The sequence below is a fragment of the Rissa tridactyla genome, chromosome 8, assembly GCF_028500815.1.
Source record: "Rissa tridactyla isolate bRisTri1 chromosome 8, bRisTri1.patW.cur.20221130, whole genome shotgun sequence".
Taxonomy (NCBI): Eukaryota; Metazoa; Chordata; class Aves; order Charadriiformes; family Laridae; genus Rissa; species Rissa tridactyla.
The window spans coordinates 46,721,149-47,297,864 of NC_071473.1; the positions used below are offsets into that span (position 1 = coordinate 46,721,149).

The following is a 576,716-nucleotide window of genomic DNA, read 5'->3' on the forward strand; positions in this document are numbered from 1 at the left end:
CCGCATCTCTGTCTTAAAATTACAACCCTCCTCCTCTGTGGTTTCGGGGATGGGCTTTTTTTTGCCAACTCGATAACAAGCTCTTTGGGACCATGATTTTTTTTGATGTGTTTTGTGCTCACAAAGAGGGTGGGATCTGCAAAAGGTCCCAAGCCCTTGTGAATGTTAAACAGTGATGATAATAATATGAATGTCAATGAAATTCCCACGGTTGCTTCTCTAACCAGCTGGCTGCAACCAGAAGGCTCATCAGAGATGATTTCTGAGAGTGGATCCCTGGAAGGAGGAACAGTTTAGATGCCAACTTGAGGACCCAACCTGCTTTTTGTCATTGTGACTTCCAGTTACATCCAGAAATGAAAGCAGCTGATTTTTCAGTCAACTTGCAGCTCAGACCACCTCAGGGCAGGAGGTTTTGATGCAGCAGGTACAGTGCACAAGGCTGCCATCTGAAAAGGGGTATTCCCAGGCAGTATTGCTATTGATGCAATGAAAGGGAACACAACATCCATGAGGCAGGACAGGATTCTTCAGGAAAAAAAAATAAAAATTAAAGGACCCGGTTGGTTTGTTTGTTTGGCTTTTCCCCAAGGCCTGAGATGCTCTTTTTCAACAGGATTTATTTTTAGTATAAACATGGAAGACTTCTGTTTGGGAGAGTCATACCCAGCAAAGCAAAATGCTCAGCTGAAGGAGTGCTTGCCCTGCGACTGCCTGGTTTGTGCTTGAGTGCCCAATGCCTGCATGAACACAGCTGTGAAGGGCAGCAACTGCCCATAAGCTCACCGGAGCCTGCCCTGGGAACACCAGCCCTCTGGCCTTTTTTGAACTACAGAAAGCAGTGGAAAAGGTGAACTAGTCAATATTTTAGGTGTATTCAAAAAGAAACAAATGGCAGAATCTCTTTTGCTGTCAGCATGTCCTGCAGAGGGGCAAGAAAATGCAGAGGTTGTGACAGTGACCCTGCTGTGCAAGATCTCCTGCACTACAAAGACAGAGACTTAAATTAAGTTTCTCCTGGCTGAACCCCAGTCACTTGTGTTTGACTGAACCAGATCTAAACTAGGACTAAAATGGGATATTTTGCCCATAACTCCACGTGTACCCTTTAAATACACAGTGGCTCAATTTTGCTTTCTATTGCATGTCCTATTTCTGACCAGGGCCAGCAACAGAGAGTGCTGGAGGAATCATCTGAAATGCTGTTCTTCTAATTCCAGTGCAAGGAAAAGTAGAAAAAAATCAGGTATAGAAGCTTTTTGTTGGGATATTTCTAGGTCAACTTTGCAAACTGAAGACCTTTAGGGGAGAGCCAGATAAGTCTCTGCAGCATATATAGCTTATCTGAAATAAAAGTGCACTCTGAACCTATCTGAGATATGCCTGTGACTAGCTTTCAGAGAGGAATTTACAAGCCTGGAACAGTTTATAGCCAAGACAGCTTTCCAAGAAATAAATGTAGGAATAAATATTTACCTCCTTTCTCCAATATCCATAGTAAGACTTGTGCTGAAATAATTACCTTCCCTTTTAAGTTGTATTTATCCAGAGATCTATGTGGCATGAAAAAGCAGCCCAGATTTATATAATAGACACCTTGTGGTGTTGTATACAGAGGAACACGATAAAAGTTAGGCACCCCTGGCGTGTTAGATCTGTCACTTCATGGTGATTCGGGGGAGCATATTCACAGGAATATAATAGATGTGGTAAAGTTTGTTACTTATGACTTTGATACTAGATCAGAGTAGTTTAGAGTTTTGTATTGCTGAAATTGTTGCTAATGACCCAGATGGAAATAGCATCCATACCACAAGTTAAAGACCTAACCTAGTTGTTGGTTTTCATATAGTTAGGCACAGTTGCCAGGCTTCCTTTTTTCCCAACAATTTCAGATTTTCAAGCAGTTGATTTTAATAAAATAAAAATCACTATTTTGACCTGACAAGAAAACTATGTCCCCCAATATTTTTCAAGGGCAACCAACTTCCTGAGAAGTTTCCTACATCCCAGTGATGTTTTGCTTATAGACCTTACTCTAGCATTTTTTCATTACAATTCTTCTTTGAAAATAGAAGAAAAACAAACAAACAAATAACCCCCCCCCAAACCAAAACAGAGCAAAGAAAAGAAAAAAAAAAAAAGCCTTTCATGCCAACGATAAGCTTGGGCAGACTATTGTGGCTTAGTCTCTTCATATTACAATGTAGAGCCCTGATGTCTATGGCTGAGTTGATGTTGTGTCAGTAACTTCTGGTGATCTGGTTCATGGCATGCTGTTGTTATTTATTAGGAGTATAACAGCACTGCCACACCGCCTCAAGTTTGAATTGTGCCAGACAGTATATGTGCACCTGGAGAAAAATCATTCTATCTACAAAGATAAAATCAAGAAGGTGGCAGAACGAAGGCAGTGTGATGGTGGCTACATAAAAGAGAATCCAGGGGAAAATGACAAAGATGATGAGAAGGACTGAAAATAGAAATTCTGCAGAAAAGATTGACAGAACTGGGATTGTTTAGTCTAGAAAAAAGACAACTGTGAGACAGTCGTGATAACAGTCTTCAAATATGTTAAAGACTGCCGCAAAGAGGGAGGTAATGAACTCTTCTCGATATCCACTAGGGATAAGGCAAGAAGTAATGGGCTTAAATTGCAGTAGTGGTGGTTTGGGTTAGACAGGAGGAAAAACTTTTTAAGGGGAGGGAAAAAAACCACAGGGATAGATTGCCTGGGAAGGGTTTGGAGTCTTTGCCACTGTAGGTCTTTAAAAGCAGGATGGAGGAGGATACGGTTGGAAATGTCTCTCAAGGTCTTTAGCTCTATAGCAGGCTTTATGATTTTCCTGGTAGAGAACTTAAGTACAAGAAATTGAAGCGACTTGCTGACAGCAGAATGGGTAACATAGAGCAGGAGTAGAAATCAAATATCCTGAGTTTATCAGCTTACTGAGCAAAAAAAAGAACAGTGTCAGGGAATAATATTAAAAATAAATAATGGCCCAACTGTATGGTATCAAGTAAAAAAAAGAATCGAAATTGACCCAAATGTTTACATTTGGAGATTTAGGCAGTTTACTCGTATGTGCTCTTAATGAAAACTGGCCAAAAACCCAAAATTTCCAGTCTGCAAAGAATTCAAATATTTTGAAATGTCTTTATTGAGAACAACTTCAAGATAATATGTTCCATTCAATGCTGAAACATGATGTTAACTGTGAAAGGATGTACACATTAATGTACTGTAATAATGGATGTGTACTGTGTGTTCAAACAGCAAATGAGAACATTATCACTGATACATAACATTTTAGCTTTTAAAGAACAAAAGGAAAGGAACCAAAATGATTAGTTGTTATTCGTCTCATGCCAAAAATGTAGTTGTTAGCATCAGAATGCTTTGCCGAGCCAAGCTGGATTCAAATTTGCCTATTTCTAACATGAGACTATGCACTGACGTTTTTTGAGCAGCTCTGTTCATGTATTTTCCATTATTCCCGTTTTCTTTCTCTGCTAGAACAAAGTCAGAAGGGCCAGAAAAAAACACGGGGAAAAGCTGCTCTAACTGGAAGCCGGGTTACCTGATATAACCCCAAAGGACCTGATCCCTTCACATTTCCAATCAGTGAAATTACTGAGTTGTCATCTGTTTATTTTTATATCAACATGTTCAACGCGATGAAGTCAACTTACCCCTCTGAAAAGGCAAAAAACTGTGCTGGTATCCACTCACATTCACTTTTTAAAACACATGCAGGAAACGTGGTAATATGAGCAGAAATATCTGCATATGGATGGCTCATTCGTATTTATCTGGGGGGGTTTCATGTTGTCCGTGTCTGTGGTGTCTTGTCCTTCACAGACAATCACAGAAAAGCTAATGCACCGTAGGAGTAGCATTTTATCTTAATGTCTTTTATCTGTCCACCTCTTCAGCCAGATGAGAGAGTAAGCCATTAAAAGCCTGATTTAAGAGAGGTGCTTTGAGTCATATACCGAAGAGTGATAAATGTTGGGGTTAGTAAAAAAGATCCAGAGGTTCCCAATGTGTGCAGGGCCAAGCACTCTAGTGCAGGGTAAGAGCAGGAGAGCCTGAGGACCAAAATTAGAGATGTCCTGCATGGATAGTGCTTGGAGAAATCCTTCACTGACTTTGCGTATGCAGTAGCTATTTCGCAAAATGATTGCATTGCTCAACCGGCACCTTCCCCAGCCATTAAATCCACTTCAGAATGGTTCCATTGTAAGACACGTAGCCCACATGGGGCACAAAATGCACAACATGCACAAGCCCTGTGTTGCCATTATTGCTTCAAGGGTCTGACTGGCATATCGTCAAACATTTTAGAATCTAACAAGTTGCCAAATACTTTCTAATTAAATAAACCGTTCCTTGCATAATGCCAAACAATTAAACGGGTTCATAGTTTTTAATCTAATACTGCGTCTGGTTTAAAGGTCTCCTGTAAATATCAAAGTCTTCTGATCATCCAATGGCAGCTGACAGCTGATGATGGGGCATTTCACCCATCCATACGCAGTGTCTGGAGAATTCATGTTTCTTCTATTTTTTTCCCCCTCAGTGTATTCATGACAAGTTGTGCACAAAACCTTTTACCACCACGGCTAGGTTTGGGGAATCACCTATGATACCCAAGAGAGATTAAGATTCCTCATTAATTCTGGAGAGCTTCCCTCCGGGGATTCAGTCTGGAAGAAGGATTTGCTGTCATTCATTTGAACAAGAGCAGGCACCCATAGCCATTTTAAGGACCAGATGAGGAAGTTGCAATATAAACCTAGCAACTAGGCTAGGCTTGAAAAGGCTTGCAGTGTCCAAGACTCGTAGTGTCAATGTCCGAGGTGATCCCTCTGAATTCCCAGGCTCTACCACATCACTATTTGCAATATCCGGGCCAGACCCCATCAGAGGGAAAGAGAAGAGTCACTGGAGCTCTCTGGAGAGCTGATGTGAGGAGGGAGAGTGCCTCAAAAGGGATTCTGGATGAAAGCTGAAATTATGGCTTGCACCTGAACTGTGAACAGAGGTGTTCAGCCAGGGCTCAGACGCATAGTGGTCAGTAAAATCTGAAGGCTGTTGACGCTGGGACCACTTATAGAAAATTTCACAATGGAAGCCAGTGGAAGAACTGAAACAAGTTGTTTTTTGCATCTGTGGCAACCAAAGGTTCAGGTTCAGCAGCATATTTATTCAGTGAAGCGTCTCTTTGCTGTACTAAAGTGCTCCAGCAATGTCTTTGCAGTATATTGTTACTTTCTGTAGTTACTTGCCTGGCTTTTCACAAAGATAATCACTCAGGTAGAGGTTTAAGTCAATGTGGGAGGCAAGCCAGCACACCAAACCATAAAGAAAACAATGGTTGGTATAACAGCTGGGCATGTAACTGGAAGAGACAATGCCTCTACAACCAGCCAGGCCCAGCTCTATTTATGCAGGTGTAAAAGGGCTCTTGCCATTGGAAATAGTGTGCACTCATTGTATTACACATTCTTTCCTCTGTCGGCATCCTGTTTAAACAGGCTGAGTGCAAAGGGGTGTCTGCTATTCATTTGCGGATGCCTTGTGATGATATGAAACATAATTGTATAATTTATGCCGAATAAACCAAGAAATGGCTGCTGTTCAAGGGAAGTAGCAAGGCTCCAAAGTACTTGAAATATTGGAGCAGGCAGAAAAGATAACAAAGCCTGATCTTTCTGCTGGTCCTTTCGTTAGGGCTGCTCTTCTACAGGGGGAGAGGAAACGGTTAGCACAAGAATGTGATTCAGATGTGCTTGGATATTGCTGGAAGTGAGAGAAGCACAATGGCTCTGCAAACCTATTGAGTAACTCCACCAAAGCCAACATACTTGCCCTGGGAATGAATATTGGCCCCTGGACTCGTCTTTCTGTGCAGTGCAGCTCTTCAGATGTTTGTCAAAATGAATGTGCAATTGTTTGTTTGTTTAGAGCCAACAATGTCAGGCTGCACATTATGGCCCTGCTGTGTTTGGCTTGTTCCTGACTTCTCTGCCTGAACTAATTTTGTTTTTATTTAGCTGGAAGAGGGAGGAGGACGTTGGGGACTTTGTTTTATCTTGTAACGCATGATTCAAGCCTTGAATGTTAAATTTAGGGCTTGGCTCTGAGGCAGGTCAAAAGAGAATAACTTGGACTAAACTGCTGATGTGGAGCCTTGCTTTCTACGTAATGGCAGGATGTTTTCATGCTATGAAGCTATGAACAAGTCCTCTAAAATTACTACAATCTTACCTTCCAAAGAGATTTTCTGGCTTAAAACTAAGACCTCCTGATTTTGACTTCCTGAGCAGGAATGCTATCACTACATCGAGGCAATAAACTCCCAGGCTTTTCATGTCAGTATTCTGATTCAGTTTACAAGAAATTTTAAGCTGGGAGAAAATAGTCAAAAATGAACATGTGAAAAGCAAAGTGTTTCAAACTGCACTTGATATGCTGCAGTTCTCTCACTCTGGCTCAGTTCTTATGAGAGAAAACTTACTTTATCTTATTGTTCATCAGCCTCCTTTAGAAAACCTGGGTCATTCAGTGTTTTCCCATTAATTGGTTTCAACGTAATCAGTGTTCAATTTTTGTACCACCCCAATGTTTGTTTAAGAGGCAAATCCAAACCGAGCAGAACATTAGGTGTTTAAGAAAGGTCTCCCCAGCATCCCCATCAGTGAAGGGCAAAGACAGATGTGTGAAAGTGCACCCAAACCCACCGTCTGCTCCACTGGTTCAATAAGGTTCCAGTCTGGTCCCATCTTCTGCTTGAAGTTGGGTTTGTTCAGTATCTTCCATGTGTGAAGGAGATTCTGAGGATAATCACTGGGTCAAAGTGAAACTTTAGTTTGCTATCTTGAAATTTGTGGGTTTTTTTCAGGTGAAGATAAATGGCTGCTATCTAGAGAGCTCCCGTGGTACTTTCTAGGAAATACAAACCTCAGGCCCTTGTCCCAGTCAGTCCCTCTTTTTCTGAATATGTAGCTCTGTAGCTGTGCGCTATAGGATTTGTTCTGCTTTTTCAACAAAAAAAATATATATTTTTTAAAGTATTTACATCCTGTACGAGTTTAGGGGCTTTGTTTTGTTGGTTGGTTTTTGTTGATGGCTGGTTTTTTTTTCCACTTTTTGACCCTAGTAGAGGCTGAAATTCAAATGTCAAAGTAATGGCATTTACCACAGGGACAGACATCGCCTTTTCCAATCAGCTGTATTAATGAACCTCATCAGAATGTGGTGTTTCTTGCCAAAATAAAAAAATGTCCTTGCTCTGAGAAATATATACATGTTGAGGCATATATAAAGCTGACATTTTCAGAACACCGTAAAAAGGACATTGGGACTGTTTTGCAATCGTGAGAAATACTGACACTAAAAATGCCCCAAGCTTCTATTATGGAAATATGGTCACCCTAAATAATAACAACGTTCATTTGGCCGTTGTCTCAGAAGGACCTCAAAACAGTCATTGCTAAACCTCTTAACATCCCAGGGAGGTGGAAAAACGTCTTGCGAGGGTGAAATCTGTTGCATTAGCGGCATTCCCAGACATGCTTACAGTCACACAGTGTATTGAGGACAGAGTCAGCAACCAGAATGAACACTATGGATCTGTCTGTCCTTACTGGTGGTACCCTGATCAAAACATTATTTTGCTTTTTAAATTGGACAGTTCAGCTAAACCTAGGCTGAGTGACTGATATTTGCAAGTTTGATCAGGACAGAGAATAAGACAGATCAGAACCACATATTCCTTGGATTGCCATAGTGTAATTTAGATTGGAAGGGAACTCTGGAGCTTCTGGTCCAAAACACCTTTCGAAGTTTGCTCAGGGTCCTGTTGAGGTGGGTGTTGAATAGCTCCAAGAATGGAGATTTCAAAGCCTCTTTAGCGCTTTTTCATTCTTTGACTACCCTCATCATTACTTTTTCCAAATTCTTATCATACCAGCACTTCTCTTCTTGCAGCTTGCGCCAGTTGCTTCTTGCCCTGTCATTGTGCACATATGAAAAGAATCTGTCTCTTTCTTCCTTGTGGATCCAGCAGTAGGTAGTTGAAGGCAGGAATAAGATCCCCCAATAGCTTACTCTTCCTGACAACACCAATCAATCTCCAATTTTTCCTGGGGAAATATCACTAAATCTTTGCCGTGCTTTTATTTCCTTTCCCTGAAATCTAATGTCAGGTCTGTTGGGGAATGAATGCCAGCCTATGCAGACTGTTGGCATTACCCACTATTGCATTCATGTATCCTTAGGAAGGACATCCATACCTTCACTCAAATCCTCAAATCCTTTCTGTGATTGCAACTAAGCAAGAACATTTAACTTCTAGTGATTGTTTTAGATGTTTAAAATTTCCTAATGTTTGAAAGCCAGTGCAGTGCAGATGCTTTTAGGATCAGGTTCCCTGCAGATTGAATTGCCCTGACATCGGCGAAGTGATTTGCCTCTCAGTGTCTGTTTCAAATTCAAAAAATTCACAGTAGCCATATCTGACTGCAAAGTGCTCCTATCAACTGCTGTGCGTCCTGAAGCAAAACCCACATTTCCATATTTTTATTTTCACACAAAAGGATTCAGCACATGACACAAGGTTAGGGAATGGTGTTATAAGATGCCGGAAAACAAATGCAACAGAAGGAGATAAAACTCATGGCATGCTTTTTCTGTTACCAACTTCTTCCGCTCTGCTGGTGAGATAAGTGCTGTAAAGATATATTCATTATAGCAGTTCTGTAGATATTCTGGAGGGGGCTTGACTTGGTGCAACTCTACATTTTGCTTAAAAATCTGAAACACGAGTCCTGCAAGGTATCTGCCTGTTCAATGCATTAAACAGTAGCAAGGCACTTCTCGACTTCAACTGTGTTGGCTCGCCTGGCCTGGCCTGGCCTGGACTTGTTTCTAGATGGAATAGGAAATTCTGGCGAGGCTACACTGATTAAAATAAACAAACAAAAGTACCTGTACAATGGATTTATTTGTGTAGTAATTTCCAGAGCATTTCAGACTGATTTTTGTAGAGTTAAGCTGTTTTCAGGCATGTTAATCTCCCCAAACCTCTTGTCATGAAACACTATGAAATCTCTCCAGATTTGGGGTTTGATTTTTAGCATTCAATGATGATATAAGATCACTGAGATGGCAGGAAGAAGGAGAGCAAGAGGGAGATGGTTACAAGGTTATGAGTTGCTTGGTCATGATGCCTGTTGGACAGCAAAAGTTGGAGCTGCTTCTGGAAAACATTTTGGCAAATACGTGAACCAGTTTGCAGCACTGGTATGAAATATCATGTGCAATTTTTACCTTGTTATCCATGTATAGATGTATGCATGCTCATGAAACATTTATTGTCAGGTAACATTTCCTCCGAGCTGTCACTGAACCAGGTCTCAAGAGATCTGTCTGGATGCCACTGGTTTACTGGGTGGTGCTTGGCAAGCCCCTGCACTTCCCTGTCCTTTGTTTTCCCCCTCTGTAAAAGAAGACCCTGATTTTCTTTGCAATGTACAGTTAGGAATTACTGCTTATCAGTCTGATGGTTATTATTAGCAACTAGAAATCAGAAATGATAGCAGCAAGTGAAACAGGGGAAGGGCGAACGTCCCAAATAATCTCCACTGATGACTGCTCCCACTAAGCCTGAGGAGAGGCTGTTGCTCTGTGGTATTTCTCTGTAACACCAGTACCAATAAGCAGGTGCTTTCTGTGGCATCAGCCCTGAAATTGGAGGAGGAAAGTTATTGTTGTTACCGCCATAACGAGGCATATCATGCTCGGGGTGAAAACTCCTGCCAATAGCAGGAAAGGTTTGATCAAAGGTGTCAAACTTTGTGGCTTCACCTCCAAACCTCTCAGTAATCGGGTAGGAAACCGGAGAACGTGTTATTGCAGTTGAATGTGTGCCTGATCACCAAACAGCCCAGCAATTTTGTGAAAATTGCCCAGCCCTCCCACATGAAAAAAAAAATCCTTTCTCAGCATTAACAATTGTAAAGGGTCAGCAATTTTTAATATCCGGTAATTCCTTTTTTCTCTCTTTCTGCACTTTTCTCTCTCCACTGTGCATCTCTTTGCACATTGCAGTGCTGGACTGGAGCAGGGATGGCTGCTGAGGACACTTGACACCGTATAATTCATCCAGAGCAAAAGGGAGGGACAGCAAGGGAAGGCCAGGAGTTGGAGAAAAGTCCTTTTTAAGGAAATGCTCAGACGCTTAAAAGTGTCTTCTCTTGGGGGAGGGGAAGTGGGGAAGGGAAAAGGAAAATCCTTCTCAACTCTGGGCTCTCACACATGAATTTTGTGACAGAGATGAACAGAAAGCAGGTGAAGGAATAGATGTAGTGAGAACAGAAAGCATATGGGTAAAGAGAGCTCAGCACCTTTCTCACAAATCTTTTTCCCAGGGGAATGAGCTGCTGCTGATTTTGGCTGTCAGCAGTGTTGGGATTTACAAGGTGCTGCTGGGCTTTCTCATCCTAAGTCAAATTGCGGGAGGCAACAGCATACCGTCATCGTTGTCATGGCTTAATGAAAGGACTGGCTAATTGCCTGATGCGGGTATTTGTGAAAAAGTGTTTGTCTGCTTTATGGTTTGCATTCCTTAAAGAAGCAAAATGCTCACCTGACTTTCTTGGTGGTGTACAATGGAGAAACTTGCATTAAATCTTTTTTTTCTCTAGAAAAAAGTGCTAGACAGAGTTGGGCCAGACTTGGCTCATTGGGGTTTCCTTCTACTTCTTTCTGATCTTAATTCAGCTGTGATATTTCTGTTCCTTTCAGACCTGACTAGTTACCAAAATGTTCGCAGGGTTATTTTCACTGGTGAAGATGTGGTGCTATGTATGTTTATTTGTGAAGAATGTCCGTATTGCTGTATTTTCCCAATCACAGCTGAAAACAAGCAGCGGGAGACGGTTTCTTTGCACATGGCGCTGAGTCTCTTTGTGTCTGCAAAGCTTCTGCTTTTTCTTCCCCAGAATGATGCTACTAACTCTCTCCTGGTGGTCTCTGGTACTTCTCTCATGTCTTCTGTGAGAGCTCCTGGGGCTGTTCTGCCACTTCTCTCTCAGAGCAGCCTCCTGCCCTTGCGCTAACCATCACCTTCCTTGGAAATGCCTCCTGTCCCTCAGTGTCCCAGCCTCTACACAGGTACAGGCTTGTCTCAGTTATCACTAAGTACAGATAATTTGAGATTGATTATTTTAGCCAGGATAGAAGGTGGCTTTCCCGCAGCCTCACTCAGGCGATAGGTAGCAGGAAGCAGACTGATGAGGTTCATCTCTGTTGAGAGATTTTTGGACCGTAAAATGGGAAGTGGCCTGCTGCTCCGTGTGGCAAAGTACACAGAATTTCACCCACCTCCTGCATTATTGTGGCCAGTGTAGTTCCCTGGCTAATACTGACCTGAATTGAATGGCATGCAAGTGTCCTGCTCACTCACAAACCCAACTCCACAGCAAGAACTTCTTCCCTTCCACTCACAAGAAGTCATGTGGACAGTGATACAGACATAAGCTGAGCAGGTTGGCACTGTACGCAGGGATCAGGAGCTGGAGATCAGCTGCACAGCCTTAGTCTACAGTCCTGGACATCTCGATGTAGCAATAATCAAGGTTCCTCCTGAGATGCGACTGCTTTTCCAGTACCTTGCTTCAGTCCATAGAACCAGGTTTCTCAGGGGTGAAGGGCCCAGTCATGCATTTTATACCAACTCTCCGTTGTACCTTATTTTATGTGTCAGTATTTTCTGTTATGACATCCGGGCAGCTTTCTTGTCCCTTAGCTGCTCCACGAGTCCAATCCTGTGTGCTTAAGTCTACTGGAGAGGAACAAAGACAAATGAAAACGGGCTGAGGAGACATCAGTGATAGAAGACATCAGAGAGGGAAGTCTAAAGGAAAGACACAATAGTTCAAAGTGCTCTGAGATGCTGAGGTGCGATGGAGAGGAGAGAGTAGGAGGTGACACACGAGACTCAGGCAACAGAAAGGCTGTCAAGTGTTTTGAATGCATCGAAGCAGAAATGATGAGCCAGTTGTTTTCAGTTTCCCAGATGTGGGAGGCTTCATGAATTAATTCAGAGAACACGCAAGCAAAAGTGGTGGATGTACTCTCATGCTCTTGACCAAGTCGTGCCCCTTCTTTCTTCCTGCCTTTGTTTAGCTAAATCCTGAGCTTGTTGGTCTGGGACTAGTTTTCGGTATGTGTGTACCCTCCACACACCAAGATCCTCCACAGAGTGCTGGTGAGAGAAACAACAGCTTGTGTTAAAGGGAAAATGGTCTGGGGAACGGCTGGGGCACAGCTGCAGGGGTAGCTGTGATATCCAGTGAGGGATGCAACAATATGTACCAACTCTTTCACTGCCTCCATTTCCTTGAGAAGGGGAGGAAAAAAGCCCCCCAGAACCCATGAGGCACAAACGTGTTATTTTTCCTTTTTTGAAAACAAATGGTCTTTTCAATTAGACTGATTTGTCCCCGAGACAATCAATCTGAGGTTTATAAAAGCAAACACTTGAGTAATTAGTTCTATCCAGGAAGAATATTAACTCTGTTTATCTTTGTGTAATTAATCACTGACCCTGCCAGCTCTACAAAGCCTCCTTTGCACAGATGGGGCAGTGAAGGAGCGAGCAGAGGGCAGGAGCAAGGCGAGGAACACGTGATATACAAGGAGAGCGTGTCACGATGCTGTAACATACATCTTTCCCCCGCACACCTAAACAAGTGCCCACGTAAATTCTGTGAAACCATACTCCAGCCACAGAGCCGTGAGGCTGTGAAGGGCTGCTACTTGAAGAAACAATAAATAACATTTTTTTGTATAATTATTTATATTAACCTTCTATCTGTGGGGACATTCAGCTCTTTACTGTGGCTCATTTCCTTAATTAATAAAGCAGTTGCAGTGTTTTCCGTGCAGGACTGCTGTAGCCAGCAACCAGCAGGTGAACTAGAACTCAAATGCCTCCAGTCAGAGGAATCGCAGCCTTTGGTCTTGCTGGACTGAACATTGCCAAGTGCCACCCCAGAGCTGGCTGTGTGTCAGTGGCTGGTGTTACAAACTAGCTGCGGTTTACTCTGATCTCAAGTCTACAGGGAATGAAGTAATTTTGAGTCTCTTCCTCTATCCCTGACCTCCAGTTTAACTTTGAGGAAATGTTTGGATTTATTCAAGTGTTTTTCAACAGCATGAAACAAGATCAAGTTCTGTTTCCCTCTTCTCTTACACCTGATATGATTGTACAGACCATCTCTCCTACGCTGTTTCAGTAAGATTTTTTTTTATTCATTTCACAGTAACAGCTGAAAACACTAGAATGAAATAAAAGGTGACAAATACAAACCACTGTAAATATGTAACTAAGAGAAGTCAGGCAAAATGCAGCAGGTGTGTGCAGCAGGCAGATGGGAAGATTAGCAATAAGATGAACAAAACTGATGGGCATATGTCTTGACTCAAGTTAGAGAAGATCGGAGTCCTTCCTGTAAGACAGTCTCGAATTCTTCCCGCAGTCCCTTAGCACTTCTGTGTGTCCTGAATATAAAATTAGAAGATCAGATGCAGCTCTCCAAACCCTTGATAGAGCCCAGGGTGGTAGGGAGCTTGCTTTGTCTGCCAAGACCTTGGTGATCCTGCTCATGGCCACTGCTGTGGCTGATGACACGCATGCGAAATGGACATGCAAGGCTGACTGGTGGGAGTGGGTGGGTCTTGCTCCTCCACACCTTCAAAATGGTTTTACACAGGTTGACTTGGATTTACCAGAGGGCAGAAAGAGCTCATCCAAGAGGTCTGATTTCAAAAGAAATTAAGTCTACTGGGCAAAACATGGTGTTAGCCCCTGTTTCCATGAATATGAAACATGTTTCAGCCCCTGTTTTCTTCTCTGTGAGGTCCTAGAGTTTGTCTTATTGGCCCTAGCAGAGGGGTCTGTGTGTGTGCTCATGTGTTTCTCTCTGTATGTCCGTGTGTGTGGAAGCAGGGGACATTTTTGCACTGATCCCAGTGCTTCTCCTGGTAGGATTTTGCTGTGACATGCAAAACACACCATTTTGCATGCGGATCATTGCCGCTGCTGGCAGCTTGTGAACAGCCCCAAGGCTAGGCTTTTCTATTAAGGAAGAAAAAAGAGTCCCCCCTTTTCTCACCCCCTTTATGCTGAGCTACCTTGCTATCTCAGCCACTCCTGGTTGCATCCAAAGAAGTTGAACTCCAGGTCAGAGGAAATCTGATCATCCTCTCCCACCTCCTAGCCCGAGTTGCTGTTCATTAAGGTGAGGTATAGCTTTACCTTCACGGGACGCTCCTTTTGCTCTTTATCAGCCCCGCTGAACACTAAGCAGGTCACATATGGCCTCTGTCAGCTACACTGCAAATCTTTTGTACCTTTTAATGAAAACATCGCCAGTGTTTTCCTTCTGTCGCTGTTGGAACCCAGCCGCATCTCGGTGATAAATGGTGCCTATAGATGAAGGAATGTTTCAGCCAGACCCAAGACTCTGCAAGGACACCGTGCCGATCCAAAACTGCAGCCAGGGGTTGACTCCACCAGCGCTGGGGTGCAACAGGAATTTCAGCCTCTCCCTGCAGGTGGGACAATAAAAAACCCCTTTGCCACTTCTTTTTCCACTGTGTCCCTTTGCCACTTCTTTTTCCACTGGGTATCGGGAAGGCTGAATTTCTGTATTAACTCCTGTTATTGTGATAGCAACTAAATTATGAGATTGTCTATTATCAACTTCAAAACACAAGCTGAACTTTTTTTTTAAAAAAAATCTCTCAGTTTTCCAATGCCAGAGAGCTTGTTTCAGTTTGGTAATGAGCTGCACTTCAAGGACTGAGTGGAAGAGTGAGGGTTTATGGAAACGCAGTGAATGGCACTGCATCCATGTTCCATACAACCAGAGGCCAAGAGGTCAAAGCAAGAGAGGAAAAAGAGACTTAAGAACCCAGGTGTCTTCTTTCACATGAAGCAACTGTTGTTCTGAGGAGACAAACCTGAGCTCCTTCTGCCGCTCCTTCTGAGCTCCTACCAGGGTCAGATAGGTGGGGTATGAGTGCCATTCCTTGGTCTGGTAGGTTTTGTACAGTGTAGATACTGACCTGATTTGAACCCCACAGCTCTCCAGTGTTTTCCCATGGTTCATCCCTGGGGCCCATGAGGAGACACTGGTTCAGCCACAGTTCACCATGACCTTGCTATTTCCAGAGCGGGCACTTACTCCTGTGTCCTTCTTGTGGTGACATCCATGGCTGTGGAAAACTTACAACCACCCTAACAAGAAGACATTTGCAATTTTTTTTAATTTTTTTTCTTTTTTTTATCCAGATGACCAAACAGATTCAACTCCACATGCAGCTATGTGATTGCTGATGGCAAAACAAAGGGGATGCAGGTCCGTATGGCCAGGAGCTGGAGAAAGGCAAGTGTTTGTGTCTTACTTCAATGATCTTAGGTCACTTTAAAGCAGCCATTAATCCTCTCTCTTTAAAGAGTCATGATTTCAGTGTTGGATAATCTCAGGTCAAGCCCAAGTGGCTGTCAAGATGGGTGGTCATCACAATAAAATATAGGATATCAGGATGCGACTCAATTTAGCAAGTAATCTGCCAAAGTCAGTGACCCTGTAATTAATGTCTTAAGGGAAGGAAAAGAAAATCTTTTCTTACAGGAAGGGAAAGACATTTTAATGTCTTCAGGGGGTTACACAACTGAGCAGTGTTGTCTAAGAATGGTAGCTGGGGAAAGGAATCGCTCTCAATTTCCGATTTCAATACTTCACTCACAGATGCATGAGATTTGAGAAGTCAATGAGTGTTTCCTCCAAGTCAGCCTAACAATCATGGGTTCAAGCATGTTTTTTTCTATTCAGGCTGAGTCGGCTTCTCTGACCCTTACTGAGAATTTATCACAAGAGATCATATGGAGATACATCATCAGACCTTGTTATTTTTCTTTTCTGTTTCCTTCTTTTGTTTCAAGAATACGATGACTTTTCCAAAGCCACTGTTGCTGTAAATTGAAATTCCACTTGGACACTGCCTTGGACACCCAGCACTTGAGTGCTTGTGTCTGCAACCTTCAGTGTAAAGGGTTTCTGGGATACTCAGGAAAAATGGTGAAATAACGCACCTGTGTTTCTCTCCAAAGCAAGGCAGCTGGATAGGGGTCTGATTAACCTGATGGTCACATTTCTGTCTTCAGTTTGAAACAGCTCTTGCACTGCTTGAGGTACACCCAGTAAATTTTCTGCCTGGGACACCCTCCGTGCTGTTTGAAAGCACTCACTGGTAGAGAAAAGCAATCTCCTTAGCAGGACCGTGTCCTGCACAACTGGTCCCAGGCTCTCCGTGAAATAGGGACAGCTGCATTGTAGTGGTCTGTGGATGAGTACCAGGCTCAAGGAGAGGAGAGGAGGTGGCAGGAGCAGGATGAGAGGGTGAGTAGGACAGAGAAGCAGAGGGAGGTCCCTGGGGCTGTGGGTTGCTGCTCCTGCTGCCGAAAGTGGATTCACAGGATGGAAAGAGGAAACAAGAATGAGCAAGTGCTTGTCTTCTCCATAAACCTCCACTCACAGGCAGCAGGCCATTTATGTAGAACCATCAGGTTATTCCCTGCTCAGCTGCAATTAGAGTTTCCTCGTACCTGATGCCACTGATGGGGCAGAGTGCACACAAAGAGTTTGTACAACCTACTCATTTCGGCCTTATGTCCATTAGATGCAAAACATCAGTTTTGGAGACTTCTGCTTTTTTTTTTAGAGGTTCTTCACAAAACTGGGGAGAAACTTCTGTAGTTCTTTGACCTCTCCTGCACACAACTGACACAGGGCTACGTATGAGTTATTCACCAGTCCTTGAAACTTAGGTGCAGAAGTACAGTAGAGGTCTCCTTCGGGTGTCCCAGTTAGCTGCTACCATCCCTATTAACTGTCCAGCATGTAATCTCTGCAAATTATGGGAAGATTTACCACCACTTTGTCAGTCCTGGCAAAACACAACTGCAATAGTAGAAAATATCCAGGAGCAGAGCTGGATATTTATTCAGTCCTAGCCTTTGAGGCCACAATGACACCATGCAAAGAGATGAGGTATTTCTCTTGGCTAGTGCATTTTGGAAGGTGAATAAAAAGGGGATTTATCAAGTGGTTTAAGGAGATCGGGAGTCCACACTGGGGGGAGGGAGTGCACGCTTATGTGAGGAGCCATGGCTGTTCCCACAGAACAGAGAAAGAGATCAGAAAAACACTTCTTCCCTCAACCTGCTGTCCCATTACCCATCAGCCTGTGCATGAACAGCTGTGTGACTGAAATGAATCTGACCTTCAGAAAGAAGCAAAATGTTGCTTTTTATTCTACACACAGCCTTTGGGTAAATGCCTTGGTGGTCTGATACACACTGGCACAAAGGAGCCATTAATGGCACGGGGAATCTCAAGGAAGCGGCGATGCCACCTAGGAAGGCACTGCGGTCGTAATTCTCCCAGAGGCTTTTTGCTTTCTTTCCCACCTGCCCCAGATCAAAGGCCTCAAGGAAAATGGGTTTTAGGTGGTGGAGGGGTTAGCCGTTGTGAGTGTATGCTTGTGTGTTTTACTGCCATATCCCAGCGGCTGTGCAACTCCAGTGAAAACTGGAGCTCTATTATTAATTCTCTTGTATCAGTAGAAAGGAGCAGGGCAGGGGGGTCAAGGGAACTGAAAGAGGCCTTGCAAGGCAAGCAAAAGAAAGCATTGAGGGGAAAGTAGCACTATCAACTCTTGTGATGTGATAGCAACTTTCACCATCCTTGACCTCTTTCAGAAAAACTGTGCCTATCAGAGATAAATGACTGTGCTGGGAAAGCCTAGAAATTGGATTGGAGAGCAATTCAAAAGGTTCTGTAAAAGCAGTAGGGGAAAAATAGTAACTACATGTTTTCTATAAAAAGTGTAGGTAGGTTATAATGCCAGTTATATTTTTGAAACAAGAAATTAGACCTGTGGTCATTAATGATACTAAAATTAAATTCTACAAAGTGATCACAGGCTGAAATGGAACAGTCTAAGGATTCACAGAAATTATCAGAGGTTTGTGTACATATGCTATCATGAGAAATTATATGTTATTTAGATATAACTATTGTCTGTAGAATTATTTAGGTTTTGTCTTAGATGTAACACAATGTGTAATCTGAGCTGAACTATACTCTTTTGTAAAACACATTGGTTAAGGCCATGTCCCTAAGCATAAGAGAGACAGATGAGTTCTGATGGGGACTGAAGCACTGGTGGTGGCCAGCATGAAGCTCTGCTGCTTGTGATGTGGAGCACATGGACCAACAGAGCTTCTGGGACAAACCACCTTGTTTTTACTTTTAAATGCTAAAGAAAGGAGATGATGACTCGAAGTCATGATTGCAGTAGAGAAGAAGAAAGAAGCGCATCACGGCTTCAAACATGCCCAGAGCAGCCCTGCCTGGGGCCACCACCCCTTGCAGTGTAAGGAGCGTGCCTTTGGAAAGCAGCAAGGTGTTGGGGTTTTTTCTTTTCCGTTTTCCTACAAAAATGACAAATTCAGAGCTAGCACAGTTTGGATGCTGGTTTATATCCAATGAAATTCTCATCCCCTGGTCTTACTTGTGCACTTGAGCAAACGCTGAAATCTCCATTACAGAAGGTCACCTGTGCAAGTATTTTCCAAATGTGAAATGCTTCATTCCCTACACCGGCTTGTAGGATTACTGCTAGACTCGGTGCTTTCTTTGGGGGAGGAAGGGAGAGAGGAAGCTATCTGTTTATCCAGGTTTCTGTGAAATTGCTATTAACCTGTGGCACGATGCAAGGCTTGCTGGCTCTACCTGCTGGCTAGAGGGGAAACCACACTCCCCTTGCTAGGTTGTCCTTAAGGCATTAACAAACCATTTCATGAGACAGTGGATTAGAGATAATAGAAGAAATCAAAAAGCAGCTGCTACCTGATCATTTTTGAGCTGTCAGGTGTGCCAGCAGAACAAGACTGATGGGCCGGAGCAGTGGGAATTGATAACATTTCTCTGCTTCCTGTCAGGCTCTCAATAACTGAGCGATGAGAAACATCAGCCCGGAAACCAGTCCCACTGCAACAGTTTCATCTGTGTGAAGATTAAAGCTCAGACCATCACATGTCCCGCTGCAGTTCAGAGAATTGGGGATCGACTCCATTTCACCTCAATCTCATTCTGGTCGGGGGCACTGCAAAACCATGGGCTGCAAGGAAGGTTTTCATTACTGAATTTTAGTTCTGTGGTCTGAGCTCTGATGGAAAAAATGAACAGCTACAAAAGCAAAAAGGGGCTGGTCTGTGGTTTAGCTGATCCCTTTTTATTTGGCGTATCGGCAGGAATGAAGTGAATGGCCTCTTCTCTCAGCTTTTTCTCCAAATAACGATTGCCTCCAAACAGTGACTCTTACGCAACCAGTATTACAATCTTGACATTGTAATCCTTTCCTGAACACATTTTCAAAGTTGACAGTAAAGAATAAAGTGTTTTTTCCTTCCTAACTGCCATCCCAGCCTGGCTCTTCCTGTCCGCTTGAGCTCTCATATCTTGTCACAGGCAATCCAAGGTATGCCTCTCCAGGAGCCTTAGGGAGCTGGGATGCCAAATGCAGAGATGAAAATCAGTGGGTTTCCTGTGGAAAAAATGCTCAGAAATCTTATCAGCCCAATAATGTTCATTTCCAGACATGTCTAATCCTGAGGGACTTGCCACTGGATTTACATCTGGATTGTATAAGTTTCACTGAAACACCTGCATTAGGCTCCCTCTCCAGTCAGCGGAAAAGATCAGCAGGGTTGACAGAGTCCTCTTGCAGGTACTCTGCTCTGCTGGAGGCTACGGCAGCAGCGTAGGGTGATGAGTCTCCTAGCTTGGACACCGCAACAAAGGGTAGAAAATGACAAGGATACACTGGAGCTGTAGCTAATAACTTTGAGTTATCAGACTGGAACCCTGATCCAGTCTTTCTGGAGCAAGCCCCACACAGTCTGGTTTTATCCCTCAGAGGAGTAGCTGAGCATTAGCACACGAAAGGCCCATGTCTCTGGAGAAAGAAGGGCTCATTTTTAAAGCAGAAGCACTCAGCAAGGGAAGAATTTTCCCCAACTCCTGCCCCACATTTGCCAAAATTTTCTCCCGCTGGGGTCAGGTCTCAGCAATTAGATCACCCTGGGCAGCCCTTGAAAACTTCTGCTATTCAGGAGATGCACCTATGGGGTTTGCCTAGCACAGGTCACAAAGTTTTTCTTTTTCTCTCTTACTTAATCCCTCAAACTTTTGTCCTATGCACACTGGCAGCGACTTGGAGAGATAATGTCCTCCCTGAGAGACATGCTCTTCTCTCATAAGCAAGAAACTAGAAGTGGGAGTGCTCAGCTGGGTTTTTATGGTTCCCTCTGGGTACAAACTGGATAGAGATATTGCAGCTGTGCTGTCCAACTACAAAGAGTTTGGATCCCAAATTGCTTGCCCAAAATTTACTACCACCACCGAGCACAAAAAGTACATCAAAACCTCACAGATGGGGAACGATCTGCCCACTGTTCTGGTGGAGCTAAACCATGACATGGTCCTTTTGTTGTTATGTAGGGTGAATTCTGAGCGGTTTTCTACTGGGAGATGAAACTGTTCTGTGGGGTTTCCAAAAGACGTTCTGAAGCTTGGCTTTTTGGATTTGCAAAAGAGCAACAGAGATGACTAGGAATTGTTGTTGCCTCTTTAATACGTCTGCCATACTGATTGCATGCTATGTGGCCAGAAAAGTGGCAAAACACCCCTAGAATCTCTGCATAAGAAAAAAAATACCATCCAAAAGCTTCTTTGGACAAAGTAATGTCAAAATGCCCTAAATAAATACATTCACAATAGTTCTATTAAGACAAGGATCCCATTGTGCCTAGTGCTGTCACAAGACAACACAAGCTAAGATTACCCCCTTGCCCCAAAGGATTTATGATCTTAAGCTGAGAAAATAGGAAAATTCATTTTCTTCACTTTACAGGTGGAAAAGAGTAAGTGATTCACCCAAGGTCACACAGGAAGTCTATAAAAGAAGCAGAAACACGACCTGGTTTTTCTGAGCCGTATTCTGGAACTGTAACCACAAGGCCATTCTTCCTCTCCCAAAGCAGAAATTGGTTCTGGCTGCAACAATCTCTCAATGAGGGGATTTAACCATCATTTGGGTCTCCGTCATGGGTGGGCGGAGCTGAGACAAACCTCACCATTAAGCCCATGATGGTATTCCTAGAATTGACTGTGTGGATGTCCCTGATGCCCAGAAGAAATTCATTATGCAAATGACCCTCAAAATCAGCCCATCATTTCAAGTCGCTAATGGAAAACAAGTCTCCCTAAACTGCATATCCAAAACATTTCCTCCAAGCAGCAGGCTTTAAAATATATATATATGCACATATATATTTTTTATTTAATCGGTGTTGTATTTCTCTGACAGATTGGTCCAGAATGCAGAGGGAAGGGAGAAGCCACTGGAATGTGGTCTAAATTAATAGTGAATTGTGACACAATCCAGAGCACTCATAATAATCAAGTTAGTATGTTTTACATTTTCTCTCAATGTGTTTTGCATTTTTGCTGCATTGGGAAGGAGGCTTTAGATATTGAAACAACATAATGTTAAACTTAAAAAATGACAATTCAAACACTGGCTGCTTTAAATAGTTTATACCTTGATAGTCTAACGCTCTGTGCAATGTACACATGGCTTTGTTAAGGACCCCTCAAATAAATATAGATTATTTATGGTTAATGGATGAGTGCTATTATAGATTGAAAAAACTTGTGACTGCTGCCTAGCTAACCACTCAGCAATGGTTTTTTCACACACGGGCAGTAACAAAACTGTGGTAAGGGAACGAACGAGCATTTGCTTCTATTGTTCCTGACCTTTACCTGGGACTTCTCCCAAGGCATAGAGGATGTGTCTCCAGGGTCCCTGCAGTCCTGTTTAGTGGTACCAGAAGGATATTGTTTCTGCTTTTCCCAGCATCACATCCTGCTTCCTTCCGTTTTCTCTTCCCATCTAAGTTAAACATTACCCTGCATTCATCTTATGACCTTGAGGAAGGGCTGTCACAGGGGTTTAGGCAGCAGGGTTATTCAGTGGTTCTGTTTTAGGAGTCAGGTAATTTGGCTTTTAATTCTGCAGTGAAAGGGTAAAATTTGTTTCCTGTTACTTCAGTCTTTTAAACAACAGGTATCTCATTTAAGGTCATTGCACAACATCTCTCCATTCATCTCAGCTATCTTGGACATGATAGATGAATCACAACTGAAGATGACAATCTCTCTCTGTTCCTGCAATGGGACTCTCCATGAATGGCATAGTCGAGAAATCAAACTTTAAAATGACAATTTGGTTAGAGGAATACTGCCATGAACTGTCCCATAATGAGAGAGAGGTTCACATCTTAGGCATCATAGCCAGCATAGCTCTGACACTCAGCTCAACAACAGGCAATGCAGGCTGACTGAGGTGGGAGACAGCCCAACCCAGGGTCCTCATGCAGGAAATGGAGAGAAGCAGTCATGGCCCTAAAGACAGCCACACACAGTGTAGGGTTAGCACATGACTCTAGGTCACTTCTCCACTTTGGTTTGCAAATTCCTGGTATTTGTCTTCTTGCACATATTCAGGTTGGAAATTCTGGACTGCAGCGCTACACACTTGGGGGCTGGAGAGCTGCCCGGCAGAAAAGGACCTAGGGTTGTTGGTCAATAGTCAGTTGAATATGAGCCAACAGTGTGCCCAGGTGGCCAAGAAGGCCAATAGCATCCTGGCTTGTAGCAAAAGTACTGTGGCCAGCAGGTCTAGGGCAGTGATTGTCCCTCTGTACTTGGCACTGGTGAGGTCCCACCTCGAGTGCTGTGTTCAGTTTTGGGCCCCTCCCTACAAGAAAGACATTGAGGTGCTGGAGCGGGTCCAGAGAACGGCAACGGAGCTGGTGAGGGGTCTGGAGCACAAGTCTTATGAGCAGCAGCTGAGGGAACTGGGGCTGTTTAGCCTGGAGAAAAGGAGGCTGAGGGGAGACCTTATCGCTCTCTACAATTACCTGGAAGGAGGGTGTGAGGTGGGGGTCAGTCTCTTCTCCCAAGCAACAACCACCAGGACAAGAGGAAATGGCCTCAAGTTGTGCCAGGGGAGGTTTAGTTTGGATATTAGGAAAAATTTCTTCACCGAAAGGGTTGTCAAGTATTGGAACAGGTTGCCCAGGAAAGTGGCTGAATCCCCGTCCCTAAAGATATTTAAAAGACATGTAGATGTGGTGCTTAGAGATGTGGTTTAGTGGTGGACTTGGCAGTGTTAGGTTAATGGTTGGACTTGATGATCTTAAAGGTCTTTTCCAACCTAAATGATTCTGTGATTCTATGATTCTCCATGGCATCAGGAACCCCCTGCTCAAAGTTTGAGTGGTCACTTGGACCACAGGGTCATTTGGACTTTAATGGGAGCCATTTCTCCTGATAAAGTTCATCTCTTCATCAGTCCACATTCATGTAGCCGCAAGCAGGCAAGTGTGGCACAGGAGACAGAACAGCTTGCTTTTATAGTCAGATTATGCATCAAGAGTTACATAAAGTCTTATCAAGTCAGTTTGACTATTAATTGACCTAAACAAGTCTTGGGAAGCTAATACTTAGTTTCACTATCTTTTGTACCGATAAAATAGTATTGTACCTTGCAGCAATAGTGTCTTGAGAACAGCATGGCAAGTATATAAATTTGTATTTTATTTAGGCAAAACACCATTTAAAAGACTTCTAAGGGTGTTTGATCTTCTGTGCCATTCTGTAATACGTATTTCCCATTCTAGGACCGAGAAATAACAAGGGATTCCTGTTGGGCCGATGATTAGTTGTACATTTTAATGGTAATACTAAAAGGTACTTTTTAGTATTCTTCTTCGTATGTGTGTTGCTGGCTGAGTAATCAGGTTAGACCTGTCTAATCATTGGCAATAGGTATATTAATTATGTCTCCTATTATATTGATTTCTAAATCAGAATTCAAGATCACATTGATTATCTTAATGACAGATGACTTAAGTCAATAAATGATTCTTGGAGAAAGGAAGAAAATTGAAATAAGTTGACACAGAAAAATGCCTCAATATGTACATGACTTGGATTAAAAGAATTAAAAATCAGCTCATGTGTGTCATCTTTACTTAAGTTTTGAAAGACTATTTATATCCTGTGGTGATGGCTTTGGTGCCTAAATGAGATTCTCAGAATGAGACTGACACAGTTCAGCTGGTCCATTATGTGCAATAAACAGTCTTATTGAAAATTTGTTTTTGCAGAATTGTGTAGTTTGAGGCCCCCCATCCCCATGCTGAGTGCTAGCCATGTCTACAGACAGACACAAACCTCAGTGCCAAAGAACTTCAAGCTAAACAGACCAAGCTGGAAGGACAAGAAGACTTGTGCAACGTCACACAGCAAGTCTCCGGAGGAGCAGAGAATAGAGCAGTTGACAGTAGGTATCCATCTGATGGTGATCAACTAATCAAACCAACACCCAGCCAAATTCACACCCTAATTAACATGCAACTCAGAGACTTGAGAATAATATTTAAGACAACCCTATTTGTCAATGTGCCTTGTTAGATTAGCTCAAGTAATTCAATACATTAAGAGGAAGGAAAAAAAAACATGAAAAACACAAGGTGATACAAGTTCTGACCATGATTCCCATCATTCTCTCTAGAGTGCCAACAAAATACAAAAAAAAAAAAGAAAAAAGCAAGAAGGGCTGATGCCACTACTTTCTTGTAGAAGTAGGAAGTCACTGACTAAAGATTTTACAGTCAAATTCTGGAACACTTGAGAGCTTCTTTTCCTAGGAACATCCTGAAATTAGTTTTCCCGATAAAGAAAGAAACACATCTCATTTACGCATCAAACCTCTGACCAGAGTTTTCCTGGACTCAGTGTTCCATCGCTCTTCACAAATCAGCTTTCTTAGCAATTGACTAGCACCTACACTTGCTGTAAAGGATACTGTGGGTCTACCACACATTAGCCAAAGAGGACATAATGCAGGGATCGTTACAAACATGCAGTGCTTGTAACTCAAACTCCTGTGCCTTCCAGATGCAGCTTTGTTTATCTGTATGCACATCAAACAAACTCAACCTTCTTGTGTCCCAGTGAACTGTTTTACAGTCTGGATTTACTTAATCCTTTTTAGCTTGAGTTTGTAAGAAGTTCAGCATATACAAAAAGCTCAGCTATCCATAGCCTAGTAGCAGGTTATTACCAAGAATAAAAGGTGGATTATTGTAATGAGAGAATTTTGAAAAGATACAAATCCATAGAGTGCATCTTAGCTTTGCCACTTACAGAAATACGTGTTTATTATTGAAGACTTCCACAAATTCATTTCTTACTCACACATGGTCACCAGATATTAATTTTTAACAATATTTGTTACCTTCCATCTGTTTATACCAACTATTCACTGATCTTTGCACGACTGGTTTTTTTTATGTTGCACAGTATCCCTTTCTTTTCTTCTTCAGTTCCTAATGCTTTCTGACTTCATAATGGCATAATATGACTCATAAGAAGCAAATAATGAAGAGCAATTAACTATCGAAGTCCTAGCAACACATTTATTACCTACAGTCTGGGCTTCATAGTCCATCAATAAGTCTCCAGACACTTTCAGCAACAAGTAATATGATGCCACCCCTCAGAACAAATACATTTGCCACTTGTATTCACAAAATATTGTCCCCAAATCAAAATGTTATGGTACAATATTTTTGAACCTTTTTTTCAGCACTAACAGTGCAAGTGAAGTTGCTGGCTGATGAATGTGTTAGCAAAAGAGATAGCTGCAGCTTTATAAGTAGAAGGCGTGTGCTACTGATACTTCTCCAGGACATGTACCATTGTAAGACTGATCCAAATTGTTTGACGTGACAAATGGTTTCTCTTGTTTTATATGAACCTCTGTAGTCTGAGAGAAGGTACTATTGACTGACATGAACCAAAATGATAAAATTTTTGTCTGAAGGAAGTCAAAACCTAAGCTAGAAACGTAACCAGTGGTAAATACATGTAGGAGAAAAAAGCTATTTAAACCGTAGGACAATGTTAGCTTAGGAAACAGGGCATGAAGAATAGGATAAAATCTGGCTGTAAATAGAAACTGGCCATGAATAAGTTCAGGCTGAAAACTGGGAAGAAGGGAAATGCAGTCTTGTAACACTCTACAAGAGGAGGGAGGACAAAGATCCAAGCATCAGAAAAAAAGATCTGTGGCAAGTTTCAAGACAGAACTTGATGGAGTTGTGTTTTGGATGTAGATCCAGGAGGTCCTTTCAGACCTATGTCATCTCTCAAAGGACTACTCCACCAGCATGAAGAAGAGGTTGATAATGTGACACCGACCTTTAACTAGAGAAATTTGGGGAACATAGAAAGCCAATCTCTGTTTACAGTGCTGTGCTTCTGGTATCTGTCACTGTTACATTAAAATCACGGTCTACTTTCTGTTAGAGCATATGTGTGGAAGCTATCTTGATGCAAAAACAATCCCAGCAGCAAATCTGGACAGTGGCAAGTTACTCCTGTGTATGTAAAATATGGCTGGAAAACTGTATGTACACTTTGTTACTTGTCATGGCAGTTTATTTCTTTTCTTTCTTTTTTAAATCAATCATTTGACTCCCCCCAAATATCAGCCTTTAGACGCAAAAGGCAGTTATGCAGGCAGGCTATTACTGTATCCACCCAGACCTCCACGCTGATTGTGGAGATTATATAAACCTTTTGGTTACATTAGCACCTGAATATGATTTATGAGGGCAGACGGGAGATGGTGATTGACCCGCTTTCATGAAAGCAGCCTGTTTGCTGTGAAACAGCTTCCGGCATAAATCATTTTAGACATGCTTTTACACCAGGACTAAATAAACACTCACTTACCCCTGGTACCTGCTAATATGTTAACAAGTAATGTCCTCAAACAGCCTCATTATTTGATTACATCCGAGATTGGGGACTTTGTGCAGTTGCTTTCTCCGCCTGCCAGGATCTCATGAGCCCAGACACATTAGCTCACTTGAATACTGAGAGAAAGTGGGAGTTTTATCAGCCTCCATTATCAACCCAGCATAACAAAATAGAGCATAAGGGCATTTATGATCTCATGGCTGAGGCATTATAACGCAAATGTCTTAATCCCTGCAGTTCTCAACAGTGCTGTTGCCATGTCTTTGGGTCAGTAACATGGTGCAGAGTTAATTAAGAAAGACAAATACAGTGGAAACAAGGGAAGCCGGAGGGGTGCCTACATCCCATTCCTGCCTGCATTTGTGACCAGCGTGCTCTTGGGCTGTGGAAGATGCGCTCTGTTGATGCAATCTGTGTGACATACCCCTCTTCAGCAACAGTTACTGAAGTGGACCATGGCTGTGGGTGATCCTGCGTCCCTCAAGACAGAGGAAGGTCACCACCCAACATGGAGGAGAGGCACAGACACACACACACAGAGGGCAGTTTTTGTCTCAGGTGCAGACCACAGTTACTAGCTTTGCTGCTGAAGTAATGCTGGCCACGAGCTCAAGACGAACTTACCCAAACCAGGCATATCTGCAAGTAACCACCTCTGTGACTAATGCAAATACAAAGTCAGGTGATGTAGCCGGGACTGCACAAACCACAGCTATCCTAAGTTGTATCACTTTTCTCCTTTCATGGCTCAAGGGTGTCAACATCGACAGCTGGACTCACTTATTCTAGATAGTATCATTATTTTGATATGACTCTGACGTGTTAACAGACCTCACGAACCACTTTGGGACCAGACCTTTTGTTAGCACAAAGCTCTTTCCAGCATCAGCGTTTCTAGTTGTTTTTCTAGGCACTGAAGGATGTTGTAGAAAGTGCGGGAACTCAGCTTATATAGAGCAGGAGAGAAAAAAAATCCATGAAATAGGAGAAGGAAAAAACACTCCAGGAGGTACATGAGCTTTATGCCCAAAATATGGTGGCAACCACTTGTTAGCATCAGCCACCAGCAGCTTCACTGATTTCGCCAATAAATTACTCCCCCCTTGAGATACTTTGTTAGCTTGCTGCCACAGCAGCTGTGACCTTACATGGAGTTATTCACTGCCCTTTTGGAGAAATTAATACATTTTTTGTAGTCCATTAAATTGCACTTCTATTATCTTGGGCAAGCGAGAATGCAGGCATCCATATGGTACATTTGGGAGCCCTCAGTGGAGGGAGAGGGTGATCGAGTAGGTGCCTCCATATGATTCCGGAGTACAAGTGAGAAGCCAGGCTTCACCTGGAAGCTGTATCTCCTACTGATGGACCTGAAGCTGTTCTCGTGTAGAAACATCCCACCTCCAGGCTTTGGGAACATCCTGATGCCACAGCTCTGACCTGCCTTCTTAAAACTCATGGCAGAATCCATCTTGACATTAATATCTGGGCAGATATTAATGAAGATAAAGAGAAGTTGGTAGACACACAATGACGCAGGGTTGCTACAAGAATAAAATCAGGCCTGCAATGCCAAGAAATTGTCCCCATTTTCAGCATAGTTGTCTGAGCTCAGAAGTTTAAGAAATCCATTTGTTATCAGTAACCAAAAGGTTTAGACTGTTGTTTCCTCAACTCTGATGTAGCTGTGCCATGCTTTACGGTAACATGTGGTTATCCCTCGTGAAACCTACAGTAGATTTAACAGAGTTCAGACCCCAACTCAGGAAAGATTCCCACGATAGGAAAATGTCAGAAGTACGTGTGAGTCCCACTGTAGTGAAAGGGATGTAAACACACCCAAGAAGTCAACCACAGGTTTGGATATTTACTGAATCAGGCCCTAACTGCAAGCGTCACGAATGAATTGAACTCCGGATACTCCTTTACCTGGGACTACATTTTTCCCCCATCTTTGCTAAGAAAGGTTAGCAAAACTGATAAAGGCAAACACTGAACAGAGACTATTTTTATTTTATTAGATTTACTTTGCACCTCACATTTATCATGGCTGTCCTAGCAGTGATGCTGTCCTAGCCATGATGTAATCTGCAATTAACTAGTCTCCTTTTGTCAGCCTGCATCATCAAAGCCTGTTTTTATGGAGTGTTAAGTCTAATATTTACAGTGTTAAATACTTGGACAATATTTAAATTGGTTTCATCACATACTATATTTAGTTGGAGTGATATTGTCTGGTTAACAGCAATGAAAACAATTCTGTTCTTTTGGGTTTTATATTTTGAGTGGGTATTAGGTAACTGGAAAATATGGTCATTATATTTGTCTAACATTTCTACAAGTTGTAACATGGCATTTCAATTTGGGCTTTAACTCATGAATTATCCGTACGCAAAACTTTTGAGAAGTTTCCAGGTTCAACATCCAAACAAGCGCAGAGTTCAGTGGTGTGTCTGAAAGGAAGGCAGTTTAATATTTATACACATATATAGAAAAGTATGAAGACATTTTTCAGGACCTTTTCTTTCCAGCAATATTGCTGTTACACAAAGCCTGCTCCAAAGGTAATTTTACTGTCAAACAAAAATCACAATTAATGCGTGATCTAATCCCAGACTCGCAGAGACAGACATTGCTACATTTCTGGGTATTGCTTCTTGGAGTTTTTATTTGTCTCTGTGATTTGTGTTTGTCTCCACTTGTAGCTTCTGTGGGCAATCTTGTCCATACTCTCCTGAGTAATTTTGTCCTTCAAACCAAAGGCCTGTAAGACATTGCAGCTGTGCTGACTCCTCATCTCCAGCAGCAAGGAACTCCTTCAAATGATGAAGATATCTCCCTTCTTCAAAGTAGAGATCTTTTCTAGAGCTTTTTACTAATGTTTATGCATTAGAGAAAATGCTATAAGAACTTTTTTTGTTTTCAACTGCAGGGAAAACCTTTTACCTTCTTTTATGTCTTTAGCTTTTCTTTTCCTCGTGTTGGTGTTAAGACATCTTCCCATCTCGGCTATGTGATTTCGAGCTATCCCACTGAGTTAGTTATTTCTCTCCTTGATGATCACAGCCATGGTCTCTGGGCCAGAACAATACCTCCTCCATATGTTGGCTCTTGTCCACCAGAAATTTCTGCTCCAGAAACTTTTGTCTATAGTTCTACGCAGCAGTCAGAACCACGAAGGAGCACGGCATGGAGAAGGATTTTCTCCTGACTCTGCTCTCAAAAAAGGACTCTGCTCACAAAACCATGACTCTGACTCAGTTTTGTTGAGCTAGGTCTCTATGCAGAGGATCCCACTAACAGGAAAGAGCTGTAATCCCTTCAGGCAGCCCTTTGAACTGCCCAGGAGCTCTTTGACAAAGCCTGAAAATAACGTCTGAAACACTGGAAACTTTTAATCATCCATTTTATTTATTTTTGGCAGATAGAAATAAGAGATGCTGTAGAAATCTACAGTGAGGATACAGAAAACTAAGCACAAACCAAGAGATACACAGTAATTTTGCTAGTTATTGTGTGAAATGAAAACTAGTGCATTTCTTTTTTTGGTAAGTCATAGGATTTTGAGATTTGAAATCTGCCTGGCTTTAGAGACTTTTAGAAGAAATGCAGTGAAGTCCATTTCTCTCTGTGGATTGCAGTTTCTCCTTAGCGCTGCAATGTGAGTTTATTCGTTGGACTTAAAATAAATGTGGGGTCTGGAAGCAGTTTGACTTCCCACTCTGCTAAACTTTTACCAAAGCCTTCACAGGTGTCAGAAAATTGTTGCTTGCCCATAGCTGGCTAGAAGAGGGGTGGGGAGGAGGAAGGAAGATTCTACCTCGGTGTGGCATTGCCATGACTCAGTGACCGAAGTCTCCTGTCTGTGCTTTTAAACATAGCTTGGGCGTCACCTGCTGAAGCTCCAGCTTTCAGTGTCTAATTGAAAGTAAAACTTACTCATCCAATAAACAAATAAAGGAGTAAACCCGTCAATAATCAAATAAAATATGGTTGAATTCACTATTCCTAATAGATCACTTGGATAAGGCTGAAGTCTTACCTTTTGCTCCCTCCCATTCTCTCTATAGCTAAATATTACCGAAGGGAGCACGTCGAAGGTAACACATCAAACAAGCGATCTTTGCTTCAGCTTGAATGCCAATGCCAAATTGTCCCCAGAGCAGCCTGGGGGGCATCAAAGCCCCCGAACAGTCACTTCCAGAATATGGGAAGCCTCAACAGTATTTATCTGTTTTCTTTACTATATGCTTACAAACCATCCACTCTTACAGAGGTGAACGCCTCTGTAAGACATTTCCTTTCCTACACAGGAAATAAGGTACTGAACACTTCTTCCACAAACACTGTTCTTGTTCTTTAAAACATGTCTGAGACTTTTAGAAAGGGTTTGAGTAGCTAAAGTTGCAATTTTTTATTGGTTTTCTTTCTGTCCTTGCTTTTGCAGGTTGGGCCTCAGCGCCCAGCAAATACACTCTTCAACTGCATTTTGGAAGCCCCTGGTGAAAAAGTCACAGGATGCTATAGGTGTGGGAAGGATTAAGACCTGGGAACCAATGTCTTTGCATATTATTTCCTATTTTCCACATGGTCCCATGTCATTTTGGTGTAAATTGTTTTATATAAATTGCATAAAATATAGCATTTTGCAGATTTCACTTAGTAAGACAGCCTTTTGCATATTTTTTGGGGGAAAACCCCTTTCCCCAACAATCTTCAGGACAATTTGTGAAACTTTGAAAATATTGTTGTTTGTACAAAACGGGAGTTTATTTCAGGCTTTTTTAAAGCATTGGGCTGGTTTGGGAGGCGAAAGGGAAAGGTTTAGTCATATTCCTTAATGAAACTGTGTTTTAATTTAAAGATGTCACAAATTTTATGGCAGTCTTTATTTACTTTCACCTAGCCCCCCAAAACAAGTATGACTTCCAGATTCACTACAAAACAAGTTAAAAAGCAGGAAATGTAAAACAAACTTTGATTAAGAGCCTGATTTGGCTGATTAAAATCAGTGGCCAAACACTCTCTGACTCCAGAGATCAGATTTGAACCTTTATTGCGCTGGACCAGCTCCAAAACCCACTGAAGTCAATAGGAGTTTTTCTTTTGAGCCCAGTGGCTGGGTGTCTGTCTGCCTTTTTCTCTCTTAAATTATAAATCACCAGGAGGAGTTTAATCTTGCAGTTTTCAGTGCCAGTGTGACATTTATTTTAACTCTGGCTGTTGACAAAGCACCCCGCATCCTGCATCTCCCTGCTGGCAATCACGTGTCTATTCTAACTCACATGTTACTTTCTGTCAGGGATTTTGTTTTATTTGTCCTCTGCTTATTGCCGTCCACTTCTCCAGCCCTCCCTTTTCATCTGTCCATCACATTTGGCAGCAAGAAAAATGGATCTATTTTGCAATACCAATTTCAATGCCACTTGCCAGTCCAAATAAGAGTTGTGTATCTAACACACCATACAGGGTCTCAGTTTCTGGATTTTGTCACAAGAGCTGTATTTTCTCAGCAGCTTATTAACAGCGTGTGTTTGGGGTGAAAATTAAGCAAATGGAAAAAGGATGTCACAGCAAGGAGCTGTGTTGCAACACTTAGGTTATTATATTGCATTAAGTTAAACAAAGACTGTTTGGCCATGTTATGACTATGATTCTCATTCATTCCAGTCCCTTAAGAAAATGTATTTGAAAAGAGGTAACTTTGCTTTGGTCAAAATGCTCCCAGGTGCCACTCTTGTGAATTTGACAGGAAAACAGAAATGTTAAGGGGGAGTAGAGCTTGGGGGGGTGAACAGGGGGAAGATTGCCATAACTCTGCTGGTGCCAAGAATAAGAAGAATAATGGGAACCGCTACAGATCGGAAACTTTCTTTTGGTCATTTATCAAGCCCATATTATTTTCTCATCTTTCAATGTCTTTGGAGCGCATGTGTCAGGTGAACAAAAAAAGTTACAAGAAATCTTGAATTGCACTCTCCCTTCCCCGAAAAATGTGCTGACCATCTATCGTGCGCCTGAGGTCAACCACGCAGCTTTTAAACTGGCTCTGGATCCAGAAATAGCCCTTGGACAAGGCTGCCAGACAGCTGAGAAGGCTTTGAATTTCTCATTCAAGGAAGGGGTGACATACAATTGCTCAGCACCAACCCTTCGACTGGCTCTTTCCCACATCTGGCCAATGACTTTGTTGCCTAAATGGGAGCTGAATAATTCTGGAAATTAGACTTTAAGTAGAAAACATTCCCACTTCTGCTCCGTCAGTTGTGTTGGTGGGGAAATAAAGCACTGTGACGCTTTTACCATATGTGGATTTCAGAATAATTTCTAAACCCCCCATGCGTGAGCCATAGCTTGCTGAACAATTCCCATCAACTACTGCTCCTGATAAGGGTGGAAATAATGCAGGTGACTTTGATAAGATGAACTCCTTGGGTGACCTAATATAAACACAGCTATTCTACCTTGCAAATGCGTAGCCACTTGGTGGGCTTTGGCCAGAAAGCTGTCCATTGCCAAATGAAAGGGACAACTGTGTCTGCCAGGTTAGTCTCACTGACCTCCGCAGAGAAATCAGCTCTCTCCTATGCTGCAACAGTGGGTGCTGTATCCTTTCTCCCAGTAGGATTTCCCATTTTAAGGTCTTCCTTCCAAGTCTTCGCTTACAAACCACTGCCTGCAACTCTTTTACTTACTGGGCATAAAGATGTTCGAACACGATTTCCACTTTCCTGACGAGGGATGCTGCCTTCAGTCACACCGTTCTCTATTGATCTGACAGATACATTTTCTCCCACGCTGTCCTTCGTTCACTACCCAGACTGTGTCCATCTTCTCCTGTTCCGGTTCGCTCTCAAAAACTCACTTTTTCCATGATGCAGACAGCAACATGTGACCTGTTAACATCCAGGCAGGTGAGGAGCTGTGTCTTGGCTCCTAACACACCCAGCTTGTGGCCTACTAGATAATTGCTCATCTGATCATAACAGCCACATCATTCCCAGCTCCATCCATCCATCCATCCATCCATCCATCCATCCATCCATCCATCCGTCTGTCCATCCATTTCTCATGTGTGAGCTGGATGCAGGGCTAATCCTGAATGGCATCCAACACAGGAAACTCACACAGCCTCAGGGTATGAAAAAATGGGCAACACTAAACAATATGTGTTGTTAAGCTGTGAAACTGCTTGCCACAGGAAACCGTGGATACAAAGAGATTTCAAAGTAACTGGAAAGCAACTGGAAGCAAAATCCACCAGGGGCTATTAAATACAACGACACTATGTCTGGCTTCGGAAATCCCAGCACCACAAATCACTGGCCCTGCGCCACGATCTGCGTGCCCTGTTCTGATATCCTGCCTGAAGTACCTACGACTGCTGGCTGCCATAGACAGGGTACTGGGGTGGATGGACCTTTGGTCCTAACCAGTTTGGCCATTCCTGTGTTTTTGTATTAATAGATGAGCTGGGACTGAATATCACATTCGGCACTAACGTCTCTGCATTCACCCAGCAGCATTTCTATCACCAGCACTCTCCAAGCTGCTTCTGTCACGACATCTGGACATCACATAGCACCTGAAGCACATTAAGCTTTTTCAGCAGGTAATAAACCCCTGGATAGTGTATGGCAGTCGAGCCCCAGTCTCTAAATACCCACCACGGACGTTGCTTTCCCCAGCAATTGCCGAAGCCTGGTTTAGATTAAACTACTTCAGACCAGCCACTGCAGAAGGGCAAGGCTGGAAACGGAAGTCTCTCTTGTTTTGTTTGGGATCTTTTTTTTTTTCCTGCTGATTGGTTGTTTTGGGCTTGTTTGTTTTTTGGCGAGTTATTTAAAGGACAAATATAAGGCTAGACAGCTGAATGCATCAAGAAGGTCAGCCAATTTCTCAGGCTACTGTCTTTTTCCAGCTGTTCCAGATGAGAAAAAAGATCAGGCAGGGCTGTATCTCCCTGGTTGCTTTCCACAGTGTAAGGTAGACTTCTTTGATGTAAAGCAAAGGGTTAGAGAGGTTAGAGGATGCTGGGGTGGCAATGCCATACAGGACACCAGCAAGACTTGTCTCCCTGTTGGGCAACTGCTCTTCTCAGAGCCAATCCCAGTACCACATACCCAGGACCACTGTCCGTCAGAGCCCTGAAACAGAGATGTGCTGTTCAGCTCTGGGTCTGGGAATGATACGGATCTTCCTTCAGCATCTGTCTTCCCAAACTCCTCATATTATAGGGAAGTCTGGGCCACAGCAGTGGAAAACTTCTTGAGAGACATGGGTTGCATCAGACTGTCCCTTGCAGCCATGCACAGATTGCCCAGCCCCACCAGCGTGCAACCCAGTGTATGAGCACAAATGGGCCAGATCACCATGAACAGGGGAAAGTGAAGCGTCTTTTTCACACACCAGATATGGGGAACAGAGTTGTCCTCAGAGGAAGATGACACCTCCACTTCAGCTGAGTCCCCCAGTGCTTCCCTGGGAATTATTCCCCCTTTGTCCTGTTTCTTTTCTGCAAGTGGGGCACCGTAGCCTGGAAAGGGTTGCATCAATCAAGTTGATAGATGAAGGAAAGAAAGGAAGAAGGGATGGGAGACAGGAAGGAAGGAATGAAGGAAGAAAGAAAGAAGGAAGGAAGGACACAGAAGAAAGAAAAAGAAGAAGAAAAATAAGAGTATTTAAAAAAATACAGAAAAAGAAAAAGAAAAAGAAAAAGAAAAAGAAAAAGAAAAAAGAAAAAGAGAAAAAGAAAAAAGAAAAAGAGAAAAAGGAAAAGAGAAAAAGAAAAAAGAAAAAAGAAAAAGAAAAAGGAAAAAAGAAAAAGAGAAGGAAAAAAAGCAAGTATGCATTTCTGATGACAGCTGCACAAACGTGCCTTATTCTGGCAGATCTCTCAATTAAAATCAAGCCACCCTAATTTAAGGAGAAAATAAACACAGGCCTGATGTTATGTGCTCTGCTTTCAAAAGGAATCAGCCTGAGGAGAGGCAGCAGGGCCCTTAGCTCTGGAAGATTGCTTGTAAGGGGGGGCAGATCTTGCTGCATCAGCTGCTGTCCCTCGATGCTGAGATGAAGGAGAAGAAGCCAAGGAGCAGTTTGCACGCCTGCAGCAGCGCGGGGGCCTGGGCAGAAGAGCCCCCACCCTACAGTGGCTGTGGGAACAAGGGGAAAAGGCTGGTCTCGGGCAGGTCTGTACCACTGAAAACTGGGGGAGAAAGTTCAGTGCAGTGACTCACTGCTCCTTTTTGACTGAGTCCATATCAGCCAGGGGCCACAAAGGAGAGCTGGGACAGTCTCTGCCCTGACACTGTCCCTTATGGTGAAGACTTAGGAAGTTCATGGCACAATCGTGTTTTCACATGTTTTCCTTCTCCCACATTTTTAATTAAAAATGAGGGCACTTTCTTTGCACATAGCTATTCTAAAACTACTGGTGAACAACACGGGGGGCTGCTTTCTAACCAAGCAAGCTAAAAGTGCCATTCACACGGAATCCATGCAGTTACTGTGGTGCTCCGGCTCTACTGCAGTGCTCCTGCACTCTCCAGGATGGGAAAGATGGGTGCTCCCATAACTGCTCAATGGCTACATCCCTACCTGGGAATAGCAAAACTTTCTTAAAAGCCCTGTTCATCCTTCTGCTGTTGTTTTCGTTCCCCCTTCTCACTGTATTCATGGTGAAATAAAGAATCACCATCCACCTTTGGATAAGAAAATAGCCGAAATCAAATGAGTTAACTGAGAATGAGTTCCCACTGTGTCTCCCATGCTTGTTCAATGAAACTATTCACGGAACATTAGACACTCCCTGTGCCACTTAGGGATGAGATAACATGTCATAGGCTCTTGCAGACCTCCACAAGCCAGGTACAGCCCTTAACCTGCACAGTGGGGACTGCTACTATGTCGTGATGGAAGAAACCAAAAACCAGCAGCACAGGGATGCAAAGGTCCAAGGGTCTGGGGAACCATAGAAGGGTCACTTGCCCAGGATGAACATCTCAAATGCCCGTTTGCTGCACAGAAGGATTCTGCCTGAAGTTTCAGGGGAGAAAAAAGAAAGAATTTAAAGAGTGTAACAACAGGAAAAACGTGTGCACTCTTCAGCATAAGCTATCATGGATTCGGCTCTGGATTACAGAGGTTCAAGAGATCAAAGCAGTAGCAACCAGAAGGGGCAAACCAGAGACAGCACACAGATAAAAGAAGAGATGAAAGCCAAAGAAAGCTTGGATAGGAGGCTGACCTTGGTAAATGAGGAACTGGGGTTGGATTAAACTGGTAATGCTTGATGTGTTGTCTAGTCCCTTGTTTGGCTCCATTGGTTTCTGCAGAACTGAAGCTGGGGGCGGGACAAAAACCGGTATTTCCATTTTTTGTCCTTGCCGAGAAAAGCTTCTCGGTGTGAGTCATCTCTGTAGTGCCTGTGGAAGTCTGCAAGGAGTCAGGACAAAAAGTATCCTCCTGGGGGTAAAACACTGCTGGGGGGACAGTGGACCCAGATTCAGCTGTGCTGCAGGCTCCCCAGAAGTCACCCTGGTGGGACACACTTTGTCTTACATGTTTGTGCAGGAGCCCAGCTGATGCATGGTGTTTCCTTACACCTTGGGACTGGGTGTGGATCTGGCCCTTGGGCAACAGGGGACTTCTTTAGACTGGTGGGGTATCTCTGGGAATTTTATATGTTTTAATATAAAGCGTTCCTCTTGCCTGGCCTGAGAGGGTAACCCAAGTGGTTGCATTAGCAGAGCCCATCATGGCCCCTTGTCAAAGGATCAATTATTCAGTCAATGCATCAGGGAATGGGCGGATCCTCTCACTTCTGCAGGTCCTCAAAGAAGGCTCCTCTGGGTGAACAGGTGGGGTTGGTCACTTTTCACAGCTGTCCTGTGTGAGCTGGGATTTGCATCTCTCCCTTCTGTGAGACAGCACACCTGGGCCATCAGCTGGGAGGAGGAGAAGGAGGAAGAGGACGAAGAGGAGAAGGAGGAAGAGGACGAAGGAGAAAAGGGAGGAGAAGAAGGAGGACAAGAACAAAAATATCTCAGAAGAGGGTGTGGAGCTGGAGCAGGAGTTGTGGGATGGCACAGTGAGGTGCTCGTGTTGTGGGACTCACTGGGATGGAGGGGGGGACCTTTCTGAGCAATGGGGCCTGAAAATGAAAAGAACAAGTGATAAAAAAAGGCTAATGCTCACTTCTGGGCCTGGTGCTGTGGGGAACTGCTGCAGCCCAGCAGTGTGATGTGTTGTGGGTGAGGTTTGGTGTGGAAGGGGAGTAGGGATTGCTCCTGTACTTTGAGTTACTCTCCCCAAAATGCATTTGGGGACTGACAGGGACCTGCATGTGCAAGTCTGAGGTGGGATCAGGTTAGAAAATAAGATCTAAATGTCTCTGTGATTTGAGAGGTCGAGCTTGGGATGGAGGGAGGAGAGATATGGCCTGTGAATTGGTTGCCTTTTTTTTTTTCCTTTTTTTTTCTTCTTTTTTTAATTTTTCTTATGTATGGAAGGGTAAGCCCCTTGTCCTTCCGAGCCTCTTCTCTCTGTCCTTGCTGGGGCTCCTAGTGCATTCACCCCCTACATGCGGTGAAAAGCAGGAAGGTCACCTCCCTGCTCAGTGGCGAGGCCATGCCTGTGCCAAGGTCACCCAGTATGTGCAAGCTGCACTTGTGAGGCCAGAGAAAACCCAAATTTTCCTCCGTGTTGCTGTGAAGCTGCACCTCAGTGATCTCCAGCTGCCATCTGCTGGTAACTGCGCCGTGCCGGAGCCGGACAGCCAACGCTTGGCTGCTGGACCCTTCCCTGGCTGGTGCCAAGGCTGGGCATCCCTGGGGGACCAGGGACCTGCAACAGGAGCCTCCGGCTTCCCACACTGCTCGGGGCAAAGCAGTGCATGAGAGGGGGCAAAGAGCTGCCTCTGAGCTAAAGGGACCTTTTTTCAAGGTGTGTGTGGGTGAATCAGTCCCATTATAGCAGAGCAGTGAAGGACAAGTGGAGTTTAAGTGCTGCAGTAAACCTGATGATTTATTGGAGACTAATTTTTTTCCTGGAGAGATATTAAACCTGCCTTGGGGAGGCGGGGAAGAGGTGGGAAACAATCTGTTAAAATATGTTTCTGCTGTTTTCTGGTCACTTAGGCACAGAGAAGCAAGTTAGCAAAAAAAAAAAAAAAGTGGAATTGTTGTTGAGAGCCTGGGTCTTTGCATAGTGGGGGTTTGGTTTGGGTTTTTTTTGTGTGTGTCTTTGTTTTTTGTTTGTTTGTGTTTTCTTTAAAATAATTAAATTCTGCAATTTTAGAGCTGTTTTGCTGCATGTTTGCCAAAGAAGATACGAGTCAGATGGGTCTCAGGGCTATTGTGTGAATACTATCTGTCCCTCACAGCACCAACAGTAGGTTTACAATGCTATTTGCACCTCTGGCTGGGCTGGAAACACCCTCTCCCTGCCTGCAGCCCCGCACTGCAGCTGCCCTTCTTATCTTGGACCTTGTCAGGTGCGTCACGTAACACGGTGGCCAGGCATGGCCTGTTGCGTGACCTGCCAGCAGGCATCCGTCCCCTCTGCATACAGCCCAACACATCACCCCTTCTGCTTTGAGTTATGGTACAAAGCTAATAAGTGTGAAAATGTCCCAGACAGCGCCAGGCCCTTTGACGCCGTTCCTGCCTTCCCTGCATGCAGGACTCTTGTAGGTGGGAGACGAAATGCCACAGATACTGCCAGAAGTGATCTGAGGAATTTATTTCCCTGGATTTGGAAGGGAGATTTCCTGGGGTGATCCCAGGGAGGAGGTGGCAAGGGTGCGCTGGTCCTTGTGAGCAGCAGCCCTGGCCTCAGTTACTAGTGGATGCATTGGTTAACACCGAGTAAATGTGGTGGAGAACTAATAGTTTTGAATACATGAAGTCCTTACAAGGTTCACGAAAATGAACGATGGAGCAGAGGAGAAAGACCCTATCAGTCCCACCAGCAAAGGAAAAATTGAAGTGTGAGATTTAACCCTCATTAGCCAGGAGAGAATCCACAGCAGCAGTGTACTCTGACCACCAGAACGGATGTGTGAGACCTCACACCTTCCTCCAACATAAGAGCATCCTACCCTAGGATATACTTCCAAAGGAAAGCAGGTTTCATCAGCTTAATTGCTCACAGAACAGCTTATTTCTTGGGGTCCTCTTGGAAACGCGCCCTTGGAGCTGCAGCTTGGAAGGCTGCATGTCAAAGAGCAGAGACCGTGCTGGGGCAGTGTAAGAGCGGGGCCTCAGCTGAGCACCAGCGTTGGTGCTCAGCTGTTTTCCCTAAAGTCCAGGTTTCCAGAGTCATGGGATTACAGTAAGCATCTCAAATTTCATGCAAATATGAGACTCACCTGTGGTGGAGAAGTGTAAAGATGCACCCTCCAGGAACAGGAATCAGAAGGAACAAAAAAGCTTCACTGCTAAAAAAGAAAAAAAAAAAAAAATCCTCATGATATCTAAGCCAATATCATTCAATTTTGGCCCCCAACTCAAGAATTTTTAAGGCTTTGAGTTGGCAGTAACAGAACTCCACTGATGCTTTGACCAAGAGTAAGGGCATTATTTCTTGTGTCCTGGCTGGTGTCCCAAACTGGATGATTCCCTTTCCGTGTACTCAAAACCCTCCCCTGGAAATCCAGCTCTGCATGGGGCACTTTATCACGTTTTGTCCTCAGCTTCTCCAGGGCATCACGGAACAGCAGCATCCTCCCACGCTAAGTCTCATCACGCTGTGCAAGTTGATGGCAGTAGTTTATCAAGTCTGATGTATTCCTCGGGATACAAGCTGCTCGACTAAGGTATAGGAGTCATGGAAGTTATTATTATTATTATCGTGAGAAAGATTAGCATTGGGGGTGTTGCTGGAGAATGTCTTAGTCTTTCTGTCTCATTCTATTTATTTTATTTTTTTTTGAGTGCAGATAGGTTTGAAACTGGACCGGAGAGACTTTTTATTTTTATTTTAGTTTTGTTTTAAGAAATCTCAGCCCTGGAGGGAGCTGTCATTTTGGGATGCTGATTAACTTTTGCAAGTTGACAGGGAGCAAGGCGGCTTTCTCTGTAGCAATCCCAAGTTCTTTCACCTAATCAAGCCAACACTGCAGGCTCTGTGTGGAGGAAGTGTAACCCTATCTCACTGCCTGACAACTCCTTCAGTTCCAGACTTTGTTTCCTCAGTCCCCACAAACTGTAACAAACCATTAAGTTTGATTTTTATTTTTTTTACCCCTTTTTTTTTCCCCTTGCTTCGTTCTTTCAGCAACCATTTTGGCTCAGCCTTCCTTTCTGGTTCTTTTCCTTAGGGATAATAACTCCGAAGACTGTACTGACTTCATATATATCCATCATCCTTAGAGCTTTTCAACATCCATTTTATCGACTAGTCAAAGGAAATGCAGCATCCTTCAAAAATTCTCCTTTCTACAAAAAAACCCCAAGTTGTATCTTATCTGTCCAGTTTGTTTTGAAAAGTGTTCCAACTAGAAATGGATCGACAGGCTTCTTGATGAAGCTAAAAGGAGGGTCTTGCAGCAATAGGGTTTGACCCCATTTGAAGTGGATTTCATTTCCAGTTCCGTGAGAGTCTAACACCGTGACTGCATGGAAGTGACACTGAAATATAGTTGTCTTTCATTGAGCCTGGATGTGAAAAGAAATTAGGTGTGTTCATAAACCTCTCGTTGGAGCAAGAGGAGCTGCTGCCCCAGGCTCTCAAGGCTGCCTTCGAGGGAGGGTCAGCAGCCAAATCATCCTGGCAGAGACGTTTTCCCTGGGGCCCTGATGCAGAAATGGGGAACAGACGCTGAGGGAGGGAGGGGAAGGCCTTGTAACTTTTATAAAAGCCCTGCAGAGCTCTGGGACAAGGTGCCAGATGGGAAGAAAACTTTCCTTCATTTCTTCTGTTGGACTTTGATATTTCTAAACAAGCAGGTTTGTACCAGACTTCACCTCCTGGTGAGAACAACTGCCAAACCCCCAGACATTGACTAATTTGTCAAAAAGGAAAATGTCCTTATCCAGCCTCCTAACTCTAAAATGAAGGATCTAATTCTTCCTTGCCGTTTTTGCCCTGACGTGAAGAAGAAGGATTTTCTAAATAGTCACCAAGCGGAGACGGATCAAAGCTGCCGATACCTGTCTGAATCCGCAGTTCCAAAACACCCAGGCTGTCGACATCTGTGGTTTTGTCATGGGGCATTTTCTCTTGAATTGGGCCACACAGTGAAAAATTTAAATGCATCGGATTACTTCTTAGTTGTGTGTAGGGAGTGCTTCTCCCCCCACCCCGAGCACATACCGGAATCAATCAGCAAAGAACGTTTTCTTCCCCACTGTGTAATGCGTAAAAAGATTGTGCAAGGTCATACTGGTAAACAGAGATAGCTATCCTGTGGAAGGTCCCACAGGAGCTTTCCAGGTGATTGTGCACCACCTCCAGTTTTACCAGTCTTGGTCTAAGTTCCCCGTGATTCTTGAACAATGGATTGCAGGAGAACATCAAAGGAAACTAGTTGCTCCTGTAGTACCTACCAAACACGCCCTTTGGCAGGGCTGTGAAGGGTTACCTTACCTGCTTTGCTGTGGAGCATTACTGTCCCAGGCAGCCTGACTTGCCTCCTCCTGCCCTCCCCCTTGTCTGGCTGTTGTCTTCAGAAGCAGCCAGAGAGGATGGAACAAGGTGGGCGTGTTCTTAGGGCAATTCCTGCATCCCTTTTGCTTGTTGATTCATTAAGTCTTCATCTTGCTGGTGGTAGCTAATGGTCACAGCTCGCGACAACCTCATTGTGGAGCATCACCATGAACATGCTAAGTCACAGCTCAGATCGTAGGGCTTATGTGGCTTTCAGTTCCTTGGTGTTTGTCAGACTGTCATTTCATTGTACTCCAAACCTGAACCATCTTTCCAGAAAAGCAATACTCAGAGTCCTAATACAAACGACAAGTAGATCTCTTCATGTCTTAACTTCATTAAAAATGCTCTTATGAAAAGATTTATTCCCAGGGCTTTTACCCAGACTTCTGCATGGAGTTGGCAAAGACATTATGTAATAACTAAATCTTCATTAGTTATATCTGTTTGCTTTGTGCCTTCGTGACAGTGATGAAAGCTGTAAATAAGTATATTGTCCCATCTTAACAAGGATAGCGTATCCATCAATAAGGACACTTGCTCTGCTGAGATCTTTGCAAGGCTGTACAGGGGAGTAAATTAAAGGGAGAACAACATCCTTCATCTAAAGTGTCCTTGTTCTGTCACTTAATGTTTTACCCTTGCTAATATCTTTCAAAGTCTGGCTGTTAGTCAGAAAAGTCACTCACTAAATGTGACATATTTTATCCAGCCTAAGTCTACTTGGTCCTAGAATGATTTTTCTAGGCAGCCACGGCTGGAAGTGTGACTTGAAACTCCTCCTATGGTTTCTCACTTTGGTTTCCCAGCAGGCACTGAAGTTTCCCAGTAGGGAGCATGAGGATGGAAGGGGCGATCAGCGGCGTCATGGCAGCTCAACTGAACAGGGAGGTGCCAACCCTTTGGTTCAGAGTGGCAGATGAGTCGTCTGGATAAAAGCAGATGGGATGAGACTCCACTCTGGGTAATGTTCACTTAGCCTAGACTGACTGGTTGGTAACACCATGCTTAGCTCGGGGTATCTCCTCTCTAGAAAAAAATATATGCTAACTTGAAACTGCCCTGTATGTCAAGGCTATCCTTAATCTACACACAGATGACAGGGTCATGGGTCTACAGTGCTCAGATGGGAGCTACAGGAGCTTTGGGACAGAGCGAGGAGGGGGCAAGCGATGGTCGCTGCCTCTTGCTGGGAGAGGTCCATGCTCGCAGCTCCCTGCCAAGGGGAAAGCCCAAACAAAGCACATCCCATGTGAGCCCACCTGCGTCTGCTCCGGCATGGCATGGCTGAGGCTGAGAAAACGCACCCTCCGCAGGGCTCTCCCCTGCCCCGGGAGCAGACAGGAGTAGCCTCCAGCACCCAGAGCTGTGTGCTTTCCCCCTGCTGTGGTGGGTACCCAAAGGAGCCTGCCAAGGCACTGATGTTCCCACCCAAACCGGCACCTTCCTTAGCTTCTCCGTGCGGTGTTTATACCATTGCCTTCAGCGCAGGTACCTCTGACTCACCCTAGAGTTAAAAAAAAAAAAAAAGGGGGGGGGGGGGGAGGTGGGAAGGCAAGGCAACTTGAAGTGATGGACCTGCTCCAGGTTTATGGGACATTCCAGGAGTGAAAATCAGAGTGCGGCCTGCAGAGGGAAGAAAAGAGCTGTGGTAGCACCGCCGCGGCTTCCCGGGGGTGTGCTGCGCTGCCCGTGCCTGCTCCCCCCCGCGCTCGTCCTCCGGAGCAGGCTCCGAGCCGAACAGCTTGCCTTTAAACATTAAATACGTTTAAAGCCCATTCGTATCAAACCAAAATTAAACTGCTGGATTTTATTCAAGAGTCATTCCCCCTGAGAAAGGGCCGAGAAGAAAATAATGGTTCGCTCACCGCCTCGCCCACCCAGCGGGCAGGAAAAAAATCCCCCCAGGGGGTAAGGTGAGAAGCGAGGCTTGGCCATCGCCCTGCCTCATCGCATTGTTATCTGTATATGAGCCAATTTCTCAATCCATTTAGAAATTCACTAATTGTCATTGGGGCTATTTGCTGACGACTGTGAAGTAGCTTCGTAATGAAGAGGAAGTCCATTTATTCGTTAACATTTGCGAAAATAATTGCCTGTCACTTAACTGAACATCCTTTGCCCCAGAAACACTTGCTCTTCAGCATTTCCACCCCCCCACCCCCCCCACCCCGGCCCCGAGCTGCACACTTTGAAAAGCCACTTATAATTTCCAGTCCCTGAAGGACTCATTCTCAGCTGCTGTGGCATGAGTGAGGGAGCACACTCCACAAGAGGACACTAAATGTCCTGTCACTTTTGCTGCGAGGAGCGCGTGTTAACGGTGCCGCAGGAGGCCCCTGGCAGGCAGGTTGCAGCTCCAAGGTACTCCTTAAACTGTGGCGTTTTACAGGGCTGCGGCTCCTCTGCAGCCCACCCTGCACCTCTGCTGGGCATCCTGATGGTGCTGGGGGAGGCTGTGGCTGCGGGGCTCAGTGCCCATGGGCCCCTCGCTGGCCAAGGATGTGAGACAAATGAGCTAGCCCCAGCCCCACCGCCTGAGCTTCAGAGGCTGTCTTCTGCCACCCGCTTGCTAGCCCTGCTCTCAGCCCTCATGAAGGCAAAAGAAAGCCTTCATGAAGCCAGGCATGCGCCAGGGAGTAAGTCCTGGAGGGAGGAGGAAAGGTTTTTTGGGGAAGCAGAGAAGTGCTGTCTCATGTGGAGGATGGGAAGAGGATGGAGATCTGCATTCCTCAGCTCAGCCCTCTGTGCCTGCCACCCCCGTGAGTACAACCAGCACCTCCACAAGTGCCTGTTTATGCCATGGGTGACACCCCACAACATGCCCAGCACTTTCTCTGCCACCACTGCTGCTCTCACCAATATAGATAACATAAGCCCTTAGCTTTGAGGAAGCAAAATTCGGCTTTGCCTATGTGACCAAGAGTCTTTAAGGTGCTCTGCCTGCTGGGGAAGATGGGTTTGCCGTAGCAGTTAACCAGAGCATCTGAGGTACCGTGCCAGGTCCCCTGGAGATAAGCGGGAGCAAAGGAGATTCCCCGGAATCAATAGAGATCTGCCCGCTTGTACCTGCTGGGCTTACGCTGCTGTAATATCTTTCACTCCAATGGCTGCTCGTCTGTTTGTCAGCAGTGTTGAACTTTTATTGTTTCCTGGGCACGTGAATTTCCCCATCCGTTCCCAGGGCAAGGAGCGCCACGTCTCCTGGAGGTGGACGGCCGCCAATGTTGACTGAAGAGCGCGTGGAGGAGGAGATAAGCGCTGCCCTGCTGCTGGGGCCCAGCGGAGCCGTGCACCTTGCACCGTGCACCGCGCTTCTCACCTGGGGCTCCTGGGAGCCAGGGCGGGTGTCACGCAACACCAGCATGCGTCATCCCCTCGGCAGTGACAGCTGGGACGGCGGCGACCTCCAGGGGGGGACCACGGGAGGAGCACACCTCCGCAGTCAGCCCTGAGGACTGGTGAGCAGAGCAACTCCTGGGTGAGCAGGACCAAAGGCAGGAGAGCCGCAAGATCACCAAGCAGTGAAGAAGGGCACTGCCACAGACGCGCTCAAGGTATTGTCTGCGTTTGAGGTGCAGCTGCTGCAATCCTACCCAACTGCACCAGCAGTGGGGTTGGCCACTATGGCTTGGGATGATCCGATCGGTGTAATGACACTTGACAGGGTCCTCCCACCGTTAGCCGGTGTCATTCTGGTGGGTCCAATGGACTCGTGATAGCTCCCAGCTGGTGGGAATGGCTTATTAGATGTATTTGCTTTTCAGGGGTGCCAGCTTTCAAGTGTTTGCAAGTGTTAATTGCCGCTGGTACAGCGCCTTGGGAAGGTGGGGTGAAGGGATGGGTTGAGCAAGTATTCTGGGTTGGGCTCCCCGTGGAGAGCAGGATTCCCGGTTTGGGAAGACCAGAGATACTGGCTCTGTTTGCTTCTTGGGCAGGAATTTGATGTGTTTCAAGATTAGGCGACTGTCTTTTTGCTTTCAGATGCTGCGTTGTTAAGAGGGAAAAGTGTGTGGGTGAGTGCAAATCAGCTTTGTGCAGGGAGAGCTGCCTGTTTACACCAGGGGATTTTGGCTTCCAGATATTTAATTTCTGGTAACTGTACTTCAGCTTGTTGAAACATTTCAGTCTTTAAAAGCCTCTTGTGGATAATGAGACTGCGGGGAGGCGCCGCTCCCAGAGCGCCTCAGACTGGGGAGCAGGGGTGGACGGGGGCCTTGCTTTAGCGGTGCAATTAATGAGCAAGTAGGTACCAGCATTTGCAAGAAAACACTGGGAGAGAGGAGGATCAAATAAAACGAGAGAGAGGTTTTTGCTGCCTCCCTTGAAACCACAAGCAAACGAAGATTCCCTAAGTTTAAACCGTCCTGCCTGATATGTTGTGGGGTGGGGGGAAGGCAGAGGGTGAGGGATGTAGGAGATGGTTTTGCTTTGAGGACCACAGGACTGCCCGGAGAAGGCTTGTGCCCCGCAGCCAGCTCTGTAATGGCTCTGCAAACCCGGTAGGTGCCTTGGGCACCCCTCCCAAAGCTGTCCCAACACAGGAGCAGGGGGGTGGTGTGACCTGATTCAGAGGGATGGTGGTGTCAAGGAGAGATGGGCTGGTGCTAGAGCCACCCAAGCTTGTCTCGAGACCAGGCCAGTGCCCTCAGCTGAGGCGTCCTGTCCCCCATTGGCAGGTATGAGATAGGTGCAGACAGTGGTAATGGAGGGACCTTTGCAGACATGTTGGAGCTTGAGTCTTGGGGGCTGGTACCACAGTCAGGACCATCCTATGTGTGTCCCAGGTGTTCTTCTCTTTCTTTTAGCACCCAGCTAGAGCTCTTCATAATTTCTTTTCTGACAGGGCCCAGGGTAAGCCTCTCTGAGCCCGCCAGGGTTGCAGCCCTAAACCAAACCTGTCCCAAGGACATCAGTTGTAGCCCCTGCCTTTGCCTGCTAGCCCAACCCACTGCCCTGTCTTCTCCTACAGCAGCATCTCCTCCATATTGAGTGCTCAGGAAACTTCTCCAGCATACTTGTGATTTTCCTGGTGCTACTATGGGTGGGGAAAGTGAGGCAGGGGACTGATGCTGTCTTGGAGGAGCATTCACAGCACTGTGGGCACTCAGCAGAAAGCAGAAAAGGAGCTCTTCCTCAACCAGTGGAGAGAGTGGGGGGATATCTCCAGAGGATGACTGGGCCAGCCATGGTCTGAAGATGCTTGCATTTATAAACTAAGGAGGAAAGGGTTGCCACAAGCCCCTGTGGCGTTGAGGGTGGTGTCAGGGGCCAAAATCTATGGGAGGCAGATGTCTTCTAGCATCATTAGGAACCACACTGAGAAGCCAGGTCTGTACCCATCTGCCTGTCTTGGGTTCTTGGGTTATGACCGTCAACTGAAGCACCTGCAGGGACCATCCTGGACTCCTCCTGGTGCCTCTGAGCAGGGCCCTGGTGCAGAGGGAGATGGATGCAAAGGTCCTGCCTGGCCCCAGCATTAAGATGTGGAGAAGGGCGAGACATTCCATGCAGCTGAGAAATGACTCTGCTGCACCAGGCAGCTGGCGGGATGGGGAGGAGGACCTGCGGTTTGCAGTTTGTTGCTGTGGTAGGGGACAGCCCCCTCCTACCTGCCCATGGGCCAAGACAGCTGCTGGTCCTGCTGCCGCTGCAGCTTTCCTGACTCAGGTAGGTGACCTGGCATTGGCTCGGCTTGTCACGGAAGCTGCTTAACTTCTCTGCTGCTGGTCACGTGCACGCTGCAGAGGCTGCCAAGAAAATTCAGCTGTCTCCTCCCTGCACTTTCCCCTGTTGCTGTCTGCAAAGTGAGTGTACAGCGTAACACATGGTCCCTGTCTGCTGACCATCCACCAGGGTGTGGGTCTCTGCAGCACGGAGTATCCCTCAGCTGCAGCACAGGACGGGGAAGGAGGCAGCACACGGTTGGACCGAGTGAGGAAAGGGTCACGGTGCCCTCGCCTGTGACTGGTCCTGCCCCTGGGGGGTGGGTGCAGGTGCTGCATCCATCCTGCACAGATCAGTACCTCACCACCCGCACCAGCAAGAGAGATAACTCCCCTCTGTGGCAGCTCCTTTTAGGAGGAACTTTCCCCTACAGGATGCTGCGGAGAAAGTGATGTGAAAGAGGGGTAGAGGACAAAGTGACACTTCTCCATTTGCCATCCCAGTGGCTGTCACCAATGGGTAAATGGGCAGGAGAGGAGACCAATTGTAAAAGGATGCAGGAGCATCTGAGAGGGATGCTCACATCGCAAAGCTATGGGGAGGTCCTCACGGATGAACTATGGAGCCAAAGCTCCTGCTGGGGTCTGCTGGGAAAATGTTAGCCACAGTCCTGCCTGGCTCCCTCTCCCCACTCACACCTTCTCCACCCTGTTAATTATTACAAGGGAAGCGATGAAGGCCATTGTGCACCAAAGTCCAGTGTGAAAGAGAAAATCAGCAGTTCGCCCGCAGCCATGAGCCAGCCGACCTCAGCCACCACAGAGCTGCCTGCGCTGCCTGGGGACACAACAGCAGCCTTTGGGGTGGCAGACATCATCGTTGTGGTTATCTACTTCGCCTTTGTCCTCGCCGTTGGGATATGGGTAAGTCCCCAAGGTGACTGGGTTTAGGTCTGCCTGAGGTGAAGAGCCTTTGATCCTCCCCAGGCCCCTCTTGGGTACAAAGGTGTTTGCCAGCAAAGGTCAGCCTCTGTGCACACCGTTAACCCAGAGCCTATTGAGCATGTTTGGGGATGACAGGTGATCTTCCTGCGAGCCCTCACCCCCCACCTCCACATGGGGACAACCCAGATGTCATTCCCTGGAGGTTGTTCTGGGGATGATGTCTACTGCCCATGCTGCAGAGTAGTCTCACATGGGGGTGTGGGCAGGCAGGGAGCAAAATAAACATGAGGGTTGGGGTGGCGAAGACTGAAATGGGACTTGAAAAAGCTTTGAAAAGGTTATTGCTAATTATTTGTTCATGTTGCTTTGCAAAGGCCTTTTCAGAGAGACCTATACTGTTCTGGTTGGCTGAAGCGTTTTTTTTCTTTCCCAATTGGTACCTTCAAGGAGAAGCCATTAAATAGGTACAAGCAGTTTCTTTCCAAAGCTGGACTAGCAGAAACCTGCACAAAGAGAGGCAGAAGCAATGGATGAAGTCTGGCTTACCTAACAGATACACAAAACAATTTTTGGAGCTGATGCTGAGACATTCAGCAGGCTTCTTTTGGCTTGGTGGCAGAGCTGCTCACCAGCCTGGGTGCTGCCATGTACGTAGGCATTTTGCAGCAAACCATTTTATTATGGTGCCTGACTGCAAGTTGCTGGTTGCTGCAAACAGCAAGCACAGTCAGCCTCAGTCACATTGGAGGGGTTTGCTGGCCTATGGATGTTCTATTGCTCTTGAAACCCTTGCGGTTCTCGTGCAGTTCCTTGATGAGGCCATGTGATGTGACCACAGAAGTGTAGGGCAGCTGTAAACTCTGAATCCACAGCAGTGGCAAGGCAGCAGGAATTGCAGCAGGGCATTGCTGGCCATCCTGGAGTGCACCTGCATGTCATGGCCAAATGCAGTCCTTGATGGCATCCCAAGGTCTTGCTCTGATTCTCACCCCTGTGCCTATTTGACTCTGAAGGCCTTTGCTGGGGGTGCGGAACAGCGAGGAGGAAAATGCTTCCTCTTAGTGCGTACCATTGTCGGAAGGTGGGCAACCTTTCTTGGAGCTGCAAACACATATCTTCACATGTCTGAGAGCAGACAAACCCCTATATTTCTCAAAATTAGGTACTTTTTACAAATGCCCTGCTTCAGCCTGCGTCAGAGCCATGCACTACCTGCCTCTGCTGCTCTGAGTAGGGGGAGCCAGTTGGCTGCAGTGACACCCAAGGGAGCAGGGCTAGGGTGGTGCACGAGGTTGCTGACAGGATGTTTCGAGGCTACCAGGATGGGCACTGGGTCTGACTTGAGGGTGGGTAAAAGGAGGAAAACACTTTTCTTTTTCCTGTTCTTCTAGTCATCGATACGAGCAAGCCGGGGGACCATTGGAGGCTATTTCCTAGCTGGACGATCCATGACTTGGTGGCCTGTGAGTGAAATGCATCCCTCTGTTTCTAGTGGTTCGAAAGCACGTCCATGCATGTTTTGACTGGAGTCTTGAAATGAAGAGGATCCACCATGAATCATCCTGTGTAGCTTTGCTAAGGGGCTACAGTGTGGAGCTGCGGGGCCAAAAGGATAGTTCAGCATCTTCGTGTTTTTTCAACTCTTAATTTCTCTGCTGAAGTCAGCAATAAAAATGTTGACATTGATGGAAGTGATGGAGCGCTGACTGCCTAGCTGGGTTTGAAACTCTTTGGCCCCCACCCACCAAAGATACCATTGTCCCCAAGCCAAGAGAGCATTAGGTAATCTAGGAATGTGCTATCCCATAAAAAAGCATTTAGAGACTGAAGAAAAAATAATCCCAAAGCCCAGGACTTTCTGAGCCCTTGCTATTTAGAGTAAAGTTGAGATTATTGACTAACGATGTAAAGGATATAAACTTCAAACCACCAAAGTATAAATCTTCACTATGAAGGAAAAAAAAAATCTATTGAAGGCACCTTTTCTTGAGAGTGAAAGGTACATATAAAGATAATTTAAAGTTTGAAAGGAATATAAACGCCACAGGAATAAAGATCCTTCTCAGCCAGTGCCAGACTCTAGCACCATATATCTCTCCAGTGAGTCGTGGGTAACGGAATGCGCTTCTCAACCAAAACACTGTATTTTTTTCTTTTTTGCCTTTGGATGTACATTGCCCATAAATTCACTAGGCTAGATTTTCAACCTCTTCCATCAGAGACACATACGCCTCTCTAAAATCTGTTATTTCTTAAATGTTCTTTATACTTCTGTCTCGGCCAAGTGACATTTAATGGAAAAGCTTAGCTTGATGGTTTTCTCTAATTAGGAGGGGAAAAATTAAAAGGTACTAAAATGGAACATTTTTTCCCCAACACCATTTTTTATTTAAAAAACAAAACAAAACAACCAACCCACAAACAAACCCAACAACATTCTCATTGTTTTTGGCTCCAGCCACAGGTGACCACAGAGTCTGTTGTGTCCAGGTTGGCTCCTGGCTCTCCTGACGTCCCATTCTAGGCTCAAAGCAACCTCTAATGCTGTTCACTTTTCAATTTTGTTTGTCAGAGAGCTGATTCCACCTCTGCAGCACTTCTGCAGGCTCAGCTTCTCATGGCCTTCACCTTGAGTACACGACTGGCTTACATGTTTGTTTGGTTTTGGGTTTTGTTTTTTTTTTTTTTTTTTACAGGGGTGACAGATTTCTGCTGTGTGTTAGACAGCCTCAACTAAACCCTGATATTACATTGCTGTTCCCATGCAATGTGTCTTCTGTACTTCTGTGTCTGATATAGATATCAGGAAAACTGTTTACATTTCTTGAGAGCACCAGTCCCCACCTCAGTTGCAAATTCATGTTGCAGCAGCCAGATCTCTAATCAAGAGTTTTCTTAGACAGACAAGAAGGCAGAGCTGTTGGCAGGAATCAGTGTGGGTGTTGATGCCGTATTAATGTTTTACCTTGCTCAAAGGTGAGAAGCAGATCAAATTCCATCATTCCTTGCTTCGTATGTAGCAGTACTAAGGAGAGGAAAGCTCCTTGTAGGTGATGTGGCTAAAAGCAAACTTTCTCTGGAGACAAAAGGGCTAGACTTGTCCTTTGTGTAACTTCTCATTTGACCCTGAGAGAGATTTGGCGTTGGCATACAGAAAGAAGGTGAGGCTTTATGCCAAATAAAAGCAGTAATTAAGTCTGACAGTCTTTGCCCTGTTTAAAGTGCATTGGAGCTTGCATTCTTCCAATTAGGGTGTCAATGAGCCGCGGTAGGGACAGCCTACCATGCCTGCAGTTAAAGTTAACCTGAGGTGTTTGTGTTTTCCAGCCTACTGCAGAGCTGAATATCTTTGAACCTATGTGTAGACATTAAACACAAAAGGCCTGCAGGTTTCTAACCTTGTCCCTGCTGTGATTCGGGAATCTCCTCCCTTAGGAGGAGCTCCAAGAGAGCACTCCTGTCACTCTGGCTGCGTAAACCAGCACACGCATGTTCAGTGCAAGACTTAAAAGAGGCTGGGCTGTCAGGAAGACACGGAGAGGTAGAGAAAGGGTCAGCAAGGTTGGAGAACACTGTTTCATGGACACCGAGGTATCTGTGGCTGCCACCAGACTTCCCTCACCCCACTGCAGTCCACATAACAGCTGTATATCTCAGGAGAACCGCTGACAAAGTGAACCCCGATTCCGAGATTAAGCCTTGCATTTGAGTAGGGGGCGGTGGAAGGGGGCAGGGACACCCACTTTAAGACATAAAAACGTAGTTTTCTTTAGAAGGCAAACCCAACTCTCCATTAGCATCCAGCTACTACCTCCAAGGAGGTGAGGCTCTGGGGAAAGAGAGTGCTGGGGGGAAGGAAGTGCTTGGGCTGATACAGAAGTTCCTCAAGGTGACTTTCTGGGTGTTGTGCCTGTGCCGTGTGTTTCAGATTGGAGCATCCCTGATGTCAAGCAACGTCGGCAGTGGCTTATTCATCGGCCTGGCGGGCACTGGAGCAGCTGGGGGCCTTGCCGTTGGGGGCTTTGAGTGGAACGTAAGAGTCAGTTATGTTGTCAACTAAGATGTCACTGTTTACAAAGGGACTCAGGGTTTGTCTCCAAAATCAGATGCTAACAGTATTGGCAACTCCAAGTTTGCAAGCCTCAGGAGAGAAACCTTTAGACATTGAGGCAGCCTTAAAACCATGAAACTTCTATCTTAGTTGAAGTGGAATCCACTAAAATTATTAGCTCTTTGACCTTCCCAGAAGCACGTGGCCATACTTTTAAGCTTTAACCTGCACTCATCAAGATTAAAATAAAAGATAATGAATGTTGAAAAGGTACTTGGATAATAACAGGATTCTGGGTACAGGGATTTGGAAAAAAAAAAAAAAGCAGCATGTGCTCCAAAATTCGGTGTAAAGCTATGAGAATCAGCAACACTGCATTCACCTGTCAGCTGCCAAAATGTGACGTCTCTGGGGTGAACATCTGGGTGCGAATGCAGGTCTCATTCTGCCCTATTGAAGTGGCCTGGAAAATTGCCACTGACACCACACGGAGCATGAAAACCAGGCCCTTTGTGTGTGATGCTAATGAAATTTCTCAGCTGCAGTGATGAGGAGTGAGATTAGTGCCAGCCTCACAATAAACATCACTCACCTAACTCTAAATCTCTTGTCTATATCAGCAGAGACTGCTAATAGTGCCGGCTACTTGCCAAGCACGGGCAGGGCCCACCAAAAGCTCTTTCCTGGGATATCTATTCACTGCACTGTTTTTTTTCTAAACCATTAAGATCACCTCTGAGTCTTTTGTGAAGAAACCAGAGCCTGTGTTCAGCCTGGTGCACGTAGGACATACCGATATTGCGGTACTTTAGATAAATTTATTCAAGGCATTTTAGAAGCCCATGAAGACAAGATTTTATGTCGGGGTAAATCTAATTTCATTAGTTTATATTCGTTTCTTTCAGATTGGAAAGGGACCTTAGATATGCCATTATTCTCACCCTTTGTCATGGGACATCACTCAGCTGCAGGAATCATATGAGAATCTTTTACCTAAGCCAGTCTCTGCCGTGGCTGTCCTCCTCGATCACTCACAATCTCCACTCGTAGGGCTCAGTTTCATTTCTGATAACTTAAATAACTGATCAAAGTAAAATCTGGACTAATGTAAGGTACTTAGATGAAAGGTAATGGCCTGAGACAGCCAGGAGGTGAGGTTTGATAATCCAGTGGGTTTTATTACTGTTCAAGATCTCCTGTTTGGGCTTCTGCTGGGTTTCAGAGAAGAAATATGTGATGGGAGATGTCTTTACACCTTCCAAAAGACCCTTCACCTGTGGCAAAGCAAATGAACTGTCCCTTTATCTACCAGCGACAGAAGCACATCTGCATCAGCCTGCAAGGAGAACATCCCGGCAGAGTCTTGCTGTTGCTTATTTTTATGCTCCGCAGGGACAGTCTGCTGCCTCAGCCTCATCACTTGCTAATCAAGCAACAAACAGATGCTCCCGTCCTTCTCTGAATCGCTTAACTCTTCACTGCCACAGCATCAGTCATTTCAAAGGCCACCAAAAACAACACCATCTTTCAGAGATCCAGAGCAACACAGTACACCATCTTGCCCAAAAGACCAGGAGATGGAACAGGATGTGCCACTCATGACAGAGAGACAGAGGGCTTAGGAGGATAATTTCAAAAGCTTCTAATTATATTGTAAAAGTTCCTCCATTTGTCATCTTCTGAGCAGGGAGAAAAAGTCAAAACTGCTTCCCAAATATATTGCCTGGCACTGTACCCTTCTGCTTTCTTAGGGTGTCCACTGAAAGGGCAGAGGATGTTCCCAGGTATTGAATCATGTGCCTTTATTTTCTCTGTCTCCTTAACAGGCTACCTGGGCGCTTCTGGCTCTCGGCTGGATCTTTGTGCCTGTTTACATTGCAGCGGGAGTGGTCACCATGCCTGAGTACCTGCAGAAAAGATTTGGAGGGCAGAGGATACAAATCTACATGTCCGTACTGTCCCTCATTCTCTATATATTCACCAAGATATCCGTATGTATCCAACTGAACACGACCCTCGTGTCTAGGGCTGGGGTGGGCCATGCTGGTACGATGCAGGGCTGCTCAGAGATAACACAGATGTCCTTGAAAGGACCAGCTCGGCTACCAGAAACAGTAGCAGTGTGTGAGTGCGCTGCTTTGCTCAAGTGAATACCTGCCTCTGTATTGATCATGGAGACCTCCCCTAAGAGGGCAAGCCCTCGTTAAACAGCAATGCACAGTGAGAACTTTACAGGGATATGGCAGCTAATTACTAAACAGTATAAGTACCACAGGCTGTCTGCCTGCTTTTCCTCTTCTATCAGATCAAACCTTAGCCAATATAGACAGGGGAACTACAGCATTACCCCACCTGAGGATCTGGCTGGCTGCATCCTGTAGATGTGACGTTCTCTTAAATTATCATAAATCTGCTGTTTTTCTTGTAGCTGAGTTTTCAGCATTAGGTTTGTTATGGTTATTCCTCTCTCTTTCTGCCATCTGTATAAAAAGGGTATGGTGAAAGGGAGGTAGGTTCTGGCTTAAGACAAAACTCAGCATCCTTCCTGGAGTGCTTGTAGCATTGTACCCTGCTGGTGGCCAAAAAGCAATGTAAGCTATTGGGTATTTTACTTCATTTAAACTCCATTCATAAAGAGGCAGAACTTACACTCAGAGATTTGCCAAGAACGACCTGTGCCCTTGGAGGGAGAGGACCGCATTTGCGAGTCCATTACAGGGACTGAAAATGTCAGTCCTTTGTCTCCAGCTGATTGTCCCATGGCCAGTACGAGTCAGTTTGACTAGACCCTATTGAAATATTTAGACATCGAATTGCCCTGGATGACACTGACCGTAGATGAGGCACCCATGTGCCCTTTGCAGCTGGCTTCAGGGCCCTTCTCCCAGCCTTATTATGTCTCGGGTCCTGGAAGGAATTCCAGGCTGGGAGTATGGGATAGATTTCCTCCCTCAATTGCCAGCTCTTGGTCATGTCACCAATTGCTGCCACTGCTGTCTTCAGGACTGAATCACTGCCCAGAGTAAGGTCTTGCAAAGAGGCGCTTGGAGTAGAACTGGGCACCTGAGGGGTAAATGGAAGATCTCTCCTGCCACAGCACCACAATGCGCACAGCTGCACAGCCAATGTAGGTGCAGCAAACACACCAGTCTGTCAAAATGACCTTCAGCAGAGCAGTATTTGCCAATACCTTTCAGAGCAGGACCCTGGCCTCAGTCATTGCTGTTTCATCTCAGTGGTTTCTCTTCTCTGCAGCTAATTCACGCGTGGCTGACGGATGTGGCTGGTGGAGTTTATGGGCATGACAGGTGCTTTCTATTAAGCAGTGCTGTTGTTTGTGGAGAGCTCATTTAGCGGCTGGCTGGACAGCAGGCAGTTGGTTACAAGAAGGATTTTTCTCCCAGTGCTTTTTTGACCAAACATAGGTTAGCAACTAGGGCATTGCAGAGTCTTCCCTGCTCGCAAAGAAAAACAGAGATCGCAGTAAACAGAGTTGTCAAAGGACATGGCTGCAGAGGTGTTTGTATGTCCTGCTGGGAAGTGAAAAAACCCAGAAGAAACAGTGTCTCCTGTGTTGTCCTGTCTCGGGGCTGCAGAGGTCAGAAGTTGCACTGGGTGCTTGCTTTTTAGGTGCTTATTTCAGGCACAGCAAACAGAAATCTTGCCCCATCCCTTCTGTCGCCCTTGGCAAATGTCTTTACCTGTATCTGAACCAATACCAGATTTGCAGGTGTCCTTCAGATTGATTTCCCAACATACGTATCTCCCACATCACCTACTCTATCTGAAAGATGTTATCTGTATAATTCCAGGTTTCACCTAGTTTCTGGTTTCACTCTCTCTGACAGTAGGTCCAAAAAACCAAAGCCAATGGGGGTTTCTGTATTTCTAGTGAGCTCATCAGCAGGTATAACCTGTTTTTCTGGAATAATTCTAGCATGCTGAACTGCATGGCTAGAAAAGCAAGCTGTTGACCTTTCCAGATAAATAAATCATTGCACAAGACGTCAGAGATTCTTTAGGGGTCTTTCAAGCTGGAGTGTCTTCTGGCCATAAGGCCACCAGGATGTAATCTGGGGTAGAACCTGGTCTCTGCTGTTTGCCCCCTCTTCCCCTCCTGCCTCTGCCTGTGGATACCTGGTCTCTTGCTTCCCATGGATGTCTTCACAGGCAGCAAAAGGAGAGGCAGTTTCCCCCAAAACCTGTCTGTGCCAGTGAGGGCTACATGCCATGAAGGCTTCCTGTAAGATAGTCTTTTGGTTGCTTTGTAGTCCCTTGATGGTGGTACCTTGATTTCCATCCTCCTGCTGCCCCAGGTCCCAGATGCTGAGAGCTCTGACCTGGAGGAAAGATTTTTCCTTGCACCAAGAACAGGAAGGTTCACAGCCAACAGCCCCGTGCTCTCTCCTCCTCTTCCACTTCACCTTCGTGGTGTCCTCCCTCGTCAATGCTTTCAGCCGCAGAGGGCTGCAGGCTGCTTTATTAGATTTCACTTGCACAAAGCACTACTAACGACAGACTGCCCTTGTTTTTTCTTATTCCAGACAGACATTTTTTCTGGAGCATTGTTCATCCAAATCTCTTTGGGCTGGAACCTCTACTTGTCCACTGTGGTCTTGCTAGCGGTGACTGCTGTCTACACCATAGCTGGTAAAGAGCTGATTTTAAAAGAAACGTTATAAACTGGAGCCTAGGATGTAAGTTTCCCCTTTTCTACATCGGGGGAAGTATTCAGGTCCTGGTCTGAGGGAGAGATTCCCCCGGTTGCTGGTAGTACCTGCCCTGTCACTCCTAGCTGTTGGAGACCTCTGGCTATTCCCCTCTCCCCTCCTGGACCCAGGGAAACTGGTGTGGGGGGAACATCACTGTTTTCTAGAGAATTTTCTAATACTGCAAAAGGCTCCCATCTCCCTTTGTGCAGATAGCTACCGCTGCCCACATTTGCATTAGCATCTTTAGATATTAAGATGCTGAGCTGCCTCCAAGTCCTCTCATGAACGTGGACAAGCCCTTCAGGCCGTTCCTCAGGGGAGGGCTTGTGACAGCTATAGGGTCCTGGGAAGCAGCTCAATGCCAGCTTCTCCCAGTGGGTGTGTCCTGAAATCACAGGGCTGGGGCCAGGGAAAACCTTTACCTGGGTGAGGTACCTGTTTCACTGTACATGGTGATGCCCTCTGCCTGTTGTCTCTGGTTCTCCTGACAGGCGGTTTGACAGCTGTGATATACACAGACGCGCTGCAGACCCTGATCATGGTGTTGGGAGCTTTGGTCCTCATGTTCATAGGTAAGGGGAACCTGCAGTGGTGTCATACGCTATTTTAATGATCCCAAGGTCATTAGACCTTAGCAGGATACCTCACCCTTTCATATATGGTGCAGAAATGAGTTTTAACCACTCACAGAAGCGGTGCCAGCACAACTCTCATTCACCAACAAGTCATACTTGCTTCGTCCTTTGCAGTAACTGTATGGAGGTGAGGTTCTGGATAACTTCACCTTGCTGGTTTGGGTCTACCTGGAGCTGCCAAAAAGCTTGCAACACTGCATCCCTAGAGCCAAATTCAGCTCTCACTGTGCTCATGTAAATCTGGAGTAATTCTGCTGACTTTCCCAGCTGACTTTCCCTGTTGACTTTGGGAGTTACTGTGGATTCATCTGGGCGTAACTGAGCACTATAAAAAAGTAAAAAAGCAACAAGGAACTGACCATCATTGGTCTTTGCTTTAAGCCGCCTTGGCAAACAGAGAGAGACATATATCTTGTTTCATGTCATACCTTCCTGCTGTAGCTCTTGGAGGGCGTGTGAGCAAAGACTAGGTGCTGAGGACATTGTGGGGATTAGGATCATGGAGATTTTCCTGCATTGATCCCCTTCCAGGATGCACTGCTAAAACCACAAGGACTCTGGCCAAAATCCAACTGACTCCTGTAGGAACCTTGACTGCCAAAAGCGAGGGTGGAATGAAAAGAAAGATGAGAGGGAGATAGGAGAAAAGAAAAGTAATCATGAAACTCAGATAAGGAAATAACTTTGCAGGGAGCACAAGGCCTTAAATCACTGGCATTTTCTTTTCAGGATTTGAAAAAGTTGGCTGGTATGAAGGACTTCAGGAGAAATACAGCACAGCAATACCGAAGATCATAGTCCCAAATACGACCTGTCACCTGCCACGCGCAGATGCCTTTCATTTGTTCAGGGATCCAGTCACAGGAGACATTCCTTGGCCTGGCCTTATATTTGGCCTCTCCGTGCTGGCTCTTTGGTGCTGGTGCACTGACCAGGTAAATAAAGTCTTTCCCTCTCCAGGCAAACCACCATGCTGTTACTTCCAGCCCACTCCTCAGTTTGTGGATCTGTGAGCTGAAACATGACTGTGTCTCACTGTGCAGGAGTTACTACCTTTTTCCCAATCTAGACCAGAATATCTCACTCCTTCCACCTTCTCAGCAAGCTGCTAATTTTGTGCACTTCTTAGTGCAGAGAGAGCAAGTTATTTTCTTCCATCTTTATCCCACTGTGACCTGGTGAGTACCGTGTGTCTTCATGCAGTTAGCATGACAAGGATATGAAAATGTGGATATGGAGCTGGCTCTGCAGTGACCTTGTGTAGACCTCCAGACAAGCCATTTATATTCCTGGAGGTCTCGCGTTTCTTATTCCTTTCCAAGCTAGAAACAAGGAAAATTGTATTTGTTTTTCAAGACATGGTGCTTTTGTGCTTTAAGATGGGGTAGTTATGAAAACCCACGGATGAACTTTTACCAAAACATCTACAGTCTGCTTCATTCCTTGTCTCTTGCTGCTGTACAGCTGCTGTCTCCAGTCCTCAGGGTGGCTTCATTTCAGTCAAGGGCGAAATGATTCCTGTAAAGGAAATTTCCACACTGCCCTCTCCTATAGCCTGTGCACTGAGCTCTGAGCAGTGGCAGCAGGCTGCAGTCAACCGAGATGGGAAAGTTGCCACTGGCATGCAAAACACCCTGGGATCCTGCTGGATGAAAGTCACCCATGAGAGAGAGAGAGGATGGATCCCTCTCTCCCTGTAGTGCTTCTGTTTTACACTCTGCTCCCTTTCTGCACTGATTGCAGGTGATAGTCCAGAGGTCTCTGTCTGCTAAGAACCTCTCCCATGCCAAAGGTGGATCGGTGCTGGGAGGGTATCTGAAAATCTTCCCTATGTTTTTCATTGTCATGCCAGGAATGATCAGCAGAGCTCTTTACCCAGGTAAGTCTTCCCATGTTCCTTGCCACAGGGCTTTATACCTGCTATGACCACTAATCCTACACAGGTCCACCAGCACTTTTACACCTCAGAAACTGCTGTCCTGCAGGCATACTCCTATAGATTCCTGTTGTACAATAGTGTTCCCATGACCTTCCTCCACCTCCAGTGCTCCTGCAGTGGCAGAAGTCACTGTGAGTATCCATATGGAGCATATGTTGTCATTGGGGTTATATAGCTCCATGCTATGGACATTGCATACATCTGTCTATTCGGAGGAAATCAGTGAAATGAAATACATGAAGCACTGAGGTTGTCCTTCAGGTCCTGTGGATTACTTTCATTATTTGGTGAGTTTTAGCTATCTACCACACAGATTCATGCAATTCCTGGTGGATTACGCAAATTGGCCCTCCTTTGTGAAAAAGCAAGCGTTCCCCTCCTGTTGTCTCCCAAGGAACGCTGTTTGCTGGTTTCCCCAGAGCATGCCACTTCCCAGGAAGAATACCCTGGTTAGGAGAACCACTCCTGGAGGAAAGTGTAAGTGTCTGAAGTACCTCTCTCCCAGATTTCCTCAAATAGGAGTAACTCAGCCAGCCAGCCTTGGTGACCCAGCTGACGGGTTCATGAAAACAGCTCAGTTCCCACAAACAGAAAATCATCAAGGATTACAATTATGCAACATGCAGGAGAGTTATATCCGTAGCCTGAACAGGATTGCAAAATGTCATCTTGAAGTTTCACCTTTATTTTGCAATGTGAAATGCTTTTCAGCTTCACTCATTCTAGCTGTATTCCAGCTGCACCTCTGAATTTATACGAATTTATGCAAAGCATTAGGATTTGTTCCCTTGAATTAAGAACCTGTGTCTCAACAGGGTTTACGCTGACTTCTTGTCATTTTCCTGGCTCTTACAGATGAAGTGGGCTGTGTGGACCCGGACATCTGTAAAAGGGTCTGTGGTGCTGCGGTGGGTTGTTCCAACATTGCCTACCCCAAACTCGTGATAGAACTCATGCCTGATGGTGAGAAACCTTTACACTTGGAGGTGGGCTTGAGCCATGCTCTGCACGGGGGGGTCATACTGCTCTTATCCATCCTAAGGATGAGTAAATCTTACTGCAGTTACCAGACATTGGGATGAAAAAACAGTGCTGAGTGGCCAAAAGCCTAGTCCTGATTTTTCTTCCCTTTTTTGCTCCCCCAGGGCTCCGGGGTTTGATGATTGCTGTGATGATGGCAGCCTTGATGAGTTCCCTCACCTCCATTTTCAACAGCAGCAGCACTCTCTTCGTTATAGACATCTGGCAGCGGATCCGCAGAAAGGCTTCAGAGCAGGAGCTGATGATTGTGGGCAGGTCCTTACATTTCTTTATGTCTCATTTCTCTCATCATCTGTTTTGAGTGCAGCATTTACATTCTTCAGTCTGGACTCACTGAGAAAAATCTGGTGCCTAAAATATAGAGCAGGGACGCAGCCTGGGAAAGAGCATTAAATTTTCCAGCTTCATCTCAGATAGACCTGGTCAAAGAGAAACACTGAGTGTACCACTGAGCTAGGTAGATCATCGCCTCTCTTCTCTAAACTTTAACATAAATACCACCTTAAATGTAACTTTTAGAAAAGCCAAAGGTGCTCTGGAGTCACTGTCACCGGAGATCTTTAAGAACATGTTATTGTTATTTTTGCATCAGACAGGAGTGAAACATTGCAATTACGTCTCTTTTTCAGGAAAAAGTACAGAGAGCTGGGTCTCCCAGCTCTCTATCTCTGTGATAAGTTATGGTGCCCTTTGCAAGCAAGCTTTGGTACTGCATTATAGCAGGGGCATATAAAGTTCTCTTCCTGGTATTGGAATTTAATCTGCATTCTGCATGTTTGTGGTGCTTTTCCTCTCAAGTCGTGAGCATTAAGTTCTAAACTTTGCTGTGGGGTGCTTGAAGGCTGCAGGCAATCTCACACTCCACCACCGTAGAGTAGTGAGAGGGGAAGTGCCTCTTGTTCAGCAATATGGAGAAACCTCTATAACATACAGTGCAAAGATGAAGGAGTTACGGTATGCACCTGAGACCCCAGCAACAATTTTAGTAAGCAGCAAATGAGTTGGAATTTGGCAAAGGCACTAGAATGAGCGTGTTGCCTGCTTGGAAAGGTGGCAGAAAGATTGCTTCCACATGCTACCAGCTCCCTCTCTGTTGCATTCAAGAGCTAGTCCTCCAAAGAACATGTCACTCTCTAGGACGCACCAGGTTGAAGGTCTTGCACTGCTCACGGTGGGAGCCACCATGCCCTTGTGGCTCTCTCATGCACGTTGACTGGCAAGTACTACCTCAGCTCACTCTGAAATCTGTGAAGCCAGATTTGGGAATTGGTTGAATTGGCTTTCTAGAAGAGAATAATTTTCTCTTTCCCTGTGTACACAGGGAAACGTTCTTGAGCGTGATCTGTGGATTTTTTCTTAGGAAGTTCTGAGAGAAATTGGAATTGTGTTTTGTCCATTTTCAGGTGGACTCCACTACATGCAGAGCTAATACAATTTTACCCTCATCTTCCAGAGTCTTTATCCTCATCCTTGTAGTCATCAGTATTCTGTGGATCCCGATCATTCAATCAGCCAACAGCGGCAAGCTCTTTGACTACATTCAGTCCATAACCAGCTATCTAGCCCCACCGATCACAGCTCTCTTCATCTTGGCAATCTTCTGCAAGAGGATTAATGAGTCTGTAAGTGGAGTGTCAACAACCAATTGATATACATATTTAATTTGATAAAATAAATGCATAACTCTCCCCTCAGTACCTAGCCTTTGAGACACTTTAAACTCAAAAACCAGTCCGGCCAAAGTGTGCCAATTAGACAGCCTTTCCCTGGCACGCATTGGTGGATCTTAGCCCAGTCTCTAGCGTAGGTGTGTTTGCTTCCAAGAAGCCACTGCAAATGGTATTTCTTGGCAGTCTCATTTAAAAGCACGAAAAAGGCAAAGTTGGTCCGGGCTTTAGGATGATGTGTCAAAGTCTAGTTGGAGGCATGTTGCTAGGAAGAGACTTGCATTGTCTGTGCTCTATCTGTTCCGTGTTCAAGGGCAGAAAGAGAAACTAAGGATTTTTAACTGAAAACATCCTCCTTTGATGCATATCGGTGTGGGTTTCCATCAGGCATAAAATGCCTTGGTCTAAAAAAGAGCAGAAAAGAAAAGAGCAGAAATGAACAGAAAAAAGCAGAAAAGAAAAGAAAAGAGAAAACTTTAACCAAAGGTAACATGCAGTGACCTTTTCTTTACGCTTGCCTTTTCTCAGGGTGCTTTCTGGGGCCTCATGGTTGGGCTAGCTGTTGGTCTCGTTCGGATGATTATTGAGTTTATTTATAGCACACCGTCTTGTGGTGAGGAGGACAGAAGACCAGCTGTGCTAAAGGACTTGCACTACCTCTACTTTGCCCTCATCCTCTGTGTCCTCACTGCGATTGTCATTGTCCTTATTAGTCTCTGCACCCCACCGATCCCTGAGGAAAAGGTAAGTGACTTGCAGTGGCACCCTTTTCTCAGAGCCCCCGTTTGGTTTCCAAAACTCTCTGAAATCCGTCCTTTTCTTTTCCTCCCATGGTTAAGAAATGGCATGTAAGGCATATGCTGCAAAGAAGCCCTTGCTCCTCAGCTTTCTATTCCCCAGGTCGCATAGTGTTAATGCTTCCTGAGGTACTGAGTGCTTCAAATTGAGTGCGAGTTCCCATGCTGTGCCTAGAGCTGGGCAGACACCACAGCCCTTCATCACTGGAACAGAAAGAAAAGAAGGAGGGGAAGGAGATGAAATCATATTACAGAGCACTGCTGAGGAGGAATTAAATATATCTAATTGTAGCATCTACCCTGTTTCAGCAAAGCCAGCATCAATCTTGCAGGCAAACAAGATTAATATCTTTTGCAACATGGGCATTTAGGAAAATAACATTTTGTCCCAATGTGATCTCAATTACGTTTAATAACTTTGAGTCAGGCACAACTTTCTTTTACTTAACACATTAAAATGGTGCAGAGTTGGGAGGCTTTATATAATAAAACCTTAAAGCAACTCTTCCCAGTCCCAAGTTTTAAAGCAGCTGTCAATATAAAAAAACTGCCACCTACTTCCAAACAAAGGTTACTGGATAGATTTAAGAGACCTATTTTTTTCCTGTCTAACTGCATGAGGAAATGAGGGTGATGCCATCATAGCATTTCCTATCTGTTGCTTCCTCGTAACTTGTAAAGCATTAACCAGTTCCATCAATGTTTGATTGAATGTTAGTGGTGTTAAAGATACCCAGCTTCTAAAGATTAAATGAAAGCAGGTGCTCTGATAGAGGAAAGGGGGAGGGAGAAAGACTGTCTTTGTGTCTGCTTTGAGATAAAGTCTCAGCTTTTATTAGCTATCAGAGGATCCACATGGGAGAAAGAAATACTGGCAAGGAGGCACCATTAGTTCTGCTGCTTACGTTGTTCACTACTGCTCAGGGGTGGCCAGATGGTTGCCAGCAATTAATTACTGTGGTTTAATGAGTTCCCACTCATCATCTGACCTGTGATAACTAAACATGTGCAGTGCTCCCTGCCCACAGCAATAGCAAGACAAGATGCATTAACGTAGCACTGGCAAATAGCGATCATACCAACAGTTCAGGAAATGAAGAAACCGGCCACAGCACACTTACGGGCTTTTTAGTCTGACCTCAGAGGTATGAAAACATTTAAAGCATGTTTTAAGGGGGGGAGTTCAGGATGAAGATCTGCTATAGTAGCATTAGGGAAAGAGAGGTTATAATGACAAGAGACTCCTTAGAGGAGATTTTGAGTAGAAATAGGTGAGTTTATAGGTGCATGACTTAAGGGACCTTATTTGACATATTCTTCAAAGAGCCAAAGCTCAGAAAAGGTGAATTCAGGATGGAAGCAGTCCAGGGAGGAAAGCCAATGGGATGGTCAGGGAGGATAGGACTTTGTCTGAAACAGCTGTCTGCAGTTATGCCAGAGGACCAAAGGAGGAGGGGTGGTGGCTGGTCCCCCCAGGTGCGTCTGGAGAGCCAGGGAGGGAGGAGAGCTTGCTAAAAGGCAGTGCTGGCCATGAACAAACATAGGCTGGGCTTTTGGGGGGAAGTTTTCTAAAGAGGGATGGTTCAGGATAACCTTTTGGTAGCCTATGGACCCCACATAGAGCTGAGCTCAGGGGCTGACATCTGTATAAAAGAATCTATTGAAGAAAATTAATAAGAATTAATGATATTTCCTGTGGCAGCGAGAGGCTGGACACAGAGACCCTGATCAATCATCTGATAATGGTGATGACCATCCATGTCCCATGTTTCCCACCCTCAGTTTCTTCCCACCACAAGGGAAATGAGATGGGCTGCCAGGCAATTTATGCCAGTAAGAGGTAGCTAATTCCCGCTACCTGTAGCTTGGTAGAAATGTGAGAGTCTGCCTCGATTTGGCTTTAGTCTGATTTCCATTCAGCTTCTACTATTTATTCCCAATTTCAAAGGAAAGGTCTGACTTCGTTCCTCAGAGGACAGCCAAAGTGAAGGTGTGGGTTTTAAGCTGAGGTAGGTGGCAACATTGCAGAGCTGCTGCCTGTCAACATGGATCTGAGTGGGCAGCATTAAACCCAACATTTTTCATTTTCCCTCAGTCAGAGTCACCCCAGCTTTTGCCCTGGACATGAGCGCAGGTGTAGGTTTGTACCATCACTCCTGGTGGCATGGTTTCTCACGGTGTCCTGCAAGCAGGGCTCGTCTCCTCATCTCAGGTCAGTCTGTGGTTGTGCTGAGATGGCTCAAGGACAGAAGGGTTTTGGGAAGGAAGGGCAGGAGGTAGAAAACAGGATGCACGTGTCAGGCTCTAACCCTCTGGGTAGAAACTAGCACCTGAACTTTGTGTTTGGCCATTAGTGTCCTCGGGTTGCTGGGTTTTGGCATGCAAGCGGGCAAAGCTGCGGTGAAGAGCCTGTATGTTCCCCACAATAGTGGCAGGGAGGGGGAGGCTGGAAGCGGGTGTCCTGGCCGACGATATCTGAAGCTCTGGTGCTTCTCAGTCCCATGTGTTGGTCAATTCACTTTATGGGCCTCAGATATTTCCCCTATAAAAATCGTAGCTAGTTCTGCTAGCCCTTATCTGTGCAGCGCTTTGAGATGTAATGATGAAAGGCACCATATAAGAGCTGGGAATTACGCCATTTGTTTTGTCAAGCAAAAGGAAAAGAAAAACAAGCCACCAAAGAAAAAGCCAAAGAATTATAGTGATCCATCATACTTCAGCAGATGTAAATCAGCATAGCTCCATTGCCTTCAAAGATCAGGCACAGCTGTTGTGCACAGTTATGCTGCTTTACACCAGCTGAGGATCTACACTGGACAACTTTAAATATTGAATCTCAATGCTTTTCAGATAGTAAATGGGCAAAAGTAGAAAAGAGATTTGTATCTGAAGTTAGAGTGGTACAGCTAATGTGCCTGGATTTAAATGAATTACAACCCAAGAACTGCAAGCTGTAGCATTTTCTCCTGCTGTTTTGGACACTCTCCCATCCCCGTGGTGATTGATGCTGTGCTGGAAAACAAGTATGGAAGGAATTTGTTTGGTATGCTCCAGAGTTCATATGTCTTCATTGTAGGTAGTCCATATTGTGTCACGCCGTCCTTGAAAACCCTGCAAAAGAGCTTACAATTAAATTTGAGACTGTGAAGCTGAAACACAACTGTCAGGTGCCAGATGGCATTTTGGAACAGAAGGATTTATTCTAGTTTACAAACAACAAAAGAAAAACTTCGCTGAGTTCTTGCAAACTCCCTTGGCCAAGGAGAATGTGAGGGTGAAAAAGGAGAGGAACAGCCCATAAAGCACAAGTGCTACAAGAGTAGGTCACCTCCCCAGGGGTCAGGGCTCACCTGGACAGGCTGATGGACTGGCAATTCCACCTGATGTACTCTGGGGTCAGGGATGTTTTCCTTGTGTCCTGAGATCTGGATGCGGTGGCCCTTTTAGGTGCATAGCCTAGGAGGAGCACCAAGCCCGCTTTGGCTGACCTGAACCAACACTGTGCACTCTGAGGTGCTGCAACTGAAGCTCCCACAGCATCATCTAGTGCCACTTAGAGCAAAACATGCTCAGCTCCTGTGGGAACCAGGCACTTATAGAGGAGGAAACGGGTGAGGACACAAGGCTCCCTGAGCATGGCTCTGCAGTGGGTAGTGGAGCTGCAGGGCTCCCCAGGACCCGCCAACCGGCTACAGCCCCCTGCTAGCCTCTGCCCTTGGGCATGGTGGCCTCGAGCAGCATTTCCAAGGGCCAAGTCAATTATGCTAATACAGCTCCCCCATCTTTCTTGTTCTCCATATTTATGTATTTGCTCACTTTCCCCAGGCGTGCAGAATACATGCCATCATCTGCGTCCCCTGTCCCCATCACTTTCTAAGTCTGTGCCAGGGAAGTGTAGTCAGTTCCGTGGTGGCCTCCATGGACACACAGTACTGTTGGTCTGCCCCGGCCACGTGTCTTTCTGATGATGGCAAAGAGGAGACACGGGGACCTCAAGGAATTCAGACAGCCAAAACCCATCACACCGGAGCTTGAAGGTGGAGCGTGGGTGTGAGGCTTCACCAAGCAGCCCTCTAGGGAGGTGGTTTGCTCTATTGACCAGGCCGGCCATGGTAAAAGCACCAGCTCCTGGGGGGGGTTGGTGGGATGACATGCGGTGAGGTTACCTGTGTGTCTGTGCTGCTTTCAACTGGGAATTGCTCCTGTCTGGCAGAGTCTGAACCCCAGGTAAACTCCATCCCTTGCAGATTTTGCTGCAATGGGAAGACAGGAAAGACAAGGGAAAAGGAAAAAAGTTTTGGAAATCCTTTAGTACCCTGAAACTTTGCTATGTTCCAGTGACATTTCCTAAGTGATTAAAAAAAAAAAAAAAAAGAATCCTTGAGAAAGATGAGGATCATCAAATCAAAGCAATTTAGCACATCGTGACAAGAAAGATTAGCCCTGCCCAGTGCTCATCTTGGTTGAAAATGATTTAAATAAAGCTATAAATCTTCTGGAAATTATGCAACATTTTGTGTCAGCTGGAAACTCCTGCCTACATTTGTGCGTGTAAGATTCAAAAATTAAACTCACGTTACTTTGTAAGTGACCCACTTGAGATGTTCATTTCCATGCAGACAGAGCAGGGAGGCAGCTGCTCATCAGGCAAATGTGGGACTTTGCCTGACCTGTTGTCACCACCACAGCTTCGCTGCCCCGGTCCCATCCTGTGGCTCTTCTGCAGGGCAGATGATGGGCTGGAGCGGGAGGACAACCCATGGACCTGGGCAGCTGTATTTGAGTGGGATTGATGAGCGGGGATCCTTGCTGCCTGGCTTGGCCAGAGCACGTAGAGGTTAGGAGGTGCCGATGCCACCAAGCTGCTTGGTGTGCCATTTTCAGCCAAAGAGACAGCAGGCCTGGCTTAAATTCAAAGACCTGAGCCCCTGGGATGGTTAACCCCACCCCACAGCTGCAGAAGGACCACTGGGAGGTTTGCAGGATTAATGTCCTCTGTGCATTCCCGGTGTCCCAGGGAGGAGAAGACTTTCGTACTTGCCTGCCATGGTTTCATCTGGGATGAAGTTAACTTTCTTGCTAGCAGCTGGTGTGGGGCTATGTTTTGGATTCGGGATGACAGCAGTGCTGATAGTGCGCTGATGGTTTTGGTTGTTGCTGAGCAGTCAAGGCCTTTTCTGCTCCTCACCCCACCCCACCAGTGAGTAGGCTGGGAGTGAGCAAGAAGTTGGGAGGGGATACAGTTGGGAAAGCTGACCCTGACTGACCAAAGAAATATTCCATGGCATGTGACATCATGATCCGCATATAAAGCTGGGGGAAGAAGAGGGAAGGGAAGGGACATTTGGCATTATGGCATTTGTCTTCCCAAGTACCATTACCATGATGGAGCACTCCTTACCTGTTGATCGCTGAACACCTGCCGGCCAATGGGAAGCAGTTAATGAATTCCTTGCTTTGCTTTGCTTTGCTTTGCTTGCGTGCTCAGCTTTTGCTCTACCTATTAAACTGTCTTTATCTCAATCCATGAGTTTTCTCACTTTTACTCTTCTGATTCTCTTCCCCCATCCCAACCGGAGCGATTGAGGGAGTAGCTGTGTGGTCCTAGTTGCGGGCTGGGGTTAAACCGTGACACTTGCCCTAGGATGAGAGTTTCAGACCTCCTGCTTTTGTAAAGCAGAGCAGTTTGCAGCCACAGCAGCCTGTCCAGAACTGATCGTCTTTCATGGCTTTCTGTGATTTTTTTCACTGAAAGACTAAAGAGAGAGGTACAATGAGTACAATCCCTTGTACAGAGAAAACTGAAACTGAAAAAAAAAAAGAAAAAAAAGCCAAACCAACAAACAAAAAAGAGAAAAGTCATTTGGATGGACAAGTCTTAGAATGTGTGCCCAGAGCTCATTTTTTTCTATTTGTAACTACACCTGTTGGTCTAATGTATGGTGTAATCCGCCCTGTGAATTGTGACTTGATATTTGCCGTTATGGCTCCGTCTGCTCACATAGTTGTACTTGAACTCATACTTGGAGAGGCACAATACTTGCAGAGCAGAGACACAATACTGCTACTTTTCCCACTAAGAGCCCTGAGATAAGCTCATTTGGAAGCGCAGGTTGCCGCATTGATGTGAGATTGCCCCAACTGTGGGGTTTAATGTTCACGTGGGGTTTTCTTTTCCTATAAAATGACCACTGGGATGAGACAGAAGATCCTCCAGTCCCTCCTTATGTCCCACAGAAGGAGCTGCTCAAATACCAGTGTTCCCATAGCCATGTACGTGTCGTGACCCTGTGGCCACATAACTGCATTTTGCCCCTGTGGCCCTACAGCTGCATGCCAACACCTGACTGATCTTTCTCTACGGAGGGTACAATTGCTGTTTGTGATTGCCTGTATCCAGAGAGGGTTATCTTGGCTTCTTCTTTTTTTTAATTGACTTTATTACCGTTCCCTGTTGGAGGGCGCCATTCTGGATGCAGATCATTATCTCGTGTCAATCAATCAAATGAGCCTAGCAAATAGGAAGCTGCTTCTTCAATGTCTACTAAAAGGTTACTCCTGGTAGAGACAGGGATGGAACAGGTTAATTAAAAAAGCAGAATTAAAGAAACTAGATTAAGTCATGCTTTTCATCTCCAACTGGATGGTACCAGCCTATTTTTTCCAGGGTGTGGGCACCTGCGCAGATGGAAGGTGAGAGAAAGTGGGGGAAGAACCATCACCCCAGAATGGGTCTCTCAGCACCATCTTGGATCTCTGCCCCCCCAGAGAGGAAGGCGACTGGCGTGCCAGTTTGCAACTGGCAGGCAATAACCTGTTTGTTTTCTGTCCCACTTTGCAGCTTGCTTGCCTGACATGGTGGACAAGACACAGAAAAGCACCTGCCATTGACCTGAAAAATTACAAGAGCGAAGAAGCACAGATCAATCCAGCCAACGGAGAGAGTGACTTGGTCGAAAGCGCAGATTTAGGTGATAAGGAAGAGACAGGTAGGATAACGGGCTGTGAACAATCACACTCATGTGCTTGGGAGTGCACAGCCAAGACCCCGTGCAAGTCCCTCTAAAGCTCATGAGAGGCCATCTGTTGCATTCGCGGGAGCTGAGGCTCGTATTTACAGGTATACCGGTTATGAGGATGTGACAAGATGTTGTGGTTCTTGGTCCTCCCAACATATCTTCTAGCATTTATCTCCATGTCACAATCCTCTGAATGACTCAAAAGAGCTGCCATTCCTGAAAAACAAAGAAAACCCACCATTCAGTAAAATGTTTTTCCTTCTCCTCCCTAGAACAAGTTGTTTACCCAGGCAAACTGCACCAGTCCAGCTCTGCCCAAGCCACAGTGTTATTTTAGCACTTCAGGTCTGGACACTTGATGGTGCGCTGGACTCATTAGCTGGCAGTCAACGGCAACTTACAGACATCCCTTGGGAGGGTGGAGGTCTGTGCCACTGCAACACTGCTCCTCGCCCCATTGATGCTGGGGCTTTGTGCCGTGACACTGCATCTATTCGTCTGTCTCATCAAGATGCTCTTGAGGAGCTCCATAGCACTACTGCAGGCATAACCAAAGCGGCAGCTACCGCTAGTGTCATGAACATCACAGCAGGCTCTGTAATTTCAACTTTCAGCGTATAAAAGTAGCATGCCTTCCTGTCCTCGTCATTGCTAGGAGATAAAACCCTTGTGTAAGTGCTGGAGACGCTTCCTCCTTACCCCTGTGCGGGCTCCACTGGCCAAACTCAGTCAGTGATGCTGTAACACACCGCATCAAAATAGCACCACAGTCCGAAGGGGCCATGAGGCCCTGGGAGCAGATGTGTGCATTTTGTGGATGTCGTAGGATAAATCTACAAGTGTCAGTTTTCTCATTTACATTATGCCAATAGTATCTTTCGTCTTCCCTTAGGATATAAGCTATGGCTAAAACTCAGACCCAGGCTGCTTAAATAGCTGTGTGTCCTACCAAGGGTATTTAATAGAAGGAAGGCAAAGAGTCAGATGAACTGAAAAAGCTGTCAAGAGACAGAACAGTATCAGGAGTTGCTACGTAGGCAAGTTCTTTTCAGAGTGGACAGAGGTTTATTCTGCAAATCCATTAAAAAAATGCAGCTTTCTGGTTTTGAGCTTAACCTTCCAAGGTTACAGAGGAGAAATCACAGAAGAAAGGCACGTACACAAGATTTCTTCACTTTTTCCTTTTGCTGGTCATTCCAAAGGACACTGTTTAGCCAAGCTAAACAGAAGTGAGCAACTAAAGAAATCTCTTAGTATTTTTTTCCCAATAGAGTAAGTTTGGGTTTAAGTTGAATCCAGCCATTCAGCATTATTTATTATTTCTTATCAATTCATAGTTAACTAGCTCAGATTTTTCTAAACAAATGTCTTGGTATTTTGGTAATTAGTAATGATGGGAGAGGAAATGTGAAACACAGCAGTTGACAGTTTAATGAGGGTTTTTTTTTTGGGGGGCTGGGTAACAACTTTTTCAAGGCTTTATGGCATTCTGCATATCAAAAAAAGGTTATATTTGGAAAGAACAAACAGTGAAATACACAAGGCACAGGGCTGACAATTAAAACACATACTTCCCCTGGCATGTCATGTGTAATAAATGAGCCAGGATATCTCTAAATGGACCATCACGCTGTCAGAAATTTGTGAAAGTGGATGGAAGCTGGGTTGGGGAGGAGGGGGATGAGGTCTGTTAATTAACTAATGAACGATTGGTGTTGCAATCATCCAACTGTAATCAGCCTGTGCTGTACATTGTTGAGGCAGAGCTTTCTCTTTTCCCTTCCCTTCCCATCTCCTGTCGTCATCTTGCATCTCCCATCCAAGGTGCATCTCAAGCCCCACTCCAGATTGGTCAATGCACCTCCAGACTAGTGGAAGGAGGGAGGGGAGAGTCCCAGCTAGATGATAACACCCATTTTTTGGTCCATCTCTCGCAGCAGCCAAGCCTCCCTGCTGGAAAACGCTGTACTTGTGGTTCTGCGGTCTGTCCACTGGCCCCACACCCACCCTGTCCCAGGAGGAAAGAACTGCCCTGGAGAGGAGACTCACCAGCATCGAGGAAAAGCCCCTGTGGAAGACTGTTTGCAACGTTAATGCTATTCTCCTGTTGACCATTAATGTCTTTCTGTGGGCATATTTCGGCTGAGATGGGGTCAGGCAGCACGTGGCTTTGGCTTCTCTCAGGACTCCTCATCCTCATGTCTAAGCAAGAGGTGTTGGGTGATGGAGACCCTGGTGGCGGTCCCCAGAGGTGCCGGCACGCCTTGTCACAGCCCTTCCCTGGAGGCACCACTTGCTGGAAATGACTGCAGGACTCGGTTTCTCCAGAAGATAAGGTGTGGTCAAGAAACTGGCCAAAACTGGTCACATCCAGAATGCAGGGGACTTGTGGGCAGCATGGGGGTCAGGAGACCTGGGGTCCATTTTAAAGGTGCAGAACTGTGCCCAGCAAGGAGCAAAGACTTTGGACAGCCCAGCTGTGGCTTGGCTGGCTCCTTGCTCCGCTCATGCGTCATCTTGGGGCTGACTTCGCACCAGTGCTCTTAGGGAAAGGACTTCTGGTTTACACTGGTGTGGGGAAGGAGACTTAAGCGCTACCTGCAGTTTTTTCATATGGCCAAAATTCATATGGGGTCAATGTGGGACACCTGGATTAGCTCAACAGTGACAACCTTGGGTCCCACAGCCACCCCAGGACCTGTGTTGGACCCCCCCTCCATCCCCTACTTGACATCAGCAGTAGGGACAGGGGCTTCCCTGCCCTCCCTGAGCCCCCCACCCTGCCCACTCTGCTGCGCGATGGTGGGTCTCACAACAGCCTGAGCCTGTTTCCTTATTGGGCCAGTCCTGCCCCTTAACAGCATTACCAGCAATAAAGGTGCCTTAGTAACAAAGCCAATTTGGGTTATTGTGGTTATATATCCTGCACTGACGCACAAAGGTCTCCCTGGGACCACGGTGACCTGTCTGTGGGAGGGAAAAGATATAATCTTCCTCCGGCCAGGTCCAGGGCTGGACCTTGGTTTCTTGAGCAAGTCTGGGCTCCTCTGACCCATCTTGGTACCATCATGTAATGGTGGCATGGCCACATCCTTTTAAACCACCTGCAGAGGAAGAGACGGCAATACCCCCTGTTAATATCTTTGGCGGTTAGGATGCTCACCTGGAGAAGGATAAAAGTGCCCATGGGGATGTAACCGTCCACGCCAGCATCTGAGGGGCATGAGCTGTGTGGGAAGGTGAGGGCATGCTGTGAAGCACAACACCATGAAGATGAAGAAAAGGCGCCATGATCCAGCAAGCAGAGAAGAAACCAGGCTCTGTGCCCACCTGGCACAGGGAGTCCAGGTCATGGTTCCCCCACTCATCCCCAGCTTCCATGGAGAAGACTGAACCAGCTGTGCAGGATGGGTCCCGTGCTGTGCTCATGCAGGTCAATACAAGCATCTGTTTTTTCTAAGAGGAAAAAGTAGATTTCCTTTGAATAAGGGAGATCTCAGCCCCATCAGTCGCCCATCCATCCCCATGGGAAGAGGCACACGAACCAGAGCTTGCCTTGCCTTTCCACTATTCAATTTTGAGCAGGTGGTGCCCAGATCAGAGGGTGCCTCAAAACATTTAGAGGAAATCAAGTTACCAGCTGTGATTAATAGCTGGTAAATGTCTAATAATAACAGACACATTTCTAATGCATTTGGAAATACCAGGGCTCTCGCCTCCTCGCCTGGAGCAGCGAGGTGCTGAGTGCTCCTGAGCCACAGAGCCCCTCAGCAGCACTTAGCTCAACGGCTTTATTGGCTTTTTTGGACCACACATCCACTAAAACCACCGGGAAAGCAACGTGGAGCAGGATGAGGAATAGTGGGGCAGTTTTTTTAAACGTTTGAGGTTATTCTTTTCCCCTAAGAAAAACTGCAGAGAATAGAAGTGATTTTTTTTTTTTTTTTTAAATGACACAAGTTATGATCTCTGTATTTATGATGCTGATGTCTTTCCCTCCCCATCTCACCCCATGGACCCTGGAAGGTGATGTTTCCTTTAAAACGCTGATGTCTATGCCAGTTAAACAAAGTAACGCGCTTTGAGAGATGGGACTGCATCTCTGAGCTTGGCCCACAGAAGGGCCGGAGACATCCGCACTGCCAGATGCAGCCAGCTGTGCGCCCCACAGGAGAAACACATTTCAATAGTGAATTTATTTGACTTACTACTCTACTTTGAACCGCTAAAGCGAAATAAAAGAAAAAGAGAATCACTGGGGAGGGGGAGCCTGAAACTGTTTTATTGAAATAAACAAAAGTCAGCTCAAAACATCTTGACCTTTCCTTGTATTTTCTAGGGAAATACCATATTTAGCTGAAAAAAATTAAAACCAAACCAAAAAGAGATTATATTTTTCCTCCTGGTCGAAGAATGGAGATGGGGGGGCAGTTCCCTTTTCATGTTATTCTTCATTTCAGCCCCCCCCTTCTCCTTCCTTCTCATCTCCCACACCCATTCCCTCTTCCTACACCCACGTGCAGCTCTCCCCCTCTGCATCTCCCAGCCCGTCCTTCCCAGCCTCGATAATTCCCAGTTTATGCGGCATCTCCCCACTTGAATACACAGAGCCCCTCCAGACCCAGCTCCCGCTCGCCGCGGGGACAGCGATAGGCACAAGGGCAGGACAGGATGGGGTGGGATGGGGTGGGATGGGACGGGGAGGTTCTCTGCTCCCCGCTGCTGTGGGTGAGATGCTGTGGCAGAGCCCTGCTGTGAGGTGCAGCCCTTCGCACTCTCAGGTGCCCTCTGGAGTTTTTAAGAGGGAAACCCCAACAGAAGCCCTGCAGGTGGAGTGATTCTAATTAGCCCAAAATAAAATGCTCTTTCCCTAACAGGAATGATCATGGCCCAGAAAGCAAGGCCCCTGACGGTCTCATGCAGCACCTGTGAGGAGCTTTATCTCCTCACGCACTGTGCACCCAGTGAAGCGGGGCCGCTTCCCAAAGCTGTGTCAGCTGAAGACATACAAGTGCTTAAATGCCTGTGGCAGGCTCTGGAGGAAGCTTTTTAGAGCCACACGAGCTGGGACAAGCGCAGACCCTGAGTGAAAGCGTTATGTCAAACCCCAGGTGCGGCAGCTGCTGCAGCCCGAGCTGCTCTGTGCCGGGAGCAGGTTCTCCACCAGCACGGCTCAGCCCGCACCGCGCCGGCGGGGCTCCCGAGGGAACACGGATCGGCTGCGGAATCCAGCCAGAGCCCCAAAAGCAAGGAATGAGTAAATCCATGGGGTCCGGAAGAGTTTTTAGCAGTGAGAGGGGGAGATGCACGTGGGAAGCGGGAGCCCGGCGGAAGCGGGGCTGGGGCGATGACAGGCTCAGGCGACGGGGGACGTGGCGTTGGGCTCCTCACGAGCCCTTCCCGGGGAGCAGCTTGTCATCGCCCCAGGAGCACGGCACGGCCCCGCTCTTCACGGCGCGTGATGAATTGCCGTATCCTAACAAGAACACATCGCTTTCGGAGCTGTAACCAATATACAAGTCCATTGGCAGCAGATGTTATTAATGATGCCAATACATATTTTCTTATTAATCTTCCATACTAGGCTTGTGTCTATCTGCAAATGATTATCATTCATTTTCCTGACAAATCTATCAAGATCATTTATTACTGTTCGGCAAAGGATCTTCTTTTAAACAAAGATTAATAACACTGCATTTTATCTGGCTGGCTGAGCCAAAGGAAATGAAATTAACAATGAACCCTACAAACATGTCATCACTTTAATTTACCGGAAAATATTTTAAAATGTTATTTAAAAGAATATACGCTATGGTGGGCACAGTTTATTACAAAGAAATGAAACCGCACGCCTGTTAGCCGGGTGGAGAGTAAGCTAGCAACCAGGGCGCCGTGTTTTCTCTGGTTCCCTGCGCTTGTTTTCTGGGATGGGGAGGGAGCAGCGCCCACAGCCTGCTTGGCGTGCGCAGACGGGCACCTGCCCGGGTGAATCGTAGCTGGAAGTCACTGTTTCTGGGTTAAAGCGGATCCTACCTGGGATGCGAAGCTCTCATCCCTGCGGGGAGCATTGCCCTCCCTGCATTCCCACAGAGGGAAACTTCACCGGGGTAAAGCTCGTGGACATCTGAGGGAGAGGAGGGCACGTGTCCCAGCACACGGAGTCCAGGCACCCTTCTGCACTTCTGGGCCCCACGAGGAAAAGAAACAAACTCAGTAAATTTTCGTGGGTTAGTTTCCTTTCTTCTGCGCTCCTTTCTTACTTTCCCTTCCCTTCATTTGAGTAAAATATTAATAAACAATAAATATACGCCAAAGAACGTATCAGAACACCCCACCGCCCTATTTCTACTGCAAATAGAATGCAAAAAAAAAAAATATCAACTTTGCTTTTGCATTGCTTTGTTTACACCCACGAACTTATATTCTGAGTCCCGTTTTCGTGCAGGTACCCACCGCTGTGTCTCCGCAGGACCTTCCCCACCTGCCCGGCTCCAGGCTGTGACATCTCCGCAATGGGAATCCCACCACTCCCCGATACAGCCCTGTCCTGGAAGGTGTTTCTCCTCCCGCCCCAGCACCGCAGCTCACTTAGCTGTTCCTCAGTGCCCAGTGCTTCCAACACCAGCAAATGACTCCTCTTCCTCGCCGGGGGGGAAGAGGCGAAGGTTGCTTAGAACAGTTTTGAATTACGTAGTCAAGAAGCGTTTCTCCTACCGCTAATAAAGTCAACGTCTTACCTTCAGTGGATTCATCTTATTGTACCCAGATGCCAGGTTGGGAGCGATGTTTTAAGCCCCAGACAAAAGGAAATAACCCTGCTAACCTCGAACTGTAGCGGTTTCAAAATGCTGACATATCGGCAAGAGGATTTCTGAGTGCATTTGTGTATCTCTGCGGAGCAGCAAAAGCACACGCGCTAAATTGGCTGGTGTTTAACCATACGTTTTATTGCTACATAGCAAAGTCTTCTGGATTTTTTTTTTTTAATTAAAAAGAAAAGTCAACAATGTAGCATAGGTCTTCAAAAATTTATAAAAATAAGAGAAGCCTGAATATTCCCCAAAGCAGGGTTTGGCTTGGCTGCAGATTAAAAGGTAGTGAGTTAATAAGAGAAGCAAGTTGCCCCTCTGTTTAAGCTGGAGCTTTATCGCCAGTTACTTCGGGGACACTCTGTAGTTCGGTAAGTGGCAAGAGCTCAGGCTGCACGTCCAGGCCACACACACGGAAGCAGGACCAGACCCCGACCTTCTAAAAGGTCTGATCTGTACTTTGACCTAGCATTTACTGGCAGAATTTTTGATCTTTGACTGAGCAACAACCACAACGCATGTGGCAGAACATCCCTCCCCGTTTCTTTATCAAACTGCCAGCTTAGCCATGTTTCTTTCAGCATAATCGTCAATCCTGGCATAAAGACTGCAAGCTAAGAAGAAACCACTTTCTGGCTAAGGTGCTCTAAAAGCTAAATACTTGTCACATTAAAAAAAAAAAACCAAAACAAGGAGCTGCACCTTATTTTCAGTGTAACTGCATCTCGCTCCAGCTTTCAACCGCTGGATTTCATCAAGCCGCCTCTGTTACATTAAGCAGTTGTCTGTTACGAACTTACACCACATAAATAAAAATTATGGGCAGTGCATGCTGAAAAATAGGTCTTTTTAATAACGGAAAGGCAAAAAAAAAAGGGAATAAAGTCAAAAGGAAGTGGCAAAGGACAAAATGTAGTAGATATAAAAAACAAATTAATGTCTTTCGTCTCACAGTTCTGTATATACATTTAATGGGATACATTTATTTTCCCCATTTCAGACTAATGCCAGCATCCAACCTTGGTGATTCCCAAAAGCTGGGTATGAACAGTTTTTAGTTTGTTTGCCTTGAGCAGTAAGAGCGATACCCAGCGTGTTGTGAAGGCAACACAAGGAGCAATAAATGAAAATGTTGGTGTCACAATAATTTGAGGGTTTTTTTGTACAACCTGCTCTGAAGCAGGTGGACGTGAGCGAAGAAGCCAATTGCCAAGCTGCCGCCCCTCCAGAGTGTTGCTGCAATGGCAATGAAGGCATCCTTCCAGGCTGCGAAGGATTGCAAGGAAACATCACTGCCTGTTCTTCAGAGAAGTGAAAGACGACGACTTCCTCATCGCCCAAACATAACCTTCTCCCCAGTGGAGATGGCAAATCCACTGGGAACACCAAAATACAGATGTCATTGTTGGAGAAATGCTCAAGGAGGAGTCTTTGTTAGCGTTGCTTACCATTGCCCCAAATTCCACTGCCCACAACTCTGCCTTTTCCCAAGTATACCGTGACCATCAGAGTCATGCATTTCCTCCACCTTTCTGTGACACAATGAGTCTTGAAACGTCTACAGGAGAGATGCAGAATGCTTCTGTCCCAGAACACAAGAACTGGGCACTCCTCATAGTCTGTTACAGGTTTAAAGTCCTCAAGGGGAGCAGGGAAGTCTGTGGACATTCAATGGCTCTTTAATTCCTGACCTGAGATCCCATATAATACCTGAAGCTGTCTTCATGCCTTCCCTCCTCGGTCTCAAATGCCATTTCCAGTACCTCCGTGTATCCATCTCCAGCACAGCACATGGGGGATGTTATTTAAGAATGTGCCATCTGGTCAGAGACTGGCATCAAGGTATCCGTGTGCCATTCGAGCACAGCCCAAGATTTCAGCAGCGCAAACTGAAATATCACGCAGTGCAATATTATGGATAAGCTGTCCAAGCAAGACCAGATGGCACCACCATGCCAAGGACAACAAACAGAGATATTAAGTTGTCAGAGTACAAACCAAAGTCAGCCTCGGCTGCTGAGTTCACGCCATTTCTGTGCACGATTCCCAGGAATGAGAACCAAGCTGTCCCAAAAGACACTGCAGAAATGCTCCTGGAGAGCACTTGAACAATGTTCTGTGAGCCACCGGGTGTCCCCCGAGGAGTCCCAGTGCCACACAAGGGGAAACGCACAGAAGACGCGGGTGCAGGCAAAACATCAGAGCAACTGCACTTGGAACACTCGGTCACTGCTCTATGGCGTGGTCGCTCCACTAGAGGTCTACCAGGTTGGGTCAACAGCACCCCGGACTCAGTCCTGGGATGGAGATCTTCGGGGACAATTCCTCTGCCCACTTTCTGGTTTAGACTAACACAGCAAGCTTTTTTTCTGAGCGTGGGGGGGGTGAGGGAGGGGGTGGGCAGGACCAGGGTAACCATTTTAAGAAAGCCATAATTTCTGCTGCGTTTGTTCAAAAGAGCAATGATGTTGTTCAAAACATTCAGCTGTGACTCGCTCCTGTAGCTTCCACAAAAGCAGCATTCAATTTAATATGTGAGACTCATAACCAACTCACACAGTGCAATAGTTCACATCAGTTTGAAGAAAAAAAATTCTGCTGGAAGCGGAGGCAAGTAGCAGTGTCAATTTTTCATTAACCTACAGCCACTGTCTCTGTAGACTTACAGCTATAAGTAAGATTACTGTTATAATTTCTTCTGGTCCCTAAGGGGAGGGAAAAAAACCCCAAACTTTTCAAAACTTTTAAGGTCATTTAAAAAACTTCACCTTTAAATTGGAGGTAGTTTCAGTTTACTTTCATATTTCAAAATCAAATCTTAGCTTCAGCCTCACATCAAAGCAGAAATGTCAGTGGCTTTGTTTCTACATCTTCTATGAAAGAAGCTCCAGCTTATACATGAGCCGACTGCCAAGTAAACAGATTTTCCTGGGGCACAAAGGCAGCTTTTTTTTTTTTTTTTGGTTTGTTTGTTTTAAACATATGTAAATAGAGTCCCAGGAGTTGAGCTGCCTGTCACTTCAACCAGGTTTACACTCGTGTCACTCCAGCTGGTTATTTCTGACCAACCTTAGGTCAGACCCGCAGAAGTTCCCCTCCCCACCCCTCCGCGCACTCCTGCCGAGCAGCCACTCGCACCCCTTCCCTCCGGCCTCGTACCTCAGCAAAGGGGAAACGGTTTAACGCGTATTCCTTTTCCGCTAGTTTCTTACTCCGTCTTTTCTTTTTTTTTTTTTTTTTTCATTTTGTTTTTAAGCTCTAGTTACAGAATCACAGAAATACTCTGGTCCTCCGTCGCAGTCACCGAGGCGGTTCTGAAAAGCTTTCGGCAGAGCAGATCAGTATCTGACAATAAATGGCGACTATCGATAAACAGTCAGGGCTGTGTTCCCACATACCTGCACTATATTAAAGACTGATGGTACCTACTGGTTCATGGCCAAGATTATGGGGGCCACGGAAGAAACAGGAATGGACTGGCAAGAAAAATGGCTTTCTTTTTTTTTTTTTTTTTTTCTCTCTCCAAGAGGAAGGCACCATCAGTCTTGAGATTTCTTTTTCTAGTGCCAGGCATTTAAACAGCGGACAGTTATTTTCCACAAAGCCAGAAGACAACAGAGAGGAGTACAATTCCTACACTTGCCCATCTTCCACTACTCACTTTTTTTTTGTTTTTTAATTTAAAATCGCAGATTACTATAAAATTAAGAGCACTTAATGCTTGTAATTTCCAAATGGCTTCAGTTATATCTCAACCTTCAGCACTCGTTTTGGGCGTAATACCGGGCAGCACCGAGGGATGCATCAATTTATAAGCTATACATAAGCTGCAATTAAGGAAAATCCTCAAGTACACGAGAAACCTCAGTTTTGATTGGCCAAGTTACCATAACTTATTGATAATTCCCATCACTCGAGTATCATTCAGTGTTTTCTTCTCCCTGCTTTTTTCATCTCTTGACAAGTTTACAAAGAAAAGAATGGAGCGGGGCTTAGCTGCGTTACATCCAATATGCTGCCTACACAAACGCCAGCGAAGCTAAATGAACCCCGGAACATATGGCACTCTGCTGACAGAGCTCAGAAAGCGGTTCTGCATGAGCAACAAGGAACATCTTGAAACGCAGAAGACATATGTGTTTTAGGAAGAAGATTGAAGTGTTTCATAATAAAACAGGACAAAGTGAAATACAAGTGCTGTATAAAATTTTAATTAAAAACTGGTTTTACCCCTCAATGTGAATATACAATATGTTTCCCAGATGGATTTCATATTTAAGTATTATCCAAACCAAAAACGTAAATGAGACAAATAAAGCCTTCAAAAATGGCACAGAGGCTAAAATGTATGTAAACACTAGCTGACTGTGTGAAAACAAGGCAGGCAGGGAAAGCAACCTCATAGCAAATGTTTACTACTGAAGCACCGAATGAAACGGTTCATACAACTATCGTCTTCGTAAAAACACAATTAGCTAAACATTCAAAAATTCAATACAAATATAAGCATTAGAATTCACCAGCGTTCAGCGACGTAAATGGTGCTTTTGTTACTTCAAAAGTTTCACAGATTATTTTATACACAGATAATTCATGGTATACAAATGCATAATTCATGGCGTGCCACGCATCGAACCGCTCCCAAAGCCTCCCCCTGCTTTCAGCCTCCCACCCCCACTTTGTGAGAAGCTCGGTGGCATCAGCTCTACGGGGTTACGCGAATGCCTGACCACAGAACGCGATTTTTGTGCTGTATCCTCAGGATCAGTAACTTCTTATGAACCAAAAGGGATGCTGTTTTGCAACAGCAAACTCCTTCCCCTGAGGAGGTGAGAAGAAGGCTCAGATCGCCGCTCCTCAGGCTGCAGAGAGTTCTCTGCTAGGTCAGAAGAAATCACCCAGAGTTGAATAGAAATACACGTGAAGAAAAAGCACAGTCTCCACATTGATCAAGCAAAGAGAAAGATTACAGTTCCTTTGTGTTGCCATCCAGACAAATTATTAGTGCACTTCAGAGAATTTCTCACCGAAGACAAACAGGGAACAAACTGCGTGGCTTTGGCAAGCCAACGCTGTTCACAAAAGGAGCTACAGCCCCATCTTTTAAGGGCTTTGGTTGATGATGCTTTGAATTCCATAGGGAAAGCAGTAGAAACCAATGCAATCAACAGGGCTTGTGCTTAATAGTTCGCTGTGTACTAGAAACAGGGATATTAGGTGTTCTTGATCACTTCCCACAACACTGGTTTACTTGTTGAAACTGAAAAGAACTGGGCAAAGACCGGTTCTCCGCTGCTACCAGAGACCATCAGCTAAACCAGACGTCATTTCTGTCGGTGAGGTAGCTCATTAAGATCATCCACAAAAGCGCTGTTCTCTCTTAGCTTCAATTGTTTGCACGGGAACCAAGCAGCTAAGTTGCATTGATTTGAAAGTCTCCCCAAATTCCTTCACTACTAAACAAATCTCTTGAGATACTCTCAGCATCCTGATACCGATCAGTCCGTAAACACTGAAGTAATTAACATCCTGGTAGGCTTTCCTATGACCCAGAGTTTCCACATTTACAAGATTTATACAGTTAAATGACCACTGCTAAAAGGCCAAGAATTTGGTTGCATAGTCCAGTGTTTCAGAAAACACTTTCAAGCTTCAAAATTAGGAAGAGCAGAAGTATCTAATAAGCTATTCCTTGCGCACAGACGGAAAAAGGCAGAGATTCCTTCCAACTTACGCTCTCTGACAAACCTGCGGCACACCACAGGAGCTTCTCCACTGTCAGGTTGCACACACCATTGCACCCCTTGCTCCTGGGGAGAGGATGAGAACAAGCGATGTGATAGATGTTAGCGGTGTGATTAGTGCACAGAGCAGACAGCGCTGAGACATCAGGATGACAAAAAAAATAATTTGTATTAAAAGGAAAGAGAAAAAGATATCATGAGGGCAATCAGCGTAAGTATGATGAACCCGGATCATGCAGGAGGCAGAGGCCGTGTAGGATACCAACTGTAAAGATTAGCTCCTAAAAGTACATGTAGTAAAGCAGTTCATTCTCTTTTTCAGCCTTTCCTTAGATTTAATAGATTTCTGTCTTGATAAGATTAAGACTTGCTTAATAATTGTCTGATTAAAACATAATAAACCTGGGAAAATTAAAATAAAGGCTTTTTAGTAACGTGGGGATGAGATGGGACTTTTCAGCCAGGCTTCCACAAAATCATTTCTGTAACATTCACCTCGGGATCCCAAAGCACTTCACAGTCATTTAATTAAGCTTCACCAGAGCACAAACTCCCCATTTTACAGCTGAGGTAACAATGAGAGGGAGTTTGGAACAGACTATTTAATACTGAGCAGAGCTAAATGTTCTGTTATTTTACCCCCAAAATAGATTCCCAACACCTATGGGCAGATTTGTGTTTCCCCTCACCGTTTTGGCAGCCTCTGAAGTAATAGTAAAATTCAAACATGTGATTCACTATCTAAAGAACAGCTCTCGCCATCTTCCAAGCTGCTCGGATTTGGAGTCCAAACACTGCTGCCCATCTATCTTACAAAGCTGCTCCTACCTGTTCCCATTACTCTAGCCATCCCTGTGCCTCTTGTCCCCAGTGGACCAATTTAAGCTTCCCTTCTTCTGGTTGAAAACTTAGATAAGGCAAATCATTAGAGAGTTTGACATTTTTGCCTCTAATCCACGACAGGTCAATGACTGAGTGATTTCCAAAGCAAGTACTACTCAGCAAAGGATTTGCATTTCTACGGAACACAGGCAGGTAGTTTGTCTAAAGCCACCCCAAGATCCTAAACTGTACTAAGTTATTTGTAGGAAAGAGGGAAGGGAGCAAGTAGGAAGCAGACTCTGACTTATTGAAATGGAAGTGATTAAAATATTGCACTGATTGCATACTGCAAGCAACACTGGATGCTGAATAGCATTTGGGGAGAATACTCATAGGCTATAATAACTTGGGGAGGGCAAGAGAAAGAGATAGACTCTACAAAAAAACAATAATTCACTCTTAATCTAGCCCATTATTTCTAGATTTGAGTAGGCAGCTTTCCTTTAGGAGGTAAAATGACGGGGGTGGAATTATGCCATCCCACTGTCACTGAAAGACCACTTTGTGGATGGCAAAAGATAAGGAACGAGCACAGAAAATGCTATTTAAAGCTCCATTCAGGAACCTAGAAATTTGCATTTCATAGAAGGGATTTAAATTGTATTAGAAGGTAAGGTGCACTAAACAATTACAGTTTATTACTATGTTGGTTCACTGCCTGAACTTATCACATAGTGCAGTAGCAAAGGAGCAGCAGCGCTCAGTGCACTTGAGCTGTATGCATATTAATAGGAGGGTTAGCTGAGCAAACAGGGAAAGGGCCAAACGCTTCTGAAAACCAAGTGGCTTGCAGATTTTACAGACAGATTGGAGCAATTTGGGTCTTAAGCCACGTTTCAGGGAAAAGTTTTCCATTAACCAAACCAGATTTCCAGCACAGTGCTTGGAAGAGAACACTCTTTGCTCTATCACAGCATATAAGCTGTGGAATGACTCTGACCCAAGAGAGAAACACACATCCTGCAGCAGCTGATTCAGAAAGACATTATATACACCGTCTCCCCCTCGCAGCTGGAGCAGGGCCAAGGACACTCAGAGTCTATCATCTGCTTCATTTGTTGTTATGTTGCATACGAAGACTACAGCGAGAATATTCATATCAGTCAAAATTCAATATATGATTTTTTTTTTCTCCCATCCCGTTTTCACCTTTGATGATTTTCTTTTTTTAATTTTTGATGAAAAACTGAAGGTTGCCTTATTACCATATCCTTCCATTCTTTAGCTGGGGGAATGAAACAGATAGACCCCAGCCATTCCTCTAGACCCCTCGAAAACATCACTCTGTTTTTTCACAGTGGCCTTCAACCTTCCTCATCCCCTCCTCGTGTGTCTTGAATTCATGGCAACTTGAGTCCTTACTCATCTCTGCAAAAAAACAAAGCCTCAGCATTCAGGCCTTCTTACACATTGAACAAGCAAGGACTAAAATCTGCTGGATTGCTGGGGAGGGAAAAATCGAAGAGCGCTTCTATGTCATAGAAGCAGATTAGGCCAAAGGGGAGCAGCCAGTCTTCAGAAGACCAACTTTTACTAAGCTATGACACTGGGGAGGGAAAACACCAAGAATACTGAATGAAAACTGTGGGATACCATGAGAAGAATACTAAATCTTATGGCTCAAACACATGCAGGAAACCGCAGCAACCTCCAGATTTCAGTAGATTCCTTTTAAATCAAAAGCTTGGAAAGTATCTCTGAGAATGTGCCCTGCGCATTTAGGATGCATTTGAATATAACTACTTTCCTGAGCAGCAAGGATAAAAAAACAATTCCTTTACGGACTAATATGGGGTCACAGGACTAGGCTAATGAAAGAATACCAGGTACTGGTAGCACAATACTCCATGGCCACCATGCCTTCAGTGGCACAGTTTGGGTAAGTTTTACTTTTCACTTCTGCAAAAAAAGTGTGCTACTACTTCACAGAGTGACTCAACACTTATCCATAGCATAGGACTGTGCAACTAATGCCCTTTGAAAGCACTAATGTGCTAAATGGCATCAGGGACAGGAAGTTATCAGTGTTAATCCACTTCAACTGGTTTAACAGTTACAAGGAATAGAAATGTCTATATGCAAGACACTTCCTCTGAGAGTCCCCTTTCCTAAAACAGAAGCACACAGCCTTTCAACGTGCTTTCCCACTAGCATAATTGCTCACCAACTGCTTTCTCAAATCAATTATGTTGTCTCAGCATTAAAGGATGGAAGGCAGAGTAGACCAACTTTTTGTTTATCTAGGCATGCTGGCAGGTTACAGTCATATGTTCTGCCATCTGTACTGCTAGCTTTATCCTTTATCCAATCATAACAGGTAAAATGGCACTGGTGTAACTGAATCTGTTCGCAGTGTCAGGGAAGGAGCCAGAACAGGCATTTGTTTTCCCCCCCCATTCTGAAAGGAAGCAGGAGATGGACACTCTTGCCCTTTTAAAACATTCCGCTTTTCAATAGATGGGCAATTTGCCCCGGTCTGGTAATGTGGGATCTGTTCAATGCAAGGCTGAAAAGGTTCCATCCCCAGGGAAAGCATCGAACTGCTGATGAACATTTGGTGGCCTTTAGCAAAAACGATGTGATTTCTGCCAACGGGATCCCAGCAGACTGGGAAGGACAGGCTCCAAATTAGGCGGGATTGTGATACAGGAACTTCAGAAGGCCTGTACGGGGTATATGAGGAGCTTGCTGACGAGCTCCAGTCTTTCTCCCTCTGCGCTCCTTTCTTATTCATATTTTTTAAAATTACAAGTATATTGGCAAATGTCATGGCTGCATTCAAGAGAACCTGGAAACTTTCAAATGCACAGAGTGTGTGAAGATGACCTTTCTCCTGATACAAAGGCTGTTGGGCTGGGTGGGTTTCTTTTAAAATTTGACAGTATCAGAAAATCGGTGACTAAAGCGTTTGAAACCACTTCGAAAGCATGTCTATAGGTCAGTATCAGAGTTTCTGCCTGTCTCAAAAATAAGCAATCCAAAGGCAATTTTCTAGAAACAATTCCATCCCCTTTGTCCCAGATGGGACACTTTTAAATCAACACTCACATTCACCCTTGTCTTTAGACCCCCTCTCTGAACACTAGGCCATACTGTTTCTTCTGTTTATGTTACTAAATAGCTTTAATTATTTAATAAGAATTGGCTGCAGCTGAAACCTGAGTTGATGTCAGACAGGAATGTCCAGCAGACCTCTTAGTCTTCAAATGACTATCTTTTCATAGCCTCAGAGGAGCAACACCATCATGATTAATTATGGAGGGGCTTAGTTACTGGGTTTCTTTTGGATTTGGGGTTTTTTTTTTTATGGTTTTAGGGTGGTTTTTTTTTGGGGGGGGGGGGGGAGAGGGGGAGGTCCTTGCGGGGAGAGGCACAGGGCAGATGTTAATAGTTTCCTTTTAGCAACCCAGGCCAAAACTTCATTTCTCCCAAACCCTGCCCAACCATAATTAAAGCTTAAAAATAGAATACAAATATTTGTTACATAAAAATAGGTTTCATTACAAATATGAACACTGTGTACTGTGCATTTCCAGGTGAATTGCTATCAGGAGTGCATTTTTTGGTCTGAAGCAGTGCCAGAAGCTTTTTGGTACATGTTTCTGTATATTTTCTCCAGACTCTCTTCAAAGATCGCTCTGCGAGGCTTCCCTTTGTATACAGCCGCACGTCTAGACCAATATTCACCATTATCCAAGTGAACAGTAGCGTTCTGCTGCACTGGTGAACTGTCAACAGAAAGCAGATAAATAATGATGAAATCAAGATAAGGAAGAGGAATTAGAAGCACAAAACCAGCAGAAATCCAAACGTAGAGCTGCTAAACACAGATTACCCTTCACAGATTGAAACAGACACTGCACTGCAGCTACTTCTAAGAAGTAGGAGCCCCACGTTATTCAAGCACACAAAATCTCCCCCACTAACCTGAGTGCACTTGATAATACCTCCCAAATAGAAAAAGAATTAATTTTCAAAGAGCATGCAGTAATTTTGCTGTATTTTGATAGGCAGCGTGACTAGGCACTAAGCCTATGCAAGAGCAACACAGTAGGATTTTTGTGTCCTTTGAAGGTCAAAATGTAACCACAAGCAGCTATTTCAGTATGACGACAATCTATCAGAGGTATATTAAATTACTGTGGTTGCAGCTGTAAAGTGCTCTATCGGAAGCATCTTGGATTAAGTATTCTACCAAATACATTATGATATAGTGGCAATCGAGTGTTCCTTCCCCACCCCATCTTCTGTGTCACTGTTTCAATACTAAACACAAATACCGTCTCACATTTCAGTTGCTTTGAGAAATTATTTTCTAGATCTATGAAGTGAAATTTATTCTCTGAATATCATTACGGAACACTGACGAATCTGAAGTATGTATATCTAAGCTTCATGACTATTTGCCTTCTCTTGAAACTTTCAAAACAAAGGTTTGTGCCATATAATGAAATGAGCCATTTTCCTGTAATAAAGCATGAAAACAGTAGCTCAAAAATCATAAGCAAAAAATTACTACTGAGGTGACATTTTTCACACCTGCTTAGAGATTTAGGCACTTAAGACACTTAAAATTAGGACTGAGCTACCTTCAGCCTTTTGTGAATGATCTTAGTCTGGGAAATTAAACTGGAAATGTGAAGCTTACAGTGACCATCTTCATTTAGGAAATGGATTACATTTCACTGGGAAGCTTTACATTTTCTTATAGGCATTTCTTTTATTAATCCTCTATGATCAAACCAGTACTTTGTCCTCAAGTTAATATCATTAAACACCTGTGGCAAAATTGAAAGCAACCTTATGTCAAAGGACTCACAAATATACTTCTAGCTAGCTGCGTCAAAACACAGGGTTTTCATTTAAGAAAGGAAAATGGTGAGGGAAGAAGAGGATGATGTGGGATCCATTTTCTAAATTCACATTTCTAAGTTTCCACTGTCGCATGGAAAACAAAAGAAGGAATAGCTTTTGCTTTTAGATGTCTTACATTCAAATATTACAGTGGTGCCAATCTACACCACATAAAACAACAAGAAGATGATCTTTATGTGGCTACAATATTAAAAAGGGAAGAAGGCCACTTTCACACTTTTTCAAAGAAGTGCAACCATTTAAAGTCAGTCAACAGCATGAAGCAAATTTAAACCTGTTTATCATCCTGGAAAGGGTGAACTGTGCTTCACAGTTTGGACACAAAGAAACCAACCTATCAAACAGCAAAATCAATAGAAAAGTTATACAGGCCTGTGTTAAACGTAGACAAGTCAATACCCTGCGGACCCATCAACAACTGAAGTTTGTGTTACCTCACTTCTGATGGAGAATTCTCAGGCCAACAAATCAGCACAGCACTAGAGCGGCACTTGTAACTATACAACAAACAGATCTGACACTCTTTTCCTTGGAATCCACATCCTGCATCAGCCTTGTGCTTGACTTTTCTTCTACTAAAAGCTTAATCTACATAGAGACACTCAAAACCCAACCACTCTAACTGCAGTAAAGGAAAAACTTAAAGAACAATAGTAACTTTCACAAATTCCTTATTCTGGTACTGACAATGATTTAAAGAAAAAAAAAAAAAAAGACGTAAGCTTCATTTTTCTTTCTTTTTTTGGGAGTGTGTGAGTGTGTATTTCCATTAGCCAGTCCTTGCTCATGAGATACTAAGCGCTGGTGTGGACAAAGACACAGCCAAGCTAGGGATGAGTCCCTCTCCTGTCTCAACTGGAAACCAGCTGACAACCTGAGCTAAGCAATCTGGGAATTACACTCACAAATCATATTAACAGCAGGATTTCTGCACGCAACTCCCTGCTCTGAAATACCCGTCATATGCTTTTGTTCCCTCATACATCTCCTTTAAGAGTCCCAGAAGTTCTTTTCTGAGTGAATCATATACTAAATATTTCACAAAACACGGACCTTTTCCTTACTCCCAGTGGTTTTCAATCATCTACTTTACTGCCAACATTTGGTCGACAGTACCATGTCCTTCTATGAACTCTGTCTCTGTCCTTGTATCCTGTTTATGAGCACTGTGGCAAACACTCAGCAATCAGACCGTCCCCAAACCCTTTTATGTCTCGCCCTTCAGTGAATGGGACTAGTGCTGCTGGCCTCTAGACCCAAGGAGCAGTCCTCTCCCAACTTGAGTGCCACATTTCATATCCCATCACTTCTTGATTCTGTAGTAGCAGGATTTGTTTTTTCTGTTTTCATGGTCTGCAGTTTCAGCATCAATCTCAAAGTCCCAAAGCTGCCTCAAAACAAAAACTTGCACTTTCTCTCTCACAAACACATCCTACACAATTTAATTGCAGCAGCTGTCAGGACAAAGGATAAGGGAGCAAAAAGGCTACACGCAGAACACCGGAGTGAGCACAGGTATAGAAATACTAACAACCTCAGTAGCAACTTCTCATACACGTGAAAATCTAAGACTAACTAGATCCCTTGTGCAGAGGTGACTACAATTACAGGAGTTTAAAAAAAAAAAAAGCCAACAAATCATAAATGAACTTTTTAGAGCTGACTAATTGCACGTAGAAGCTCACTATGACACCTGTATTGAATTACCCTCCTTCCAGTGGTATAGAGCCGTGATTTGGGAAACATTTGTTACAAAACATTGCATCACATTTAATTATCAAAATAATCCCTTTTTTTCCTAATGTCAAGACCTCTCAAATTTAGCACCACTGTTCTAGGATTTCTCTCTTAATATAGAGGAAAACGGAAAAGCCATACAGTCCAAAAAATGTTTTACATTATTTAGTGTCTTTCCTCCAACAAGTATCCAAAATGTGCATACCTACAGAACATCAGTTCTACTACAGAAGTTGTCAAAATTAATTCAGTTGAATTGTCTTTTAAGTAAAATATTTGAATGAAACCCATGTCATATATGTGAGGAGTACGCAGAGTAATTAACCTACATAAACCAGGTTTTCGGGATCTCAGGTTTTCAAGATGTCTTCTGAAATATGGCATGCTGAGTCACTAAACCAGAGTATATACATCTGCTGTGTTTTTAAAGATGCTTCTCTTTTCCAAATATGTATTTTGGAAAAAAACCCCAAACAGCCCAAAACCGTACTACTAAACAATCTTCAATTTATTTTTGCATTCCTATCGTTTTAAGAAAAAAACAACCGACTGGTTATTTTTAAAGTGACATTTGCTCTCTGATTGATAAAATCCAAAAATTACTGCCCAAGGATCATTTTTATGATTAAGCCCAGTTCCAAAATCAGTGCCTTATGAAGACTATACTGACACAGTGTCAAACAGCATGAAAGGCATAAAGATAGTTAACTGTATTTTGCTTTTAGTTGAAAACACTTGGTAGGACTAACTCCTACAGAAGCCTTTTCCCAGTGCAATATATTATGTAGTTCAAAAGAGGGAGAGAAATTTTTAGCTAAATTTAAAGGGCAATATCGTGAGTATGACTGTTGTGTCTTCGCCAGAGAAAAACTCCATACCTGCTCTGCAGTTCAGTCATGGATAAGGGCGCTTTATGCGAAGATTCCCTTGTCTTAGTCAAGTCCCCTTTTGATGAGTTACTCTCATCCTAAAAAAACAGAAATCAAATTCTCATTACCTTGGTTTCTGATTACAATGATCTCATTTCAAAAATACTTTCCTTCCATTTAGTAGAAGACTATTAAAGTGCTTACATTTCTTGGGGGAGAAAGGGACAAAGTGTAATGAGCCAAAAGCCATTTATGAACACTTTTAATTAAATTCAGTACAACTCAGCTAATAATTTTCAGGTAATAAACTGGAAAGAATTTCCTGACAGTGTAGATCTAAAGAACTAGGCAGACAGCACAAGCTTCACTAATCCCCAACAAACATGCTGGTTAAATGCTATGAAACCTACTGCTCACTGCCTTACTTTTGTTTCTTGCAGAAGAAGGGAAAAAGAACCTAAAACTTATTATTCATTAGCTTTTATAATGAGCTGTTGTTACCTGTTTAAGGCATCTTAACCAGACAGAAGCATTCTACACATCTGAACACTTTGATTCCATATACAGTGCTGAGAACATGCTTACCCAACTTTAAAACATATCTATGACACACTTAATGACCTTTCAGTGGTACTCTTAGCAGTCGCTAGAAAGCAGTCGTACCTTCCAAATGCTATCTAAACGTTAATTAATCCATATTAGTCCTCTTAGGTAAGTAAGAAACAAAACACCTCATGTGAAGGGAGCCAGATGCTCACCTGAGACAGGATGGTAGAAATTCCACCACACACTACCACGTTCGCTCTACTCTGAAGAGCAAAGACACTACTTAAGTGGTGATCTTAAGTGAGGCTTTTAGCAGAAGTCAATTGCTGTAAGGATTAGTAAACAAAATCATCTTTCATGCTATAGAAGGAACAACTGGAAAAAAAGTCTGTGCAGTAAAAATAATCACGCTTGCCAGTAACACAAATCTGGGAGAAAAGGCAGTAAATATAGTGGTAGATGGCAATAAGATGCAGAGCAAGCTGAACGGTAGGCGTATGGATGAGGAAAAACGTAACACAATTTATTGTGGTGAAATACAAGGTAATAAGTGTGTTTGTAAACAGGAAAACGCTCTTCCTGCAGCAGTCACAGACTACAAAGCACTGAAAAGGAAATGGGGTACAGTGGTAAATAAAATTCTGCAGCATTTGCCAGAGGCAAATTATGTTCTGGAAAGCAAAAAAAGATGGAAACGTTATGACGCTGTCAGAATGTCACAGCAGAAAGCTACAGTGGACACCCCAAGGAATCTGCAGCAGAGCTCCAGTCACGCTATTTTTACAGAGCACTATGGAAACGAAATTTTGGAAACACAGCTGGATGCTTCTGGGAACAGTTATTTAGCATTAGTCTCTTTGGAAGGAAACAGAATAAGAGATACTTTTTAACCTTTCAAAGTTTGGAAGGGGAGCCAGACTGGAGCCAAAATCTGCTCACCACATTGCCAGTGCACTTGCTTTACTATTCCCTCACTGTCAAGATGACTCGTTTACCTTGTCCATCCACAGCACAACAATGCAGCCTAGATTTTGGGCCATCTGGGGAAGCACAACCAATCCTGGTGTATTTTACAGGACTCACTGCAAGCAGACTTGATTTATTTATTTTTTTTTTAAGCAGGTCAGCTGCTGTTAGCACAGCTTTCACAAGTTACCTGTACACAATTACCAAACACCGTGAGACTACTCTGTAACATCCTCCCATTTCTTTTGCTCGGTGGAAGAAAATCAAGTGAGAAAAATGGTCCTTTTCCAGCATTGTTCTGGCCAGGCTGGTAGTTCAGGACTCAAAATATCTTACCCAATATCCTGATACCTGAATTTTTTAGGGCAGAAACACGAGGTTTTCCAGCAGAAGAGGAAACAGAAAAGCATCATCTCTGATTATTCATCCCTGTGAGTATTCAGCAAGCGTTTGATACTGGAAGTGACAAGGTGTGCTAACAGAAAGGACCACGCTTCAAGAATCTAACACTGTGCTTGCAAATTTTTGCTCATTTGCGCAATATTGCAGTAACAAGTGAATATCAGCATATGTGTAAGTCATTCTAGAGGAGAATGTTTTAAACTATATAAGTAAAATAAGTAAATAGGAAGAAAATGATTGAATTCTTGTTTACCCATTACTACATTTAATAGTCTTTATGACTGTATGGAGAAACCATGTAACCAGCCATCCAGCTGTCCTAACAAACTAGTAAAACTTTTATCGTAAAGTCATGGTCTGCTGTTCGAGGAAAGTAGTCAAGGACCACTGGAGATAGTTCAGGCTGTGCAAACTTTCATTACATGTAGGTGCTGGACCGCCATGAAATTCAATTTGTTATCTGAAGTTCATTGAAACATCAGAGAAGCATTTGACATGATTTGTGCCTATTTTGGAGGGGCTGAAAGACAGAAAAATGTGATGGGCATCTTCTATTTGAGAGGCAGCAGCTCACAAGATCATAAAGTTCATATACAAACTCAGGGAGATACAGCATGAACTAGATCAAACAGTCTTAGCATGCATGAGAAAAGGTTTTTCAGACTTTAAAACAAAAAGCACAACTAAGCTAAAATGAAGATTGAACAGAAATGAGAAAATCAGATTAAGAGAGCATGCCCAGAACTGCTAAATTTGGGGAAATAAATAAATAAATAAATAAATCGAGACTTCAGAGCTAAGACAGACGTTCTTCAGTACATCTTGCAGCAGTGGACTGAGACAACAACCTTCACTTCTGCCCCAGCCCTCTGCCATGGGTTAACTGTAGTTGGTGGAGTCACCGCATCCCGGCCAGCACAGCTCCCGTGCCGGCGTACTAGTGTTACGCCTGCTGTCTCTGCGCTGCAGTGTGAGGCGGGGAGCCCAGGGCTCTCACACGCTTTATCACGCTTCCCACTGATACAGTAAACTGTGTCAGAGGGGAAAGGTGGACAGTTGGGGGACAACAGTAGATTAAATTTGCAGCAACATTCAAAAGCAGATTTCTGTCAACACTCCTTTTTCTAAGAGGAGAAACTGAAGCAAAAAAGATGTTTTTTTTTCCACTTTGAGAGACCCACGTCTCTTCTAACTGATCAATGAGATTTGTGTGCTAGATTGTCAGACAAAAATAATTCCATCAGAGCTCCTAATCTTAATCTTACCTACCTCTCACCCTTACATCCTTTTACCTTACCTTTCTTTTACCTTACCTCACACTTAAGACCCTGAGTTCTTTACAGATGAACAAGCTTGTTATTCAGTTTGTAAGATGCTCTGGCCAGGGAGATCCTGTGCCACAACTGGGTTTCTCAAAATCGCTATAGCAAAAATTTTTATCTGCTGTCTAAAACCACACTTCAATATTCCATCAGACTCAAGGACAAAATCCTCTTATCCTGGGCATAGTTTCATTAGATAAAGAGCTCTGTTCATTGAAAGCCAGGTAATTAAGGGAAAAAAAGCATAGATCTGAAGAATAATATTAGCTCTACAAACAGCTGGACACAAGCAGCTGCTGATGTGCAGGTGCACAACATGTTAAGTCTTGATGTTCTACAGATCTGTAACATATTCTTTGCTTAAATTGGAAGTGAAGAACCATATATAAAAAAAATCCCGTAATTGTCCTCAATATCCCATGAGAGGGTTACCTACACCCACTGTCCATAAAGGCTACACATAAGGAGGCTACGAAAATCAGTGTTAAACATTTCAGCTTATATGCTGAATTCATATTTCTACAATCAAGGCCGCCTCAACAGACAACATTATAATAAACCCAAGACTGTAGGCAAAGTTCTCTTCCTCAGCCATCTTGGAGAAAACAAAGGGTTTAGTCTGCAGTCAAACTTACAAATACCAGGCGCTGTCTAGCACTGTGTGTCCTTAAAATATTTTTCACTCTTTTATGGATCTCATCTCCATTTGCTGGTGAAGGCCAACCAGAGCTAAATCTGCAGGAGGAAAAGGAAAAACAAACAGAAGAAATATTTTCTTGTTGAAAAGCTAAAACATTCTTTTGACTCAGATTATTATTTTTTTTTTAAATTATGAAGCATGCATTACTTCTTCTATTTGAAACATACACAATGTTTAGATTTGATTCTTTTTCTCCTCTGGGGTACAAGTAAAGAAACATTTCAAAGCAATGCATAACCGACATGCATCCACAATACCAACATTAGATGTGAAACATAGAAAATGTTGATGATTTTGCAACTTGAGTAATATTTCCGTAATGTTTGTATTGTCCCTACAGAATAGAAAAGCTATACAGTTATTTTATTCCCAGTGATCAGGTTTCACTTTTCTCTTTTTAAAGGAAGTATTACACACATGAAATTCTTTTCACTGGAATAAATCAACAGGAAGATAACCCCAATGCGTTCAATTTGGAAAGCCCATGGACTTAAAAACCTGCAAATTCACTATCTTTATTTAACAAGATAGAAAAGCATTTTAAGTTGCTTTTTTACATTAAAAAACATGTAGCTTGCGTGATATGAGTAACTTAAAACCAACAGCTACTTTTGGATTTTACCCTTTTACATTTTGCAGCACATTTGTTTCCACTTTACTAAAAAAAACCAAAGAAAAACAAAAAACCAAACCTCATCCTTCTCAGTACATTCAGAAGCTGGCAGAAATTTCATATCAGTAGTTATTCTCAGACCGTTAAAGGCGCCAACTAAGATTTTAGGAATAGGATCATTTACACACCAACCTCCACGTTCACATTAGTACACTCAAAAATTTATTACTTATTAAAAAAAAAAAGAAAAAAGAAAAAAGAGAGATCAATATAAAGAAAGAATTATTGGGGAAAAATTATGAAATGTTGACTTACACAATCTCATCACAGTGCATTGAAATGGCGCACCATATCAAGATTGTGCATCTTCATTTCAATGTCTCCTAACCTCTGAGAACCTGACTTTGCACTGAGAAAATAAAAACTCATGATTTGGTATCACGCTAGTATGAATACGGCGTCACCAGGCAAGCAGGAAGCTATAGCGCTGCAATTTGAGCTGATGGAACACCAGCCCGCAGCAGAACTGGGCTGTTACACTCTGGGTGCATCAGGAGCACAAGAAACAGTGACGTGCTTTGATAGTCACTGATAGATAGATGCGGCACACCAATAGAATTCGATGCAGTGGAGAAACATCGTGACTTTGAACTCTGAGATTCTCCACTGGGGTCTGGATGGGTTTGTGGGACTGAGGCTGCAAGCCCTTCTGCCCTCTTCTCTCCAATTTATCACATTCCCTGCATTGTCCAGTCTCTGAAATCCCCAATCTGATCACGCCTGGCTTAGTTTATCTTCAGCAAACTTTGAAAAACTTCAATATCGCTAAAGAACTGTACAGCTCCTTCCAAAAAGAACAAACCACGTACACGTAGAAAGCTTCAGTCCAAAACAAGTAACTTGGCAATGCTAAAATTAATGGAAGCAGGATCCTGAAAATAGGAAGTGCCAGGCTGCCTTGAAGGTTACAGACAGGGCTGGGAGCACTTTGCAGTCTTTCGGATCATTCCTTCTATTAGTAGAGAGAAAGAAATATAAGTAGAAAGTGACCAGTTCTCTGCTGTTGAGTAACTTTCTTCCATTTTCTTGTATCTAATCAACTTATTTGGACTCACTTCTTATTGCTTACCTTTCCAAAATCTCTCTCTCTGTTCTAAAGAGCCCCAATATTGTCAAGCTATTTATGAGTTTCCTTAAATCAAACTCTCTATTTCTGAATGCTTCTATTTTTCTTCAAGAAAGGGTGCCAAGAAATGACACAATAGTGGAAGGATGTATCATATAATCTGTAGGTGGATGTATTTGCCGTATTTCTAATGACATTTAACATTGTTTATCTTTGGATCATTACAGGCAAGAATTTTCACAAAGCTGGCTACAACATTGGTATTAGCATCCTGAACATTTAGAATTAATATCAAACCCAGCAGCATGTATGGCAAATCGATACTGTTCAATTCTTTTGCATACTAGAATCTACTGATCTGTTGCACTAAAAGATCTCACATAACTTTTCCTAAAAGAAAGCAACATGGTGTGTGAATTTTAGTAGGGGAGGAAAGCATTGCCTTTAAAGAAATAGAAGTCTGAGTCCCTTAAGCAGGCAGGAACATTAATTTCCCTAACACAGTCAAACCCAATTTGACGTACGGCATTGCAATGCATGCGCTCTGTCACTAGTGGTGTTTTGAAAAACCTTTTTCTTTTCTTTTTAAAGAGAGAGATAAAGGAAAGGGGCTGGAGTGGTACTATCATCTTATGACCTCCTATTAGCATTTAAAAACATTTTCCAATATTAAAAAAACCTCCAAAAATGCACGTTTAAAAATCTGCATCCTAGATGCAGTGAGTCATTTCCCATTTGACAAATAAAAGATAGCCCCGTGAAGTCACGGCATTTTCTCTTATTTATACAGCAGCTGCTCTTCTTTCAACATCCAGGTTGCTGGCACTGAGAAGAGAAGTTGGAATAGATTGCCTTTGGGAAATAAATTTTATGAAATTTGTATGTAAGACTTCAGATCATTGTTATTAATCTTAAATTTACAAATATCCTTGGAGATAAATGTATTTACTTTTGGAAAAAAGAAAACCCAGCTTGCTATTGTATTCGTTTAGAAAATACGTGGCTATGTCTGCAAGAAGAGGAAGATTTAAGTACTTAATTCAAGAACTATTAGATTTATTTCTTCAGGTGATTTTACTGATCAATCCACTAGTGTGCGCTGTGGTATAAGAAATGTTACTCATTCACAGATACCCCAAACTTAATTTACAACCAAAAAAAAAAAAAAGGAAAATAAAGAAGAAAAAACCATGAAAGCCTTAGGTGTGATTAAAACCAGTATCAGCTTCTTTTTAATTAGTTTTTCAAGTATTTTTATTGTCTAATTTTAGTAATAACTATAAAGTCTAATGCACATTTAAAGTCATAATGTTAATATTTACACCATCCAAAACTCAAACTAAAAACTAAAATAAAATCAGGCCTGAAATGTAACAACCATAATCTGAAGTGAAACCTTTTTATGATACTCTAACTCTCCTATTGGAAATATTTTATAAAACAGGCTTTAGAGCACAACTTCTTAAAGTATAAATAAAGGGATTCCATTTGCCCAAAATCACCAATAACAAGTTTTTTAAATGACTAGCTACTTATTTATGTGATTAAGGTGTCACTATCATATTGCAATGTTGAAAGGAAAGTCATTTCATTTCAATGACTGTTTGTCCTGATAAACGAAATAAACTTCTACAGCTGTATTCTTTGTCATACTTTCAATTTTCCCTGGGACTTGCAAACATTCTGCAGCTACATCAGTTTAAATTGTTTATTGATTCCAATAGATTGTATAAACACTTTGGAAATATAGCTCAGTGACCTAGAAAAAGCCAGATCAATCAGAGAACTTCTCAAGATTAATTTCAAAGATGTTGTGTCGAGTACGATCAAGGAAACAGAACCATTTTCCCTTGTAATGTGACTAAAGGCATTTATTTTCTTTTATGAGATAAGGATTTTTTTTTAAGGTCATACAGACAACATCTACCTTGATAAGAAAAAAAAAGCCTGAAGATTGTGCTAAATTTTAAAGTTATTTTTATGTATAATTTTATCCATTAGGATGAAATATGCCATTAGAAATACAAACAGGATACATCCACCCAAGTACTCTAGTCAAACAGCAGCTTGCGAACTTGAGAGTTGTAATAAATAGGAATTTTCAAATGTCAGACAATTCAATCATCCACTCGCACACCGCAAAAATGTTAATATCACATTTCAGCAGGAGATACTAATACATTTCGTATCAGTAGAATTAATGCAAAAGCCTACTGCAGAATATTTGCCATGCCTACGGTGACCCCTTCCCCCACCATCGCACCTCCTCGCCTTGTGAACAACTCGGTGCACGTGGCCTCCATGAAGAATTCATCAGCTTCCAAGACACAGACTTCATGCTGAGCAAAACCACATACAAGGACAAACTATCAGAGGACAGAAATCAATGAAGTACTGTAGTACCAGATTCACAATTGGAGAGAACGCTACTGTAATTGGGGAGAAGAGGGAGAAAGGACTCTTAAAGCTAAGTATAACCTGAAAAACCACAATCTGCAAGAACTTATACACGGAACAAGAGAGATTCTCAAGAAAACCAAACATATTTAATTCTGAAATAGAAAAAAAACCTCACAGATTTTATATCCAAGTAGGCATTTATGCAGCATTCACAGTAAGTGGAGAAGTTGCTTTATTCTCATTTAAGAGGACATGAAGTGGTAATTGAGTACAACGAACTTGGTTCTCAGTGTATACTGGTCTGTATGGAGGCACAATAGAAAGGCTGGGCTACGCTTAAGAGTTTTACTGATCTACTTAGTAAAGGATGCAATTTTGTTTTGCGTTTTCTTAAAATAACTGATGGCAATGAACCTTAGTGTAGATGCAGCTATTCCAGTGCAAAAGTGTCTTAGAAACTATATTGGTACATACCAGTTCCTGAACTGTAACGAACACATACCAACATACAAATACTGTAAGAAGGTAAGGATTTTAAGTGGAGGAAGTATGCCGCTTTCAAAATGCCAGGATACTACTATGAAGCAGAAACAATTACACACAGACAAAGCCTCAAATCAAAGCACAGCAGCCTATATATTTGGAAGCAGAAGCTGACAGCTTAGCTGTGTACCCATTTGGTCTCCCTCTTCTGTAAGAAGTTTTAAAAAAGAAAAAATTTCTCACCCTTTCTAAATAGTTTCTCTTAACTTTTAAAAGCCCTGTTTACAGTTAGGCCTTGAAGCACTAGAGATACGTTCAGTGCTGAGTTTTTAAATTAGTAAATACTTTCTTTTCCCTCCTAAGCTTCATATCTAGTCCTTAAAACTGGGGCAAGATAAATCATCCTCATGTAAAAAGTGAATCCCAAGTGACAGACACTTAGGAGATCTCAAGGGAGGCCAATATTCTAGGCTGAGCAGTTGCCCCAAAAAGGTTCAAGCCATTCTGGTATTAAAACATTAGTATGTCATAAATGGGCTGCACCTCCTTATCCTATTTGGAAGCTTTTCCATTACCTTTTATCTTCTCTGAATTTATTCATTTATATAAACCAGCTTTGACAGCAATCAATTTCAAATTTGCCTACCGCTGCAGCAAAATCAACCAATGAAGATGACAAATAGTAGAGATGTTGGTCAAAAATATGAAACAACGCTTAGGTACTGCTCAGTTTTGCAGAATATAGTATGAAATAACTGATCGTCAAGTGCTGATTTACAGAGGTTAACTTAAAGAATGAAATATAAGGAAACTTCCCCAAAAGATTGAAGAGCAACCTTACTACCAAACTAAATTCCGAAAAATCAGAAGTAAAGACTTTTAAATAACTCCAAAGAGACAGGAGACCTAGTTGCCGCCTCTCCCTAGAGCAAGCTTTTTTTCTAAAATGTCTGCTAAATTTTTCAGTGTTCCACTTTGTAGCCAAAAGTTCTCAGAACTTAAACACTCTCACAGAAGTAAATCCTGTCTTAGGATGCGCGACACTCTCTAAAATATTATGTGAACTACCTGTGGTCTGGATTTTGCTATGCAACAAAATTAGTACCCAAGATCCTGGGCTGACGATTCAACATTACTGAAGCCAAAGTTTCTGGTAACTGGAATTTTCAAGGACTTCACGGAGGATTTAGTCTTTCATTAGCATCTAACTATTAGTATCTGTCATTATACCTATCATCAGTAATAGCTAACTTCACACTGGTATTTCCCTAGTACTTGGAAAAAGATAAGATAAAAAGACAGTAGTAAAACAATAGAGGAATATTACAGAAGGGCATCTGATCCATACAGTTAACGCTCTGTCTTACTTCAAACAGAACTTGGATTTTTGTTAAATTTTATAGTAGGTAAGATCACATATCAGCAGTATAACCAGGAGAACATAAAAAAAAGACATCGAGCTGGACTTCACTCTGGAAATGATTATTTTTCAGATCAATGATTAAAAAAAAAAAAAAAAAAAAGGCAAAAGCAAAAGCCTGCCATGTCCAGAGTAGGAAAAAGAATCCTTTGATCCCAAATGCATGAGAAGTAGCTTTGCCTTTCAACATAACAGAAATGGTCAAACACTCCTATGATTGCTGCGGTCTCTTGAGAAAACAATTTTTCTTGTGCCAGCAGATAGCTCCATTCAGAGGACTTCTGTCATAACCTCACAGAATCCACGTCACCGTTCCCCCTGTTCTTTACAAAAGGTACTTTGCTGCAAGGAAGTACCTTGGCTACTTTACCTTTCAAGTCCACGAGAAAAACGCCATCTTCTACGTGTGCATGAGGCTGTACGCGCACTATGAAAGCAAGGACTGGACCTGAATTTTGCTTTCCTGCAGCAGCATTAAGAGAATATAGTGCTAATGCTCTTTCAGAAAGCATACAGGATACTTATCTATGTACAAAAGGATGCTTATCTATGCACAGCCAACCAGTCTGTGGGGGCAACTCAACTGCGTTGACTGAAGCTGGACACACATCGTGGGCAGGAACTGAAGAGTATGCATGTACCATTGCTCCGCACAGGAGCTACAATCAAAATGAGAAGCAATGCTGTACAGCCACATTGCTCTGCTTAGTGTCACTTTGCAACACTAGCAAATGCTTTCCTTGGGTGACCTAAATAATGAAAAATGTAAAAATAAAAGTGCGAAAAATAAATATTCAAAACTTGGCTGACTTCTTCAGCAGTAAATCTATTTACAGTTCTGCTTCTGGCTCAAACCCAGTGGAAAAGGGGAGAGGATTGATTTGTGGTCTCTCTAGCAGACTTACAGAAACGGACTGGAAACTGATAGAAAAAAGGGCTCAGAGGACCTTATGCAAGACCCGAATTTCTTTATCACTGAAAAGTACTGCAGTGGCTTAACAACTACTCAGCGGTGCTTCGGGAAGTACTCCCAAGAAGGCAGACATTCACTTCACACTACTTTTTTTAAAAAAAGGGGAAAAAGGGAACTAAAGGTTAAGGTGGGGAGTCAAGTTTCATATTGACTGTGGGTTGACGAGCATTAAAAAAAATAGCCTGGATATGCTAAGGTCTTTGCCTTTGTAATTCAAAAAAAAAAAAAAAGAGAGAAAATAAAAAAATACTGGGAGATAAGACACTGTATTCTTGCAAGTACACTAACACTGGAATACTTTCAGTAGTACTGATTTTCTCTGTATTTCTGTGATCTGAACAGCAGCGTCTGCATGCATTTCCAACCACTGACCTCTGATCCATGTTTGTCATTCCAACTGTAGCTCTCAGTACACAGTCAGCTAAAGCCATTGTTATCTCAGCAGCATAAAAGAGAGATCAATTTTTTGTAGACTACGCCCTTTACCTTCTCATTTTGAATTTTTTCTGATTACAAAAGTAAATACTTATATCTTTAACATAAAGAAATGTTACATCTCTAAAGAGCTGAGAAAATTTGTTATAATAATAAGAAAAAACATAATTTCACAAGATCACAAATCTCTTCTGGAGAGGGGCTCATAAAAAGAAAAAGCAAGAATATTCAGATCATTTCAAGATTAACTGACAGATGACTAAATTACTATGCATGTAACAACATACAAGACTTTCCCGCCATCAATATAAGGGACCCTGCCAGCTTTAACTACAATCCATTTTAAAATTTAACACTACCCCCAAGGGAGTCCAATTGAAAAAAGACGGATAAAAAAGTCACCGTTACAATATCTCTTCCCCAGACATGGGTAACTAATGCACAAACAATGTCAGAAGAGAGTGGGGAGGTAGACAAGATGACAAAGAAACCTCCTCCAAACCCCAGACACATCCTAATCCCTGTGTAACAGTTCGTAAGAAACACTATTACACAGAACAACAAACAAGCAAGTTTTCAAGCGGAGGAAAATGTTAAAACACCAACTTGATCTTTATAAGTATTAAAAATTCAATCCCCACCTGCCATCTGTCATTTTTCTTTTTAAAGAAAAAAACTGAGACAATTTTTCTATTTAAAACAAAGAAGAAGCATTAAGCTGTGCGTAGGTTATGAAATGCACCCTGCGAGCATTGACTAACTGAGGTACCAATGGTGCCAAGGATGGAACAGCCTGGAAGGAGCGTGAACTAGCCACCAAAGGATATCTCCAAGTAGGGCTTCAGTAAACACTTCAGCACGTAGGACAGGACATCAATTTGATCTTCAGCTGCTCCCAATTATTTTATGTATTTGCTTATTCAGGCCCAGCTTTGTATATAATTTTTCTACTCGCAGAAAGCTGTCTAGTAACTGAATGTACAGTAGAAGCATTGTGCATCAAGTACAAAATATTAACCCTGGGATTGAAATCCACTGAACTATGGGACGTTAGAAACTCTCTCCACCCCAACGCCACTGGGGTCAGTGGAGACTACTAAAAAACCTAATTTAAACACAGCAATTAACATCCACACAATTGCTGCAGAGGCCCACACTTCAACCCAAACAACACAACATCTTAGGATGTCAATATAGCAAAAGATTGGAAAAATCATACACCGACTAGATTAAAGCTAGCCCAAGGATGTTATGCATGCTAATCACACATCTGACTACAGAATACAAGTATGTGCTTACAAACACTACGCTGAACAGCAGTCAGAAGGAAAAAAGGTTTCCAAGTACCTCCCGTAAAGCCTACTTGACATGTATCTATCTTTACATTCCTGAGATTCGAATTGCTTCTGAAACAGTGATTATTTATTTATCTAAGTATTCTTTGTTTTAAACGGACACTGGCAGACTGAAATCCGGGGCTTCGTTGTTTCAGAGAAGGTTAGTAACAGAGTTGTCAAAGATCATTTTCATTGCCATGTTATTAGGATTGTATTCATTAAGCAGAGCGGTGATAGCAAACACAGCACCTGAGGAAAAGCCAAATGACAACATAGTTGTTGGGGAAAGATTTTTCAGTCTCTTCAGCCTGCACACCTCCAAACATGCAAACTATAGTCATGCAAGTACTGTTAATTATTCCAGAATTATTAATTATTCCAGAATTTCACAAACAAAGCCAAGTCATTCTTTACCTTTCCCTTAGAGAAGATCGATTTAGCACAGAACTTAGAGAACGCTTCTGAAATGTCGGAGGTGCTGAATGTTCTAAAAAACCAGCAGAATGAGACTGTTTGTTGGGTGAATATGAGATCCCATCCTCACTGCAAATGCCTTTCCCATGAGTAGATTTTGCCTGTAAAAAAAAACACCAAACCTTGCTAAAATTTATTATGACTATCAAGACGTACAGTCTTCATATTTTTATTTTTCAAACCAAAAGGTTAAATATTGCACATACATGCAGGAATATCTGCCTGCTGGGGAAAGAACAAGGACGCTCATTTCCTTAGAAAGAGCCCTGGTCTAAATTAAATCAACACGTGTCAGAGGACTCTGTTGATATCTAACACACCATCTTACGGCAAAGTCTAGTGTAACAGCTCTTTTATCACCTTTTCTGACTGCACAATTTAAAGACTTACCCCTCCCAGGAATCTCACAGATTCAGAATGATGCCTGAGACACAACACAACAACACAAACCTCAGACCTCCCCTCAGCTTGGAACCCCTTGTTCTTAAGATATTTTTTTTCCTCATGATTTGCTATTTCTGAAGGGAAAACTCAGGCCCATCTACTCATCTTCTATTCACTCTTCGCCATACTAGTTACTCCTTTCATAGTTCCTCTTAATCTGAAACATATCACTAAAATGTCTCTATGGGTTACCCCATTTTACCTGGAATGCGGACTTTTACAAGAGTTTTTTCGCAAAGCTGAGTCAAAACCCCCCACCACCACCACAACAAAAACAGACCACCAATAATCAGGTTATTCATTAGCTCTTTCCAGGCTGCAGGGCCTTTTTTCCTCAGCTTTGGGAAACAGCTCCTCTTAAACAAAGCTATATTACGTTTCTGGCAAGAAAAAAATACATTCTCTTCAGCCCTGATTTGGTGAGAATCACAAGTAATTAGAGGCCTTAAGAACATGATGAATTAACCTGTAGCTCAGCTATCTCCATTCTCCAAACAATGTCTGCTCCTAAAATCTACTTTCCCATTGGGGGACAGAAGAATGGGGGGACAACACAACCTTAAAATAGCCATCATTTAAAAAAAAAAAAAAAAACCAAAACCAAAACAAACCCCAATGACATATTTAGCATTTTTAGTAGAAATTCTCTGTTTTCCTTACCGTTTCTCATCTACTGCCATGGAACAATCCTGAAGTGGCACAATATACTAGACTCATGTGGTACGCAAAACTGCCATCCTTGGTAATAAAGTTTAGAATCTAACAAACAAAAGTGTGCTTAACATATATCAAGGTTTACCCTTTTAATTCCCCTTCTATCCTCTTCCCTATTATCATCAGTTTTCTCTGCCATTAGGAAATCTAAGTGGGCATACATAATTAAATACCTAAACCCACAATTTCCGCACTACTTCAGGAAGACAGGCAAAAACAATTAAATGAGGATGAAAAGAATAAAAAACATCAAAAAAAGGGAACCCTGACATTAATCTTCAGATCCACAAAGCACCTAAAATCTGAAAAAGCAAGGATGTGAAAACACTGAACGGTGGCTTGCCAGTTGTACCAGTGCTACCTTTACATACCATTGCAGAATGAACTGTGCTCTCAGAATGAGTTGGACGGCAAATGCAAACTGCCTTTAAAGGCTCTTTTACAGCCTTGTCACAAGCCTTAACGCCAAGGAGAAGCAATTTCTGTACCTACAGGCATGAATACCTTATAGAGTGTTACGTTTCACATTTCTATTTGTAAATAATCTGTCAGCAGGCCTAAAGCAGGTTAGATCAGATTTAAAATATCTCTTTCCTTGCTTTTGATACTACAGTAGATAGTTTCAAAAATACCTATGCAGGACAATCCTTCTCACTCAGAGCTTCCCAAAAAACAATTTGTAAACAACAGCACTTTAAAGTACTCACTTTGTCTTTCTTGGGTCTGTAGCTGCCGAGAAGAGAAGGATCTGGAGAAAGAAAAAAGGTGCATCCCAGAAGAAATTCAAAAGAAAAATCCAAATGTTCTAAATTTTATGTAATCTTTTACATAATAGATTTCTGCTCCTCCCAAACAGTACTAAAGCAATTTGTTATTATTATACATGGTGAAATTCTAAACAGTCTGCTCAGAATATTTCAGGAAATCACTTTCTTTAGCTGAAAACAATGACTTCACATTTAATACAATGTTTACAACAATGAACCGGTGTACGCACTGTCTTCTGCATAGATGGAAGTGGCACATTTTTTTAAGCTATTAATTGCCTAAATCAATACAAAATCTAGCTCTACCATTCACAAAAATTTTCACATACATTACACTACCTTACTAACCTTTTCTGAACAAGCTTCCCTATGATCACCTCTCCCTCCTTTTATCACCTCTTCATTCCTTCCTTCACCACTAACCCACAAACATAAGTACGAAGCCCATGGAAACATACATGGGAAGACTCCTAGGTCCATACCAGGTTAGGATGTTTCATCAATGTCAATATGCACATCATCCCTGAGGGACTGACATTAAATTATGTCTGGCTTCTTGATCTGTTACATCAGTTTGTATTGAACAACCCCCACACTGTGACCCAAGGCCAAAGAGGTACTTCTATGCTGTACAGCAATGTAAAAGACACTCCTCTATAAGCTACCTGCATGAATAACTCAACTGTACTGTCAGTATTAAGATTTCTAGGCATCTGTTTTTTTCAGAAGCTACAGTTAGACTTCAAGACACGGGCAGGTGACCAGTGAATCCTCTGGATATTAATAGTGAGATGGATTTTGGTCTCCTTACCACTGGCCAGAAACCACCAACTCATTTCCTAAGTATGTAATGGTATCAGATGATAATAGGTCTGTCACATTATCCAGTTACTACAGATTGGTAAGTATGACCCCAAAGGGAATGTGAAACCTTTAAAATCCTGCACCCAGTGCTACTACAAAGAACAAATGTAAAATAACAATTTCATAATGATTTGCTATATAACAATTTATAATCGGTGAGGAGGCACAATAAAAACGAGGCAGAGCACACATAACAAACAAATACTGGTGAGACTCATTAAAATCCTCAAATTGCCAGACACATGCAATAAAATCAAGTTTTAGGGTACTTCCTTAAATTTCTGGTCCCACACCTTTTATTAAGCCCTCGATTACTTATACCAATGAATGCCAAAGCAGATATTCAAGCACATCCTTGACACTGATTAATAATGGTAAGTCACTGATCCACTACTCACAAATACTGTTGAAATAAACATTATTCATTTTTGAAGCAACAGGGACCTTGAACTTCAAAATCATCAATACTCCAAACCTGATCAACACACCCACAGACTGTGGTGCAGATCTGCTCCACTATCCAACTCATCAAAGCAAGTGGAGTGAAACAGAGCACTCGCCTGGGCTTTGGTATTTTCTACTCCTACTTTCATATCATGTAGAACTATGTTCCAAGTTTCATGAGGTGAAGAACTATCCAAAAGCCACCTTCTTGCAGCAGTAACTTATACAGTATCCTTCTTATTCCTAGGAAGAAAGAACTTTTTCTCCATTATAGACTGACTTTTTAAAAATAAATTAGAAACCAAACCAAAACCCGCAAAACAAAATAGCCTCACTAAACTACTGCAGGAAACAAAACCATCAATGAGATATATTGTAGAAAATACTGACCGTGGCCTGCCTTGGTCGAGGCTTCTGCTGTGTTTTCTCGCGTGGGACACCAGGCGTGAAGTTTAATACCAGGACTCGGTTGTTCAACCTGACGCAAAAATACTGTTAAAATGCTCAGTATCAGAGGTATCAATTCCTATTTTTTTCTGTTTTCATTCACAAGAATACATCTAGTCCTTTCTGAAATATTTTATTCGTATTTAAATACTATTTAAAGCTATTTTCACAACACTTTGCTCATATTATGTTTATTATTAGCATTACTGCACATTAAAAAAAACAGTGCTAGAATGGTCTAGAAAGTCTGAATATCATATTCTTCAAAGGGAAAAAATGCAGATAGTTTCTCCTTCATCTAGAATGTCTGCAGTCTTTTTAAACAATTCTTGGTATCTCATATTTATTCCAAACTGTTCAGCTCTCACCAAGAGAGATCTCAATCTCCTCCTAATTAAAAAAGTTACATTTAACATAATCTAATTTTAATTTTCACGTAACACAAAATCTCCAGGCCAAAAGAGTCCTCAGCAGTAAAGATGCCTTAAAAGGAGTTTTCTCAATCTAGAAAGGCCATGACAGTCAGGATATGGTACATTAAGAGACAAGCTTTTTCCTTTTTTGTACAAACATAACCAAGCAATCAAAATCAATAATCAGTGTTGAAAGATGCTATAATTAAACCTTGAACTTCACCTATAGATCAAAAAACAGAAGAATTGATTAAAAGGAGTTAAAAGAAAAATATTGGAGAGAGAGAGAAAGATAAACAGTAGATTGATGAATGATTAATGACTTATTAAGGCTAATGTGAATTTCTAAAAGGTACCTATATGTAGAATAAAACTTGGAAAAGAATTCTAAAATTTGACAGGCTATGATTAATTCATTTGTACATAAACTAGAAAAAAATAAATAAAGTGAGATGCAAACTAATTAAATGCTAAATTATCTCAATGGCTGTGACGAGTGTCCACAATTGTACACAAATCATAACGTCATAGCACAGAATCAGAACAATCCCATCTCTGCCCCTGCACATTCAAAGTGATATTCTAAAAATAAAGGATTGTTGCAATCATAAGAAAAATTAAGAGAAAAAAATAATAATATGAGAATGTGATCCTCCAAGAGTCTGGGAAATCTGGCCCCTTTGTATTAAAGCACTCAAACACAGTTTCTTTAAATAAGTACCTAATTTCAGAACAATTTTTCATGTACGGATAGCAAAAAGCCCTTATGCAGGTGCTAAAGTCAGATTGGTTATGAACTCTAAGTCAAAGTGTTAGAGATGTAGCTCTGAGCAAAGGAAGTGTTTCAAAGATCATAGGATGCCAACATAAAAAAAGTTGAAAGAGAGGAAGTGCAAGTGTTCATAATGTGACTAGACACTCTTTCTTTCAAGTCTTATTCAGGAATTTTTAATACTAATATCAATTACTTCCAAGCTGAATTTATACACCTATTATCCTGTCTAGTGCGCTGGAAGAAAAGAAATGGGGCCTCAGAGAATTTAACCAAGATATTCATGAAAGAATTTGATCTTTGTCTGTTACTAACGCAGATAAAAGAAATTTTATTTTAGTTAATTTTACATTTAAATCACTATGTGACAGACTGTTAAGGAGAGAAAAATTATTCATCTAAACTAAGAGCTGAATGAATTTTTGGAGCAGTATTTAGTGAAAGAACAATATTTGATCTGAGCTTAAGCTGGAAGCACTTTGGAGAGAATACAAACCCGTCTAACTACAAATGGAGGTTTATCAGTTTCTCTTCTGAATTCATAAGGACCAAGGCTTAAATGGGACAGTCGTTGCCTGGCTTCTTCTGATAGCTCACACATCCGTCTTTTTGTGTATGGAGATGGAGAACGTGATTTAGAAGCTATTGTAGGCTGCTCGTAGTTCTTTGTTGCTAAGCTCTGCCTGCTTTTCTCAGGTGAAAGGGTAATTTTCTTTGGTAACTTCGTTTGCAGTTTTCCATTTGGGGTTGAGTGATGTACCCGATTCAAATCGCCCTAAAATGAAAAAGAGAAATTATCTGGTTTGACAGCATGAAGAACAAAGATCACTGAAAATAACGCAAACAGGGAACTAATAATTTTAGCAGAAATAGACACCACGTCAGCGGAAGTTCCCCTCACAAAACTACAATCAAATGGCAATTTAAAACCTAACAACATATTTACCATTTTCTCTGAAACCAGGAGGAGGTTAAATCACATATTCCTACATGTTATATTTTAAGGTTAAGTGTCTCATACTTACCCAATTAGCTTTCTCACATAGCTAGTGTAGAGAGACTGTAAAAAGCTAAATTGAAATTTATCCCAAGTTCATTTAACACAAACTTTACCTGGATTGGACATACACAGATTTGAAGCGTTTTTTCACCTGCTTAAACTTTTTTTAACCTTTTAAAATTATTATCCTTTAAAATAAAATACATAAATTAAAATAGAAGCTTGTTTAATAGTTCAAATTATATTCATTCAGAGTTGCCTAAAGCCTCACAAGCAGTGTAATTACATTCTCTAATATTTATGTTTGCTGGGATCATAGTGAATTTATTAGTTCTTTAAACAGTTAAAATCAAGAAGCTATGTTTAGTAAAAAAACCCCAACATTTCCCCAAAAAAAGAAAAACCCAAAAAACTTTAAGGACCATCTTCCAAAGATCCTCTGAAATCATGTGAATATTTTTGCAAAAAGAAGAGGCAAAGCAGCTGTTTATTTGTAAAACTGGCACTTGACATCCAAAATATGGATTTTGTAGCTAAAATTTATAAATATCAGACCATTATCAAATATTGCCTTAGAGGTCTATCTCTGAGTTGATACTGCTTTTAAAATACCTATGTACAGCAGAGTAAAGACTATTTATTCTGCTGTACATAGATACGGAACCAAGGCTATTACAGTTGGACTCGATGATCTTAAAGGTCTTTCCCAACCTAAATGACCCTATGATTCTAGGACAGGAAAGTGGAGGAACAACCAACCTCACCACCTCCCTTCCCACAACATAGGACAGGGGTGTGTGTGTTGGAATTTCCTTGCTGGTACCAGCAAAGCCCACCTAGCAATCAGGACTGACACCTCCTCCAAATAACTATTAACTTCTTCAGTGACTGATTTCAAATTCTGGGAAACTCTTACAACACCGAAGTTTTGTTTGAAATGCACTGTCACTCCTTTGTAATTCCCGGCACTAAATGAGTATTCAATTACTCTACAAGCTTCATAGGTGACAGCACTCTAGATTATACAACTCTTACCAGGCTACTTAGCAGCATGTTTTAACTTTGAATACCGCAGTATGGATACTTAGGCTTTTTGGTCAAATTTGGTCCAAATTCACAGGTTATAAAAGATAAAAAATAACGGCGACTTTTCCTCCTGTTAGAATTCTTTTTCAAGCTTAAGGAAGTTGACATTAGTCTTAAATCTGAATGTTGCATACACTACTTCAGTTCAGAGGAACCCAGAAATGAGATGTCCGGCTTTCCTTCAAGCCTTTGCCTCTATACCCAACAACAAATGAGGCTGAGGTTGTGTGTTTGTTTTGCATCAACACAGTTTGAATCTGGCATCACACAGACTATCCACGCCACTGCCTTTCTCACGCCTGTACTAACACTTGTGCAAGCTGGTAGTGAGCCAGAGCATGGAACTGGCCCAAGCAAAACCAGACCTAATTTTCTAAGGTTAATTTCAATTTCACCAGAAGTAGGCTGTGCTTCTTTTGGCTTATACCAGTCATGAAACGAGACCTTCACTGCAACATATGCAAATTTGATATACCATTCATAACATATTAAATACTTCTAAGGGCATTTTAAATCAAAATGCCCTTATGGAAGTCACCTTCAAGTGAAGTTAGTTTTCTGTCAATGACAATTTTCACTAATTTTTTTTTACTCTTCAACTAAGTATCTCGATACATTTCATTTGCTAAATTTGAAAGAAACTTTCCAGTGAACTAATTAGCAATACCACAAACAGGTCAAAGTCACCTAAGCCTCTTTGCATGCCAGCCTTCCTGACTACCATTCTGTTTTAATGATGCTGCACCATTTTTCAATAATACAGCAAAAAAAGGAGGACGTAAGAGTAACTTTATGTGACAGCTTGTGCCAGGAGATGCAAGTAAAATTCCAGTCCCTGAGACCAGAGAAGAATGCTACCAAATGAACAACACATCAGAGAGGGGTTTTTTTCCTTCACTCAGTCTCTTCAGCTACTTCACCTTTAACTTTGCTTGTTGCAGAAGCAGCATTTCCAGATTAATACTGGTGACAGCCTTTTCCATAAAAAAGTCTTCATTTCCATTACTGTTACCGATATTGTTATGGAAAACAATTAAATTAATTGGTCTGGTTTTGATAATGTATCTTCTCTGACTTGACCTAGCGTTCATTGTCCCACCTTAATTTTAAGTGTCACTAAGAAATGGTGAGAAGGCATCTTCCCACCTACAAATACACCAGGGACTGACACTTCAGCTGATCATAGAACATAGCTGCTGATAATTGTTTCAGATTCAAGGAACTCTCAGCATTTACTGTCATGCACCAAACCCACTCTTTGCTCATACTCGATTAAAAATTTAATCAAGTTGTCAAGCACCCATGACAACTGCTTTAACCACAACAAAAGAATGAGAAAAGTTTGAAGTGAGCAGCACATGCAAAAATTGGAACCAAGGCTATCAATATTAAATCTAGAAATTAAATTGCAAACAATTAAATTATGCTAACCTGTATGTGACTCCTTCCTGAGCTTAACAGACTTTCTGTAATAAGGGAGCTCGTAGAAAATCTCAATTTTGGTGCAATTCCCTAGAAGAGAGACAATAATTGAACATCAAGCTCCAACTCAAGATAAAGGGTATCAAAGAAGTAAATGTCACCTAATGTAACAAACCATTCCTAATTTTCAGCCATTTCCTTTGTTAATTTCAGCCTTTAATAAAGATAATTAGAAAAGACAGAACAGCAATGGTAAATGTCAAGATGCTAACATTTGCATTTCTGACAATTCAATTACAGATGATTATATTGCTTTCGTACAACAATTAAGGACTGACTTTTATTTCAATACATTTCTTTGTCAAAAGCACTTTTAAAGATTTTTCATGCCATGCTATATAACATCAATAAAAAAAAATCCAGTCATGCTCTAGAAGTTTCATTAATGCTAACTTTGGAAACTTATTTATAAATAGTCTCAATTGTGCAATACTTTTTGTAAAAATATTTTGAAAATTAGTCAATTACACTGTAAATAACTATTCATTTGTAACAGTAAGATTAAGAATCCCCTTTATTCTGTAACCATTACAGCAAAGTCTGATTTCTGTTGATTGTCTCCCATGTTCTATAACCATCTTCCACCTCCTCTCAGTCCCCTCTTACACATGTGCCTGTCAAGAGACGGCCCTAGTTTCACCAGTTTGGAGTCAGTGGGGTCCAGCTGGGCCTCCTGGTCAGCCAGCACACATGTACTAATGGACAGCAGGTACTTCCATCTTTACATGGCTAACAGTTCCTTTTCAACTCATCTTCTTTTACTTCAGCCCTGTCTAGAAACATAAAACCTTTGAGAGCTCTACTTCCTGTTCAATTTAGCTAGAATTGGCCAACATACACAAAATTTAGTGGGCGTAACTGGCAGGGATTATGACACACAAGTGTTATTTCCCCAAACGGCAACGTTAAAAAAAGCATAAAAGAACTGAAGGACACATATTCTATAAACAAATGGGAATAATCTGTGTGCATCTTATACAGCTGTGGAGAAGCAAAGAGAGAATCAAGTGTCCTTAGAACTTTCGACCCTCTTTTCTTTCAAAATGGACAGAGTTTGCTGCCCTGAGGCATCTGTGTGCATCGGCATTTGTGCACATGAATACACAAAATCACTGAGGAACGAAAAGGAACTGGTCTGTTTGTGAATCTGCCCCACATTCTTAAGAATGAGCAGGAACTTCATGAGTGAAGTCTACTGCTGAACCAAACTATCCTCTACCACCTGCCTAAACACAAACTGTTCTCCCATATGGGAATATGATCTGGTCCCAGGTTAGATTATGGAAATGAAAATGACAAAAATGCCAAGAAAGCTCAGTCATTGCAATTAACAGAGTCCAGGATTCAATCAAGTCAAGTTATGGCATATAAAAAAAAAAAAAGAGATTTTAAAGCTGACCATCTTTAATCAACTCATTTTTGTTACTAATGAATTGTCAAGTGCTATCAACAATTTAAAAGGACACATCAGAATTACTAAGTCTTCTATAAAAAGCAACAACAGAGCACCTACTGCTCTTACAGAGACTGAGAATGATTACAGAACTGTTAAATGCTTATAGCTAAAAAACCACACAAACTCATGGTTTCTTCAGAAAAATCGTTCATGGAGAAGGAATATGGGATGGCACTCACATGCCTAGGCATGGATATGTTAAAATTAACTTATAGGCCAAAAGCAATCAGAGTTCTTCTCTTTTCTGCAGTTCCCAAACTAGGGATTGCTGAAGGATATTCAGTGTAGCAGTATGTAAAGACTGCCATATAGCCCCAAACATATCTGGAAATGAAAATCCTGCCAGAAAGTTTTCGGGATCTATTCTTCTGCCTCCAGCTTAGTGGTGTCTGCAGCCCTGAGCAGGCTTGTCAATCCTCCTGTACCAGTCATTAAACTGGAGTGATCCGGACAGAATATTAATTTGATCATCGAAAAAATGTAATGTTCATATTTTGAAGAACTCAAGTTAGAAAACAGGTCTATTATGTGCTTTTGACTGTAAGGAGCATGAGTATAAGTCTGTAGTTTAAAAAAGTATACACGAATGTAACAGAAGGTCTTGCATTGGTATGCTAATGAAAGATAGCATAACTAAAAAGAAACTGTTTTAAGTAACATGGCAAATACTGCAGGAGTTTGGAGAATGGAGATAAGAATGTCTGTAAGAAGTCACCACCAGTCAAGGCTTAAACATATTCTGAAAGGCAAGGGTTGCAGAGAAATACAGAAGAGCCAGCAAAAGCCTCAGCTGGGCAATGCTGGACCAGGAGAGATAACTCGAGGCACGTCTTGTATGCGTATTGTGTTTGTAAGCCTCACAAGACATTTAGCCAGAGACATTATCAGCCAAGTGCCAGATTTCTGGAGGAGTTCTGATCCTCTCAACTTGGGATTCCTTCCAACTGGCAGATTAGCAGTGTTAATCAGACACTGCTTGTCACTGCCTATCTGAACTCCACAACCGTAACCTTGCTGTTGCTACCTTTATTTTTTTAATAAAAGACAAATTTATTGGGAATCAAAGTGACACTGAAGCACAGCTGTCAGTCAAAAATACTCAACAACTCAGCTAGCTATAAATAACTTTTCAAGTGGGAAGAATACAGCTTGACGAGCATAGGAATAATGTGAGGGTTCTCATGACCTTGTTTAACGCTTTCCCTTTTGCTTAGCATTCACATTCGGTGCTCGGTGCTGACAGGGTCAGCAGGAGATACTTTCCAGTAAAGCTCAGGGAACACTAGAAGATGGAGGCATTTGAGACTGCACTTCTACCGGAGGTAAAAATCCTCTCACAGCTATCTCATTTGGCAAGCAAGGAGAGGAACGACAAGTTCTTTTCGGAAGCCTCCCTCCAATTCCATCAAACGCAGCTTCTTTATTACTCCAGAAAATGGGGTCAGTATGCCAAAATCCTTTCTTAAACTGTTCTTTCTGCACTGGAGATGGAATGGAGCAACAGATGCCGCTGCAGTCCCCATTCCAGGGCAAAGATGGATTTCATTTACACTGTTCCCAAAGACACGGAAATATATTTGTCTTACATCAGTCAACTTTTCAAAGCTAATACAGTGTCATCTTCAGTTACATATCCAAATGACTCTGATCACATCTTCTCACAGCTCACAAATTATGACACCTTCTCTTTATTAGAAAATACATAATTTTTGTAATAAAGAAGTCAGGCCAACAAAAAACCTCAGACTTCTCTAGTGGCTCTGCTTCTACAAAGCTTCATTATATTGCATTTATGAGAAGCGTGAAACCATTTTGCTAATACCACCTCATTTATTATTACCTTCCTATCTAGTCTTTCTCAACACCAGAAAAGTACCTATTCTATAAATAATATGAAAGCAATACAGTCTCACCCCCTCTCTTGAGCCACCACTAACATGCATAGGATAAGCCATATCAAAAAGATGCTATGGCCAAAAAATAATGGCTATTTTTGCAGGGACAGTTTAAGCTGGTGCAGGACCATACATATTGTATCACAAAATCACAGCTTTAATTCATTCAAATGTAACACAGCATTAGACACCAAATTAGCACTTCTAATTGCAAGTGACTGGGCAATTTCCAGGTTGCCCTTGCATGGGAAAGATTATACCAGCTAAAAGATACCAATGACCTTTAATCAGCATTTCCCTCCTGCCATGTGTTTTTAATCCAATCACAACGGACAGGGCAACTGGGTCCCTGTCTTCCCAATCCAAATGTCCTGCCACTCCACCAGTAAAAGACAAACAAAACAAACCCCAAAACACATCTCCCACATCATCACCATCATCCTCAAAGTGCCTTCCTGTGTTTATTCCACTGACACCTGAGGCTCAACAGTGAAACTATGAAAGGGAAGGGTGAGATAAATTCATTTTCCTTTACTATGTACTTGAGCCCTTATCTCCAGAAAATTAACATTAATTCATTGCACTCATTCTGCCAATTAGTTGTCATTTATCATAGCTTTTTGGAAACTGTAGAAAAGACAAGTTACTAAATGAGCGTGAATGGCCGGAACAGACCTTAAGAAACAGGCTTTGGAACTGAAAAACAATCATGCAGTACTAAGCTAAATTTCAGTTTTAGTGGTGATCTTGCACCTCGGGGAGGCCCGCAGGTCAGATGGCACAGCACTATAAATTTGTACTGACTGTAATTGTCCTAAACAGTACCAAAAAGAGTCTGAAACAAAATGCTACAAAGAGAGACTGAGGAGGGAGTGTTACGGGTTTATCTGTTGAGAACTGTGAAGTTGATATGACATCTCCTTCTCTTGCATCCCTTTAACTACCAACTGCACCACAGATTAAATTGAACGGAAGACGTGTCATGGTGCCACATTGCAAACCAAGTGGAAACCAACTTTTTCACATTAAATAATTTCTTGAAGCATCTTGAAAAAAGATTGTACCTTCACCAAAGTTCAACTGTGGATTCATACATTCAACACCTGAAATGGCAAAATCTGTCAGAAGTAATCGCTTTCCATTTGAAGTAGTTCAAGGGGTTTCTTCAGTGAAACACGCTGTATCATAAATATAATTCACAGATATTCACTCACTGTAAAAGAAGAGGACCTCTTCATTAAAATCTCACGATCTAAACCATGGTGCCCACAGGTACGCTTAGGGTCAGGAAACAGGAAATCTCTTGTATTTTCTTCATACGTAGCTAGAATTTTTCCTACTAAAAAGAAAATATATACTTTAATTGGAAAATAGACAAAGCCATATACTATAGACACCACAAAAGACCATATTGAAACTAAGACAAATTTTGTTCTTTAAAAATTAACAGCATGGCTCTAAAACTCATATCACACTAGGAAATAACCTCATCAAGTTAAATCAGCAGCAGAAATGTGCAGAATCTACTCTGAAAGTATGTTTCACTGTTATTGTAAAAAAAACTATAAAACAGTCAACACAATCTTCTTTAAGAGACAAATGAGAAGTTTTCTCTAGGCAATTCTTCAGTAGTTTTCCTCTTTCTTCCCTTCCATACTACAGAAGAAACCAGTATTTTTCTTAATGGCAGTCAATCACTTATGAAAAACCGTATCATTCTATATTACACAATATTAATAGTAGTAATAGTAGGCATAGTACTAAGAAACACAGCAACCTCAAAATCATTATCTCAATATTTTCTCACAATCCTGGTTTGCTACTTTTAATAAAAAAAAAATACTTTCTTTGGGGGAAAACCTTAAATATATATTATAAAAAAATTTAAATCGTGCTATTGCAGGCATCTTGTCAGCTTATGTTGGGCTATATCGCACCTATCTCTGACCCCTGAAATTAAATTTCTTATCCAAGATCTTTTATCCTCCCAAAAGAAAAATCCACGTTCAGTGCATTTCTTTAAGTAAACAGTCTGGTGAGTCACTCGAGAGAAGCAATCGTTTCCTTGAAAGTACTAAGGACAAGGGACAGAGAGTGCTTTTAATACCATAGTTTCCAAACGAGTCCTCTTTAAAACTTGACTTTATTTCCAATAAAATGGAGATTTACATTATTCATGGGAACACTTGAATTTCATTAAAATAGATTTTTATAATCACACAAACCAATAACAGAAGTATGACAAATCGCTATTTATTATCTTCACATATCCCAAGAGACCTGTAATACTTATAGTAAGGATAACAGTTTTCCCAATGGTCACCATTAAAATGGAAGGAAAAAAAAAGTGTCATTCTGAGAACAAGATTATGCACTCTGAAATTTCACAGACAGCCACTTTGCAAGTGAATTGTGATGCAGTTAATAAGCGTGCGCTGGATGATTTCAGTTTATTTTCCATTTTTAAAATATTATCACTTTCCTAAACCTGGGTATGGTACATTTCAATATTCAGTTATTATTCTCTTTCAAGAATGAGATCCTCTTGATCTATTAACATTTTATATTCAGAGGAGTATTTGTTGAAGAGCTTTCTATGTTGTTTGTGTGTTGGAAAAAGTGATTGTGCTGTAATGGGCAATGTCCTCATGGAAATTCACCTATTAAACCACATAATTTATGAAGAGACTGATACAATACCTGGAGGAACGAGCTGTATTAGTTCAAGTACTGCTGTGTCAACTAGAAAGGAAAAAAGTTTTTTCATGAGTTAAAAAAACTAAAATGGAAAGTAATTCTCATAGTCAAAACTCAAGAAAAACGGCTCACTGATTTAAGCTTCAGAGCACTGTACACAGCTACACTATTTCTACTACACCAAGAGAAAATTAAGAACAGCTTGCATAAATAACACAGATGAACACAATAGCATTAGCAGCGTATAAATGACAACTCTAAATCTGACTTAGAACTTGGGAAGTTCTATCTGCTATCAAGTTTGTCTTTTGAAGATAGCTTTTAGAGAAGATGATGCAAGGTTTGCCGCTTTTTCAGATAACTCCTAGTATGAGGGAGCATATTCCTGGAGTTTGAGTTCAGGGTCACTGTTGTCTCACTACAATTGATTATGCTCCACATGTGGCAAGACATATCATTTTCTTAAAAATGAAAAGAACAGTTTTACAAAAATTGAAGGTTGATGCTTATATTATTTGAAAATTAATCAAATAAATGATCAGGGTAAAGGAATCCATTACCTATCTGGATAACCATCTGGATTTTCCATTAATAATGACTTTTCCCCCTTTTCTTGTTCTAAAGCATGTATCATACATTTCTAGAGGCATTTTGTTAGTTAACAGTATTTTGGGTAAATTATTAGTAACGAATTGACAGCAAAAAACATCTGCCTGCACTGACAATGAATCTTCTATTCTGAAAACCCACTAGTGCTAGGGTCCTGCTTATTAAGTACATGATACACTACAATGGTCACCCACTAGGTTTTCAGAGAACAGGCTCCTGGTAGAAAAATTATCACATATTTTAAACCTCCAAAAAGTCTTTAGAGCCCATACATGCATGGCATTAATGCATACAACACAGTACACATAAAAAGCAGAACCTACGTTCCAGTAACTCCACAAGGTCTCCAGGATCAACTATATCAGCGAATGCCTGGAAAAGAAATTAATAAATAATAATAAGAGCACAGTCAAAGTCATCAGATGAACCTCTGTGGAAAGAGAAGGGGGAGGGAAAAAAAAATAAAATAAATCAATGGTCTTTCTTTCCTTCAGATGGTTGCCAAGAGTCCTATCCCCACTGGAAAAGGAACAGAAACTGAAATTATCATTTGGCACATGATCAAATTCATTGAAAGCTAGCAGTTCTTGTCATATGCTTTCTAGCCATTCAGGGTTACCTCTCCATATTTAAATTAGGAGTTATTGTGAAGAGTTGAACACGTAAAGATAAGTATTGTCTGAAAAAATTTCAAGGAAAAGATAAATTGCTGAATGTACTAGAATTCTCACAGATGAAGAATATGTTCTTTAATATATTAGCAATGCTTTAAGCTTCATTTTCATAGAAGTGACTATTCATTTACAGAGTACTGTTAAGGGTTTTTTTTTAAACCTGAATCCCATGTGAATAGATGGCAAGGAATAGGGGAGGATGTTGCACTGGATATTCAGCTAATAGACTTCCCTCTAATTCTGTACAAAAGGCTCAGCAGAGTGGTGCAGATCACTTTGCTGTTCAAGGTACCAAACACCAAAAAATACCAAAGTACAAGTGCACCACAAGTATCTACACCTATTCGACAGCTCTTTGTAAGAAGACGGATATTATTCTCAGCTTTCTTGTTCGCCTCTTTTGCAAGCAGATAGATCCTAGTGCCTTGGAGTTCCCCTAAATTAAATGAAAACAGTAGTCAGTACATTTCCCTTAAGTAGTTTGTGGTATGTTTGCCTTTATGGCCTTTTTTACTCTTCAGTAGCTGGTGAAATTATCACTGTTTGTATCTTACCCACATCACTAGAGCATCACTGATGTTTACTCAGTCTGGTTTTCAAAGTGCTGTGGGATGCTTAAAGGAAAAGAACTAGAAAGGGCAAAGTATTATTATTCATAGGTAGTCAAGAAGCCAGATCATATCTGTACGATACTATGTTTCATTATCCCTGTGGTACTAATAATGAAGCTAGCAGGGACTCAGAATATGCGATAAACAACTATAAATTATAAAGCCAGAGTACCAACCTGGGAATTCTGGTGACAAACCATGAAAAAAGTATCTCAAAGGGAGAAAGATGTCACCAAAAACGCTTGAGCTGCTATTCTATCTCTACTAAATTACGTTGACTCTCCTATATCTTATAGTCTTTGTTCTTCACCTTGACATAATTTTTAGAACAACAACATTCAGTTCCTTCTGAGCCAGGAAAACAGACACTGAAAAAGGATAGTTCACGAAAGAATGAACAAACATCTAAAAAGCCTCTTCATACATTATAATCTTCAGCTCTTCAGCATAATTCTTGAGTTATCATGTGGATAATATAGGCATACACATACTTTGTGCTGAAGAGAAGCAGGAGTTACAATGCGACGCCATCCTCAGTGTGATTACTTGTGCTCAGGGGTTTTGCAGTGAGTTTTTGTGGAGTTTGGGATGGGTTTTATTTGGCTTGTATTAGCTCTTGACATTATCTTACCTTTTCAAATACTAGTTTTTCTTGAAAGAAGAGTGGAAATGATGCAGGGACGCGTTGGGTCTTTTTGTATTGTCCAAGTACAGAGACACTGAGATAAAGTTCCTCTTTGTCTTTCAACAGCACTCCGGGGCAAGTTATCTGGAAGAGTAACACATTCATTAAACAAAGTGAACTTTACTTATAGAAGTTAACGTCTGTTTTCAAGATAAAAATGAAATGGTCAAGGCTGAAATGGTTGATTTCTTAGAGTCAGATTATAACAGATTAGAGTGAAAAAATGTCTTTCCTAAAGCAATTCTGTTTGTAAAGACTGACCAGGAAAAATAGTCAACATTTAAAAATAATCAGGACCAAATACTGTAAGTAAACATACTCCATTGTCTTCAACCAAAACTGAAACCTGGTAGCCCAATCACAGGTTAATACAGTTAAAGGCATGCACTGACTGTATAAGAGTTAATAATGAAGTGTTGCATCACGTTCTATATGAAGAGTCATGTACAATGAAGTCTACATCTACACAAAAACCCATCCACATTTTAGCCTACCCACAGAGAGAATGAAGCTGGTAAATGTACAAACTTAGATGTCCAGCCACCAAAAAGGGCAAGTTTATTTGCAAATATATTAACTTTGCCTTCTAATATGTAAATAAAAAAAAGCAACTGTTGTTCCACTATCAGACACACAGCACACACTGAGAAGTCTGGCCACCTTGGAGGGTATTCAATGCAGGGAAGGCTCCTCCTTAGGCTGCCAGATACTGCCGCAAATTGCTTAACTTTCTCTGGACAATTCTTATCCTTTAAGTAAAAAGTTGGGATGTTTTTAAAGCTCTGATGAACATCAGGCATTCTTAATTGTGTTTTCACTGCAAGGATGTACACAACTCATTGCAAAACTATTTGCTATTTTCTCCAAGCCACATAGTTTTATTCTATTACCCAGACAGAGAATTGTCACCTTTCACTTCAGTTCTACTGCTTGTTTTTTATCGCAGTATAATAAATATGAGGTTGTCTCTTCCAACATAAGGTTGCTGGAGAAAGTGTTCAGACTTTCAATTGCCAGGTAGAAAGACAAAGGAGAAGAGTGACAGGAATTAAAATAAGTGCTTTGGTTACAGCCTCCTACTCCCAAATTAACATTTTACTTGAGAAATCCTAACTGGATCTAAAAGAAAACTATATGAACAGCAGAAAAACAGCCTCAGGTAAAAGAAACAGCAGAAACCAATGGGTGATAGATTATTATAGATTCAGTATAAGCTAAAAAATGGTGCTTCTACTCATAAATATCCAAGGAGGAAAAAAAGGGGGTTCTCTCCATGTAAATGAGGGCTTCAAATCTACAAGAAAAGTGCCAGAATAATAGCTATCCCAATTGAAACAGTCTGTCAAGCATTAAACAGCTTGTATGACACTCCTGCAACTGTGAATAGGAGTGAGGGAAAGAGACAGGTTTCATTCATACAAGGCAAGATCCCCCAAACTACACACTACAAGTCATATTAGCTTACTTCTCACTTTTCTTGTCGTTTTTGTAGCATTTACAATCATTTTTAGCTGGGGTTTCATGCCTTTCACCTTAGAGAAGGCAACCAACATTTGACTATTTATTGAGAAGAAAAATGAGAGGTTTGAAGACATCGGAGAGGGCAAAACTGCAAACAACAGGTGTCACTGAGCCATTTATTCTGGCTATCCTGTGAAAGAAAAGAAATTCTTACAAATCAGTTTGTGGGGCAAGATAACACATGTGCAAACTTGTGCTTCTACTACCCTTGAGATCAACTGCACAATTCATTGCCTGGGCTGGAACACCAGATCTACATGTTCATGTAACTTTAAACCAGCTCCAAAAATGAATGCCACGTGTATCTCTGCAGGTCATTAAATCTATTTTGTAATATGCAATGCATGGAGCTGCGTAACACTTAGGAGACAAACTGAAGCTCTTATCTGACTACAAACTGTTCAGGCAGGATGGGGGACCATTTTAAACACTGTAATCGTATTATTATCTGTGGATCAGCTAAGGAAGAGGGATACCAGTGCTGCAATTAACTGATCTTGCAACCAACTAGGACTATGATAAATGTCTAGGATAGTGTTACCCTGGACTTCTCTGCTGCGGTTCCCAAAAGGATGTAAAACATGTACCACCCCTTGTGTTGGGACATCACAAATAGTCATAAAGAAATCACTAAATCCATCTCATGGAAAAGAACAGAATTCTACTGATCCACAACCCCCTATGGTATTTGTTTGTTACGTGCAGTCCTAAAACTGTAGCTGCATATGTAACCAGTGCAGGCCTTGAAATATTCCTTTAATTGCCCATTACAATCTAAACAAGAAGAGTTCCCTATGAAGGGCAACAGACAGTATTAACTTCTGCTGAGTGCAAGCTTCCAGACAGAATAGCATTTTGGACTTAAGAGTTGCAAAAATAATCTTCTCAACGTGAAGAGATGCCATTTTAGTCTCCTTACCTGGCAGTAATCCACAATGCTATTAATTCATCTTAGTGCTTAAAGCTTTACCTACCGTCACTACCGCATTTATGAATTCTCCACATAGCAACGACATGAAGAATAGTGTGAATTTCATTCTGTTACTACATAAACAATCTAAATGCCAGCAGCAGAGGTAAGCACTAAAATTAGTCTCAAAAAACAAATAACAATGAAATCTCAGTCTGAGCAATCATGAATTATTCAATTTAAATTAATGGCAGGATAAACCAAATAAGGTATTTAACCAAGGCTTTCCATTTTAGAAGAGCAGCCTTTCAGAAATGACGAAAACTAGCAGTGAAATAAACCAAAGAGCTTGTGCGCTCTGATAGGAAAAGACCTCGGAATTTCATTAAGTCCAAAGGAACAAAATCCATCTGTATCCTAAAGCAAGGGAAAAAACAAACAGGACAGAATTTCCGACACAAGTGGATAGGTTTCAAACAGAGTTGAGAATTATGAAGAGCATTGTAAAAGAGCAGGAAAAGGAATCAGAAATCTGGACAAGACTTCAGTCACAAATAAAGCAAACAAGGAGAAAACAAGTACAGGTAGTATAAATCAACCAGGATGTGAAAACTAACAAATCTATGTCCCAAACAAAACTGAATATTTTGTCTTGGTTTTTATGATACTGAATACAGGAGAAAAAAAAAACAATACAACTTAAAGAATGAAATGATGGAAACTGAAGTTACCCAGTGTGCGCTAGGCCTGGGCCAAGGAGCCACAGGAAGGATGAATCATCTTCAGCCCAGGTTCTGAAAGAATGTAATTTTTCTTACTGGTTCTATACATTACTAAAACCTACGTTACGAAAACAAGGATAGTACCATCTGCCAAAAAAGAACAAATACAAGGCCCACGTGAGGCAGAAAAAGAGATCTGAAAAATTATAACCCCGATAATCAGAATATTTAAATAGGCAAAAGTAAAGAATAAAGGATATGGAGGAAAACAGGACTAGAAAAAAAGCCCAGCAGCATGTGTTTCATGAAAATAGATCAGTCAAGCAAAACCTGACATTTTCTTGAAAGCCTATGTTCTGGACAAAGGGTATCTAATTTATCTGGACATCAGTAACATCATGTGGTGCCACATGAGAAATTATTACTTATGAGGCGGAAGACGGGAGTTAGGAAGAAAGTCCTAAGGTGGTACAGAACCGGCCAAAGGACAGCATCAATAACGTGCAAAACTGGGAGGCATCAAGCTGAGGGTTACTATTAAAAATGTTCCTCTGTATATCCTGGGATCCATACCTTTTAATATTTTTAATGACCCTGACACAAGAAGTCAGAGTGTTCTCATGAAATTTTTCCAATTAAAATTCAGAAATCATCAGAGGTCAACAAAAAGATACAGAAAAACCTCTTTGTGGGACCACAGTAATAGAAATGAAATGCACCTACTGTGTATTAACAACAGCTTCTGCTTTCACTGGGGGGGGTTAACCTTCAAAATTGCCTGAGGGAAAGATGATGAGTGTGTTAATAAATGATAGCATAACTGCAGTGCAGCTGTGAAGAGACTAATATTAAGACACATAGGATGAATGTTGGACCTTTTTTCCCCTGACATCACAGAAGGCAACAGTGAGACCCCATCTGGAATGTTGAATTCAGTTCTGGTCCTGATCAATGCAAATTCAAAGTGGAAGCGTAGCATCCATTCCTAAGATGATCAGCAGACTGGTGAGCCTATCACACAAAATACTACCAAAAGAACCAGGTTGCTTTAGCTGACAAAGACGAATTGTGAAATGACAGAACTGCTGCCTAAAAAATACATCAAGAGAGCAAACACTAAGGAAGGAAAAAAATTATTTAAGTGAAAGGCCAGTGTTGACATTTGTGTAAGAGTAGGGCATCAACCATCCAGAAGGAAATTTAGGCTGGAAAGTTTTCAAACCTTCACAGCAGTGAAATGCCACAGTAGGCTCCAGTGGGGGAAAAAAAGGCAAAACAAGTGGTTCAAAACCAGACTAAATACACTTTTTGAAAGGGTTATCTGACAGAAATTATGCAGGGATATAACTGAATGCCCATATGTGCTGAAAGTGGCACTCAGATCTGTGTTGGAGATTTCCTGTTCTCTCTGTTTCCACTATTTGTAGCCTTGGGAGCAGGGTGAATAACAAATATCCCACAACTGAAGAAGCCTGACCCTGGGGCAACGCCTTCCCTGTACTCTCTCCTGGCACATGAATAGCTCACGGCAGTAGGAACCAAAGAGGAAAGCACATTTGCCCCTTTCCAGGAAGCAAGCAGGCCTTTGCATTGTATTGCATTATATATATTATTATTATTAAGACAAACACTATCTGTTGAGACAGCAGAGCAACACCATTAGGGCGATACCCTCAGCATCTATGTGTAGAAATCCACAGCTCTATTTCAGAGCAGCCACACAAGATGGTTAAGCAATCAGGAACACTGGGTTCATTCCCCAGTATATAATTTCTGGATCTTGAATTTTTTGGATGGCACCTCGGGTTTTCCTTTCAGCAGCAAGTATTCTGGCAGCACTTGCCCTGTGAGGGGGCCAAACTCCTGGATTACAGCAACCAAGGCCTATTAAGCCAACAACTCCAGAGTTCAGAGAGCACTATCTACTGCAACTACTTCTTAAAAGTTATCAGGAGAATGATACGGTCTCTTACTTTACTCCCACCTCGTATATAAGCAGAAAACTTTGTTAAGTGCATGGGGAATGGTCCTAACGTGATTAACGTAAAAACTTTCTGCTTTCACACCTATTGACCTCACTCCCCGACATAACACCCAGGTACTTCAGAGCTGCCCAGTGCGGGGCAGGGAGGTCCCCTCGCAGGGACCTCATCGCTCACAGGGTTGCACAGGCCACGTACAAGCCGCTAACTCCCGGAATTTCTTTTGCTGTGTTTTTTCAAGAGTGCTTTTTCCACACCACACAGCTTCCCAAGACTCAGCGTCTCTAAAAAAACGCCTTTTCCACATGAAAAGGTGAGAGCTCTGAAGGCGCACGGCTGCTGCCGACAGCAGCAGGGAGGCACGGGACCTGCTGCCGGAGGATGCACACGCAGACGGGGCACAAGTTGCCCAGGAGCCAGCCGGAGCTGGAGTTCCTGACGGAGGGCGGCCGCCCGTTGGGCAGCAGGGCCCAGACCCGCCTCCCAGAAGAAGCGCCGGGCCGGGAGAGCGGGGCGGCGGCCGAGAGGGGCAAGCGGGGCGGGAAGCGGTGCCGGAAGGGGAAACGGCGGCTTCTCCTCCAAGCCTGCGGCCCGGGCACTCACCGAGCGGACGTCTAGCTGCAAGACGCAGAGCAGGGCTTTCCGCGGCATGGGCGGCAAGCGGGCCGGGGCGGGGACCCGCCAGCTCCCGGCCCGCTCCGGCTCAGCCGCGCCGCGGGGCCGACGCCGTTGTCACGGCAACCGGTGGGGCACTTCCGGCCCCCGCCGCGCCGCGCATGCGCACTGTGCCTCACGGGAGGGCGGGCCGCGGCGGGGCCGGGACGGGGTTGCCTCCCGGCCGCCGCCGCTCCGCACTGTCCCGGCGGCACCGGGTCCCCGCTCCGGCGCGGCTTCCCCTTTTTCTCGCAACGCCCTGCGCTCTCCGGCCGGCTGAGGGCCACCATCCCTGCGCCAAGGGTCGCGCCGGCCCCTTCCCACAATGCCTTGCGGCAAGGGTCGCTACCCCTTCCCGGAATGGCGGGCTCGGCCTCCCGCAGGGGCCTGTGGTGCTGGCGGGGAGTTGCCGGGGTGTATCATCAGTGGAATAGTTTGCAATCCCTCAGCCTCCCGAAGGGCAGGCAGTCACAATGGTGCGCTCTGTGTTGAGAGATGGCGCAAAACCCAAAGCGTTCCCGTATAGGGGAGGGCAGGAGCCAAGTGCTGCCCTGGGGCATCCAAAAAGAGCATGAAGGCTGGGACATGGCTGTATCCCCTCCAGCTTCTTGGGCCTCCTGTGGAAAGGTGCCAGGAGAGCCTTCCCTTCAAAAAGGGGGGATAGCAACCAGCTTCTACACAGCTCCAGGGCTGAATAGCTAAAAGGCAATGAATATCCATGCTTGCTTTTGTCTTTTTTTTTTTTTTTTTCCTTTTGGTGAATAGTTGGATTTCACTGACATCCTGGTTTAGGCATGTGAGCCCTTTTAGCTCTTTGAGGATCCTGTTTTCGTGTCCTCTCTGGGAGAGACATAGAGTGGACGTGGTATATTCCGTCAGGTGCCATCTCCAGAGACTCATCTTCGTGCTCGTATCTGAAACTGCCTTTTGAGGCCTACCGTTCTGCTTGCATTACTAGACAAAATGTATGCCACTGATCTTGATCACCATTATGACCATATAAATGACATTCCCCACTCCTTTGCTGCAGAGGTGTTCTCAGTGTATTTACAGTTACATATACCACCAAAATAGCCTGACGTTTTGGCAATTGCAATTCATTTCAGCGTCAGACTATGAGGGAGTTCAGGCCCCTAAAGATTCTTTCCAAATTCTCAAATGCAGCTGTAGAGAGGGGAGAAAGCTCAGTGGATAATTTTACTTGCCTCCAAAAGAGAGGAGTGTCTCACATGCATCCCATGGATTGCTTTATTTTATTTTGACAATTTCAAAGAAAAATCATGCAGAGTGGTATAGAAAGCTAGAGAAAAGTGATCTGGAAAGAATCAGAATTCTCAAAATGTTTTGGTCTTTAATTTTTTATTTTTTTTTAAATAATACTATGCAAAGAACATAATACGCCAGTGCAGACAAAAGTGAAATCTGTAGATGGATTAAATATTACTGTTAACACTTTATACCAATCTTTTAATGGTTTGAAAAAAAATGACTGGAAATGCAGGCCTTATTTTCATTAATGTGACTTCTGTAACAGCTGTTAGTCTTTGTCTTTTTTTTTTGTCTGAGCAAAGGACAGGATTCTGCATTTAGGGCCCAGAAAAGACTGGTTTTTCAATTGCAGACCTCTAATAAGGAGGTCTGCAAGGAGGGGTTTACACTTGGATAAAATAATTTTCTGTGCATTATCAGTCTTAAGGTTATGAATAGCATTGCAGAGTTAAGGAGAAGAAAATTCTCAAAGATGCGTAGGCTCAGATGGTAACAGTATTAAAATGGTTTATTGCTTATTTCCAGGTACCTTTCACATACATGCTTTTTGGAGGGATAAATAATGTGTTAAAGATTGTGAAGTATGAAATATTGTGGTAAGTGTCACCATATAAGAACAGAAGATAGATAAATGCTGCAATCAAAAATGGCATTATGTTTGTGATGAAAATTTAATATCCATGTGCAGTGCCCTGGAACAGAAATACTTTATAACCTTTGAAAAAGGAGCACAAGGCAGGACAGAAGGCTTCTCCAAAGTGATAAGGCAGCGATGAATTTCAGTGCTTTTCTCTGGTAAGCCAGGGAAAATCTGGGTTAGACTGGAGGGTTATGCACTCTGCACAGAGATGCTTCTCTATCCCTCTGGTCTGCAGACTTTCTGCCGCTTTGCCCCACTGTGCCTTGGAAAGAAAGGCTGCTGCTGCAGTGTTTTTCCTGTCCGTCCCTTTCTGCAGCAGTGTGAGATCCACATGGACCTTCTCGTTTTGATGAAGTCTGTAATTTAGTCTTACATTTGCACTGCAGGAACAATGATGCAGGGATTTGGGGGACAACGAGGGGAAACCCTGACTTTCAGCACAAATCCGTTTGCTAATAAGCAAAACTGATAAGCAAAGCCACAAAAAGTACACGCTATTTTAATAGACCTGAGGTTTTAACTGCTATAAAGTTTCCCTGCTGTGAAAGCGCATGAATTCCTTTGCTTTGACAAAAGTAAATCTTCTTGTAACGCTACTTATACTTAGTTCCATGCAATAAAAGAGCCTGGATGACAGGCTTTGCATTATGTTAAGGTTTTTGCAATCTCCTCTATTTGAAAGCTTCATCTTTTTCTCTCCTCCAGCCCCTCCAAAATGCCTGCTATAGAAGAACCCTGGTATCATCAAAATATTCAATTCTGCTCTTATTTCTGTCATTGCAAACCAGGAGTAACTGTCAAAAGAGTGAGGTTGCACTGTTTTAAGATAATTATCACAAGAATTATACCATATTGTTGCAGTGCTCCTGTGGGTCAGGCCGCAGGAGTTTCAATGTATTGAAATATGCTACAAAATAGGTAAAGTGGGAAAAATGGGAAGAGTCAGGTTTGCAAACAGTCGATATTCTAAAGTTCAGAATCTAAAAAAATATTGTGGATTAGACAGATCAGATAATACTGGAGATCAGAGAGCAGGTCTAAGATGACTGAGTTTGTCAGAGATACGCTTTTGGCTAAGAAGCCAAGAATGGTTTTCTCCTTAAACTTAGGAAGCATTACGCTGCATGCAAAGTGGCACTGCACAATCATTCTGGCAATAAGAATGAAGGAAATAAAGGAGCTTTCCACATTTTTCCACCTTCTACTGCAGTTCTTATGAGTGTTGTCAGGGAGCCATTTCTGCCTGCTTTAAGCCCCTGATGTTGATGGAGCAGCCAGAAGAGACCTCTGTCTTACTGCACGTCAAGCCCTGTATTTAGATATCATCCCTGAGTGTGATTGTCTTGTCATTAATAACTGTGAAGAATTCCAGGAAGACACCTGCTCAAATAACAGCAACAAATTATGAGATAGAGAAAGATTTCCATATTAGAAAAGGCAAACAAACAAAACATTAAGACTGTTTTACTTTAGAGAGGAGAAAAATAAGATGTAATACAAAGGAGGTACATAAGGGACTGAATAATATGTAGAAATGGGTTCTTCTATTTACCCATGCCTATTTATCCTTTCAAAGGACGCATGCAATGAAATTAAAAGACAACACGATCAAAACTGATAGAAGAAAGTACTTTAGATAGGGGAACTCATTATCACAAGATACATTCAACAGCGTTCCAAGCAGAATCAGAGCGCTTTAGGGACCTCATAGGACAATACCCACATGCATTACTTATTTTGATCTTCTCACTCACTGCTAGGTTAAATGTGCAATTCACAAAAGTCAATTCCGGTGCAAAGAATTGTAGTCGAGGAAAACAGCCAGCAGAAGTTAAGGCTAAAGAATCCCAGTACGCTATAGAGCAGAGCTGGAAGAATTTTGTAATGTGAGAGATTCTAATAGGATCTAAGGGGACCAAAGTGAATTGCATTACTGCAGACAGTAATGTAGCAGGGAAGGTAGAATGTTAGATTATTGATGAGGACAGAGGATGGAGATTACCTGAGGGTGTCAGCACACTCTTCGCAAAATACATTTTCATCTAATCTTTCTACTTTAAAGCAGGAAAAAAAGTTGCCCAGAAGTTAGCACTCATTAATATCCATTGCTTTAGAAAAAGGCCAGAATGATTTTGTCGATCCCATCTTATTGAGCATCTTGCACTTTCCTAATGTGCAAGGACAAAACTGAGCAGAGCTCTCAAGGCTTCCTTGATGAACCTACAAGTGGCTACAGGCAAAAGGCCACCTGGTCGTGGTGTTATGTAGGCAAAGCAGCGACCTTTCTTCTCTGTGCTCTCCCAGGGAAGAAATGCCTATTCACTACACATACACATCTGGAGAAACTCAGTGTCTCTCTGACATTTCACCGTGGCTCAGCCATGACAGAGCAATTCCTCTGTATTGCTGCTAAGCCAATACTTGCTTTGGTGGATGTGACCATTAACTTCACTGATTCTTGATGCAAGTTGTGCCTTTAACAAAAAAAAAAGAAAGGCAAGCTACCTAAAGACACTGAGATTTTCTTAACATGTAAGCTGTTTTCCAGGTCTGCTAAATTCTTGCTTGACTGGCTGCAGCTAAAAAAAGCAAATCTGATTTGATTACAGCCACTAGAGGAATATTCCAGATCCTGAATTCAGTTGCAGTAATTGGAAACTTGAAAGGAATGATCTAAATTCAACTAAGAGAGAACTTCTTTGAATACAGTCCTCTGAATTCAGAAGTGGTACAGATACAATCAGCCAAGACAGCATTAACTTTGTACCCCTAGAAAGTTCCTGGAGTCTCCCTTACTCGGTTCAAAAGAGGTAGCACTTTCCTTTGTGTTTTACATTTTTGAAAAGTTGTCTTAGATGGAGACATTGCCCCAGCGAACTTTTTGCCTGAAACAAAAGTCTTCTAACCAAGTTATAAGCCCCTGAAAATAGGGGTTTATAATGGGACTGCTGATAGACCCTTAACAATAGCGTTGTGAATGGCGCTGCTATAATTAATGATACTTCAGAAAGATTTATGGTCCTTAGACAGAGATAAAACAGAAATATCATTGCTTCTTTGCCTCCCATCATTTTATCCTCTATGAAATTTTATGTGAAATAAGTCAAATGAAAAATGTAAGCTCTTAATCTTTTCCCAGAGTCCTGTCTCTCACTTGATGAACACTTTTGCAGAATAAATTAGAGCTTTTTATTCCTTATGTATGTACAGCTTTGTATTTAAAAAGCAAAGAAAAGAACATTGTTGAGTTGGCAAAGCAACTCAAGATGATGGCCATGGAGGAAGCAGAAATTACCAACTGTTCTTGTCCATTCTTCTGCCATCCCAGAGACAACAATTTTGTTCCTGCAGTGATTCCAAGCAGCTGGCTTGGAAGTGTACAAAAGGGCGCCTGGATTCTGCATTGAAGAACCACAGCTAATGGAAAGTTAGTTAGCTCTAATGGCTCTAACTGCAGCAGCAATAGCACAGGGGCCTGAGCAGAAAGCCAAAAGCTGTGGCATGATTATAGTGGATGGTACCTTTGTGTTGAAAAATGCAGGATGCTACATGGATCTTTAATACAACCAGGAAAGGCATAGCAAGAGGCAGCTGCTAGAAGCTGAAGCTAGAAAAATTTGAATTAGATATTGGGCATTATACCGTAACAGAGAAAGTGAGTAACCACTGGAACAAGCTATCAAAGATACAGTGAATTCTCCATTTTCTGACAATACCAAAGGAAAATGAAGAGCTGACTAAAGAAATGCTTTTGTCAAAACAAAACATATTTTAGTCAAACAAAAAGAAGAATGACAGCAGTATTTAATGGTCCGTGAGGTACGGGAGGCTACCCTGACGGTCGAGCAGTATGTTCTGTCTGTAAACATTGTGACTCTTTAAAGCACATTAAAAAAAGTAAATGGTAAAGTAGTGGTTGCTAAGCAGAGAACAGAGGAGAGGGCTCTGAACAGTTGGCTCTGGAACTCGTGCGTTGCGGCACCTGGCATTGCCAAGGGAGATGCTGGGAGGGCAGCAGGGAGCGTTGGCTTCTGAAGTCCTGAGGGCAAAGCAAAGGCACAACGTGGCTCCAGGCTTGCTGGAGTTTCTTATCTGAGCTGCTTCTGAGCACGGCCAGGAGCGTCGGAAACCAGTCCTCAGGGGGAAGAGCTTCGCCTCTGGGCAGCCTGGCTGAGGCAGCCACTGAACAGGGGGCTGAGAAATCACAGTTTTGGCATTGGCCACCTGAAATGGAAGTTAAAGCTCAAAATCCATCACATCCCATTACAGTCCCAGGCTCTGGCTTCTGTTAGCTTCATGCAGCTCAGATGACATCTAGTCACTTCTTTTTCAAAAGCCTCTCTGCAGTGTGTCAGGAGTTTTGTCCCTCTGCCCATTAAAGTAGCCATGTTTGAGCCTCTCCATGTTAATTTGATTGACAACAGCGAAGTCACTAGAGAACCTCAAGGACTTTCTGGCTGGCTTGTTTTCCTGTTATAGAATTGTATCGTGTTTTTGTATTAGAGAAGAAAACTGAAACACTTTCTTTAAATAATAGCTGAAGTTACCCTGTGTAATAGGGAGCTCTGAGATCTATGCTCAAATTCCCCATAAATTATAGCATCGCTCCTGTAAAATTTCTCCATTCCATCAGGAACAGAGAGGGATTTTTTTTTTTTTTTTTTAACAAGAACTTTCGGTTTTCAATGGAATTCACTCTGGAGGGCAGAACAGTTTTTTTTCATTGTAAGGAAGATTTGTAAAGGGGCAGGATTGTGGCTATTATTAGAGTCCTTCCTAAAGAAAATCATCAAATCCTTTAGAGCACTAGGTAGATCTGGGCTAGAAAGTATAACAGGATGGCATAGAGCAGCCCAGGTAGCAACAGAGAGAAAATGGAGCAGGAAGAAAGGAAAAAATGGAAACCCAAAAAGAAGAGCAGGTGCCAATTAGAATTCTTGCAGGCTGCAGCAAGGGGCGAATATAAGAAGCTGTAGGAAAAGAAAGGGTAGAGTGGATTAGCGTTAATCACAGACACAGGAAAGTAGGAAAGGTTTTAAATGAGCTTTAAAAAGCAAAAATTGAGTTAGCGGCTCGGAAGAGAATTCCAGATCCATCAAGTGTAGGAGCAAAAATAAAATGCAGACTACGAGAAGACACATCTGAGTCCTAAGCAATTAACTTCTGAAGCTAATAAGACAGTTTTTTTGGAAGTGGCAGCTTCTCTCTCTTTTTCTCTCCCAAGGACAGCACTGTTTTCCGTGTCCTAGTGAAAGGGTGCATTTAGTATTAGAAGAAAGTGACTCCCACCTGATTTCTTTTTCACTGTCCTAATGGTGTATACGTACAGCACCCTGTTAAAGGAAAATGAATCACTGAGGAACTCGAACTTGCCCAGTCTCTGGCATTAATTTGCCCAGGCACACAGTCCAGATGAATAGCCTCTGGAGTTGGGCGAGTTACATCAGGTAGTCTGGCGTAGTATTGTGCAGTCTTGAATTGTCTGAAGACCTCAGGGTTGAAGATGAATTCCAGAATCCACTAAAGCCCCCACTGACCTCAGCAGACATCAGAGCAGGATGGCTGGACTGTGAGGGTAGGGGTTCAGGTTACAGCTCTGAGATATGACATGTCATTTAACATTTCTATGCTGCCAGTTTAACTACCTGTAAAATGAGGACAATAACACTTAAGTCACAAAAAAAAAAAAAAGGAAAAGAAAGGAAAAAAAGGCAAAAAATCCCCCACCAATTATGAGTTCTTGCAAGCTGCACAAAACTACCATTAAGAAATCCTATTTCTAGCTTTAGATTTATCTACAATGTAAGAAAAATAGTGTGGTGTTTGAGTTTAGGTTTCTTTTACGTATGAATCATCATTAAAGGTTAATGAGGAAACTAACACTATATGAAAAGGTTATTTTTCCCATTAGTTAAACACTTCCTTTTTAAGAGCTTTATATATTCCTAGAACATTATGAATTTATTATTTACTAAACAATATCGTACTCGGTCCCTTTCTTATTCCCTTACGTCAAATCATTTTAAGCAAACGCAACCAGTGCCTCAGTTTCAGCCATCAGTTCTGGATCTCTGCACCACTGGGTCGCCAGCAGAACAAACTTCATCCAAACAAAGCGCAGACACGTACATCTTACCAGCCAGAGCTCCTGACGTGGAGTTTGTGCCAGCTTCACGCTTTAACATTGGCTTTGCGTTGACCGCTGGATCCAGCGTAACGTTAGACTAGCGCAGAGAGTCAATGCCTAATGTAGTACAAAACCCGCCAGCACCATGCCAAACCTTCCACGGTTTTTTGAACAAATTTAAACCAGCAGAGTGAGTGTATATGAGATCCGCGTTTTACATGGCATTGCCCCAGTGGTTTGGATCCAGCACTAAGAGCCTTAGAGTCGCAGTGTGGTCACACCCAAGCCTGCAGTCAATTTTTGCTCTCTGCAAGGAAGGAGCACTGTGATAAACCATCACTGAATTCACACAGATCCTAAAAGACGTGTCTGTTTTCTATGCTCTGGGATATATTATGGTGATGAAAGCAACCCTTCTGACACGGTAGAAGACTATGGATCCTACATTACAGCCTCAAGCCCAGCTGCCATGTGTGTGGCTGCGTGGGGAAAACACGAGCTCTCAGGGAACAGAAAACCAAAAGTTTGCTCAGGCGGCTTGCTCTGTGCCAGGGGTGCACGTGCCAGCTTTTCCAGTCGGACGTGACTCTCTTTTAATGACCAAAGTTACACAAAAAAAACCCCTCTGAAAATAGGGCTTCGTGACAGAAACGCCTACACAGCTGTAATGGCCACTTCTCAAATGCGCTGCTGCTTATGAACCGCAAGAATAATATGTCGAAATGTGCCGACTTTTGCAGTTTTCCCCTCTTTTGTTGAAACTAATGAGTCACGATTAGAGTAATGCTTTTCTGTGACTCCAAAACCATTTTGCTTAATGAGGTACTAAGTCTTTATAATTAGGCCCAGAAGGGAACCGGGACGTGGCCCCTTAAGAGCAATAATTATTTAGGTTATTTATGGTAATAAAAAATTGAAAATAGGAATTCTTCCTCAGAATGTGACTATTTATTCTTTTACATATTGCCTAACAGGCAATTACCCTATTAAGGCAACGTTTTGTTGCTAAAGACATTAATTGAAATGTAAATTAAATGTAAATCAGCTAATTAAATTGATATGTAATGAACTTGTCATGCAGGCCTTTGAGATCAGATGCATTTTGCTAATAAACAAGTGTTAGAGTGGTGCCATTGCTCACTGGAGTTAAGGTTGTTTAACGTGTTGCGTCAATAACACTCTCCCTCCCTCCCCAAATTCCAAGGTTTGGATTGTGTCGTTAGAGCCCAGAATGAAGCTGGCACTGGGAATTTCCAGATGTATTCCCTCCAAGTATTTCCTGATCAACTTTCTTGCACGGCAAGGTGTTCCCCTCATGGTGAGTGCTGCGCATCCCATCGGGGCACAGTCCGAGCTCTGTCTGTTCCTTCTGCTCCCCAGAAATGATAAAGCGCTTTGTAAAACCCCTCGCTGAGACCAATGCTACATTTTGAGCCAGGCCTACTAAAATTTCTGCCATAACTTCAGGTCCTGTATTGAGGTATCTGGGAGGTTGGAAGTCCCTTCCCTGCCAGATACATGAACAATACTCACTGCCTACGACTATACGACAGTAAGGCAAACGTCAGAGATTTTACTATTGAAAAAGTTCAGGTCTGCACCTTATAAAATGCACTGCCCGCTTCCAGTCACATCATGCAGACGTGTCGTGTGCGCAGTTGTAAAACTCAAGCAAACGTGGCAAAAAGGGCTGTGCAAGCGAGAGAATAGAAGTGGAGTTTGGCATTGCGGAAACGCTTTTGCAGAAACTTTTCCTGGATGCGTTGTGCCGTAGTTGCACCTGGGCATTCACGCATAATTGTTCCGTCTTGAATAAATCTGATGCTGCATTTATAACTTCTACCCAGAGAACCTTCCACCCTGCAATCCTTTGGGGCCTGGGGGTATTTAATAAACATGTCAACTACCACTCTTTCTTAGCTTCAACGCAGCATCTTGTTTTTTCCTACTGAAGAACACTCCAGTTTGAAGTTTACAGAGCAATTAAAGACCCTCATGGGGCCCCTGATATGTAGAGATTGTCAGCATATGTAGATTAGTAATTGTCAAGTTTCTCCCTAAGGCCGAAGAGCTCTTAGTCAAATTCCAGAGATCATCAAGTATTCAGATTTCAGTGGGCTTTGTGTCATACACAACATAGTGGCATAATTAAACTACAATGCTTCTTTTCTAATAAACTTTTGGATCTGGCTATGTTTCTATTAATTTCTTTTAATTAGCTATGATCACAAAATAAAAATGAACATCATTCTAAAGCTGCAACTTTGCTGCTTCCAAAAGGACACCCTGGGAATAGCTTTCTCTTCTAAACTGTTGGGGTTTGGGGACCACACTTACTGCCGTGACTTGCAGAGGCCTGATGGAGGACAAAATCCAGCAGACTGAAGGCACAATCCTTCTCTGACTCCTTTTCGGATGACACGTGGGCACAGGTGATTGAATGATGCTGCCATCTTGAACTGTGTCTTCATTGACCTGTTGGCTTGGGCTTCAGCACAAATTTTAGTCTATTCTTCACTAGTTTTGGTGTCTTTGAATGTAGATATAGATAGAAACTGAAAAAAAATATTTACTTTACAGATCAGAGAAGGAAATTAGCATAAGGATCCTCACAACCCAGGCTGATGCTTTAATGGCCATCTCCAACATCCCCCATGGTTGAGCCTTCCGCCCCCCATGCTGAGCAATCAAATACACACCTGAGTTTAACGTTTGTTTGCTTGAGCGTTGAAGAGGAATTGTGCTGGCTTGCTTTGCGTCTTGCATGGTCCAGCCCTTGAAGATCAAATCACTGCTCTGATATGGTATTCCCTGGAAGCCAAAGGGTAAGAAGAGCAACTGGATGAAGCTTTAATGCAGTAAGTCTGGCCCATGCAAGTTCTGCCGGCTGGACCCTCTGCTGCAGTTCCCACATACATTGTATTGTGGTCCCAGGGCTTGGAAGGTACAAAGTGTTGGTCATTGGCCTGCGTCCATCATCTGAGTCCCACTCCTTCGATCTCTGTCTGTTTGTGGACAAAGCCTATGGCAAGGAGTAAGTTGTTACAAATCTCTGTGGGGTTTCTGACCTACAAACTGAGATTTTCAAAGCCACATGTGGGATCTGAAAGTTTAATTCCTAATAAAATAAAAAAGAATTGGAAATTGTGAAGGCAGCTTTGATAATCTTCAGTACAGCATATTACATAAAAGAGCTAAATTATTACTCATGAGGAGTAGGACTTCATTTCCATGCTGTTCATACTTTCTAGGTGTAGCAGAGGACAAACTGGCCGTGCTGGGGGATCGACAGAAATCTTGTGTTGACACCAGAGTGTCATGCACATGTGTGTGTGCTCTTGCGTGAGCACTCAGGCATACGTGCCCAAGTGAGCAATGTTCTTCTCTTCTCAGACTGGCCTTGTGAGGAGGACCCTGAGAAACCCCAAAAGCATTTGTGCGTCCAGGAGGAAACTCCATCGCTGTACTCGCACAGCACTTCTTCCTCTGTAAATCCCATCTTATTTATCACAATAGCACACATCTCCAGTGCTGGAATATTGGCAGTTCTGAAGGCTGAGATCTTGCATTAGCCCCAGAAAAGACAGCCAAAGCGTCCCCATCCCAATAACCTGAAGCCAGCGGGTAATTTCAGAGTGATTTTCTGCTGTCTCGGGCTGACTTCAAAGTAAGGATCTATCAGTTTGCCTCCAAATCTCTAAAGCCTCCATGTCCCCAAGCCCCTTTGTGGGCTAAATCCTCATTTCACAAAAGTCACTTAAATTCTTCCCATTTTTCAGTAACGCTCATCGGGGAAGTGGCTCTTCTCCACTTGGCCCACTGTATATGGGCAAGTATATGTCAGAATATAACGCTGCTTTCTTTTCCGAGGTCTGTTTTTATACTAGGGCATGAAAACCGCATCCAAGCAGCACCAACAAAGTTGGGCTTAAAGAGGTAGCCCAGGAGGAGAATCTCCAGAGTCCCAATAAAAAGAAGAAAAAAATATCCTCACACTCTTCCTATGATGATACATCTCAAAATTATTAATTTTGCTTGTCCTGTATCATATCTGAGGGCAAGCCGCTTTTCCCGACTGAATTGCAACGTGGCGTTTGGTTCGGTGGGTTTAACTGAAGCGTGGCTATCTGGAAAAGGCAGCGTTATCTGTAATAAAGTAACTCCTTCAAATTTACTTTCCTGATCTTGTACTTTGGTTGGGCTGCCAGAGTCTTAATGCCTGGAAAAGTATCTGTCACCCAGGAGCCCTCATTTTAAAGGACCGTGGGTTCTTAGGGGCTGGATGGCGTCATCTCCCTGCATCGATTTTGTCAATGTATTCCTGCAAGCGAGCCAGCCTGAGCCGCCTGCTAATTTCCCATCTCCTCTTCAGCTGACGACAGTCCCTGGCTCAGCGAGATTTCAGTTTTGCTCACTGGACTCTTCTTTCCCTGCCCTCCCTGAGCTATATTTTCTAAGCACCAATTTCACTCCAAAATTAAAGATGAAATTTAAAGATTAGGGACCACAGTTTTTTTTTTTTTCCAAAGGCATTTCGATGTCTCATACTCGTTGATTGAGTTAGGTGTCTAAATCATCCAGAGCAATCTGGCCCCCATCCCAAATTATGTGATGTAAAAGGCCAATTTGACTTTTAAAATGCTCTCCAATTTTAATTGCCTGCTGTGCGATTAGTACTACACGTAATAAACACATTGTGTGCGGCACGCGTAGGGCAGGTGTGGGGTGATGTAATGGATCCCGCTGACTACCTTGAATGTAAATGCCAGAAATATCAAGTACCGCGTGCACCAGTCTTTGTCCCAGTCAATTCTAATTACTTTAGTGGTCTGACTCCAAATTCAGATGTGCCGTGGTGTAACTGAGGTCAGGATACAGTACATGACTCTTATCTTAATACCACTTTAGTACTGTAAAGGTCAAACTGAGCATCATCCGAGGAGAAGAGGTGAGGGCTCCGTTAATTATTCTTCTCTCCGCTCCTTGTACAAAGGGATGAAGATTGTGTCTCTGCTGAAAAGCCTTCTGCTGTACTGCATATTTAAGTTAAAAAACAAGGAAAACTGAAGGAGCCATTCCTGCAATAATCGTTAAACGAGCCTTGCTGAGCTCTGCCCGAAATCTTACAGCACTCGCTCTGCCAATCTTTCGAGCTACAACTGCCAGAGTCAGAGGCCAGGGAGGGCAGCATCCTCCCTCCGGGCAGGACTGGCTCCCAGTTCTGACCATTAAGAAAAGCCAGCTTTGTCTGCCAGATAACAAGTTCAGAAAACATTAAACCCCCTTGTTCATTTGTAGACATTCCTGCTGTCGGAGGAATCACTGACTCAGTGGGGCCGGAGGCTGGAGCCTCCCTTTTCCACTTGCTTACGACTATCCCAGTTGAACGGCTGTGAAGCACCTCCAAATAGGAATGTCTGCTGCATGCCAGCGGTAGCATTTTGTTCCCTGTTTTGCATTAGTTTTAATAACTGTATAAGGTAGAGATGGTGCAAATTTGGGTTTAGAGCCGGTTTTAGTTGAACTTGGCACAGTGTTCTACTGACTGTTGTGTGATGTTATCATTAACCGCACCCATTTCCAAGTTACCTTCTCAGAAGCCCACGTTCACGAGACATTCTGTTCCTTCTCTGGAGGCAGTAAGCAAAGTCGTCGTTAAAACCAGAGTGTGATCCCAGTCCATAGCCATTCTACTCATTTCCTTTTCTGATACCTCTAAAGTGTTAACTGCTGAAAGCAGAAACATGAAAACCCACCATAGTGAGAGCTAATTAAAATTCAGCCCACTGTATCGCCCATAAATAGGAAATAAAGAATACATGGCTGTGATTAATAGTCCATAAATGGCCATTTCCTGCTTCCCCTATTCCATACAAACACAGTCCACATATTTCTCAGCTCACCAAAACAGCAACAAGCAGATCATTCCTATTTGTCAAGTTCAGGAATTTAAGCAAGTATTTAAAGTGGGGGCTCTGTGCTTGTGTGTCTGTAGACATGCGCGCACGTCTACTCTTCTGTCGGATTTTCAATATTCATGAGAAAAATCGGAACGTTATTTCTTCTATAAAGGTGTACTTGTCAATAGATCAAAATACATTGAGATGCAAAATCACAGCAACGTGAGCTTTAGTTAAGGAGTTTTTATGATATTAGAAACATCAATCTCTAAGGATTGGTAATAATAGTACTATTAAGAAATAATGTTTCTGTTGTTCGGCGTTGCAACTGGGCCAAATCTGAAACCTGCAGTAGAAACACTGGGGGAAAGAAATAAATATCGTGTGATATACAGAAACTAGACCTGTAGTTTGAAGCAGTGGTGGATAAAGACTGTTTTTGCCAGTTGTGACTATACCTTCATTAAAGCACCAGCTTGCTTGTTTGGGGTTCCGCTGAGCTCACTGGAGCAGAGCTGCCTGAGCCATTGTCTCCCTGGCAAAGCACAGAAGCGTTTCTCCTTTGCTGTGATTTACAGTCCAAGGGCTGCATTACAGTCCATCCATGGGTAGAGGGCTGCATCCAGCGCCTTCAGCCTCTGTGGTCACTGGTTGCTGGATACGCCAGGCGTCTCTCTCGAAATACCACTTGCACAGGCGTTGTTGCAGTGCTGGTCCAGGAATGGGAGGTGACACTCGGGGAAATTTGGTCCCTCTGCCTCTGTCTTCCTGAATGTCTTCAAGCAAATCACGTGTTTTCTGAGTGCCCCGAGTTCCCTTGCTGTTAAAAAGGGATGATGAACTACAAACCTCATTAAAGGCATTGCAGATCAAGGAGCGAATAATGCTACAAATGAGCTAAATATTGATATTATTACCCTGCTTGCTGCCAAATGACCAGAAATGGATATAAGAAACAGGAAACAGAATCAGAGAATAGCTGGTGTTGGAAAGATGATGTTGAGATCATCTCGTCCATCCCCTGTGCTCGGGCCAGGTCAGCTAGAGCAGGTTGCCCAGGGCTATGTCCAGCTGAGTTTTGAATATCTGCAGGGGTGGAGACCACACAGCCTCCCTGGGCACCCTGTTTCAGTGTTTGACCACCCTCCCAGTTAAAAAGTGGTTTTTTTGTATTCATGCACCCCTGAGCAACCAGTGAGCCCCAGTGAGCCCCATATGGGGGGGGTCACATGCAGTGATCAGGTTTGATCTGAATTTGTCCAGTCACCTTTGAAATCATAGAATCATAGGGTTGGAAGGGACCTCTGGAGATCATCTAGTCCAACCCCCTGCCAGAGCAGGGTCACCCAGAGCAGGTTGCCCAGGAACACATCCAGGCGGGTTTTGAATGTCTCCAGAGTTGGAGACTCCACCACCTCTCTGGGCAGCCTGTGCCAGGGCTCTGCCACCCTCAAAGTAAAGAAGTTCCTCCTCATGTTTAGGTGGAACTTCCTATGGTCAAGTTTGTGCCCATTACCTCTTGTCCTGTTGCCAGGCACCACTGAAAAGAGCCTGGCTCCATCCTCCTGACACCCACCCTTTAAGTATTTATAAGTGTTGATAAGGTGTCCCCTCAGCCGTCTTTTTTCCAGACTGAAGAGACCCAAATCCTTCAGCCTTTCTTCATAAAAGAGGTGTTCCAGTCCCCTAATCATCTTGGTATCTCTCTGCTGCACCCTTTCCAGCAGTTCCCTGTCCCTCTTGAACCGGGGAGCCCAGAGCTGGATATTCATTCCTGGTATTCGTTCCCTTTTCCCCCTATTGATCTCTTTCAACGTGAGATTTGGCTACTTTGGCTTGGAGACCAGCATCCACTTGTTGAACCAGTGGGTTGGTAGCCTCCTGTCTCCTGGAGATGCCCTGACACCATCCTAGGGCCCAACACTCCTAGGAAGTTAGCAGAGATTGCTAACTTGGAGCCTTCCGCTGGCCAGCCTGCGGAATTGTAAAACACAGTGATTATTGCCACCGCCACCAAAAGACAGCTCTTTCAGTAAAAAAAATAAAGCTCATGCCTAAAGATGTTATCATGCATAATTCAGGGAAGAAATCCATACTGCATTTAAAAGATTACATCTTATCATCCAGGGTACTTATTAGCTTGATGATTTAAAAGTACATGGGGATAGAGTCTTCCCTGCTATTCTGCACTGGCGTCAGTGCAGTTGTGCTGATGAATGATTAGCCTTGTGGCTTGGTTTGGGACTGAACTGCTTTTCTGATGCCAGGACTGGCCCAGGCGGGATTGGGACGTACCCGATTCACGGTGAGCAGCCCTGTGCCTGCCTGGGTGCCTGGTCCATGTGGGTTACGCCAGGCTGCCATCCGTGGTTACACCGGGGACCGCTTGCTTCTTTCTGTTAGGTGTGGTTATGTTGGTGGCAGGCAGTAACAAGGGGTGAGTGGTGTTTAGCTCCACTGATTAGTCCCCTCCGAAGAAACACACAGTACTCCCATCCTCCCAACAGCACAAGAAAACGGTTTGGGGCAGCCGAGGGCTGAGTCTGTTGGACGTCCTTCTCTTCCTCATGTGCAGAACCACAGGGCTCGTCTGAACCACTGCTGATACACGAGCTGGTGATCATTACTGTTGTTCGTATTAACTCACCTATAGCTCTTCACCCGGAGGACTCACAATGACAGAGGATTTTGGCCAACACACGTTTAAGAGTAAGGGATTACAAAAATGTCTGAGGGTTGTTGCTCCTCCCAGGCACCGCATGCAAGCAGGACACTGACCACAAACGTGCCGATAAACTCATGTCAAAGCAGCAGCAATAGGCATCTCTTGTCCCTCTCAGTTGTGTTTTTGGTCAAGTGTAATATTTTGAACCTGCAGTGGCTGCCTGGAGTACGAACACGTTTTTATACAAACTGCAGGCATCTGGGTACTGCAAGAGTGAGGAGTTCTGAAGAAAATTGAGACAAATTTACTTTGGTCATCACTAGTTTCTCTGATGGCCCTTGCTGATTTCCACATGCAGGTTCCCCTTCCCTGACCATCCCTCCTTTCAACCTGGCATGTCCCATGCTACATGGCATCCTTGCTCAAAACAGGGCTTGACTTTCCACCTTTGGCCCCATACTGTGCATATAGTCACCATTTTTCTAAATCAATGAAAATGAGATATATATTTTTTTCAACCCATACAAGGACTGCTCTAAATCCAGTTAAAAATTAGAAATTTGTGGTTTAAAGTTGTTTAAAGATGGCATTGGCACCAGGGAACAGTTTCATTCAAATACCACATGCCTTGAGGTTGAAGGGGGAACTTGGCTGTGACCATTTTTTTTTTGCACCGTCATACTGTCCCTGTTACATCTTACACCACCATTGCATCGGGAGGCAGGACAGCTGGCATTCGTGGCAGAACTACTCCAGCTCACCGTCTCTGTACCTATCTGCAACATCTAATTGAAGTACGTTCTGTTTAGCTTTTCGTTTATGGGGTACATGGATGTAGTAAGTGTGAAATGATGATGAAGTTGAGCAGGGAAGCTTAGGAAATCTTGATTTGTCATCAAAGATACCTGGAGCTTGTCCTGGGCAAACAAGATTCACCCCAAACGGCGGCACCCACGCTCATTATGGCAAGTGGCGGGGGGGTGCCAGGGTTCTTCTCTGTGTGGCTTTCCACACAACCTCTGTCATCTCACAGATTCCCTGACTGTATTGTGGGCATGGAACTAACTAATAACCCGGGCACTGTGATGTTTACAGCCGTGTCAGTCAGAAATCCTCAGATAAATGGTTTGGGAAGTCTCAGTTTGACTGAGCAACACTTCAGTTCAGGAAGAGGGTGTACCAAACAGGTTGTGTGAGAGTGACAGAAAATGAAGTATTTTGCAGAAATCCTTCTCCCTATTTTTTCAAGGTTGAGAGGTATGAAATATCTGCATTTAACAGCCATTATTAATTACTGTTTGCTCTCTGCCAGCACTGCCTTGGGAGCATCTGTGATGATTTATCCAAGCGCCCACTGCCATCACTCAGCTGGCTGCCCTGGCTCAGCCATGGCATCTCACTCACTTCCCTCATTGGGTCTGTCACCCATTTCTGTCCTGCTTTGCCTCACTTCAGCTGCCCGAGTCTTGGGCCATCATCTGAGAAATGGGTGTTTCCTCACATGGAAAAAAGGTATACATTAGTAAGCGGTAGAATTCTCATGGGGTTTTGGATGGTAGAGATGAATCACAGAAAGAAATATTCCTCACCTTATCCTAAGTCTTGCAATATCAGATCCATGGAAGAGCTGAAAGCTGCATTCAAGATTTCCAAGGCGAAGTTCTGGCTTTATTTAGAAGAATAGCAGAACTCTTTTTCATCTAAAAGGACCGAAGGTTTCGCCCAACCCTCAGTCCTGAACCACAAGCTCTGCAGGAGCCACCCCAATACTAAAGAGTCGTAGAATGGTTTAGGTTGGAAGGGACCTTAAAGATCGTCTGGTTCCAACCCCCCTGCCATGGGCAGGGACACCTCCCACCAGACCTCTGTGCTATAACCAGCTTCCTGAGCTCAAGTTCAATTGTGTTTCTCTATCTTTTTTTCTCCCGTCTTCCTCCTACTTCTTAGTCAAGTCCCCCCAGACATGCTGTGTATTTCCCGCTTGGTGACTCAGGATCAGCTGCTCAAACTCTTTGGGAGCGTGACTGGGCTGTGACAGACCGAGAGGGAAAAGGAATCTGCCTTGGGGGAGAAAGAAATCAAGGTGCCAAGTATAACACGGACTTGCCAGAAAACAACTTCCCCACCGAGAGCGGGCTGTCTCCCCGCAGGGCTGCGCTCCGCATTCGGCACTGCGAACGCCAGCAAGTGGCCTCATCATTTGTGGCAGCGCGACGCCCTAAAGGGGCATCTCCCCACTGCGTCACGCAACACGGGCAACGCTTAGGGCCTAAAGAAATCACGCCTTTAGAAATTTCTTCGTCCAGCCTTAAAATGGGGCGTAAATGCTACAGTGCAACCTTGGTGGTGCACACAGGCAGCAAAACCAAAAAAAAAATATCCCCCATCTTCACCTAGCACCGAAGGGAATGTGTACAAATCCTCAGCAGTTCAGGCTGCTTCGGCTGAAAGTACCGGGGGTAACAGCCCTAAATGTGCAGAACGAACAGGGGACTCTTTATACTTGGTATAATTTTGTGTCTGTAACGGGGGATCGCAGGGGGATATTGGCTCCCTTATGACTGTGAGAAAGACTTCATCCCCAACGGCAACACTTGCTCTAGTACTTTATTTTTCCTCCAAACACTAGCTGCTAAGAAAATCTTCCTTCGTATACCCAGGCTATTGATACTGCAGCTTAAGTTATAGCTGGATGGTTTCTGTTCCCGCTGCTTCCAGACAGTAAATTTGAAGCCTTACTGGAAAAGTGGCATTTTTGTATTTTCTAAATCGGGATCTTTTGTAACATTTTCAATGGTAAGGAACTTCTTTACTAAACAACTTCATGAAAAAAAAGGATTCCGATTTCCAAGTTCTTTTACATACCGTGCCTGTCAGTACTCATGCTCTCAGCCTCCCTGTGTTCCTCCCACAGGAGGACTCAAACCCCTCCAGAGCTGTTCTCTCAAAAGCCTATCTTCCTTCCGTGTGTGCTGGTCTGCCATGGAGAGGTGCATGAAATGTCAAATAAATCACACCTCCCTGTATTGACCAGCTGTGACAACCGCTGACTGCCACGCTGCTGCAATGCGGTTCGCATCAGGTGCCCTTGGATCTCTACTCAGAGCCACCAGATGGGGAAGAACATGAGTAATGAGAGGTGCTCCTCCATGCCCAGGCAGAACCACAGAAGGATGTATTGTGTGTGTTCTGACCTGAAATCCCCTCTCGCGCACCACAAAATGTCCCGTCCGTAGCGCTCTTACCTCCGGAGAAGGGATGAGACGATGGTTGGTCAGCTCTGCTGGCTCTGGAACGCCTGGCTCCAGGAAGCCTGGCTCTTCTGGAGGGGACCCGGTTGCATCGCAGGGAGGTGCTGAGGCAGTCGGCGGCTGTGGGCCATCCTGCCCCTCTGAGCGGTGGGTGCAGGGTGCGTTTGCTTACACGGACAGACCGCACCTGGCCGTGGCTGCAGCACCATTGGTACATGCCTTCCTGGTGGCCCTGGGCTCGCAGAGACCCAGTGAGGTTGCTCTCTATTAAAGCCAGGGCTATGGACCACTGAATACTGGTACTAAGCACAGCGAAAACCTTAATCAGCTCTTGCAGAGTGCTTTGAAATCTTTTTCTGCACAAGGAGAGAGAGACTCTAAGGGGGATGGAGATCAGCTCCTTTGCAAGCCATGACAAATGTTTTTAGCAACCTCCAGTACAAAAGGCAATGCAGCGAGCTCCGCTTATGTCGTTACCATCCAGCACCATGCCTCCGGCCGCTGAGGAAACTGGTTTAACTTATTTTTATATGAAAAGGGGTAGATAGACACAAACACACACATATATAAAGCACGCACACACACAGTCTAGGAGGCAAAGAGAGAATCTGTATCTGCATTTGCAATATCTTCCTGTACCAGGTAAGGAAAGCATCTTTTTCCTTTTAAGCGGGTGCTGTACATACATACATTGTTTCCTCGCAGTCTATCTTTAGGTTATAGCAGTTCACAAGGTTTTTTTCAGCAGATGCGTTATTCAATTACTTCAGGGCTTTTCCATTTGTAATATTATGAAGCAATGATAGCCAGCAGACTTCACCTGTCTTTCAGAGATAGCCAGCCTGGTAATTTTAACTCTGCCCATTTTATCCACACCAGTAAATCTCATAACATGGTTATAGAGAGATTCCAATTTTTGTAGAACCTTCTCCCGGGAATTCCTGTATACAATATTGCCATAGTCTGTAATGGACATAACCTGTGATTGGATTAATGTTTCCCTAGTGAAGAAGTCAAAGCATTTCATGTTCCTATAACTGGTTTGCAGCTCTGCAGTAAAGGTCTTTGGTGTGGCAGAGAAAATAATTGCAGATGCAGCCCCAATCAGAATATATAATCCCCTCACAGCGAGGGTCCGATTCAGCGCGGTTAGACTGCCTGCGCAGGGGTTGCAGCGGGATTTTCTTGTCAGGAGAGCAGACTGCACAGAAAACAAGTTAATTTTGGTATTGTAATATTCATCACCCGGTCCCGTACAAAGGGAGGTAAATACATCGCTCCTGCTCCAAGGGAGGGCCCTGCAGCTCCCCAGGCAAAGAGTGGAAACAGGCAGGGCAGTGCAACGGGGCTCGGGTGTCCCCACAAGAAGAGCCCTCTGCTTGTGCTCAGATAAACACGTGCCTTTGATCTTAAGAGTAAATACCATTCCGTCAAATTAGACGCCCGGTTTTGGACCCATATTGGCTTCTGAACCTTTCAAAATCCCTTGGCCTGACACAAGTGACTAGTAAAGAATTACTGTTGATTGTACAACATGCATTACTTACATCTGAGACGTAGCTCATCTCCAGGAAGAAGCGGCTCATGGCGCTTGGAATAGGCTCAGGTGGAGAAGGAGAACTTCAGCGCTCGTGTAGGAAGAGAGTGAACTAGAGACCGGGAGCAAAATGTCTGGTATTTTCAGCTCCCATGATATTCTTCCAAAGAATTTGTGAAATGGTGTGCGCACACCACGCGCACTCTGCCACTCCGAAGTGCAAGCCCTTGTCATGCAAGCTAGCAAAGTCCCCGCAGTGAAAGGCTCGGCTCCCATCCCCAGCCGGGCAGGGAGAGCTTTCGAGAAACATGGTTTATTGGTGAACCTCAAAAGCAGAGGTAGATCTCTGAAGAAAGCACTATAGAGTCAACTCTGCCTATAGGGTTCAGAGAAGACGTGATTGGGATCTCAGGGTGGGAAAAATGGGTAGGGGCAGCTGTGGCTGTGGGTGGACTGGAAGGTGCCAAAGACAAACTGAGACACCAGTGAAATGGGAGGCCAAAGCAAAGAGTTTGAACGCGACGTGCTGGAACAAGGATAGGGAAGGTGGGCTCCAGAATGGGCATGCTGCCCGACTGAGGAACAAGGCAGATGCTCTTGGCAGATAACCTTATGTTTGGATGTTATGGTACTGCTAGGCAGGTGGAGAGGATGGGAAGAAGGTTACCAGCATGGGAGTTGACAAATGGGATGTCATCATTTCCCATATGGGTAACTGTCTCCAATCTGTCCTTTCTATCCAACTAAAAGCTTGGGCTATCTCAGCAGAAAGAAGGCATCTCTGGCAGAGATGAGCAGTCTACGTAAGGGCTATACTAAGACCTGGAAATAAAGCCTGCAGGCTGCGGGGCAGATAGAGGTGGCAGGAGACAACAAAGAAGCAGAGACAGTGATTTCCAGGACGATTCAGTTACTAAATCTAAACTTAAAAGACTGACTTTTACAAGTCAGATAGCGGGAGCCTCTAACAACCGAGAGCAGGACAGCTCAAGGGCTTCCCAGAACCCCCTTTTCCACGTCTTGTTTTTGACGTGACTTTGGGGGCCTGTGAGGAGCAAAGAATGAAAATGAAACAACACAGTCATTCCACAGCTGCTTTTATCACTTTATTCATATTTCTAGAGTAGACTCTTTAGCAGCTAAGCAAATACCTGAAACTTTCTCATTTTATATATATATGTGTATATATAGAATCATTCAAAAAGACATAATGAGGAATTCTGCAAGTGTTTTTCCAATGAATATGCAGAAGGAACATTAGCACCCCAGTAAACCAACTTTGAAGGTCTTCCACTAAAACCCTATAAAACCCAACGATAGTCATAAATTAGCACTAGATTAATTCAAAGGAGAACTTATCCCCCCTCTGCGTACCTTCTAATCCATATCTCCAAGAGGTCATTTTAATTATCACACTGTCACTGCTATTCATTACTCTGCTTTTGGAGACAGAGAGCCAGCACTGTGCCTTTTGGATGCCTTGGAATTCATCATATGAAGGCATTTTATTCTCCCTAAAAAAAGTGCACAGTTTAACCCCCTCACCTTGAAATACTGACAATATCAGGTCCGCTTGGAGTTTTAAGTCATTTGCCTTCCAGTGGGATATCTCTTTCTTGTTTTCAACAAAATTCCCCTTATCAGACAGATACTAACTAATGAAAGCCCAGCTAATGGGTGGCTAATGCACAGACACAATCAGCTCAAGTTTTGTCAGATCCTGAGTAGCTTGTCCTTGGCATGCAAAGCCAAGTTTTTGTCCTGGCTTGTACCTGCTCACTCTTCCTGGCTGCAGTAATGCTAACCGGATGGCAACCATGTGCCAGTGGCTCCCAGGAGGCCTGTTGTGATGGGGCTCCAGAAGTGCATGAGAGTTCCCAAGACACAGAATGCAGACCTCAGCGTTGACCCTGCTTGCTCGGTATTTACTCGTATGGAAAGGAGATCAAGGACCTTACACTGAACTCTCTTTTATCCATCGAGATACAGATATGGGAACCGTATTCAAAGACAGATAAGCATACATGAGGGCCTTCTAGCTTCCTGGCTGCATGAATGCAACCCAAGCTGCTTTCAGTTCTTCTTAGGATCGCACCTTGGCTCAGTGTTAGTCACGTTCAGGCCTTGCAGCCAGGTCTCCATTGCTGAAGAATCGGGGAGTACTTTCACAAGGGAACAGTAAATTTAAATTACCCGGAAGGTCTATTTTAGCCTAGTAATTCTCAGTTTTTCTCATACCTTTTAATTTATCCACAGGATGTGTTCTTCTCTCACACAGGCCAGTGTGAGGACCCAGCTGAGTCTGACTCTGTTCCTAGATGACGTGGAGCTCAAGTCCTGGGAAAGAGGAGAGGAGCAACCAACCCAGCTCTTTTACTAGAGAACAGAGTGTCTGGGACTATTACTTCTTCAGGGTTACCCACACCAAGAAGAGCTCATTCAGTCTTGTTTCACATGTCTTTCTTCACCCCCAGTCTGGTTCATCCTTTCTCTCTATCCATAAAATCACAGAATCTTCATGGTTGGAAAGGACCTTTGCGATCATTGAGTCCAATGAAACAACCTACAACTTCTGCCACTAGAACATGCCCTGAAGTGCCAAATCTAGACGTTTCTTAAATACCTCTAGGGATGGTGACTCGACCACCTCCCTGGGCAGGCTGTTCCAGTGCCTGCCCTGTTCCAGTGGGTCCTGGCAACTTCTTTCCTCCAAGCCACCATTGCAGCCCAACTCCTAGCAGAAGACAGTGAAGAGAAGCTGCTTCCCAAGGCTTCTGATGGATTGGCAAGAGGCACTTCTAAATGCACTCTCCTTTCCCATTCCCTGGGAGACACGTGGACTCCCCTCAGGGTCACCCTCTTTTACTCTCCAGTTTGAGAACCTCTGGCCTCGTGCTTCAAATCTGCATCACCGGCAGAAGTTTCAATTAGTCACACAACACAGGAGACAAGACTGCCTAGTGACAGTGGCTTCGAGCAGAGACTTCACCTGCTGTCCGTGTAACGGGAAGGTGGTGAGGTTTTGCTTGGGACCTCTTACAGTAGTGGCACAACACTGTTCACCTCTTTCAGCACTCCCCCCTACCTCACACTGCCTCAGTCATACATCTGTTGGGAAGTCCAGTCTTCCTAGACCCCAACCAGTTTTTGCTGGAGGACCACGGTTCCTGCCTCTTAGACAGGTCCTGCAGCGAGTTTCACGCCTGCAGCCTGACAGCAACATTTCTCATTTGACCCCTTTCCTCAAATGATCTGATAGAAGAGCGAAAAAACCTAACCATGCAGCGGATGATAAACGGCACACTGAGGAGCGCCTGCCTGACTCCCAGAAGCTATTTATCAGGCTCTCTTAATGCAAGCTAACAGGGCTAGCACATGCAATTGGCATAAGAGCTTCTGAGCCTGACACTAAAAGGGGAGACATCACATGGTGCAGCAGGGGAGCCAGGACTCCCTCATTAGCTCATCGTATGGATTACCCCTTTAAAGAGAGAGAGCGAGCCTGGTGGAGGGAGGGGAGGCTTTCTCATCTTAACAAATAGCTTTTCAGCCCCCGCAAATGATTTTTGTAAACCTATTGGGTCACTCTTTTTTTTTTTTTTTCCCCCCCCAAAGATGAAGGAAAAAAAGAAAAAAGAAAAAAAGGCCCTGAAATTGATTTACCATCTATAAATAAAAAAGAATCAATAGTAAAATTTCTGGCTAATTTCCCTCTCCCTCTTTCCCCCGTGGGCTATTTGTTATCTTAGAAATACTTGTCTGGGGAAAAAAAAAAAAAAAAAAGAAACATCATCAGTTCCAGCCCCTGACGTGCTCCTCCGCCTCGCCCCGCAGACCAGCTCTGCTCTTCTCTTCTCTCATCGCTTGGAGAGAGACTGGTCCTTCAGGTGCGTCTGGCTCCTCTTCTCTGGCTTGCCACCAGCATGGCCGTTCCCTTGGCCCCGCGGGGCAGCGCATTTAAAAAGCGGCAGTTTTTCCTTCCTGCCAAAGGAAGAGAGAGAGAGAGAGAGAGGGGACAGGTATTGTAAAACACTGTGGTGTTTCAGCAGCAGGTGAGCCGTGCGTGGGGTGTGCTCTGAGGAGAAGCCATGGGTAAAGTCTCGCAGCAAAGTGCATCTGTAAGGAAGGCTTTGGCAGCTCGAGACGAATTAGAGGTGGTTGAAGACCAGCTGGTCCCATCCTCCTCTGGCCAGAGCAGGGTTAGTCCTTCCAGGAGACTTCAAGGGCTTTGCGCTAGCTCTGAGCTTTCTGGAAGAGGGGCCCCACTGCTTCCCTTCAGGTAACGCACTTACCACTGTTTTCTCCTCACCGTGGCTCCCGCATGCCTGCAGTGTTTCACTTCATTTCTGCTCATTAACAGCCCTCACATCACTGTGATCGTTTCCTTCTGGGGCATATACCATTCACAGGACAGCTGGGTTCAGGAGTCTGCTCACCACTGGATTGTCCCTGCTGCCAGGGGTGTTCACAGCTGGCGCCAAACCCTTCCGTGACAGACTGCCACTGGGTGGGCAGGGAACACCCAGCATCCGCACCAGGGCCTTCAAAGAGCCCGATGTGATACTGCTATTTCACCGTGCCCGTTAACTCCAATTATCCAACAGTCATGCAGAAATTTGGTTGTCACTATCGTTTGGAGTGTGGTGTTTCCAGCGCACCTTTCGGGCTACAGTCCTAGCAGAGCAGTGGGACTTTAATTACTGGCCTCCAAAGGAGCAGAGTTGTGCTAAACACAAAGTACTTCTGCAGTGATGCCCCAGGAGTTCATGGGCTAAGAACTGAGCTCCTCACAACTCACCATCACAGAAACAGCTCCTCGGCCCCCCGCCGCTTGTCCGAGGGAACAGACCTTCTTTGTAACGCTTTGGTTCCTGATAAGTCTCACTGTTTGTTTCCCAGACAAAGTGCTGCTGGGCGTGTGCTTACGGTGTGCGTGATGAATGTTGGCTACTTTAAGGAAAAGTAAATCTCTGTCCTTTATTATCAGTTAATTCTGTAACATCTCTATTCTATTTGTTTATATAGTCTCTTTGCTTAGAGGCCTTAATTAAAATCCTCCATCTCACAAGCCCAGCACTCTCGCCGCCTCTCCTCCCTCCGGGTCCTGACCGACTTGTGTTTCACAGCGAGATGGGCACGAGCGACTGGGCAGCCTCAGCCCTGCTCTGTCTGGCTGCTGGGCAGAGCCACGCTGGGGAAAAAGTGGCACAACTCACATCATTGTACCCAGAGACGTGGCTTTGATGAGAGGCGGAATGAAACGGAGAATGGGTCCTGCGGCACCATCCCTTGCTGCCCAGGGAGACTCGTGCAGCACCAAGCCATCGCAGAGCAGGGAGCTTTGCCGCACATCCCTCTACCAGCACTGGTGTGTCACACTGGAACTGCAGATGTGCCTCTGAGCCAAACGCTGGGACCAAGAGCCAGAGGAACCAGCTCTTGGCTGCCCTACAACCCTGCCTGCAGGTCGCCGGCGGAGAGCGGGGTCCCTCCACACTTGCCCCAGGCAGCACCAGCTCTGAGCAGCCATCATCATCCCCTGTGTGTACCAAGCTTCAACCCCATGGTGCTGCATCTCCCGCTTATCTTGGCAGAGCGTGAATTACCTCCCCTCGCCAAGCTGGCTGTGCTGCGGCTGTAAAAGCAGATATACCTTTTGATGGCTTCTCTTTTGTAAAAACAGCAAAACCTGACTATCGGTTCTCATCCCGCGGAAGGAAATCAAACGGTGCTGTCAGCTGTGCTCACACCAGCCAAGAGCTCCGATGAACCCCCCAGTACCCACCATGCCCTGCCGATTTTCGTTCGTTCATCCCCCGCTGCTATGGTAGGACACAAATGGAGAGAGTCCTCTACTCGTGCCTGATCTACTCTTTAAGCAGTCTGCTCCCTCTAACATCAGTTACCTGTATTCACTACGGCAGCTGGAGACCCAAACCACGCTGGTGTTGGTGCTGTACCAATTCCTACTGAGACACAAATGCTAGGAAGGGGAGGACCTATCCGTTCACACAGCCATGTCACCAAAAGTGGAGTGACTTACCAAAGGCCACGCAGCAGACCTGGGGAGAACTGGAAGGAAAAGAGCTGAGATGGAAACCCAGGTTTCCACCCTGAGTCACCCCTGAGGAACTGGGCCCTTCTAAACCTGCCTTCCCCGCCACACAGGTGCATGCTTGTCAGTGCTTCTTTGCAGAAGGAGGTTTGAAAACACATTTTAAAAGAATTGAAATAACGTAGGGGCCAATGGGGCGCAGGGCCGAGAGGGCTCTACCTCCACCAGGCCTCCCCTCCCCACTGCCATCACAGCTGCCACCAGTTCAGCATCTACTGCATCGCCACTCTTCAAGCGCCAACCTAAGGCACAGCAGTATCTTGAAGAGATAAACACTAAGACAAAAATAAATAAATTAGCGCCCTGGGAGGGAGATCTGAGAGGCACACTGAAGTGAGAACAAGCGGTTTCTCTGGTTCTGTGTATAATTACATTGACATGTTCCTAGACAACACTGGAGACCCGAACACAGCAGCAGCTGTGGACCAAACGGAGAATCACGCCAAACATAGGAAAGCCAGACAGTCCATCCATCCCCTGCCCTGGGGCTGCATCAGCACTGCCCGTGTCGCTTGTGACAGCCCGCTGCCTGCTCCCGGGGGCAGAGCCAGCGCCAGACGGGGCAGGCAGGGCGACGGGGCAGGCAGGGCTCGGTTCCTGGCCGTGCTGGGGCTGGCTCTCCCCTGCAGACATGGATTTCTCTGGACACACCCCATTAGAGCAGCGTTGCTGAACGTCATTCCCATTTTCCTCTCTGCAAGTAGAGGAAACAATGTAAGAGGAAACAATATAAAAGGAAACATGCAAAGAGGATAAAAATGGGTCTTAAACGTCCTTCTTTTTTCGTGATTTGGGTAACACAGCACTTGCAGGTGGGATTTTTAGACACTGGCCCTTTTTAGCAGCCGTCCAGGCGCCCACTGAACTGAAGCATCGTGAGTATCAGCCACTCCGTTCACATCAGGTACTTGTGACAAAGTGATTTTTCTGGACGCACAGCCAATTGACAGACAGTCGTGATCAAACCACAACCCCGCTGCGTGCTCATCGCACATACAACAGTTAATCTTGCAGCCGCGCAAACTGTTTTGCAAATTAAAATCTCAGAGGCATAGCAATTACAATACCAAATTTATACCACATCTCTCAGTCAACTAATTGTACATCCAAAAAATCACCACTTGAATAATCTGAATACATTCACCTTTACAGCTGAAAAAAACCCCCACTACATGCTTGATCTCAACACAATTTTGAGTTACGGAACCCCATGGGAAAGAAACGCCAACCTCTGATTTCAACAGCAAAATTGCTTCTATCTAAATACAGCAGATGCATAATTCACATTGAGGTGTAACATCTTGGTGTTTCCAGCGATACATTCTGCAAAATGGAGATATTCCTATTGCTTCCTGTAGCTCTCGGCCCGTCTGCAGGAAGACAAGCCCTACATACACCTACTCCAAATGTGGCGTACGTGTTCACATCGAAAACAATGGTATCTGGATTTCTAATTGTTAGGAAACCTTAAACCTAAAAAGTCTCGAGATGAATCAGCAGACTTACAAACCGGGCTGATGTTTGAGCTGAGCTCAGCTTTACAAAGGCACCGCCATAGGCACCCTCGTGCACTGTGGTGTTTTGAGCTCTTTCACACACATGTTTCTTGACTTCTCTTTCCACCCAGCGAAGCAAGTTGAGGTGGGGAGCAACAGATTTGAATTAGTGACTTTGCAGCTGGCGTATTAAAGAGGGCCAAAATAGAAGAGAATTTTAAATTGCAAAGGCAGGAGAAAACTAAGTTCTCCAAGCCACGTGAGTGGGATCAAAAATGAATCATCAAGGCTGGAAAATGGCTAACCTCTGATCCCTGAAACCGAGAAATCTGGCTGCTGTCATGTAGCTGCTGATCTAATTTTTACACTTTCCCCTCCATGCAGAGGAGACACGTTTCCATTGTGTCCATCGCAGCTAAACAATCAATGCCTGATTACTTCAAATGCTTTGCTCTCAGGGATGCGCAATTACCCAGGCCCATATTTGACACTGCAAGGGGAGCGCAGTATTTTCTGGGAATGTCTGACAAGTTTCAAACGTAAAAAACACAAATCAAATGGCCCAGCAGATAATGACACCCAGTGCCCTGGCAGTTAGATAATGTGCGTGCTCCAAAGCAAGGCCAATTAGAAGCAATAAAAACAAATTTGAAATGTTAGAGCAAAGGTCAGAAATCCTCAGCCATTACTACAGGCTTGATTTTTTTTTTTTCCCCCCCCAAGCGGTCATCAGTGCCTATTTCCAGAAAGCGAGCACAATTCATGCTTGCCAGATGACCACCCACCTATTACATCAGATTACGATTTCTGAGCCGTACAAACCCCGCTAACGTGGTGCATGGAGAATCCCAGCACTATCTGGAAACCTCATCAGGTCCATACTCTGTGGTCCTACCTTTCTGAATGCAGGGGCTGGACCGTGTTGCTTACAGAGAAGGCATCATATTAGAGCCTGCTCCCCAGGAGAGGTTGCAGATGTCTCTTGCTCTGCTACAGAAGGGATCCTGCTGCTTGTCATCCATCCCTCGGTTCCTGCCCTCCTTCCCCAGCTCACTGCAGCAAAGCACATCTGCTTCACCGAGGAGCCAGTGCACAGAGGCAGGAATAATTAGCTTGTAACTGGAACCACATTATCACACAAAAGAAGGAGAAGTAGCCACAATTACAAGCAGTGCACGTGGCTCAGTCCTAGCCATCATTATATATCTTTACTGACCCTGGAGGAAGCTACAGAGAGGATGGGAATAGGTTTTGTCTTGTTTCCCATCCTCCTATCTCCTAAGGAGCAGCAGGAGAATAATGGGTTGTGCTTACCTGATGAGATTCTAGCAGAAAATGACCATCTCTTGAGCTTGTTCAAGTTAGCAATGTGATACTGGGATTAACACGCCACGTACATCAGCCATCACCCGCATTGACCCACCCTACACATAGCAGCAGCTGTCTCTGCTCTCAGAGCAGAGTGCTCCGTCCTGCTCTTCAGAAATCCAGGGAGAATCCAGGCAGGGGCGAGGCATGAAATAACACAGATGCTGTAAATCTGCTTACTGAGCCCTGGCTTCCTCACAACAAGCCCAGGGAAGGAAAAGGAAAGCAGGTGGGTATCTCCAGGCGTATCTGTATGAGGATGCCTGTGAGAGCTAATCCAAATACATTTAGGGTGTAAATGTAAAGCTGATTAGCGAAACCACAGTAAGCTCCTGTGTGGATATGCTCCTTCAGAGTTAAAGCAGCCATAATTCAATTTATTCATTTAGCTCATTTCCAAAAGTAAATTAAGGTAGAGTAAATTAAATTAAATCAGCTGACGGCACCTTCGTTTTGAAAGGGATTGTTAACAGGGACCCAATCTACTTCATACAGTAATGCAGATTATTTTCTCCTGCTGGGCCACCCGTCAGGCGTATTGGCTCCCTGGGCTAGTCCTGAAGTATTTTTACACACCTTGTGTTCAGAGACTGGCTGAAAGCAGGACCAAGCCGGAGGTGTATTTGGCTGTTTGCGTGTGCTTTAATGTGCGCGTGCTTAAATCCAGGGTAAAAAATCCTTCCAGCCGGCACTCTGGTTCCCAAGCGCTTGACAAGGTCGTTGTTGTAGTGTGGTATTTTGGTGAGCCCTCTGCTGGGAGCTGGCCCAGCACCGCAAATCTCCCCAGGCTCTGCAAACGGATCCTTTTCACTGAACCCACGCAAATGTGTCACCATTGAAAACCTGAAAGGTTTTCTTTAACGACAGCTACAAGTATCAAGAGTTGCATAAAACGTGCAGACCTGCGTGGGAGGGAGCTGACAGATTATAATTACCAATAGAGAAGGGGGAAAAAAACAGAAATTAATTTTTGAGGCAAAACATATAATTTGCCTTTAAACCATAGTACTGCTCCCATTACTAATGCAATTTACAGCCTTGGAAATCACGCTGAAGTTGTTTGACTCCTCGGCAGTTCGGGGTTTGTTTTTTTTTAATTTTTCCTTTTAAAGGAGCACCGGCCAACGTGGGAGGAGAAAGCAAGGGTTTTCTTGGACACTCATACGCAGGGAGCCAGGTAAGACGTTCTGCAGGCTCTGGCTGCGTTTCAGTGCTAGCTGGTAGGACCGCGCACCACTGCAGCCCTGACTGGTGACATAAGGAAGACTGAAACACAGTCTGGTCCCACTTGTCCCTCCAAAAGCGACACAGCTATAGGGCACCCATGGACCAGGTTCTGGTGAAATCCCTGAGACTGGTTGCAATCCTCCCTCCAAGGAGGCCGGGATGGTGATGGAGGGTTTTCCAGCTGACTCTCTTTTTTTCTACCCTCATTTAATTTCTTTTCTCTATGAATCGTAAGTGGTTTTGCTGACCTTTCTCTGGAGCAGCACTGGAGGAAGGGGAACAAACCATTTACTTTGCTGTGTCTGCACAACTGAAGAGGCATTGACAGTAGCGTTTATGATACTGGCACCGTTTTGGTGCCTTGGGACTTTCAGGAGACTTGATGTTACAAGTAGCCTGGGGAGGTGAAGAGCCTACATGTATCTTCTGTGGGCAAGGGCAATGGCCAGAGCTGCAAATGTCTTCAGGATTGATCTGGGGAACTTCTCCTTAAGACCCGAATCAGTTTTCTTTTTCAGTAATTAAAAAATTTTAAAAATATGGAGACACTGAACTTGCTGTTAGTAGCAATGCTAGCATCTCAGAGTGTCTGAAATGCGCAGCTGAAATCTGAGCTGCCTGCTTGCCCACGTTGGAGAACATGTAGTTTGGTTGGCCCACACAGACATTTCATTCAAACCAGTTTGCTACCTGGGCTATATTTTCCTATACTAACACACACCTGTGCCCCGTCACCAGAGCCCAAGGGATGAGTGGCTTGAAGATGGCCAGCAACATCTCCTTCCATGTGAGAGAAGTCAGGAGAAAAAAAAGAAAAGGCACCAGACTGTTCTTTCCCTCACTTCCATAGAACTGCAGTGCTACTGTGCCCTGGAAGCTGTGGAGTATTTCAGATCTCAATTGCACTGAGACCAAATTTGGAGTAGGGCACTGTTGCCCTGACAAAATTTATAACTCTTGCTAGGACATCCACTTTTTATTTTTTCTGTTTATTAGTCTCTGCTCTCCTCTTAACCACTGAAAATGGTGGGGGAAAAGATGACAAGACAGTGATTTAAGTTTGGGAGAAGCGAGATGGGGATAGCAGCAAACAGAGCCCCTAGAGAATGACAAGAAGCAGCCATCTACATAAAGCAGACAGGTGGCTTCGCTCCCAGCTCGCTTCACTCTCAGCTGTCATCTCGGTCATGGCCAGGTCAAAGAAAGCACTACCAGAGGTAGGTGAAACCTCAAAAATCCTGAAGGCAGATCTTAAAAGCGTAGAGAGGAGTTCTTTTCTGAAAGACAGCAAGAGGTGGACTGGGAAAAACATCCCAGACCCAGTGGGACGCAAGGACCCACACCCTGCATATGCCAGAAAGCAGCAAATCCCTGGGATGGCGTCAGTCTGAGCCCGTAGGACCGCACAACCTCTGGACACAGCTCTTTAGTGTCAAGATGGGTCTCAAAACTTGAAAGGCTGAGTTGTCCTTGGTAAAAGTGCCTCCCATCAGACTGTGCCCATACACGGGAAGACATTCCGCAGTTCCACCCAGCGTGATGCAGATGATGGTGCCCATCGCCTCTGAGGATGACAGGACAGTCCCGTGGGCCTACCCAGCCTGTTGGATACGCAGCTGTGAACTCATACATCATCATTAAGGCTGCAAAGTCGAGCAGCAAAAGGAGGAATTGCCAGAATAAAGGCTGTCAGAGCAATTTTAATTCAACCTCCTGGCGGATATGCCTTCTGATGCGGGCTTTAATTACCTCATCACAGCCTACTTTTTCTTCAATGAGACCGCTGCTTCATTCAGGGTGTGATGGACAGACGGCAATTAATGAAGGGCCAGTCAATATTTTGTTCTGTCCTTTTTTTTTGTTCAGTGTGTGGCCCCAGGCAGTATTTGCTGCATGCCATCAAATTCCTGCTCTTAGACAGAATTATTCATCTTGTCCCGGACTTTTCTCGCGTGCGTGCAGCAACTGAGAGCATCCCACACGGGAAGGAATTTATCTTCCAACACCCCTGTGAGCAGAGAGCCTGGGTTTTACCTACAGGAAAATGCGGTGCAGGCGTGAGTTGCAGAATGCTCCGCTAGCGAGGCCCAGGTGGGATTTTTCAGGGTACCCACGCTGTATCTCTTCGAAGCCCCTAACCTCAGCCAGAGCTGTAAGCGCTTAGCACTTCTATAATTTGAACTCCAGTGTGTCCAGAAAATCAAGAACATGGAACTGGTGGCTCTCAGAGAAAAAATGTCAGTGGGTAAAGAAGCAACAGCTCCTCTGCTGACGCTGCGCCGGAGCAGGGCTCTGCTGCGCCATCGGTCAGCCAGGAGCGAAAGAAGAGAGCAACCCCGATGTGCAAAGGGGCGGACTTAAGGCAGTGCAAGGTGACTGGCATTTGCGAATTTTTCAGCAAAAAATTCTGTTTTCCTGCCTTAACCATTCTCTGTAACAGTTGTACTCTGCTTTCTCTTCATTCCTTACGAATTTCTCGCCTTTTACCAAAGATTTCAGTGGAGGACATTTCTCACTTTAGACCTGAGCCATCTTAACCTTTACTGTGCCACAAGCAGAAGGAGGTGAGTGCAGAGACGGAACCTCAGTAAGAGGAAGAGCTCCCTGTGCCACCGGCGGCATCAAAGGGAGCCCCACTCAAATGCTTTCCAGTGCGTGCAGCGAGAGCAGGATTTGCTGGTCACCGAGCAGCTTAAAAAAGGACAGTAACGAGAGGAGAGGAAGGGCACGAACCTTCATTGCCACCCTTTCTGCACTGCACTCTCCTGCTCTGTGCCCACTTAACCCAGCCTTAGAGAAACATCTTTGTGTCCGGGGTGGACTTTCCTGAGCCTCTCTGAAGCATGTCTAAGTGGCAGCGCTCTCTTCTCCAGCAGCTTCTGTAGGCAGCACAGAGGGCTCTTTTATTCTGTTAGAAATTCATAAGCCTACCGGCTTGTTCACTCCAGAAAATGTCCAGCATTTTCAGCAAGGCTTTTAATTCATTAACTCACGTAGGAAAATATTCTAACCTTCCTGCCCTCCCCCGCTGAGTCATTGATGCTTTCCTATCTTGCGGCAGACACATCACCTTCAGGAAAATAATTGGTTAGCATGCTGATAACAACAGACATTTTCTTTCTGAACTGGGCGTTTGTTTGGGATCACAGGGCGTCCCCGTGATGAGGACTGCAGGACACGTCGGGGTTACTGTTTGAAACAAATCCTGACCTTCCCCTGCAGGCTGTGGGAAACGCTGCACCGCCAATAGGCTGGGCTCACAGTGGCGGGGGTCAGGGGGAAAACTGGAATAAATTCAGCAAGAGGGAAGGGGCTGAAGGGTCCTGGGAGGGGCTGGATGAGCTGTGGTGGGAGGCATTTCTGTGGCCTGCAACTGTGAATACCTCCTCTCGCTGGTGAGGACCTCTTGGGAGGGAACAGGATTGCGCAGTGCAGAGTTGGGTGCACCCCAGCTCACCCCAACCCTTCAGAGACCACCACCACCACAACAACGCATTCAAGATTCATTTCTATCAACCAACCACTCAGGGACAAAACAGAGCACCCCTTCTGCCCCCCCCCCCGACAGGCTCAGCAAATAATTGAGGGCTTCAGCCCTAACGTGACTTTCATGGTGGCCTCTTAGGAACTCGGTGGAGCCTGACTCCTGTGAGGGTGATGGGCACAGCTCCACAGTGAGGAACTGAAGGCCCCATCTACAGGTGACAATTGTCCCCAGGGACTTCTGTAGACAAGGGCAGGTGGAATTTTACGACAGGTCCAGCCAACCAGTTGGATTCACTTACAGGCACATAAGCACCTTACACAGGTACAGCTACTCCCCTCTTCCTCTTGGAATAAGCTGCACAAGCACATGGGATAGCAGAGCCCTGGCTTCAGTCTTGGTTCTGTAACCGGAGCTGCTGCTTCAGTTCTTGCCTCTTGCTCCAGGTGATCCCAATTCGGTTCCCACTGAACTGCCCACGTTACCTGTGCTCTAGGATGGGTGTTATCAGACGGCCTGGCTGCATGGACTAAACTCTGGAAAGGTGCCGGAATTTGGCTACCAGCCATATTCGTCACTCTCAACACCCGCTCTCCCTTTCTGTGCGTCAGTTTCCTTCTCTGCAACATGGTGATACCAACATAAACATTTCCTTCTTTAAAATCCTTCAGTCAGATGTGTTCTAGAAGTGTTGCGGGTCGTCGCTATTTCCAGGGCTGTCGTTATAACACATTTTGGCTGCACTAATTCCCTCAAACAGAAATCGCTCTGCCTGTAGTAGGCTGGGACAAAGCAGCCAATTAGTTGTCCTTTACACGTTTATTAACTCTGCAGCTTTCTTTCAATGGAATCTGGTAATGTTTTAATACATTTTCATAAACTGTGGGCACAACATGTCCTGTTTCAAGCTAATAACCGTGCTATATAATTAGTCCTGATTACACAGATATTTAGTATCATCTTACGTATTCCAGTCCTTTCCTAGCGCCACTGCCTAGCCAAGGCATATGTAAAGCCACAGTCATCTCCCTTCTGTTTCCCAGCAGTTTGCAAGATTTTCTTTTGGCCAGGTTTGCAGTTAACAGCTTCAAAGAACAATTTCATTTCATTGATGTACATTTTATATATTTTATATATATATATGTATTTATATATATATACACAGGCTCTGATCAAATGCCAGGTGACAAAGCCCAGGATACAAATAGAAGGCATTTGTCTACTTAGAGGGAAAAGCTGGTATTTGAAAGCCGTCAGGAAATTAACAACATGAATCTTTAAAAATCTATTCCTTAAACATCTGTTGGCTTTGGGCTGAACATTTACTGTATTTAGGATTTTACTGCGAGGTAGCACTTCCAAAACAAAAGATCCCTCACCCCATTAGATTCTGGTGGGGGAATGAGAGAAATTTGCTCTGTGCAACCCGATTATAGATGTGTATCTTTCCCTGCTGGCGTGGCTGTCTCTATAGAGATGGACATGGATATTTGATGAGATTAAAATGCTTCAGTTACCACTGTCAGTGGTTCTTTAATTTAAAATGAAGAAAGCAAACAAACATTCCTTTTGATGGGGTAACTGAATGATGCTACGGAAAAGCACTTTGCTGTCAGGTGGTAATTAGGTTCAGTAATAGTCGTGGGTTTTTAGCCTTGGAGGCTGTGGCCCCTGGGAGTCTGAGAGAAACGATACATTCAATTTCCGGAGGAGAGGAAGATGCTGGATGCTTTTCTCTGCTAACCCTGCAGGTCTCTGCAGATAAGAGCGTTCAGAACTGCAGTGCTGACAATCCTCCTTGAGCCAGCCTAAACTGTTGTGTCAAGATCACGAACAGCGAAAGGGAGATGGACTCGAAGCAGGGCGTTTAAACACCGACTGCAGTCAGGCTGCCTCTGACCGCATATATAGGGAACTGCCAGAATGGCTGCACCAAGAGGATTTTCAAAGGCTGCAGAAGGAACTCCAGTAATTGCTCTATGGTCTGGGCTGATATTTGTAACATCCATCTTATGCATCACTAGAAAATCTTCAGTAGGAAGTGTTCTTTTGCAAACAAGCAACTGTTCCCGCAGGTACTTTTTTAAGGGGGGAAAAAAGTGGGGAGAAGAAGGGAGTGAATTTCGAGGCTCAGCTGCCTCCCTTGCCAATTTGGTATTTTTTTTTCCACTGCAAAATATAAATTATATTTGGTTGTGCTGTTAAGAGTTGAACCCTAAATGAAACATTTCAATTGGCCATAATGCATTTAATTGGAAATTTTGAGTTTGGAGCCATTATCGCTGTTTTCTCAGAAGAGAGGCAAGTTCTGAATATGGTGTTTCCCATGAAACAAGAGCTCTGGTTCCTGCTCTGCTCCCCTCCTCGCGTTATTACTCAGCTTTGCCTGTTCAAGGAATGACATCCTTTTAGACAAACATCCACCAAACTGGTTGTGAAGCTGGAGTAAGGACTTATAGTGAGAGGGGATCCCCAGGTAAAGGGTCCCAGTGGGACTGGCAGAAGGAACCTGACGTGTGGCTGCCAGCATTGCGGCAGGTCCAAGGCAAGATGGAGAACGCTGCCTTCAGCACAGGCTTGCCCAGTAATTTCCTGAAGCACTAAAAAAAGTTTTCACTTCCAGAATTAAAACTTTTTAAAATAAAGTGGGTCTGATTATCCGCTTGCTCTCAGGAGATAAATGAAAGGTAAGTCCATTAAAGATACTGGTGTGAGATTGGTGTACAGGCAGGCAGAATTCAGGAAAGATATCGATATCTCCAAAATCCCCTGAATATTTTTTCAGGCATAAACCAAGTATCTTTCCTGATCATAAATGCCTTATTTCCGAATGGAATTTCAATAAAATAAGCACAGTTAGACTAGCATGCTTATTGTAAAGCCATAATGCAGTAGCACTGAAGTTTAGTCATGAAAGGTATTAAAAAAGCAGCCCTGCTAAAGCAAGAGAAATTGCTTTCTGACCTACCGAGTTTTAGGAGTAGGCGCTAGTGGTCTCTCCACCAAGGAGTTCAGCCTGTAGTAATCCAAGAATGTCCTGGCCACATTTCTTCCAAGCTTCATATCTGTGAGTTTTTAATTAAGGAGCATTTTTTTGGAAATAATTAAAAATAACAATAATAAAAAAGCAGAGTCTCAAGGTAAATTACTGCTATTTGATGCACGAGCAAGCTTTGCATTAACCATCCCACAGTGCCCAGGCTTCAGGCGAACTGACTTACGCAAGCAGATAAAGTGGGGGTCATCTTGTTTGCTTCTTGTTTTCCCAAGCAGATGCTGCATAAAACCACAGACAGGAGGAAACAATCTCCCGTTCTCGCCGTGCCTGGTTGCAGAGCCCTGTGGTGGTCATGAAGTAATACACTAGACCAAAGGGGCCTTGCAATTTTCGTGTTCGGGGAAAATAATTGCCTAAAATCGCTTGGACACAGGCAGCATTTCTGTGCTTGTATCCAGGAAAGAAGGTCAACAATGTCATAGCATGAACCAGCCCTGGACCACTGTACAAACTCAAGGTTGGGATTAAAGCTGTAGCCCTCCAAACCTTTAGCACTGTCCCCCACACTGTCCAGGAAGAATATACTGTTCTTTTAAGTGTTTTATATTCAGGACCTGGAATGGTGGTTTTAGCACTGAACTGGAGGGACAGTAGAATACCTTAAGGAGGTCAGCAGTAACTCCGGGGGCCCTTCTCTCCTCGCTAGCCACAATTCCTCCTTCAGCTAACCCTGAGCAGGTTAGCTGGTGCTGCACATCAGAGCTGCCACAGAGACCTCTCAAGCCGCAGGAGCCAGACCTTCCTGAAGACTCAGTTGCCTAAAAAGAAGCTGAATAACCTGTGAATGCATTGACAGCATGTCCATGGGGTGAGTCTCTTGCTCAAGTGAAATGTCAGCGCTAGGTCTGCCTGTTACAGAGCAGCGCCTGCTTATCATCTACAGGGTGATGTCCAACTGGGAGAAATGCAGTCGATGCCATTATCCACAGCTGTATTATGGGAACCGAGGAGTCCTTTATTTGCCTATTTTGAACTGATGCCTACCCACGCTACAATAACCACATACTTCTCCAGGGCACTGGCCCAAATGGTCATTGTAATGGTCATTTCAGGAGTGCTGATGCAGTAGCTGAGGTAGGTGCGTGACCTGGGGAATCTAAGTACACCTCTGCATCCGACACCCAGCAGTCCAGGAAAACTAACCGCCGCTGGGTTGATTTGTGTGCATGCGTGCACGTTCTGCTTTATCAATAGTTATCTGCTGGTGTTTCCAGTAGAGGAAAATTCCAGAAGTGCCGTGTCCCAGGGGCTTCCAGCAGCGCCTGTGAAGACGCTAGCTTCTAAATGAAGCTTTTATTACCCACCCACTTGCATTAGACACATCAAAACAAGTGCGCATGAGACATCGGGTTCAGGCATCACTGTGAGATCTCTGTTTATCATTTATTTATTTATTTAAAGGGGACATCAAACTGATGTGACTCAGTCTTTAGCTCTAGTTCTGCAAAAAGCCAGCCACCAGCTCTGGCTAGCACTGCCGTCAAGCCCTGACGTCGTGGCTGAGGGTGACACTGCTTTTCTCTCCGGTGATCTGATCTCACTTTTCCAGTTCCCGCTGCTGTGCCTGGGGATGCTTCCGTGGACCTATCCCCTTCTGTTTGAGGGCCTATCCTAATACGCTCATTGCCATCCTAATACCATATGTGCTGCGGGCATCTATATTCTTCTGCCCAACAGTACAGCGCAGCCCAAACAGCTGGTGGTCACGGCTGTTGTCTGCGTGGACAGGGGTAGTTGGTCGTGTGAAACAGCACCGGCTGTTTCACGGCTCTGCTGCGGTACCCAGTAAGCTTCCCTGCAGCCTGCCAGCGCTGACGGACGAGACTAACCGTAGGTGCATGAAAGTTCAGAAAGTTGGAGACAGCCTAAAGTTTGTCAATTCCAGGGAGGGCAGCGTTGCTTTGAAAGCTTTTTGGTATTGTTACTGGAGTTTGGGAGTGGCTGAGGGTAGTTTGGTTTCTGCAGATGCGAACTCAAAGCAGCGGCAAAGGTGAAGAGTTCAAAGTAGTCTGAGAAAGCGAGAAAGAAGGGGAGAGGGCTGTCAAACATTTAAGGGATTGAGAAGACTAACATGGCTTGATCTTGTAGTTTCTTTCATTTAGACGGCACTTTAAAGACATAAAGTGGTAATTGGACTCAGTAAAGTCTCTAGGACATTTTGTCAGTGCCAATCTCAGAAGGCTCCTCTGCCAGAAATGGCCCTGCTGCCCTTTTCTTTGTCTCTCTACATTGCTTGTGTTTGCACAGTCGGAAACACCTGACCTGCTGTCCTGGGGGAGGAAGCCCTTAGATGAGAGTGGGTGCAGCCAAGGAAGCGCCTACACGAGCTCCTACGTGGTGCCTTACGACTCTGCCTTAACCCTCACCTGGAAGAATCCAGTTCTGTTGCTGAACTTAGGTCTCAGGAATAGCTTTCTAAAGGTAAGGACAGTTAACCACAGCAATAACCTGCCTTAGCACATCTGGAAACCTCCAGACTAGAGGTCTTCAAGAAATGGTTAAACCCATAGCAGACAAGAACAGTCTGCTGTGGTCCTGCATGAAGTTTGGAAAAGGAAGTATAGAAGGGCCCTTAGAGGCCCTTCACCCCAATTTTCTACAGTTCTAAACATGTAGAAAATGTTAACGTCCAGACCTCCTGTTTGCTAAGATTACCAGCAAAGGCAAAGGCATTTTGCGGAGCAGGGACCCATGGATAGATGGACGCCGTGAAGAAACTGGAAATGCAAACCTGTGCCAAATGCAGCCATCAGAAAGTGACAAAATGGGAACAACTTGAAGTCGGCATTGATGGAGAGAGACTCAAACCAGCACGGGATAAAAAATGTGCATGTTCTAATATAGTCTCTCAGGCCGTCCTACCCCCACTGCTCTGCCTGCCGCCTCCGCAAAGGATGAGCGGTTTTTGTCATGGAAATCAGGCACCTGATACACAAAAACAGAAACAGCAGTAACAGTCTCTCCCTGTGACTACCTAGCTTGGGCGAGAAATGGCCTGACTCACTCAGCAAGTGCAGGCGGCCCGCGTGTGCAGAACCGATGGAGAAAGACAAATCAAAGCAATAACATTTGCATTTCTTTCAGGCGCACGGAAGACCCAGACTTCGCTTTGGCCTGCACTGTATCACGAGCACATAAATAACTGCAACTAGAACCAGAACCCACTTTTGCTGGCTGGTTTGTTTGTTTTTTAAGCAGCTTCCCTTCTGCAATCACACATGCTGTGCTTTTGCCCACAGGGACACCCTGCTTAGCTTGAACTGCCCTTGACAGAAGGCCACATCCCAGCTATTCCCATACCAGGAGCTCAGCCTGTATAAGACAGTAGAAATCAATTTGGGAGAGTCACAGTGGAAACTTCTGTGTGAATCTTCACCTTCACTAGTGTCCACAATTCCTTTTCCTCTCCCTTCCTCCTCCTCCATAGACTTGTTGTTCTTCCATGCTCCATATTTCTACCTGGAAGTGGAAACCAGCGTGCCCAAGGCCCCTCCTGGAAACGCTGTTCTCACAGCATTCCCTCTTTGAATGGCATCAGCAGTTTCAGGGAGATTTCATAACGGTCTGTTTATGCACAACTCTGCCAAATTTCACAGATGTTAGGAAGTTCAAGAATCGTGCGGGGCTCTCTGCAAAACCCCCCGTATTTATGATCCCTACCGTGCCTCACACCCCAGAGCTTCCAGCCCTGGTCAAAAAAGAGGACAGAGGAGTGGGGCATCTCATAAGCCCTTACTAGTTTTCCACTGAGCAGATTCATCGATCCTATTGTGGACAGTCTGCTTAAGCTGGAGCCTCTAGAAGCACAGACACAGCCTTGTTCTGTCTGTGCATGAAGGCAATAAAAATCTCAATTTGGAAACCAGTTAGCAGTACAAGTCATTAGGGGAGGTACTAAATGTTGCTGCTTTAATAGCTCACTGATCATTTAATAATGTCGCTGCTGCAGAGCATGGTGGCACCATTCGCTCGCTTTTGTTTTGCTTTTTGAAATTCAGGGTCATTCCACTTTCAAGTGAGTGGATTATCGTTCTTTCCCCCTTTTGCCAGACACTGCAAACTGCTTTAAATAATTAGAAGAAGGATGGCTCCTTCAAGTTCACCATCTCATTTTCATAAGGTCCAGTGTCGTTGCTTTGGAAGAGGGAAGAGAAGCCGTGGTGGTGGTAAGGATTTGACAAGGGCAAAACAGTTAGCAGCCCCCACTCATCTTTGATAAGTCCTGTGGGGTCTCTGCCAAGCAGATTGGATCTCTGTTTTTATGTCTCATCTAGAGGACAGCACCTCCATCAATTTGAAACACTGCACGGGGTTATTAGCTTGTGGAATTCGTCCAAGTTTAGTCGTAAGCAGGATTTGAAATCGTGACCATTCAGTCCGGAGGCAGCACTGACCAGACCCACGCAAGTCTTTTGTTTCAGACACACAGCTTTAAGTTATCCTAAAGGCAGACAGAGGGGAAGAAAAAAAAAAAATAGGGAAGGGAGAAGGAGGGGAAGAAAAATGAGATACAAAGAGAAAGATGAATCTTTTTAATAGCTCAAATTAAAAACCAGAAGCAGCTCTTTGTTTGACAAAACTGAATTCTACAGCAAATCTCAGTCCACCACAACAACAATCCCGTTATTTATGAAAAGAGGGTTATTTTGTGTGGGAGAGTCCCAGATGACTGTGGTCAGCTAGCATACTGTCAGCTTTGTACAATCTCAAGAGAAATATGGATGAGGTTTTCTCGTCTGTTTATAACAGCTTCCATCAATGGATCAAACCCCTTCCCAACTCGAACAAGAGCTCTAATGGAAAATGGCATTACACGGCTTTAAACCACCGTGTCATATCACGCCCGGCCTGATCAGAACTAGTCCCCTATTTTAGCAGAGCCGTTTTCACCAGTTATTTACTTGGTTTGTTTCACAGGGCTGCCGCTATTCTCTGATAAATGAGAGATGCTGCCCATATCACATCTAGTTGGGGGACCCTCTTCAAGGAAAGTGTAATTGTGGCAATATAGAGACTTGGCGGTGGGAGTCGCGGGGGTGGGTTCTGTTTTCACCAGCATTTAACAGGGTGCAAGTCTGGGTGCTTCCTTTGGCGAGACTGTCACTCCAGGGAAACGAGGTTCACAATCTCTAGTATATCTGGTTACACATTTCAAAATCATTAGCAAAGGAGGAAGCTTCTAAAAGGGAGCGCGGGGAGGGGATAGGACTTACCCTGTCCTCCCTACGGACTTTGGAGAGAGCAGGACCTGGCCAAGCGACCACTGAAGGTTGAAGGTTCTTGGTTTTGCCGGCCTGCGAGGTGCTCATGGCCATGATTTCTGGGGGGAGTCGGACACTTCCAACGGAACGGGGCTTTTCATAGCTCCAGGAAAAGAACCAGGCTCCATGTGGGAATTACTGGTGACACCCTCTCACAGTATTTGTCATGAACACAGCCAGCCTGGAAATAGCAAAGGGAGTTTCCTCAGGAACAGTATTGCCATCCCAACAGCCTCAGTTCCTGATCCCTGGTGAGGCAGATGTTTTTGGAAACGAAACGTAACAGCAATGACAAGTCTTCATTTTTATTCCTCCCATGTGTTATCAGGGAAGGAACCAGGCGGAAAGATCCCTGACTGACTGTTTCAGGCTTTCAGGCCTTTTCCTGAAATGCTTGATTGTGGTGGAAGAAATTACGAAGATGGAAGTTGTGCGCTCTTCTCCCTGAGTAATCAGAGGCCCGTAATTTTCCCTCCTCCTCTGAAAGAGGAGGTTGGAGAGTAGGTATCTTGGAGAGCACTGTTTTATCTCTGCCAGAGGGACTGTGCTGCAAGTATTTCCCTTGAACTCATTTCAATATCAGCTATTGCTTCTGCCCATCTCATGAACTAAACTGAAACAGGCAGATCCCAGCTAACACCTGGACATGGGGAACGGAGGGATCTCGAGGCAGAGAGAAAAAGGCAAGAAGGTGGAGGTGCTGCACAGGAACCAGTGCCAGGATAGAGCCAAGCATCCCCGACCCTGCCGGGGAGCAGAGGGGAGGTGTTGGAGTGTCTGGGTACCCCAGGAGGTGGTGGAGTGCCTGGGTACCCCAACTGTCCTGCAACACAGCAGCGCCAGCGAAGGAGCCTGAACACATTTTGCTGCCGACGGAAACCTGCATGCAGTACTGAACTGCAGAGCTGCCTCCACATGTGTCCGTGAAAAGGCAGCACTTAATTCAACATGGGATTCCAGACACACAGACAGGGAAGGGAAAATCAGGCTTTTCAGGGCAAGCACAGGAACAGAGAGGAGTGAGATGTCTCAGAAACCGCCAAAGTAGCGCTAGAAACACAACAGGGCCACTGCCCATTTTTACCTCTGAAGCCACATGCCATTTACCAGCACTATGAGCATGATTTTGCAGGGATGCCTCTGACTGCTGCTCCATTATCCTAATGCCATCTTCACATCGCTCTGTGTAAGTTACATTTTATCCATCTTACGGTCCCTCCACACCAGTGGGAAATGGAAATGGGCCCTCCTGTAAATGGTAATCTGGCCTAAACTATAAAATGACAAAAGAAAATGGTTTATTTAATACCTTAGCAGTGCTGACCCCCTTGTCTAAGGGGCAGAGGTCAGAATCAAGCTTACGGCTGAAAAAGAAAAACCCAGAAAGGGTGAATTTCAGCACCAGTATATTTTAGTTCATGCAACTATTGCCTCAAGCATCACTCCGTAGGTTCATATACTTTAAAAATTACATACTTAAAATCTGATTATAACAGCTTCTATCAAATTGTCCCAAAATGAATTTGGGCCTCCGTTTACTAGTCTCACATTAAAGTCTGAGGGATCTTTAGTTAGAGTATCGGGAAAACAGTAGGATGGGTCTCTTCTTGTGACTTTAACGTTTCTGATCTTTTGTATTGTTTAATTCTAGCCACTTTTCAAATCTGTATAGGAGCTTTTGTGGATTAGCTGACTTCAGCTCTTTACACAGTGAATGAAAATTACAAAGTTGATTCCCTCTGATATACCGAAAAGGGATGAGGAGAGGGGAAGCAATTTCCAAGTGAAAATCCAGCATTCACAATCTTCTCCTATCAGTGATGAATGTTCTCAAATGCACAAGGGAAAAACAGCATAAAAATTTAAGTCTTAACTGGTTTTGTTTTCAGTCTGGTTGGAAATGGAAGAACAGTACAATAATTTCCAATTCTAACTAAAACCCCCCAAATTCACTGGGAAATCATGAGCTGAACTTTTTGGGGATCCTCTTGGTCCCTCACGTCTCAGCTCAGAAGCACGCTCACACCCATTGCTGCATGTCTGACAGTTCCCATTAGGCATTCCACTCACAGCTTTGCGCATAACGTTCCCCACCGCCCAAACAAAATCGGTTTCAAGACAAATGGTAGAAAGAGTGTTTCAACACACCAAAGTGTGGATAAACCATTTTTCATCTCTAAATTGTTGGAAGCTCATGAGTTGTATAAATCATAACTAGGCAGCAGTAGCCTGTTGCGTGCTGCATTTTCCCTCTTCAGCTGCAGCTTGCATTTTGGGACAGGGCATAGTTGATAGCTTTGGTAAGAGCAATCCTAAAAAGAAGAAACTAAGAAATATGATTAAGTAAGAAATATGAGGAATTAAGAAATAGGAGGATTGCGTTCCTTTGTCATATAAACCTGCATATAGCTTGTTTCAAAGTTTTTGAGTAGAGGAAAGATAAAGAGAATTGCAGAATGCTGACAGTGACTGCAAGATTCGTGATGGTTTGGGGGACCTTCCTCCCCTGGCTGAGATACCCCAGGCTCTTCTGGGTTCAAGTGCAACTACTTGTACTTGGGAGCATGGGCAGTTACTCTCCTGTGTCTGAGCAGATGCAGAGGACCTCCTGGAACCTATCTTAGATCACCTATCTGAGAAAAGGACTCAGTCCAGGGGCTATTAGATGATTTCAATCAAGATGCCTCCTCTTCACAATTTGCTCAAAGACCCCCTGGATTTCTCCTGCCTTCAATCAGTCTTTGGTAAGTCCCTTCAAGACAAGGCAACATCTGCATTTGTAGTGGGCAAAACGCAGGGAAGAGACAACTTATCCTCAGGAACGGGTTTAGCTCCTCCCTCAGACTGTCTTGTTAAGAAAAAGGACCATGGCCTCAGAGGCTGTACTTTTAAAAACACTTGCAGTCTCCAAGTAATAGTCATGCTTCAGTGTGTTCAACATTTCAGCTGAGCTCAGTGCAAAGTGCAGTGATTTAAAGCTGGGAGATCAGGCGGGATTCAGCAAATTCAGAATTATTTATTTCTTTAGAACAGAAAGTCTGGCTACAGATTATTTACTGCAAATGGGTCTGTTTGGGGGAGGGGAGGAAGGCGAGAGGGTGGAGAAGGGGCAAATTGATTGATTGAAATTTTTCAATTAAAACAAGCAGTTTTTAAAAAAGATTTAAGGCCTTATTGAAAAGTGGGAAATAATTCAAGAGTCTGGAGCCCTGCTAAGTGCAGATCATACAGAGGAGGATGGGGCGGGCGTAAGAAAAGAAAATTTTATTCTGTGGGAGAATGGAGGTGAGAAATAACAAGGAAGAAAAGATATCATTATCTTTGTTTCTTTGGCTACGTTAATGTATTTCTCTCCCTGAGTTATCTCCAGTATCTGCAAGTATTGATTCAGAATAAGGCACTGTGGTGTAGGCTGCAGGCAACAGAAAGCTCTGCTGGGAGTGGCACATTTCCGGGGCTGTCAGAGCACAAAAAAGATCTGGGGATTGGTTTTGCAATGGGAACTATGCCTGGCCAAACCAGAGACAGGGCACCTGCCCTCTCTGCAAGGACCAGGCTGGGCTGGGGTGGCAGAGCGGGTCCAGTTTAAGGGATGAATCAATGACGGTGTCTTTGGGTGCTTTGCTTGGGATTGAATGGCACTAAAGGACAACCAGACTTAAATGAAGTAAAACGAGAAAGAAGGGGCATCAGTTCATGAATGCCAGGACCTCATTTCTGCCTACACTGACTCAGACTCAAGGGTCAACGCCCCATTTAAGCACAGGCTATCTGCTCTAGGAGGTTTTCCTCCCCAAAGGAGGGACACACATGAGCTGGGCCAAAGCTTTCTTCACATGAGCTGGACAAACCTCATCTGTAGATGGTCACTCGAGAGTGGCGTTGGTGAATGGGAAGAAGAGAATTAGAGCTATTACTAGTAGGTAGAGAAACTAATGCTATTTTTGTCTTTGTAAAGAGGGAGTAAAATATTACTATAATCTCCACACACCCCCAATTAATTGCCTCTTTGCTATTATAATTCCCATTCCCAGACAAATTGAGCTTTTTCTAAAACCTTTGATTTTTCCTTTGTGTTTTAAATTCAAGCTGGAATGCAGTGATAAGGCACTACACGTATATATATATTTAATCTACATACACACAAATATAGCTATATATAGTCGCTGCCACAAATAACGCTCCTCTGACTGCTGTCACAAAGCCCTTGCTAAAAAAGCTACTCACCCAAGCTGGCTTGTTTTCCTACCTCACGTCCCCCAGGGAAGGACTGCTGGCAGCGGTGGGGTCTGTGTCCAGATAAAGATGCTTGAAAGGTCTGCAGCTCTCCCCTTCTCCACTGCCTGTCTCTCTTCCCCTCACTTCTCTGACAGGGTGGGAATAAACCATCGCCAAACTTCAGATCCACCAACTCCTCTCGTTGAAACAACAGCCGACTTTGCTGAAGTGGCTGGAAGTACGTGGCTATACAGTCAATGTAGGAGTGGCCCTTGATTTATAAAAGGGGCATCTCAAAGCAAGTGCTTGCGAGGGGATTCAGCATTAACTGGTGGGCCAGCTTTAGAGTCACTGCTTTCCCTAGAGAAAAGGGCTTTCGTAACAACATGCTTGTGACCATAATTTAACCACCAACCCCTGGATTTTATGAGAAACCTAAGCAGCAACTTCGCATCTCTCAATTTCCCAGAGTGTCACTTATGGCTATAAAAACCACTTCCCCTTCAAACTCTCCTTATAGCGGTGAGGCCTGTTTTGTGCACAGCTCCATACTCTGGCACAGCGCCTAGGGAACAAAATGAGAGGCTGGGCTGAATAACACTCCCAGTGGATAAAGATAACAAGTATAGGAGGCTGTTTGTTTGTATGTTTGGTTTTTGTAAATGCAATTCATTTATACGAGTTGTTTTCCTATTAAACCTTCATATTTTCCAGGCCACATCCTATTTTGCTATTGCCACAGTCTCACCGTCTGCTTGTGTTGCTCATCTCTGTCTCTTTTATCACCAACAAGAAATAATTCCAGGAGCCCTATTTCACAAGTTCTAGTATTGTCCTGGGGAATTTGTGCTGATCCACTGCTCAGGTGACACAGCAGCACCAGCCTCTGCACGACCTGGAGAGAGCTCCCCCTTCCCAGACCCACTTCTGACACCTCTGTTTGCACTGAATCCCTGGGGAATATTCACCCACGGGTGCCAAAGGACGTTTGCTGCAGCCGTGGATCCTGACACAGAAGGCTGAGACTGACTGACTCTTCACTGAGCAGCCCTCTCTGGTCGCTGCAAAGCTGGATGGCCGAGCTCCCAGCTGTGTCCCAGGCTTTTGCAAGAAGCAGCACTTGGCTGTGGACTCACCAAGCTGAGTTAGACTCTGCTGCTCCTGAAGTTGGTTTGATTTCAGCTTAATTGTCTGGGGACTTTAAGAGCTTTGGAAAGGATGATCAGAAGTCCAGAAAGCCTGAGGAGAAAAACCTGAAAAGATTTGTGGCCTCTGGACCACAGAATAGTGAAGAGAGAGAGTCTACAAATAGGTAAAGGCTCCTGTAGAACAGGATAAACTTTTCTGCATCTACTCGTGATGGGACAAGAAACAGTGGCCTTAATTTACAATGAAACGGATTGAGATTAAATATTGGAGGAGACTTTCCAGTGATAAGACTGGCGAAGCACTAGAAAAATATCTCCCAGGGAGGCTGCGGCTTCCCTATCTTAAGACAGAAATAGGGAAACAGGTATCAGGAGAGGGGACAGTAGAAGCGATCTTGTTTGAGGACAGAGGGGTGGGCAGAGGCTTGCCCCTGTAATTCCGTTCCTTGGGTTCAGATCTTGTCATAGAGTAGCAGTCTCCACTGGGGTTTTTCTCAGTCCTTAGCAAGGCAGATATGACAAGTCTCTTCTCCTTTTGCACTGCCAGAAGGAAAAGTAAAGGGCACAAATTCACCCTTTTGTAGCCCACAGGCCCCAAAAGACCACCATAACCATCTCACAACCCACCTGTGATTGAAAATTCAACCCCTCCCTAAAGGCATTATGTGCTACTGTCTGCAGCTGGACTGAACCCCAAGTTCCCCACCCTACGTTCGTCTGCTCCTTACTTCTGAATTCAAGCACTTGTCTTCTTTAAAAGCCTCTCTGCCTTTTGCTGCTAATTAAAATATTAGTTGCACTCTGGCTTGCTTTTCCAAGAGGTCTGGACAGCATTGCAGGCAGTTCAGACAAACAAACAACCAAACAAACAGAATCCATTAGGAACTGCCACTGCTGACTGTCGCCCTTTCGCATACATCACATTGAAAAGGTTAATGCTTCCCAAAAGGGGTGGAAGAGACGGGCGGAGGGGAAGGGCAGGAGGGATCCAATCTTGTGAGGACCAGATGTCAAAGATGCTCAATACCGCACAGAATGGGCTCCCCCACGAGTAAGGCAATTGCCCATCCCTTGGCAAAGCTTCCCTTTGAGGGATCTATAATTTATTAGGGAAGGTGGAGTGCTGAATAAATTGTGCATAGAGATGAAGCAGTGATGATCACTAACTCAAATCCCTAGGAGCTTGGCATTTTCAATCTTTAGCTCCCATTTGCGTCCCCCCGGTCCCTACTAAGTGTGCAAGCCAAAGAGCTGAATATCGACAAAACATAATGAGCTCATTGAGATCTAAGCGTTGCAATTAGCAGGGTGGAATGGAGCAGAGGGGCTGGGAGGCAGACTGTAATTATTTATAATGTTGATAATCACTTACATGTAGTTAAAAATATAAATACATCCCAATGCTTGATGGCATTAACTACCCTTCAATTAGCTCCACGCCCAATAAGTAAGTGATACCCAAGTACTTGCAGGAGAAAGGCTAAAGGCCCCTCTCTCACCAGGCTGTACTCACCAGGACCTACAAACTGTTGGTGTGGGTGGGTGGAAGAAGAGTATTTAAAGGAGATACCATCGTGATAGCTCCCATCACTAGCTAATGTTGCCAATGGAGTTGTGGAGAAGGCCAGCTTCGACAAGTGGCTCATGTTCATGTAGTGGTAGATCCCTTTCTACCATCTTCTTTCATAAATTTCATGAAACCCACCTTTCAGATATTCCTACAGGTTCTTACCCAGATGGCCAGAGTTTGCTTAAATCAAGGGGTGCTAGTACAGAGAGCCCTACCAGAGGTGAGGAGTCCTTTGCTGTGTGACAGGCCAGTATCTCTATGCTGCAGTCGCAAAAGGGACCATGGTGTATTACAGAGCTACTTGAACTATCGTTAGAAGCACTCAAACTACAGCATCATGTGTCTCTGCACAGTTCACCTCATGCTGTTTCTCCTGTGCCTAAGCCAGCTTGTTTAAAAATAGCTTGAGTACCTCTGTGCTACAAGTATTTCCCTGCTCCCGAAGATTTTTACCAAAGCAACTCTTCCACAAGGTCATCCAGTGTGGACAATTTCAGAGATGGACAAGCACTTTCCTTCCGTGCAATATCCCATCTCTTTGTGGATATTGAATCAAAATGTCTCTCTTACAAAAATGTAAGAGATGTTATGAAAGAGTTGGTTCACATACAGTCATGTTTTGCCAACTAGAAGGAAGGGAGAACAAGCAGTGGAAAGCAGCAACTCTGAGCGTAGGCAAGCTCTCAGGGAAGATTACGTACTTGAGAACTGATCTGAAGATCAAAAACACACCTTCACCTGAACAGTAAGCAGAAGTGACCCTTATCATCTCCACAGTGCACTGCATTGGCGTAAAAGTAAAGCATAAGTCAAGTTTTAATGGAAAAACAGATAAGAGTCAAACCACAAGGGATGGGGAGATTACCGTACATCAAAAAGAAAGCCATTTTGGTGTGGGGGAGTAGATAAAACCCCAATCTATCTGTACCATTGATTTCCTTCCAGGTGAAGGGAGCATTTAACACACGGAGGTTAAACTTGGACCCTTCTTGGTGCAAATGTACGGAGAGGGCAGCAGTGGAGAAATGGTCACCAGAGTTTAGTGAGGCAACCTAATGAAAACGTGGAAAATGTGGAAGGAAAAAAAAGAAAGAAAAAAAACAAAAGAAAAGTAGGGAGAACAGAAGCAGACTGTATTGCAGTTGAACAAGCTCTGAGAAAATACAGGCAGTGTTCAGTGAAACTGAAAGGGAAAAAAGCAAAACCAGAGTAAAAGGAAATTGTTCAAAGATAATTGAATGTATGTCCAAGCGCTAGCGTTTGCCAGCTAGCAATAAATACACTGCCTGCGAAAACAAACCAGTACAGGCGCAGGGAGGAAGTGCAAAAAGCAATCAAGGGGAAGCAAGAAGCATATGCAAGCAGGGCTGCAGGGCTGTAGGGTATAGGGACAGGAGACGAGGGACGACAGGTTAGAGAATGAAGCCGTGAGGCTGGAAATGAGGCAGAACTATGTATCTTGAACTGCATTCAAATAGGGCCCTTAGGCCTAGCTCGAGCGTGCTGGAAACCTGAAGGAAAGGCAGCTGGACCACACTGTAAGGGCCTGGCAGCGGCTGGGAGAGTCAGTGTGTTTGGGACTGTGTTCTGGTAGAATAACCATTCAGTTTCGTAAGAAGGTACGGGAAATTGGTCCTTGTTCTGTGTATGACTTTGCAGGGAGTGAAGCAGCTAACAGAGAAATGTATCTGAGCTATTCTAGCAGACAAAGAGATGGGAAAAAAAGAAAGGACAGGGAATTTCTGGCCTGTCTAGAAAAAACCCACAGAGAGCAAGAATAAATGATTCTTTCACAAGAAACAGCAAACCAGGTCAGACCGAACCTAACCTACTCCAACAGCCCGTCTTTGACACCAGCCAGTGTTCAAAGGAAAATATACGATATACTCCAAGTGAAGAGACCCTTCTCCTAGTATGAGGAGCAGTATGGTTGCTACCTCAGCAAGGTGCTGTCCCTGAGCTGAGCAGATCAGTTAACTGCCCCACATAGCTTGGACACAGGACTGGACAAACATGGCTCAGCCATTTTCAGGACCAGTTTCCCATCTCTCCTGCCAGGAAAGCCTACCAGGAACCAAAGGGTTCCTCTACACAGGCGCAACTTCAAGTAAAAAGCCAAGAATCAACATTTGGTGCTGCAAATTCTTTTAAGCGTGTTTCCAAATGCAAAAATGAACGCAGAACTTACGAGGCATAAAGAGCTGGTAACAACAACCAATAAACCACTATCTGTCAGTAGTAAAAACCTTTGAAAGACTTCCAGGCTCCTTCATTGGGAGGTGAAACCAAGATGCAAAAGGGGATGTGATGTTTCCAACCCCACCAAGGAAATGCAGCAGCAGAAACAAGAAAAGGAACCATTTCCTCACTTGGTCCATAAGAACATGCCTGTCTTTGGTCAAGCTGATTCTTGCATGAGAGGGGACAGCCTAGACACATTGTCTGGTGAGGAGATCAAGGAGGGCATCAAAAATATTTCCATAAAGGTTTTCTAGGTGAAAGTCCCTTTGCTCCATCTACATTTGCGTTTGTTTTTCTCAGAGTTTGCGAGAAATAAGTGCTCTGCTGGCTCACCTCTCACAGCCACAAAGTGATGCCTCACCCACGTTCAGCCAAGGAAACAAACTCACGGGAGAGGAGAGCCCACTTGAAGCAGATCGCCTGTCAAAACATAGCTCCCATGAAGAACGGCTTGCAATTGAACAACCACCCAAGAATTGCTTGGCAAAGTAATTTTGAGCTGATGTAGCTGAGAAAATGTGGGTCTGTTTGCAGATCATTTGTCAGACAGAAGAGTATGCCAGACTGATCAGAGAAGGCGAAGCTGTCAGAGGAGCCACAGTGTGTCCTGTTGCTGAAAGGCCACAAGAGCTGAGACCTGGCCTTTATTTAGGCCCTTCTGAGCACCTCACCCCGCACATTTTGCTTTTCCAGAAACACTTGAGCTGATTGCATTTTTTTTTTTTAAATATTTTATTTTTAATAGCAACACAATTGTAGATGTTTTTTGCTTTCCAATTTGTGTCTTTTCAGGAAAGAACATGCGTTAATAATAGTTACTATTTAAAATATGGAGAGAAAATTAAAAATAGGTCCTTTCCAATCTTGTAACATGGAAACAACCTCAATATTTCAATGCTTTCATTGCTAATTTTTTTTCTCTTTTATGCAACCAGATCAACTTTAATTAGCTCTGACTAAAACATTTGCTTTAGCAACACCTGATCTACAAGCCGAGGAAACCAACAGAGAGACTTAACTTATTTCAGTGTGCTTTGGAGAAGTTTCATGTTGAATTAACCAGTAAAGCCAGTCAAAAACCTAGAGAACAAGGGTGAAAGTAAGTCAGGCTCCCCAAAAAGGAGTGAAGAGATGCTGGCAAGCAAAATCTGAAGGTGGGAAGGTGTCTAGATAACACCCTTTCACCTGCCTGTGACTCACCTATTGTACATCAGATCAATTTATGACAGAAGGAGCCAACTCAGCTGAGCCCACAGCGGCTCCACAGCCCGGCTGTTCCTGTCCTGAGAGCCTCATTCATTTATTGCACTGTTTTTCATGCATGCTAAAATCCCCTTTATTCTTCTCTGTGCTGCTGCTGCCTTTGATTGTACAGAAGGGATTTCTAAATGCTTATTTACTACCATCCTCTTGTAATTCCTGTATCTTGGAGGAAAGACAGACCAGTTCATTTTGAAGCAGGATGTTCATCTTTTCGACGGCTAGCATAGACTGGGGCATCAATAAATTAAGGCTTCTAGGGATTAATTGATTGGAACAAGGTTGGTTAACTTTATGACTAAATGGGAACTAATCTGCTAGCAGACAGACTGGAGCTGGGTTACATTTGTACTCAGTGAATTTGGGCTATGAAAATGAGAAATTGATGATGATAATAATACAAACAGGGACACCGAACGGAAAAGGAAAAAGGAGGTTTTTCTCCCTAAAGAAAATGTACACAGGGTGTGTTAGATCTGAAATGATATCTCCCTCAACCTCTTTTCTTTGTGAAAATCACTACTTCTGAAACAGAAATTCTACTGAAGGAAAGATCCTATTATCAGCAGCAGTCACATTTCACAGCAATGTGATTAACTGCCGGTCACATGGTCCCCTCGCTCACCACTTGTAGACAGCTCAATAATTTTAACGAGGAAAGAAGAGCGTCCTTCTCTTTCTTCCATCCTTCCTTCCTTCCCCTCCCCCTTCCCTTTTTTCTTTCTTTCTTCCCCTCCCCTCTCCCCCTTCAGCCTTCCCTTACAAGGCAGGCAGTTGAAGCTGACCCTTAAGGAGAACCCCACTGGGACCTGGATATCACTTATCAAGTCTAAATATGCTGTCCTGGTCCAGGGTGATGTGAAGTGCGGCAGCCACATCTCAGAAATCTCCCCCTTTCAGAACAAAACCAGTCACCTTGGCCAGGAAATGTACTACCTCCATCACAGTCACACTTCAATCACCAGCTTCTCCCTTGTCTCAGCTCCTGTCCTTGGTTTGGAGTATTTACAGCCCATCTGTCTGTCTCAAACACACTTCTCACTCAAGAGGGAAATTAATCTCTCCTTCTCTCCCCTCTCTGCTTTCTCTCTCCTTCTCCCTCCCCCTTCCCCCAACACTTGCAATTTGCCATGAACAGCTTCCCTTTTCTCATCTAAAATTCTCGATGACTTTGAAAATTGACTGCACCCACACACCTGGGCACGGCGAGAGATAATTGATTGCATTTTTATTTCGTCTCTTCCCTAAACTGTTTTCCTTGCTAATGGCCAGTTCTCTGCCATTTTTTTTTTTAAACTGACACTCTGTGTGAGGGACTGAGGGAAAGGAAGAAATAACCAGCTGCTGAATATTGTCTCTTCTGCCTCTCTGAGGAATTAAAACCTCAGTGAGTGATGAGGATCTTGCCTGGAGACGGAGCGGATCTCACAGGGTCCAGGTGATAGAAAGCTTTGCAGCGCAGCTCTCTGGGGCTTTGCAAAGGGACACGTCTTGTGGCACTGTTAAAAGAAAAGGTCACACAGGCTGCACAGCCAGGAACTGGAGTCACCTCCACATTTTCCTCTCTCACCATCAAGCCTTAAGTTACTCACTGCTTCTGCACCCTCTCTCCAAACTGAGCAGGCTCCCATTTTACAAGCAGAGAAACTGAGGCACAGTGGAGAAGGGTGATTTCCATGAAATCTCTGGAGATGGGAGGCACCACAACTGACAAAGCACAGGTCTGGGAGTTGAGACACCACGCATTTATACTCAGATCATCCAGCTTGGTATCAAGTAAGGACAGAGAAAACAAAATATTCAGATATGGACATCGACCTCGGCTGCCAAATCAAAATGAAGGCTTTTCAAAAGACAGACAGATCTCTCAGGTGAAATACTGGCTGTAATGTCTCTGACTCGGTTTCCCCATGATAATAGTAACAGGACAATTTGACTGCAAATTTGCCTCCCATCATCAGGAGCTGGTGGCAGCGCTCTTATGCCTTTCAGGCTGAAAGGATATTACTAGTACATTTGTTCCCAGCAAATCCCTGCTCCTCCTCCCATCCTCTTCATGTGGAAGAGTAAAAGATGAATCAATATTGGTTAATTTGATGAATGACTCAAAAAAACAAAGGCAGCCCTTCTGAACAGTCCACAAGCAAGGTCATAAGAGGCTGGGAGCAAAGGACAAACACGGGAGAGAGGTACAAACCAAAAACCACAAGTCACTTAATGGGAGGAAACCTGTGCTAACTGGAACTGCTCTAACTCCAATGGAAATCCAACTGCAGAGGAGGTGGCAGAGATTATATGGAGACTGAAATTAGGATGCAGGTATACAGGATGGGTTCCATAGGAGGAGTGAAACGGAATTGGTGTAGCAAAGTCATCAGTTGAACCTAGAAGGCACCTACTGGTTAGGTGCATACTTCCCACTTGTATCTAACTCCTTAAGTTTTTGCTTCTTAATTGGTAAAGGTTGCTCTTGCTGAGTGGTGACTCTTACTGCAGGAATGTGCTGAGGAAAAAAAAGCACGAGTTTCTGGGGTGCGTTGGGGCAATCCACCTGCAGCTGAAGGCCCAGCAAGATCAGTCTGGAGACAGATGGCAACTCAGGAGAATCCACCTTTCAAGTGACACAGTCATTTGACCACCAAATCCTGACAGACGGGTTCCGCGTGTCCACATTGTCTGGAGCAACTGAACACACCCTGAGCAAACTCACGCTTGTACTTTACAAAACCAGTAACAATGGAAAAACCAGCCACAGACCTTGGTTTAGAGGAGATCACAAGCATCTTATAAAGCATTTCTCTTTGAGAGTCTGTGTCTAGCTCTGCCAGGAATAGAAATGGGGCTGCTGAGGAAGCAAGGAAAAGGACTGGATTCAAATGTGCAGTATGACCATGCCTCTGATTTCCACGTTTTCCCTGGCCAGGAAGATCCTGGTACTGAAATCAGCTTTCAGCTTAATCCTATATGCGGGAGCTCAAGATTGAGGAAAAACTTGAGAGAATTTGCAGTTGTACAAGATTTCTGCACTGCGGATGACAGAAATCCTGTGAAGTAACCTGGTTTTGCCAGATTACTTGCCAAAACCTAGACGTTTTGGCACTGTGCAGTTTAAAATCTACCCTGTGCTTTAGTTTCCTTTCAAGTCCAGCAAAACCTGATCCAAAAGAAACTTCTCCTTCTCTGTCCATGGCTATAACGTGTCTAGCAAACTGTGTGTTTGCACTTACGTGGACTAAGCCAATTTACCTCAAGTCTCATAAGGCCAAAGCTACTTTAACGTTTTGCTAATCTGTAACAGACAGGAACATCCTTCACTTTTAACCTTTCCAGCACAGATCAGCTGATTACATACATCAAATACCGGTGTCAGAGATGAGCGAGAGCAGGAACAGCGGGAAATAAGATTTAGCCCCCACCTTCATTTAATTTTTATGATCAAAATGTTTCAAAACCCAGTTATGTCCAAGGATATCCTCAAGTTGGATGAAGGTGTCAAGCAAAACCTGAACCCTTCTCTTCTCTTAGCCCATTGCAGAAAACAGAAAGGACAGGCTGGTGCTTCCAGAAAGGCAGGAAAGGTTCCTAAGGAGTGCTGCCGGGGGATGCATCTGTGAAAGATTTTAAGGCGAGACTTGCCCAGCAATAGCATTTAGAGGAGGGTGGATGATATTTTTAGGGACAATATAGGTTTGTTTGAACTACTCATCCTTTCTATACAAAACTGCTTCCTATTCTATTTCAGTAAGTACATAGTTCCTCTCCAGTTTTATACTCCTAGATGTTTATATAACCTTCACTCAAGGATCACAGATTTAAGCATAAACATGTTTGATCCTTTCCTTTCACCTCACCCATGGATTTCTGTAACAGCAAGAGCAGAGAAGCGCTCCCCGAGGCAAGCTCCCCTCTCATCAGCTTGCAGTGACCTCAGGTCACAACCTCTGGCTTTGCCAAATATGTGCAAACACAAAATTTGTAGAGGCCTGCAGTTCAATTCAGTTTTAACATTCCCTTTAAAAGTCAAACCTTCTTCTCATTTATTGTCAGTCTTCAGACAAAAGCAACAATAATTATTTCTCATGTGCTGACCTGCCACAACCTGCCCAGCTTTCTTGGCTATCCCCAACATTACGAAAAACCCTTTCCAGAGCTGGTGGCTGTCAGCTAGAGTTAATTTTTACTGGCCCTACACAGCTCTGTTCTCAGAGGTGCCTGATGGCCACCAATTGGCAATTGCTCTATTTGCTAACTGGAGATCAACCTCCCTGTTTCTGAGCGCTCCATTAAGAGGCACTCCCCAGTAAAAGGACGAAGAGATCCAAATCCCAGCACAGTGGGAAGCCTTCCTCTGTGTGCGGCAGGACCTGGACCAGGCTTCCAACCAGGTAGTAATTACTTGAAAAGAAATAGCTGTTCTAGCCTTTGGAGTTACCACAGGGCAGAGAATCATTCGCAAGTGTTAACCCTGGTGCTGGTCTGCCAGCAGCTCAGCTCCCTTCCTGCCTTGCAGCTTTTTTTCTGGGGTCAGCAGCTCCAACTCGAGTACTGGGTATGACCTGCTGCACTCCTGTGGGAAAGGAAAATCTTAAATTTGTAACCTAGAAGATGCAGTCTCCAATGGGCCACTTGCCTCTGACTCTCTCAGCCTGTTTGTGTCTTTGCAGTCAGGCTGGGGTTTTTTGTTTGGATTTTTTTTTGTTTTATTTTACAAATACATTTCATACAAGAGGGGAAATGTAGCCAACAAATCGTTTAATTAGCAGGTACTGCAGAAAGCAAGAAAAGAGCAATGCTGTAGAGAGTGACTGTATTTCCTCTCCATTTATTTCACGCAGACACAAGTGATAGTGACAGCAAAAGAAGTTAACAGTAATTCCTGAAAGAATAATTTAAAAAGAAAAAAACAACAAACAAACAAAAAAACCTTAACAGCATCTGTTTATAGGCAGCCTGTAAAATGAGCAAGGCCCTACTTGGCCCAGACAGCATTTGATTTGTACTAGAACCAGCTTCTTTGGGATATCATATAAATGCAATTGATCCTTCCACTGAAGCACAGGAGATTTACACCGATCACACCCAGTCTCACTAATGAATGTCCCCATATGGCAGCAGGAAAAACAGACTTTTGGAGATGCAGTATATACGTTATGTACATAGATGAATTTTTTATGTTTCTCCTTCCTTAACTGGAGTCCAAATGAGCAAGCATTTTGATCTCTACAGATATTCCAAAGCTTCAGTTCCCGTAAGTGATCTGACCTTGGTTAGAGCCATGATGGAGTCACTGCCATGACTCCATGCAGTACAGACCTACCAGATGGTACCTGAGGACGACCAGAGGTAGAGCTGTGGCCCACGCAGTGCTGCTCTGCAGTGTCCTGCGCAGACAGACACCACAGCTTGCACGAGTTGTGTGTGACCTGAATGTGGTTTGATGCCAGGACAGCACTATGAAATCCAGAACGATTTCCCTGGTTCTCTGTCCAAAAAGGTTTACCACTCTCACAGTAGTCACAGATACTTTAAAAAAGAATCAGATTTTCAATCCAGAGAAGGATTCAAATAGATCCTACTACCCCACAAAGCCACAGAAGATACACAGCCTGCCTGGGAAGTGAACATGGGAGTACCCAGTGTAGCTTAAAATTCATGCTGCTTCTGAAGGCTTTGTCTTCTGGAGCAGGTGAGACCCAAGTGAGCTAGTCTGCATGGAGCACTGCAGCCACCGTGTCATTAGTTAAGCTCTGAACCTGCCAGAGCTAACAGAAAAACGATATGTAATTACTGTGTTTGCAAATGCAAGGATGTTGGGACTCTTGTGTAAATAAAAGGTATCCTTAGCCACAGAGAAGTGAGTTTAATGACATTTAGTAGGAAGAGCTACAAGTACAGCGTGATGGAAATGTCAATTATCCTCTAAATGAGAAGAATCAGACCCTGAATATTCAAAGAGGAGGAGCCCATTGAGAAAGCATGTGAGAGAGAAAAGACGGCACAGTTATTTAAAGTACAGATACTGTCAGTATCTGATGCTGCGGGAGGGATGAAATGAAAAGGAACGCAGGGAGATCCCAAAGGCCATCCTACAGACCTGCGCAGTATTGCCTTCCAGATGACCAACACCAAGAAACAAAGGGAGAGGAGGTGCCAGAGCTCCAGCATGCTCAGCTGCGTCCAGAGAGACAAACTCAGATCTAACTTTCTATAAAACACCAGAGGCTGGCAGGTGGAGATGGTCTGTCTACAAATGGAGTCTGCACCTGCCATGGCCAGAAGCTGATAAACACATCTCACCAGTTGTGTCACAGGCTTTCACATGGACTGCACCTGGGCTTTAGAGGGCGAAAGAAGGTCAGGTAGGCACGTGCAAAATGCTGGAGAAGGTCAGCTTGGAGCAGATGACTATTTGGAAAAGCATATCCACTGTGCGTGTCATGCAACTGAATGGAGTGCGGTGGTCTTAGGTCCATTTGCCAGTGGAAATGTGTCCACAAGACAAAACCTGCTGCCAGGGTTGGCACCCTTGTTGCATATTTTCACAGAGAAACAGGGCACTCAGTGGGCTATTGAGAGGCCTTTACTTTTCACCTTGTCCCTCCAGATGAGGGCTAAACCACAGTGGCATGGGCAAGCTCTCCCGTGGATACATTCTTTTGGGCTGTTAATTCAGCACTAAATTCACACACACGCACTACGTTCTCATCAGAAGATATAAAAGCAATTCCTTGTATATGTCACGCCATTCACAGTATCTCACAGCCACTCTCTGGAGCATTCAAATACAGCACAGCCAGAGCTACCAAGACTTAGAGACAGTGGGTCACCTTTGAATGCACAGTTGCTAGCCTTTCCCTACACCCTGGTGGCCTGGCTGGTAATGGATGTTTCAGGGAAGAGACCAGAAACACAGAAACTGTCTCACTTCAATTGCATTTTAGAGCACTGTGGTCTGAAAAAGACAGCCTGTACTCAACAGCTCTCCAGAGCAAAACAAGCTGGAGGCAGCTGAAAGCACCTGCTTCTTCAGGGAAACCTAGACCTCCCTCCTGGTATCTAGGAGAGATCCCTTTGAAACACTCAGCTGCAGCACGGTAAATAGCGGTCTGTTTTGCTATGCTACATTCTCGTTCAACTTGGGCAAACGTTTCTGCCATGGCTGGGAGACGGTGTTGATGATGCAAATTTCCTGAGCTAGGAATTTAGTCACTTGTGACTGTGTTGCTCTACTCCTATCTCTCAACCTCAGTCACAATCCACTCATCGCGTCGATTCCTTCTTGCTATTTTCCGTAAAGAATATAAACACCGCTAAGCGACAACAGTTGGGGTTGCTCTGTTGACAGCTTTGTCAATGTTCGCAACCATTCCATGACACAGTGGACACTGGGATAGACAAAACCATGAAGTGAGGTCTTCTGAACTCAAGCCATCAGTGTTTGCATGAAGAGCAACAACCATGAGGGCATTTGAAGCGCGCACATTCACAAAAGTGCATTTCAGTGACCATCAAGATTGTAATGCGCAACCACAAGGTTTTTCATACGTATGCACGACGCAGCACGTGCACGTGGCTGTGCCCCTCACTGGCTTGGCTGAGCGTACCACAGCTGCTGGCCAATGCCATCAAAATGGAATTGACTCACCTGGGCTTGTGTTTGCTTATCTTGCTTCATGCCCACTCGTGGAACAAAGCGCCTGTCAGTTTAGAGACAATCAGTGCTTACCCTTTTCAAAGCCCCAATAGTAATGGAAAAGGTGAGAAAGGAAAAGAAAAGAAAGAAAAAAAAAAACCCGATCATTTACCTTAATGATACGGTTTGGTTAAGAATTAAGTGTTGATGAAAATTTGAAAGCTAAAGCCCACTTTTTAATTCACAGACCAGCTGCAGCACAGCATGCAGAAAGTGGGGTTGTCTGTCTCATTTGCTAAAACACCTCTTTCCTAGCATGGTGATGACTATACTCTTCTGTAATTCAGTTTAATTGAAATTCTATGCCTGTTAAATTCTGAGTCCTATATTGATCAACATATGTCAACTGTGGAAAATTGTACTAAATTGTGTTGTGTTACTGTGCAGCAGTCAACTGTCCATTGGTGTCTGAAGTTAGTTTATTTCACCTACTCAAAATTGGACCTGGACTGATATTACATCTAGAATTGGATTTTCTGTTCTTGATTTTTTAATAACAAGGATTTGTACCACACTCGGAGAGATAAACAGAGCCAGCAATTTGGGCTGTGAATCCATCAACTCGTACGCATGAAGCAGAGCCTTGCCTGGTTCGGAGCTGCGTGGGAAACCTCCCAGGACCAGTCAGCTGTTGGACAAGGTGGTGTTGGAGCTTCAACATACAGCTCTCTCCCCTCTCTGCCAGTCCTGAACTGATCCCTTTACATAGGGTACATGGCAGTTAAATATGCTTCTGACCATATTTTTCACAACAATATTTCCCAGGTCTTTTTTTCCTGTTCTAAAATTATCCCCTGGGGCTTTCTGCAAGAATCATGATGCTGAACTGTTGCATCCTGAGCACTGGAAGATGTGATATTCTAATCCAGGCAAGATTCCCCCCAATATAAAACAGGAAGAGAAGGATGAATTTATGTCAGTTCATATGCAGAAAGCAGATAAAACAATAAAGAGACCCAAATGTGCTTGCTGGTTACTACACCAGCATGGAATTTAAGCAAACTGTGTTATGTCGGTTCATCATTTGGGGCTTTTGGCACACCCATCACATTAGTCTTCAGGAACCATAACTTAGTATCTAACACTCCAGAAAATGGAAGGAGGTTAGAGATCACATTTCAGACATTACAGACTTTGAAATTCCATGGGTGAATGTTCCATCCTGAGCGGTTCTCTTCATGCGACTAACAGGGGACTTGTAGAAGAAGCAAATACTAATATTCTTTTCCTCTGCAGCCTAGTGCTAAGGATGCTTCCCTTTTCTGAAAGGAAAGTGAATTGAAGGTATTCAATAATTACAAACAGACTTTGGGATCTAGAGACTGTTGCTGTATGAATATTTTCTCCGTTGGATTTATTTCAGCTGGAAGTAATTAGCAAATTTACTTTTTTTTTTCCCTCCCTCCAGTCACTGGATAACAAAACCTTTCTGCAAAACAGAACAAAGTAGTTCTCCATTCTTTACACGTCCTTTTGGATTTGCTGTTCCTAGATCTCCCAGGTTAACTGTCCATGGCCTAACCTCGAAAAGCTGGCAAAAGTGCAAAGAAGAATTGGCTACAAACGGGAAACAGAGAATGAAAGGGAGTCAGTTTTACCTATCTGTTGCTAGACAGAATCTGGCTGTAGTTGTCTTTTCCACTCGCCAGCCAATATGAAGCCAGTTAAGTGTCCCACATTGGTTCTTCTCGGACAGTAAGATGTTGCTTTAGGCTGACATATTTCAGCATGGAGGATCTTCGACGAATTCTACCCATTTGCTTTTGAGGAAAGGTTATAAGAACAGACTGAGCAGTGTTATCCATGACAAGATTGGAATGGACACTGAGATGCGCAGCGCTCTTATCAGATAGCTAACCCTCCAGCTGGGCGTGGGTGGGGGATCCAAGGAAGTAAATTGCCTGTCACAGAGCTTCTCTGAGTCACACTGGTGATCGTATGGCCTCTGGGCCTACATCTGCAGTCTAGCAGAGGGGCTGAAGACCAAATGGATCTGTTAAAATGAAATTCAAACATAGAGACTTCTAGGAAAGGACTGTCTGAGGTACCTAGCTTCTCTGCCCGCCATACGTTGTTCTGACAGCTCCTGAGAGATGGGTGCCCCCTTTGTTTCGAAAGCAGCAATGCGGATCCCGCTTAGGCTCCCTCCCACCCCAGTGCTTAAATGCAGACCTTGCTATCACATCCTTAGTACTTTCTTCATGTCTCAGACAAATCTACCCCTTGCTGCAGGTCAAGCCCATCACTCCTACTCTTAACTACCATGGCCATGGAGAACAGATTATTCCCCTCCTCTTTGTAGTCATGCAGGTATTTAAAGACTGTGACATGTTCTCCCTCTATCCGTCTCTTTCCCATGCTAAACAGCTCTGAGCTCTTTTGACCTTTCCTCTCAAATCCTGTTTTCCAGATCTCCAATTGTTTCTGTAGCTCTTCTCCTTCTGACCCCCATTTTTTTTTTTTTTGGTGAAAAAACACACCCAGAATAGGTCACAGCGCTCTGGCTGTGACCTAACTACCCTGAGAAAAGCAGAGGGGTCATTCCAGTACTTATTTCCAAGGGAAACTGATGGTTTACCCCCACATCAGGATTTATGTCATGCTGGTGATCCACAGTTCCCAAACCTGTTTCATAACTAGTTTGTTGCCTGCTTCAATCCATACAGCCAATTCTTCCTGCCTATGTATAAATTCCTGCCTTGGCTTTCACTGAATTGCATCCTCCCTCCCTTTCATTTTTTTTCAGAACATTTCTCCAATTTGTTTGATCTTCTCAAGTGGAAGCTCTTGCACTGAGCAGCCTCTGCAAATACACAGTGCAGCTTAAATTCCCCAGTGTTAAAAATATATGCTCGACTGTAAAACACTCTACTTTTTATATGGAAATAGCAGCTCGCTGGGACAAAAGTGGCATTGCATTGCATGGCGTGCTGAAGCAATCTGGGGAAAAGAAAAACTATTACATACCAAAAATAAAACCACAAAGTAAATAAATAAATAAAGCCAATGGGATTGAATTTACAAACATATCAAAAACTTCCTACGCAGAGACATTTACTTTCCATGCAAAAGTAGTTTCTTATCTGCTTTTATCTCCATTCTATATGCACACTGTACATCTCAGGAGACTGACTGGTTGATATGTTATTGATTTTGGAGGCAGGGGGACATACAGAACTGACACATACTTCTTTAGCAAGTAGCACAACTATTCACTCAACACCTATTGGCCTCAAAAAGCAATTCTGTCCTCTTTTCCCTGTTTTCTCATTTTGTTTGCAACCACCACTGACAGATACCTTCAGCTTTCTTCTCTTTCATGCTGCATAAGGAAAGCATCAGTAATTAATTCTAATCGCAGGGAAGTAAAGCACAACTGTAGAGCATGTCCAATGGAAAAACATCGTCAGAAACTCCCCACTCGCGCTCCTGTCTGTTTGCATCTATACCGCACAAAGGACTGTGTATCCAAAAGAGAGTGGAAATGCACCCCTCGCTCAATATTTCGTGCTTGTAGCAGACCAGCAGTGAAATAGAGAAAAATTAAAGCTCTGTTTAAGGTTCCACGCAATGCATGAATAAACACCTCAGAGTGAATGTACGCGTTAAATGGTCAGCAGAACCCGGGGAACATATCCACTGCCAGACTGGGACAGACTGATAGAGCCCTAAGGACAATACCTACTTTCAGGTACTGCTCAGTTCTCTGTGATACTGCACGATACATCCACGGTTTGACAGTATGTGTAAGCAGAGACCCAGTGGTACTACACTTTAGCGTGGATTAAAGATAACCACTTCAGGGCTATTTATAATACAAATATTAGCAAAGTGACACTCATTCAAGAGGTACCATCCTTTCTTCAGCTTCTTCTTCCAGACTTCCTTCTACAAGGAATTTTAAGCCTCGTAAGTTTAAAACTCTCCTGTCGGCCAATGAATCCACCGCCTGCCAAACACAACTTGCCCCAGGTGAAGACAAATCAGTAATGTTTTAGGCACCAAAGCAATTGCCTCATACACCTCATACACCAAATAGCCCAATACAGTTGGACACATCTTAGAAAATTGCCACTTTTTCCTTGCCAGATGGCTTACCTGCATCATTCCACAAGATCCACCAGATCAAGCCTTGCCTGTCCTTCAAGCCACATTTGACTGCAAGCTTTGAGTGCTAAACACCCCCCTCAACACCACCTTCTGAAAGTAATGACATATCCAGTCCTTTTTTCTTTTAAAACATCCACTGAAATATTTTTCTGAATAATATCCCTCTTCACTGAAGTTCACAGCTCAGTATCTGTGGCAAAAAGTTTCATGGATACTAAGTCCTCTTTATTCACCAATTTTCACCTGCTCTACACATTTTACGGGAAAGTATGGAGACATGGATCTGCCAGCTCCACCTCTGCCAGCAATTAAGTGAAATCTTTTATTCTCTGGAAACAGTTGCTACCACTTTCAAAACACCTCTCATGAAAGCGTGCTCAGCGAGAAGCTTCCATAGCGCATTTGACTCTTGCAGACTTCAATTTGGACTCTGCTGGAGAACCGCTCTGCGTAACAGAAACGGCGGCATAACTTTGTCTCCTCTCAGTCCAGGTGGCAAAACAAAGCCAATTCTTTCCTTACCGGCAATATCCTCAGCACTGATACTGCACTGTGCAAACCACACATTTCTAAGTAGCAGCATTCCCCAGCCAGGCTGCTTTTACAATGAAGAAGCACAAGCAATCCCGCAGTAAAAGGGATAACAATAAGGAAATAGCAGACACACTTGGACATAAAGACTTCACGACAAAGTGCTTGACAGCACTCAAAGGTGGTATCTGCACAGACAGAGGAGGAGGAATTCAGGTCTAACAGGAGCACTGAATTTTATGGCTAAATAAAAAAAAAATGCTAAGAAGTAGCAGGCCTCTGGTGGACAGACCTGGGCTGCTCGTCTTGGAGTCCAGGTCCTGCTGCTTACCCCCTTAGATGGTGTTAGGTCAAAACGTTATCTCATTTCTCGAATAAAGACAGATGTGCCCCTAAACAAGCATGGTTCACTCTTGGAGGGAAAGAGACACTAAATTCTTTCAAGGAATGCCAAAGGCAGAACAGTACCTAATTAGTGATTTGAGAAAAAGCAGCCATATAAAAATAAGCAAGGAAAAAAAAAAGTCAAAATTTTGTCTGATATAATTAAACTGATAGATCTGTCTAAAGACAGAACTTGTAAGTTTCTTCATTTAGATGTCACTATCTCTGGGCCTAAAGCAAGTCTCTCAGTAGCTTTACAACAGAGTTTTATGGGATTTGGTATGGGGATTTAGACGTGTTTTCCTTTTAATTAGTGATGCCTCTAAATTTCACAGCAGGCTTTGAAATTCCATACCTACCTTACATTTTCTGCTCCTTTTTCCTCCTATAAAAACATATGAACTGGAATAATCTCACAAAACAGCACTACTATTTCCTTCCCCAAAGGATCCAAAATGTTCTAGATTTTAACTCACCACTAACGAGGAGGTACCTCTGCATTAAAATATGAGTAACTGCTTAAGATCATACAGTAACACAAGAACAAAGAGCCGAATGAGTCTGCGTAAGAAGTTCAAAGAGATAAAAGATCATTACATATGCATCACAATTTGGCTAAGAGAGATAGCTTCTAGAACATCAAACACTAATGCTATGACTTAGTATTATATACCATGTAATCCAAGGGCATATGGATTTAAAAAAAAAAAAAAAGTAGTACCAAATTATTTCTATATCCTCTGAGCCAGGGTAAGACAGAGAGGCAGTTACTGCAGTGAGCATAGACTTAATTTTGTGCATTCAGAACTACTTAATGGAGGGGTCTGGAGAACTCAAAGGATGAACTTCACTCAACATTTTGAATTCATGGAAACTCCTAAAAAAGCAGCCTTTTTAATGTCCTGCTTCTACGTGGGTACAAGTGGATTCTTCTTAGCTATTTATGGTCACTCTTACTTCTGGTTTCTACCAGAACACAGAATAAAAAGAGCAACAAAAGGATGTTATGCAGGTATTTTGATCCCAACAAAACATTTGGTTTACCCTTTGGACATAAGAAGTCAATGGTCCTTGGAGCAATTTTGACTGGTATTTATTTCTACCGCTTAGTGTAGGCGCTCGGGGAAACAGTACTTGTGCTGTTTCAGTAGCTTTAGCATCATACTGCATAGAAGCTAAAAATCTCTGTCCTCATCTCTAACATACCACTGGAATGATAAAGACAGGAAAAGAACCCAGCAAAAACAGCGTGGTGACTAGCTAGTGGCATGCATAAAAGGAAGCAAGGGAAATGTAATTTCAGGTATTTTATTAAACTCCAATTTTCACTCAATCTGATTGTAACCGGCCATATTCAGAGCCAATACTTTCTTTTCTTTCAGAGAAGCCTCAGAAGCAGAAGGGACTTTTTTTTATCAGTATGAGAGTTACTTATTGCAGTGTTGATTTATACCAAGGAGCTGGTGGGATAACTTGAGGCCAACTTGAAGCTTTACCATTTAATAAGCAATGGGCAAATGCAACTCATCGCCGTATGGTATGCTGTGAAAACACTACTTGCTGTTTTGATTTCCACAAAAGAGCTGACGCTTTTGTAAAGAGTGTGTTGTGTTCCTGCAGATGAAACTAAGATGATATGAAAAACATTGATTAATCAGGTAAGCATCCCAAAAATATATCTATTTAATCTAAACATGCATATAATTATACGTGAATACTGCCTGATGGGCCTAGAGATGCATTTGTTCTCACGTCAGGCCTTTCTCCTCCTCCTCTAGACCTTGGGAAAAGAATAGGCAACGAGAGGGTAAGAGGTCAAGAAATCTTACAAAATCACAGAGGAGTTCAGGTTCTCCATGAGTTACGGGCAGAAGTTGGTATGAGGACAGCCTACCAAAGGAGTTTTTATTTTTCAGTTCTTCCATCGCTCACTGAATTACCAGCTAGCTGAAATGCATACTAACAAATGTGAGTGGCCGTTATGCTCTCAATTGCAAGTCTCAGGTTGTTTTTGCTAGCTTAGTAGGATTTTGTCTTTTTTTTTTTTTTCTTTTTCTTTTCATCATAATGTATAGGGTCATTGCATTCCTGAATGCACTGAGATTTCAATTCCAAAGCTGAGATTTCAAATTCCAGTCCATGGCTGGAAGTTGGGAAGAAGTGGCACTGACTTGGCAGGCACAAGACGTAAGTTCTGTTCTCAGCTTTGCAATTTATTTCCTCTCTCACTTTGCACATGCCTTTTTCTTCTCCCATAATACATTTGTCCATCTAAATTGTACAGCCTTCTCGGCAAGGATGGTGTTTCTCTTAGTGTTTGTATCTGGCATCACCCAATAGGGCTCCTGTTTCCTCTTGAGTCTTTAACACTATTGTAAGTCAAGCAATTAAGAAGAGCAAAAAGCCTGATTATTCTGCCTAAAAAAAAAAAATCTGTAATGGAACTAACACTGTGCAGATGGGAGAACAGATACATCATATGACTATTTTGCTCCATTACACAACAAAGAGTCAACCGTGAGCAGCTCTCTAACAAGCTGGATGTTGGCAATTTTTTGTCCAGGCCACTCAGCAAACACTGATAAATAACAAGTGAGTGTGCGTTTATGAGTGATTTATTAACCAAAACAAGGAGCTAACGCTGTAGCACAAACTATGCTGAAAACAAATGGGCCTACTTAGTTTGCTGTCACCAGTAGAGGCATCTTCACTAGTGATAATGGAGACTTGGACTGCAGAGTCTGCAGGGCGCAGATTTTGCTCTGCGTCCATACAACAGTTAGCACAGTGGGATCCTGCTCCATTATGAGATGTCATGAATGCTAAATTAACACAAATACATATTTAGTAAGGAGTAAGTGATGGATGTTTTGTGGACAGTCAGACTGCCATATTATTTGGATTACAGCATTCTACTATAGCCCAGGCAGCTCTAAGAAAATACTATGAAGATGGCTGGGATATTTTCAGGAGCTGTCTCATGCAATATTCAGTCAACTGAAGTGATTCGAAGCACTGCTGGTATTAGAAAGCATGCTTCACTGTATTCATTTGTGAGCCGTTGCATGCAGAAATCTGAGCACATAAGAGATCCAGAATCGCAAGTAATATCTGACAGAGGTCTTTATATCTTAGAAATTCAGCCATCAACGTCTGCTGAGCTGGGCTCTGTTTTAGATGAGATTTATGGAAAAGCTATTGATTAAACTACAGCTTTAGCTCCGTTTACCACTTACACACACAAACAATTAAATACATTACAGAGCTGAATGGCATTTCAAATTATGGGGGTTTCCACTTCCAAAAGCACTTAAAAACATTATTCACAGACATACATATATATGTTTGCACTGCTTAATTGACATTGTTTTCCCAACTCCTTCAAGTCACCTGTAATATCAAGTCAATTAAGTATTATTTTCCCAACCTATTTACTGAGCTACCTAGCAATCAATCCACCTACACACAGAGAGAACAAATGCTCATGGGGGATGGTAGAGCTTAAAAAACTGCTGAAAAACTGTCAGCCTCCTCCAATGGCAGCCAGGCGCGTAGCTTTGCAGGATTACACAGCCTGACATCTTGCAGAAAATAAGTCCATGGGATAAAAGCTCCATATTCTGACAGTGCCATTCCTTCTCTGCAAATCAATACACTCCTGGATGGAATAGTGTTACTATTTCAAGTTCTACACATGCTAAACGTGTTTTGGATTACACTGGTGTAAATAAATAGATGAGAACACATTTCTTTTCCATCTCTGGGCATGAGGTCAGCCTTAAAACAGAAACTAGTGCTGGGGCAGGAACCGTCCTGGGACACTCAGGTAAATCCGGTTTGGTTCCACTTATTGTCACCACACACTTCCCAGGTGACCTTGGGCACGTCATGCAGGGCCTGACTTCCAAAGGGGGCTGTGCGCTTAGTGGAGATGCACTAAATCCCAGGTACTTGGTATCAGCTGGTCACCCCATCTCAGCTCATCCACCAGCTCACAGCACACTCGGCTAACTGAACGGTCATCTCTGCAATATATTAAATTCTGTTTTGTGTGTGTGGCAGTGATGAAGGAAACAGAGATAAAGATAGAATCAATTGCTTTTCCGTAAAGCTAGTCTAAATCAGGGTCAGTCAGGCTCACAGGTGATGGATTTGCAAAGTCTCACTGTGGTCTCTCTCACCAGGAAGCGTGCGGGGCCATGGAGCAGGAGAGCTTGTCCTATTGTCTGCCACATCAGGCTTTGCCATTGCTCCGAAAGGAGCTCCCACTGCAGCTTCACATATAGGACCCATCTTGTGAGAAGGCATATGATCCCATTGACAAATACCTTTTTGTCTACGCGTTCTGTTCCCTAACCTTCTAAATCAAAGCATTATACCCCCTTTTTTCCTCCCTTTGTTTGTGCTGCATCTCAGCCTTCATCCCTGAGCACCAGTAGTGTCCCTAGCACGAGGGGGCTCCCATTTACACAGGAAAATCTGGGTCTTTCAACAAGAACCAAACAATAATAAATCCTAGCGGTACACTGTACAGAGCCAGCATGAGGCTGAAATCAGAGATGGCTATAAAGCTCTTCCAGAGTGAAAACTACTATTATTTGTATTGCTTCATTTAGTAGAATGGCAAGTCATACCCCTGTACAAATACGGACATGTTTGGGCACCAAGCCAGGCACTGAAACATTAGCAACTGTGACTTGTCAGGTGAGACAAGATCAATCAGGCCAGGATTTGGAGTTCAAATCACTATTGAAAATAGAGCTTCCTGGGAGCTAAAGCAAACTAAATTAAAGCACAGGTATTCACACTGCCAGAGCATCTCAAAATGAAATTTAAAGGGCTTCTTCACAGAGATCGGAGGGTAATGCAAACAAACGCCCATGAATATTTGTTCACATTTTACAAGCCTTTGCTTTGGACATTTTCACCCGCCTTCAGTACTTTAGTGTGTGCTCAAGTGATCTACATTTCATGGTTCAAAAGCCGCAGCGTTTCAGTGTTCACTGAAAATAGGTTGTCTAACATTTCCAGTCGGGGAGTAATACCAGACGATTCCCCCTGCTCAGCTGCATCTGTTAAGGCAGTCCAACTCCTGAATTCCATACCAAATGAAAATTGGAAACTTCCTTTCTCCTCAGACCACACTAGTTTTAGCAAAGGGACCTGCTTAGTGTTTTTAGAGTAGTGTTACATTACTTTTTTTTTTTTTTTCCTTCTATGCTCATCTCAGTCAGGGCTGAAGAAAGGTCAAAAACTCAAGTCTCCCATCACGATGGCCCTTTGCTACTTTATCCCTAATACCGATTCCTCCCTTTACGTTCTCTGCGCTAATCTTCGCTCACTAACCAGTTGATGTGCCTACGCATCCTGTACAACAAGACACACTGGCAGCTGTCACAGCATCACTGAACCTATTGTTTGATGTGGTGCATGCGTACTCTTTTCACAGCACTTTTACCCTGCCTTTTCATCACATTCAATGCGAATGTACCACACGGAAGGAACAGAATTTCAGTTTAAATCAGCCACTGTTATATACTGACGACAGTTCTGGAACAGACATTTTATCCCTTATTGTTCTTCTTCATAAGAAAAACACATTGCCTTCCATAAATCTTTTCTGTGAGTCCACAGGGTCATCTATTTGCCAAAAGAGCAATTATTGATTATTCCCAGTCTACAGCTTCTGTCGCTGTTCCTGAAAGTGTATGTCCGTTTCTAATCAGAGCTAAGGTTATGACATGGCTTTTGTCATCTGCTTTCCTGGAAAACAGCAATATCCCAACAGTATCCACAACCAATGCAGTGCTGTAAAGCACGAGAAAGAATGGGTTCTTAGTGAAGGATCTTCTTTTATTAGAATCACATATTTTACCCAGGTTGATGCCCTGCATATCAGTCAAATCAGCTGCAAGTGCAGTCCATCCTCGGAGTCCGTCTGAGCAGGAATCTCTGCCAACTCTTTCTAGCACATTAAGGCTTAGAGGAAAAATTAAGCAGTGTTTCAAAATACCAGTTAGGCATAAGACTTAGCCAGGCATTTAGAGTAATGATCGATTGCTTGAAATTTCAAATCTGGGTGTTCTGATCATTCTTGCTCACCACATAATCACATTCTCTCATCAAGGGACAGCAAAAGACATGGATCTGCTAACTGATGTTCCGAGGTTTTATATGAAAACCTCAGCCGTTGCTGGGACCGGCTGGCCCCGGGAAATGCCAGTGACGCTCCTTCTTAGATCATTAGCTTGAATCAATGATGATGGTTTGAAGGGGCCACTGTGAAATGAGTTTCTAATAATAATCATGCATACAGACAGCACTTTGGAGTGGGCTGGGATGCCCCATGTCAGCCTTTACTTTATGTTCATGTGTTTAATCCCCCTATCAGATAATTCACACCCATTTAAGAGTACCAGCCAGGGAAAATAAATCCTCAGATAACCCGCACAGTCAAATAATCCACCAAATCAGATGTGGAGGGATGACCGGGGATAGGGAAACTATTAGGAAAAAAGGCGCAGACCGTGGGAGTCAGCAGCAGTAGAGCTTGTAGAAGAAAAGGGATGCTGAGGTAAATGTCCCCTCATCTTATCCATAAGTGTGGGCAGAGACCACGCTGCTCCCAGAACATTTTGGCTTGTTTTTTTTTTCACAGAGAATGAGCAGCCTGTCCATGAGAGAATGTAATACTATATGGAATAAATGAGATTTGAAAACTGCATATTTTTCCACCCACACTACAATGGGCATTATTGCCGGCAGCCAGCAGTGGGAATAGCTGGGTAGACAACCAGCCTTAATTAGGAAGAAGGCATATTCTTCTCAGGAGAAAGTCAGGCTTGCAAATGTTTGCATTGAGCACATTCCATGGACTTTAGATGTAGCATCATTTGCAAAGCGAGGTCTGATTGAAAATGAGTACACTGTAGGGCATCATTTTCAAAACCCTGCACAGGATATTCCTCTAGACAAGCAAAGGAGGACAGGTTTTCAGGTGCTGTTGCTTCTTACTCTATGAATGGCAGGTGATGCATTCATCCAAAATACCAAGTGTCAGAAACAAGGGCCACAATGTCTGCAAGGGCTGAGCCCTCTGAAACATCACAGACCCCTGAGCTGGCATTTGAACAACTCAAGCTGAGCTGGAAAATTGTTCAGGTCTCTGTTGCTGGGTTCCTATGTGGCCTTGGCATGTGTGGCCAAGCTTGGTCGGCGCTGATGCTGGGAATGAGCAAGTTGGACTGTCTGTGTAAGATGTAAGCAATTACACCTCCTTAATTCACAATGATGTTATTAAGGGAACTTCCTTTAGGATCACAAGGGATTAGGAAGGCCAGATCGATCAAGAGTTCCACAAGCAAATATGGCCCCTCGCTCTTGACACATCTCCAGTTGACCCTCAAGAGCATTAGTCCCTCACGGAATCCACCGCTGCCTTGGCTGCCAGAGCTGAGATAAGGGAGATGGAAGAAGTTGTTGCTAAAAAGCATTTTGCAAAAGGATTTCCCATGTAAGCTCAACATTTGTAGAACAGTTTTGATGCCGTTACTGCATTTGTGTTGTTTTTAGAAAACTGTTTGAAAACAGAAAGCTGATTATTGTTCATGGTGAAAAGCTGAACTGTTGTGTTGTTTATCCTGCTTTGGAAGTGTTTCGGCTGCAGACATCTGAACCTGGCTCCATTTCACTTCTGTACGGCTTCCAGCCTCCCCGGGAGACAAACTCACACACACACAGCCCTGTCCTCTGCCCTCCCACCAGCAGGCTGCCACCAAGCCAGGAGGTGCTGCTTCCTCTAAAGTAGTCATCAATGTCAGCACATGCATCCACTGACAGATGGAGAGTGAAAGTCATGAAAAAAACCAGCCCTGCCCCAGAGATCAAATCCATCAGCTTCCCGCCATGTCTCGCTCCTCTTGCTCCCCCAGGAACTGACTTCCTAAGTTCCCCTGGAAGACGAATCTCCCTAGGGCCAAAGCACAAAGCTGCCAAGAAGCTGGCTGAGCCGGGGTTTTGTTGTTTCACACTGTAATTACACATTAAGATTAGGAATGTTTTTCTGGTGGTTTTTTTTTTTTTTTTTAGAGGCAGCTGAGTCTCTCCGGCCTGTCCCATCCAGATGGTGCTCCAACTGGATGCGAATCTTCAGACAACACTTTTCAAACTTGAACTAAAAACCCAACAACAACAACAAAAGCCGTAACTGAGTGAATTCTGTGCCTGTGAAAGAAACACAGCTGCGAGAGGGCGGGAGAAAAAGAGCCCAAACCCCTAAATGCCTCAGGTATCTGTAAGAGACACACAGACCTGACTTGCGGTGGCTGGGGCCCGGGTGGCACTCAAGGGTCAGGATCCGACCCCTCCAGTCCTTGCAGGGCATGTGGAGAGAGGCCGGTGCCCCAGGAGGTGACAGAAGCGATCTGCACGCTGGGCAGGAGCTCCGCAGAGGGGGCCAGAAGGAAACAACAGGCACAAGCGAGCGCCATAAATCCTCCTGCTGTGTGGTGCCTGGAGCAGGGCTGGACAGAAGGCTCCTCCATCCACACAGGCCCTTGTCCTTGGACTTGTTTCCACTTGTATGTCAGGATGCTTTAACAGAAATCCCATGCACGCGCCTGGACAGAGAGATGCTGCCCCCAGGCTCCCTCCTGCCAGAGGGAGGTCCTGCCTGCTGAGCTCCACAGCCTTGAGGCCTCTCTCACCCTCCTCCTGAGCCCAAAGCTCTTCCATTCCTTTCTACACGGGAGCACGGACCTGAGAGGAAGATGCTTCTACCCCAACCACCGCCAGGGGAGGCAGGCCAAGAGTGTGCTTCTCGGGTTGGGAATGACATTGATTGGGATGCCCTTGCTTTGGGGGTAGGAGTTCGTCTAAAAGATGATTCCACGAAAGGTGCCACCTACCTCCATTTTCAGAACAAAGCCGTTACATCTGATTTTGGGGAGAGTCTCGCCATGCCATGGGGTACCGTCTGGTGAGAGGGTGTGGGTCAGAGGGGCCCTTTGCAGCACCACACTGTGGTTTTGGTGACGGTGGGGCTCCAAGGCATGCTGCACAGGGCACGGATCTTAGTCTGGGAGCTCAGACCTGGGTTCGAAGTAAAATGTGATACAGTCCCTCTAGAAGTTGACATAGGTTGTTGTTTGATTTCGGTGGTTTTGTGGGTTTTTTTTCCATTTAATCTCAGAAACAAGAAAGGGCCATGGCCAAGAAGCTCTGTTCATCAGAACTGAATCGAGACCATGAAGTTGTGTAGATAGGAGTTGTTGTTGGAAGCAAATACTGATTTTTGATCCTACAAGGTAAAGGATTTCCACCCCTTCCTGAACACCCATGCAGCTATTTGCACCAATTCGTATCTATGAGTCCAGAGCCTGCAGAGCCAGCATGATGCCTGCCTGATGCAAGAATAGCAGGCTAGTACATGACAATCCAGAAGAAACTAAATTTGAGCTCCTTTCAGATTGCCTACTGTGAGATTATAAAGGAAGCCCCTCCATCTAAATGGCTTCACGTTAATTTTCTTCATCTGTTTCACACTTCCTCCCCTTTATCTCCCCACTTCTCCAACAATACAAACGATGTTGGCTTGGACATATTTTCTCTCCAGCAGTTCAATAATTTGGAGACAGCGATGCATCAGAGCTCTCTGTTGGAAAGCACATTCAAACATTTACTATTCACTCCTACGCTGATTACTCACTCAGAGTGCTTAAAAAAATAATAATAGCAACATTAAAAACCAACAAAAATACCAACCTAAAACAAAAATGGGAATATGGAAGTGTACAGCATTAAAATAAACTCTGGCTCCCTTGCCAAACTCATTAATAATTTTGGCTTTCCAAAAAAAAAAAAAAAAAAGATTTGGATTGCTCTGCTCTTCAAGTATCAAAACATCCAATTAACACAGCTAATTAGCGTCACAAACAGCAGTCAAAAGAATGGTAATTTAGATTCAGGATTTCAAAGGTTTCTTAATCCCAGGCCAATGCAACTAATCTCTCAGAGGCTGAAAGTGTTTTGTTATTGCAATGCAATTGTATAGCATCCCATCAATTAGTGGCATTGCAGGGAACACTCGCTTGCATGATTCATTTGTCTAATCAGAATAAAAAAAAAATAAAAAAAAAAAAAAAACGGCGAGGGGGACAAAAAGGAACAGAGAAATCTAGCTCCTTAAAATATGCAGTATCAAATTTTCCAAATAATTTATACCATAGCTGGAAATGATTGTGAATAACACTATGTCCTTCCCAAAACCGAGCCAGCAGGCTGAAGGGTTTTTGCTACATCACAGTCAATTGCACATTATCCAGGGATTTGACCCCCAAAGCTCCTGGCAATCCCAAAGTCTGCCTCATATCTTACAACGTCACTCGCATTTCCAGAAGCCCACTTTTTCCATGTGGGATGGGAACGGAAGAGCACTCAGCAGCACTGCTGGGGTCACTGTTCTTGTCTTGGCTATGGAACTCAAGTTACCAAATTAAGATTTGAAGGTGTATCTGCAATACCCAAACATCTCTGTTTGTTCAGCTCTTGCATCAGCTCCATTTTAAGGGTAAAGTCCAGTGGAAAAGGAGCAAGGCCCAAGTTCAGATACAAACTTTCCCTTAATTCGCCATGTTTCTCTATAAGTTGTAGTCCAGCTCAACCATAGTTTCTGATGAAAACTTTTAAATTTTTACCTTCTTCCATACTCCACTGCCTGACCCTACCCAAAAATGTTGCAGTCTTTTGGCCTTCTGCTGAATTTATCTTTAGTTCAGCTTAAAAGGCTTGAATTTCAGACTACACCTTCCCCAGCACCAACATACTGGGATGCCTTGCACCTAATCCTTGCTCTGGCCTATAACTTGACCTTGCAAGTCACTTGTGCCTCAGCTTCCCTGACTTCAAAACAGTGCTAAGTAGTTCCAGACCGCGCTCCAAAGGGATGCACAGATGTACAATAATGTTGGCACATTTAAAAAAGAAAACAAAGTACTACCCGAGCTCTGTAATCAAACCGTTATATTCTAAGAGCATGACAAATTGAGGGGATGATATCAAAGAAGACGTTTCAGAATAACGGCGGTAAATCACAGATTTACTTTAACAACCTCTATGCAGAACTGAGGTGTGTAGTACAGCCCACACCTGGGAGAACTAGAGTGATCCAACTGTGTAACAACAATGCTTTTTGCTTCTAGCGCATGCACACACTGACCCATACCTCCTCACAACAGGGCCTTTACGCTCCATTTCCCGTCGGGTACGTAGCCATCTTCCAAACCATCAGCATTTCTACCTCAGAGGTAGCCGAGGGCTTCACAGCTCCAGATGCTTTTATTCTAGTCACAAAATGGAGTCTGTGCTTAGAAGAGGCTGGGGGTGAAATGCGCACTACAAAGTAGTTGGTCCTACCTGTAGTATCCTTTCTTCAAGTCTGGAAAAAGAGATAGAAGTCCTGAAAGCAAATGGGCTTGAATCAAAACAAGATCAAGCAGTCGGAAAACAGATTCTTCGTGACAGGAGGGAACCTTTGCCTGCCCAAGTCCTAAATTCTAGCTCCTGTACTGGATCTGCCATATGACTGCACTTAACTAGATTGCATTGAACAAGACAACCCATGAGCAGAACAGGCTCTGTAATGAGTTAAGTGCATGGCCAAATCTAACTGAAGTCAAGAACAGGGAACATACAAAAGCTGGGACCGCTCTCTACATGAGCCCAGTAAGTGATCCCAGTATCAGTTCTGATCCAGGCAAAGTAGGTATAAAAAAGGTATTCAGAGGTGAAAAACTTAATGTACAAATACAGTGTTCACTCTCGAAACCATTACCATGTTTTAAGGCATAAAGCACTAATGAAGATGTATAGACTCAATCTCATGGACTTACAGACTGAATCTTTGCCTCACTTACATTAAGCTCTGGCTGCTCTTGCCCACTCAATCATCCTTAACACACTCATTGGCATCAACCGCTTCTTTTGTCCTATACAGACAGAGATCCTCATATGCTGCAAATTTTGATACAAAGTCTAAAGAATGGATAATTATTAAAGGGCACTTTATTGTGCCCCTTGTGCCCTTTGGCACAGTAACTGGACTCTGTACCGTCTGCGTTAAGCTGTTGCCATTTTCTCAAGAAAAATTAGGAGAAAGAAGACCTTTAGGAAGCCCAGACAAAGCAAAAAAATTCTCTGAACAGCATCCTTGATTAATGCATTTTATTAGAAACGGCCCAAATGGGAACCTTATCTGTGAATTCTTTCACTGTTTCAGGACTAAGGAATTCTCAAATCAAAGTCTGCCTGAATTACTTTCACAAAAGAATGAAGTTTAAAAAAAAGAGAAAGAAGGAATTTATATTAATTTCTGGTTCACAAAAGTCAAAAAGCTTACTAGTCTTGCAGGGTATCCTTGGTAAAGAGGGTGATACCATAGGAACACAGAAGGTATTTCTTTAAAACTACTGAATTCCAGAGCCACCAAATCACTCAATAACACTAGGAACGCTGATCCTTAACCCCCCCAACATATCCTAAATCTCAGTACCATTCAGCTAAGCCGACACTAAGGTAGGACACTCTCTACAGCACATATGCATACAGGTGACAGATGGAACACAAACACTGAAAAAACTTTGGGAAAACAACTCAAATTCTAAGCATTAAGTATTCAAATTATGTGGCACTTCAACTGTTGTTCCACTACTGTACTAAGAACAATTGCCGTCAAACGATTCAAGGCACCTTCTGGTCCTGCCTCAAAGGAGAAAGTCGTATTCTGATCAAGATGGTTCAACATTTTTCACCTCCTGCTCCAGCTTGATAACAGAGCTCATGGACAAAAGAGAATGAAAAGGTAGGAGAAGTTATCTCAAAACAACACTGCGAAAGTTAGCAGGTAGCTGGAGAAGTTAGGTTTCCTCCGAAATCTGCTTCGCAGCCTTACTGAAGATCAAGCAGTAAGGCACGCTCTTACGGTTTGGCTAAAGAAACCATGACAAAGCCTGTGCTCATAAACACATATACTCTACATACCTTATAGTCCAGCAAATCAATGATCAAAATTGAAGCATTGCTTTTCCTGTGAAACCTGCCCACATTGTTTTCCAAATCTCATGCTCCTGATGTACAAAATGGAAAGAATATTGGCCTTCCTTCCTCAAGCAGTCTAAAATTAATGAACATAAAAGCATTACATAGGAGCTCAGAAGTACTCTTTATATAGGGCACATTTACTATCATTTTTTCACCTTGTCCTTTCTAGATGTATTTGGTAACGTGCAATAGATTCATAGCAAGAAAGAACCTTTGTTTGACCAGAAAAAATATCTTGAGGTCTGGACTTCCTAGTGTTAGTGAGTCTAAGTCAGGTGTTGAAATATGATCTTAGCATCGTTTCTATGTATATTAGCTCAGAGTTAATAGATAGGTACATAGATCTACATTACAATTAATAAGCCTAGCCAGGGAAAAGTAGGTCCCACAGCACACCTTTCAGAAGCAAGCCGTTATTAATCAGCATTTTAACGAAGCATAATTACAACAGCTTATGGCTCCCACCAGGTAAAGCAATAATTATAGGTGCAACCAAATAAACAGGGAAAATAATTACCTATTTCTCAGAGCTAATATTAATTTAACCAGGCTTGGAGTGATGGCTAGACAGACAGCTCAGTGCTTTCACACTGCCAGCTAGAAAAACTGTTCCGATTATAACAAAGATCACAGTTGCCATTGTCAAAGAAGGGGGAAGCTACCCAGTCTTTTTAATCTCCAGGACACCTTCCAGATTTCAAACAGGCAATGCGGTTATTCATTGGGCAATGAAATTCTTCCCGTATGCGCTGTCTTATGAGAAGCAAAAAGAGGTGAAACACCCTGGCCTGACACACACAGCCATGCTGGATGGACAGTGTGAAAATACACAGTTCTGAGCAGGGTGAGGTGGCCCAAGTTGAGAAAGGGTACCAAAACCATCTGGGTTATCTGCAATGACAGGGGATTGGGTTCAAGGAGGCTGTCTGCTTACAGTGCTGGACAGTAAAGCAGACAACTTTGTGCACTGACAGACACGTCCAGACAGACGATCCAACGGCAGCCATGCAAAGGGCGGGCAGGACACCATACTTCCAGGGACTCGCTTAACTGCTTGACAGGAAGGCTAACCACCGGCAGAGGAGGTCCCCGAGTTAGTCCTGCCCCCATGACTGGCTCAGAGTAAATGGTGCCGTTCGGATGGATCAGCGGAAATCATTTAATAATTACTTTCCAGGGCAATTTCTGCTCTGCTGTACTCTCTATCCGTGGAGAGCAGCAGACGCAGACACATCAAGTACCACTCTAATATCTGGAACACTCCAGGCTTCCTCTGGATTATGGTGGCTTGTAAGCACACCCCCTCCTGGACTCAGTGAGGCTTTCTGATTGCATTGGGGATCCCCCACTGCATTGACACTCTGCCTTTTGCAAGCAAGTCCCTAGCATATTAAATAAAAACAAACCAAAGCTTTTGAATTTCTTTTCATGATGCTCCCATCTCACTATGGAAACACAAATAAAATACAGAGGTTGATGATGATTTATTGCACACAGATGAAAAAACCTACAGCCTAGTGGTGTTTTTGATTCCAGATCTAATACTGTTAAATATTAATACCTTAATGATTCTAATACATGCTGGTTTAGCCTGGTGATCCAAAGGAAGGAGGTGGGGGTCAGGGAGTGTGGTGGAACGCTGCCAAGCTCAGGCTATTCCTCCAAAGAGCTGGAGACTGCAGCATGGAGGCGGAAACAGGGAGGGAAAGCAGGCAGGTAACAGGCATAACACTGCGCAAAATCACAAGCCGCTGGGTCAAGGCTGAGACCAAATGATATTGCGAGTGATGCCATTACGACACAATCTCACGGTATGGCTCTACTAAGACAGATTTGTCCTCAGGCCACTTTCCACCCCTCCGAGTGTTTCAGCAGCGCTGTTTCATTGGGTTCTCCAGTGTTTCAGAACAAATTACACCCGTAAACAGGTTTGTGGCAACACTTCAGGCTGAAAGACCAACTATGCCTTTGAACAGCATCGATTCCTCAGACTGATACAAGTCAGCACAGACATGTCTGACTCCATCAAAACAACAGGGAGGAGTGAACCAACTATTTTGTGACTTCGCCAAACTGGTTCACTAAACCAGTTCAAATCCACAGACCTTCTTCCCTTCTCCCTGAGTGTTGTAGTGTTGGGTTGTCCGGGTGTGGGGGGCCAGGCTCTGCCAAAAGCATGCACTTCACGTTCCGGAGTGGAGCATCCTTTGCTAGGGTTGCTTTGGTTTAATCATCAGAACAGCTCCTTCATTCTCATTCTCCCTCCATTCTTTTCTTCTCAAAAATTACCAAGCCTGAAAACATTCAGTTGTGTTTCATATTTAGCAAAGTGACTTTGCGCATCCGTACTGATGTCAGAAAACAAAGGAAGAAAAGTAAGGCAGTTGCCAAGGACAAAACTAAAAAAAACCCAAGCAAAACAGGAAACCATAAAAAGGGAGGGGAGGATTTAAGACATTTCTGAAATGAATAAAAACACAGTGACACAAACATTCTTTAAGAAGCCATGTTCTCCTAAGGAGCTCCAGAACTAATCGGTTGGGAGAAGATTTTATATGTTTCTAAACCAAGTCTCAAAGCCTTTTTAGCTTCACCATCACTAAATGGAAGCTTATGCCACTGTAATTTGGGCTTGAATTGAAGACATGAATGCCAATAGAGTCAAGAGGTTCAGATACAAGTGGGTTGGAAAATTTACCCTGAGGGATGGATTTTACCCCTTGCAAAAGCTCTAAAGCAAGGATTATACAGAAAATGAAGCCATATTGCCAAAAGCAGGATATTTAAACCCCTCAGGCAACTCCTATGTAATTTTATTATTCTTTTAATTTAATTTCTTAAAATCTCTTTCTCTCCCCACTCCAAACAGTGACCATGAAATAATGCACTGGAAGAAGACGTGGTTGGGCCAAATTCTCATCAGCTGAAGCACTCTAAGCTCGATTTGAACTGACTGGGTGCCTGCGCGAGGCTCTGAATCGAGTACTTGCCCCATGTAAAGCATCTTTTCCTTGCAACAGAGGGAATTCAGGGTCTCAGGGCCTCAAATCCTCCTGCTGCCAAGAGAGCCAAAGGCCTTAATTGAAAGGAAGATGGGGAGGGACAGCCAACCTCCTGTCCTGCTGCCTTCCCTTTGCATGGCACAGAATAAATAAGGAAAAGGCTACTAGTGTCTACGCAGTACTTGAAAGCAATGGATACGTCACCCAGATGTCTGGGTTGCTCACATGGGTTTTTTGAACCTAAAATGCTGTGCCAGGGATCCCTTCAGGCCAGATGTGCAAACAGAGCTAAAACATCTACAAGCAGTTAGGATGCAATCAGAATTCTTAGGACATCACTAGAACTAAAAGGCGTTCAAACCCTAGACATTCTACAAAGTCTTGGGAGAAAATTTTCTGCCTTTTAAATGCCTCTAAAAACCTTCACCCGTCTTTTGGCTCAGTTCACCTATTTTAAGTACAGTAATAAGCATCATCGCTGTCTCAGTAGTGCACTATGACATTTCCTGAAATACATTAGTCAACTCTCATGAGAGGGCCAAGGGGCAGAAAGTTCTTTACATAACTATTGGTGAGGAGGAGAACTCATCCCATGCTAACCGTGGTTACATTTCACAAGAAGAAGGCTCAAAGTGAGTATATGAAATGTCTTAAGTATACGGTTTCTATTCAGCTGCTGTCCAAAAAATGTGAAGTCCCCATTGAATTTCCCCAAAATCTTTCTCCTTGGAAGCTTATGTGATACTCCAAGCAGCTGTAGGTGTCTTTCCAGGCAATTCAAATTCAAAGCTCCTGCTGCTGGCTGCCTGAGTCACTTTTACAAAGGTTTTCCATGCCACTTTATTTTGAAGGATGTTACCTTAACTTCAAATTCCAAGAAGAATAATACAGGAAGGGTTTTGCTTAGCCTGGATGTAAGTTTAATGCCTGGCTGATCAAAGCAGGCGCTCTCTATCCTGTGCAATATCTAACTTCACAGAACTACACTGGCAAAATAGTCCAGTGCTTTCCACAGAGAAGGAAAAACGTACTGGAACAATGTGAGTACGTGAGGGATTAGCAAGGATGCAAAAACATCCATCACTGAACCAGATACTGCAAAAGTTGGACAAATCCAGGGAAGAGCTGGATAAACTCCTCTGCAGAAAGAGAAGCCTGAAGTCCAAGACAGCTTTACCCAGCTGGTTTCCTTATCCTTATACTAGATAAGGAACTGGACCATACAGTGAATCAGCAAAGTTATCTCTTCCTGCACTCACAGACTGGCAAGTACATAGAGGAGTTACCTTGAGGACCAAATTCCCCTTTTTTTTTGGTTTAAGCGGTAAATGGAAAACATGAATAAGGTACCTAGAGTCATCAGCGTCCCTTCCCATCCCTCTGCCTCATCTCCTGAGCTACTGTGGCCTTGCAAGAGGACCATGTGGGGGCTCCCCCGCCACCATCCAACACGACCTGACAACCAGACATGTGGGAGCTGCACGGTGACAGCGTCCACAAAGGGACTTGTGGGGCTGGGACCTCACCCTTTTGGCTCAGAAGTTGGGCCGCTCTCAAGCAGACCACGCAATCGAAAAGAGAGCTGCCACCCTCATCCAGCTCCCCTCTCTCCCAGGCTACGCAGCTAGGCTTACAAAGAATTGCAGGGTTTTTTTTTCAGGTCTACAGTATTTTCTGTAAAAGCCTAGGCTCTGGGAGCCATAGGATTATTTGAGGTTTTCCCGGCATTCATTAAAAAATGCAATTGTAGGCTTCACAGTTGGAGAGAAAAGCTTAATAATGCAACTGTACGGAGACCTAAAAATAGACTCAAAAAAAATTTAGAAGACTCCCAAATACACCTGGCAATGCTAGATTCCAGATTCACTGGCGCATTCACTTGTACTTCGAGCTTTTCTTGCACACACAGGGAAACAGAAGAGAGAATTTAAAAAAAAAAAAATTAAGAGGAAAACATAACTGTAAAAGCTCAAAAACATTGAGGCAAGAATGAGGAGAAGACGCAGTGCCAGAAATTTGACTCATTTACAAAACCTGCCTGGGCTGCCAGGGTCCCTTTAACTGAAAACACTCAGCACAAAAAAGAGTCCACGTTGTATGCAATGAAAATGCTGATGAACGTCATCACTGTGCAAGGGCTTTAAAATTGATTTGTGGGGGGTAGGAAGATTTTGTTTCACCTTCCTTAGTGGGGAAGCCAGACAGAGCTTTAAGCTTTATTGACTCTGGTATTCTAATCACAGTTGCTGGGCTTTCAACCTGTTCCAGAACTGGAGAGAGGTTTTCTTCTCTGTATGACTAGATACTGTAGCATGGTCGATTCTGTGCTGAATTGAAATTCATCAGAGCCTGCTTTGTCTCAACAGAGTAATAAAAGCCTAAAACGTTATTATGCATGAAATAGTTGTGGAGCTGGTGAAAGGGTTGTTTTTTCCCCTTGTTGCAAAAAGGGGAGGGAGAGGGGAAATATCTGACCTGACAATAAAAAGTGACTGAAAGAAAGATAAGTCTTATATAAAATTGGCTCTGCCTGCAAAAATGCGTAAGGGAAGCAAAAGCACCAAATGGATCTCAGAGAAGGAGCCCAAAGAATGAGACGAGAGCATTGACAAGACTCGGTGCTGCTCAGTGCAGGGGACAGCTAAAATCCATCTCTGCTCATAGATAACCCAGTGTTTAAATACAGCCACAGTCTGCACGTTTAGCTCGTTTCTTGATCTTCTACGTGAAACATTAGCGGGCACTCCAGGGCATACCGCAGCAAAACCGTGCTCCCCCTGGCTCTAATCCTTCAGGGAATTATACACTCACTTTCCCCAGGTCCCAAATGAGCATTTGTAAAAGTTCCTCATAGGATCAAAAGGCCTCAGCAAGACTTATCTTTCCTAATATAAACTAAATCGTAAAAATATATGCACACAGTCAAGATATGGCTGAGGGTGGGAGCGAACCGCTGTAACAGGTCAAGACACCTTGGTCTTTAGAGGCTCATCTCTCCCACCCTGCGCATTGCCTGCTGAATACCTGTGATTTAGACAGCGTTTTGTGCTCTTTGAGGCAGACAGGGGGTGATACAGTAGTGTTAAAGTCTGGCTGCACAGGCAGTGGAAAGGGGACACTAAGACAGGCAGTTGCGGATGAAGGGCACACCCTGTGCTGCCTTTCTCTCTGACTGCCTATTAGAGTTAATTAGCAATTAAGTACTTGAATTATATACAGTTGCACAAAAGACGTACGCATACACGCAGAGAAGTACCATGCGCTAATATATGCCTTCCGTATCTGCGCAGCGGCACGTACACAGAGAATGAAGACACGGGAGGAAACTTCGACCTTGCTGAGCTGGGTGGGAGTTTGGTGACCGGCTTGGGTGGCACCCAGGCTCTGCCCGTGGCTGTTGCCCAGAGAGACCCTCACCCCAGTGGCAGCTCCATGACGGAGCTGCCTACACGTACATCTCAACACACCTGCAGGGCCAGAGGCAGGCTCCCCTGGTCCACACCTGAGCCGAGTGGGTAACGTTAGCTTTAAAGCCACGTTAAATATCCTTGAGCCACTAAATGCTTCTAAGAGTTTGAAGGAGGTAAGAACAGCGTCCCAAATGCATGCTAAACAAACCCACAATGTCTGTGTGCTTTTGTAAATAGCTCAATATAAACCACACATTGTTTACCACCCCCCCGAAAAAGAGGCTTATGAAAGTGCCTGGATTCCGACCCCCTCGAATCCTCTCAGAGGGGGGCTTTCAAAGCAATAACTATTAAAATGTTACTGCCATTTGTCTAATGCAATTCCATGCTCCACATCCATCTTTGGAGAGCTGACTTTCATTAACACTTCAAAAATAATTTAAGGTTTTCGCGGTGAAGGTTAGAAACTTTTCACAGCTCAGAGCTAATAGCTCCGCTGTTTACATGCTATAATGTCTTGATAACCTTTTCAAACACACTGTGGCCGGCAGCTGGGACCTGTCCCTGCTATTTTTGTTCCCAGAATGTAACAGCAGAAACGCAATGACTTTGTGCCCCTGAAATGGTCACATTTCTTCTCTTTAGGCTTCGCTTCCATTACAGCACTAACAGAAAGGGCCTCACCTTTTCAAGAGGCTCCTGATGTATTGAAATACAGCCCTGGCTGTCCTTCCCCTGGAGAAATTAAACAAGCTGATTGTCTCACTGGAAACCCAGTTTCAGGGGGCATAGGAAGAGGGCAGGCAGTCTGCCTTTCCTATCTGGGGCTGCCTTGGAGAAGGCCATGAACCTGTGTGAACTATTTTGCCTGGAAGAATAAGGATAGGATTCTTGTTTTCAGGTGCTGGATGGACGAAGTCGTAATCCCACAGCGTTTATTCCGACACTGCAGCAAAACAAGTGCTGCAGCTCTCTTACTTTGCTTTACTCGAGTTGTGTGCAGATTACAAATCCTTACTGGAGATATGGCAGGCTGGCAAACAATAGCTGAATGCCGTGGCATCCACAGGCTAGAAAAAAGCAGGAATGTCACTTCCTCTCCAGTCTCCTGCGCGCTCAACAGCTGGAACGATGCTCTAGTATCTACGTGCCTTTCTAAAAACATCATGCAGGTCTAATTTCAGCATACTGTCCTTAAAAACACTGGGCCAAACAGTGCCCTCAGATACAATGTACACCGAAATATTGAATCCCATGGAGAGCTCCGAGAGGGGTTTTCTCCCCCCTAAACCCAGAAGCAAATAAATGCAGCTGCTCCAAACTGATAGTGAGTAAAGGCCCTGAAGCCAAGAGCATGGGACCAGTCCATTCTTATTAAGTTAAATCATTAAAAGTCCTGGACAAGCTGTAAAAAAAAATGAGACGTGATCAACTCAGTCAAATTTGCAGCAGACCTGGGGGCACATCCATGATGTTGTGTCTCCTGGGAGCTCTGATAGATACAGCCTTGGAGCAGTCATAAGCACCACAGCACGTGTTGCTAACAACAGGGTAAATGAGCCCTAAAAGAAATTGTTTTAATGATCATCTTTCTCCTTTTGGGCAGAGATGTGAAAGGCAGAGGTTGGTTTGTGTCGAGCTCCCTGTAGCCTTCTTGAACCCAATCAGAGACCAGATGCGGTGAAGGGAGGGATTGCGAGTTCTTCCCAGCCTAGAGAGGCTTCCAGAGGGCCCAGTGACTGTGAATGGCATGGGCTGCTGTCACCACAGAGGGCTTGGCCTTTGAGAGGTGGATCTGCACGTGGGATCCTAGAGAGCACGGTGTAAAGTATTTCTTGCTACTGCCAAGTCTCTGTAAGTCAAAGAGCTCTGTAGCTCAGGCTTCTGAACTCCATCCAAGTGCTTTTAATTTTTTGAGGTTGAGAAGTGATGACAAAAACTTTTAAAAGATTCCTTGGCTTGGAAGGAGAGGGAAGTAAATCAAAGGGTAAGGTATACATCATACAATTTACTGGGGCTTATTTAGGCAGCTTGGCTAAATACTCCACCGAAAGCTGCAAATTCAGCAGAAATTTTGCAAGGAGTTAGCGTAACAAATGAGAACAGATAGTGATCAGGCTACAGAACAGCAAAACAGAGTCATCGTTAATTAAGAGACCTAAACGATGAGACCCGCTGAATTAGGTCAGTGAATATGCCCCTTCCTGCTCTAGTTTCAGGTTGTGTAAATGACTTCAAGTGAGGTCGTTTTCAGAGTTCCTGCAGTTGCCAGTGGGGCCATATAATGGACGCGAGAAAAGCAGCCAAGAAATATCCCACAATTTAGATCTACTCTAGAACTGGGTCAACATACGGCAAAAGAAAATTAAAGTCAACAAATGCAAAGTAATGTTCATCGCCACACGATCCTTGGAACCCCTGCTAAGCCTAATTTATATAAATGGCTTAGAGAAGCTGACTACAAACTGGTTAAGCCTGCTGACAACACAAAATTGGGGAAGTGGACATGGAGAGGAAAGAAAAAAAGCAAGCAAAGAAATTCTACAGAGTCCTTAGCTTTGCTAGGTAATTTGGACAAGGTGCAGCAAATAACTCTTAATGTTGACAAATGCAAAAGGAATACAATTTATTTGCAAGATCTCAGGACAAAATGGGAATTGCCTTGGACTTCAGCAAGGGGAGGCTAAAATGGCTACAGCAGGAACACAGTACCCTTCTCTCACAAAGGCCAGGTGGCACAGCCATGTAATTCATTTTTCAGCTAAGAAAGGAATCAAGGTGAACAACAACAACAAAAAAGCAACAACATTCAGGTTGCTTAAAGATAACCCCCCAAAAGCAACAAAATGGATCTGCATCTATTATTACATCTTCACAGCAAAGTCTTTAGCTGGCAAAAAACCTGCATAGCTAATACTCTGCAAAGCCTGAGCACAGGCAGGACCTTGATATAGGGGAACGCAGTAACCTTTGCGTGAGCCAGATGGAAAGGGGAGGGGGTTACTTCTGGGTTAATTCTGTTAAGGGCTGCTTTCTACGTTGCTTAGAAATTTCAGTCCTGTATTACACTAGCAGTCCTAGAGTACTTCGAAATGATAAGCTCCAAAATGAAAGCTGAGCCTTTGAGACAAGGTGTTTTTAGGGAAACGTGGCCATTACCTCAAGATTGATTCCAACGCCTCATACCCAAATGCGTGCAAGGATGGCTTCTTCCAAGCAATCAGGGCTTGAAAACTATACGCAGATGAGGTGGTGAGAGGACAATTTTGCAAAAGAACTGTCACACAGATTCTAACACTGTCCACTCCAGCACAGCCAACTGATCACACTGCAGGCTAGAGATACCAAGCCTGAAACTGAGAAGGAAGCAGAATCAACTTATTTTAAAAACAAAACTTCCCAGACTGTCCTCCATTTCATAAAAAAGCAATAGAAGGTAACCCTTTGGAATACTATTGTTCCATTCAAACATTAAAACCAGGCTGCACAATGCTTTGACAAATATACTACACAGGGTGTGAGAAGTGACTGACCTAGATACAGCAAAGTGATATGTTCTGTAATAGTGAAATGAGCAGCGGGAAAACCTATAGGACTACTGTAGCCTGTAAAGGGAGAGCAGATGAGCACAAGTTCAGAAAGGCACCTAAAAGGGAGGGAATAAAAAATACAACACAGATGACATCACAAGTGCTGTAGTCAAGGAAACATGTTTCATTTTTTTTCCCCTCAGTTCAGAGCAAGCAATCATAAAATGGACAAAAAGAGGAATTCAGAGCCGCTCCTGTCGTCTTCCTTGAGCTTATACAACTTTCAGGGACAATAAAAGGCAGGTTTAGTCAGTATAGATTTAGGATCTAATCTTCACAAAGGTTTGATCTTTCAATGTTCAGTTCATAGTAATTTTGCCCCTGACTTAAATGCGCATTGCATCAGGCCAAAAGTACACAGAACAAAATCTACGTAGTGAGAACACCTTACCTGCCCTTTTTTGGGGTACTCTTTCAATCGCCGACTATGTGTTAGAATATTACGTCAGCTACTCTAAGTTAAATGATTGCAATGTTGTCAAGGTGTTATGAGTGCATAGTTGAATTCCATTTTGAACCTTTTTATGAATGCCATCTCCTTTAGCGTAACAACCAAGAAGGCATTATATTTCTTACCCTAAGCTAAATACCTCTGGGCCACAGAACCTGCAGAAAGGTACAAATCTCCCCCTTCCACCGTCAGAGGTTTCTACTCCCCAAAGTTTGCAAAGCAATTAAGAGGATTTGCACACAAGCGTGCCTCGCAGCCTGCTAGATATCCAAAGAGGAATGGAAAGATCTTTTCCCTAATGCAATTCAATCACAAAGCAACAAGCAAGCCCACACCAGAAAAAAAGAAAATGGATGAATGACAGGCATTGCACTTTACCATTAGTTAACCAACATATTTAAAGATCCTAACTTATTTTACCATTCTTAGGGTAACATAAACAAGTTTATCATAGAATCCCCACTTCTACACACTATACTGTCTAAAGCGGATCCCAGTTATTTCCAAAGGTAAACTCAAAAAACTGATGCTTTGCATTTTGCAAATCACTCAACTTCTTCTTGACCCAGCGTCACACATCTGGTCACAAGGGGATGCCCATTCCTCTACTGCAGGGCACACAGAACCTGGAAAATCCCCCCACAAAGCTGTAGTTCAACACTGGGGAGCATTTGCCCTGTGCCAGGGCGTACGTGTGGCTGGGCAGTGATCACGGTACCAGCGTCAGCTCCACCCATCCAGTGGCATTCTGAGTCGGGAGAGGGGTGGCAATGCTGCATCACCAATGCAGGACTGGAGGAATCACGGTACATCTGCCCTCCAAATCTTGGGTGTTCACCTTACTGAGTAAGCCTGCTGCATGAGGGCATGACATGACCGGTCAAGAAACAGTGTTGCTTTTATTGTTTGTAAATTAATTTCTTACCCCTCTCTTACAGAACGAGCTCGGGGAAAAAAAATTGTTGTCTTCTATTTCCCTTTATCTTCTTACATGTTTCTGTTCCTTACAGATTCCTAATATTTGAGTCACTGCTGTAAGTAATATTTAGATACTAAATTGGGAATCACAAATAGATCAGTGGCTATTAAAGATGATGGCCTGATGCATCCTCTGGATCAAGAAGTTTTTGATGCCCCGATGGCAAAAACTGTGTGAATACTTCAAAGTTTCCTTTGCCTTATGTCTCCCAGTTTGCTTCATCTTTAGTACTATTCAGTAAAACTTTATTGCCACTAAAAGCTTTATCAAAGTGCATAGTGTTGCCTGAGGTCAGACCAGCCAAGTCTTGAGCCTCCTGTGAACTGTTTTGATGCATAGAAAATCTGTCTTTAACAATTCCAGCCTCTCCTAATAGACTGGCCCATCTCTAAAGAACACTGATTTTGAAATATAATTAACCTCCGTGTATTCTGCCTTGTGCTGCAAACAGCACCAGGAAGAAAGATTTTTTTTTTTTTTACCTGGTTCACTCTTAACTGTTAAATCATGATCCCTTTTATTACATTTTTGTGCATTTCATCCTAGTGGGACATGGAAACAAGTTTGGGTAGTTTCGTTGCCTGAATTTTCTGCTGCACACCAGCTGCCTGGTGTGGCTACATTCTCTGCACTGGAAGAGAACATTTATTTCCCATTTCTATACTGTCTCTACCACTTTCCTGAGGAGGGAAAGATCTTTTCCTTAATACAATTCAAAATAAATATAACAAAATATTTCTTCATACTGTATCTAGGCATTTTAAAGCCATTTTGGGTTGATGTAGTTACACATCTCCCAGTTTAATTCAGTTTTATATCTGTTCAGTCAAGCAGAAGCTTTGCCGAAGTGCACAGCATTGCTATGGAGAGGCCAGACCAGGTGGGTCTAGACCTTGTGCAGAGGGCTTGCTCGGGACACTGAATCCACCACATACACTGGTGACCTGTGGAACTCCTTGCTGCCAAAGGATCGAGGATGATAAGAGCGTGACAACATTCAAAAGAGAGAAGATGGCAGAGACAGATCTTGGAAACATGCTTTAGCCTGCAGACCATGGGAGAACGTGGCGTGAGCAGCTGGGGAATGAGGAGAAGAGAGAACCAGGAGGTTTAAGAGAAGACAGTGGACAAGAAGCTGCACAGCTCGTGGATAAAGCGTATGGGCCTTGATGACTTTCTCAGGTCACCCCGGGAGTTTACTGCCGCAAGGGGGAAGGGGAAAGCATCAACAGCCAGCTTTGCAGGCTGGGTACAATCCTGCTCCTGCTTCTGCCCCTTGGTGGAGGAGTGGAGAAAGGATGGCCTTGCTGACAGGGAAATATGCACGCACTGTGTGCCCATGTCAGGTCCTCAAGCCAGCACAAACCCCACCAAATCAGCACTAGGACGCATACAAACCTGCCCACCCCCTTGTTGGCAGTTTCAGAGAAAGGCCCCAGGTAGCTCCAGACAGTGAGGATCAGCACAACACTTTCACTGCACCTTCTCTGTACCTGCAGCCAGTTTTGCACTGTTCATTGCCGAGCTGTTACAAGCACTAAATTCAGTCTTTCTCCCACACGCTCACCTTGTAATATCTGAACTTAGGATGCCTCCTCTTGTCATTCAAACTGGCTGCTCCGCTGCTCAGAGCTGAGCTAGCTGGAAAAGTGAGAGGCACGACCTGACATTCTCAACTTGCAGAATTTCTTCCACAAAGAAGGGATTTAGTACGTTTATTACCACCTCAATTTAGATGGAAAGACAAGGAGGCAGCAGCCACCCATGAGTCAGAATGGAATGAAGCTGGGCGGAGAAGGCTGGCGAGAGGAAAGTTGTCCCCCACAACCACCAGAAATGTCCGATCTTCCTCAGAGCTGCCCTGCTGAAAGTACCCTTTTGTTGTTTGCCCAAATGCAGCCATCACCAGCTCTCATGCCCAAAATAATTAGACTCATGCCATTTAAAGGAAGGACTTTGGCAGGTGGGAAACAGCAGAAGAAAAGCACAGCAAAACGCTATTCCCTGCCAGCCTTCTAGAGAGCAGTGATATGGGGCGGCAGTAATTCCCGACTGGAAAAAAAAACGGGATGGGACAAAGGGGACATGGGTTGTTGAAAAGGCCACAAAGGCTCAAGGTGTCCGCCTCGCTCATCTAACCTGCACATCTCTCAAGCAGAGGAGCAAAGTGCTGTCTGTGCTGGTTTCCTGGTGGGCAGCAATGAAGGGAGGCAGACAAAGTGATATTTCTCTCTCTCTCTCTTGCCTTGAGCAGGTGCCAGCAGAAAGCTTTGGCAGCTGCCGAGTGTTGTGCTCTGGGAATTTCTGCAGCACAGAGTGTTGGTCTCACTGCCGCAGTTGGATGACACCAGACCTGGTGGTGACAATGAGCCTTACAAGGAGAAGTGAAGGTGTAAAAACAAGATGAAATCCAAGCTGTGTTCTTTTGAAGGGAAGAAAGCATTTACTGACGTCAAGAGCTGCAGCCAGTTCCATTTGAGGTGCGTGTTGTGCCCAAAATGAATTCGAGAGACCACAAATTCACCTGGAAGATTGATTTCATGGCCTGAGAGTCAGAATATTAACTCTGTCTCGCTCAACTCCAAAACAGTCCCTCTTTTTTCATTTGTGCTATCCTTTGCAGCCAAAGCCATCCCACCTTTTTCTGCCGAGGCTGGGAGAGCGCTGCGCCTCACCCCCTCGCAGCTCACCGGCGTCCAAGAGGCACTAGAAAAGCAATTAGCAGTGAGAGGATTAGGGAGCAGTGAAGTATGCGCGGTGCGGCAAGAGGCCGGGGAGGCAAGCGGGCTGGCAGGGCCGGGCTGGGCTCACCTGTCACTGCGCGGAGGACCATTCTGCCGGTCAGAACGTCCCACAGCAGATGGGGCAACACCTGATTTTTATTCCCAAAGAAAGTAACAAGTAGAAAGAAAGATGGCTTTCTACAGAAAGGAATAAAAGCAATGCTAATTAAACACTGTGCCTGCCTCTCTGCTTTGGCTCCATGTGCTTCGTTGATCCAAAGGCTCCAGAGGTGACCGCGGGACAGGTTTCATCTTTGGTGTCACTCGGATGATTTCGATAGAAACACGGCAGGCTGATGCTGCAGGAAATTAGGCAACTTACTTGAACAAACTTGCACCCAAGATGCCAAACAGCCCAAATGTACTGTCGGTTCTTCATCATCCCCACAGTGAATGGACCAAACCTCCCTTTGGGTGACACCAAGCCCAATGCCCCACTCTGCCCACTGTCTCAACTTGATCCCACGCTTTACACATCACCTAGTGTCCTTGTCAAAGGGGAACAAACAAAATACATCCTGGGTGACCTGCGCTTCATCCAACTCATCCAATTACCCTTATTTTCAGTCCAGTTCAAACTTTCCACTACCTGGAGCAAATGAAGAGGCCATCAGCTCACCTAACGCCACAGGGAAAACATGCAGACCCAAGCACTTAAGCAGACCGAGAGCAAAGTGAGTCCTGGACAGGGAGAATCTCAGCTCTTGGAGAGGGGAAGCCTTTGCCGCCTCCTTCTTCCCTCCAGCCTTCTTCAAACACCCCAAACACACTGCAAAGCCAACACAGACAATGCAGCAACCCAGGCGGAGGGCAGGAACAGTGGCATTTGCAAAGGGAGGGACACACGGCAGCAGAGAGCTTGGAGACAGGCTCCCACCAGGAGCTGGTCTTCAGCATCTCTGTTTGCCCTGCAGTGGTTTCTGAAGCGTGGAGGTGTTTGCAAACTCGCTCCTGCTGTCCCTGTGCCACAGCTCAGCTCCTCCAGGGAGATGGGGAGCTGATTAGGTCTCTGCACTGCCTTCCTCAAACACTCTCCCTCCTCAGCTCATTTTCTGTTGATGCGCCCAGTGTGGTTTTCTAGCTCCTGACAGGGTTAATTGGCAGGCCCAGTAGGGGAAATAAAATGTTTCAGCTCTGTGGTTGCTTTTTTTGTCCTTGTTTGCTCTTGAGGCTGTGGGAAAGCGCTAGCTCCTGAAGGGTTAAAGAGCTAGCACAGCAGGTAGCCAGCTGCTCTAGATCTCTACAATTTATTCCCAGCCCTTATCCAGGCCCCAGCACGCTGCTCAGGTGCAGGTTAAGACCACTACAGGGCTGACACACAACCCCTGCTCCTCACAGCCTGGGGCTGCAGGGAACAGCGGGCACAGGCCAGGGCTGGGGGGATGGCCAGGGGCGAGCTGTCAGGCACAGCCACGGACACTAAGGGCCAGCTTGGACCCACCAGCAACGGGGCTTCTGTAGCCCTTTTGCTCTCCCTGCGGGGCTGGGCTTCCACAGAGACACAAGCCCCCTCCCAGCTTCTTCCCTGAAAGCACTCTCGTTCCTCTTCCATTTTCATCTGAGTTTCCAATGAAGATTTATTACTCTGAGTGATTACACTGTCAGACAAATGAGGGGGGAATAGGAATATCTTTTCGTCTTGCATTCCAGCCACTGGTCCGTTTGGCTCTCAGCAAAAAGAGCCAAGCTGGTTTTAGTCCCTTTTTCTTGCAGGTATTATTTATTTGCAGGCTGACAGCATGTGGGAAAACCCATCAAGAATCAAAAACCCCGGGGCATGAAGCTGGGTTATTATTCACCTATTTAAAACCTGGAAGCAACTGGGTGGTCAGTTAAGTGCGTGTAAGGCTCCAAGGCAAAGACTCCCTACCAGCACTGAAGACCAGTCAGACGTGGCGTGAGAAGCAACTGAGAACCGGCAAAAGGGGGCTGTGAGGAGACGGAAATGTCAAAGCAGAAGACAGTTGTAGTTTCCATCCCACACTCAGAAAATGGGAATTTTACACAAAAAGACAATCGCCAAGGAGACGAAGCTTGCATGGATACACAAAGAGATTTTCCCAAGACCTGTGAGGTCAAGATTTATTTTTGCAGATTGATTTATCTGGGGGTGATGGTGGCCTTGTTTTTAATTTTCACTTCCTTGTAATAAGAATATTCGCCTGCTATGTGAGAATGCAACAGTAACACTGTGCTATACCTGAACGACAAGAACATAAACCCAGATGTAAATAAAAAGAGAACCCAACTAGTCCGATTTTGGTGCCCACCTGAGAGAAATGCAAGTAACAAACAGATGGCACCAAAAAAACCACCCCTCATGCTGGATTTCTGACGTTACTGGTTAGATTATTAAAATGGCAATCAGTAAAAAGGGCAATTTCAATCAATCAACTTCGTCTCCTAAGGAGAAGCCACAGGAGGGAGAGTGAAGGAGTCAGATCTGGTTGTGCAAATCGCTTTGCTCTGTATGCCTGTTCCATTCTCCTTTTCTCTCACTAGACTGTGTCCTAGCCCCGTGTCATCGTCTAGACAACGCCATTTCTCCTGCCCTGCGTCTTCATCCGAGAAAGGGCTGGGAGAGGAAAGGACAGGCACCGAGTCTGCAAGCTCTTCACAGAGCCACAGAATTCAGATCACCAAGTCTTAACATCCCTAGTCATCAGTAAACGGCCAGGAAACCCTCTGGCAAAATGTACCTTTTTTTCTTTCCTTATGTTGGTCCAACCGAGAACGACAACTTGCTATTCTGTTAGCCCAAGAAGCAGCAGCATCCTGCTCGGTGAAGCTGAAGGCTCGGCCCTTGCTGATGTACTGTGCGTGTCAGCGCAACAACACTTCTGCTCTCAGTTTGCTTTGACAAAATCCAGGAAATTGGACACAAATGCAATGTAAAAAAAAACAAACAACAAAACAAGCAACCACACGCAAAACCTGTTGTGATGGCAAAGCTGAAAGCCTGCTAATCGGGAAACACAGGGAGGAAAGGTTGTGCCACTCGCCCCAGGCCAGCCAAGGAATCGGAGACGGAGCTCACAGCCGAACGCAGGTATCCTGACATGCAGAGCTACCCCTTAACTACACATCAAACACAAGGTCCCCAAATGCCCTTAATCAAAACAGGACTGAAACATCCTACCCAAGGTCACTGCAAACAAAGCTCTCCAGGAAAAACAGAGCTTTTTGGGGCGACTGTTTATGCTAGCAAGGTTTGAGGTTTGTCGGGCTCCCCTAAGACCCCCTGCCAGGCTGCAGCAGGAGGCAGTGGGACAGGGTTCCCAAACTGCCTGCACTGCAGAGCACGCTTGGGAAATAAAGAAATTGCCCAGATACTCTGTCCCTTTGGGTTCTTCTCTTTCTCTCCATATTATTGTGTCGCTGTGCATGTCACCTTGTAATACTGGGTTATTTATCATCACTGAGTGCCTCGATTGGCCCTGCTAGAGAAAAATCAAAGAAAGCAGCAGGGGCTGAGGTTTGATGAGAAGGAAACAAATTCTTCCCTTCAAGAAGCATACGTACTTCTCCGCTACCCCGTACACCCCCGCACACGCACGCACGCGTTTCCAGGCTGCTCCTCTTCCCCCCGCCAGCAGGCTCCTTTCAGCCTGCCGAGTCCTTGCTCCTCTCCCTTTTCTCTGCTCAGATTCAGCGCCTCGTTTCTATGGATTTCTGTGTCAGCTCCCTCAAGGATATTCGCTGGAATGGACACATTTACGGGATGACTAACGTTCTGAAAGCAGGTGGTGCTATTATAGTCATACAAAAGCCACCTATTTTTGCTGCCTTTCGCTGTCATCCTGTTAGGCTATACTTTGCTTTGCCTTGTTATCGTACCAACTTCTCAGCACCGTTACTCTGGGCTGCTCCGGTTCCAGGGCTGTCTGCAGAGGACTGATAGAGGGGCATCTTTGTTCACTGCAGTGGTGGCTTGGAGCTCCCCCCGACAAAGCGAGGCCTGCGAGTTTCTCTCTCTGTCATAATTCATTTCCTTCACGAATGTACTTAAGCAAAAAAAAAAAAAAAGTTCTGGTGCATATGCATATCTAATGTATGCACGCACTCACACATATATATTTTCCTATGCAGAGGAGCAGCCTTAAAGTGAAATGTTAGAACATGACTATGCTCACTTTATCCTTATATCATATTTGGGATAATCATTTTGAAAGTCATAAGGTAAATTTTGAGTATTGTCTATTATCTTCAATGATGTCTCTTCACATCAATCACTTTAATATCTCAACTTGTATTGTCTTGGAAACTCCCAGCTTGTCTTATCTCAGTTCTTGGCACGGGATATTATCTGTCCCTGCACTCCTGGGTTTGGTGTGGTAATGCTGAGAGGGTCCTGTGCTCGGCCAGAGACCATCTCTGCCTAAATACCATCTAAACACCCACGACCGAGAAGGAATGCAAGATGAAACACAGGTATGGAGTTTAAATAAAATCGCACGATTAGAAGCTGCATTTCCTGAACTTCAGTCCTGAGACCTTATTTAACTAACAGTGAAGTGACCAGGAAAAAAACAATGTCAGCATATGACATTTTTAAAGTGCATGTAACAGAGCAGGGACCACTGCAGGAAGACTCTCAGACAGACCAAAACCACCAGAATCTCCTATGTCCTTTTCACCTTGAAGGGAGAAGCTGGATTTTCACTTCCAGCTCGGCACTTTGCAAAACCCGGCAATCCTGCTCCAGCTCCTTTTACTACTCAAAAACGCAGTGGAGGGCAGTACAAATTGTACGTGTGCTTCCTAAACTGCTTTATGCCAATCCAGCTCGCGTGTGAGGGATTTGCATTCAGAGAGCCTGCAATAAGTACGGAATTATTAATACAGCGTGGTACTCAATAGCTGAGACACTGCTTGTTACCACGGGAAAAAAACACCACCCTTCTGCTATAAAGGATCTAAATGGGAATCAGGCTCAGTCTCGTCTCATAGCGTAAATGTCCTGACCTGCTGTTCCCTCTTTGTAACACAAATTCGGCTATAATCAATTATGGCTTGAAATGCTCCTTAAATATAGAGAAAAATCCAAAGCACATGCAAAGGCCTCTGATGGAAACTGATGGGATAAAGCAGTGCAGGAAACTCCTTTTTCTTATTAAAGGCTGATTTTAAATCCCTCTGCAGACAGATGCAGTTGCTGCGCTGTGTACTGCTAACCTTGAATTCACATTAACAAGTGTATCAAAACTTCCCTTTTCCCACTGAGTGCTTAGCACGGGAACTTCTCCGACAGCGGCGGCACGTTCTCCTCTCCCCACATGTCACCACCAAGCATTCCCTGCTGATCAATAGAGGTCAAATCTGGATCCCATTGGGATTCACAGTGAAAACTATTGACATCAACAGGTCAAGAATAGCCAAGAGACGATTTATACAACAGAGCGCCACGTAAGCAGGAAAAGGCCACCAAATTCTCAGCCAGTGTAAATCAAGATAGCGACAGATTTACACCAGCTAAAGTTAAGGCGGGGGGTGGGGGGGGAAGACAAAAGAGAAAAAAAAGCTTCTTTATTTAATGACCTCAGATAAAAACAAAATCTCATCATAGTACTGTCCCACATAAAAGTTTTGACCTAGCCAGGCTGATACAACAGGGAGGCTCCTTCTTCTCCGACCGCTATTGCCTGCCAAGACAGGCCAGGACACAAGAGGGGAAGCAAAGGAAGGGAAAACCTGCTTTGTTCTTGATTTCAGCAACCATCAGAAAAACATCCCCTTCTCTTCGATCGACTGCCATTAAGGAATGAAACGTTTCGTGCCAGAAGAGGGCACTTGAACTACAGGCAAGCGTGAGCGGCGCTGCCTGGCGCAGCAGAGGCGGGGAGGGGGAAACCGCTTCATTAGGCCCAGCCTTACCCTGGGAAATAACTACAGGGAGCTGCAAAGAGGCACCAGGCTGCTGGGCCTCCGCTCTCCTCCTAAGGGCTGGCACCGGGTGCTCATCCTGCCTGGGTTTGCTGCCTTGGACTTGCTCGAGTCCTCTCTCATCAGCAGCTCCTGAGACCCGGTCCCAACCTGGCTTCTCCAGCAACACGGATTGTGTGCCAGCTGAAATTCTCCCTGTGCATTTTTACAGCAGCTCCCCCACACAGATCCTCTGGTATGTAATTAACATTTAAACTCGCTCCAGCCTTTCCTCCAGCAGAGGCATTAGTTGAGTCGCTTTCCTTTGCTCAGCTGCCCGTTTTCATAAAACTTGCCCAAACTTAATACCTCTGAGAACCCTTTCTGTTTGGAACCAAAAATACAGGCTCAAAAGTTTTGGGGTGATTGCGTATGAAACACACGCATACACATGCCTGCTGCCCAGCAAAAGGACCCTGAACACAAAGACTCTTTGCTTTTTCCAATCGTATCAGCTGGTTCAAAACCAGATTGGTCTCTCCACAAACCTTACTTGTTGAAGTACACACACTGGTCACATCCCGCCAGGGACAACACGATCAGCCATGCCTCATCTTCTTAGAAAAATCTTGACAACACAAATTTCAGAGACTATGCAAAAACTTGAACTATAGGCAAGAAAGACCAGAAGAGACGGAGAAAAACAAACTGGGTGATACAGCAAGTATGAGAAATCAGGTCTTGCTTTGAGAGTTTTGTTTCTTTTCTGTGGTGCTCCCTATGATGAATCTCAAGCCATTTGCTTGTTTGAGATAGGCTAGCACAGAGTAATAGCTAAATGTATCTGAACCAGTCTATAAACTCCCACTGCATCTATCTATACCATCTCATTCTCAGTGGCTGCCTCAGAGTGGTTAGTCCTCTGTTTGCATCTCAAAAGTTTTCAGACACATAAATAAACCAAGCACGGACAAATCGGGTCTGAAGGTCTGTTTCTCAGATGGATCTGGCAGCTGCCTCGGTTTATTGGCAGTTCATTTATCATCTCAAGAAAAATATTGATGGTTCTGGAGACACAGGCCCTTTCTGTGTCCTGGCTGAAGGAAAGCTGTCCTTCTGGGCAGGCTTTGGAAAGAAAGTCAATGCAACAAATTCTACTTGGCAGACATGTGAGGGATGCGGTGCAAAGAGGAATCATTAAGTAAGGAAGAAGGGACACTAGAATGATAACCCTGTTGGCCTAGAAATAGCCCAGTCTCAAATCTTCACAGTATCAGAGCAAGAATATGAGACTGTGAGACTGCTAACAGGCACAGTCGTGGGTATCTTCTCGAGGGGAAGTATTACTGCTACACAGTAAGAGGCAAGGAGCCTGAAGCGGTATTCTGCCAACACAACCAGCCGCTTACCAGACCTTGAAGAAATTCACAGAAACTCCAAGATGAAAAGCCTTGAAAACAGGAATAATGGGACTGAAGTACTGTAGGCTCTCTCTGCTTGGGCTGGCAGAGCCATGCAGTCCTGGCTCCACCACATAGGACTGTTAGCAGTCCTGGTGCCTCTCCTTTAGAAACTCAGCAGGAAGACACCTGGATCCTCTGAGCCATTTCCGTCCCCTACCTTGATTAAACCAGCTACGTTTCACTTGAACAGCCTGTTTAAGGATTTATTGAAAGGAAGCTTGAGATTTGTCACGTATTGACGTCCTGCAACACTGCTCCAAGCCCAATGTCTGCAGGAACCAGTCCAATGTAAGCTTTTGCTACACGTGACACTCCGCTGTCCTGCAGACCCCTCTTTGCTACATGAGAGATCTTGAGTAGTTAACCTGCGTACTGGATTTCTTGAGGGACCGGCCGATGAAGAAAAGATGAATGCATTGTCACCTATCGTTTGGTCTTTTGTGGCACCAGATGACAGTTGCTAGTTTAATAAGGATTGCTTACTTTTAGAAAAAGAAATAACTGGCCTGACAGAATCGTGAATGCAACCTGACTGTGGGAACACGTTATCCAGAAGCTGGTTTGCTGAAGAAGAGTGATGCACACCAATCATAATGACAGAAAGCAAGGTATTTGGGATGTTGCAATTTTGAAAAACCATGTATTCCTCCAGCAGGAGTTGGTTCCTAGACTCTTTTAGGCAGATTGACCAAAACTCCAGCCTATGCTGAACAGAAATTCAGTTAATTTAACGAGCTTTGAATCCCTTCTAAGTTTTGGGGAAAAAGAAGAGCACAGCAGAACACACACAGACTGTTAAGTGCATGAGGAACTGAACACACGAAGATTACAGTGTGTACTCTGAAACTGAAAGCCATATCTCTCATTTTGGTGCTTATACCTGCTGCTTGTGTGACCAGGGCAGGATTTATTCTGAGCGCAAGTAGAAATCATATTGCTCAGAAAATACAGACTCTGCCATTAGCGTCACTGGCGTTGATTCCCCATTGCTTGGCAACTGATACAGTTGTGTATACTTACAAAGAAAGTGTAAGATGATATACCGACTCTAGAAATGAAGGAACGTTTCTGATCTGGTAATATTTTTCTGCTCATAGTGAACAGGATAAATACTCAGGTGGCAAATAACTAGGTAGGGCTAGGAGACTTCAAACATGAAAAAAAGGCGGCTGATATGAATGCTATGGGGAAAGCTGATGAGGGTCAATGCTGGTTCCAGTGTAACAATTAGGAATCACAAAATAAAGCTTGCAGGTAGTAGGCTTAAAGCAAACAATATATTATTAAGCTGTGGAAATCCCTAGCAAGGAATGCTGTGGATGCTAAAAACATATACAGGTTCATGGGGGACAAATCCATTGAGTGTTACTACAGACATAATCAACATCTCTGGCTCCGGGATCCCCAAACCACTAATTGCTGGAAGAATATTCAGGGGAGCTATTGTTATACGCTTATTCTATTATTACATTCTTCTCCGGTATCTGCTTTTGGCCTCTGTCAGAGACAAGACACTGCAGAGGACTGGTTTTGATCTGAGCTGATTTGGCTGTTCTTCCGTTAAGAGATGAGAGATGGGAGAATCGGTCTCACCCTGCTTTTATTGAAACACAAAGGTTATCTTCAGTTTCTGCCTGAGACACGTTCAGACTTTATTGAACCCTGGACAAAGTTTCACCTCTAGGTGACAAGAAACGCTGCTGGCTTGGGGTGGGCATGTATTGGCCTTGGCTTGAATGTTATATTCTTTTCACCTGTAAACCACTCCGTCCTCTTTCAACAGTGACTTGATGGAGAAGACACAATCTGCTTTTCAGGATGCCGTGAGATATCCTTTGTTAAGATATGCAGAGATGTTAGGGGTAAAAGTTTGTAGATAAAAGAAAGTGAAGTGGGGTCTCTACCCACCAGTGACAGGCCCAGGAAGGCGAGGAGATGCGGGATCTGTTTCCTGTGACTTTCATGCCTGCTGTCCTCTGGTTTCTAACAATAGAGATGCAGCTGTCCCTACTGGAGAGATTAATTTTGGTCTCTCCACTCATTCAGCCAGCTATTTTTCATGAAATTCATAAGAATGTAGTATCTCTGAGACCTTCATCACTGTCAAATTCAGTTCCAATTGGTCAAGTAGCTGAGAAAGAAAGACAGACAGACAGAAAGACACTCATTTCTTTGACGAGTTTCCTAAAAAACATCTCTGATTCCCTTTCAGGGTGTTGATATTTGGGACTAAAGAAGTAGTAATAAATAATAACTTCTGGTCTCTCCCTAGAATTCCCCTTAATCACCAAAAAGCCCTGCCTTTAGACAACAAAACAGAAAAGAAAAAAAGGATTAGTTTAGCTGAAAGACAGCACAAAGTGAACAAAATGCAGAGAGTGGGTGTGTCTGATGAATGAAACACCACCTGCAAAAAGTCAGGTGAGATGACAGAAAGGCATGGGGTAGGAGTAACGACCTAAAACTGCAAACAAGATGGTGAGGGTACAGTACAAGAGAGGCGGGCACAGGGGAGAAGACTCAGCCAGAAGCGGGGAGCCACAGAGAGGAGGAAAAAGATGGCAAACACGGAGACAAACACACACCACTACAGGCTGGCAGAAAAGCAGAGACCTATCACAGAGAAACTGCAATTTTTCTGTTTATTGCTTTTTGAAAAATGCCTCATTCTGAATGGCTTTTTTCTCTTCATTCCCATTGACATTTGGGAAAGCTCCAAAGCACAGCTCTGGCTAAAGCCCTCTCCCAACCTAAATCTTCAACCCACAGACGTTACTCTTTAGTCATATTAACCACTCCCCTCAGACATTTCCAACAAATTGTTAATATCTTTTAAGCCTTGCTCTCCGTTGCCTTTCAGATTAGCCTTGCCCTTTCCTTTGCACTTAAGTTTAGCAAGTGTTACTAATAGGAATTTAACATTTACCAAAGAATTATTTTAACTACGGGTCTAATAGCATTTGTATGGTGTTCTGAGCACCCAAGAGCCTCACTATCAGTTCCATATGCTTAATTTTGTCTAAGTTGCTTATAAGTCAAAGGAAAAATACAAGTTTATAGAAAAGCCAGTTCATACGAGAGGCGTTCAAGACCTTGAAAGCCAGTTTCCAAGAGGGATAGCAGAGCCTCCTGAAGCTTCCCCCCCTTGTTTATAATAGCCGCAACTCTGCAATCACTCATGTAACCGATCATTCAGCAAAAGCATCACTTCTGCTGGTCTAAGTTATTGTCTCCTGTGTGTAAAAGACATACTAATAGAAAAATGTAACAATTTTTATTATTAGTTGGCAATTATGGTTTTTTTTTGTTGTTCAAAATGTTTTTTTTTTTTCCAAAACCGTTTTGAATTAGAGAGTTCTGTGTTTGCAGGCCACTGATTTAGCTGGCCTGGTAGAAACCGTAAGTCATTGATAGCTTGAAAGGAACGCACTGATGAGGATTTCAATCAGTAAAACCTCAGTGGCAGTTTGGCACCCGTTAGCATGCAGCATCTCAACAGAAACCCCAAAGGCTGCATTGGGTATAAGATCATTTGTAGAGCTGGGCTTCCTCATCTTGGCTGGCGTGTAAGGATCAGTCTTCCCATGTCACTGGATACAGCCCTACCTCGGCCAAAGAGCACATTCTCCACCAGCGCTGAGTTGAAGGCGGCTGGCGGGAAGCAGGGATGACATTTACACACGTGTCTCTGTAAGATGCTTATGCTCCTACTGTCCACAAGGTCCCAGTTCCCGAATAAGGCTGTAAATATTGATGGCTGTCAAGCCAACAAATTCCCTAGTCCAGCTACTGAAGTCTTTCTGCTCTTCAATGAAGACAAGCTCCTGCATTTATGTCTAAAACTGACTTGAAAGCGTTTCTATGGGTCTGGATATGCACCCTGCTTACATTCTGGTCCCATAACAACCATCTCTTCTCTTCCCTGTACCTCAGTATCCCTGGGAAAGGGACCTGTGTACACAAGAGGAGGGAAATTAATCTACACCCTCATGGTGTCCCCCTTTACAATACTCAGGACAACACAACTCTGGAGCAAACTGTGGTGCTCAGTCTAACTTGTGCCTTAAAATCTGATAGGACAGGTAGGCTCTCATTACCTCCATTCCTGAATTCCCCTCAAGACCAGATCCTCAGCTTACAAACTCCCTTTCAACTTCTACTTAAAACGGGCCCATCACTCCGACCGTCTCGCCCTCCTTCCCCACAGAAAGCCATGGGAATAGTTACCAAACAGGCAGCAGGCAAAGCACCCGGGCCCACAGAGAAAGGAACCGGCTACTCGGGACCGCTCCCCCTGCAGCAGTTAATGCAAGACCATTTCCCCACTCACATGCGTAGTATTTGATACCTGGCTCCCAGCCAAAAGGTAACTGGAATCATATGGTTAAATCCCCAGGAAATACTTTGAAGATGCTTTCCAAGACTGATATTCTACATTTCAGAAAAAAAAAAAAAAAAGATTAAAAAAATTTCTCTCTTTAAAGAAAAAAACCACCTTTATAATAACATTTTGCACTTTTATAGCATCTTTCATCTGAGGCTATCAAAGTACTTTGGGATACAGATGCTAAGAAATCCATTACAAAAATTATAGATATTCCTAAATTGACTGTAGTCGCTTGCCTTAATTTCCATTTCTTTACTGATACTCCCAGACGGTGTCTGCATAGATTGATGCAGTCAGTGCTACAGGCAACTAGATAAACAAATCTACATTCAAATATACGCTCTCCCCCAATAAACACCCTCTCTTACAGTAAAATAAGTGGTTTTGTCCACTGTATTGAACTCTGTGAGGGAAAAGAGGCGTGCGTACTGCAACACCATATAGTGTTTTGCACTTTCATTCCAGTGCACTTCATTAACGAGACTTTCACTGTTTCTTAGTTTTCTTTGAGCAGGTCCCCCTGTATATACCCATTACGAACAAACACACGGATTCCTTCTGGGTATGAGCCAGCAGCCGCAACCCTGAAAAATATCAGCTTCTTATATCATTAACTGAGTTTCCATGGTGCCCTGGGGCAGAGATATTGATGCTTGACAGCATTATCACTATAAAGTAACTTTACAACTCTATAATTTAACTCTATGCTTCCAGTAATATTAAGAGCGTTTGAAATTGTCGCTGTAAACCTTGACACTTTCACACAGACGGGGGCGTTGAAAGAGGATTTTGTTTTCTTTCCTCAAAGACAGCCCAAAACATGGTACTGAGAAGTAACCAAATAGTGGAGAGACGGTGTGCAAGGAGGTCACTCTTAGGAGAATCTGCAGGATTAGGATTTATGCCACTTTTTGCAACACATAGAAAGGAGCCTGTTTCTAGGAGTTTAGCAGAAGGATGAAGATGTAGACCTCTGGAGGTCTCTTCCTGAGTGTGCGTCTGATTTATTTTGAAATCATCTTGGCAACAAGCTCTAACTCAAGTTCAAACATAATCCACACTGGATAACCTCTTCAGAGCTCCCTCAGCTTTATCAGCACAGCCTCTCATACCCCATTGGTGTTTGCTAGTAATGTTGCCTTTACTGGGTGGGAATGAACCTGCATGGGCCATAATCTGGCTCATGAGGATCTTCTCTTAAGGATGTTACTAACTGTCGGGACAGGCAGTTGCCAAAAAAAGAAATGTAAAAAAGCCCCAAACAACCAAGTGTGTTTGTCCCAGAGGACTGGCAGGTCCACAAAGATATAGATGCTTTTACTGTAATTGTAGTTTGCATACAGATTTCTTTTCCCCAGGACATGCATTTACCAAGATCCAAGTACTCCAAGGAATCTGGATATAAGGAAATGAGTGCTTCCTCCAGGGGATTTAACTTCTCAAATCCCCAGTCAAGCAGCAGGCTGATACTTGAAGTTAAGAATAAGAGTGAACTCAGTGGTCCCAATTGCGCCAAGCGTCCAAGATGTGAGCTCCTTTTAGGCACCTGAAGAGACTCTAGTCAAGCCGAGCTTTCATTCTGTGGCTGCAGCCACATAAATACATTTTTTATGTCCATAAACAGGAGAGTTCAGCAGTGCAACTATGTCCTGTGTAAGGGATGCAAAGCTTCCAATTCAACACACTCTGTGAAATGGAAAATACAAAGTGATATCTTTGCAAGCTGGTTCAGCTATACTGTTTTAAACTGTTGAGAGAATTTCTCAGCCGTTTTTAATGTGAAAAGTCCTTCCTTGGGATAGTATTAGTAATGTCTCTTCTGTGTTCTTCACCCATGGCTTCCAAAATGTTTTGGGTTGTATTTTGTTTGTTTTACAAAAGAAGTTTCATTAAATTCATTCTAAATCAAAGAGGTGAAGTGATGTGCTTAGAAAAGCTGTACAAAGGAGAACTGTTTCAGCACACTCCCAGTCCAGGGTTTCAGTCTCTTGTTCCACTCAGAAGAGATTTCAACAAGTAAAGCCATACACATAGATGACTGAAGGCCCATCTTTGGATGAGGGCCTTCCTCACATGGAGGAAGTTTAGAATTAAGATGAAAATGCACAAAAAAAGCCACGGACACACTGACAATTGTGGTGCCCACCCATCTTGATGATTTTTCTTCCCTACAGTACCAGGCTACGATCTTACCAGTTCTTGCCTAGTCCCCGTCATTTCTATCTTCCTATCTCATGGCTAGTCTTTGGAAGAATAAAACGTTTTATGCTCTCTTATGGGCTGCCTGCTGTGCAGCAGGGATCCAGTTCAAACACTCTAAAAAATGAAGCCAACAGATTTTAAAACTGTTGATGTGAGACTCCTTTACCGGCCGCTCTCGGGTCAGGCTGTGACGGCTGCTGATCGGCAGCTGTAGCGGAAAGCAATTCTGGGTGTGCTATCAGAGCAGCGCTCAGAGTTCTGCAGCTGGGGATTCATCCTTCCTCCCCCTCTTTTATCCTTTGTTCCCTGCCCAGCCATGACGCTGGTGTGTATCTAGACAGCTCAGCAGTTGAGCTGCTGGTGGTGAACGTCGCAGAGCCGTTTACATGCCTGGTGTCATAAGCCCTGCAAATGCCTAGTACAACACGGTATTTAATGGAAGCATATCAGCTCATTTTAAAGCTTCTTTACCTGGTGCTGAGCAAACTGTTGCCGCGCTGCCTTTTTAATCAGTTACCACCAAATGTGTGCGCATGTGAGAAGGGTTTTAAACATTTCTCCGTCCACTTCCAGGCAACTAACCGACAAGCCTACAATCCTCTTATTACACCTTCGAAACAGAGTCCATTCACTGTTATCTACAGCACACGTTATCGTAGGGTATTCTGCAGAGCCAGGCTTATAGAACATATCCCTAATGTTTCTCGTACACTGTGTACATATCAGTTGGACACAGAGCTACTAGGCACACACACACCTCCGAAGGAGTGTATTACAGGACGTTCAGGAAGTTACACCTGATGCGGTGCTTTGTCTGCAGGATGAAAATACAAGAGACACACCAGCACTAACCATTACTGATAGAATGCTAATTGAGGCCTGAGACATTCATGCAACCATGATCACTCTCTATGTTAGAAAAGGCCAGAAATTCAACATTCAACACTCCGCAGGATGCTGTTATCCCACCATATATGTCCCAAACACATGCCCCCCCGCACAGACTGATGGCAGATTCTTCAGTCCTGGATTTCATTTCAATAGTGCAGCCTCAGGGGCAATATTTTTTTTAATAGAACATACCAGCTGTAATCCTCTAAATTCTGAATCTTTGAGGTATTTCATTTAGAAAAATACATTCAGCTATACTAACTGGAGTAATTTGAACAGATTTCCACTTCTAATGATATCTTCTCTTCCTTTATTTTAATTTTCTTACTTTTCTTATTGAAAAAAGTTACCGTCCGCACTGTCAGAATTCAAATAACATTATCAGACTGAAAGTCTGTCTCCCATTTTCATGCAAGTTATCCATTTATCTCAATAATTACAAACTATGTTTTAGTCACACACGTCTGAACAAAATGCATACTCTTACCCAATGTAGAAATATATCTATTACAGGCTCACATAGAGGTTTGTATAGATCATAGAGTTAGCATGTAAACCCTGAGGAACATGAAGAGATTTAAAAAAAAAACAACAAACAAACAAAAAAAAAACCACACAAAAAAACCCCAACCAACCAACAAACCTAATCCACTTATATAATGGCATGAAAGGGGGTAGAACTATGATCTTATTTGCCACGAATGCTGTAAAGGAAAGAAGCTGACAGGTAGAATTACATGCCACCAGTGCAAACAGAAGACTCTTCAGAGTTTGTTCAGTTTTTTCACCTGTCAACAGGAACAACACTAGGCTAAATTAATATTTTTGGAGAACCCGGAGATCCTATTTTATTTTGGTCTCTACATGGAGCCAGTATGGCTAGTTTCTGAATGTGGGGTGTGATTTGCTTTGTAGTCTCTGTTCAAGGCCATGGGTTCCCTGAATTTGAGCCTAAGTCTCAGTCTGCACTTCTTAATCCAACACTAGAGGCTTCGAACAATTCTAGCCTCCCTGATCCTGTTTCTATGAAGAACAAAACAAAATAACCCCCCACACACACCCAATAACATCACAGTGGGATGAACAAAGTCCTAAGAAATACATCTTTGAAGGCAGATTTGCTGAATACTTGCCCTATCAGTTCACAGGTTTTGGGCTGACTGTATTTTCTTCATTTATTTGCTTGACTTGCTGCCTGCATGTAGCTAGATAGTTAATAGAAGCAATGCCTGTCCTTGGAGGCCAATATGAACTTACTGGCTGTGTCTTTGGTTCAGGCCCATTAAAAAACGGAGCATTAATTAATCACTGACTTGCAAATAGCTTGGAAGAGCTGTTCAGGCTAAATTGGAACGTTCTGCAATTGTTCTCCTTTTGGTCGCAGGCACTGTGGTGATAGGAAACTTCTCCCCTGCCAGGATAGGATGTGCATAAATCCAGCCACTCCTGTGTCAGACCAGACCAGCCCAGAGACTGCTTCAAGCAGCTCCATTTCTTTGTCTAATGAGGAAACTGCACACACGAGGAAGAGCTGTCATAAGCAGCGCTCTTGATACGATCCCTCCATTGGAAAGGAAATAATAAAACCTACCAGGGAAAAATGCCAGTGGAGCGTACTACGTGGGCAGGGAGCCTTTTCCCTGCTTGCTGCCTGCCAGGCCAGTCAAAACCAGTTTCTCCTCCTATTTCACTCAGCTAGGTGAAACTAACTGTAGAAACTAAGCTGCTGCTCGAGCTTCCCGTACATCACCACCAAGGACGTCTGTGATCTGGGGCCTGTTTTCTGTGCTCTGGCTGCTGGTGGTCACAATGAGTGAACAGAGAAGGATGCAGCTCTGTCTGCAGAAAGCAAGCCAAGCAAACAGATAGGGATGTTAGACACCACAACTGAAACCTCGGTAATGCGAAGCAGGAAACAGACATCTTTATGGAAATGGAAACTAAGCCAGCATGACCTACAAGTCATGAAGAAAAACATATTCAAGGGAATCATGATCTCATTTGTATAGGGACTCTTCCCATTCCTCACTGCAAAAACTGTTCGTGATAAATAAGGAAGATAAATAAGCAGTTGTCAGTACAATGAGTACTAAGTGAGGAGTAAAATGAAAGGTGAAACTAAGGCACATGTTCTTAAAATGCCAAAATACCAACATAAGAAAATAAATACCCTAAACCTAACAGTAATAACATTTTTTTTCCTCAGTAGCCAGACATACTACATACATATGTGTATGTTGCAAGAAGCTATTCCCTGGAAATAGTTAACCTTATTGGGCAAAAAAGAGCTTGCATTCCAAATGCTCAAGTCTGATAAGTCACCTTAATACATTCATCCTCCTTCTTTCCCCAGATTCCACTTTCAGTGGAGAAGCCAAAACAGAAAACCCCAAATGATTAAGAATTACTCTTCCTGCTCCCCGCTTCTCGCTCTTATTCCCACATGGTGTTCACACATGCATGGATGGTGAATACGTATGTCTCGTGAAAATTTCCCCCTCGCTACCCTAAAGCTGTAAACCTTCCCCAACTTCCGAAATGCAGTGGAGAGGTAAACAGGCAATCACAGCTAATCTTTCTCTCTCTGCAATGTTTCTAAACCTGTAGAAATTTCAAAAACTACCAAGATAGAACGACAAAATGAAATAACACACCCAAGCTTGAAGTATGGGTGCTGGTTCTTTGATTGAGCGTGGTGACAAAAAAGAAAAAGAAAAACATAAAACCAGATCGTAAGACCAGTCAGAACAATTCTACAAATTGTTGATACGTTGAGATAGCCAGATGGATATGTGTTTTTTGAGGAATGAGACATTACTTCTATTTGAGCACTCAAAAATGCGAATAACTTTGTCGGTTTTGTTTGCAGAACTCACTTTCCATTTCTTTGACAACTGGTATTGAAGACCTGGCCCTGAGGCGGCCACAGAACCTAATGGATCCTTTAGAGCCTTTTTTGGCTGCAGTTCAAAGGCGGAGAAGGTATTTTAACTCAGTACCAAAGATGCACTTTCAACTTGCTATTAAAACAATAATACAAACACAGGGATAATGAGAGAATAAGGAGAGAAATGAAGAAAGAAATGGAAGACTGTGGAAGGGAATGGATCATAGGCTCTCCAGGACTAGTTTCTATAATAAGTGTGTGAGACAATCTGCTACAAGAGGGAAATGGCTTATTTGATCTAATATGCCTTTCTCTTCTTGAATTTCCACAGTATGGAGAATCAATATGAGGGAAATTAAAGCATCAGGAGCAGACTCACATTTCCACTTGTGTGTTCCTATCTCAGCAAACTCTTATTGAGATCAAAGTATTTACCTTAAGTGCCCGGTTCACGTGTGCTGCAAGAGGAGTAAGGATTTCAAAGGATACATGCTTCTTCTGTGTAGGGGACAGCAGTAGTAGGTCCATCCAATATGTAGCTGTAGAATGAGACTTCCAGAGTGTAGCAGTAGGACGTATCATTTAACAGCCCACCCAGGAAACGCCGGCCTGTCCCTGCTTTCACAGCATCTCTGTTGAACGATGTACTGGACTGCAGGAGGAAGAACACAGAGACATGAAGCGAGTTCATGAGTGGAACAAGGGAAGGGTTGGGAAGGAGCCTGTTAAAATAGAAAACAGTTACATTCACATTACCAAATTTCACTTACGCTTTATGAGACTGCACTATTTTTTGGGCATGGCCTGGAGAGACCACGAATGGAGACACAGTTCTGGCACACAGACTGTAAATAATGCCTTGCAGACTTTCACAAAATTAATCTCAGTTCGCGAGTAACATCAGCTTTTCTTTGAACCTTACAGACCCTCCGTTCTCAAAAGTTAAGCTGGACTATGATTTGGCTATTGGGTTCCTTCTCTCTATTGCCTTCCCCTGTATCATCACCATTCTCCTCCACCTCTTACCCTGAACTCTTTTACACAAAGTAGAAATACAGTGGCATTTACGTTTTAGTGAAACTTTCTCACCTAAGACATTTGACTGGTTCTTAAATTAGGTCACACAAATTTCCACTTCACTAACTGAAATGTTAACTGGGTGTTGCTCTCCGGGTGGAAAAAAGATACTGCACTATTTTACAGCATTAGCAGCACAGAATAAAAGGCAGTATTTTGTGCTATTACTGCAGATCTGGCTTTAAGAACCCTACAGCTTTATGACTATTCATTTGAGGGGTGTAAGGGAGGACTCCAAGTATTTCCATAAATGAGTTTTAGCTCTCCTTTGAAGGCATGACAGCCGGAGACTGAAAGGGAGCTCATCTTCAGGTTGATTGAAGTCTCAGAGCCTGTTCCTACCAACATGACGGAAAAAATGGATTCTGATTTCATTTTGGTTATCAGACTCTATTCACAAACCTCATAACCATTAGACCTGAATCAATCTGGGCTCGGCACAGGGTAGAGACCAGAACAAAAAAAAAAAAAAAAAGAAAAAAAAAAGAACACTTAGTAGATCCAACTTGGATCTGTTGCATAAAAGGCCTTAATATCTCCTGTTTTAAGAATTTAAGTTGCCAGTGAAATATAAAGGACCCTTAACACAGGTTCCTGCTCAGTCATTGTGGCCATGGTGAATTCTTTCAGCTATCCAGGGTCCTCCTATTGAGCCTTAAAGCTAGTAACTTTGCTTGCTAACACAATGCTAGTATTTTTCAAGTCCATCTCTTATCAAAACCAGGGAAAATAAGATTTATTTCTTATTAAAAAAAAAATCAGATGCAATGGTTCAAAATGCTAAACTTCTCTAGACTGAGAAAATCAGACTAATACTGAAACGAGCAAAAATTCTTGATGAGTAGCATATATGAGAAATACCTTTGGGTTTATTAACATTCTGAATGTTTTGAAGTTTGTCTCTCGTTATAAAAGGGAAGACTTTCAGGGTTAATTAGAATAAGGTGGAATTTGGTTTCTTATTAGCATTATGTAAAGAAGTTTCCAAATGCAACTTGTTGTTCTTTGTGGTAACGTAATATTTAGCTTTGTGGTAAATTGTACACAGAATGTATTCTGTTATGTACATATCATATAATTTCCTCCAAATTACATGGTAGAAACCTTGAGGATATTCTGAATATCCATGGGACAGGGAGGTAAAGCTCTCATAAGGACTGATGGGGAAATTAATTGTTAATTTGATACATGGAATAAAATACTTAAGGAGGTCTACAAGAGGGAATGTTCTCTGACTTCCTGCAAAAGAAGCCTTCAAAAGACTACTGAGACCATGAAACCGAGAGAAGCTTTGTCTTCAGTTAAAATTCAGAAACAAAAAGGAAGATGATCATGCTCTGGGGATTGCTTCAGAAGTCAAGCAAACATTGATTTCAATGGATAGTGCTTTGTGTTCAAAAGAAAAGTTCCTGTGGTGGAACTTTTAATGCACAAAAGCTTCAGCTGATGAATATGGGTGTATGGAGCCAGCTCAAAGGAAGAAGACAACAAACGTGTCAGAACATGGTATTGCGAATAGTGAGCAGAAGTATCACTCACAAGGGGAATGAGCTAATTCTGTGGCTGTATTTGGCACAGTGAAAACAAGGAAAATGTCAGAGAAATGCTTCAGGGCAGACATTAGGGACTGAAGAACTCCAGTGATTAGGAGACTCACTTACTGATACGGGGTACCTATGACGATTATGGAATCTCATCAATTATGTTTAAGAACAAATTGGAAAACTATCTGCTGAGTATAGTTCATGTCTTTGGGATACAGTCTGGACACAGGGTGCTATTCGGCTCTATTTCCCATGATTTTAATCAGGCTAGAGGAAGGTTATGAGTTGAATTCCTCATAGATGGTTCTTGAGAAAAATCTTACATAATATTTTCATCACAGTTCTTGGCACAATAGAGGAGGACCATGCCAACAAAATTTGCTGATGACACACTGTGGAATGAATCATCATTATGGAGGAGGCCCTGAATATCATACCAAAAAAAAGCAGTGGGATGACTTCAAGGACCGAAGTGATACTAGTCAGATGAAACTCAGCTGCACAAGTGCCAGGTCATGTACTCAGGGCCTAATAAAAAACAATCTCTGCTATAAGCTGAAACCTCATCAGCTGGAAATAGATGAAGAGAGAGTCTGATGTATTACTTCACTGAAGTGATTTTTGCTTTCTGGCAGAAAATAGCTCAGAAGTTGGATCTGGTTATTGGCAAAATTATACTTGCCATATTTCAAAAGTGAAGCATAAGTAGTTTAAATAATTTGAGGGGAGGTTTGTAAATGGTCAAAAAAAGAAAACAAAATTTGGATCTTTCCAGAGTTCGAATTTTTATTATGCTATGGGTTTTTTTGTTTGTTTGTGTTTTTTTTTTTTTACTTTTTTAATACAAGTTCCAGTTTCAGCTGTGCAAAATTACTTGAAATGGCAATGGCATTAATAAAAATCACCTGTTCATTTCTTTGCCAGGTAGTACTGCACTTCCAGGAATAAAAAGAAGCTGAACCTTCATTTAGGTGCATAAATGTAGATTTTGGAGGTTAACTTTGTCCTCATTTTGAAAAAAAATCTGATGCCATAGACCAACTTGATGTCTTGAGTGAAAAGTAAGATCTCCGATTCAGCTCAAGAAGGTTGGGGTAGAGAAAACGTAACATAAACCTTTCAAATATGAACACGTGCATGTTTTGAAACAGTGGCTTGGGCTTGGCTCTAGAGCAAATGTTATAAGCCAGAACGTGATTTCATGTCTCAGACAAAAAGAAGAAAATTACAGATTCAAGAAAATTCAACTAATGACAAGGAAAGGCAGCAGGTACTTGCCTGAGTCCAACCTTCTACTCGCTGTTTCAAGTCAAGATAAATGGAGTGGAGAAATAAACAGGCAAAACTTTGACTCCTCACCAGAACTAATCTTGGCAACGGATAATGGTGAAAACGAAGGCTATGAAAAGCCATATATTACTATGGCAAAGAAAGAGCTTTTTGCATGCACATTTATTTAATCAAAGTCTAATCTGGGGAAAAGAGGTGGGCGTGAGGGGGTGGGAATCCAGGGGCAAGAGAGGGGAAAAAGCACAGGTAAAGTTGTCCGCAAATGAGTCTATTGTTTTTCTCGGAAAATCTATTGCCGTAAACCCCTTGCAAAGCTGAACTGAAGTCATCATTAAGCAAATGCACTGAGCAGGCACAGCAGGAGAACAGCTAAGCAAATATTTATTTCTCCAAGGCTGAATCGCATGGGAGTGTCAACAACAGCAACAGCAAAAAGTACAAAGTCTGGAGGGTGGGGGGAAACACCAAAGACTTTGAAGTTCTTAAACAGGGATATTTGTATAAAATCAACAGTAATTCGTTATTAAAATACAGAGATACATTGAAGCTCACAGGCGGACTCTACTTCCCAGCTTGTGTGAGAAAATTCAGTGAACAAATAGCTATCTACAGGATTAGGAGGTGCCAAGCAACAAGAATCCAGTGTTAAGAGCAGAGCAGGAAGGGTGAAGAATTCCCCCACTTTCTGGTGGGAAGAAGCCCACCGGAAAACCACACCTGGATTTCACACACACTTGGCAGCCTCAAGGTGTGCTGACCCCCTCTCTACATCTTGGGCATTAGTGGCAGCTTCCCCAGGCCTTCCTACCAAATTTCATTCCTCCTCCCCATGCCTTGCAGAATACCTTCTGTATGACCAGATTCCCCATTGGGAATGACAGTGAACAGCCAGGCAGCACAAAGAAATTTGTAAACCAATTGGACCTTATTCAGACATTGCGGCAGACACAGAGATGTGTGGAAGGAAATAAGAAAAAAAAAATTGCATGCAAATTCTTTCTGGAGTGGTCTCAAAGCAGAAAAAAAAAAAAATCTTGGCCCTTAGTCAGACCTCTCAACGTGCCAGAACCCCTGTCTCCCGGGCAGTCTTGTCTCTTGGCTGGTAAGGACACTCTCTACCACACAGTGTGTCTCCTCAGTGAATTCAACCCCCTGGTAGCTAGCTTACAAGCTCAACGGCTTAGGCAGCTCCCATATGGCTGAGGGATACTCTTGGTTTCTCAGCACTGCTCCATCGTCCTGATAACAACTACTGGAATGAATGCCCCGAGCAGTCCACATTCACAAAGCAAGGGCAGGCAGTTTACTGATAGCCTCTGCGTGCCTGTATCAAGCTCTCGCAAGAGTGGCTCCAAAAGACGAAGAGGAATAACAGCACATTTCTCACATATCTGAGACTGAATTTTCCACCCTTTGGCAACCTAATGGACTTGGAATCTGAGTGATTCTGCTTGGAAGGAGCTTCCGCTGGTGGGTCCTCCTCCTCAGTGGACGTGTGACTTCGCAGGAGACTTTTCTTGATACAGCATCAGAAAACCTCAGATTGCACGAAAGGAAAAATTGGAGGCAAAACCCAGTAAATCTGGGTCCGCTGCTCAGTGAAAGAAGAGATGCCAAAAAGGGCTGCAGTGTCAAGCAGGCTCAGTCTCCACGCAGTGGTGGATGGGAGCTTCAGTTCTACCTTTCACTGATGGCAGGGCAAAGGGACAGGGTACAAAAGGGAACTTTCTCATACAAGACTTTGAATCTTTGCCGTCTTCTGAAATTGTTCAACATATTAGGGAGAAAAATGATCAACGTATAACCGCAGTGCAAGTCAGACCTTGCCAAGCTCCTAGCATGGGAAGCAGGGTGTAGGCTGCACATCACTTACGATCAATCCTAAGATGTTTCTCCAACGCAGCAAGAAAGGAAATGACAAGGTACAAATGACTCAGAAAGTAATTAGGAGAGAAATCGTCGCCCAGACAGAAATCTGGTCACGGACTTTGACAGATTGAGAAAGATGAATTTCTGATGTAGCAAGGTCTAGGGGGTTCCTGAAATCCAACAGATAGATTTTACCAGCTGTTCACATCTACTGCAACCTAATTGATTGTTTATGTGCCCGTGGAAGGAAGTAGCAAACTGCATATATCTGCAAAAACGTGAGATCTAGTGCGCACATGAATGTTTCCCAGAAGATCATTTGTCCTCACAAACAGAGTATCTGCATGAAACTCAGAATAAGCTCAGAACTCAGCTGATAGGAATCACCCATCTATGAAATCTATGAAGATGTAGGTCCAGGAAGTGTTTTACAAAAGGACGTAGCATGTTCAACTGTATTCACACAAGAATCAGAGAATCATCTTCCCTGGAGAAGAGCAGAGACATAAACACTGAGAGGATTCATGATTAGAGAGTGGTTTCATATTACAACACGTAATTTAGAATATGCTGCATCACCCTATGCCATTTCCATTTGGGAAATAAACTGTATTTCACAAATGAGGCTAACTATTCCTAAAAAAAACCGAAAAAAAAACAAAAACCAACCAACAACCCCAAACCCAGAAAAACTGCCCACATTTTGCTCATTCTGTAGTTGAGCAATGAACAGTTTACCTACTGGGGTAAACTGGGATTATGCATACAAATTGCTTGGTGTTCTTCACCTATCAGCACCAGCAATGGCCAGGTGTAATCAGGACTCAATTACGGCCTCACCAGAGTTATCTGCTGATGCTGCTCTTATAGCTGAAGAGCAAGCTTTTGTGCTAAAGCAGGTCTGACCTCTAAGAGCCCTCAACTCACTGCCCCAGTGTAGCAAAAAAAGTGGTGATAAAAAAGTTAGTAGTTAGCGCTCTAGAAAAAAAGGAATGACACACTTGTCATCAAGGAAGAACAGACATGCCATTGGGAAATGGACTGGAGCCCAGACAATGTCAAATCCATCTCGGTGAAGAGTTTTACAGTATCAGCTATAACTCACTCACTCTCATTTTCTAGAACGCTTTATTGAAGTCTACAAAAGTTAGAAAGGGAGCACAGAAATGCACTGCCTTTGAAATCTTTGCCACAGAAGATTGTAAATAGCATTATTACACATTGTGACTCTTCTGTTTGCCCCTCCACAGGGCGCTATAACAGGGGCACAACTGGTAGCTCACTTTCCCCATGTAGATAGTACTAATCACTGCCACAGTGTGCCCAGCACTCACTGCTTTGGCCTTGCCATTCTTGCAGCTGGTAGCCCATCCAGCTACCTTACGAGCAAAACTGATCTCCTTACTTCTCTGGAAGCACTGAGGAAACTTCTCACTTCAAAAGCCAACTTAACTCTCTCCTCACACCCACTTCTCACCAGCTCCATTAACTCTCTTAATAGACTGGAAAGCGTATGCGTTAGTGTTTTTTGTGATAGACTATCAACTCCATGCCAACTGGGTCTGGAGACTTGGAAATGATGGCATTTGGGAGACTGCTATCAGGCAGCCTTCTTCCAATTTATTTTACAAACAAGCTGCAGCCAGCATCTGAAATGCAGATGAGATTATTAAAAAAAAAGAAAAAGAAAGGAAGAAAGGAAGAAAGGAAGAAAGGAAGAAAGGAAGAAAGGAAGAAAGGAAGAAAGGAAGAAAGGAAGAAAGGAAGAAAGGAAGAAAGGAAGAAAGGAAGAAAGGAAGAAAGGAAGAAAGGAAGAAAGGAAGAAAGGAAGAAAGGAAGAAAGGAAGAAAGGAAGGAAAGAAAAAGAAAAAAAATCCCAAAGGCAGAAAGCTGAACCGAAGGAGGTAGTAGGCAAAGAGGAAGGATTCTGGGAGCAGAGATGTGATGAAATGAGAACAGAGCTCAAAATTACTCCCCGATTCATCTCATCTTGCAGCTTTGCCGTGTTTCTGATGCACAGGAGGAAAACATATTTAATCTCAAAATCGTTTGTGACTACTGAAATTTGGGAAGTGTGGGTTTTGAAAAGTTCAGGATCATTTCAAAGAGGGATCCCATTAACGTGGAGTTTTTCCAGATCCCTTAGGGACAGCCAGATTGGACTGATATTCCTGTGAAAAGGGCTCGCTCGCTCACCCTCACCGACGGCTCTGCAGTTGGTCAGCATTTTGTTTCATAACGTTTGTGCCTGGTAGGAAACATTGAGGTGGGCAGCAAACTTTGTGTTTAACAAGGGAATATTCTCTGAACTAGAACCTGATTTGCAGAAATCTGAGAAAAGGCATGCAGAGGAGATCAGAAACGACTTGACCTGTCCTAAGAATGAGAGAGAGAAAAGCCTGAAACCAAAACCTGAGGAACACATAGCCTCAAATCCCAAGAGATCTTCACCTTTCTACTACCTGTCTCTTTTTGCCTTCTTTCCACTGCTCAGTGGAAAGCAGACAGCAATCACCTTCTCTTAAAGGCAGCATCGCATTGTAGGAGTACCATGAACACAACTTGCCTAGCACCACATTGTCAGGCTTTAAAGTGTGGTTCTCCTCAGAGAAAGAACCGTTTAAAGGTACTCTGCCACCACACACACATCTGCTCCCTGAGGGGCTTCATTATCCCTTTAATGCAGAGTGCAGGAATACCAGATCTTTCCCCCTCCCCGGCCCTCCTGAGTGTCTTTCAGTCATGCCTGCTTAAGTTTGCTGGTAAAACCCACATATATGCGTGGTCATTAGCAGAGGGGTTGGAAGGAGGGAGCTTTAATAAGCTCTCAGTTTATGCCTCAAAACCCAAACTACCAAATGAACTCCCTTTTTGGAAACTCTGTAGTTAGAAAAGCGAGTGGGTTTCATGCTTCAGGGTTTCAGCTGTTCACCTGTGAGAACTACAATAGCTGCACTTTTCTTTTCACTGCTCATTAATATCCGTGCTCTGCCCTGTCAGTGCTCTGCCGTACAGCTCCAGGACTGATGGAGGTCTCCGCAGCCCACTGCCTGTCTCTGCACCTTGTACTGGTTACACTGGCAGCACCAGTGCGGGGATTTGGTCCGTGTTTCACATTCCCCAGGATTCATCCTCACGTCCACTGAAACCGGCTGTACTCACAGCTCCCACCTCCCCGAGTGCTACAGCACTGAAGATGCTTATTGAGTTCACCGGCTTCACCACAGCAGCTAATGCAACTGGAATCCAAATCAAAGCAGCAGCTCTTCTGAGAGAGCTTCTTAAACAACACCCTGCATCCAAACAAAGCAAAACAAAAGGGGGTTTTTTGTGTGTGTGTATGGTTGGACTTGATGATCTCAAAGGTCCTTTCCAACCATGAAGATTCTATGATTCTATGACCTTACCTGAGACCTTCACGAAGTCAGTGGAAGGCTCCCCTACAGAGTTGAGGAGCCCATCACAACCTACTCAGAAGAGGCAAAAGGAGGAGGCAGATTTCACCCCATCCTCTAAGCAAACCTCAGCTGGAGCTCCTCTTGCCACTAGATTCTGCCACCCTCAACACACATGCATGCATGCACGAGCGTGCTGTCTCCCGAAACATACTTCCTCAGGTCCTCTCAGCTCCTTCTTCCAAGAGTCTGCTTCTCCCTGTCACCAGAAGTGCACTTAGCCACACATGACAGCATCACCTACTCAGCCATCAACCTGTGCGCAAACCCATCACCCATCAACCAGGGAGTTAGTTGGGAGCTTATCTCCCTTTTAAGAGCCAGTCCAAGCTGTGACCAGTGATATACACCAGTAAGGGATCTGCAAATGCTTCAGGGTAATAATGAAGAAAATATCTGCGTTCCTCCCCACCCTGTTCTTTTATTAATAGCAACCTCAGCTTCTCAGAGCACATCCTTCCCCAAAGATGCCAAAGCTGGCATTTCCCAGTCTAAGCTCCACAGAATAATCACACCATTTAGAAAAATAACTCGTGTCTCTGGAGTTCTCAGTTTCCCTATTTGTCAGTAGAAAACGAGACATTTCCTCAAAATATACAATAAAATAGCCTCTAGCAATAGCCTGCAATGCTTCTCTTTACAATAGTTTTATGAGCGTGTGCACGGTCTCCTGGGAGTGCTTTCATAATCATTTATACAAATGACAGAAACTTAGGACAATGAGAAGCAGAAAGGGAAATACAACCATGATGCCTGCAGCTGCTTTGAATAGTCTGCAGAAAAAGTGCTTTGCTCTGTGGCAAAGAGATGTTCGGCTCATTTGGAGGTCTGAATCAGGAGATTACAACCCCTCCTAAGGAGGGGCAGCATGCTGTACACTGCTCCCAGAGCAACCCAGTGCAGCCTATTGCTCAAACCCCTCCTGGGCTCTCTCACTGCTCCGGAACAGTTCTCTGAACCAGACTTGTATTCTACATATGTTAAAGTATCATATAGTTAAAGAGTTAATACCCAGAAAGAGATTCTGGGAGGGGGACGGCTGTCTAGTTCTTAACCAACTTCCCACCGCTCCTTCACAGCACAGTTTGTCCCAGCAGAGCGAAATTTGCAGCGCCCTGCAAGAGAGGCAGTTTCTATTTCAATGTAAAGGAGCTCCTTTCATTTGTGCTACTCTGGGAGGCTGTCACCGGCTCCCAGCTTGCTGACGTTAGGTAAGAGTAACGATGGTCGTTGAAAATACACCATAAAATTGCTATGAAAACTTGTTTCTTCTGTGGACGTTCAAAATTTCCACCTGTGTGGGGACGGAGAAGGGACTGTCAACTCCTATAGGCACAAACACCACGCCAAGAAAGTACTGAAAGAAAATCCATTTACTCAAACACTTCCCCCCCCTCCTTTTCCTTTTCTTTGCAATACAAATTAATTCAACCCTCTGTATAAAAAGAGGGCTGGACTGGTTCAGCGCGATGTAATGGAACAGTTTCATTTAGCCGCGACTCTCGAGAGGGCAGAGTTCTTGTGAGACCAAAACCTGCAATTCTTAGAAGCGCAGGAGTTACCAACCTGTTCCCTGAGCCACCAGAAACACGTTTCCTCTCTCCCCTCACTCAGTCTCCAGGAAAAATAAATAAATAGATGAACTTATGGAGCAACATGTCCAAGAAGCAGCGAGCAGAAATGCATCCCAGAGGGGTGCTAAAGCGCATAATAGCTGTATTTGTCTTTCTGGAAATGCCCTGGTACAAGACAACAAAAAAGAAGGTAGGATCATTTGTTGTGCTCAGGTTTTCAGAGGTTTCTGAGTAGATCTCTTAAGCTTGCCTGATGTTAACAAAACCTACCTGAATGCAACAGCTGTTTGCCTTTCTAGGACAAGAGCCTTTTTTGCCAAAGCAGCAGAGAGGGTGTTAGGAGACGGTGGTGAAAGTGAGCATGGATTTTACTTCGGGATGAATTCTAGGTCTGAGCAACTAAGAATCATAGAATTGTCTAGGTTGGAAGGGATGCTACTCCCCCTTCCCTGCTTGGCCACATGCAACACAAACTGGTTCCTCTATTTTGGAACAGATTATTGGGATTTGCTCATTCAGTGTTCAGGAGCCGTTATTACTCCCTCAGGGACTTGTGCCAGCACTTCCTTCAGACATGTCCCAAACCGCACTGGGATTAGTAATAGGGATCACAAGACTAAGAGGGGGATGTCCATCCAGGGTAAGTGATAACAGCCCAGCAAGGCCACCATGGGTAGCTGGGAGGAGGTTTGCTGGAAGGAATACATCTTCCCTAAGCAAGCTTGGATGGATGAGGGGGGTGCTGTGGAAATGCGAAGAACAGACGTGGAGTATGTGGATAAAAGGAAAACAATAGAAAATATAGATAGATTAAAATCTTTTCCTTGGTTGCTCAATTTTAGATATCCAGGCTAAAAAAAGTCAAACCAACTGAACAAATAATCCACAGCAAAAAGTACTAGGGGAAATCATTCCATATTCCTGAGACAACGTAATATGTTTTAGGTCACAGTGTTACGGCAATGGGGTTAACAACATGTTTCCCTAAATGAAGCTGGGTGGGCTGTTGTTCAGAGACCATTGTTGAGTGCACAGTGTGGTATAAAACATCGGGAACTGCTGACAGAGAAACCAGACCGGCACTTTGGGGACCTGGGTTTTATTCTCTGATTTCCTCAAGCAAGTCACTTCCCACCCACTCTCTGTCTCTTTCCCAACACGACTGGAAGCTCTTGGGTTGTGGACTTTCTCAGTAGTTACACAGTGCCCAACATGATGAGACCCCAAGTTTTTATCAGGCTCACTGTGGCACAAAGGACAACAAACGGTATTTCCAAGGAAGGTGCTCTGCCGGGGGGTTGAATACAAGAAAATGAAACGAGAACTCAAAATTATCCCAAGTACCACCAGTTCTGAGTGCCAAGAAAAAACTCAACAAGATTCAGGCAAGTATCTCTGGCCAGTCTTTATCCTTTAACTGCAAAGAAAAGCAATCTTTACAAAGTGACGAAGCCATCCAAGAATGGCTGCGGTTGTTTCTTTTAAATGAACCAGAGAGAACAGATGGTCTCCTCTCATACTGTCACAAAGGTCAAAATTAGCCACCCCTAAGACTAGCAGGTTCTTGAAATGCTCAAGTGCTTGTGTCTGGTCGTTATGACTAATCCACTCTCCAGAACAAGAAAGGGCAAATGAAGAGCACCCCTCCAAATACTGCAACAACTCCTAGCCGCGGCTGATGTGTAATGCACTCAGACATGGTGTCAACAGCTGCTCCTAAAACCCAATGAGTCAGCCTTTCAAAAGAGCTTGTCAGCTCTCCCTGTTAAAGCTTTCATAGAGATTATATTTACTCCTCAATGTTTAAAAATATCCTTCTTAAACCTTGAAAACATGAAATGTTTTCCTTACAGATTTGTCCTTTTCCCCCCGACAGCTGCCCAAGAATCTCTCATGTATTTATCTGGGGGCAAGACTTCCTAGCTCTTCTTTCACTTTCCTCTCCACGTGCCGACAGCTAAACCAAAGGCAGGCCTCTGCTTCTGAAGTCATCTACAAATGAAAAATTTCTGGTCCCTTTCACAACTTTTGCCTGCAAACTGCAGTCAGCCTTCCAGAGTACTGCGAGGTTAAGCGTCCTGCTCGACAGACAGGGTACAGAGACATTGGGTGGCTTGCCTTGGGTCCTTCAACAGGCATGCCGGCGCAAATCCCCCATCCATCCCCTACTCTAATCGCCAATCTCCCTCGGATGCTGTCATTTAAATAAAAAGGCCTATTGGAAATGACAGGTGAAGAAAGCAGTCCAGGCATGAAATGCACTCTAAAGTATATTAATAGAAGGTTGCCAGACAAAACGGCACAAGGCATTTGATCGTATCATCTTAGGCTTGTTGTTCATGCTCCTTTGCATCTGGCTGCGTGCTTTCTGCCAGATTCTCGGCTGGAGGAGCAGGCTAGGATTTGCCTGCTTTCCCCAGCCCATGCCGGGCTCAGCTGCAATCATGCAGAGCACTGAAAGAAATCCCTTTGAGTCGGGATTCATTCCGAACATGTAAAACCCAGACAAATGACTGCTTCTCCAAAGTGAATCCCATTTCACAGCAAGTAGGTTATTAGTGTGGAACTCCATACAAGTAGCCTGCATTCAAAAGCCCTCTGCATTATTAATAGAAGATGAGCTTTTGACATCAAAGGAGAACCATTATGTATGCTAAACGGTGGCAAAAATTGTACCCGCACTTCAAACCTTTTCAGTTCTTTGTCCCTTGTAAATCAATCAAGGTTGACAGATGCTTTAAGGAGAGTAATCTTTTCAATGATACTGTCAATGGATAACATAATGGAACATTGTCTCTGTGCTGTGTGAAGACATGGAGCTAGTCAATTATGGACAACACTTCATGCAGCCGCCAGTTTTCACTTGAAGTGCTGCTGTTGAAGTATTATAATCCCAACAAATGGCCGCAGCAGCATACAATGTAAATGAGACCTCCTGAAGCTTTGGAAAATTAATTAGTAACAACAGTGGTCCATTCCCACACTTTCAAACACCAGCCTGGTAATGTTAACGATGCACTTCCCCCCTTCCCTTTGAGCAGTCAATAGGGCGTATTTACATACACTATTTTTAATCTTCAACACTTTTTTCTCTCCCCCCCTTTTAAATTCAGGAAGCTGTGGATTCTTTTCCTCCCTTTCGAGCGGCAAACTTCACCCTTAATATTTCCAACCAGGCACATAACCCGCGTGGAGCTGAAAACAAGAGAACAGAGACTTTCCCACTCGGAGACAGCAGTAACATTCACTCCTCCTGCTTCACACACGTTGGACGCTTTGTGGCTGTCTCCTTTTCCAACACTTCCATCCCCTCAGCTGCCCTGAGAAGAATGGCTTGGGTGGGTGGCAGGGGAAAACCTTCTGGTCTTGAGAGGCCAGTAAGGCGCGAGCTGAAAGCCCGATGTACCGAGTGCCAGCAGCACCTAGGTCAAACAGCGGTGCACTGGGTACTGACAGATATATCTGGTTGCCATCTTCTATAGAAAGGAGATTGAGAGTCAAAGGGGAGAGACCGTACTGTTTATTTAGCTATTGGCTTCTATTTCCTACGTCATTTTTTTTGAAGATTTTCCCTTTGTCAACCGAGGCTTGCGCTAAGAGGGACACTTAATCTCCCACAGTAACAGAGAGAAATCCCACACTTGAGCACAAAATTTCTAAACTCCTATCAATTTTCATTGCTATGATCTGTGAATGCCCCCTTATCTGTAATGTGTTTTTGAAACAACCAGGTGCAGATAAGAAACTCAATCACCGAGTTCTTCGTGGAGAAGAACAGGCTGTTCCTTGAACCCATCTCCCTTTTCCCCAGGCTCCAAACAGCTGGGAGCAGACGCAGCTGCCGTCCCTCCTCGTGTAGTATGGATTCGGTCTTCTGTGCTCTGGGCAGTTCTCTGAGAAGCCCTTGCAGTGGCTGACTGCAGAAAGCTTCACACTGCAGCGGTCCCCCGAACCCCCAAAACATACACTCAACGGTTAAACAACACTGACATGGGTCAAACAACACTATGAGGCAACAGAGGACGCAACAGCAGCCACACACCCTCCCAAGCGCCACCCGGCCAGCTGCCGCCGCCCATCCCAAGAAGACAAGATAAATGTTTCATCTACTAGAGAGCCCCCTCCCGGGAACAAAAAAGACAGAGGAAAGGATATCTTCTACCTAGCCTTAGAAAAGTCAGAGACTGATCCAAACTTTTTGCCCGCTCACATAAAACAAACTACCATAGAACAGAGAAACGGACAGGAGTCGGGCTTCAATCCCTCCTTCCTTCTGCTGGAATAGATCTGTCAAGGAAATAGTGGCACAACTCCATTTCTGTACTCACTTCCCACTCAAACTCCACAGTGCAATACGCGCAAACACATGACAAAAAAATTCTCTACTGCATCTTGATGAGAAAGCTTTAGGCTAGCATTCTTGCCACGATGAAAATGGCCTTTTTTCCAATTACAGTTTCTTTTGCTGTGCAGACTTGTCTGCTTTCGTATCTGTTTTTAGATTTTGTTTCTCCGGAGCTAAACACATGGAATGCTGCAGGGTCCCCATCCTCCTCCACCCATCGCCTCTGCTACGGGCTGGTTGGGATAGCACTGCGGAGGAGACAGCTGTCCCCATCTTTGAAAGGAGACCCACGTTTACCTCTCAGTACCAGAATAATGAAGTATAAGCAAAAAGGGACTGAGAAAACCTACGGTGGGTAACAGAGAGATTTAAGAACGTCACAGACATAAAATCAGGGCCTAAACAGTAGGTTCTTCTGCTCTTCTCTGCTCGGTGCAGGATTCCAAAGTCATTTTTAATTGAGCCTGTTCCTATTATATAGCTGCCAAATATCATCCGCTGCCTGCCTTCTTCACAGTTCACGGCTGGAAGCTTGCACTGCCTCGGCTGAGATGTGTTTCTGAATATTTCTTATCTCAGTCAAAGCAAAACGGGACACCAAACGCCTGCTCCTTGAAAGAATGTCCACTTAAGCAAACCAGGAGTGCATAGATTGAAACAGAGCAAGGGATAGCTGTGCAGAAGTAGCTTAGCTGGCAGCTCCACAGGTGTGTAAAGTGGGCCAGAAGATGCAAACAAGCAGTTGCAGGCAGGCTTGGGTGTTGTGTGTTCCACTTGCACAGCTTTCAAGGAAAGCTGATGCACAAAAGAGGTTATGGAAAGGGCCAGGATGTCATACTTGGACACCAAGCTGCAACACACTGGACCAGAGTCCTAAATCTACTGACTTCTGCTGAGCTACAGCAACCAACCCGCGCTAAGCATCTGTTCTACTCTATTTGAAACTTGCTCTAAAAACATATGCCCCCTCCAATTCATTTATAGGAGTTTATCACTTATTTCCATTATCCAGAGATACCTATGCGCGTATTTTCTTCCAAGTTACAAGACATGTATCGAGCAATCGCAGATTTTCTTGCAGAACAGTTTTCCATGATAATATCAAAGAATTTCAAAAGCATACATTGCCTTTGTCACAACTTTAAGCAAAAAATTATCTAACCTTTTCTTTCAAGTTTATTATTTTTACTTCTGTTTGCTATTATACTACTATTTAAAGTGCACAAGTGAAAAAAAAAATGCCAATATAAACAATGAAATAATAAAGCTGATCCAGTTGATCAAAAGATGCCAGATCTTCTGGTAAAAACTAAGTGTTCCAATAATTCGGAATCAAAGGTTGTAGTATGGAAGATGAAGAGCCTGCCTCTGTTCATGTGTCTAATGACAATATATAATATCACAACTTACCACTTTTGGATAAGGTAAGTATAAGAGGAAAGATGATAGCTAATAATGATAAAAATTTTAAAAGTAGCCATCTATTCATATTAACATAAAATTCACACAATCCAATTAAGCCAGATATTTATAATTTAAAAATAAATTAGGAAAAAATTAATTAAGAGAAACATTGCTTACGTAAGAGAAGTCTTCAGCATTTTGACAGAGTAGCTTGGGGAAAACAGCCTGTCGCTGAAATCTTTCCTCATCTTCAAAGATGTTCCCATACATGAACCCATTCATCATGGTGGAGTGGGCATGGATGTCGATATAGAACTCCAGGTTAATCTTCTGTTGAGGGAAAACAACAGCAACAACAAAAAATTCAGCATGAGATAAATCATATCTGTGCTATGTAGGTGAAGCCTCCCGTAAATCCAATACTGCCATCCTTGAATATAACCACGGTGCCAGCGTCAGAGAGCCATGCTAAAGGCATTGCTCTGATGCGTCCAACCACTCAGGCCTCTTTGTGGGTGCACGTGAGATGCAACACAGGACCATCACGGACATTTCTTTACCTGTTCTGAGAAGGTCAGAACATTTATGCAGCACAGGACACTGCGCAAAACAGAGCCGAAGCGTTATCCTTCACTTTGATACAGGGCTTAGTGCCACTGATAAAAATTTTCACCTTCCAGTTCTAGAGCATGATTGTTCAAGCATAGCTTTGCCAGCTCTGCACAGTTCTACATCTCAATATGCAGATGTGTCCTTCTGCCAGGACAGACAGGCTCAAAATGTGTAAAAAAAAAAAAAGTATTTCCTGTGCAATTTATTTCCGTTTATAAGGAGAAATACTGCAATAGTATTGACCTTACTCTGCTTTGTAGTAGTAATTCAACACAACAACTCCCAAACGCAAGTGCCTTGATTGCCTCTCCACTCGTAGCCTCCCATGTAATTCTGCATCAGCTCTTACTCCAGAAGAAACCACCAGGACCCTCTAACACAGAATTGCCTGCTCTCCCCAGGTAAGAAAACACTGCTCAAGTCTCCAGTCCAGGGACACATCTTTTCCTCACAGAATGTATAGGTGATACTACTTCCCCTGCCATCAGGGGCAAAGAGTGAATGTTCACCTTGATCCCCATCTACTGTACCGTTGACAGCAGTGAGGAGGCAACATCCAGTACTAAAAAGTGCTACCACAGCAGATGACCCTGGGTTACCCAGAGTTTCCCCAAACTCTTGCAACTTATGGTCCTGATCAAATGGTGCTCTGTGACAAGACAGTGACAAGCCCACCCCTGTGACCTGGCCACCACCAGTAAGGACCTTCCTGGTGACCAGAGGGTTACAGTTCAGATCTCCCTGCTCCAAGAGGGGAATGGAGAAGAGCTCTTTTAGCAGGACCGGGATTACGATGCTTAGCCCCGTACCCCTCAGCGACAAATAGGGGCCTTGGCCAGTAGAATGCAACACGCAGCTCTCCAGCCACGTCTCGTCTGCACATAAAGCTCGCTCAGGCTGCTGGAGAATACTGAGCTACAAGCCAGTCCAATGTAATACAAACGCAGTTTGTATTATGCAGTTCATGCGACAGCAGTGTCAGCTTTTCTAGAGAGTCTCTGATGGGGGGAGAACATCATTTGGTATGTGAAACTAATATGATACAGATTTACTTTCCCTTGGCAGAAAACCAATGTACAATACACAGTGACTCTTTAGTTTAATTAAACAGCCTAGAGAGAGTAATACTGTATCTTATTAAGCCTCTCCTATGTTAAAATGTTAGGTAACGCAATATCAATATCTGACCATGCTTCATAGGAAAAGGAATATTTGACTGTATATGACTCTAATACAATAAATTGTTTGCTCCTGACAAAACATTGTGCTGTGCTATAGAGGACCAACACTGCAATAAAACACACATCTGCTATTCGGAGATACAGCACCGAGGAGAAAGATTAGCATTGACAGGATGAAATACCACATAGGATTTTCTTCCTCTCCGAGCATACAGAAATTAAACCCTAGATTGAGTAATATTATTTTTCATAAGATAATTTCCCCATCAGAAACAGAATTTGATGAGATCAGATGCACACTGGCATATCACCATAAGACAGAACACGTTGTAAAGTCTCAAAACAGTGATTTGATGATGAAGTGAGGAGATAATCAAGTTAAACTGGGTATTTGTAAAGCATGAACGTCCTTCACATGCAAGTCAGTGACCTAAGTCATACTTATTTTAGAACACCTAAACAGAACTCTTTATAGGGGCATATTTACTAATATAAAGTAATTGAGAAGCACAGTGAGATTTATAACAATAGGCTACTATCATCTGTGTCTTACACAACACAAAGGTGCTGACAAAGTGTATTTATGCTATGTCATTCTATACTTATTCGTCCGCAGTTATCAGATTGTTTCCGAAAGAAGGTATCTACAATCCAGGACACAGAAGCACAGGTTACTAAGATAACTTTCCACAGGCTATCCAGCAAGAAATTCACCTGCAGAACATGGGTGACCTGAGTCTCAGCTTAGTATTCAATTGACCAAGTCATCCAGTCTAACTAGAGAATATCACTAGAGAGTCACTAGGGAATATTTTCTAAACGCTCCTAGGATTCTCACTAAAAAAAAAAAAAAATTGCTGGTAAAAGTGTTCCAAAGAATTTTAGATAATTTCTTGGGATGCTGGAATTTCTTTGAAGACCTTTCTTGATCATCAAAACCATTTTCAAACAGTCTGGCTACAATGGCTATTTGTGACGGAACAGTGCCCTTCATAGATATCCCTTTCACCTAAAGATTAAGCTTCCAGATCGTTTATTTGGAAACCACGACATTCAACAGATATCTCATCACCCACAGGAGTGTTTAAAAACATTTATCCAGTCATTCATTACAAGGTATTTCAAAAGTCGTTTCCTAAGTCACCCCTCAATAACTATTCCACTGTTTTTTCTGGTCTTTGTTCCTTACTCTCCTACTGAACTTGTAGAAAATTCTATTTCACATGTTCCCGCCCACTCAATATAGCCCAAATTTGTCCATCCTATCACGTAAGTTGTTAAACATTGCTAGAGTAATTGCCAGTTAGAGGTACTACTCCCAGACACTGGTGGATGTGAACAGAACGGTATTTCAGTGGTTCACGTTTCTTTTCTTCTCATCACATTCATTATTTTATCAAAGGGAAACATCTTGAGCATTCTCCATTACAGACAAAATAATTTAGTGCATTGTTAATGCTAACACATGACTTCCTAATGGAAAAAATTCCCTTTATTCACAGACACAAAGATATTGTGGCCTTAAAATGGACAATAACAGCCCAGTTAAACTCAAAGTTTGCCACCTCGTGCCCCAGGTAGTAGACAATTTGTTTGCAGACAAGTTTCGCAAAAGAATCAAGATCTGTTCCTGAACAATAATGGTATTTCTTCTCTCTCTTTAGAGTCATACATATTCATAAGTACTTTACACGTAGGAACTGTTTCACCCACTGCCACACTACGAATTTAAGCTAGGGAATAAAGTTTCATATTTCAGTTGAGGTTCTCTGGAAGATTTTGACATAATTACTGATCTTCTGCAATTTAGGCAGGATCACAGAATTAACATTTTATTAAATATATAATGTCACCTACTGATGGGAATTTCAGAAAAATCATCAGAGAGCTGACCTTCTGAAATTGTATCTCTTTGAGTTAGGGAGAATTTTAATGGGAGAATGAGGTTAATAAATGTACGTGTGCATTTACATGAGCACATACAGACACACTTAAAACATAAACCAACCCTACCTGCCATTAAACCCCAGGGGTGCCCTTCAGCATCTACACAACAGAACCCACCCCAGTTAGGGCTTCTGATGCAGTAGCATTTACAAGTAAGAAAGGGAATGAATTTAGAGGTGGCTCAAAGTCTCATAGTCACATTTGCTTCAGCCTTTAAGCAGAAAATAATGAATAACCAGGCTCAAACATCTCTGGATGCCATAGCTGCCTTCTGAGAGACTTACAAGTTACATCCTACAATATGATATTAAACTCATCATTTTCTGCTTTAGAGGTGGAATGCAAAGTGATTCAGATGCCTTATAAAAATCATCACGCAATTTAATTCCCTCAAGTGTCTTTTCTTTGTGCTTACAAGCAGCGACAGAGATTTTCTCTATCGCACTCTCTTTCTTAAGTAAAGCTGTAATTACCTGGATGACCCAGCTTACCGAGTTGGAGAAAACAAAGGCAGACTTGGTCTTTCTTTTCTCTGTGTGTCAAAACATAAATCACTCGCCAGACTGCCAGAGACAATGATTGAACCCCACTTCCAAGAAAACAACAGTTAACATTCTCTCCCTTGAAAAGAATGGTCTTTGCCTCTCCTTGCCACTTCCCACATAAAACCAGAATAAATAAATAAGCAAACAAATTTCTGCTCTAAAGTTCATTTGAATCCCTGCCTTTGTGACACACGCTTTCCGCTGTTCTTCTGAGTCAGTCTAAAGTTTCTGGCAGCTTGAGAAATATACATATACATTAGGGAGGGGGAAAAAAATGAAAGAAATCATGGATAAAGAATAAGAGCTCGCGTATATTGTCAAGATAGGAAATAGTCAAAGTAGCACAGAAACTGGAAACTGGCTCATGATGCCGTGTAAAGTTTTGAGAAAATACATTCTCACTTGTTTGCATTTTTATTTCATTAGCTGAATACTTTTGGGAAGGTCAGTAATTAAAGAGCCAAAGGAAAGAACGATGTGCTGATATGACCAAAGTTGCATTTTGAACACTGCAATTATGATTCTTAAGGAAACAGAAATTTAATAAATAAATAAAATAAAAATCAATAAATGCCGTAATAAAAGGATAAACGTGCATTGAGCCCAGAACATGAGCCACTAGAGAGGCAAGTGATGCAGGAAGAAGCCAGCTCGATCCACCAGCTGTCACTTCAATACGGATTTTATTAATTCTTGGGCATAGCAACTGGCTTAGAGAGAGAGCATCCAGAAGCCTTCTTCACTCCAGTATTTCATACTTGCAATGTTTTATACAACCGACTAAAACCATGGCTTGTCATTAGTGGTAGAGAACACAACAGCCTCCAGGCAGACTCTGCACTCTTACTGCTAAGCCACTGTTTGTAGCAAACGGACATACAACAGTTGGCACAGCATAAGGGGTTTGTCCCTTTTGGTTCAAAAAAGATTCGGAAATTCCCAGAACACTGGCTCTCTGATGCTTCCTCAGGACCAGAATCTCTCAAAAGAACATTCTGCCCAGGTCTCAAATATATCCCGTTTGACACACACACGCAGGTATTTTGTCAACGCTTACAGTGGTGGCACCAGAAAACACAAACACGTTGTGCTAATAAGCAAAATAAAGGAAAACTGACCATTCAACGTCACTTGTTCAGCGGTCTACATGCAACTGGAAAGCACCAGTCCTGGGCCTTTCAACTCCAGGGAACTCTGCCCAGTGCCTTGAATCACTCTTTAGGGAGGCACAACACTCGCCCCCTTCTTACTATGCAAGGGAACATGAGGTGGAATGCAAAGTGTCTGGGTACAGTTCACATTTTCAATCTTCCCTTGAAATACCTGGATTTAGGTGCCCAGTAAGGTGAATTTTACCCAAATCACTTTTCTTATATCTACCTTCTCCCCGCATTTTTCCACCCAAATTTGAAAGGGCCAGCATAAACACATAAAAATAAAAAAGTCAAATACTTCCAAGAACATTTTCCTCTGACGTTCTTTGTAACCTCTGACAAGTCAGTCCTACAGTGTCATCTCCAGTTTTCCAGATGATGTAAGCCACAACTTATTAGAGACACTATTTCAGAGGTATGCCACTACCCCTTTGTAACCATAGGGACAGCATCCTTCTCCTTCCATTCATCGTCTCATGGACCACTTGCTCCACTCACCTCTGTAGACACTATGGCAACAACAGCAATTATTTACAGAAGAAATTAATAGTAGAAAAGTGGTTTAATATTTTTTAAAACCTTCTACAGGTTAAAAAACTTTAAAAAAAGTTATAAAAAATGTTTCCTCATCTTCCTTCCAGAGAAGGGAAAATGCCAGCTTAGAACCACTCATTCTCACTGATATGAAATACAAAAGCCAATTTCTCCTTATTCCTGTAGACACCTTTACACAATCTGACGTCTTTTAAGTGTTCCTGCAGAAACAGCTTGCACACATTATTGATGCACCACTAACACTGCATGACCATCTAGCAATTCTTCTTAACACTTCGTGCATATTTTTCAGGTTATTCCAATGACATTCCACGAGCTGCTGTCTTTTGGAATGAACCTCTCCAACCCAGTTGCCATTCAAAAGTAATTACTTACCGATCTGGTTACACGGAAAGTTCTCAATCTAAAACATGACACTTCTTAATGATAGGCACAATCTGACATGACTCATTAGTGCCTCAAAGAGGATGGAGAAGACACTTCTGTTGGTTCCGTGGATTCATACAGCAAAAGGATGGCATGTCTGTCAACACTGCTTTCCTGCCTGTCTTAAAAAGTAGGGGTTGGCTTTTATCTGTAGAAGAACATGGGACCCACTCCAATGAGGCTGAACCCTGCTCTGGTGTGCCCATCAGTAGCCCCGAAAGGAGCTAAACTCATAGTTTTGGTCTCAGAGTGGGAGGTCAGCAGCATGCATATTCTGATTCTGGTTCTTCATCTGCTTCTTCTCTCACCTGCCAGTGAAGATAACAACACCTCCTGAGGATTAGCTGACGTTTGTAAAGCACTTTGAAGATATAAAGCATCACAGTGCCTACACGTTAAGTATTAATTCATCTGCCAGGCTGATTCACTCTTTGACCCCTCTGCAGAGATGTCCAGTTAGTGTCAGCTCTGGCAGTTTTTGCAATTCAGGCACCTGTCCACCAGCTACTGGACTGAAGCCAACAATTCACACAGGACAGAGAAGAGCCGTCAGATGGTAGTAACATTTGGTCACGACAGGCCTGAATTGGATTTGAAAGGGTGACATGGAGGTGAAAGGCTCTATCAAGAAGCCACTTCTGTTGAAATGCATATTAAATTAGAGAGGGGCCAAAGAGACAATGTTAAGACCCAGATCAAGTTTAGACAAGACTTTTGGGTCAGCTGCATGGAAAATTCTTGTATAATTTTTTACCCTAAATGAACAGGAGCCAGGAAATACACTCTTCTGGATTTTGGGCCTGACCCCAAGCCAAAACTAGAAGGGTGAGTCTGAACAAGGACAGTCATTGTTCTGTCTCATCCTTTCTCTCTCCCTCAATATAGAAGCCAACATGCACATAGAATCACAGAATACTTGGGGTTGAAGGGTCTAGTTCAACTCCCCTGCAATAAGCAGGGACATCTTCAACTAGATCAGGTTGCTCGGAGCCCTTTCCAACGTGACCTTGAATTTTTCCAGGGATGGGGCATCTACCACCTCTCTGGGCAACCTGTGCCAGTGTTTCACCACCCTCATTGTAAAAAACTTCTTCCTTATGTCTAGTCTAAATCTACCCTTTTTTTAGTTTAAAACCATTACCCTTTGTCCTACTGCAACAGGCTAAAAAGTTTGTCCCAATCTTTCTTATAAGCCCCTTTTAGGTACTAAAAGGCCACAATAAGGTCTCCCCAGAGCCTTAAATTCTCCAGGCTGAACAAGCCCAACTCTCTCAGCCTGTCTTCATAGGAGAGGTGCTCCAGCCCTCTGATCATTTTTGTGCCCTCCTCTGGACCCACTCCAGCAGGTCCACGTGTTTTCTGTGTTGAGGTCTCTAAAGTTGGACACAGTACTCCAGGTGGGGTCTCACCAGTGCGGAGCAGAGGGGCAGAATCACTTCCCTCAACCTGCTGGCCACACTTCTTTTGATGCAGCCCAGGGTGTGGTTGGCCTTCTGGGCTGCGAGAGCACATCGCCAGCTCATGTCGAGATTTTCATCCACCAGTACCCCCTACTACCCCTTCATCCCCCAACCGGTATTGATACCGGGGGTTAACCCGACCCAGGTGCAGGATCGTGTACTTGGTCTTGCTGATCTTCATAAGGTTCAGATGGGCTCACCTCTTGAGCTTGTCCGGCTCTCTCTGGATGGCATCCTGTCACTCAGGTGTGTCAACCACACCACTCAGCTTGGTATCATCTGCAAACTTGCTGAGGGTGCACTCGATCCCCTCATTCAATCCACTTGACTGGGAAGATTATGGATGGATTTTGTGCACATGCTTTACTAGTGATTGACAACTCTTTCTCTTCATCTTCCTGGCACAGCCTCGCCACAAGAAGAAGTTATCCGTGGTCATTAGTCTTATTCCGTTCCTTTGCAAGTTGCATCGTTCTTTTCCTTCCTTGTACTCAGTGCAGGCAACAAGCACATCCAAGTAAGAGATAAAAGTGAAAGCCGATAAACAGGAACACAAGGACACTGAAAGAGATTAGGGACTATACATCAGACATAGCTACTGAGGGGAGGGACGGCATGCTAACAAATAAAAAAAAGAATTGTCCCTGATATTCTGTTGTTGACCCAAGATTCATCCCCAACTGGAAGAAAAGGTTTTCTTGGGTTTGACCTACTCGGAGACAGATCAGCATGGCATTTTGCACCAAACTGCGGAATGTTTTCTCTGTCCTTTACGTCTAGCAGTATTTATTATCTGTACAGTGCTATAAAAGCTAAAATGTAACGGTCATTCTGGAAGGACCTGCTTTTACAACTGAAAGCACAACATATCATGCCTTTTGCAAGGCACTTATCAGCATCAGTTGTATCTGAAATTTTTCCCTCTGCTATTCCCCTACCCGCACTGGCCAATAGGTAAACATATTGCCACAGGCAATATCACCTTGTCTTCTGCCTGTCAGACCAAACAGCAAGGCAGCTAACTGTGCCTATAAGTCAAGTCACAAGATCTCAGAGACAATGTTTTCCCCGCAAGCACATATTGGGGACCATGATTTTTTTTACCATTTCCTACAGAAAAAAGTATTCAGCTCTTGCAGAACATCAGGTATTCAAGATTCAGCACAGTGGTATAAGAAATAATCAGAGAGTGACAATCACAAGAGGATTCACCAGGGCATAACTAAACAAAGGTATAGTAGGACTCTGAAGAAGGGTATTTCCCACCCTAGACAGCAGCAGCTGCCACACTGCCGGTGGTTGACTCAGAGGTTTAGGCAGTTGTTGTCTGCTCTTCCTTTTATGTGGGTACATATAGACCTTTCTAAGTGTGGGTGTGCAAAAATGCATCTTTAAATGCAAAGAAATTTCCTTTTCATCCTTCTCCGCTGTAACTGTTACGGCTGTCTGTAATGGACAGCAAAGCAATTTGCTGTGAACTGTAGGTACATCAGATCAACATTTGATCTTTGCTCTGCTAAATCCTGCATCGACACTGATGGTCCATGCGCTGTGCTCAGGATGAGCCACCAAACACTAGAGTGACTAGTCAATTCTATGATACCGACTGCTTCAGGAGGGTGGCCCTACAATATCATTGCATTGTGAAGCCATATTGTTGACTTAACCCTGGTAGCAGCTAAGCCCCACACAGCCACTCGCTGTGAAATGGGGGAGAGAATCGGAAGGGTGAAAGTGAGAAAACGAGATTTATCCTCTTATTTCAACAACAGATCACACAGCAAGACAGAAACCAACTACATGCAGCAGCTTCAGAGTGAAAGTTCTCTGCAGGGAGAAAGCGATGGTGCAAAACTTCAGCAGACAATTCGTGGGCAAGCCAAACTTTTGGTGAACTCACTCTGTTTCTTCATAGTTTCCCTGGCAATTTCCCCCCCTCCACACTCCCACACACCACACTGAATCGGAGAAAGTCCGGAAGTATACTTTAATAAAGCTCCCAGCTTTCCCAACCACTTCCCTTTAACTTTAGATTTCTTGGAAGGGAGGAGGTTTCTGCTATCTCTGATGGCTGGAACCTGATCCTGTCATCATTAGCTTTCTCAGAGACTCTTCATTTGTTGAATGTTGGTCTGTAATAAAGAGGCAGGAAGGATAGTCATTTTTATAGCAACTACCTGCCAACAGATTTCAATTCTTTATCCCTTCAAAATCCCACATCTGTCCGTGTCTCCAGGCACTGGGGGAAAAAGCTCTGCATTAGTTATTTTTATTATCAACATAAAAAATCTTTCAATTTATTTATTTATTAAGAAAAAAAAGCAGCTATCTACAAAACTCAGTTCGTTTTGTCCTTAGGCAGACATTTAAAGCTGTCTGCCAACTTCTCTTCTTAATAAAAAAATAAGCTAAAGTCTTTATTACACACAGTGTAACAAAATATAACCAGCTACATTTACGCAGCTGAGACACGCACCATCCATTTATCAGGCAAGAGTTCTGTGACTGAAATAGGAAACACCCGCTAAAGAAGATGACCCCATTTCTGAAACCTGGCCACTGATGGGTCCTGACCACAGCGCTGAGCCCCACAATGTGCCCCGTCCCTGCAGGCAGCCAAGTCCACACTGTCCCCTGGAGGAGGGACGGAATCTGAGCTCGTTCTGACCCACCTCCAGACAGACAGAGAGTGGAGACCTGTCAGCTCAAAGCAAGGAGGGCTCCATTGCAGGACTATTCTGCTTTTGGGACACAGGTGCATGTCTCTGTGTGATGCTACACCAAATGGCTTCTCCAGCTCTTCCCTGACACAGCAGAGAAGGGTGAAGCTTGTACCCTGTGGTTGCCACCGGGGAGACACCACCACATCCTCAACCACCAGCCCCTCAGACCCACCAGCCAGACCCCTTTGAAATAACCCGCTTTCAGGCTGGGTCTTTGCTTTTGCTTCTTAAGAGTGTGATACGGTGAAGACTGAAAACATATCCCAAAACACTTCAGTTAATTGCACAAATACCTCTTGGACTCTACTTGCGAGGACACTGTGGGTGATGAGAACCGTACCTTCTGCCCAAAGTCTTGTGGCCCATTTCATAGCGAGCGTAGTCTCTGAAAAGCGGGAAGGACGGGGAGCCCCAGCCAGGATGTGTGTCAGAGCTGCTGCGTGCACTCTTTCTAGGCTAGTGACTGGCATGTTAAACCCAAACACCACATCTTAGACTGACACAAGATGAAACACATTAGGCAGATGGCATGTTTTCTCTACGCAAGCCAGCGACAGCGTATTTTCTCCTAACGATCTCCTGTTCTTGTTCTCACAGTAAAATTAAAGTAAAAAGGAACAGAAAAATACGTAACGTGATGGGAGCAAAGATTACTATGTGGGAAATATATCAATATCAACAAGAGAGGGGTTTTGTTCTTTCAATTCCATGGCTTTTATTTATATATATATTGTTTATAAAAACAAACACTCTACTTTGTCAGATGTGAAAAGTCAAAATTTACATTTAAATGGAGGCATTTAGGTAGGGGTTTTTTTTTTTCCTCTCATCTCTTGAATGCCGAGTACAAAAGACTAAAAACTCTCAATTTTCCTAAATGGAAGGATAACAGGTGAAGTTTTCATTCTGGGAGCTATTCATTTAGCCAACAATGTTCAACTCGGCAGTGACCAAAGCCCAGCTGATCAAGGGGAAAAGAGCACTGGCTATTAGGCCTGACAGGGATTTGCTCAACAGCTGAGACCAGGAGAAGCCGTGATCTCATTGTGCCCTGTTCCCAAGGAAGAGATTATGCCAAATACAGCTCCCTGAGGGCAACACCTACATTTCCAGATGTACAGTGGATCACTATCCAACTGAAAATCACTGCAATTTGAGGGATTTCAGCACTACAATAGGCCTGGTTTCATTGCTGGAGCTACTGCAGATGTTTAAAACGTGAGGCGGTCTGCTTGCAAGAGAAGATGAGAAGACTTAAAACAAGTCCATAATTGCACAGTATTAAAGCCATTGTAAAAGAATGGAAGTGGAAGCAAATACTGTGATGACCCTTAAAGCTTGCCATCAATTACCTCCTTTTTTTTTTTTTTTTTTTCCTTCTTTTTTCTTATTTTGTTCCTGGCAAGGAAAATGAATACAGCTTCTAACCAGGGAGTCTATCAAACAAGTACACTTGCAAGCAACGTGCTCAGAGAATGCCACCCTAGTCCACGGAAAGGTGGAGCAACACTTTTAACCACTTTGTCTCACCGGAGCACACCAGGAGTAACAGATGGTGTACCATGGCAGCTCATTCAATTCTGGGCTGGATTGCCCCTCTCTGGCTTCTTCTGACACAGAGCTGACCCATAGCGTTAAAAGGACACAGACAAAAAGTAACTTGATTTTTTTTTAAAAAACGAAGAGTTAAACACAGATCCAGCTAGCGCTTTGTAGGGTTTTATGTTGATGGTTTTTAACAGTCTTATGCCTTATATTGAGAGAAACCCATATAAATTAAAAAAAATCCAAAGCCCCCAACCCCCCAGTAAAAAATGTCTGGATGTATTTTAAAAGCAGAAGAAATCGTAATAAATGTTTGGAAAAGGCACACACACAAAATCCAAACGCCTGGGAGGTAAGAGCACTATCGCTTTGTACCCAGCATTGAGGAATCACCGACTCGCTCTTTTTGAAGTTACAAACAGGGAGTGTTTCTAGTCTCCCAGGCTAGAAGCCATCCCAGTCACTACATGGCTACCAGAAAGTATATTCTAACATTCACCCATCATTACAGTGGTCCCTCTATCTTTGGCGAGTTACGCTTTTTGCCACCCTCACAAACAGTAAAAGAGTCTATTGTTTCTGCAACAAATGGTGCTAGTGTATCTAGCACTTCCCAACTTTAAAAAATTACCTGCATTAATTAATTCCAATGCTTTCATCCCCACTGCCAGCCCTTTCCTTCAGAGCGTCACAGCCCCATTATGGACTGACCCTTTCTTTTCACACGTATGTTTCTGGCAACCAGGACAGCCTCAAAAACTCCATCTTCCCCACTCGCCCCGCAGATGGATCACCACTCATTGCCAGGACCATGCGACACCATAAGCTGGCACAGTTTGCTGGGAGTCCATGTCATGATCGAGGGAACCAATCCAGACAGGCAAAAAAAGTTTAAATATTTGTTTGGTTTTTTTTTTCTTTTTTACCGCTCAGTCAGCTGTTTGAGCTGTTCATATATTGTCCCCCCACCCAAAGAATCAATGGTATGATTCATACAGAATTACTGCGTGCAGGAACAGGGGAGAAGGAAAGGAAAAATACACAAGAGGAATATCTTAAACAATTGATTCTGAATTTAAGCCTTACCCCGAGACAAAAAAGGGTTTTAACTGAGACAGCAGGACAGCCATAACATATGAAGAACCTTTCTCTCAGCTTTCTCCTCAAAAAACCAGGAGCACCTAGTTGTATCTGGAGCACCGAGACTTGAGTATTATCTATCTGGCGGTGTTCAAGATGGGTCTGAGGAGTCTGCTCAAGAAGCAGGTGACCAATGCCTCCTTTCCCGAACTCAGGTCTCTACAACTGTGTCCATTCTTGTGGGCCAGCTGAGCTGCGGTACTCTCTATAGGCCTCTGCCCCACTCCCGTCACAGATCTAGCGCATGTGAAGCCAAGGTTGGTGGTTTCCTCCCATGCTCCCTGACTTCCACTGGGAGGACACACAGGGATATGAGCAGAGACTCTAGATGAACCCCCACCTGGGCAAAGGCTTGCCCTGCAAAGCACAACCTGCTCAGACATTTTGTTTCTTAACACTTGCAGTGTCTTCTTTTTATTTTGTTCTGTCCTTAAAAGGGCAGCTCTTCAAAACCATCCAGTTGCCCGCAACCTTCAAAAGCAAACCCGGCTTGGTGACGTGGCAGGTTTCCCAGAACCACTGTCCCTTCGATTTTATGGATGAGCTCAAGGCTACCAGATATGCTGTCTTTCAAAACATGCAGGTAATTAAAGCCTTCCTGGTCCTTTACGCCAAATATGAAGTATAACACTAAGATAATGTTGGGATCACTATGCCATTACTACAGCTGCATCAAGGGGTAATTAATGTTTTAACATACCATGGGGAAACAGATGTGGTTCATGGACATGGCCATATCTCAGTGAAGAAGCAGGTTTTTACTTCAGATAAGCCTTGGGATAAGATTTTAGCTTCCAAAGTGATATCAGCTTGATTCATCCCTCAGCTCCCAAAATCCACCAAGAAAATATTACAGGGTCCTGTGAAACATTCCTGTTCTTTGCCATCTCTTACCGTGACCCGTTCTAACAATAGTACACAAGGGCTGGCTTATTTACACACGTTTCTGTGGCATCCATGCCCATAATGTCCAAATCTGACATCTGTTATTTCCATGCAAGTGAACTCAGCTGGACAAGAGGATATAAAGTAATATAAAATGTCAGCTTTCATGCTATACGGATTAAGCCAGCCATGTAATCAGGCACTCTTTATGATGGGCATATCATGGGTAAGCAGTGATGACAGAGTTGATCAGATACCAAAAAACCACTAATAGGTATGCCTGATTCAGTCTCTGTAGGAGTTTTTCAATCAGCAGTCCCAACCTTAGGCACATGGTTATCACAGCTGGTGGAAACATTAAACCTTCTGGGTTACCTTCAAGGCCCAGCAAGGTTTAGCATGCCCTTGAATTAACCTTGAATCTTACCCAAGGGAATAACTATGCAATAGATTGAAACAGGCAGCACTCACCAGCTGCAAACTTGCAAGAATTGAGACCGAATGCAGACAACGGAAAGCTCACGACAAAGCTAAGGTACTGCCCCCTTCCTTCTGCTTGAAAACCCCATGATAAAGCTAAGGTACTGCCCCCTTCCTTCTGCTTGAAAACCCCATGATAAAGCTAAGGTACTGCCCCCTTCCTTCTGTTTGTCCGAATAGTAGACAACTCGGCTCAGCAGGCTGCTGTGCTCCTCCAAGTAATGGCAATTGATCCCCAAAGGGCCAGGCACCAACTAAAACTGAATTACATTTCATGCTGAACACGTAACTTCTCAGGAATGGCTTCTCTGCTGGCACTGTACCATCCTGGTGTGAAGAAGCATCTTCTGGGGTGGCTGGGTGGTTCCTGGGCTCTGCGGTAGAGATTCCCTCTGTATATTCAGCTATTCTGTATCCAGATACTAGGCGCAAAGCTACACGACACTTTTCTGAGTTACCTGAGGTATTCTTCTTGGCCCTGAACTAGGTATTTCCACATTTTCTGTGCTTGTTCCAACAAACAATATCCTTATATCCTTTTCAATAGCCAAGTTGTGGGGAAAGGCTTTTGGAAACATTTTGCAAAAAAGAATAAACTCGGCAGACAACTGCAGTCAGGTGCCTCACAGCAACTGGTCCGGCTCAAAGATATACAGTCCCTAGCAATGTCCCCAACTTTTTAGCACGGTGCTCCATATCTTTATATCCACAAATTTCCCTGTACAGGAGAGATCATCCTCACATAACTCTTCCTCCTCCTTTCCCCCTCCCCCAAAATAACCCCACAAGCCAACAACCTGCAACTTTATGTACAGTCATTTGACAGGACTGTAATCTTAAACTGCAGGTGGGAAGTAGAGACACGAAGCTCAGTAAGAGTGAAGAGATGCAGAGTATAAGTACCATACAAAACTGAGTCCTCTTCTGTGCTAGCTAAATTTGTACTCAAGACCACCGTAGCTAAAACCGCACTGGGCTGCTTGCCTGCTTGAAAAAAAAAATAATACATATTGTCATATCATGCTAGGGGGTGATACTGGTGGTGGGTTTTTTGGTTTCGGGGTGGGGTGTGTTTTGGTGGGGGTTTTTTGGGTGTGTTTTTTGTGGTGGGGTGGGAGTTGTTTGCTTTATTTTTTAAAGGTTTTCAAGGTTCCTGTAAATGTCACCGTGTATAAGGCTGTGGCATTTTGCTGTCTTTAATACCAGGAAATTCATATACACACATTTTCAGTTGTTTATCTTGTGAATACAAAGACTGAATCAAAGCATCATAAGAAAAGAAAGTGGGTTGCTTTCTTCCCTAACTTTTCTGGGACTCGATAATATTGGGGGTTTCTCTTTCTCTCCCACTTCTATTTTGTCTTAAGGCTCTGCATCTTGGAAGACTGTGAAGCTGCTGTGTGATTTTTATCTCCATGATTAAAGTGTTACACTTTATTGAGCTCTTTGCATCAGCACCAAAATCTGCAATGCAGGATTTTACATAACACTTCATTTTCTCCTCGCACCATTACTGTTATTAACCTGGTGGCAATAAACAGAAAATACAGCTCAGCTCATGATGTACTCCTGAGTTTTCTGTGTGTGTGTATAACAGAAAAGAAAAAAAAAAGAAAAAAAAGAATGTAAATGAAAGACCCTCCACCCTGTGAAAGATTAGGAATGGCTGCATAAACTTGTATTTTCCTCAAAGAACAATCGCAGCCTTTCAGAGTTAAAAAGAGAAATACCGTGCTATAGCTTCTGCATTTAAGTATTTCTTCTAAAACCAGAGATCAGAAAAGAAAGAACATCCAAATGACTTCAAAATTCTCCAACTCATTGTTATTCTTCATTAGACTTCACAGATGGAAGATTTGATTGATACCCTACTTTGGGATGTTTCACTTTTCTTTGTTTAAATGTTTGTTTAAATGACAAAGTTTGGAGAGCATGAGATCTGCCAACAGGATACCAATAAGGGTCTGAAAAACAGACGAAGAGCTGTATGTGCATGCCAACACAGATTGACCTTCACACTCCATCAACGGATGGAAACAGCATGTTTCACAGATACGAGATCTCTGAGTACCCAGGAAAAAAGTGGGAGTTAAATATCAGAATGTCTGTAGGAATCTGGGTTGCTAACAGAGATTCTCTTTTTGCTGAAGCGGGAGAGACCTGCCTCTGGAGCAGAGGCATCTATATCCAAAAGCAGGACTACCAGGGCCCTGCAGAAAGAGATGGGTCATCTGTGAACAGATGGTCACCAAAACTCGATCAAAGCCTAATAGTAAAGAGAGAGTGAGAGAGAAAGAGAATGCCAGTATGGCGTGTCACAGAGAGGCCACTCGGAAGCAAAGTCAGTTTTGGTATGAACTAGCAGCAATGCTTCAGGTGCTTAGCTATTATCTTCAAAAAGAAAAAAATGAGGAGGGCAGGCTTTAGTCTTGCTCTGCTTCTGTTCCCTTTAGATGATATAAGCACTCCTTTTGCACCACTGAAGTGCTGGGGGTGGAGAGTTGGGGGGTATCCTAAAAGCCTGCTTCCAACCCATTCTCAGTTGGTTCCTGCAGCTCTCCCTGACCTGCGCTACGCTGCCACGTCCACCCAAGGCATCTCCTCACAGGAATGGTTAGGAAAGTCAATGCAGATGGGGCTGAGTGGTATTGCTATAGCTTCCATCCAACAGATTGCTTACCCTGAGACGTACTGGTTATTTTTGAAGGATTGTTTTGTTTTTTAACCCAAGAGAAAGCTTTTAGAAAGCTCTCCAAGCTTCTGCCCCCTACTTATGTGGGTTCCTGCTCTTTACTCTTGCTATTTATTTTGCACTTGCTCTTTACTCATAAATGCTGCAGTTTGAAATATAGCAGAACATTTTTCAGTTCGTCAGTGTGTTGTTTGCTGTCAAGGAGACAAAATGTTACTACTTTGCTCTGGAGAAGCTTAGGACATGATGGATGAAATGCCACAAATAATTAGACTTTTCTTATGAATTACATTTTTTTAAACTTCTGTTTTCATGTCAACAGGTATGTTACAGATAGGCTGCATGAAAGGACCCGGGGAAATTTTAGTTCTCTGGGAACAGCAGTAACGTAATATCTGATAAGCCAAGGCATAGCTCTGGCTGAGACAACCTTTAAACAACTTCCACTATGAAAATTTGGGGCTATGGAAATCTGACTCCAGTGGCAGAATCGCAGAGGGCCAGTCCAGTTCCTGAACAGCATGGACATAGTTAGGAATTTAAAGATTGCTTGACATAGTCTGACCTAAACTCCAGCCACCCCAGTGTCTTGTTTCTGACTGTGATAATTTGTGGCAGTGTTAAGCCCTAGATGATACAACATCCAGCGATAGTCTAAATAACTATGAGGCTTGGAGGAAATAAAAAAAAAAAAACGCAGTTCACTTTCACACTTTGAGCAGAGATGTACCGCAGATAGGCAGATATTCAGATTGCATAAAATTATCTGGGAGACAGACACGAACAAACCCTCCAACTCTGAACTCTCTCTGGCTTGGTTGAGCGTGATAGCTGATCTGCTCCCCATGGATTGGGCACACATCTGTGAACATCCCCAATATCCGCCAAATAACTGAGCATGCTGAGGAAAACTGCAGGAAAAAAGATCACAGGCATTCACACACTACTTCTTCATTATTGTTATATGAGTTTCTAAAGCTCTCATCATTTTAATCTCTAAGTTTATAAACTGCCAGTTGTTATAGTCGGTAGGCAGTAAACGCTGGATCAAACATAACATCGCAGCTGAATTACTGCTTTGAAATCTTGTATCACATGCAATGACTTTAAATCGCTTGCTTTGCTAGAAAGGCTGCGAGAATGGGAAGCCATGACACTGTAAATCACACTAATCAATGATGTAAATCTTAACTGACAGAATGTATCAATAATCAGGAATGCTCCAGGGAAACAAATCATACCTTTTAGATCTCCCTTCCGTAACAAACTTATTGTCATTTATTGTACAATCATCAAGAAAATACAAAGATTAGTGATGATGTGGCAAAATTTACTCAACCTTTGACATGGAAATAAATTCTTATTTTTTATCTACAGGGGAAAAAAAAAAAGCTTCCCACATGTATTTGCTAAGCAATCTCAGGTGATTAGAAATTACTGAACTAAAATGGAAGTGTTGCAGTGAATGACCCGAAAGGATCACTGAAATTTTCTCAGGACATTTAAAGTGTTATTTTTAATGCTAAAGATTAACTGTATGCATGCATATATGTGTGGAGGGAAAAGGGAAACATGAGGTTCCAGTGTTCCTAAACAGAACAGAGCTTGTGTGGGACTTCCTGGTATTTCAGATACAGATTACAGATACTGCTATTATCAAGACAGGGCCTGTGAAAATAGTTTTCAGATACCAGGAAAGGGGGGAAACAAAACCTCAAAACCTTTTCTCCTTATTCAGAGAATAAGGCTGTGATCATCATCTCATCTCTAACCATCACAAAACAACAAAAGAAAATTGCTTCCCAGTGGCTAACATGATAAGAGAGAAAAGAGAGAGGTTGAATAGTTTTCTTGACTGTGTCACTTCCTTCCAGCAAAACCTAACGAGATTCGCTGTCAAGGTGGAACCTGCCACACATCCTCTACATCAAAGGGGATACGGAGGATATTTTATTGCCTTAGACTATCATGCTGCCTAGTATGGTAGATAGTCACTTCTGAAAGTCCCCGTGACTCCCAAAAGTCACCTATTGCTGTATGAGGAGCTTGGAAGTTGATAAAAACCATCATCAAGCACTTCTTTCACTTCTTCACAACTGTTTATATTTGAGCAGCTGTGTGCAGATTTATCGAAGAGAAGAGTTAAGTGGTTGCATTCTTTCTCTTCCTTAGTGAAGCCCATCATAACTTACACTGTGTAATAGCTGCGCATCCCTCCTCTTCCTTCACACTGCAGCTAGATAAAGCTCGGAAACACTGTCAAATTTCCTGTAGTGAAATCATAGAGATGGTCCCATGATAGATTCCCAATCTATTAATCTACTCTTTCATGCGCTACAGCCACCACCACCGTGTTCCTAATGGAACAAGTCTCAATGAGCATCGCCGATAACTGCGGCTGCTGTTCAATATGCCTGTGCTCCCTATGGTACTTTTAATCTTTAGCAGGTCTTAAAACACTTCACCAATTAACTTAAAGTTATCGGTGTCACATTGCAGCTTGGCAAACTGATGCCCAGAGGTAAAACAACTCGCCCAAGGTCACGCAGGATGTTAGAAAAAGTCAAACAACACTTTCTATTTCTGTCCATTATGCTGCTGCTCTTATTTGTTTTGAAGCGGGAGACGGAGGCTCCGGGTACTGAACTAAAATCTTTGTTATGTTAGACCCCATTTTCAAGCAGAGCAAAGGTGGAGGTGCAAAAATGACATGGAGGTGGGAGGCTGCTAATCTCTTATTCTCATGCTTCTTCTGGATAAGTACTTAATTTAGGGAAGACAGGAAATCTTCGTAGTTGAGTCCAGCTTCTACCACTGATTTTCAGGGTAGCTGGTTTTCAGGGAAACTATTACACATCCTTGCTATTTTCTGCGGTTTTACACTATGAACCCTGCTTCCTTCATTTTGGGGTAGAGATATAAAGAAGTATTCCAATATGAACGCATCATTTTGGCTCTGTTCCACTTGACTGGATGCCATGTCAGCTACCTGGGAGCGTAACTCCCACTGCTCTGATATTTCCTGGATTTCAGTGGTTGGTTCCCAAGTCACTATGCTCATTTATCAAAACACTGAAGATTGTTGTTTCATAGTACTCCTGCTACAATGCTAGCTTCAGGAGGCCCTGCCTCCACTGCTCCCCAGCCAGCAGAAGTGGAAGGGGCAGGAAGCCTCCGTATCATGACGTGATATGTGCAATGATTTCTCAGACCTGACACGGGCTTTGCATTTGACCTTCAACAAATCATTCCGTTCCTCTCAGCTCTCACTCTTATAATGGGGACTGCAGAATACCAGTCTGTCTAATCTTCATAAATCACCATCTCCTCGTGGAAGACACTTTCTCATAGCATATACTAGCACAAATTCAACGGGATGCTGATCAGAAGAGGAGCTCCCAGGAACTGCTGTACTACAAATAACCTGCGCGTACGCAGACCTAAACACAACTCCCTTCCATCGTGCTTCAGGATGGAAGCGCAACAGTTATCGTAATAGGAGCATCCAGATAACCTGTTATTTGAAAAAGTGCTGCTTACTTAAGAAACCACCCTTACTTTGTATTTAATGTTTTGTACCTCAAGTTAAATCAGTGCAGGAAACACTCCTCCTATTCCCATATCTCAACAATAATGATGCAAAAGGTCATACAATATATCATCAATAAACTACTGTCTCTTGAAAATCAGTTTTCCCTCACAGTTTTCATATAGTCAAATTATTTTTGAAATCAAGGTGTCATTCCTTAACCCTGTCAGGAAGTTGTAGGCGCAACATTCAGTTTTCATTTAAAAATCAAAGTGTAAAAGGGTAGGGGAAAAAAAAACCAACAAAAATCACTAACACAAATGTCAGTCGGGCCTGGCAAAAAATAACACAGAGATTAAATGTTACCCTTTACAGTTTGCAACCCAAACAGAAGATCACTGAGCTACAGCACGGCAATAAAATCTACTGCACATATGCAGACAAACCAACCACTCAAGTCTCTAGCTCTCTCCAAGCTGAAAAAAATGACCAAAGGAAAAAAAAACCCACAACACCAAAACATTAGGACAACTGAAAGAATAAATCACACTTCAAAAATATTTCTGTTTCAACCACATATAATAAACTGTTCCTGATACCAGGGGAAAAGTCTGAGTTGTTTTGTGGTTTTGTGGGGTTTTTTTTTCCTGTTAACATGGGATTTTTACTCTGACAATTTCTCTTTAATGTTACTTGAACATGGGTTACTCTAGCTGCACATCAAAATATACTGGCTCGGAGTTTAATTTTGGGACACTTAACATTACATTTTCCCAAGAAATGGCTGTTCTTTTCCTGAATTTGATGGCTCATTGAGCTTGCAGGTAAGAGATGGTTTTACAGGGATATGTACATTCTTTACAGTCCTTATAAAACCGCCTGGCCGGCCAGAGCACTCTGATTGCCTGGGGAACATTTGGTAGGGGTAGGTTAATCTATGTGACCTCCATAGTTCATCTGAAACTGCTGCACAACTTTCTAAACAGCCATCTTTATTTCCTCCTCATCCGCTCCTCAGTTTCTGCGTGATTCCCAGGCACACACTTTCTGAAGGATAGCTGGAAACAAGCACAGAGGTGAACACGAGCCCATTTCTTCCTGAAAAAACATGCACAGTGGTATAGATAAAGACTCAGGCCTACCCACAAACACACCGTCCCTTGCGTACCAGTCCGAGCGCAAACCCACATATATGTACAAACACAATAATTACACTCCAGCAGAAGTACTTCCACACCAACAAGAAAGACAATTCAGCCGCTGGGAGGGGTGTATTATTAGCAGGGTGCTGTCCTTTCCAGTAATGAAAATAATTTGTCTGCTCTCTAAGAGGAAAGGACAAGCAGATACGATTCCTTCCAGGTTACAGTCTTTTTTCCTATGTGCTCATGTATTTGATTTTTAAGCTGCTGATGAGTTATCTATCAAAATTATTCTGCTTTAGAGCAAAGGGGAAGCTTTACGCTGCTTGGAAGTCTTTCCTTCCCCATCCTCCGAAGCAGCATTATTCAGAATTGCTGCCTAAGCCACGAAGCATTTTTTAACTCTAGCCAGCCTTCTTCCCACCCCTTAACACCTCCTCTCCTCTTTCCCCCCAACCCCGTCAGCACTGTCCCCCCCAGCACAAATTGCCACACATCAGTACAAAGGACAAGCAGAAGAATCAGGTGACAGTTCTTTAAGGAAAGAATAAAAATGCAAATTAACAAACACCAAATTTGCTGTAAACATTAAATACTTCAGACATGAAACCTTCTGTGCTACAAGAGTGCTTTCAGCATTATCTATTCACAGCAGTTCCTCTGCTCCTGAGGGTCATAAACACTGAGAGATGGAGCCAGCAAAAAAGCTCTAGTTGAAATTCAGCTCACAGCAAAAGCAATTTCCGAGTGTGCAAAGTGCTGTCAGCAGGCCTGATGTTTGTGTATGAAATATAGACAATATGACTGGCCCATCGGCAGTCACTGTCAGCCTGATGGATGGCGCCTGAAAAGAAGTAAAGCGGCTGCCGTTAGGGCCCAGTCTATCAGACGCTTGATGGAGATTCGGGGGCTTAATAGAGGTAAAAGTTTCTTCTAATCGGACAAAATTTCCAGCGGTGATCCAAAAAGAAAATAAAAGGGATAAGCAACGTGATACGAGGGCACAAGCAAGGCTTTCCCATCTCAGCCACAACACGAAACAGAGGAGGAAAGCAATACGCTCTCGATACCAAGGAAAATTGGTATCTTTGTCCTTGGACCTCGACTATCCTAGAACAGACGGGGCAGTCCTACAGCTCGCTGCGTGCGCAAGCACCTTCAGGGGGTCCCCACAGCCCAGACCCCTCGCAAAATGAAAACATCGCCTTTGCAATTGCTTTGGTGCTCTTTGCGGGGCGCCTGTTGCCGTGACAGTGGGGTGACTGGCCGTGGCAGGCAGACACTCAAACTAGCACAGAAAAACTCGTGAAACAACCAGTTCAAACGTCCTCTCAGCTTTTACCGTTTGGAAGCTGGAGTCTTGAATTTTCCTCTTGTCTTCTCCCCCCCCCCCCCCCCCCAGAATGTTGTTATGTGGATAAAGCTTCATGTGCAGTCTGTGTGGTCCGTCTGCAATGAAAATACAGCGGGCTAAACTCCACATCATACTTCATGCTACAGGTCCCTTAGCTCACGATGTCAATCAAAGACCCTCAGGCAGAAAAAATAGAGAGTGTGTAAGAAAGGCACGGCGCGGGTCAGAGAGCACACCCGGTAGTTCAGTTACTAATACGCGTGCCAAGAAACCATGAAAATCACACGGCTCTGATGAAATAACACCGAGCACCTCAATAAAGCTGGAGTGGTCTGCAATTAGAAGTGAGCTTGTACTTCAAAGTTCAGGTGCCAGCCTGTATCCAAACTGTGGATATTTTGAAACCAAATTAACCCACACTTTTGATCCATCCCTATTTCCAAAGGCAAAGCAAGGGCTGACAGCTAGCCACGTTTGCCTCCCTTCGGGTACGTGAGGAGGAAAGTTCACAGCAAGTGGCAAGGAAGAATCATTGCAGGTTCTCACTCCAAAACAGGACTGTCAGGCAGAAGAAATTTCAACAAATGCTTAAGTTCCTTAAGCAAAACCACAACATGAATTAAGGTGAAATGCAGAACAGGAAATTAAAAGCGTGCACAAATCTAAAACCTCCTCAGGTCTAGCAGTCTGTCTAATGTCTTGGAAAAAGCAACATATTTCAGCAAGAATCTGTAGCTTAAAAAACCTTCCTTTTCACTGGGACTTTTTTCACCCCATCAGTACAAGCTCCTCCCTGATGAGAAATAGAGCCAAGAGCAGCTGCTGGGGCATTTGGGGAATTTAGAAGTGGTCATTTCTTTGCAGCAGTGTTTGAATAGATCATACCCTAGCAGGAGAAACAGAAAACTTTTCAATACTTTAAATGGTGATGGCACAGGCCACAATCCTCAACTTGGGCTCAGAAGGACACAATGTGCTTAGTTAGTTCATACCTGACCTTCCAAACATACAGCCTATGGCTTTCTAGTGGTTCTCACACCTCCTGCACGCTCTCCAAAAATGGAAGGTTTCTTCCCTGAACAACCTCTCCTCAAAGAGATATAGCAGGAACAGATCTGTCCCTGCTCTCAGACTGGGACCTAGACTTCACAGACTAAGCCCTTTGGTGTTTCCACAGCTCTCCACAGGGCTTTTCTCCTGGGGCTCCGTTTATTCTGCCCCAGACTCCGCTGCGAATTCCGCATCCCAAAGCCCCGCTCCAGGATTTGTCACAAGGGCTGGCAATTTCCTACTTACCAACCGTACACACGAGCGGGCAGAACTCAGCTTGAGCTTCTGGTAGCAAAGCAACTCCTGACATTAATATCCTTTAGCACAAGCTCCAGAAGAGCTGCTAACAGCAAGCTTTTAAAAAAGATCGCTGCATCTTTAACAGGTTTTAAGCCAAGCTCCTTTACCCTATTACTAGCACCTGATGAAAACGACTACCCTATTGAACTCACCAGCGGGCCATTAGAAGTGTGTCAGATTATATTAACTAGGCAATTAAAAAAAAACACCCAACCAGCAACAACAAGGAGCAGGCAACTCAGCACACAAGGAGAGCCTGTCTGTCGTTTTGTAAATCCCCAAATTAGTTTTGAAAGGCCACTTTCAGCCTGGAGTTAAGGCCAGATTTACCCTCTGCACGTCTGCAATTGGCTGATGCGCTGCGGTAACCTGATGAAACAGATTATTTATGATAAGTGACTGACGTTGGACCGCTGCCCACAAGGCAAAGGAATGAAAGCTGCTGTGACCCCAAATGAGAAGAGATTCTTTGATCAGCTCGCACAAACTTCTAAAAAAATTATGACTTTTGGTTTCATGCAGGAGATCAAATAATTAAACAAACAGATGTGCAGATATTGATAGCAAAAGGTGTCGTGTGGGGGAAGCATCCAACCACAAACAAGCCATTTATTTTAAGACTTAAGTGTTGCTGAAATTCCCAATCAGAAGAAGAAAGAACGATTTTTAAGCGTGTTGTGGGAGGCATTTTGGAGAACTGGGGGTAATTTAAAGCAGAATATGCTTTTTTGATGAGACTGCCAAAACTGAGATGCCTCTGGATAAAAAATAAACCAAAAAAAACCCCAGTTAATTTACATACAGACAGAGCTGTCAGGCGAGTCGTCAGCAGAGAGAGGGATAACAAGTCTTTGGGTAACAACTCCCTTGTTAGGAAGATGGCAGTGAGAAGCAGGATCAAGGGAAAAGGAGAGTCACTGTACAGATGTTTTAAAGGAACAGTTAGCATTTTCTGGGGCTTGGGGGGCTGAACATTGCAGCTGCCTGCTTAGTGCAAGTACGGAAACCACCTGCGTGAAGGATATGTGCGTAGCTGGGGAAATAATTAAATAATATCTCCTGTTTCTATAGAGCAAGACGAGGGTCTGAGCAAGGAGTTTGGGTCTAAACTCCAACCTCAACTCTCCCCAGCCTTGTGCTGTTGGGGAAGGGGCAGGAAGGATTTTATTTTTGTGGTTGAGTCAGGCTCCCCCTTTCCAGGATAGTCAGAAGCAATTTAAGGAGGCAACAGAGAGAGAGTCACAGACCCTGTCCAAGAAACCTCAAGGAGTAACACACGCACACAGTCCTTGAGTGCAGCTGGATGCAAAGTCCATGATAAGAAAAATAAATGAAAAGCCCAGGCAGTTCCCTCGTAAGAGCTGCAGAGTAGATTTCAGAGTCTTATCAACAGGGCAGCTGCTCCTTGTCCCCCATTACACACCTGCAGTGCCAGCAGCAGCACAAGGACCGCTGATATTCAAGGTGAGGAGGGAGAGCTGCCACAGCCTCAGCTAGAGGCATGTCTGGGGTTGGGACAGGTGAGTGTCAGTGGTCCTTGTACTACTCCAGTTTCTTGCATCTCTGTGGATGCAGCAAGCCCCACCTGTAAGCACAGGCCCAAGCGATGGGATTTGTCTGCTGGGGTGTTGCCTATTCCCAGGAGGATGAGAGCAGAGAAGATGGAAGGATCTGCTAGCCAGATCCAGCCACACACCATCAGATGAACTGAACTCAACTGGTTTGTTTGATTTGCAGATCTCTTCTCCCAGCTTTACTTTCCCTACCAAAACACTCTTTCCTGAGACCTAAGAGCCATCATCCTTTTCCAGTCCTTTAATCAAAGAGCCTCCAAAAAATTGTGAATGTTCTGGGGTGAAGAGTTGATGAGAAAGAGATTCATTTCAACTCAGTCCCCCACTTATTCTCTACCACTATGGATCTGTGGCATGAGAAAGGGGACAGCTTGTTTCGCTGGGCTTAAATGTTCTTGCATTCCTGAAAAGAAGCTACAGAATCTCCCACAGTATCTCAGTGGTGATGGGAGAAAGCGGAGATCCCAAGAAACGGCATAGAGCGGTCCATAAAACCAAGCCACTGGGTGTAATGATCACAGGCTTTTCACGGAACTTGGCAGCATACCGATCACATTGCAAAATCAATCATTGTTCTCAATCGGTTCATTATTCTGACTCACTGCATTGGTGGCTCACCAGCTAGCTGGATGGGCAGTCCAGCCCAGCTGACATTTTAGCTGTGTGTTCAACAGTACGTAAGTGCCTCTGCCTACCCACACAGAAAGCCTAGCAGAAAACAGGATATTCATCACATTTTTACTGGAACCAACTGGAATTCTGCCTCTGACAGAAGGAGTAGGTCCAAGCAGCCCATGTCCTCCAAACGAGAGTGGACCTGGCCAAAGTGTTACTGCCTGAGCCTTTCCAGGTGAAAAAGGACTACGACAGAGCACATCGTTTTTCAGGAAAAAAAAAAAAATAAAAAAAATCTTTTTTCTAGAATGGAGTGCATTGCACAAAAACGTATTTTTCTGTTCCTATGTCCCAACAAAAGAAATCCTTAAACTGTGTTTAAGCTAAATATCACACAGAGAATTCATTTTAATAAGACCTAAAGTATGTATGCCACAAGCTTTACAAAGAACAAACAACCTAAGACCAGAAGTCTCCTAATACTGCTTTAACATGGCCATTTCCATGTATGTAGTACGAAGTGTCCTATGATGCTACACAGAATTGTCCCTTTGTCATCATTGTATGATTTCAGTAAATGCAACTTCAATGTGATAGTGGGTTTCCTCATAACAGTAAAGAAAATAAGAACAAAGTGTTGTTTTAAAAACACAGTAGGGTAAGAAACAACTTGGCTGGCTGTGGGGGTGGACTGGCTAATCTAACAGATTGCTCCCTTCTCTCTCTTCCAAGACGCTACAGAAATGACAAATCTAGCCGAAAGGCAGTACAGGTGACTCACAATTATCTGCATTTCACAAGCGTGCCCCTTGATTGTGATGCTGTGATTGAAGATCGGATGGGGCCCCGTTTCAGAAAGCAATGTGTACCCACAACTCACATGGACATTATCTTCCAGAAGTACATGGAGCTCGATGCATTTCGTCTTACCGATACATAGCAAACCGCCCGCGAATTTTTCAATATATCCGTTCACTGTTTCTGTTGAAATATTAGCCAGAGCGCAGGTATTTGTACATAATTTCAGTGAGGTGAGATGAGAGAGACAGAAAATCTCTAAAATCTAAGTTATTTCACTTAGCCAATTTAGTAAATATATTCAGGATAATAATAAAAAAAAATAAAATCAATGTATTGTAGTATTACGTGCGTGATGCTATATTTTTGGTTGAAATGGGGCTTGCAGCTATCACCACCATTTTTTCCAGCTTCTCAGTCCATCCTTAGAGTTTGTAAATTTCCCCTATATTTGGACTGCATTTTTCTCATGCTTGCTCACACGCCAGAAAGGATATTTTAAAGCAAAACAAAACTTCAAAGAAAAACGGTTTCAACTCCTCTGAGCACAACACAAAGAAGATAAAGGGAAATGGAGGGGACTGTTGTAGTTTTCAGTCACTAATACATTTACTCAGATATTTCCTCTCCCTTATTTTTCATACTTCAAAACAAACTCAAATTCCAGAAATCAAATTTATGAGGTAACCCAGTCCTCAAGCAGAGATGTCCAGCCAGGAGGGGCTTCCCGACTGCAATGGTCTACATATACCCAAGACTTCCCTTTGACTGATTCTCACGGACTGATGGACAGATCACCAATCGGTTCTTTATGGCACATGGTCTTTCCTTCCTTCCTAGCTTACATCACGCCTTTCCCCTGCACAAAGCCTTCTAAACATCTATTGGGACTCTGTGGCTTTATTTCTTCTTTTCAAACTTCTCTCTCATTTCTCAAAAGTTAGCTTGGCTCCTCAAAGGACATTCAAGGAAAATCATTGTCTCTTGTTCACTATCTGAATCAGGAATGGAAAGGGTGGGACAGGGTCCATTGTCTCCTCTTAACCTTAGCATAACTGCTTTTATTCGCCAGGTTTTCAAATAGCCAGCAAACAGTAACATAATTAATGTAAGTTTTCCCTTACCATATATATCCCAGGAAGAAATTTTTCACTATGAGGGTGGTGAGGCACTGGAACAGGTTGCCCAGAGAAGCTGTGGATGCCCCATCCCTGGAAGTGTTCAAGGCCAGTTGGGATGGGGCTTTGAGCGGCCTGGTCTAGTGGGAGGTGTTCCTGCCCAGGGCAGGGGGTTGGAACTAGATGATCTTTGTGGTCCCTTCCAACCCGAACCATTCTACGATTCTATGATCTCACTATGCCTTTCCCAGGACACTGGATTTGGAATTCAAGGTCAGCTGCATGGCCTCAGACATCATGATTCAAGTCCAACACCAAGTTATTAGGAACGGAGCAGGGTGGGAACAGGGAGACAGTGGTGACCACAGGAGCTGGAACATATGGCCTGGCATTGACACTCTTCCCTGTTAGTGCCATCATGTCCCAGTGCAAACAGATGCTCCTGCCCCGGGCAGCTCCCTCCCCTTTACCGAGGTTTTATCTCCCCCCTCACTAAAAATCATTCTCAACGTTTTCTTTACTCTGATCTCACGGTACAAGAGAACAGCAACAGCGGAACTAACAGTAACAAAATGTGTTCTTTAGTTTCAGGAGTCTGCCTTCCATTTAAGCCATGAAAATGGAAAGCAGCAGCTGCTGGTAGCTGCATAAACATAACTGTCTGCGGCGCATAACCGGCACTTTGCTGGACTCATCTTTGCAAAATAATAGGTGTTGCTGTTCTGATGTGATAATACTTGATTGATTTATCCACACGGTTTTTAAGATGCAGCTGACGTGACCCTTCTGCTCTAGTCTACCCACGAACCATAGATTTAAAATCCACATATTAAGTGGAGTTCTTGGAAAGGTGGAATTCCCAAATCAAAGAGGCTGCTAAAGTTCAATAATATGGTTACATGATGGATGTAACCCTGTAAAGCCCGAGCCCATCGCATGCTAAGTGTGCTGGATAAAAAGGCATCTCAACACTATCTAAGCGTGATTCTTGTTCTTTCCTACATCACGACCCTTACTGAAGTTTTCCAGACCTGTGAAGCCCAGATTCACAGACATATCAATACAGAGAGTAAATACATTTTTTTTCTGAACAAGCGTCTAAATGTTCGAGTGTTTATTCGGATTCCACCTGAACCTCAAACCCCGCCAGGCTTAAGCCCTCATTAACAACTGTGACTCCAATTCAGCGTTACCCAGTGGCTGTGCTTGACAGCCACCAGTGCTTAGCTAGTCTGTAGTTCTTTATGTCCTGGAGTAGTGCATCATTTAATTTGTCCATATAGCTCAAACGCTTGCTTTGATATATAACTGAAAAGGATGAAAGGGATTGCTCATGACTGTTATTCAGTAAGGCACCTACCGACACATTTCTGAGAGCTACAGGCAATTTAGGGGGAGGATGTGGTGGGAATTATGGGTAAACAGCAGTAAATATTAAAATGAAATAAAGGAAAACAAACGTTGCTACAACAACAACAAGAAAACGCACTTCCAGGCTTCGAAATGTTACTGGATCAAAACTTGTTTCCACTAAGCAAAACCGAAAAAAAAACCTAAAAAAAAATCTCAGTAAGAAAGCTACTGATTGGAAGTATTAATGATTCCTGCTTTGTGAGTTACAAAATAAAACATTATCAAGGGAAAGACTGAGTATTTGCTTGTTTTTACCCTTGACAATCATAAAACCACATGTCCAGACCTGATAAACCTTTTCACTAAAGAAAACCTTTCTCCCTTCCACGTGTTTCCCGTATGTATACTTTTTATTATTCACCCTATTCTATCAATAACTTCCAGCACTTGGAATTTATGTGCAGTATTTAATAAGAGCTGGTGTGAACGTCGAAAGCATCTTGGTAAGATGTTATGTGTCAAAAAGCGATCATGTTACAGTGTGATGGATTAATATGAAGAAACAGCTTGAAGGCAAGGTATTCATCTTTTTTTTTTTTTTTAAATGACAACACTAATACATTTGTTTCAGTTCTGAAATTAATTTCCTAATAGTAAGAAAGGTCAAAATGAATGAGAGGCATATGAGCCTTTTTGTCATCTTTAACAAATTATCCAAAACAAGCCTGCCAGATCAAAAGGGATAACATTTTGCGTAATAAATGTTAGTACTGATTATCTGGTCAAAGTTAATTCTTTTCAGGAATTGCTGTACGCGAAAGGTAGAAACCCATTCATTTGGTTTATAAAAAAAAAAGTAATTCTTTTATCATATTTTAAATATAGTGGGTTTTTTTGGAAATAGTCCTAGGTGTCTTCTGCAAATGATGTCTGTTAGACGGAACAAACTGAAGATGGCATCTTCAGCAGTGCTCAGATGGGAATCTGCTTGAACTGTTGAACAAGTCGAACAAACATCAAAAAAATATCCTCCAATTTATGCAACACTCCTGAATTCTGCTCAAATTCAGAAAACACAAAAGCTTCCGTATTGCAAGTTCTCTCCTGAATTTCAGCTTTGAAATGCAGGTATTTTTGAAGTAATTTGCAACATTACTGGGAAATTTATCAAAAGAAAAGGGAAGGGGACTCCTTGCAGTTTTCACTGTTTTTCAGATACCTGCTTTTCAGGGGGATTATGGTGGGGGTTTCTCCTGAAAGGTCTGCTCTCCTAAGTATGCAATGATTTAACATCCGGTTACAGAATCCTGAACTTCAAATCAAAAAAAGAAAGATATTCATTATGACTGGTTCAAAACTGGTAAGGGCGGGCTTATCGCTTGGGCTGGATTGTTCTGGATATGTTTAGTGTGTTCAAAGGCTTTGAATTATTAGAAACTCCTTGGGGTGAGACTGGGGTAGAGAAACCACAGTTCCCTGAGGTAAACCAGGACCAGTCCAAGGACCACAGCTGACAACGTCTCCCAGATGTTACCTTTGCCACCTACGGGGCCTTTTCCAGAAAAGAAAAATGGTTCCTCCATCCTTATTTCACAAACACCACACTGGGGGGGAAAGATGCAAGTTATACTCGGCAAGCCCACAAATTGTTGAACAAGTTGTTATGAACAGCTGGTTATAAAGCCAGCTTACACATAATTTAAATAGAATTTTAGGAGCCTGTATTTCCCAGATGAAAATCCAGCACAGCCCTCCAGGGATCAGATGTGATTCACAAGATGCAACTCGCTGGCAGAGTGTCTGCGTCACAAAACAGTGACAAACTTGTCCTCCTTGTCCAACAACACCAGCTGGGCTAAGAGGAATTATTACCTCTCCTCCTAAAAGCCTTGCTTCTTTTCTATTCTGAAGCCATGGCGGCCACAATCACACCTCATCCCACAAGAACACCCTCACGTCTCCCTGACGTCTTCACTGTGTAGTCCAACAAATCTGTGAAATCGCCTTACAAAAACGTAAAAAAGAAGCTGCAGGTGATGAACACGGACAGACCTGTGCAACAGTATGCAGGGCAGAAAACAATTAGTTGGTTTCTACGCCATACTGCATCACTTATTTGCCTGAGAAAGGGCTCTTAATTTAACCCCCAACATTACAGCCACTTTCCCGGGCAAGAAACATTGTCAGCTTCATGCTACCCGTCTGTCCTCTCCTGCTGACTTCAGCTGCTGCTGTGTATCCATTTTCAGAGAATCCAGTGCAGTTTCTAAGTCTCTCTCTAATTCAGCTTCCTGATTAGAAATACTGACATAACATTACTCATCCAGCTCGCAGTGAATAATACCTTTGGAGGCAGCGGCCCACCAGTGCCTCCAGAAGTATCTGAGTTGCTCCCATATCATATCCTCCACCAGTGTATATCCTCTTTTTTTGGATCATGCACTACAAGTACCCTTGTAGTGATTTCCACAGAACTACTAAGTCGTGGGTCATGGTCCCGACACAGCAAATATCCAAAGAATTTCTCTGTGCCAGTTTTCAATCACATAAAAAATGAGTCCCTTTTTCTTTTTTAATTATGAGACTACTCCAGTGGTCTAATAGAACCCATAGCAAGGAAAGTTCTCCCCTAACTTATTCCTATTAACTTACACTGCTAAACCTTTGGTCAACACTAAATAAATCCTTTTCTCTTTGGGGCTTACGCAAGTCAAAAAATCGAGACGAGAGCACAAAGTTAGGTGACAGGAAGGGGGAGAAATATGCTGGATTCTGATAATTGCTCTTCCCAGAATAAAGGGTTTCCAATTTATTACAGTTGGAAGGATTTCTGCACCATAAAGAAGGCTATATCAGTCCATACATATTAACACAAAATTGGGCTTTCTATTATATCAACACTTTTCCAAAACAGACAGCAGCATGACTAATCTCAAAGCTCCAAAAAAGAAAGTGTCATCTTTTTGTTTGGCCTCTGAAATCTTCCAAATATTTTTAAAAAATGTTCACTTCTCTTCCCCTCCTTCTGCTACTAAAAAAAACCCACAAAACCCACAAACCCCAAACACACACACACACACAAAAACCTCACAAAAAATAAAAATCCCCGAGAAGGAATTTAAAGTGAAAGAGCTCATTCAAAAATAAAACACAAAGAGAAAACCTCCAGTGGTAGATTCCTTCTAACCTGTGAATTTATTCTAAACTCAGTGCAGAGAACTGAGTAAAATAAAGGTCAGACCCTGTGCTGGGAATTCCCCTGACCTTTCAGGCTGCATCCATCATTGGTATTACATAGAATGTGCCATTTATCACACCAAACAGAGAGCAAATCTTTAACCTCCTTTTCTCTTCCCAGCAGTACAGACCCAACAATTATTCTGATTTTAAAACGCAATCGATGTTTATCCAGCTTCTTTTTTCAGCTCTGCCTCTTTGGGCCCCTCCCTTCTCCAGCCACTGGGTGTACAGTAGGCAACTGCTAAAGCAGGGAGCGCATGAGAACCAATGTGTCTTGGGGAGATGGGTGTTAAGAAGTGGATAAAAAACATATTTGAAAAGGCCTTTTAAAAAGGGTCTGCTTTCCCACTGACACCTACCCCATTTGTATGATACTTACGACAATCCTCTCCTGAATTCAGGATCATACGTATAGAAGCCTGTCATTACTGAGGAAGGGGATTCTTTGAAAGAAAGTTTTAGGACTTTAGAAAGCATCAGGTAATTGTTCTGCTGCACTTTCTATAGAAGGTTGGCACCTGCTTAGAACAGATTTGGCTAGTTTTTAAGGAGCCCTTCAGCTGTGAAACCACCATGGAACGGGTTGCTGCAAACTGCAGAAAGCAGCCTAGTCCGTCAGCACACAGCCTCGCTCATTGCCATGGCAAACCTTGCTCTGACACAGAAATATCTCATTTTCTTCTTAGCCCTTCTCATAGCAAAGTATGATCAGCCCAGAAGTAAAGACCAGAAGAAGAAAGAGAATGTGGGGAGGAACTATTGCCGTGTGGAGATTCAGCTTCCTCAAAGCCACAGCGATCAGACTAGCACTGTCCCTCCTCCAAGAGTCTCCAATACTTGTTCCAGAGAAGAAAATGAACAAGCGAAGGTGACAGGGTCTAACACAACCACACTGGGAGCAGTGGAAGGGAAGCCTGGAACCATCCCATCTCCATCTAACTGTCCTCCTGGGTTTACAGCTGCACTCCTGCCCAAAAAATACAGAGAGACCTGTTCTCTGGGATGCCCCAGTGGGCTTTCCAGACTCAGGCAGAGTATGGCAGGATTCAGAGCAGGCCCCCCTCCGCCCCACCATAGGGATCTCTTCCTTCCCCTAAAAGCTGGCCGTATGCCTAAGCCACACAGTGTCCTGGTGCCATTCCGTGTCTCCTGCTTGCATTTGATACACACATTACCGGCACTAAGGGCCAATCTGGGGGCTCCCAAGCTTCCCCCTCACAGAGAATGAGGGAAGACAGAGCAGTTGCCAGGATATTTATGAAAGGGTGCATGGGGCAACTACATTTGCGGAAGGTTAAACAGCCTAATGCGCGATATGAGCATCTGTGTCATGAATCAATGATTAAAGTAAAGTCTCTTTCATCAAAATTCAGCTATCTCAACCATGGTAAATAATAGGCTAATTAGGCATCTGCTCATTCAATATCCAAAGGGATAGGCCAGTTCCTGGCACAAAATGAAACGTTTGTTGCACCAGTAAAAAGTCATTTTCAAGTCCGTGAACCACCTACAGCAAAAGGGATCGTCTCCTTCCTTCACCAAATGAGGGTCCCCACAGGAAGGGAAACAAGAGCACCTCCATCTTCCTCTTCCTGCTGGCAGGGCTTCCAAACTGACTTTGGGTGGGTGAACCTGGCGCGCGATCCAGCGCGAGATGGATATGAAACTTAAGAACTCACTTTTAAACTTCAATTGCTTAGAAAGGGCAAAGTGGGAAACTTTAACGGTCTCTTTGCCCAAACGTGTCAACTATAAAGTTTGAACTTTAAATACAGCCAACAAGGGACGGAATTTGACTAGATAACAAAATAGGCAGGTTCGGCAACAACAGTGATTAGTTTTCCTTGCAAGGACTCAGCCAACTATGACATGCTTATGGCCCGGTAACTTCTAGCAAAGGTACATGCTTCATTTAATTCCTGACTGCTTCCCTCCCTTTCCCCCTCAAATTAGACTCAGCTTCCTGTTCTGTTTTCCTCTGGCCCTGTAGGTGCAGCTTAACACAGAAATCAGTGCATCATGGTGGTGTGGTGGGGATCGCAGCACGCTCCACCACTGGTTGTAGCCATGGTACCGCTGCAGTGGGCAAATCCATTTGAATAATGGCCAGGTTTAAGAGGTGGTCTTCTAAGGTTGCTTGAAATAACCCCAGAACTGCAAGGATTATATCCCAGAAGGGAGGCTGCAGTTGCATCTTTGTTCAGAATAAATGCCATTTCTTCCCAAGCACTCTTATCTACCCCTCACACATAGCTCTAAGATTCCTTCAAGCAGTGAAGTGCTGCTGCCAGGCGACTGAATATGTGAAGGCCACTTGGCACCAGGCAGCCCCTCCAGCGAAATTTGTAGTTAATTTGCCTTTCTGATACACCTTTAAAAACATTCAGCTGGAGTTTTTTGTTTCAAGATTCCTCATTTGTCTGGATGTCGGACAGGAGAACAAGTCTTCAAAGGAGACAAGTTGGTCACCCCCTTCTATAATACCATAAGAATAGTCAGCAACTCCCCTGAGAAGTCTAAGGAACTGTTTCTTAGAAGGTTTTATTCTCTTAGCACATCACCTTAATGCATCAGCAAGGCTCTGTATGCCCTAAAAAAAACCGGCCATGTGCCTGCTGTGGCATTCCCTGGATTCCTGCGCTGCTCCCCTGGGACAGACTAGAATTTCTATGGCAGCTTGCAGCAGATTTAAGAAAGGAAAGTTTTGCTGAATGCAATATGGTCATGAATAACACAGGGAGTTTAATAACCGGTGTGTTATTTATTTTGCTACTAAATTCAATCCATCCACTTTATTACATCCAAGGGTGTCACCTTGCAAAATATGTCAAGCCTGGTCAGTTATTGCCCAATGTACAGTAAAGCTGTTTCCCTCATATTCCATAAGGTTATTCAAAATTACTTTAAAATGCCTACTACTACAAGAAGTTCAGGGGAAAGCTAACATCCTCTCTCTGCCCTTCTGTCTCCGTTTGTCTGGCTGACTATTTGCCCTTTTGCACCTTCAGCGAAATTTCAGCAAGGTTTTTCGTACGTATCCTCTCTGAGAATTGTTTCTGGAAGCTACAGTCTTCAAGGCCATTACCAGATGCCTTTTTAAAGATACTGTGAGAGAGGAGGAAAAAAAGCAGATGGTCTTAAAAATATCCTCCTTTTGTAAATATAATTTCTAATGTCAAACTGTTACAACCAAATTGGCCCTTTCCATATTCTTAGTTTGTAAACATGAGTCACTTTACCCTCTGAATTTTGGGGTTTCCTCTCCTTTAATTTTAATGCACAGGGGCTGAGTAGCACCGTGATAAAAGTGTGGACTACAATGTATAATTAGTTCAGATGAGCAGAGGAAAGTTAAAATAAATAGAGTTTACTGGTACAGAAATAATAAAGCTCAGAGAAAGCTGCAACAGCATCCACATGCTTGCGTACCAGAACTAGCTATTTTGTTTATGAAAGCAACAGTGAAAGCAGCCTAATTTTCAGAGGTTCAGAAACCAAGTGTACCTTCCCATGCCCAGAACTGATGGAAATCGTGCTGTTTGTCTTTCAAAGCTTCAGTATGATTGTAAAGATGCTTTCTAGACGGACAGATCAGAGAAATTTGACCCAAACACACATATGCCTAAATAAGCAGGTCTGAAATTAGGGTTGGCTTTGGAAATCATTTTTCCTCCAATCTGTCATTCCCCATTCACATCTCGTCTTACAGGCCGTGACAGAAGCTACCTACAGAGCACCTTGTTCCTCAAGCAGACTTCTCCTAGGAGCCTTTCCAGGGAGTTTAACTGCTTCCACGGTCATTCCGTGGCCAGGAATTTGGCTGCCAAGGGCACAAGAGGGCCATTTCCAGGAACAGGGAGTCTTCAGCATGCATTGGAAGATCCCACGTCCATGCCTCCACTGTCTGGGGACCAAAGGGTGGAAGCCTCCTGGATCAGAGCTAGGAAGTGATGCTCCAGACAAGTCCTTTCCATGAAGACTGAGGGAAAGCGGGCAAGCTGCATGGCTGAGGGCTGAATAGAGGCCTGGTTGAACTCAAGACATGATGTCAAGGAGAACTCTCATGCTCAGTCTAGACAGCTGCCAAGCACTAATCCAAGGGGTTTTCAAAGTACAGAGGGACAGACTTTAAACATTTGCCTACCCTAAGGTAAATCAGTATCACTCCGCCCACTCTTTGTGAAATAGAACAATTCCCCAAGCAAACCTTTTGAGCTTCACCTCTGCATTATTAGAACCACTTTACGAGGCTGCGGAAAGCAATGGCCAAGTGAAAATTATACTTAGGGAGGGGTAATTCCGTCTGTTCTGTCTGCGGTCTGTTCTATCAATTCCAGTCCAAAGGATAAAAAAAAACCGTAAAGTTCCCCATCGAGTCCCAGTGTGGTTCAAGAGGTCATCAACTTCATTATTAACAAAGTTAGCTGGCGTACAGAGCCAGTTAGCCAAAGTTCAGCTTTATTTTCTCTACAGGGTCCTGAAAGAGAGTGGCAGCTGGCAGCGCACTCCAGCCAACTCTCCATCACACAAGTTAAGAGAAGGAAAATTCCTATCAGGTCATCCGGCTGGTCTCCGAGTTCCTGCAGGATGGCTCCCTACAGCTAACTGAGGGGCTGTGCTCCAATTAGCACGGACCCTTTTGACGCTGGCCAGCCTGCAAAGCCAGATGGCAGCCTCTCCTTGGCATTTTGGGCCTGGGTACCCGGTGCAGACCACAGTTTTTGTAACGGCCTGGTAAATGGCTCCCAAGCTTTATTTCAAATGCTCCCGTCTCTCCCTGGACTGCAGCGTAACTAGATCCAATCATACGTCTGAACTCCACAGGGAAGAGGGGCAGATAAATACCTTTGCAAAATACATAATCAACAGGAAAACAATGCATAAAGCATACAACAGGTGTAATACCTATGTAGGCACATAGGCTTTTCCTACTGCTCTCAGTGCACAGATATTGGTGGGTTCAGCTGGTAAATCAATCTGAAAGGCTAAAAGCAGCCACAGTAATCATTTACCACTTCCACCGACTTCAGTAGAAGATGCTGGCACCCTCAGAACGAGACTTAAAGCTAAAAAAATATTTCACTTGGATTAATTTCTGTTTCAGATCTAGCAAACTGCATTTGAAGTTATTTTCACTAATAACATAAAATCACAATGTCTGTTATGATATAAATTTTCATTGCCCTTTGCGATTACAATACTGCAGAAATCAACAAAGTCGTTTGCAAACACTCCGTACAGAATACCACGTTATTATACAACAGTGGTATACATCAGTTTGACTAACACAGCCAATAATTGCTAAATATTTGTTTTTGCAGAGAACAATCCACTATTGTGTCAGATGCAAAATCTTTGCAATAATACGCTAGGTCAGACGGGCCTCTTTGCACTACTCTCTAACCAACCCACTCCAAATCACACTTTCCAAGGGTCTCTAGAGAGCAACTGAGCAGTTCACTGCCTCTCTCCCTCTAATCTTGTTAGAAAGTACCCGTGCCACTTGGAGAATGATCTTTGGAATTAACAGACTAGAACCAGGATGAGATGGGATCAAACAATCAGCATTTTCCGGCTCTCAAGGAGAAGAAAAAAAAAAAGAAAAAGAAAACAGTTTGCCCTTTATATCAGCTAATCTCTCCTCCACCTTGGACTCTGGGAAAAAAACAACCTCATAATCAAATAGCTAGTCCTGTTCTCTCACCACCACCCCTTCCCAACTACAGTCTCAGGCATCTTGCTTTTAAAAATGGTCTAAACCCCATCAAATTATTCGGTCATGATAAGACATATTCGTCACTGCAGAGCTAGAATACTTCTTGTTTCAAAGGATAACAGGGATTTTGTGCTAGGAAAATCAGGTAAAGAGATTTAAATTGTTTTCTAAACAAAGAGCCAAATCCCCCAAGCAGTATTACGAGATTCAGCAGTTCTCACTTCTACAGCTCTGCTTTGAGTTGCCGCAAGTAAGAATTTAGGCTCAAAACCTTTTCTCTTAGCTTTTGTATTCTAGTGCAAATTCCTTGTTGAACTGAGCAAGCAAGGAGATAATTAAATCATTTGCCTAGAGACCAGGCTGGACAACAGCCCACCATCCTCACTCTTCTTACTCCTGGCTCAGGTCAGTTCCAGTAACTTTTAAAGAAAAGGAATCCTCAGCTTATGCAGAAACAAAATTCTCGCACAGCATTGTCATCGTGGCTTTCATTTCCAAACAACTGAAAATTAGGCTAACCTTTAAGTGTTCCTGCATCGCTTGGCAGACAAAACAAACATGCCAAAAAAAAATACTCTTTCTAATTTTAGAAGCATCCAAGTCTGACATACACCAGATACCGACACATGCCATTTTCCTGAGTCACCAACATGTGGCATCCTGCTGCTCTGGCTTTCACACACCGAGGTTGAGGGATGACGGAATGCGTCTGCTGGTGGCAGTAATAGTCTGGTACCCTTAGCAACATTTGGCGAACTGTGAACCTTTGCTTACATCAGGTCAGATCAATACAGCCATTATCAAGGGACATAAACAGAATAAAAAGCTGTCTCTGTTGCATGAGTTAACTGCAGCAAGAGGAGAACATCCAACTCCTGAAGGGCAGACTCACCAACCGAGCACAGGCAATAATGTTTCCATAGACTCCAAGTCATCAGGGAGGATTAAATCTACTCCTGCTGAGATTTAATTCTATAGCGAGTACCCTTTTTGGGGGAAGTCATAAAACACCACAAATTCCCTAGCAGAAGACCAATACTAAGATGAAGGCAGTTTATTTTCAAAAAAATACAAAACAAGAGAGTAACTGAACTCGGGACAGAAAAGGATTTTTCTTGATGTACATCTAAGTAAAAAGCCTTCAAATAGTGCTCCGCTGATGGGGTCTTTTCCAGAGACGAGTACATTTCAGTAGGGCATAAACTGATTACTAACTTGCATTTGAACTTTGGAACTTTGTATTTAAGATACAATGAGAGGACAGGATCCTATTTCAGAAGGTGTTTTTGAAAATAAATGCAAGATATTGTCACAGTTAGAAAATGATCTTGTAGAGGAGAGTCCATAAGTAAAAATGCTTAAAACAACAACTTATTTAACACAATAAAATTGTAACAGTAGCACTACATTTTCTGCAGTGTTATCAATTGAGAAAAAGCATCAAGACCACCAAAAAACCCCATCAAATTGTATACATCAACACAAAAGGGTAAACCAGACCAAAACGCCATGATGAAGGAAGGAACAAAGCTGTACTCTCTTTACAAACTTTGTATGCAAATTATTTTACAGACCCCCCTTTTGAGCAATATTGAGTGCATCATTCACTTCTCCTACCTGCTGCAACCACTCTATGGCATGCGTTCCTCTTAACTTAGATTTTTCTGTTTATGCTCAGGCAGCCCTCTCGTTCTCCCAGACATGCCTTTGTGTGAACTACGAGTTACCAGTCCTGATAATCATAGAATTGCTCTGCTTGGAAAAAACCTTTAAGATCATCAAGTCCAACCGTTAACCTAGCACTGCCAAGTCCACCACTAAACGACGTCCCTCAGCACCACTTCTACCCATCTTCTAAATATCTCCAGGGATGGCGACTCAACCACTTCCCTGGGCAGCCTGTGCCAATGCTTGATAACCCTTTTGGTGAAGAAATTTTTCCTAACGTGATGTGATCCTTCCTATACCTCTTACCTTGTTTTGAGAAATAGTGAAATAATTATGAGCATTGTCTCTAAAGGAGTCACTCTGGAACATGAGCAACCCCAACAGAAATGAAGGGGGCAGCTCACGTGTTGGAGTACCCCTGGCTTTCTGCATGCTCAGGTGGACTTATCGCATGAAGTACATTCAGATTCCGCAGTTCAGGCCATCAAAGTGACCGAGGTTGGTAATCCTGCTTTACATTGCAGTTTCCTATATATCAGTTCCCAGAAGACAGATATACTGAAGAGAAAAGGAAATAATTCATTTTAAAAAACAGGGGGGAAGGTGGGGGTGGGGGGGGAGAAGGGGGGAAAAAAACCCCAAACGTGAGCTTAACAACCTTACCAGCACAGGGATGGGGTTTTGAAGATATTTGGAGAAAGATTTGATATTCCAGATGCTCTTGTGAGATAAACCCTCTAAGCTCTTTTAGATCAGTCATTCTCTCTAACAGCTAAGCCACCAGAAGTTGAGGAAGCTCAGACTTTGATGCCCATTTAGGAAAACCATGATGGATGATATTTAGTACTTTGTAAGTCAGACTAGATTATCACGGTGATTCCTGTCTGGTTTTAAAAACCTATTGATCCGCTGGTGTCAGAACTGCAGAAGACAGCAAGTAAAAGCTTTCAAAATCCTTATAAAATGGGAACTATTGCTAACTTTGATGCTGTAAAATTCCAACATCACGAGGTACCTCCTGACAAGAAGAAAATTAAAGTCCTGCCAATTAATACATTAATTTTAACTGGATTTTTCACAAAGCAATCAGATTCTGAAAAAATGACTGAACACATCCATATAGGAAACAACGATCCATCATGCTAACTCCGACTGGAAAGAGTTAAGCTACTAATATAGCTTTCTTGTCTTTTCAGCAGAGTTTTGCATATAGTGGTCCTCTGGGTTTGGGTAGTTTCTAAGCATATACTAGTGAAGGCAGTCAGCAGAAAAGCTTTAACAAGAACAGGAATTAAGTCTTGTTCCAGTGCAGCTTGAGCAACAACTATGAATATGTCACATACATCGTGAAAACCAGCCATGAAATATAAGAACTTGCAGCCATCCAGAGACTGATTAATGATTCAAATAAGCAATTTCTTTGCATAATAGCACTTAGGGAACATTATAGACACAGACCCCATTCAACAGCTTAAACTGGGCTCTAGATCAAGAAAACATATGCAAAACTGCAGGGTTGCTGCCTGCAAAATCCAGCTAGCAATGCTACCGGCATTAAGCCATTTTTGATGCCTATGAGTCTAAAAGTGCAGTTTTTCAGGATTAAGAAAAATAGTAACTCGGGAAACAGCTCTGCTTCATTATAATTCTCATAGGATGAGGTTTTAAAAAGGCAAAGATCCCGGCAACTTGAAATCGTAAAGGATATCTATTATACTTTTCAAAAGAGCAACAATATTATTTGTTCAGCTCTAGTCATCCACTCGGTAACTAAAGCCTATCTGCCTAAAATAGCCCCATTGGATCCATTAGTTACTATACCTTTCTTTAAGCTGTTAGGCAGCTGCTGTGTTTTTCTCACAGGATTCCTGTTCTCAGGCCCAGGCTCTGGATGACACAGTAAAACAAGCACAAGATGAAAATAAACAGCGGAGAATCCTATCTACAGGATTATTTGGGGCTACTATTTTGGAAGCCGATACATCAAGAAATCAAGGGACCTAGCCTATACCTGTGTGTTTTGTCACAAAGACAATATAATGGCCTCCACTGAGGATAATTCTCTTTTATCTAGGGAAATGATATAGTTTCCAGGCTTTCATCTTCCCATTAAAAATACAGTTTCACATCATAGTTTTTGGCAATTTAGTGATACTGTATGGCACTGCACGCTGCCTCCACCAAGGTTCAGGTAGCCTCAAGCACCAGGAATGCAGAGATACACAGGATAGTCAGAAGGGAAGAACAGAGCTTTCTTTTAGGCAGAACAACTACTACTGTTTCTCCATAAAAAACTGATAGTGCCGATCCAGTCATCATACAGCCACCCCCTTCCATTTATTCTGGGAATAGTTCAAGAGACCGTCAGAGGGCTGTAGCAGGAGCTGTGTTCTTTGTCATGCAGGAACTCATAAGAGTAGCCATACAGAGATCCCTGGATGGGGCCAGCACAGGATGTTTCAGGAAACAATGCAAGCAAAAACGCAAGTATGAACAATGCTTCCCCACGTAACAGCATCCCTATTTTTGTCATCCTCTAGATCTCCCAGCTCTGGGGACAGCATTAATAGCCTTTGAGAGTTTACTACCTGTTTCTCTGTTTTTGATAACTTTCATATATTTGACTTTTTTTTTTTAAGCTAATTTACCCCTCCTCAAATATCTCTTCCAAGCTGAGGGGCCTACACTAGATAAATTTCTGTCATACACAAATAATTTCAAACTTCTTGTCTTCTTTAAAAAATCCTTATTCAGTTGCTTCTGAGATAAGGCTGTCAGAATCGTACACTTCTCCCAAGATACAGGTAAACATATGAAGTACCACAGCGATGAATCTAAGACGGTCTTTTTGTTCGTGGGCCCAGCTGATCACTGATAGGGTATTTTGAAAGTCACTTCCCGAGCTTCTTTCCCAAGTTATGGACTAGCGCCAGACTTTTCATTGTTTATTCCCTCTTCATCACAAAGACACACAAGTGTCTTTGTATTTATTGACACTGGACTTCATCTGCCACTTTATCCCTCAGTATCATAAGATCTTCTGTGTTGCAACTTTAACTGCATCAAAGAATTGTATACCATTCATTCTCTTTCTGAATAATTTATGAATATTTTGAATAATCACAAGCAATCCGCACATGTAACTTTCAGCTGATGTGAAAAATCACTTTTAACTTCATTTGTCTTTAGTCCTAAGGAAGGATCGGATGACATTTCCAATGAAAACTTGACTTCTTAATTTCTTTAAAAAATAATTTGGCTAGCAGCTACACCAAAGCTTTTCAGAAATTCAAAATATGCAACAGGTAGTAGATTGTCTTTATCTTCATGTTTGTCAATTCATCCAAAAAAGGCTAACAGATGTACGAGGTACAAATTCCTTTCCCAAAATGACACGTACCATTAAACCACTGTTATCCATGTTATCTGGCTTGTCCCTTATAAAGAGTGGCTCTAATTTGGGAATTCCTCTAGGCTTCTCACAGTGAACACCAAAGCAAATAATTCATTTGGCTTTTCTGCAAAGACCTTATTTTCCTTGAGCACTTCTTTTACATCTTGATCATCTATCAACCTTATAGACCTTCAGGCAGGCTTCTTGCCTCTGATGTGTTTGAAAAAGTTTTTATTATTAGTTTTGATGCCTTTAGCAAGATATTCTTCAAAATTGTTTTTGTCCTCTATTATTTTGGTTTTGCATTTAACTTGCCAGAGCGTACTGGGTTTTTTTCCTTAGTTCATTTGGGCAAGACTTCAAAGGGTGTCCTTTTAATGCTAATGGCCTTCTTCAGTCTAATAATCCCCTTTGCTAACTTCTCATGTGACCTTTTATAAAGTTGCGGAGGTTTTCAAATAGGGGCAATATGCTTACTCTCTCATGGTAAAGCTGCAAAAATGCATTCCTACAATGGTGATTTTATATAGCTGCCATGTCGCTTGAAAGTGTTATTTTGTTCTGACTTGCCCTTTTAGCTACTGCTTTTAGTTTTCTTTCCATTTTATGTTGGTCCCCTTTCAGAAGCGTGCGCTGATCTAAGGACATCTTGGCTTTTGTACTCCACCAGGAATGATAAATTTGAGCACGTTTATATTTATTATTACAGAATGATTCTTTGACAGTTACACCGTCAATCAAGAGTTAATCCTTGCTCAGGGATAAATAAAACAATCTAGTCTTCTCTTTTGGGCTCTCTGGTTTCTTGCTTCAAGAATACGTCATTTTTGAAGTGTATAAATGCAGTTTCTACATCACATTTGATCACGACACTTAATCAGTCCCCGCCATTACATTCTTTGAGTCCTCATTGCTTCTTTGGTAAGTCTGAGCATGCCATTATAAAGATGTTTACTGTTAACACCCCATTTTGGCATGAAATTTTATTGCATAGAGATTGTGAGATTGTTCTGTACTTGTTGATACGATTCTGTCCCCTGTTCTTTTTTTTTTTTCTTTTTCCTTTTTTGCTTCTGAGCTTTTTTTTTTGTTTTGTTTAACTATAATGTCACTCCTCCACTGGCTTGGTTTCCTCTCCTATTCGTGAGTAATTTTACACTGCTATTCCAGTGCTCACTGATTGAGATGCTATTATGTCAATATCCTCATTTAAAATCAGCATTTCACTTTACCCATCTTCATTGCATACATTGGGCTAATTGTCCACTGGCTGGGTAAGCCTCTATTACAGCCATCTTGCACCAATAGAATAGCATGAACAGACATAGTTAGGTCAAACACTTGGCCAGCTGTCTGTAAATCATTTTTGAATACTAAGAGCTCTTTTGTATTAAATAAAAAAGCCCTGGCAGTGACTTTGCCCCTGCGTCTTAAAAGGCAAATGCAATCCCAGGCGGAAAATTGAGCTACATGAACAAAGGGCATGTTCCCAATGCTGTCTGAAGCAGGAAAAATAAAATGGATCAGCTCATTCCAGGCATTTCCACTTGCCTTCTGTGAGAAGGCCCATCTCTAAGAAGCTCTGGCAAAAGCCAGCTGGAATTGACTGCTCTATCACTCAGGAGCTCATTCTCCTCGGTGCCCATCACTTCAAATGCAAGCAGTGACTGAAGCAGACTCGTCAGCGACCTTGGCTCTGACCCAGTTTATGGAAGCACTTGGGGGAGGAGCAGAAGCAAAGGGGGAATTTTTCATAAGTAGGTAAAAAAACTGAAATGTATCTCAAACCCTGCGTCTCACTGCAAAAACAGAGAAGGGGAGGAGAAACATGAAACCAGAATTAATGAGGAGGAGCTTAAGCATGTCTCCCAGACTCCGGGAAACTCTCAACACAGCACTGAACATGTCTGCCACTCCCTGATTAATGCTACTTAAAATAAATTATTAAAAAAAAAGCCTCGCTCCCCAATGCAGATACTAAAAGAGGAATTTGATAACATCACAGCTGTAAGAATCACAGAAAGTAGAAGTGTAAAGCAGATGCAAGGAAGCAAGAAAAGAATCCATACTGAACCTCTCTTGTACACTCAGACCAAGAGAAAACCAAAGTGTGTGTTATATAAAGGGAATATTTTCCTCCATTGACAAGGGGTAAATTCTTTGAAGAGATGGCTCTGATTCATCAGCAGGGTGCTGGCAGATGCCCCTAGAAAAACAGAGAACATGGCTGTACATCTTCAAAAAACTATTTTAGGAGACACTATTTCCTCAGAGAGATATTTGAGTTGTGTTCAGCCCCCTAGGCATGTCCCAGGAAAATACAACCATGTTTTGATGGCAGAGAGGATACTAAAGCTTTGATGGATAATATTTTGATCCAAGGTAAGAGAGAGGAGTTTGACTAAAGGCCCTAAAGAGCTGCAGAAAGAGATAGAGCTGCTGAGCTAGAACTAAGAAAGCAACAACGCGAGTTCCATGTAATAGCAATAAAACACCTGGAAGAAAAGATAAGGTGTACAGTAGATCGCTGCGAAGTGGAGGCCATAACTAACGTGCCTGCTCCAAACAAAAACCAGCAGTACAAAGACTTCTTAGAATGGCAAACTACAGAAAAGAAACAAACGTGTGCCTGATTTAGATGTTTAGAACGGCAACCTGCAAATGCTGCTGCACAGATACCCCAAGTCACAGGATATAAATATTAATACATTTGAGAAACCAAAAGAATTAAAGGGGTACTCACCTAGATATATAATAGTGAACCACACACGAATTTGTCTACGGTGCTTCAAGCAAGTGTTTGAGTAATGGAGAACAGCAGCTTAGGTACAAACAAAAAACCTGACTATCATTGTGTTGAAACAAAGGAGATTTTGGCTTTAGTCTCTGGGATTAAAATGTTTCATTCTTCTTTGGGAGATGAACTTTAGGAGAAACCGTTCCTGTTCTAGGTACAAACATTACTAAATGGGGATAGAAAAAAAAAGCCAACCAAGCGAAGAAACCACAACCTGTGTCAGAGGTTACTACTACAGTGATATGATTAGCGCTTTGAGTACAAGCAGAGAGAAATTTGGTAGCTGTAGACACATTCCCTGGAGAGTCTAGAGTATTTGACAAAAATAGTGGAATACCATTCAGAGCTAGATTATGAATATGTCAGTGTGATCAAAACAAAACCAACCAAAAAGCCTGTCTAGTTTAGATGAAACGTGGCTTGTAATTCCCAGAACCTTTGCAAAAAATAAGGCTATTAGCAGAGGGTGGCCTGAACAGCACTTCCCCCTTCCATGACTATCGCTTTAAGGAGGAGTTCACAGTTCCAGGTGGAACTTCATCTAACAATATCAGATTCCTAAGATCCTGAGAAACTATATATTCAATTTTATATGTACATTAACATACATGAAGATATACATGTAGGCAGTTTACATGTTGTAAACAAATCAAAGAGAAGGGGCAAAGATCACAGATTAACTGGGGATACGAAGGGAATCTGTGGAGGTTGTTGAGTCTATCTGACTGCCTCAAAAGGGAATTCACACTATCGAAACCTTTCCCAATAAATACTTGTCATAAAACCCTTCGGTGGTAAAGATTCAGCATCTCCTGTAAATAAACTATTCTAGCGCCAAACATGCTCTGCTGTTAGCAAGTTTCTCAAAATATCGCGTTTAAAGGACTGTGGGAAGGATTCTGTGAAAATGGTAAGATCAGAAGCTGCTTCACCTAGCAGAAATACAGAACATATTAGTAGATCAAGAAAAAATGTTTACTCCAGAACAAAGTGGAAGTAGATTTGTTAAAATTGAGTGAAAGAAACTGAGGAATTCTTCTCAACATTTACTCCCACTCTCATGAGATTGCTTCTCAGAAAATACCGCACCTAACAAACTGATCACGCACATCACATTTGTTTATGTCAGCAGACACCCAATGTATTCATATTTGACAAAGGGAAAAGTTTAATGGGAATACTTTTAGGCAGTCTATATGAAGTATAACGTTAGCTATAGCATTAGTAGCTTTTACTGTGCTAGCCCAATAATAAGGTGGGAAATAGAGCCAAAATCCTAAGCACCTACTAGCAAAAGCCACAGAATCAGCCACTGATCTGTACGTTGCATTGTTAAATTACGCCCTGGCACCAGTGAAACAAAGGTTGCCCTTGCTACCGTTTTGATCAACAGAGAACTGAAACAGGAATGATATTTGCAATGCTAAAATGTTACACTTCAGTCAATAGGGACTTGCAAGATAGAAGTGGTGCAGGGAATTTCTACAGTGTCAACAGACTGGCACAAACACAAACATTACCACAGAAAGCAGCCACAGGGTTATCACAATTGAACACATACTGCATAAGAAGAGGTAATATCTCTTCTAGTTTCAGGAGGAGAGAACTAAGAGGCAGCACGTTGGCTATTTTGCCCGAGAAGAACTTGGAATAACGTGCACTATATTAGGCTGAGAATTATTGGCAAAAAATTGTGCCTGATGATAGCTGTTTTGATGTCTGAGTCAAAACCATCAGGTAGAAATGACAACCTGGGATATCTGAGGAACCATCTGAACATCACTTCCTAGTAGGTTGTTAAAATTCAATATTGTGTTAACAATGATTATTCATTACTATTGTGTTGTTTAGCTGGCGAAGGAAGTTTAAGAGCTCTGCTAACAGCAAAATGGAGCCAGGTAGTGTGTTATGCCACAGATCTCATTACCCTATGTTAATCTGTTATGACTCCATATACCAGATGATGCAGACCTCAGCTGATCTGTTTGGCTCTGAGTGATTTCTGAGCAATACCAAACCCCAACCCACAGCATTTCCAAACATTTATTAACATCCAAACTGGTTTCAGCTGGAATGAGAATCAGCTTATAATTTTCCAGTGAAATATATTCCACTTTGCTGCTCCAATTTATAACAGGAGCAGGGGAGATGATGAGGGAAAAGAAGAATTTTTGAACAGAAAACAATTGCAATTGCTTCCAGTCATTCAAATGTTAGATTAGATAACACTACTTGTGGGCTTACAGTATAAGAAGCCTGAGCGTACAATTTTGATATGAAACCTTTGCAAAATCTGTTATTACACTTTATTTGTCAACTATCCAGTATCACATTGATGGTAATACTAATAACATCATTCCACAAGATGAGTGGAAGTGGAGCCTCTAAGATTGACACAATTTGCAGGACTGACAAAAATAAAATTTATGTCACGCTCCAGCAAAGTACTTGCATCTCGGAGACCAGCTGCATTTTTCTAAATGTGGAGTTGTCTGGTGAAGAAAGTAGCACTGTCAAAGGCAGAGAGGATGAGAGGTCACTAAAGCAATCCTGCCACTAGGGATAGCTGCAAGCTGTAAAACACCACTTACAGGTTTCTAAGTCTTCATTTTGTGACCTAGTTTTCCACAGAACCAGAATGCTTCCCTCAAAGTATGGCACTGTCTTTATAACCAGGGACACTAGAAAAACAGTGATCCTGATTCCCATCACTACAAAAGTTCAGGATAATGAAGAAAGCTGGGGATTGGATGTGTAGCACATGGAGCACTCCCACAACGTCACACTTTGAACGTTGCTGCTGCACAGTCAAAACTACTGTCCTTGACAGTACGCTCTAGATGCTGCTACTGATGGCCTAGAAAAGAAGTAGGTTGAACAGCAGCATTGACTGTTGCCAGTCTAAAGAGTGGCTGAAGGCAACACTGGTCCATCAGAGCAGTATGCAGAAGGGCAGAGACTAAGGGCCTACATCAAGCATTAACTCCTGAATTGAATCTTTGAAAGAGACAGGACGTGGTCTGGAGTGGTAAGAACATGTGTAATCTCCTGACAGGGATGAACAGAGCTCAGTACGAGAATGGGAGAAAGAGAAGGTGAAAAGAAAGTCTGTGAGCACAGGAGCGGGCTGAGCCTTTACTCTTTGGCAATGATGATGGGAAAACTTAGAGAAACCACTTAACTGAGTAATATGGTCAACTCTAACGAGTTACAGATTGTCAAGGAGAGAACATGTTTGCCTTCAACTGTCTACACTAACCACTCAACATTCAACCTCACCTGCTTTCTAGTATCCGGGTTTTTCAGCAGAGAAAGCAACAAGCTGTAACTCGGAGATCAGCACAGGCCTTTTCCTGAGGCCAAGCTATCTCTACTGTCTTCCTGCAGTAGCAAAGGTGCATGACGTAGTGAGGGGAGCCAGCCCTAGTGAAGGACATCCGTCTGCCTCTAAAGAAGGGTCTAGAGATCGATAACACAGAACCAGAAGAGCGTATGTTCAGTATGTTTGGAAGAAAGTAGATATAGTCTCTTTATGGAGAGGAATGTAGTCATCCACCAAAGAATTCAGAGTTACATTGACTTATCACACAAATGTTAATTCATCTGTAGTTGTACTGTTTGCACGCCCAAGCCTACCTGGAATAAAACAAGGCCTCCTCAGAGACAGGGAGATTGGAATCGTATACTTTTGTTCAAATTTAAGCCTGCACATGGGATCTCAAAAAACCTTCTCAAAAACATAAAAGGTGTCATTCAGCCTTAAATACACACACCACCCCTCCATTACCTGCAGTATTATGTTTACTCATCCTTTCTTATTACTAATTCTGTTGTCAGCAGATACCCACAAAGCCCACAGGCAAAGTGTCTCTCTCCCTCCCTCACACCAGTCCACAGCAATAGCAGATTGCCATCCTCTATCAGTTAATTCATCAGCTCTTGTGACAGATGTCTATGTGGTGCATCCAAAGGTTCCATCCCAGCAGATGACTCAGATTTCAGCACGCTGGGGCTTCGTTTCAGCAGGATGTTTTGCTTTGAATCAATGAAAACTCTCACCCAGAATAGTACTAAGAGTAAAGGCTGCAATGTCAAGCACGCCAAAGTCAGTAATGGAAACAGAAAAGTTGCCTATGCAGAAATAGTTTAAGAATTTGGTATATGTGTGCATGACAAAGGAGATGATAATTAATGAGCAGACCCCAGGTGGGTGGTTTTTTGTTTCCTTTTTGGTCAGGTCTCCAGGTCACTGAGGGCACAAGGTGAATGGTGGGTTCCAGCTTCAATGATAACAGGAGGTGGAAAACAGCCACAACAGAAGAAAGATGGATGCAAGAAAACAAAGTACAGTGTTGCAATGAGAATGCCTGGGAGTACTGCATCCCATCTCCGCGTTTTCCTTTGAGGGGGGCAAATCACTTGAAACAGATTCTTCCCAAGCAGTCACTCGCTGCTTATTCATAGAATCATTTAGGTTGGAAAAGACCCTTGGGATCATCAAGTCCAACCATCAACCCCACTCTACAAAGTTCTCCCTTACACCATATCCCTTAACACCACATCTAAACGAGTCTTAAACACATCCAGGGATGGCAACTCCACCACCTCCCTGGGCAGCCTATTCCAGTGTCTAACCACTCTTTCTGTGAAGAATTTTTTCCTAATGTCCAGCCTAAACCTACCCTGCTGCAGCTTGAACCCATTCCCTCTTGTTCTGTCACTAATTACCTGTGAGAAGAGACCAGCACCAACCTCTCTACAATGTCCTTTCAAGTAGTTGTAGAGAGCGATGAGATCTCCCCTCAGCCTCCTCTTCCTCAAACTAAACAGTCCCAGCTCCTTCAATCGCTCCTCATAAGATTTATTCTCCAGGCCCTTCACCAGCTTCGTTGCCCTCCTCTGCACTCGCTCCAGCACCTCGATATCTCTCTCGCATTGAGGTGCCCAGAACTGGACACAATACTCAAGGTGTGGCCTCACCAGCGCTGAGTACAGGGGGACAATCACCTCCCTACTTCTGCTGGTCACACTATTTCTAATACAAGCCAGGATGGCATTGGCCCTCTTGGCCACCTGGGCACACTGCTGACTCGTGTTCAGCCACTTGTCAATTAGAACCCCAGGTCCTTTTCTGCCAGGCAGCTCTCCAGCCACACTTCCTCAAGCCTGTGGCGATGCATGGGGTTGTTGTGGCCCAAGTGCAGGACCCGGCACTCGGCCTTGTTGAAGCTCATACAGTTAGCATTGGCCCATCGGTCCAATCTATCCAAGTCTCTCTGTAGAGCCTCCCTATCCTCATGCAGATCAACACTCCCACTTAGCTTCGTGTCATCTGCAAACTTGCTGATGATACACTCTATGTCCTTATCAAGGTCATCAATAAAGACGTTAAACAGAAATGGTCCCAACACGGAGCCCTGAGGGACACCACTTGTGACCGTCCGCCAGCTGGATTTAACTCCATTGACCACCGCTCTTTGGGACCGCCCATCCAGCCAGTGCTTGATCCGGCAGATCGTATGCTCATCCAGGCCATGAGCCGCCAGTTTTTCCATGAGAATTCTATGGGGAACAGTGTCAAATGCTTTTCGAAAATCTAGGTAGACAGTGTCCACAGCCTTTCCCTCATCCAATAATCGGGTCATCTTGTCATAGAAGGAGATCAGGTTCGTCAGGCAGGACCTGCCTTTCATAAACCCATGCTGACTAGGCCTGATCCCCTGCTTGTCCATTATATGACTTGTAATGGCACTCAAGATGATCTGCTCCGTGACCTTCCCTGCTACCGAGGTCAGACTGACAGGCCTATAGTTTCCTGGATCCTTCTTTCTGCCTTTTCTGTAGATGGGTGCTACATTTGCTACCCTCCAGTCCATTGGGACCTCCCCAGTTAGCCGTGACTTGAGGTAAATAATGGAAAGTGGCTTGGCGAGCACATCTGCCAACTCTTTCAGCACTCTTGGATGTAGCCCATCCAGTCCCATAGACTTGTGCACATTCAAGCCGTGTAGCAGGTCACTGATCACTTCCTCTTTAATTGTAATGACCTCATTCAGCTTATTCCTTGTCTTCTAGGTCCTAAGAACTTCAAATTACAGAAATAGTCTATCCCAATCTTCTTCAGAGAAGGAAGGGGCAGAAACAAGATAGTGAACTTATCAAGCCTTGGTGAATGACGTGAAACAAATCTGATCCCAAACATCCTAAATTATCTATCTCAAATGAGTAGGTACTTCTGATCATAACTGTCTCTGCCTCTGTTTCCTATCCATATAAGGATAACGTACTTGTCTCTCACAGGGGTCTCCCAAAAATAATTAACGCTTCTGAAATGCTCCCAGGGTATAGCAATGAGGAAAACAAAAAAGCCCACGAGGACATTAACAATTCCGTCCTCAGAGCAGGATCTGAATAGCGCACAGTAAATACAGGACAGGGCTGCACAATGAACACTGAAGCTAAAACAAAACACTGAATAGCTGCTTATTATGTGAAAGTTTTCCATTTGGAGAACTCAGTGAAGCAGGGGTCTAGCTGAGAGAATAACGTGAGCCCCTATGATTAAAGACCATATCACAATGCACATACTCAAGGGGACTGAGCTGACGCTGAACACGCTACATAAGTTCACTCATTAAACCTGTTTTAAAGAGTGCATTTTCTTGTCGGGAAAAATGCTGGATGGCCACATAAAACCTGTTCACAATCAAGCCGTTCTACTGCTCTCTCTGTCTCTGGGGCTTCGTGTTATCCCACAGATAAGGACTGTTTGATCTCCACAGAGCATCCGTATTCTGAGCTTGCCAGTGCTGAGCACTTGATCCCCAGTCCAAAACATGCTTAAGCACCTGCTTAACTGCAAGCACACAAGGAACACTGCTGAATTCAATCAGATTGTTCACGTGTTTAAATCTAGCTGTGCATATATGCTTTATTAGACTCCTTACCTAGACATTCATTCTCCAAACAGCTCTCCACATGAAGCGTGTTATCATGCCCAAACAGAACTTACTGGCCCCACAGTTCAGCTGTTGGAACAGCTCATATGAACATCCTTTGATGTACTTCAGACAAAAGTCAGTTGAGCTGGTTTGAACAATGCATTCATTTTCTGAGCTAATTCCTCTAACCTGCTCCAGCATGGACAGGGGAACCGTCTACACACATTGTCTGGTGGAGAGGTGGGAAGGTGGTGATGTCTGGCAAATGGGCAGGGAAAGGTACTTAAGAACAGAAATATCCTCAGCCAACAACACATAATCTAGAAGAGCAAGTCTGTCACTTTGGGCTTATCTGCAAGACCGACACCACTAGAAACAGTTGAGAATAACCCCTCACTTCACACAGGCCAGGACAATGACAGCGACTTACCGTCGTGAGTGACTGTTTCAAAAGCAGTGACACGGAGATCAAAAGCTTCCTATCGTTCTCGGATTTCTTGACCCACCCACTCCCTCCTAAAGATGATACAGTCGTTATGGAATTTGAAACACTTTAAAAATAAGCACACTTTGTAAAACCCAGAAGAATAGAGAACCACAGGTGCTTTGGTTTATTTTTATACAGTAGCTACAGTAAACACTTAGCCTTGGACCACTCAGCGCTGGAATCACTGTAGCTATGGCATTGTGTGTGTGCGCCTCATACCCACTTCACTTATTTCTGTGTCAGTCATCCTCCCCCCTCCAGAATGAACTTTTTTTTCAAAGGAAACAGCTTATCTTCCATACTGCAGCAGCACAAGAAAAATTCTCCCATCCAGCAATATTTAAAATGTGGTTTTATGCTCTTACGGCAGCTAATTTTCCTTAAATGATTTAAGGGAATGAATACATCTAAAAGGCCTGCACTGAGCCATTCCACAATAGCAACATGAAGCTGAACTTCCTCCGCTTTAAACAATCCAATCTCTTGTGGGCAGCTCCTCACAGCAGATCTTGTCTAGAATGGGAAGGAGGAAGATTATTTTTTTATTACGTTATTTTGCGGGGAACCTTACGTTGCATTTTATTTCATTTCGTATCCCCCAGCGTGGGGAGACTTCAGGTGAGGAGAGGGCGGCAGGACAGACGTGTTCAAATGCCTGATGCCCGATCTGTCGCAGTTTGACAGCAGCCCCCCTGCAACTGGTTCACGTATGCCTGCAGCCAACCATCTATCACGTGCTACTCATCCAAAAGTTACACTCTGCACCCGGACAGTCTTTAAAACCTTTAGCAGCCTGAAGTGATTCAAAGCAGGTTTTCATTCTAGCACTCCGTCAGGAGGGGAGGGGGGGATTTTTTAAATCTCTTAATATTTTATCTTATTTTTCTTTTTTTTTTTATCGTAATAAACCCAGTCATTGCTAAAGCAGGAGGCACGCATACAATCCCATGCCCTGTCTCTGAGGCAGCTGGCATGTTTTCCCCTTTTGTCCCAGCACTTTGGATATGGTCTGTTCGTACAAATATTACTTGGATCGGATCAGAGGGACTAAGAATCTGGTATTGCCTGAAAAAAACAATAATCCTTTATACTGCACTGTATCGCTGAGGGTCTCTAAAACTGTCAGAAAGGCTGGTATTGACTAGGGGATGATAAAACTAGACAAGAAGGTTTTTTGGTGAGTAGCTAATTCACTGAGAAATGAAACTGAAGAGCCACCTGAACTTTGCTGGTAGTTTAATATAAAAAAAAAAAAAAAGGTTCCTAAATAGTATTTTTAAAAAAATTAAATAACCCTGAAAATGAAATGTTACGCTTGTATTTGAAAGGTCCTTTTTCTTTCCCTCAGAAGGAAATGAACTGGAACTGGTTCATCTCAGGTTGATCACTGGGGAGAGGTGGAGGAAAAAAAAAAAGATTTCCATTTCGGACCAATTCTGACCAAACATTTCTTTTGATTTTTCATTTTAGCCACCACAGCAAATAAATTCGTTCTTCACACATAGGGCAGCTGGAAACTACCAGAGTTTTCAAAGCTTCCCAGGAATGAGACAAAGATGAGAAGAATTCCCCCACCTCCCCAAGAATGGCTATATTTTTAATGACAGTGACTTTTAATAATGTCAGGATTTGTTGCTTTACTAGCTACAAGCATTTCCCTACACGCAACCTTCTTGTAATGTTTAAGGACCTCTTTATTCTTGGAAAAAAAAAACTTTCTTCTCAAACAAAGAAGCCTGCATGCTCTCTCCATCATCTACAAGGAAAATTGTCTTGCTATTTGGGATAGGAGACAGAGGAAAGATCAGGCTGGCTGTAAAGCACCTTTCTTTACTTTCCACCTTAGTCACTCTAATGCAGCAGGACTTAGGAGCCTTGGTCACAGGCATAATGCCAGGTGCTGCACAAACAGGATAGAAAGAAAAATTCTGTGCCAAACAATTAGCAGTCTAAGAAAATATTTTCCATGTTATTGGATTCCACTCCATATGCAAGAACCTTATCTATTAACCTATCTTCCTTGTACCTAAAATCCCTTCTGTACAGGTATTACTACTAGCTGTAAGAGGAAAAGTTCAGTTAAGATGTATTAGAAGCACCAGGACTTATATTAAAGGAGCTCTTATGCTACACATGATGTAGCCAGGGGTAAGAATCCTCTTTCTTTATTAGCAAGGCAAACCAGGTCCTTTTTCACAATAACAGAAATAAAAAATAAATTAAAAAAATGAATCAGCAAAACTTCATAGATTCATAGAGTTGGAAGGGACCTCTGGAGATCATCTAGTCCAACCCCCTGCCAGAGCAGGGTCACCCAGAGCAGGCTGCACAGGAACGCGTCCAGGCGGGTTTTGAATGTCTCCAGAGTTGGAGACTCCACCACCTCTCTGGGCAGCCTGTTCCAGTGCTCTGCCACCCTCAAAGTAAAGAAGTTCCTCCTCATGTTTAGGTGGAGCTTCCTATGCTCAAGTTTGTGCCCATTACCTCTTGTCCTGTCGCCAGGCACCACTGAAAAGATCCTGGCCCCATCCTCCTGACACCCACCCTTTAAGTATTTATAAGTGTTGATAAGGTCCCCCCTCGGCCGTCTTTTTTCCAGACTGAAGAGACACAAATCCCTCATCCTTTCTTCATCAGAGAGGTGTTCCAGTCCCCTAATCATCTTGGTGTCTCTCTGCTGCACCCTATCCAGCAGTTCCCTGTCCCTCTTGAACCGGAGAGCCCAGAACTAGACACAGCACTCCAGGTGCGGCCTCACCAGGGCAGAGTAGAGGGGGAGGATGACCTCCCTCGACCTCCTGGCCACACTCTTCTTGATGCACCCCAGGGTGCCATTGGCCTTCTTGGCCACAAGGGCACATTGCTGGCTCATGGTCATCCTCCTGTCCACCAGGACTCCCAGGTTTCTTTACCCCAAGCCGTTCCTCAGCAGGTCAGCCCCCAACCTGTCCTGGTGCAGGGGGTTATTCCTCCCCAGGTGCAGCACCCTACACTTGCCCTTGTTGAATTTCATAAGGTTCCTCTCTGCCCAACTCTCCAGCCTGTCCAGGTCTCTCTGTATGGCGGCACAGCCTTCCGGTGTGTCAGCCACCGCCCCCAGCTTTGTGTCATCGTCAAACTTGCTGAGGGTGCACTCTATCCCCTCCATCCAGGTCATTGATGAATATATTGAAGAGGACTGGACCCAGTACTGACCCCTGGGGAACGCCACTCGTCACTGACCTGCCCTGAAGCTAAACATGGAATTAAAGATACAAATGTCACCTCCATAATGGGAAGCAAAAAAGAAAGGACAAATACCAGGAATTCCATAAAGAAAAAAATCACCTATAAAAATCTCCTCTTATTTTTTTGGCAGTGATTTTTTCCTCCCCATCTCCATCTTTGTTCAGCAGTTTTTCTTAGGTGCCACATTCAATAATCCTTCTGCGTTTTGATGTCAAACATTCAATATCTGTCTGCCTCCCTCCCACTCCTCTTCTCCATATTCTCTGCAATCCATCTCCTCTGATTAGCTAAGATTTCACCTTCAAGAACACCTCTGCTTCTCCGAGTGAGCATGAGTGTGTGCGTGAGTGTTTATATAATATTTGCAAATATTATCCCCCTCCTGCTCTGCACGCTACATAGCAACCCCTGCCGGAGCTCTGGATTAAACATCAATGCCATTCAGTAATTCAATTTGGGGGGCCTGCTGTTTTGAATCCAGCTCAGGACATCACGAGAGCAGCTCGATTGAATTTAGGCCCTGCTTTCAGAATTAGTCCATATTTAATCCGAGCTGAGCTTCGTTTCACTTCCTCTCTCCGCTCTGATGCTTCCTGTGACAAAAGACACAAATGTTCCCTGATTTCATGCTGTGGGGGGTGGTGGTGTTTGCTTACTTCTCTCTTATTTTGGTTTGACACTAGATTAAGACACATCGGAGTTACTGGCATCTTGCACAACCCTGCAGCAGGAGAGAAGCTGGTACCTCAGCAAGCGGCTGTTCCGGCATCACCTTTCCCCACTCACCGGATTGTTGTACATCTCAATGATGAGCTGTTTCACTCCGTGCAGTGTGGGATGAGCCCAGGGAGATGGATTTGCCCAGTGCCGGTTTAAATCAAACCCCATCAGGGAGCACCTGCGCACACACACAAAAAAAAAAGAGACACACAAGGGACATATATGGGCTGCAGCCTCTTCTGGCTTCAGCTGCAGAATTAGAGCTATATTCTTCAGCTGATGTATTTAAACAAGTTATTCTCATGGAAAATAAACCAAAGCAAATGCTCCCCCAAGGATGAGGAAAGCCTGCAGCAATAGCCACTTTTAGAAATCACGTGAAGAGCAGAGTGTCAACTGAGCTTTGGTCATTCAGCCTTCTTCCCCTCCACAACACATATGCTCACGCTCTATCCTTTGCCTTTTGCCAGCTTGCCACGCTGGCACTGAAAGACCCTGTTTGGCCTTCAAGGTTTCCTTCTCTTCCATCTCTAGCCGGGGGGTCTATAGCTATGAGGGTGATACATAAACGGCATCACCAGGCCTTTACTTTGCCCTCCGTCAGGCCTTGACTCAGCAAAGCTGTTAAGAGCATTGAAATCAATGGCCATTAAGTATGTGCTTAAGGGATTTAAAGCATGAATGTAATTGTTCCACTAACCCAGGGCCTCAGTCTCTTCCCCTCCCGCAATTGCCTACACAAAAGTTAGCCAACCAAGACACTAAGCTAAAACGCTTATTGGCCATCAGATCTTGTGGGCCTTGAAGCATGTATGCCACCTTGGCTTCTCCTTCCTGCCCTGACTCATATCGCTCTCAGTACACTGGCTTGAGTTTAATTCTGCTGCTCCCAGTCCCACGGAGTAATATCCCATTCTTTGGGCAGTCCCTTTGAAACTTAATGGGCTGCTGTTGGAGCGAACACAGAAGAAATTAAAAAAGCTAGAAGTGGTACAAACGGGAGGGGGAAATCGTGTCCCTTGCCTGCTGCAGAGATCACCTACGCAATCTGTGGCCACTTTCACCAGCAGGAAGAAAAGTCTCTTCCATTGTCTCAAGCTGAGGTTGGGACCAGTGGACTTTGGGTAGATCTTGCCCAGGAATTCTATGAATGACCCCACAAATAATAAAAGCCCGGGTAGAGATGCAACTTCCTCTATATTTAAAACAAATAATCAAAAAAAAAAAAAATTAACCACACTGCTAAGCCTTAAAGCTTCTTGAGAAAAGAAGAGCTTTCATTGATCCCTGGTCTATTATGAGAATGTCTGTTCAGCCTTAATCTTTTAAACACACCTATGCAAACAATAGAGATTTACTCCAGTAGCGCTCTCCTTTGACAAAGATTCTAAGAATCTGATGACCAAAAACCATAAGTTTAATTGGCAAAAAGAAAGGAAAATGCCTCACTTCTCTAACAGCTGAAACAAATGATTGCATACGTCAAACCCAAATAGAAAATAAGACCGAGAGGTGGAATGCTAAGAAAAGTGAGGGGATGAAACCAGATGATTAAATTCATTTCCAAAAACGATGAATGAATATTTTCCTATGAACCAAAAAATACAAAGTTAACAGGATATTTCTCTTATGGGAATTCTTACGGGAAGCTAAGCAGGCAGGAGCTTGGCTCCCTGACAACCCAACCATCAGGCTGTCTGGGAGTTCAAACACCCGACTGCCAGCTCTGCGACTCCATCACTGCTGATTTGGTGTACAGACGAGCCGGATGGCTCGCTGTGGGGAAGATGACCATCCTTGTCTTGATGGTCACTTGTCTGCTTGTCTAGAGAACAGATAGATTTCTTCTCTGGACAGTCCAACAGCCACAATTCCACAGACAACTCTGAAAGTTGTCTCCATCCCACTATAAAGTAAAACATATTATATAGGATTTCTCTCCCAGCTTTTTTTTTTTTTTTCTTCCCGCAAACTCTCTCCACTCGGTTCTACTAAATCCTATCTTCTTTTGAACTCACAGACATTAATATAAAACTAGAAGTACTTCCAGAGACGTAGGTGGAATTACACTGGGATAAAACTGGTATAAGAGCAGAATCTCAGGAATGAGTTTTTCATTTAACAAACCCAGAAACTGTGGTGATCATCATGAGTTTTTCTGTATTTTGGCACAGTTCGCAAGAAAACAGCATGCTCACTCTACAGGATAACTTTCTTGAGAGATCAGAACCTGAAATCATATCCCCTTATATGGTTAATGTGTCCCATTTGCATTTTGTTTTAAGAATATTTGAAACTAATAACACTACAGAAAACAAGTATATTTTGATTCCATTATGTTCATCTCCAAAGCATATTGAAGTGGCCAAGATACAGAGCACCAAAAGCAACTTTTAAATTCAAACGTGGATTGTCAATATTAAATTTGGGGTTTGGTACTTTTTACATAACTTTATATAAGCCATCCCTATAGGGAACAGAAGTAAGCGATATCTAATTCCTGTAAGATACTAAGGCATTGCAATTTGCAATATTTGAATTTGCCATGAATGTCTGGTTAGTGATGAATCTCCTAATGCATTTCAAGCAACAAGAGCAGTCGAAAATAGTTGTCTTTTCTTGAGAAGACTTTATAAACAGAAGGAAGCAATACTTGACAAACAAGTTATTCATTTGGGAAGGTCCTCTGAGCTCCATTTAATAGGAACCCAAATTAATTTACAAATATCATTTTGCTAGTCTTTGTTGTGGTATATCACATCTTTATCAATGTAACAACAATTAATTGAATTTCTGATGTAGGCATTACTGTTTCTTTCCAGTCTGGGAACAGTGTAAAATTTTCTTCCCCCCCCGTTTTTAAGTCTTTTTTCTTTCCTTTTTGCCTAAAGACAAATTTGTATCTACCACATTCTCTCTTTTTTCATCTGTTGCAAACTTGTGGTCTCTCTAAGGAAGCATCAAGTTGTGTTCCTTGGTACTTCAGATTTGATTATTGACTCTATTACATGTAGAACTGTCTCCCAAAGCTCACGTATATCAGGACATGACCAAAACATACGGTAAGAGTCCCCCACATGCCTATTACAGATCCTGCATTCATTATATTCTCTTGCTCCCAGATGATGGGATCTCCTTTGTGGCTAATACTTCCAATCCAAGAACTTGAACAGGATAACTTAAAAATTGCATCTTGCACTGCTTTTTAATTCCCCCTACCGATCTTAAACCAGCTCATTTCTAGTACACGTTGCTTGCTGCTTCCATTGCTTAACTGTTTACCTGCTGCTTCAGGCACTGGGTAGGCAAAGTAGAAATATACGCGTACTCTGGAAACAGCAGCTCTCCAATGGGAAACAACCGTGTTCCAATATAATACAGGATCTTTCAATATTTGAGACCAGCTCTCTTACTCAGGGTGCAAGTGTTGTCATTAGCTCCAGTAGGGTTCCTCATGTGACTATAAATGTTCCCCAGATTTAGGAAGGGCCTCCAAATCTGTCCTATATAGATTAGCTTTATTTTGTGCAGTAAATAAACTAATGTGTTCAGCACAAAATTAAAAAAGGAGAAAACCCCCTAAATTATATCAAAGGACTGTTTAAGAATGGTCTTTGAAAGGGAATATGGAGGAGAGCAAAACAGGAGACATTACAGACTCCAAGAGGTGCAAGGGAAGACAAAAGCAGCTTCAAAATTAGCGAGGGCTGGAGCAGGTGAATGTTTCCAGAGTAAGGCCACTGGAGAACGGCCCGTGCCATGAGGTCTAACGGCCATGCCCATGAATGCTTTTATAAATGTGCCAGGTAATATCGACACGGAGCCAGATAAGAATGACGTGCTGGCACAGACTCTTATAGGTTAGAAAAAAACATATAATCAGAAGTAGGTGAGCTTTCTATAACAAGCAAAGTAGCAAACTACTATTACCTGGTTGTGGTCATCATTCATATTGTGACAACCTGGGTTGTGTGTCACATAGTCATTGCTGCCACAAAAACCGACATGTATGTAATTTAAAATATTTTAGCTCTTAACAACTGTTTGAATTTTGGATTATGCTTTTTAGGGTTTGCTAGATATACAGACCACATACTATGTTTCTGCATTGTGACTGAATGTACATTTAAATCAGGTTCTGCGATTATACTTGTTGAATTAGAATTTGCATTTCACAAACGTTCTCCAGCCTTTTTCTAAAATTTCTGTTCTCTATAAGTAGATAAATTTATTAGAGTGTTTATAAATTTACATAAACACAGTGCAAATTCAGTCAAAGCAAATGAGTTTCAAAATTGCAATGGAAACTGAAACATTTTGCAGCATTCATCCCTCCCTACTTGGGAGACAGCCAGATCTCAAGAGGTTACCAGCTCAACTCTGTAAAACCAAAGATGTTCAGACCAGCGTTCAGCTTGCTGGGCAATTATCTGGACAGAACCTCCTTGACTCTGGGGGCTCAGCACTGTTTTCAATGATGTCTTATGCAGCTGCTTTAATGAAAACATCCTTGTCCATTTCTAGTACTGAGGAAGGTTTAGTACCATACCCTATGCTGGGTTTATTTTTAGGGCTGCTTCCTATTCTTGCAGGTTGTGCCTCTTCTTTCTGGAGTCCCCAAGTTACGGAAACCTCCAGGAACTCTGCCTTCCTTTCATTTCAGTTCTCCCTCCCCTGTTCGTTTTCCCTACTATGTGAGTCCAAGTCTCTCACTAACAGACCCATTTCCACAAGGTGAGATATGGAGAATAATGGAGGAAAGGAGTTAAAGAAATCCTTTTTCATGGCATATGATTTATTACAAAGAGAACTCTACACTCTTCCCTTCAGCTTTGTAAGGTTGCGTTGGTTCATTGGATCAGTACCAGGTGAATCTCCAGATAATGCCGCGCACAAAGCCAGGGAGTTCAAATCCACAAATGGCAATACCAACAGGGTTAGGATTTGAAATTGAAAAGGTAGTGGGGGGAAGGGGTGCACTCGCTTTTTTTTTTTCCCTCAGGCTTATTGCAATAAGAGTGGAGACAGAGGGTAATTGGTCTCTATTGTTGCACTTCTTCGCAGCAAGAGTTATAGCAAGAAACTGCTGGGAGACCGCAGCCTGCAATATCGTGCAAGAAGAGTAGGTGTGTAGGATGAGAGCGCGAATACAAGGGGAACACATGGAAGACTTGCTTCTTTTAATAAATATATAATTTTAAACCTGATATATTCACGACATTTTACAAATCAACTCTACACCTGCCGTTGAAGTCAGAGTCTTCATTAGTGTGAATTTCACCATTTGGGTGCTTGGGATTTGCGATTTATGCATTTGCCTATTATTCATTAAAGAGGATTCATTCAAGCCCACATGTTCTAAGGCAATTAGGTAGCAAGACATCCTAACACTCCAGCTACAGAGAATCCCCCCTCCCCACTCCCCCCGGTCCCCAGCTTTCTGCATTTTTAATTTAGAGCTCTGGAAACCTTCACAAAGGCTATTTAACATAACCACTGCAGTGTGCTCCAGGCAGAACACAAGTGGCCATACAGAGCAGAACAGCATTAGCTCCCAGAGACCACATGGTGGAGTAGATGTTTACAGAATGAGCCCTGCATGGTGTACTGACATAATTTTAAATAGTACATGACAGTTAAAGATGTGTTTCTCCATTTTCTGTGTAAACAATGTTAAATAAGAATAAACACAAAGGGATATTTTCTCCTTCTGATGAATACCTGCATTTCTCGGAGCTGGTAATAGGTGTTACAGGCACACGCACCAAGGAGAACACACATCCCCAACCTGACACGGGCAGACTCCCTTCTCTGATCTGTAGGATATATCTCAATTCTAGTATTTAACTCTCTTTACACACCCCGGGTCCTCAGTAATGCCAGAAGGATTCCTGGGCATGAAGCAGAATGCTGGAAATAAAAACTCATCGCGCAGTAAGACGAATCACACCCTGTGAGTGTGCCTGGGATGTAAGACGGTAAGATCCTATCACTACCGTAGCTCATCCCTGTGGCTAGCACAGGACTCATCCCCCGCCTCCATATTTTCCTGCACAGTGCCCAGTCCAATTTTCAGTTTTTCAAGGGGCAGGGTTTGCCACACATCCCCTGGGAGGCAAGTGACAGTTTAGCAAAGTTCTCCCATAGGAAGCACGTCTGGCCCCACGCATGGATCTCGCCAAATCACCGCTCTGCAGGAACAGGTCTTGTCTGTCCTGCCCCTGGAAGGTGTTCCCAGGACTCCCACTCCCAGCTGCACGCTGAGTCACACCGGCACATCAATCTTGCGCACCCAGATGCTTTAACCAAGTCACTGAGAACACCTACAGTTCTTCCATTTTAAAGCCTGATTCATTGTTTGGCCTTTTCAAAACCAAACATATCATTGACTTAATGAGAGGAACACAGCAGACAGCGGGGTTTTTTTCCAACTTTTGGATCCCAAAAAATTTCCACTGCAGTCATTGACCCTTCAGAAATTTCACATACATAGACCATAATGCAGTATTATATGAGTTTTCTTTTCTGATGTAGTCCAAAACCCACCTGCAACTCATGGATCACAAGCTGTAACCCACTGAGAAAGGGATTTTTAACTTCACACGTGCTCAATTTACTGGACTCCCACCTCTGTGAATGCCATCAACAGGTCAAGCTCCTCTAGGCCCTCCTGCCCTGTCTGCCTGACACTTCCACACAATGCCCTAATCCTGCCTCCTTACAAACCTTTCCCTTTAGACAGGCAAACCTTCTTTAAACTATTTTTATTTCTTTGTCATTCTACATTCCTGGCTTTAGTCCCCTTTGGCAGTTTGGGTGAAGATAAGGTAAACTTGTCACAGTGGTTCACAGAAAACAGCTAATATACACGTAAGTGTTTCCGAAGAAACAGCTCATCTTGAATTTTACTTTTGTTCCCACTTCTGCCCCTCCTCAGACTATGCAACTAATCTGATACACCACACACCTCACAATTATTAGCGAACACTCCAGCTGCCGTAGAATGACATTTCCCTGAATTACAACGTATATTTCACATACTTCTTGGCAGATGATGCTTGGCAGTCTTGCTTAACCTACTTACCTTCAGGCAAGAGGAAAGGAGCGGCACGCTCCCTGTAGATCAGCGTTATACGAACACGCCAAAAAGATGGTTCAGCTTTTACCATCAAGCCTATTACACACAGAAAGCTGGAGTCAAAGGAGCCAACCATAATGTCACAAAGTTGAGCTCTTAAAAGTTTGGATATGCCACAGCCGCACAGATACGTAAAACCTCCATTCAGCCCCATGTCTGTCATTATTATGAGACAGCCTTTAACTACAGGAGCACAGGGTGTTTTTCCACAGGGCTCTGGCTTTCTTCTGTGCACAGGATCAACACTGTTCATTAATGAGCGGATTATTCAATATTTTGGCTTTTCCTTAATGTTCAATATGCAGCTCTAGGCTCCTGCTTACTGCTCGCTACTCAAAGCCTGCTCTGAGGACAGAGCTATTCAGTTCTTCATGGCTTTTCTAAAGTGCTTAGCACTGCAGGAGACAACTGCTTTATTAACACTGATGGACTAATTTTCCCAACAGCACTGGTACAAGAGGGGACCACATTGTCCCCAATTCATAAAAGAGCAATTGGGACAAAAAGTGACTTACATAAGAGACACCCGCTAATTTGGGCCACCGTATCTGAGAGGCCAAGGACAGGATTTTTGTTTAACAGAACTTAAATTTATACAGCAGGTTACACGTTCGGCATCTGACTTACTCTTGAGCTGAAGCTGACTGTACTCAAGGCTTCTCCAAATCTGATCCCAAAATGGCAATGTGAGTGGGTAGAACATTAGAAACACCCAAGTTTGTGGAATTAGGACAGTTGAAGGTTACCATAAAATGGTAAAACCTTATTGGATCATTAATGGGTTTGGAGTATTCTTCAGTTCTACCTTAATTCAGCCATTTTGCTTGGCTTTGGATCCTGATACTGCTGCTTTCAACTGTGTCTGAGCACCTGCTCTAATACATGGTGGTATTAGCATTGTACCTGGTCTTGGCTTCCTCTCTTGAATAGGATGAAATGATTACCCCACTACATTACAGGCTACCAGATTATTTGCATCCAGAACATCACTTATGCAAAGGCAGTGACGCTGCACGCACATTCTCAGTAGGTCATTGCCAAAACTCAGCCAGAGGCCATCCATCTCCATCATCACAAAGACCTTTTCCTCTTTGATATCCTGAAGCGAGGGTTTGACTCGATACCACAACTGTCAAGAAAGCGCGTGCTATGCTGATGAGACGGCAAACAGAAAAGCAACACAGGGCCAGCAAACTGCTGGCTGAATGATAACTAGCAAGGCTTAACTGCCCAGCACCAGAGAGCACGACTGCTGCCTTCCTTTTATAACTACGTTTGCTAACAGGCTCTAACGCACTGAGGTACTTCTCACTCCCATGCACAGCCAGAATATTGATTGTATTCCTGCACAGTCTTGCCATGTCAGCTCGCGGATGACTTGGTTGGATACATAAGTGCCCGTCTATTTTGGGTTGGTGGGAGAGCAGGCCTCTTTTAACGTCTCTGCACCGCGTTACTGAACCCATACACATTGCCTTTGAGCACCCTACCCCCGCTTCAGTAGTTAGCATGTGTAATTTTCATCAAAAGTTGGAGTCAGAGGTATGTCCGTTATCCAGGCACTCCAACACAAAGTCCCTTTACCACTACTAAGTGAAAAATTTACAATTGTATGGGAAGTCCTGAACAAAACCCCGGGTCTCGTAATATTACAGGAGAGGGGAAAATGACCCAGTGGTTCACGTAGGGTGACAACATGAAACTGTTAAAGCCTCTTCTGCAACCTAGGGAAAAATTGCAATGCCTCAGTTATTATTATAGTTATTAACTATATATAGTTATATTATCGACCTTCCATTGTGTCTTGAGAGGAAATACAGTGCTGGGGATATATTAGGCTCCCCAGGTGGAGATTAAGTGATTTATGGAATCGCAGAAAGTTTTTCTGACACACCCTGAATTTTGGTGAGGTTCACTTCCAACAAGATTGCACTACTTCACACTTAACAGGCACTTCTGAAATGCCTGTAGGATCAGTAAGATATCCCAGCCCATTTCATGAAAGAAAATGTCTGAGGCTTTGAGTGGAGAAGGGGGATCGTGTGAGGTGATTCTGTTATGTCAGTGAACATTTCCTCCTGTTCCTTCTACCCCGAGCCCCCTGTAACTAAAGATTTTTCCCTCTCAAATGTGTCTCTCTTCTCACTTTAATTTTCAAGGTCATCTGGCCCACTGGGTGCGTTACATATTGCTGTCTAATTAAAGACAGAAGATTAACCTTATTCTATTAGACTGTTTTAGTACCTGCCAGCTAACTAGTCCACATTAACAAAGGGACAATGGGGCCAAGTCAGTTAAAAAAAACCACAAAACCCAAGGAAAATACACAGACCAAAAAACCAGACCATTTCATCGTTGTAAAGTCCACTAGAAACTCTAAGCATGATGCAAATGTTCTTCCCATAATGACTGCTATGATAAAATAACAAACATTTCATAACAGAAATAATACCAGTGTCTTGTTTGTCACATAACATTTCAGAAGATGGCAGGCAAGCTATAAAGCCCTGATCTGTCTCTGATTGCAATCAGCGAAAAGCCCAGATGCTTTCAAAGGGAGGTAAATCAGGCTCAGATCTTTTCCAATCACTTGTTAATTTAAGGGGCAGAGTTTTACCATCTGAGCTTCTCTGTGTGGTATTGCCTCAGCCCAAACAACACAGAGAAGGAGGAACTATTTGACAGCATGGTGGTCTCTGTTCCATTAACAATTTCTTCCTCAGATCATCTAGGCTTTATATTTTCCACCTATCCCATCAGTTAAGCATGCCGTACGCCTTAAGAAGGCAAGCTACCTGGTGAAGATATATTTCCCATAATACTCCATGACATCTCCTCTTACTAACTCAAAACAATGTACGAGGGGATTTGGTGCCATCACATGAGATATGGGTCAGTCGTCTGATACGGATGCTTGTCCGATGCAGAAGACTGGGAATGTAAAGCACTCAAACTGTAGCTTCTATCAATCACTGCAACGCACCAGCAGAATGCGATTTTATACCAAGCCAAGCTGAAACTACACATTTTGATTCCGGAGCACTGAAACATCTCATTGCAATGAATAATGGTACAATGAGAGATTAGTTTGAGAATCCTGATGAGAATGTTAAATCTGAAAAATTTTAACCTTCAGGGATTTGGAGCATTTGCTTTTCTTCTGTTATTATCCCTCAAAAATAGGCACTTTGGGGAAAAAACGGTCAGAAAAGCCATTTTTGTCTACTAGTTAGTAGAAAATTTCATTGTTATACCCTTTTCTGTGATGCATAGAAGAATGCAACAATTACTGAAGACACGTAACAGCTGAAGAAAGGAGGTGAGGATGAAACACTATGCCAAGATAGATCTTCAGGTAACCATTACACAAACAGACCATGAAAGCTGGAAGTGGAAGCTGATCTTAGCATCCTTCTTATCCCACCCTATACATTGAGCTTTCTTAATCAAAAAAGCAGCTGTGTTGCCTAAATAGTCATGAATGAAAGATTTCTTCTCAGTCCAGTTACTTGAATTAAGCCTGCCATGCAGAACTGGTCTTATTTTCTCATGTAGTCCTTTGAGACATCATCCAATGTGAAATCCAGTGGCACTGGACTTGGCTTTATCCACCACTTCTCACCCTTACGTACTTCACTTTCAAACTTAGCTATTGAAGGCCGAGAGCCTCAAAAGAGAAGAGTGCACCCTTCAGTCTAACTGTATCTCTCTGGCATTATGGTCTATATTATTTTTCAGTCAGTCAGAAATTACTGATGAATATTAAAGCAGTAAGATACACAGATACATTAAAATCATGTAAGCAAATTGAAACAGAAGAGCTCAACCTTACTTCGGTTCTCTGGCAACCTCACCCACTGTCGCTCAAAAAGTAACGTGAATAGGCAGAGCACAAGCCCAATATTACTTTAGCCAAGTTTCATAGGGAAAATTATACTCAGTACCTCTGAGAAATTTTTACACCTGACACTGTCAGGACCACAAGCGCAAGAGTCAGCCTATGTCATCCTCTGTTGAGATGTCCTCTTAAGAACATTACCTGTGAAATGAAAGATGCCACGGTACTGGAGGGAAATTCAGTGCAAGATCGTCTCATGTTAAAAAGTGCAAATGCTCGTGTGCTTGTGCATGCTGCAACGCTCAATACCTTTTGCTTTTCCACGCTGGTTGTTGTCAGGGTTTCATTTCCTCAGCACGTCTGCTCTAGAGCAACAGAAGTGCTACTTTTCAGTCTGCTTTCTTAAGAAAAAGAGATGAGAATAACCACACTGAGCGCGCACAGAAGTGTGGTTTTGCCTGTCTGTCCTTCTTTACCTGTACCCCATGTAACGTTTAAACCCACTGACTAAATTTTACTCAGTTTCGTAGAAAAAGACATAACGGTAAAGAGCTTTACATGAACATTTAAATGCACGTGTGTGTATATACGCATAAGGGGAAAAGGTCGGGCTTAGTGGAGGGGGGTGGACTTAAAGCCCCTTTGTAAATTCAGCCAGGCCTCAGTTCTTCTCTTCATCTGGCTCCCTGTGCACCTCTAAACGGATGACATGGCACTGCCATGAGCAGCAGTCCCACCAGACAGTCAGCAATGTACAGATATCAGAGAAATAGCAAGTTTGAGAGGAGGTTTTGGTGAGTTTCTGGCTTTTTGCTTGAAAGAGATTCCAGCAGATATGCCTGGTGCTGGAAATCACTTCCTCCTGTCCCAGGATTCAGACTCCACACAGGAGAATGCTGCACTCATTCAACCAAGGCTGTTACTTTAAGAAGGTCAAGCTCTACCATGTCCAGCTGAAATCAGAGAGGAATTTAGAGATCACAGCACATAACACCCTAAATCCTGTCCTACAGTACCGGAGGGGAAAGACTTTACCATTTGATTTGTCTCCTTTTAGTTAAAGGAAGCAAGGCCGATTAGGTCATGCTGTTTGTGCCTCTGTTACATTTCAGTAACTTTTGGGTCAACTGGAGAACTTCAATCAAATTTGACAATAGCTTCGAAGATTTTCAGTTCCTGTGAGTTCTATGAATATAGGCAGCTAGGCAGAAGAGAAACAGGGAGATCCTATGGACATCTCCACTGAAAAGATTATATAATGAAGTCAATCTTTATTAGGGAACAGAGAATCCACATGGGAAAAAACCCTCCCACATTATGACTTTTTATCCATGGAGATTTTCAAAACTTCACTTTAAAAAGCCCTAAGAAACCAATGTAACATTGAAGTTAGTCCTGCTTTGAGAAGGGACTTGGACTGAAGAAATCCAGAGGTCTACATTAATCTCTTTTTGCTATAATTCTATGAAAGTCACAAATATAGGGAAAGTTTCAGTTGCTTCTCATACCAGAGAACCCAGCTGTGGGACAGCAGACTTCACAAGCTCATGGAATGACTTATTTTTCTTTATGCATATTTGCAGCCTCACACAGTTCAGCACCCCTGAGATAAAATCCTATAACAAAAATGTACAATGAATGAGAACATATATGAGTGGGAAGTGGAGGAGCAAACAGATTTCAATTTCAAGCTTTCATGGCTTAGCATAAACAAACATGAAAGAATTCATCCTCAGAATATAGAGGTGGGAGGGGAATATTGACAGTGTCCTCTAGACACACAGGGAGACTGAGAGCTAGGGAGCCTGGAGCGAAGAGAACATTTCAAAAACTGTTTAAAGCCTTGGGAAAGTTAGAAGCAAAGATGAAGCTTGCCTGATTCATTCACCAGGGCTGTAACAACAATTCTCTTCATACACTGCTACCCCCCAGATTGTCAAAAATAAGCCAGCTCTCTCAAATGTTGCTTTCTCCTTAACAAAGAAGACCTTTTAAAATCTCGGCTAAAATTTGGAATAGGTGGACAGATTTTGGAAAAATAAGAACAGCCTAATAACTTTCTAGAGAGAGCCACAGAAATAGCTTCTAAAGAACTCCCACTGAGCTAAGTCTCTTTATGAGCCTGCAAAATCTATTTGAATTTTATATTTTCCTCTCCTTTATTTTTCATAAATTCATCCTCTGCCCATATCCAAGCTGACATGGGACTAAAGCTCAAAATGTTCATCTGGATAGGGTCCCGTTTCTACACCATTTAGTTGCTGGACAGTGCAGTGATCTTGTAGTGATTATGAAGTGATGAGGGAGATGGCTTGCTTCTGTTACAGATTCTTGTAGACATTCATTTGAGCTGTAAATGGACAAACAAAGAAAGTTCATCTTCCCAGCTGATTTGCCCATTAGCTTGCTGTTTCCCACAGTAGTAAAAGCAATGATTAACTCTCTAGATTGTTGATCACGGCTTTAGCACCTGTGGTGTCTCCCATAGTAAGGCTGTTTCGAAGCGTCACCAACAAAAACAAGTACCGCTAGTTCAGTCTACACCTGTAAGCCTCTAAACCCACTGCTCCTGATGTGATGAGGCAAAGAACCCGTCTTTGTTTTCCCAACTCACCCAACGACATCATCTTCCTAATGGGGTTCAGGAATCAGTCTCTTCAGCTACACTCTGCCCTGAGAAGTTCTTCAATATTTGGCAGGCAAGACAGAAAATTATTCAACATTCCAGACACCTGGTTTGTTCGAGTTAAGACTAGGATCAGAATGGTGCAGCTTCCACTGTGGACTTATTTAAGTTCTTTGATTTTGGTAGTTAGTGCTCCCACTTGCGAGTATTCAGAAGCTGACTCTCGTTCTTGCCTCCTGACAAAAAAATGCAAGGTGACTTACCTGTAAGGCTCACGAAATGGCATTAATGGAAACATATAGAGAAAAGAGCAACTCACTACCTTCAAAATCAAACCATTCCTCTACATTGGCTTGACCTGAATGCCTGCCAAGAATATTGCGGTATCCCTATCTGAAACTCACAGGGTGGAATTAATAAAATAAAACAAACTTTGACAGTAGTGAAATGGGTCACCTTGACCATGCATGTGCTTGAAAGAGACTGAAGCGTACAAAATTAAGCGGCTCACCTGTAATGGAAGTGCATGGAAAGAGTAGTTTCATGGCCAGGAAAAGACAAGATGAAAATGACTTTCTCCACTTTAAAAGAAAATTTATTGAAGCCCGGAAGACAAGAACAGCAGCAAAGAAAAAAACAAAACAAAACAGCCCAGAAGAGCTCTGAAAATCCAATCTCTCCCATCAGCCTCTGGAAAATGGATAACCTATGCGTGGTATGATTGAATTTCTCTGTTTCATCACCCTAGTGGTAGCATCTTGTATGAAACTCTGGTTTATGAATTGAGTTTTGAGAGGGACCTGAGAGAGCAGGAGTTATACCAATCTAATCAGGATGTGACAAACACATGCATCAAAATGTTGCATTGTCAAGATCCAGAAGCCACTTAATTCCAGAAAGATTTTAAAGTTGAGAAAGCAGTTTTGGCAACAGGTAGGAATGATGAGAAGGAGGATGAAAATCCAGGTGGAGAAAGATAACACTTTTTTTCCAAAATATCCTTTTAAAAATTAGGCCATGTTCCTACATTGCTTCTGACTAACGTCTTATACAAATCTATGTTTTGTTCAAATGAAGGACAGAGGTGCCTTCTTCCATTTATTCCATCTGTTTTCTGAATATATGATAATAATGGAGTGGAAGATACACAAACTGAGATACATAACATCATGGTAAAACCCATAGGATAAAACACCACACAACATTCTCAGTGGAACATCCCAACAAAGCAGGTTAAATACAAAAATAATATGCTAATGTCATTGACACACAGCAAAGAAAGAAACATGCTAACGCTACTGCCACACAGGAGAGAAAGCAAGATTCATGAGACTGCTTTGTAATGGCTCCTAAACAGAAGCCATACACAGAAATAGTCCATGATTATCAGCAACATGAGGCCAAATTGGAAAGCATGTGCATTTAAGAGAGACGACATCAAATGCTTCCTTCAAAAGAAAAAGAACATCACGATCACTTTGTATTTCCCTGGTCTCAGCTTGCATTTCCTACCTAAATACTGAAGATAGCTTCACAGGATAAGTACAGATTAGCAAAATATTCAAGGTGACTGAATGGATTAGTATTATTGTTTAGCACAATGCAAGGTGATAGAAAAATCCGCAGGAAAGAAAGATCTGATATCTGGACAGACACTTGAAATTATGCAGCTCACATGCTGAATTTTTAGATTTTTTGTAACATCATCAAGTGTCACAGTAGATGCCTGAAAACAATTCCAACTAAAGAGTGAGATGTAAAGCTGCGGATCTTGAGCAACAGGTGGAACAAAAATTCCTAAGTAAACTGCTATCCTGTTTGTCACACAAATAGAAAATACATATGTTAGTGCCAGAGGCAAAAATAACACTTTCTAACAAACTACACATAACAAAATCTGAAGAAACGTTTTTCTGTAGGAGAGAAGGGAGGGGGGGAAAAAAAAAAAAGAGAAAAAGAATTTAAATGCATCTAGAAAAGTCCAAATTATCTTAAGAGGAATTCATCCTGCATTAAATCCCAGTCAGGTAGAAAGCGTAAACGCATGGCATCCTCACCATTCTGGCTACTGTAATCATGTCCCGCAGCCTGCTCTCTCTGTTTTCCCCACCCTCACAGACATCTGCGCTTTAGTTACAGGTTTACTGATGCGTTGTGTTCCCCTGAGGTCACAAGAATGCAATACCTTATTAAACAGATAGACTGTTTCACGGCGTGACACGGTTATTTGGTATATTTCTAGGTATCCAACATTAATAGAGTGAAGTTCAGGTCACACTATGAACAATACCACAGAACCTGTAATCAGGGCTGGAGATTTTGCATTTGGACATTTACAATTCTACAGCTTTCTTTTTTTCCACAACCAAAGACTCGGTACTTCAAAAGCTAAATCAAAGCTCCTAAAATTCAGATATCTATGGTTTGCTTTTCACTGAGGTTCTTGGAGCATTTCACAGGCACTAATGAAATATCCTCCGATGCTTCAGGGAGGCAGGTGCATAGTATTAGTCTCACTTTGCAACTAAGAAGACCGAGAAGCAGAAGGGGATTGAGTGAATCATCCAAGATCATTCTGGACTTGTCTGACAGAGTCATAAATAGAAATCAGGACTCTGCAAAAAGTAAATAAATCACCTCCCTCCCTGGAAGAAGCAGCAAAATATTTGGTTAATTTTAACTGCATGCATCCTTCCATGCTTCTGGGTTACAGCCAGGAAAGGAAATACCACTGTTCTGAGCAAGGTCATTCCCACAGAAAGTCCAGGCAGACCTTCAACCATATGTAATGTGTGGAAAACCCACATCTCCTCACCAGAATTTCATTTGAATGTTTAAGATCCAAGATACTGGTATAAGGATTTGAGGTACCTCAATAAGCCTTATTTATCTGAAGAGAACCCCAGTTTCAAATTTACTCGTGTTTTCTCACAGGGAATTATCGAGGCAGGAATAAACAGCAAATGACATTCACCAAATGGACACAGGACAGCTAAATATGTCAGGTTAGTAACATTATCTTCAGATATGAATAAGCAACTTCAGCCAAGCTAAAACCAAATGGGTGTTGATGTTTCTCTCTCCAATTTTGGGGAGGGGGAAATGAATAAACCCAAAGAGCTCTGCTTGACCAAAGCACTACAGATCCCTCCCTGCTCCCGAGAATGCAATATTCAAGCTTAACTGGAAAACTTAAAATATGTTATTTGGGCTAAAAAGGCTGTTTGCTTTTTACTTTTCTTGACAGTTTTGACAAGATGACTATCAGATGGAGGTTCAGAGATAGATGTAAAGCAGAAAAAGGCCGATTATCAACTTTTTTCTCCTTCAGAAATATTCAAAACTGCTTCCCAGTAATGAACAATAGAGAAGCGTATCACTGAAAACTGAAAGGTGGCTTACCTGAGGCAATCAGCACAATAATCAGGACAATTCTCAAACAAAAAAAGTCTCTCTCCAAATTTGTGGCCATAGCTCTTCTGACCTACCCCCGACCCCTCGAATTATAAGTCCAGACTTCAATTTGCCAAACCAGCGTTCTCCACACCGGCAAAAAGCACGCTCTGCAGCCATCTCTGTGGCTACACCACCCAGCAAACCAGGACCATTAACCTGGCTCACAGTTCGCCCAGCATGAAAAAAAAAAAAAAACAACAAACCACAAACCATTGAAAAACCCCAAAGTCCTACCACAAAGAAGGGGCATTTGCCTTTAGTTAATCCTCTGTTGCAAGAAAGGGACATTCTGAGACAGCCTGACATCACAAAAATCTCTTTAGCCCTGTTTGCTTCTTTCCCCACTACACCATGCATCTTGCTCTAATATTTGAGCAGATGACAAGGAATTTTGAAAAAAGGAGAAACTTTTAAATTTAAGGGAGTACTACACAGAGTAGTAGCCATCCCTGGACAGAATGGAATGTAGGCATTAAATAAGGCTAGACAGTCGTGGGCAAAGGTGGGGGGAAGAGGGTTGATGCAAAAACACTATGACAAAGGGCAGCAAATGCGTTAGATTCACAATTCAAGCAGGCAGGTGGTGGTGAAGGTGTCCAAAAGCAGTAGATCAGTTATCAGGATAAGAAACTAAGGACAGAGGAGACCAAAAGGTAAGGGAGTGATGAAAAGCAGGGTGAGAACAAAAGGGCTAAAGGTGGAAAGGAGGAGGAGCTGAGCACAGAGATGGTCACAAAAAGCAGAGGGTGCCCAGGCAGAAGACATTCCGAGTGGCCAGAGGTTACTGCGTCACTCTTCATGACATACGGAGGGTGGGAGCAATCACAAAGTTTAGCTTCTGGATCTACTTCTAGAACGTTGTCCAAACTCAGACCACAAATGTAGTTTTCATCATAACACATACAGGATTTCCAGGCAAAAATGTGACAAACAGGTAAAGCTGTGTTTGAAAATATCTCAAAATTAAAAGAAAGAAAGAGGGAAGGAGGAAGCCATAGAGAAAGAAAAAAAAAAACAACAAAACAAAACAAAAACCCCAAAACCAAACAATCACCAGATACTTAACACGTTACTGAGACCAGTATATCAATGCCAGCACATGGTACTAGCTCAACACAAACAAGATACTTAACTAAACAGACTGTTGGTTTAGTCTTCTGTAGCAATTCCCATGTTCTTAGAAAACACTTCGGTGCTAATAAGGAATCAGACTGACCACTCGTCTACGGTTACCGAGCCAGAACTAGAGCCCAGGGAGTGATAGCAACATCCCGTGCTATTATACCTTTTTTAAAGGAATAAATAAATAAAAATAATTCAGATCCACAGTCAGTGTAAAGTGGTAACAACTCTGTTGATAACTGTATGCATGGATATCAGTAAATTTATGGCAGCAGGAGAACAGATTTTCTAACCCATGTTGAACAGCTTAAGAAAGGCGAGCTAAATCTCACCCTAACCCCAGCCCCCCTCGATTCCTGCACGTTAACAGGGTTAGAGATATCTGTCCATATGGCAGTTTAGCCCACTTACAGTAGATGATACAAACCACTTTCTGGGAAAAAGTGACCACAGACGGCTCTAAGCCACCAGTGTGGAGTAGATGACTAACTTTTAGATGGCTAACTGCTAAATAAAATTAACCCAACATGTATTGTTCAAAAAGAGATTTAAAGTGTAGGTGGCATTATACCTACTAAGCAAGGTCCAGGATCTATAGGGCAAGAACTGACAACATGAAGACAGTAATCCCCTTATCAGGTACGCAAAATCCTTCAGGCTTTTCAAAATACTAAAACCTCAAGGGAAACTTTGTCTTCAAGAAATTTCAAATCAAGTTTCACAAGCCAAATAGGTGCACAGTTTTTTTTTTTTTTCACTGAGTTTTCCGAATGGAGCATCCAAACCTTTGAAATTCTCTCATGGCTCATTTGTAGGCATCTCACTGCATCCCAATGAGAGTAGATGAGAGGGATAATTGAAAATGGGACACGCGGGCATCAAAACAAGCAAAATGACCCCCTCCTTTCTCTTTTTCTTCTGGTTCATGCTTCTAAATGAAATCCCAGGCTGTCTTCCAACTGCTACTCAGAGCTGTCACAGAGAAGGAACGCGTAGAGAGCACTTTAACGACTGACTGACCTATTTCCATCCTTGTCGGCGCTGCTGCATCTAAACCCTTCGTTCTGAATTCTATGCACATACATGCACACGTGCACAGCAATTTTCCTGTATACTCCCACAAGGAACTATTTCCAAAGTCTAACCTCAGCTCCGAAAGGAGCTCTCAGCTGCCTCCCGAACAGCTGTTAACCCCATCGCCTAAGTGCCCTCCTTAATTAGGTTAACTTTTGGGAGTCTACCCTTTGGGGGAGACGAGGAGAGCTTTGGCTCACTGACTTATCTTCTCTTGTATCAGTTCTGTTCTCCATTGGATGCTGCCCTATATCCAAGGAATTTGTGTACAAGGACACATTCATTCCTCTTAAGAGTGCAAACACACAAAGCATCGTGAATAAATGTAAAAGCACGGTAACAGCTGCAAAGTTCTGGTAACTGAATTCAAGTGCACAGCAAAAGACCACCGAAAAAGCACCCAAGTGGCTAGTCCCTTCCCACAGCACTCAAATCAATGAGCCTCAAGAATAGCAAAAGGTGTCCAAAGCTGACGGGTTCTCAAATCCTCCCCACCTCTTTTTTTTTCTTTTTTTTTTTTTTTTTTTTTTTTTTTTTAAACTGGAAAAGAGCTTTGTTACCCTATGTGACTTCTGTGCTACTATATGTCACTTCTCAGGAAGAAGCAGTCACCGTCTTACTGATCTTGGCCGAACTTCAAAGATATAGAAAAAGTTAATTGGATGAAATGAGACTTCCAGAGAAAAACTTTGTGTGAAAAGACCTTCAACAAAAGATTTTAATGAAATCTCTAATCCAAGGCGCTGCAATAAAGAGTGACAGCAGCATTCTTGATATTGTAGTGGAACCAATAATACTTAGGAGGAAACTTTTCTTAGTTGTTGTTCCTCCAAAATGTGTCCTTCTTATGCTCCCCCCTTTCAATTAAAAGGTTTATAAAATAAGAAATGAAAAAAAAAAGTTAATGAAGGCAATATGGAACATTAAAAAAAGATTCTTTTTGAATATGGTCACATTATCCTTTATTGGCCCCTGAAAAAGGATAAAGTAAATGTTGTTTCATTATTATTTCTTGCTATAACAGTGCTCTGACACCAGCGAGTATAATTATTGCATCTGCAGTTTTGTATGATTCCCTCAATAAGTTTTCCATTTGTACTTAATGTGTTTTTGTATAGAAGGAAGCCCTGGTCAGCAGGGTGCCAAGTGCCGCAAAGTGCTTTTGATCTTTCAGGGAGTAGAGCACGTTCCTGTAGGAGATTTTTAGAAAGCTATGCAGAACTTGACCAGAAAACTAGACTTCGAGTAGCCCTGAAAATTGTGATGAACTCCTCTGAAAAGCCAGGGGAGACACTCAATTCATCTAGGCTGACTTTTTTAAACAACAGACCATTTGATGACACCAAGCTTCTACAGACACACCCATAAGGGAGGAAGAAGTTTGGTCTTCATCTACAGGCCTCATGAGATAACAATCTGCTACTTGCATTGGTAGCTTGTTTCCCCATTTGACCCATTTACTTTCCTATTCCAAAGTTTCACTCTCCAAATATTTTTGTTGTATCTTCTTCTGCTGAAGTTTTCAGCTCCTGCCTTGCCCCTCTGACCGAATGTGTGCGCAATGGTAGTATCAGCTTCTTATGTTAAGTAGAATTATCTCCTTTACCTTGCACTACAAGATATGTTTTCCAGACCTCATACGGATCTTTGCATCTCTTTTCCACACTAACATCTTAAACCTCCCAAAGCAGAGTCAGTGCAACAAGGCAAATTAGCTAGGTGAGAGCACAGGACTAGCCCAGTGACTCGACCAGCCTCTTTCAGTATTTTAAGGTAGAACATGCACATAAGGTTCCCTGAACTCTCAGGAGGATGTCACATGAGCCCAGGCTAATAAAAGGTATTTAACAGTTACTCCACTCTGTATTTCCACATCAAATACTGGCAATGGCACATCAGCCTGGTATAAGAAACCAGCAAGCAAATCATACCAACCCCGGCCAGCAAGGAGAGAGAGAAGGCCCCTCTCCTCCCTAGCAAATGATCAGCCATGCTCAGAAAAGACTTAACTCTTACACTACGTCTCTGTTTATGCCCAGGCATAAACCAGAGTATCAAATGCTGTTGTGATTCTGCTCCCCGCAGTCATTCCCAAAAGCCTCCTGAACTCTGTCTCCTCTCCAGTCAAGGATCGCCACAGGAATTCTCGCTAATGGCAATTTCCTACTGGAGCTCACATTTGTCCTGTCCACATGTCCTGTAGGTGGTAGACATCAGGTCCTTGTCTACCAGTTACATTCTTAATTTCTTGTTGGCAGGTTCTGTCCCATGACATGTTGGTGGAATCGACGGGAATTAGGCACAGATTACCTTTAAAAATATGCCCCAGAGTAGCTGCAGTTCAGGTACTCAAGCTAAAGCAAGTGTCATTGGTTGAAAGGTAATTTAAGTGCCAAAATCAGTATGAGAATTTGTGCTAAGTCCTCTCTCAGGACTACACCTAGGCTCATAATTCAATTAGGTATTACGGCACTAAAGCCAGGCCTTCGCTCTAATCTCTGGGCAGAGGATACGGTATTTTAAAGGGACAAAAAAGCAGATGACAGCACTTTCCCTCCTGTTCAGGTCTGTATACTAAAGGCCTGTTCTCCAGCTTTTTCAAGAGATTAGAAGACTGAGACTCCTACGTACTGTAGTCACAGAGGTGTGTTATATGGACAAATGCCCATTTAATGATACCCCCTCTGAAGGATTTTTTTTTTTTTTTTTTTTTAATTTGGGATAACAAGAGTTCTGAAAACAAATCAAAGCATGTTGATCTTTTAGGATGACTGGAAATAGTCTCCCGTGGAGCCTTGAAACATGCAGCTGTTATGCCCTTGTTACTTACAGATCTAATCATTTCTTGCAGAGACAACCAGGATCTTATTTGCGATGGCATCACCTGCTTCCAGAAATACATCTTCATGTAAAACTACATCCACTTACATGCAAAAGGAGAACTACAGAGCTAGTTCTAGAAATCTGCCCTTTGTCAGAAAGCCCTTTGCTGGCTTTTTGGTTTGGGGTTTTTTTTTGGTTTTTTTGTTTGGTTTTTTTTTCAATCAATAACCCACAAGCTCCCAGAAAAGTCCTATTTATTAAACAAAATTTTAGACAAAGGAAAAAATTTCAGACTACATATTTCTGCCTTTTTTTTTTATTTTTCCTAAACGAACAAATATAGAAGCTCAGGATTCCAGGCTGTTCTTGGGAGTTGTTTAGCAGTCTCGAGAGAGAGAGAGAATACAGGCATAGTTCTGTCCTGCAGCTGAACACTCTCCTCCAAATTCCATTCCTCATATGCTCTGTGTCCTGAGATGCCTTATCCTGCCCCAAAACAGATCCTTAGCCAACAGGACAGAGGCAGCTGCTCTGGTCCCAACACTGATGCATTTATGCCTGCAGGCAATCCCTTGGGAAATTTTACTTGCAACTGGTTTAGGCCCGTTTGTCCTTTTGGACTCATTTGTGCAAAGGAACAAAATCCAGTGGCAGCAGCTGCGTTAGGAAGCCAGGCTGCTACCACCGCTTGTGGGTCAGAACTGGGTGTCTTCCTCGTGGGAAATGACAAATGCTGAATAGGCCACCAACACATGTAGACCTGAGTGGAAATGAGCACTGAAACAGGAATCACAAGAGAAAGCTTCAAACACCTGAAATTCCACTTCGCTCTCTCTTCCATTTGCAACACAAATAACTGTAGAGCCTTTCCACGGGGTCAACGGGGAGCTACAGTTTAAATTCCAATGCTAAAAATTTCAAGATTGACTAAGTTTTCAGACGTCTGATTTGAGACATGCTATAGAAGGACCTATGTTTTTAAGAAACCGCTAAACGCTCTTCATCTGAGCTCCAGAAGCCTTTGACATATCTCAGTGTCAGCAACTGAAACGTCAGCACCTGAGAACCAGCAGCTGCTGATGCAAACCTGAGTGCAAGCCTCCAAATCCAGTGAAGACCTAAGGCTTTCCTCAAATCTAGAACAGGACTGCCCAGCTGGGGACCCGCGCAGCATCCTGCTCCAACAGGATGCAGTGAGAAAGGCACAGGAGCACGTGAAGAGCACAGAACTGATGGCCAGACTCCACCTCCCTTGCAGTTTTCTTGAAGTACTGATTAAGAATGATGGAATGGTGTAAAACAAAGCTCTTAATATCACCCGGTTGTATTAAAGTCGTTCCAATCTTGTAAATGACCACTTGGCATTTCTGCTGTATTTTATCAATTTATCATTGGCAGTAATTCTAATTTGCAAGATAACTTCTTCAGGTAATTAAATGGTAGTATGAACACATATACAGGGAGAAATTTAGGTGATCATTTTAATTAAGATGACCAAAGACAAAATAATCTGTTCTTCACCCAACTAAATACCAGCTTTCACCTTGACCACTGGTCAAAGGCACATTGATGCCATTTAAGGGCTCAAAGTTTAATGCATATGATGTCCCCAGATATAGGAAAATACAGTATTGTTTCCAGGACTATATAAAAGAGATGTGGACTATCCGAGAGATCCATTTATAATGAATGTGTCAACACTATTTTCTTTGTTCATCCCAGCACTTAGTCATGACCTGCTTCCAACTTAATTAGTTGTTATCAGTTCCATGTTCCAGCCTTTTTTACAGGTTAGAAATTGTATCTTTTCAATAAAAATAAAAAAAACAACCAAGCATGTTTGTCTTAACAACAGAGCACCATGTCTGTAATGAACTTAACTGTCCTTGAGGAATACACAGGCAGAAACCATTTCTGATCATGCCAGCAATGATGACATGGTCAAAGCTGACCTTCCTCCTGCTTCCGCAGACCTGGAACAACCACAGGGCTTATACCGCTTCAGTCCAACAGCTTCTCTTTAAGGCAGGTGTTCAGGGAGGCACCAGCAAAAGTTAACTGGATTTTCTGAGAAGTTACGAAATTTTATTTTGTGATGTTTCTTCTTTACCTTATTAAGCTTACATGATACCAAACCGTAAATCCCTCTGCGTTGGACAGTTGAAAGAAAAAGCCTCTAGCTTCCAATGATTCTAATGGAATTTGTCATTTGAAAGGAAGAAATTCTCTCCAGAACTTGCAGAGTACTTCAATTAGATTGAACGATTTAAGTTTATATGCAGTCTGCCCAATTTTTCCAGTGAAACAAACCTATAATTCTAAGAAAGACCAAGAGATCACTGGGTATATGGGCTTCTTGCAAGAGAAAACTATCAGCACTGTACAATACTTTGAAAATGACACATTTTAAAGGCAGAAAGATGCTACTGTGATCATCTTTGCTGACCTACCATTCACATACAAAGACCTCCCTTGAAGCCATTCCCATTCACAAAAAAAAACCCCAACCAATAAAACAATAAATCCCCATACAGATCTTTTAGGAAAATATTTTGCTTTCAAAACAGTCCATCACGGATAATACACCACAGTCTTTAATCATCCCCTCAAGGACTTGAGTCTTCATTTCTTGAACATCAGTTTCAAGACATTCTACTCTTTTATGCGCTCCCCTATTACACTGAAAAGTAACCTTTATGTTACTCCATGTTAGTATATTCCTTACGTACGTACTCAGACTCAGATCATGCACTATGAGTCCCCACATACGGTCTCAGATCACGTCATCCATTCCTTTGCCTTCTCTCTGTTAACCTAAACAAACTCAGCTCCACGACTGTCTTGTCACATGGCAATTTTTCTAATTCTCTTCTCATTCTTGTAGTTCTTCAGAACAGGTCAAACCTGTGCCAAACACAACTGTTTACACATCTATAGACTGCACTTGCCTGACTGGCTTTTGGAAAGTTGAATTTCTGAGTGTTCCAGGTAACAAGTAATAATTCGAGATAGATCCAAGATACAAAGAGCACAACTGAGTGATGACATGGACTCAAAACCTCAGGATTCTTAGAAACATAGTATCTATCTAGACATTTTCAGACAGGAATCAGAAATAAAAGTCTGAGATAGATTCATTGTTCAGAATGTTCTGGTTGGCTGGATCAAGAAAGCTGTGGTTGTCTCCTCCTCTAGCTTCAAGATGAAAAAGGACTTGACTGAGTTCTTCCAAGGTAGCAGTGATTTGACTTCCATGGGAATTTATGAATCCTCGGCTGTGTTGTTACTGTTAACAAGAGCTGACAGTTAAATGCATTTCATTAACAGAAACTAGAATGAGAATGACAAGACTTTAGCAGATCAGATCTGTAATTGAAAAGGTGACCAACGTAAGGAATAAGAACTGTCTGCTAGGATTGCACTTGCCTCTCACCCACACCAATAGCAGCATACCTCCTGCATGCAACCTGTCTTTCTTTTACACTAGTTAGCAAAGCATCAGCAAGATGGAGATGTCAAGAACAAACCCACGCCAGCATCAGTTCCTCCTTGCATGTCAACAGCAGGAGTAAAAGTAAACCCTACTGGAAGAATTAAAAACAGAAAAAGATTTTAGCAGCTGAAAATGTACAGAAGATTAGCAAACACATAATAGAAAGTAAAGGAGAGAGACTGGCAGTTTGTCAATTGATTCTTTTCAGTCTTGGAAGAGTAGACAGAAGATCTATCCAAGGACAACTGCTGGGGTAACAAAAACTTGCTGGGAGAGCTTGCATGGAATAGATATTCTCACTGTGTTGCTTCCTCACTAGCAATGCTTGCCAAAAGATTGACTGGGCCTTGAACATCTGTGGATTTCCAAAACCTACGGAACAAACCTACCTCCAGATGCACAAAATGACAATTTAATCCAGATGTAAAACAATGGGTAAAACCATAACACTGCTCAGCTGCAACAGAATAACGAAAATCCTAGTGCTAGAATTTAAATGATGCTTAAACTGGAAGCCAAGTAGAGCTCCACAGTTTTGTCCAAGGAGTAAAGAAGAGGAGAACAGAGGAACACTTAAAAGTAACCCATTCTGAAGAAACATACCTTTTGGGTCAACCTTCCTTTGCAAATGTATTTTGTCACTGAAAGCTCCTTCCCTGGGTTCACCAAATTTAGAGTAGTGCTACTATCAGTTGATATACGAAGGTTATTCAGCCTGATTGTATAGTTAGCTATTGTGTTTCCTGCCACAAACCAGACAGGGGCGGGGGGGGAAAAACACAACATAAAAAAGGGAAAAAGAACTACCACTATTCATCCTATTATATTTAGTACTCTGTCTTTTCCTGCTATAACAGCTTGCTTGATTGCCTTGTCCACCTGCTGTGCCACACTCTCTTAGCTCTGAAAGCACTTTAGGAAAGTGAGGATCATTTATGATGTACTTGTACAGCACCTAGCAGAACAGGATTGTGGCTTCTGGTCAACACTGCAGTGTCAATGCATTATCAATCGTCTGAACGTTCAGGCTCCCTTGCTAACCTATTTCAGTTCAAATCAATATACAAAATTTATTATTAGTAATACAAAACGTGACCGGCCTGAGAGGCTTTGCACATTTCTGTGCCATCCTTCTTTCGGTTCTTGAGATTCCCAAAGATGCGCACAAGCTTACCATAAGCCCTTCCACAATGCAGCTCTTTCGCTGCTTTGCACAGGATCAGATGAGCGCTCAGCCCGCTCTATGAATAGAGACTCATCTTGTTTACAAGAAAAAACCATTCTCTCACCCAGCTGTTACTTGGAGAATCAAATGCAAGGCCCCTGCCTCCCTTCCTTCCCCTGGGCATGGTGCAGAGGCACCACAGAGGGGTTCAGGCTTTTCCTAGATCCGACGGGGCTGGCAGACTCCCAGGATGACTGCCGCATTAGCCTCAGGGTGTTGGAAAGCTCCAGTCCTTTTGCAAGCATTTGGATGTCTGAATGGCAGTGATGAAAGGGAGGGGGGCAGCTAAACCCACCCCCCGCCACCACAACAGCATTCCAGTGTTATTAGAAATCCAGCTGTTCTCTGCAAACAGACAGGATTTACTGTTCATATTTTGGTTAAAGAGACAGATGAAATTCCCCTTCCCCATCCATTATCATTGTATAATCTATACAATTCATCAGCTCAATGGCCGTGTCAGTAAAGAAAAGGGAAAAGGGAGCATTAGTATTCAGAGCACACGCGTCACACAAGGCAGCAGGTTTATGATCTGCGCAACCTGAAATAAGCACTTCTCTTCCCTGGGGACCTGGGTTAACACCGAGTAGCTGCGCGTTAAGTCACATATACTTCTATTAATATACATCCTTTCCAGACTGGGAGGGGAAGAAGAGGCAAAATACTTGTCTGGCTCACACTGGCAGAGACGGCTGATGTTTTTGTGTCTCCACACTGTGTGTCCAGAAATGTCACATCCCTTTTCTGATCCCAACCCCTCCATGTCGCCGGAGCGCTCTTCCTCCAGCTCTTCGGCACCAACCAGGCAAAGCCATCAGCTGTCAATCAGCTGCCACATCTACCTCCTCCCAGACTACCCTGACATCCCCCCTCTGCCTGGCGCCAGGGGCAGCAGAGAAGTAATCTGCTATGAGATTAATTGCTCCCTCTGCCGTGTCAGCACGGCTATGATGGCTTCTGTATTTATAGGGAGTGGAGAGAGAAAAGGATTCTGTGGACAGTTTTTCACCCCGTGTACGTAATGGAGTATAACAGTTGCATGGAAACAGCTCATTTCCAGCCTTTGACACCATAAAGACCCTGTTTTCCTGAATGGACACGACAAGTCACCCAACTTGTTACCAAGCAGTATAAATAATCATTTCCTGCTCTTAGCAAACAATAATCTTAAGAAAGAGATCACATAGGCATGGTGGCATTTGAACACATAACAACCATCCAAGAAATCACTGGATATCACCGTCTTTCATTTCCAATGTCCCGGAATAACTGCACAACAGCCATCTAGATCCTGAGCTCTAGCTTCAACATTGCTTTAAGCCCACCTACACCCGAGCTGCCACTAAGAAGGGATCCCTCTCTGCCCATTCCTCCCTCCTGTCTTGGTCCCATTTTTCTGGCTGCATAGGGTGCCACGTGAGAACTGTTTTGTCAGGCTGGTTTTCTGCAGGAGCGGTCCTTTCTGGCTCACAGCACTGCCCTGAAAGCACCAGTCCCAGCAAAAAGGAGGTGCCAGGGATGCACAGCCAGGAGGAAAAACAGAGCTGAACTGCCCCTTTGGGTAACAGCACGCACTTTCCTTAGCTTAAAGCAGCTGTGAAACAGCAGTCTGCAATCTCTCTCTGATTCAGCAGAAAAGGCTTGTGTACCAGTAGCTAAATAAGAGTTTGCTTTATAGCCACAACCTAAATTTTCAAATGAGTGCCAGGACTAGTTTTCAAGAGCTCAACACCTTGTAAGCTCCCAAAACTCAACACTTACCCATGTCTCTTTTGAGAGACTTCACCTATGAGAATTAACCCAAGAAAAAAAAAGGTATTTTCTCCAAACAGAGCAGAGGAAACATCACAACTATGAACCACTTAGAGATACTGTACTGCAAAGAGTGGAAACAAGGCTCTTCAAGTCACAAAGCGATTACGGTGTCTGGGAGCCAACATGCTCACCAAGACATGCGAGTGGGAATTTTGGGCAGATGTCTGCCTTTATGCTCCCCAGAAGTGATGTACGTCCTCCAATTATTTAATGTTGGTTTATTAATACAATATTGTTTTAGATAATGGATGAGATTTGTCTCAGGATTGTTTTCATGTTACACAACACTGCCCTTAGGACTAATATTCTAAATTATACAGCAAGCTGCCATCATTTTAAGTGCTGCAATTTAAAAAAAAAAAAATAGAAAAGAAAAAAAGAAAAGAACAGCTGTCACCCCGGAAAAGAAAACAACAAAAAGCAACCTAAACAAACATTCCCTTAGGCTGCTATTGTTTTCCTAATAACTTGGATGGGATTTCCCCCTCCCCACCCACATAGTGGCAGTTGGAACAGGAAGACAGGACTTTTCTATTGATAGGTGATAGATCTCTCCCCAGTGAACTGAAGATGAGTACTGAACCCCTCGCCTGTATAACGTGATAAAACGTGACTACAAGGAAGGAGACTCTTGCAGAAACCACCGAAGTGATCACTAGTTGCTGGTGATCTTGTGTAAATGGGTGTAACTTCAGAAAATCCCAGGATCTCTGTCCAGGAAGCTCTTCATAAAGAATTAATCCCTCAGCTGCCTTCCCTGACAGCTGGTGAATCCGTAGGTCCAGGTGAGCAGATATTGCTGAAATGGGGGGGTGGGAGGGAAGTGGAGTAAGGAAAGGAACGTCAGTTACGTTGGACAAGATTCTGAGGTGCTGTCTGGGGTGGAACAATCCAAAACTGGGATGCACGCTAATCACATGATGAGCCTTCCTCTGCTCACAGACAGCAGGCAAAACGCCTTCCTTGCTCTCCCTCTTAGGTTCACCTAGAAGGAACAATAGGTGCTCTCATTAAGGCAGAATTTGACCTCTAATTGGTCATTTCTACAGTTAAGGAAAATTTTTCTCCTCTTTACTTGTAGTTTCTATTTTTTCACTTAATTGTTGCAAAGACAAACCTTGGTGGCACGAACTAGCACTGAAGTGTAACCTGTAAAGTTAAAATACAAAAGTAGCCTGGCCCTCTGGACCAACAGACAGGAGGGTCTTGGTTCTTCTCAAAAGTCATAGTCATAGAATGGTTTGTGTTGGAAGGAACTTTTAAAGGTCATTTAGTCCAACCCCCCTGCAATGAGCAGGGACATCTTCAACTAGATCAGGTTGCTCAGAGCCCCACTCAACCTGACTTTGAATGTTTCCAGGGATGGGGCATCTACCACCTCTCTGGGCAACCTGTACCAGTGCTTCCCCACCCTCATCATAAAAAAATCTCTTCCTTATATCTAGTCTGAGTCTACCCTCTTTCAGTGTCAGACCATTAACCCCTTGTCCTGTCGCAACAGGCTCTATTAAACAGTCTGCCCTCATCTTTCTTATGAGCCTCCTTTAAATATTGAAAGGCCACAGTAAGGTCTCCCCGGAGCCTTCTCTTCTCCACAAGTCAGGAGAGTACTACCAAGTACTGCAGTAACTCCATGCTAGCCAGGAGTCGGGACAGAGAAACCTCTTCCAAAGTAACTCCCAAGTTACTTGGGGAAGAATGGAGGAGTCTAGTCTGGGAACAGCCCCACTCAATAACTGATAGCACAAGGACAGCTTGAAACCCCGTTTATAGCCTCAATTGCATGGGTGTCCGCAGGGATGGATGCAGCTCTTACATCCCAGGACAGGACAATGTGGGCAGGGCTGGAGCTGAGTTCAACCTCATCAACACTTCAGATTCTGGGATTTGCTCCCAGATGAGTTGACAACTCAGTGATGCTGCTGGCAAGGCAAATACAGTGCAGAAAAAGGCAGTACAGTTCACACTAAGCTTCAGCTGCTCTTGATTTCTGCAAGAAACAACTTTTGTTTGGGCCAGTAATTGTGCCAAGGAGGGAAAACTAAACAAAGGGCAAGGGCAGGAGGGGAAGAAAGCCCACAGAGAATCAACACATACTCCCAAGTCACAGCCCTCATGGCAAGGGACACTCCTGCGCGCTTGCCTGAACTAGACCTCCAGCAGAGCAACACTATCACTAATTTCATTTGTGGGAAGGGAGGAGGCAAAGCCTTGGGAACTGGAATCTGGATTGTCCCCGTTGCTGACAGCTACGCAAACGCTTTCCATACCACAGACTGTCTCCTCGTGGGACATGGACACCTTTCCTGCTCATTGATACTGCTCTGATTCCTCCCCTCTTTGCAGGCACTTTGGCACAGCATCCTTATGGCAACTGCTGGGGTGGGAGGATGCCTTTGGTGCGCTTGCAGCTAGGTGCAACGCATGCTGGAAGCTAACAATACGTGCCGTGTAAGCAGGCAGCTGCCTGAAGACGACCAATAAAAAAAAAGCCAGTTACAGGCATGTCTTGCACCTGTCGCTGGAAATAGCTCAATAAACTGTACCAGCAGATGGCACTTGTGAATACAAGGCATATTTCTTGGGTTGTGTCACAGCCGTAACTTCCTGTGCCTGGCAAATAGCCTTTTCGGAGCAGCCCTTCAGTCTTTTGTATCAGCTCTCACATGCCATGGATTGTGGCCTGGCAACTGCTGCTCCAGAAGTAGAGCTCAGCTCGTTACGACATTAGACAGAGACCAGCTCAGCGTGTTTCTCCCCTCTCTCACTTGCAAAACGAACAATAAAGCACTGCTTTGATTGCATGGGTATATTTAAAGATATAGTTTTTCTAAAACAATACTGCTTGGTACCTACAAAGTGCCTCAAAGCCAAGGAATGCAACATGGCTTTTACGCACACTAATAAACGTAGCTTCACAACTAATTTTAGATATATGAGACCTAATTGCAGATGGGTATACCAAAACAAAGATCTACAGCAAATTGGCTGAAGTTCACTAAGTCATTCGCAGAATTAAAAAAAAAATAAATATAAAAAACCCTAAATAAAACACACAAACAAACAAACACGCACCACTGGAGTCTTTGGTCCTTTGTTTGCTGCTGTGAACAAGAACTCAAACCACCAGAGACACAAGCCAGACTTAGGAAAGAAAAAAAGGGAAGAAAGCCCAATATGTTTAGTTACTTAACTGAAAGTAAAGCTAAGAAACCCAGATGGGATTATTCAGACCTAAGATCAGCTATTCAGGAGGGGAGGAAAGGAAGCAAACATTTCAACCAAACTGACATTAAGATCTCTGTTAATTACAAATACATTCTAGAAGACAAGAACATGCGAAAAATAAAGTCAGTGAAGGTCAACAATAGGCTCCTACAGCAACTCACAGACATAAAAATGGCATTTTCGTACAAACTTTGATTCACTTGGCTGGGATTCATGAGTTAGGTGCTTATTCTCTGCATAACAGCTCAAAGGTAATAATCCCAAATGGTGCTATTTAAATGGAAAATAAATAGCCCTGTCTCTTTAAGGACATCATGTCTCATTCTCAGCGGAATAATGGCAGATATAAAAAAGATATGATTTCAATATTTCTCATTATGACTTCTCTCCCTGCTCGTCTAAAAATAAAAGGCTACTCTGTAGTCCCAGATCAATCTAACTAAAAGAGAAGGGTTCGCTTACAACAACAAAATAGCAGCTCTGACACTAGTTACGTATTCATCACATGTGAAAACGGCCTTCAAACCTTTCCAACAAGTTGTATTAAATTAGGTTGTGTTCGGATTATTTTTTTTTTTCTTGCACCAAAAGCAAAATAAATATAGCTTTATTTAATGCTACTAAAAGGTTCAGATTCAACTGGAACCCCAAGGCATGTGGCTTTGTTGTTAAAGCACATATACTCACTCTATTGATTGGTGCAGTCCTCTGTGCAAGAGAATTTGTCACATCAATAGCAACTGAAAAATACTCAGGAGCTGTAATATGGTTTAAATGAGCAGTTACCACATCGATACAAAGAACATTTTCAATGGCAGTAGATAGGAACCCTTTTGCAAACCTAGTATTTGTTTTAAGATAAAGGATGACAACTTTTTTTACAAGGAAGATTTTTTTAAGTAATGGTGAGCAAAACAGCAACTGCTGTAGCTGTCTTACAATCACAGCACTCTCTGGGCAATAAAAACCGCACAGGAAAGAAGACTTCCAAGCAGAAAAGGAATGGCAATGCTACTAGCTAGTTGGATGTAAGGGCAAGAGAAGACCTCTGCTGCTCATTTGCATCCCTGGTATTTCCTATTGCTGCTGCCCAGACCATCCCTGTGCCACTGCTGCAGATCCACCCCAGACTTTGCTTTCCAGGGCGCCAACACGGCATCCTGGCTTGTAGCAGAAACAGGGTGGCCAGCAGGACTTAGGGCAGTGATCATTCCCCTCTACTCGGCACTGGTGAGGCCCCACCTCAAACACCGTGTCCAGTTTTGGTCCCCTCACTGCAAGAAAGACATTGTAGATTCTGGTGCATGTCCAGAGAAGGGCAACAAAGCTGGGGCGGGTTCTGGGGAACAAGTCTTATGAGGAACGTCTGAGGGAGCTGGGACTGTTTAGTCTGGAGAAAAGGAGGCTGAAGGGAGACCTTATCGCCCTCTACAACTGCCTGAAAGGAGGGTGTAGTGAGGTGAGGGTCGGTCTCTTCTCCCCCACATAACAGGCAATAGGACAAGAGGAAATGGCCTCAAGTTGTGCCAGGGGAGGTTTAGATTGGATGTTAGGAAAAATTTCTTCACTAAAAGGGTTGTCAGTCATTGGAACAGGCTGCCCAGGGAAGTGGTTGAGTCACCATCCCTGGAGATATTTACAAGACAGGTAGATGTAGCGCTGAGGGACGCGGTTTAGTAGTAACTTGGCAGTGCTAGGTTAACAGTTGGACTTGATGACCGTAAAGGTCACTTCTAACAAAAACAATTCTATGATCTGGGAGATGCACACACACAGGACACAAGACGAAGACAGCATAGAAAATTGATGACCTGTTCTCAATGCCAAGCAAGAGCTGGGGGAGGAGAAAACTTCTGCCATGCCTCACCCACTCTCCCAGCCGCATGGGAGAAGGCGACACAAGGAAATGGCCATTTTGTCATTGTGGCAGTTCTTTTTCTATTTGGTTTTTTCCACCATTATCAGGGTGGTTGGTCCTGGCCACAGATGTTCTTAATCCAGCAGGCTGTAAAAAGACACCGAAGCATTGGAAAGCCACCTTGGATTTCCAATTTTGAAACTGGGAAGGGAGGAGAAGACAAGGGCTCAGTTGCCACCACTCTACCAGGGGGTCAGTAACACGCTCGGCACCCATGGCCTGCCTCTCTGGTAGTCCCATCCACAAAGGGGAACACCACTTGCCCCCACATGAGTCACCAGTCCCCAGCTGATACTAAATGTGATCTAGGCAGGCACAGCGAGGGACTCACTGGCCTCAATAACATGCAATCTAAATTAAGAAGACAAAAAAGGGGCAAGAGCGGCCACTGAGGAGCAGTCCACTGTCCATTATCTCTAACCAGGACATCCGTGAAGCTCACAGAAGGCTGAAGAGGGTGATGCTTCTTGCACTGGGGCAGGAGCTGAACAGCCTCAGGCCAGAGGAGACCAAAAGAGCTAATGCTTACCATCTGAGGGCAAACTGGACAAGTGCTAGGAAGACAAACCCGCGGCACATCACTGAGCAGACAGAAATCACATGAGTTCAGGAAATATGCAAAATATCCACTGGAAGCTGGGGAAGTACTTGAGGGGGAAACATCTTACAAGCATCTCCCTCTCTTACAAGGAGAGTGACACTGTGCACTGCTGCATTCACAGATACCGGCCTTGTGAGGTCTGAAACAACATGCTGTCCTCACAACATGCTGTCCTCACAGACCCCCTAAGATGTACAGCCTCTGCTTTGGTCACAACTGAATTGGAGAGAAAAAAAACAAACAGGACATTCATGGCAAGGAGCAAACCTCAATTTCACGAGATTGAAAAATCCCTGTTTTTCAATAATAAGAAATAGTTCTATATTTTCAGGGGATGGAAGATACTTTTCCTGACTTGGTGTATTTTTAGAGTACAATTCTCTCTCAATCACATCCCTTCTTCCCTTGGGTTAATGTACAATGGACATTCTTGTCATTCAGGCAAAAATCCCACTGAAGGAAGACGAGACGCAGCATGTGCTGCAAGTTTTGAAGGAGATGAGAAATTTCACACTATCCTGGTATCTTCTGGGTAACTGCTTATTTTATGATGACTAATAGGCAATTACTATGGTAATACTGCAATACAACATGTGTGAGGTTTGGGAATGAGAAATTATAGGTAACTACTTTGGACTCATTTCTATGGTAACAAAAAGTAATTGTCATTAAATATCAGTTATATTGTGGCTGTACCTGGTAATTATAGATTTTTTATGCCCAGTAACATAAATAAAACCAATAAATTTATTCAAAAGGTCCATGATTGTTTACTTATACATTGTTATATAGAATACACAATGACAAACGCCTAATTAGGAAAAATAAACTCCGGCGAGAGCTTCATCTTGTCATCTGAGATGGATACACTGTTTTTCAATTCAAGGCAATGCATGAAATTCACATGCATTGAATGAAGCTAAGAAAAAAAACCTTCTCCACCAGAAAAAAATAGGTGAAAAATAATCAAGAGATATTATGCAAATGACAGTACGCACACAAGTAGACATGTCTTGTAACTGGACAAGTGACAGTAAAAACCACATAACATATCCAGTCACTGTGAACACACATGCACACATGTATGTATGCAGCTATAGGTGCATCCCCCAAAGTGATACTATCACAGACCAAAATCAGCACTCCTCAGTCTTACAACTTATAGCTCTGATTTAGAGCTAAAATAATTTGGATAAAGTCCACATATGCTTTTACTGTCAAAAGACCCCTCATAAATTACATGTGAGCAAGAATGTTCAACTTCTGACTATTTCTAAAGTCACAGAAATAAAGTCTACAAAAAACTATTCAGGATAAATCTGAAATATTTTGTCTGGTCCAAAGCCTAGTTTTCTGTTTATATTTCAGGCTCTTCAAAAGGGATCTTTCAAAAAGTCAGTTTTTTGAACAAATCATGCCATTAACAAACAAAAACAAGAGAAGATTGCCTATTATAAAATGTTGATATGAATCATTTAAAATGTTTCTCAAGCCTTCACAGCTCCCTTTTTTCTCTTGAAACAATTTGCCAAATTCAACTCACTTCCACAAACCATTTCAGTCCTTACTGGCCAGGCTGGATGGAGGTTTGAGCAGCCTGGTCCAGTGGGAGGTGTCCCTGCCCAGGGCAGGGGAGTTGGAACTTAGATGATCTTTAAGGCCCCTTCCAACCCGAACCATTCTGTGATTCTATGATGTTTGTGGGGCAAAAATATACCATTTGTCCACAACATTTCATCCCAACACAGCTTTCTTTGCAGTATGGGCTCTGACACCGTTTATGGTGAATTTGGCTTTCCAGTCTGGGTAGGACTAACCTCCTTTCCGTCCAACAAATTGCTTTGTTAACACCTCACACAAGCAAGCAGTAAAGATTGTGTTGACCTCAAAAAAATTGTACCTGACAGTAAAACAAGAAAGGATTAGAATCGGTGTGTGCCCTCTTCTCCCCGTTCACAGAAATTCTTGCAGTCCCTACAATCGAGCTAGAAGGATATTGTAGTGATGACAGTTCAGAACATTTCAGCTAATTCATGGCTTTAATTTACTGAAGGCTGATACTGTCACAGCTCACTGACTGAAGGCAACACAGAAACGACAAGGAACGGGAAGCCTCACTGGGTCACGCAAAAAAACCTTTAGAGAACGGTCAGGATATTTCAACTTCCTTGTCGTGGCATTTCTGGGATACGTCAGTGAAGAGCTGCCCAGACAAAGAAACACATCCCTTTTGGTGCCAGTATAGGGTTTCATCTCCGGAAGGTGAGGCTGACAAATTGGAACTAATCTAAGATGGTGTGGTACAGTCATCTTGCCTGCAGGGACACATTTCAGCATTCATCTGCAGAATGCCAGCTTAAGAACAAGCTCTTGATAAAGGAAAGTTCAGGCCAAGCCTGGGGATGCACGACTTTTAAATCAAAACCACATTTTTTTTCTCATAGTCTAACCCCACCTCCCTGGGGATGGTAATAGGTTCAGAAGATGATAATGCTATACCACAAACAGAGAGAGAAAAGTCAAGAAACCTCTCTTTCCAGCACTAGTTTTCCTTTATTTCCAAAAACTGTTTCACAGTTTAATCCATCAGAGAGGATGAGATTAGTGTTATGGAGAAAGTCACAAATATTTTTATTTTTTGCCACGTTCCTTCACAAAGCTAAAGATCAAGTCATGCACCATCCCCAGCAAAAGGGGTCTTTCAATTCAGATGAGAGCCGAGGAAAAGTTACAGAACAGAGGGCAAATTATGCTGAAGACTCGCCATTTTAGGCAGGTCAACTGATGGCATCTTCTGAGGCAATTTAATTAACAAAGCCATGTGGCATAACATTTTCTACACACTGTAACTGCAAAGCCAGTTACACTTAGAAGTACAGTAATACCAGGTTTTAAAGACTTCAAGAAAGGGATGAAGCCTGTCTTCCCTATTTTGGGAGAGACCCACATCCTTGACCACAGTAAACAGCAGGTACCTATCGTTATCCTGTACGTTAGAAAGAGCTGGATATAGTCATGTGGCAAGAAGAGGACTATGGAGGGTTTTTTCACTGAAGGAAGAGAGCAGCGTAGTAGTCATCTTCACAGAAGAGTGTGACACCAGCAAACCACAGCCAGCACTGGAAGTAAAGTCTAATAGAGGCAATTTCACAAACTCTCTTCGTTTATGTACATAAGTGATAGCTATTAAGAGATAGAACTGTACGAGTTCACTTTCTATTAAAGATTTATGCTCTAAGATTACAATCAAATCGTAACTTTTGTCCATTTATTTTTAAAAAATCACTTTTAAAAGTTGCGGATAGACCTCCCAAACACTCTAAATTAGAGGGGACACTTAACCACCCAGTTAAGTCACATAAAGAAGGCACCTTGTCTTTTCATCTCTAGCTGTGCGGGTCCACAAATAACACTTCTTAAACTCTTGCAGACACTTCAATAAATCAGTAAAGCTTAGCACCCTGTTTCCATGCATCCTGATACACTGGGCATTGATGTATATTCCCATGATCATTTCTTTTAGAGCCGCCTGAATCTACACGCAACATATAAACAACCTTCCTCACAGACGTGTCTGCGCCGCGAGCGCTTGTGCTTTATAGCTGTGATATTAAACTCACTTGTTGCTGGTTATGAACATTTCACCACAAGAAAGTCCCTTTAGAGTCACAACCCATTTGGTCTGTTCTCTTGAGGACGAGCAACAGTTTATAGATAATAGACAATTCTTGGCATTATTGTTGCAGTTTTGGCTTTAAGTCCTAAACCTCAGTTCGCAAGCACTCAGAACAAAGGAAGAAGGATTCTGGAGAAGAGCACAGGACCCAAACCCTCGGTGAAAGTTCTGCATCCCCAAAAATGACAATGAAGAAAATCCCATCAGCCAACCGTTACCATACCATCCTGGGTAAATGAGCGGTTAGTTCCTATTTTGATCACAGGAGAACTAGTATATCCCATTCCTTCTTGGGGAACTGCTGACATACTCAGGCTACTAACGGTGCCCACTGCACCTGGGATTTCAGAGGACAGCGAAGTGCATCCAACAGGATACTCTGCCAATTACACAAAGCTGTGTACGGGTGGGGTAAAAAAAAATAAAAATAAAAAAATCTCTCTCACACTGGCAGGAGATCAATTTACAAACTCAAGCATGAGGTTTAATTACCCATTTCATTATCTTAGCTTGCATAGCTCTGAATGCGAACCTTCAATGAACCAAAGAAATAGTCACTAGCTGCTGCTTTGAGAAAGACGGAGATAATAGGAAGTAGAAGTTCAAATGCCTAAAATTGCTCTGGCTGCATATGGCACCACAGACCTTGTTTGCAAAAGCAGGGGATTGTCCCCAGCCAACAGATCTGTGTTATACCAGGCTACGTGGAAGACTTCTGAAAGTCCTATTTATGTGCTAATCTGAACGAAGACCAAAAGGGATGAAACAGACTTATCTAGCCAATCACAGAGAAGCCTCAGAGTTAAATTTTCAAACACTAGCAATTGATCCTTAGAGATTTTTTTTTTTTAGTTCATCCAGTAAATTCAAGAAAATAAATTGTGATGTGCTTGTGGATTTTGTATGAGCAGGAAATAAAGTGTTTGCTCTAAATTATTCACTCAGCACTAGTTAACTACAACACCAGCACATTGCTAGGCTTTTTAATATTCTTCTCAAGGTAATAGGTAGCATTTTGCTTATTACCCTCATTTTTACGTTATTAGTTACATTAGGCCATTTGTAAATAAAGTGAAGAATTGCAAGAAAATCAAGTGGTTTTCCAACTACCTCATTAAAAGTCTCTTTAGTTCAGGAGGGTCGAAAATTCTGCGTATCATGAAAAGCTAAAACAACAGTATACCATCAGGCTCAGCAATTCCAAATGAATTCACGTGCCCTTTCATAATACCTGGGTTCCCAAAAGGCTTTTCAAGTTATGAGCCATGTGCATGTCTGCAAAGCTGCATGTCTCTCAAAAACTATAAATAATAGTGCAGGAGAAAAACCCTACAGGGCAAGTGAATTTTCTGGGGAAAACAAAAGCTACTTGATTGCAACTGGAGTTGCCTACACACAGGCCACCTGGAATGGAGTAAAGCAATGTAGTATCAGATTCTAGAGCCATTTTAGGGCTTTATTCCTGTAAGGTGACATAACCTTTATGGTAAATTCCTAATGCTGTCAGACGCCACTACTGCAATATCGCTCTCTGGTTTTGGATTTGCCAAGAGTTGAGGGAGTATCAGTGAAGCTGGAAGGAGACTACGTGTCCTCGGAAGTTTCGCTTATAAAATACGTATACAAGCACTGTTGAAATCCCCCACGCCATTCCCTGCTATTTTAGTTTAGTAAGTAGCAAAGCACAGGAGGGCTAAGAACAACAGGCCAAAACAAAGAACAGCCAGCAGCACCACTTTCTGCAACTTCTAGCTTCTTTCTCAGTGGTCCCCTCATCCACACAACCACCCAGTCTTAATTCTGCTTAGCAGTGCAATACCTCGTTAGATCAAAGCTCAAGGCAGCCTGGCTACCGAGCATATTGTGTTATTTAGTCTTGCGCTGTAAGCAAAGCCACATACAGTATATTACATTTCTCAGGGGCTTCTGCAGAAAACTATGTGGTACATGTAATTGCCCCCACAAACAAATCATCAACTAATCAACTGCTTTTCATTATCACCTCCAGCAGCACATTTATTTTGTAAATAAATGCATTAAGAGCAAACAATTTTAGGGAAAACAAAAGATTATCTGAATATGTTCTCAACAGAGGAGGTGGTAAAGTAGTAATTCAAATACTAAAATGAGGCAAAATTAGCATAGGGTGGAATGATTATTCCATTCCATGTATGCCTATCTATTACAGTATAATAATAGACTGAAATCTGTGACTTTAATGGATGATCTGGGTAGTTGAAGGGAACTGTGATTGACTGACACATTTACATAGAGGCTGATGAGCAGCATAATGAATGCATTTATAAAACACAGCTAAGGTCTAACTCTAAGCTGACTTTAACTCCCACACGTAGAGGAGGCTTGCAGAGCAGATACTGTTGCTCTCTATCCCCTGAAGCAAGCAAACTTGCCGTTGAGCCCCCTTCCTTGACAGGAACTTCAGGAAGCATACAGCCACATGAGAACCTCCATTTAAGAGGAATTAATTGAAACAAGCCATATAAGATTCAGTGACAAAACAGTGCAGGGCATATAAGGTAGATATAACAATACACAGATTCACACTCCACACCATACCTGTAATTTCCCAGGTATACTCCATCAGGATTGAGCATGGGTGCAATCTTGAAGACCAGATGATCCCTCAGTACTTTTGCAATAGGATGCTGGCTCACAAGGAAATCAATTATACCTGAGAAAAATGAAAAGAGAGTTTAAAGAAGGGGATTTATGACATCAGTGATTTCCGGATATCTATCCAAAATTTCACATATAAAACATTAGAATTATCATTTCTCTTCATTCCTGTCACTGCTCCTGCTTCCAATAGAACAAATCACTTGCAATCACGTAGCACCTGCCATCTTCTAAAAACTCCAGAAACAAGAAATTTAAGGATAAATACCTTAGTTCATCCTCATAATGCCAACTCAATATGAGCTGAGGCACCTCAAATTTGTTTGAGCATATGCCCAGAGCTACCCTTGACATATGAACACAGAGTTCAGATTATCTGCATATATGAAGAGATATAAAATCATAGAATCATCTAGGTTGGAAGGGACCTTTAAAATCATTGAGTCCAACTAAAACCTAACACTGCCAAAAACACCACCAAACCGCGTCCCTCAGCGCTACATCTACCTGTCTTGTAAATATCTCCAGGGATGGTGACTCAACCACTTCCCTGGGCAGCCTGTTCCAATGACTGACAACCCTTTTAGTGAAGAAGTTTTTCCTAACATCCAACCTAAACCTCCCCTGGCACAACTTGAGGCCATTTCCTCTTCTCTTATTGTCTGTTCTGTGGGAGAAGAGACCGACCCTCACCTCACTACACCCTCCTTTCAGGCAGTTGTAGAGAGCGATAAGGTCTCCCTTCAGCCTCCTTTTCTCCAGACTAAACAGTCCCAGCTCCCTCAGCTGCTCCTCGTAAGACTTGTTCCCCAGAACCCACCCCAGCTTTGTTGCCCTTCTATGGACATGCTCCAGAATCTACAATGCCTTTCTTGTAATGAGGGGCTCAAAACTGGACACAGTGTTTGAGGTGGGGCCTCACCAGTGCCGAGTAGAGGGGGATGATCACTGCCCTAAGTCCTGCTGGCCACCCTGTTTCTGCTACAAGCCAGGATGCTGTTGGCCTTCTTGGCCACCTGGGCACACTGCTGGCTCATATTCAGCTGACTGTTGACCAACAGCCCCAGGTCCTTTCCCACCGGGCAGCTCTCCGGCCACTCTGCCCCAGGCCTGTAGTGCTCTATGGGGTTGCTGTGACCCAAACGCAGGACCCGGCACTTGGCCTTGTTGAATCTCGTACCAAAATGCCTCACTAAAACTGGGAGAGTTACATAAACTCGGTATCAGGCACAGGGAAACTGCGGGATTGATAGACTGAAATTTTTAAGGTCAGATTCTTCACTTACTTTACACCCATAAAAACCAGGAGTAACTCCACCTCATCAGTGAAGCTCCTTTAATGTGGAACCAAGGCAAGTGACGGGGGAAACAGATCCTAAATGTCCTTCCTTTGGGCACAGACACAGCACCAGACCCCACAGGAGCTCCTGCCTCTGGGCCCTGTGCTCAGAGAGCGACTAAACATCTCCTCGCTCCAAGGCTGGTGCTGGGGCAGGAGGCAGGCAGTCCGGCAGCTAAATTCATTGCTTATTCCTCCACTGACTTGGTACTGACAGAAATAGCTTCCAGGGAATGAATGTCGAGATAAATTGAGTTCCTGTGTAATCTCAGGACACCCACAGACAGGTCATGACAATTTGCTATTTATTGTGAGGTCCATCCTGTGAAGCAGGAACCATTTACTGAATTTCCCCAGAATAAATCAATCACTACGCTCTAGTAACAGGATAAAATTAAGCAGAGAAAAATTAAGGCTGATCATCAGTAAAATTTCACTAATGGCGAGCTCTATTAGGCTGTGGAATTGTCTCTCCAGGGGAAGAGCGGAATCCCGTCATCAGAAACGTTTAACGCTGGACAGGGCAAAGCCCTAGGGAGTAGATATAACAAGCAACAATTCAGCATAGAAGAGATAGCACGGGCTAACTCGCTGACTTCAGACCTGATTTTTTTGTGATCCAATCAAAATCTTTAGAAACAAACACACTAAAACCCAGGTACACGCCAGGTTAAACACCGTTCTTCACAACTTGGCTCAAACATACATTAAAGATGGAACCAGAATCTCACACCGTACAACTTCTTCATGTACCCTATTTCCTAAGGCCCATTTTGTATTTCAAATAATAACAAATCTGAACCTGTGTTGCTGTTGGAATGAATTCTAATTTGCTGAAACACACAGGGAAAAATGAGGCTTCTGAAATGTCTAAGATGATCAAGGTATAATTGACTCTGAACATCAGCAATTTTTTTTCATCTATTAGTGACTAATCCTGAAGAAGAGAAAGTCCCTTTCTGTAACCAAGTCTTCCTCTTGAGAAGAGACTGAACCTGAATTTCTGAGGCAAATTAGCATATACATAATTATATTGCTCAGGAAATGTTTCTGCAATTACCTCCTCCCAATGAAGGAAACTGAACATCGATCCGCTTTTTGGCTGGTGGTGTGTCTTTTGTTCATTATACAACAGCAAGAACACGAAGAAATGACAGGGACACAGTTGGATCCTGAATAACCAGGTTTCCTAACTGTATGCAAACATGAAAGGCTTAGCTATGTTAATCTGCTGCTCTAACTGTTTTCTGGCAGTGTCTAAAACATAATCCACAGTACGCACACCTGGAGGGCTCAAAACTACTTAAAGGGAAACAATTGCACACTCAGACTATGGCTTCTCGAGACACTAGGCTGGTTTCAGTTTTAAAGAGCTCGCAACTAGGCTCAAAACATCGTGTCAGTTCATGTTTTCTCAAATACTTGGAAGAGTTAACTATTTAGAAATCAGTACGTCCAGAACATATTTTGTCCTAGGTCAGATACGATCTTTCAAAGCAGCCACAATGAAAGCAGCATAAATACCACATTGTGTACATGATTTTCACTTCACCAAAGACCTTGGTGGGACAGTTTTGCAATGAGATGTTGCAGTGCACCAAGCACGTACTTTTGACAGCTGTTCATGCAGCAGGGAGGACCCACGAATACCTCAGGGATAACACGACTGCTTTTCGTTCAGGAGGCAACACAAGAGCCCAAACTCTCAGAGCTTTGCCCTGGTTGTAACTGTGCCAGGGAAGAGGCTTGTCCAGGTTCTGCTCATTTTGCGCCTGTTACTGATGCAGCCTCGCTCACAGAGCTTGGCAAAGGCATCTTGGCAACCAGAAGCTACAGTTTTCAGCTTCACCCAGGGAGTTATTATTCCCTAACCAAGAACGTGCTTATGACGTGAATGGCTGCGTACAAACACGTAGTGGGTGAGCCTCTGCTCTGCATGATCCACTGCTGCACCAGACACACCAGACTCAAGGGAAGAGACTGACCTTGGGCGCCCAGCAGCTTGGTGGCAGATGAGACCCAGCATCTCCCACTGTACCACAATCTATCAGGGGGTACTGCAGCCAAATTCACCCGATCCAAAGAGATTTACTGTCTTTTCTGATTTAGCAGACATTTAATTGAATCTGAAGAAGTCTTACCCCATGAACTTACTTCCAAAGAACGTAAGAGAAGCATCAGATGATAGCATACATCCACATATACAAACCTCACCATAAAATTATTGTAAGCATCCAAATAGCCAATACAATTAGCAAATAGCTTTGTGTTTCAGACGAACCCAGTAGTCTCTGGATCATTAACACTTAAAGCAAAAAGACAGATATCAGACTATTAAAAAAATACCATTGCAGAGAGCTTGGTCCTCCTGTTAATAAATCAATACAAACTAAATTTTACAGCTTCTATAATCAGCAAGAGACATATCAGTGTATCTCATTAGGCCGGGGTTAAGAATTTGGCAGCAACCAAAGCCCATTTAATATCATTTACTTCAAGGCAGACATGGCAATACAACAGATGCCCTAATTTATTTGTTGATCTTTGTATTAAAATAACAGTTTGCTGGTAAACAGGAAGGGTAATGATGCCAGTCACCCTTGTTAGTGGCTAATAATTGCTTAATTTGTCCACTAATTGACCTGTGCTACTGTTGAAGCACTGGATCGTGTTGCAGGGCATGAAGTAAACAAGGCCACTGTAATGTTACTTCAGAGAATGACTTCTGGAAATAGAACTACTTATTGCTATAAATTTTCTCTTCACAGATGAGCAGATTAATTGGTCTGCCAATTAGTCTGCTATTAAAGAAAAAAAAAGGCTGCCCACAGATTGGTTGGATCTTCAAACCGCAGCCCCAGTTTGGGTCAAATGAAATAATCCAATCTGAATCAGTCACATCAGCTATGAAAAATAAGACAAGCATTATTTAAAAACAAATCTCTGTGGCTGGAGATCAAGGAAAATAGCCCAATAACTAAGTATTAGCTCTTCGAGTGACTTGAAAATAAAATGGAGAACATGACGGAATGGGACTACTCAGGCACATTACAGTGTGGAAAAGTTCTCTAATTCAAAGAAGCAAAACAATATAGATTATTTTTCTATCGTCCTTTCTGGAAAGTAATTAAAATCATTATTTTTCAAATAACAACATGCAATTATAAATGCTGCCTAGAACCGGAACAGCTCAGAAATCAGCATTCAGCCATGACATAAGAAGAGGCTTATCCATAGTCCACTAAAAATCAACCAAAGTCTTTACGTTAACGTCAAGGAGCTTTTCATAGTTGTGAGGAAAAGGAAAGAATTGAAAACAAGGAAAAAGGAAAACAATGCTGACAACTGTGAGTCATTAGATATAAAGTCACAATGGCTCCAAAAATTTTAGCAGTTTTTTTTACCAGCCTTTCTTGGTAAACACGACTTCACTGAAACTGTGCTAAATCAGGACTAAATCTCCCCTGCTCCAAGTCAATTCTCTGTCATTATTCTTTCTCAACGCTAAACACTCTTTCTCAAATTTCTCTTGCCTTCTGAAGCTCAGCACCTCTCACCTACTCCAACACCAGATCCTGTGGCACCTCTCTGCCCACCCTAATACAGCTCAAATTATCTGCTGGTGCTTCACACACAAGTTGTTCGTTCCCTCTCCCATAAAGTGTCAAAGCAACCTTCTCTGTTCACATGATTTCCACTGTTCTGTCTGGGTGTTTCCTCAATCAACCACCTTAAACTCTGTTTAAACTTCCTGCCATCGCTAACATGACCTCTCCACATTTGCTCTTTCCAAAGAAAAGCCTGTCTTACCCCATTTCTCCATTACCACATCCTTTCACTCTCAGTCTGACAATATGTTTAATTGTATAACTGTATAATACATTTGCCCTGCTCCTATTACTGAAAATCTAATCACCACAGATCCTAATGCAATATGGCAACCGCTAATGCAAAAGTATCCTGGACTCTGTCTAGTATATGCCAAGAAAGAACTGATTTATATTTTCAGATCCATTTCCTAACACTGAATAGCTGCTGGTATCCTGCAGTCAGCTCACCATAGCCTGCAAGTTAAAGGGGATGTAACAATTAAACTCTAACAACGATAGGATACATTCATCGGAAAGAAAAATACAAGGGAGTCCTAAATGCTTATGCTTATCTAAAACTATTGAAACGTTCATTAAAGGAGATTGAAACCAGTGTGAAAGACACTATACTTACACTTTTGTGGAGAGTAGGAAAGCAAAAATGTGAGGTTGGGCTTTTTGGAGAGTTTTTTTTGAACGTGATGGTGAGAAAAAAAAATAATCAGATGGTAAGGCCAAGTAGCTACAACATTCTATCTCCACAGAACAAGTACAGCACAAGCAGTAAGCAACACCAAGACGCTGCCATGCCACCATTTGTCTGCGAAGGAGCTCCCTTTTGGCAAAGGAGCCCTTGTTTGTTCAGCCTTTGCCCTTTCTTGTGGGGCTGCAGGAAAAAAAACACAACAAAACAAAACATGAATAAGACAGATGGACACTCTTCTCCATCCCAGCATGGTGTGAAAAGGTGTCACACTCCTACTGACCCCAACTCAGCAGAGGTCACAGCAATGCCATGCCAGCGTGGTCTCTACAGAATGCTTATCCGTGCTTTCAGCGCAGCCCCCAGCGCAGGCCAATAGACAGAAATGATCCAATAATGTCTTAGCCTAAAGTGTTTCCAATACTCAACACAACAGCGAGAAAAAAAAACAACCCCAAAGCATGTGAATGGTGATAAACGAGCAGAGCTGACTCACAGCAGGGTTATTGACACGATCTAACATCACGCTGTCACTGAAATTATCCCTACGAAAAGATCGTTGCATAGAGTGATCCATAAGCACAAGATCATTGCAGGTGCTGACTCTGCTCCTTCTTACACTGCTGCTCCTCTTTGTAATGTGTAAAAACAGACTGCCAAACTCAATTGCTTTTTTTCTTTTTTTTTTTTACACTTAGAAATACGTTTATTGGGGGGAGTGGGAGGGTACAAGGGTACGCACATCGATTCTAACATCAATACAGAAGGAATTTATAGATTTGGAATGCTTTATTAATTGGTTTCCTTGTTTTTCCAAAGGTCCCTTTGGAATCCATGGCAAAACCAAAGTTTATTTCATCACAATTATAAAAATAATATGGGTGAGGAAGGAGCACTGCCAAACTAAAACAGGCACCTGGTTACAGTGTTAGATGAAGGAAGATTTGTTGCCTGAGGTATATCAATCAACGGTTTCCAGTTGCCAGGCCTGATGTAGATCTGCATACATATCCTCTCTGAGTAGTTACTGCAATTAAATGAGAGTCGGAAGATCCAGCACACTGGCTGGTTTTCATTAACTCCCTCTCTGGCCATCCTCAGTACAATCAAAAGTGCAAGGGAGTTGCTCGCACTCAGTGAGGGATGCAGTACCACGTACAAAACCTTAGTGAGTATTCCTCAGATCCTACTTTTCAGCTCCACCTCTGCTCCTCCTGTTTCCTCTACACTGATGCTCAAGTTTCATCTAACCTTCCCCCAGGACAGGCCTGCCAGTGCCACGCAATGAAAAACAATCAAGTTCTTAGAAAATGCAAAGAAGTTAACAATTTTTCACAGTCGTTCCCATGGGCAGGAAGCTCTCAAGGGAGACAACAGCTAGACAACAAAATTAGCCATGATAATACACATAGCAGCCAACCAAAAGGCAGGACAGATAGCATTAGGAAGGATGGTGTAGGTGAACCAGAGATGTTCCTGGTTACAGTTCATCTAAAGCATACAGAACGAGAAGGGTTGATTGATTCTCCCGGAATACCAAGCCTTTTGATTGCAGAGCAATTTGTTCCCAACTAGACAAGTAAATATTTCAGTGCTAAGCAAGATCCTGTTGCTTGAGTGTGGCTGGTTAAAAGCACCCCAAAAAGTCTTCAGGCCCCTGTGGTCATTTTAGTTGTTTTGTTGTTTTGTTTTTTTATCTGCAGACATCATTGCTATTGTCAAAAAAAAAAAAAAAAGGCAAGATTTAAGTCCCTGGTGGATTATACAGATGGTCCCATTACCCCTGTTTTTAAAGAATTTTTAATCAACTTGAGACAGAAAAGTTGCACATCTAACTTTAAGGATTCAGCTGTGATAAGCAGATTGATTAGGAGCACATCAAGCTATATTATGGCATATTTGTTCTTTTATTTACCATTTACTCTCTCATCTATTCTCTGCTGTAACTCTATGTCTCTCCAAAACACAGGATTAAAAGCAAAGGAAATCTCAAATAATGGGATAAAATGAATGTGCAGGAAATGAATGGGTGAATTAGATTACAGCAGATGAAACACTGAGGTCTCAAATGCAAAATGCAGGGAGTTTATTTAATTTGTTACTCTTTTAAAATGAAAATACGCTCACTGACTTGAATTAGTAATTTCCCTGGTTTAAGATATGTTAGGCCATTACAGCTAGGCCTGTTTCCAGAGCAGTGAAATAAATGGAAAACAGCCAGTCTCCCAGGGAACGCACTAGCTCACTGCATTTTGCCAGCCCAGTGAAACAGTGCTAATGTCGGCTCCAGAGAAAACCCTGCTTCTGCTGTAGGGGCTGCGTGCGAAGGAATTGATAATGACCAGCAACAACTACTTAAAATGGCAGAGCAAGGCACTACGGTTTTTAACTCGAGTTTTAACGTGCGTCATTAAGCACAGGCAGTAATCGATTTAAAGAAGGTTTAAAAAAATTACTGTTCCTGACCTCTCCCCGCCTCTTTCCTCCAGTTAGCATGGAGTCCCACAAATAACTAATCCGGCATTCGGTGCGGCGAAAACAAATCCATGGGAAGGAAGCAAGAGGTGGGAATAGCAGCCAAGAGCCTCCCCAAGCGAGTTCTGCCAGCCTAAGAGAGAAAGACTGCTCTGTCAGCCTCCCATCTAAATCAGGGCAGCCCAACCCCTCACCTCCACCCCTCCGGGTTTCTCAGATATATTATTTCGCATGTAATGATCTGAAGGGACTGAAGTCTCTGCCGGAGGACCACAGGTGTGTGGCAGGCCTCTCTGGACAGATCAGCGGATCACAGTTTGTGAGGACAGCAAGTAGCAGTTGTGTTATCGCATCGCAGCTCTATAATTAAATAAGACTTTGGCCATTCTGGTACCCAAACATTTCAACTGCTTTCCAGAACACACAATAAAGTTATTAAAATCCTTCTCACACTGTTGTATGGATACAGGAGATAATTCTGCCATTACAGCCCCAAATGACATTAAGATAGCAAATTCAATGAAAATGCAGGAATATCTTGCCATAGTAAAACATTCTAGGACTACAGGGTAATAAGATGAACCATATGATGCCACTAGGAAGACCTTCTTGACCATTTTATAATGTGTCAGCTGATTAAGAATGGATGGGACAGACCAGGATGGAAAACACCCTGCAAATTTATTTCCTTACATGGTTATTCCTTGCTTTCACACAACGGAGGTACACTTACACCATCTACCTTTCACGTGCACCGCCTATCCCACTCTTTTTGCTAGATGTCTACATGTAGACCATGCAAACAGTGCCTCAAAACCCCAAAGAGGCGCACGCCATAGTGCTCCAGATGTGTTTCACACAGGGCGACTACATAGAGAAACAGATATGACTAGAATAGAGTCAGCCACAAATCAGCAGTCTAGAAGTAGAATCAATTCAGTGCAAAAAGTTGGTAAGTGATGAGTGTTTGGGATTTCCTATGTATTTTTATAAGCTGTGGCTCTTTCCTCATAAAAAGATTCACATCTGCTTTGGAGGATATGTGACGGCTGGTGCTGGGCTGGAGCACAACATCCTGATTCAGTAGTGAAAAGATACAGATATACGTTGCCAGTAAAACATAATTAAAGTTGGCATTCCCAGTGACTAGGATGTGGGACCAGGAGCCAGAATACCTGATCTTGGTCTCTAGCACTGATGATTTTTGGCAGGTTGCTACCAGAGCTTGCTATTTTAGTGTGTTCAACTTGAGATAGCAATGGCCAGATTTGCAGGGCAGCAAAGCTAGCATCTTTGGGGCCAAAACCAGCAGATGGATTTTTCAAACAAACTCATGAAGCTCAGTGGTGCTGACTGCACTTGGAAATGTGGCAAGTGGCAACAAAAAGGGTTTGCTAGGTGTTGAGCAAATTCTGAAACTTTTCTATACTTACCCAGCTGCCACTAGAAGAGATCTGTGCCACTGACAGTTCACTCCCTCCTCCCTCTGTCCCAAAGATAAGCACTTTCTAAAAACCATCCCTGTAGAGGTCAAGATGGGAAACCTTTCAGTAACAGAAACAACCAGAATTGCTAGTCACTTCAGAAATGCAGGCCTGAGTACTCTCAGCTCTGCTGTCTTCTTTTCTTCCAAACAAAATCAAGGAGCACCAAAAGTGTTCCACAAACCACAGGTGGTGCCCAGCACCTCACAGGATCACCTGGGAAGGATAAAATGAGGAATTTTAATTTTGCCTATTAAAATTGTCAACCAAAAAGAGGCAATCAGGCATTTTGTGAGGGCACATCTAGTTCCTACTTGAAAATGCTCCGGATGCTTTAGTCTAGCCAACACCTGGTCCTGCCTGAAAATATACCTTTATTAAACAGACCTTAGTAGATGATGAGGTGAGACCACAAAAATTGTCTCATTACAAAACACTACCTAGATCTTATTTATGTAATATTGTGCTGATAAAACAGTCTTCTAGCATGCCTTAGGATTTGCTCTGATGCTTTGGCAGTTTAACAGCTGGAGACCCCAGGGAACCTAGCAGTTTGACCCTTCCTCTCATTTGTTGGAACCAGCAATTTATGGCATCAGGACTCATTTTGATGCCATTGATTTGGATCATGGGTCTTCTCAGGCTTTAGAAAAAGACAGATCAAAGAAAAAAGCTAGATTCTCTGCAGCTTCAAACTTGGGGGTTTGTGGGGGCAGCAGGCTGCCTGAACACTTGATCAGAGAAGTAGTAGGGTGTTAATGGCACCATCTACCTCATCCCACTGCATCTCTAGGCATGTGGGACTTGTAAGCCCTCTCCAGCAGCACTTGTTACGCACTGTGAGTCCAGGTGGTATGTGAGGTTAATCTCTCCCATTGTTTCATGGTATCTGGCTCTCCTGTTCCCTACAGCCGTGGGACCCCCACTAGCTTCAAAAAATTAGACCGATATAGGGGAATAGAATGAGGCCAAGGCTGGATTTGTCTGGTAAAAAGTGCAAGATTGAGCAGAGGGGAGCAGACTTAGCCACTTAATTACCCTGATGGCTGATGTAGCTTGCTTAACTACAAGCTAATCTCCCCCAAGCCCAGAGGGCAGTCACACAGTTCTCCAGTAGAACTGACACAAGAGCAAAGACCTGTGGAACTGACTTGAAAGAACGTGTCAGGCTGTCAAAGAGAGGACGTATCGGCAGGAGTACACAGCTGCTGCAGGATTGCCCAAAGGGTTCATAAATTCAGCTCACAGTGCAAACCGAGTGGGTAGCTTTGTTGGTTGGCTTTGTTTTCTTTAATTTTCCTAATATGCCATAAGGAGCTTGGAGTTCTCTTTGCATCAAAATGAGCCTACCAATACCCCCTAGATGATGCCTCTCTTTTCCTCCTGGGAAGAAACAAAAGGGTTCCTGGAGAAACACTGCGGGGATCAGATGATCTCGCCTTATTAATGAATTACTTGGGATTTATCAGAATCATTCTAAAGATGTTGCTTCAGAAGGTGATGCGTTTGGTCATTATTATTCAAAGTCTGTCCTTCCCATGAGTACGAGTCCTCCAGACAGCTCTAAAAACATTTGCTGGATTATGGCCCTCAATTTTTACAGAATTAACTGATGTTAAATACAGCTAAGATTTAAGCCTTGGAATTGAACAGAAATATGCAGGAGATCCCACCTTCCCTGAGGTGCAAGACAAGAGGGTTGCCACCCAGAAAAGTGGCTTCATTACAAAGGGGGAAAAAATAGACACAAGAGTAGAGAGATCCTGAATGCCAGAGTTAAGTAGGCATGTACCTTGGCAGAATTAAATCAGACATCCTTGCATTGTTTCCTGCTATCCTTATCGACTTACAAAACATCAGTCTTTTCACCATGGCCCTAAAGGGGAGTTTCAGCTGTACACCAATGGCTCACACGGCACTAGCAAAGAGGGGAAAAAAATAGAAACAGAAAATCACTTCATTCTCCAGTTTTCTATTTAGAACTATAAGGGAAAAAAGAATCTAGGTCATTATGTTATTGCTGCTCCAACCAGGACCAAGCTGAGCTCCCCAGATCCTAGAAGATAACTGTTCTCTTCCCCTCCATGACAACTGGACACGTGGAGGTCAGAAACCCTTCCAGGACCAGCAAGGAGACTGCACCAGAAATCTAAAGTTTCCAAAGTAGCCTGCACCACTGGTATAAGTGGTAAAAAGAATCTCTTTTATGGACCCAGGGAGTGAGTCCAGAGAAGGGCCACAAAGATAATCAGAGGGCTGGAGCACCTCTGCTATGAGGACAGGCTGAGAGAGTTGGGGTTATTCAGCCTGGAGAAGAGAAGGCTCCGGGGGAGACCTTATAGTGGCCTTCCAGTACCTAAAGGGGGCTACAGGAGAGATGGGGAGGGACTCTTTAACAGGGAGTGTAGTGATAGGACAAGGGGTAATGGTTTTAAACTAGAAGAGTCGAGATTTAGATTAGATATTAAGAAGAAATTCTTAGAATGGTGAGACACTGGAACAGGTTGCCCAGGGAAGTTGTGGATGCCCCATCCCTGGAGGTGTTCGAGGCCAGGCTGGATGGGGCTTTGAGCAGCCTGGTCTAGTGGGAAGTGTCCCTGCCCATGGCAGGGGGGTTGGAACTAGATGATCTTTAAGGTCCCTTCCAACCCAAACCATTCCGTGATTCTATGACTAAGCAGAATTTGTTCTACTTGGGAAACCACTAAAGGTTGCTGGATTACAAGCAATAGCCAACGATGAGACGTGTGTCCTTTTCAAGCCTTTTGCTGAATTGTCTCACCAGGACTCTGAGCACTCCCTAGGCCCAGAGATACCTTTTCACAACCTGGCAGCAGTGCCTTTCTCTAGGGACCAGGAACCTTCGGGTTTTCAGCATGCTTAGTTTAACAAAGGTGGACACTGGGAATGGAGGAATGGACTAGTTTTACCTAACACCTCCCTTGGGGGCTTGTCTTATAGTGCTGTTTTGCATGTTCAGTAAGCACAAACAAGCAGCTACATTGTGCTCTTAGTCTTATGGCATTAACTGTGGTAGCAATAAGAACTATAGACGTCTTAAGATGGATAGATCAGCCGAAGCAAAGAATGTATTATAAACCAAGAAGGCAAAAGGTAGATTTCTCTGGAGGGAGATGGAGAATACATTTACATATGAAAATCTAATACACAGTGAAAAAGAAAAAGGGCATTACATAAATAATGCTAGGGAAGAAATGGAAAATATGTATTTTTAAACACATTCTAAAAATGGTTTCCAACATTTGCAAATGTGTTGCTCAGTCAAGCAGAGACCCATAAGCAATAGGTATGAACCAGGAAGGTGCACGAAGCTGTGTGATAGCGACCAGAGGGGCACTGCAGAAGGTCAGTCATTCACAGTGATCCTTTCCAGTTTCCTTCAGCTGTAGATTGTTGCAAGAGTATTTTGGGGAGCATCTCTATTAATTTGCCTTGACCTTTAGTAATCTGTAGGCACTCGCTGTTGGCAACTGTCATAAGTGTGTGTGGTACTCAGACTCCTGGTGTCACCCACAGCCAGTATGAAAGTAGAACACATCTTGCTGGAAAGGAGCGAGACTTGTGGGGAAGGAGGGGCCCTCACAGGTGATGTGGTGTCCTGACACTCCAGGTCTCTCAAGAAGATATACAAGCAGGATGTAGAACAAATGGGGAAATCCAAGCTGAGAGGAACTCAGGGAGTTGCATGCTTGCATTGCACTTTCTTGTGCTCCAGTTCATCAGTTTAGTCCGTTCAGCTGAAAAGCTTAGGTGTCCACTCCTCAGGACCGAGCCCCAGCTGCTCACCTCTACTGGAGCTGCTGCTTTGCCATTCCTATACGAAGATGGCACGTATATAGATTCCCCAGATCCTAACAATGGCAGCTGACAGCCTGCACCTATTAGGAAACCTGCACAACAATTTGTCCTCATTTCCCATGTGGGAACAAGAGAAGCGACCACTTTCTGGTTATTCTCGATATGTGAAAACTTAACACTAAGGCAGCTGTAATGGCAGCTTTTGGCTGCTTCATTGGGTTCCACTTCACTAAGTTTGTAGTTTATACTGCTTCACTCTTATAGAATTTTCCTGTCCTTCAATTCAAATCAACTGCAAAGGTACCAGGCAGCTCGCCTGTTTCCACTCAAAGTCACTTGTAAGACTCCTGGAGTAAAGCAGGGCACAAAGTCCACAAGCACTATGCAACCCTGGTCGCACCCAGTAAAGCAGCACTTCCAAAATGGACAACCATCAGAAACAGAAGAAGAGAGTCCTGTTAATTCAATAAAAAGCTACTTTACACTTTCCTGTGGTTGACCTCCGGTCATGAGAAAGGCGAGAGTGGCATCACAGCTTCTTGCTCTACCCAAGAGGTGGCTACCTTTCCCCTGAAGCTAGTGTGAGCTCTCTGCTTGCACCTTAGAAAGGCATCTAGAAGTACCACATGAGCAAAACCAACGGCACATAAGACAAAAGTAGACCTGTATCCATTTCCCCCTTGGTACATGCAAGTTGGTAGGAGAGGCTGAGCAGTTCTAATCAGCATCACAGAATAAGGCAAAACCGAAATGAAACACTGAAGTCCATTACAGACCGCGAAGTCTGTAATTTCAGTCTTGGCAGACAATGAAAGCAAGGACTGTATGCAACACCTGAACTAATTCTGGGTGACTCATGAGCTGACCAGACTGGGGCGGGGGGAAGTAAAAGAGAATAAAAAAAAAACAAAAGGAGTGATTTATTAAACAAAAATCTAATCCTCTGGGAAGATCCGATGGCCAAGAAAATGCTGGCTGCATCTGAATTTTCTCCCCTTGAATCTGAGATGAAAGTTGTGTATCTGCAAGTTGCTTCCAGTGGTGCTGGAGGGAACTTGTTGGATAGCTACTTGTACCGGGCTCCAGCATGAAAAACCTTTTTTCTCTGGTTTGTTTGGGGTTTTTTTTTGTCTTTTTTTTTTTTCTTAAATAAGAAACCAAAAATGACCGTGTCCCTACATGATGAAAAAAAAACATTACAGAAGTTCCCCTCTGCCCCTCACCAGTGGAGATGGATCTGTTCTTTTATTTACAGTGCATGATATTCAGGCAAGAATAAGCTCCACAGAAATAAATTAGGGCCCCTCCCTGTCAGCACAGGTGTGCTCCTGGCTGCTGAGCAGCAGAATATGTTGTAAGCCCCCACCTCCCCTCCAGAGAAAATCTTGCTGTGAACATGGAACTGCACTGCAGATCCTAAAGGTAATGGTAATTAGCATTGAAGAGGGAATATTCAGAGAGCAAACTGGCCTCACATGAGAAGGGCCACCACAAGCAACTAACTTCTCTGCTTGTGAAGAGGTAAAATTCTCCAGGAGGGTATAAAGAACACGTTTCCATCTGAAGAGCACAAAGGAGGAAGTTAGCAGGATATAACTTCCAGGGCTCCTCTAAGCGTCGAGGGGTTTTGTTGTTGCTGTTTCAGGAAGAGGAAAAAGCACCATTTCCTCAAGAATTCTGTTTGGAGACAGTCTTATCGCAGAATCTACTTTGAAGCATATTAAACTAAGAAGGAATAAGATGCTCTTGTTCCAGAATAAGAATTGCTCAAGAAATGTTCTATTGCACTCTACATTCTCCGCCTGCCTCAGATGCAAATGAACTCTCAAGTGCCAGCAAGCCCTCAGGGAGACGCTCTCCCCGAGCACTTTGCGGCAACGGGTTTAAACTCTGGCAGCACTGTGACCACATAAGCTAATGTCAAGGTGCTATTTCCCTCATATCCTTGGTCATTAGGAACATTGCCAGGAAGGAGAAAAATCAGAGTTCACGTGTAACCACGGGCAAAGAGTGTCTAACTCTCTACCTTGAAGAGTCAGACTGAATTTTATTATCATTACATAATGACAATCATTATCAAAGCTGCAATCATTACAGCTTGCTGTTCCCTGCTCCTCCCCAGGAGGAAGAGGCAGACCCAACGTTGGAAAGATGGTACGTGGGAGAAGGCTGGGTCACAGCGTTTTTCAACTCCACTCTTGATTCTGTTTGACAGAAGATGGTCAAAGCTCAGTGAGACTGAACGGCTTCTCCTGTACCAGGGAATTAGCCACCCTCCTGTGCTCACTTTGCTGTTATGACACCAAGCACTGGGGTTCGTAAGGGTATTGGCGACAATGGTGGTTAGTGCCATACAAAAGCCACCGTGGCAGTAGAAATTTAAAAAACGCAAACACTGAAATCTTTCGGTGATGCTAGAAATAGCTCCTTTTGGGTAGGTGGAGGCCCTGGTGAACAAGAACTTGCCCTGTTGTCGTTGTCTGTGCCACACTTGGCTTATGCTTGACCATAAAACATAAGGCAGGGTCCAGCTTTATAGTAAGTTTAGTATGTTGCCTACGCACTGTACCACTGTCTGAAAATTCTGAAGAAACTTTATCATAAGAAGATCTACAGACTTTTCCTTTCCTCTTTTTAACTGAACACTGAAAGAGATTTCTTTCTTTATTTATTTTCTCCTCCCCCCCATATTTTTTTTCCTTCAGTGATAAAGTGACAAAAAAGTGGGGAGACAAGAAAAAAATAAAGAGAGAAAGAGAAAACAAGAGTGAGCTTATAAAAAATTTCAAATAAAGTATTCTCTTTGAAAACCTGTGGCATTAAAAGAAAAAAAACCCAACAAATTAATTATTTTTCATCCATCTCCAATTATCCTCTACGTTTAGCAGCAGCAAAGACTAAAACCATAACCTCCAAATCAGAGCGTGGATACCAGGGATCTATTACCATTTGCTGAACACGTAATAGGTAATTGGACCCTTGAGCTAGTACTGTAGGACACATCTGGAAATTGTCACTTAGGGGCCACATCTGTCACTAAGGAACTAACCTTCCTGGGGAGGCTGGCTTTTTAGAGAGCTGTGTGCCACTCTTCAAAACCACCCTAAATCCACACTTCCCGTCAACAAAGCGTTGAATAGAAGTTTGCCCATGCATTAGGGTCCCTGCAATTTCTACCTACATTTCTTTCCTAGGTAAAATCAAGCAGGACTGGTAAAGAATTTGTGCCCCCTTTTTGGCTGGGGCATGTGCCCCATTACCCCTCCTCTCCATCCTCAGAGGCCAGAGAAGCAGGACTGGATTGAAAGAGCAGACAACCTCTAAAGGGCTATTGTCTGGGGCAGGAGCCTGCTTTCATCCAAAGTCCTTCCTTCTCACCCTCCAAACAAGCTTTACGTCCTTTTCTCTGCAAACTGCAGAAGTTAAGGAGACATGCCTCTTATAGACATGTACACAATACCTTGCAACAGGCACACAGAGAGCATGGGAGCAACCTGTGCAGGGGCAGAAGAAGAATTTCACCCAGGTGCCCTTATGGCAAAGAAAAGTTTCCAGCGGCCAGGTCCTAGTCACACGTGAATGCTGGCTCCTCAGAGCAGCAGCTATAGAAAGGCAGAAGGAGCAAGAAGGCAAGTGCAGGGCACCTCGGAGACAAAGGAACTGAAAACAAAACAAAACAAAAAAAATCAATTCAGCTGAGCCGAGCCAGGGCAGGCAAAGAACAAAGGGTCAGAAGACAAAGCCGGAAACAATAGACCAGCAAGATGAATATCAGTCATGAGGAAGAGCTGGGACACTACAGAAGGAGAATGGAAAAGGCTTAAAGAAAAGTAGAAAAACTAGAAGAGATTCCTAATTGTGAAACCTGACATGCCATGACAACACCTGCAGCTCGATCAGTACATATCGCACACACTGCTGCACTTAGAGAAAGGGCTTCATCTCACAACTTAGATTCCTTGAAACTAATAATGGTCACTTACTAGGAGCCATTTTTTTTTCATTAACAAGAGCCATGCAAATGAGGTCTAAAGACAAACCCGAACTTCCTGTGGTCTTTACAGCCCTGTTCTGATTATTGCACATTGATGCCCGGGTCTAATTCGACTGGGGCAGGACTTCAAGATTTCTGCCTGGGATTTTCCCAGTAGTGATAGATGCTCCAGCATCGTTTGACCCATAAATGTGAAGTCCAGTTTGGGGAAACCTGCATGCACGGTACACTGGATGCTCTTGGCCATTTGGACTGCTGCACAGCCACGGACTCAGCAGGCAATGCCATGAGCAATGCATTAGCTCACAGTTCCAGACGGCCTGCTCTCCCATGCAGGCCCAGAAAAGATCTGTTGCATGGGCGTAATATTGCTTCCTAGAAGTACAGGACTTGCTGCCCACGGCCATACGGAGCAATACACACAGAAAAATGGCTCTGACCTCCAAATGATAACTGGGAAGACATGGATAAGCATCTTCAAAATCCACTTGGACTGCAATTTCCAGTGGGAAAACCAGGCCATATTAAGGAAAGCTCAGTGACCGTGAATTTCAGATGAATCAATATTTTCCTCCTTTTCCTATCCTCAGACATCAGCAAAGTGCCACAACAGGCTGTTGCAAAGATGATGTTCTTTACCCTAGAGGTAGGTTGGTTAGGGTCGGAAGGAAACGATCTTTAAGGTAAAGTTATCCAAAAGTATGAGCAGTCAAAAAACATTGTAAAACCAGTATGTTTAAGAGATTAATTGGGCAATCCCACCCGGAGACAAAGCAAATTTGCCTGCTGTTGTATGGTGAAGCATTTCTCAGTTCTCCCCCTTGAAGACCAAGGGCTCTTTTAGCTCTCTGGTTATTGTAAAGAGGATTAGTTAAGCAGAGGTAGTCAAAGGCCTGCCCTGGGCAAAGGGCAAGCTGAATCAAACAAAGCCACTTGACATTTCTTAGCTGCGTAGGCAAAGCCGACCTTGTTGTCCCAGGGATGAGGAGTTAGGACTGATCCATTCCTCCTACTGGAAGATGCAAGGTGAGCGTGCAGGGCTAGGCTTAGGGAGATGAGTCTGCCCGACAAGTCAAATTTTCTGTTCCCACTACTACTGGTAAGATGGAAGAGACGAGACAGCAACTTCTGCTGTTGGTGCGAGGGGGTCTCTCAGCCACGCAACAGCCTTCTCCACAGATGACACAACTCCTTCTCGAGAGGCAGCCTGGGTCTCCAGAGCTCTGGAGATTCCTTCTCCCCTTTGCAAACTGCAGCCCCCAGCCTCTGCACAGCCCCTCTACCCACCCTACCACCATCACACCTTCTCCTCTTCTCTGCGGGGGTTCCCTGGCACATCCAGAACACACACTATAAGTTTTCTCCAGCTCAGGCAGCCAGGTGCATAACCTCTCATACCTGCCTGACACCACAGTGAATTGATTCAAAACCTGTGGTATCTTGTAAAAGTTAATGTCACTTTGGGTAGCAGAAATTCTTCTAACAGTCTATTTACATCAACACAATTTTAAGAGGAGCTTTTATTTCCATTACTCCAATATGGATGTTTTATATTCTCAGAACAACCTCTCTCTCTCCTGGGATACTTCACACTAAAATCCCATCCAGGAGATTTACAAGGGACAGACAATACTGTTCTTCACGTTGCTTTGGAAGTCAAGGAGAGTGTGTTTCCCTTTGTATTAAAGCACAGGAGCTGTGCACTTAAAGAAAAAAAAAAATTCTTAGTGAGAAGGATGAATGCAGTCTAACAACTTTAAGAAAGCCCTGCAGCTCATTTTATGGTTGGGCTGTTGAATTCTGTTGTCTTTGTCTGCTTCTCACCATTTGGTTTCCTGAACCCCTATAAAAGGCACCACGAACTGCAGCTTCTGTTCACCACGTTCCCTCGCTGCTTGTAAGTGCTAAGCTGCATCAAAATGAACAGGAGAGTGGTCCCATCCTCCCCTGTCACAATTTATGCATGCAGAATATCATTTGTTTTACAGAAAGATTTTTCTTTCTGCAAAAATCCGCAGTCACCTCTAGGGTGGCACTGTGCAACACCAGATGCATTTCCCAACGGGTTGTGTCCAGGAGAGGAGGTGTGCAAACGGTACAATAAGTATTGAAAGGGAATGGAAGTTCCATGTCTGTACCTTTGGAGTGGAAAGAGAATATTAGACTCCCTTAAAATGGAGCTTCTCTTTAGTTCGGTTCTCTTCAGTATTAGCGCTGCAGCCCACAAACTGGAACGCCGGCAGCAGCCCCTGCAAAGGGCATTCCTGCCGCGGAGAGCACTCACAGCCTGCTGCGCCGCCACGGCAGAGCACCCCACCTTCAAAGATGAACGACAAACTAAACTTCTATACATACAGAGCCTTTCACTTGGAGTCCAGAAGTAGCCAGGAGAGCATAAGCGTTTGTTTCCAGTCTCTCATTTGGCAGACACAACTGAAACTTTACAGTAATATAACAAACAGGCATGTGTAAGATCCCCGCACTCTCAATGGAATCCTATTTTGTTTCCTCCTCGGGTAGGAAATGCTGAGAAATGAAGATGATTTGGCTCGCTAGAAGGAACAGTGCAACAGATTAAGCGAGGTCAGAACTGATGCGACCCATACATTTAGTCAGATGCAAATTCAGTCTGATATAAAGTCTGGCAGAGGATGTCCGAAGGCCCCATCATTACCACAACAGGCATTTTCTGGGTTCAGTGTTTTTCTCCAATACAGCTGCTGTTACCAAAAGCATCCTAATACCAATGCCTACAGAACTCAGTTTCATTTCTTTAGGAGAAATTTATCCCGTGGAAGCAGCTAAGCGAGGTCATCACCTCTGTTTCTTCAAGAAGGGTCTTTTCACATGTAAGGGCTTCATTAGCTGCATCTACTCTTGCATTTAAAACATGCCCTGTCCTGTCTTTCAGTTACTATCACTTACGTGCTAATGCTCAAAAGATTTATGCTTAGTGAAGGAAGCAAAAAAGCAGCTTTTAACCCCAACAGCTTATCCGTCCTTCCTTCTTCATAATAAAAGACAGAGTTTGGGTAAAATTCCAAGTAGGAGCAACAAGTTTCAAAATGACTCTTCTCACACATACAACTGCCTTTCTCACGAGCAAAAAAATACAGCCAAAAGAAAAAAACAGGTCCCGCTCACATTGTAGCAACTTCTCTCTCTTACTAACTCCTTCAGGGATCCTGCAGGGACAAATTCAAAAAATTTGAAGGCACTGTCTCCATGAAGTGACCTAGAAAACTGCTACCACTTTTAAGAGGACATCTTGGAATCTGTCCAAGAATAAAATCCTTCGTAGCAGGTGGAGCACCTTGGCCACATAGAGAGAAAGTTCAGTTACCCACTAGCCCAGTGAGTTATTGTGCAACAGGAGTACTCCTGAGACAGCTGGTGGGAGACTTGTTTTCAGGCAGCCTGTCCCCTTTTACCCCATTCTCTAAATTTAGACTGAAAATTTGTACAAAAGTTTTCAGATTTTGTTCCTGCCCTCTGGTGGCAAGAGGGTGGGTATTAAAAACGCAGACCAAGAATGTTAGAAAACCAAGAGACATTGCCCAAGCATAGTCTGGTTTTTCATTTCATATCATCTAAATTAAGGTGAAGCGAGAGGGAGCATTCGTTTAAGCAGCTGTAATGAAAAAAGATTGATTGAAAAGTCATTTTTGCTCCATTTCTTATGGATAAGAGTCCCAGGTGTCTGTTTTCCTTATATTTTATTTTTAATGGCTGTTCCCTATTCAGCCCATAAGCTTTCAAGGTCAGCTTCAGGTCAAATTACACTTAGCACAAGATGCTTTGCATCTGCAAACCCAGCTGTGGGATCCCTCTCCCTCCCCTCTTGCACTGGGACGTCCATTCCGGGCTGGGCTCCCAGCCTTGCAAACTACATTAAAGTAAAATGCCTAGGGTACAAATCTTCATTTTCGTATTTAGACGGCGTGGTGGATGCCACACTGACAAACGTGTTAAAAAGACAACAAATGACATCCTGCTAATAGGACGTGGTAAGTCAATGAGGAAAGTACATGTCAAGGTACATCTGGACACGCTTAAACTTGCAATTACTGACTGCTGACAAAACAAAGCATACAGGGCAAACTTAAACACGGTTGTCACCACGTCTCCTACAACTTTCCATGCACGTGAACAGTGAGGGATAGTTGCTTATCTCCCACAAAGAAATTAAAATCTAGCAGCCAAAGGAAGGAAAATAAGACTGTAAGAATACAGGACGGGGTGGGGGGAGGGAATACGCCTATCACCAGATCTTGGAAAAAATCCAAGCTTTTGGAAAGCCAGTTTTTTAGGCCAGGCTGGATGGGGCTCTGAGCAACCTGATCTAGTGGGAGGTGTCCCTGCCCAGGGCAGGGGGGTTGGAACTAGATGACCTTTAAGGTCCCTTCCAACCCTAACAATTCTATGATTCTATGGTTTATCACCAGTGTTTAGAGGGTAGAGGACAGATTTTACACACACATATTTGCGCACACTACATACATAGGCATTATGTGACATCTGACCCTCTCTGTAAAAGTTAATAATTTGCTCGCCTCAACAGTATCATGTGGAGGACAGAAAATAGAATACGTTTTCTTAACTAAAAATACCAGGGGGGAGGAAAATGAGGAAAAAACCCATCTAATAAAGGAAAAGAATCTAAAATCGCAACTTCAGAAAAACACCTCAGAAATCTGAACAGCCCATGAGAGATGAGTTCAAGCTATAAAATGAATTTGCACTGTTTTGTGTTGCCCTATAAAAGCTCCCCAGGAGTAGCAGTGACTCCGGTTGGTTAGAAAATGGTCTATAAGAGCAAAGTGAAAGCAACAGTCCTCTTCATCCTAGACCCTGCTCCTACTTACTCATCCCCAAATATGACACAAGCATCAGTGCTCATGACGACCGTCACAGCCCGAGGAGGGGAGCACCGTCCTACCTTTGGATGTAAAGGGTACTCATGCGAATATACTCTCTGGTGAATAACTCCCCAACTCTGTCCCTGAACTTCACAACAAGCAGTTAAGAGCTATGAGGAAAACTTCCTAAAAAGGCTAACCCGAAGCATCGTAATAACTCTTAAAAGACCAAAACAGAAACAAAAGGTTCTTAATCCATCTTTCTACGAAGAGGCCCTCTGGGGTTTTGTCTGCCTTTTAAGGAAGAGAGCTACAGCTCAGCAGCTGCACCGTGCGTGAAATATTATAGCGCTTGTTTTTGACTCCTGGATGGGGTGCCTAATGATTCTAGGGAGGTCTGGCTACTGCTGCAAGCACTCCACAGCTGTAGGAGACAGAGGTGCGTATCCATGTTTACAATACTTGTACATCTGCAGGAATATGGGGTATTTTTATCCAAATTCAGTTTTCAGTGGATTCTTCATAATGGAATACGAAGGATGACAGAAAAACAATACCGCTCTGAACGGGGAGATGACCTTATGGTCTTTTCCCACAGGAACACAAAGACCCTGGCTTAAATTTAATCTGTGAGCAAAGTGAAGGACAAAGGACCAACAGACAGGACCAAGTATATCCTGATGTATCGAGGTTAGACAACTTCCTTCCCATCAGAGTATCTTGCCTAATCAAGAAATGGAAGATGCAATAGGGAGCTTCTGCCAAGCCCCAGGAAGCTGGTGTTTGGACTACACATATCTAGATATCCTTAGCAGAGAGCAGGCCAAAGAGGGCACGAAGAGACTTGGCTAGCTCAAAGACAGGTAGAAAAATGAGGAAGGAGTTAGTTATGAGCTTAGAGCTTTAAAGAGGAAGACAGACCCTGAACTAAATGAAACCCAAGAAAAAAAATGAAGAACAAAACAAGAAAGCTTGTAACTAATTATCTGTTCCCCTGCTGGCTGATTCTCCAGGCCTCGGCAGTCACAATTCTGCTCTTCCATATACAAGATGCTGCTTGCACCTGGGGAATCTTTGGGATTAGCTTCCATATCTTAATACTTCAGGTGGTGAGCATAATCAAACATTCAAGAAGAAATCTCTGTACCAAAAAAAAACAACATCTGACATGTTCCACATGCACTGGGTTGGCATTTGAATATTAAATCTGCAACACCTAGCTCTGCCAAAATGCTTCCCAAGACTCCAGAAGTAAAATTCCTCATTGTGCCCTCACTTGACTGCCAAAGGGATCCTTTTTATCCCTTCTTTTGACCCTCCCACACAAAAGTTTCCAAAGGTGGAACAAGCACCCAATTTCACATTTGGCAATGCTAGAAACAAGGCAGCAATGGCCTTGAAACGTTTGCCATTTCTACTTGTCTTGACGCTAATTATACACACAAGGCAGCTTCATCGGCACTGGGCAGAATGGCTCAATGCACAGCAGAGTTCAGTGCCTTCAGATCCGTGCATTTCCAAGCGAACCAGGCGTGCGTTATAATTGCAGTCACAGCAAGTTTCTGATGTGCTTCTCCAAGACTGACCCCTCCTTTTTCTTATTTCCCCCCCCCCCTTTTTGCTTTATTTTTTCCTACAAAACACCAAGTTTCTCTGAGACAATCAGAGCATGACTTCCATCCAGTTGTTTCATCAGGCTAAGCGTGCCACCCGCTTTTTCACATTCTTTTTTTTCTCCCTTTTGAATAAACTCTCCATTATCAAAATAAAATAACGTCATTTTACAAAGTACCACCTCAGCAGCATGCCTCAGCCCTCATTTCACAGGGCTATGCCAGCAGCCACACACAGAATCAAAGCACCCAATTAAAAATCCATATCCATTAACAAACATGTGAACTATAATGCCCTGCATTGACTGTGCCACCACAGGAGATGGGAAACTCGCTGAGTTTTCCTGCTTTCAGGCTGAAGCATCTTTTTATTCAAGGGAGGGTTTTACCTTTGCTACTCCACCGGCCGGCAAGAAGAGGCCCAGTGTCCTGTTAGCCCACGGGGCTAGGACAGCAGAAGTGGCAGCTGTTGACCTTTTGCCTTAGAGAGATGCCAGATGTAGGACCTTGCCAGGATGAGGAGCACGCAGAGAAGACCACGAAACTGTGCCAGACCTTTCCCACCAAGGTCTTTAGGTACCAACAGGGCCGGTTGCAAACCAATCTGCGGCTTTACAAGCAGCCAACGTAATAAACTCTGCATATGCTTGATTGCTGCAACTCATTGGCTAGGCAGGGCCAGATCCAAGCCGATGTAGTAAATTAGCATATTGCTTCGGCTTCAGGGAAGTTACGTTGATTTACGCTGTCAACAATTTACCACCGCAGAAAGGCACATACCATAAGTACAATATTTCAGACCTATACAATGAAGTTATGTGAACACGCGACAGGATTATTTATTTATTTGTACCCACAAGCCTGAGATTTACGACTCTTTACACATACAAGCTGGGCAATTCGCTTTCTAATTTTAGCAGGAATGCTTTGTGCAGGGAACAGCTGTCAGGCACTGGGAGCTGTGCTCCTCACAGCAGCAGCTTCAGACAAATAGAGGCCTCTTAGAATTAAACTGGAGAACTAGGGTCACTGCTTTGTGGTGGAAAAGAAGCTGAAGATAGTAGACAGCAAGAAAACATAAGCACTTAACACAGAACCACTCCCAGAGCTTTTCCAGACTGCTTTCCTAAGAAAAGGAGCCTTACATGATCACATTGCCTATGTACGAGTGTGATTGACAATTCTTCCTGAATGGCTTCAGAGGCCACTGTCCAATTCTGACCAAATTCAGCAAACATTTACAACTTGGAGATAATATATTCCTACTGTCCCCAAGAAGACAGGCAGCTGGGTAGAGGTGAGAAATTCTGCTTATATCCTCACTGTAGAAAGAACTGTCATGTGAAGTTGTGGCTGCCCCAACCCTGGAGGTGTTCAAGGCCAGGCTGGACGGAGCCTTGAGTAACCTGGTCTATTGGGAGGTCTCCCTGCCCACAGCAGGGGGATTGGAACGAGATGTTCTTTAAGGTCCCTTCTAACCCAAACCATTTTATGATTCTATAAACTCAGCCTTCTATCAGATCTGAAGCTATGCAAACCCAATACGCGTATCGATAGGAAATCAGATCTCGCCACATCTGCCATCGTCATGCAGACACTCACCTTGGCACACGAAGGAAGATGGTGTTTCCCCAGGGTGAACTCGTGCAGTGATGAACACCACTTTCTGTTCAGCCCCTGGACGCAGGTTCACTGCAGCAGAAGGGGACAGAGGGAAAGAGAGAGATAAAGATCCTTAAACTGGGTCCCATATGTAGGACACAAAGAGCCATTAATATTATAGCATATCCTTTTATTAAAATTGGTCATACATTATAAATAAGCACAATCTATAATTAAAGGAGGCAGCATCACTGAGTCTCCGTACCGGGCCATATAGCAGACTGCACAAGGGCTGCAAAACTAATGACACGCAGCCAAACCTGCAACAACAAAGTTAGCTCTCTTTTTAAAAACCAAGATTTACTACAGTGAGTTTAACTGCACTGTAATTGCTCTCTCACTTGTGATAAATGTCCCCCTGGGGTGACAAGAAGAACAGTGGGGGTCCATTCACAACGTAAAGCCAATTGCACCCTGCATTACACTTGATACGAGCCTTAACAGTGCCAAACAATGGCGAAGTGCTAACAAATGACATTTATTAGGCTTTGCTCTGGGGGGAATTTTTTATTTTGTTTTAATCTCAACTCTTTGGGACTGCATTTGCCCTGGCTTAAAAAGATGTTCAAAAACAACAAAGGATGGAAAAGAGATCAGGATTAAATCCAGCAACCTTCTCCAGTGAGGGCATAAAAATGTGCCAGGTCCCCTTGAAATTACAGATAGGTGGAAGAGAGATTTAGATTTCAACTTTGCTGAACTTAACATGGGTTAATCCCCTAGTATTGAAACCACGCTACTTTGGCCACTTGCTTCAGCAGTAAACTACATGGGTCAAGCAGGACCTTTTCTCTGTTTGTGCAGTGACTGCGTTTAATAAACAGGAAATAAAAATTATGCTCTTTCAAAATGGGTTCTGGGAATTTTAAAGACCATAAGAGGTCAGGACCTCAGTGAGATGTCTTATCCAGATCTGAACACACACAGCAGGGGTAATAATAACACAGCAGGATCCAATCGTCAGAGACGGTTTAAATCTTTGTTTTGAAATAAAAAGTTTACACACTGAAAGGAGACTAGAAACTAAATCCAAGTGCTATTTTTTTGTTTGGTTGTTTTGTTTATGGTTTGGTGGTGTTTGTTTGTTTGTTTGTTTTAATTATGTAGGTGCATTACATATATACCCAAACATAGACTTTTAATTTCAAAGATGTTTGGAGTCCTTGAGACCATACCTGAGTTATTTTTTTAATTTCCTGAATTCTTAAAAATGCTCAGTTCCCCCAGCAGTAAATCACACCTAACAGCAGCATACGAATAATCAATATATTTTTGGTTTTTCCCAGGAGAGAATCTCAGCAGGCTTCTTTTTTATTTCCTTAGCCTCTCTAAATGTCCTACAGCTGCTCACCCTGTAACTCCACCATTCATTTGTTCTTTCATACTCCAGCTTCGCCACTCTCTGCTGGTTTTGAACCCCAGAGGCAAAGAAATATAAGAAAGAACCTCTCTGACAAACGTAGCAGCTGGTGGGGTCAATTCTGTCTGCAGAAGAAAAGTGGGAGGCAGCAAAAAGGAACACAACACCATCAGCTAGAAGTTGATGACCACATCATTTGCGTTAACATTAAGTAGTGTGGGAGGAAGGAAGGAGATAAATCAGCAAACGAACTTTAACAAACAAAAGGATGGGATCACTTTTGCAAGAGGAGAGGACATTTCCTCCTCTCTTGGAAAAACAGCATTACATTAAAGGGACTCGACGCAGAAGTGATGTTCAGCAACATGACTGCCACTGTTTGGAGCTGGAACAGCTACTTGGTTAGGAAATCTTTTGGACAGAGGATTAGTTTGGGGGGTTTTGTGTCTCTTTGGTTTTAATTACAACATTTGTGTTATTCATGCTTTACCCTTCGTAACAATTATTAAAATCATTAGTCAGTTCATTCTCCTATGGAGCTGAAGAGAACTTTGCCAGGTTAGGGCTCGGTGCAAAGCTGCTTAGAGTCAATGGGAGGTGTGGCACTGGGTATAACCAGGACCTCCCTTGCCCGTTTCCTTGGGGCATAGAAGGGCACTGAATTACCACCCTGCAGTCAGTGCCAAGCAACCTCACTCTGCCTTGGTTTACACTCCCCAATGCATCACTCGCTTTCCAGCCCAGCACCTTTGCTGCAGAGTACGAATGCACAACATTACAGTGCACAGACCCTTCCATAGTACCCAGCCTCCTAGACATGCAGCGCTCAGAATGAGCGCAGGCAGAGCTGGCTGTCCATCTTCATGTAGCAGACATTGTCTCCACCTTTGTCAAGCCCAGCGATATCTTTATAAATCTTTTTCTTTAAGCAGTAGCCTGCATTATTCATACCGAAACAATAAAGCACATGGCATGTGTTACTGTGCACACATGTATTTCTTTCTGGTATTTGGGCTGGATGAAATAATATGACCTGTTAACTTTTTTTTTTTTTTAAGAGTCATTTTCACTGTTTGGATTTCAGAATGCATGCATCTGCATGAGCAAACAAACATTTCTTAAGTATTTCTGTTAACATTTTGGAAAAGCATATATCTTTAACGCCGCTTGGAAAGCCTAGAAAATTCAGTAACGTCTTCTAAATGTGGGTGAATCTGCTAAAAGTTGCTGTGGTGATTAAAGTCCCTGCCTAAGTACGAGGCTCTGTGTACACACAGGAAGAAATTAAACTGTCAGACAAGCTTTCAGTTCCACAGGTCCTCTTCAATCAAAGTTCAGCTACTCTGAAAGCACCGGTAAAAGGGGGACATAAGAGGCAACATAGATTCCCATTAGCCAATCTATGAGACAAGGTGCACAAAGGGCTTCCAATATGAACGAAAGACTAGTTCATACTTAATACCATAACACTTAAGAGCTTGAGATAGGGACTTTGTCGCCGGCTGGTGCAGTGCATGCATTATTTAGAGGCTGGGCTCCCAGCCTAAACCCTAACCCAGCCCCAGCACGTTATAACCCATCCATCCAGACACCTGAGGCTGGTCTTGGAAATCATCTGTTCAGCTTCGTATGTTTGTCTTGGTCTCCGTAACAGTCTGTGATAAAAGGAATGGCAAGTACACGCATATGCACACACACCTCAAAACACTCGTCTGAACCCTAACAGCAACAGCGCTGTCCTCACTCTGTGGTTTTATATATAACCTAAGAACGAACCTCAGCAAAGGTGGCGGTGCCTCCTTGAAAGTGCATTTAAAGAAGGGCAAAAATGCCACACAGGTGGTGAGGAGTGAGAGGGGAAAAAGGTGAGAGGCAGCCCTGTGAGCACCAGGGTGGGAGGAGGGGAGGGAGCGCTCCAGCTGCCGGGGCAGAGACTCCCCTGCAGCCCCATGGAGAGACCAGGCTGGGACAAATATCCACAATGCACCCTGTGGAGGGCCCTGTACCAGAAAAGATTCTCCTGAAGGACCACGGGAAGGGCCCGGGCTGGAGCAGGGGAAAGCGTGAGAAGGAAGAAGCGGCAGAGAACAATTTTGGACTGACCGCAACCCCGTTATCCATCCGTGGCACCGTTGGGGGCAGGGGTGGTGGGTAGAGGAGTTGGGAGTGAAATCGTTCCGTGGAAAATGGGGTGGGAGGAAATGTGTTGTTTTAATTTTCCTCTTGGATTCCTGCTATACAAGTCTATTTTAATTGGCAATAAATTAAATTAATTTTTCCCCAAGTCAAGTCTGCTTTGCCCATGATGGGAATTGGTAAGTGATATCTCTGTCTTTATCTTGACCCAAGAGCTTTCTCTTCTTATTTTCTCCCCCTGCCCTGTAGAAGAGGAAGAAGCTGGGTGGGCGTCTGGCAGCTGGTCAAGGTTAACCCACCAAACCAATAATGGATACAACAACTACAAAACACTATTTCATATTTTAATTTAAATGTTACATTGAAAACACATCCTATTTTCTAGTGCAGGATTGAAAAAGATCAATCAAAATTAAAGATTAGAAGTGCATAGCTTTGCTCAATAGATGGCAAAAGCACTTAAGCAAAATGACAGGAAAGCGCGCTCCGTTTAGCCACAACTTTGCCAGTTGTGCAAATGCAGAGAAATAGTCTGTTGCGGTACCCCTTCTACACTTCCAACTGCCATAGCAGTGCATCTTAGAAACAAAACTATCTGACAAAAATGTTTTCCAAGGGAAGAAACGTATAGATATCTGGAATTATTGCTTTTTCATTTTCTCTTCCAGAAAGTATCTTGAAGATTGAACTAGACGTTTTCTTTTTCCTCTGAAGGCTACCGCTACCATCATCATTGATAATATTTGCCTTGACTTAAGATTCCTACTGGGACCTAAACAATCTGCCACCGCGTGTTACGCCCTCGCAGCCCGCTACTCGCCCACCGCTATCCTGTCGCACTTCTGCAGAGGAGAGTTCCCTTGGGCAAAGCCGTGAAGATCTAAGGTGCTAGTCAGAATAAACGACACTAACCTCAACATCTGTTCTGGCTCTAAAGCTACCACAATGGCGATAAACACTAAGTGAACATCTTACTGAAAAGAAACCCAGTTATCTGCAGGCAAGCAACTCCAATCTGTCACTCTGAGTGTCACTCACACTGTTTGGCCCTCAACTCATGTTCCTTCTCCTCTAATGCTACAGCACGGACAAGCCAACCACTTAAAGCAATCCCATTGGCAACAATCCCCCAGCTCTCACCTAGGAAACAGCGATTTCCACTCTTGGTTACATATTACACTAATGCAACTAAAACAGAGTCCCACAGAAAATATTTTCTACTTAAAAAAAAAAAAAAAGATCAAAATATAAACCTTCATGGGAAGGCAGAACCTTCACTTAGCCATTTTCATTCAATTTTCATTTTCATGCTACTATAAAAACATGAAAATGACAGTATTTGTATGTAGTAACTTAATAATAAGTATCTAGAAGTTTCATGCAGAACTATTAAATTTATGGAAGCCCATTTGCACTACCAAAACGAAGTGCTGTAACAGAAGTGAGGTGGAACTTCATTCAACATCCAGGATCTTTCCTGCTACGAGGTCAGACCAGAAACAGACTGCAGAGAGATTGCAGATGTGTGGTTTCTTTAAGTCTCATAGCCATGGTATGGTAACGAGGCAAGTTCACAAATTAGTACTAAGGCTGATGGAGTACCAAGGATGAGCAAGTCTGACCCTAGAAGTCTACTTCAGAAAGCTTTTAACTGGCGCCTATCAGGAGAACTTGGAACTGAATTCCAGTCCTTCGCTGTAGATGTCAAAGTTGGGGCAAGGTATTAGGAAAAGCTTGCCCTTCTCCCCTCCCACATTTCACACTACCTGTAGAAGACCAGGAGGCTCTAATCAGAAGAAATGGAAATCCATCATCCTAAAAGCACATTCCCAAAAAATCATTCGATTAAAATACCCACATATATTTTCATGAAATACATGTAACCATTACAAATAAATTCCGTATTTTCTTCCTTTCTCAGGTACTTTGCAGTATGAGGTGGGCTGTCGCCAACATTTTATATTCAAAACCCTGTGAGTTAAAGGCTCCACAGAGGAAATCAGAACCGTGCTGTCTCGACTTGTCTGTGTCCAACAGAACTGTAACATCTGCGTCGGAAACGAACACTGATGTCGTTGCCGTCCTGACTGCCTTGTCTCTACCACATTAACCTGCTTTAGCAAATCAAATCCAAGCAGCATTTACTGTACTCTGCCTTTTCCTAAGAGACCCGATTAGCACCTAATTCCATTTATTTTTGTTACTTCTGGTCACAAATGTCATTTCAGGTAAGAGTGCACAGCTCAGCAGCACAGAGTGCAAAAGAACACCGGTTTTGGTCACCACCAAATCCCACCGGACTTGTTGAGGTCAAATAAACATACGCTTTTCTTGCTTGCCTACTTACAGTTGGCTTGAGCAGTACAAAGGAACTAAGTGGCACAGAAGGTAACAATGGTACCATTTGTACCGCAGAGCAAAGACTGGAGTATGGTTTTTGAACGTCAAACACCGATTCTTATGTACTTTTACGTGGAGAGGGAGGCGGCAGTATCTTAGGTCCCATGCGTAATCCATGGGAGGTCGGTTCTGCGCAGGGAGAGCACCACTGCGAGGTGCCCTCATGGCTCATTGACTCACCTCACCTCCCACCATGGTTAGACAGACCCATCTGGAGTGCAGAGGGGTTTTGTTTAGCAAAGACTCACCTGCGCAGGGACCTTCTGACCAGCAACAGTTCTACGCATAATGCTCAAAAATGGACCCAAACCTCTCAAGTTCTGGATTTTCATTCAAGTTCCGGCCCTGACCGTCAGTTCCTTAACTACGTGATTTGTTTGACAGACTTTTGTTGTGTTTAAAAATGTGCTTAAATGCAAGCGTTGGCATAAGAGCTTTGCTGAATGCGGGCCGTTTAGCAGAAAGGCTGCCTCCAAGATCATTGTCACAATGTTTTAAAAGTTGGAGATTGTGCAACTATTATCCTTTATTGCCCATTTTATGCCAAAGTCTCTCCTTCTTTTTACATTCCTCTTAAAAGCAAAGCTATTTTGGAGCATTTAATATTATTTAATCTCTTTACTCTGGCAGCGTAGAAATTACAGGGACCATTACAATGGTCCTGTGTGTGCGTATGCTTTATTGATGTATATGCTGACCTAATATCAAATTGATTTTGCTCAGCTTTTCTGCTGACCATGGAAAAATGCAAATTGGGTATTATATTTGCACACTAATTTTATTGGGCCCCTGTGCCTTCATAAGAAGATAAAGTTTGGGCTAATAAAAATAAAACATTTCTGGTGCTAATATAGGCAAATGTTTATGTAGGCAGGTAACAAATTGGTTTGTCATTTAGGGGAACATAAAGAGCACTAAAATCATCTTTAGGCAAAATAGATTGGTGGCTTTTGCTTAGCTTTTAGCTTTCATTTGCAAAATCAATTTAACGTAGCACAGTGTCTCAAAGACAGGGTGACACAGGATTAAGACATTCATTGTATTCCCCTTCCATAACTCCCCCTTATTCAGAGGCCCTGGGATTTGGGTTTGCTCTTGTTCAAAGCAAATTAAATATATTCCAGCAGAAAAGGGGGGGAAAAAAGGAACATTTAGACTTATGCCACGTGGGAGCACCCAATAGGGACAAACACAGGGGCAGGGTGGGAAAGTGGGACTCCGTGTTCTGAAGGTGGATGCTCAAAGAGTTATCAACACTTGTCAGTGCCACCAGGAATCTGAAAGTGTAATCCTTGCCTGGCTATTTCTTTGTTCCTCCTTCCTCTTTTCTCCTTAAATCCTCTGTAACAATGCCTTTCGCTTCTCTTTAACGGCCAACAATCTCCACTAGAATGCAGCTAAGTGAACTTTGATGACAGTTTAAGCAGATGGGCATATATCAACAGCCTAGCTTCTATTTATTGAAATGAGTTGACCTATTTAAATCCCAGAGCAGGCAGTGTTCCTACCCAGCTCTTGTTTTTTCATCCCCTCCTTCCCCATCGCTCCCTCAATTGCAGGGTATTTTGGAGGGGTTCCATGCAGTGGGAGGTTACATAAACAGTTTCGATGTTAATACTTGACTGCATTTTCAACCTAATAGCCCAGCGAAGGGATCTGACTGTAAAGCAAAAGGCCAGAAATATCTCCTGGTAAAATTATGCTGAAGCATAGATCAAACGACACTGCAGAGCTATTTGCAAAATCAGAAATGGCAAATGACTATAGAGCAAGATCCCCCTTACCTCCCAGCCCCACTTGTTTGCTTTTAATCTTCATTACATCTTGCAAGCAACAATTTTTCCATTTGGGCTTTCTGATACTGTCAGTTTGCTAGACTTCTGAGGCAGGAAAATTAACTGCATGCAAAACCAGTCAAGGTACACTCACATCTTTCCTCCCTCCTCGTCTCCGCTAAAAAAAAAAAAAAAAAAAAAAACCAAACACTCCCCCCAAAAATGAGGTTTTGTTTAAATTATACACACAGATTTGCATGCTGGAACATACAGTCCTGTGAATAAGAATAGAAATCTGTAAAGTGAACAGCACATTATCATCCTCAAACGGCCAAGGTGATGACAACTCACAATTAAGGATGCAGACAGTAGCATTTAATGTCACCTACCTGCATCACCATCATATCATAACAGTTTAGCAGGCAGGTCCCCAGCCTGCTTTCTTTTTCCCTCTCCTGCTTTGCTATTTATAAAGTCAGGTTGGAGTGTAGATAAACCCCTTGCCCTCCAGAGACTGGAGGCAGGCAGTAAATTATGGGAAGGCTAAGTGGTACATCAAATGTGTCTCCTCAAAGCTATATATCATCTTGTTAAATTTGATGTCTAATCCCAGAACCCCAGAAATCATTCCCAAAATCCCAGAAAATGCATGTGTCCTTCAGATGATATAGAACAAGAAAGTAAAGTTTACCTGCAGGGAAAAGAAAAAAACACCAAGCCAAAAACATTCTAGCCATGATTTACGGAAAATCTTCATTTTACTTGAGTGTCTCTCCATGCTATTTCCTTAAATTCCACGGAGTCAGAACTCACCCATCTGCATTTGAATACAGGAACTCTGATCTATAGTACTCATTTTGTTCTGGTTGACATTAAATTACAAACTGAATAAACCAAAACACAGCCTATTTATCTCTCTCTAAAAATTTTACACCAGACAGAAATGCAGGAGCTTACATATGTGGCAGCACTTCTCCAGTTACCATCAGTGACGGCAATAAAGATCTTCAGCCATTCTACAGGGTTCTTGTAACTGAGCTCCAGAACCCCCCATCAGTGAAGATAAGGTAGAAACTCCAAGGAGCTGCCTGCAGCCACAAAGGAAGCAGCCCTCATCTTTAGGGCAGGAATCCATACTAACTGGTACCTATCTTTCTCTCTCTTTACACCGCTATCATCCCTCTGGAAAGGCTCATCATCCCGGTAGACTTCACTTTATACAAAAGGGATAGAAATAAAATATTCAGATGCAAGACATTTCTACCTGCGATACTACAGTTACATGAGTATCTTTTCAGTTTGTCTTTAAAATCCAGGGATTCAAAAGATATTGCTGGGGCCTGTTATAAAGCAATTCTCTATCAGCTCTCTCCAGTGGAGAGGGCTAAGGCTATGTTTGTTTGCTACAAGTATGCGTGGGCTGAAAGATAAGAGAATAATTTATGTCAGAATTTCAGCCAAGATAGCGAAGAGGGAATTACCAACCACTCGCAGAGCAGTCCAGCAGTTACGGGAGCAGCCAGGACACCTTTGTTCTGTTCTTTCCAGTTTTGCTGAGGATTTGCCTGTGATTAACTTCAGTACTTAGATGTTCCCATATAAAAATTGAGCAAAACCACGTCCACTTCAGAACAGGACTGAGAGTCCCAGTGCAGCTGTACTCAAAACGCTTCTAGTTTCTCTGAGGTGCAGAGTGACATCCTTGCACTCATTATGGATCCTTCCAAGGACGGCGGTAGCTGCCATGAGATGCAACTCCAGAATAGATACCACTCTAGAATCTACCAGTCCAGCATCTCTAACCTCTCAAGGCCAATAGATAAAATAGTAGAGAAGGAATAAGCTGCAAGACAACATGCGGAAATCAGGAAAGATGTTTCTGGGAAGCCGTAGCTGGAAAACCTCCGCTCACTGGGGCCATGCCTCATATTCTTCACTTAATAAAGAGGCAAAAAACATGACGGGAGCAGAAATGAAAAAAAAAAAAAAAAAGTAGAGAGGCATGAAATAGTGGACAGATATCTGCTTAGGTATCTTGTTCTAAGCAGGGCCAGGTCTCATTCTGTGAGGTGAAAAAAAAAAAAGTGAAAAGCAACCAAGGTTTCAGCCAGCTGGGCTAAAGGCTCAAGCCTGGGGGAGCAGTGAAGCAATACAACCAACATTGGCTTCATCTCCTGTATTCCACATTTTAGACACTGATTTGAGCAACATGAAACCTTCTCTCTCTCATTCTTCCCAAAACACTAATTATAAAGAAGTGGGAACACCCGTGCTCAATTACAGGATGCAGGAGATGATTATTTTCCTTATTTTTTCGTTTCATCGGACCCTCACTGGGAGGAAGGAGAGGTACTGACAGGGTTAAGCAGAATAAAGCCTTCAGTGTACAAACCTGGCTTGAAAGCAGTGATCCCAGGCAGGACGTGCAAGGTGTTCTGCAAGAGGTTTTGGCCTTTACTGAACTATGACAGTGCGTTCTTCAGTAGCTGAGCTCACGGTCAATAAAAAGCAACCTGCTGAAATGAGATTCATGAAGAGCAGCGCTCCTCAGAACGTGACACTGACCTCTCCAGGAAGCACCAACACTCTCAGGAGAGAAGCTTAAGCCCACAAGACAAGAAAAAGCCACCAGTGAATAGCCTCTCTCCACATTCATAGCTTGCCTGAAATCAGAATTTGGACCTGAACATGCAGCACCAAAAATTAAGATGCTCACAGAGGTTCTTGCACACTGAGTATCTCAGCAAGATGGGGGATGCAGACTACCCTCAGGTCTGAGACACTCACACACGTCCCTGAACCAGCCAGAAGCAAATCCTTCTTCACTGTAATGTTAGACATTGGTTTCAAATCAGGATGAGAAATAGGTTCTTTTTAATGTAAGGGGAATGGCAAAGATGGGGTGGAAAGTTTCCCTTTTTCCACAAAGAAGTGGGGTGACCTCTCCTGGACACACTGCCACACCCCTGCTTTTGTTCATTAATTCTTCACAGTTTTTAATCACAGGGACATGATGTCAGGGAGTCTCTGGCTTGAGAGGATTTGCAACAGTCCTAAAGCAGCTTTGCTTAGGTGTATGTATTCCACTCCCTTTTGACTATGAGTCCAGCATCAGCAAGTATCACAGACGCAACCTTAGACAGAAGCGTACTATGAATATTTGACTTATACCACAGAACCCACAGTCCGGCAGCAGAAAGTCCTGTCACACCCTTGTTCTTCTAAAGAAAATGGTGAGATGCACGGCCAGAGGTACGGCACTTCCCATCCTCGTTAAGGGCCAAGAATTAAGGAGGCTGCCATTCTTATTCAGACGCTGTTTATGACATTTTCCCCTCTGTTGCAAAAACAATTTTCACAAAGATGTTTAAATTCCACCTGGACACATCAAACCTCCCACTCTAACCAACCTACCATGTTCATACCCTGCCTTACATTGAACCAAGAATAGTTCCTCTTGCAGATGTGATTCTTCTCTAAGATATCTGTAAGCAACACATTAATGTCACGTGCATGCAAGTGTCTGCCAATCCTAATTGTCCTTTTTGTCCCATCATTAGTTAGCAATGAATTTCGGAGGTGCAGTCAATCGGTATGGCACGGTGCACATGTGAAAACACAGTTTGTTGTCTGCACACACGCACATTGGAAGGCTGTGTGAGCTTTGTAAAACTTATCTGGTCAGCAAACTGTTAAAACCAATTTATACACACACGCACTCTCTCTCTCTCTCAAGGCAATAAGCCTACGGAGAATTTTAATTAAAGTCAAAGGAGCCTTTAAAAGTGGAGGGGGAGAAATCTAGCACAGCAAGAAATAAATTAATAAAAACACACTCCAAGTTGAAGCTCAAGGGGATCGCGCTCAGTCATCATTTATTTAAAGGATGGGACACGTCAAAGATAGGAATGTCAAGTGGGAGATGCTGTGAAGCAGCAGAGGACAGAAAGGGGCTGACAAACTGGATGCCACAGCTTCCGTAGCAGATCATTTTTTGTCACATAGGTTATATTTGTGGCTGGCCACCTGCTGCTTGATATTCACTGCCTCTCAAAGTTAGTCACTAAAATATCTGTATTCCCTTTCACATTTGATCTGGGAAGGACCTTCTAGCTCATCTAGGCCATCCTTACCTGGCCAGCACCCAATTTCCGTGGAAAACTATTCCATTGTCTCACCCTGAGGATATTTTTCTTGATATTCAGCCAGCAATTTCTTTTGCTGAATTTCAATCTATTTGTCACTTGTCTCTCCCCACGGTGTTTAATTTTTTTTAAAATGCCTTAATTTTGTATGCATTGTTTTAGCTTTTTGCTCAGGCCATAGACTATTCCAGAGGAGTTAACTGACCCCCTCAGATGAACCCTTACATGCAGGCACACCCCAGATCTGCTCAGTTCTCATGTCCTTACGATCTTTTTAGAAAGTTTCAATGCTCAGAAGGGAGCTGGCATTCTGCTCTTCACCTCTCATTCTTGCAGCCACTGTATCACATTTTTGAATCTTTTCCATAGCGGGGGGAAGAGATTTCTTCACTTGAGGCCAGTTGCAAACAAGCAGTGCCACGTTGCTTAGCTTTAACAACTCCCAGTATCAGCTGCTACAGCAAGCCCTCGTCACCTCCGCCTGTCTGTCTTGTAACAGCTCACTGGGGTGTAAGATACTTGTGTGGATCAGTGTCCTCAGCAGCCTCCTGGGTCTCCAGCCCTGTATTCAAGGGAATATAATGCTTCTAGATGGTGCCCTGTCACAAACCTCCCAGCATCAGATGCAAATGAAAGTAATCATCCATAATAAATCATGTGATTATGCTGGAAACCCATGCGTGTCTGATCCTTCAACTACAAGAATTATGGAGATCCGATATTAACTGCATATCTTGACACTCATTATCTCATTTACAGAGTCTTGTGCTGTCTGTTCTTTGCCAGCCAGATCCCTTGGTAGCAACGAAAACTTCATGGATTGATAAGATCCCACATCAATTTCCATGCAAAAACATGGAAGTGTAACTCATTTCCAACATAAAAATCCAATTGAAATTATTTGAAACATTAATACATATATTTATTAGTGAATGTAAATTGAATTATGTTTTGCCTTTTCCCATAAAGAAAAAAATGAAAATACCTTCTTCATGAAAAGAGGGTTAGAAAGGTTAAAAAAAAATGAAGAAAGTCAAAGTCATTACATTCCAATCAAACTTGATAAATATGTAAATTACAGCAACTAAACAGTTGGCTTTGACAAATGACTTCCACGTAATGGTTTTTTCATAGTAATGAGGCTACAGTGCAATTGTTTTTTTAAAGCCTTACATTTCTCATTAATACAAAGTGTGAGTCAGTGTGCACAATGGGGATATTTACCAAAAAAAATTAAGACAGGGGAAAAAAAAATTCAGACAGCAGTTGACATCACAGAGGGATGCCACAGTCTGAGATGGTGTCGTTGTTTCCATCAGCATTGACACATTCTTGACTCGTCTTTAAATAAAGGGGCTTGAACTCAAGGAGCTACTCAACGCCAAAAGAAGCATGAAGCCTAGGACTTTGCCACTTGCAATTCATTTGTAACATGTTTTTCCAACACCACCAAAGGGGCCAGCTGCATGCGATGGGCCCGATGAGACCTACAAAAGTGGGAAAAGGGGCAAGGAAACCACTTCAATGACCTTTAAGTAACTACTCTGCCCACCAGTATCTTCCTGCCTCATTCAGTTCTTTGGCACTTGCATCTGTGCACCTCACTATCTTTCTAATGTAGGCTGGACTCCAGTTAATAGAAATAAAGACTTGAGTAGGAAGACGGCCCTCAGTTGCTTCACCGTTGTCATGAGAATAGCCTGGCATTCAGTAAGGCATCTCTCAGCTTCTAGAGTAACTAGTCTTCTGCTTCACTTGATGCAACATATTTCAGAACGTCCAAAGCACAGCATCAAAGGTGGCTTGAACCATCAACAGCTTTTCAAAACAAAGGGGCAATGATTGCAGTGACAACACCTCCAAAAACATTGAGGTTTCCTTGCCACACAGTCAGCTTTGACAGGACCACACCACACGGGGTTGTGGGGGTGTTGTCCCATTGAGTGCAGACTGCTGGCAATCAACCAGCCAACTGCTGACACCATTGAGACTGTATTTGCATGACCACATTTGCTGGCCTACGATTAAAATGGACTTCTCTGTTCTTAAACAGCAGGGTTTTCTCTGCAGACATCTCACTACATCTGCAGAAGCATTGCTATTCCCCCCGCCCCAAATTTAAATAGGAAAACACAGACAAATTAAAGGAGGGCGGAGAAGATTAGTCCATTTCCCCATGTTCCCCCCACCGGCCCCCCCGCCATCCTTCGCACCATCCCATACAAAAATTACCCTGGTGCCAACAGCGCTCACTTCACATATGCTACATAGTACAGAAGTTGCCAAACAAATATAGGGGAAATTTTAACGTGCATGCCTATGTCATTTGATATAATTTTGTCTGCTCAGCCCTCCCTATTTGAAGGAGGGCTGTATCCACGTCCCCCCACTATAAAGAATTTTGCTGCCTGGCATTTGAATTCCTGAGCCAGGGCTACAGAACTGAGCTCATATTTACCCCCACAGACTCTCAGTGCACCCAAGGGTCAGCCAATACAGGGTGGTGATAGATCAAAGACTGTGCTGCCGATTTTAAGTTATTTAAAGTAAAAACAACCCTTCTCACCCCAATCTGTTGAAAGTACATAAGGGTGAGGAAAGGAAAACACAGCCAGGGGGAATGTCAGCAGGAAATAAGGAGAGAGGAGGTGGAGGAGAAGACTGTTTATGTGTCTTCTAATAAGCCTATAAACCCTGGCTATATCTCTGCGTGCGTGCATTTCTTTTGCTGATATAGGATGCATACTCCATGGAATGCTATTCTTGTGAGCCAGGAAAATCTGCATGTAATACAGCAGGAGAATGTTAATGACCTTCAGCTGAGCTGGAATCCAACACTACTTCCCTTTATCAAAGGTAGACTTCAAAGCAAACGGTCAACCTTTGGAGTTAAAAAAAAAAAAAATAAAAATCAGTGAACGCAACATGACCACATACATCCCCGTTTGTGCTAAGTGTCCCCCAGTTGCACAGGAATTGATAATCCCTCCCAAATATCCCTCAGGCTATAGCACAGGTATTTTTCAAGCAGCACTTTGTCAGTAAGAGAAAGGCAATTTCAAGCCCATTCAAGAGATGAATACTTGAAGCAAAGATGGGTTAAACAGCTCAACCAACACAGGCTACTAAATCATTGGCATAACTGCCAGTGAAACATCTGTACTCCATCTCCCCACACCTCCCTGTTCCCACCAGGCTGTGGGCAGTCCCTGCTTCGTCTGACCCACATCTCTGATGGAAGCTTCAGTACCCAACCATACGCTTCTTCAGTCAAAAACATTTCAGAGCTTTGGAGCCAATTCAGATGAAAAAATTAATAGAGATGCTCCAGCCAAGTGGAAAAACAACAACAACTGACAGACTTAGCCCTGCTGGCCTTACCAGCAAGTGGCACAAAAGCTTGATTTGAATGAAAAGCTAAGTCAACACTTGCAACGACTGTCTTCGCAGTTTACGAACTGATTTAGAAGAAACAGAGAAGAGATTAGCCCTAATTTGCTTTATCTTTGCATTCCTGATCTATTGATTATAATAATTGTAGAAGCTATCTTCCCATTAGCCACAATTATTACCATACAGACAGCATACAAAAGTCAGAGTGGATTTAAGCAGTTTTGTTTCCAGAGTGCTGGTGTAATGCAGTCCTGCACATTTCCAAGGCAGAGAAGGAAAAATAAAACTTTCATGCCATTAAGTTCAAGCAGATTTTTCTCATCATTGCAGAATTTAAGCTTTCAAACCAGGCATGTCCACACTGATGACATTTAGGACTGAACCCTGGAGAGACTTTTCAGAAGTTGTCAAGGCTGAGCCCAGACCAACGTTCTAATTTTGAGAAAGCTTCTAAAATGATGGAAAGTTTTTTGAAGGTCATTGTCCCCTATCAAACACATGATGTAGCATTGTCTGAACATGAGGACAGAAGTCAAAAAGCCTGTGTTCTTTTTGTTGTGCTTCCACTGAACTGATGAGTAACCTTTCAAAAGGCACTCAAGAATAAATCCACAAACAGATTTAGCAACTAAAGTAGCCTAAATCCAATTTAATTCCATAGTTTAGATCTTCAAAAACTGCATTCAGCTGTCACCTAGTTCAGGAGATGCCAGTATCCATAGGCAACCAGAGTTCTGCTTTTGGCCAAGTCCCCCAGAAATCCACATACCTCTGCCTCTCCCACTAGTTTCAGCAGGCATTTACAAATTGTCCCTAATGGAAGACCAACACAAATACATAGTGGTAAAAAAGCAGTGGCAACAATCCCTGATTTTTCAATACTTACAGGGCCAGTAGACTTATCCAGCATGTGGGAAGTCCTCAGGCAAAACCCGTTCTCATCCTGAAGGCATCTGAAACTACATTTGCGCTTCCAGGAGTACCCTAAACACATTGTATTGCAGGATTTTATTTATTTATTTTTAAAGTATGTAGCATTAAATAGCACATGAAGCAGAATCCCGTTTTCCCATTGACACTCTACACACTAGATTACAGGATCATGGTTGCTCTTGCTCAACAGCTAACACGGTGAATCATAGAATCATAGGGTTGGAAGGAACCTCTGGAGATCATCTAGTCCAACCCCCCTGCCAGAGCATATTGACTTGGATGACAAAGAAAAGTAGCTTCAGCATGCAGAAATAAGATCCTCCTCCCGTCCCCAAAGCCTGAGGGTGTGCCCTTTCTGAAGGCTCAAATTTAGAACACAGAGTTTGGAAAACTTGAAATTACAGGGGTTGCATCAAAATGTTATTTCTCTTTCCCAATCATCCTCTGACTTGCCTAACTCCATGAGAGAATCCACAGTGAGAGCGCCTTCTCAGGGCTGACAAAACAAGTGAATTTATGATACAGAGAGAATTCAAGGTCTGTTCATCAGCATGCTCTACTTGAGTGCCTTGAGTTGGCTTTTCTTCTAAATCTTATTCTGTGCTTTTTCTGCAAGCACAGATGACTACTGAAGGGCTGATTATTCTCTCATGCAGCAGATCAGATGCCTTTAAAATTGGCACAGGGACTGTACATACACTACTTTTTTTTTGACCTATATTTTCACAACTCTTGATTTATTTTCCTTCATTGTAAAAACACTAGTAATGATTACCTGGTTTTATAGATTGCTTTGAGATCCTCAAATGGAAAAAATTTTACATCTACATGTGTTTATTACTAAAACCAACTTACGCCTGTTTCTTCTTTTCATGGGGAAACAATCTGGAAAGCACTTTCCCAAAATCTGCACCTTGATCATGCAGTATTTTATCTACAAAAATGCAGACCTCGGATTGTTAGGACTTTTTGCTTGAATGGGTAGGAGACATCAGAAGAGAGAGAAAAAAAAAAAGAACAAAACCAAACAAACCACCAACAAATCTTTCTTGAGAATTTGGGTTTTAATATATTCCTTTCCTACTCCTCTAGCTGTAGGTCACACACAGGTAAGTGGGTAAGTGTCCTTTCACAGCAATGTATGTCCAAGATGATACCAGTATAAGTCAATAGTGGATATATTTTGCTTTTATTGTTAATATGCCATTTAATCCTTTTTTTGGATAGAAAAAAAAGAACCTGAGCTGCATACAAATGGGTCACAGCACCTCATGTTTACTGTTAAACAAGAATTAAATCTGAGTAGCTTGGCATATCTCTATAATAAAAAAGGCACCATTAATAAGATTTCATTAAATGGAGAGCTAATGTGTAACAGCCTTATATCAGATATGTGAAAACAGAATTTCATAACAAGGCTGGGAGAAGTATTCTCAAGGACCTAAGTCGAAAATCTGTCTTTCTTGATACTGGAGGAATTTATATTTGAAGAGTGTTCTTTCCTATTGAGATCTTCATTGACTTGTACAAAAATACCGCTTTTAATCTCAAATCCCCACTGGCATTTTCATATAAGCACTGAAAATGCTATTGGGCTTTAGAGATTTAATTTAATGAAGGAAAAGTATTTCTATTAAAGTGTGTAATTTTTTTTTATTTTATTTTTTTTTTAAACACAGCATCTTCTGAGGAAGCAGGGAAACGGGATTATTTTAAGCTCCGAAAAACTGACTAACCTGCGCCCTTGTAGAGCTCTTGCTTCACAAAGAAAGCTTAACATCTGTGGCAGAGCCTGTAGGTGCACTTGAAAAGGGATCCTACTGTCCCAAGTCACACACACATTGCGAATGCCAAGCCTGGAGAAAGTAGCAGAAACAGAGGAAAAGAAATGTCCCCATGCAGTCAAGTTGTTTATGTTAAACTGCTGCATCATTAAGCTCCCTTCTGAAATGTCAAAGATGGCAAAAACTCACCAAATAGCTACTAAATCTTCTGCATTAACAGACTGATCCTCTCATCTATTCATGTCAAAAAGTATTAGGTCTGGCTGGGTAGGTAACAAATTCACTGTTGGGGTAAATGAAAACCACTCCATCAATTTGGGCAGAATTGCACCCGTTGGCTCCCATGATGAGATACGTTCTGAATTGTGTGATATAGGATTCCCTTCATATTATTTCTCACAGTACTGCTTTTGCGAGGATAAAAACCTTTGTTTTATCCGCGGATCACCCATGTCTTTATTGTATGAATATTCATTGAAAATATAAATTCCTTTTCATATTGAGAAAGAAAGTGCACTTGACACCAGGAGGCCTCTCAACAGGACGCTGCCAGGGTTGACAAGCTCAACGGTAGACATAAGTTACAGCAGTTGCTCTATTTGTGTGCAGAGCTTACACAAAATTAAAGTTCCTCGATTTTTTTGGAAAAAAAAAAAAAAAAAGAAGGAAAAAAGGTTAGAAACCAAACAGATCACTGACTTATAGCAAATGAAAACCCTAGAAGAAGTTACCTACTACAACAGCAGCCGGGCCAAGGAATTATATAAAAAAATACTGTGATAGCAGAAGAGGGTAGACCAGAAATAAATACCAGACTTCTCACGAGATCCACTACTTGTGTCATATTTGGACAGCTAACTCTACAGAGGGGTTGTTTATGTCAGGTGTTATAGACAACAGGGCACCCAGATACCGTCACAAACAAGGAAAAGGGTCATCTCCTGTTTCTGAAGTGAAACAACCTCCGCAAAAGGAGGGATAGAGCCCAAAAGGACTGCGATGAGAAACTAGTTCTCATAACTGGCTGATGGAGCCAGCGTAGGTTTCAACAGGCCTTTGGCCCTAGAGCTTCACCGCAGCCCAAACGATAGACTGCTTTGACCTTTCAGTTCTCTTTCCCATGTTTAGCTGCCCATCTTGCCTATTTACATTCTCAGGCCTTTCAAGCAGTATTTCTCCCTGAGCATGAAATTGTGGGCAAGAAGATAATTCTGCCATTGGTTTCAATAGATCCACGATTCCCCTGTGTGCTTACAGACCAGCCTGGGCAGCAGAGTATGTTACTACTTCAAGTTTCTGCGGCAAACAATAAGGTAAGCCCAAACTCAACTGGGAATTCACATAGCTTGCTGCACCAGGTAGATGATCAGTGGCAAAGAAGCTGGTGGTTCATTTCAAAAGGTTAAAAAGCTTAGAGAAATAAGTTAAATATGACAAATCTGGGGGATATGGCTAATCACCTGAAGTATTTGGAAAAGCAAATGTTCCATTTCTGGCTCCTGTGCATAAAAATAGTTTTTATGCAAACCTAATTAAAACAGCGATGCAAAAGATCACCCTCGGATCTTTTTTGTTAAAATAAACATGTTGTTTGGTGGATATTTTGATAGCTACAAATCCGAGCTTGACACACAACTATTTTACCCTAACTGCCTCTATTTTATGTGGTGGGTACAGGCAAGCGTGATAGACTATGATCTGATTTCATTTATTGCTCTCGAAGTAGTCCCATGCAGGTGGATGGCTCGAGTGCAAAGATAGTTATAGTTTTGATGTTTGGATTAACAAGCATCCAGAAGTTCCTATTTTTACTCAGCTGTCACCCAAAAGTATGCAAATAGTCACAAGAGAACTTTTTTGGTTTTGCATGAAAGCAATCAATATTATCAGAGCACTTTTACAGCGGCGGTTCTGGCTCCTCATTAAAGAAATAAGATATGCACTGGGTTATGCTCTGCATAAAAACACAGTCCTTCCTCAAATGCTGTCACAAAACTGGCAGAATTTTTCCTTTCTTCCACAACCTAAGCATAAACAGGAGAATAAAAATCTGGTTTGATGACACATGATCTGGATAAGACAAAGGTCCGTCTAGTCTCCTGCTTTGTCTCCAGTGAAAGTCAGTATTGAATACCTATGAAATAAGAAAAGCACACGGTACACAGAAAGAGATCCGTCCCCAGCCATACCCTCCCAGATTCTGACAAGGCCTTTTTTATTATGATTTGTTTTAAAACATCCATAGATTCTTCTATCAGAAGCCAGACTTCCTGTCTGCCCAAGCCAGTTTACCCAACTTTTGATTCAGAACCATTCTGAAAAACATTAATACCCCAGCCGTGAACAGCCTCAAACTTTGGATACAGGGGAAAACTTTACAAGCGATCTGTGTCACTAAAGAGAACCAAACAAAAATCCCAGTACTGTAGAAAAATAAAACAAACCACTGGGTCAGGTTCAAACCATGAGGGACCGTCCTTCAGCCAGCGTAAGTTGTTACTGCTCCATTGAAACCAATGGAACTATGACCACTTGCCTCAGCTAAGGAACGGCCCTGAGTCACTGGCTCATCTCTAATGGCACTGCCAGGGGACAAGGTGGGTGAAAAGGAGAAAACAGGCAGGGAGGAAGGTTGACGTAGAGCGGCAGACAGTATTTTTTTTTTTTTTTTTTTAAAGAAGCTGGCAGTGTTAATAGAAATCTTCTCTCTTCCACTGCATTCTTATGCAAAGCTCAGATTTGAAGGTTACCTGCTTCCCCAGTGACTTGAAATGGAATTTTTTGTAAAGTAATCTCTTCAATCTGTCTCTTCCTCTATTTACAGAGCATAAAAGTAACCATAAAATGCCACCGTTTTTGAGCAAATCTAATCTGCCCTTCCAGTAATACCAGGCCACACGATGATTATCTCATTTTCTCTTTGACAAATGTGGAACTATTGGCTGGTGATTGTCAAAAAAAATGCATGTCTCTACATTGGATAAATAACAGTAAAGACAAATAAAAAATATGAAACACTGAGCATAGGCAATAAGAGGCTAATGTCTCTGACCGGTGACCTGTTTTGCAGAGTTAGTGACACAGAGCAGTCTGTCATTTTCTTTACACTGCTTATGGCTCTTCCACTCCTCTCTTCCACTTCAGTTTCAGACAAGGAAAGAGGGGAAAAAAGAGACCAGACGAGAAAAATAAAACTATTTGCTTCTGCATGAACGGGGGGTGGGGAGGGAGTGGGGGGGGAATATCAAGCTCTTAACAAAAGGAAAGCAATGAAATAGCCTGAGTTTGGACAGCCTTGTTCAGGTTAATGCAAGATCTCCTTATAGAGACACAGTCAAAGGTTTCTCGAGGGGAGGTTTCACTCAGTTAACTGTGGATGGAGAGGGAGAGAGTGTGTCTAACAAACTCAACAAATGCAGGATGGAAACAGTACAGAGGAGAAAAGAAAATAGCCATCTATTCCAGACTGCTAATTATCAAGGACTGGGAGAGGAAGAATCTGTCCTTGGAAAATCCAAAGCATCACCAGGTCCAGCGAGAAATAACAAGCAGCCAAAACAAAACAGTGAGAGTCTCAGTAGGGACGCTACTTCTGCAGCAGGTACGAGCTGCGGGAGTGCCAGCACACCACCCACCAACCTGGTGTGACCACTGAAGAGCGCAACGCAACGCTCTTCCCCGAAGGAAAGCAAAGAAATTTCACTATGTGACTGAGCAACTCAGAACCACGTTTGGGTCAGACACGGTGCCTCAGACCCTAAACCCAAAGGAGAACTATCTTCTCCCATTCAGCTTGACTTTTACACGTAGAAACCTGGATCTCTTTAGCATGCTGCCAATGGCGAGGTTTGTACATCGGTCCCAGCGGCCAAACAACACAGAGCCAAGCTGACGCGAGAGCCCCTTTGCCAGCACTAGCAACAAATGTTACATGGAAAAAAGGTCACTTGTAGCCTGAGGCAGAGGAATGGAGAGTTCCCCCAGCTCCCTGGAAAAATACAGGAGAGAAACGTCTGACAAAGGAAGTCCTGAGGCTGCAGTAAAGAGATTAGGCAGGAACAGATCCAAGAAGATACTCAAAAAACCTCTGTCCTTTTTGAATCCGTGGGATTTAGATGATAAAGGAGGAGTTGGGCACCTAGCTGCCTTCTCGTACCCTGGCTTTCAACCAGGATTCATCCCACCTGGCTTTAAGTATTTAAGCCATGAGCCAACTACCTCTGGAGGACAAAGCGGGTCTTAGTGGGATCAGGCACCCTCTGCAGCCGCCGGTCTCTTGCACTGACTGCAAAGCGAGCCGGGAGTCTCCAACCTGGGCAGCTCAGGTAAACGCTCATATTCAGCTAAAATGAATCTTTAGTTTAGTCTCTCCTCCTTTCTGCCTCTGTGAAATAAAGATCAGCCTTTTCCTATTGCTAGCATTTCCATACTTACCACAAGCAATTCTCAGAGTGAAAGCATCATCCCTCTTCTGCTTTACACAGGAGTTTTACAGCTGAGGGATCCGAGTAAAACCTCAGATCAATTCGCAGATATGGTTCCGTTAGGTTTAACACAACCTACATTTTATTCCATGATGGCCTAATCCAAGCCAGGCCTTGGGAATACGCTATGGTAGGACAAAGGGCAACGTAAACCACGTTTGTGTGGTGTGGAAAGCAAAGAATTGGAGGAAAACTACAGAAGTCCTTCCTAGGTCCAGCAACTGCATTAAAGAATCCCCATTACAGTCATTACACTTTATTCCTGCACTTTCATTTGCCACTGTCATGAGACACACTCTAAAGGCATATTTGCATTACCAAGGTGTTACCAAAGTGAAGAGAAACAGCTTAAAGTTTCTTTTATAGACAATACATCTATTCATGGTAGATAAAGGGATTAAAGATCCTACTAAAATCCATTAGAATCAGGAGTAATACTGCCACATATAGTTTTATTTTGCACTTTTATTATACCTTTCCTCCCAGGATCTTAGAGCACTTGTCAAATAAGAAATTAGGCTCTGCTACTTCAGCAGCATAGAATAAAAACTCTGCTTTCAGGTAGAGAGGACAGCTATAGTGACAGCTGAAGGTCACACAGGAATAGAGCCTGGGTACTCTGGCTTGTGGGTTTCTGCTCTAAAGCCCATTCCCTTTTTCAATTAGAGGGATGACAGTGCCACATACACACGGTACTTAGGGTAAACATTTGTCTGAGTTCTTCATCTCCTCCTACCATTATCTGCACCATTTTTATTTGAATGCCTCATTTTTTTTTCCAGAGTTTTCTGCAAAATTCAAATGAACCGTGAACAAGAGAATGAGAGGTTTATTGAGCCGTAGCAGGCTAACACTACCCATGTTGCTGCATGATTCGAATACTTAAGTGGCCCAGATGCTCTAACATTCAATTAACGAATTCCGGAGATTTGGGAAGGGGGTGGAGGGAGGGGGAAAAAAAAAAAAAAACAAACTTACACAAGATGTTGGCTCTGCCATTGCATTATCCTAGGTGTCTCACTCTGATGAAGGTTAATGAGGAGAGTTCAAATGCTAAGACATCATTAAATAGCAATAATTAAAGAAGCTGACACCGGTAGAAGCAGCAAACTGAAATAAGGTAAGATTGTTTCCCTTTAAAAGAAAGCAGGCAGTTGTTGTTTAAACACAACCCTAGCAGGTCTGTGAAATGGTTTCCCACATTCCAAAACATGAGGCAAGCGCTCATTAATTGGTATCATTACACGTTTAATGCTGTTTGCCTTGCCTTCCCCTGATCCCATTTGCCTATTTTTGGATGGTAGCCTCAGCACAAATGAAGCCCATTTGGCAAGGCTGCCCTCTGATCAGACACAGACACGTGGTCGTCCTGGCTAACGCAGAACGGAAAGGTGTTCGTGCACTCCCCAGGTCCGCGTGATACGAAAACTGACAGGAAAGAGAACCGCAAGGCAGGGAATGCTCTGACCCATAATATTCTGGGAGCAGTCAGCGCAGGACACAAAAGCTAAGTCAATGTTTGGAAAATTGGAGTATTCAGATCCTGAATGCTACGAACATTTTGGAGCACTGGCCATCGCTGCTGTAGACTGGATCACGCAATATGCAGAAGATAGCACAAAGTGGGGGGGGCGGGGGGGGAAGGAAGCAATTTCTACTATATTTTTCTAATTAATTTGCAGCCGCTAGGTAACATGCATCTTTTGTTAATGACATCAAAACTTCCTACTGTTCAGAAAATGTCACTGATCTACTGAACACTTAAGAATCACTCAGCACTGCCAACGGGGCAAGCACCACCACGGTAAACACGAGTTTGCCTGCTGTTGAAATCCAGCTCTGCACTGATGGAAACGGAGTGACAGATCCTGGCAAAAGTAATATTTGCATGCACTGGTATCCTAAAAGACGTGACCATCCTATCCCTTCCACAGGCTTGTCCCTCACACAGGTTATCCTGACAGATAATCCCAGAGGGATTATTCTAGCTAGCAGAAGGAAAGAACAATGGAAGTGCTACATAACTTTTAAGGGAACACGTCAAGTGGAGTAACTGCCGTGACTGCCACCGGGGCTGGAGTAACTGCAGTGACTGTCTGTCTGGTTTCCGTCTCTTTCCCCTGAGGGTGCTGCATAATATTGAGCAATGCTTGGTAGATACTGGCCGGGGCCCAGCACAGTGTGGCGAGTTGTGCCCCTCTGGAATAGCCACAGCATTTTCCCTTCAAAAATTCTACCACTTTATCAGGGTCCTGTAATTGTTCAGGGGTGAAGCCCCAGACCATTGGAGGTGAGAAGTTCTCTAGGTACCTGCCCATGTTCTCCCACATGCCATGCCACCCCTGACTATCCAGCCTCGGAGCAGATCTCTGGGTGGTAGTCTTAAATAGCTGTTTAACCCTAAACAGGAACCTGGAACACATTCAGGAGACATAACAATAGGACCAGGCTGGTTTGAGCATCCCAAGGATATTCAAAGTTCTCAAAAGCTGTCATACCTGGCCCAAAGGAGAAAAGGGAGGCTAAAGAGCTGGGGAAAGTGTCCCCCCCTGTTTCCCCCACAGACTGGGGGTAATTATTAATAAATTCTGAGAGACAGTGCCCAAGATACGGGCAGGACAGCAATACCACATAAACACCCCAGAGTAACTGACTGAACGGTTATCATAAACCGATATCGCGCAGGACAGCAAAACAGTAATCCTGATCCCTCTTCCAGAGATGATAAACAGCATCGCAGGGAGTACGTAAACCATATAGGAATTTATATAACACAGCCATGAGAACAAACTAAGCAACACGGTGACCAGCGACTATTTACCTAAGACAATAAATGCATACAACAAATTCGTTTTTACATGCTCTAGTTGGATTTTGTCATTATCTCAACCCTTGTTGCCCCATGTTGGGCACCAAAAAGGACTGTCGCGGTTTGGCCTCAGCCGGCAACAAAGAACCATGCGCCGCTCTCTCAGGCTTCCCCAGTACGGGAAGAATCAGAAGAGAAAAGGCAAAACTGGTGGGTTGGGACAAAGGCAGTTTAACAGAACAGCAAAGGGAACAAGAAAAACAACAACAATATCACGGACAGAGCAACGTACAAACATGGTTACGGAACCCCCGCTCACCCACCGGAGCCGGGACACCCGCTCAAGCCATGAATTCCTGCCCCCTCCCCGGCAGCTCCAAGTGGGCATGGCTCCCGTGGGATGGGATAGCTGTGTCCCTGCCGGAACCTGGGGAGAATTAACCCTATCCCCATCGGAACCAGGACACTCACATATCTCCTGATGCTGCCCTAAAGGTTTGGCAAAGAAAGTCAAGTCAAGAGAAGGTCACTTCAAGCCTGCAGATATACATTTGGCAGTGGGTTATCAGGCACAGTACAGATTCTTCTTAATGTTTTCTGTAGATAAAGCTGGATGATTCCTTTTTGTAGCCCCAGTAAGGAATCCCTTTCCTTCCTTTCTGAAATACAGTCATGTCTGCAGGACCTGCTGGGTGCCACTTGTTGAAAGAGCCTCTGTCAGAGGAAAGAGTTCTCAGTCCCCAGACCCAAAAGAACAGGCTCAGATTACCTGAGCTCAAGGAGAACTCTTGAGGCCGCTAAACAAAACCAAAACATTGAATTGAAACTGGATCTGAAACTTGTAAGTGAGACCTGTCCCTGAACTGTGAGGTTATTGTCCCACAATAGACGTGAATCTGCACTGCTGCAAAAGATGGAAAGAAAAGGAACACACCACCTAGGTCTCTTAACGTTCATCTGGAGTGTCTTTTCAGACCAATTTAGATATCGGTCATCAGCTTGAAATAAGAATAGAGAAGATGTTTCCATTCCTTGCCTACAAGCACAGTTACAAATACAGCCTGAAGCCTGAACACTGGTGGTACAAAAAAGGTGGAACAAAAAAGGTGGAACATGTTATACTAATGAAAATGCAGCTTGCTCAGATGTCTTTGTCATGCTACTCTTCACAAGAGTACATCGGTCAACGACTAACAGGCACCTAAGAGGAGAAAGCTAGGTGAAACTGGCAACAAGAGGATCTCTCCTAGTTGGATAAAAGTAAAGCTATGTTGACATATGTTTGGGGAAAGGGAAGGAGACTGTGCTGTTAAAAATTCAGTGTGAGCCAGCCCTCCTCAGAAAGTGGCTTTTTCTAAAAGAGATTGACTCTGACATTTCACCTTACTCCTGACCAATGGCTTCCACAGTGCTGATACAGCATCTATCATCACAAACACCTGAGGAGCAGTACGTCTCCCTTTGTAAACCTGCCAGCAGTCAGTCAAGGCAAAACTTGCAGCATTCCAGCATCAGAGCAGACAGGTAAAAAGCTCATTTTCGTCTGAAAATCAGATTAGTATTTGAGGACAGGTCTCAATGGGTGAAAATCCAGTGCATCAATCCACTGAACCCCCATGAATGCTTTCTTTGGTCATTTTGTCTTACTTGGACACTAAAATTATGAGGAAAACACTACTGAGAATAAGACAAACTAACTAAAAAAGTATCTCCATGCCTATCCCCATTACTAAGGTGTGATGACCTTGTTCAGTGGTGACCAAGGGGAATCTGGTTACAGATGACTGGTGGCTGAGCTTTTGACAGTCGAAATACGTCTCCTATAATAAGTTTTCCCCTGTCTCAGTTAAAATGGTCTGCTGTCACTTGCTACCTACAGATGTCTTAAATTCGAAGCAAGAACTTGGCAGGAGTTTGAAACCAGGCAAAATGCACCGCATATATATCCATGGAAGTTGTACAGTTTGAAGCTCAACAGACAGAAACCCAATTATAACTTCATAAACTCTTCCTTCCTAAGGTTGTTTCCCCAGTGGAAGAACCCAGATAATCAACTTCCTAAAGCTGGTTACAAAAAAAAAAAAAAAAAAAAATCCTTGTTTTCAAGAGAGATTCAGGAGGAAGGGATTCTTCTAGTCACATAGGAGTTACAAGACAAGACAACTGGCTCCAATAGATCGGCCACCCATGGTAGCAATGATACTAGCTCAAAAAAACCCCAAAACACCAAAAACCCAAACAAACCACCCCAACCCAAAACCTATATGTAAAGAGTTTTGTCTAAAGTACTCACACCCATTTAATGATCTGCATCAGCACCCAAAGGTTTCTCACATCAACATTTACTGCAGTAAAAGCACTTCTGCTGTCCAAGGCCTTTTGCAGAGATTTAAAACTGTTGGATACTCAATTTGCATCCAGAGAACTGAGGTAAAAGAAAACCATCTTTAACTTTTAAGGACCAAAACCAGTTGAAGTTCCCATTACAATGACTAGAGGGCATTTAGATACACCTGCCAGCTCAAGGTGTGTTTTCATTCTATCACTGGCACAACTACTATAGACATATACTCAAAAAGCCATCACTGTTTTTATGATCTCTTATGTTTCATATTTCCTTTCAGGTTGTTGGGGTTTGGATTTTGAGGTGGTCTTTGGGGTTTTTTTTTAGGATTAATTGCTTGGATGGTTCAGGACCACAGCATACACAGTTATCAATCGTGGATTGTTAATTTAGCATTAAAATGTCTCAACAAATATTTAGAGAACTTGCACAACAGCAGTCCAGGCCTCAGTATACTGACCTTCACCCTCCAGAATGTCAAGAGCTAATCCTAAACATCTTGAACCGTTTTATCCTTTGAACTGTTTTTAATGAAACAGTACAGTACTATTAGGCAAAATGGCCTGTATTAATGGCCTTTAATAGAGTACAAGATGCAAAGACTAACATCATAATCTAAACCTAAAATCTGATCAATTTGAACCCTTCAGGTAGATGAAAGATGGAGACAGTAAACTTTCAGGATCAAAGACTTCTAGGAATAACTTCCTCGGAGACAGAGGTGTCTCAGTATTTTACTGCTCAAACTTTCACGCCTGTCTCACTCCCACTTCTTGCAAAGTCTTTTCCTATTTTCAAGACAATTATTTCTTAAATAAATGCCCATAAACACCAAGATCGTCTAAGTCTCCTGCTAGAACAACGCGCTCACAGCAAAGGAGATAGAAAAGGAAGGAACAAGAAGATAAGGAGGGTATAGTGATAAGGTGCTGTACATCAGCAAAAGAAAAGTTTTGTCAGGTTGGGAAAAGTGATGGAGAAACAGTTGTATGTAATTTACTTTTATGTAATCTTATATAAATATATTTATACTTCTGCTTTTCTGTATAACCTTTTGGTCACCTCTTACACTACACATTCTGTGGGACAAGAATTGTGCCATTGTCTTTTATCCATAGCTAGCACTTCTGTATTCCTGCAGCCTAATGAAACACAATGTTATCATAATCTCCTCTGTAAAGCTTATCATCAATTGTCAATTATCCACAGCATTGGGATGAGAAGAGGAAATAACAAAGTTGGCACAGCAAAAGAAATTGATAAGGTGAAATATATATTTAAATTGGACAAAGCAGTCGTTGTATTTAGGATAGATATTTTTGAGAGGTGAAGTTAAGCAGTATAATGAAATCATCAATATAAAAAAGCTTTTTGAAAAGATTAAGATCAAGATGATTCTAAATAACATGGGTAATTGGCTAGTGAACAAGCAAAAGACTTGACTATACTGTGGTTTCTTTCTTTCTTAGAGTGCATTTAAATGCATCGTTTCATCTCCCACTGTGATTTATATACTTTTATATAGTCTGTATTACAAGAAAGTTTTGGCCTTCAAATCAGATAGGTCCTCTAGGAGCTCAATTATTCACCCAATGAAAAGCTACACGAAAGCCCTCCATCTAATGATTTTTTTTCTGTCAGGGAATCGTAATGAAGTGATGTCCCAGTCAAACAAGATGGTGGACAAATGGGATATTTGCAGGCAGCAGATTCAAAATTATATATGGACAGTATTAAATTACCCCTGAGTCATCAATTTCACTATGTCAAATTTCCTCATAATTAATCAGGAGGCTAGTCTCAACTTTCAGAAGTAATGTGTACAATGCAATACCATACACAGCTGTTTCAGAGAAAAATCAGAAGGTTTTGCTCATTAAGATTGCCAAGAAATTGTAACATTCAAGCACAATAATTTGAAGTTTTGGCATTTGCTTCAACGTAAACACACAGCACGCACATGCTGAGTACAGCAAGGAAATTCTGATACTACTTTTAGACACATACATAGAAAATGACCATTCCAGCATCTACCCGCCTTCTGGCCAAATGACCAGACCAAATGACACGGTCTCCCTGCCAACACTAAAAGTAATGCATATCCACCACCATCGTCATTCGTTTTGAAATAAAAATAATAAAAATAGGGAACAAACTACTAACAGAGGCTTTAACTGACATTTTACAGGAAATTCTATACTTAGTATGGTAGAGGCCACGTACATACGAGAACAGATACAGTTACAAATCCTTTCCTCATTCAAATGCTTCACAATTTAAAAGTGAGAAGAATGATGAAATTAAGAAAAGCTGAGGTGCAAGAGGAGTCAAACACAGTGGGGTTAAGACTGCTTACCACATCAAATACTGTCGCTACCATTAGCCCTCTGCTTATTGTGAACACATACAAAGTTTATTTTTCAAAGGTAGCTCCTTTAACCTGCCATGCCTGTTTGTTCACGTGGAGATGATGTGTATACTTCAAAAGATTGCATTTCTAAAGCTAAGAGACAAATTCTGCAGTGATGCTGGGAAAGCATCTGCAGAGTTTTGCCCATTTACATCACGCAGGGTAGCGATCCATGGTGTAGTATCCTCTGCAGTGTCCACTCCCCCTTTCACATTTAATTGCTAACAACTCTAAACTGGGAATTGAGTTTGTAAGAAGAAAACTTTCCATAATAGGAAACAAACCATGCTAAACATCCATCTGATTTGTGTTTTTACCTTGGGTATCCTGCCTCCCATCCTTCTCTTAATGTACCTAATATCCTCAGGAAACAACACAATATTAATGCAATATTCCAGTGATTCACTTATCTCCAACTAATAGTCCCCTCTCTTCCCTCACTCCCCTAAGCATGAAGACAAATTATATATGGTTTTTAAATTCTTTCTTTTGGTAATAAAGAAGCTTATCTTATCAGTTATCGCATGCATTAAAGTGTTGTCCCCTGGAGGCATAATTTTCCACTATATCCTGTCCTTATTTTAGCATCTGTTAGACCAAACTATATTTACAGTCTCTCTGTGTACTAATACCTGACCCTTGGCCTTGAGGTAGGAATGCTGATCCCCAGCTTTATCTGACGACTCTTGTTTTCCGCAGTTGCCTCTAAAGTAAATGAAGATTAGTTTGCTTTCAGGGTTTATTGATTAGGCACTGTAAAGGATGGTTGTCGTGAACTAACTTAGGTCATAATCGCTTAAATAGGTCTCAGGAGCAAGAATAGTCATTTTCTTGAAAAAGGTAGCTGAAGCCACATAACCACATACACCAGATAAACACACACAGGTTTATGGGTAGCTGGTGCTTTGCATAATAAATAAATACCATACAGAGAAGTGTGTTTCCCCCTCCTTTACAAGCTCTCTCAACCACCTTCCCTTCAGCTCAGGAAGGGAAACGGTGGTGATCATAATCTCCGAGATGCTACTGTGCGGTCACATATTTTCTTCTTACACAGTGGCTTTCATCAAGGATCTCAAATTACTTTTCGAACACTGATTAATCCCTACCTGCGAGATAAGCATTCTCACCCACACAGGAGGACACAGAGTGTTCAACAGCTTGTCCAAGGACACAGAGTTCATGAGCCGTAGAGCTGGTAACTGAACCCAGCCTTGGCTGGGGAGCGGGGTAGGTGACCTCCTGAGGACCCTTTGAACCTACACCGTTCTATGCAATGCTGCACAAGCATGTCGCCTCTCACTTAAAATAGTTTTATACGCACCTTCACACAATTATTAGAGAAAATCATCATGGGTTGCAAAATAAAATTCATACATCCTACAGGAGTGGCAGTGGGCAGGAAGATGGCCCCAGGCTGGAAAGACATTATGTTGGAGGAGGCTGGATAGAGTGGGCCTAACAAGAATTTGGGGCTTAAATTGGTTCCTGCTGAAGACGACAGATCATCTATCACCTCCCAATAGAGTTAAACCCCAGAACTAACCCCAGGCCCCTGGGAATAAGCATGAATAACAGGACTTCCACTGAAGAAAACCACTTGCTATTAACTTTAGCTAGTGAAAGGACTGCAGTGGAAACATGAATTCAGTGTTTGTGTACTGCGGTCTATGAAATTCTCCATCACCAACGTGAAACAATTAAGCTTAATACTACGAAAAAAAAGAGCAGAACTGTCATTCAACTTATACACAGTAAACGTTTCTTAATGCTATACTTAATATTTAAGTTACATCTCATGAACTAAGTATGTTTGGAAATTACTGGGCAGGTATTGGCAGAAATCCTACATAAATATGTAAAAATATTAAGTATTTTAGTAGAAGGCAATGAAGACAATTGAACTGCTGAATAAAGTGCTATTTAACTTCAAAACTAAACAGGAGTAAAACACATTACTGAGATATCTTCAAAGCAAAATCTAAGATAGACCAGATTTTAAAAAAAGCTATACAGGAAAGTAGCATTTTAAGTATGCTCAGAAATACAAGTTCAAGAAAGTATGCAAAATATTAGATGAATGACAAAAAAAGAAATCAGTGCAGCTTATTTGAATACTTCTTTGTTTAATAAGAAAATCACTGATGTCTAGTTTCTGCCGATGCAGTTCCTGAGCATCTGCCCTGCTACACCTAACAGTTTTGTCATCCTATGTCCACAAAAAAAACCCTCTCCTGTGACCAGAAACCCAACCCACACACCAATTCCTCGCCCTTTCTGCCTCTTCTGTAAACACATTGGTTACACCATCCTATTTTCTTGCCTTAAGTTGATACACTTACTATTAAACATAGTTACTGGGCTCTACCCTTCAGCACAAAGACCCAGTTTCAGGTATTTCTTTCAGATTCAATATAGATTTCTGTGGTGTGTAGCCAGTAAGCATGACAGAAAGACTGACTCCAAGTGAATGGATAATATGCCTGTGTTCCTCACTGTTCACTACGCAACTCTGCTTTCCGCTTACTCCTACTCCTTTGATCACATAAGAGCAAAACCAAAAAATAATAATAATAAAAAAAATCAGAATTCATGACAGGGTGTTTTTTCTAGGTCCTTTAAGGAACTAGCATCATGGGTCTTATACAAAATTACCAGAACGATGATAACTAAATTGTGGCCCCCACACAAGACTTAACCCAGCTGTGCTGGCTGACCATCATATCTAACAAGATCCAGTTCAGCTAAATGGTTTCTGGTTGTGCTTAGCATTGACATTCTTCAGGCTGCATAGCAACTGGTAGATCACAATCTTGATTATCTTAATATCTTAAAATCTTTAGGTGGTATTGTGAAACAAACCTTGAGTAAAGATGAAATCAATAAGTATTTCAAAACCAATACATGGGAAACAGCACAGAGAGGGATTTGAGCTAGCATTTATTGTGCAGAAACAGGTGTCGACGCTCATCTACCCTTTACAGAACAGCAATAGGGCAGAAAAAAAAACCCTCTATGCATTATAATGAAATTTTCCTTTTCATTGAAGGTGGAGGAGCTTATTTCCTGTATTCTCTGAGGTTGAAATATCTTGTTTCAAATCAAAACTCTTGCAAATATTAGAATATTTAAAATCAGATGTAGTCTCTCAGGATGTTCTGTTGGACTAAGGGTTGACGATTGATTTTTCTGGCCTCAGATGCTGATCCCAGGTAGGATTTAAGGCAATTGCCAAGCACAACCCATTTTCTTCAGTGCATCTATTGTCTTACAAGGAATATATATTTTTAATATATATATACACATATAGACACACTCACAGGCCAAAAAGTGATCAAAAAAAGTGATTTCAAAGTGATTGAAAAAGTACCTGCACGAAAAACTCCGTGTTGCAAGACTCCTAAATCAATGGTACTCAGTGAAAAAAGATGCAAGGGACCATATTCAAGGGAGAAAAGACTGTGTAAGCAGAGTTCCTCATCATCACCCTAATATCTAAATTTGGAAAGAACGGTAAAAAGCACCCACACTTAGTTCTCTGAGATGGGTCAGCCAAACATCTGGAGAAACAAAAATGTCCAGAAAAGCTCCTTCTTCATACATTCTGCTCTTACATTTTAGGATCTGGTTCAAAATGATCCTGTTCATTTCATAAACAAGACAATTATATTTTCTGACCTCAAATAGGATTATATGGGTACATTTCCCCTGAGCAAAATACGGCAGCGCTTGTTCGGTAATAATTGCATCCACTCGATTTTCCTACAAACACACACCGTGGACAGGAGACCCTCACTCCCCCTTTTCCTCTGAACCTACTCCTCCTCCGATTCTTTGCAAAATGCCACCATTTGGTTGACTTTCTGCAACATCATCTGGTCTGAATTCCAGTGGCAGGTGTGCAAAGCCAGTTTCACTCCTGTCAGCAGAAATACACGGAGCATCCAAGAATAAGAGCTCAGACCCACGATCAAATCGCTGAGGCCTGAGAAGATACCACCTATCAGCTGAGACCGTTCCTGTGGTTCAACGTGCTAAGCTTGTGAAATAAATGATCTTCGCACAAGTCTCAGCAAAAGGCATTTGGGCAGAATGGTGTTACTGCTTCTGCCCAGAGTGGCCTAAGAACTGCCCCAGAGGCGGCGTGGCCCAGCTGACGCAGGGTAGCAGGATGAGCAGATGTAATTTAGGCAGGCGTCTTAAACGGGTATAACTTTTCAGCTGCTACATGTGCGTGAGCATATACAGCATGTGTATATGCTACGTAACTTATACAGCGCAAGTTAGTATTTTAAGGAATCATCCTCAAAAATCCTCGCTGCACATTTGGGTAAATATCTGGGGTGATGAAGGCGCTAAAGGCATGTTATACGCAGATGTTTTTAGCAAACTCTGCCTACAGATCCCCTCAATAGTTCTGGTTCAAGATCTTAATGCTTATTTCTTAAACACAAGCTCCTTGGCTGACAGAAAACAAACAAACAAAAAGCTTCTCCCCTAAGCAAAATGCTTAACTTCTGGAAAGGTGTTTAACTTTCCCTTTGTTCTTCATCTTGGAGAGGAGGGGGAAGGAGCTGAAATTTCCTGGTCCAAGTTACTCTCATCATGCTGCATCAGAGCTGGCTAAATCAGTCACGCTGCATTACGTTACACGGCTGATTTAGCCTCGTGTGATGAGTCACTGCAGTCAAGCGTCAGCAGAGAGATGTGCTACTTAAGGAAAAAAAAAAAATCAGGGCAGGTGCTGTGTGGTGAATTTTGCCTTTAAAAAATTGATTTTTTTTTTTTAGTTTTGTTTTAAAGCATGGTAGGAATATATTTGATCAGCTGTGACCGTTCCAAATAATTGTAACAATCATCTTTATTCTTTATTAAGTTGTGTCTGGAGGCCCCCAACGTGGGTGGACTCTGTTGTAGTCAGCGCTGCACGTTTGTGTGGGGAAAGGCAGTGCCAACGCTGCCTGCCATCTCCACGCACCAGCGTGAGCGGGGGAAAGAAAGAGCTCGGAGCAGGAGGAGTCTGCCTCTGTGTTCCCAGTCCCCAAACTATAGCAGCCCTCTAAGACACCAAAACATAAAAAAAAATAAAAATAAATAAAATAAAAGTAGTTATCCAGATGTTTTCAAAAGCATGAGGAGGAAGGAGAAGAGGAAAGCTGAGAGAGAATTCAAGATACGGGCTCTGTCAATTAATAAGATGAGCAGAGAAGTCAAGTTTTAGTGACCTTGACGTCTCGCCCTTCCCCATTTCGGCAGCCTTGTCTCTACAGACACAAGGACTTCGACAAGAGTTCCCCAAATCTTCCTGCCCCAATAAAAAGGACAGTGCTCGGGCTTCTTGTCTAGCACATCATCTATGTGCTACGGAAAAGCAGATGAGGAACAAGCAGGTCACTGGCGTGCTTTAGTGGAACACAGACCCCGCTCTGCTGGCAGAAAAGGCTTTTTTGGCACTTGAAGTGATGTTTTCTTTTGTATTTCTACAGCATCCAGAGTCTGTATTTCAGCGCTCACAGATCACAGTATAATCCTGGAAAACTATATAAATCATTTTCCCAAGATAGATCTCCTCTTCCCCCCACCCCCCGGCCTTTTTTTTTTTTTTCCCTGCCTTCCTTTCCTACTTCCTCTCATTTGCTTTTAGATGCCTGGGTAGATTTAGATTAATCTCAAGGCTGAAATGTTACACTGAAGGGTTGTATTAATGCCTGATCGAGCTACTGCATCCTACAGTAATTCATGTACATCGGTAATAAAAATAATCCTCTGGGAAAATATAGCGGGGAATGGATTTTTTTTTTCTCTGTGACTGTCAGCACATTTTAATTCCAAAGAAAACGGAAAAAGAGTTTCTAAAAAGATATTGCAGTAGAAACCTTTAATGGGATATCTCTAGGTAGCTCATCATCCCAGTTCACTAAAGACAGTTTGTTTTCAGTCTAAAATAAAAAGAGAGGGAAAAGAGCAAAATATTATTAACTACATTTCATGTATTTCTTTCCTTCGTTATTACTGTGCAGTTTCTAGTTTAAGAAGCCAGAGATCAGACTTTTCTACATACTGCAGAACCTATTCAAGTGCCACTTAATCACTTGCCGACAGCTAAATGAGCGCTCCAAAAAGACCCAGTCCTGTCCTCTTCACAGGAGCGTAATGTATCAGCACCCAGGTGCACCACTTCTAAAAAGCAGAGTTAGCACCAATTTTTCCTACTGTTAAGTCTCATTTGAGCAACCTTCTAAAATAAGCATATTCTAATTGAACTGCTTACGACACTCGAGAGCATCTTTTGCTACAGAAAACTTAAAGTGCGTTTTCCATTTCTAAAAAGACAGCTAGGAGAAATTAAAAAAAAAAAAAAAAAAAAAGAGAGACAGTTCATTCGAGGCCATAAAAGATCACAGCTTTTCTACAGAATTAATATGCACGATGTAGATCAAACAAGTAGGTGATAATTTTTAACAGTATTTATTTACCGAGCATATTAGCGGAGGAAAGGAAAAGAATTTTCCTTTGCTTCACTACACACACTGACATGAACAAGTAATCATTCAAATGCTTTTAAGAGATGCAGTCTTGCTTGTACAACTCGGGAGTCACAGAGAAATGAATGTAGATTACAGCAGCAATAGAGAAGCTATAAATACACATACTCTGCCAGTCACATCTGGTGGGTTTTTTTAATGGAAGATCATGGTATTGATATATTTCTTCTTGTAGATGATTTAAACAGTTATTTAGGATGTCAAGATTAAAAATAGTCTTTTAAAGAGCAGGTAAAGGTATGATTCCTTGATTTTCTTTACTACACTTTCTAGACATATATTTCACCTCAGAAAAAAACAACGGCTTACTTATGGAATATCCCAGCCATTGATCAAAGATAAGGCCCTTAAACAAATAGGAAGCTTAAAATAAATGGTATTATCTGGGAAAATAAAATCAAACAACGCACCAATTAATTCAAACAAATGTTTTGCTAGAAAGGATTAATTTTAACACAATCTGAATTTCAAAGTTAAGGTAACTTTCCCAAGTTTCCCAACTGTCCATGCCTATCATATCTGCATTTTCTAGATGACCTCATGTTTTTGACTGGTTTCCAGTTGAAATGGGGAAGGGAAGAACGGGGTTAAGTGCAAAAAAAGTCATGTTTTAACTTGTGCTCAAACAAGGATATGGCAAAACTGTCCTAGCTCAACCCAAAAAACCCTGATCACTTGTCATTGCACGGCTTCATCCAGCTCAAAATGGGAAAGATTTCTGAGCTCTTAAGTTGTCAAATGGTGACACCACTTTCTGCCTAGTTTTAATGATTACTCTTTTAGCTTTCTTTAAATTCTCCAGTTCCTGACATTCTGTCTGCCCCCTCCACCACCTCAAATAAATATCGAAACAAAGGGAGAATATATGGAAATCCACTCGCACAGCAAAAATATTTCTTCACAACGGAACAGAAATCACTCAGGCTAACATTATTGGAGGAAATCCTACATCTTTTGCTGGAACTGGTAGAGAAACCATAGAAGAATTCAGATAGGAAAAGACCTCTGGCTGTCTCTAGTCCAACCCAGCACTCCAGAAGGACTAACTTCATAGTTGGATTTAGTTAAGGTGTCTCATTCCCATGCAATTTTAGGTCCCAAATCAAGCTATCTAGCTCAGAAAGAAAGATTTCACACTGCAGAAAGTTGCTTTTGCAGTTTTTCTGACTTGTTTTCAACAAACACACCAACATGGCGTTTGGAGACGACCACTATTTACATGGCTGAGTACGCAGAATTCGGTGATCCCATTTGGTAGGACCTTAGACAACAGCTGTACCTGGTGAGCAGAATATCAATATATCCATTTGCCAGAGCAGGGCAGCAACTAGTACCCCATATAAAATGCTATATGTTATGAAGACAGTACAGTCAAGGAATCCTGTCTTGTTTGCAGACCGCCTCCATCGTATTTGTGGCACATGGAAACCCAGGTGAGCTGGTACCAAACACATATTGTCTTCTCCAGCACGTCAGGGCAGTTGTGTATGGTGCAGCTGTTCCCCAGGCAGAGTGAAGCTGCACAACATGCACTTCCATTTGCGAGTCTCCACAGGTCATGCTGACCTTGACAACTTTACAGCAACCATTTTTTCCCCACGCAAACCAACCACAATTTTCTTGAATAAGTTCTCCAGTGGGTTGGAATCTAGTAAGATTTTCTTAAACAGGGGACAAGGGCTCCTCTATTGCCCCCTATGTTTATCAAACATTTATCTTTGTCATTGCAAAGAAAATATCACTTTAATTCCCATTTACGCTTTTAAGTACCTCTGTGTTCCTCAGGTGGAAATGTTGCACATTTTATCTATAAATTCTTTTTTGGGGAATCTTTTCCCCCCCAAATCTCAAGTGCAGGGGAATAATTGGCAAATTTTTCTGTTCTATTTATCTATGATTAGACATTACTAAGCAAAAAGTGACTAAGTTTCAGAGGTGGCAAAATTGGCTACAAGCCTGCCTTCCTCGGCAAATCCTGAAGAATTCTGAATCACTCTACAATTTGACTTAAATAAGTTTGATGTTGCGAGTAGTAAGATAAAATAAATAAAAATATGGTCCAAAGAAGAATAAAGTATACAGCGTTATGCAACCCAAGAATTTGGCCCAGTATATATTTATTTCTTAACATGAGCAGTAGCCTGTGCAGCACTCAAAAAAAAAAACCAAAAAAAAACCACCAAAAAAACCAGCAACAAACACCACAAAACCTTTCAGATTGAGATGAAGAAAGCAAGAGATATATCTTGTCTAACTGTAAACCTTAAAACAGCACTAGCAAATGCAACTTTTTAAAGGTAACACCACAAGACCGTCCAGAGCAGTACATAACACAACTCATCTTTATTAGGAGACAAACATCATTTTTCATGGGGGAAACTAACAACATCCAAAAAGAACAGGAAAAGAGAGAGATAGATCACTTAATCTTTCAAGAGATGGAGGCAGATCTATCTGAAAGCTAGCATGAAAGAAGGCATGACAATGAGAGCTGGTGATCAAAACAAAGGGAGCAGAACACTTGGATGTGGCAAAGAAAAGGAACTCAGGAGTAAAAAAAAAAAAGGTATGCCAGACACTTAGAGATAAAGGTAAACCAAGCTTGGTTTTGGGCGATAAAAAATTCTTGCGTTCAACAGTCCATCTGACTATCCTAAAAAAAAAAAAAAAAAAAAAAAAAAAAAAAAAAGGCAAGTCTCTACATTGTAGTTGCCAAATTATAAAGAAATTTTAAAAGAGATTTTACTTTACCCACTGAAATGTGCACTGAATCTTCCATTTAGCATGATGCACTTCAAAAGCCAGTATCACTCTTGGAATAATATTACAATGTGCACAGAGCTATTTGTCAAGCCATAATCAAATGCCAAAATTGGTTCTGATGGAACGTGCAATTGCTCACCCTAAGACAACACCCGCTGTCCAAACAGATAGAGACTTTGCAGTTAAAGAGAGCAATTTTTTAATTATTATTTTTTAATCATCAGTGCAGTCATCTCATTAATATGAGCCAAAAGGAACTTGACCTAACATAATATACTATGTCAGAAATGAACAAAGAAGCATTCCTTTCTAATCAGCAACCGTTTTCAATTAAAATGTCCGCATTTGGATTCAAACTTATTGTTAGAGACTTGCTTTGGTGAATAACCTGGCTCTACTAAGCTAGTCAGTCTCATGTAAATAAAAGATCAAGGTAAATCTGTAATTAACCATTCCTTCATACAATCATATACTATGTATGTACCACGGAAAAGCATGTAGAGGGTCTGGGTGCTAGGTCCTCGTCTTCGGTCCTTACACCCCATTGGAGTGAGCTTCATAAGAATTTCACAGAATGGTTCGGGTTGGAAGGGACCTTAAAGATCATTTAGTTCCAACCCCCTGCTCTGGGCAGGGACACCTCCCACCAGATGAGGCTGCTCAAAGCTCCATCCAGCCTGGCCTTGAACACCTCCAGGGATGGGGCATCCACAGCTTCCCTGGGCAACCTGGGCCAGTGCCTCACCACCCTCACAGGAAAAAATTTCTTCCTGATATCCAATCCAAATCTACCTTCTTTCAGTTTGAGGCCATTACCCCGTGTCCTATCATTGCACTCACTGATAAAGAGTCCCTCCCCGTCCTTCCTGTAGGCCCCATTTAACTCACTTCTTTCAATGGACTGCTCAGAATTTCCCTTTTTATTGATCATCTTTTGGTTTTGTTATACTCTTCCTGTTTTAAGTATAACCCAGCCTTGCTGGGCCCAGGGCAACGGCAAAACTGAAGGATAACATTTTCATGCATGTTGAGCATTACAAAGACCTTCAGTCCACTTCCAGGACTTCCAGTATTTCATGCAAATAGGCCTAAAACAGGCGAGCCTTATGAGAACGCACTGCTGAGCGTACTGCCAACCGTGCACATTTTCCAAGAAGCTAATGCAATAAGTAACAGTATCTAGAAGTTTGGCGGAGAAAGAGAGGTCATCACATGTTTGGCAACACATCATTAGCTTGCTAATTATGCACTAATGGACATCTGATATTTCAAAACCACTACTTGATGCAATTACGTTCCACTTTCCTACATTAAAGGAGAGATGTAACGGCGCGACATCATCCACCTGCCGCATTTTTGTACATATTTTAAAGCCCACTTAGATCAGAATAAATTAATCACTTCCACCCACCACTGATATTAGGCAACACAAATAACTCTAGTTTTAGTACTTAAAGAAAATTTAAAAAAAATATATATAAAACCCTTGTTCAGCAACCAGTCTTAGGTACTGGGCATTAGAAATAGCTGCTTACTGAAAGATTTCTCCAGAGTCCTAGGATAATGAATTACAAGGTTTGGGCCAAAAACTGCAGTTATGCCAAATTCTGCTGAATGTCCGTTATTCCCAGGTCCACAATGTCTGAGCCAATGCTAACAAAACAACAGTGCTTTCATATTTTATCTCATGACTGATTGTACACGCACCTATTCTGTTAGCTGAGGTAGGAACAGCACAGTTTGCCAAGGCAAGGGAAATTGTTGACTCCACCTTTCAGCTAAAAAAAGAGAGAGAAACACCGTATTTCCATTATTTTTCCTGCTAATGCAAACGTACATGGAAAGCAGGCACACCCTGCCTGCCCGCTGCCTCATTGATGGGTGCCTTTATCTTCATCTTTCTCTTAGCACTGAAAAAGTTTCGCCTGTGGCATGTTTTGCCGTGATATGATAGATACCTGCTTCCACGTAACTGCTTATTTCCTGCCTGTCTCCACACACGGCAGACAGTGCGCGGAAGGGAAACAAGGGATGTTTTGCCTAGGTGTCCAGAGAACGACCGCGTAAGAAACAACCGCTGAGGAATTCTGCTATCCTTGAGCTCCTGAATGTCGGTATTGATGGCGGGGTCTTTACACTGCCAGTCTTAGCACCTGGATTCCTCGTCTTCGACTTTCCCCTGGTGCAACATACTCCCCATGTCTTGCTAATTGGTGTTATATTTTATTGTGGCCCTGGAATAACCTTAGAGCATACTGTTTCTACTGCCACTTTCTTCACTGACTTCCATTTCAATCTGCAAGTACCCAAACAACTTCAGAGCCCTCTGATCTGTACAAAGGGATCCCAGGTGCTGATGGAACTGATGACTGTTATCCCCTAACCCCTCCAGAGGGAAATCCCAGCTCCAAGCGGGGCACTGAGGCTCCCCATGTAACACCTGAGGAGGTGAATCAGACAGTGTGCAAGGAACAGACAGAACAGGAACCTAGATTGCCTTTCTCCAAGCTGGGTCTTCTTCTCACAAGGTAGAGGAGTTCTGCTTAGCCTCTTTCATCACTGATTTTTGTTGTTGTTGTTCTTAAATGGAGAAGATCTGGCAGGACTGAGGAAGTGCTACACGAGTAGCACCTTTGTAATTTCCTAATTTTCAGCTGAAACGTTTGTGCCTGTTAATGTCAGATATATACAAGGTGTGGACAGTGGCACCAAAGTCCTGTTGCGAAAGAAATTTGGATCTTCATCCAGGCAAACCACCTTTTTGCCCCGCTCAAGTAACTACATGAAGACTTTTTCAGGCACTCGTGCCACCGTCACGGACAAAACATCAGTGGGTACTTTCTGTACAATACCTGAAATACAGCATCAGCCTTTTGGGCAGAACTGACCCAGTGCAGCTCAGACATGAAAGAGCATTTATACAGCATCCCAAAAACGATTTTAAACCATTTATTTAAGAACTGCATAGTGGATCCAAGGGAAGAATTTAGTCCCAATGAAACAAATTGAATCCCATCAGGAAAGGCCTGTTTATATCCCAGCCCCAAAAGGCTTTTTTCAAAGTTATAACATCCTCAGATAATTTTGCTACCATGATTTATATATAGCTGGGGAAGACCTTAGATGAAAATCACATGTGGAAATCTGCAGTGCTGCCAGGTGGCCTCTGGAGGGAAGAAAGTGCTGTGAAACTTCTGGAATGGTTTAAAGCTCCGAGTCCCTACAAGGCAATTTGGATTACACAATGGCCCATAGCAACATGCTGTTCTTGAATACACAAAGCATAAATATAGCAAATTGAGTTAATAGGTTTTGTACTGCACATCTTGTTTTGTTTGCTACTAGAAACAGCTTCCAATACAGTCCGGCTTCTTTCATGACTGCTTTGGTCCAACTCATGGCTGTTTATGCATATACCCATTTTAGAGTGGCAATTGTAAAAAGCAATTGCAAATTAGCAAGGACTGTCCAAGGACTGGAAGGGACTGCTTGGATCAGTTCGCTCCTCCACCCCAGACAATAACGTAAGAAAAATCAGTTTCAGACTGGCCCTGAATGTTGTCTGCTTTCCCCCTTTCTTCTCTGCCCCTTCATGTCAGCTTCGCAAAGCATGTTTTGCCTGGTGTCAACCAGGATCTGTCACCAACAAACACCACGAACCACATATAAAGAGAGCTGCAACTCATGGCAGACAGGCAGAGCCCCATGGCAGAGGGGATCAAGGCTGATACACCTACCATAAGACTAAAGCACGGGATTAAAATCTAGTCTCATTTTAACATCTTATGGGACACACCCCCCCATTTAAAAGCAATTCTATATGTTCTGCAACCCTAGAGTACCATACAAGCGCAGCTAGACAAAGATAATCAGGATAATGGTCATCACTGTAATTTAGGTTGTCTGAACTGTCAAGTATCATTCCTTAATATAACAGTAGATAAAAATCACCATGAAGGGAACATGTTCATCTTCTGATGAAACAGCAAGTCTGGTGGGCTGAGGCAGTGCCCAGACCTGCAAACCATTGCAGGCTGGGCAGGAACTGAACAGCCAGGAGGCAGAGGCAGGGAGCTGAGAAACCCGACAAACGGCTCCTTGGGTCAGACCACGTCTGGAAAGGCGGCTCGAAAACTGGCAGTGAGCAACATTTGGTTCTGCTCCGTTCAGTAGACCAGGGTGACGTGTTATTGGTAATAAAGCAGAATTGCACCGTGAACTCATGGTTCTGCTCCCGAGGAAGAAAACCCTCACCCATGATCCTGAATCATGGCAGTTCAGCCCATGAGGAAGGAGTGCCACCTTCAGAGGCACACAGACTGCTACAGTCCCACTTCTTGGGGAAGAAAGCCCAGCATGTTTACCATGGAGAATTCCAACCCAAGGCATCCAGGACTCAAGACATAGCACTTGGCTAGCAAATTATTTCGAAGTGTGACTGTTCTCCCATAATCACCTACTGTATCTTCTCTTCCTTTTTCTGACATCCTTCCTGCGCAGAGCAAAAAAGTAAATAGATTTGATTTCCGAGCAGCACATTATTTACCACATCACAGTCACTATGGGGGTGCAGAAACTAGCTGGAGCTTCATCTGAGAGTGCCTCCTGCCCATACTGAGAAGGCCCCTAGCACACACATCCTTCCTTAGCACCAGACTCTAAAACAGGCCTCCAAAAAACCGACACTGTATCCTACACATATTTTGGGTAAAATGCACAGCTTTGTTTTCTTTTCTAGCTCAAAGATAGCCAAATGAATGATTCCATATGTTTGTAACCTTTCCCCAGTCTGTGGTGGATTGTTTTCTAACCATTTGCAGGCAGCTGATACATTGCTCCTGCTGCGAGGGGTGAGCAATCCCTCCGTCTCGTCAACTCACAGAGCCTGCTGCCCATATGCAAGCCTGGGCCCCTTCCAGTCTGCTCAATGGGCTTGGTCCCTCTTGAAATACTCCAGAAGGCCTCATTTAATCTCAGCAGCTATAAAACTTGTCCCTTGCATTTAGCTTACAGTGTGCAAAAAAAAAAAAAAAATACGCAGAGGTGTGTTTACGACGCTGGGGAATGAGGGAGAAAAACAACAACAACCACCACCACCACACTAGAAGGGCAGAAGTAAAGCTTAAAGGAGGATTAAAGGAACGCAAAATGTATTCAGCTAGATAGACCTAACATCACTTCGTTATTGACTTCATAACAACGTACACGACTGCGAACTTTCCCAAGGCTTTTTACACATTAATTCATAGTTCACCTGGTACTCTTAGCTGTGCAAACCAAAGCTCTACACTCCAGTTATTTGAAAAAAAAAAAAAAAAAAAAAAATCCTTTCTGGGCTTGGCAGGCAGCACTGCTTTCCAGTTTCATAGCTACAGTTGAATATGCTGCTCATCGTCATTGGTCCAGTGCATACCAACGACTTCTAAAGACTCTCCCTTGAGGGATTGCAGGACCAGGCACCAGCTGAACAAAAAGGAAAGGGAACTTCAGCACTCTCTTCATCAGCCAGAAGGGATGCAGAAAACCCACGAAACCATCTCAACAAGAGGAATTTTGTGAGCAGTACGGGGAACTGTGTCAGGAGAGGGCATCATTACACGTGGCACAAAGCATTAGATGGTGAGTGGAAATTTGTACTAAGAAGCAAGGAGCAGGGTGAGTTCAATAGGAATTTGGCACGTGCATCAGCTCAGTTCATTGACACTGAAGCCATTTGAAAAACACATCAACAAGCAGATCAGGGAAATCATCCAGCTGGGTTGCAGTATCTGCCTCTCCTGAGCATTATCATCTCTGAGTCTTAATCCAGGGACGCTGCAAGACAAGACAGGGAATCTGATGTCCCATCTCCTGCTGATTAGCTGGCAGGTGTAGCAAGGAAACCTGGGAGATTCTCTTTTTAAATAAAAAGCCAGTTGCCAGCACCAACTGATTGGCATTAATGCAAATAAGCCATTCCAGAGTTTAATTCAACCATGCCACGTGTCAGCATCCCATTACTGCATTACATTATGTAAATCAACCTCTAAGAAAATGCAAATAGAAAAGAAGAAACTATAATCTCAGCAGGCATCACTCCGTCAAGCACAGCCCCAGCTGCCAGCCCCATGTAGGAGTTATAACCAAGTTCCTGCAAAACAGGTTGCAGCCTTTCCACTGGCTCTCCATTTACCTCTACTCCCGTTTTATTTACTCAGCATTAAGGGCAGGTACCTGCCTACTGAGGAGATGGGAGATAGGGGGGACTCCAACACCCAACCCATGGTGTTAGCACCATGGGAACAGCAGGCTTTGCCCAGCACGTTAAACTGTGCTGACCAGCCTGCCTCGGGTCAGGTCTGAGTCCACCTCTGTAAACCCAGGAATGCTTTGCACTCCAAAAATAAAGAGGAAAAAAAACAGTTTGAAAGATAGTTATTTAACGCTTTACTGGGAACACTGAAGTTGCTAAGCACTCAACTCTCCTGTTTATCTTCAGAGAGTCAAACCACCCTGCCATCTGCTTTTGCTCACTTCTTATTTGCTCAGTCTAACTTTGAGTTTTCAGAGATCTAGGTCCAATCTTATTCGTATTCACTGTCCACCTGTGGTCCAACCTTGGTGCTTCCTGCCTTTCACTTGCTTTCTATCTGCCCAGTGCACTTCCTCTGCCATTCTGTTCTTTTCCTGCTTTGGACTGTGCAAATCCCATTTTTAATCCCGCCTCTGGCTTCATTTCACCTACTGCTGTAAACCCAAGCTTCTTGCTCCCCACTCACACCTCCCCAACAAATCACCCTCCCCCCCTTTTACTCCCTGTGCTCCCTTCAAGACTCACAACCAGCTTCTATCTTTTGTTCGCTCTCATGAAAGTCTCACCTTCCAGCAGCATATAAAAGTCTACTATTTCTTAAGTGCCTGACCACACTTCCATTCACATATTTGCAGAGCCATTGCTTCAGTGAGACCTTTCAAACAAATTCACCAACAAATTGTAACAAAAGGCTGTGTACCACTTTAAGACCAAGCTTCGGTGATCTGATTCATCCCAGACGTTGCTTGCTCGGATGTAATATCCACTGCTCTGCTCAGCTCATGAGAGCAATGAAGCAGGGACTGCGATATCCTGTTTTGTGAGGCACAGACCACACTGTCAGGGCCTAATAAGCACTGGGCAATGTTTCATTTCCCTATAATTAGTTGCATCATTTGACTCATATTACAGAAAGGGAGGCACAAAAGCAATGGACAGGATTCTTGCTATCTGTGAAAATGGATCAAGTTCAAAAGCAGTATCCAAGGAATGTTTAAAGAACAATAAATCTTCAAAGACACCATCATATGCTAAAGTAATCCCACTGTAGGGATTACGTGCCCTATTCAGTCAGAGAAAGAAAATTTAGAAAAGAAAATTTCTGTCCAAAATTATCTTTATACTATAGAAACACTTGATGGGCACAGGGTGGAGGTAGGAGAGGGGAACAGAAAGAACAAATTTTTTTTTTTTCCCTTTTACTGTGCAACACATTGTATTTGTTTTTACAATTCAAGATCTCAGAGTCTTTTCCCCGTGGATGATTGTTGGTTTCACTTATTTCAAGAAGAGTTAGGAACTCCAGAGGCAGAATTAAGTGCAGGAAAAGTGACCCAAGCAACAAAACATAAACTAGAGATGCTTTCGTGCTACCAGGATAGCCAGAAAAAGACATAAGATATTATATAGCCAGGAACTTCTTTTGTATATCAAGATATAAAACAGACCTTATCTTAACCTTATCCTCAAAATCTACAACCGCACGGTCAAATTGGTGTCCAGCTTTGATCACAGAACACCACACCCATCAGCTTTATCGGGGATGCTCCAAGACTCAGCCCCTCTAGTCAACTGGCAGCTGATCTTTTCAAGCCTCCACGCCGATTTGGCAGTGGGGAAGGATATTTCCTGCACGACACCAACCTTCACATTAAATGCTTCTTTAGTTGGGGCGCAGTAGGCTATGGTAGGGTGGGACTTACTTCCATCTCATGCCTAGGTATGCAAAGGCCTGAAAAAGACATGTTGGGAGGGACTGGTGGCAAGAAAAGCAGCAGTTGTCATGTCACAAGTAACTGCGCTGGTATTAGCTAGATGTGTGTCACTCGAAGGGAGACTGCGTAGTTTCAATCTTGATGATAATGCCTATAGGAGATTTGTTTCAAGAGTAAGGAACAAGAAGAAAAGAGCAGAGTCTCAGCGGAGGAAGGATGAACATCTGGTCTGAGGCAGATGACACTTCTGGAAACGATGGCCATGCAAATCACCCGTCTGTACAAGCTCAGAACAAAGAGTGCACACAGCAGATGATATCTAGGCTCACGCTGCCATTTAAATGGGATCTGCTAAGAAACAAGCATGCCATTTTCATCTGCAGCAGATTTGTTTTATGACATGCTGGGCCTGACTGGGCTTCTCTGCTAAAGAAATGAAAAATTCCTGAAGCCAAGGACATTAGAAGGTGGGACATGGTGTCTGCCAAGTCCCTCTTCCCCCCCCAGGATGTGGAGGCTCCCAGCTTATCCTAGATCAGTCACAACGCTTCGGGCAATCTGCCATCTCGGCTCCACTCAGACACCAGCCAAACATCATTAGAAAAGCTACAAATTCATCCACTCAAAGAAGTGAAAAATATACATAGCGCAATCAACTCTCTGCATCTGTTTGGGCTTTGGTTTGTGTCCATGTTTCAGAGCCACTTTATGAAGTGAAACCAGATTTAATCTCAGAGCCTCCAATAAAGTATAGGGGCATGCCAAGATAGATAGCAAGGAAATCTACGCTATGATATCAGCCACAAGCAGGTGAGCTATCACATGAGGTCTCTCTCATTACATCCAAAGAGCGGAGAGGCTACAGACTTTGTAGCACCTGTAAAATCAAAGGGTTTGGAGGATACTGATCTAGGTACAGTTCAGCACAGGGAAGATGGAGATTGGGCTGACAGGGAGAAGGGAACAAGGTTTATTTTGAGAGGAAGACAGTAATAGCTTTTGTAATCAGGAGGGATGATGTAGGACAGTGATTCCCAAACTCATTGAGAAGACACGACAAAACACCTCTCACCCTGGCATCAGACTTCAGCTTCATCCAGATTTCCCATTATCGTCGTTGAGACATAGCTGAGGATCACAGAGGAGTTCAAATACTTTTCCAAAGGCAAAACAGCACCATTTCCCTAGCCAATGTTTCCCAATACTTCAAAATGTAATTGTAAAGAAAAAGACAGGCAAACCTTTGAGAACAAACCCTGAATGGAAACTTTAGGGATTTGGGAAAGCCTCCTGCTCTCCCCTTGCCCTTCCCTCTGCAGTGGTCAACTCCTTCGGCTCATCGGTCCTTGCTCCAAGTCATGTGCCCCTAGGGTATAGGCAACAGCTTTAGAAGCTGGGAAACTCACAGGCTAAACGGTCTGTCAAGCCCACAGCTCCCAGCCCAATTCTGCAGATGTAAGTGCTTAGTACAGCTTGAATTAGGAGTTACACTTCTGAGTAGCAGCTGAATCAACCCTCCAAGGCTGTCAACCTTTGTCTGCTGCTCCCAACAAGACTTGTATGGGAAACTTTGGAGGAAGTACTTGAAGAGAGAAGAAAGAAGTTAAAACCCCATGAAAGATCTGAGCAAGCCCACCAACAACACGGGAAGACCTCAGCAGCTGAATTTAAATCTGCACAGAGCAAAGTCTGCACCCTGCGCAACCCAGCACCCTGCAGGTCACATAGGGACTTCTGCAAGCATAGGATGAAGCCTTCTTCCCAGCAGACTCATGTCTCATCATCGACCAAAGCAGGCAACCAAGATGCTATAACCTTCATTCAAAATCCCTCCTGCAGCCAGGACCTCACAAGAGCTCTCCCATGCAAGTTTTCTCTCAAGGACAATTTCTCTAAGAACAGCTAATCCCATGCCGCCATTTTCAGTATGGGCAGAGGAGGCTGTCCTAGAAGCACCTCATCAACTATCTTCCACAAAGATTTTAGAAACTCATCTTTGAGACTACCATTTTTTCTGTCAGATTTGGTTAGCTGATAGCAATCAGTGGCTCCAGAAGTTATGATGACATGCTACAGAGGGGAGGAATAAAAACAAATCATGGGAACAGTCTTAAGGACTCCAAGTTGAGTACTTACGTTGAGGACTTGACAGGTGCTGCCCACACAAGTACAATTTGTATAACCGCTATCCAGTGGAGTAAGCACTATGTCTCAGTTGGCAGCTGGAAGTAGGGACGTAAGTCACAGAAAAGAGTTGTTTCTGAGCCAGCCATCACATAAAAGTAACTCTTTGTGGAGTTTTTCACATGCATTGTTAGAGTTGAATTGTTGCTTGAAGGTACAAAGCAGAAAACCAACAAAATCAAAACAGACTTTCAGAAGGGCAAGGAAATATGCCAACAAATACACTACACAGGGCTTCACCTTGTCAAGACTTTGGCATGCACAGACTTGAAGAAACAAAAAAATCACCTTTTGCCACTTGCTTTAAGAAATTTCACAATCCTCTGAAAACGTGCAGTGAAGTAGCTTGTAACGTCAAAGCTGATGAGCAGCTCCTGGGTGGAAGACAAGGCAGCTCTCTGTTTTGCACCGCAATATTTTGTCATGAAACCAATCAACAATATTAATGGCAAGTAAACTCATTCATTAAGGGAAAGACATTTCTGCTCATGTTCTTTGCATTGGCAGCTGGTCTCCCATAGACTGCATAGTTCAAGTCTAGCCCCAGAGGAAGGAATTGGGGGGAACATTTTTCCTTTGATATAAATAAGCATAGTTTGATTTAACCTTAGGGGAAAAAAGGAAGTAGATTACCCAACTAGCCCAACTGTAAGAACACACGGAAACTACACTGACATTTGGACTTAACTTTTTTTATATTTTCAAAAAATAGAATTGACTTTCTAACTGTCATCCTGCCTCTGCCAAAGGTCTTCCAACTAAATCCAAAACTCTGCAGCTTGGAGAGGAAAAAAGATACTGTAATGAACGGAGATGCTGGAACATTTCTTAATATCTAAAGCACGGTTTATTCCTCCCAATATACCTAACAACTTGCCATGCACACAGCAGGGCATTCAAGACAAAACCAACTTGGCAAGAAGAAAGCAAAATTGTCTTTCGTAATAGAATATTAATTTGTCTCTATGTTCAGGCTAAGAGGGCTGAGAGACAGACAGAGAAGACTAAGAAGCTGTAGGAATTCTTACTGTCCTAACTTTGACAAAAAGCCTTCATGCACTTTTTGCTTGTTAATTCCCTAGCTGCATTTTGGTAAGGGCACTTCTGGACAGGGATCAGTGGAATTCCTAATCAAAACCATGACAAGCAAAAAAAAAAAAAAAAAGTACCACTTCTGGCTCCCAACATGAAATATTTAGTGTAAAATCCCACAAGCTGCAGTATAATGACATCACACTAATGGAAGAAGAAGAGAAAACCTTCTAACAATTAAAAAGAGCCTTGCTGAGAAAACACAGAGGAAATTGTCGAGCTGTCATTTATATATCAACCACAGCACACTGGACAGTACTGCAGGCTACTGTAAACCCATTTGTCTCTTTAATGGTCTGCATCAGGAAACAATAAAGACTATAAACTGAAGGAGGTATTGCTTTGTTTGCTTTTAAGCAGAAGGGTAACGTTGGTTAAAAGACGCTGTGATACCAAACATTGCTGCCTTCAAAGCCTGTTCCAAGTCTACGGTCCCGTTCTCCCCTCTACAGCTCCTGCACAACCTTGGAGCAGCTCCGAAAACATCAGAGTTAGCCCATTGCGAAAGAGAAAGAAGTTTGGCTTAGCGCATGCTTAGTTTTCTGATAAAAACAAAATTTGCGTAGACCAGCAAGCAAAATTTTTTCCACCTCCTGCCTCTCCAGCAACGTTGCCAGGGAAGGGCCGGTTCCAGAGCTGTGGCTGCTGACACGGTAAGGCACACGGCGGGAAGAACACAGCTTGAGTGTTAGACGCCAGGCTGAGCATTCATCACTGGCAGGTACAGAAACCTTGTTTTGACTTTAAACCTAAGCAAATCTGATCTGGGGGTTCACTGATGGAGAATAAATATGGAAGAAGCTGATTTCAAATTGTCTCTTTTGAAAGGATGAGTTGACAGGACAAAAATAGCAAATGCAATAGGTACCCGACTGCCATTGTTACATTTGTTTAAGCAGAGATTGCTGCAATGTTCAGGAGCCGCATAAAAGACGCTGCAATATGCAATCAAGTCACAGGTCTGAAAACACACCAAGAAACATTCAGTAACTTTCACAAATGATAAGAGCTGGGCAGATAAAAGAAGTAATTACATCTTCTTTGGAACTCTATTTAGCTATTTTTAGTGCTTTAATCAAGGGCCCTATTCTTCCACCTTTCTTCACACCAGATAAGCTTTTACTCTTTAATTGTTTTCGCTAGTACGGCTATGGGCAAATTAAGTTACTATGAAGCCAGAGTTATGGGAATCTGAACGTGGCCCAAAACATTTTGGATCAGAAACAGAGATTCTGACCAAACAGCATCATCAGTGGCTAAAAAAAGCATCCTTTTACCTCTTGGTGTGATGGACCCAGCCCAGAGCTGGAGGCTAAGGTTTACTCACTGTGATATTTAGCCAGTGGCCTCTCTAGGGCTGTGCTAATCAGACCAACCGAGCTGGATCGCAGTCTGACGCAGAGAAATACAGATGGCTATTAAGGATTGGACTGTGACCAAATCATTCACAAATGCTATCAGGCTATCAGACACCAGCCAGTTCTGGGCAAATCCCAGAAGAGAGGGGTAAAAGGGAAAACATTTCTTAAACAGTAGGTTTTTAGTTTGAACCTCCACAAAGTCTGCCACGAGTGCCGGTCTTGGGAGCGGCTCCATACATTGTTCATACGGTGTTTTGCACTGGTTCAGTGGTCTGAAATGGGGTAGAAAGATCCAGAGCCAATGCAAGGATCCTTTTGATTGCTCTGTTCTGTCTACAACAGGGCAAAGTACAGCCCTGGAGAGAACGGTGTAAGAGCAATACCCAGACAACCATACCTAAGGAGCGTGCAAGTCAGAGCTATTTGCGTTTTCTTTGCCTAGGAGACTTGTAAGAGATCTGACAGTCAGCACAGCACCTGGATGTGGTCATCAGTGCTTTAAGCAAGTATCAGCATTTGTCAGGTTTTGTATTTCAACAAAACTTGTGAAGTGTGTGCTATGTTTCAACTTCACTTCATTTGTGTTCCCAACTCTTCACATTGAGATAATGAACTCACTCAGGGCAGTGCTCTCAAGCTTTGCTCAATCAAGTAGGAAGCACCAATTGCCTCTTTCTGTCTCCTCTCTATCCCCCAACTGAGTTTACTCTGGGCTGCATGTTGGAGAAAAAAAATCCTCATCCAAACAACAAAAAACAATGCAGAAAGGAACCAAAAAGAGGATTAGTGCCCCACTCTGATATTTGTTAATGCACGTTTCTATGAAAGAAGCCAAGCTTCTCTTTCTTGTCAAGCCTTTTTCTGGAAGGAAGGGTGCTAAAACAAAAAGAAAAAGCCCAAACATCCTTGAGTACAGGAGAGTTTTAAAACAATCCTAAATGGCAAAAGAAAAAGAAAAAAATGGCTGTAAATAAACGAATTTCTGAACATGGTAGGGTATCGAACACAGAGCCTGCTCCCCCAGGAATCACGCAGAGCCTAAGCATGGCCGGGAATGCCGTGTCCCCAGGCACCATGCCGCTGTGCTGACAGCGGCCCTTTGCTCCCGAGGGTGTCACTTAAAAGACCGTGGGGAGGAGAGAGGATCAGCGAGGGAGAGACTCTTTGCCCATTGTCACACTTGCTGTATTTAAGCAGCAGAAGTTGAGAATAACTCCCAGGGAGGTCCTTACCCTCCATTTTCCAACTTCCATCTAACAATAAAGGGCCTGGAATTCCCTCCCTCGCTGCAGCCCAATCTGTCTCCTCTTCCACAGACCTCCCCAGTCCTGTCCTCTGACAGAAAGCTTTCCCATCTCTCCAGCCTGAGTTAGGATATGGGCTGTACAGGCCTGAAACGCACCTTTTGTGCACGGTTTCAGGCCCAGACTTTTGACTTTGGTGAAATCTTGCAGTGCCAGTGAGTCCAGTCCAAGTCAAACACAAAATGCTTCAACAGGATAGTGAAGTCCACATAAAAGACTATAAAATATAGGTATTCCTGCAGTTCACAACTACTTATCACAATTGAAAAAAGGAGAGAGGCGCCTTGGTTGTAGTGCCAGCATCAGGACAGAAAAGTGGCATCACACTAAGGTGCCTGTGGGGCAATCCAGGGCACCCTGACACGAGGGAAGGTGAACCAGGTATGATGCATCATGGCACGGGATTGCTGCTGGAAGCCTGCCACAAACGAGGTAATCAGGAAGGATGTTGAACAACTCTTACACTATACAAAACACCGGCAAAGGGAAGTTAGTTCCTTCCAGGGAGGATTTCCTGCCGCAGCCTAAGACATCAGCTGCATGAATGGGGTGCGAGGCACAGCCATGTGAATTAACCATGCTCACAGCCCTGGTAGACGCTGACCTAAGTCAATTGAATAAGTGGGATGTTATTCCAGGCGTCATTTCCAGAAGAAGCCATCTGACAGCTGTTACCTTGCAAATTGCTCTGTAGAAACAGGTGCAAAATGAGCAGGAAGAGCTCCATTTTTTTCTTACTTACTGAACCAAAGCACCCAGAAAAGAGGTTTACCAAGAACTGTGTCTTCAGAGAGCTGGAAGGCCATGAAGACCCCTCAGTCTCTTCCCCAAAGGGATGCTACCGGCAGCCATCTCATGTGGCGAGCAAGGCAGCCCTGCAGAAAACCAGACCTCAAGTGACGTATAGCTTAATTACAATTTGTGAGGTCTTCAAATATCCTTAGCTGGAAAGGCGCTGGAAATACATAGTGTGTTACTTAAAAATAATAATAAACATATCATTCTTGACTTCAGAAAAGCACTACGAATCCAAAGAAAAGAAAAGAAAAAGCCAAATCCTCCATTTGAAGGAACGAAGCATTAAACACTCAATTCAGAACATAATCACTAAACAAGACAGTATTTCGAAACCAGCCTTTTGAAATTACGCACAGCGAGGGCAGATACATCTAGATTCTCACAAGAAATGAGCAGCTCACCCACTCTTTGTTTTGGGATTCTAAGAGGATCAAAAGGGCCATTTTAATGCTCCAAATCCCCCACAAAAATCTCTCTCGAACACATTTCAAGCAGGCTAGGTGGAAGAGAAAGAAAACTGTGATCAGACACATCATGATTCAGGGAGATCTGAGTGCAGAAACTTGTGAGCATTTCCACGGAATGCAAAACAGTAATTAAATGCTTCCTATAGAAAAGAAAGGTTGTCCCTTGGACACTTCTGTCAATCTGCATTTAACAGACACAGCAGCCTTCTCCGTTCAAGCACACGAGTGCTCCAGTCCTTCGCCTAAGTGACCTTAGCTGTCAGCCCAGCCTGTCCTGTTCAATATCTGTAGCTCTGCTTGCCACATTTTGCGAACATGTGTGGGGATGAGAAGATGCAAAAAGGAAGAGCAGGATGAACAGGCAAGCCATTGGCCCCAATTAAAAAATTAAACAGGTGTCCCGAGACTGTCAGCCTGAAGATGGAGCATCTACATTTAATTAAAAGGATAAGTTTAGCAGAAAATGCCACTCCAGCTACTGTCAGAATGCATGATTAATTTGTGATAAAATACCCAGCACTGTCTAACAGAAGCAGACGGCTGGGGGACACATATTTACACAATCACTCGTTACTTCTTCAAGATATTACCAATGACCCTGGGCTGAGTGTCAGTGCATTAAAATGAAATTCTCACATCTGGTCTTTTGAAGTCTCAGACTTGTTGGAGGCTTTTTGAAGTAGCCCTGCGCGACTGCATGCCCAAGCCTGGGAACAAGAAAGCAAGCCACCTGGTGGAGGCTGCTGCCTTTCCGCCATGGATGGGGGTCACCTGCCTCCTCTTCTAGTCTCAGTTCATCCGTCCATCTCCTGCAGTGACATAAGGGCATGGCTCTGCCTTAAGCTCATCAACAATGCCAGTCCTTGCCAAGTGATTCCTTAACAACTAGTTTCCCTGCCACAACAGCGGGTATGCGCCCACTGCTAATCAACTGCTGTTTCAATTAGCGGTTAGGGCAAGGTTTTTTTCCACATGATCGATATACTCTGCTACTGAGATGTTAAAGAGCACGATTATTTCTCCTCAATCATAGAGAACTGTTTTGTAAACCATTTGGGTCAGATAACACACACAGCCATACCTTGAAGTTTAGCTTTTCCTGCTCAGCTGACCACGTTTGAAATTGCAATCACAAGGTCCTCAGTGGCTTCCAGGTAAGCAGAGGAGCTGGTTTCACTTCCAGCCCCTGGTACTGCAGATGTGGCTTCCAGGATCACAGTGTTTTGTCGCCCACCTTCTTCCCCAGGGAGGAAAGATTGCTCGGGGCGTGGGTTGCCTGGGCCCCCCACCTATGGACAGAGTCATTGCTTTGTTTCACACAGGTTAGCTGGAACAATTTTAAGCACTAAACTAACAGGGCTCTGAGGACACATCTGTGGAACTTCTGCTGGGTTGTTTCCCTGGGTCCATGCTCTGACATACTGTAATAGATACAAAACCTCCGCTCAGGGCACTCACCATTTCACACAACAGGTAGTTTCAGAAAGCTAACAACCATCTCTCTTCATATGAGTGACCAAACACATGGGACCCATACTGAATATGCCAAACCCTTACAGAAAAGAGACTGTCATTTCCCAAAGCACATCACAGTACAACTGGCATCGAACAGGACATTATTTAATGCAGCTGACCTCTGAATTTTAGTTCTTAATTTTATTCCTGAGAAAACCCTGGAAAAAAAAGCAGGAATCATCACCTTTACCTTCAGCTCCACTTGATGTCAACCCTTTCCTTCTACTCCCATCCATGGCCATGCTCCTAGCATGACAGTTCTCTTCAGGATAGTCTTTTGACTTCAGAGACATTGTAGAGATTATTAAGACTTCACTAAAACAACTTCAAGTGTTCCATAGATACAGACATTTAAACAGCCATAGGCTAAAGGCAGGCGGTCACACAAAGGTACGTAAGATGTATTGCTGTTTGGAATTATACCTAGCTAAGCTTTTGACTGCCTTTGAATTTCCCTTAACTGTTGATGGAGGAATTTCTTATAACAACTTCAAGCAATGTAAATAGCACTCTAAATAAAAGTAGCCAACAGCTACCGATCAACTACCATCAGCAAGGATCTAAATTAATGATAACCTGGAATACTGCTACTTCTGCTTTCATAGATAAACAGAAGCAAGTTAGATAGCGCTGTGGAAAAAATATTCCATAAGTCTGCAACTGAATATAGGCATAACTGTTTCTGATTTGTACAGTCATACAACTGAGCTACTCTCCACTGCCCCCGAAGCACTGAAACAGATCCAAGGATACAGGACTTGGACAACCTAACTGTCTGTCAACTTGGTACTATTGTCTCCAGATCCCAGCGGCAGCATGAGTTGCCTTAGACTTTCATTCCCAGAAGTCGTAACTATTGAAGGAACGGCACAGAGCAGCCCCTCAAACACGCGTGCCACAAAGAGCTCATATCATCAGCATTCCACCTCCCCCCTTGCATGCTTGATTGAATCCATAGTTATTATGTTTGATATTAAAATTTTGTACAGAAAAATCCTTTGGTTTCCGAGAATTTTCCCACCTCACACAATGTAACTTCTACAATTTGCACAATTAATAGCACTATGGAGTTCTCACGCTCATGAAATTAACTTCTCTGTGCGCATGGCTCTCTGTGACCACAGATTCTCTGGACCCTTCTAACTGGAAGGCTGGGACACAACATACCTCCATGCACCCAAAGCTCCAGAACTAAGGGCATCATCCAGATGGTAGAGAAAAAGCACTAAAAGGAAAAAAAGATGCAGTAGAAATACTTATTCAAGAGGGCATGCCATAACCTCTTGGAGAGAGGTGGTATATTTTACATGCTAGTATTACGTAAGGATGAAATGGACTAATTACGGGGCTCTCTGTCCCCTTTTCTAGCTGCTAGACTACCTCATTGCTTCTTTTTGCTCCCAAAGAAAGATGGATTTTTGTAGGCTTTCTGCAGTTCTAGCAGTTTCAATAATTAAACTTATCTCTGAGGCAATCACATTTAGGATTACCAGGTTTCCTGTCTCCAGGCTAACAGGGTCAAAATGCTTAGCTGCCCTCCTGCCTGCCAGTTTATAGCATTTTGCTAATGGATCATTTCCTTCCATGGGGATAACACACTGGCTATTAGGCGTTCTCTTGTTGCACTGCAATTTTAGGTGGTCAGGCAGTAATACTAAGTGTTCTTGTCATACGGGAGACTTTATTGCCAGATTAAATAGAGTAACAAAGCAATAAGAATAACTTTTTGCTCACAGCTTTGCTGGCAAGGATTTCAGTCAAAGACAAGGGGGGCTTCTGTAACTTGCTCAATGGTTCTCCAGTTTCCACCTTGTCTATGCTCAGTCTCTCATTTTACCACACTTGTTCTCCCAAACCGCACTACTGCTTAGCTTAGCTGGCGATACTTAAATATCCATGTGTTGGAAGAATCCAAGTCCCACAAGTTTCCATCTACTCTAACTCCTTTCCTGAGAAGCTCTGCACCTGCAGTTCCTTGTTTCTTGTTTTTCCTCAGCATTGTTCCTGCCCTTATTTTATGTCTCACTTTTACTTGTCTACAGAAACCCACTGCAGCAGTCAAAGGTCTGACCAAATTGGTATCTCTGTGTATTGAAAAGTGGGGGACTAAGAAAAAGAAAATGCAGTATGCAAACTATTCATTTCTACAAAATGGAACCTCTGTGCAAAATGGCATCACTTCGGCCACGTTCAGACCCACAGAAATTGCTATTTCCTTCAACACTCACAACTCCAAAGGAAGCCTTTGTGGCAAACCAGAACTGCAGTCATACCTAATACATCCTAGGCTTAATGCAAAATGCTGCGGCAGTGGCTTACCCCCAGAATGTTTCTGGTAGAAGCATTTAATATTACTTATTAGACTCTACCAATTGAATGAGTTAAAGTGATAGGGTTTGGGGTTTTTTTCTTTTTTCCTGTGGTACTTCAAGGCCATTAGACTGCACAGAAAGTAATCATCACTTGTCAGGCCCTCCACTTTGCACATCGAGCCTTATTACCACAGAGGTGAAGATTTAATAGTTCACTCGAATGCTCTTATTTTAAAGAATCTGGTGCAGTCAGGGTGAACCTCATATTTTTGCCTTTTTTTTTTTAGAAAAGGACTTAAGACAACCAGTCTGGCATGGTTTCCATTCTCAAGAGCTCAAGACAAGATGAATTAAAGTTAATTGGGGGTAAAATGAAGCACTTTAAAGTGTGTCTCTTGAGCTCACAAAACTGGAATAAGCACAGAGAAGATCTATTCAATTATCCATGCTTGTGAGATTTGTTTTGTGGAAACCATAATACTCAATCCACTTGTTCCTCTCCCTGTCTCTGCCTTTGATCCCACCAGACCTCGCAGGCTAAGCCATCTGGCTGGATCACTAATACAACCGGAGACTGTCAACAAAACTCAAACTTGGTCTCCATGAAAAATGATGCTCAGAGAGAAGGAGCTTCTCCCCAAACCAGAGAGTCACTTCAGCAGCATCACTTTACAACCCACTCTGCTGATCAGATTGGAGGTGAAAGCAGAGAGAAGAAAGAACAGGATTTTAGGGAAAACTCAAGACTGAAGCCGTAATCAGTTATTTCCAGGATAGTTTCTGCAAGAGGAAGAATCTGACTCCAGAGAGTAACTGCTATTCTAATTTTCTTTACTAATCTCTACCAAATGCAAACTTATTTGCTACTAATCCTAAACAGTCTGGTTGAGAAGCTAACCTGTACATTTCACCCCAGAGATGGCTGCATTTCTGCGTTGGTTGGAACAGCTGGCCCATGGCTAGCCCAGCACCACAAATACAGATTCAACCTCCGTGCACACACCTAGCACGGGTCTCAACCTGCTGTGGGGGCACGTACCTAGAGCTCTGCACAGGCAACCCAGCCCCAGCTGCACAGGGTGAAGGGCAATAGCCTGCACTGGGATCATGGATTAGCTCAAGAGCAGTGCAAACTGGAAGCTTGACAAATTATTATTTTTTTATGCCACTGTAATACAAATGAAACGTGCCTCAGACTGGCCCAGGCACGCCTTTGACTGCAGAATAGATTTATCATACTGTGTACAATCTATGATTTGCTCTGGGATCTCTCGGAGTGAAAGAGAAGTCATTAACATCCTCTAAACATCCTCAAGGAGTGGTAAGACAAAGAATAATCATGCACAGACTTAGTTTTGAATAGGATCCTGATTTAAGCATCTTGTTCCTTATCTTCCATCTCGTAGCTTTCAGCAGGTGAGCTGATTTGCTTTCTCGGAGAGATCTGCACTCCTGGCTGAACTGGCCAGCAAATTGTAAGTTGTATTTATTTATTGAGTGGGTGGCTAACGAAAACAACACGGCAAGGTACCCGGGGAAGGAGAGATTGTTTTCTTGTCCGAAGCAAGTACGCTGGGCTCGCTCTGCCTCCTGGCCAAGGCTGCTCTGTAACTTACTCACTGAACTCCCACTCACACCGTAGAGGCATCAGGTGCAGGGATGCCTGGAATATGAAATCAGGTCTGCCGCAGAGAGGGAGGGAGAGCGGGAGGAAGAGCTGTGCCCTGCCTTTTTCTCACCTTTTGATTCAACCAGAGCTACAGGCATGGCCTGCTTCTCTGCAGCTGCCTCCCACGGAAGGCCAGGCCATGCCCTAAACTTCAAGTCTGAATTCGCAGAGTTACGAAGAGTCTGGATGTCAAGTGGCCCCTCCAGGCCTCGCATTCATCTAAGGTTGGCAAGTCCAGCACAGAGGGTGTTTGCAGACCAATTAGAGGCATGACTAAAGAGCATACAGGGGCAAGCAGGCTGTGCGGCAAGGAGCCCTTTCTCTTTGAAGCACTTACTTACATGCTTGGGCCAGTCTATACCAGGATATTTTACCAGATTATACTATGGATTAGGATAAGGACTGGCACTGCTTGAGTTTTAAATATGGTGGTCATCATCTACAAGGATGTAAAACCATTCTCCTCTATCATTATCAAAAAATAATTTCTCAGGGCAAATTCTTCGATACGCAAAATCCTGCAACTTTAAATTGCAAGCCTACACGCGACAGTGAATCATGGTGTGGTTAAAAGAAATCAGCTTACAAAACATATTAAGATGACCCCAAGCTCATGAAGTATTGATAGAAGGTCTTCATTTAAGTCCTTTTTTGCTCAAAAAAATACTAAATATTCTTTTTTTCCTGCTTCCTTTATGTTGTTTCCCTTTGATGAGTAATAAATAAAAAGGCAGTTGAAAACAGAATGGAAGTGCAAAGCTCCAGATCTGAAAGGGACAAAGACTCCATCTGTCACAGAGAAATCCAAAAATCCAAGTACCAGCACAGAGCCCACCTGCCAAAAAGGTTTTATGTTTATGTTAAGTGTGGCTTTAAGGAACAGAAATGTTCTCGCAGATAAAGGCAGCCACAAGAATGACTAACTGAGATGCACAGACAATAATTCCCTCCTTTGATTTCCTCTGCTGTCACCGCTATCAGTTAGACATCTGAATGAAAATCAGCTTAGAAACTTTGATCCCTTTAAAAACAGAAAAACAAACTCTGTAATCCGGAAATCCTTAGAGGAATACAGAACTTTAGCATCCTCCTACGCAGCACCTTTGGTGCAACACTGCAACTGTGGGGAGAAACACGGCGGGTGCCCGCACCCCTCCTTTGCCACACTGTGCCTTACACTGAGCGGCCCCCAGCCCAGCACGGGCAGGTGGTGACATGCAAGTGTCTTCTGCTCCCTTCCTGGTCCTATGTGAGAGAAAGGACTTCGCTCTTCAGCCCTGCTCAGAGGGCGCAGCAATCCTCATGGCTTCTTTGCATATTTAAAATAAGAGGAATTTAGGATTGAGATTTCTCAGCCAGAAATGGAGATGATTGAGCAGGCGGCTCTACCAAACAAGAGGTCCCCTAAATAGTTCAGGTTCTTCTGCACAGATTTGTTTTTCTCCTCATTGTGTTTTGCTTCTAAATAATACCCATCTGCTTCCCCAGAGCTCGGCCCTTCAACCTTCACCTCGAACACAGGAGATGGTACTGTGCCTTTACCTTTAGGTTGAATTGGAATAATTTTTATCGGGTTTTTTTGGCCAAAAGCCTGGACCCAAGTGCTGGAGAATGAAAATGCAATGGGCAGCACCCAAGAGCAGAAAGCACTGAGACGAGAGAGGGGCAGCTCTGTAGTAACGTAATTACTTGTCCTGAGATAGTACTTCAAAGGACCTTGTTGAAGGCCTCAGCACTAACCCTTCCTGGATACTGGCACCACAGAACTAATGCTGATGGTATGTGCTGGATATGAGAAGCTCCAAATTGCAGAATTATCACCTACTTCAGCACAAAAGATCAAAATCTACTGTGAATCCAGAGTGCAGCCCGCTCACTTGATTACACAGGCACACAGACGCAGTCAAGTTACCAAGCTGTCCCCTTGGCGCTTGGCTATGTGCTGGGTCCTACCCTTCCCCAGCCGGGAGCTGGACTGGTTTAGCCTCACCAGTGGGCTCCCCTTGGGACTGGGGCAGCAGCACAGCTGCAGGAGAGCGAGCCAAGCTCCCTTCTGAGACACAGGGGCAGAAGACAGAGACACAGGCCCAATTCCTAGCTATGTCCTCCTTGCTGGTGCGAAATCCTTTCTTTTAATGGAGTTGGCCCTGACTTGCTCTAGGCAGCTCCCCTGCAGGGCGCATGATCAGCATCTGTGTAAACTTTGCACGTTTCCTCTTTCCAGTGACCTTCTGGGCTGTATGCCTGCTTGCTCCATTAACCCATCTTTGTCAGACACACGAAACACCTGAACTTTCCAAAAAAAAAAGCCTATCACATCCATGGCCACGACAGACAACATTTTCCTCCTAGATACTCCCCGTGCCCTTCGCGTAGAGGATGGCAAAAGCAGCCTGGTGCTCAGGTCTGAAGCAAACCTCATTTTTCTCCCCTTTCCTAATGCAGGGGTCCCTACAGATGGCTTTTTCCCCAGCAGAATCCAAGAAATGCCGCTGCATTTCCACAGACATTGGTGAAAAGCTTCGCTGCTACAAACCAGCCCTGTTCCCTGCTGCATGTTAGGTGCCTCTCCCCTCAGTAGAAGGGCTTTCAGGTGCAATGCGCACCCCAGATGATGCCCTTCAGCAGGGTGATGTGGAACAGACTCCTCCTCTGGTTCCCATGCCCTGTGAAGGAGCACTGGCCCCGGCGTGCCAGAGACTGAAGAGTGGATCTGAAAAACAACAGGCTTTAACACCCCTGCACCCTGACCATTAACTATAATTGTATTCTACATCAATCACATGAGTTTTCCCCTTAAAGGTTATTAAGTACAATTTCTACTATGCAAATAGTTCCAGCTTCATTAATGGATTTTCGGTTTCTGGTAGAAGTTATTCTTTGATGAATGTCTCCAGATGACAGGATCGGAAAAATGCATTGGGGGGAAGAAAAGTCTCTCTGGTGCAACGTAAAAAGGTCCATTTGAGAGAGGGGGTTGGGAAAGATAGAAATATAATTAAAACAATTAAAATTCCTATCTCATGACCATTTACAGATGCTCCAAAGTGGCTCTAAATTAAAGGGAAATGTCACAGAACATGGATGCTTCTGCCAAAAAGCAGCATTAAAAATGACAAATTCCAAACAGCCTGAAGACTCTCGTTAAATCCAAGGAGCAAGGCTTTAACAGCTCAACCAAGGCAAGCAGAACGGGTAGACCAAAAAAAGAAAAACCAGGTCCAACAGTCAGCGGCAGAAATGAAGGCGAGGTGACCAGGAAAAAGCTATCCAACAGAATAACCAGCCAACATGAGACCTATGGATTTTTAGATTTATTCCCACCAGACCAGGTAGCTTTTCTATTATCTCATCTTTAATAGATTCAGACTGTCTGTTACTATGGGCTCAGTTACTGCCTTTTGCTAACCACAGATTTATTTTATTTTCATAAAGTGCCTAAAAGCTCTGACGATGAAAGGCTTCATCTAATGTCAAGATTTGCTGGATGAAGGTTTGTACAGACATGTGCACCCCAAGTCCCAAATCAACAGAGAGAGAATGCTGTGGGGCTGCATTTCCTCTGCTTCTTCTATTGTTGGTTTTTCCCCCTTATTGGCATGCTGGAATACTTTCTCATTTATATTGCGAGAAACCTCTGCTGGTGTGCTTGGGTGGGGAGTCTTGTTTTATTTTTATTTAAAAAAAAAAAAAGGCCATCTGCCTAAACTTCTCCTTACACTCTTCCACTTAGGTTTACACTGGAGAAACTCAATTATAAGAACTACAATAAATATTTATTGAACTGGTGAGAGCAATAGCATATGCTGAACACGCTCTGTTTTCCTGGATTTTTTTTTTCCCCCCTGCATCAAGCCCTTGTTCTGTCAGAATTGTTTTCATGTTAGTATTAGTCAGTCACTCCCCATGTGTCAGTAAATGCAAAACATGCCTGCTGTGAGACAGAGAGCGCGGGTGCCACTTTGCAGTTCCTCGGGATGCGAGCTGGCACAAAGACAAAGCACACACAAAGGATGACAGGCACCACAGCCTGCTTTTCCAAACAACACGCTGTGGAAATGATAATACCTTGGGAACAGGGTTAGGGTAGTGGGGGAGGAAGCACATAGACTTCAAAAAGCTAAAATTCAGCTGGAGAAGGTAGGGGAGGTTTCCTTGGCAGAAAGCAGAGCTACACGGCACAGCTGCTCGAGGAAAGCAACATCTGTACATGGGGTCAGGTATTACAACCTGGTAGCAGAGCCTATTAAGTGGCCATCTGTAGATGGTTTGCTTATTTACAGGCATTTCAATAGTACAGCTCATCATTACCTAATAAATGTTAACGAACTTGGCCGTATCATGCTGCTGTAAAGGAGGTGGGTTTTTGTTCCCTTTCCAGCCTACAAAAGCAGTAACTCCAAATGTCTCCACTTTTAGAGGCTAGGCACTGGTTTGGCTGGAAGTTTCCCCTCTCTGGCTTAGGACTATCCTAGACCTAGAGGGGGATTTGGCTCAAGCCATCTTCTGTGTGGTACCGGCCAAATCACACAGGATCCGACCTCCAGAGCACTCGGGCATTGCTCAGCACCGCTGAGCCGGCTGCTGGCAAGCAGAGCTACAAGCCCTCTGCAAAGCCTGAGGACCACATCCAGCCCCAGCCCCAGTCAGTGCAAGCACTGGAAGAACAATCAGCTCAAAATCATCTCAGGGGAACCAAGCCAGGCATCCAAAATGAGGAGCATGAACCTACATGATCTGATCTCACATCATACAGAAAGACCATGGTACAGTCCGGAAATTAGCTCAGCCTTTCAGCTTGCAGCACAGTGCCACAGCCAGAAGAAATTATAGGACAGGAAATTATTGTTGACTGTATCCATCATTATTCTTTTACCATCTGTTACCTTCAGGTTAGCGTTTTTCATAGCTCATACTGGTTTTCAGCATTGCATCGAATTTTTACTGACCAGAAGCTGAAAAATAAATAAATAAGCTCAGATCTTGATCAGGAGTTCACCTTCAATTCCCAGGGAAGATTTCTGTCGTGAAAAATGCTACAGAATCATTAATGAGCAGTTGTAGTAGAGACCTCTGTTTAATCTCCCATCCATCAGATGGCACCTTTGGCACTGCAGTGACCCAGGTTTCCCACAACACCTGGCACTTAACATAGTTCTTCACCTTCTCTAAGCATTTAATTGGCATAATAGATTAATGTTTATAGATTGGCTGACTCTGAAGGAGACCACCACATTCCAGGTTTCTGGTGTCCCCTTCTTTCAGCACATAGTCTTTAGCTGGTGGATAAGAGGAAGCTAATTAACCTCTTAGTGTCCAGGATTTTACAGGTTGCTGTGAATCAGCCAGGTCATAGGCAGTGGGCTAGGAACACCCCCACAGATGTCCATTATGATTAGGACAGTCAATATCTAACCCTCCTTTGCATCACCTTCCATTTGCCATGGGCAAAGAGCACACACCTGGGCTGGCACTGAGGTTCAGGTGGCATGTGGTACCCTGATCATAGCCTTCAGCTGACATCTCTAGTAGACTAAACTCTACATGACAGTGATCACCAATGTCATTATCATGGTCATTTGATGGGGTTTCAGAATAAATATACACTCAACCACTGAGTCTTCTAATGGACTGGTCAACATTCATGCCCATCCATCCACCCCACTACGCAGCACAGACATTCCCACAGATGCTGCCCTTTACAGCATCAGAACCAAGTCACAGGTTTACTTCGTATGCACGGTTGGTTATCTTCCCAGCAGAAACACCTTAGCCCAAGCTGAAGTTATGATTCATTAGGTGATATAGGGAATTAGGAGCCACCAAGTGACATTCACAGAGGTGCTGGAAAGGAAAAATCACTCCAAACAGCCTCTTCTGACTGTTAAATAAATAACCTCAACAGTGACCATCCTCTATTTCTACAAATAATACCAAAGAAACAGTGTCTAGTTGTTTATTTAAACTTGCATTACTCAATATTTTCTTTCTACCAGATATCCTGTTCCTCTGGGAGCACTGCTTCCCCTCCATCCCCTGAGGCTGGCTCAGGCCACCAACCTCAAACGCATCAAGAGACTCCTGTGCTTGAATGCAGTCCTGCTAAGATCTTGGAGTCAGGCCCTTACTCCCTCCCATTTTTTAAACAAACCCACCCAGTAAACAAGTTTTCTAAAGCCCCAACCCACTGAAGTAAGTGTGACCCATGCCACTAGGCAGTGTGGCACTTGGAGCATCACCCCCATTTAAGGCAGTGTAATAATGAAGGTGAAGGTGATGAAAAAGCTGTTTTAAATATCTGGGCTTCCCTCTTTTCAGCAAAGCATACCAGTACCCTCACTTCAGTCAATGAACACTGTTCTTAAAGGATAACCACCAGCTTAAGAGAAGGCTTAGCAAGCACAAATGCTGTCCGTAACAAAACACTTTTGGATAGAAATAATATTCTTCGCCACCTTCTTTGGCTGGGATTTAATAAGTGCGAAATCAATGTTATAATCAAATGTAATACTCATTTCCTAGAATAATCCTCTGACACAGCACTTGCTATTTCAGCTGATTAGAAGCATTGCTCAAATAATAGAAATTCCTAATCAGTAACCCGGGAGTCCAACGCAAGTTTTTTGTTTTAACCTAAGGCAGTTACTTCCCTTCATCCTAAATGTTTACAAGTGGAGAAACACTTGTAGGAATTCTTCTGTTGCCATCAACTCAAACATCGTGTTCTCCCAGCAGTGGATAAATAGCGGATGATTAAGCTTTTGATGCCTAAACACCGATGTGTTTGGGATTAACAGCCAGACCTGTGCTCTTAAGGTCTGCTTTTTATTTTAATTTTTTCATATTTCAATAGGCAGGAGCAGAAAAGGCATCTCAGACTGCGAGACTCAGCGAGGGAGCGCAGGAAAGACCTCAGGCAATAGTGATAGGACGCTGCCAGTCCTAGGTGAGTTCTACAGGTGGGAAACGTCTGTCTTCAAAAGACTCACTGTCGGACAAGATAGTTTTCAATAAAGAGATGAAACTGATGGGAGGTTTTCTTTCTGCATTTCTGCCTGCTTTTGGCAGAGTAGACCTGTGTGTGCATGAAGGAGTTATGACTTGACAGGGAGTTGTAAAGCTTTCCCTTCTTATCAAGGCAGAGCAGCTGAGACAGCCTCTTCTATAGTTGGCTTTTTAATTGAAAGATTAGACGTTCTCTTATGCAGTTTGCATGAGACATGGCATTTTAGAGAAGCCATCCCGAGCCCAAGTGTTTCAATACTCCAACAACCCCAGGGATGGAATTGGCAGGGGTCACCAGTGTGGGGAAGGGGACAAGCCGGGGTCTCGCAGCACCAAGTCAGCCTGTGCCAATACAGAGTTTGATCAAGCACCCCCGTCACGGTGAGGCGTGCTTCGGTAAGCACGCCAAGCTTGGTGGTAGGGGGCTACACAAATACCTTGTTAAGGTGAAGTTCCACAGGCTTACCTTCATTTCCCAGGCGGGCTCACGCTTCCTGGTGCCGATGCAGCAGGAGCAGCTCACAAGCGTGCGGAGGGAGAGCACGGATGAACGCAGCCGAGCCCTGGGCTGCGGCTCAGACCAAAGGCCAGGGCTGAGTCTCTGGGGAAAAGCTTTAAGGAGGCGGCCAGCTGCATCTACTGCTGAGAACTGAAGTTACTGCCCGGGGAAGGGGATTGACGCCTCAGGAGAGAGTGGAGAGGACAAGTTGGCAGCAGCATTAGAGGCACTTTGATCACGCAGTTCAGGCTCCTATTTAGGCCATCAAATTTCACTCGTTTAACCTGTATTTGACTCCTGTAATCCCCCAGGGAAACCGTGAACACTCCAGCACTGCTGCCCAGTGGAAGGGAGCCAGGACGCAGTTTTAACATCTCCCAGCTGAACAACAGTGAGAGAGGAGCTTCATCCTGCTGCATCCCCGTCTCAGCTCAACTGCTCCTGGCGTACCACGGCAGCCCCGTGTCCTGGCAGGGAGCAGCTGGGAAACTCAGCAGGTGGAGGGATGCAGGGACACACGCTCAGTCCTACACGGGTACAACATGATGTCTTTTCAGTCATTTCAATGTCCCAGAAAACATCCAGCCCTTCACAGGTTGATTTGCCAGGAATAATATTCAATCACTTTAAAAATGGTGAATCCAAAAATCCAGGCCGTAAAATCCTGACATCCTCACTACATAGCAGAGAAGAGAAGTGACTGCCAACACACTGGGAAACAGGAACCAACAGTAAACACCTTCAAAAGAGATGGCCCCTGTCAAAATAAACAGATGCACATTTCTACTTATTATTGCACTGCCATACACAGCCCAAGACGTATTTCCAAACTCAAATGGTTCATTATGAAGGAGAACAGACAAAGAAAATGAAGATAGTGTCACTAGAGGAGAAGACCTTGTGTTAACACCCTCTGCTTCATGTTTTAATGCCTGAGGGAATAACACGAACACGACCCAGCAGGGCAGATCAGGGATCCCCAGCACTGCTGCATCTGGAGACAACATTACCGTAAATAAAGCAAAATTTGTTTTCTTCAACCTAGTTGAAATGAAACTCCATTTAAATGGGACGATGTGGATTTTTACAGCTGATAATCTACTTCTCTTTTGTTTGAATCATGCTTTTAAAAAAAAAAAAAAATCAGTAAAAGAAAAGGAAATTCTCCTCCCTTTAAGCCTTGCAAAACTCATCCATCACCCATCTGTCCACCTTGCACCTCATTATTTATTATTCAAGACTCAACAAGCTAGCATGCCAGTTTAGATTTTCCCTGAAGAAAGCTGGCATCTAGACAGACAGCAACTGCTATCAAAATGTTTCTTTTTGATTTCTCTGCCCTCCCTCACTCCATCCCTTGTGGTGGGAATAAATACAAAACCTTTAAAGTAAATAAAACAGTTTTTAATGAACTAGCAAAAGCAAGAGAAAAACAAAACACAGAAGTCTGTTTTCTTCAGTCAGACTTTATCAGCGCTCCATTAAATAACCCTCCTCATGGTCCTTTTCATCCTCACCAGTTCTCACCCAGAAGAGGAAATCTGGTCTCAGACACATGCAGGCTTCTGGACAGAAGACACATCTGTTGTTCAAACCGCAGGTCCAAAGCATAGCTACAGCCATGGTGCATCTTTTCCAGGCATCCCTCTAATGAGATGATTTAGTTTGGTGGATGCTGGAAGAGCAGCTACCATCACCCAGAAACCTCCTCCCAGCTGTTTGCTGTAGCAGCAGCGAAGCCCAAGCCATGGCAGTGCCAGGGCTGGGTCCACCCCAGCCTCCCTGGGCACCACGCTCAGGTGAGGACACCTGAGCTCCCACAGGCACAGAGAAAGGCTGAAGGTCAGCGTGAAAGCAGCCTCCATTCACTGGAGACTACCTGCGGGTCTCCTTCATGCTGAGAGGATATTCCCAGAAGTGGGATTGCTTTACAGCTAGAATAGGCTGGCACCTTCCCGTCAGTTTGGCTCTGCAAATAGGTACTCCAGGAAGAATTCCCCCGGTTTGCATTACACTGCACAGCACAGTGTCGCCCAGAGGCATCTGTCCCAGCCATGTCTCCGACGTGCCATGGACCAGCTCCTCCTGCGCTCAGGTGTCACAGCACACAGGCTGCCCACACGGGCAATGCTTGGCTTTCGGGTCGATTGACGCTGCCATGCATTTGAGCCATATTCAAGGGTATCTAGCCCTGAATTTGAATTCTCACCGCCCAGTGCACTAAAAGAAACACACGCAGTGGCAGGTTTCCCCTCCTCCTCTATTTCAGGATTTGCAGAATAATTTAACGGTTAATAATGTAACACTCCCAGCCTGAGGGTTACAAGCCCCATAAGGCAGCCCAACAAGGAGCCATGCGCTGGCCCACGTTAAAACATATGCCTTAAGAAAATAAAATAAAGCCCCGGATACCTTTGAAAATAAGGCTTTTCCCCCGACTCTCTCAGACAGAGAGAAACCTTGTGGCACGACAGAACAGGGCAAATAAGTGCCTTCCTCTCCGTGATAACACCTTCCTATTTTTGTATCTTGCATCAAGTAACATCCTTCTTTATAACACACACAGCAAGAATATTTATCAGGAAAAACATAAGCCAGAAAAGGTGAGATTTTCTTTCTCCCTCTCTTATCTCAAAGTTTCCTGCCTGTCAGAGTTTCACACGTTGGCTGATGTGTCTTTCATGCAATACATAAATATAATTTATGCAGGAATGCATCTGTAAGTGTGCGTGTGTTGAGCGGCTCTATTGTGTGCACGCATACGGGGACCTCTGGGGGCAAACGGCTTACACAGAGGCTGCATGAATAGTTAGTTTTGATGAATACGAGGGAAAGCTCAGTTAGTTTCCTCAGACTGGTCCTTCCCCAGAGCCGGGCTCGCGGTGCTCAGGCGGAGAGCAGACAACTTGGGAAGGAACCACACAACTGTGTGACATGAATTGGGCTGCGGCACACAGGCTCAGGGCAAGTGATACACAGCGTTCACCACCCTCAGCTGCCGCTGGGGAGCTTCAGGCACAACATAATCCTGGCATCTCCAGGTCAGTCACATGTATCTCCAGTGCCAAAAGGGATACAGACCCATGGCAATATCTGCAACCATAAATACCTTTATCATCCATTCACCAGAACCCTGTCACCAGTGTGAGTGCCACAGCATCCACCAAAAAAAATTATCAGAGCCTTTGCTAATGATTTAGGAAAAACTGCACTGTATTTTTTTTTTAAGATACCCATTCCTCCCCCTCCCAAATATCTCACATTTTGTATTCCAGTAGCTTCTACTTGCTATCTAGTGTCTTTCGTTCCTAAAATTCATTATGATCATCAGAGGTTTAAAGCCCACTTACATCAGTAAACCAAGACAAGGAGTGAATGATTTCTCTCTGGTTGTGCCTTAAGGGGGAGAAGCCCTGAACACCCACAGGGGCAGCGCACCCACTGGTGCGCACACAGCTGTATCAGGCTTGGTAATGGAGAGCTGCATCTTCTGCAGCCTCCCTGGCTGAAGCATCGTGTCACCTATCACATCAAGTTACTGAAAATGCTAAAAAAAGACATCATACAAAGAGTGCTTAGCTTCACACGCACAACCCAAAGCACAATATTCTGGTAGGGAAATGGTCTTTTCAAACATCTTGTCTCTTAGACATTTTAGCATGGTCTAAAATGTCAGTTATTTCATAAATATAAAATAGCAAGACTTGCAGTTCTCCCCTTTTTTTTTTTTTATGGATCTGCTTTACTCCTTTAGCTGCTTACTCATTTGCACTTACCTTTTAGTCTGATCATGTAAAAGGTTTTGGAACAAGTACAGAGGAAGAATAAAAACATAATGGTTTCTCACGGCTCGAGGGCATAACTCTAATTAAAAAGAACATTCTTGCTTTTAGCACCCAGACTTCTCTCTCCAAAATCTGAACTTTGGCATTTTCAAACTGAGATTTAAAACAAGAAAATAATTCTCAGTGCCATGATGAAGGACTGCCTGCATTGTACAATGGAAAAGGGGAGGGGTGAGGGAGAAAGAGGTTCAAGGCTAATAGACTTATCAGGGAATTTGAGTTAGGAAAATGCAGATTTGTTCACCAGCAAGACCCCAGCTCATGTTCACACATCAGCACTGCAGTAGCAGTTCTATATGATGCTGAGTCCCTGCACATATCTCTATGATGCGCTGCTCTGCTTAAACAACTATGTGCACCAATATGCACGCACTGAACAGAGCATATATGCACATACGCTGATCTGATGCAAACTGCCATGCACTAACACACCTTCCACCCTGGCTGAGTCCATACTGCTGCATGGACTGGAGGCCAACCCACTTTCTGGCAGTGGCACCCGCCATTCATCCTTCTGCTATGTGCCACGCTGCTCAGTCTGGTTTCACTGCCCTGCAGTCCACCAAGTTATATGTGTGAACTCCTCTACAGGTGATGTAGACATCTCCAATCCCATCCCGCATGGCCACGCACTACAGTTAACAGGCACAAAGTGATCAGTTCTACGCACAAACCCTCTGCTCGTGGGCACACCTCTACACACTCTTACTTTCAAACACAAGGGGGCTTTTAATTATTACTTATAATAGCAGTCACTGTCTGTACACCCAGAGATTTCCTCTGGCTCACTTCAGAAAGCCCCCTCTGAGTAAGTGCAGATGGATACCCAACAGGTAAATCCCTGGGGATATACCCAGGGCCGGTGCAGCCTTCATGAAATGCCTTGTCCTTGCTTCATTTCCAGAGGCAGCTACTCCTCCCAGACTCAAACCACAAGCTACAGACTGTGCTGTCTCTAACACATAAAGTTACATAGGCAGGTCAGGCATACCAATACATAAACATATATACATACAGACAGCTCCCAGAACTTCAGGGCAGGTTTGCCCGGTGCTACTCTGGGCACCGGATATTTCACAGTGCCTCCACTCCCAAAGCACACCCCAATACAGTAAGGCTTTCCAAAATGATTCCCGTTATACTTAGCTGCTCCTCTCACCTCCAACACAAACAACTTTAGACCAGAGCTGCTCTCTTTAAAACCTCCCCTAGATGCCCTTAGGTACATAAGGCAACAGAGAATATTTGCAGAGACAAATCAGGATGTTCATAGCCAAGCCCTTCTTCCTCCACATGTGCTGGAGGATGACCCTTATTACCATGGAAAGAGATCACTTTAGAAGTTAGACATGAACATTACTTAGTAAGAGTCCTACACCACCATTCCACAAGTCACTTTTGACAAACCTCACTCACACATACCTGCAGAGTCAAGCACAGTTAAAACACAGTTCTTGCAGCCAGAAGATTTTGCAGAAATCCCAGAGCCCACATCAGGTCAGAGCTCCTTGTTGGCAGAGGGGTCACAGAGATGTCTCTGGTTACAGAGTAAGGTCCCACATCAGTAGCTCCTAGCCAGCAGAAGCAAACTGTCTTCTAAACAAAGTGTACAACTTCAGTTTTCACCAAACAGGTGAAATCCTATTTCAGCCACAGCCCACACACAGCAGCCAACCCCCTGCTGCTACCCTCCTCAAGGGACACAGCCTTCAGCTATCCATTTAAGTCATTGAGTAAATTGGCAAGCAAAATGCAAATCAGCAACACATGCTGCTAAGGAGTCACAGGTGTGGCAAACTAACACCCTATTTCCTGCATATTTTTTGCTTAGAGTCCCCTTTGCTCTTGCGATATATAAATTTAAAAAAAAATACTTTAAAAATGCACGTTTTAGAATTAGCTTCTTATAATCAGCTGAAAAGCATTCACTCTCAGATTTGGAGTGGGGAAAATAAGGAAAAATATAGAACCACAACCTCAGAAAACAAAAACGAATAGACACAAGATCAAGAGATAAACAGATAAAAAATTTCAGGTTTGGAATATAGAGTCATTGAAAATAGCAATTTGGAAAGGCACAGTGTGATTAAAAATTGGTAGCAATACCAGTTATTGGTAGCAATACTAAATTAACACATACTACTCTGTTTTAGCTTCACCTGGTTACACACCATAGTTCATTTCTTCTTCTAACAGGAGTAATTCAATCATTATCATCTTCAACCAATGTTAGTATTAATTTTATTTTAAACATCAATAAAGAGGAAACATTTACTAACGGCAAATCAAAAACAACACATGTATGGATTTCCACGTTGAAAATCGGTTCATCAGCTAATGTGAACAAATGACTAAACTATTTCAGTGGTTCATATCCAACGCGTATTCCTTTACACTGCACTTGTCGCTGTGCTTAACGTGACAGAGTCGGAGTGTTTTACAAGTGACAAATACGCACCCCAATGGGACAGGCTACCCACTGCACTGCCCCCGGAGGAAAGGAGATTCTCCATAACTCAGCATTAACCTGACTGGCAGAAGCACTGAGCTTGCAACGCAGAGAGCTAACGAGCAGCTATCAGAATGACACGTGTTGCCCACAGAAACATTTGTACGAGGAGCATCCTTGTGATAGGACGTGCTGGAGAACTCAGAAGGAGCTGGAGGATAATTTTTTTTTGATTTGGAGCCCTCATCCTGTATAACATCTTTAGCTAGCTTCTGGATGATTGACCAGCTTCATCCATCAGATGCTTCAAAGAAAAATAAAGCCACTCTGGAACTGTTACTATAGGCAGATATTTTTTTCCCCCCTTTGCATATTAGCAGACAGGAGAGGAAATACTTTTCTTCAGTCTTCCTTTGTAACCGAAAAAAAATGCATGCACATGTGGATGTTAGCAAAGGAAAGGTCAGAGAGAGGAAAAACGCAAGACCAGTCCAGCTTAGAAACCTCGAAAAGAGCTGGCCACAGACAAAAGACAGCTGCCCAGCTGCCCTACAGGAACTACAGGCCCCAGGCTTTCACACAGCAGTGAAGGAAGAGAGGAGACATGGACCATCCTGTCTGTCAGTGATGGCGTGGTTTGGCTGGTTTGAGAATATCTATCAAAAACAGAATTTTGCAATCATTGTCCTCAATGAAAGGGAAACAACATTCTGTTCTGCTGGGATTTAGTTTAGTTGGGGTTTTAATTCTCTCTAGCAGTTATGCCTGAATGAGAGCAGAGGCTGTGAAACTCACCCGCGAAGCCAGCACACACAGAGGCTTTTTTCAAATAATTTAAGAGTGATTTAGACACTGGAAAAAAGCCCCAAACCTCAACTAATTGTTTGCAACTAAGATACGGACCAATTTCAATTATTCCACTGATTGATCTTTAAGTGATAGATTTTCAAAAGAACTTAATAAAGAAAAGTGTCCAGTTCCCATTAAAAGGTAATGGAATTGATACCTAATCTGTTTAGGCTCCCCTGAAAAATCCTGTTTAAATTAATCTGTGGAGAAGCTTCACACTTTTGAGACTACGACTTAGTAGAATTGAGTGTTAGGCTGTATAAATCTGATGAATGCTAAATAAGATGCTCCTAAAGCATCTGTCCATATGTCTCTGTCCTGGACAACACCATCCATTCTAATCCAGTCCTGGACCTGGGCAATAGAAATACCCTAATTTCCACTAACCATATGTTAGCTTTGCCATATGGAAAAAATATGCGGTAATGAGAGTGGTGACAGAGCCAGATTCCTTCCCATATGTAATCTAGAGTAAGACAGAATTAAACCCAGGTCTCTCCAGAGGAGAAAGCCAGATACAGGCATGTCCCTGCAGGGAAAGCCCAAGCTGCCTAGCAAACACATTGTAAAAAACTCTCACACATCTTCTTCAATACGATGAATTCTCTGCATAATTATTGTATAGTATTGTAGCCCGATACAAAAGCCTGGTTGTCTGCCATGAGTACTAAGACTTCAAATTGCAAGCGAAAACCTGAATTGTTTGGTATTACTGACAATGTCATTCTTACGGAAATTCAGCAGTGTCTTGATGGGGTTTTATCAGCAAAAGGGATGTATCATTTATGCAAAAAAAGAAATCATGGATAGGAATTGATGTCCTTTCAATGTTAAGATGCTGCTAAGTGATGCAGCTGACACAGCTGGGGAAATAGTGAATATTTGCCCATCTTTGCCCAACAGAACATGGGTTTAAGTCAGAGGCAAGAACTTAGCGTTTGCAATGTACTACCTCAGTACTCATTTCCCTGCAGACTGAAAGCTCTGCAACCAAGGGAAAAAACTGGAAATCTGGGGAAAAGACTTGGCAGGTTCCCCAGTTATTCAGCTCAACTATCCAACCCCATTGTTTCACCTCATCAGTCTGGGGAACTGATTATTCCAGGCCAAGAACAAGTCCAGAGGACACCTCCTTTGAGCTCAAAACAGCTTTGTACCTGCGCAGCAATGGAAACTCACAGCGGTTTGCAGATGCCTGCCCAGCTCCGGGTCGCTGCCCACCTGCTGGCACGAGCAGCGGTGCAGAGCACGGCGCAGGAGGGGCGAAGCCGGGACATCAACCACCCGGAGTGAAGCACGGAGATGTGCAGCTGGGGCTGACTTGGGTCACGGTGATCCTGACCTTGGATTAACTAAGGTAGACCTCTACCGCCACGCATTAGGGCAGAGAAATGACTTTGCTTGAGCCAAGGACTGGATAAGAGAGGCATAAATTACCTCTGCTCCCGTGCTAGGCTAATACCTTCCCTCGGCAAGGAAATCCACATCTCCAAATGAAACAAAGCTTCCTCCTTCCTACCATGGGCGCCTCCAAGCAGATGGTCATATGTTCCCTATTCTAAGTGCTGATACAGCCCAGAAAGGTTATCTAATTACAGAAACAATACTTATTGGATGCACTAATGCTTCTGCAATTTTAATAGCAATATGATAGCTAGGATTTATATTATTTTCCCTTTCTGATTAATTATTTACACAGAGACAAGCCTAGATTATTAAGTACGTGTGTGCCGTGGCAGGCTGCAAAGAGATTTTTAAAAAGAAAAGGGAAGAAACAGACTCTAAACTTTTTGAAAACAATCATCCAAGTGTTTCCATAACCCGTGACCCAGCACTTTGCATCAAGGCTGCTGGTACCTTGGCTCAGAGCACAGACTTGATCCAGGACATTACAGGTAATATTATAATTTTCTAGTGTGGTAGTAAGCTACAGTAGGGAAAGGAAACTCTAATGTCAACACATCAATCAGGGAAAGCTGTGTTTAGCTATAAGCCTAAAAAAATGCCACGCAGGAGTACATGACAGCTGGGAAACATCATATAGCGCAGGCAGTTTTGCAATGACTGTTCACCTACTCTTCATGCAACGTGTCCCCGAGGTGCTAACTGGAATCAGGAGAACGCTTAGGAATAGCCAAGAGTTCAGAGAGACGTTTGTCAAATACCCAACCCTTCTGAAAGCACAGCCACGAGTTCTTCAGGTAGACTGTACTTTGGGGAAGCACACGTTTCCCCTCTTTTTATTAAAAAAAACAACCCCAACAACATCTGTCAAAAATTGACGATCTTTCTCAAGATCAAGTAAATCTTAGAGACTTACCCCAATATACTCTAAAAGACAAGTCGGGTACTTATTGCTAAATGGCAACATTGAGCCTGGCCAGCTATTCAGGTGGGATGACTGCATTTTGAATATTTCATTAAAAAAAAAATCAAATGAGCCTAAGACACTCTTAAGGCTATGGATAAAATTCTGCCAGTTTATAGAAATCTGAAATCCACAGCCACTGTACAACCATTCGGTCTGAAACACACATCTCTGTTCTACATCTGTGAAACTTCCTCCGCATTTGTTTAGCATTCTGCGTACCCAAAATCACTTTGCTAACTTTCTACAAGCCACAGATGTTTATAGGAAATGGTGCTGTTATCCTCCTTTGCTGCAGTGGTAAAACTAAAAGAGGAAATCTCTAGCGAGGAAAAAGATAAATCTTTATGCTTATGTCATTAAATCCATTCAGCCTGGAAAGAAATTAATCCTATCAAGTTTTAATCAGGTGGCAACTTTGCTTTGATTAGTAAGAGTTTTAATAAAAGATATTTCACAGAACAGAAGAACGTCTAGTGCAAAATGCCCCAAAGCCGCCTCCTCTGACTGGGAGTTTCTGGTCATTAAAAGAAACAACAAACCACAAACCAAAAACAGAACCATCACTACCCACCTCATCTCCAGTGATGAAAACATGAGTGAGAGGTCAGAGGAGAGGACAAAAAAGCAAGTCCTTAGAAAAAGGGACTAGAGAAAAAAAAATCTAATTGGAGTGACTCTAAAATCTCACCATAACCTCAGAGGTTTGGGGGGGGGAATAAAGCAGGAGCCTATGAGACTTAGCAGGGCATGCCGTTTCCTCTGACATCTGCTTTCATGTCATCACAGATGGATTAAGTAAATCACTCCAGGCATAAATTTACCAATAATAAATGGAGGCGATGCATCCTCCCCCACCAGGATCAAGCAGCAGCGGCTGCACAGGCTGATCCACCAGCCTGCTGGATCACGGATCCCTCTGCGGCAGTGGAGGGAAGGATCCCTGCCCGTCCCTGCACGATACCCTCCAAGCGGCTGGAGGACAAAGTGACACAAGAGACCTCCTCCTAATCCCTAGTACTGGAATACAGATGAGCCACCAAGAGAGGAACCAGGAGGTGCCAGCCCATGTCTGCACAAACACACCCCAGGAGAGGGAGAGATTTGGGAATGGAAACACTCATGCATCACACAACCAGCAAAGGCCACGGTTTAGCCGTGGTATGATACAACAGCTGCAGAAAGAGCCTCGATCCACACCAAAGGCTGCAGAAACATGGGCCAAGGATGAATCTCAGGTTCTCCAAGATCCAGAGGGAAATGAACTGCTTTAGGAAAGGAGCAAGAAAGGGGACGATTTGTTTATCTGGGAACTGCAAGTAACAGTCCTGGTAGCTTCACAGCCTTGGATGGAAGCGAAGACAACGCACACGTAGGTAAAAGGGAAAGCAGAAATACTCTTGGATGGGTCCAAGTGCCTGTGGTCTTGGCAGTCACGCTGCAGCGTCGTGAGCATCGCAACAGCGTCTTCCCTGCGCAAGTCACCCCTGCTCCCTCCGCTCCAAAATGCACTGCTGGAGCAGGACGGGGCAGGAGCAGGCACCGCTCTGCCTGCGAGGAGAAAAGGCAGATCTAGTGAGTATTCCCGCCCCGCTATTTTCTGGCGAGAACTTCACAATAGAGTAAATCTCAGGTACCAACGAGGCCTGCTGCGTAGGGAAAAGCCAAGTATGAATAAGAAAGCCTTCCATCACGCTGTCACAGAAAGCGAGTTCCCTGGGGCTTGAAGGAAGGCTGTGCCTTAAACGATTTGCTCTTTAATGGGCTTTTTCTTTGCAATCAGCATGTGAACTTTGAAAAACCACCGGTTTGGTTTCTAGAGTGTGTAGTACTGGGACCACCAAACCCACGCAGCTCCCCGCTCCCCGCGCATGAGCCGCCTGATTGGCAACCCTGCCATCAAGAGCCTCCGTGCAATTTCTACATTATGTATTGTATTAAAAATAATATGCTTCTGATTTTTAAAAAGAGTTTTTTTAAAAAAGATGGTATTGGTACGTGATCTTCCTAAAAGCTAAAAAGATGCGTTTTTAGAAACAGGAATACAAGCCAAAAAGTCCGCAACAGAGCAGTGTGGCACACCTGTGCGTATGCAGCCCCCGAGTCAGACAAGCCCCTCTGAAACCAGGGAGGGGTCAGCGTGGGAGCGGAGGATCCATCAGGGCCAGTGGAAGTGGAGAATCAGGCCCAGCCTCTGCTCTTACCCCTAGGACCGGAGGGACGGATGCTCCTGAGGGAGACCCTGCACAGCCAGTTGCAGGGAGGTGGCCGAGTGTCCTCCAATGCAATGAACATACCGCAACAGAACTGGTAGGGTCTGCAAGACCCAGCTTCATCCAGAGAAAAGGGCTGCAGTTAGGTGCAACCTGCAAAGAAAAGACTTCTCACTGCCCGTGTCACCTCCCCAAGTCCCCCTCAAAGCCTGATCTCCATGAACAGCCATGATTCAGCCTCTGGCATACACCTAGGACAGGACAGATGTTGTCCCCTAGGTTATACGTGGAGCCTCTGGTGGACCAGAGAAGTGAGCCGTGTCCCCAGATGTCACCTTTACAGCTAGACCAACCCTATTCTAGCTTGTGTCCTGCAATCTCCCACATCGATTGCTTCCCCATCTTTTTCTCTGGGGGCCGAATTGCCATCAACACTTCTCATCCTCTAGGAAAGCTATAGAGGACTAATGCTGAGCAGCAGCTTCTAACCCCTTCTCATGAAACTGGCTTAGTCTTTGTTGCACTGTATTTACTTCTGTTTTCCAATACTAAGGAAAAGCAAACAATGTAGAAAACCTTTAATTTCACATTTTTTCCCAGCTGGTAAAAATGATAGCTAGATATGCACACATCAGTATAATCATCTCCTAAACAAATGGCACAATGACAAACCGAGGGGGCGGGGAGAGGGGGAGCAGAGCACAAGCTGGTGTTTTCAATTTAGAAAGTATGCATTATTTACACTGCCATTATTCCACTCAATTTGAGTTCACGCTTTAGTCCTAATTTCAGTATAATCAAAGTCAATGAATATTTAATCAGCATTGCTTCCAGAAATTGAGTAATGCCATTAACATAATGTCCCCAGGACTTCAATGCCGATTTTCCTCAAAAGCATGGGACTTCCACTCTTCCTGCCCTTCCCCCCTTTATTTTAACCAGTTGATGTTCTGGTCTCTACCTTTGCTGGGTTTAACAAGGTGGAACCCGTCCAAAATGCAGGCAATGGGAAAACCCCTTCCCAAATGCGGAGATGTCTCACCACCTATATTGATCCACCCCCCAGGACAGTTAATAAAAGCGGAGCATTTCACTTCGATGTGGCTCAGGATGGAAAAGCATCGTAATAACAATAATCCATTTGAACTTCTGGAGCACCTTTCAACAGAGGGGCTCGAGTCATTCTGCAAACATTAATTAATCCCTTCCACTCCCCTGCAAGGAAGACACTTATTAATGTGATAGCTAATCTACAGATAGGAAAATCGGAGCATGACGAGGTTAAGTGCCTAGTTTACAGCCACCCGGGAATCCAGCGGCATTTGGGCAGAAGTTTGGAGCTCTGAATGGCTCCAGGTTTCCTTTTCTAACCAACAGACCGTGCTGCTTCACTAAAATAAGATCAAGAAAGGCAGCGGTACCTATGAATATTTATGAACAATACAAAATTACAGCATAAAAAATTGTACAGACATTTCAGAGCTGCTAAGTGATGGCTCCAAAGCTGTCTCTCTATGTGCACAGAGCATTCGGTAGTCTGTGCACACATGCCCCCTCCAGTGGGGCTGCATCTAATCTATCATCTTTTCTAACATGACTATCACTGTAATATCTCAGCAATGCCTTCAGCCAAAGACCTATCACGGCTTTCCATCTTTCTGGGCTAACTTATAAAGCTTTTCTCTATGACGCTGGAAAATCTGTGGGGTATATATTTTTAAATACTGGATAAATTCCCCACTTTCCCTCCCGTAAATCTAGATAGAGTCTTAATGCAACTTTTATCAGTAATGAAGAATCTCTTGTTCTCCCATAAAATTAGAATTAATCCTTTTTATATATTAATAAGGAAGGAACAAAGTTCGATTTTGTCCGTACTCACAACCCATGCAATTGGGAAGTCTGAGGTTATGTAGAGAAAATACTTTGAAAGTTATTCTAACCTGATTTTTAGAGGGTTTTAGTAATTTGGGATCATCACACTTTCATAAACTCTTCCGTGAACGATTTCTTATTTCATGTCAGTTTACCACAGCTTCGCCAAAGGTCACCTGTTTGCAAATCTAACCTTTGCTCTGACAAGGCTCCGGCACGGCACAGGCACGTGGCAATGCGGATGCTCTTTTCAGTAATGACATTAAGGATAGTTTTAGAAGTTCTGAAGATTTCTGGGTTGTACCTGTGCATACGATGTATGGAAAACTTCAGTTCCCACCTCTAAGAGTGGCCTTCAAAAATATTGTCTCTAAAAGTTTCACAAAGGTGTTCAGGCTCAAAACTAGTATCACTAATATTTGATTATTTTGCTGAATTACATCATGGTTGTGGCCAGATGAAGTGAAAGCCTGCTGGCAAGGCCGTATATTTAGGCTGAGGTTAGTAAGCATGGAGTAAGTAGCAGTCAACTTTTTTACACTCTACTTTTATGCAATTTTCCTAATGTGGATAAACATGAAGATCTAGTTTGCAATCATTTATGAAGCCTTATTCTTCACTCAGCTGAAGGATTTCCTCTTGCAGATGGCATGGGGAAATAAATGACGCAGTTGGAGCAATAATGGAGGAGTAAAACATATGCCTACAGAGGGAACAAGGAACTCCTTTCCTTGAGCAGGAGTGGAGAGGTGTTTGTTATAGTCTGAAGAAAGGTAGAAAGACTTTGTCAGCTCAGAAGCTCAAGTCAGCAGCAATGAATAGCTTGTACATGTCACTCTGGCACTAACCATCACACAATGAAAGCCCTCCTGTAATCTCAGGGGAATCACTTCCATAAGGCCAGGTAGCGTTTTTCTAACCGATCTTGCTCTTAATAGCAAGTATTTTGAAATCAGAAGCTTAATGGTTCTATGTAAGTGACGTATTCTCCTGCCTCTTGAATGAGGCTATCTCAGCCAGGCTCCACCAACACCCTCTGACACCTGCCCGATTATCATAATGGCTTTAAACATTAGCCTTAGAAAACACCATTACCATCCTGGCCGAGAGCAAGGAAACACAGGTCTCAGCTGTCTTTCAGCAGGAATGAAAAATGGTGGTTCTGCCCTGGAAAACGCCACCTTCGCTGACTCTGAATGAAAACCAGTTACTCTGACAACATCTAGAGATACTTCCCTTTAAAGAAGAACAAAGCAGTCATCATACATGTCCAGACTGTATCTCACCAAGATTGACCAGAAAGGCAAACAGCTCTTGCAGTGGTGCTGGGGGAGGCGTTTCACAGCGTAGTTCCTGACAGGCAGAGTAAGAGTTAAGCCGGAGGGTGGGGGAGAAGCTAGAGGATTGCCATAACATATCATCAGTGGGACTATTAATAGGGTACAGGTTATAACTTATTCATGAACTTCTGCACTTTTCACTTCTGCAGTACGGCAGGGTAACACGGGAACACTTATGAACGACACTACTAATGCACCAAAGAGAAAGGAAACACAGTTCTGGTGCTGTTGCACATTAAACCTATATATTGCTCCTCAAGACTATAGCAGATCAGTCAAGCAGACATGGATACTACTGTTAAAAGATCGGCCCTCAGTGCATCACTATCCCCGCTGGGTCTCAGATGTCTTTAGCAGATACAGCGCACATTAAATCTTTTAATCTTCGGTATACTCGCACAGCTCGCTGTATGATTTCTGTTTCAGCAAATACTTATGAGCATTGTCAGACTCAACGTGCAGCACTTGTCTCTCCAGGTCCCATGGCCGTGGTGGCCCAGTGCCAGCGCAGAAGCATCTCCTTTGCTCTTTGCGAGCCCAATGGAATTTGGAGCAATGGCCTTTCTTACCCCTGCCACAGCACAATTCACATTAATAATGCTAATTAACTGGACCAAAGAAAACAATCCAAAAAGTTTTGCGCCCTGGAAAATCAGTTCCATAGTTTTTGAAGTTCATGTCCAAAACAGGGGTTTTGAATGCCCTTGAGGGCTGGTGAGAATAACCACTTGCACCAGGAGGATAAGGCTGACCAATCAGCAGCTAGCAAATCAAAACGGAGCTCTCAAGAAATGTGAAGGCCCAAATTCACATTGCTATTTCAGTTTCTGAAGGAGACTAATACTATGGCACAAATGATTTAAGATTTAATAGGTATGGCAAAGGTGGTGGGCTGAGTCAGTAGCAAGGCTGAGGAAAGAACTTAGATATCCCTAGGGACCAAGTTTATTCCTCTCACCTACTCTTCTGGCAAGAGATTTAGCACTCATCACTGGTCACTGTTTTATCTCCACTGTCTTAATTGTCTTCCTGCTAGTTAGGGCTCATTGTATGCTATATTGATTGTTTTTCCCCACTAATTGACTGTGTGGTTGTTGGCTTCTTTAATTGCCATCCTGAAAGGCACTGTAAATTGTCCTACCTCAACATTAGTGGTGGTAAAAAAACATAGTGGTGCCAGGGAATCTCAGTGTTAATACAGTGGGGAAACATCTCAAAGCAGGCAGCTTTTGTACCCAAACCAGGTACACAAAATTCTGAACCTTACCTATTTTCCAGCAAGCTTTTGATACATATACAGATGAAGATACGAAGTGTGTTCTATAATGCCAACAAGAGGATCCCTGGGTATCGCCCCTAGGGTCAAGGGAGAGACCAACCCCTTGCAAAGCAAATGTTCCACCTTCCAAAAACACGGCTACCACTTAACCTAAAAGATTTTGGAGAGCTCTCAGACCATTTAATCCCCTCTCTCAGCCAGCTCATCCTAACGTTTTTAGACTGAAGATGAAGACTTTTGTATTCATATTCTGGTTTCAAGCTCTGGTTTCAAAACATATTATGGTTCAATATTTGTTGCAATCCAGATGATGGATGTACACAGCCTACAGCATGTCCTTTCCACACACACGTGAGCTCCCTGGATCCTCCTCCACTAATTTGAAGTCTGATCCAAGCCACAGAAGTTAATGGGTATTTGCTTTAGATTTCCACAGACCTTTTGGTTCAGATCTTAAAATATTTAATGCTTCTCTACAGACCTAAGGATGCAGACAGGGACCAAGGGAGATTTTCCAAGGCATCTAATTCCTACTAATTGACTCAGCCATGTTAGAGCCTTTGAAAGTTTGACAAAGGACTCATAGACATTTTTAGACAGTTAAGTTTCTGTACCTGGATCAGTCCTTCAGCCCCGATATCTATAAGCATTGTCTGCATACGCAAAGCCAAACTCTTAAACCAGCTACACTGAACAGTCATTCATACAAAGTATTTAAATTTTGTGAAGATGACAGAAGGCTCAACAAGAAAGATTAATTAAAAATCTAGACAAGGAAAAAAAAAAGGCTTTTTTTTAAAAAAACATTTAGCTTGGAGCTTGGAATAAATTTGCCCTTGTAGATCTCATTAAATATTAAATTATTCATATGCACATTTATCTTCCATGATTTACCCCAAAAGTGGCTAAAGCCTGTATCTAAATGTTGCTTCTACAACTAAAGGGTAGCATGGCAGACTTTATCAACGGCTCTCCTTTCTTCAATCACCCCAACTGGATGAATAATTTAATTTCATTTTCTGAATGGAATGACAATCTAGTTGCTTCATAACTTCTTAACCTTCCTAAAGTAATCCATGCAAATGGCAGCACCACAATTGACTTAAATAAATAATAAGAAAAAAAGCTACCAGTACTTTCACCTGGGCTGTGATTGATCTGGTCCCAACTATTATTGTAAGAAACTCCAGTCCAAATCACCATCCAGCACCAAGTCCCTGCTCCGGTGTTTGGTGAGATGGGATCCACAGCCTTCCACCTTAGCAAGCAGTAACGCGCTGGGCAGCGAAAGGCGCTGGTCAGTATTTGAGGCTTATTGAATACATGCCGACTCTCTCTTTTCTGGAATAGCGTCAGTACTGCAATTGATTCCAGGCCTTTTCTTAAAAGAATCCCAGTTCTAATTTAATCCTATTGAGCAGCAGTCAGAAGGCCACCAAGGGAGGAATTTCATGCATTTGAGCAAAACAGGCAAACAGTGGTGGGTTTGACAAAACCAGAAGAAAGGATGCCCTTTGCCTATTTTTGAAGGATAACTATGACTGCAGCGTCCCTGAGCCTCCCAAGAAGGCAACATCCAAGACCTTGCTTGTTTCTCTATTAAGGCAACAAAACCACTTGGTTTAGTTTTGTGCAAAAAATTAATTTTTTTTTTTTTTTTAAAAAAGATGCCAAACCTTCCTATCGGTGTCTGAAGCTTCCCAGAACTTTCCCTCCCCCCTCTTTTTTCTCCTAGGTGTCCTGGTTTGGCCTCAGCCAGCAACAAAGGACCACATGCTGCTAGCTCGGGCTTCCCCAACACGGAGAAAAATCGCAAGAAAAAGGCAAAACTGGTGGGTTGAGACAAAGGCAGTTTAACAGAACAGCAAAGGGAACAAGAAAAACAACAACAATATCACAGACAGAGGAACGTACAAACATACAAACACGGTTACGGAACCCCGCTCACCCACGGGAGCCGGGTGTCATGGGCACAGGCTCCCGGGATAGCTGTGTCCCTGCCAGAGCCCGGGGGGGAATTAACCCTGTCCCCGCCAGAACCACGACACTAGGTAAGCAAAATTCCCTCTGTACTTGTGCAAACGTGCATGAGGGAACAGTGAAAGGTCCTTTTTCACAAGGTCCTTTTTCGGCTGAGTACAGCCATCCTGCTATAGCCTATCCAATACGCAGTCCCATTTCTCCGCACCTGCGCATGGCTTCTCAACCACTCAGCACAGGAGTTTGTATTTCAGCTGATATGAACATGCTATGAAAACTCGAGATTGCTATTCTTACATATACTGACCTCTCTGCTAGTCCTTCTGACCCCTCCTGGAAGTAACAAAAGCAACAGGAGAAGAGGATTTCCCCCCTCAACACTTGAAATCTATTCCCCAGCCTGCTCCAAATCACTTGAGTAGTTCTTACTGTAAGTGAGGAGCCAAGGGAGCGTATGCATTAACCTGTCACATTTACAGACCTTTCTTTAATTTCAGGACACCGTTCTTGAACTTTAATGGAACAATTAATAATGTGCAGCAGTAGCAGAAATAGGTGGAGGAATGCAACTACAGCAAAGAAAACCTAGGGATGCAATCCCATCCATCTTTAGATGCCACATCCTCAACAATATCTGCTGTGACCACCAATTCATTAGACTGATGCAATCTATTAAGTAATAGCCACCAGCCTGTCCCCCCACTGCCTCTACAAAGCAGCCTGTTAAATACTTACAAGGTAGCAAGTCAATACAGAACTATTTTTCTCAGGCTTCATTGTTTCCCAGCATTAACCTTATTAACCTTTAAGCACAGCAAAAGAGTTGTTTATTTGCTTAAACGTCTGCTTTGGATGGAAGTGATAAATGTGTGTCAGGAGCGTGTGGAAAAGGGAGAAATGTGTTTTGGCCGTGCTGGCCTGGCCATTCCCAGGCTGTTGGCAGAGCAGATGCCCATCAGCCCCGTGAGTCCCTGCGAAGTGAACTCTGTCTCATGGCGTGAGGAAGTGCCAGGTTCAGGCTGGCTTTTTTCAGAGGAGAGGGATGGAGGAGTTTCTGCTTTCTTTGGGTCCTGCCACCCTGTGCAGATGTTCTGTTTGGCTTCACTTTGCTCTTTTTTCCACTTGTTAGGCATCTCCTTCTCCTTTTGGAGTTTGCATTTGCGTGGACCCAGGGTTAACACTGTACCCAAACTCAGCCCATAGTTTTAATCTCTCCTAAAACTCAGACAAACACACAATTCCTTTGGCCGTCTTTCTGACAGATCTTGTATGAAGCTGTCCCTGTTGTTCTCACACTAACTTGGATCAACTTGTCTCTAAAATTGGATTCACACTCTAGAGCTTGAAAAAGGATAATACACACACACACACACAAACTAACCTAATATGCATCTAATTCTAGGGCATTGATGGCTACTGGAGGAACAGCTCACTTTATAAATGGGAATATATGAACTACCCTACTGAGCAGAGATAGGGCTACTCAATATTTTTGCAGCCCTGTCCAATGCTCAGGTATTCTGAAATATTTCCATCTTCTGCCAGTTTAAGCAAGACTATTTTTTTCTGCCTGAATGCCTTTAACTCTCACCTTCCTCCCAAAACTGAGGTCTATTGTTCCCATGTCTTCTAATCCAGTCTCATCACCCATTGGATATTCCATGGGGAACAAGAAATAAGTGTTCTCCTTTAGCCATACGTAGTTTTCATATCACATCCTATATGTGACATTTGTCAATATTATTTAACTGCAAACTTCTTTCTAGAACCTGATCTGATGCTCCATATTATTTCCTAGCTACATGCCTTGTTGTAGCAGCACAAATAGAGACAGTGGCAGAGGTTCTTAAAATGAGAAAGGGAGCAGAGGCAATCTCCAAGAGTTTTATATCTGCATTTTGAGGTGCCTGGCAAAAGTTTGCCAGCATATTTTGCCTGTGAACAGCACACTACCCACCAGTATTTCCTGTGTCTGAAGGTGCCAAAAAAAGCAAGCCTGAAACACACACAGGGGAAGGACTGAGTTGAAAAAAAGCCAACTTAGTATCTATCTGTTCACAACAACCATCAAGCACATAAATGAGTCTTGCACTCTTCTTTCCTCATCTTCGCTCTGTGGCCAGTCTCCAAAGAGAAGGCAGCGTGATGAGCCAGAGGAAAGCAAAGCAAAACCTCCCTGTTTCAAGATCTCATTAACTGGCAAGTTAATAAGTGCACTGAAGCTTTCATTCCTCGAGCTGAAACAGGAAAAGTTAAGAGGAGAAAAAAGTACTTTCACAGTGTCAGAATTTTTACTTCTCATCTTTAATGGTGCCTCTGTACATTTTTAATAGCTGCTCCTCCACATGAAACCCACAGGAGCAAGGTTTAGGAAGCCAGAACTTACTGGAGTGCTTACATCCACATTTCAAAAACCAAAATCCTTTCCACAGAAAGTAAAATAATGATTGAAAAACTGCAAGAACCCTCTCCGTATACTCTAGAAGCTTATTAGCTACTTTTTGACTCTTGAGCCATTAAGGTTCACTGGTTTCATGCCTTCAATCTCATCTCCTAACGTCTTCGTCGGGGCCAAAAATCTTCCCTAGTCTTCCTGCAGCCATCTACTGTTTAAATAGTGGCTTGAAACTTCAGCAATGAGCAGCAAAACGTAACAAGAACTAGTAGATTAAAATTACCAGAGATTAACATACCTAGGCAAATAATTTCTTTTTGAGCCTTTCTAGGGCATACTGAACCACCAGGACTCCTATTTTGCCAGCAGGACCATGATGAATAGATACAGAGAGCAGAACTGGAGACGTTCAGTGGCTGGGCTGGAGGCAGAGCCAGTCCAGCAGGACAGGAGACAGCTTAGAGATGCAGATCCCACCAGGCCCCGAGCTCCTCAGAACTTCGCCTCTGCAGCAGAGTGGAGGGAGGAAAGGAGACAAGGAGCTCTTCTATCCAGCAGCTAGAGGGGGTCAGAGATTTAAATTTACCCAAATGGCAGATGATTCAAAACAACCCCCAGAAAAAACAAGCAAGGTTCAAGGCAACGCCCGTTGTCTCTGCTTCGAGAGCAAGGGCTAAGTCAAATGCCTCTGAGCGTGACAATAGGATCCCTCCACCTTCAGAAAAAAAAAGCACCCGAGCCTACCAGTAAAGTTTTACAAAGAGCATAGTTAGCAAAAGGATCAGGCTTTCATTTACACACAAGAAAAAGTAATCCAAAGGAAACTGGAAGTCCATTTAATTTTTTAAGTCATCCACATTTAAAAACGTAGAGGCAGAATCAATGGCTTCTGCTGAAATTCAGCAAAACCTCCTTAGCATTTTGGAATATCTCTTTTCATTTCCATTCAGGGTCTTTTTTTTTTTTTTTCAAACTAAAATTTTTCTTTTGGAAGAATCAATAATCAAAGACCCTAAGTCCTCACTTGCTACATGTTTATTTGCTTCCAACTTCTTAAAATCAATGTACTCATGCCTAAAAATAATCATAAGTGCTCCCAAAATTACAAATAAATTCTAAGCAGACTAGCAAAGCAGTGTTCATAAACAGTACTCAATGTTCATAAGCAATCCTACAGCAACAGAGGCGATAAAGAATTAAATATTGCTCGTACTGTCTTAGGACTTCAGATCACTACACAGAGCTGACCCAAATCATTTGCACAATACCCTTATAAGACAGATGTAACATTATTTCCATTTTATTGGGGATAGTCACGATCCCAGTTTCAGAAAGTCTCTTGACTCCAGTTAGTGTGTTAGCACTTAGCTGAAGTTAAGAAAAAGTTTTCATTTGCCTAAACTGAAGCCTAAGAGTTTGTGTTGATTTTTTTTTCCTAAAAGCACCACTGTTACTTAGAAATCAGTCACTTAACTTGGACTTCAGACTAACACCCATGACTTCCAGAGGGAGAGAAGAGAACCATGCTCTAGATATACACCAGGATGCATTTTTTTCAATTAGTGTTTAAACATTTTTAAAGAGGCATGGAAAGGGGAATTTTTTTAAGACACTTGAATCCTTTTCTTTAGGGTAACTAAAGACACCTAAACACACGCACAAATTTGGGGTCTAGCTGCCTGCCTCTAGTCAAGTGTAGAAACCTATTTGCTATAAGCATCCTGATCAAACAACAAGGCGGTGTCAAAGGAGAAACTGAAATTCAGGGATGCCCACCTCCCCATCTCTTAAAAATTTCTGCAAAACAGTGAGAAAAATGGATAGTTCCACATCCTTGCCCACCATGCCAGGATCACGCTTGCGATTGCTGTTACTGCCTCCTATGGAATTACCCAAGCACAATCAGGGCATCGTTACTGTTATGGATACCCCATGGTTTTGTCTCAGGGTGCTGAAACTTGGTGCCTGGGAAGCAACAGCGAGAGCCCGCGTTCCCATTCCAAATGCAACACGTGAACATCTGGCTTGGCTCCCTCCCCTCGAGAGCCTCCGCTGCTCGGTTCAAGAGCCACAAAGGTCGCTGCTGGAGAGGGAGTTTCAGCGTGTTCCCATTAAGCCAGACTGGTTTCCAAAGCTTAAGAAAAGTTTTGCTTTCTCTTGTGCCCTTTATAATTTTCACTTTGGGTCACCTCCCTTTCAGCAGCAGAAGAGGCAAGAGGATTCACCCCGGCTGTTGGAGTCAGTTGCTGACAATACATTACACTTAAAATTCCTTTTAATATTCTGCTTAGACACACTGTAAAGGAAGAATGGATATCCAGAATAATTAAAATATGTTTAATTTGCATGGAGCTCAGGGCATTGTTCTGACATCAAACATCACTGTCAACCATATGTGGAATTCCAACTGCCAAGTGCTTCATTTATGTGAAAATTAGCTTAAGTGTACAAAGAATGAAAAATTTATGATTATTTCACATTTTAATAAATGCAGCGCTATGCATTAATTTAGACTTCTAAAACAATTTTGACAGTGACAAGGGAATCCTTCGCAGACTAAGTGCTGTAGCGTACTGTGTTTCACATGTCCTGTGGAATTATGTGGTAGAGTGTTAAGGCAGCTAGATTTTTATGTTTTTAAACAAAGGCATCATATAACTATATCACTTAAAATACTACTTCATTTCACTCTTTCCCCTGTTCTCCCATGAGGAAGCATAGAACCCATCAATAGCTTTCAGACAGATCGGCATCTTGCATTACACAAAAATGTTTGCAGTGAGAAAAAAAAAAAAAAGTGCATATATTACATTGTTCAATATAACAGACGTTGGCAACTTTCCCCAGACTTTTGTTGTACAGGAAAATCACTTGGATGGTGACAGGATCTTCCCCAAGGTGCTAAGATCTGACACCAGTGCATTATTTTTTCGTGAGTATCTTCTGTTCTGCATAATAAAACACGATGCTTCACCATCTCTCACTCCTGGTGGGCCATCTGGGCTTTCTCCAAACCTCGTGGCAATGCCACGGTGTGTTCATATCGAGGGCACCCCAGACTAAGAGATGAAACATTGGCATCACCTTCAGAAGTGCCTCTTCTCTTGGTCCAACCTTTCGTATAAGGACCACGTTTGAATTTTGCGTGACAAAACTAATAAAGCACTTCCGTAAACGCCTGAAATACCGTACAAAAACCCCTGACTCAAAATAGAAACCACACAAAGAAATAGGAGGATTTCAGCTGTTCTCAGCCCACACAAGTCTGACTTTTGCACCCTTTAAGATCTGTGTTTTACAGATGTGTAAAGCACAGCACACTCCCCTCTCTGCATGTATTGCACACTCAAAATCTACATTAAAAGAAGGTTATTAACATTGTCTTGCAAGAGTTCAGGAAAGAGACCAGAACCAGCTTCATTCTGCCACTACCTAAGGTGGGGCTCTTTGAAAAATACTCTTTGGTGTATTTCCATTTCATTTTTTTTTTCGTTAAGCAAACTTATAAAAATGGAAATTCTATCACATAACCTCACCTTGAGCACAGATGAATTATAAACAGGGTTTGATCCTTCAGATCCACCTAGAGCTCTCAGCGTGCGAGCTTATCTAGTAACCAAAAGCAGCAAAAAGCCTTCATCCTATCTGAGGATCAGCTCTGAAAAGAGATGAGATCAGACATATACTTTGCTATTGGCTTTCATGGCTGCTTCCTGACAGCAAAATAGCACTAAGAATAAAGAACCTTAAGACCCATTCCAGCTGCTTTAAAAGGGTATGATCTGGCAGGCACAGCTCCTCCTGTAAACTCCAAATTGCGAGTCATAATCCCCACTTCATGCTTAGGTTAGTTATAGCATTCGCCGTCAGAAAGCAGATCTTACTCCTCGTTGCAACTAACTGCAAGAGCGAGACTAACCTTTACTGGGGTAGGAGCAAACTTTTGCCATGTGTCTCCTTGGCACAAGAAAGCCTGGTCTGGTAGGAGAATCCAGTCACTTAGAAAATCTGCTCACCAGGTATTGCAGAAGCGAGGATTTGGGTCTCTTCAGTCTGGAAAAAAAGACGACTGAGGGGGGGTCTTATTAGCGCTCATAAATACTTAAAGGGTGGGTGTCAGGAGGATGGGGCCAGACTCTTTTCAGTGGTGCCCGGCGACAGGACAAGAGGTAATGGGCACAAACTTGAGCATAGGAAGTTCCACCTAAACACGAGGAGGAACTTCTTTACTCTGAGGGTGGCACAGCCCTGGCACAGGCTGCCCAGAGAGGTGGTGGAGTCTCCAACTCTGGAGACATTCAAAACCTGCCCGGATGCGTTCCTGTGTAACCTGCTCTGGGTCACCCTGCTGTGGCAGGGGGTTGGACCAGATGATCTCCAGAGGTCCCTTCCAACCCTACCATTCTGTGATTCTGTGAGTGTTGTATATGTCTACATTGTATTTTGGAGTTCTACCACCAGCACGTGGCTGTGTGGGTTAATGTGTGAATGGCCACTCCATAGAGATGGAAGCAGAGCTCAAGGCACTGCTGGAGTCCCTCCTAGGTTATAACTAGGCATTTTGGATGCCACCAGCCAGCACAGACTGTCCTCAGCCATTTCTGGCCCACCTACAACCTTAAAGCTAAGAGTCTGCACTTCGCCGGTTAGTGTCTGTAAAGAGAAAATGCAAACATAAACAAGAAAAAAATGAATGTTTGGGGTTTTTTTTACCATGCTATTTTATTGGTGTTTATGCTGGGAGTGCAATCTGACGTTTGACATTACTGCTCTACCTAGACAGGGGTGACACTGGTTCAAAAACGTAGCCCCGGTATTAAAACATCTTCCTGGGCTTTGCACTGGATAATAGATATCTCATAATTTATATAATCACTCCAAGTGGGATTTCAAAAGTATTCTGCTCTAGTCTTATTATGTTTCCACCACAACTTAAAGCTAATTTTAAGCACTGATTTGAATAGAGACATTTATGAGCCTTAATATTTCTCCAACAATTTTTACTAAGCTTTTGTGCAGTCAAGAAGTTAGATGAGAACAGTATTTGCATATTTGTAAAATAGCACATGGATCATGTTCATTTGAAGAATGAACTGAAAGCTAGCATCAGAAAATTAAAGGGAAATCTAGAAGATGTATGCATTTAAAAGCAAATGAGGGGCTGGCATCTGGTCCTTTACTCAACTATCGATTTGTGCAGAATGCAACTTTGAATTTATTGGGGGAAAAGTTGCATGCCATTTGAGGACTACAGTGACATGTTTTCAGCCAGATGAAACGGAGATCGCTCCCGTGTTAAATATCTGCTGGAGGAGGTTAGGCCTTCAACCTAATACCAACAATCTGCCCCGAGGAATTGTTCCTAACTGTAGAATATTTCCTCAAAAGCACTATCATCACACAGACTTTTCAAACCAGTAACGTTAAACCGAAGGACTGCAGAAGTGGGAGAAGGAAAAGGCAGCACGGGGAGCGTGCAGTGGCCAGGTGAGCGAGGCAGCAGCGAAGAGTGTGACCTTTTGCTCACATCAGTGGTGACCAAACCTGAACTTTCTCTACCCCTTTGGCAGCCAATGCAAAACCAGTCACTAACAATCTTGCTTTTATGGCTTGACAGGATTGAAGCGTGCTGCATGGAGTTATCAGTAATGAAACACCCTCTAAGGAGGCGTGCTGAGGCTCCAGCAGCAGCAGGGTATTTTCAGGGAAGAGCCGGGTGTAGTCAAGGACATTCGGCACCTCTCAGTCAAGCATCAGCTCCGAGGTGAGCAGCCGGCTGGGCTGGGTTCTCGCACCAGCTGCCCGGGGCCTCCATAACACACTGATTCAAATTACCCACGATGCGGACGGAAAGAGAGACAGAGCCCTACGTTATCAGCTTCCACCCACAGCCTCCGCAATTCGCCTTCGCTCTGCAGAGAAGAACCGCCGCCGCCTTCGCTCAGTTTTCAAAGGCTAGATTGACGTTCCCCGTTTTAATCCGGGAGATGCACTTGGAAACACGCCAGGAGAGGCAGAGTTCATCGTCAAGCTGAGATTTCGGCCCTGGGATTCTTGAGTGAGAAAAAGGAAGAGGCAGAAAATGAAGATGAACTGAGAGAGCTGCAGATACAGGGGGAGGCGATGGAGCTGAAGACGGCAATGGGCTGAAGAAGCAAAAGGGGCAAAAGAGGACCAGGACAGGCTGAGGCTTTGCAAGTGAGACTCTTACTGTGAATGAAAATGAACTGCCATCTCATCAGTCACCTGTCAGATACCAAAACAGGAATTGTCTCTTCACCCTTTGACTTACATGACCCCACACGCTGCTGCAGAGCGGTAAGAATCTTAGAAGCTCTGTGCAAACGAGGATGCTGGATGAGGGCACTCATATTAAGGGTCAGGATTTCTGCACTAGTCCAGGGCCAAAGTCCAAGCAGAATTAAAAACACAAAAATCATCAGGTGTAAATTTCTTCAGAAGGAAGTCAACAAAGCAGCCACCGCTCAGCTTAATGCCTTTGGTCACATCTTTTTTAATGAGCATACATAGGCCCAAACACTCTTGTCTAACGCTGTATCTACAGCTACAAATATACCGCAGGCATAACGCGTGGATTAATTTTAGAACTGCGTGAAACAGAAAAATTCAACCAAGCCTTACATGAACTGAGGACCAGCCCCAGTAAGGTCGTCTGGAGAACTGCCTACAAGCCAATCTCCCCAACAGAGACAAGCAGAGATCCACACAGCACAGATAATATATATTCACCACCTGGTATACCAATTAGCTAATACCTATTTAAGTTTCTACCCAGGGTATGTCCCACCCACAGCGTGTACCCTTCCTGCGTGTGCGAATGGTGGCACGTTTACACCGGGGGAATTCCTGGTGGGATGATGCCCCTGAGGTCCCACGTGCCCGACACAGCTCCGCGGCTCTGGCAAAGCTTGGCTTGTGCCCCTAATCCTCCGAACAGGAGGCAGAGGATAAACTCAGTCACTGGAAAACGGATGCTGAACACATCCTTCCCACACCTCCTGCCAGCTGCTTGCAGCAGGGTTGGCGTGAGATTTACAGCCAGCTGCTAACCTTAGCGGGAGGTACAACACCACAAGAGCAGGTAGATGAAACAGGGAGAATCTGTCAAGAATTTAAGAGAAACAGAAAGAAAAAAGGAAAAAAAAAAAAAAGAAAAAAAAAGAAAGAATTAAATAGAAAAAGGGGTTGGGGGATAATTACAAAACAGGTATTTTTTAATAGTTGCTGGCAGAAACCCCAACCCTTGTATTTAAATAGCTTTTTTAATTAAAAAACAGCAGGCTATGAATGCTAATCTTTCTGAGCAGAAAGCTCCTGATGGTTTGCCTGTTTCCAAAAGACTAAATCAATCAGCAAGAAGGCTAACCCCATCTCGGGAACATTCATTTCAGGAGGGCCTAAACTTTCAAAGTCTACGCTGCACTCCTGTATACACAGAGCAAGATGTATACCAGCACCAAAAGTACAACATTCACAAAAACGCCCAATAGTGGTTTAACTTCATTTTTTTTCTAGATCTGATCTGTCTTTCCTTGTTACTTCAAAACGTTGTGGGGTTTTTTTTTTTTTTTCTAGCTAAAAATATCAGTGGAGGCCTGCCAGGCTAAAATGTGCAGTTTGAGTCCCTAAGTGTTTGGGTAGGGAATATTCCAATTGCTCCACATTTTTGCCTATGTAAACTATTTAACTTGCAAATCAGAAAGCAATGTTGTATGACACACTTGGGTTTTTCTTGGAATCTCAGCAGAAATGCAATGAAAAAAACAGCATATAACCAGCAGAGAGAGTGAGAGGAGAGAGAGAGAGAGTGATGTCAACCATGTAGTACAAAAATAAATTGTTAGCAATTTTTTATGAACTGAGGTTTCCCAAATGTAAAGCAATTTAACAATTTTGTGCCATTGCAATTCACAGTATCTGTGGGTAGAGGGATTTTAAATGAAAATCCAGCCTTATTCTATTCTGTGTCAAGAATTATGTGTCATTTTGTTTCTTCCCTGCATTATATATTTGTATAAAGTGTTAGAGAAAGAAAGCCTCATCGGGGAAGGCCACCACCAGGAAACAGCATGAGAAAATCCCAGTGCTGCAGAGCAGCAGAAGGCTTTATAAACTGGCATCGACATGACCCAAATTAACTAGATTTTGGAGCCTCCTTTCTCAAGCCAGCGAGTTTCGGTGCCTGTTTCCACGCTGGGGCTGTCCACCCTGCTGGGACTGGGGAAGCGATAATGGTCTCCCAAGGGCTTGGCTTGCGCGTCTGTGCACAGCGGTACCCGGGGCTGTGGACGCGGGGACAACGTATGTGCCCTGAGGCTCTGGCTCAGCCCAGCCCCGTGTCTCTCGGGCACAGAGTTTATGGGTCCCACCACGCTGCCGCTCAGTCGCAGCATCAGCAACTGGACGTCCATGTGCAGTCGCTGGAGGTGGAATTGACAGACCAGAGTGGAGGAGCAGCAGCACAGCAGGGTGGGACCCGAATATACCGCATATACCCAGTACACACTCAAAAACCGTCTCAATCAGACGCCACTTTAAGCCCTGCCAGTGGGGGCACTCCTCCTCCTCCCTTTTGCCGCACTCTTTTCCCTTGCCTGGCCAGTGCTCCCAGCAGTCACCTCTTCACCCAGGGATGGATCTGCTGTGGGACCTCCACAGAGGAGCTTCCCCAGCACGTGGCTCCCAGGAGAAAAGCCAGGAGACTCCCTGTGCTGCCAAGGAGCGCTCGGGCTGTGCCCTTCCCACCCTCCCTCCACCGCTCTTTCCATCCTTCGGTCTCAGGGCAGCTTCTGAGGCACCGGTGTTGGGCTGCGAGCCAGCCAGCAAGGAGCAATTCACAGCCTTCTCTGAAAGCACAAGGTCTCCCCCTGACACACACACACAAATGCTTTCTTCTCATCTCCAAACACCTGGTCTTTTTCAGCATCATCATGCAGCAGAGCAGGTGCTGCGAACGTCCCCTGGCCTCTGCTTTCTCTCTCCCCACACTGCTATGTCATTTCTTCCTCCTCTATCATTGTGTCAGCTCCTGCTGATGGAGCTGACCTCCCTGCTCCTCCAGACGTTGCATCCGAGCCCTCCAGCACACACATCCGTCTCCAAGCACACCGCGCCGTTAAGGAAAGTGCATTCAAAATTAGAAGATGATTACAGAGTTTGTGCTGGAGCTGGGGAGTATATAAACCCAGTGGGCTACTTGCACTGCCTGCGCCATTCTTGACTGAGCCTGCCTTGTTCAGGCACACCGCGTGTCGGAAAAATCCGTATCAGGCAGAGATTGACAAGAGAAATACCAGAGCATGTGAAAAAAAACTCCAGGTGAGTCTCATGTATATACACACAAGTAAACCCGTTCTGCTGGTCTCATGAAGCACACAGATGCCTAAGAAACATTTTGTGCCAATTTGTTACGGAGAAAGAAGAGATAAATGAGACCATCACTGATATCCACATCTTTCCTAGCATCTGACTGCTTCAGGAGCCATGGCTTCTGTGTGGTTCCTTCAAATGCAGGGACAGTTTACTGTCCACTGGGACAAGATCATTCAAGAAGCCTCAGAGATACCGTCACCCAGTCTGCATGTTGATGTTTGATATACCTGGATGCTTTGCACAGCTCACATATACTTACGTATATTCTTTGTACAGCTCATATGTATACTCAGAGGCACCCCGTAGGACTCAGCAATGAAAGCAGACTTGTAGAGGGGCTCTTCAAATTACCGCCTGGGTGCCCTTTTCTGGAATCAGGCTAAGCTTTCGCTAGGCTCAAGGTAGGGAACAGCTCCGAGGAATTCCTCCGCAAATTCATTTTGTAGGATGCTGATTTCTCATTATGAGAGAACACAAATCCATTTGACAAGAAGTGTTCTCTTTCCATTCTTATTTTGTTTCACAACCTATGGCCTAAGCCTCAGGTGAATTTTCAAATAAGCCAGTGCTGGTAGTTCCAAAGGAATCTCTGTAGGAAACAAAAGCGTACGGCACATTGGCATCTTATGTTCTATTGCATAGTGCAGCGAGAAAGCATACGGACCTAGTGACAAAAGCTGGGCCTCTCCCTCACACTGCATGCAAGAAATTAAAAAGATCTTGCAGACTTCCATGAATTGTGCCCCACAACCCTGCCAAGTTATTCTTTTTCCCCCTTTTTCATATGGGGGAACCTCAGGGAGAGGTGAGATAGGAGGCCTATGTAAACTCCCAAAGCGGTCTGGGAGTTAGATCAAATGAAATCTCTACTTCAGGAACTAGACCGCTCAGTGCTCCAAAACCAATAAATCGATGCTTCATGCAGCGACGGCCTGAGTTTATACATTTTGCATTCAAGTGTCACACTGACACTTGCCATTCTTGGCACCGAGGAGCTAAATTTATCATTGTCTTCTTTAATATGCCCCAAGAAAGCCCAAATTAGAGATCTCCTCCTGTCTGAGTTGCAGGCGGCTCCCTGTTGTTAATCTAGCCACTGAGCAGGCAGCGCTGTAGCTGTACCAGAAAGCCTTTCCAGTTTGATTTGCTCTATCCATTGAACAACAGCGTGTGGATCAAACGAGGCTGAGCAGCTTGCCGCTCACCTGCTTCTCAAGTGCAACGAAGCAGAAGAAAACTACTCTGACAATTTGAAAGGGGACTACAACCAATTTAGAGGGAAATGATTGCGCACAGTCCAACCCGATGCCAGCATCGCGGAGCAATCCTCCATCACTTAGTGTTCCGGGCCTGTCACTCTACTGATTTAAAATGAGTTTAGGTAAACTAGTTGCACAATCATGATTCACTCTAAAACACTTCCACTCAAGAGCATCACTCTGCCTCACTGGCACCTTTATACTTTCAAAGATTATTTCTACTAGGCTTTTTATTTCTTGAAACAGACTTGTATAGACAAAATATGGAAAATACATCCTCTCTGATGGCCAAGAATCTTTGTTTTCTCTTGAGAAATAAGACAAGCTCTGGGTGTGGATGTAAACACAAATTTGGTTATCATACCTAAACCTAGTTCTCCACCTATGACAGATCGATGAGGCCGCGATCAGAGTGCTAGCGAGGTATTGAGTAAACCCCATTGGGAACTATATTTAGCTAAGACTGGTCCTTAAACCTCTGGATTTTCATACGAGAGAGAGTCACATTTTTGTCTGGTTGAACATTGTTGACCTCAACATCATTTGCTGTCATGAAACCGCATTAACTATTCATTCACTTTCAGGCCCAACCTACAGTTCAGCATTTTCTTAGATGCTTCAGAAAGAAGCTTGGTTGTGGCATTTCATCCTGAAGTCCCTAATGCCTTTTACAATGAATTTCTTTGCCAAGAATCAATGCAGTCCATGCCTCACTGTGCTCCAGGAGACTGCAGGGACTGTCAGAGCAAACCTCAAGGGACATCACTAGAGACGTCCCAGGGAAGTCAGTGGGAAGCCAAGCTGAGCTCTATTACTTTAGGGACAGCATAAACACTACAGTGGATGAAGCAGCCCCGACAACAACAACAAAACAAACAAAAAAAAAATCAACTCCAAAACCCACCAAGAAAACAAAAAAATATGGTTCCAAGGATGCTTGAGGGGGAGGGAAAAAGCCTGCTGTCTGTGGGTGCTTCAGGTTATACGAATGGTCAAATAACGTGACCTAGAAGAGATTGACAGGAAGGGTAGAGAGTTTTGTGAGCATCCCACAGGCCAGTGCCCACAAGCCCGAACAGCACCTCTGCGTTAGCTCAGTTGAGTACATGATGTATCCGCACAGGAGATGTGGAGCTGGAACTTCTGCCACCGCTGGTCCCGGGGCAGCGGTGGCAGAAGCTCAGGGCAAAGCATTGCCCAGCCCACATGGAGCTCCTGCAGGCTGCTCCCATCCGCCGCCCGCACGGTACATCCTAAAGGACAAGACAAAAATTGGGTGCAGCCTCGCTCTGCCTTCCCCTGCGCACTGAGAACCAGTACAGGGAGTACCAGACTTCAGGAGGAGAGGTGCATTTCCCACCTTTTGTTCTTATGCCCCGCAGTGCCTCTTCATTTTATTTACTGCAGCATCACGACCTTCCGCACAGCAAAGAAGTTTGTGGCTTTCCATACAGCACCTAAAGAAGCTTTGACCCAATTGCACAACTGTTCCTTTCTTTAAGAGCTGTAGATACGCACTATACAGCTACACGTTACACGGCTAGAGACTTCAAACACTTCTTCAAGAAAACATCACAAATAAAGCACATTCACAGACTATCTTCCACTTTCCATATACCATAAAGTGAATTTTCTTTGAAACTAAACTAACAAACTGCCTTTTTTTCCAGGCGTTCACCCCTGCTTCTTAAGGAAAAAGTGCCAGAAAGCTGCAGAAATAATGACTGATGGAGGTGGGTGTTTTTTTCCACAGGATTTAAAACCAGAAGGAACCATTAGACTACCTCATCCGGTTTGTAACAAAGGCCCTTCATCCCATTGCTGTGCACATTTTAGCTTCTCAATGCTTCTTGTGGTTTAAGCTAATTATCAATATGTTACGCCCCTAAGTCTTACTCGTTAGGTGGAGAAGAAAGTCTAACTCCATTATGGTGCAGCCCAGCTTCCTTATAAAGTCCAGCAAGGTAGGGAACGGGAATAAAATGTTTTCATGTAAGAATTGTTTCCAAAGTGAACCAAATTATATTTATTCCCTTTTAGTCTGGCTTCTGGAATTTTAAATAATAGAAAGCCATCTTTACCTAACTTGTATCTGCAAATTTGGCAGCTGTAATAAAGCAATATTGCCCGTTTTGCCCCTGGTTCTCGTATTATTCAGCCTGGGGTAAGAGGAGAGAAGAGCAAGTCTGCAGGGCAGAGACAAAGGGCTGCCAGCTGGATATGATGAGGGGAAGGCATCCCAGCCCCAGTGCTCCCAGGAGCTCTCCCAACCAAGGGCTAACCAGGTCCGATCCTGCCTAGTCTTCCAGAGCAGACATGTTCCAGACACTATTATGTGCTTTCTGGCCCATGCTTTGTTTGGCTGAAAGGCATTCACTCAGCGCGTCTCTTTACCAGTCCTGATCCAGCAGGAGTGGGAAATCAGACAATTCGAATACTGCAGGGCAAACCGTGGCACGGGGCCACCGCGTTGGAGCTGCGGTGAAAACGCTCTGCTGCGGGGGAATGTGGGGGGAAGCACGAGCAAAGCAACCTCACCATCCTTTGGACGCATCTGGCTGTCACGTACAGTGTGCTCCTGTCAATGAGGCATCAGCTCCATGAACTCCCGTGGAAGAATGAGGAACCGCCTTCGTCCTCCTCCCCGCCACGGTCCCACGTGGGAAGGAAGCCATCCCTCCCTTTCCCCAACTCCACCGCGTGGTGACAGGCCGTGCATTTTGCCTCGCTGAAACCACATGTGCTTCGTGGTCTCTCAATCATTCCCTCTTTAATGGGGACGTGGACTGGCAGTTCCCCTTTCGGTGCCTTTCAAAAGCTCTGGCTGCAGCTGGAGGGCCCGCTCTAGACTTTGCTGTGCTTCAAACTGGGCTTTCAATGACATAATTACAGGCCTATATTAAAATGTTATAGTTAAACGATCTTATTCTTCATCAGCAAAGGATATTCCTAACCAAAACAAATTCTTCTCTATCATTTATTGTATTTAAGATAATTTAATGGGTTTCTATTCATGCTGGAAGGCAGCAAATGAATAAATTCCATAGCACTTTATTTAAATATTTTAGAACAAATCTTGAAAGATGTTTTCATTTAGCTGAAAGCAGCTTAATAGCAGTTTTTTTCTCTGCCACAATAAAAAAGTATGGGTTTCTTTTTATTGCGCTTGTTAAAATAAATGGCATTTTTAATAAAGACTGTCCCCATAACAACATATATGATTTGATCACATTATGAAATAAATGTCATGTGAGATTATACATTTCAAAGCAGACAGTTTATGTTCTTTTAGTTATTAAATTCAATCAGTTTTACTTCTTTTTTTTTCCTGAAGGCAGGTATGGTTTTGATTAAAATGTGACCCCAAAAGCAGAATAATTTAAGTGAGAGTGTATTTTCATTTTTTGAAGGTTTATCTGCCTTCCCATAGGAACTTAAAAGAAAAAAAAGTGTGGCTTTCAGTGGCAGAATTAAAATTTGTTTTCCTTTGACTGACATTTTTATTCCCAAGAAGAACATGTTACAACACAGTGCTGCGTGGAAAAGTTAAAGCTAACTAACTAGATATTATGTTTTTAGTCCATAAAATGGGTTTGATGATACAAACAGTCTGTAAAGTCTCCTAATACCCATCTCGCTTGTATAGAAACCCAGAGCCAACCCAGAGCAGCACTCTGTGCTGCTAGACCAGGCTATCGTGGAAGACCACGTTCGACAGTGAAGCAGCCTGGTGGCTGCCCACTGGGGCCAAGACTTAGGGGGAATTTTGATTTCCTCCAGGAACTAGCTGAATAACTATCAGATGTGAAGACAAGGATGAAGGAAACCGACCGGTGGCAGAAGTGACTCCAAGGACAGCATCCACGCCCCCTTACAGGATGCCATTTGCTCCACAGACGCTGGATTGCGCTGTAACGGACGGTCGGTAATCCTCTCTTACCAGTTCTGATTCTCCACCTCCTGCCCATCAGTCTCCCACCAACTAGCCCTGTTTGATGAGGGACAGGGTTTAAGCACACCAAAGTTCCCAAGATTTGGTCACCGTCCTCCCTCAGGAAGGCCACAAGTCAGAAGCTGGCCCAAATCTTAGGCTGAAGTTAGATACTTCAGTGGTCTGGCCTTGACACCCGCGCAATGCGCTGCCTATTGTACCTGTTCCACATGATGTACATGGTCGGTACAGTGAAATACCTGCGAAAAACAGTATAAAAAAATAGTCGGTTTTTAGCCTGTCCAGGTCTCCCACGGGGAATTGGCGGATCCCTATCCATGATTAGGAATGGAAAAATCAGAGACCTTTGGAAAGAAGCCTTGATAACGTCCCTGAGGTCTCACTCGCAACGCTGAAGACACGGAAGCTGGATCTCCCAGCCCCAGGATGTGACGATCCCTGTCTCCTCTTCAGTACACTGAGTTTCTCTGAGGTGTCTTTCTAAAGCTGTCCATCCATTTCAGACACATCAACTACACAACCACCCTGTTCAAGCAAGTGAAGCTCCTGTTAAAAATCACTGACAACATGGGCGTTGGCTTAATAAAGAAATCACTTTTAATCTAAACATCACCATCTGTCAGGCCCTGAAAAGGAAAAACAAGAAAAAATGTGCAGTGATGCACAGCCATGGAGTAACATTTGAAAGCATGTCCCAGCTCTCGCCGAGCATGAACGCTGAATATTAAACAGACACCTGAAGCTACACGTGCCACCACCTAAAACTATCACTTCATTTTCTGTTACGTGCTGTGACTTAAGGAAAACATTGCAGGCACCGCCATCTGTGTCGCTTTTAATTATCAATAGGAAGCGCACGCACGATATTTCACAACTCATTCAGAAAACAGAAAGCTGCCACCGGGGCAGCGCATATGTCTGAGGAGCTCTTCTTGCGCTGTGGGTCAGGGCCACGTGTGGTCACCAGCAGGTCTGGCGGTAGGTGACAGTCTGCGTTACAGGCACAGGCACAACCTCCCCCCCTCTTTGACAGCGAAAAGCAGAGGCTTCGCGTTTGAAACCTGCACCTGCCCCTGGGATCCACGGGCTGGCGAGGGTGACGATTATTAACACCCTAGATTGGGTGTTGGCTTGTTCTCAGCTGCAGAAAGCAGCGCCATCACCCTGCACTTAGCGAGGAGAAAAAGGGGAGGCTGCATATCGGGATGCAGAGCCCAGGTCTCCTTATTAGCAAACAGAAAGTACGGAGGAAGAGAAGCTTCACGCAATACCGTCGGGAATTATACTGAAGTGAATTTTCTGATCACCGACTCACGCGTTGAAGTTGGATGAATCAAAATGGTGGGAAGCGATAGCCTTTCCCATTATTCCTATCAGCTCTGTGCAGATAATAACGCTGAGAGTAAAGGATTTCACCAGCGGCTGAGCTCGCACGTAGCCTGCTCTGTGCTTGCTGTACCTCCCCTGTGCCCCTCCAGTAATCCCGACATCCCTGCGCCCTCTCACCCCCTTCAAAAAGTACCCCTGGGTCTTCTCCACGTTATTCCCTGGTCCCTCGTCTCCTGCTGACGTGTCCGTCTGACACGGGCTGGCTGAGCAGCCACAGCGCGGGCTGGCTGCCCACCCTGTCCCACAGCCGAGGGGTGCCTGGGGCAGGATGGAAGGGGTTGACAAACAGGCAGAAATAGCCCCGTTACCGCAGGCAACCGGGGACAACTGCGAACAAATCCAGAGTGAATAGCGCTAGGTCGGATGTTTTACAGATACTTATCTGATCTCCTAATATCCTGTTAAATCTCTCAGGAACTACTCAGTAAACCCTACTGCCTATGCGCTGGAAGTGACAGTCTCCTGCAATTAAAAATGTCTGGAAATGGCACTCCGCTCCTCTGCGCAATCAATCCAGGCTACAAGCAAATAAACAAAAAGAAAATTGCTTCCTCGGAAGCAGCTGTGGGGCAGCTGGAAAAAGGATGCTCAGGAAACTCAAGCAGAAATGAGTGGCCCAGACTCGCTCCTCGCGGCGGATCCCGCCCTGCGGCTTGTCCTCTGTTTTCTGGGGCAAACTCTCACCTGCTTGTCCCTAGTGGAGCATCTACACTGAACTGCCCTGAACCGATAGCAAAAGGCAAAAAAAATAAATGTACCTTTACCTACCAGCATCTCTCCTCTGCTTGCGAGGGTTTCCGCCGTGCTGGCGATGGTAGGAATAAAGCAAATTAAAATAAATCTCGAGAAGTCAATCAAATTTTTCACCCTCCATCCCTTTGCTGTGACTGAACGCTGCATGTTCTCCTCAAGTTACCTCCCTAAGCAACAATCCCATTTACTTTTTGACCTCTGTAAATTAAAACAAGTTTGGAGCTCTCTTGGTTCAGAGCTGTGACTCCATTTACTTGTGAAATTGTTTATTCAGGCAATTCCCACTCTGTAGCATCAAAGTTTGTTGTTAATAGTTGCAGACCGTTAATCTACACGATGAATATAACAAAGCTTGTGGAAGAATCCCAAATGGACAAGCATGATAAGAGATGGGAGAAAGAGGCTGGCATAGCTCCAGGTACACGATATTTTTGTGCCTGACCTCTTTAATTACTTGAACACTTAAATTGACTGGTAGATGAGCTTTAGAGCTACTCCAGTGGCTAACAAGGACTGTCATTTTTGTAAAAAAGATGCGGTTTAATTTTTATTCCACAGTAAGGAGGTACATTCGCCCAGTACATTTCACCATAGCGCAAAGAGGAAATTAGTTTAAAACAGAAAGAGGAACTTCACAGCACGGCACAAATACATGAATACCTCTTCCAAGTCTCACCGTCAGAGAAACAGCATATTGCTAACAAGATATTAGGGGCTGTATTGTCACCTCAAGGTCTCAGACGCAGGGAACCGAGGATGAGGAGTTCGAATGTTGCTCTGGCAGCTTGTTGCAGACCCTTAACCTAAGCGACCATCGTGGAGACCTTTTCTGCAGCCCCTCCTCCGGCCGCACTGGGGAAACCAGTGGCAACAGTGTCTGGATTAAAGTTTATTGATAAATGAAGGTTTTACTATTTCCAAGATCAGGTTTTGTTTCAAGCTGTAAAAAAAATCTGCAACGCTCTAAAACAAAAGCAGCAAACCAAATAACTACAACACTTGCATGTTTCTCATTTCATTTGCTGGCTACGTAAAATCAAATATATATCTGCTCTGGAATCACCATCAAGCCGGAGAGATCCTAACTTCTGGGACTTTTCCCAAAGCAGCCGGGAATTCGGCTTTCCTCTGCCAACCCACCTAGAGCCTGTCTCCACTCACTACACCCGAGTATGTTCACTCAATGAGAAGTTTTGAAATCCCTCAAAGATTTTCGCCAAACACCCGCAACTCCCCTCACCCTGAGATTTGAAACTGGAGGGTGAAAAAAGAAGGTTTTCCAGCTGCAACTTGTCTCAAATCGTGAGGCCAAGACAGAATCCCCCACTAGTTTTTGTGTTAAATCCCCCATCTCAAAATTAGCGATATCTGCTTCTCCAGAAATTCACATTCAGGAAGCAAAAAATTAACCGATCACACTGTGATATTCTCCTGCACTTAAGAATTGAAAAGACCTTGGAAGCGTGAATTAAATCTCACAAAGTGCAAAAATTTGTCATTATCATGCACATTTACTGAAGAAAAAAGTTCAAACGCTTGAAATAATGTTGCTCTGTTAAATGATGAGAATATCACAGGAGTTTATAAAGCAGAGCTCCCTCCCGAAATCAGTGAAAACTACCTAGTTCCACATTACTGACTTGTGTTAGCGACTTAGTTTTGATTGATGCTCCTTATTTTTTTTTACTACAAAGTAGAGAGTTGGTCCTGACCTTCCAGGCTGATCTGGAAAAATAATTCTTTACTGATGTCCCGTCAATCCAGAAAGTATCAAAACCTGAGCCTGAAATATCATCCTTCAACCTGAGATATCTCTACTGCTGATGAGAGATCCGCAAGATGGATTAGGAAGAATTTTGCCGTTGGTTTGATGTTCAAATTAGATTACTAATTCACAAAGTCCTTTTACTGCTTAATAAATTCAGATGAAAAGGGAAGATACAAATTCTCACAGTTCTCTTGCTACTTAATACATTCAGATGAAAAGGAACGATAGAGCAGAATCAACACATGCACTAATTTATGCAGATCTTTCCCTAGCTTCATGTTTTAAAATGTCTTTTTAGATAAAAGGCCAATAATACTCAGCATTTTTCATCTTCAAAGTGCTTTGAAAATATTAACTAGTGAATCGGCATAGCATACCCATCAGGTCCATAAAGATTAGTATCCCTGTTTTAAAGAGTAATTCCAGGCAGAAAGGTTGCGGGATTTCCTTGCTAACCAGAAGTCAATGCCAAGGATAGGTGCTAATTAGCAAATTCATAACTCGCAGTGCAGCACTTAGATTACATCCCATGCTCTAAGTCATTCAGCGTGTGTGATGCGTGTGTTAAATCTTGATAACGCCACGCTACTTGAAGTTTAAAAGATGTGAGAAATGGGCATCTCGTAGAAAATCGTGCATGTGGGGAGGGAGCAGGGGGGGGTTGTTTCAGCGGCGCGGCCTTTTGTTCAAGAGCAACGCTGTGAGGAGCTTTCACAAAGTGGAAGGGATCTGTAGCTATTACACTCAATCGAACTCTACGGACTGGCCTGCCATCAGCTCCACCAGAGCTCCCCAAGTCGGAGGCAGCCCCCCACTGCTGCATGGGGTTTGGGGACAGGTTCTCGTGGAGACGGGGTCCAGGAAGGGCATCCCGCATTGCCCTGAAAACACGGCTCCAGCAGCAAACCCCGACGAAACCCTTGATCTACTCGGCAAGCGGCTCGCGCTGCACTAAGCTTCGCCCTCTCCAACCACCCCAAAGCAGGCAGCGGAGGTGAAAAGAGGAGCCAAACACGAGCCGGAGGGTGAGCGGGGCGAGAGCAGAGCTGATAAGCAGATTCAGATGTTCTGATTAGCGCCAAGGGTTATGCGAACAGATGCCTATCTCGCACAGAGAGCACAAACACAGTTACAGAGAGGAGTTTCTACAGTTTATTTCGAAAGGAAGAACACTTGCTAGCTCTCCTACTGACAGTTTGCTCCTGTCGCCGTGGTTCAATCTACACAACGCTGCTGGAAAAACTTTCACTAAGAGCAGCTTCAGCGCTTTGCCTTTTAAGTTCATTATATCCTTCCTGTTCATTATTTTCTTTCTGTAATATAAAGGCACTTTCATGCATGATCCGCAGATCATCAACAGTGAAGCAGAGAGACAGGGGTGCGCCAAGATGGATGCGCGTTAGATTCACCTTGACTGCTCAAGGCAGGGAGTGTGAGAACAGGGAATATCCCATAGAAAGACGAGATAACAAAGAAATGCAAGAACCAGCCGATGTGAAAATCGTAATGACACATGGATTTGTGGGAGGACATATAGAGGTGTCTTCTTTTTCTTGCCGTTTCTTTTCTGTTTTACACCACAAGGGACTCCAGAAATGGACAACACAGGGGAAAGGGCAGACATCTACGTGAAAAAAGCCAAATGGAACATATTTTCAGGCTGCAAACAGCTCATGTGCAGCACCGGATCTTGCTGTAATACCAGCGTACCGAAGGCTCTGAGAATTCATGCAGTGCTTGGTTTTTCGAGATACAGGGTGGTATTGTGAGTTTCTTTGGGGAGCGCCCGCCGGCAGAAACAGAAGCGTAACGGCAGCTTCTCCAGCCATTCAGCAAAGGCTCGGTTGTGCAAGGTTAGGCGCTGCTGTGCTGGCACCACGATGGGCTCTGGGCCAAGAGGTGAAATGCCACAGAGATATTCTACCCCAAGGCCTCTGAGACAAACCTCGGAGCCAGAAAGAGGAGTTCGCAAGAGTTCAGCGTACAATAGAACGCCGCTTTGCTTTGCCCTTCCCTACAGCACCAAACGTTAGGGTCGTGCCTTCGCTTTCAAAGCCTTTCGAAACTCTCAGGAGACCTCCAAAAATGTTGCCGGCGGTTTGGCTGCCAGAGTGCCGAAACCGCTGCTGATGGCTTTGATCACAAGACGAGACAACCCCGTCTCGTGGCTTCCTGGTGGAGGGGCTTCCTCCTCCTGCCTGTTGTGCCACATCTCGCAAGCACGTTGCAAAACCTTTGGAGCAATGGCAGCAATTTCATTAGGTATTTTCTTAGCGCCTAGCACGGCAGGATCCTGGATAAAGGGTAGGACTCTCTGCTGGCTGTAGCTACGCTTGATGAGCGGCTACCACACCTAGCCACCACACAGCCAAGCGATTACACCTCCTGGTGCTGTTTTGCCCCCCGCCCCAGTTCTTCTGCCAGGATGAAGCCCGACACCAAATCCAAGCAACGCAATTTTGGAAGGAAAGAGTTCAGCTCTGAACCAAAGGCTGAATGTCACATCTCAGCACTATCTGTAATTATAACTCTTCATCGCTATGTCTCCGAGACCAAAATGCTAGTCTGTTGTGAAGAAAACAGGCCCACCCCCAAACATTTAAATGCTTTCTAAACACAGTGCCTAGCTGACAACACACTTTATCGAAGGTTTAGGCTATCAAAAGAAGGCTGTGTGCTCCACGAGAAAAGTAATATCCGTTTTAGCTTTCAAATATTTTGGCTTTTTTATTAAAAATGTGTACAACAAAAGCCTTACACTGTTGTCATATACAAAGGAGATAACAAATGGCACATACAAAGCAGATAACAAATGCTAAGGAGTGGAAATCTGTCAGCTACTAATATCAAAAGGCTACACAGAGAATGAAAGGCAAAAAAGTTTTTCCCCGTACGCTGTTTATAGTCTGAGCAAACCAGAACGAGCCCGGTGTACCTACGGTTCCTCCATCCAACGAGTACTTGTCGCACGGACCACCGCCCGAGTCAACACTGAATTTAAAAGGCCTTGTCTAAAGGGAAAAAGGCATATTGAAAATATTTCTTGCTTATATGAAAAATAACATTCTAGACTATTGAGAGAGAGAGAGAGCGCGCGCATTAAAAAACCCCACAGATTAGTGTTTCACTGAGCCTTATGCTTTCCAAGCAGTATGCGAGGAGACAGCCATTCCCACAGTACCGTGCAAGACAGAAGCATTATCTCAGCTCTATGCCTGGGAAAAATGACACCAGAGCCACCACAGTGTCAATGAAAGAGTCATCTCCAGTCCCACAGCTGATAACACGGGAGCCCCTCAGCCCCACAACGGGCAAACATGCAAAAACCTGCAGCACGGATGCAAAAAAATAATACCCTGAGAGACGTGAGTGGCAGCGGGACAAAGCTGGGAGCCACAGAGCAGCCAAAGCTGCAGCTCCCTCCCTCCTCCGCCCCCTCCCTGGCTCTGGGTCCGGCCAAAGCCGAGAGCTGCCGAGCGCAGGGAGGCAAAGCCTGGTGGCCTGGCAGCACCTCACCTCTCTGGGAGGCATTTCCTGACTTCCAGGAGTTTCTTTTTAAAACTGTAAGCTCTAATTTGAGAAAGAAACACAGGGGCTTGGTGCAGCAACTTTGAATAGTTCACTGATTTCTGTGCTGGAAAATCCCACACACCCATTGTCAGATGACATTAGGCTGATCAGCTTCTGACTCCGGTCATATGCTCTCCCACATACAAAGGCAGAAATGTCTGTCTCTTGTGGCTCCAGACCTGCAGAAAACCAGAAACCTCCACAAATTGCGGTAATTGAAGGTTCCAGGGAATTTAATTAATCTTACAATGTAATAGCAGAAAGCTTTGGGCAGAATGGATGCTTGTTGGGGTAAAAAAAAAAAAAAATTGAATCTGAGGCTAATGCTTTAATTTCTAATAATAAAAATAATAACACATAAAACCCCCAAAGATTTGCTTTAACTTACTGTTCAGGTAGGGTCAAAAAGTAACGTATTATTATTACCTCTTCACCCCAGGTTTAAACCAACATGTGGTTTAAGTCTCTAGTTTTCTAAATGCCGTGGTGTTTATGTACATCTCTGTAGCATCTATGTACACACTACTGGCAACGTACGGCAAAGCACAAGAACACAAAAGTGGAAAAATCACAGCGTCTGCAGGCCAGGCTGAGATCCCCCTGTCGCTGCCCCGGCCTGGGCAGGCAGGAGGGAGAGGGCTATAGCCAAGAAGAGATGCTGTAGCCCAAACAGAGCAGCAGGCGGGCTGTGGAAATCAGAGGGCAAGGTTATGAAGACAGGCAATGATTGTTTCTAGCCTTAAAACTATGATCATTCCTAATAATTAGAAATAAATTAGCAGGAGCCTGCTTGAACTTTTTTTTTTTTTTTAATCTGCTGCAAACAAAGGAGCAGTTGGGCTATTTCATTTACAACCTTACAAACCTTTTAAGGCTTAGACCCTCTCCTCCTAAGGCATCGGTACTGAGAAAAAACTACTCCCTTCTTCCAGCTCAGTGAGTCATACGCATTAACACCCTCTTGAAAACAGCGGCTGAGCCTCTGCTCGAGGAGAGAAGAGCCACTGGAAAATACATGAAGCAGCTGGTCGTGTCTGCGCTGGGTGAGAGCCCAGGCCTGGGGAGGGCAATTCCCTCCTGCCACTGGCACAACTGCAGAAGAAGTTGTGTTGTTGACAGGGAAAGAGGCACAACTTTAATTTTCTGATCCTCTAAACGCTCTTCTCCAGTACCCGGATACTCGCTCTGCTGCATGTGGATACTCAGTGGGTTTCCTGCAATTCCTTTGGGCTTTTTGCGGACCGACTCTCCTTGTTACACTTTTCTTGCCCCCTTTCTCATGGGGCAATGTTATCCACAGTTTCCAGCATTGTCCACCAACTAGTCCTGGCATCTACAGACCTCAACCAAAGGACTCGTAGCCACAAGTCTGTCTGTCTGTCTTCCCTCACCAGCTCTGAGTTGCCTTTGTAAAATTGTGTCTTGTATCTGCAGGCACTAATTGCTCATTCGTTCACCTCACAGGTATAACAAGTTTCTCCATGTGCAGCACAACTATTAAAGCTTCGTTTTCAGCAATTCACATCTTACACCCTCCACCTGCCCCCCAACACAGTTCTTCTTGCAAGCCCGCTACAACAGTCCAGGTTCATCCTTCATCCACTCGGCACAACGTCCTCCTGATAGCTTCTCCTCACCCAGCATCCCCAGTTCCTTTTCTCTTTACTCCATTCCAAGTCAACAGCCCATATCCCTGTCCCGTGTCTCTTAAGACCTCCCTGCAGCATGCCTGCACCCCATTCACATTCACCAGTCCTGTCCCATAAACCCCCCAGTTCTCTCCTTCGTCACTCACTTTTAATCAACCTCAAGTCTGACAGCCAGCAACCTATGGAGTTACTATGGACAACGGAAAGCGACAGGTCTGATGGAGACAAGCAGAAATCAGAGCCCACAAAAGACAGCAATCTAATTTACCTAAAGAGACAGAGTAAAGAAAATGAGAGAGACCTCTGGAGTCTCCTATAATATTCCAGCAAGGGAAGGTGACAGATCCTTCAAGAGAAGGATCTCTTCTATAGCCAGAGAAATAAATGGAGAGGAGAAGGAAAGCCAGAAGAGACCAAGTACAGAAGAAATTTCAGTAACACAGGAAGGACAGAAGTCACATCAAAGATGATCTAGGATGCAATCAGGTAGAAGGACCTCAAAATGAAGACAGCTCGCGCCAATGAGTTTGGAGTCAAAAGGCGAAAGGGGCGGTACTCCAGGCAGCAAGCGGACAATCACTTTTAAGATGATTGAAACATTTTGAAAGAGGAAAATACCAACACAGGTTGCTCCAAGCAACCAAGGCAATGAGTTTAACAAACCTTTGCCACACAACGTCTCCGGTTCCAAGTCCCTCACGTAAGGAAGGCAAGTGCTTCTCTGAAAGGGTTTTGTGAGCTATGAGCACACAAGCACAGAATAAGCCTCACTTTTAGATTATTTTACAGGAAGATTAAAGTAAGATTTTTTTTTCCCCTTCTCTCTTTTGGAAAGATACATACAACTTTTTATTTTTGCCTCAAATCACAGCCAGGCTGGCTTTGGGGCCTGAAATTACCCTGCTTTTCTCATTGAGAAGATGTGATGAGGCCACAAAGAACCAGAGTTCATCAAGCCTCCACGAAAAATATTTCCTACCTTTTGTTCAGCTCTACCCCTACATAAAGGACTTATCTTTTCACACCTCAAGATCCTTTAAAAGGTAAATTACTTTTGACAACCTCTGCTTCTTTTTTGGTAGGGAAAAGATGGATTTCTGCTGTTTTACATCACTATTACTGATGATTTGTAGGCCTATAAAGATGGCAAATGAAATGACATTTGTTGTTTTTTTCCCCTGAACCGGTATTACACTTTTCTCCCTTAGACCTTTTGTACGGGCTGGCATATGACAGCATTTCGTTTGTATTCCAGCCAAACGTCACGCTATCTAGTGTCATATCAGGTAGAACAAAGTTCGACAAGGAGTCAGACAAAGTCAGAAAACACAGGAAAATAGAGGCGTTTGGGATTTCTAACCAGCACGCAGTATGTCCACGGGCAATGGCTTCAAGGTTGAAAAGACGTCACTTGATTACCAGAGTATTTGTATATGTTATGGCTGCTGCGAAAACAACTACCGCTGCATCCAGTCATCAGAAAGCTCCCAGCGGAACGGTTTATTGACAGAGGAGACTTGACTTGACAGGAGAACTGGCTATTTCACCGGCTTCCCTTTTCTGCTGGGAAAGTTCAAAGCATTCATATGAATTTCTATCTATTTGGGTAGAAAGGAGTAAGTTTGTTCAACTTGTTAAACCACTGGAAGGGGAAGCACACAATGAAATGTGCTCCCATGCAGGCAAACAAGATTTTTGTGGGCAGAGAAGAGGAAGGTGTAGTTAAAGTTGGAGAAAACTCAAACTAGAAGCATGGGCCGTTGCATTCAGAGTCCAAATATTTGGCATTTAAGAAGCAGTAACTGACCTGTGAATAGGACACTATTTAGAAATTAAGAATGGTTGTCTACAAAAGGCAGTTACAGGCTAATAAATCGGTACTCACAGCTGGTGAAATGAAATATAGAAACTTATGGCTCTGGGAGAGGTAATACATTCAACGCTTTTAAAAATCATTATTTGCCACCTCCTCCCTCCCAACAAAGGCACATTCTACATCAGGTATTTGTCATCCTTAGTCACCAACGTTAAGTTCATTTAGTGACACTGCAACCACACACCTCCGCCAACTAAAGTTACGGTGTCCTTCATTACCACGAGCATCCCAGTGTCCGCCGCTACACTGTGAGAAGGTTCATCTCATCTCCCAGGGCACTCAGGGAGGACTTGAACGCATGCCCACAGTGTTCTCACACAAGCCACCCTCTCCCAAGCCATTTGCTTCGGTCAAATTTGCCTCACTTTTGGTTCATTGATGTCCACCTTTCTCTCTCTCTCTCTCTCTCCAGAGAGTGACATTTTAATTGAGTATGTCCTTTTTAGGTCTCTCAGCTCCCAGACTCAGCCAAACAGCTGGGTAACTTTGGCTGGAATCCAGAATTAACAGAAGTTGTTTTTAACCTCTCGATACAAAGGCATTTTACACGGTTCCCCCATACGACCTCTGTGCACAAGAGCCTGCTATTAGAATTAGCCACCATATGCAAACCACCGACATCCTGAGGCAGGTGCCCAGAGGCGCTTGGCCACAGCCCGGTCCTGTGTGGCATTTGGGCAGTATCACGGACCAGCAAGTTATTCTCACCGCTTCTGAGCCAAACACATCCTAGTACAGCCCTGGAAGCAGCAACGCTCTGGAGATGCCCCCGGTGCATTTTAAGAGTGTTTGAGTTTTAGTTCTTAGCGGTTTAGTGTCCAAGCCCTCTCCTAGGGTAAGACAATCACGTTTCCTATCTCCGGTGGTGTTGCACTGCATCCTGCCCGCAGCTGCGGTGCGGCAATGGGACCGAGCTGCCCGGCACGGGCAGGGCCGCTGCAGGGGCGAGAGAGAGGGTTTGAAGCAGAGGTGTGAATCTCACCACCTCGGTCGTGATCGACAAGTAGAAGCTGCCAACGTTACATTGCTCCTCGCTGCCCCGCAGCAGCAATCTCTGCTCCCACGTGCTCAAGCGCAGTTGTGTCTGAGCTTGGAATTTACCGATGAAAGGACTTTGAGCCCAAAAGTTTGTCTAGTTTTTCCAACTTTCCATCTCTCACATGAAGGTATTATTGCTTTCTACAAACCCGACTTCCTTTGAAAAATCAGGACTTTTCCACCTAAGAGGTTAAATGAGGACATGGGTACGGACTCGCCGATGTTGACGTACATAACTTCTCAAGTAAATGTACGTCGCGTAGCGTGCATCGGTTGGCTGAAGGATACAGGTGCTGTGCCACTTGCCGAGAAGGTATTAGTAAGGACTCGGCTGTGCAGGGTAGGCTGTTCATCTTTAATTGCAGGGTCACGCAAAGCATGAGCCGTTATTTGCTTGCATGAGCAACTTTGTCAGCAAATGGCTATTCAGAGAGGAGCAACCTGGCCTGCATCCCACTCTCGGAGGCTACATTCCCCATTTTAGCCATCAGGACACAAAATCTGGAAAAGCTACACACATTTCAGCCCGCATGCTTGACAGGCCCCCAAATATTTGTGTCGATTCGGTAATTCAAGAGATACACTGGTAATCACATAGCTAAATATCAGTTGGCCTTCATTTTTTTCTCATTCAGAGAGGACAGAATGAGAAATCATTAGTTTACTTTTGGCTTCGATACAAAAGAGTGCATTCTCCGAGGCAGCGACCATCCATTCCATCAATGTTAGCAGAGCACTTACAGCAGCGAGGTCCTGGTCCAGGACTGGGGTTGCTAAGCAATATGGAAATACAAATAATAAACGAGTAACAGCCACCTGCAAAAGATTACACGCTGAATTGTACCTTACCGTGAAAGCTTATGTTTCAAACTTCATCTTGTTTGGATTCAAATTTGCTGAAATTAAATTTAAAAAGGAGGAATGATTATTGTACAGAATGTTTTGAGATGTGTAAACACTTCCTTTTCTATTACTGTGATTCACTTTTGGGTTTGTTTTTTTCTGTAAGGCATTTAAAGCATGCAGCTCTGTGGAATACAATGGCTGGTTTACTTATTACAGCAAAGGCTCGAAACTGCATAAATATATTTTTCTGTCGACGCGTATTTGTGACTCCCATATTTAAAAGGCGACTGTTGTTCTGTGTACAAACGTGTTGTTAGCATGACTGATGTCAAAACAGCGTTTGCACTCCACATCGGAGAAGATTAAAAGCTGCTCCTAAGAAAACCTCTTTACAATGCCCAACAATGTAAACATACCGTACTGGGAAATCTCTCAGAAGAAACTTCCTCTCAAGGCCACCTCAGATTCGTCGTCTCCGTTCCAAGTTTGAGCAATACTGTTGCTACCGTGCATCCCTTAAGAAGGCAGATTCCTTCTCTGTAGGCTGGGTTTGTAACCCATTGGAAAGCTTCCCGTTGACTTTAATAGGCATATAGCGCTGCTCTGCACCGCGTCCCACCTCCAGGGCCAGTCAGGGCTGCGGCTGAATCGCACAGAACATGTAGAGATTAGGGAATGCAACAAGATCGTCAGATTTGAGGCTTCGGGAGTAGATTACATTGTTGGAATTTGATCCAGATAGTTAAAAAGAAAAAAAACCACGCTTTTAGTTAGATTTGTGTTGCCCTAAGACCGGGGAACAAGCGCAGGTCTGTGATTCGGTGTAAATAGAAAACTCCCGCAAACAAAACTATTTTGGGGTCATTCTGGTTTCAGGTGAAATGGTGGGGAAAGGTAAAAAAAAATCCCTTTTTTTCCAGCGGGATCCCAATAACACAAGTCACTCTAACCCTGGGCATCCACCTCACCCGCAGCGGCACTCAGGCTCCTGTTCTTACCATGGGCCGGCAGCCAGTAACCCTCCCTGCGTGCCCTTCCACAGCAAAGCCCTGAAGTCGTTTGGCTTTTATTGGCTTGCAGAGAAGAGGCTTAAGCTCGCACTTGCTGTAGACCAAACGCTCTCCTAAAGAACTGGTTACACAAAGGTACGATTTGCTAAGCTGCAGCAATTTCATTGCAAAATTTGAACCTTTGTCATCAAAAGCTTATCCTGCCTAGGGACAAACACTATGCTCAACCTTCGTACACCGCTGGGGTAGCCTTACCCTGTACCCAAAACAAAGGAAAAAAAGTAATTTGCACAATTTTAAATCTTTTTTTTTAATTTTTTTTCTTTTTTCTTTTTAAGGTGAGAAGCTTACAGTTGGAATGCTTTCTCCCTGGCTCAGAGGTAGGAGGGTGGATTCAGAGGAGGGACAGGTAAAGCTGTGCGCAGACCCCAAAGCGGCAAGTTCTGTGGAAACGTATGTTTTGGATTCTGGAGAAATGAAGCAAGTCAAGGCGGTGCTGAGGCAGCAGAGGAAATTATGCTAATCTGAACTACGAGGGAGGCGCCATGTTACACAGCGGATGTGAAGCTTAGCATTCGTTTTTTCATGCACACACTCCCTGTAACTTGGTTCCTCAGGAGATTTCACTCCGCATTATTACTTAAGCTCACGATCACTCCATGCTTCAAGATTAATCTGCAAAATAAACACAACAGCGACAAACAGAATTGGGGGCATCAGGGAATAACATGGATATTTGTTTTTTTTTCCAGAGATATTACTCGTGCAGCTCGAGAGTTGGAATGTTTCAAATGAATCTTGCCAAAAGTCCTCAAGATAAGTGCTATGGAAACAGCAAATACGGATGAGTGTGACATTATGTACTATCAGCTCACCTGAGCTATTCATCTTTAATAAATACATAAATAAAAACAATGGTGAAGCTCAGCCTGGTATTGTAACAGAACCCGTGGAAAGTACGCATATGGTACCCCAAGAAAGCATATCTGTCAAAATATCAGTGGCTAAAATATCCAGGCTTCACTTTTCAAAGCTACCCAAGAGCTTTGAAAGCTCAGTTCCCATTAAATTTATCTTCCAGATCCCAGCCTCAAGTTTGCACTGACATATATCACATTTTCTAAAAGCCTTTGGATAGTCTCCTGATAAAAAGCATACAGTGTTTCTTGACTTTCAGAGCAGAGGACGTGGGATTATGTCACCAGTGCTCATTTCTGACTCAAGGCATGAAGCTGAACAAGTCGCCAGCTCCCTGTTCCTGAGCATTATCAGTCATTTACCATTAGGAAAAGTACCTGCCCCACTGGGACAATCTGAGGCTTCATTTAATGTTAACAAACAGTTTTAGAATAGGTACAAATCTACATAAAAGCAAAGACAGTTTCCATACGAGCACTGGTTAAGCATAGGTCCTGGAGACACCTACTAATGGCACCATACTGGAAGGTAACATCAGCATGATGCACCAGCAGAGAAATATCAGCTGGGTAGAAAAGATCCCTCAAGATGACTTTCAGAAGTGGAATAACGGACGTGAGATTAAGTTTGACAGCCCAAAACCAAGTTCCTACAGACTGATAGGAAGTCTGGTATATGTTAGGAACTCAACAGAAGGATAAACAACCTGGGCAGAGCCATTGATTACTGCTGAATTATGAGCCCTCAGCATGACAAAGCCATGAAAAGCACAGAAGATATTTCTAGAAAAAGGCACTTCTAGAAAGATAACGTCACTGTGTAATGTACTGTTACCACCCCAGATAAAACTCAGTACAAAGCATCACAGATGAAGAAAGATCAGACAAAGTACAGAAGCAGCTGACTAGGATAAGAGCAGATGAATCGGTGAGAGTACCTCCCAAGCGAAACTTAAAAGACAGTTTCGTCTAGCAAAGGTAGAATGGGTACGATCTCTCATAAACTCTTCAAAGACAGAAAAAAAAGCAGCTAAATCTTGTCAGCAACGTTTGCTCAAGAACAAATAGACGTGCTGCTCATGACTTAATTCAAACTGGAAGCCAGGTGAAGGGCGGGAGGGAAATACTCAAATCCTGAAGAACAATGTTCTAGACTTATCTACCATTATGTGTAGAAAGAGCTAAATAGGAACTGACGTGGCTGCATAATGTTGGGCCTTTGACAGTACGGGTCCAGTAACTTCAATCCTGTGTGACAAAGCCCAACAGCAGGTCCATACACCTTCAGTACAACGGAACGGTGGAACAGATATTCTTGGAGAAGAGTGCCATGCTTCCCCCAACAAAGAAGTTGATCTTATATTTTATAAATGTTTCCTTTCTGTAACAGACTGTAGTGTTTACTATAATTCATCCCAAATATCATTACCTTATTCCTCCATTAACTTAAGCCTTCCAAATTAAACTGAATTATCCGACACATTGATGCACTTGTCTTTGATTTGACCTGCAGCAATGCAATGCAAGCTACAGCTGGAATCGTTATGTCACTGTTTATTCCCTCTTTCAAGGGAAAAAATACATATATATTATGATGTATGAATTTCTGATTTGATAAAGTTCTTGTGCTCTATTTAATACATCCTTCGCTGGTTTTCAGTGTTAATAACGCACCCAGGATCCATAATGCTCAAGAAAGCACTCACATTTTCTACCATCTTCTTTAACGCAGAAAATTCGTTTGCATCCTTCTACAGGCAAAATAACTCCAGATTAATTTAAGGACACAAGAAAGAGATTGGCACGTAGCTTACAGCACTGCGAGACAGCTAGGGATTAGCAACAACAGGACTTTCTGTCCTGAGCTCAGACTCCACTAACCAGTGCCGAGGGATTCATGGTTCTGCAAGGATGTAGGTCATGCCAGAGGGGACACACAAAGTCCTGCAGGAGCCTGGAGGCAATTAAAAGCGGTGATGCAGCTGAGCATCACCACAGGCAGTGAAAAGGGACTTCCCCTGAGACTGGAAATCGCAGAGAAGAACCATCTATTCATCCTCCATGTCTCTGACAAGAAGGGATGACTTGGTTGTAAAGCCTTTAAAATGCAATGAGTCACTTCTCAAAAGAGGTCACTGGTTGCTGAAATTTTGCTCAAGTATTTAATAAAGAGAAAACCCTCGAATAACAAATATGAATTCCTTTAATCATACTGTATCTGATTCTTCCAGTAATTACATTTGGGGTACCTGATAGTACAAGTAGGTAATTCTGATATGCAGAGTAGAGGCAATACTGGCCAATAAGACGTCCTGCTGCTAAAAAAGCCCCACTAAAGTTCATTTCGCAGACCAGAAAAGAGCTTAATTGTTAGCCAGCAGCAAAAGATTCCCAACTTTTGCAGAATTGCCTATATATTCTTTGTTCAAAGAGAAGAATGTGCCACGCAGGTTCACTGAGGAGTGGGCTAAGAGGAACTTCTCACTAAGTACAGAGTCAGGAGAACCCCACCCATAAGCGGTGGGTAAGCAGGGAGACCACGAGAGCAACTTCTGCACCGCCCATAATCCTGCGAAACGTCATCAAGGCCTTGCCCAGAATGTTTAATAATACGGCAGCACCGGGGAGGGATCGTAAGAGAATCAACTGGTTTCTGCCCTCAGTATTACAACACGCGCTTGAACTGCCCTGAGCTTACCCCCTCCCATCATTAAGTTTCTAGTTAGTCAAAACCCACAGAGCCCCTCCCAAATCATGTGGGAAAGGGCCCCCTTCGGTCACCCCCAGAGAGAGAGGAGGCACGGATTAGGCAGAATATTACAAGTATTTTTTTCTTGAGCTCATCAGATGAGGGCTGTCATGTTAACTGGGCCAGCTCACCGTTGCTGTCCTCTCCACCGTTTGTAAACGAAACCTGGGTGAAGCAGCACGTGAGCTTTGAATTGGCAGAGGTATGAATTTCAAATCAATAGGAAATACAAAAATATCAATCGGCGTTTAAGAGTGAAACATTAATTACTTTTCAAAAGGTGCGGTACACAAATTTCCTGATGCCGTTACAAATAGAAATAAGCCAATAACATGATTTGATAACATTTATAAATGACTAAGTTAATTAACAGGGAATCTTCAGAGGGATGATGAAGAAAATTTAGAAGAACCTTGTCTGACACTATTTGAAATTCTCAAAGGAAGGGACTTCTTAAAAAAAGATTAATTACAAGCTTTTTTGCTTTACCTTGATAAAATTTCTGTTTACATATTTAAGCTGGTTCTGACCTTCAAAATTCTAGCAAAGAACAATTTTCATTAAACCATCTCAGTGGAGGAAGCTGGCAGTTCCTCATCTTGTCTCTGAGGTTAACTGAGAATATTAATTATTTAGCAGAGATGGTCAAACAAAATATGTGTAAGTCCTATCCAAAGCAACCTTTAATTTATCAAAGTAGACAGAGCAAGGGTTGATGTATAGCAAGCTCTTCTCCTGTCAGGTCTGATTCCTTTCATAAAGGAAACTCCAGAATGAGAGAGACTCCAGAATGAAATTGTTCCACAAAAGATGCCGTCTCTCCCTAAGGACACCCTCCCTTCATTCGGAGCACATGTAACAGCATAACAGTAGCAGCTCTTCACCGTTCTTTGGCAATGCACAAGTATCATCAACCAAGAAAACTCCATAACTATAGAATCATAGAACTGTCTAGGTTGGAAGGGACAGTCCAACCACCAACCTAACTCTGACAATGACCATCACTAAACCATCTCTCTAAGCACTATGTCTACCTGTCTTTTAAATACCTCCAGGGATGGTGACTCAACCCCTTCCCTGGGCAGCCTGTGCCAATGCTTGACAACCCTTTCAGTGTAAAAATTTTTCCTAATATGCAGCCTAAACCTCCCCTGATGCAACTTGAGGCTATTTCCTCTCGTCCTATCGCCTGTTACTTGGGAGAAGAGACCGACCCCCACCTCTCTACGCCCTCCTCTCAGGCAGTTGTAGAGAGCGAGAAGGTCTCCCCTCAGCCTCCCTTTCTCCAGGCTGAACAACCCCAGCTCCCTCAGCTGCTCCTCACAAGACTTGTGCTCCAGACCCCTCACCAGCTCCGTTGCCCTTCTCTGGACCCGCTCCAGCACCTCAATGTCTTTCCTGTAGTGAGGGGCCCAAAACTGGACACAGCACTCGAGGTGGGACCTCACCAGTGCCGAGTAGAGGGGGACGGTCACTGCCCTAGCCCTACTCACCACACTGCTCCTGACACAGGCCAAGCTGCTGTTGGCCTTCTTGGCCACCTGGGCACACTGCTGGCTCATATTCAGCTGGCTGTCAACCAACACCCCCAGGTCCTTTTCTGCCAGGCAGCTCTCCGGCCACTCTGCCCCAAGTTTGTAACGCTGCTTGAAGATGGTCCAAAATTTAACAATAGTAAAATGACTGTGGCTTCCCTTTCTTCTAAGTTTTATTATTTCGGTGTCCTCTTTTTCTTTGAAACTCTGCTCACCTGTTGCTCTCTGCAGTTTGGCTCGGCACCGTCACCCACCTGCCTGGCTGAGCTATGAATACATGAATAAGCAGTTTGGCAAGCAGGAAGAACATGCTCTGTCTCGTCGTTGGCACACCTATAGTACCAAGTCAAAGAGGAAAGCATGTTAGAGATAAATACTCATTTTAAGAACAATATTTTCATGACAGAGCTATACTTAATAATACAGTAAGTATAGGGAATTACACTGGGACATCAATTGATCAAGAATTAAATAAATATAATTCTTTTTCTACAGAGGCAAATTAAGTTTGCCCCACAAAATTAAATTACAACTATAGTATATGTCGTCCTAACACAAAGTGACGTGTCCTAAAACATGAGATTGTGTCACATTTACTAATACGGTATTTAAGAGAATATCAAGAACTCCTCTATAGAAAGTACCTCCATAAAACTAAAATGAATTTTGGTAGACATAAAGGAAAGATATTACGAAAACGAGTTGTGACCTAGAAAACGTGTGGTAGAGGAAGACTGAAGACACCCAGTCTGTTGAGATATCCATGAGGTGGAGAAATACTGAAACAGGAAACTATTAAGAGAGACAAATCAAGAACCAGGAATTACAAGTTAAGCCAGGAAGATTCACAGAGAAATAAGGCACGAGTTGAGCAGCAAGGGCAGTTACCCACTGGAATAAACTATTAAAAGAAAAGACGGATTTAACATTTTGATGCTTTTCCAAGACTACTTGTTTTTCTAAGCAACATGCTGAAGTCCAGCCAAGGTTTCTCTTCAAAGGAGCAACTGAGCGAAGCTTTCTGACACGTTCTGCAGGGGACCACACCATCTCACCGAATGACCCACCAGCAGACACACCACAGCCAGTGGTCTTTCCACCCACCTTTAGGCATGTAACTCAACAGCTAAGAACATCCTTCTCGAGAACTGTACTTACATCACAGAATTTTGAAATAGCTCTTTCTTTCCGAGATCAACAGGTGGCTGGTTTTCATACAGTAAATGGAAAAATGGGAGTCCCAGAAGGCAATTTAAAGTCATAAATCAGTATAATCTGTCAAAATGTCAAATGCTTTCCATTGCTCATTCGATGGAAATGACAATCCAAACTTCGGTACCGCAATTAGGTGGGAAACTTGCAGGCCACTGGGCCTCTGAAAAAGCAGGGGAACTCTCTGTTTTGAGAAATGAACATTTTTAAGAGACACAGCTGAAAGATCTGCTCATTCCATCTTACCTCTTTGAGACCTTCATACAAGAGTAAATTTTTCTTTGCTACAATCTCTGCTTCCACATTGCAGGGAAAAAAAAAAAAAAAAAAGAGAGAGAGAAAATGCTGCTCTGTGAAGTCCCTGAACTGCAAAGTCTGCCTTACGGTGACAGCAGCTCTACCACATCTCCTAAGGAAATGTTCTAGCTTTGTGTCACTTATCTCCAAGAATAACAAGCAGGTATTTCACTTCAGAACCCTGCTGACAACTTGCAAGGCAGGAATTGTGAAACGCTTCCATCTCCTTACCTTTAAGGCAAGCACAGAAGACTGCCTCCCCCTTGCAGAAGGAACAAAAACGAAGACCGGGAAAACAGCCAGGGCTGGCTAACATCAGGAAAATTATCCATTTGTGGATTTACATGGCATAGGCAGATTTATATGGAATAACAGTACATTACATCTGTAAACATACAGCTGTGTAACTGCACTAGATAGAAGTCCCTGGGCTGCAGAAGGAAACGCTGATTATTCTACTTGTTAAAGGTTAAATTCTTGGCACGTAAGAGTGATTGGACTTCTTTAATTAATAAAACTTTTCACTGATTGAAATATTAAATGCTAAGTCAAACTGCTTGAGATTTTGTTATTTAGCTACTGACTTCACCTAATTTGCACGTATTAATTCCCAGTGGGAAGGTGGAAAGGCCTGCGTGACCCCTCCACCGCCTGTTCCCAGGGTCCCTATACCATCAGACATAGGCTCCTCCAACGCATTTGGCTGCTGCTGGGTGGATCTGTTACTTTTTTAAGTTTAGGAAAGCCACAAAGTGGAAATTGCACATATTTACCAACGTGGTAATAAAAACCCCTTTGTTGGCTGACTTGCCTTTAGGCTATCCTTAAAGAAAAGACACCCCCTAGGTTGCCCTACTTGATCCTAACAAGGAGAGCGGTTCCTTGCATTGTGCTCCAAAGGAGAAGTGATGCTACACTACCACCTTCACCCCTGCTTAGCCCCAGATTTAACATCCTCAGTTGTTTATTCCTATAAGGAAATACAGTGAAAAGCAGAACTTGCACAGTGCGCCTTGGTCCTGGAAGGACGGAAGCGCCCCTGCAACCACAAAGAAACCAGCAAGTGTCAAAGCATTTTAACACACGAGGCAAGAAAACAAATGTAAAATCCTACTTTCGGGAGTTCTAGCTTTTCGTAATCTAAGACTCTTCAAGAAATGGAAACACATAACATTAACTTGGGAGACGGGTGCTTTGCCTCATCCACCTCCAATCCTGCTTATTTTGAGAATCATTCTTTAAAGGCACCTTGGTAAATCCTGCTGAGAACTCCATATGGAAAGGGAAGACCATGGTGCATCTGCCTCACAGATGCAAAATGTCCAAATGGACCATTTTCAAGTGTAAGTGGGCTGATACCCCAACTTAAACATGGAGAAAGATGTCTCCCGTTATGCTTCTATTCTGTTAATACAAGACAAATGGAAAGAGCATGAAAATACGTTGTTTTTTAAAAAAACTAAACTGCAATTCAGTAAAATTTACATAAATAAACGTTCGGGAAGACTTTAAAGATATGTTTGAGTATGAAAGAAAGAATATGGAACTCTCCTGTGTAAGCTTTTTCATTCATCCGAGCCTCATGCGGAAGGGGCTGGCACCCGTCTGATACGGCACCGCCAAGACACGTGCCCCGTACTGCTGGCCCCGTACGTCCTTCGCAGTCAGGAGGGGGAACACCAAAGGGTGTTCACAGCCAATTCTTCTGGTAATCAGCCAGTCCCACGAAACCTACATCTTTCTCCACTCCAAAAGCAAGAAAGCTCCTTCTAACTATAAAGGATACACAAGCAAGAAGGGGCATAATTTCTTATCTTCTATTTCACAGGAATTCTAGCAACTGTTAGAGCACAATGAAAGCTGTCACCCCCAGCCTCCCCCTCCCTCGGGTGTTCAGTGAATTTCCTGTGACTCCCAATCAATAAAGACTGAAATTTAATACGAAAGTAGGTAGGACCAATGCGTTAAACATATATACTAATAAAGAGTTTAGTTCCGTTAAGGTTTTCCTACCAATAAACAAGGAACATAAAGTTGCTATTCTGCTAAATGTGGAGGAAATAATTTCCTTTGTAGGAAGATGTTTTCTAGCCAGAAGGCAGCACAGAAAGAAACCCTTTAGGCTCAGGTTCTTCCTCTCCTCCCAGAGCCACTTTCACCTCTGTTCTGACCCAGACATAATGCAACTTGTCTGACGTCATAGGTGAGGTATTTTCCTCTTTATGGTAAACAAATGATGTCACAGCCACAGGACTGCGATCCCACTGCGGGACTCAACAAGTGGGTACCTGACGCACGGAATGAAAGTTAGTGTTCACACATAAACAGCAGAAATAATTGCAAAAGCAAAGCAAATAAACAGCCAAGTAAATTAATTCCTTTTTCAATCACTGTCCCTGTTTTCCAAGTCCCAGTGATGCTCCTTTCCTATTTAGGAAGCCTGAGGGGATGAAAAAGTGTCCGAGCTGGTGAAATTAAAAATTAGCTACTGAGCATGAAACATGCAATGATTGCACTTCATAACATTTTTATTGCCTCTGTGTTGTATGAATCACTTCACAGTTCTACACTGTTACGATGAAAAAAATGACACCAATAAAGTCTCAGCAATTGATGTTATGACTTCATTAATCTGAGACTAAAGGCCCGCACAGAATGACAAATATTTTCCAGAATACTGAGAAAACTACCGCCTCATCCTGGAGACGCACAAGTTCCATCTTTGTATCTTTCTGGAGAGTGGCCGTTCTCCAGGATGGAGAGATGGAGACGGAATATTGAAATAACCCCCAGTGCAGCTCCCTGTGATGCCACCTTGCTTTCCCTTTCAGAAACCGGCAAAATTTGGGTTTCTCAAGAGCTACGAATGCAGCTGACACACAGTGAGACTACAGCTAACACTGGATGTTCCCAACTCCGAACACTCTCACTCCTTTGAGGTTTTGCATCAAGACAGTATTATTTTACCAATAACCTGCCCGTAGCTTTATTTTTAAAAATTTTACTTCATTCTGGAAGTATGAATTATCTTTAGAATTTCACTACATCCAAAAAAGTTCCATTTATTGCTACTTAAAACTTCCCAGAGGGCAATAATCTACGCTGAAGACAACAAAGCCGCATCGCAGCAATCTATCAGATCCTCAAAAGCCCGGCGCAAAGAAGGGAACCCCCGCGGGGGGATCGCACCTTCTTTTGCCGGTCACGCTCAACAGCTAACCAAATGCAACCCTAAATTCCTTCTACTCGTAGTTCAACTTTGACGGGCCTAAATAAGTATTTTAGTCTGGCTGTATTAAAAAAAAAAAATAATAAAAATCTCCCATCTCTACGAAGCATCGCTAAATCCAAACCTGTTCTGTAACAGCAGAACCTAACACTTTCTGTTCTTCTCTCTAACAAATACTAGCTTTCTTTTTTTTAGTCAAGTGGCTAGACATCTTGACTGAGGTATTAAAATCTCTGGTAGGATTCTTTCCTTTAATATAATAGCTCATTTCCCTTATAAAATCATTAATAGAAAATAAAGCCCTTTTTGTTCCCTCTAATCTTGCTTCCTTGCAAGTGTGCCAGATGCATTTTAATATGGATCAGGTCGTGAATATCACAAATTACGGTAGCAACGTGTGGCAACAAAGCATCAGATTATTCATGTAACAGTAATACCTTCTTCCTTCTTTGTTAAAAAAAAAAAGTAGTAAACAGTATGCATTGATCTGTCACGACAAAAATTGGGTTCCTCTTAAATTTGTTTTTCTGATCCTTACAAACCCAGGTTTACAGTCTGGAGCAACGGCACAGCACAAACCTTAGGAAGACGAACGAGGGGCATGACAGGGCGTAGTAAAACCCACTTCATTTTACGTCAGAATTCTCTCCCGTTTCACGTGATGTACAGGTACGGAGCTAAGCTAGAGTAGGAAAAAGTTCGTAGGCGCTATTTTTGCATAAAGTTTCCTGTGGTAGATTCACGGCAGACGCACCATGAACAAGGCAAAACCACGTACGGGTAGGCACAATTACGGAAGAATTAATGTACCAACAAGAACAGCACTGGCCATAAATGCAGTATAACATAGTGAAATGAAATTCACAGGTAATTATACACCAGTATTTCAAGGCAGAAAAGCGCACCCCATTAAACTTGGTGTTTTTCCTTGGGTAACGCTGGAAGACAGGACAACTGCAGCCTCTTGCCCTACTCGAGACAGACACACTGGGAAAGAGTTTGTACGTACAGCCTTCAGAGGGGCTCATGGGGAGGGAAAAGACAAGAGTAATGACCAAATACAAGTGTAGAGATATTATTCACACACACCCGACATCCACTGCAGAGGCCTCCGCACGCTGCCTTACAAATGCAGTGTGCAGAACTGCCTTATTATTAGCAAAAAGTTATTTCCAGAAATCCAAAGATTCAGTCCAAGTTATTATACAATAAAGAGGTCTACTACCTTGTACGCGTCCTATTCCTTTACCGTACTCAAGAAACCTTCAGGTGACGCTCACATTAAATGCCGGTTGCCCAGTCCAAAGGACCCAGTATTACCACCCTGCAGAACGCTACGCTTCAAAGGGAAGCGGAGCCTTTTGTGCCAGCCAAATCCTCCTGTTGAACTCCGCTAAAAACCGGGCCTGGGCTGAGGGAAATGCCAGGAAGAAATGAATGAAGACTTCCAAGAAACCTTCCCCAAAGAGAACATTTAAATTCTTCAGCAATAGGCAGCACTACCACTGGATGGGACAAGTCTGTCAAAGAGAAGTCTTAGAAAGAAGATGCTGGTTTTGTGGAAAGACTTAGAATCTCTGATTTTTTGGGGCCAGGCTGGAGCCCCAACTCTAATTAAATTCTCATGTGCTTTTCCCAGGTTTCATAAAATGCTGTCTCAAATAGGCTTATCTTCCAAGAAGTGTTGCAAGATCTTCTCATTAAAGAATCTGTTACCATGAAAACACATTAGTACTAAAGCCATAAAGACTGAGGAAATTATGGACATTCTCCCCCAAACCAGCGGATTGCCCTAGTATCACTTTAAAAAGAAAAGTGTACGTTCACAAGTCTGCTTGAAAAGTGGGAACTTGCTTTTTAAGTGTTTCTTCAACGTTATCTCTATTTTGTTCTTTAATTAATAAAAGGATACATGCACTGACATTATAAACACTAATTTGCTATTTAGCATCCCAAATTAGGAAGCATAAACATTTATGCACTTCATTAAACACTACCTAAGAACACTTTGAGATTAACAGGAGACAAGCTAGGCTGTTAAATGCAATTTCAGAATACACAGAAGCCACCATAAAAAAAAACCAAAACACCAACATTTCCATTTCCACCCCTCGCCATAAATGCTCCATGGCTCCATCCTATTGGCACCAGCCCTTATGAGACGAACCTTTGGAAATCAGCGAGATCTGACACATCTGCGGAATCACAGGCGCCAGTTTAAGGGAAGGACCGGGAAAACGCAGAGACGAGAGCAGCGCGAGTGGGACGTACCTGTTCGGCAGCAGGGAATGCTTGGGTGGGCACAAGCCAATCGTGACACTGCACTTTAGAAAGCATAAACCGAATACTTGTATCGGGAATTAAGACATCATTTAAGCACACGCGGTGTACAGGAAAAGGCAACGTGATGTTTTTCTCCATCCCTTCTAAAAGAGGCGCTGCAAATTCTAGTCCACCTCCTCTCCCTTCCCCTCTTCCCTCCATCCACCCCAGCCCTTTAAAGAATCCTTGCTTTGCGCCTTTCAAATTATCTCCGCGCGCAGGACGCTGAGAGAGGTCTGACGTTGGGGTACGACAGTGCTACAGGAAGACGATAAGAAATGGCAAGTCTTTCAAAACTACAGGAAGTAGAACTCCAGGGGCAGAAAAGGAACAAATGCTGATGCTCAGGAACAGAGAGTCTGAAAGGCTGATAATCACATCTGCGTGCGTAAAATAAACAGAAGGTTAACTAAAATCACTAATATACCAAATCCTCAAAACTGATCAGCCCAGGCCAAACCTTATTCTCAAAATACTTCATGAAACAAGACTTAAGGCTATTTTCTTTCACTTGCAGACAATCAGGTATAATTCAGACCCATAACACATTACTCCTTGTAACTTTGCATCGCAAATCTAACTTCAGTGTAGAAAATTATTTTTATTTTTGATTTAAATTTGTGTTAAAAACGTCCATCGTTAAATTATGGACTCAGATGAAATGGTACTAAACTTGCTATTATACATAATCTTGCCATAGCGTGGCAATTGTTAAATCGATTGAAAATACAAATACACTAAAAATATAGTGCTTCGAGAACAGTAATACGGACATACTGACGAGCTCTGTACCGCAACCAGAAATCTGAAAAGTGCCTTGGTGCCTGAAAAAGAACTGCTTTTCGACATATATATTTTTTTAAATAAATTACCATGACTTTACAAGTTACAGCTCTGGGTTCTTTGTTGTTTGTTTGTTTGTTTTTTTAAACTATGACAGCAATGGTGATCCAACTACAAGACAATAAGTGAAAAAGAAGCATTCTTTGTGTGTTTTTGACCAAATATATTGTTAGAGATCAAAACAAAGGTTTATAAAAACAAACGATTAAAATTTCAGTTCAAAAAAAAAGAAAAAAACACTTTGTAAAATACAATAAAACCCTTTTCAATAGCAAAGTGGCAAAGTGGATTTTGTACAGTTCTTCCTTCTAAGCAGATGTTTAACACAGCCTAGATCCACTCACTCCAGTAAAACAAAACGTAGGCAAAATGGGTTGGTGTTCGCAGACTTACAACCTATATACAGAACTGCAGGTAACATACCGCAACTCATTGCAAAAACCTTTGAAAAGTCACTCTTTCATTGTGAGTGGATTTACAATATATCTTACATTATTCAAAAGGAGGTTACACCATAGAAAGGCTTTTGACAGAACCGCTCAAAAAATGAATCAGTTATAGGAGAGTAACGCTTCAAATCAGCTTCTCCCATCAGCAATAACGCCACACAAATAAAAAAAACAACACTTAAGTAAAACACTAAGACTTTATTAAAAATCCAAAATTTATTGCAAATTGTACTTTGCACTTTCCCTCCTTTCTTCATTTTTACATGATTTATTGATATCCATGATTTTTTCACAGATGTACTTGTTGACTTTGGAGAGTCTCTGTGCAATTTCAGTTTCATCCACAGTTTCTTGTGCTATTCTATCATACAAACATTCTGGGGAGAAAAAAAAAAAAAAGGAAAGAGCCATTAGGATATTTTTAGAAAAGAAAATAGCTCTGTGTTGAGCTAACTACTCAAGAGACAGCACTGAGTAAGCACTGTGTATATTTGTTGCAAGACAATAGAAGCTTTCGTTGATTCACTGGCTATCTCACTGAAGACAAGATTTTTCACCAGGCTTGAATCTTTGGCATGACCAACTTCCAGTTATGCTGTGACTACATTAATAGGCTTTCTAGACAGAAATAAGGCTAAATACAACCTTTTAGTGTCAGTCTTGCCTGCCTAACTCTTGTCTTTGTCCATATCTCCACAGCAGATTTAGAATCTTTTCCCAGGTGAACGGTCTCACTGGAACTGCTGTTACCTCCAGTTCCCTGTGCGTCACTCCTACCATCACACCCTCAAGACGGTAAGTGAATGATAACGGTTAGGAAGAGAAGCAGTAACCAGTAGGAGAAGACATTAGCTGATTTGTTTTATTTTTAAAATCTGTTCAACATACATTAATGTCTGCATCTTTATCAGACTGCCTGTCCCTGGGCATATTTTGCTTTTACTAGTAGATTACTCAGGGCGAGAGCCATCTTCTTGCATGTTTGCACAATTTGCTTTGTGAACTTCACTGGAATACAAAAAGCAAGCAATAGTAATAACCGCAAAAGCAATAAGGACAATGAAAGTTGAGACAATTCTGCTCCACAGAGCCGGTAGTTTGGTGCCAGAATCCTGCAGAGGTTACTGAAATCAGAGGTGATGCAACACACCCAAGTCCTTAGTGACAGGCAGGTTTGGGGGTTTTTTGTTTTCATAACCAGAAGGATGTATTTTGTTGTGTAGGCTTCCCAGATTGATTAAACAAACTCTGTTCTGCTTTGCCTAGTAATCTATTCCAGTAGATGTTTATTGCTTCATATAGAGAAAGCCATAGAGATTATCGCTTAATTAACATGGTTTATAACATTTCTAATGCATCATATTAAAAAGTTATGAAATTTAAGTACTATGCATGCTTTTTAGTTCATTTTGAAACCTCTCAGAAGTTTTATAGAAGGTTATTTTGCATTAACAAGGTTTATAACAGTGCTCATGCATCATACTTCTTATAATTTTTTTATTACGTACTACGTAGGGATTTTTAAGAAGCTAGAGATACCAGACACATTAAGAGCTAATGCTGTCGTTCAAAAATCTATTTTAAATAAGTTAGTCTGTGTCCACAGAATGATGAGAACATCTAAAACAATGTGAATTTTATGTTGTAAGATGTATTGAAGGTAAAATAAATAAAATTAATCAGCAGGCAGCCTGACAGCTGAAATGCGGATCCTCAGTAAACTACAATTTGAAATACGATACCTAAGAGGAGGCATGTCACGGAGAACCTGAAGAAACCCAGTGTGTTTGTAGGACATAAACTCATCCCACGATAATCTCAGGAATACTCCCAGGTTGCGGCAGATACACCTAGTAAGGTGAACTTCCAGTAAAATACAGGCTATGTTATTAGTTTAGCCACAACGCCAAGCAAAGAATCACTTGACAGAACTCCTTCATCAGTCAGTGTGACCCAGACAGATCCACGATCATCACAGTTTTTCCTCTTCCGTTTCTGTGAGGGGCTGCAGAAATAGCAGTTTAGTAGTCACATAAGGATGCTGGCTTGGGGGCTCCAAAGAGTGATTTAGGGGTTCTGCTTCTTTGTTGTCTTTTGGCTTTAGAGGAGCACACAGATCCCACTTTGTACTTCTGACTGGACCAAAAATTCAAGTAGACCTCAAAGACTAACAAGGAGCTTTACTTCTGTCTGTAATGCCTGATCCAAGTCATAGGTCACGTAAACTCTAACTTCCTCGCATATCACCATCTGTCCACTTGTTACTAATTTGGGTTTTTTTTCTTCTCCATAACGCAGTAACTCCGTATTTGATCACTTCCAGCTTTCCAGGAAACACTGCTGGAATGATGGGGGCAAGACCTGCTAACATTGACGCAAATGCAAAAGACACAACAACGTGGAAAATCATGATTACGTGCTACCCAGTTACCACCGACACAAGAATTCTGTCTGCTGCCACCTAAAACATTGGCCATGAAGTTTAAATGGTTCAAGAGGAGACTGTACAGCCTTGAGAGTAACAAAAAGGCAGTCAAAGACAAGGTGAAATAAACACTGGAAAGAGGAACATGGAAAACCAGGGCGTGGAACAGTAGAATTCAAGTGAGGGTTGAGGCTGGAAGCAAAAGTATGACAGAAAACACAGAAAAACGAGGAAACGGGAGAGCTGAACTGCTGGAAAGTGTAAAGGTACGGAAAAGAAAGGGAAGGGCCTCATCTGCCTCTCACCATGTACCTGTTGGAGCGTACTCCCAAACTCAATGAAGGCAAAACAAGGGGACGTAGAAGAAAGCTATCATTTAAATGGCTCAAGCAACACAGACTGGCCCTGACTGAAGCAGAAGAGGAAATTCTCATATAGGCAACCTTGCCAGCAGTGCTGAGGAGCAACAGCCTCCAGCAGGGAAACTAGAAAGGTCTTTGCAATGGGCCAGTGAAAAATAACCCTTTACTGCATTTGTTAAGCATGTGTCTGGGCAACCAATTGTACTTCCCATTAGGAGCCGACAAGGGTAGCCACAGCCACAGAGTGGATTCCTTACGTGGCCAGTAGATCACTACTTTACTACATGTCTTAGGATTGCACCAAAAGGTCCCAGCCAGAACTAGAAAATCAGGATGGAACAGCTTGCACTTCCACATATATTCTTAAAACAGATTAGTAAAAAAAAAACCCATGTCTTTTACTCATTTCTTACAAACTGAGAAAGATGACAGTATGAAGATCAGTTTCCAACTTTTCCCCACACAACACAAACACACGCACACACTCAAACAGGAATCACATTTCATGCTTCCAACACATGGTACTTGCAAGGCAGGTTACAACAGCTCTTAAACAGTTCATAGTTAAGAGCACATAGCAACTAAGAACACGAAATACAGAATAATGAAGCTAAATCAATTAGGGAGATTTCTTTCAGCCCTACTGCAATTTCGTATGGACACAAAACCTAAAAAATCCAATTTCAGTATGTATTCCATGAGGAACCAACTCAGTTCTGACTTAAAAAGAAGCCTGAAATACCAAGAGAGACAGAAATGAATGCAAAACACAAGCATGATGATACAAAGGGACTGAAATTCACTATTCATTTTAAATAAAGGAGAAGGCCTTCTCTCTCTCAAAGCACTACATACATGGACTCAGGCTTGCAGTTACTGAAAGTGTCATTGCAATTTTTCCTGCCAGATAGGTCAGCGATTTACACTTCCTGTTCAAATTCCAATTCAAGTGCAACAATTAATTTTTACTATTTCCATTTTCTCTACTTAGAAGGGTAACACTATTCTTTCTCGCCTTTGAAGGTCTGCGTATTTTTATAGTCACAGCTGTAATGGTTTCTGTGCCTCATGCCAGAGCTGGTTACATTCTGGACAGAAGAATGTGGTAAAGCTACTCTCAGGCTTGTTAAAAGGAATATATGCATTTTAAAAAGTCACTATGTTACAAATGAATTCCAGAACAACGTGTTGTTCTCCAGGCTGAGAGTCCTGTCCTGCAAGTGGTTCAAAGTGGTGATCTTCTTGAACCTCACTGAAGTACAACTCTTCAGCTGTGAAGGCCTGCACTGCGCACAGCTATTGCAATGTGGTTTACTTTTCCTCAGTACGTATGCGCTTCACAATGCAATAGCGATTTGAATTACAGTTTTTAATCAGTTAATTTTATATGAGCTGAAAAGAAGCATCTTTCAACTCAATGATTAATAGTTAAACTCCAAAGCAGGAAGCAAAAGTTTTCAAATAACCTACCTCTGACAATGCTTAATTTGTGAGGTGAGAGAGGTGGCTTGGGAACGGCATCTTTCTTTTTTTTGGTTGCAACTCCTGTGACACTTCTGTTCTTGAGAACATCTGTTCCCCAAATCATAACCGCTAGATTTTTTGTATACTTTGAATCTCCTTGTGTTACTTGCAGCTGGTGCCATTTCTCCTCATCTACCCAAATTCCACTGCCAAGATGGACCTAGAAGGTAGTAATAATAACAACTTATCTATGGTATGTAGCACACAACAGTATCCAAGTGCTGTAGGAACATTAATATTAGGTACTATAATAACAGTAATTAGGGCTGAACAAATCCATTTTGCCTAATTCTGAAACTTCTCCAACTTTGTGGGTCAGGGAGTTCAAGTCAACCTCTTACATAATATAGTTCCTTTTTGGTCTCAGTTCTTCTTATTCTCTACTTTTTCACCCCCACATAGCCTATCACCTGAAAGACTATATTCAGGAACAGAGACAGAAGAAGGCAACAGTAAACACATCCAGTATTATAGAGGTATGCACAGCATATAAACCAAGCAGTTGCACCAGCCTAACTCAGGAGTAAGATGAAACATTGTCTTCAGTGTGAAAGCTTCCCTTTGGATAAAACAGACTTTACTGAAAGCATATTTCGGAAGCAGTAGAGAGGGAAATACTTCCTAAGTTATATCCTGTACCTGTCGGTAAAATTCAGCCTGATTGTTTGAAGTAACTAGAAGGGGAGAAGGGAATGAGAGCTACAATTTCAACACAAGGCAAGAGAGTTAGGAAGTTTCATAAACTTCCAGTTCTATCATTAAGTTTGCCTATCATGTACAATCAGTCTATCCAGGCGAATACTGTTTCGTGGTAAGGCAATGACCCATTACTGCAACATCATAAACTTTCCATTATGCAGACAATGGGGAGCAGAGATATTTCATTGAAGTAGTAAAGCAGGATAATGTGGGTACTGGGAAATGCAGTGTGAAGCCATTGTAGAGCCTCCAAAAGGAAGCTGCTTGAGTCTAGTAGTGCTTATTAGTCTTGCTCAGCATTGATTATACCGGCTTGATTCCCACAGAGCTACCCCATATCTCTATCCCAAGCTTCCCAGTGCTCCAGACGTAAGATGAATGCAGGATGAGAATCTGAGTACCACCCTTAGGCTGGCACTACATATGCTTGAGCTGATAGTCCTGATAACCAGGACGCCGTCAAGCAAGGAAAAGAACTCCACCAGTAACCAGCATGAGTGCAACCAGGACGCAAACGCTGGCCCTGTGTAGAACCCCGGAGAATACTTTGTACCTTGTATGTCTGTGCTCCTAACCCCCGGAGGACAGGTCAGACACCTGAACGGCCCCTGCACACGCAAAGCTTTGTTCACATGGTGATGAACTTCATTCGCTTGGACCCATACTTGTTCATCATCCATGGCCAGGTAATGCATGAGCTAGCTATTCTAATTACTGATAAGAGTTCACTGCACTGGAAAGGAAGAAGGTCATTCTGTAAAAGCGCAAAATACCAAAAATACCTATCAATTGGGTTGTTATATCCAAAATTTAGATTTCATAAAACCTGATCAAATGGAGGTTTTTTCTGTAACACTAATACTGTCATAAAAACTTACTGCCTCCTCACAATTAAAAAAAATAAATCCTGTGAACAAAATTCTATGTCAAAACTATATTAGGAGACTCTGACTTAACTGGTTTACTCTTAGTTTTTCATGGGTTTACTCCTTTCATGTGGCATTACATAAACTGTGCCTGCTACCCATACAGATCTGAGCAGTATCACATAAGTCCCATTAAATGCAACGAAAATTGGACAAAGCTACTGTAAAATTTTATATACCTGTAATTTTCCTGCCTGTATTCAACCAAAAACCATTTTTCCTTTAAATGGAAACCTGTCTTAATTATTAATGAGGGTTATAACCCGAAGAAATTTTTTATTACAACAGCATCCTTCAAAAGCAACTAGTTGTTTAAAAACTTAAATAGAAAAATATGAATGGTTTGGCTACCAGCTACCTTATAAAAAACAAATGAAATAACTTCCTCAAAGTATAAAACCATGAAGCTAGCTGCCTCTCCTGCAGAATTTTCTACATTAAAGGCATTCTAAGAAGCTTTTCAAAAGCCCGTGTGGTATTTTGGTTTTGTAATGGACACAAATGGAACTAGTAATAAGCACAACATGAACACCCCTTTTTTCCTTCCTTCTCTGTTGTTGAGCCTCTTCATAATGGCTTTAAAAAAAAAAAAATCACGCTCTTTTAGTGCTCTTTACATATTTTGTAAGACAACTTCAATCAGAAAGAGCAGTCTGGGCTCAGAAAACAGTCGTTACAGTTATAATTCAGTTATTTCTGTTTTGATCTTGGAAAGGTTATCTGCAAAAATGGGTGTAAGTTACTTAGAAAATAACTAAGATTAGGAATGTTGTGACATGCCAAATTTGGGATGTCTGTATTACATTAGTTGCAGAAACTTCTCTATTTGATCGAGAATCTGATTCCGCTTCGCCAAAATTAGGGTCTGTCCTTGCTAAAGATTGTTTAGTCTCTTAAGCTACTACATTATTCATTAGCTTGAAGTTATTTAAAAGAAAACAAATTACAGCAAATATTTTTAATATTTATGTTTCAGACAGATCATCCCTTCTTTGAACATGCTTCATATATTAAAATAAGTTATCACTGGTATGAAACACCTACGGTAACAGCAACTACGTGACAGACAGCCACAGACACAGAAATCTTATGGCTCCCTTTTTCTATTTCTAGCACTGTTACGGCAAGGATCTTAATCTGTCCAGGTCTCAGTTTACCTCTCTGTGAAACAGGCTCGGTACCGTTTCCTATTACTCCCAAAGCTACGAGAAGCTTACTCTACTCCAGATTCAGAAGCTATTTTCTTCTTGCTGGAAAAGCTGCCCCATGGGCCAGACCCTTGGCTTGATGAAATCAATGGGAACTTTACCCCCAATTTCAGCAAACGCAGGATCAACCTTCAAGCACAACGTAACAGAAAGAACAGCAAATTCAAAGCAACGCTCACCACCATAACTGTGCTAACATGTGCGATGTATCTAAAATGCATCTCAGAAGATGAACTCTTTTTTTTCTTTCTTTCTTTTTTTTTAGTTCTTCTTTTCTTTAAATGAATGCCATAGGCTCTTTTTCAGTAACTGCGTTCTCCCTCTGGAGGGGAGAGATTTATCTGCTTTGAAAGAATCCTACTAAGATCAAATCCGATGCCACAAAGGGCAAGATTTCTAAAAAAGTATTTCAACTACTCTAGTGGTGCATGTCGATAAAGAAGTAATGAAAAAAAGGCATAAATAAGGAAAACTGAAAAAACCACCCTCCAACACTCTAAATACATTATTAGTTCACGTTTCTGGCATCTGAGCTGACTGAAGCCCCAATAAATAGGTAAACCTAAAGAAAGACCAAAATTACAAAAAGGAAGTTAGAGAGATATTAATATCTGTACAGACAGCGAAGACTTCCACAACAGAAGTGCCAAGGAGCTGGCAGATGAAACAGAGGTGCAAGAAAAGCTGCATACAAATAAGGGGTGTGCCCTATCCCACAGACCTTAAGTGGGAAAAAAGAAGGTAAACTGAACTCTCACAGTAATATATGCAAAGTTTTCATTGCACAAATATACACAAAATTTACAAGCAAATGACATATGTTAAATACATTAGGCAAGAAAAGCTATCCGAACCAAATATCTGTCAAACTGCCAAGATTATACTATTTTTCACATACATGTTGTCCTCAACAATTATGTCGAATTCAGCTTCAAGAATCACAGACACTTGTGCAGTCAATCTTGTCACACAGATCTGAAAATGTAATAGTTCGTGCTATTCCAGTATGCCAAAGCTGAAACGGACATCTCCTCCTAAAAGGTTCTCAGCTTATGGTACTGAATGGATACATGTCCTAAGAAACAGGACCTACACAGGCAACTCTGAAGGACATATCGTTTTGTAAAAAAAAAAAAAAATAAAAAAAAAATACAATGTTCATTTACTGATAATGGCAACAGTTATAAAAGCAGGGCTCGGTAGATGAGCGGATAATGTGTTAAAACATGCTGAAGTCTGAAAAACTATCAGTCAGGCTCAGGCAAACTGTAGCTGATGGTATTTCACCAACTTTATAAAAGTATCTGGAAAGTAGCACTACATCAGCTCAATTCAGGGGCAACACTATTCCCAGATTCAAGGGAGGCCATTTTCATTCCAGGGTTCATGATTACCTACTTGACTCCAATTCAACCAAAACATGAAGGTTTCTCTGCAATAGGACTACAACACATTAAAACCATTAAAGACCTTTTAGGAAAAAGTATTTCTTTTAAATAGACTAATGTAACTTTATAATGGGGGTTACTGACTTGGGTCTATATTCAGTGGATTTATGTATGTCACCAATTGAAGACTATGCCAATGTGCATGTGCGTGCATATTTAATAATTATATTCCTTGTGTTGCACAGCATTCAACACTCATCACTGAGGATAATTTTCTATGCTGTTCGTATTTGTGTAATTTCATAGTTTTCCTCAACATAATAGCATGCCTTTATAAAAACTGAAAAAGTTTGTATAAGCTGCTACCATGCAAAACCCCCGAGATCATGAAAATTCCACAAGAAAATCACCTGATGGACATTTACAAATTATTCATGCTATATTTAATTTAAAATACCTTTCCATTCTCGAGAATATACTTGTCCATTACTGGAACGGGGGCAGGATAGTACGTTGATGTATTTGCTTCCTCACTGAAGGTCTTCTGTACCTCAGGTTCAGGCTCAATTGTTTCTGGTTTTACTTTTTCAAGCTCAATGGCAGGTCCTAGACAGTTAAGAAAAGAGAGCTGTCTGCTATCCCAGAGAACACAAAATCAATCCCTTCATCACCCATGGTTAGCATAAAACAACACATTAGTCATGTTCATTTTAAAGTTAGAAAGAGTCTAAACCAAAATCCTACTTCTGAACATCAATACATAAAAGCAGGATAAGTAACTCTGCTTTATAAACATTAAAATGTTTCATTTTAATTGAAATGTTTCATTTTATTCTTAAAGCATATGGACAATTACAGATATGGGTAAAATTGCTTCAATGCACACTACAGAAATTATGTTCAAAAAACACTGAAACTATAATCCAAAAGCAACAATAGTAATTCTTCAAATCCGAATTACTATATAGATGCAGAGAAACCTGTGTAATTTACTGTGATAATTACATAAGTTATCCATATAGAATTTTCTAGAAATTTGAAATCTCTTTAGATATAACAGTTATATTAAAGATAGCGAGGATCTACAGAAACGCTATAAAGGAAACAGGCTTAGGCTACTGATGCTAAAGTATCATGCATAGAAAGAGTATCCAAGGTTAAAAAAAACCCCACATAAATTAGAATTTTGATTGTCCAATCCATCCAACACGCTGATTTTTATTTTTAATGCAATCAACAAAAATTAAACACAGATTAAACAACAGAATACTACTAAGCATATGTTTGAGGCTTCAAAGGAGGATAATTATTTTGTCAGTCATCAACTTTTCTTTTCCAGATCAAATTTATAAAGCATTCCTAAAAAGACAAAAGAACAAAATAAAATAATTGGTGAACTGGATTTCATATTCCATTCATTGCAGCGGTTAGACCAGAAGTCTAGGAACAGGCTACGGCCCCCGGCCTATCCTTGTCTCTTGATGTCTGTCTCTGGGCTCACGAGAAGCTCCAGCAGTCACTGAAGTTCCACGCAGGGACGGTGGTTTGTTAGCACAGCAAGGTTGCCAGCTCAGACCCTGGACACCATGGTAATCAGCCACTTCCAAGAACTATAAGGATAAACTCACCCATTCGTAAGAACTATATTGTACCAGGTTGGAGCTGAGAGCGCTGCAGCACTCTGTATCCCAACCTTGACATCTTCAACAAATGACAATTCAATACTCAGGTCACCGTCATGGTTCAGCATCCCCCCTCAGTGTTTGTGCACATAGACCAAGCCCTGAATTGATCTAACTCTGCACGTCAAGCTGGCACCACAGCTCATGCCTTGAGTCACGTATCTTAAATAGTTCCTGTACCTGGAACAAGTAAAGTATTCATTCCTCCTCCTTTGTGATGCTTGATTTACCAATTATTATACAGTGATATCAGCATTTCCTCCATTGTCAGCACTTGACATTTATCCTATAGCTTATTCTACACCTACAGAGCTAGCTAAATGTTCTCAGCTGACTGCCACTTGACACTCGGCACCTAAAGGTTGTCTTGGCAACTCAGATAACCTTATACTGCAGTGCCACCAGCACAGTGTCTTAAGAGTCATAGGCATGGCACAGAGAAATCACAAAACACATACCCTTTGCATTATAATTTCATAATAATCTTAATAAGCACCTCTGCTGTCACAGATATACAATGGTACGACCAAGACAAACTAAACTTTCTAAACTTGAGACTGCTAAATTGACCCAGATTGCAGGAAAGACAGGGATTGACTAAACCACCCACAGCCAGCATACATCTCAGGGTGGGCACTCCTGAAAAGCAGCCGCAGCGATGTAATTGCCAGTGTGAACTTAAGAAGTGGTCTTCTAGCTGTTAATTTAAGAACACATTCTTCAACAAACCGCTATTTTGAGTTTTCTTATAATTTGAAAGTCACTTTGAGGAAGACACCGAAGAACAACCACCTTCTCCTAGAAGGTAATGCTTATCTATTTAGAGACGTTTTCTAGTTGCTATTTAGAAATCTTTTACTGTTTTGTTTAGAGTCATATAGTGACACAGCTGGGATTTGGTTTCCGGAGTTCTCAACAAAAACAGCTGATTAAAGTCCACAATAACCATGGCTCTAACAGGTCAGAAAACCCTCTATTGTAATTCACACTTTACTGCTTGCTTAGAAGCCACCCAATAGAAAGCCTTTAAAACATCATCTTTTATAGTCTACTCATTTGTCCTTCCCAAACAGAAATCTGCCTGTAAGTAGGCAGTCTTCACAGCTACTTTCACCAGCTACTAACGACAGCATTTTCAACCCGACATGTCGTGAATTAGACATATAACCCACGCTACTGTCTTACTGCTAATGGGAGTTGTGTGCCCAATCTACCACACACCACACTCCAAAAGTTTCCTCTCTCTGTAGCTCTCATGCTCTGCATCTTATTTTAGAGATGATGAATGGGACGTACAAAAATATATGCCACTATCTAAAGGCTTAATAGTGATAGCACTTGTGAAATAAAGATCATAAGAAAAATAAAGACAATTCTTCAGAACACAAAAAGGAAACAAATGTTTTATTGCAAACTCTTTCTCCTCCTGACTGTAGAGTTTCCATAATATCTGAGAGGCTAGCAACTTCAAATGCAGGATGAAGTGGTAGAAGGCTTCCCTTCATCGCCTCTTTTCCTCAAAGACACATCTTAGGCTACATGCTACTCAAAAATCAGTAAATAAGCCAAAATAAATTAACTGATAAAGTGGTCCATATACATTTGTAAGCAGTAAGCTGTTTTTCCACATGGCCTACCACAATTTGAATGGAAACAAAAGGAGTGTGACAAGGGGAAATATATATATATATTTTTATATATATACATATATATACACAGGGAGTACCATATGTATATATATGGTACTCCCTGTACTCGTACTTGATTGAAACCTTGGCCTTAGGTTTTTTTTTCATCAAAAAGTCAAACAAATGTAGAAAAGCTAAATAATAGCAATTCCTTACACATGCCAAGACACAAATACCATTTCATTCTCCCTATCCCGGTGTCAGTCCCAAGACACTGTAAACCAGATCACTGAAATTAAACTGGAATTAAAAATAACCACTTGAGGGGCTCTGTGTGTGTTGATGAATGAATGGGAATGAATGAATGAAGGTGAATATACTCCCTGACTTCAGAGCAACGCTAATTCTTAGCAATACAACATGAAAATACAGAATTTATCAGGGACTGAACAACACTCAAACATTATCCCTGATAAAAGTTCACTACTTTTGGCCATATACAACCATAGCAAACTACACCGATCTCACCCTGGGGACAACTACTTTTTCAAAAGTTATTGAAATTTTTATCTTTTGCAATCCACGGACTATTTAAAGTTAGCCCTACAGGGAAGAGTCAGTGATTTAATTCTCTAAATCACCTTACTCTCTATTGATAAAAACAGGACAAATTTTTCTGTTGCACCTGAAAACACACTAAAGAAACCGCAAAGGCCTACAATCGCAGGGCTTCCTCATCCCAAAGCAGGAAAGGGAAAAGGGGCTTTGTCTGCACGCATTCTTCAGGGCGCTCAGATGAGGGACACCGTAACCTCTTCCATGACAGTCATTGTGTTCCCTCACTGCTTTGGTCCCTAGAGCCCTGGTCAAATGCTTGCCTCCTCCAGGAAGGGATCTGTTGGGCAACAGCATATCAAAATCATAAAGAAGCTTCAATATATCCCCATGGATCGGTACTGATTTTCACTATTTCATTTGCCATTTCCAAGACTCTCTTAAAACAAAGAGCAATTCAGCGTCACCATGTGAAAGATTAAGAACCTCACTCTTCCCACAAGAGCGGCTCAAGTTCAGTAGCAGAAACGAAGGCCTAGGTCTAAAGCGGAATACGTTGACTTCTTGCTTCTCACTGAAATCAACATATTGATGGGAAATTAGGAGACTGAATACTTGACTGAATGTTAGCTCAAGAGGCTGTTCTATATTTGATCTGCAAGTTTAAAATGGCAACAGGCACGCGTTTCCCACAGCTGCAATTCATCAGCACAAAACAGCTGTCATCTCATGCAAAGAAATCAGAAGTCTCTAAGGTGAAACAGAAATGCAATTAGTTTGCGTTAAGTCCAGCCTGCTAGAAGTGCAGCGTAACATAAATTACATGTAATTTGAAACTCTAGGTTTAAGAGATCGCTGCAACAACTGAAGATGAATTCAGGATGCAATCTATTTTCTGAACAATTTTCACAGATTATTCACATACCCAAACATACCTCATTTATAAGCTCGAAAAGTAAGGAAGACTAAAGAAGTCTTTACATATCTGTTTCTTGATTAAAAGTAGCACTTTTTCATACCGTCGTCAGACTCCCTAATTTGTAATTTGCTGAAGATGTCTGCCTTTCCAAACATTCCTAAGTTTTGTACTGATCTTTCTAGAATCTGGTTGTTTCTCTACTGTCAATGAGGCTATAAGGAAAGGCACTAGAGTTATCAGCGGTTAACACACTGAGCCTTAGGAAACACGCACCCTGTGAAGGACACAGCCCGTAGAGCCAGATTCTACCTTTGTCATCCATGAAAAGTTCCATACACGTAATAACAACAAGGGATTTTTTTGGAAGTTACCTATAATTCATATTTGTCCAGGTATGTGTTTAAATTAAAAGAACTTGTCTTCAATGTAATCAAGATTTATTTTCAGTTGTAAAGCAGATGCCAAACTGATACAATGGAAATTCAAGCCCAGTATTTAGAGAAGATTAAACATTTTTTCCAAGATGATTTGGTTTTTGCTTTTTTTCCTTTTTCTTCTAAGCTTTTTTGATACGGCTCAAGCAAAAAATGCATCCCTTCTTTCTTAAAGTGAAAGAAACGAGACAGAATTCAGAAGCTGTCTTCATTTCATTGCTGGTCTCACCACTCAAACTGCTGTCAAGTCTACCAACTAAATTGGTATTTTACGCCGTTCAGCCCCATTGCCTACTAACATCTGGCTGGTGCTCCATTCACATAAATTTCAGCTAACTACTTGCAGATGAAGAAACATCTTTCCATCCAAGGAAAATTTTAGAAGGCTCAGTGGAATCTACTGCCAACCACATCGTGTTTTTTCAGACTGTGGAAACCTTGCCTATTTAGTTTTATTTAAAAAGTTAACTAGAATGTTTATAATAAGTAATGACACTTTAATTATGCACAGCATAACAATGATGAGCATTCACAGTGAAACACCCAGTTTAAATTGTCAGATGCTACTTCGAGAACCTGGCTCCAAACTTGCCGGCACACCTTAACACATGCTACAGAACAGGCGCATGCTCTCTCCGGTTCGGGTTTGTACGTGGATGGAACTCAGACCCACATGCAAATTGCATGCACTCGTTCAAGTCAAGTAGAAGAGCCAATATCCAATTTACATGCAAAAATTAAGTTTCCAGATACACAAAGGCAGACATAAGAAACAGCATGCTAAGTTTGGATGCACAAATTTTAACCAAGTTTCAGTCACCAAGCAAATCTTCAACACAGCAGTACCACATTCTAACAGCAAATAAATTAGTAAAATATTTGAAGGTATTCCAAGGGTACCATCTTCAATGAAAAGGATGAACTTTTTATTTTGTCTTTTTTCCCTTTTATTCCAACATAATGGTTAAATAATTGTTATAAACCAAAACAATTGAGCAATTGACTCAAGATATTTAAAATTTAAATCCAAATTACACAAACCTGTGTTTTGTAACAAGTGTTGATAAATGGGACACTAATATAAAAAGTTTTTTTAATTATTCTTTAACAATCCATTATTTTGCAACTAGCATGGCTGTTTAAAGCCACTGCTAGGAAGTTCAGGAATAAATCACATTCTAATGAGCTGCTAAAGCGAGAAGGGGGCAGAAAACGGAAGGCAACACAGTCACTTACATAACAATAAACAAAATCCCTAACTGAAAAGAATAAAATAGTTTTAATCCAAATATTCATTCCACTGCCTTTTCTTTTTTCTTTTTTTTTTTTTCCTTCTTAAACTGGAACATATCGGTATATTTTGCAGATGACGCTTTATTATCTTTTTCAGCATATACTGGAAGGTCAGAGACTCTTTAAAATACAGCTGCTTAAAATGGAACTCTGATTCAACCACACCAGCACAAAGACCTCTACTATCATTAAAGAAAACCCCAGACGTACATAGCATACAAATTTGACACATATTGTACAGCCATAGCAGAAAACCCTTTTAACATTCAATGTCCAGTTTAACAATTGATCACACTTGCAAAATTCATTAAAACTAGTCCCATTTAAGTCCGGCACTTACCACTACCTAGTCTTAGAAGCAGTACATCCTGGAGTCTCCTGTTCAAGTCTCTGAGCTCTTTCATTTCTGACACGAGTGCCCCATACTCCTTTAGCTTCTTTGCCTGTTGCACAAGCTGTCTCCGCGTTCTCTCAAGCTCCTGTTGGATGTGTCTCATTTCTTCTTGTTGCTGTTGGTAACTCCTCAGCAATTCTTCATACAGAATCCGAGGAACTACAGCATCGTCCATGTTGTTCATGCTTTCCGTAGTCTCCATAAAAGCCTCCTCAGGGCTGGAAGTATTACTGAGACTCATCCCATTCTGTTTTTCAAGCCGAGCAACAACTGCTTCAATGCTTTTGTGTGTACCTTCACTTTGTTTCCTCCCATCTTGTCTCTGCATGTCACAATAAAAAAATAAATAAATTAAGAGAGAGCAGTAAGATGTAATACAAATTACAATTCCACAGACTTGGGAACCGTTAATATTCTTGTTTTCCAAAAAAAGCAAGACACAGTCTGCCTGCAAAAATGTTTTGCCTAACAGATTCTTGTGGATATACATCATAACTATCATGCACGCATAATTCAGCTAAATGCATACACAAATTTCTGAGGCCTTTCTTTCTGCAGTTGTGCAACGCTTGCTAGCTGGGTATATATAGGTCACTTGATTCCATAGACAAAGATAATTTATTTTTTTAAAAAAAATTGGATCTGGATCTCTTTTCCTTTAAAGTTTACCTCTAACATTTAGATTTCCGGCAGCAATTGATTTTCTGATAAGTAAGAGAAAGCATGAACTATGTGCTATGTTTGTCACCTGCAACGACATCCGAGATGAAAGCAGCATACCATGCAAAGCTGTTTTGTGAACAGAGGGCTTGTCCTTCCCACGCTTTGGGAGGCAAAACCTTCTCTGACTATTCCTCTAGCACGTTCACCCAACTGCCTGATGCAAGTGACTCTGTTAACACTATCAGCAAACACTGAAAGGGAATTGAAAACACAGAAGCTGGAGAGAGAATGTACCATCCAGTCTCATCTTCCTGGATCAACTGATTCCTTCTGCATCAGTACTGCATTGCAGAGGCTTCATGTCCTTTGAACTCTCAGTAGAAATTTACCTTCAGTCATCTGCGCAAACTCTACAAATTAAAGAACACCTCTTTTCTGGGGCCTGGATAATGGTGTTAAAACGTGACAGTACAGGTAAAAGTCACTAAGTTTTATTGGCCAAGTCTGGAAAAAGCATTTGAACTTCCAAGCAACTGCAAGGAAAGCAAGTGTAGCTCATAGGTTAGAGACAAGAAGCTGACACTATCAATTCCCATACCACAATATCCATGAGTAATGTGGCAGAAAATGAGATTATTTGATGTTACGCTCCACGCATGTTATTAAAAAAAAATAATAAAAAAAAAATGTTGGCCCACCATAAAGAAATGTACTAGTATCATTCCTGCAGCTGCAAAACACATGAAGCCACAGAGCAGTATCTTATTCTGAAGGCTGGCAGACTTTTAAAAGAAATTGTTGATATCAAAAAATAAATACATTTACATAGTGGGTTTCTGACATCTGGACCTAAAAAGGCAACTGACAGTTATAATGGAGGGATGCAGTTCTGTCAATTTGTCTTCTCCCCCACTGCTGTAGTTAGGAATTCTCAGAGCACCCCTTCCAATTCCAAACAAGCAAAGCGCAATAGGTCACAAGTGCCACCAAGAACAGCTGCTCGACATTCATGTAACTGGTGACTTTTAAAGCATTCTGGGCCAAAGTGGATGAGCACTGTTCCAAAAATCTCAAATGGCTACTAAATTGTGCAGACGGTATAAACAGGAAAACGTTCAATTGCACATAAATCAGGTTTTGAAAACCCGTACCCCACCCCCACACGCAATTTGACCCAATTTCACCAAACACAGTGTTTTAAGGGGATCAAAAGCAGGCCTGGAATTTTTAAGCTATGACATCCGAATATGCCCCAAGCACTTCCAAAAAAAAAAAAAAAAAAAAAAGGAGGGAAAAAAAAGAAAGAAAAAAGAAAAAAAAAGGAAAAAAGGGGGGGATAAAAAGAAGAGGAAAAAAAAAAAAAGGAAAGACTTCAGTACCTTACTGTGTCTAAGCTCCACATCTTCTTCCCCATAATCTGTAACCTCCCCAGCTTCTTCTACGTGATTGAGAGAGAGTTTGGGGATTTTAATTTTCTTCTGCATCACACTGTTCTCAAGGTCAGTTTTGTCCTCTAAAATGTATATTAAAAATAAAATTTCATTATATTAATCAGTGTTCTTACTTCCAAATACTACATGACTTAGGCAAGACCAGTTAAAAGAAAACCTCCCATGCTTCAATCCCCTCATAATACTATGATCAAATTAATCCACGGTATAACTCAATTGATGCTCACTGACAATTCTAGAGTTTCAACAGGGGATCAATCTGGCCAAACACAAGAGTAAATATTGTAAAATACCAAGCTAAATTCACGTGAGTGATCAAAAGCATCAATGAGTAGCTTGTACTATCACTAAAATAAGAATTAAAGTTGCTGTAAATAAAACAACTTTCTAAAAACCATCTGTATTGCTTTAAATTTTGTTTGCCAACAGTATTTTCATATTCATAATCTGTTGTTGCAGTTCAAACTCTGCTTAGATTTAAAGTTAACATAAACTTGGTAATTCATCCTATACTCTAACCATCACCTGTCACCAGTACAGATCTATTTGCACACGTGGCAGGTTCTGCTGTTCTGCGAAGTGCAGAAGGGCTGGAAAAGGGGATACTGCAGGATAGGACGAAAGGGCATTATAGAAGAGTTGTGTATGTGTATAGACCAAACCTGTAACAAAGTTACCGTATGACCCCTGTTTCATTCGTTAATGGTACTAATCCTTTTCCTTCAGACACACAAAGCCAATAAATGTTTATATTAAACCTTGAACCTCATAAAAAAGTTGATGTAAAATATTTTCAAGACCGAAACATTCTAACATATCTAAAAATCAAGTATTTCAAAACATTATTCTAAAAAAAAGTTTGAAATATTTTAATATTCCTGAAAAGGTGCAGAGGGGCCAGCGAATCAAGAGTAGAGTCACCCTAAAGGTGCCTGGGTCTTAAAAGACTCACAAGCTTGGCTACCTGTTCAAGACATTGACAAGGAGAAATGCATTTAAACTCTGAAGTGGTTGTCGTCTTTGTACATTGAAAGCTTATGAATAAGAAAAGATTTTGAGTCTTCTTATCCACCTGGAAACTGTATTTCACAAAGTGTCCCATGAATATTTTTGAAAGTGCCAATGAGGATGGCATTTGTGAGCGCTTAGTTGCATTGACTTTTGCTTTCTCAAATTAGCATCTCTCCACAGGACCCCAAAATGGTTAGTGTTGACAGTGTAGAAAAGGGAAACAAAGGTAAATCACTGTTTAATGAGGAGCAAGGCATTCATTAGAAATGAATTACACAGATGAATGCAATTCATTTTGTTACAGATAGAAATGGATCTCTAGTAGGCAAATGGTGATATTACAGCCCAAGGCTATGTAAAGAGAATAGGCACAGAACATGCAGAATAAGACATTAGACAACCTGAAATGAAATGCAGATGGTAGCAATAAATACTAAGACAGATGCAAAAAGAAACAGATAAACAACAAAAAACAGCTAGGCTTATTTTAGATCATTCTCCATTCCCCAGAGCATCATGGATGCTTATCCCAGTAAAACAAAAAGGCAATCCAACTGTTTCGGTTTTGAAAAATAAACCCCTACGTTGTCATTTATCTGGAAAACGTAGGTTCATCAGAAAAGTGAGATAACCCAATTCTATTGCCAGAGAGCAGAGAAGAAAATAAGAGAGCCCTTCTTTAAACAACAACAAAAAAATACAAATTTACAGACTAAAGGACAGAAATTTAAGAATAAATAAATCCATATTGAATGAAAAAAAAAAAAACCAACCCAAAACAAACCAACTTTTTCTGTGACTATGTATTTTGGGGTATCTGATAGATTGAGGAATCCTTTGCTAAAATACGTTCTCACAATTCCTTAGAGGAAGAGCAGCACACGCACACTGCAGAGTCAGCTTCTCTAGGCTGCTTTGCCAAATCATCTTCCACAGAACGTGCAGATGAACTCCTTCTACATGTAAAGAATGCAGATCAGTTTCTGTGCTCTGAAATAACCCTTGGTCTCACAACAAGATGGACACAATCCAATTGCTTCACATAGTTTAAAAAAAAAACTGTCTGCTGGCAACTAGCAGAGGTCAGCAGTAGCCAGAACCCCAGGCAAACTGGAAACGGACACCAGCCATCCTTCCCAGGGCCGGGGAAAAGCAAGTCTAGAAACACTCACAGAAAGGGGTCACAGAGGAGTAAGACCATCTGCAGACTACAGTGGAAGTCAGCAAATACTTTCTGATGAATAAAACAACATTAAAACAAAAACAATTTGGAAGAACAGAAATATTTATCTTCTGATTTTGGCTTTTTATTATTAAGTCAGTTTATAAAGGTTATGAATACATCTTACACAGAATACATCTTACAACAGAAACGAAACGACATAGTTTGGGGTCAAATAAACAATGCAAATTAGCCAAATTCTTCATTCACTCTACTTCCCTCCTGATTTCTCAGTTTGCCTATGAAATCTATGTTTGCAAAACTTCACTGGTGGACTGAAGGTAAAAGTTTATTTATGTAATGCTCCTTACAAATACTTAGTTTATACATCATTGGTGTGTAACTATCAACACAGTTCTTTCACATTTGGCAAACCTTTTCATTTGACTTATTGATTTTACTGCTTATCCTGTAAATGAATTGGTAAGTTGAAGAAAGGAACTTTTTTCTCCCCACACAAAATTTGAAGAAACAACAGTGAAAATGAGTTCATAAGTTAAAACTGAGGAATTTTTAATTTAGTCAATGAACAAATAATTTTATGTTCCTCTGCCTTACAACAGCAGTACATATAATATTTTCTTACATATGCTCTGGTCTTTGTAGGCCTATTTGTACCTAACACAATTCATCTAGTGTGTTGGTTATGAAAAAGCTTTTTGTTTTTCTTCTTCTTTTTTTTTTTTTTTAAAAAAAAAGTGCATATCTAACCTCTGTTGTCTTCTACATTAGCGGCAGATAGAGACAGAAAAATCTCATTCTGAATTTGAGGCTAATGCTGGAGTACTGGCTCTCGTTCTGTAAATATTAATGGAATTTGGGACGGGGTAGGACAGAGTGAGAGGAGACCAGGGGGAGGGGTGGGAGAAACACGAACGTGCATTTAGAGCAGTTCTTAGGACTCTCCGTCTGTTGTTGTGCCAGCCTACAAAAGACAGGTACGAAAGAAGAACCCAGCAAAAAGCAAAACATGCACGGTTTTGAACCAGAGGAAAACCAGGATATGAACCAAACGGCTAGACAAACTGCAATTCAGTGCCTGAAGCTACACAACACACTAAGAGAAAGAAGTGCAGCCCTAGAAACACCGTAGCTCACAGCCTCATTTTGTAATGACCCAAATTTGTCCCAGTCATTTAAACCTTGCTACAAGTTAAAAATTATACTGTCCCTTAGGTGGCCATGATCAGGTCCTGGTAAAGTTGTGCCTATTGTTTTCCCTATACATGGCGTAAGTGGTTCAGTGATACTGGCCAATGAGAACTAGCACTTAACACACCTAATTAAGTACTTGTAACAAAATACACAGGGTTGAAGCACGATACAAGAATGGACAACATTGATGGCCTCTGTCCTTAAAGAAGGGACATTCTGGAAGACACATGTAAATTATGAAAAATTGCTTTTGTGCACAGTAGCCATAATGCCAGACAGGGAAAACTGTGTTCTGTGGTTTGATAAGCAGAATAAAGCATACTGGAATAACTGTATGCCAGGAAAAGGTCAGACTTAGAGAGACCTTGCCAGTCAACTCCACAAGGCACTGAAGTATGGGGCTCAAGAGCCAGTCAACGTGACAGCACCTCTCCCATACGGCCATCTACCAAAGTTGTTCAGGTAGCAAGAAGAAAGCAAACTGCTACGAAATTTCAGACTGACTGGGAAGACATTTGGCCTCAGCAGTGCTCAAAGAACAGCCAAAAAAGCAACCCTGCATTAGAGAATCTGTATCAACTAGCAAAGGATAAACTGTTCCTGGAATGTTTTCTTCAGTCAGGCCTTCATTTCAGTGTCAGGATGGGTGGATCCAGGCCAAAAGGTAATAGCTTTAAGTCTAGAGCGGCAGAGAACTGAGGCAGACAAGGCGACTTTGAAAGCGCAGGAAGTGAGTTGGTTAAATTCAAGTGAAAATATGTTGGCGCTCTAAAATTGAAAACCCTATTGCGGGATGTAGAATAAAACTACGGAAATCTCAAAATCTCCTTAAAACATTCCTTACTTTCTCATTTAGAAGTAAGGAGTGAACAAACTAATCCCTTCAAAAAATAGTTCAAATGCTGATTTTTTTCCCCCACTTTTGGAGTAAAAGCTGGAAAAATAGAGGAAGAGAGCTCTGCACTCCAAATGGACGAGGGATGGCAGGTCTGGGATCAGCCCAAATAAAGGGCTTGGCAATGCTATAAATCTTACAATAATAAAATGAAAGAACCTTGAGCAAAATTTGTCCTTCCCCTAAGCCTTCAAAAAAATTCCACCCCTTGTGAAAAATGATATACTGACAGATGAAAAAATTTACCATCACCCTTCCTATTTCCAGGCATATACCCAACACATATGGGCAACACCTGTACAAAATTCCCTCCGCACTGCTGCACTGAACTGCTTCGCTACTGATTTAGCCAGGCTGTTTCTACAGAGCAGAGAACATCACCTGCCTCAGCAGGTTGTGCTTCGGTTACAGTTCATCGAGTAAAAGGCACCCAAAAACCAAAGCAAAAAACCCACAATCGAAGGTATACTTGGTGCTTCAAAGCAAATACACACCAAGCACAACAGCGCATGGATTCCTATGTGCCACTTAAGTACAAATAAACCATAATCAATATTGCTGTGACTGAGAAGGAAAACAGCATCATAGTATAAGAAAAAAAATTAAAAAGGAAAAAAAAAGCCACCTAGTTTATTTGAAACTGGAAAAAAAAATATTATAAATTACTTTCTTAGCTAATCTAATGTAAACATTAAAGAAGGACTTTAACAGGAAGAACAGAACAGATTTCAGAAAATGTAACAAGCCTGATGGCTCAGAAGATATTTAGGATACAGAGGAAGAAAAACTCGTTTCATAAAAATCATCTCTCAGCTAGTATTACACTGAGATTAAGACCACTACCAAAGAAGAAATTTAGAATGACAGCAACAGACAACATAGGATAATGGACAGCCATAGAAATGCAAAAGTTATTTGAAGAGGACAGGTGCTATCGAATTTGATGCAGCTAAAAGGAGTTATGTGCAAAAGAGGGTTCAACTGGGTGCTCGAACAGTCAATTCAGGATTTGGATAGTATGATTTACTGTATTGTTTTGCCTTTTTTTTTTTTTTCCAGACTAGGAGAGCTTTGTTGGAAGGACAAAGAAAAAGAGATTACAGAAATAAGCAAAGGGCACAGTGAAAACACTATGTGAAGTATATTTAGTTGGACAGAAAGGTAGACCAGGGTGTAAAGAACAAAGCAGATGAAGAAGAGTAAGAGACAACAAGACTGGGTTATGAATGACAGAAGAGATGATTTCCCCTCCTTACTCTAAAATCAACAGAAACAGACAAAAATGGTGGGAAAATATGTTCGGCCACCCTAAGCACAAGCTGAAAGAAAGATTTCTGCATAAGAACATCAGAAAGGAAAGTTGACAACAAATTTAAATGAGAAAAGTTAGGAATAAAAAGGTACAACTGAGAGTTAATATCACCCCCAAAATTAAATCACAGAATCACAGAATCTTAGTGGTTGGAAGGGACCTCTGAGATCATCGAGTCCAACCACATTAAAAAAAAAAAAAAAACCACAAAAAAAAAAAAGCACCCACCTACTAAACTCCACACCCTCAACCCCACACACAACACCCCACCACAAACCAATAATCTTGGGCACTAGAGCATGCCCTGAAGAGCCATGTCTACACGTTTCTTAAATACCTCCAGGGATGGTGACTCCACCACCTCCCTGGGCAGGCTGTTCCAGTGCCTGACCACTCTTTCAGTAAAGTAATTCTTCCTAATATCTAATCTAAATCTCCCTTGCCGCAGCTTCATACCATTTCCTCTGGTCCTGTCATTATTCCCTTGGGAGAAGAGGCCAACCCCTGCCTCTCTACAGTTTCCTTTCAGGTAGTTGTAGAGGGCAATGAGGTCTCCCCTCAGCCTCCTCTTCTCCAAACTAAACATGCCCAGTTCCCTCAGCCTCTCCTCATAGGACTTGTTCTCCAGACCCCTCACCAGCTTGGTGGCTCTCCTCTGGACAGGCTCCAGCACTTCAATGTCTTCCCTGTAGTGAGGGGCCCAAAACTGAACACAGTACTCGAGGTGAGGCCTCACCAGTGCCGAGTACAGAGGCACGATGACTTCCCTACTCCTGCTGGCCACGCTATTCCTGATACAAGCCAGATACAAATCATAGAATGGCTTAGGTTGGAAGGGACCACAAAGATCACCTAGTTCCAACCCCCTGCCATGGACAGGGACACATCCCCCAGGACCAGATTACTTAAAGCCTCATCCAGCCAGGCCTTGAACTAAAGAACTAAATAGCCCTGCAGCACTTCCCCAGAAAGAGATGACGACAACAAGCACACAAACGAGTAACGAGAAGAATGAAGAATGTCTTCAGAACAAAAAGAAAAGGAAAAGCAAGAAAAGAAACAAAAAGAAAAAAGAAAAGCAAGGAAAGAATTCAGAGAAGAACAACATATCAAGTAGCACTGTGACAGCCAGGGCCAATAAACACATGAAAGCGAAGACATGCTGTTGAGGAAATGGCCAAAAAGGCTGTTCAATCTTGTGGAGTGAATTTCAATTAAATGTAAAGAACTGGAAACAGAGTAAAAATAATTATTAATCAAATTGGGAAAAGGCAAGAAAGAAATTGACAGGTTTAGAGATGATGGGTAAGGAGGATGATGTGCCACAAGCCTGAATCAAGACTGGTCACTCACAATGCAGAGAAAACCACACCTGTTTTGTACAAAGGCACTAAAGAACGAAGAGAAAGATTAAGGAGACAAAGTCCTACAAAAGCAGAGGAAAGATTATATAAGTAACTTCTATTTCTAACGTCTGTCTGAAGTTCTCTACATCAAGACTGGCTCTCCCTCATTAATATCCAATACAATACAAGTAAATGATGTAAGTCAGACTGCAAGAAAAACTTAAATATATCTTCCTTCTTATTTTCCATTATTAATATGAAATCTACTTCTTAACTCAAAAGTTAATACAAAGTCTCTTCAAAAACAATTAACCAAAAGCAACATGGCTCAAAACTAAAACTCTGCTAAAAATAATTATTATTCTTTTATTCTTTGCCAGCAAAACTCTCCATCCCACTTAGCTTTTAGTGGTATTAGAAAAGTGTAAAGTAAAGACAAGACATTAAGCTGAGAAACAGGAAATCATGCTCTTTACAAGACTGGGGACAGTTTTAATCCTGGATCCAATATTTACTTAAAATACTGACCTTGAATAACTAAACCTTTCCATCTTACTGTTCCCATCTATCCCACTGAAGTGTTGTGCAGATTTGTTAATATTTGTACAATACTCCGAACACGTCGAACACAAAGGATTATAGCTATTATGGAACCACTCTCTTAATCCTTTCTGAAACAAACACAGTAATACAATATTACCAAACTAAAAAAAAAAAAAAAAAAAACCAAAAAAACCACAAAAGAAAGAAACCCTGAAAACAAGTAGGATGTTTAAATGCTATCTTTTAAATCTTTCCTCTGTACCTGCATATGAAACTCAACTATGGGAATCATATTTCAAAAGTTTGAACATGATAAATATTTTACAAAAACCTATTTATAATAAAAGCTATTTCTTTCTTTAAAAGTTCAAAAGTTCATTTAAAGAGATCATCAATCTCAATGACAGCTACAATTTGTCAATCTGGCTGCCCTGACCAGTCAGTCTGTACCATACTGTAAAATTATATTAAGACCAAACTCTGATGAGGATTTCATGATCACAACGGCCACAAAGCCATGGAGATATCACCTACCAGCTATTCAGCAGATAAAGCAGCAACCTACAGGGAACGCTCCAGGAAGCCTTCACGACTACCTCTGCCCAAGTCATAAGCTTGCTATGGAAATAGTGGGTAGATTTATGCAATTTTTAGTTTAAATACAAAAATTACAATGTGGTTCAGCTTCTACTATTTTAAAACGGTTTCTTTTAAAAAAGCAAATAATCGACTGACTGGCACTTAGGCAATCCATTGGAAAAAAAAGAATGCTTTACTGTTAAATTATGAAAACAAAAATATTAACTTACATTTTTTTTCCCTTTTCACTCCCCTGCAAATCTTAGCATATTTTAATTAGTAAGTGCTAGTTACCATAGCTACCATAACCATACTATCTTTGAAGTCAATTTTATTAAAATCCTGAAATTCATACTTTTATTGTAGCGTAGTTAAGCTTATAAAAGCTTATGTGGTGCAACCTGTGCACTAAGACCAAGAGAAATAACAACAGTGGAGGTCACCTGTATGTCTTTATGTCATAAAAATAAATAAATAAGTGACTTCTGACTATTCGGGTGAAGCAAAAAGTAAATGTGACTGAGGAACAAGCACATCAGTTAAGAAGGGTTTAAGACCAAAAAAAAGATAATTATTTCCAGAATAAGTACAGTGATATAGGAAAAGACATAACTAAATATAAGTGTAAAATCTTCTTGCACAGATAAATACCAGCTTTTTAATTCCCTTTTACTGGCACTTTATCCTGCTGATGACATGTAACCATCACCACTATCAATAAGGGTTAGTCCAAACAACTACTTAACAGCTACAGTTTTAAAACTTCCAAAATTTTTTTGCTGCTGCTATTTAAGCTGTGTGTGAATGTACCGTATTAAGAATTCAATGCTGAACAAACAGAAATGACACAAAAGAATCCCAAAATTGTGCTTTTGTTTAAGCCCTTCATATCCCAGATATGCTCCTACAAGTAGAATTCAGAAGGGGAAAAAAAAACAAACCCCAAACTTATTCTTAAAAGAGTTAAAGATAAACCAGAAATGGATGAAAGAAAAAATGAGTGTGAAACTTAGCTTTAAATATTCTTTATGACTACTGCCACATTTGGATTCAGGACTATAGTTAAGAGCGTGATGTAATCTCTATTACACAAAATGGTTTGGTGAACCTCTGCATACAGCCAGATCTTACACCTAGTGAAAAGGTAACACAGCAGCAGCATGCCGGTTAAGCACCTGACAAAGTTGGCCATGCACCTCAAATATCACAGTATAAAGTTGTAAAAAAAAATTAACTGAATTTAAAAAAAAAAAAATCAAATTTTGAACAAGGTTACTTCAGCACTGCCTAACCTGCTGGGCTTACTTTCTCTCAGTGACAGCAGAGGGCCATTTGCACAGCAAGACACGATGCCCAGGTACAGCAGACAGCCAGCAGAGTTAGGAAGAGCTGGACTTGCTCCTCAAGGGCAGCAACACACAAGCTCATCCACAGGTACTCCAGAACTATCCCAGGAGAAAATCTAACCAATTTAAAAGAGTCTGTGAGGAACCACTGCAACTACTGGAAGGTTTCCTACAGCCTCCTCCTGGCACTTCTTTACTCAGGGCAACACCCAGGATCATCCAAGATCACCAAGGCATTTTGATTTTTTTTCCTAGTGCCATTTCTCCCCTGTCACACTCCTTATGAGTTGCACATCATGATAGGGGATAGACCTTGAGCTTTCTAGGAACAAAGAATGAGCAAATGCTGTCCCTACCACAATAGTTCATTCAGCCTGCAAGACTGGGAAAGGAAATGCAACATATGGGCTACGTATGAACATGGGATGGAGCATGGGTAGACAGTGGCCACAGCCATGACCTGCTCTACATACCCCAACTCCCCAAGCTGTCTGAACAGCGTAACAAGGGAAAAAATATGCACAAACATCCACAAGACTACAGAAATAGCAACAAAAACCTTCACATTAATGTTACACATCAAGACCGCTTCCTGACCTAAATTTTGTATATCCTTGAAATAATCCAAGATCTCAACTTGTAAATTTTCACCTATTCCAGCCCTTGGCAAAGGGCTTCTCCTACATCAGCTATCCATATCGAAGAAGTCTGCTTCAACTTCTTAGCGTGTATCTACCTTCAACCTTACTCAAAACTCAGTCCCAGAACCCTTTAATTTAAAATTGTTCTGGAAACAGAGATTTTTACATCTTTCTGAAATACACAGCAAATTACCTCACCATGAGCCATACGGGCTTTTAAAGATTTAAAAAATCGCCTATTCTTTTTTAATAAGAAGTGGAGCACAACATTTTATAAAGGGGCAAGAAAGGATATGGATGCAAACAGGTATTAACATGTCTGCTGTGGCAGCTAGAAAATTGCTGTGAGAATCTGATGGAGATGTGTTTTGTTACAATTATGCTGGTGGGAAATGTTGAGGGCAGCAGCTAGAGAGAACAATTATTTACTGTAATCAGGAAAGAATGCCTCCAATTAGAAGACAGTCACTATTAACTTGTTAACAAACATAGCCCGAAGTAGTGAACTTTACAAAGTCCCCGAACCTCACTTCATTCCACTTAATACCCATCACTTTGCGAAGCAAGAAAAGGCTCCAACAGGGTCACCTAAGGATCATGCTAGCTCCTATAAGGTGCATATGCTTATAGACAAAATTGTGCTAGTGACTATATTGGACAAGTGTGAAAAAGTTGCAAGTGGCACACACATTTCCAGAAGAAGGACTAGAAAAAAAGCTTTTCTGCATTTTGAGGAGAGGACAGAAAAGAAGAAAAAAGGAAGGGTATGGATGATGAGAAAGACAGACTCAAACTCTTCCTGAAAAGCCGTCCACTATTTTTGTATTCTCAACAAGATAGACCAGTTAATACGCCACCTCAAAAAGTCGCAATATAGTGAAACTCTAGTCTGCTGAGCTATATTTCTACGGCTCGAAGGTCTAGAACTGTTAGTCGGGAGTTAACCTGTCTGGTTTGAGCCCTAGTCTTTGGCTAACTTTTGAAAAACAGACCAACACATACCACCGCTATCAGCGGTTCCCAACCATACATGCACAGACACAAGAAAAACGTAAAGCTGCTCAGAGCAAATCTATCACTCTGCTGTAATACATACTGCTTCTTACTGAAGAAGGCAGTATTTATCTCCCCAGCGTACCAAGTCTATCACAATTACTTCATACTCTGAGCACGCCCAACTTCTCTCTCTTTTTTTTTTTTTTTTTTTTTAAAATTTGTGATACCTTTACAGCAGCGCTCTCTCCTCGGCAGCAACAATAATATTCCTCACAAGCGTACAGGCTTCCAACCATCAAACCTTGCCACAAAGGATCAAACAATTGCTTCTAGACTCGCTCAAATGAGGACAATTGTTTCATGAACTCTTTACACAAGCAGTGCTCCAATAAACCTTTGTACTATGGGCATGAATGTGCATTTATCCCTGCGTGAACTCCTACGTTACAAGGCTAAAAGTTTGAAAAGTATCTAAATTTCTTTAAACAACATCGGAAAGGAAAATTATTTTCCAAAGAAAAAATTGTGATGCTAATATGGGTCTTGTATTTGTGTTCCTCCTCTACCCCTTCCTTTTTTTTAGGTTTCTAGAAAGGAAAACCAAGTGGATCTGTTTCTCAGACTATGATTAACTTCCACTGCACGGACAGTGTTTGATCATGAAAATATATATAAATAGGTACAACTTTGCTTACTTGAGCAGCCTTGTTAAACCAGCATATGAAAATTGGGCGCCATTCAAACCGTAAAAAAATACTGTGCAGGCTCAAAAAAGATGACTCCTCCCCCCCTTATTCTTTTTTGTTGTTTGTTTAATTTAACATCTGTACCATGACTTTGGTCCTGAAGCCTGTTCCCAACGAGGAATCCTTGGACCAAAGCAGTGAATCCTTAAAGTCACTCATGTACTAATTTGTGCAGCCAAGGGTTCCTTCCAAAAATTCAAAAATCAACTTACTATGTGTATTTTACATACAAAAGCAACTTTATACACATTATTTAAACTACTACTAAGGCAGGCTGGAATCCCTTAGAATGAAGAGTTCTATACTAGTATGGGAAACAATACTGCAGACTAGTAACTAAACTAAATAAGCAGTTTGCATTACAAGTCTGATGCTATGTTTGCCATAAAAAGTTGTAATAATCTGTGAAAATAGAGCTGGTCACTATAAACCAAAAATTGTGCTAAGATGTCTTAATGTAACACCAACTTTTCTCCCCAAGATTTTAACCATAATAAAAACAAACACTGATATTAAAACTTTGGAGAGAAAGTGACAACTTTAAGTAAGCGTCTGTTGTATACAAAGGATTAATGGTATTTTTACATGGTGCAGGGTAGAAAAAAAGAACAGAAGTAAGAATTAATTTGGTGTTCAGGTGAGAAGTTTTCCAAGCATGCAAATTACAGATCTAGTCAGATATATTGAGATATGACAGATGTAATAAAGACAGCTGTATGTGTCTTTGCTCAGCGGGAGAATTTCCTGTAGAAATTAAAATCTCTGGGGAGCAATTAGTGCAAATCACTAATACAGGTAACAAGCGTTGTTCTCTGGAGGATGCAGCATATATTGGTTTGTTCTGGTTCAAGAGAGATGAAACAAAGGGAAACTGTACAGAAGAACATTTCACTTCAGTACGTACAGACTCTTCCTAGGAAAAGGGAACTGAGAAAGTAGGTGAACTTTCTGTGGGAAAACTCATGATCAAAATGGCTGTTACTAAGTATTTCCTTGGAACACTTTAGTTACATTGAGATGAGCATGAGGAACAGAAAGGGCATAGCTGCTGTGGTTCACCAGTGAGAAAGAGGAAGATGAAGTCCAATTGGGATGCCTTTGAGAAGAGGCCAAGCAAACCCCAAGTGGTGACACTGCTGTCTTCCATGGATGTGACAAGTAAATTGCAAGAAATACTTCATATCCCAGTTCTCCTCTGCTCTAGACAGGACAGATAAAACACAGGCTGGCACACGACAACAAAAAACTTAGCAGAAGAATCCATTCTTCTGGTAGGCTATCTTATTAGTTCTCCTGAACTCCTGGAGTTGCAAATATTCAGGAACTGGAAAAGTTTTACAGAGAAACGATATACATGTTTGCCTGTTTGTTCTTTCCAAACATCAAGGCTTGGCCACTTACGGCCACTACTGAAAACAGAATAATGGTAGAAGTCACTGTCTGAGTCAGGGACCAAGTGGACCATCACCAGGTTGAACTGGTTTAGGAACTGGTATTTTAAAAAATAAAAATTAAAATTAAAAATAAAAGTTTTACATTACTTTAACACCAAGTTACTCTGTTTAGAGATGAGAAGTCAGCGTTGCTTTCTCAGAACTCAATACCAGACAGAAGAGTTTATATTAAGGCCATTCCATATTTGGGGAAATGGACATAACCAGTATTTCTCTCCAGGCGGAAAGGTCAGGATCAGAACCTAATGTGCTCTTTGCTACCCACTTCAAATGGTTGTCCCCGTCTTTCAACAGCCTGTCGGGCAAGTCCACGCTAGCCAGTAGTTTGCTGCAAACGACATCGAACTTCCTTTCTATGTCAATGCTGACCATGGCAGCATGTTTTCTGGGGCTACAAGGAAACTACAGAAAGTCTTCAAGGCAACGTGCTGCCAAAGAGTTGTGATTTGGGGGGACACATGGCAGAAGTATTATCTCAAAAGGGCTGAACTCACTTAAATGGCCAAAACATGGGTTTATTTCTTAATACGCACTTTAATTGGTCCTCCTTGCTAGAGTGATATTTGTAAGTTAAACATGAAACAAACCAAATGTAGCAAAACCAAGCTTAACAAGCATAGCATCTAAAGGTCTGGTTCCACTATTGCCTTCCAATTTGTGAAGTCACTTAAACTAACAAAAGTGGATATAAAACAGTACCCCTCTAATTTGGCAACATGCTGCCAAACTGCAAAGGTATATAAATGACTCCATGCACTATAAATACTCTCTGTATGAGAGCCTTAACTTTTTTTTTTCACCCCTATTTTTTTTTTTTTTTAAAGTTTCTGATTCCACCCCCGCCGCGGTGTAAGGACGGGCACTCCCAGGGGCTCGCGCTTCATTTGGAAACGGCTCCAGAGGAGCCGGAGAGTTCCCTCAGGAGCCCGGCGCTGCCCGCCCGGGACCCCCCCTACCCTCCACACACACCCCGCGACCCCTTCCCGGGCCCGGGGCCACCCCGGCCCCGCCGTGCAGCGGGAGGGGGTAGCAGAAGCCCCCCCCCCTCCCCGGGATCTCCGGCCTCCCCCCGCCCGCCATGTGCCGCCCGGGCTCTGAGCATGTGTCGCCGCGATGCCGCCCCCTCCCTTCCCCCTCCCTCACCTCAGCGGGGAGGGGGCGGCATTTGGGGCTTCCCCTGGCCCGGCCCCCCCCCACCCACCCTCCCTCCCCGCGGCCCGGCCCGGCCCGGCACGGCCTCACCTGCCAACGCCAGAATCTGGGCCTTGTGGAGCAGCAGGCGGTCGCCCCACCCGCCGGGGCTCTCGTCGTCCTCCTCCGCCTCCTCGGGGTTGCGGTAGACGGTGTAGACCTTCTGGTTGTCGAAGTCGAGCTGGGACGTGGGGCTGAAGTCCTGGACGCAGGAGACGGGCAGGGCGTAGCAGACGTTGTCCTCCAAGAACCGCACAAAGGCGTACATGGTGCGGCGGCGGGCGGGGCGGCCGCGCCGGTCCCGCGCTCCCCGCGCTGTTATTGTTCCTCAAAATCCGCCTCTGCGCTCGGCTGAGCTCGCCTGGCCGCGCCGCCGACAGCTCCCGGCAGGCGCGAGCAATCTAACGCGGAGCGACGCCGAGCGGCCGGGGGTGGGCGGGTGGCGGGCCCGGGGCCGGCGGGCCGCGGGAGGAGCAGCCCCCCCAGCCCCGCGCCGCCCGGCTCCCGCCTCGGCCCGCCCGGGCACCGCGCGGAAACACCCCTTCCGGCCGCCCCGGGCGTCTGCCGACCTCGCCGCGGGACGCCAGCTCGGCTTGGCCCGGCTCGGCTCGGCTCGCCGCCCGGCAGGCCCGGGCCTGCCCGGGCTCCCCGGGAGCGGCCCGACGCCTCCGCCGCAGAGGGTGTCGGTGCGGGCGGGCGCACGCCCCCGTCCGAAAGGCTTTCGAGGATCCGGCCCGTCCGGGTGTCCGCCCGTTCCCGCCAGACACCTATGTGGGAGGGGCGGCTCCCGCCCCGTGGCTTCGGCCGTGGCCTCGCCGGGCCTGGCGGGCTGACAGGACCCTGGCGGAGGCGCCGACCTTCCGGCCCCGTTGGTCAAACGCGGTAAAGGCCCCGGCAAGCTCTTTTTTTGCAAGTTAAAAACTGCTCACACCTGTTGCTGAGAAACAGGCCTTCTCCCGCTCCTGTGGAGGTGTCACAGTGGCCAGGGCAGTGCCAGCCAGCGCAGAGGGACGGGGCAGGAGGGACCCGTGAGAGGGACCAGGTCACACAGCACAACACAGAACCCCACGCTCACCGGCCAAGTGTCCACAGAATCTCAACATCCATTTTTACCTCAGGGTTTTCAGGGTAACGCAGAACCACCTGCACTGAGCAGTACCGTCCTGCGGCGATGGCTGGAAGAACTCAAAGCTTCCCCCGCCCTCCCCCAAAACACCACAGAGGGTTGAGAAATTCGGCGTGGGTGTGTAAGAGCAAGGGTTAGAGACCATGGCACATGGCGCCATGGCACCATAGCACAAGTTGCCAAGCTTTTGGAGACACATATGTATTGAGTATGGATGCTTTGAGCTTCCTGTAAGGAAAAAGAATAGTGTGGCAACATTGCTTATGGTTCACAGCAAACTCCCATCCAAGTTTCCAATGCTGATGTCTGTTTTTACCCAATCAGTCTTAGGAGCGAAACGATATACAGAGAACTATTTAAAGGCCAAAAAAACTCCGCAGAATGAGTAATAAACAGCAAGCGAGGGGCATCACCGGTTTTCTGTTTTCAAAGAGCCAACACAAAATAGAACCAAACTATATTATCTTTTCTGGTTTGCATATCCCTAAGCGTTTGCGGTACTATCTGTACCCACTACGCTGAGTTTAACCACACTGAACTTGCTTTTCCTAGTTATCTTTTATAGACTTCTTAGGACCTGGGAACAGACCACGAGCTAGAAAGCCTGAAGTAAAGTTTTGACTGAGCGCTGGCACAGGTAGCCCAGAGAGCTTGTGGAGTTTCCATCTTTGGAGAGAACTCCAGAATCATCTGAACATGGTCCTGGGCAGCCTGCTTCTGGTGGCCCAGCTTGAGCAGGGGACTGGACAAGATGACCTCCCAAGGTCCCTTCCAACCTCAGCCATTCTGTGAACGTATCCGAAACGTATAGTTATGGCCAGCAGAAGTCTGTCTGTCTCTTAAGCAACCCATGAAAAGATAAGGAAGGCACGCAGGTATAGTTAAGCCTATGTAAATATTTCAGTAACAAGCTGTAAACTTCCCATACAATAATGGCAGCTTTATTATTTTAGCAATTACAGAGTTTTGCAAATCCTTCAGTCTAAGATTGGGGATTTAAATGGCAGTACTTTATGTTAACAATAAAGTATTGCCAGACTGGTATGTAATTACAGGCAAATAGAAGTCTGCCACGAAGTATGGATGACAAATGTATTCTAGTAGCGAGGCTGCAAGGGAAATGAAATTCCAGCAAAGATTGTGTTGCTGATCAAACAATACCAGCTGCTGTAGCACTCCTATCCCCTCTGCCTCGTGTTACAATGGAGGTAGAAGGAACTGCAGAAAGACGACAGACTGAGGACAGACTGATCGCTGGAATTATTCCGTGGACACTGTTAAAATTACGTGAAGAACAATTTTGTCCCACTAAGTTCAGTGGCTAGTGAGGGATTCGGTACACTTACTCTTACCAGGATTGTACTTCCTCCGCAGCTGAATTCTATTAGCAACATCTAAGAGTGCTGTCGAGGGAAAGGAACGCAGAAAAATGGAGAAACTGGAAATAACACAGGAAACTATGTCAAGCTAAGAACTCAAAAATTAGGTTGACTTGGAAGGGGAAAGATCTCTTCAGGTACCAAGGAGGCCTGGGTAATTTGCCCCGATGAAAGAAAACGGAAAGACTTCATGTGAAGGCAACTAGCGTCATAGTGTGGGGGGTTTTGTTTGGTTTTTTGGTGGTTTTTTTTGGAAAAGGAACACTCTAAACTGGTATTTGCAACATTTTACATTTGATGGTTCAATTACAGCAAAGGCTCTAAAGATCTTTGTATCAGCAGAAAAAAAACAAAAAACCTCAAATCCTTTAGAAAAGCTGTTTCACAGTTCTCCACTGAAGGACGTTTTTGGGAACAGATTAAGGGTCGGGATGATAAATGCATGTTTACACTTGGTCCCTAGCACACACATTGAGCCAGAAGGCATTATAATGCTAAAGAATTAATAATGATCCCATACATTTCTCTTCTGCCTACAAGGAACAGTGTTAATTTCTGTCTTTAAAACCTATAAATAATCTGCACTGGTTAGCTGTGAGGCTGAGGAAAAGATCCATTTAAGCACAGAATGAAACACGAGTATTGTCACTCCTTTCTTTTGGACCTTTCCCATTTCTACTCATGGTTAGCCAGCTGTTGTAACACTGAGGTTAGCTTGAGGTTTAAAGGTGTAGAGCTATTCTAAAGGTGTAGATTTTAAAGCTCATTGTTAAGGGAGTTACTGGATCCTCACCAGATTTAAAACCTCTGGCAAGTCCAGCCTTTTAGAAACAACACAACCCTGCTGAGAAGTAGATTGTCATATTTTCAAAATACAAACGAAGCCAGAGCTTAAAAAGTAAAAGTGTCACTCCAAGAGTCGTGAAACCACAAAGCACAGTCCCAGCCCTTGAGGGGCTCCTGAGTGGCTGTTTCCTGGAACATTACTTGTATTTTGCTGCTGTTATTTTTCTTGAAAAGTAAAAAAACCTGCTAAAGCAAAAGCTGATGCCTGCTGTTTTGATCTGTGCTGTTTTCGCTTAAAGACACAAAATGAAAAGCTAATAGTACCAATAATAGTTATGCAGGTGCTAAATCTCTTTCACAGCAAAACATTAAAATTAGACTCATCAGTCACATTACTTCCATGTTTAATACCAAACCCTCAAGGGACACCATATTGATTTTAAATCTACTGATGAAGAAATTCCCATTTTCTTTTACCGCTCAAGTGGAGGGGCTTCACTGCCACCTGACTGCTCAGCAATAACAGTACGCAACTACTGCTAGGAGTCCCTACACATTCAATATGCGCTTTAGAAAACACCACTGTTCTCTTGGGAATTTATCTGTCCTCCAAGTAGTGCATTGCATAATTGTTTTCAAGCCAAATGCACCCTGAAGGAAAAATATATTCACTTTTTTCTTTTAGGTATTATTTTATTTATGGCATTTAAAGTCATAAAGCTTAAAGAACAACTGAAATAACAATGCAGAAGAACTGAAGACCGTTCAAAGGTTTCTGTATGTACACGCATACAATCTACTCACGGTCTGGTTAATTTTTACCCAGAATACGATCAATAGGGTGGTCAGAAGATACCTCCGTTCCATAGTCTCTCATTTTTTATCTTATGATAAAGTGCAAGATAAAATCGGTTTCAGGTACAAACGAATCTTCCTCTGAACAACATCAGACACAGCTTCTAGGTGTTTTGTGATAGAGAGAGGGGTTGGAAGCGGGGAATCTACTAGCTGGACAAACAGAGCAGATGATTGTTCCCCTTTAGATTTTTAAATAATTTTTAACTCTCAAGACACTGTTGCCACACTCTGCTATCAGCATCACAATGACTACATATAGAATTCCAACAAAAAAAAAAATCAAAAGAGGTCCTGTTCCTGTATGCTCCTAGAAAACGAACGAGAAAATATTTGTGTCCACATATAATTTCCAAAACACTCCAATACCAAGAGAATAGTATGGGAACCTCGATTACATAGATAAATTCTTAGGATTTAATCTTTTGAAATCTATGGCCTTAAACCATCCTCAGAAATGGGAGGGCATCACTGCAAAGCTATTTAGTCCCAATTCCTGAGAGTGATCTAACCTTTCTTGGGGCTGAGGATAATACTCAATCATCTTTTACATTAAACTCTCATGTCCTAACAGAATATTCTTTCAAAGAAATGAAAGCTAAGGAACACTTTATGGATCCATTCACATAGGAGACACTGATTTCCCAGCTGGTATATTCTGTAGCACGAAAAGGTAATGATTAAGCCAAAGTGACCACTGGAGAAAGCACTTTCCTCACTGTTAATGACTGGCTGGAGAAACCAAGGGCCAAAGAAAAAGCCAGACAGTCATTAACTGCTCAAAATTCCTGACCTAAAGGTCATTATTACTATTACAAAACTGGAAAATGAAAAAGTAATTATTTTCTTTGTGTTTTTGTACGTATTGAAAAGATGAAATTCCAGTGTCTGTTGCTGTGGATACTGGTCTGCAAGATACTTATCTTTCCCATTCTGGCAGGCTATGCAATGGTTAGATCTGGGACTGGCAACCCTTCAAGAATGCGTGCCAGACTGTATTTTCCTTTTCCAACTCACAGGTTAAACGTGCCCACAGAAAGTCAACAGGAATCGGGAGATGCTGCCAGTCGGCGCTGTCTTGCCTTGGTGTGAGGCAGGAATTCTCCCCGCTCTCACCCAGTCCTTTGCTCCGCAGGAGACAGGAGCTGGGGTGTCTGGGAGCTGCAAATGACTCTCAAATCGTCGTGACTTTCGGCTCCCACCCTGCTGCATACCATTCAAAATCTTGCTAAATACCATCTTCAGCGCTCAGGCGGTATGCTGTTTTCCATGCTATAAACTTCTTGCCTGAGAGGAAAGTAAGAAAGACATTTTCTTTGAGCTGACTTTTGCGTGTATTTACCTTTAAAACGTGTCCTTTTGGTACCACTGCCAGCATCTTCAAGAATTGCTCTGAAGACTGTATTGCTGTTGCAGCCCAAATGATCTTTATTGCTACTGCCATCCACTGATGGCCTCAGCCTGTATATTTTCACTCTATCTGGAAATTTTATTTGAGATTTTCCCTTTCTTTTTTTAAACCAGACTTTTCCCTGGTTTTTGACAGATGTTTTACTAATCTGACTCTAAAAGTAACTTTACATACATAGATTTTGCGCCACTGCAAGAATTTGATTCCTTCTGTACCTTAGATGACAAAGTGACTTCCATTTGGCAAGGACTAAAGTATTTTTGTAACCTTTGGGCTTCAGTGTAAAATATCATTACTAGACACTGCTCGTGATTATGTTATGCTTTAGACAGAGCTTCTGAGTAAGACAGTATTAATGACCCTTTTTCATAATATTTCCATTTTGGTTTTCTATTCTCACATCCGTACAGCATTGTTCTGTCTTTTAAACCGACATTTATATCTCATACTGACAGGGAAAACCATCCTGCAGCCCTTTTCTGCACAGACCAATTCTGCTTGACAGGTTCACACAAGTAGTATGGGATATGCACGGAAGAAAAGGGGATCAGCTACTCCTGACCGCATTTTTTCCTGAATGGTACCTCCAGATACTCACACTTCCACTTCCCTTCCGAAGTCTCATTTTAGTGGGAGGCTGGACAGGCTCTAGAGATGGTTCTTACTGTTCTGGAAGGTTCTTGACAGTCATCAGCAGCAGGAATGGGATTGCATGAGGGCAAAGTCAAAACTGCTTAAAGAGGTATGTTTTCACACCCCAGTGCATTTTAATTCATACTCTTGTCATACTCTTCCTAATCCCTTTCAGGGCTGGCCATATTTTGGTATAAAGTGAGTTTTTAGAAAGTATTTCCAGGAATTAGTGCTCACATCTCACCACTTCAGAAGAGAAGGTAGAGTTTTCTACTGCTAATGAAAGTCACTATCAGAGGTGGACCAGCAGCTCTTCTGAAGAACATCAACTAATGTGAGCACAAAGAATCCTGTTGTGGAAGGTGAATGGGAGATAACAGAGCAGGAATAATCCTCGGAATATTTCAGAAAAGTGCCTCCCTCAGCTGTGTCTTGTTAATAATCACATTTAAATTAAAAGAACATAATTTTTCACAGTTGGCAAACTGAGTGCTGAGACTGCTGGAAACTGAAAGTGCAAGTGCGCACTGATATAAAAACCTTCGCTATACTCAGTGAACCTCTCCACTCCTACTAAAACAGGACATCTTTAACATTTATGACTTACAAATGAAGTTCCACCTGGTCTGCGCTGGTAGGTGAATTAAAAAAAAAACAAAAACAAAACACCACACAACAAGCAAATGTTAATTGGAAGGAGTTGCTGTCACCCCAACTCCCAAAAATTCATAGCATGGCATAACTACGATAGACCCCAAGAGGAATTCTCCTAGTTCTTCGAGGAAGTCTAATTACTTTTATCTCACACAGCATAGAAAATCGGCATCCATCTTTGCCCCACTTACAAGGAAGGTGTTCCCTCAAAATAGAAAATGGCATAGGAAACTGATAACCCAAGAGGTGTTTGAAACCTCAAGGGACTTCACGCTTTGCTAGTATTTTCCACAAAAGCCTGAGCAACTTCTATTGTGCAATAATATTTAACATTCAGGGGAATCGGGATCTTTTTTAAAGTATGATCAGAAAGGAGGGCCCTTCTTAGGCTGTCACAGTATTCCTCATAACAAAGAAAGCTTTGTCTCATAAAGAAATATCTTGTACTAGAATACCCTAGGGAAACTACACTTTTGGTTTTTTTAAACAAAGACGGGAATTTTCAAGTTCGAGGTTCCCTTTAAGTACTCTTCTAACATGAATATATTTAAGGATTCTCTATCAGGTTCATGCATGAAATGTCATCCAGCCGCTAGTATATTTCTATGCAAATACAGCTGTGAAAGCTAATAACTGAAATCTGCATTTTTTTCACATTTCCAGCATATTATACAACTTCTCGTTCATTCCTGTTTTGTAACTCACGTTAGCCTCCCATATCAATAAAACAAAGCTCAGGTTATATTGCCTCCTACTTAAATTCTCTACAGACATCAAAGCTGGACATTTGAATAAGCAATTTAATGTACACATTTTTATTCAGTTCAGTATACTGATATTCTCCTGGTAGGAATAAGAATTCTGCAAGATGACTGCAGAGAAACACACCATTCAGAATATGAATTGGAATATTCTCGCAACGCTTTTCAGGCAGGATGGTGTGATATTAAGATTAGATCCTGCATATAATCAAATTTTGATGCTTGTACACACAGTCTGGTATTTCTTTTCCTTTATCAGGTTTGTATGCAAAAACACAGCAATCCAATATTTGGAACATACACTGTCTGCAGACACTACGCAGTCCAAACTGATGAAAAAATAATGTCAATGAAAATAAGAAACTGTCTGGGGCACTGCAGCGTACAGACTTTGCTAAATTCGTCGTAACTAGTTTTACTATTCTGAGGACGCAAAATATTGCAAAACCAGTCTTTCCAGAATGGCTGGAGTACAGAGGGCTTGTGTCCATCCCTAAATTCAATCTTGGTGTATAGATTGACTCTTTGGGAGCTGTAAATATTTCCATAATCTTTCAAATTCTCTGGTATGATATACGTGGAATTTCTTCCAAATGGCCCATATTTTCCAAATTCGCTCCCTTCTTATTTACCAGTACATATAAAAGGTAATAAAATGGAAAAGATAAGATATGTGAGGAGACAACAGGGATTATATTACAAGCAAAAGGTGGCACTACTCAGAATATATCACAGTATTTAGTGAACATAAATAAGCATACCTACAGTTTTTATCCGTAAACCCAAGAGAGAAAAGACCACGGAGCAAAGGAAGTCTGAATTTTGTTCAAGGGGTACAACAGAAGCAGCACAGTGCAGTAGCTCAAGATATAGTTAACTGGCTGGGAAGTAAGCTAATAATAGTTTAAATACATTTTCACCTATGAAAAGTGATGAATTGACGTGTTTCTTAACAAGTAAGGACAGCTCAGTAGACACCATTATCTGCCTTGCCTCTGACCTGGAGGGACTCTCTCTCCAATGAAAGGCATAGTCAGTCTCCAAGGGCAAGGAAGTCTTTAATCCCATAGTGTGATTACTAACAAGGACACCAATTACCATTTAGCAAAAAGGGGAGAAAGCAATTTCATTGTACTGAGGCTTCTATATGTACCTTTGTGATCAGCTACTGCCCACCGAGCCATTTCACTGATTTTACACACCACGTGTGACACAAATATTTTGATTTTCCGTGGTCTCTCCAAAACTCACTGAAATCACTTCTGACCACTATCGCAGTATTTTTTTAAAAAAAACTATTAATCAAAAAGAACAAGGACGGTGACCGCTCCTGTTCACGCTTCGCATTGTGAAATGGACTCAAAGAGTGGTTGGACCTAGAAAGAACTCTGGTGGACCTCAAATACCTACATGCAGCTTTACAGTCCAAGAAATCCCACGGAGTTATTGCTTACCCTGCAGGGCTGTCTCAGAACAAGATCTCACATACCATCTGCACTCAGGGTGGAAGCTGCCAAAATCCCATCCACAGAAACCGTGGAGCACAGAGCACTGTAACTCCCATCTTCCCCCCGAGTAAAGATTGAAAGAGAATACCTCCATCTTCTTACTTGAATAGCCTGCAATTATCACCCGAAGGTAGGTAGACGTAAGCCTCCTTTCAAAACCCAGGCTGAGGGAGATTTCTTTCAAAATCAACTAGCTAGGTGGATCAACTGTCAAAAATCAACTGTCCAGGAGGACACCACAGTGATATCTCCCATCTTTAATTGATAAACTCCTCACCTTGGTCCTCACCTGGCAAGTCCGATGCCTGGCTTTGGTTCCCCCATCTGGCTGAAGGGGTTCAAATCTTCACTCTGTGTCTCCAGTTGTAAAAATCCTTTTCTTCATCTAGCCACACAGAATTTCCCCGAGTCAAAACCCCCAGGAAAGGAATGCATGTGTCTCCCAGTCTCAAGCTCAATGGATTATACTCCAGTGGACTCCTTACTGATCACCTGTAGGTGACCAAGCTGCTGCAGGGCAACGTGTTTCTTCCCCTGAGAGCAAACCACTTTGAATTAACTTATGTTTACCAATCGTACGAGCACATAGATGGGCTGTTACTGTAAATCAGCTGATTTGCAGGAAACTTGTTATTCCTTAGTAATTTATTTAGATACTCTCTGTATTCCAGAGAGTAAAGTGTTGCTGAAGTGGGAGGTAAGAAATGTAAGTAACAATTAGGGTTACTCTTAAATGCCTCAAATAGATCCAAGGTTATGTTGCCTCTGACAAAATATTCTCAGTGAGCATACTTGCTGCTCTTATAGCGTATTACACGTTTTGGCTGGTTTGGGGCTTTGTTTTTTTACACCTTCAGATTTTAGGTCAATTGGAAGTGAAAATACCTGTTTACATACGAATGCCCCGTTTTAATTGTTTTATGTTTTGCGTGTTTTTAATTGTGGTCCTTGCTGAAATAGCAAGATCAATATAAACCCCATGCTTAGGAAAGCTAAAAAGAATATTAGAGTTTCCTCTGCCTTAAAAATTCCTCTAAAATGGCAACTGTTTCTCTGGGATGCTCTTTAATGAACATCAGTGGAAGACTGTCAGTAGTCAGTATTGCTGACTGGTCTATTTGCTTGGAAAGTAACATGGGTTTCGGTACATAACTTTAATCTTTTAAGTTTAGAAGTTTTGGTCCTATAGATATAATTTACCAAGTTATCTCTAGGCAATTAAAATATATTCTATAGTTTAACCTTTGGATGATGTATAAATACACATAGACACTCCTACGAGGCAATTTGTCTGCCAATCTGGAAAATGCTAACGTTACAGTCAATAAGTCAACAGTCTGCAATGTTCAATTATGAAATCAGGAAGAAATCTAGTTCACATTCAACCTGGATATAAAGATCATCAGAATTTCTAATTTTCTGTGTGGGACAGTAAATTTCAAAGATGACTGTATTCTGCCCCAATAATCACGATCCGCACAGCGTGTTCAGGTATTGTTGGAGAGATTAAAAACACAAAACCAGAGCAGAACAGCTCAGCATCAGATAATCACAAGCAATTCGATGTCAGCAACAGACAGCTGGAGACATATGCCAGCAATATTGCAAAAGTGGTAAAATGGAGATTTCGTGACAGCAAGGACGTGGGATTCATACATTAAGCTAAAACTCAACCCAAAACATTGAAATTGTTGTTCACAAGTAACAGCTCTCTGTCACAGTGTTCAGAAAGTCTACCATTTGGCATAAAAATATTTAAAGCAAAAATTAAGGAGCAGCAAGTATTTTTTTCTCTCTTTAATATTTGGCATGTTGAACATATGTATGTTTTGTTACTGACTATCTTGAACAAAGAGACCAGAATAATTTGTCCAGATCAGCTGGAAGAGCCGTCCAGTTACGTAGCAAACTCATCTTTTGTGAAAATTCTGGGGGAAAAAGCAGTGTGATGGAATTTTATCTGCAAATATTTGTTTAAAGATTTTTGCTTCAAAATGCAGTTTAAAAGAAAATGAACAACGCTGTTTCATTTCACTTGACATAGCTTGAGTCATTCTGTTATTCCCTTCCCCTTGAGTTTCAAGTGTCCATCAACCATTATACTTCTCTGATACTCATTCCCATCTATCCCCGCTTTTCTCTTTCACTTTTTTTAATTTAAACGTCTACTGCTAAAAAGTAAGTCAGTCCAAAAGAAAAGAGGCTGAAAAATCCTTTTATATTTATTGTTGTGAATGAGAAAAAAAAGAGCAGGGAAAAATACTTAGATTTCTATGATTCTATGAGTCTATTTTCGAAGCAAAAAATAATCTACCTTTCCAGTGCTTTCTCTCAGAGCCTCCCTTATAGTCACCCTCAAAACCTTTCCTTCCTTCTTTTGTAGTTGACCATGTAAAATCGGGATAAAAAACTTCAAGCATCTGAACCTGAAAAAAACCAAGTTTCCTACTTCCACAAACAAAAATCTCTCAGAAAACCATTTGCATATTGGATTTCCTGTAAAAATGGAAAATAGCTTGAAAATATTCACGAAGCCTCTGATGAGTTCACATCCCCTGCATACCAACAAGAGTTTCAAAGCGATGTTTAAAGGGGTGGTTAGGCCTGAACTCTGATTTTGTTGCTGAGGCTCTGCCTCTGTGTCTCAAGCGTTTTGTCCTGGGATCTTTCCATGATAAGATTCCTGAAGCTTCGACTCTCAGGGAGGGTAATGGAGACAAGTGACTTGTGAAGAAACTAAGGCCCAGGCCCTGAGGTCTTTGTATTTTAGGACCAGGAGCTTGACGCAGATTGAAGAACAACGTAATGCTTGATGCGCTGATGAAAGATTTTGAAAAACCAATGCAATACGAGGCATCAGCAGGGAATGGCAGATTGATTGCAACAACAAATGCCAAAAAGTTCTGAAAAGAACAAAAACGTAGTGCTGAGTAAAAGAAATATAGAAGAAAAGAGGAAAAGGATAGTAAGAGCATGCAGGCCTCCGGCAACTTGCCTGCATATCGATGTGTATCTGGGGCAATTAATCAAGCAATTTTCATAACTGTTTTTTACATTGATGCGTAAACTTTGATGGTGCTATTCAGTCTAGTTCAGTAGGTGGGGTTGACAGGATCTACCCTACACTTCAACATACTAAAACTTGAGCAGCTCGTTGAAGCTCATCTTTTGGGTCAAAGGAGGGCCAGCAGCTCTAGAGGAGAGATTGCCCCTCGATTTAGGGGTAGGAAGAACCACTCTCTCCTGAACTGGTATTGGTTCCTCAACTTGTAGCACAGATCGGGCACCTAGTCTTGGTGGGCCTGAAGCAAGTTATGACTGAACTTTAACCTGCACTTTCTCCTTCCCCTCAAAATTAACACCTCAGTTAATATGGTAGCTTTTATAAACAGACAGGCACACAAACTCTAGTTTTGGGATGTAGCGAACCACAAAGCCATCTGAGCAGAGGCACCAAGCCAGCGTACCTAGCCCTGAGAGGCTCACAGTGACACAAAGATGATATTCTAGCAGCACAGAGCCCATGCAGCGCCCGTCTGCTGCCACAGAGGGATGTGGCTGAGACAATCCTGCGTCTGATAATGGAAGTCTGTTTTAACTTGTCTTTGGGGTCGCTACAATGCAAAATACATTACAGCGGCCTCCATGCTTCTCTCATCTCCAGCTGGAAGCCAGCCCATCAGATCAGCGCTACTGGAGAAACACTGAAGCCACCTTGCGGCCTCACCTTACCCAGGCCAGAACGCTGACTGCTGCAAAAAACATGAATCGGGAGTAAAACAGAGCATTGAATACATTAATCAAAATGATCACCGTTGCAAGATCTGCTAAGAACAAAGAAAACAAATCCAAGGAAAGTTAACACTAGAAACCATTTGCAAGGCTCCATGAGTCAGCTAATGAAATAACTGTCAATTGTAGACACGAACCTTTTGTGCTTTCACACAATTTAAATATAAAGTAATTTGCATTCCGGAATCCAAGTCTCCCTGAAAAAAGATTAACAATAGGATTCACTTTCTTTCCACAACCTTTTTTCTCCCTCCCTTCCCCCAGGGGTGGCTCTGATAAGGTCACCTTATTAATGCAGATCTCTGTTTTTCAGAAAGCAGCCAGGAGTTTAACTGTTTCACTGTGAAATGATCTATGAGATGAGAACAGTCCATTTTTTATCCTTGATTGATCATTTCAACATGTATAACAGCAAATCCTAAGGGACACCGCTCAAATCCCTGCTTCAGAATGACCTAGAGACTCAACGCTAAAAAGCGTTGTGCTCCACTACACAATCCTTCATCCTTTTTTCTTAACTTAGCATTTTTCCACAGAACATAATAAAGTTGCTTTGCATCATTACAGTTCTCTCTAGAAAAAAAACCATCTTATAAATAAGCAAAAAGTTTTAACAGCTGCGAGCTGGGTGCCACTACAGCCAGCAGAGGAACTGAGGCATCAAGTGGTTAATACCTTTTCTCAGGCACAAAGGCAGGAGCGGGTCTGTGATCTCAATTCAGGTGTCACAGCTTCTCATTTCCATCCCTGGCCACCAGACACCTGTTTCCCTGCTCTTAATAGCCTCTGATGGAACTGCCTAGTGCCAGAATCAGAGGCTCTGGCTCCTATATGCTGAGTTGAAAATAAAGCTATTGTCTCTTTTTTTTATTTTTTTTTTTTTTTTAGTTACTGTGTATAAACTTTATCTCAACTCCATTGTCGGGTTATTCTTCTCTATTCTATGCCTTTCCAGCCAACTAATCTTCATTTTGCTCTTTTTGGTGACTTTTTGCTGATGTGTACAGGGTTCTTAAATAAATCATTATGAATATAAATAGCAATGGCTGGATTACAAAGGATTCTGGAACACTTGCGACAGTAAATTAGCAGGCAGGCAAACCTACAGCTGCCAGCAGCTGATGTAATATTTTATAGTACTGTTTTCTAGACTGCATAAGGGAGAATTATTGTCCTTTGAGCTTCGTTGTCTATTTCTTTCAATCTGTCAAACAGCTCAATGATTTGAAGCTCACACAAAGTTCACAGAGAAACACTTGGTGGAATTTACAGGCAAAGGTTCTCTATGCTTATAAATCCCAAATTTCATATACACGGACCGGGGGAGATACAAGTCTGAGACACAAGCAGCGGCTAGAATTTAGGAAAGAAACCTCAGGGACATCTTTCCATTCTCAAAAGTATGTAAACAGATGGACATTATATCTGTAGAAAGAGCTAGAACATCAAGAACCATTTGACACAACTCTCCCCATTTTTCTTCCTATCCTTTCTTCATAAATGCTAAACTCGAACAGACTGTTTTATCATGACAGTGCGATCTATAAATTCCTGTAATCAGCTGATGGAGCAACATTAATTAAGGAGACTTTGTATGGGCCACACGCATCTTTACATCCCCTTATAAAATGCTGACACATTCCCTAACTAAAAGGGATTACAATCATAGAGGATGATCCTGCAAATGCCTGCTATTGAACGTAGCATTTGCTATCATGAGCAAGCCCACTGAAGCTACCAGCAACTCACATGGCTGGGATAAAAAGCTCTGATTCACATATATGACTAACAAAGATATTCAGGCCGCAACATTTTCTCTCTCACTCCACTTTCGCATGCTGAGATTTAGAGGGTTGATGCTTTCAGACTTGAGAAAAGAGCCCAGGACAACAGGCTGGCTGTGAGATGACGCAGGTAAGAAGTGCAGGGACAGGTAGTGGCTCCCTCAGAAATAAGCTTAAAGAAGGAAAACAAAATTTGGAAAGCTGTATCAGGAAGGCACCGGGCAGTTACGTTATGATGATGATGGTGACGAAGTTGAGATGGGAGGTGTATACAGAGTAGAAGGGATACAGGAGACCATTGCAGAGATGTACCGAAGACAAGATTTGGATGACGTGGGACTTAGACAGCAGGGACAGAAGGCTCAGCGCTAATGTGGAAAAGATGGAGAAGCAATAAAAGGATTCAAAGAGCAAGAGGTTTAGTTGTCAGCAGCAGGAGAAGTGATTCTTAGCCAGTCCGTTGCACTTTGGTAGTAGCTGTTGGTCCCGAGCCAGGATACAGAAGGTTACATCCACAAAAAGGTCTCATAAAACTCCTCGATTACAGAAAAGACAGTCTGCTAGATTGGTTTCTGATCTGTGTGCCTATTTCGGCAAGTGAGTACGCAGTGTAAGTCATGCAATGAAGCAACCTTACAAATACCATATTTAAATAGCTCATGTAGTGAGCACCCTGAGATGAAATGCCCTTGAATTGAAAGGAATACGTTATTCCCTGGTACAACATGTAACTGCCTTTCACTTGTCTCATTTTCAGAGACTGATTTGAGTCTTTGGGTGCGATGAGTGGCACATGTTGTAGGTATTTTGCCTACAGTGTGCTATTTCTTTAATTGACTGTTACTTAACAAAATCTCATCATTTCAGAAGGCACACGGTAATAAATTATTTGCAGGTTATCACTGATGGATACATAAAATCCACTGAACGCATCAACTGTCATTCAGCAATAGCACGGCCTGAATATTTATTACTTTTTATTTACATTATGTCTATTCTGTTTCATGGACAGGTAAGAATTCTAAGACACATTAAAAAACCATTTCCAATGATAAACATCCACAATGTGAAAATCAATCTCTTTTCATCCCCACCCAAAACAAAGCAATTCTCTCTCCACCTATGCCCTTGGATTAGTAAAGACCTGAGTTTAGGGAGAATTCTTGCTACAGTCTTTGAGTATTATTTGACTCACGTTCATCCACGTGCAATAAAAATCTCCCTAAAAATTCACCAATATCATGCAACAATCCGGGGACAGAATAAAGCAAGAAAGCGAGATTAGGGTAACAATGATCAGGTTTAGTGGAGAGCATTATAAGGTCAGATTTCTGGTTGCTAGTCTGGGTGACTATTTTTACAGCGCCGTGTAACTGAGAAAGGGGCTGCCGACTATTCTAAGGTTTGTGTTAAGGCTCTTGGTATGCCCACTGTGAACGAGAGCCTTCCCAACAGCGCGGCACCACACTGAGCTGCCTTTACCTTCCTTTTCCGGAATAAATTACAGCCTGTTGAACGTTAAAGATATACTTTCAATAACATGCTATGTAAATAATAGCTACCTTATTCTGAAAACCTTGTATTTCCCAAAGTTTTGGTTTGGTTTTGTTTTGTTTTTAAAATGCTGTTAATACGTTACTGAGAGATACAAGTCTTTGGGGTTACAGCGTCTACGCACAGCAACTTTTAGATGAAACACCAAACAGCAGTATATGGCTAGCAAAGATGTAAAAACGAAGAAGAGAGAAAAATATTTTTAAATTACTCCTGCAAAATAAAGCTTGAAGTCGCAAAGATGTCTGTATGGAAAGAAGAAATGTACAGTTGTGTTCAAAAACTTTTTTAAAGAATAAACTAAATGAAAAAGGGAAGGATTAAACGAGATCTTAAATTGGTTCAAGACAGTTGCAACAATGCAAGAGAAAGGGTTTTTTACTGTTCATTTCTTTGCAGCAACATGAACTTGCATAAACATGGGGACGATGGGTACAATCCCAGGAACGGCAGTAAGTCAAAATTCAACTAGGCAACAAATGTGGAGTGCTCACAGCCAGCTTGTATCATGAAATACAAAGCACTGCTGCAGAGACAAGGGAGGTGGAATGGTTGCACTTCTGGTAATAAAATACATAATTTGGTTCACATTTCTATCATTGAGTGGGTTTGGGTTTGGTTTTGTTTGTAATTTGCACGTGATATCCTGAGTGGAGCCTGGGTTTCATTGCAGTAAATAGACTTAATTTTTTTAATGGCCTTCACCTGCTGCTTATATACTGGTCTCTTAGGTCCATAAGGGATTTGGGGATGCAGGTTAAAAATAAAAACAAACCAAATCAAAAGAACAAGCCTAACTGTATTAAAATAAATAAGCCTATGTATGCTGTCTTCAATTATTGACAACTTTTTGAATTATTACTTTTGAATTTAAACTGACACGCCTGCATGTATTGCACTTAAGCGGTTTAAAGCTAATACGGTAATTTAAGGGCTCAACTCCCTCCTTAACGTAGAACTATACTGTTTTGATTCATTGAAACTTGGGCAATTAGTAATTATACGTTTGCTGACAGGTCTTAAGCAGCAACAATCACAAACATGGTACACACGCTACTAGATTTATTTGTCAAGGTGCGTGGTTTTTAAATCTGAGTAAAAATGGATTTTGTAAACTGATTGAGATTAATTAAAGGTATAGCTCAGGGAAGGAAAAAATGACTCCCTGTACATTTATTTTCAGATCATTTTTCACTGGGCAGTTTGCAGGTCTAACGAGCAGAAGCTACTGACACAGCGTGCAAACATTTCTGCTTTCACATCAGGGAGAAAGGGATTTATTTTTTTTCCTCATTTTTCTTTACTTTGGCTGTCTGAAAGCTAGGTGTCCAGTCCGTGAGGTTCCTGCCAAGGCACCAGGGAAAAATGTACATTTCTGGGGAGAAACTGATCTTACCTACTTTAGGAAAGAGTAAGTTGCTCCCTGGAAGGTCTGAGAAAATACTCTCTGTATGAAACTTCTCAGAAGTCAGAAGGCAAATATAGAAGAACTTAAAACATATATTTTTTTTAAACTTCCATATTTGCTCACGTATTTTTTTAATGCTTGAGTCTATAAACACCACAGAAGAAAAAAAGTGATGTAAATTATATGGGCTTCAGCAAGGGGTCCCAGGCTGCAGTGACCCAGTGCAAGCCTATGGGTTTAGCACCTTCCCCAGAAGGTTTTTTGTAGAACTGAAGTTTTTAGTGTAATTTAGAACAAAACAAAAACCCCAAACCTGACGTATTTGTATTTCAAATGACCCAGTTATTGGAAATTGATACCCCAGGAAGTGGCTGAAGCGACACCGGTTTGCCCCAATGCAAATCCTAACTCCGGCACAGCGCGGTGCAGCTGGTGAGCACTGTGCAGCACCCAACCCGTGAACCCCTTACCCAAAGCACTGCTTCTCCCCTGGAGAAGATGGGAAACAGCTCTCATCCAGCAAACACCTTTCACACAGTTGGTCAAGACCCCTCAGCCCCTGAAGCAATGGTGCCACAATAGGTTATAAGAGCAGCAACCTGATTTCTTCTTCCAAGCGAGAGCAGCCCATTCCTGCCCCTTCCTGGAAGCAGCATTTTCTGTGGGACAGACCAGGGAAGTTCAGGGAGGCAAGTTAGAGGGGATAAGAGGATAGGACGTGGTCCCTGGGATAGATGATGGTGGGAAATGAGTACCAAACCAGCAAAACCCATGACTGGTTCTCTTATTGTCCAGTGTGAAACCCAGCAGAGATACTAGGGCTTAACATGATACTGCAAAACATCAAATTTATCAGTTGTGTCCAGACCTAAGGACAAAATACTATTTATCTTAATACTGGGCAAATACTTTAATGTTAGACTGGGCATCTGGGAACAAGGTAAAAGGACTTCTTTTTAAATGCAATGTTATCCCTAAAGTTCCTTCAGGTATTTTTACTCAGTGTTTCAAAGAGCTTGTTAACAGACAGACTTCTCAAAGCCTGTACCATTGCCATCCACGCCACCGCCCCTGCTCAAAGAAGCAAGTCCTCAAAGGCAACACATTCGAACAACAGAAACGAATGGAAAGTGAAAAGAAAGTTCAAGTCAGAGCTGCTGTTCATGCTCGGTTATTCCGTTATTGCTCTCCCAGGAACACTCTGCTCCCCGCCAGCATCTGCAGAAAGAGACTCTCACTACCTTCCAGCCAGGCCAAAAAGGATAATCTATCTCAGTACCTGTGAAAATCACATAATCCTTTTCCATCAGGATTAATATCCAATGCCACGCTAGTCTGATACATACAGGATGAAGTCTGACACTTCTCGTTATAAAGGTCACACAAGGAAACAATCTCTGCAGTCCCCAAACCAGAACCCACAACTGACAAATTTCCATTCCACCCGCTATACGTGTTAAGGAGGCAATCTTCATCATCATCATTTTTATTTATTCCAGTTAACAATTTTCACCTGGCGAGCTTAGAGCCTGCATCTGAGTAGGTTTGTTCCAGCTACAGCAATAGTTTAATCAGAGTAAACCTAACGGCAGCATCTCTCCTTCCCTATGCAGTTCAACTGCTGACTGTCCCCCTGCAGAGATACCTGTTGTGATTCTTGCAGGAGAAAAATGACCCATTTTCAGGTACACACAAAGAAGCATTACAAAATAAACCAAACTACTGCCTGCAGTTCATCACAAGTTACAGAAACCTCATCACCTGCAGAAAATGTGTTATTACATACATGAGGCAGATCATAACAGAAAGTTGGAGGCTCAATCATCATAAATTCAGGCACAACCAGAAAGGAAATGTATTTTTCCGCGTTCATTTTTAGCCAACAGTATGTGAACAGCAGTTTGAAAAGCTGGTGAAGCAAGTAGGCTTGGAACAACTACAGCACATTCAAATGACATAAGGATGGGATCAGGTCTTGTTATGTATTCATCTTATTCTACCTTGTTAAAATCTAATCCAACTTGTACCATCTTCAAGACCTGGAGCAGGCCCAGAAGAGCAAATCAAGCTTTCCTAGATGGCACAGAGCAGGCAGGTCCTGCCATTTGGGATTATTAAAAGATCCCATTTTACATCCTAACCCTACAGGAAGGAACAAGTCTGCAAGTCACCTTACATGAAGTGGTGGAGGAAGGTGTTACATCATTAAAAGCTAGGCTAGTATTTCTAAATGTAGGCACACACATTGACTAATTGAATCACTATCTTCTTATCTTGAGAAGCCAAGCTGCTGTTACTCCAGATTAAATGGCAAATGTTCACCATCTTTGAAATAGTAATATAAATGTGAAGTTGGGGACTAACCTTTCTGTAGGCTTTAACTGCTCTCTCTGCACTCCGGGCTTGCAAACAGCCAGTATTACTCTGATTGCTCAGGTAGCTGAACCCGGAATATCTATCCATACTGGTATTTTGCCATTGTTTGTCACCTTCAGCTTCAATGTTTCATAATTTTTCATAACAGTTCAATATTTCATAAACAATGTACCTTAGGAAATAATAGCTATACATACATCTTACTGATACTATGGGCATGAGCTTACTAACAGCATTTCATAGAGACCAAACAATTCATAATAAATGACAGAATTAGGAAATAAGTTATCCAGACTGAGTATCCTGTTCCTCCCCCTTCATCATTTTCAGGGACTCTGTCATTGGTATCAAGCTGAAGAGACCACAAAAATATTGTAGGACAGGATTAAAATTCAGAATGAGCATGACAAATTGGAGAAAGAGCCTGATGAAAAAATGGTGACAGATCAATACGGACAAGGTTACACATAAGGAATAACTAACTGAACAAATACAGCCTAGAATACAACTTGAGAGAGATTTTGTAAGAAAAACTGTGGCTTATTTTAAATCAGAAACTCAACACAAGGCAACAGGCAAATATTAAGCATGGGATTTCATCTGCTCACTTTGTTCGGCATTTATAAGGCCTTAGCTGGAGCAGTGAACAACGCATTCTGCAGGGAGTCCAGGGGAGAGCAAGGAAGTTTACAGAGGTGACACACAGCGAATGGCTGGAAGGAGTAAGGTTGTTCGGTCTCACAAAGAGCAAACGTCAGATGCTTAAAAGTCTGTTGCGAAAGGAAATGAAGGATTTCTTCTCTGTAGTAGAGAGGGTAGAAGCAATGGACTTCTTATTTCAGCAAGGTCAATTTAGTTTAGACATCAGTAGACCGCTTTGACCTGAGACGGCAAGATACCATGGCTACTCGCTACAAAGAATGGGGAATCTCTCTCCCTCAAGGTTAGAGAAACATCCCTCACCCACGCTACAGGTTTCCCTGGCTTGGGTTGGGTATTGGACCAGATGACGACTCCAGGAATCTCCTGGGATGACTTTGTAGCAGGACCACTTGTTAGGTGCTAACATAAAGGAAGTAATTTACAGTGAACAATCACACGTTTCTGGTCCTGAAAAACCCCCAAATTACACTATATATTCCTGAGTGTATTTGAACCCAGGAATGTGGCATTTTAGGGGAGACCAGAAGGATGACGGTGAGATATTTCCTCCCATATTTTGCCTGCAGCAAACCCAAATATATCACCGTGTCGTGTGGCCGTGCGCATCCTGCAGTGTTGGAGAATACTGACACGTAAACGTCAGGCAGAGAGGTCAAACAGGCTCCTTTGGGCGCTGCTGGGATTTACAGGCAGAGTAGTTAAAAGACTACATAGCAATGTGGTCAAACCAGTCACGGGCTGGGCAGACATCAAGCTGTCTTCCTGGGCTAACGCCCGCGGGCAGGCTAGGAGACACAGATGTGGCTTATATGAAAGAAGCTTCTCCAGTAGGAGGAAATAGGAGGAACATAAGCATCTGGACCAAAACAATAAGTTGATGGCAGGTGTGTCAAATATTCCTGTTATTTAGTCAACAACAATCAAACTCAATATATTTGCTGTGAAGGCGGGAAAGCAGGAAATAATAAAATGAACCCTGGAGGGGTAGAAAAAAGATCCTTTTTAATGGTTTTTGTGACCCATATTTTTAAGCATTTACTCACATTGACTTTTTAAAGGAGAGAAATACACATAATTTGCACTTTGGGATAAGTTGAAGGTGTCCATGCAATTTCATGGATGGCAGAATACCAATTTTGCTTAAATGATAGAGTCCCACCACATGTCTCTTATTTAAATGACCTGAAAATAAGAGATATGAAGGCATAAGTAAGAACAGAAAATGAACCGAAATATATAAAACTAGTGCATTCCGTGATATTTCCCAGTGTATGTTTCACTGTGAGCACCAAGCCCACTCCTGGAGATTGTTATCCCTCGCATTAGCCTTCGTCAGGGCGGTCACCCTCATCCCAAGCAATACAGAGTTCTGCCGGGTGTACACAGAACAGCCAGTCCCTTAGGGTAAAAACCCCGACTCACTAACAAAGCCAGGAGAGGGAAGTTTTGTTCGGGAAAAAAACACCTTGTAGTTTGTTGGAAGAGCAATATAGTTCTTCTGTGGGACCTGCAGTACAATAAAAGCAGCAAAAGCTGGATACCATCCAGGGTTTGAAATGTTGGCATCGCAAGTATTTCATTTCCGAGTCAGAATAAACAAAGAAGAAGAAAGAAAAAAAAAAAAAGTTGAGGTGTCCTGAGGACAATTATACCAGTTTTGGCTTCAAAAACTGAAACACTGAGGTTTTATATCATCAAAAAACAATTTCAAACTTAGCGTAATTCCATGTTTTGTCTCAACTTCATCAAGTCAACTTTTATTTCATCTACTATAACTCCTCTTCCCCTATACATTTGCTTTGTCTTTATACAGTTTCCCCCAGATGCTGGTACTTCCTCTCTCACTTTTCCTTAGCCTTTCTCTGTTCCTCGGAGGAACAGATGTTAGTACGTTTTAATAAAATTTTCCCGTCTATCTCTCCTAGTAACTACCATGAAAGCAACTGTCCATCTCAAGTGCCACAAAGCCTTCAAAATCAATGTTCTTGGCCTCGATTTTCCTACTCGCTGTCTGCTCCTGGCTTTTGCTCTTACACTCTGTCAAAATAAAAAGTCTCGCCCGGTTATTAGGTAACAGCTGACTTCTGAATGAAGTTTCTTGACATCAAAATCAAACTAGGATGTTTGACTCTCAACAATAGTGCCCTATATGCTACTCTTACCCAGGAGGTCAACTGTCTTCCTGGTCTTTTAGACCCCATGCACATCTGTCAATCAACTTCTTGCCTGCCCTTATTCTGTGCATGAAACTCTACCCACACGCTCTGCGTGCAAATAACTTCTTAAAAATACTTTTCTAAGACAGGACATCAGTACTAACCCTAGAAAAAAATCTTTTACAAATTCAGAGTGAGTGAAGTTTAACCTCTTCTTCTTGAAGATTTAATCATCATCAAGTTCTCTGGCATTTTGTGTCTATATTTATTACTCCCATGTAGGATCTATTCCTGGTGTTCCTGAGGGCTTAATATTGGAGCCAGCTCTGTTTATTATCAATTATCATTATATCAATGATCTGGAGGAGGGGATCAAGTGTACCTTCAGTAAGTTTGCAGACAACACCAAGTTGGGTGGGAGTGTTGATCTGCTTGAGGGTAGGATGGCTCTGAAGAGGGATCTGGACAGGCTGGATCAATAGGCTGAAGCCAATGGTATGAGGTTCAACAAGGCCAAGTGCCGGGTCCTGCACAAGAAGCCCAGTAGCATCCTGGCTTGTAACAGAAATAGTGTTCTGAGCGGGACTAGGGCAGTGATTGTCCCCCTGTACTCGGCACTGGTGAGGCCCCACCTCGAGTGCTGTGTCCAGTTTTGGGCCCCTCACTACAGGAAAGACATTGAGGTGCTGGAGCGGGTCCAGAGAAGGGCAACGGAGCTGGTGAGGGGTCTGGAGCACAAGTCTGGTGAGGAGCATCTGAGGGAGCTGGGGTTGTTCAGCCTGGAGAAAGGGAGTCTGAGGGGAGACCTTCTCGCTCTCTACAACTGCCTGAGAGGAGGTTGCAGCGAGTTGGGGGTCGGTCTCTTTTCCCAAGTAACAGGCAATAGGACGAGAGGAAATAGCCTCAAGTTGCATCAGGGGAGGTTTAGGCTGCATATTAGGAAAAATTTTTACACTGAAAGGGTTGTTAAGCATTGGAACAGGCTGCCCAGGGAAGTGGCTGAGTCACCTTCCCTGGAGGTATTTAGAAGATGGGTAGACGTGGTGCTTAGGGACATAGTTTAGTGGTGGACTTGCCAGTACGAGGTTTACAGTTGGACTTGATCATCTTAAAGGTCTCTTCCAACCTAAATGATTCTATGATTCTATTCCTGTTTCCACTCACCTCAGTGGGAGCTGGGTGGGTTATAAGATCTTAACTTCCATCGAGAAGAAAGCAAATGTTCATTTAGCATCAACTAAACGGGCAGAGTGCATGCGTTATCTGTAATATTGTTAATAGGTAACTTGTCCTCTCCATGCAGGAGATCATTCTGTGGGGTGGTAAGTGAAATCCGATTTTCAGATTTGATAATTTCATACATGATACCTTAGATGACAAGGGGACCGAACCTGTGCGAGTTCTGACTCAGGACACGGAAGGCTCAGGAGACTGTGCCTCGCTCACCGACCAGGAGGCTGCAGTAAGCAGCTTTCGGATAAATGAATCAGTGGTTCATTTTTTCCTGCACATTCTTTATTCACTGTATAAGCGTTTAATAAAAGCTTTACAGTAGCACTTTTATTTCGCCTAATTCTTTTTAATTTTCCTTCACTTTAATTAGCTGCATTTAATTCGCACAAAATAAAGTATTAGGTTTGTGCTTTCCTTTGGGCCAAGTCATAGTACTTCCAGGAATCATTAAGGTACACATGGGTCCAGCAATGTAAACTTACTTGTAATATTAAAAGGACTATTTAACAAGAGCAGTAACTGTTGATTTCCTTTCCAGATTTGTCACAGTTCAAATGCTGAAAGCGAGTAAATACTATATTTCATTACAGACATATTATTCTGACATTTGTTCAAATAACGTGCTTTGTTTTGTGTGACCTTAAGAAAAACAAGTGCCTTACTTCAGAGGAGAATACGTCCCTTTGACTTTTAAAGAGCAGCAGATTTCAACATGGTTCAGTACTAAGACATCCTTGTGCAGTTCTACTGTAATTAGTTTTTCTGGTTTTGGGGGTCTTTTTGAGACGTCTTAGTTTATTGTAACTATATCATCTCTATCAGCTGAAAAACGGTCACCCGGCATTGTAAGGAAAAGTATGTTAAGAAATGAAGGGTAGCATGTTTCAAGTGTTCATGCCACTTACCAAAACAAATGAATGCATTCGCTAGAGCCGCCCTAATAACCCAACAGAGCATTTCTGCAGCACTGAAATACCCTGGGATGGGTTAACGCCTAAATTTTAGAAGACTTCTAAAAATGTAGATGGGTAATTCTGAGCAAACTAGAACAACAGAAACATTCTGTTAGACGCTGCACAACGAGGGCAGAAGAAATTTCATCTTCACCTTCTCTAATTGCTCTGAGGGGGAAAAAAAAAAAATCTAACACCGAATATCCACATGTAATCGAGATATTATATTCCACGTGTATCAATCCCTATTTGTCTGCATTTTTTTTTTTTCGTGGATTTCCTGTTAAAATGGTATTGTGCCTTGACTGAATACATTAATTGTAGTTCTTGCGCAAAGCCACGACTCTGCAGTAATACTCCCTATCCCCAAGTCAGCATCTCCTCTTTAAAACAAACCAAACGAAGCAGCCGACGACCCTGGCGAACCGCTTCGTCATACTGAAGCACTACAAACCCACCCAACAGTAACATCCATCACGTTATAAATATCCCATTCCCGTTCTCTAGCAGATGGAGCACAGCACTTGCTTCACTAATCAGCAGAATATAATTCACCTAAAACTCTCAAACCAAATACGTTCTCGCAAGAGGAAATTACTCAAATTCACCTAGTGTTTTTCTGAAGAAATACAAACCGCAGGGGGAAGTGTATGCCTTTGCTGACAAAAGCTCAAAGGAAAATACTGAAAATTAGTGAAAGACAATAAAGAGGAGGCCCCATATGTTGTGGGGGAAATGAAGAATAAGCTGTCGTGCTTACTGGCTTGTCAAAATATAGACTTAATTTACTTCAAGGATTGAGGTATTTTCTGTATTTTAGTTTAAACAGCATACAGAAAGTACCATTAGGCAGATTTTGGAACTATTTAAGCGTAAAACTTTTACTTCTAAAAAACAGTAAGTTTACCAGACATTAGAAATCAAGCTGTAGTTCCTGCTAAAATATTTATTTGTATTTTCTGGCTGTTCAGATACTGTTAGAATATGCAGCAAGCAAAGGTGGGGAGCAAGACAGGGAAGTGGGGAAATGTAAATAAATTTAAAAAATCCCATCCATCAATACCGTTGATTTGGAACCAAAATGAAAGGCTAAACCAGAAAGGTTCAAAGCCTGAAAACAGACTGCTAAATCACAAAAATAAATAAATAAATAAATAAATAAATAAATAAAAGATGTCATGTGGAAGCTTCTTTCCTGTTTCAACCCAATTTTCAACTTTTCAATGCCAGACATTGGCGGAAAAGTGCGGCAACAGTTTTTTTCTTTGCTCCCGGGATTCTCACCTTTCTGTACCAGGTCACATCAATAGGCACTCTCAGATATTCAAGAGAGTAAGCGAGCATCTTAGTTCCTCTCACCACGATTAGCATCTGGTATTTTGAAATCTCGTGATTCAGGCTTCATGACCCTAGTGCAGAGGGAAGTCATCTAATAGTGATAATTAAAACAGAAGTTTCTACCCCGCTTTACACGAAATGAGACAGATGGAGAACGCTGCTCCCTGCAGGTATTGTTCTATATCGTCTGGTCATCCTGTATCTGGTTGAGACAAATGAATTTCTAGTAAAAATCACGAAGTGCAATAGCATCGAACATTTCTGCAAGTAGCATATCGCTAGAAGCACAGAGATTGCTTTTGACCTTGAAAGGGAACTATCGAGAGGAGAATTATATAAAATTCAGAAATCAGGAAAGAGCCTGATTTGATTAAGCTATACATCTGAGTAACTGGAGACTTTACAAAATCAGCATTGTAATATGTATGCGCGCACAAAGGGCTCAGTGGACGCCTGCAGCATGTGATACCTGGGAAGCGAAGGTAATTCCACCTAGAGGTGCGCTCAAGGCCAATTTACGGCACTGTGTAAAGGTCAGCTTTTATTTAACCGAAAATATGGTGCAAAAAGAGTTACCTTGCCTTAGCTGAGGAACTTCTGAGCCATGATTTATCCGCTTCTCCTCCAGTATTCAAATGAAAATGCCATCCTGCCTACCGGCCTATTATCTTACTGGGACTGGGAAATTAGACTGGTCTTCATATACAGCTTGTGTACATGCACGTGTACACCTTTACCTGAGCTTAAACCTTTTTGTAAAACTTACGTGGAACTTTGATTCGCCTGTTTGACCAAAAATTTCTGTAACAATGGATTTCTGTGGTCCTGTTAAACTAATCTTGATAAAAATAATTAAAAAAAAAACCAAAACACAAACCTAACCTGATGCTTAAAAAGAACCAATTATTCACATTCACAGACAGACGATCAGGCAAATCTGAACCACGGGAAACCTTTAAACTTTTGAAATGAGAGCGAGCTGAATCCTGCCTCGAGCAGATTGCAGCTAGCTGCCACCCTTGCAAACGCTGGTGGGATAAACCACCACCAGACTGGAAATGGCATTGAAAGGGCTGGGGGACGAGACGCTGGTATTGGGGAAAGACCAGGAGAAAATTTTAAAAAGTTATCTCTATGCATATGAGCCATAATGAGCTGGGTGTAAAGCTAAAGGGCCAAATTATGTATTTTGAAAGAGTTCTAAATGAAGGAACATATGCGTTAACATATTTCAAGTGATATGTTTTAAAAACATTATCAAGCTTTTATGCACATGTTGCATCGTTCAGCTCCTAAATTTTGCTGCGAGATCTGTGGGAAGAGCTAGCCTGCTTGCTTTGATTCTCAGCCTTCATTTTGTGCGCTGCCTGAACACATTCCCAAATGTGCTTTGAGAACAAAATTAACCCTCGATGGGCAATCACACAACACATCCACATAGTGCCTGCTAGTTCCGTGAAACAGTTATCTGTGACCTGTTACTTCATCACCGAGTAAATCAGCAATGCGTGTACTGCAGACAGTTATGCAAGGCCCAAATTGGGCTCAAAGACAGTCACGTGGGTGCCATTTTGCCTAATAGAGGTAAAATAAGAAACATCATACATGCGCTCAATAATGTTTTAAAGTGTTTTATATCTATTTTTCAACCTCTTCACATGCTCAGAAAGAATACCCCAGAGATCCTGAAGGCACAACGGGTAGGAAATGTTGACCCAGTCCTGACGCGCGGCTCATGTTTGTTCAGTGTATCCTCAGCCAAACTACACAGGAGACATTCCCCTAACAAAAAATAGCTCAAGCCGATCCTAAAGAACATTGACACACACAACTGGTATTCATATCGAGCATTTCAGCATCAATTATGGAGATCAAGGGGTTTTTTGATGAAACAACTTCAGGGGTTTGACAGGTATTTACTGTACAAGTCAAATAAAAGACATCTGAGAGCTGCAAGAGCACAAACAGGCAGTGGCAGCAGGGCAGGACGCAGGAATTGGCAACAAAACTTCCCAATGATTGTAAACCCAAAAGTGATCATTAGGGATTTTAAGACAGAAATAACTGTACAACAAAGCCATGCTCTAGTCTGAATGCCAACCTCGCTTTGTCTTTAAATGGACGTTTTGAACAGAAAATCTCATTTACTTGAAGGTAGGTACAAGAAACTTGAAGCTTATGTTTAGTCAATAGGTTCAAGCAGAGAATTTGTGGTTACAGCAAGAAGGAAGGGATATTTTACGTTAGCAGTTGTCACAAAACACCACAAGATTTTCAGTGCTAGGGAAGAAACCGTCTGACAACTGAAAACGGGAAGAGAGGTGGCAACAAGGTTAAGACATGGTTAATATTATGCAGAAAAGGACTCCGGCTCCTGTCCTAATAATTTCTTTGCTAGCCTTGGTAGAATAGGGATCTTATTTGTCATCTTCATTTTCTTAAGATTTTTTTTTTCTTACAAGTAGGAAGTTTAAGCTGGTATGTGGGTGAAAGTAAGAACTCATGAAAAGAAACATGAAACAAACTGAATGCCACACACGTCTGATATATTGCGGTTTGATCCTATGCAGCAAAAACCGCTAGAGCCTGCAAGGAGAAGTAACAGCGCGCACAGCCCTGTTCTCCCACCCCTCTCTCTAGGCGGTTTCGACTGGCATTACTAGGGGCAGGACTTTTCCTTGTCGCATGGGGAAAACCTCCCCTCTTTGGGGGGGACGCGTTTTTACCACGGTCTCAAACAGGTCCAGAAAGTCTTTCCCATTGGGCTGCCAAGAAGATGCAGAGATGCTTATTAAATGCATACATATGTACAGAAAAAAAAAAAAAATTACAGGGAATTTTTAGCAGCCAGCTCAAGGCCTTGTGGTTCTTCCTCAGACCCACGGCAGACTAGACAACTACAGCATTTTAGTTGCAATGATATAGCATTACTTATTGCTTCTGGATGCAGGTATCCAGTCACCAGGAACACCGCCTACACCTCGTTTATGAACCTCTTTGCTGCTGGATTGAGAGCACTCCTCTAGCATGCTTTCACCAACATCTACACGCTGCAATATCACTCACTAAATCTGCCATTCATTACACAACTCCACTGCCTTCCTCCCTAGCAAAGAACATCCACCCACGTTAGAAGACATGATAAACTTTGCTCTTCATCATAAAACTCCAAAGGGTTTGTCAATCAGGCGCCTGAATAGTTCATAGGAGCTAAAATTACAACTGTGACAGTTTTACCTGTTGATCGTCTACCCATTGATAGAATCTCTTCTTATAGTTATATATGCACTCTGTTTAGGAAGCAGCCAGTTTCAGTAAAACGTCATTAATATAATTAATATATTTCATTACCTTTGTTCTGCTTCAGTTATTTTTCAATGAAAAAGCTGAAGAATTTCAATAGCTAGGGGAAGAAATAATGTCAACTTGAATACAGTATTTCTTCATTATGATTCCTGAATTTGATTTCCAGCACAGAAGTAGAATGTATTTGTCAGGATAATGGCAAAAAGGGAAACAATAGGAAGCCTTTGTTATTTTAAATAGTTAAGTTGTTACACAATATGATGGACTTCTTCTGTTGTACCTTAATGGATAGTAACACAATCAATAAATGGCTGTAACAATTTCGTTCTGCTTCACCTGCTGTAATTGAAAAATAACTCAAGCAGAACTTTGGAGTAGTTTGCGATGTATATTTTTTCTTCTGCCTCCCCCCCCCTTTTTTTTTTGATTAAGATAAAGATTACACTTTAGTGATTGGAATAGGTGTAATTGTTATTATAAACACCTTTCAACAAGCTGTTCTACCCTGAGAACAATCGGGCAAGGCTACAATACAATGAATGAAATCAAGGGGAAAAAACATGGATCTGAGTGGCTCGAACAAGAATGTCATTGGTAGAGAGAGGAAATAGGAAGGAATGAGGTCCTGACATTCACTGCCTAAGACTCTTCAAGCTCGAATGGGCACCACTTCCTCTGTTAGAAGTTGTCTAACAAAAAACTATTGGACTAAAGTCTACCAGTTTTGCTTGTGAAAAATCTTAAGTAACCCCAGTAATTCCAGACAGATTATTTTTGATTTATAAATGCATGGGGGAGAAACTATTTCAGTTGTATTTTTGCCCAGTTGCAGTATCAAGACACAAGTACTGCAATCATGACCAATTAATTGTGTGCAAGAAGAGCTTCCGTAAGAGAATTCAAAGCGGTGATGCAGTAATCACAAAAAGAAACACTACAAGCTATGGAAATTTGGAATAGAAGTTATATGTAAAAGGAGATATGGAAACAAAAAGCACTCAGAGAGCCCACCACATATGCTTTAAGTCCATAGGAAAGATAAAAAAAAATATTAAAAACAATTTATCTTTTGTAAAAAGTGTAAAGTGACTTGGGACTACAAGCACATCAAAGTTGCAAAGTAGGAGCTCCTAAATCTCCTCCCTGGTACAGTAGATATGACAAAACATCTCTCAGAGCTGTCTTGTTATGCCGGGTTGCGAACACTGGTGAGAAGAGGGAAGAGGTTCCATTTACCGTCTTTATTAGTCGGTAGTGTGGTTTTATTGAAACATAGACCGTTGCTCTGTATTTCCTACTGAAGAAAATAAGGCTAAAGAAATATGCCCCGGGCTTGGAGCATAGAGATGTGTGGTTGTTTTGCATTACTACAGAATTTTTTTTTCACCACCAGTCTAAGAAAGTTCTGCCCTCCACAAATGAGTTTTCCTCTTACTATGAAGAGCAAGTTTTGCTGTGTGGAGGGACTGTCGCTACGGACATCTTACCCGGTGAGGGGCGGCCTCGGCAGGGAAATGTTTGAATTTAATAGTTTCCAGGTATGACCCTGCATTCGATGGCCGGAAACTTTGTTCAAAAGAAACAATAGCGACAGTTGTTATATTTCAGTATTTCACACAGCAGCCGTCAGTCATGTAAGGTGTTCAAGGGTAGAATGATTTGCTGTATTGTGAACTAAATGCAACTAATGAGCAAGTCTGAGCTGAAGTAGCCAACGAAAATACTTAGGTTATATAGTAATAAACCTTAACATTAAAAAAATTACAAAGTTGTCAGCTGTTAACTGATATAGTTAACTCTTATGGTAAACTTTTAGATTTAAATTCCAAAGAAAACACAAATGTTTTCTGTCAAATTTGCCAAGCAGCAATGCTGTTTTGTTTATACAGTTAGCATTCCTTTCAAACGAACATTTCAAAGCACAATTTTTTTCCCCCTCCTATTTAAAGAATACTTGGGGAAAAATAATCCACTTAAAAAACCCTTCCATCTTAAAGTCTTCTCTTTGGGCACTTCAGTCCACAGCAGTCTCATTTTCTGGGTTCCCTTACTGCTCACTTCCCTCTAATTAGAGCCAAGAGAATAGATCACAGCAAGTAACTTACTCAACAAATTTAGCTTCCTTTCTGCTCTCCAAATGTCTGCAAGCAGATTGCAATTTCCTCAAAATTGTTCATTATTCAAATTTACTGTATATATTTTTTCTCCCTCTGAGTATTTCTCTATGGATTGATCAAGAACAGTTTGCTTTAAGTATTCTGTATTCAAAATCCCAGCTGCCTTCAGTAGTTGTGATTAAATATAGAAGTCATGTGATATCATTCCTGCTTCTCAAATGCAAAAGCATAACTCTTTTTCAGACCCCAATTTGGCAAAGAACTTAAGCATGTGCCTAAAATTAAGCCTAAACGTTCTGCACCACGGAGATGAGACTATTTACCTCATTAAAGTTTTAACACGCTTTTAAGCACTTTCTTGGATTCAAGCCAAACAATATCTCCTCCCCCCAAACAACACAAGGAATTTTACTCGTTTACTCGGATTATTTGTTCCCCTAGCTCCAATCTTTTACAAGTGTTTAATATATAGGACACTGCTAAGTTCATCATTTGCCTTCACTGAGTCTCTGTCCCAGGCACATATGTTCTCAGTGACAATGATCTTCCCAGTTTGGGAACTGTTTGAACTAAATACCATTCTTAATTATGTGACAGGGCTAAGAACACACTATATTTAACATTACTGTACACAAAAACACAGTCCATACAAGAATCCAACACCCACCTGGTATTTCAAAGCAAATTCAGGTGGAACCATCAGAGGGCCTTACCGCTTAAATCCCACCAGCAGCAACCGCTTGAAAAATCAGATGGAAATTATGTCCGTTATAATGGATAGCAGCAGGTCTCCAAGAGGTTACAGAAGAGTCCATTTGATAAAGTTTAACACCTTCACGTTGCGAGGGTTCACACATTTCCTCCCATACATCTGCACCAAGAGATCAGTGTGTTCCTAGTGGCCTGAGGTGTGAAGCTTTCTCCTATCCCAAGGCAAAAATGTTTTCAATTGCTTAATAGCAAGTAAGACTTACACAGAAGAAGGGGGGAAAAAAAAACAACACAATAAAACCCAACCAAAAAACCCAACCTTCCAGAAAGAGAATTAACAACTGGGGAGACCACAGTTTTATGACCATCTTGGTCATAGAACTGCCTTTCAATTAAGAGTTTTAGCACTGATTTACCCAAGCTGTCCATTGGTATGCTCAGGACTGTGCCCTGACAAACCTCCTAAAAGGTTTCTCTGAAACACTTTGGCAGAAGTTTACTCAAAGACAGGAACACTATGTCGAGAATATATCCAGGTTAGGACTCATCAAAACATCCCACGCAAAGATGTCATTGTTCATAGGAAATAAATACAGGAGTCTGCGCTTACAGGTAAGAGAAGCATTTGGGATTAGTATCAAGGTTGTAGTTCAAATATGTTGCGTTCAACTTAAAGAAGAAAGCCACAAGCAGCCCAGTGAAGCCCAGAGGGACATCCTTATGTCCAGGACCAGGAGCGTGACAAGGGTGAGGAAACAGCAATTTGCAGAGGGCAGGTCTGGACCAGAAGGAACTTTCCAAATCCTGGCCTAATTCAGGCAAAAAGAAATCAAACTTTTTATCCTAGGTCCCCTACTGACCTAGTATTTTGTAGTTCAACCCATTCTGGCTGAAGAAACCTCTCACTGAAAATTTAGATTAAAACCAAAAGTTGTTAATCTAACAGCAGCTCTGAAGTAATACATACGCTTGGAAGACTGAAAGGAAGACCTTGAAGTGGAGGCTAAGTGCAGATGAGGGAGATTTTCCTATTAAACTGGTTTTTTCATGACTTCCAAGAGCAAAAGATCTCGTAAGAAGGCAGACTAGCTGAATGCTTTGAAGAGCTAGAGAGATTATATCTAAGCACTGCCTAAGTGGTCCAAAGTATAATCATCAATGTGTTATGTGTCCAACACTGTGTATATACCTTTTTTGAAAATGTATATATTCTTGGAGAGGTTTTGTCATAGCTAATGCACCCATGCTGTGTATGACATAT

The 576,716-nt window shown here is 43.0% G+C and overlaps 4 protein-coding genes across 11 annotated transcripts; 1 reads left to right on the forward strand and 3 right to left on the reverse strand.

Annotated features, from left to right (window-relative positions):
* The first annotated feature begins 49,134 nt into the window (after positions 1-49,134).
* Positions 49,135-74,089, forward strand: SLC5A9 (solute carrier family 5 member 9). 2 transcript variants are annotated; one of them, XM_054211880.1, is made up of 14 exons: positions 49,135-49,286; positions 50,699-50,770; positions 53,236-53,340; positions 55,185-55,349; positions 57,903-58,008; positions 58,562-58,642; positions 59,435-59,640; positions 60,449-60,584; positions 61,500-61,607; positions 61,790-61,940; positions 63,139-63,307; positions 63,881-64,096; positions 70,991-71,138; positions 73,106-74,089. In XM_054211880.1, the coding sequence occupies exons 1-14, from the start codon at positions 49,158-49,160 to the stop codon at positions 73,312-73,314; spliced, it is 2,001 nt and encodes a 666-aa protein (XP_054067855.1). In that variant the 5' UTR covers positions 49,135-49,157; the 3' UTR covers positions 73,315-74,089. The 2 variants fall into 2 exon arrangements, with proteins under 2 accessions (XP_054067855.1, XP_054067854.1); XM_054211879.1 differs by having other exon boundaries at positions 49,160-49,286; positions 73,109-74,089.
* Positions 74,090-82,166: 8,077 nt separating this feature from the next.
* Positions 82,167-128,218, reverse strand: SPATA6 (spermatogenesis associated 6). 4 transcript variants are annotated; one of them, XM_054212662.1, is made up of 13 exons: positions 128,080-128,218; positions 122,288-122,425; positions 120,695-120,743; positions 119,766-119,807; positions 118,280-118,401; positions 113,664-113,744; positions 110,643-110,921; positions 108,905-108,992; positions 107,147-107,187; positions 105,222-105,382; positions 95,956-96,055; positions 92,094-92,182; positions 82,167-88,331 (listed from the first exon to the last, which is right to left on the reverse strand). In XM_054212662.1, the coding sequence occupies exons 1-13, from the start codon at positions 128,125-128,127 to the stop codon at positions 88,151-88,153; spliced, it is 1,419 nt and encodes a 472-aa protein (XP_054068637.1). In that variant the 5' UTR covers positions 128,128-128,218; the 3' UTR covers positions 82,167-88,150. The 4 variants fall into 4 exon arrangements, with proteins under 4 accessions (XP_054068637.1, XP_054068636.1, XP_054068638.1 ...); XM_054212661.1 differs by having other exon boundaries at positions 118,280-118,404; XM_054212663.1 differs by lacking the exon at positions 113,664-113,744 and having other exon boundaries at positions 118,280-118,404.
* A 22,442-nt stretch (positions 128,219-150,660) lies between these two features.
* Positions 150,661-485,921, reverse strand: LOC128913724 (cytosolic carboxypeptidase 6-like). Of its 2 annotated transcripts, XM_054211794.1 has the most exons (9): positions 485,669-485,921; positions 437,997-438,054; positions 380,761-380,850; positions 355,223-355,337; positions 314,679-314,790; positions 256,421-256,573; positions 240,175-240,337; positions 166,178-166,274; positions 150,661-153,500 (listed from the first exon to the last, which is right to left on the reverse strand). In XM_054211794.1, exons 1-9 carry the CDS (start codon positions 485,798-485,800, stop codon positions 153,377-153,379), a joined length of 1,044 nt encoding a protein of 347 aa, XP_054067769.1. In that variant the 5' UTR covers positions 485,801-485,921; the 3' UTR covers positions 150,661-153,376. The 2 variants fall into 2 exon arrangements, with proteins under 2 accessions (XP_054067769.1, XP_054067770.1); XM_054211795.1 differs by lacking the exons at positions 437,997-438,054; positions 485,669-485,921 and adding an exon at positions 426,960-427,044.
* A 25,239-nt stretch (positions 485,922-511,160) lies between these two features.
* Positions 511,161-543,473, reverse strand: BEND5 (BEN domain containing 5). 3 transcript variants are annotated; one of them, XM_054211792.1, is made up of 6 exons: positions 543,003-543,473; positions 528,443-528,576; positions 526,353-526,722; positions 519,953-520,101; positions 515,221-515,434; positions 511,161-511,340 (listed from the first exon to the last, which is right to left on the reverse strand). In XM_054211792.1, the coding sequence occupies exons 1-6, from the start codon at positions 543,217-543,219 to the stop codon at positions 511,180-511,182; spliced, it is 1,245 nt and encodes a 414-aa protein (XP_054067767.1). In that variant the 5' UTR covers positions 543,220-543,473; the 3' UTR covers positions 511,161-511,179. The 3 variants fall into 3 exon arrangements, with proteins under 3 accessions (XP_054067767.1, XP_054067766.1, XP_054067768.1); XM_054211791.1 differs by having other exon boundaries at positions 526,347-526,722; positions 543,003-543,472; XM_054211793.1 differs by lacking the exon at positions 528,443-528,576 and having other exon boundaries at positions 526,347-526,722; positions 543,003-543,131.
* Positions 543,474-576,716: the final 33,243 nt, after the last annotated feature.

What these genes read in the sequence shown, in the direction of transcription:
- LOC128913724 (XM_054211794.1), bottom strand. Translation starts at nt 485,800, where the DNA reads ATGCAGCGTTCAGTCACAGCAAAGGGATGGAGGGTGAAAAATTTGATT. An exon ending in ATCTTCCTTCGTGTGCCAAG is followed by an intron (nt 355,338 to 380,760) that starts GTGAGTGTCTGC and finishes CATTTTTCTCAG; the next exon opens with GTATAATTGATTTCCTTGTG. An exon ending in GCGCCTACTCCTAAAACTCG is followed by an intron (nt 153,501 to 166,177) that starts GTAGGTCAGAAA and finishes TTCCTTTGGCAG; the next exon opens with GAAGGAAAAACTGCCGCTTT.
- BEND5 (XM_054211791.1), bottom strand. Translation starts at nt 543,219, where the DNA reads ATGTACGCCTTTGTGCGGTTCTTGGAGGACAACGTCTGCTACGCCCTG. An exon ending in CCAGATTCTGGCGTTGGCAG is followed by an intron (nt 528,577 to 543,002) that starts GTGAGGCCGTGC and finishes TATACATTTTAG; the next exon opens with AGGACAAAACTGACCTTGAG. An exon ending in ATATTCTCGAGAATGGAAAG is followed by an intron (nt 515,435 to 519,952) that starts GTATTTTAAATT and finishes ACTACCTTCTAG; the next exon opens with GTCCATCTTGGCAGTGGAAT.
- SLC5A9 (XM_054211880.1), top strand. Translation starts at nt 49,158, where the DNA reads ATGAGCCAGCCGACCTCAGCCACCACAGAGCTGCCTGCGCTGCCTGGG. An exon ending in ATATATTCACCAAGATATCC is followed by an intron (nt 55,350 to 57,902) that starts GTATGTATCCAA and finishes TTCTTATTCCAG; the next exon opens with ACAGACATTTTTTCTGGAGC. An exon ending in GAGCTGATGATTGTGGGCAG is followed by an intron (nt 61,941 to 63,138) that starts GTCCTTACATTT and finishes CTCATCTTCCAG; the next exon opens with AGTCTTTATCCTCATCCTTG.
- SPATA6 (XM_054212661.1), bottom strand. Translation starts at nt 128,127, where the DNA reads ATGCCGCGGAAAGCCCTGCTCTGCGTCTTGCAGCTAGACGTCCGCTCG. An exon ending in CTCGACCAAGGCAGGCCACG is followed by an intron (nt 107,188 to 108,904) that starts GTCAGTATTTTC and finishes TTCTTTCTCCAG; the next exon opens with ATCCTTCTCTTCTCGGCAGC. An exon ending in CGATCTTCTCTAAGGGAAAG is followed by an intron (nt 96,056 to 105,221) that starts GTAAAGAATGAC and finishes TTCCTCCTGCAG; the next exon opens with ATTTAGCTCTGGTTGGCCTT.